General features: G+C 39.6%; 21 protein-coding genes and 2 non-coding genes across 29 annotated transcripts; 13 read left to right on the top strand and 10 right to left on the bottom strand.

Annotated features, from left to right (window-relative positions):
- Positions 1–2462: 2462 nt before the first annotated feature.
- On the top strand, positions 2463–30046 carry LOC140224622 (fringe glycosyltransferase-like; the record flags this gene model as incomplete). Its single annotated transcript, XM_072300519.1, is given in 6 exon segments — positions 2463–2625; positions 17292–17377; positions 21649–21719; positions 22547–22641; positions 23962–24047; positions 25139–30046. Coding segments are annotated over 6 exon segments (556 nt in total), but the record flags the coding sequence as incomplete, so codon positions are not given.
- Positions 30047–39914: 9868 nt separating this feature from the next.
- LOC109037885 (uncharacterized) lies at positions 39915–55625 on the top strand. The gene is made up of 7 exons (XM_019052741.2): positions 39915–40479; positions 41924–42153; positions 43008–44586; positions 48401–48615; positions 49674–49882; positions 51136–51326; positions 53498–55625. Exons 1-7 carry the CDS (start codon positions 40439–40441, stop codon positions 53679–53681), a joined length of 2649 nt encoding a protein of 882 aa, XP_018908286.2. The 5' UTR covers positions 39915–40438; the 3' UTR covers positions 53682–55625.
- A 21431-nt stretch (positions 55626–77056) lies between these two features.
- On the bottom strand, positions 77057–84798 carry LOC109037883 (uncharacterized). Its single transcript, XM_019052740.2, has 3 exons — positions 84646–84798; positions 81485–81809; positions 77057–79785 (listed from the first exon to the last, which is right to left on the bottom strand). Exons 2-3 carry the CDS (start codon positions 81752–81754, stop codon positions 77707–77709), a joined length of 2349 nt encoding a protein of 782 aa, XP_018908285.2. The 5' UTR covers positions 81755–81809; positions 84646–84798; the 3' UTR covers positions 77057–77706.
- A 97835-nt stretch (positions 84799–182633) lies between these two features.
- On the top strand, positions 182634–212446 carry LOC109037871 (uncharacterized). Its single transcript, XM_019052723.2, has 3 exons — positions 182634–183016; positions 185986–187077; positions 206111–212446. Exons 2-3 carry the CDS (start codon positions 186000–186002, stop codon positions 206758–206760), a joined length of 1728 nt encoding a protein of 575 aa, XP_018908268.2. The 5' UTR covers positions 182634–183016; positions 185986–185999; the 3' UTR covers positions 206761–212446.
- A 25481-nt stretch (positions 212447–237927) lies between these two features.
- LOC109037852 (tRNA dimethylallyltransferase) lies at positions 237928–323906 on the top strand. 2 transcript variants are annotated; one of them, XM_019052685.2, is made up of 11 exons: positions 237928–238150; positions 261218–261355; positions 286202–286585; positions 293628–293852; positions 296578–296831; positions 314826–314964; positions 318180–318295; positions 319318–319528; positions 320351–320564; positions 322082–322238; positions 323461–323906. In XM_019052685.2, exons 1-10 carry the CDS (start codon positions 237959–237961, stop codon positions 322162–322164), a joined length of 1956 nt encoding a protein of 651 aa, XP_018908230.2. In that variant the 5' UTR covers positions 237928–237958; the 3' UTR covers positions 322165–322238; positions 323461–323906. The 2 variants fall into 2 exon arrangements, with proteins under 2 accessions (XP_018908230.2, XP_018908229.2); XM_019052684.2 differs by having other exon boundaries at positions 322082–322250.
- Positions 323907–324058: 152 nt separating this feature from the next.
- On the top strand, positions 324059–341113 carry LOC109037850 (jouberin). The gene is made up of 12 exons (XM_019052680.2): positions 324059–326634; positions 327520–327671; positions 328307–328754; positions 329648–329820; positions 330305–330506; positions 331946–332234; positions 334281–334502; positions 335345–335668; positions 336142–336383; positions 337062–337221; positions 338299–338549; positions 339737–341113. Exons 1-12 carry the CDS (start codon positions 326540–326542, stop codon positions 340296–340298), a joined length of 3120 nt encoding a protein of 1039 aa, XP_018908225.2. The 5' UTR covers positions 324059–326539; the 3' UTR covers positions 340299–341113.
- Positions 340948–347869, bottom strand: Rpn11 (regulatory particle non-ATPase 11). Its single transcript, XM_019052688.2, has 6 exons — positions 347709–347869; positions 346615–346860; positions 345124–345340; positions 344456–344568; positions 343345–343545; positions 340948–341612 (listed from the first exon to the last, which is right to left on the bottom strand). Exons 2-6 carry the CDS (start codon positions 346855–346857, stop codon positions 341451–341453), a joined length of 936 nt encoding a protein of 311 aa, XP_018908233.1. The 5' UTR covers positions 346858–346860; positions 347709–347869; the 3' UTR covers positions 340948–341450.
- A 161-nt stretch (positions 347870–348030) lies between these two features.
- On the top strand, positions 348031–354564 carry Cdc37 (cell division cycle protein 37). Its single transcript, XM_019052686.2, has 6 exons — positions 348031–348217; positions 348988–349121; positions 350324–350477; positions 350923–351198; positions 351759–352064; positions 353233–354564. The coding sequence occupies exons 1-6, from the start codon at positions 348185–348187 to the stop codon at positions 353431–353433; spliced, it is 1104 nt and encodes a 367-aa protein (XP_018908231.2). The 5' UTR covers positions 348031–348184; the 3' UTR covers positions 353434–354564.
- Positions 354565–354825: 261 nt separating this feature from the next.
- Positions 354826–376964, bottom strand: Gcn5 (Gcn5 acetyltransferase). 2 transcript variants are annotated; one of them, XM_019052682.2, is made up of 15 exons: positions 376823–376964; positions 374542–374921; positions 373500–373645; positions 372695–372832; positions 371510–371655; positions 370568–370759; positions 369245–369348; positions 367606–367726; positions 364786–364969; positions 363371–363576; positions 362683–362903; positions 361416–361576; positions 359638–359862; positions 357867–357957; positions 354826–356670 (listed from the first exon to the last, which is right to left on the bottom strand). In XM_019052682.2, the coding sequence occupies exons 2-15, from the start codon at positions 374882–374884 to the stop codon at positions 356477–356479; spliced, it is 2472 nt and encodes an 823-aa protein (XP_018908227.2). In that variant the 5' UTR covers positions 374885–374921; positions 376823–376964; the 3' UTR covers positions 354826–356476. The 2 variants fall into 2 exon arrangements, with proteins under 2 accessions (XP_018908227.2, XP_018908228.2); XM_019052683.2 differs by having other exon boundaries at positions 376618–376890.
- A 332-nt stretch (positions 376965–377296) lies between these two features.
- Positions 377297–390146, top strand: LOC109037855 (non-structural maintenance of chromosomes element 3 homolog). Of its 2 annotated transcripts, none has more exons than XM_072300514.1 (6): positions 377297–377505; positions 378816–379090; positions 381557–381770; positions 383399–383487; positions 385540–385677; positions 386377–386914. In XM_072300514.1, the coding sequence occupies exons 2-6, from the start codon at positions 378818–378820 to the stop codon at positions 386425–386427; spliced, it is 765 nt and encodes a 254-aa protein (XP_072156615.1). In that variant the 5' UTR covers positions 377297–377505; positions 378816–378817; the 3' UTR covers positions 386428–386914. The 2 variants fall into 2 exon arrangements, with proteins under 2 accessions (XP_072156615.1, XP_072156614.1); XM_072300513.1 differs by lacking the exon at positions 386377–386914 and adding an exon at positions 389655–390146 and having other exon boundaries at positions 377299–377505.
- A 103-nt stretch (positions 390147–390249) lies between these two features.
- On the bottom strand, positions 390250–396353 carry Atu (Another transcription unit). The gene is made up of 2 exons (XM_019052737.2): positions 396131–396353; positions 390250–394828 (listed from the first exon to the last, which is right to left on the bottom strand). Exons 1-2 carry the CDS (start codon positions 396148–396150, stop codon positions 392728–392730), a joined length of 2121 nt encoding a protein of 706 aa, XP_018908282.2. The 5' UTR covers positions 396151–396353; the 3' UTR covers positions 390250–392727.
- Positions 396354–396531: 178 nt separating this feature from the next.
- Positions 396532–402592, top strand: LOC109037876 (enhancer of yellow 2). Its single transcript, XM_019052729.2, has 4 exons — positions 396532–396923; positions 398575–398673; positions 399314–399456; positions 400881–402592. The coding sequence occupies exons 2-4, from the start codon at positions 398609–398611 to the stop codon at positions 401009–401011; spliced, it is 339 nt and encodes a 112-aa protein (XP_018908274.1). The 5' UTR covers positions 396532–396923; positions 398575–398608; the 3' UTR covers positions 401012–402592.
- Positions 402593–410544: 7952 nt separating this feature from the next.
- LOC109037879 (protein zyg-11 homolog B) lies at positions 410545–429776 on the top strand. The gene is made up of 12 exons (XM_019052736.2): positions 410545–411330; positions 411824–412021; positions 412527–412728; positions 414465–414642; positions 416228–416376; positions 416892–417044; positions 418096–418314; positions 419808–419919; positions 421181–421330; positions 423178–423364; positions 424961–425241; positions 426012–429776. Exons 1-12 carry the CDS (start codon positions 411068–411070, stop codon positions 426173–426175), a joined length of 2256 nt encoding a protein of 751 aa, XP_018908281.2. The 5' UTR covers positions 410545–411067; the 3' UTR covers positions 426176–429776.
- A 1145-nt stretch (positions 429777–430921) lies between these two features.
- LOC109037840 (uncharacterized) lies at positions 430922–438438 on the bottom strand. Its single transcript, XM_019052666.2, has 3 exons — positions 438017–438438; positions 435868–435935; positions 430922–434911 (listed from the first exon to the last, which is right to left on the bottom strand). Coding segments are annotated over exons 2-3 (1944 nt in total). The 5' UTR covers positions 435870–435935; positions 438017–438438; the 3' UTR covers positions 430922–432969.
- Positions 438439–439483: 1045 nt separating this feature from the next.
- Positions 439484–447776, bottom strand: LOC109037838 (retinol dehydrogenase 12). Its single transcript, XM_019052664.2, has 4 exons — positions 447320–447776; positions 446432–446661; positions 444701–444989; positions 439484–442991 (listed from the first exon to the last, which is right to left on the bottom strand). Exons 1-4 carry the CDS (start codon positions 447593–447595, stop codon positions 442833–442835), a joined length of 954 nt encoding a protein of 317 aa, XP_018908209.1. The 5' UTR covers positions 447596–447776; the 3' UTR covers positions 439484–442832.
- Positions 447777–449783: 2007 nt separating this feature from the next.
- Positions 449784–460345, top strand: RpL7A (ribosomal protein L7A). Its single transcript, XM_019052665.2, has 6 exons — positions 449784–449933; positions 451205–451325; positions 452643–452792; positions 458042–458262; positions 459336–459458; positions 460116–460345. Exons 1-6 carry the CDS (start codon positions 449922–449924, stop codon positions 460296–460298), a joined length of 810 nt encoding a protein of 269 aa, XP_018908210.1. The 5' UTR covers positions 449784–449921; the 3' UTR covers positions 460299–460345.
- LOC140224731 (small nucleolar RNA SNORD36) lies at positions 459546–459616 on the top strand. Its single transcript, XR_011899985.1, has one exon. It is a non-coding gene; the product is annotated as a small nucleolar RNA SNORD36 (small nucleolar RNA).
- Positions 459774–459849, top strand: LOC140224730 (small nucleolar RNA SNORD36). Its single transcript, XR_011899984.1, has one exon. It is a non-coding gene; the product is annotated as a small nucleolar RNA SNORD36 (small nucleolar RNA).
- Positions 460346–464077: 3732 nt separating the features above from the next.
- Positions 464078–472714, bottom strand: LOC109037837 (lymphotoxin beta receptor inhibitor). Of its 3 annotated transcripts, none has more exons than XM_072300511.1 (7): positions 472517–472712; positions 471637–471760; positions 470573–470668; positions 469682–469794; positions 468529–468677; positions 465454–465700; positions 464078–464441 (listed from the first exon to the last, which is right to left on the bottom strand). In XM_072300511.1, exons 2-6 carry the CDS (start codon positions 471751–471753, stop codon positions 465492–465494), a joined length of 684 nt encoding a protein of 227 aa, XP_072156612.1. In that variant the 5' UTR covers positions 471754–471760; positions 472517–472712; the 3' UTR covers positions 464078–464441; positions 465454–465491. The 3 variants fall into 3 exon arrangements, with proteins under 3 accessions (XP_072156612.1, XP_018908207.1, XP_018908208.1); XM_019052662.2 differs by having other exon boundaries at positions 465458–465700; positions 472517–472711; XM_019052663.2 differs by lacking the exon at positions 465454–465700 and having other exon boundaries at positions 472517–472714.
- A 350-nt stretch (positions 472715–473064) lies between these two features.
- Ge-1 (Enhancer of mRNA-decapping protein 4 homolog Ge-1) lies at positions 473065–524530 on the top strand. 2 transcript variants are annotated; one of them, XM_019052658.2, is made up of 22 exons: positions 473065–473224; positions 473872–473994; positions 476318–476523; positions 477133–477491; positions 478540–478725; positions 479748–479860; positions 480545–480731; positions 482149–482323; positions 483557–483718; positions 485390–485568; positions 486952–487044; positions 488027–488154; positions 489336–489482; positions 490557–490728; positions 491090–491297; positions 492131–492246; positions 492713–492878; positions 493454–493592; positions 494167–494344; positions 494798–494961; positions 495474–495707; positions 522911–524530. In XM_019052658.2, the coding sequence occupies exons 2-21, from the start codon at positions 473960–473962 to the stop codon at positions 495664–495666; spliced, it is 3306 nt and encodes a 1101-aa protein (XP_018908203.2). In that variant the 5' UTR covers positions 473065–473224; positions 473872–473959; the 3' UTR covers positions 495667–495707; positions 522911–524530. The 2 variants fall into 2 exon arrangements, with proteins under 2 accessions (XP_018908203.2, XP_018908204.2); XM_019052659.2 differs by having other exon boundaries at positions 473068–473224; positions 473875–473994.
- On the bottom strand, positions 506217–516666 carry LOC140224618 (uncharacterized). Its single transcript, XM_072300510.1, has 2 exons — positions 509576–516666; positions 506217–508374 (listed from the first exon to the last, which is right to left on the bottom strand). The coding sequence occupies exon 1, from the start codon at positions 516192–516194 to the stop codon at positions 514026–514028; it is 2169 nt and encodes a 722-aa protein (XP_072156611.1). The 5' UTR covers positions 516195–516666; the 3' UTR covers positions 506217–508374; positions 509576–514025.
- Positions 516675–519266, bottom strand: LOC109035278 (uncharacterized). Its single transcript, XM_019048851.2, has one exon. The coding sequence runs from the start codon at positions 519264–519266 to the stop codon at positions 516675–516677; it is 2592 nt and encodes an 863-aa protein (XP_018904396.2).
- A 1543-nt stretch (positions 524531–526073) lies between the features above and the next one.
- LOC109037836 (rRNA-processing protein UTP23 homolog) lies at positions 526074–531266 on the bottom strand. Its single transcript, XM_019052661.2, has 5 exons — positions 530952–531266; positions 529884–529980; positions 528468–528594; positions 527620–527769; positions 526074–526991 (listed from the first exon to the last, which is right to left on the bottom strand). The coding sequence occupies exons 1-5, from the start codon at positions 531069–531071 to the stop codon at positions 526742–526744; spliced, it is 744 nt and encodes a 247-aa protein (XP_018908206.2). The 5' UTR covers positions 531072–531266; the 3' UTR covers positions 526074–526741.
- Between the last annotated feature and the right edge of the window lie 6596 nt (positions 531267–537862).

Genomic DNA, 537862 nt, shown 5'->3' with positions numbered 1-537862 from the left:
CTTTACGATCAAATTTGACGATCTTCGGAACTAAATCCGGGCGTATTTCGGAATTTTCCCCCATTTTTTCTTTAAAAAAATCGGAATCTTTCTCGGAACTTTTGCCGCGAAAGTTCCGAGAAAGTTGCGAAAGTTTCGCAAATCGGAAGTTTCGGAATCATTTCGGAATCTTTTGACAAATAAAATGGCAGCACTGGCGGCGGTCTTGCGTCTTGCGCCCGTCGCTGCGCAGACGACAGGGGGGGCATGCGGGGATACGGGAGTAACGGGACAGGACAGCCTCGCCGCCGGCCCCGGCCGGGTTCAGCAACGAGAATCCGCGAATACCAATCGTCTCGCGAGCCCGCAGTAATCTGCATTTCGCTCTAATTAACGCTTCGCCCCCCCCCCCCGGGACCCCCCTCCCCCCGCCGCCCTACAGCACTCTGCAAACTGCGGGCCTCCGCTTCGCGCCCGGACCGCGGCGGCGGCGCGGCGGCAGCAGGCGCGGACGGCGGATGGGCCACCGATCATCCCGCCCCCCGACCCCCCCCCCCCCGCTTTTGCCCGCATCTTCTCAATCAGTTGATGTTACAGGCTACCAAGAGACTCCTCTTAATAATGATCATCATCGACTCGGTTGTCAAGACTGCTTCTCCCGGTGGGATTTATACGCGTCGGTTCAGGAACCTGGAAATATCAGCTGGAAATGCAGGGATTTTCCCGGAAAAATTCATATTTTCATCAGCGTGATTGAACGTTTGAATTGGCAAGTTTGGCCCATTGAATTGGCAAGTTTGTGAAAAATTCTGGGAAAGCCTCATAATTGTATTCAACTTTCTAACGGCAGAAAATGGTGTTTTCAAGCCTTGAATTTTATATTTTTATGCACTTAACTGTGTGAATCAATTAAAGAAATAGAAACCTTGTGCATGAGATTTGCGTTTTTCATTGGTCCATTAGACTCAGTTAATCGCTGAATTGTTCCATTTAGTATGCATACGTCGAATTTTTCAATTTCGTCAAAACTTTCCTATGCTTTCAACCGCATTGATGCGCTCTTTCAGCATTGCTAGAATTTTTAATCAGATATTTCTCGCCTAAAGCCTGTAACTCCAGGCTATGTGCATATGGATCGGTCGATGTTGAAATCTAACTAGATCGTTTTCTCATGGGCTCCGGACTCCAAAAAAATGCCCTTATTCCAGAGTCCATCAGATAATGGGCTCCACAAGAATGTATGTACTCCAACCTGAGCTCCATTAGAATGCCTCTATGCTAGGGCTCATCAAAAAACAGACTTGTCAGGTGTCAATATGAACCGATTCAAGTAGACATCAGCGAAGAGCAATAGAGCACAGCACAACTTACGACGTGGAAAATTCAATTATCACCAACACGATCGGTAGCCAACCCAGTGCAGCCGAGCGTGATTTTTCCCCCCATAGTGCCGATATTCTACCTTACTGTCGCGCCAAGGAAGAACGTCGTGTAAACATTCGAGGGTTGCCAAATTTTCTCCGATGAAATGTCTATTTTTGAGGAACGTCATGAATATTTTTCCTTGAAATTTGCAGGAAACTTAGGTGAAATTACGAAGAAAATCATCTGAAAAATTGGAAAGAAAATATTCACAAGTTTACCAGAAAATCCGTGTTTTATCAGAGGAAATTTGGCAATGCCAAAAAGCTCATACGGCATTCTTCCTTAGCACGACAGTATAGGCTTCCCGAGCAGTGTATAGGCTTGGCGCGAGCGCGACTCAAAAAATATGAAAATATGAAAACATCCATGTCGAAAGCGACAAAATAGGCATGATACCGATAATGACTCCGCTGTGAAAGAGCGTGGAGAATCGTGTGCGCCCATTACCTAAACCAACAATGCGTCATAGAATTTTTATTTAATCAGCGTTCAGCGGTCGATTCATTCGAGGCATGAGGCGATTGATTATTGTCCAACAACACCAACAACCAACAATGAAGAGCCGAGTCTAATTTAGGAGAGGCTGCAAGTTTAGGTCCTCTGGCCCTGCCACTAGCCAGGCATCTTGGAGAAGCGCGAAGCTAACCCTGCGTCCACTTCTTCGTTTCTCGGACAAAAGAACGTAACTCCATTCCATGGTTGCAAAATTGACTGAAATAACTCGGTTTCTTACAAGAGGGCACCTGTGCCGTTTCTGTGCAAATTTTTTCTGATTTTTTCGTTATATCTGATAAAAAATCAGTGAAATTTTTAGTTAGAAATTCCTAAGATTCCCCTGATAAAAATGCAATTTGCGAGAAGAAATTTAGCAACATTGTAAATGTATTTATGTTGTTTCGTGAGGGAACTTGTCGTATATTAAGCGCGAATTCACAAATATTGTAGTTACGCCTACAATAATATTATATCACTCTTCAATTGAGATACCAAATTCGTATACGTGTGACCACTACTTGAAGACATTTTAATTAACTTTTTCTCTCTCTCTTTTGTTCCAGATGGTTTTGTCACTTCGACGATGACAATTACGTGAATGTACCTCGGCTGGCTACACTGCTGGCCAACTATAGTCCACAAGAAGACTGGTATCTCGGAAAACCGAGCATCCGAGCCCCTTTAGTCATTTTAAATCGGGAGGATAAGAATTTCAGCAAGAACAGAGTAAGTACTAAACATCAATAGTCTAATTCCATGTCTAATAGTCATCAATAGTCAAAATCTAGAATTCCACCGTCGATTTATTTTCTCGTAGTTCTAGTTTTCCATCAGTTCCGGGCCCGCCCGCTAGCCGCTAGCAGAGGTGGAAAATTTCATGAAATTTATTCGAGTGAAATTTCAGGAAATTTATTGAAACTTTTGGGGATACACTCAGGAGGCTAAGAAACGCCTGGAAACAGTGATTCTAAATTTTGAAATTTTTTATCCCAAGCCTAAAATATTCGCGCGTTGCAATTGTTTTCGTTTAGTTTAGAGGTTAGGTTGGGGTTCTTCTCTCTAAACTCCCCTTTTTGCCCCCTCTTTGTGTCTGGCACGTTCAGTAAAGTAGTATAATACCGCAGCATCAACAGAAAGACCATCTGAATCGCTCTCAGACCTCCAAAAATTTAATCAATAATTCTAGAAAAAATTAATAAATTTCAACTTTTGTGAAATTTATTCGAGCCTCATGAAATTTCACTTTCCATCTCTGGCCGCTAGACCTTTATAAAACTTGCATCGAGTTGCAAGTCATTCACGTCCAGCAGGTAACGGAGATGAAAATATCGGAGCTCCTCACAACTTTCCTCGCAGTCTAATTTCAGAGATGCGTCCGAGTATGCCTACTGCAGATACAGTTTCAGCTCCCACTATTCATTCTGTTTTCCCTCCTTCGAATCCGTCTAAATTTCAAATAGCTTCTCACCATGAGCTCAGTTTGTGCCACCTCCCGAGTGATCAAATTCTCCGACTCATTTAATGTATGCAGCGGGGGAAGACTGGGAACAGCGGGCAGCCGGCGATTGGACGTCCTACAGAGGTGTGGGCTGTGCACCATGAGCAAGAGCAATCCTCCTTAAATTTTTCACTCTCCGTTGTCTGTCTCTGTCGGTGACCTGGGTGACTCGCGCCCATTGTTGCTGAATGGCACCTTAAATCCACCCGCGGCCGTTATCCGCCCTGCCGTGCTGAGGAAAAACGCCGTATGAACATTCGAGAGTTGCCAAATTTTCCCGAGTAAAACATGTATTTTTGAGGAAAGCTATGCATATTCTTCCTTGAAATTTTCAGCTATCCTATATATTAAAACACAAAGTTCCGAATCTTTGGACGTTAACTTTGAGAGAACCACCGGACCGATTTGCCCGTTCTTTTTTTAAATGAAAGCCCCTGAGCTATAGATTTGCAGGCTGTAATTTGTTTTTCGATTTTCTCAAATTTTCTCCTATAATTTTCTCAAATTTCCTCCAATGTATGAAAACTGAGGTCCGAAATTTTGGACGTTAAATAGCTTCCAAATAAGCTACTGCATGCACCACCATTGCTGCTGTGGAGGACGCCCGTAGGGCGTCGGGAGCAGCTAGTTTTAAGTTAAATCGTGAACAAAGTTGACTGAAAAATTTAAGGAAAAATATTCAAGATAATATATAGGATTTTCTCAGTAAAGATTTTTATTGAAGGAAATTTGGCAACGACTGAAGGCTTATACGGCGTTTTTCCTCAGGATGGCAGCGTCGCTCTGCGGTTGATAAAACTTAAATTCTTTTTTAAAAAGAACTATGGGAAACGTGGGGTCATACCAGTACGAGGATACCGCTCATTTAAAAATGAAGTTACAAATTCATGCTGAGAGCGATTTATGAACTGGATGGAGAGAAGGTGAAGCTGGGTGTACTCGATAGGAGTTCGAATTTTGTGGTTCCTAACCCCTCTGTTCAGGTTATACGAGACGCGCTCGTAGAGATACCCATTCAAAAATGATATTCAACAGGAGGGAGGCCTGAAATAAATCAAAGGAAAACTTAATTGAAGAAAGGCCTTTGGAAAGTGCACAAAAGAGTCCTTCCGTAACTTTACGGGTTCTAAGTATCCCCATTCTGACGCTTTTTTCATTCAAAGTTTGCACAGCCCATGAACTTTTTCCTCTATAATTGCGAATATCTTTGCATTTTGTACCTCTGAATATTCAAGCTGAATAATGGTTAGGGATAAAACCTGGAAAAGATAGTGAGTTCCAGTTTTAACCTTCTTCGTCCTGTATATACCCGTGCGCAAATATTTGCATTGAATGACCGCTTGGGCCGAATTAGCCGGGGTGCGGGTGCCGGAGTGCTGCAGCATCACAGAACCTATAGGCTGACGCCAGCCTATAGATTCTGTGGTAGCATCCCGGGGCCTCGTGGGCGATTTGTTTTTATTCCAGAACTTCCAGGCCTCTTTGCAGTCTTACAACGAATTTACAGAGACCTTAAGACTGGAATGGAGATGTTGCATGTGTGAGGAATTTGCGATTTGACAATTGATTCTTATGTAAAAGTTCGCGAGAAACACGATAGTGCCGCTGGTTTTCCCAGAAATCAACTCCCAAACTCAAAAAAAGCGCTCAAGGTTGAGGGCGTAATGGAAGGGATATCCCACGCTATCCTGAGAGTCCATCTCTACATCAAGACAAACTCTTCATGCAAAGATAGGGAGCAAATACATCAGCAGGGCTGCGGGCTTTCAGTTTAGGGTCCTACACTGAAAAAAAAGTAGTTAGCGTTGAGAACTAATTTGGTAAGTTCTCGCCAAGTAGAATCAAAATTAGGCTTCAGAACTAATTTATTGTACTGAAGCACCAATCAATTCGCTTCATACGCTGACTTGACTTTACTAGAGCGCGAACCAGAATTGGAAAACAGCACTAGCTGTAAAATTAGCGCTGTGGTAAGACAAATTCACCTTCGGGTCAAACTAATTCGCCCTCAACACTAACTGCCACATTGTCCGTTACATTTATTTAGTTTCGAAAAAGTGGCGTCGGTACAACAGCCTCAATCGCGTCAGCTCGTGAAAATCAATTAAAATGTGAAATTTCGGGCTCGTTTGACAATGTAAATACTCCCGGTATGATTTATAGTGTCCTCTCTTTCTTGAAAACGTTCGAAAGCAACATAAATAAACCTGTTAAGGTTAGAAATCGTCTGTTCGATTCAAAACGTAAACAAGCATGATATTCGTTGGAGTCGTCAATCTTCTGTATTAAATTGCGATTAAAGCGTTCCGCGTTCAGTTTATATTTTACGAAAATCTGTGAACTTACTGCTTACTTCTATAGTTCGTGTTCTCCCGTAATTTCAAAAGAATATCTCAAGTGTTCGGACGAGATATGTTTATTCAGTGTGAACATTCGCTACCGTTTCATGTGTGAGTGTGTGTCTCTCTAAAGGATAATTCTGTCTACTTGCACATACCTATGGGATATTCCTTTCCTCTGTCGTTCATTTGGAACCGGTCAGTTGATTTTTACCTCTCATCTTTTAAGAAATCTTCTTTTCCTGAAAGTATTGTCCAGTTATCATTCGCTAAGCCGTTTTCTCCTCTCTCAGTTTTGAGGTTAGGTTGACCCAACCCTACCGAATGCGAATTAGAGTAGCGGAATTAGTTCCCAGCACTAATAGTGGTTAGTGTACAGAAACCAAAAATCATGTGTGTCCAAATCACACAATATGAGTTAGTGTATAGAAACCATTTTTAGTCATCTGACGCTAACTCATTTTTTTCTAATTTAAGTGGCAGCCCTGTCAATGTATTTGCACCTTATCTTTGGGGATGGAGAGTCTGTCTTGATGTAGAGGTGAGACTCTCAGGATAGCGTGGGATTTCCCCTCCATTTCCCTCAACTTGAGATGCTTTTTTGTAAGCTGGGAGTTTGATTTTAGAGAAAACCAGTGGCCACCATGTGTTTTTCACGAATTTTAATAAGAATCATTTGTTCAAATCGTAAATTCCTTCACACATGCAAAATCTCCTCCATACTGGATTGTCATAGGGCCCTTCATTTTAGGATTTTGGGGGACCCTAAAGGTCACTCTCCTCTGGGCCTTTGAGCGCGAAATCAGTCCCAGATGTACTGCCCGTATTGCAGGTACCAGAATTAATGAAGGTACAGTTTTCGCATCCCAGGTTTCAGCGACGCGATGCGCTGTGCGGGCACATCAAATCGCCGCAGAGACGTTGCTCCGATCGGCAATGAGCGTAAGAAATCGGCGGAGGGATGATGGAAGGAAGGTCGGAGGAGTTTTAAAGGAACAGGCATCTCATCTTATTACGTACACGAACAACTCTGACATGAATGGCGGTAGGCAGTGCAAGCCGAGGATCGGGCTCGCCGAAGCACTTGACCACGGTCGTAATGTGCAAGGCTCGGCCCCAGCATGGACCTGCAGGGGAGCCACCTGAGCAGAAGATGGCGGAGCGTCTACATTCTAATTACGAAGCGTATCACCCGCATCCCTCTCCTAAATCGATCCGAGAAAAAGCGCCTGGGGGCAATTGGTACAGCGACAGAGACGCCAATATACTTTATCTTTAATTCCAGTAGCCCGCGCGGCAGGGGAGCGCACGCGCCGCCCGCGGCTGGGTGTGGGAGCGATAATTTCAATGTTGTGATATAAACTTCTGGGCGTGGGTCTAACGCAAAGTCGTCGCTCCTGTGTCAAAGTATGCACGCAAAGTCGAACTTTCTACGCGTCGCGGTAAAACGCTCCTGAAACCACGGAGTACCTCAATGGGTGGAATAAGCTATCAAGTGCTCTCATTCCACATTCCGTGTCCCGCCGCAAAGTTCCGGGAATCGGGAACTTCTTTTCTTCCGAATTTCTCCCACTCCACGACCGGGAATTCCGGCGGGGAGTTCCGGGGATTCACGTCAGATGTTTTCAAAAAAGTTCGAGGGAAATTAGACAAGTACCCGTGGGAGGAAAATGCTAAAGACTCCCTATGGTCAACAACCCTTCTAACCGTCAAAATTGGCATCCATATCCTCCCAGGATCGCCTGAGAAATCCAATGAAATTACTTTTTCTTCCAGGCCTTGCGTTCCACTCTCTTGGGCGCGAAAGGCCGGTTTGCCCGGACATGCGCTCGACAACTTGCGTTTTGTTGTCAACTGTGGCCCTAAAACGCATCATTTTTAAGTAAGGAGGACATTTCCAGGGCAATTTTTGTCGTAGATTTCAAATCTGCCCTTATTTTTACCATTAGAGTGATGAAAATCCGAGAAAAATTGCTATTTACATAAGTTGTTCCTGAAAAACACTGAAACATTGATTTCCACCTGGAAACTGCGGTTTTAAAACGCATCATTTTTAAGTAAGGAGGACACTCCTGCAGCAATTTTTGTCGTAGATTTCAAATCTGCCTTTACTTTTACCATTTGAGTAATGAAAATCCGAGAAAAATTGCTATTTACACAAGTTATTTCTGAAGAAGACTAAAAACATTGATTTCCTGAACCACCTCGAAACTGTGGCTTTAAAACGCATCATTTTGAATCAAGGAGCGTGATCATAGGGTAATTTTTGTTGTAAATTTCAAATCTGCCTTTACTTTTACCATTTGAGTGATAAAAATCCGAGAAAAATTGCTATTTACATAAGTTATTTCTAAAGAAGACTAAAAACATTGATTTCCATCTCGCAAATGAATGCATTTCTATAATTTAAACGTTCGACACTTCTTAAAATATTTGCAGCCATCCTTTTCTCTTTCCACCTGGCTTTATGAGCAGCATTGTACGTATTCATAATTGTATATCTTAATACTGCTGTTAATATAGGAACAAAAAAAATTGAATAAAATAGAAGAAACGAGATTTTAAACAACATATCTATTTGCCCTTCATGACCAAACGAAACGTTAACTCTCGACTACTTCATCCACTACCATATGTAGCTAATTAGCTACATCCAGCTTAATTTATCAATATGAATATTGTTTTTTAATTTTTGGTAAAATTAGTCAGACTAAAATGTGTAATAAGTATATATTTACAATATTAGTCCTATTAATAATGACTTTCTACAGGTGAAATTTAATGATATTCTACATGATATTCGAAATTTCTATAATTGCCGTGTTTATAATTATTATAACATGAGGATACCAACCAGTGTGAGTAGTAGTCACATTATTTAAACTTATAATAACAGTTCTAACCTCTTGACCATTCATTATTAGTATGATAAATAACAGAAACAATTTAAATTTCTGAAATGTCCTATACATAGAAGTAAATAAATTACACTACTACTGCTGCATCCAGTAACTTCTTTTACACGTACTTAGCCTATTTTAACCTTTGACCACTTACCTACGTGATGGATCTTAGAGAAATATCAACAATTGGTTGCGCGGAGTGATAAAAACCGATTTCGCGCAACCGACTTCATATCAGATAATATCATGCTGCCGTCGGAGTAGCAGATATTAGCAGCTAAAAATTGTTTAGGAGGCTTCTCAGGGGTCCTGTGGGTCTGCCCCAACAAGTCCCAGCGTGGCACTCCTTGGCACTTGGAACGAAAGTTAATATAAAGTTTTATTTTCAGCATTTTCGGCGCGAGGACTTTCAGACGGCATAAATCGTATTCAAACCTATTTACGGCTACATTTTAGTAGTGAAAAATGATCAGCAGCTTGCATAGAGTAAGATTACGTCATTGGAAAAGGTCTCATGAAATGTTAAAATAGACTAAAGAATGTACAAACATTGGTGCGTTTTTAGAGGAAATTTTAGATTGCCGACTTAGCGGACTTTAGAGGCCTGTACCATCAATATGGGGGATGAAAATTTAAAAACTATCATCAAATCCATATAATATAATACTCGTAGAACACATTTCCGGTCCTAAACATTCACAATCCCGGAATCGCCCATGGCCGCACCGTGCCGTTTCCAATGTTTCGAACTTTTTCTTTATTTCTGTTTATCTTCTTGCGGTTTCAAATATCCAAAGATCAATCGATGGCAAGGTGAAAAAAACACAAGTCTGAGTCTCGGGTTTTTCGTAGGTGCCCAGACGGCAGAACGTAACTCAATTTAAATTGTCTTACAATAACATGACTGTGCGCAGGGTGACTACAAGTCCGGAATTTCCGGAAAGTCCGGATAAAGCACTGATTTTTCAAGGGCGGTGCGGAAGTACTGATAAAGTGCGGAATTTCGCGAGAAGGTCCGGAGTTATTGTCATTTTGGTCGCAATACGAGCGAGAAATTCAAATTTTTCAAAAATCTCGAAATGTCGTCAATTGAAGGTACTGAAAAAGTACTGAATTTCTCTTATGAGGAGTTACTGAATTTCTTGGGAATGGACTGGAAAAGTACTGTAAAAGTACTGATTCTTGGCCCGCCTGTTTTAGTAGACACCCTGGTGCGATTTCTGTCCTTTTCAATGATTTTCGCGCGTAATTGGAAGGAAAATCAGCAGAATTTTCCTATTTAAATACCCTACAGTTTTTATCCATAAAATACATGTAACGAGTGGAAATTTTGCAACGTTGAATCGTAGTTACGTCCTTTCGTTCAGGAGGCAACGATTTGGCTCGAAGTAGCTGCCGCTGTTTACAAGCCCAACCCTGGAATAGCCTCACCCCCCTCCCTCCCTTAGGAGACCTCTCCCATCCGAAATGTTTTTATCATTTCAATCGTGCTCGTATTCATGTGTTAGAAGTCGAAGATCGAGGTAGTTACGCCGATCGGTAATGCATGTGTTCCTGGCTCGAAGCATAGATAGCCGTAGCAGGTAATCGTGGCTGCTTGGAAGGTACTTTTAATGGCACTCTGCCGCACTAAAGAAGAACGACGTATGAACCTTCAAATGTTGCCAAATATCCACCGATAAAATGTCAACTTTTAAGGAATGTCGTGCATATTTTTCCATGAAATTTTTAGATGTTTTAGTTTGAAGTGCGAACAAAATTCTCTCAAAAATCGGGAGAAAAAAAGTCTCAATTTTCCGAGTAAGTTGGGTTTTTATCGAAGGAAGTTTGACAACGCCTGAAGGCTCATTGGCGTTTTTCCCCGGCACGATCGCACTGCTGCTTTGCTTTGCAATGCAAACTAGGATCCGCGCAGGACACCTGAGGGTTTTCGATATCAGTGTGATCGGGGATACATGATCCACGAGGCACAACTTGGATCCACCACCGTCAATTTGTAAATGCAGATAAATTTGTAGACCGTTTTGTTGATTTGCCGGACGTTGGTTGCATTTCATCGCAATTAGATTGCCCACAGAACGAAATTGAAACCGATGATAGTGACATCCAACCGTAGCCTTAGGTAACTTCGCGGTAAATGTTAACAGTAAAATGTAAGTCAGGTATCTTTTGGCTCTGGAATACTGATACTTAATAATTGAAGGCACTGAGATGGAAAACATCCTACACTGGAATAAAAAACAACCTCTTGGATCCCGAATCCGGACTCTTAAAGAATTTGACAGGAAACAATTGTTAGCAGTAAAATGTAAATTAAGTATCTTTTGGCTCTGGAGTACTGATACTTAATAGTCATTAAAGGTACTGAGATGGAAAAATCCTGCAATGGAATAAAAAACAGCCTCTTGGATCCCGAATCCAGACTCTTAAAAAGACAGGAAAAAATACTCTTGATTCGATCGGATTTTTTCTTGAATTGAAAGCCAAGGCTCTTAACTTTAGCGGATTTCTTTTTGATGTAAGCGAAACTCCAATTGAATACAGGTATTTTTACCTGTCAAATTTTTTAAGAATCCAGACTCTGGATCAAAGAGAGTGTTTTTTCCAGTGTAATTGCCTCTGCCGTGCTGGATAACGTCATTCATGTATCTTGTTTTTCAAAAAGACAAAACAAGAAGAAAAATTTGAGTTTTGCTGCGGATAACTCCCCACAAACAAAGCCATTAAACAACAGAAAAAAAAGTAAGAAAAAAAACCTCCCCACAATGTATAAAATCTTATTCTTCTCGACAAGTGCAACTGAGCCATTCGTCCCCTTTCTCCAACGAAATGGACACATCAAAATCAAAAGGAAATATATCCATTATGATATAAGCCCTGTCATGCATGTATTCTTATGGGTCTTAGGGCTCATGCTAGAATGGATATAGTTCCTTTTGATTTAAATGCGTCCAATTACGAGCATGAATAAATAGAAAAAATAATATTTCGCCTCTCATGATTCATCACTCATTAACAAGTTGATCCCTAGACCGGTGCGAGGCGATCCCTATCTCCGTCGAGACCCTCGCTCGATCAAGTTTTCCGCTCGCTTCGTCCGAGTCCGTTGCAAGTGCAGCAACGACAGGCAACGACAACCAAGACGATGCTCGTTGCCGCGGGTTGACCGATACCAGCAGGTAGACCTCTTCTTGTAATCGTACCGTACGCCGCACAGTGGACCCATTAACACCGCGAATCAACGAATGACTTACCTATTTCCATTAGCTCTATGAATGGAGAATTTACACACAAAAATTTTATTGCTTTATCTAGTGATTTTGCTTAGTGAGCTGAGTTCGCAGTATTTTTCATAATTTTTTTCCGAAACGGGAAATTGGAGGAAAATAGTTGTAAAAGTGAGAGAATGTGCCTGCTTACGACGTCATCTGGCGGCATTTCCCCCTAATCACATGTATTTCAGCAGATTAGGTTAGTTTGTCATATTTTCAAAAATAATTGTTCAATTTAGAAACCAAGGATATCCTCGTACTCAGTTTTCCTGGCCATTTTTAAGATGAAATTCACAAAATTTAAGACACCTGCAAATTCTCTATTTTTATGAAAGACAGAATATTCGGAGTTTAAAATAAGAGAGGGGGAGGGGAATTCCTTTGAGTTCCTAGCTGGGAGTATCGGGGTGGTGGGTATTGGTGTCGCAGGATAATAGTAAAAGTGGACACATTATCAAGTGCCGAGGCAGATAGAAAGTACCGTATAGTTCTAAAGTTGAAAATCGCACAATTTTCCCCCTTTTTGACGAAATTTTTTACCAATTATATACCATCCAAAATCTGGAGCAGAATTCCACAAAATATGTAATGTAAAGAAAAAGTGCAGTAGAAAAATTACACGCTAAAATGAGACTTAAAGAGGTCAATCTGAATTTATTTTCAATTCATAGCCTGGATAAAAAATAATGTCACTCATTTTCCGGAAATTTACAAAAAATAAATAAAACAGTAGGCACTTTATCATACATGTGGCATGCCTTTTACTATTATTATCATCATCATCCTTTCTAAACCTTTTAGTGGCTTACAAAAAGTATACGGAGAAAAAGGAACCGTCACTTCCATAATGCTCAAAGTGGATTCCAAGTCCAAATTTCTTTTCTTTCTTTTCTTTTCTTTTCTTTCTGACTTCTGAGGACGATATTGCATTGTAATCGGGATCAAAATCATCGTTACAAAAAAAGTAACATCATGAACACGATCAAACGAGCAGGTTGAACTTGGGATTCTCTCCGAGCATTAAAGCAATTATTTTTCCTCCGCGCGACTTTTTTGGTTGTTTTCGTCCGTTAGAAATATTTACGATGCGTCTATTTTAAGGAGGAATTAATTTTTGAGCATTCATTTTTAGAACCTAACCGAAGTCATAAAACAGGTTAACGATACTAGGTTGCAAAATGTGCTCTCCGTATGATCGCAGAGACATCGGAATCTAGAACCTGTGCGTCGAGGCATGGCTGCACGGCCCATCTAATTAGAATAAAGGGCAAAGAGAAAAAAGTGGGAAAAAATACTATTATACCCGAGAGCAATTTTTACAACCGGCGGTCCAGCTTTTCCTGTCCAAGCCAACTGGCGACGAGCTCATTTTAATTGGCTCAAATTCTTCGACCGGTTTCTTATTTTTCTTAAATTAATCTAAACCGGAGCGCGCGCGCACACGCGCAGCGCAACTGCGGATAACCCTCGCGGCTCAGCTTTGCTCACCCGCGTCGAATTCATCTGATTTTCACCCAAAACTGCTCTTGATCGATGGCGAGCGCACTCAAGTTTATGTACAAACAGGGTTGCCAACTTTTAAAAATTTTCACAAGTTCTCCGTGTACACATAAAAAAAGTCTCTTGGATCCTGAGTCCCGAATCTTAAAAAAATTGACAAGATAAAATACTCTTGATTCGATCGGATTTTTGCTTGCATCAAAAGGAAATCCGGTTAAATTATAAGAGGCTTGGTTCTCGATTCAAGCAAAAATCCGATTAAATCAAGAGTATTTTTCCTGTTAAGTTTTTTACGAGTCTGGACTCTGGTGCATCCATGAAATTTTTTTCCTGTGATAGCGGCCCCAATTGGGAAATTGGTAGAGTCAGGGAAAAAATGAAAGTTAATCGAAAAGCGGGGAAAAGTCAAGGGAAAGAAGAAAATGACCCGAAAATCAGGGAAAAATTGTGGTCGCGTAAGTGGCAAATTTCGACTAGTCATGTCACATATGTTGTCTCCTAGGTGAATCTGAAGTTTTTTTTAAAGTATGATTATTCGTTAAGTTTTTTACTGCTTACTTTTTCTACTACTACTAAGTTCATTAAGTTACTAAGGTTGAAATTAGCCGCTCGAATAGAATATTGACTGGATGAATCTAGATGAAGAAAAATGCCCTTCCTTAGTCGAAATGTTTGTCGATGATGATATAATTGATCAGCATCATTCTTGGTCGCAAAGTACTCATCCTTTTCTGGAAACGCTTTCCAAACGTTTCTGCGCCCCTCCCCGCCCAGGTTAGAAATATTTGACTACTGACCCTCCTTACACCAATAAAAAATTTCTGGCTGGGTCCCTGGACGAAACTCACAAGAATGGTATGATCCTAGCGAGGAATGTTGAATGTTGTCCGAGGCGCAATGTTTGTTTTCCCTCGGGTGCCTTTGTCCACATTGAAATGGCGCGGCGAGTCCCATGCAATTGGACCGCGTTAAGCAGAAAGGAACCAAGCCACATCAGCTATTGCCAAATTTAATTGGTCAATTTAATTTTTTACACGAAAACAGTCGTGCGGATTTTTGTGCAAATTTCAGTGAATTTTCAACATAGTACGAGGCAAATCCCTCAAAATTTTCAAAGGATTCCGCACAAAGTTCTCTTGTAAAAAATGACATCTCCCGGTTAAATTCGACAATGGCTGATGTGGCTTGGTTCCTTTCTGCTGAACGCGGTCCAATTTCATTAACGCCGAGTCGCCCTCGAGAGCATATTTACCTTTCATTTAGCTCGGGAGTGGCAGTGGTGAAGGTAGTTTGCCGTACTAAGGAAGAGCGCCGTATGAACATTCGAGAGTTGCCAAATTTCCTTCGATAAAATGTTTATTTTTGAGGAAAATTATGAATATGTTTCCTTGAAATTATCAGACACTTTAGGTCAAGTTACAAACAAAATTATCTGAGAAATTGGCGGGAAAATATTCAAAAATTTTCCTGAAAATTAACGATTTGCCAGAGGAAATTTGGCAACGCCCGAAGGTTCATACGGCGTTTTTCCTTAGCACGGCAGTAGTGGTCGAGGCTCGGGCGTAACCTCATCAGGATCGCCCGGCTCGGGTGCCGCGCCGCGTCGGGTGCCCACTGCCCCCGCTACGCCCCGGGTCACGGGTCACGGAGGGGCCGACCCACCCTCGTGCCGCGCGCCACGGCCGCCAAGACGTGATGGTCCGCGCACCTCAACAACAGCGGCAACAGCACCCACCGACCAACTCTTAATTAACCCGACCCGGGGCTCGGACGTGTCTCCCCTCAATTTATCACCTCCCGGGGGTTTTGTTTAACCCTCCCCCCCTCCACCCCGCCGCTCTTGGCTCGGTTACGCTCTCGACGTGAAAGACGGTGGCTCATATCGAGGACTGTCGCTCTTCAGTCTCGGAGCTTTGATCCGTCCTCGCCCACGGTGCAGCCTCCCAGCGGGCCGGACTATGTGAAAACTGATAGACAAAGCGATAGACAAAGAAGACATGGGGAGTATGGAAGCGATCCCTATTGGCTTGACCATTGGTTTGCTTCCTATCCGTTAGACGAAGGAAGAAAACAAATGATGGGACTAACTAGGTGGGTCGTAGGTGGGCATGCCGTTAGTGAGATCACCCATTTACACTACCTCCTCTGTCCATTGCCACCAGCCGCTTTCCACCAATAGTAGATCCCTGCACCAATCCCTTTTGTCGTCTTATGTCTCTATGTCTTTAGAGCTTATCAGGTATCATATAATCGGGCCCGCTGGAGCTCGACTCGTCTGACATTTCGAGAGTGGAAATGCGAAAACTTGCTACGCGCCATCGGGTGTTGCAAAGGTTGTGAAATGGTCTTCCTCAATGTTGAAGAGCCTGAAACCTCTTTGCTTCACGGACTTTAAATGGGGACATTTTTCTCAAATGCTCTTAATTTCGTGACAAAATTTTCATTCTCAGGCCACTAAATTTCCGACGCGGAGGAAACTTGGAACCGCTAATCTCACTAACGAGACAGTCGATATTCAAGCCTGTCAATTTCTGAATGCACGGGAGGTAGTCTTCGTTTTTATTGGACAGACCCAAACGGTTTTCCATCTCGGAGGGATTCTGTCTCGGGAAATTCGCCCATTTCCCCTGTGGATGTCTTTCCCTGCTATCGCCAAAATACAGGGTCATCCGTAACATTTACCAGGAACACTTGCATGCATGAAACGCAATTTCTGAAGTCACGGAGAGAGCCCCCCGTTCCTCGAGGATCAACAGTTTTCCATCTTGGAGGGATCTTCCCGGGAAAACCGTCCATTCCCCATGGAGCTCTCTCCCTGATTATCGCCAAAACAAGGGGCATGGATAACATCTATCAGGAACACTCAAAATGCCCAAATGCAGGAAATGGTATGATGTTTTCTCCTCTGTCGAGAAAGAGGTTTTACTCCAATGTAATACTGAACTTACAGAGTCGGTTAAGGTTGAGGATGTTAACGCGCCGCATGGCTCATGGAACACTGCCATGGTAGATTTCTGACGGAAGCGATTCTCCTGGCAAGCGGTTGCATCACGCGGTGCATTGAGTTTGGGGTGCACCCAATTATTGGGATCGTTTGCTCGCGATTAGCGATGCATTATGCAAAATGGGACACCGGCGCGGTCGTCTCCGAATGCATCATTTTGACCCACTCGCGTCGTTTTGTATCGGGCTCTTATCAGTCAATTAGCGCCAGGAGTTTTCGCATTCGCGTCCTGCCTAACAATGAGTCGGGTAGCGCTCCGCGCTAACGAACTGCAGCTCCGCTTTTTTCACTAAACACTAACTCCCTGGTCCGTGGATAGGTCAGCCCAAGTCCCGGACCCAGAATTCATCTGCATCAGAATAGAAAGGGAGGTGGAAAATAGTTGAGCACTAATGAAAGCGCCTCAACTCCCATCCTTGTCCTTTCTCATCGACATTATTTTTTGAGAAACACCCTAACAGAGGGCGCACCCTCTCCAAAGGCGATTATTGAAAGTTGGCAGACATTGTTTTTTCCTTCATTTAAATGTATGCATAACTATCGATTCTTGGTGAGGCAGCTTGCATCACCTTTTATATAACCTCCTCCTATATAATATAGACACTCCTATATATAACCTCACCTAATAGTGAGAAACACCTAAACAGAGGTCACAGGCACACTTTGCTCTAGGTGACGATGCTTGGCAACAATATTTTTCCTTCATTTAATGTATGCAAAATAATCGATTCTTGGCGAGGCAGTTTGCCTCACCTAATATCGATATTTTTTACTGGATGTAAATGGGGAAAAAACAGTGTTGCCAACCTGAAACAGCGCCATTTCTTTCAGGTTCGTTTCTAAATTATTATATGAGAAATTCAATTTTTGTTGCAGCAAAATGTCACATTCTGGTTTGCGACCGGTGGTGCTGGATTTTGTTTGAGTAGAGCTTTAGCCCTGAAAATGAAACCTATCGCAGGGTAAGTACCTCAGTAGATCTCTCTTTTTACATTTTCACATCATTGGTGATTTTTATGACTTCCCAAGAGAGACAATTTTCTTGTTAAATCTTTTAATGGAATTTTTGAAATTGAAAAACATCACTCGATGGTCATTTTAGGTACAATAATGTTGCAGGTTTAAGATGGAGTGTTTGAAGTGATGCAATTTTTGCCGTGTTTACTTCGTTTTTACTGCTATTTTTATAACACAGAAAGAAGAATCAGATTCAGCGTTTGGAAATTAGTTTTGCAAGAGCGTTTTCACTAATGAGGAATGAATCGATTTTTCCACTTGAAATTTCTTATCCGTACATGCGAAATATCCTGAAACTCAGAGGGGTATTGTTTAGAACCGAAGAAGAGGTTATTTTAGAGGAAAGGGGAAAGTTGACTAGACTTCAGTTTCCACCAAGGAGACTTTTTCTTCAACAGCTAATTGAAAGAAATTCACACCCAGACCACACAGTTTTTTCCCTCCGGTGATTCTTGAAGGTTGATTTTTTTTCTTTTTTTTCAGCCAAGAATTGGTATTAGCCCTATACTACAATGATTAAGACATCCACCTTCTTTTTGTGCACGTCACTTAATTTAAGGATTATAGTTGATGAGATATTTATATCCTTTCATCGAGATATTTTTTATACGTCGGGTTGTCCAGAAATCCACTACCTGAGCCCCCAGTGCGACAAGGTGGATTTGCTCAGCAGTCGAATGCTCGCCCTAATTGACAGTTCCTATCAAATTGTATCATTAACTTTCCGTCTCTCTCTCTCTCTCTCTCCCCCCCCCCCTCCCTTTTTTTCTTTTATAAACAATTGTAGGGAAGAATTTACTTCGGTATTTTAACGAAGCTCCCCCTCGTCTCATCGTAGCACTTGCCGATCTGAGGGTGTCTCGCTCCCACACCTGTCCGAGCGCGGCGTGTCGCGTCGCTCCTCGCTCGTCTCTCGAGGTATTTTCGCCTCCCCTTGGTTTCCGATCGATTTGTTGATTTTACGAAATCTCAACTATTTTATAACTCCATCTCCCGCGTGGGAAAATCCTTAATTATTCCTCCTAATTTGGTCAAGTCGAGGCCGGTTAATTCAGTCCCCTACCCCCTCTCCAGTCAAGCTTACAGGCTTACACACCTCGGAGGTATTCCTTTTTCTGTGTTTTCTTTCAAATTCTAGCTGTCGTCATCTCCGTGTATTTTGGCCTCTTTGTTTCTCCGTATAATTGGCGTCCTCGTAGGGGCGAGGGTCGGTGGAATTATTCGCTGATTATTGTTGGCTAATTGGCCGATAATTGTTGGTTGCAATTCTGGCTAAAAAGGAAAGAAAAAGAAGGCGAGAAAAAATGTATACTTTTGAACGTATCTATAATTAAAAATATGTTATCTAAACTGGACGCATCGCACACCAACTTATGAGAAAACGTACGCTCCTGAAACTTTTCCAAAATATATTGAATTGCTGTTAAAAATTTATGAAATGAAAATTCGATAAATAATTTAATATGTTCGTCTTACTCGTAATTCATTCTTACTTCAATGTTTCCAAATTTTCAGTTATTTTATTATTTTATTCTATTTTTATTTTTTTAATTTATTGTTCATTTTTAATTTTTTCCGTCAATACACTTTCTCCGTCGATTTTTCCTTTTGCTATGCCACCAAAACCTCCGAGGCAGTCAGATTAAAATGTTTGTATTCGACTGAAATTTCCCCCAAGTTTTTTTCTAGTCCATTGAAACAAGTTTAAAGGATAGAAAAGACAGAGCCCTAGAACTAGATAGAACTTTGATCAAAGGTGGTCTATTTTCAGGCGGAACTCGATTGCGTTAAGCAACTCAAACAGCTAAGAAGTCCTAACCGTTTTTTAGAAGTCCTCATAATTGTTTTGATAGAAAGAAAACGTAGATTAGAAGGCTCACAATATAAACAGGAGTATAAAATGCCAAAATGAGGAAAATAAATGCATTTTCGTCGAATATCAGATTCTTCGTTTCTGAAACCCAATCCCGAGTTGAAAACCATCGGGAAGGATCAAACGGAATTATTTCCAATTTTCAATGTTTGCAACCTGGAAGCGACCCTATAATTTGCACATGTGTAAATATCTTCCAACTTTTTTTCTACAAGAAAGCATGTTTGATTCAATGTAAAACCAAAAAAAATATCGTGCCAATCAAGTAGCGATTGAGTAGCGATTTCTGCATGAGCATCTACAACTCCTCTCTGGGTTTCTTGTGGTGTCGATGCGTTTTGATTCTAGATGCGGCCGGCTAATGTCCCCCTTCCCCCTCTCCCTCGGGTCACTCTCAGTGTCTCAGTTAATTAACAATTTCAAATTTATGGGATTAATTAACTGTGACTTGGAACTGGGTCTATGAAAGACATAAGACTGCAGACCGACCAAAGACGCATCGTTAACGAGATTCTCGCATAAGCCTTTTATCTTTAAGTCGTTGAATACCCAGTTGAGAACGGGCTCTATCAGAGTGAATAATCCTATCGAGATTTGAATAAGAGAAATCAGATTCCGATCGGCTGCTTCTGCTGGACCCGAGTGTTGGAAGTCGAACTAATGTAATGTATCGGAATATAGATGTTGGAACCAGAAGAACTCGTATCTTGATTGCGAGGTTTCCAATTTTTCGTTCTCTCCGTTTCCCTTTTTTCTCTTAATTTTGGTGCGGTGAAGAACTAGGCAGAATGATTGAAACCCTCAGATTTCTTTCCCTGATCTCAGAAGCAAAATACTTTTCGCAGTTTTTCAGGTCTGAAGTAGAGGACATTTAGAAAATAATTTCAGGAGTGTATAGCATGATTTGAATCAAGGCTGTATTCTCGGTACAAATCCACACACTAAAGGTGTTTTTTGATAGTACAAAATGAAGAATCTTGAATTTGTATTTAGTATCTCATTTTGTTTCTGAAAACAATTTTTGGATACCAATTCAAAGATTTGATAAAAAGCCGTGTTGCCTTTGAAAGTAAGAACGTTTGACAAGGCTCCTCCCTATATCAGGGCCGGATTTACCTAATTGCCGCCCATGGGCCCCATGGCCATGGTATTTTGCCGCCCCCATCTCATTCGTTTTGAAACGTCAATAAAAACGGTCAAGTGAACGTGCCGGAGGGAGAGGGATGCATAAGACGCGTCTACTCGTGTTGGATACATTTTTTGCGGAAGCCCTGTCAACACTACTAGCAAAAATTCACGGAACTTGGCGCGAAAGTTAAGTTCCGTAAACATGTCTCTGTGTGGACAATGCCTTCCATTAATAAGAAATGAACGAAAAAATTATGAAAGAACAATCATAAATGTGGTTCAATAATTTTAACTTCCACCGCCGCGCCGTGCTGATCGCACTTTGTTTGGCGCAATGCGTGAAGTATTCCTACACTCTTGTAGGCGCTATGCCTTTCACGCCGACCGCTGCTGAACGCACTGTGTTTGACGCAATGCGTGAAGTATTCATGCAGTCTTGTAGGCGCTATGCGTTACACGGCGACCGCTGCTGACCGCACTGTGTTTGACGCTATGCGTGAAGTATTCATGCAGTCTTGTAGGCGCTAATATGTGTTACATGCCGACCGCCGCGCCGAGGGCCTCTCCTTTTCATCTCAAGTCCTCGTCATCATTGCTCTCTGCGCCGCGCCGCTCCAGGCCAAATTGCGTGTTTGGTTTCTCTCTCAACTAGACTAATGAAAGGACAGCCAACCTTCTGACACAAAAATGTCACTGACAATATTCAGATTCTAATGTCAGACCAAAACGGCCAAGAATGTTCATAAATGAGCGTTCTGGCCAAATTGCGTGTTTGGTTTCTCTCATAACTCGACTAATTAAAGGTGCTGTCTTTTGTATCACCGCAAAACGACAAAATTAGAAATTACGATACTCACAGGAAATGCAAGATTTTGTCTCCTTTTCCCGTTTGCAATTTTATTTTTATACCTAAATTAAAAAAAAAAATTGCAAAATTTGCCGCCATGGGCCGCGGCCCATGTGACCACCCCCTTAATTCGGTCCTATATAATATAAAGGGCCTTTATATTCCAATCGCGAAAGAGGAGAAAAATAAATAATTAGAAGTAACTGAGAAAATTAATGGGGTAAGTATTCAAAATTAGTGCTTGTACATACCTAGCCTCATTTGTAAACTTCCGAGGGACACCTCCAACATCAAGATCTCATTTCATTTTATCAGTGTTCATCAGCGAATTGATGTAATTGACACAATACTATTTACATGTGTTTCAGGAGTGGCAAATTCATAAGCATCGGCGAGAGGATCCGGCTTCCTGACGATGTGACAATGGGATACATTATCGGTAATTTTTCAATCAAAAAACTACTCCGAATGAAGTGGAGGAAAGCAAAGTTTTTGTTCCTTCCCTCCTGCAAAATTACATAGTATAAGTTTTCGTGCTCAGTTTATCCATGATATGCTTATACATGAAGACATCATTACTTGGCTTTGGAAAGATCACTTTTGTGAACTCTTATCAACATCATAACTTTAAAAATCCTCATGAGCAATAGTTGAAAAAATTACTCTTACCTGTATAAGTTCAACTTCGTTGGAACTTTTTATGTTGAATGCAGTTTGTTCTGTTTTTTTAGCCTATTTTAATCACATAGTTGGCAAGAAACAAGGTGGAGAAATGGTGCTGGGCCCACACCATTTCGCGGGGAAAACAAAGCCAAGAAGTTCCTTTGACTCTAATTATTAAGTCTTAGAAAAAACCAAATGAGAATCCAGATTTGTCCAACCACTCCGTTCAAAAAACATGTTGATCAATTTGGTACCATTTGCATTGCATTCCTTTAAAAGTCTATATTCATACTCTTTGATCATGTTCTACAGTTGCTTTGCTTCTTGTAGCTCAAGTTTCTAAGACTGGCAAGAAAATTAAGCAAATAAGAAACAAGGTATCAGCTAACATGAAACCCAATGAATTTAACCAAACGTGTCTATATTTGAATGACATCTACACTGTCAGGAGGTAAACAGCAACAGCACTCTCATAGCAATTTTAATATTCGTCTCATTATTTTGAGAAGATGCAGGTCCATTTTTCCCCTCCTGGAAAATTAAATACATTTGTGCTTTTTATCTATTTAATCTCAATTTTATTCTTTACCCCTTCTGTTACAGAACACATGTTGGGTAAATCGTTAACTATGGTTGATGAGTTCCATTCACATCTTGAGCCCATGAAATTTTTAGGACAAGACACCTTCCAAGACCAGGTGAGCATCTTATTCATTCCTTCAGTCATTCGTTCGTGCATTTGTGCATTCATTTGCTTAGTGATTTCTGCAGGGTTCGCAGGGACCGGGTATGTTGACTCACAGTGTATCACAGGCCGCTTTAGAGTTCAAACATCCCTTTATAAATAACTTGAAATTGAGCACAATAAAATCAAACCTTGACACATTTACTTTGATTTTAAAAATGTGTTTTGAACTTTTGGACATTGTCATTTTAGAAACTTGTTTTGGACTAATAGACATTGTCAGAGCAAAAAACTGACTCGCCATAAGAGTTGAATATCACAAATCACATGGCTGCTAAAACAAAAATCAGCACAACATTTATGAGCACTGTGCAGCCAATACATTTTCAAAACACTATCAAGTAAAGTAGAATGCATTGATGAAAAAAGCAGAACCCATCGGAAGCAATATATCATAGTAATGTAAAATTGTTAAAGCATCACAAATTACGGAAACGAGTTAAATGAGAAACCAAAGGTTCAAACTGAAAGGAACATAGTAACCTTTCAATGTTAAAGTTCAACAGTTGATTCTTATCATTTTGAACCATGCATATGGAAAGTAAAACTAAAAACTAAAACCATTCAATTTGTTTTCTAAAGAAGAAAATGAGAGACCTCATTTTTTATTTAACTTGTTCAGAAAGTTACAGAAAATTCTCTTGGAACTGCATAACTTAATGTGATTTTATAGTGACTGATGGATTAAAAATGAAAAATCAGTTTATCATTTTAGTAAATGTTATAAGCAATTTTTTTTCAAATTTTCAATCGTAGGTATATCCCCTAACTTAAAAAATTTATGATACAAGTAAGAGAAACTTACTTTTCGTATGATCTCGTTAATATACTATGAATAGACATTTTTTTAAAGAACTCTTTGTTCAATGCCTTGTGTTCTATTTCATTTTTTTCTTCAAGTTAATCTCTTTTATTGTATTTTCCTTCCTATCCTCTACTGTAAAATAATCTGTATTTGTAAACACCCTTTTGTTAATGTTTTCAGAGGTGTAAATGGCCTCCGATGTTAAGGCATCTCGTAAAAATAAACTCATCCTACTTGTACCGTCATTCCTAATTCCTTGAATGAGAAACTGTCTTCACTAATATCATTGAAAGCAGAAAATCTTTGCATTATTTCCTAACTACTTGACAACTTCTGAAATGCCTTTTTTCTAATACGGACTTCTGTTTCAATACATTTTCTCTTTCTCTAAAAATATGCCAAACGAGATTTTGAATTTTTTGTGTATTTTACTGACATCCTAAACATTTTACATCTCTTTTTTTCCAGATAACTTTTAGCTATTCACAGTATGGCAAAGATGATTGGAATGTTGTTAAAATTGATGGCTTTGCCCCAAGGATAGACCGTACCAGGTACAGTTTCTATTTTTATCGTTTACCTAAGTTTTGGTGGATTTTTATATCTCAGCTCGGCCTGCGCTATCTTCTTAGCTCATCCGTAAATTGTTACCAAAGTGTGATGATCTATGTTTAAAATTGAGGAAAAGTATGGTAGACTTTTGTTATACTTTTTTCTCCTTGAAAAAAGTTAATGGATGGTGCCAAAAATTTAGGTGATCAGGGGAGTCATTTGATGTAAAAATGTTTTTCCAAAGTTTTTTTAAAATTATTTTTTACAAACTTAATACTTTTTTAAAACTCATTATTTCAAAAAAAAAAAAAGGAAGAAAAGAAGAAGAAGAAAACCAAAAAAAAACCAATAATATCTGTCTTGTAGCCTTTATTAATTTTATTATCAAAACGACCAGAAAATATTATTTAGATACATAATCCTTTCCTACATGAAAAAACTCCACAGATCACCCCTACCTGACGTTTTGGTTTGTTTTCTCCATGTTTGTAATGCAATCTAAAGCCGTGGTTTCATCTAGTTATTGGGTTTGCAAGTGGAATACGCTCTTGCAAATTCAAAACAGTTTTAAGAGTTGATTCGTGGTGGTTGTGTTTGGTTTTAGCCTAAGATTCTCAAAGCCAGGTGACCTCGACAACTAATCTAGAGAAGATCAAGTGAGAAAAAAGAACGCAAGGGGCTGGCCAGCTCATATTGATTAAATTCCTTTTTTTAAATAGCTAAGATGTTTTAGTCAATAGATATCAAGTCAAGAGTCAGGAGTTGTTATTGTTGTAAAAGCGAAAAAATTATCAATGTGTTATCAAATTGTTATTTAGTTTATGAGTTTCATTCTCTACTTTTCTCTCTCCTAAAGAAAAATATTTTTGCGGCAATATATTCTTAATTTTCAGCTAACTTTTTTACTCTCCTGGAAACTTGAAGTGTATTGAGTGATAATTTTATATTCCGCCTGTGATTTTTTTTCTGTTTAAAAAAATGAGGGTTATCTGAGAGGAGGTTTTTGTTTTATTTTTTGCTGCTTTGCTAATTCATTTGTGCTCGTACATTGTACTGCAGCTAAAAGTAATTGTGATTTTTTCTTTGATTTCAGGTTCTTGTCATTGCACTGCTATCTATTTCCATATTTCACATTTTGTCCAAGGTGACTTTTGATGAAGAAATGAGTTATCCCTAGGACATGTCAGTTGATACAGCTCTAGTCATTCAGAAGAATTCATGGATGAAGTCTTTCCTCCTTCTCATGATGTCATCGATATGCATACTTCAACGAGATGAAGTAAAAGATGTAGGATGTCAAACAATTTCTTTTGATCATTCTTGTCAAAGAATAATAATGTGTGAACTATTTTATTAGCATGACAGAACCTCAGGTAACTGATGAGGAGGCAGAGAGTTAATTTTGTTTTTCAAACATAACCTTTGAAGTTGCCCAAAGGTTTTTCCATTTGCATTGACAACAGTACTCATTAACACTGAATTGTTAAAACAAAGTTGCTGTTGCTTTTACATAGGACTAATTTCCGATGTTCTACATCTTAACTTGTCTGCTTTAAGAGTTCAGTTTTGCAGCCTAGGGAAAGTTCAATTGAGGAGGGTTCCGGAAGGAGGGCTCATAATGGTCTGTGCTGATTTCGTCAAGCAGTGGCTAACTAACTGGACAAACGGCAACGTAGCTGAGACCCTTGCAATTTATTTATCTTGATCAGACAGATCATTGAAACAAACTAGTCCATGTTTTATGGGCTCCTCTTCCGGAACTCCTCTCCAATTAGAAAAGTTTAAAAATCCAGAAGAACTGACCTTTTCTTAGTTTTGTATTCTTAGGCTAGCAATTCTGTCCCAATGGGTGGTATTCATATCACTTAAAATGATCATGATTGTAATTTTTGGGGGAAATTTAGCCAAAATTAAGCGTCCAAAAACTGGAGCACAGTTAAAAAAAAAATACATTTACTTTGTTTCAAATGCTCACAGTAATTATGTTTCTGATTTCTTATTATCAATCGATTTGATTTCTTCATAATTACATCAAAATTGTTCTCGACAGTCACTTTTGTAAATATTATTATTATGAAAGAGAATGTGAATGAAATTGATCCTTGTTTGAAAGAAATACTCTTTGACAGACTCCCGAGGACAAATTAAGAAGTTGGTTTTTAATGCCTTCACATTTTCTAATTAGCTGTTCATTATCTCATTTTGGCGGGTTTCCCCTAGTATCAATCTTGCTTAATCTCTTACTACTTATGCAAGAATAACTTTTCCAATATTTAAACATTGCAAAAATTAGTAAAGACTCAGGATCCATGAAATACTCTAATTTGTGTTGCAATTTTTAGGAATTTTGTTGAGTTTTTCATCCATTCGTGGATTTTATGAAATAATTTGTAGTATGTATGCGTAATTATAAGGAAATTTTTAAATATTTACCATATGAAGTGTCCTATAAGTCATTTTGCACCCTTACAATCCTCAAAGTGTCAAGTATTTAATTTATCCTGTTTTGATTGAAGAAAATGTTGCATGTGTTTAATTATTAAGGAAATTATAAGGTAATACATCAGATTGCTGAGTTACAATAAAAATATTTGTGATGCCACATATCCATGTAGGTACTATCTCATTCTTTATTTAGTGAAAAATTTTATTTTTGAAGGTGAATTTTTATCCTTTTGCTTTGTTTGGTCCTCCATATTTTTCCTGGGTTGAAGAACCTTTTACTTTAATTTGTTACTTGTCTCTAGATTGAGATTTCATTTTAATGCTCAGCAACAATAATATGTGGCCTTTTTTCTCTTGTTCTCCTTCTTATGTTAAGCTCGAGGAAAAAACATGTATATCCTTCCTGAAACTCTTTTGCTTCGAATTCTGCCTTTGTTTGACTCAGAAGCATTTGATCATTATGAAATTAGTAAGGGTGCCAAATTCCTTATTGACACTTTGTATGTTTGTTTTTTCTTCATTAATATTATTTTGGCTGTGATAGTGTAAGTTTTTAGAGGGCTAACATGTAAAATTTCTCCTTTTATAATAGCTGACTACACTCCCCATTATCTTCATAGTAAATCATTTTCTCTAATATAATTGATGATCAACCCAAACTCTTGCTCGTATCATTTGTAGTTGTATATTTTGTAATTCTGGGGGCAACACCTTCCTATTCCTCTTGTTAACTGATGTCAATTTTATGCTGTTTAGGAATGATTTCCAATTTTCTCAGTGTTGGTTTAGGATGCAGTTGAATAAATTAATTTCTAATTTATTCTGAAGTGCAAAACTCAAGTCATGTTCAAGAATTCTCTGATGCAAATATTTTTAGGATTTATTTTATTTTCCAGAAATGATTCTGTATTCTTGAGCTTTCATTAGTTCTAATGAAGGGAAAGTTCTGGGACACCACCTGTTGTACTAATTTAACTGTAAATTTTTGCGGTTATAAAGCTAACAATGCAGCGCCTCATATCCTTTGTACTCACATTTATTTTATATGCTTACAAAGTCCATGTTGCTTAAATAATAACGAAAATTGTAAGATTATTATTGATTCTATAATTGTGATAATGTAATAACAGAAGAACAGTAAGTATTATCGAACCATTGCAATTTAATGAAACAAGCATCTAAGTTACATCTGTTCAAGGCACCCAATTAAAGGTGCAAATGTTATAGCTGTGTCAAGCAATAGTGAGATTGTTCAAGAGATCAGAATATTTTTCTTTAGTCTTTTTGCATCGGAGTTTTCTCTGGAACATGCTCAACTAAAATGATCAAGGAAACCCTCAAGTTGCAATCAAATTATATGTATGAAACACTGAAATTTCCTAAATCGATCTTTTCTTTTAAAGTTTTAAAGTATTTGTATTTCTATTGACTAAAATGGACCTTAATTAGGTGCATTATGTTTCAAAAAATTAACCTCAAAGATTTTCCAGGAACATCAGAGATAGATAATTTGAGGCACTGGATGCGAAAAGGGCACTTCTTGATTGCGGTCTCTCAGAATCTCTGTTTCTAATTAATACCATGGAGAAAACTTGAATGGACGATTTTTCCAGAATTCTTTTCATAGAAAATTGTAGAATCATAAGGAGTATTCAGTAAAGTTTTTAGTGAAATGGATGCATTCACTTTCCTTACAATGAATTAAATATTAGAGGTGACTCTGAAACACTGCAACCGAGAAGTGCCCTTTTCGCATCCAGTGCCTAATTTAATATAGAGTGTAAAATTGGATCTGAAACAAATTCTACTGAAAGTTTTATTATGGCATTCAGGGCTTTAAGACTGACTGACTGCCATCTCATTTGTTTACATTTGTCTGTAGTAGCTCTCATTCCTCTACTCTTTCGTTGTATTATCATATTTTTATTATTCATACTTGACTGTATATCTTATCATCCCATGATTGAAACATTAGTGCCTCAATTAATGAGTCAGGTTTGGTCCTCAGCAGTTGATCATAAAAAAAGCTTTCTTATAATATGTGTTACAAATTATTAACATTCAGATTTTAATTGATGTTTTCATGATTTGTTATTTTTCAAATTATTTTAATATTATTTTGATTATATTGATATGATTGATATGATATTATTTGATTATGATATTCCCAGCCAGGCGACCCGAGTTTGATGGTCTCAAACAATGGTTGCCTGAGACTGGTTGTAAGGACGGAGGGGGGATGGGACTGAAACGCAAGGATTAGCCCTTGTGGTTTATTTGAAGTAGTAGTAAAAGAAGAAAAAAAATCTTAATTGTTATAGTGGCATCTGTTTTTTTTCTTTCCAGATCACTTGTCCTTATCCACTGATTTTGTCAAATTCTTGCTGTCTAATATACATGCAAGCAATGCGCATTCATGCTCGTGTGTATCATTCATAATGGACAACCAGATGGGTATAAATGTTAAGCATCGCAGTGAATGTTTGCTTGCTAAAACAGATTGCAGTGATCACATCAATTTTTTCTAATTCCTTCAATTCTTAAATTAGAAATAAGCGTCTTCTGTAATCATCAATTCAAACTGTAACTTTTAACACCGATTATCCGATTGCAAGTTGGTACTAAATATTTAAAACATGTTCAACACTTTATAGTGTAAAATTTTGACAAGGAAACATGTGTTCTGATGCTTTAGACTTTTACTTTTTCCAGTGATCCACTAAAAGGAAAAGGTAAATTCACTTCGTGTTAGTCATTCTGTCGGGTTTTTTTTTAAATTTATGAATCAAACAAAACAAATTGAATGTAAAACAACAAAAGCCAACATGATCAAATTTCTCAATATTACCTATCCTTTGCCAAACTGAAATTCTCTATTTTCTTAGATTTAAACATTTCAATACTTTTTAGCAATGTCAAAATTTATGTATACGAATGAAAACAGTAGGAGAGAATCATTTAGAATATTGAAGTGAATATCTTTTATCCCACATATTTGAAGAAATATTTACCCTCGTGTACCCCTTTTCATTTTTCATCTTGTAAACTGTCACTTGTTTTCGACTTTGACCACTGAATTTTGAAAGTCGATTCCCTCATGTTCCCTTACGACCTCCCAAGCAGATAAAATTTGAAATTTTTGAGAGAGATCGCTTCATTAGTATGAATTACCTTTCTAGAATGTACAAGTTTTCCTGTAGAAGTCTAAATCAAAGTGCTCTACACACCCTTTTTTAAAATTGATTAATCCTTCTTAACAAAGGAGTGATGGTGGAAGTAAATGATCTATGGTTTTAAAAAATGATATAGTCAGGCATTGTTTGTCATTATTTTCAATTTGCTCACAATTTTTAGCATAGGTGCAGTTGTTTTAACATCATCAGTATTTTATTTTAATTGGTCCAAGTGCTATCTCACAGGTTTTATGTTCTTGTACATTTATTGCCCTCTTCTACTTTAAGTGTAAGTCAGTTTTTTTATATTTATATTGTTTTGTAATTAATATTTTCTTGTGTCAATTTTGTTGCAATTTTATCATAAAGTTGATTTGAATTCGTATTTATTAAGGCTATTTATTCAACGTAACTCGCAATTTCCATTTTTTCACAATTGAGGTGCCAGATGCTTTTCAGTTGTGGTGTTTTAGAATCTTGATAGCTGATTTATGACTAAGAGGACTATCTTACAGGTGATTTTTCCAAAAATTTTCCATAGAACATTGGAAAATCATGAAGAATATCCAGTAAAAATGTCAATGAAAGGTGTCCATCCTCTTTCCCACAATTAATGGGATAACAGCCGCAGGAGATCGAAACAGCACAACCAAAAAGTGCCCCTCTTGCATCCAGCGCCTCCATTTCACTTTCTTTGTCACTCAAGTTTAAGGTATTAGCAGACGAAGGCTGCATGGGCATCAAGAAATGTGTGCATTTATTCGAACTTTTCAAAATGTATCGTGATGAGTCCTACAGCATCACAAGAAAAAAGGGAATGTAAACCGAGATAATCATAAATTTCATCCCTTCCTTCCCTTATCAGTTACATGACAATTAAAGGGAATCTCTCCCTTCAAAACAAAATCCTTGCTACGCAGCAATCAGGACTAGGGGACGCTGTGTTGTAATACTTTAAACAGCCTCCTAAAGGCCTACTTTTTAAGGCGTCATATGGTTTACATCAGCGTTTATGGCGAATTAAGGAGGCCCTCATCACTGTAGAATCTTGAAAAAAGAATATTATATTTTTAGAAAAATTGGAAAATTTCTCCAACCGCAAACTGCTGATTAAATTCAACAGCATAACTCGAAAACAGATCTTTACAAGAAATTAAAATCATTTGTCACCACATAAAATAGAAATTATTGATTATAAGAATCTAATCTGGAAAATCAGCGTTAGTCCTCAAAAACTTAAAATTGAGTTATTGAAACCAGAGCATATAGGAGGGTTTCTCAAACGTTTTGGGACAAAAAGCGCCAAAATATTTAAACAAACGGAAGTTGTGACAATGTAAATTTTGTAGTCAAGAATCGTATTTTTGATGAAAACTCATTCAAATTTTAACCTGCCCTGTTCAGGTCACGAAATCGCCAGATTACATTGCAATTTTATACTCTCGATCAATACAAAAGTGCAACTAAATTATTTGCAGCAATTAATTATATGGGACACCAGGGAATTGCTTACCATTAAAATATTAAAAATCTGATATTTCGATTAAATTTGACAAAAATTACTCCTCTGAAAATTCTATCGCTGTGTACAACGAGTGTGTGGCCCCTTTTTTTGTGAACAGTGAATCTTTATAATTTGATGAATTGTCTGTTTAATACGAAAAATCTGCCATCAGAAGAAAGGACTACGTGCAAAACGGGCCATTTGGGGCTCGGGGCGGATACCTTTGAGACTTGCCCTATTCATTCACCTAACAATGCCCCATCTTTTCCCAAAGTTTCAAGCCCCCCAAAAATTTTGGGGAGACGCGGCGGGGGGTCAAAGTTCAAAACCGGCAAAATTTTCGCGAATTTATTACTCGAAAACCAAGAAGTTTTCGTAAACGCGGTTTAAACGAGCGTATTCAGCGTGACGAGAGCTTTCAGAAAATGTATAACATCATAGGGTTTTGTCAACTTCAGCTCGAGTTATCGCCTCCGAAGCGCCGGAACGCTCAAAAGAGACCCCTTATTTTTTCACGTTTGGGCCGATTTAAAAAAAAGCCATTTTTTTAATTTCATGAAAAACTGATATGTTGTTCCTGACTCTCTGTAGCCCCTCTAGCTCTTTACCGCATGCTGGGGAAATGTTTTGGTCGCGAGTTATAAGAGCGGAAAGGAGCGAAGGTCGGGAAAATCGGCTATTTTAAACTGCGCGCGGCGACGGATCAGGAGCCATGTGGCAACTATGCGAGGTCGGCAGAGGAGTGTGATTCACCGAAATGAGTGGGAGGGGACGTTTTCCCTCCGATCAACGCCGCGCGCGCAGTTTAAAATAGCCAATTTTCCCGACCTTCCCTCCTTTCTGCTCTTATAACTCGCGACCAAAACATTTCCCCAGCATGCGGTAAAGAGCTAGAGGGGCTACAGAGAGTCAGGAACAACATATCAGTTTTTCATGAAATTAAAAAAATGGCTTTTTTTTAAATCGGCCCAAACGTGAAAAAATAAGGGGTCTCTTTTGAGCGTTCCGGCGCTTCGGAGGCGATAACTCGAGCTGAAGTTGACAAAACCCTATGATGTTATACATTTTCTGAAAGCTCTCGTCACGCTGAATACGCTCGTTTAAACCGCGTTTACGAAAACTTCTTGGTTTTCGAGTAATAAATTCGCGAAAATTTTGCCGGTTTTGAACTTTGACCCCCCGCCGCGTCTCCCCAAAATTTTTGGGGGGCTTGAAACTTTGGGAAAAGATGGGGCATTGTTAGGTGAATGAATAGGGCAAGTCTCAAAGGTATCCGCCCCGAGCCCCAAATGACCCGTTTTGCACGTAGTCCTTTACTATTTGTAGAAACTTGATCAGAACCAATCTTAATACCTTCTCCTGATGTCCCACCGAAGAAATATACATACATTCCCGAGAGGAATACATATCAACGGTGTAAGTCGGCAATCACATATCTCGTTTGCGGTGTCTGAAAATCTCCGCCTCTATGTTATTTTTTAAAGGAGAACAAATTGACATCATTCCTTGAAGTTTTTGCAGAATTTTCTTCGCACCGAGAAGAAAAACCTCAGCAGTTTTAAAGAGTTGCCGTTGAGGAGTTTCCCGTTTAAAAAATAAGTATGACAAGAAGTCTGCGACGTCGCAAACCGAGTTATGTGATTGCCGACTTACGCCGTCGATATATTATTACACCGATCTGACTTGACAAAGAATTATTTTTGAAACTTTATGATTCATAATAATGTAAAATCTTACTCGACAGTTAATGAATTTTAATTCGGGTTGAATTTAATTTTAATGTTACTACTTCAAAAACTATCACCAAGAAAGAGTGGAATCCCGAAGTCGCCTAAAGAGTGGAGCACTGCGAGTTCACGCCTCGCGCCATCGCGCCTTCAATTTTGCAGTTGCAACACGGACATCCATCAAGCACGAATAGTTGCGTCTTTGCGCCGTCATCAACGCGCGTCGAGGTGTTTTTGGTCTCTGTAATTAAAGAAAAGTTAAGGTTAATACTCAATATGCTATGATGTGTCCAAATTAATGGTCATCTTGGAGGGGGGGGGGGGGGAGGAGAAGAGAAAAAAACCTGTCTTGAGGTAAATAATTAAAAATTAAGAAGCAGGACTAATTCAACTAAAAAATAAAGGGTACACAAATCAAAAATATAATGCAAAACAATTTGGAAAATTTCGTCTTGTAAATACAGAAGATTCGAAAACGCCTTCAATTAAGGCGTGATACCTCACGCGTTCCGGAGAGTTCAAATAGTTGTATCCCTGCGCCTTACTAAGAAGATGGAAGATTAATATTGAAGCAGCTTTCCCGCTAGCCATTTCGGGTTATTCCTTTGTCGGTATTGCAGTTTTGACCGCATATAGTGTAAGGGCGCTCAAGCTAAGCTAGTATTTAGCAAATGGATAATTTGTATGGAAGAATTAAAAACAAGGAAGCGGTAGGCATTTCACTAAATAGAAGTTACTCAAATCAACGATAAAATTCAAAGAGCTGCTATAAAAAATGTGCATGTAAAGCTTAAATTTGAGCCAAAGCACGTCCGAGCAAATTTTGATATCATATTTAACTGGAACAAAAGCAAGGCACGAAAAATCAAATCAAGGGGATGCGCGCGTAACCGTGGCAGTAGCTCGGAAGATCAGGCATTCCCTTTCTTCCACGCTCCGAATGTTATGGGACCAGAAAATCTCGTTATGTAAAAACAGAAGATTCGAAAACGCCTTCAATTGAGGCGTGATACCTCACGCGTTCCGGAGAGTTCAAATAGTTGTATCCCTGCGCCTTACTAAGAAGATGGAAGATTAATATTGAAGTAGGTTTCCCGCGTGGTTTCTCGGTTTTCCTGTACCGCTACTGCAGTTCCGACTGTTAAGGCCGTAGTTTAAGGGCGCTAAAGACGGGATTGTATATCGCAAATAGATAATTTTTGCTAAATAATTAAAAATTAAGAAGCAGGAGTAATTAAACTAAATATTAAAAGGAACTCAAATCAACAATATAATGCAAAACAATTTGGTAACAAAATATGTTTAAAAAGCTGAAATTAGAATCAAATCATGTCCGAGCAAATTTCGAGTTCACAGTCAATTTTCTAGTTGATTGTGAAATCGACGGGCATTCGAGAAAGTAATACCTATACAAAAATTTAAAACATGGGGATGCGCGCGTAACCGTGGCAGTAGCTCGGAAGATCAGTCATTCCCTTTCTTCCACGCTCCGAATGTTATGGGACCAGAAAATCTCGTTATGTAAAAACAGAAGATTCGAAATCGCCTTCAATTGCGGCGTGATACCTCACGCGTTCCGGAGAGTTCAAATAGTTGTATCCCTGCGCCTTAGCAAGGCGATGGAAGCTTAATATTGAAGTAGTAGTCCAGGCGCCTGGTAAAAATGAGGCTACCTGCAATTTCGGGTACACAGCGATTTTTTTGGATTGATGTATGACCTATTAAAAAAACTCGGATTCAGAAAAAAAAATTACAAACGAGAAAACGAGATAAATCTCTCATTTCCTGAGAGTATAGTAATTTCTAATTTTGTCGTCTTTCTGTGATACAAGAGATAGCACCTTTAATTAGTCGACCTAAAAGAGAAACCAAACACGCAATTTGGCCTGCAGCCGAATTGTTGAAACTTTAACTGGCTATGTCGGCACGATAAGAAAAGACGTAGCCCTATCTGCGCCGTGTAATGTATCGATTTTCGATTCTTGTCGTGCCGACATAAATTTCAACAATCGGGCTGCTCGAACGGCGCAACGCAGAGAGCAATGATGATGAGAACTTGAGATGAAAGGAATGGCCCTCGGCGCGGCGGTCAGCATGGAACACATATTAGCGCCTACAAGACTGCATGAATACTTCACGCATTGCGTCTAATACAGTGCGGTCAGCAGCACGGCAACAGCAGCGGTCGGCGTGAAACTCATGGCGCCTACGAGACTGCATGAATACTTCACGCATTGCGTCAAACACAGTGCGTTCAGCAGCGGTCGGCGCTACAAGACTGTAAGAATACTTCACGCATTCCGCCAAACACAGTGCTGTCAGCGCGGCGCGGCAGCGGAAGTTAAATTTATTAAACCCTATTTATGTTTGTTCTTTCATTCTTTTTTCGTTCATTTATCATAAATGGAAGACCTTGTCCACACAGAGCTAATAGGTTTACGGAACTTAACTCTCGCGCAAAATTCCGTGAACTTTTGCTGGTAATGTTGACAGGGCTTTCGCAAAAAATGTGTATTACACGAGTAAACGCGTCTTATGCAGTATGCACCCCTGCCCTCCGGCACGTTCACTTGATGGTTTTTATTGATGTTTCAAAACTAATGAGAAGGGGGCGGCAAAATATAGGCGGCCCATGGGTGGCAAGTAGGTAAATCCGGCCCTGTGAGAGAGCGCCGCTGTGTTACCAAAAATATGAAAATTCAAAAAAAAAAAAAAAAAAAAAAAAAAAAAAAAAAAAAAAAAAAAAAGTATTTCTTATCGTCAACAGTCAAAAATTATCCATACCGATGTATTTGTATGTATGTAGGGGTCAATTTGACCCGTCATAGGACTTCGCGTACAAAAAAGTCTGTGGCATCCAAAGGTTAACATTGCACGCGGAAATTTCACCGTGAATATTAAGTAGTTCGCCTGCAATCCCTTAATTCCTGAATTATATGGCAATATAATTGTACCAATTATTTTCCAAATCACCAAAGCGCCAAAATTTCAATCGCGAGAAAAACAAGGAAACCCGTTTTATTCGCTTTGTCGACAATCTTCGAATTCCAAAAAAAGTATGTTCTTTAGAAGGCTATTTTGAAATCAGACATGATTGATTATACCAGAGAAAACGAAGAAAAAACAACCCCTCTACCACTAAAATAGAGGTTGGCGCTTATGTGCTTGGAAAATAATCGGTTCAATAAAGGAACAATGTGACGCTCAAAAATGTATGGGCAGAACGGAAGGAGGGGTGGGGTACGTGTAAAATAAGGGAAGCTCTAGTACCCTCTAGACTTGTCACTGTACGCAGATGCGTTCCTTGCGTGGCTTAGGCGATAGTCTTGCGGCCATTGACTCGATTATGAAGGAGGGTGTGCCTCTTTTTGTCAATTTAACTACTGACCATTCACCCGGTTAGATAAATCGATAAGTTTGATGGGTTTTTAATATCTCTCGGTAACGTGTTAATATTTGTCCATCGGACTCCGTTCATCGACCCCCTCGCATAATTTACCTACGCGCTTCAGCCCCGACTAAAAATCACCACCACCCGGTTTCATTACAAATTCATGAGTTTTGGTCAAGCTACGCGGAACATCTTCTGACTCATCGACCACGCACACAACACCGCAGCGTGGGCTCAATTTGGAATTTTTAAGGCTCAACAACTTTCAAATTCAAGAGATTCGATATAAATAGATGAGCCGGTTACTTGAAAGGGTTGCTGGAGCGTCCACAAAATAAATGCTTTTAGCATCGTAGGGGATTTTTAGATATCCATATCTATTTAATACCTATTAAACATTTTCCTATAAAATTTTTAGTAATCTTCGTGATCGAGCAACAATCTCCTCCTCTTGAGAATAGAATACGCGCTAATAAAATGTCTGGCCGGCCTAAAATAAACAGCCGGCTGTAAGATTTCCAATAGCTTCTATAGCCGGCTACACAATTTCTTATAGCCTTTTATAGCCGATGGCGATTAAGCAACAGCCAGGCGATAAAGTGTATGCTAAACGTTACTAATTACGGATACTAGGACTTAGTGAGTTTTTGGAATACTGCTCTCTTTTTGGGCCGCAGTATCTTGATTTATTTTGCGGGGAAAGTTCCGTACTTTTGATGGATGCCTGCCATTACTAATATATTAGAGCGCCTTCAGTTTCGTATGATTATGATACTGTGCAATACCTCTGGTGTGAAATAGTTGCTTCAAGCGCCGTGGCAGGCGGGCAGCCAGCGCGAAACACGCATTGGCGCCTACAAACCTAACAGGGATACTTCACGCGATGCGCAATGCGTGAAGTATCCCTGTTAGGTTTGTAGGCGCCAGTGCGTCGCCGCTCCGCTTTGTGTTATATTTAATCTGGCGGAGTCAGCGTTATTCAACTCATGATTTTGAAATGTTTGCACATCCTGTATGTATTATTCTCATTTTAATTGATGAAAAAAAATATGTATTAAAGGAAAATATAATGAGTGTTTAGTAAATATTAAGGTGGTTCCGTATCAAACGTAATGATGTCCAAAGCACACGAATTTCTACAAAATGTCTTATACCCTTTTATAATCGATGGCGAAAAAGCAACAGCCAGGCGATAAAGTGTAAAGCCTATGGAACTATAGCCCGGCAGCATAATTTTGATTTGATGATTTTCTCCGCATTCTATAGCCAGCTATATGATTTTCTGTAGCCTTCTTTAGCCGGCTATAAGAATTCCTATGGTATTTTGAAACGCAGCTCTTACCGCCAATTTTTACCAGGGAGAGTTGAGATAAAATGTTTGCGATCGCAAGAAGAACGTATTGAAAGTTAAACAATTGCCTCTATGAAAGAAATGCACTTTGAGCTGAAATATTAAAGCGAAATACAAATTATAATGTTCAGTCACTCTAAAGAAACACACAGTAAGACGGATTTTACTCGAAATACTAATCTTCTTAACTCCTGCATCGATGGTCCAAAATAATTTAGAGCAGCACACTGTGCGCCGGAACTACCCCCGAGTCTTCCGCCCTTGCGCCAGTCAGCTGGTCAGCGCCGGCCGGCTGGCCACGGTAGAAGAACAAGCAACAGTATCCCTCCGAAAAGCCCACCTTAAGCTTGTTCCGAATTCGGTCTCTCCGTTCGCGATTTTGACTTTAAGAATTACAGTCATACAGTTCATTCGCCAAGTGTCTCAACTGTAAAGCAGGTTTAAGTTTAATACTGATGGAAGTGAGTGTTACTCAGTGTGTACGTAGAGTCATGCTTCATCGTATTGAAGTCGATAAAGTCGGGAAATGAAGACAAGACGAATCTGTTGAGTTATTAATTGAAAGGGGGAGTTAAGTTAATAAAAATAAAAGTAAAATCATCAACGATACAAAGAGAATTTACCCGAGCTAAAAGTGATGATTCTAATAAATAGAGTTGAAATAGAACTTTGAATAAAAACATAGAAAGACATCAACATATAAGTTCTGTGACTAAATTCTGATCTCGCATAAGGTGTATGTGATCTCCATTCACCCTTTGTCAACCTGTGTTGAAACCTAATCACCGTATTTTACGTGCTTCACCAAACGAGGAAAATTATGTCCTCTCAAGGCAAAACAGGCTCAAATTCTGGGTAAGTCCGTGAAATTGTTTCATTGATGAAATATAATATGTATGTTGAATACAACGCACCAGGGCCGGATTTAGGGGGTGCCCACATGGGCCGCGGCCCATGGCGGCAAATTTAGGGGGCAGAAAATTTTGCAATTTTTTTAAATGCGTAGCTGTAAAGAAAAATCGGATTCAGAAGAAAAATTGCAAACGAGAGAAGGTGATAAAATCTCTCATTTCCTGAGAGAATATCTCTAATTTTGTCGTCTTTCTGTGATACAATAGACAGCACCTTTAATTAGTCGAGTTAAGACTAAGAGAGAAACCGAACACGGAATTTGGCCTGGAACGGCGCGGCGCAGAGAGCAATGATGACGAGAACTTGAAATGAAAAGGAGAAACCCTTGGCGCGGCCGGCGCGGCGGTCGGCATGTAACTTATATTAGCGCCTACAAGACTGCATGAATACTTCACGCATTGCGTCAAAGACAGTGCGGTCGCTACGGTCAGCAGCGGGCGGCGTGAAACGCATAGCGCCTACAAGACTGTGTGAATACTTCACGCATTGCGCCAAACACAATGCGGTCAGCGCGGCGCGGCGGCGGAAGTTAAAATTATTAAACAACATTTATGTTTGTTCTTTCATAATATTTTCGTTCATTTCATATAAATGGAAGGCCTTGTCCACACAGAGAGGTTTACGAAACTTAACTTTCGCGCCAAGTTCCGTGAACTTTTGCTAGTAGTGTTGACAGGGCTTTCGCAAAAAATGTGTCCAACACGAGTAAACGCGTCTTATGCACCCCTCCCCGCTGCACGTTCACGCAACGTTGTATAATTTTTGTTATATGTATGCATCATAATTTATTTATTTATGTCATTTACTTTTCGTTCCTTTTCTGACCTAAGTTTAGATTTGTGTCAACCGCTTTGACGGGAGGAGTCTCTTTCACCAAGAATGTTCTCAACTTTGTTTTATAGTTTTTTATCACTAGTTTTTTCGTCTTGTTTTTACAGTTTATTAAAAAATTTTCGCACCGATTTTGCAATTTAGATGTTTTTGTCAAAGGTAGTTTGTATCTTTTCATTCAAATATCTCACAGATCATTTCATTACGAATAGTATCCAGATCCTCTAAAATGCTACAAAATTCGATGCACTTGGAATGCTTCAATTTCCCCCAAAAATCCCGATAACAAATCAAAATCTTCAAAAAATCCTCGATTCAAAAAAGCTCCTCATTATTTCCTAAATATATGGTTAATTGAATTTAAATAATAAAGAAATTCATATCAACTTGATGATGGCAACATATTCAAGATTATAATTTTGATACGGTTATATTAGGGTTTGGGAAATAATAACGCTTTTATGGGAAACCTAAAAAAAGGCGGAAAAGGAAGGAGAAAGAAACAATAACAACAAAGATAAGTGTATGCTTGACTATGAAGCATCCTTGATGATAGTGATCTTTCCAACTAATCAGCTGGGAATTTGGAGGACGTAAAATCACGGTCCTCTCAAAATGTGACATATTTAGTTCAAAAATTATAGTTCAGTGTATTCACCGAATATTGAGTGAAAAGGACACATTTTTTTGTTCTTAATCGTACCCCACCGTTTCCTATATTTTTAATTGAAAGTGAATAATTGAAGCCTTCGGACTAGACGAACAAAATTTACGTTGTCCTAACCTCTGAATTTCAGTTCATCAAAACAAACTGTGCGTCTCTTCTTCTCTTTTTTTTGTAAATGGGTTAGACAATTTGTTTCTATTTAAACGTTTTGGTTGTATACATTGCGTTAGACCTTTCAAAAATACACCATTTCAGAACAGTCTCAAACGTAATTAAGGCGGGGACTGTGAAACTTTGTAATAAAAAAAATATAAACCAACATTTCCATCCTTTTTTAGTGAAAAAACCATCATGTGTCGCGCTTCTGTTTCTTTCAAAACTGCTAAGGTGAAATGAATTTTCCGAAATATCGAGTCCACTTCAATAATCGAAGGTAAATTATTTTGAGGCATTCTAATTTCAAAAACGTCGTAAACTTAAAGACATTTTTTTTAAATTGCGTTGAAAATGGAACTTGCACGCCTTCAGATATATCATTTGAATTTTTGTTCAATTTATTTTTTTTTATAGCTTTCAATTTTTTATATTTTATTTCTTCTATTAGTCTGGATTAACCCCTGAAAGATGAGATTTGACAAAACCAATTTATTCAACTTTCACAATCATAGACAATGAAATTTAATGCTTATTACTTAATTGAGTGTAAATGGATGATGTTAAAATCCGAGAAAGAGCCACTTCTGGCTGAGTAGCCAACATTGGGACATGTTTTTGAATACTGGGATTATCGTTAAAAATCCAAAAGAATTGGATACTTAGTAAATGTCCGCAGCATCATCATAAAATAATGAGGATTTTAAAGTTTGCTCGAAGCATCAAGATCTACAAACTTTAAATTATCTAGGTAGAGAATCATCCAGCATGCGTAGAGGATTGTTTAATGTTCTTTGAAGCTCTTTCGACTTGAGATCTCCTTGAAATTACTTTAAAAACAGGGATTTCAGTGTACGTAGAAACCCTTTAAAATTTTTAGATGAATGCGGTTTCAATTTCAGCGTGTACCTTACCAATTAAGACATAAGAAGCAAAATTCCTCGAGAGGAAAATTTTGCAGTACCCGATCATTTTTGGCATAGATTAAACTATTCTATCTATATTTAACTATACTTGGAATAACGGAGTCCACCCAAAATTTTAAGAAACTAGGTTTGATTCTTTGGAGGATGTTATACACACAATTTTCGAAGGGTATACTCGAAGCAAATATTTCAAAGGATCGATGTTAACTCGACGAAGAAAATAAATCGTTACTCCTAGACTAATCATAGCGGACTTCAGATCCCACCTACTTTTACAATCTTTGTTAGGTACAGTCTAGCCTTCACCAGACGACAAGAAAAGTAGGTGGAACCTGGAGTCCACTATGAGCATTGTAAAACTATAACAACTCTTCTCTCTCCGTAAGTAATGCATTTTTGAGTCTCGATAGCAGAGTCGGTCTCGCTCGAAAATTCTTGGGGTGCTGATATGTTTTTGGGGCCCCTTCCTCTCGGGTGGGGCCCCGGCCCCCTCTTACTAACCTAAAGTTCTCCTTTATGTGGGTTTTTGAGGTTTAAGGGGCCCTAAAAGAAACCGGCTGGGACCTTCTGAGCCCCTTGCTTTTGGGGCGCTGAAGCACCCTCGCACTCCTGGCATGTCCGCCCCTGCTCGATAGCAGAATTATGGGCAAGTTTAGGTAGTGCCCAGATCAAAGTTGAGAATAACTACATAGATAATAAGCAGTTCCACCGGTTGAGGTTTAAATCCTCGCCGTTCTGTGCTCACTGCTCATGGGATACACAGATGGCAAAAGACTGATCTTGTGGGATTGTTTTTAGCGATTGCTCTGACGAATCGGAATCGGACGACTCAGATGACTCAGATTCAGACAGCAGCTGTTCTGGAGTCAGCAGTGCGCCGAGTAACTTCTGCTGTCCGGTCAAACCGCCTCGATCCCGAAGTAACTCTAGGAGCAAGTGCGAATGCAAATGCTTCGCCGAGCCCACCAAAAGTGATACCTCGAAAAATATTTGTCCCAGTTGTCGCGACGGATCCAAAAGTAGTCTCAGTGAGTATCCCAACTTCCCATTTAGGCACCATTTGGACTGCATTTTGCAATTTGTAACTGTAAATTCTAGCCCGGTTTAAAAACAACGTATGTGCCATTAGTTTCCCTATGCACATACATGTTTTTCCAGAGGAGCCAGAATTTATAGTTCCAAATTGCAAAATGCAGTCCATTTGATAGTAACGTTACTATAGTCTGCTTTTTTATATTTTTCTTAAGCGCCTTAAAAGCGAGAGCGAGATGCTCTAGTAATTTCCCTCGAGTTATTAATATAGTTGCTCCGGCTTGCTCTGATGCCGGTGCGCAAAGATTCTGGTCGAAAGACAATAGAGAAGGAGAGGAGGCGGCAGTTGCTACGCGCCTTTTTGAATTTCGCGCGTTTCTGGTGTCGAGACCTCCCATTGAGACGACAACCTTGCGTCATCGTGTCATCAATACCTCGCATCTCAAAGGCCTTATGTTCGTTGTGCTCGCTGTGTGTGCACTTGCGCAAGATACATGAGTGCGTTGCGAATGTAAATGTACGGTATGAGCCTCGATAACATTCAATGTTTAAGACACTATTGCAAGTTAACATGTGTGCCTCTCAGATTTTACCATTGATATGTGCCAAATTTATTGCGCCGTCAATGAACGAGCACATATTATTTTGGCTTATTGTTAGTCCAAGCAGCAATAGTTTTTACAAGCTTCACATGAGATTCAATGAAAAATGAGCTCATGAAAATGAGCTGGGTTGCATTTCATGCATTTGTTTCAGCATTTCAAAGAAAGTCCTAGACGTGCAACAACATATCTGGAAATGCAACGTAGCAGAAGCCTTCCGACTTGACTAATAATAATTCCCTTTTCAGGATGCTCGTCCAAACCGATCTTAAAAGAGACCAAATCCGACAAATGTTGCTCAGAGCGTCCAAACAGGCCCTCGACGGTGAAATTCGACTTGGACCCCCCGGACATCGACTTCTGTGCAGAGGAAAAACCCAAAAAGAGAAAGAAGTCGAAAGAGAGATGCGTCGTCGCTAGCCCGTGCCAAGTGCCGATGGGTCGGATGCGAAGGCGCGAGGATCGGCATGTCGATGAGGACTGCAACGATGACTGCGATTGGGTGGACATCAACAGACCAGAGCCCGAGGAGTGTCCTAAATGGACTCCACCGCGGAAGAGGTGGTCGTCCGAAGATATATTCACTCTGTGCAAACTCCTCGCACACGATGAAGAGGACGCTTACCTGGGCGGGAAGATGAGAGATCTCCTTAGATATCGAGGCTCCTCAGACGGACGAATCTACAATGACCGCCTTTACAATGCCGCAGGTCGACAGCAGTCCGCGGCGAGTCGAATTAGATCGTCAGTCGGCGATCTACCGTTGCGGGAACCAACAGCCAAAGAGAAACTACTGCTCAAAGCCCATTGCATCCCCCCGCGACAGATGTCCCTGAGCTCTATGTCCAGATACGGAAACCGCGGGAGGACTCTCAACGACGACAAGTTTTTCATCCCTTACGCTATCCCGCGGGACAAGACCATGTTCAGGACCTGCCCCGAGACGATGTGCCAACCCGGCTTCCAGATGATCCCGACCTGCGACCGAAGACCCTTGAAGAGCAAGTGCACGAAAAGGCTCTTCAGGTTCCGCTTCCCCCTGAGATCGCACTGCAAAGGCAAGAGGCCGAAGATAAAGTACAGGTACGAAAAGGACGGCGAAGACGATTGGGTTCAGAGATCCGAAGACGAGGATCCCCATATCCTACCGCCCACGTCAGTCCGGCAGGATAGAATCAAAGGCGCTTTTCGATCCTTCGAAAAATTGAGGGGTGGAGGTTGTGACGATGATGTGTCGTTGGCGTCCTTCGCACCGACGGCACCCTCCTGTCCGCCGATCTCCACCCTCCAGGATTGTGGACCGCCGCCTCCTCAACCTCCTCCCGCAGTGCCCCAACGCACTTGCTCGCCCAATTCTCAAAGAGAACGTTCTCCATCTCGATGCACTCCACCACCCAAGTCTGCCCGACATTATTCTCCACCCTCTCGCCGTTGCACGCCACCCCCGTCCTTACCTCCCCAAAACTGCCCGCCTGCCCAATCGTACCGCGCCTACTCCCCGCAATCGCAATCTCCTTCAGCCCCTTACAACTACGCCCCCAGCAGCCCGTCCCGCACGCGACTCCAGATGGTTTGCCAGCCCGCTCCCGAGGAATGCGAGAGCTTCGAATTAGCTCCTGGGCAGAATTATTCCATGCAATGCAACCCGATCAAAAATCCTTGTCCGCAGCGATTATATAAAGCCGAGATCATGCCGTGTCCCAGTGCCCCACAATGCCAACAATGCCAGTCTACGACGTCTACGATCTGTTCGGTCTGCGGACCGATGAAGGTCAATGAAACTTCTCCGAAGAACTGTTCTTTCGTTGAATTCTTCTCAAAAAATAGGTACCTCTAAAAATGCATTTACCGATAAACTTAAATTTGAAGGGTAAATCTAGACATAAATGCCGCACAATGTACGTCGTCGGCCCTCGTATAAAAAATTAATGAACCTGTGAGGCGATTTATGTTGGACTGTCGCCTCCTCGTCAGACCTTCAACCGCTCGTCAAAGCGAAATTAGAACATTATTCTCGGAGATTTTAGGACCTGCATGATTAATAAAATTATATGAAGGAAAATTTCTTGGCGAGTAGAATATTTTAAAACTCAATGGAATAGTTTACACTCTGACAAAACCCTATCCCTGAGATCCCTCTCTATGTTGAGTTACAGAAGGTGAGTTGGCCGTCTTGATTTTTTTAATAATTTGGCTGATTGAAGGTTCAAAGAAGTAATGAATAAATACTTCAGTTTACTACTAAAATTTTCGATTTTATATCACATTTCAAATTTCACTACAACTCGAGGAGTTAGCTTTTGCAAATTTTGAGTTCGAACCCGCCCCTTCTCGATTCTCCCCCCCCCCCTTCTATGGAAGGAGGGTACTCAGCGGCCACCTTGTCTTTTGGAGCTCTCAGCTTTGAACTCACCTCTTAAAAGGAGCTTTTATCAACTTTCAAATCTCTAGTTGAAAAAATATAAAATTCTTTCTACATGTGATCGTCCACGGGAAACGGGACCTTCGTCCAGAGAGCCGAAATTTTCAGCACAGCGAAGTTTGTGGAATTGAGTCGAGAAATCGGAGTTTGAAATATTGACTGAAAACTTGCGAGGTCCTAAAGAATACAATATAAGCAATTAAGCTCAATTTTGTGCTAAAAGATTGCGTATAATTGAATTATGATTCGGCTATCCTGGACTCTGAAACGGACAGCTTAAAATTTTCAATCCTTTTTTCTAAAAATTACTTTCTTTGAACTATGGAAACTTCAAATCTTCATAACCCTGGTATAGGTTTGACAATTTAAGGCGGTCTTTGTCCCAAAATGTTTGTGGAACATCCCTCTTTGCTTTGTTATCAATAACTGTTTTGAGTTTTCGTGGACCAGATTAAAATCCTTTCCTCTTTGGACGGTTACATGTATTCTTAATTAAGTTTCAAGCTATTTTTAGCTATTTTTCGATTCATATACTTATTGAAGCCTGATTTATAGGAGGAGAGGATTTCCGTCTTTCACAAAGAAAAAGTGGGATAGATTGTCACAGATCCTACGCAGTCAGTACGAGCCCCATGCATGCCAACCACTTAAGTTCTAACATGTGAGTGAGTATTATGCCGTGATTTTTACACCTTTACCTGATGAAAATACCTCATCAGAAATTTTCAACACATGGATATTCTAATAAGTAATCTAAACATAAACCATTACCGCTATTTCATCTAAGATTATAGGCCATCGACAATATTTCTCTGTGTCCCTTGTGAAGCTCTCCCTTTCCTCCAGATCATGCTTCAATAATTATAAGATAGAAGCCAATGCTATTTAAGTTGTAGATAAGTTGTTTCTACCAGCGCCCTTGGGTGCTTCAGAGACCTCTAATTTTTTTCTTCTCTTTTCTTTTCTTTCAAAATAATTACCGATTCGGACACATCGCATCGTAGTGCATTTTAAGCAAACTGCTTAACAATTACTTTTATCGAATGCCAAAAATAAGAGACGCGTGAACGCGTGTTGATGACGGCGCAGACGTACAACTATTCCAGTAATCCAGGATTGCGCGAAAGAAACCTTAACATCTGCCACAGGAATGCGCGAATTTAAAATGAAGTTAATTTAAGGTAGACGTTTGGCAAAACAGGAAACAGTTGGAAAATAAACTCATTTTTATGTTAACGCTAGTTAACGTTAGATTGTTGACAAGTAATCGATAACTTACTCTCTGATGATGAATGAAGTGCTAAGATTGAATAATGGTTATGGGCATAAAGAACTTTCCTAACTTTTCTCGGAAAAAATATTTAATCGGGAGAAACTGGCCAACGTTGGAATGCTCATACGGCGGCGTTGAAACACAACACAGGCCTTTCAAGCTCTATTACTCGATGCCGCGATTATTCCAACGCGAGATCGAATAATCGCGCCAAACACAGTGCGGCCGGCGTTGAACATATATCAGCGCCTGCAAGACTTACGGAATACTTCACGCATTGCGCCAAACAGTGTGGTCGGCGCGAGGCCCATATTAGCGCCTACAAGACTGCATGAATACTTCTCGCATTGCGCCAAACGCAGTGCAGTGGTTCAGTTGGCGTGAAACGCATATCAGCGCCTATGAGACTGTGGGAATGCTGCAGGACTGCGTGACATCACTCTTGACTTCCTGCTCCAGTTTTAGGGAAAATATGTATCCTCATTGTAACAATTATGAAACTCAGATTATAATTAATTTTTTTTTGGGTTACCTTAAAGGAAAATAGAACGAACGAAAATATCGTGTCAAAATTTTTGGTACTTTTATTTGAGATCATTTAGGTTAATTTAGCGGAAACTCCTCACAAAAACTGAGGGTAGTTTTTTTTTAAAAAAATGTATTAAAAATAAAACGTAAAAGTGGTGCATAACGTTGCGATCAGAGATAATTCGGGTGCACCGGCAGTACAGTCTCCTCGGCAACATTTGCAGGAACTATGGCTAAAGGTGTCATCCATTTTAAAGTATATTTCAGATACCTATCCTTCAAATTTTGGTAGCGGTAGAAGATTATACAATGGTTTTCCCGCCAAAAAAGCGCAACCTATCAAAATATGTACTTTACGAGAGCCTCGGAGTCAGCTGTTTATTTTTGCAAAATTATACAGCGGTTTGATTATTTTTGTTTTTTTTCAGAAGTTTTGACTTTATCTAGAGCTGTTGATAGACTTGAGCTTTTTATTTGTTTTAAAATCGTATTCTTCATTTTCCTATATCAATTTTTTCTAGGCGTTAAAGTCTAAGTTTACATTGTGGCCTTAAAATCGACAGTGAGGAGTAGCAAGTCCAGTGTGCTGCAAAAATGCATGGTGTATATTTAACCTTAAATATCTCATCTTCGAATGCGACGGAATCGAACAGTGTTCCATAAATAACTCGAAAATGCCTCGTTATTGTTTCTCCCTTGTTTTAAAGTGATCCTTCAGGGAAAAAAATAAAAACACAGAAAGAAAGAAAAACCTTTTACCATGTTTTGCGTAACTTACCCGTGAGTTATATTTAAAATCGAATAATTATATACCCTATGTTCTAAGTATGTTACCAAAAGTAACAGATACATTACATACTCACCCGCATAATGAAGTCTTATAAATCGTGCTCCTGCAAACAGAAAGCAATGGCTGTTCTTTTCTAAAAATGGCAACATTTGAAGTCGTAATAATTTTATCAATTAAGGCAAATCGAATCGAACTCGAAAATTTATTGAGTTTGTGACCCATTAGGATTTCGCCTGGTGCTGTGGAGCAGAAAACTGAGTTTTCTTTGTCAACTTTTTCGATTTATAAATTTTACACTGAAGCAAGTTTGGAATCTTTTTCCTTGTGTCGCACATTCATGGCTTAATTGCGAAATCACGTATCTCCATTGCTGTGTTTTTTATTAGATGGCGCATTTTTAACTTGTATCGAGTACCCTATTTTTTTCCGTGAGGTACAGCCCACGTTTAATCTAGACCCAATAAATTATTATTGCATTACATTTTGAGTGCGGTTTTTTTCTCATTACTTATTGTTCATTTTTGTATTTACATTGCACTGTTATACAGTTGATGATGTAATCTAAATTTTATAAAATAAGAGCCAGAAGCCGGCGCAAGCTTTCTATTCCCTTTTTCCTTTTTTGCAGACAAAGATGCGAGCAGTGCAACAAGGGATGCTCCATCTTATCAGCTCTTCTGCACAGTTTCATTATCCTCATGCTGGCTGGAACGACCGTCCTCGTCTTCATCTGGGCTTTTTATTTCCGGAAAACTGTCGGATTTTCAGCCACCGACGCCCAGGCCAACATCAACTACCACCCCGTCATGATGATCAGCGGCTTCATCTCCCTCTCGGGCTTCTGTAAGTTTCGGTGTACGTCGCACAGAGGATCGAGTCAATGGAGAATTTGCAAGGGTCTGAAATTTGATGAATTTCCTGTTTAAGTGGAATCCTCTGAGTGAACTGAACACGAAGATACCCTTGATTCATAAATTGAGCAATTATTAGAGGAGATATGACAAAATAACCGATTCTGCTAAAATACATGTGTTTAAATGGGAAATGCCGCCAGATGACGTCACAAGGCGGCACATTTTCTCACTTTTAAATCAATTTTTCTCCAATTTCCCATGTCAGAAAAAAATTATGAAAAATATTGCGAACTCAGCTCATTAGGCACTTTCAGATGAAGCAATAAAAAATTTGCGTGCAAATTCTCCATTAAAGAGATCGGACATGACTTTTTAACCAAAACTGCAAATTTTGATGTTTATTTCATTACATTTTACGGTAGTGCCGCAATCTGTGTTGCAAATATTCTTACACCGCTAAGTTTCCGTACTCTTTCAAAAACACTTCAAAAATTTTTCGATCTTTTTTTTATCACAGCTACTTGACACCCCCCAAGGCCCACCCCCTGGTGCCTTTTAAGGTAGTAATTTTCTTCACATTGTTTATGAAGGAAAACTTATATTGGTTTAAACAACGTAACCACTCTAAATTGATTTGAGAATCAGACACAGGTGGACAAGTCCGAGCAAGTGTCCTCGATTTGTACCTTTCCAGCGGTGACGTTAGCGTGCTTTGCGATTTATCGATTGATCTGCCATTTCAACCTATGAAAAAGAATCGATAAAGAGGGTGTTCGCATCGAGAGCCTTAATTATTGATTCTTTACCAAAATCTCAAATGGAGAAATATCGATAATCGATCATTCACGTCTCGCCTCTGCTTTCCAGGCAGCTTTTAATCTTGATAATCAGTCTCGCTATAAATAAAAAATTGAGAAATCCATTTTAGAAATCAGACATTTTGTTTGATGCCTCGGCAAATGATAAAATGTTCTCACTACAAGAATTTGTAAGACTGAGATTTAGGATATTTTGCTTATTTTTGACTAACGAACCAACCTTCCGCAGCGTTACTCATTTACCGATTGGGTCAATGCTGCCGGCACGGGTACATGCAATGTATACATCTTGCTCTTCATGGGTTGGCGGTGCCCTGTATCGTTCTCGGAATCTCGGCCGCCTTCAACTATCACAAACTCGTGAAGCCGGCTGAACATCACTTGATCACTCTTCACAGTTGGATTGGGCTAATCACCATCATATTATTCGCAGTTCAGGTAATAACACTGAGTGCAATCTCAGGAAGTTTGCGGATCATCTTGCGATATGATAATAGACAATAGATACAGGGTTATTCAAAAGTCATGCACCACTGGCCATAACTTTAGTTCTAATTATGATATCGATTTACGGTTTAGACGTTTTTCCTCGTATCGAGGGGGAAACTTTTTTTTAGGTACATTCCAGTTTTTGATCTCTCTCGGGGGAGGGGGCGGGGGCAACTCAAAAATTTCAAATGGCCACCCTCTCAAGGTCAGTGGTGCGTGACTTTTGAATAACCCTGTATATACTCTCTCTAATTTAACATAACAATCGCCGCCTGGGAGAGGATAAAGATCTAGTTGCTTTTTATAGATTTTTTTTGGTGGGTCTTATTCTTCCTCTTCAGCGAAAAAACGCAATGACAGTAGTAAAAAAATACGTATTTTCCATTGCTACTTCGTAGATCCCTGCTCATTTTTGCCTGATGATTTGCAAAATGATACTAATCAACAGTTTTCTTTTTTAAACAAAATTTATCATTTCCCACTCATTCAAAAATAAATACAAAAAAGTTTCGAGGGGATTTAGGGTTGATTTATTTTTTGAAGAAGGAAACATCATCGGCGATTTTGAGACATTGCAATGGGGACATGCATTTTTCGACTTCAGCCATCGCTTTCCAAGGAAGCTCACTCCTCTGACTGATTTACCGTTTGCTAATTTCTGACATTTCAGCACCAGATGATCTTCCCTCCTGATGAAAACACCTATAGCCTCCTTGTGTTTCAATTTTGGCAGTGGTTTCTAATCAGGTGTACACTAAAAAACATCTTCATACATCTTCTAAACATTTACACAAATGAAGGTAAAAATGACCACGTGAGCCTAAAATTCAGTTGCGTGGCGTGTTTTGCGATATATCGATTGATCTGCTGTTTAAACTTATTGAAAAAGTATCGATAGATAGGATGTTCGCAACGAACACCTTAATAATCGATTCTTTACCATTGCTTCAAACGGGAAATATCGATAATCGATCATTTACGCTCGCCACTGCTTAAATTTCATCGAGTGAGCCCAATTGAACACAAAAGACTTACGGTGAGGTCCATTTGAACTTTAAGAGGGCCATATCACAGACCCTCCAGTACTGACAATGCCAAAGAAGCGCATTCTTGATAGCCACATATTTTTAGTGCTTCACTTTGAATACTAGGATGAATTATTTTGGAACACTGTTTATTTTTTATTTACCTATGCTTTCCAGTTCACTGGCGGAGTCCTTAGTTTTGTATTGACGAACTGTTGCTCCGGAATGGCGCAAAGAATCAGGGAAGGTTTTATCCCAATCCACGCCACACTCGGTATGACAACGCTGTTAATGGCGATCTCGACAGCTTTGACAGGTCTAACGCAAAGAATTCTGTATGTCTCCCAGAAAGACCCAAAAGCAACTGCGTAAGTATTTTAGTTTACTCCCGACCGCAGATAACGTTCCTTTCCAACGTTATTTGTTGAAAACGAACGTTATTGCATGCTCTCGTTGAAGAAATTACCTAAGCTCCTGTTAAGGTCCCGCGAAGGGATATTGCAAAAATCTCCAATTCGGCGTTGCATGTCTCCGCTCATGTTTTATCACATCACATGCAAGCTAACCTTTCTATCGGAATATTCGTCAGTCATTCCATATTGCTCAAGGCAAAGGTTAAGAAAATATTAAAAAAAAAAAAAAAAATTGTCTTATAAACATTTGAGGGAACATTTGCCAAAATTGTCCGGTACTGTCTGTGGTCCATGTGGGCCCCCCCCCCCTTTAAATTGGGCTCTGTCCGCGTCCACCACACCAGTAAAACCGTATATTCAGGATTTTTTTTTACTAAAAGGAAAAGGTTTTAAACATATCTTTTGAGAGTACGGGCTGTGTTTACAGTCATCATTTAAAACGCCCTTTTACCAAATGAGATTTACACTACAGTTATGAAATGTTTTATACATATATATGGAAGCCTTTAACACATCGATGGAAAGAGGCACATCAACTACTAGCAGAAATTACTAGACAATCGTACTTTTAACTAATGTCTCCATGAGCAAGCAACTCATATTTTTCGGTACACCTACTTTTCTGCCTCGCGTCAAAGTCACTGAAGTGATCCCTGCATTTAACCGTCTTACGATCCCTCACAATTATTGATTTTCATGAGCTTAAAATATATCCTGTAGAATGTGCTAGACACCAGCCGGTTTTTTAGTATACTCGAAAATTGGTTGAGAAAATTAACAATTTTAGCAATTTATAGCAGGATTTTAAAGCTGAAATACAACGAAAACACCGGCAGGACGTTTTGGCAAAATTACTCGCTCATTCCCAGCAGGAGAAAAAGCTGAAAACAAAAATTTAAAACAAGGAGATGAGCGCAGAACTGTTGAATAAGGTCGTAAGGTCAATCTATCCATCCTTCTGGTGCGCCTGACTCCAAGCGGTACGACAATCCCGGTCACGAAACTGTCACCTTAAAAAACGCCTTCAAGTGCGGCGTGATACCTCCCGCATTCCGGAGAGTACGAATAGTTGTATCATTGCGCCTTACAAACGTGACAGACGGAAGAATAAAATTGAAGTAGCCTCCACGCCTGCGGTGACCGCTTTCCCTTGACATGTTTTCGTAGTTGTGAATGCATAGTTAAACTGTGTTTCAGTTAGGATTTGAATTAGCGATCCGGCAGTTTTTATAGGGTGATTGAAATAAATCAGCGGGTAGAAATAGAAATAAAAGGTTTGTGGGATTTCAAATCATCGATTGAATACAGATAATGCAGAGAGCCTGTAACTTTCAGAACATTGATTTCTCAATTATTCTAATTAATTTCTAAGCCTCAAAAAGTGGCCCAGTTGAGCAATAATTTCGGGATTAGCCTCCTTTTGTACTGCATCCAAGTATTTTCACTAGCCGAACGTAAATATTCCGTCCATGAAAAATTACGAGGACTAAAAAATGTTGAAAGTAGTGGAGACGAAAAACGAAAACGCTCGATTCAGAACTTCAGAAAATTCAAAACTTTTAATGCGATAAGGACGAATGCTCATCATCGGTATCATAAAAAATCATCCCCACCAGCTACAGACAGTTCTGAGAAATTTTGTTTTTTTCGGCCTACCTCATAGCGCACATTCATGTCGCAGGCAATTGGCAAGCCAGTGGTAAATAAATGTAGAAAAGCATACAATTCAAAAACAAAATAATAAGATTAGAGTGCTGATTATGTTGTCTATAATGTGAATAAGCACTTTTCTCACCGTAAAAACATAGTAGAGATAGGCATTCTCAGAAGAGCGTGCAGTGAACTCCGTGACATTAGTTGGGTTCAGATCGGATAGGCAACTAAACTAACTCAGTGACAAAGCGTAGAGTATCACAAAAAATGAAGGCGCTCCAAGGCGAGCTGATGCTTTTGGAGACCATAATCCTTAAAAATTTTACTATGTCGATGCGCATCGTTGCGAGTTATTGAAACAAGATGTGAACTGCTTCCAAATTGCCGGCGATTGCTAATTGCTTGCGACATATATACTATGTTAATGAGCATAAATATTCATTAACAGCAAAACTTTTCCTTTTGATTTGCAGAGGAACTGGGTACAGAGGCATGGAGGCCTACTTCCAAGCAAGAATCGGCGAGTACAGTGAAGCCATGATCGTTAACCTGCTGGGAGGTTTCTTATTGATTCTCGCAGTCCTCATGCCAATAAGTCTACGTCGCAAGTGCCCCAAGCCCATGATGACATGCGTCAATGGATGCTCAGCCTGCTAGGGAAGGGTTCAGCCGGCAGACTTGGACCCCAAGTCTCCGGCATGATAGTCAACACTATCATATTCGATTCTCGTGGCTTTTCCTCTTCTTATGTCCTTGCGATTACCGGATGTTACACGTCACTGCCATGAGAGTTGCAGTCATAGCAACCAGACTCAGAAAATCATCAAATTTTGTTTAAGCTGTTGGATGATCAGGGATTTATCATCGCACCTTGATTTGAAAAATCCTTAAATTTTCCAATAACAGTTGCGGCTAAAGTGATTAGTGCGAGAAAAATGGACGTCTTCTTAGCTAAATTGATGGATTTATTGGGTTTTAGGTCCATCATTACAAAAGATTTGATCATTTTCCTCAAGCGCACAAGTAACTATCACAATATCACATCTGTTGCAATTTTTGGATTTTTTTAGCCGTAAAGCCATAGACTGATTTTACATAGCTAATGGTGATTTTTTACGTGGATTTTCCAACAAATTGCACGGATCTTGCCTCTCTTACTGAGGACCAGGTGACCTCCAATTCACCGATTAGTACAAAGGAAGAGACATTACTTTTTACATCGTCCAGAGATATTTGAGAGTATATCGTCAAAACTATGAAGAAGGATGCCAAATTTTACGTAAATCGATTATTTTTAGGAGAATAATAATTATGATTATCCATTATAAAAGTGCATAAACTAGGTGCAAAAAAGAGCAGAATGAACCGTCCTAAGAGATTCCAGCGTCAAATATTTATACTGTACACATAAAAACAATCGAAGTTTCATCGGTTCTTTTCTTACTTTGGTGTACATGATACAAGACTTTGGTTCAGTTTGCATGTATTAACAAACCGTTATATTATCCTTTTTGTGGTATTAAAGGAAACTTCCGAATTGATCGTCTTAAGTGATCAGCATCATGAAGTATGATTTTGTGCAATTTTCCGAGGCAAAAATTTCAAGGAGAACCAGATTTTAGATTTGTTGAGAAAAATTTTCAGTGCGGAAGGACAGAAAAACAAACCCAATACGAGACAAAAGCATTTATAGGAAAAATTAGAATTTCATAATTATCGCGCGTTCATTTATACTCATTAAAGCTTTAAAAGCTTGCTGGAATGAGAGAAGCGTCTAATAATTATTGCCTCTATTTACAGATTGCCTAATGAAATTCCAGGACAGAACCTTTCAAAGATGTTTAAAAAGGTGGGTTCAACGCGAGTAAAATCTCCGAGTTAGCATAGTCAAAGAATCGATTTATTATGTTTAACCCTTCTGCGTGTCGCCAGATATACATTTATATTTTTATACTTTTTTTGTATAATCCTCATATCTATGTAATTGTAATGAATATTTAAAATAAGATTTGGATGAAGGACGAAGTTTATTTGACATTGATAAATTGCTTAATTTACTTCCTCTTCTACATCGATCTTCTTAGGCTTCGATTTTTTTCTTTCTTTTCAAATCACAACTTCTTTTTATTGGTTAAACTTCGCCCAATCATTCATGTCTACCATGGTTGAGGGTTTTCTCAAAAATGAATAATGAAATATCATTGGAGGCTGAATAAGGAATTAAAACAATGCCAGAGAAATTCAGTTTGACCTTAGGTAAGGGTAAGGGAAGTTTTCATAGCCGTATTGTTCGAGAAAGCGATCTGATCATAGTCATTTTTGGTATCCAAATACTGAACTAATTCACTCTCAGAAACCTATGAAAACTTCGTAATGAAGGTTAAAATAATTAAATCGTTAATTTGAACCAATGTAAAAAAAAGTCTTGACATGCGACAATGATTCTCTTAGTCATTTCCAGATAAAAATCCTCAACTAATAGAGTTAATTGTACAGAATTTGAACTGATTGTCTATAAAAGAGCTAATGTTGTGCACTGTATTCTCACGTTTATTGTAGAGCTACCCAAAGTATGAATTAAAAAATATGTTCCACTACTAATGCCTGTTTTTCTTGTTTTTTTTTATAATACGTATTTTTTTAAAAATTTTTAATAATTTTTCTTTTTTTATTAATTTTAAAAACTTCTATCAAGAATGCTTCGTCGAGGAGGCAACTTTCATGCCCCAACATTGATTGCAAGTAATCATACCTGTTGGACAGCGGCCTAAAAACTCCTTCAATCACTGAGTAGGCAACATTTATTACACGCATGTTGTAGCGCCGAAGTATCATTCCATTTTGAAGGCGGTAAGTAATTCATATTTCACTGTCCGTGCCCATCGGCAGCGGCTCACACCTCCGAAAAAAATTGCATCTGAGCAATGGACTGTGCAAGAGACTGGTTTTAAGTGGATTAAACCGATAAAAAAATGTTCGGTGCATATGAATGGGTAGTGTGAGTGATGAGGTGTTTTACTATCACCGTACGCGGTTCTAGGGGACATATAAACTCTTTAGTTTTACGCAAGAGAGAGTTTTAGGGTGGTTTGATTCGCAACGTTAAATCTGTGTCTAAAGTGCGGAACCACGTATCTCAGTTTACGGCGTTGCAGACTCCTTGTCATACTTCATTAAAACTTTTGAATGATATTCAACGTCATGCCTTGAAAACTTCCTAGATTTTTCTTCTCTACTGGCAGAATATTCTGTACGAATTTCAAGTTCTGAGGTTGGCTATAATATATAGTTTCTCATCTAAAAAAATATTATAGACGTGGACATTTTGTAATCCCGCGATGGGGATAAGTGGTTTCACACCTTAACCACCAATATTTCCGTATGCGTTTTTAAAATTGACGCCGGCGTTGACGTTGTCCAGTGACGTCCCCTTCAGCCGCATTTGCTGGTTTCCGAAAACTTTTTGTGAGTTCCTAACATAATTTTAGACAAACGTTGATATGGAGTTGATGGAGGGATTATTTATGGGAATTTCTTTGTTAAGTTGCTAGCTGGGTTAATAAACTTAAAAAATAAATTAACAAATAATGTTTTTTTATATGTATTAAATTCTATGAAAATATTTTTAAAAGTAGGCTCATGCTCCTAGAATCAGGAACCATAGATAGTGAACAATTTCTAAACTCTTGTAAAAAGAAGAATAAACTTTCTATGTATGGATCATTGCAACGACACAACTAGCGTGTATCACAGCCTTTTTCAAAGTTTAGAAGTAGTTTAATACATTTGAATAGAAGTAAAGGGGTGGTATGGATTTGATCGACATGAAAATCGATAGAAAAATAAAAACGTGAACCGATCGACATGATTTGTGGTTCATGTCGATCGAATCCGTACCCTCCGAAATAAATACTTGCTGGTTTTCAAGAACTATATTGGAGGTCTTCGAGATCCTCACCAAGTCACCAACCCTCGTCTCCCAATCATTTAGCCATAATTTTAAGCCCTCTGAAATGATTGACCTAAGTGACACTACTAAAAAGGAAAGGAGGAAAAAACGGGATAAGCTATGCCTAATGGAAACTAAGAAAAACCTGCCACTGCCCGGCGCGGAATGGCACTGAAGTGGTCTCAGTGCCTGTATTGAGCATTATAACTCAGACCAAAATACCTGTTAGCGAAAGCGTCAAAAACCGCACATCTAGACGTGAAGTTTTCAGTGACGTTATGCGATTCTTAGTGAACAGGACGTTGTTGCCCCCTACTGTCTACAGAGTATATACTTCATATTGGCTCTGAGAGTGACTATCGGCAAATCGGCGAACACTCTTCATACAGAATGAAAAACAATGGGGGAATGCGGAGAGGAGTTCCAGGAAAACAGCTCACCCTTAAAAGGAGTCGCAGAATATAGAACGGCATTCTTCCGAAGAGAGTGATAGTTGCACGTCCCTGGACTCCTGGAGAGGTTCATGAAAGCAGTCAAAGCGGGTGATCACTGATCATCCACCGTCGACGGTGTAGCATCTCTACCATGTCTAAACTCCTCAAGTTCTGGTTCTCGTGACATGGTACAGTATACTGCCGCGCTAAGGAAAAACGCCGTATGAAACTCCAGGCGTTGCCAAATTTACTTTGATAAAACACGAATTTCCTGGTAATCTCATGACTGTTTTCCCCCTATTTTTCAGATACTCTTTCTCGCAATTTCGCCTGAAGTTCCTGAAAATTTCAAGGAAAAATAATCATAACTTTCCTCAAAAATGAACATTTCATTGAGGGAAATTTGACAACTCGCGCGTGTTCATACGGCGTTCTTCCTTAGCACGGCAGTATAGCCCTCATCAGGAGAGGTGGATCGTCATCCAGTTTTGGGAGCTAAAAACTGAATTGAACTTAGCGTCGTCATGGATTGTTTTTTTCAATTAATTGTGTAAATCGGTATTTTACAGAGAGAGAAATTTCAACACAAAAGTTTGGTTAGGTAATACGGGAAGTAAAACACAAAATAACCCAAGCCATTGGTGACAGTTTCAAGAGAAAATGCCAGCTAGTTTTCTTGTAGAAATGTAATAAAGAACGCGACGTAAATATATATAAAAATAACCCGTCGCAATGCATTTTTGCAGTCTCTCCATTGTTTTCTGCGTTAAATTTACCGCAAACTGTACCAAAATCCACACAAAATTTGTGTTGGTTTGTGGTGTTTCATATCCTATATTAATCAAACGTAACGCAAGAACACAATTTCTTTTACCAGTGCAGCATAACCCCGATTTGTGCCAATCGTCATCCAGCTTTGGGAGCTGAAATGGACGGAATCGAACTTAGCGTTGTGGATTATTATTTTCAATTAATCGTGTAAATCGATATTTTATCCGTCTCTTAGTTTTAAATCTATTTGGCCCAGGTGCCAGGAGCTCACGTCATTCCAAATATGTATTCCTCTATATGCCCTCGCTACATGGACTTATATTGAAAGTTTGTTTTTTATTTTCGGTGCTTACTTTTTATTTGAGGGGAAAATGGTCCATTTATTTTCACGCACTCGATCGCATTTCGGTGATGAGAAAGACAATGCGTTGGCGGATTTTCTCGGAGTTCCCTTGTAACTGGTTCATCAGCAGAAGCCGGTACTGTCATCATTCATCCTTCACACACGATTTTTAGCTCAATTAAAACTACTGCCTACTTTGCGAAACCACCAGATAATCCAGATGCTCATTAACTGTATCAAAATTCAGCCGAACCAGTCGCGCCCCGGTTCGGGGAAAGTTGGTCGGGTGGAATGAAGACAATACCCGAGATTTTTTTCGACGCGATATTTTATAAGTTGCCGACGCACAGTGGATCGAGTCAATTAGAAAGGTCGGACATGAAATTTTTAACTAAAACTGCAAATTGTGATGTATATTTCGTCACATTTTAAATTTCGAGGAGTGTTCCTAGTAGATAATTTCACGAATAAACCAACGAAACTACTTTTAGTTCCTCAAATGACTGTATAAACGGAGTTATAAGCGTTTAAAGTTTCCAAATTTTGTCCGACCTCACCTATTGACTTGATTCACTGTGCGACGTCTGGAAACACCGTCATGTTAACGTCCAGGCGAGAACAGGATAGTCCTTCGTCTAGACGCGATGAGCTAACCGTAGAAATCGCACATTATGATTCAATGGGTACGTTTGGAAACTGATGGAGACTGATTAGGTTCGAGACTCGTTTTATTTTTCATGAATTAATTTCACGCGCATGCCAATTAATGCACGTGCGAGATTTTAATTTTGGGTCGCGACTGAGCCACTGAGCTCGTTAGGGCAGCAGGAAATCCTGTCGCGCGTCGATGCCGGTTTCATTAGTGGCGATCAGTAGTGCGTCTTGCCTTTCGATGAATCGATTGGTCGCCGTAGGTTCAAATGAGAAAATATCGATAGTCATGATACCAATGGCTTGGCGTGAATTGTGATGTATCGATTGTTATGCCATTTAAACCTATGGTAAAGAATCGATTATTAAGGTGTTCGCTGCGAATACCTTAATAATCGATCCTTTTTCATAGGTTTAAATGGCATAAAAATCGATACATCGCAATTCACGCCACGCCACTGGGTGATACACGCAAGGAGCCGCACTCGCGTCTCACGCAACGAACCTCACGCCTTGCTTTGGAGATCGTCTGTCCGAATATTTATGTATAATAAAAAAAATTAAGTTGGAATAATAAAATCGGACGAATAAGTATTTAAGTACCGTATACATGCTACTCGTTACCCATATCTATTGTGAGAAAAGGAGGTTTCCAAGGACCTCCAACCGAGATATGGGCTGGATTACGAAGTTTGCATTTTAAATTGTCACGTAACACCAAGTCTACGCCACCTACCCTTCACGACGCACCTCAATCTCGAGGTGCGTGGGACTCCCCGCCCCTCACCCTCCAAATTACTCAAGGCTGAATCTGAACCCCCCCCCCCCCCCCCGGTCCACCCTCTAGTTTTCCAAAGATATCACAATGTGCGTGTCTAATTAGTCAAATGAGTGTGGTCTATTTTGAAGGAACAAAAAAATGGAGTGTTACAGTCTTGGAGAAACGAAAAATAGATTACACAATTTCCTAAGTCTTAATTTACTTCTCAAAAACGACAGGCAATTAAAAAAATAATAATTGAAAAAGGAAATGTAAAAAAATTTAGGTAACGCTTCGCAGAATACTCCATGTATGTACACCACCCCCTGCAATGTTATAGACACCCTCCTCATCCTAAAACGTTCATTAATCTATGGACGTTATTGAGCAAGTCGTGAGGTGAATTATCCTGAAAATTCGAATTACTGAATTTCTACCCTCTTAAAAAAAAAATTCATCCATCGGCACTGGTGCGGATATGCTCCTCGATATTAAATATGGTATTTTTACCTCGGCAATCTAATGCAAGATTGTCCACTATAGTCAGCTATAATGCGCAGCTATAGTGTTTCACGGAAAAAAGGTGGTGCGGTTCCTCAACATTAATTCAACACTTGGCAACATTCTGGAGAGCTTGCTGAAATCCTGTAATAATTTTACTAGATACAGCAATTCCCACCTCCTTTCGCTTACACGGCCAAAAATACATAATGTCTATTCACACCTCCATTCCTCATCCCATTAGTGAGAATACGTTGTAGTTCGCCCCCCCCCCCCCAAAAAAAAAAAAAACACGCAGCTTCAACAATTTTTCAGTAAAATGCATTTCTTAAAATAAATACTTGTTTTAACTTTATTTCTGAGTCTTTAATTTAGAGAAAAAATGTGAATAATCTGTTTCTCAGCCGACATGCAAGAATGCGAAAAGAGACTGATGACGTTTGCAAAATGCCATTCACTACCTGATAATATAGGGTCATTATTAGTAAATACTAGTAATATATTTTACCAATTGTTGGAGGATAAGGAAAAATTGTGCGTCATGACAAAAAATGAAAATTTCGAATTCGGAGAGCTAAAATAAATAATGCCAGTGAAAAACTAGAGGAGTCATATATAAAAATGCAACGATGAGCCAGCCCACCGTGGAATAGAGTAAGGTTGTTGGATTTTTGAAGTTATTGCGCAATCAACATCCCACTCGGCTACTTCTGCAGAGTTTTATTTTCTTCTTTTTTTTATTTTTACGAGCCATGCTGACACCACCGTCGCACATCATCGAGTAAGGCCAATAGTGGACACAATAGCTCAATGCGTTAACAATAAAACTCTGCGTGCGAATCCTGGTCTCCAGGTCGTGGATGCGGGGTTGCCGTCTGCAAGATTCGTGCCATTTCATCAAACAGATTTTCGCACATTGCGTGGTGTATTACGCAATGAGACACTATTAATTTTGTCGCACAGTAGTGGACAGTTCCTCGTTCCTCCATTGAGAGTTTTCAGTTCTAAATCTAAATGCAAGTAAGATAACCAAAGTTCTCGACGCTCTATGCGTAACAAATCCCTCTGCATCAAAACTACGGATAAATTTTCACCTCGATAGTTTATAACAAAACAGGTAAGTTTTCAAAGTCAGAATATTAGTGATTTAACAAACAAGGGGCCGACCATAAATTACGTAACGCACTTTTTCGGTATTTCTGACCCCCCTTCCCCCTTAATTGTAACGCTTTTGTGACGTAGGTCCCCTTCCTTTGACATGTAAAAACATAATGGCGTAACGCTCTCTTACGCAACGCACTTTTTCGGTATTTCTGACCCCCCTTTTCTCTTTGTAACGCTTTTGTAACGTAGGTGCTCGTCCTTCAACATGTAAAAACATAATGGCGTAACGCTCTCGTCGACCCCCCCCCCCCCTCTCAGAGCGCTACGTAATTGATGAACGACCCCGAAATATTTGTAACATTAAATGTGCAATTTTTTCTACAAAAATTGATAAGTAAGTATTTTTTCAATGTTCAGCTCCACGAAAATGTGCTGTTATGCAAAAAAAAACTTATCATATGTAAGGAATCTTGAAAAAATACTGTTTTGCGTCGCAAAAAAGAAGAGAAAGAAATAGACGAATGAGATGAAAGAGGAGAAGGAAGAAATAACGCATAGTAAATAGGAAAATTCTACATGATTGTAGAGGGTAGTCATAAGTTCTTGGTTTGATTAAAAACTTGTACATTTTGCAGATAATGTATTTTTACATATTAAGAACGAGGCTGTCCCATCAAGAATAAGCCCTCTGTAGGTAGCATAGTTCGAATTTTTGACGATTTTTCGAAACTTTTGGATAAATCAGACCTAGATCCTTTTCCAGACGAACGAATCTGTGGATTACGGAGAAGGAACACATGATTAAGACAGACAAATGCTCAAAATCACGACGTCTCACGGCTTCCGATCGACAAATTGATTGGATAATTTCAGGTTGAGGGAACATATTGATTCAGGAAGTGATTGCACAAAGTGATCGGATCTTTGAAAGCGAGGCGGCAAGGGTTGTGCCAGCTAATCGAAGGGAGGAAGGCCGCGCAAACTAATCTGCCCCGTCGTCGTCGGAGAAGGTGGGGCAGGATTAAGGGCAAAATTCAAGTTGGAACTTGTCCGATAAGGGATGACAGAGAGCCGGCGAGACGGGGTACGGAGGGCGCGGGGTTATCTGTGAAGGGTTCCCATTCCCTTCTTGGCCCCTCACCTTTCTGGAGCGAAGGAAGGAGTCTGACCCGCGCCAAGAAAGTCTAGCAGCCGGCTGCGCCGAAAAATGAAAATAAGGGCAGGTGGGGCAACGCTAGGCACAATAGAAGCAGCCCCGAACTCTCTAAAGAACCTAGAGAAGTTACGTCGTAATCAATTCAAGATCGCGCAACCCTCCCATCTGCCTCTTGTGACAATTCCTCCAAAGGCCCGCACAAAGGCACCCGAAGGCGAAGAAATTGAGCCCCAACACCAAAAACCTCAGCGCTCCCCAAAAGCACACATAAATTTCGTATCACTTTGTCTGCTTATGCAGGTGGCACGCGCTGTCTATGTAAAAATAGGAAGGAGAAAAAGAATAAGAAGAAGGAGAAGGAGAGGAGCGAGAAAAAAACCACATAAATGGAAGGGCCATCCCGGCGTCTTGAGTGCGATTTATTCGTAAACGAAGGTGATTCCATGCGGCTAAGATTTAGTCCATTGTCCGAGTCTATTCGGATCCAAAAGCATGTGGCACTTAAGCACATTGCCTTTTCCTCTAATCGCATAGCCGCACCGCACCGGGCGCATCGCACGCATGCCCGAAAACAGATTAATGGGCGGTGAGTCTGGTCTGGGTTTACTAGATAACTCAAATCTTAAGTACGAGTAAACAGTTTTCGATTCGAGCGTCACCTCATGATTTTTATGGGAGTCGGGATTTTAGTAGGGCGTGGAATGGGTAATTGGCCCATTGAGAGTAAGCATTTTTGGATGAGGTCCGGGGAATCAACATGCCAATAAACATGCCACCAACATGCCACTAAACATGTCAAGAAGTAGTGTCGCTGGTCACTGCTCACCGCACATCGCAGGAAATTGGAAATGAATGAAACGGAGGTCTCACACTCTCGCTGGGGCCCCGCAGACCCAATGGGTCGTGACACATAACCATAACCATCGTCATATTTTCATGGGAGGGCAATTTTACACACGCAGTAATTGCAACGTTTTTGAAACTCTCTTATTCCATCCCCCTCTCTTCTGTACTTGAAACGCTGTATTTGGGATCCTTGTGTTTTGAGGTTTTCCATCAATGTGCCTACATCCTAGTGATGCGAGGCATGATAGCCGAGTTTACAGTCATCCTGACCCTTAGTAAATTTTCCGAAACATATAATATTTGCCAAACCTCAAACCATTAGGGGACTTCTGGCTGTAAAATTGAGAACAAATTGACTTGATCATATTTCCGATAGCATATCGCCGTGAGTTTAGGTGCACCAGCTTTCCGTCATGAACAATCTTAATGGTTGTAGCATCGATATTCTTTTAATGTATACTTTTGTTTTTTGCTGGTGTAACTAGTGGAGAATCCAGACTGAAAATTTGCAAGCATGGATGCGAGGCACATGGCAGATTACCAGTATTTATCTTGCTGATCCCCCTTTAATTTTTGAGGTAGACTAGAGACTATTTTCCTCGTTGTAATGAGTATACTCGAAATTGTCATTCATACTCATTTCATTTGCCTCGCAGAAATTCTACGTCAAACTTCAACTAAACTTGTTTTTGTTTTGGAGATTGTGACGTTTGCTGATGATTCATTTTAATAAATGTGATAAAACAAAACTGTATACCTTCGAAATAAAGAAAAATGGTAAGTATCGCTTACCTTCAGGGTCGGATTGAGAGGGTGGCCACGTGGGCCGCGGCCCATGGCGGCAAAATTAGGGGGCGGCAAATTTTGCAATTTTTTTAAATGCAGGTACAAAAAAATCGGATTCAGAATAAAGTAACAAACAAGAAAAGGTGACAAAATCTCTCATTTCCCGAGAGTTCATTGATTTCTAATTTTGTCGTATTTCGGTGGTACAAAAGACTGCGCACCTTTAATTAGTTGACTTAAGAGAGAAACCAAACACGTAATTTGGCCTGGAGCGGCGCGGCGCAGAGAGAAATGATGACGAGGACTTGAGATGAAAAGGAGAAACCCTCGGCGCGGCGGCCGGCATGTAACACAAATTAGCGCCTACGAGACTGCATGGATACTTCACGCATTGCGTCAAACACAATACGGTCAACAGCGGTCGGCGCGGCGTGAAACGCACAGTGCCTACAAGACTACATGAATACTTCACGCATTGCGCCAAACACAGTGTGGTCAGCGCGGCGCGGCACGCGGCGGAAGTTAATCTTTCTCGTGGTATCTTACTTCCTACCTTATTTCTGGCATCATGCGTATTTCTTGGAATTCGATTCTAAATTTAAAGGCAATACACCGGTCGTAGTACCTATTCTTCTAATACCTTCTTTGAATATTATTTGGCGCTGACTCTAATGCCCGGTCTGCTCTGAATGGAAGCGCTGCTTGTAATTTTTTCCGAGGTGAAATCATTTTAGGGGGATAGAGGGAAACTTTACTTCCGGATAGCACACCCAAAAATTTCTGCCTTCTGCCTAGTGCCCCAACTGCAGAACTGGTGAATGGCATTCCATCTTTAAAAATTTGAATCTAGTCCATCCACAAATATACAACGAATTTCATTTTTTACAAGGTTATTACACTTTAACACAAACATGTTCAGGCACACAAGTTTGTGATACATTTTACTCTTAATTTCCAGTCCACCTCTGCTGTTGATTAACAGAAACCCGTGAATGTAATTTTTATCTCTTTTTAAGACCTCGCGATACCTCAATAAACCAACCGAAAATGAGTGTCAGATAACAAAACGAGAATAGAAAGCCGAATTATTCAAAGAATAATGAAGAGATTTCAAGTCAGGGACCATACTGTCTCGGCTCAAGCGCCATCGAGGAGTCAAAATGAAGCGATTAAAGCAACAATCGTTAGGCTCGAGATGTCTAATCAAAGTCTAGGACTCTCGGAATGGGAGGCAGAACAGGTGAATAACCGCAGACAAACGACGTGTCAATGTGCATGTGTTTGGAAGGGCTGACGGAGGACTGCAGGAGCAGGAGCGGAGCTGAGGGTTGACGGATAATGAGCGGTGAGGTTGGATGAATGGTGGAGAAGGGTTGCATCCGCGCATTCCGGCCGGCGTAGCCGTGTAGCGCGACGGGTGCCATGTGTTCCTGGATTCACCGACGGACGGTATGCAGCATAAAGAGAATAAAAATGAAGTGCCTGTTATCATTGGTTTAACGGGCATCTTGCACGTCATTTCCACCGTGCTGTCATCGACGGCTTCGTGTTAACGCAACATTTCTATTTAAATCGGTACTTGAGAATCCTGAGTAAATTCTTACCGCGAATTGCGGACGAACATCATCCATTCAGAGTCGAATGATTTAAGGAGTATTTCTGAGGATGCAAAACTCAGATATGCGCTGAAAATAACAATGCGTTTTTATTTGACAGAAATCTAATGGCCGAAGAATGACGAGTCTTGCCTCGAAATACTTTAGAGGGTAAAATCACGGAGATTTTTTCGATTATAATTCAAGGCAGCTTTCTGATTGATCTACGGAGTAGGCCTCCGTGGAGCTTTCAAAGCCGTAAGAAGCCGAATACTCGTAATGGTCGGCATGCTGTAGAAAGTTTATACTACTCCTCTAACGAAAAAATACTGATGCATCTTTACGAACCAACTCTTTTGGAATCAACGCAAATGGCGGTCACGTTCAAATACCTAAGATGACAATATGACCCGAAATTAGCCCTTTTTTCAAAGTTAAATTAAATATTCAAAATCTTAAATAGGCAGCACATTTCAAAATACTGTCTATGATTTTTACCAGAGGGAATCTAACGGTCATGTAAAGTTGCTAACTTTAATGTTCTACTTTACGGCCGTAAAGAAGACCCATTTTGCGTGACCAATCTATAAGCAGCACAAAAAAGTCCGTCTTCTCCCCCTGTAATGATTTTAATTTACCCTCCCTTTCGCATACAACCCTTCCATGAAACTTGAGTGGTAAGTGGCGCTTTCTTTCAAGCATCTACGCTGAAAGAGCAATGCACTCCAGCTCCTAGGGCTCTCACTTATGAGCGACTCGGAAATCGAGTGCCTCGCACTCAAACTCCGAGTCAGCGTATATCTAACACGGAAATGGAAATCCATCATGGTTGATGATAGAGAGAACATATCTTAAAGACAACGCACTGCCATCTTTCCTTTCCTATATTGTAAAAGCTATCCAGTGACTGATGACCATAGAATTAAGAGAATTAGATAGGCGAACTTCACCTATTAGTACGTACTAAGCCACTGTCCTAGCACACCAGAGCGCTCTGCGACTCTCAATTGCCATTAGAACCAATCCTCTCACAGATCAGCGGGCAGACCTTCTCCAGTGGCGTGGCGTGCTTTGCGATATATCGATTGATCGACCATTTAAACCCATGGAAAAGTATCGATAAACAGGGTGTCCGCCGCGAACACCTTAATAATCGATTATTCACCACAGCTTTAAATGGGGAAATATCGATGGATCGCAAAGCACGCCACGCCACTGACCTTCTCATCTCCTTCTTCATTCCCTGCTGCCAACCTTCTACCGGACGTCCACGCCTTCTTCTTCTCTCTACTTCACCTAATTTGTAAAAAATTGTCTGGCAAAGTACACCCGACATTCATCAGTGGGAACGAGTTTATCAGAAAGGAACCAACCCACATTTTGGAAAAAATTGAGTGCAAAATGTTTTTTGAGTTCCAATAGTCGTTTATTTTCTCCCGCCGAAATCTGAAAGTCGATAAAAAGAAATTAGTTTGTGAAAAGAGAGGTCAAAGTTCATTCTCTACATTGAGCCTTATACAGGAATAAAACTTCAAACCTCTTTTTCTCAGTTTCAACTTAATGCGGGATGGTTCCTTTCCAGGGCCGGATTTAACTACTTGTCGCCCATGGGCCGCCTGTATTTTGCCGCCCCCATCTCATTCGTTTTGAAAAATCAATAACAACCATCAAGTGAACGAGTCGGAGGGAGAGGGGTGCATAAGACGCGTTTGCTCGTGTTAGACACATTTTTTGCGAAAGCCTTGTCCACACTACTAGCAAAAATTCACGGGACTTGGCGCGAAAGTTAAGTTCCGTAAACCTATCTCTGGGTGAACAAGGCCTTCCATTCATAAGAAATGAACGAAAAAATCATGAGAGAACAAACATAAATGTGGTTTAATAATTTTAACTTCAACCGCCGCGCCGCGCTGATCGCACTGTGTTTGGCGCAATGCGTGAAGTATTCCGACAGTCTTGTAGGCGCTATGCGTTTCACGCCGACCGCTGCTAAACGCATTGTGTTTGACGCAATGCGTGAAGTATTCATGCGGTCTTGTAGGCGCTATGCGTTACACGTCGACCGCCACGCCGCTGACCGCGTTGTGTTTAGTGCTATGCGTGAAGTATTCATGCAGTCTTGTAGGCGCTAATATGTGCTACATGCCGACCGCCGCCGCGCCGCCGAGGGCTTCTCCTTTTCATCTCAAGTCCTCGTCATCATTGCTCTCTGCGCCGCGCCTCTCCAGGCCAAATTGCGTGTTTGGTTTCTCTTGTAACTCGACTAATTATAGGTGCTGTCTCTTGTATCACCGCAAAACGACAAAATTAGGAATTACTATACTCTCAGGAAATGAAAGATTTTATCGCCTTAACTCGTTTGTAATTTTTGTTTATACCTACATCTAAAAAAAAATTGTAAAATTCGCCGCTCCCTGAATTTGCCGCCATGGGCCGCGGCCCATGTGGCTACCCCCTAAATCCGGCCCTGTTCCTTTCTGTTCTGATAAACTCGGTCCAGTTATCATTCGATGAATTTAATGTTCAACAATTTGCTCATCGACTATCATTTGGCAAAAAACAGCGCTGACCTCGGAGTTTAAGTCTTGGAAAATTTGCTCAGATCGTTAGAAATTGTTGTTTTTAGCGCGGGTCTTCGAAAGACATCGCGTCTGGTCGATGGAGCAATTTGTGGAGTGCACGCGTAAAAATGGCAACAATGGTGTTGCACCGAGAGGAGCCGAGAGAAAAGATACGTAATGAGTGCAGCACGTGGCAGATAAATACAGTCCTCGAGATGATATCTGTGGGCGAGTCGGGGCTAGGGGTCATCAATTGATTGCACGGGGGAGAGTTCCAACGAAGGAGGTAAAGGGTGGCGGGGTGGCGGCACCTGCTAAGCGGCAGATGCTTGGGCTGCAATTATTCAACAGTGAACACGAATCGCCACCGATCCACCTGTTTCTACATATAATAGCCTCAGCCTCACACGTGCACCCCTTCTCCGCTGCTGTCTTCATGACTCCATCTTCAAATTATGTTCTCCAGCTAGTAGCAACTCCGTCCATCCTCCGACTCTGGTGTGGGATGCATCTCTCACTTTCCCCGGAACACCGGCTCACCCGAGTCACCTGGCTGGTGGATGGTAGCCGGTGCCGGTTTACGTGACTTCACCTTGTGCTGGCTGTGGTGCCGGCCCTCGGGGCTCAGGGTGTATGTTGTGTGCAGTTAAGACAAAACGCGGCGTGATCCTCGGAAACTCCCGTCTGTTTACCTGCGGGTCAATTAGGTTTAGAGACGCCACCACAGCATGAGGGCGAATCTGCAACTTACATTGTTTGCAAGTTTTCTTTCCTTGCGCGTGGGACGCCGTCGTCGACTCGGTGCGAAACCCCATAACTGGTTATAGAGAGTTCTAGGACTAATATACCTACACTGCCGTGCTAAGGAAGAACGCCGTATGAACATTCGAAAATTGCCAAATTTCCCTTGAAATAACATGTATTTTTGACATCATTCCTGCGTATTTTTCCTTGAAATTTACAGATGTTTTAGATTAAATTGTGTACAAAATTGTCAGAAAATTTTGGAAAATACAATATTCGCAATTTTCCCAATAAATTCGGTTTTTATCGGATGAAACTTGGCAACGTCTGAAGGCTCATACGGCGTTTTTCCTTAGCACGGCAGTACAGTGTACCTCGGATTATCCGAACCCTGGTTTATCCGATCTCCGGATATCAGACTTCAAAGGGAGTTGGATTATCCGAACCGATTTTTGGGAGGACAATTTTTTTTTTTAACCTAATGGCAGGGATCGTCCACAGCAGGTTCGTTTCTCCTTCTTCTTTTCCTTTCTGTGGTAAGGATACTTTCCAGTAACTGCGATGAGATAGGTAAAAAACGAAGCTGTACGCATTCTCCGTAAAGATTGCAGAAAAATTTTCAGGGATGGCCGCGAAAAATTGCGATTTCTATGCGAACGGTTGGTTAGAAAACAAAGATTAATAAAAGCACCGTAAAACTGAGAAGGCGGCGCTTTTTATCGGTTTTGAGAGATATTTTTATACATTTATTCTGAGGAAAAAAAATACTTTCGGAATTATCTTCGTTCGAAAAGAAAAACAACAATGCATCTTAAGGGGCTACTCATGAACTACTTAACGCTCATGGAGGGGGGGGGGGTTAATAATCTGCGTTACGGGTGCGTTACAGCGGGGAAAGAGATTCAGGGCTGCGTTACGTGACGCTGGAATGCATTTTTCGAAATTCTAAAATGATAAATCGACGCAAGGTAGCAAGTTTTCATTGATATATGTCCATTTAAGCAGGGAGGCTAAAATAAGCGTTACATATTATATTTTTTTTTTTTTGGGGGGGGGGGGGTTGTAGACCTGTGTTACAGTTGCTTTACGAGGTGGAAGAGGGAGGTCAAAGAATCCAATTTTCATCGTCATGTATTTTATGAACGGCCCCTTATGTAAAATGACACTCCAAGATGGTGACGACACTAACGGCACGGATGCAATTGTGTAACCCGTGTTTTCCATTAGTTCTAAGTTACGACGACACCTGTGAAAAATTTTATGAGCACGATGAAAAATGGTCAGTTAGTCAGTAAATACATTTGTCATTATCATCTTACATTGCAAACAGGATGCAACTGCGACAAAATGTATTTCAAGTTGTTGTTGTTTGAAAAGTTCAAGAACTAACACTTAGCCAAAAATATGAACTATACCTTGTGCGCATATTAAATGCATTAAACCAGGGAAGTAGTGGGGCGCGCACAAGGTCATTCCTCGATTCTGGTGCGTAAATTCGGCGCTCTGCTAACATTAGGGCAGAGCTCGTTTTTCACATGAGCCTGGGATAGGCATGCAGGTATACGAGTGACAAAGCTCACCTTAAAATGCAGTAAGGCATTTTCACTTGCGGTGCGACTAATTCTGTGAATACCTACTTTCCTCTTTGGCAGAGGGGTAACGCAGACATTGTCCGCTGCGCAGTTTCGAAATATTCTCAAGAAATTTTTAAAATATTTGCCGGCAGTGTTGCCAATAAAGTTTTGTTTTAGTATTTCCCACTAATTTTGTAAATAAATATAAGCCATGGTATAAAGTCATAGCAAGATCCTGCACTAGGTTCCCTTAATTTTTCTTTTAATTTTAATCTATGAATTTTTAAGTAGCATGCATGTAGTCTGGGTGATTTGTAAGGATGGGTTATGTATGGAAAGCTAAAAAAGAAAATTAGAGGTTAGCTAGTTTGCAAGTTTATTATATTCGTAAAACCAAGATAATTAACACCGTCATAGGTGGTTGTATCACACTTCGGAAACTAATAAATAAAAAAAAAAAAGTATTTCCCGACAGTGTTGTGGTAATTCTACAGGCAAAACTGTAAGAGTTGTATCCCGAGCAATAACTCCAAAGCAAGGTTTACTTAATTAAAAAGGGGACCAAACGAATTGAGTCATCGTCTAGATTCAGATTCCAGATGAAGGTAGACTTTTTGGACTAGTTTTCAAAATTCATCCGACCGGGAATGCTAGCAACACTGCTTAACTGCAATGTCAGTGTGTCATACGCGTAACTGATGGTAAAATTTGCCGCAACAACAATCGTCACTCCCTTTGAAAGTATAGGGCTAACGATGTCGCAGTAATTTTAGACCTAACTGGAGGGTATATCTCGATCAGGAAATGCATCCAAAACATGACGTTGCTGGTACGGGTAAGCAATTGACCATAAAATTTGCAAAACGGGACTGTTAGCATCGCTTCCATTGCTAAGATTGTACAATTTCTAGATTTACAACGAACTAGCTGAAAGAGGTTAATGAATGCAACTTAAAGGATTAATTCCTCATTCATTGAGCATTTTTACGGTATGAAAACAGAAAACAGTGCATTATTCAGGTTTTTATCAGGAGATATGTGCAGAAGTTGCATCAGTGGCGTGGCGTACTTTGCGAATTGCAAAGTCAATGGCAATGGCGATATATCGCAAATTGCGATATACAAGCTTGCTCTGCCATTTAAACTTATGGAATAGGATCGATGAACACGATATTACGAAATGTACGAACTGAATACAGCCACCCTATCAATCTCTATTTCGACTAGTAGTATTTAAACTGTCGGAGCCAATGATACAAAAGAATAAATCAAAATTGAGAACATAGTTTTCCAAGAAGTTCTAAGTTAGGCGCAAAGACTAACATAAAGATACGATGATCAACTGGAATGTTATTTCACTTGTACTACACTCAACAATATGAAACTAATATTTCCGGCTCAATCATAAAATAATCTATCTACGTAGGAAGAATCTAAGTGAAAGAGGAAAAGTGAGGAGTAGAGGGAGCAGAGCAAAAGGAGGCAGAAAGGGAAGAAAAGATAGCAGAAGGGAAGAAGAAAAAGTAGCGGAGAAAGAGGAAGACGAAAAAAAGGAGAAGGTGAGAGTGAAGAAAAGACAAATAAATTGAATAAAAATAGGAAGAGAAGAAAGAGGAGAAGGAGGAGGAAGGGTCCAAAATGCATGTAATATCTCAATAGTACATTCTCTTCTGTTCACTTATTGTAATAGGAAGGGTTAAAGCACTAGCAACACATTTAAGCAGGACCAACGATTTTGATACCACTATTCAAACTCTTGGGAGCGCACGATGCCTACCTCCTCAAATGAAGGAAAATGGAACTCAAGAGGCTGCACAACAAAAAAAAATTTCCCAGAGCGATATTCACGCAATTTCATTCTGCGTAAACGAGAGATCTGAAGAATTGGAATTATCATGATCATATAGATCGTTAAATTTCACTTTAAAATAATACGTGTCCTTTTTTTGCCTCCGTGATTAAAACTCTTTTCTTTCATGTAGGCTTCACTTCAACCAAGTAAAAATTAAAGTACTTAAGGCAGTGAATCTTAATCCACCATCTTATCCATAGATTGCATTTGAATTCCACATTCGATTGCAAGTTTGTGTAGGCTTAATGTCGTGTGCGGCTATAGTGTGTTCAAACCCAATTTCGTAGATTCTTTCATTTTTTTACGCTCGAACATTATTCAAATGTCGAGTTCTTCCTTCGAAAAGCATACTTCAGTTTGTTAATACCTCATTACAAATCTGTGCAATACGAGCCTGAAATAGTTGACTGAAATAGACGTCACGATCGCGGGAAACACCAACAGCACCCGTACTCTGACGAAAAAGCCGTGGGCAGTTGCGCACATCTCAGATTTCGCCCGCAAAGTCGAGCGTATGCAACCCGGCCCTCCGCAGAGTTCAAATAGTTGCATGTTAGGTTCGAACCCAACTCGTGCATTCTTCACTAGTTTTACGCTTCACGCATTATTCAAGTACAGAGTTTATCTTTCGGAGAGGCATCTCAGTTGATTTAAATTTGTTATTGTTTGTAATGTATTTTCTCTGTCATCCGAAGAGCGTAGAGTAAGGTATACGGGATTTCTTTGGACGATTCCAATTCCGAAAAGGGTAATGGAAAATGACGAAATGAATTTTGAACTAAATTTCGTGTTACTTCAATCAATTTTTCAATGGAGAGAAAGACCTGGAATTGTACTTATTCTGCCTCACTTGGATATGACGAAAACTTAAAATCAAAACATTAGTTTTCCATCGGAAAATATAGTCCAATTCTTCCAAACCTTTTCTCATAATCGTGCATTGTGCTTCCAATTTTTTCTTTCGCTGAATTGCACTTCTTCAAACTTTCTGGATAATGCTCATCAAGCTGGCAGTGTTACAAATCTGGGGGCTGGGCCGCGAAGCGGCCAGGGCGGGACCCCTAGTTTTCATTAAAAATGCCTGATTTAGGTAGCAAAATGAAATTGTCTGGCACCGAAGATTTCTCTTTTCTTCTTTTTTTTTTTTTATTCAGAAGGAAAACATCACTCAGGATTTCATACGAGAGAATGTTATTCGCGTTTTGCTGAATTTTCCGTATCAATTACGTGTAATTCTCCCATTGAAATTCGATGGCGGTCATCTCTATTCATTGAGCAGATTGACTCGAGGGCATCAATGAAACATTCGAACGGAGCCGATGAGCGTGGGCCACTTGTAATGATCTGTTGGTCGATTCATACTACACCGCCCGACTCTTTAAATAATTGCGCCACGCCGCGCCGCCGGTTCGCTCCGACAAATCCGCACCGTCTCACCTTGGTCTAGACGGTCTAGCGCGCCACGCTTGGCAGCGCCGAGTGCGTGGCCGCGCATTGCGTCATGTTGCGTCGCGCCGCGGCGATTGTGGAAGGGAAGAAGGGGGAAAATATGTCAGTTTTGGCGGGAAAAAGTGGCGGGAACCAGCCGCGTCACCTTGACAACCAGACAGATCGATCTCCTCATTCTTCTGTGTCTGGGTCTCCGCCGCGCCGCACCGCGCCGCGACGCGCTGCAATCGGCCAAGGACACAGGACTCGTTTTCCTTCCTCAGAACTCGGTGCTTCTTTCACTCCTCTATACTCCCATCCTGCTCCCGACCCGCGTCACGAACGCTTTTCGGCCTCGGGTTTGTGCGGGTCTTCTGACCGTTCGCCTCTCAGACATCCGCTCAATAAAGGATTGCGATATATTTGCGGCTGCACCCTTTTGAGCCCATTTTGCGCAACCCATCTTCCTCCAGACCTCGCTCTTTGTCTCGGGAAGCTTCAAAAGTATACTCACGTAGCATAAAGCTCTTTCGAAAATTTGGACCTTATTGTCTTGTAAATCTCGTGGTTATATACCGTTCATGCATGTGGGTCAATTGCTAGAATTAGCGTGCTTTATTCGTACAGGATCGAAACATTATGAAATAATGTCCCCCCAAAAAAGCAGAACTTCTTGAAATAATGAAGATCCATCGTGCAACTCATAGGTAATGCAGGAATCACGCAAGTTGAAAGCTCTGAGAAAATTTGAGTGCATGCTGTCAGAAATTTTTTTATCATGTGGCAAAACTTCAGCACTCTAATCTGCAATATGACAAGATGCATTCGTACTTATGCTAAGAGAATAGTGTACCAAAACAAGCATATATTTTAATTTCAGCGGACCAGGGCCCACGGAGTAGAATAAGCTGCATGATATGTCCAAACACAACCTCGTACACTCATCTACTTTGTTTACGCTCAGTGCGTTATTCAAATGCCGCTTTCGTCTTTCGAAAAGCTTCTCAATTTGTTACATGGCGCAATAAAAATTGCAAATATGTACGGCAGAGGTGTCCAAATTGTTGACCGAAATAGACGTCACGCAAGGACGCTCGAGGAAAACAGCATTGCACTCGTATCCCATCGCGAAAGCGTGTGGGCAAGACTCAGATTTCGCCTGCAAAATCGAGCGTATGCAACCCGGCCCTCCGCAGAGTTAAAATAGTTGCATGTTAGGTTTGAACCCAACCTGTGTATATTTTTCAATGGTTTTACACTTCACGTTTTCTGCAAGAACCGAGTTCATCTTTCGGCAAGGAATCTCAGTTGGTTTAGCACCGTGTTTGTTTATAATTTTTGCCTCTGCTAACTGAGGAGCAGAGAGAAAATTATACGGTCCAATGATTGCAATTCCGAAAAGGGTGATAGAGAATGACGAAATGAATAATTTTGAATAGAAAATCTAGTCACTACAATTAATTTTTTGAAAGAGAGAAACACTGGGATAGTAAACTTGAGCTTCACTTGGATATGATAGGAGCCTAAAATATTAGATCCTTATCGGTAAATTAGTCCAATATTGTTTAATCCTTCTCTCATAATCATGCCATTGTGTTATTTAATATTTATGATGAATTGCATTGCTTCTCACTTTCTCGATAATTCTTATAAAGCGGGCTTGACACAAATTACCGAGTGTTGGCCGTAGTAAAAAAAAGACTAATTTGAGGTAGTTATTCTCATTTTACAACTGTGACCTGCGACAACATCCTTAATTATCGCGGGAAAAAAGCACTCACAAAGATCGAACTAAGAGAATGCGACTAATCCAACACCTTGAAGCTGTTTTTGCCTATTTGCGGAGGTTGAAGGCGAAATGAAAACGAAAGGCTCCGTGCCATGGAATGTTGTCTCTGCGTTGGAGTAGGGCGTGGTTTCACTTTCAAGCGAGCAACAGCGCGGTCTCGGGGTCTCGCTTTCGAGGGGGCGGCAGAGGGTGGTTTCACTTTCAGACGAGCATTAGAGCGTGATTCGCCTTCTACTCAGCAGGTTAGGCAAAAAATCGTCCCGTACGCGCCGAAACAGGCGCGTACTCAGGGGTCGGTCTGTGTGCCGGCCAATTTAAAGGATTCCTAGGGGTTTGTTAAATTAATTTCGGAACACCAGGAATTTAGATGAGTCGAGAAATATTTCTATCGACCGGATCTCTCTCATTGTGGGGACGTCGGGGTTCCCTTTGAATATCAAACTCATAAATTCATGGAGGAGGCGTCCGCACCAGACCAGAGCTCATGCTTATCGATTGGAACTTTCACTTTTGTTTTACAATTCCAGTGGCCCCTCTTTTTTAATCCTTTATTTTACCCTCCCCACTTTCACAATATTTCCTGCCTTGAATACGTACCAATTGTATTTGCTACTGATCGTGAGCGAATGCAGAAATTGGTAAGATTATTGGATTATTAAAGTATACGGGTATAATGTATGACCATCATTTTTATTTGGACAGTATCACAAAAATTGAAAGACTTTTAGGAACAAAATAATGTGAACTTGATCTACTCACAAAAAAAAAAAAACATGATAGTAGCTTTTGGATTCCTGGTCAATACGATTGCGAGTGAGCACGATAGCTAGTACCAGTTTTTAGGTAGTGACGTCTCAATTTTAGCCAACCCTGAAAGACGTCTCGAAACTTTAGCCAACCCTACAACACGTCTCGCAATGACTACTAGAAATGTTAGTGAGCATATACAGCCAGGAATCCAGTGACCACAGCACGATTATTTTTTATCCAAGTTTGAACTAGAATGAAACGAAGTACAAGAAATTCAAACTTCTAACATTAAAAGGGGGTAAATTTTTAAAAAGGGGGAAAAATTGAAATTGTTACAAAGCAGAATGCTATCTAGATTTACTCAATATTTCGAGAAAAAATAGTTCATTGAAGGAGAGCTGGTTTTTTTTTTTTTTTTTTTTTTTTGGATGGAGTGTGGGGCTTTCCCAGTCATCGAAAATTTCAGGATTGTATTTTTAAGATAATTTCATCAACTTTCGGTTCTTTCAGATGAATATCATCGCAACGGAGTGGTGAAAACCATCCTCGATCTTTCTGCTGCGAGGCTGAAGCTTCCGAAAAGAGATAATCATCTTGAATTTAAATTTTATATAAAAAAAAAAATGAATGAATGAGAGAATGAATGAATAAATAAAATGAGAGAGAGAGAGTCGAGAAAGGGGGAAAAAATGACCATTACAAGTAACAGCACTAGCGATTTGATCATACTTGAAACGTCTTTGCATCGATTTATCGGTGATCTGCCGAGGAGTTGCGCAATTCCGTCTGGTGCACCGAAAAAAGAGGTGAAGATTTATAGCGGGGTTTTACATCGAAAGTTAGAGGAACTGACGTTGTTAATATGGATTCGTGAGTAAGGATTGACAATATGTGCCATATATTTATTTATCTGGTCTCTGCGCGATGTCAAATTTACCCAATTTCAACGGTGCCAATCTTTTCCTTTACAAGTTTGTTGCTATGTATCAATAAGACTCATGATTAATGCTTCTTTACGAGTAAAACCCGTTTCCTCCCAAATTCTTGGTGGTGAATGGTGGGTGCTTGCTATTGAAAGAGAAATTATCCTAACAGTGATTTGAGTCCTCACTAGAGGAACTTGACACACAACTCTTCATGCATACCTCTTCTTTACATTTCACATCTCTCTGATACTTACTCGTTTTTCTCTCACATTTACTACTCACCCTCTCCAACTTTTTGCACGCCTTCGCTATCTCGCACTCACACTTCTTCCTCTGCTTTTCCCCTCTTTTCCTAGCCTTCTCTAATTCCTTACGCCTCTTTTTGCATGCTTTCTCCCTAGCCTTTCTCGCCTTCCTTTCGGCTTTCTCCCTGCATTTCCTTTCTTTCTCGCACTGCTTCTCGCGCTTACGCCTCTCTTTATCCTCATTCCTGTCGCAGCGATCTCTCGGTGTCCTCCTCCTCTTGCAGAAGATCTTCTTCAGGAGGCTTCTCTTCGGCCTCCTCGATCTGGGCCGTATGGTCACGTCGCATGTTGGGTCCCCGCATTCGCAAATACACGATGCTTCCGACTCCACCGACTTGAGGTCGTCGGATTTAATGCTGCAACTCGTTCGAGCGATCTCTGCGCAAGGGTCGTTTCGAGTCGGCATGAAGGATTCCTTACAGGCAAGGCTACATCCAGGCTCGCTGATGGAATATTTGTCAGCGCTCCTTTTGGGAGAGATACTGGCTGCACGCTTTGAGCAGACATCCTTCTTCTTGTCGCTCTGTCTCTCGCTCCCCTGAGTGCCCGAACTGTTTCTGGAGCATCTACGCTCATCAGGACGCTTCTTTGTAGAGCACCTGATCATCGTCTGAGAGGCTTTGTCTGCGACGGCTTTTTTAATATCCTTTCCGCAAACTGGCTTTGCGGAACAAACCTGAGGCTTTGAGCAAGGGTCAGGCTTAGATTTCTTGACCTCGTGGTCGCTCGGCTTGGTGGGGCAATCTCGCTTGCAGGAATTCCTCCTAGCTTGTTTGCATAGGTTTGTTTGGGAGCCTTTTTCGCATTCGGGGAAATTCTTGGCCGACTCGCTGACTTTCTTCGACGCCGCGTAGCAGACGTTCCCTTGCGAGTCCGAGTGGCAAACGTTGATGCGACAACTCTTCGATACTTCGTGGTTTTTCTGCGCGTTGCAGGGATCCTTCACGTTCGGATTGGTCTTTTTGTTGCACTTCGTGCAGGAGCGACTGTGCTTCGCGCAGCAGGAATTAGTGCGCTTTGCGTCGCAGGATCCGGAGCTCTTGGTGGTAGAGGTGCTGCTCTTCGCTTTGCAGACATTGTTACTTTTAGCTTTGCAAACTTCGTTGCTCTTAGCTTTGCAAGCACTACCCCAAGTTTTGCAGACCTCCTTGCTCTTGGCTTTGCAGACATCGCTGCTCTTGGTATTAGGGGAATCGCTACGTTTCATTTTGCAGGGATCGGTGCTCTTATCATTGGAAGGAACGCCACACTTCAGATTGCAAAGGTTGTTCTTCGCATCAGGAGTTTCGTTACTCTTGACAGCGCCGCCGACATCGCTACCTTTGTTGGTATTTGCTTCGGAGCAGTAACTTTCTTTAGGCTCGCAGTTATTGCCGTTCTTGCAGATGCTGGACTTGGAGCAGGAGCTTCCTCGGGAGCAAATACTTTGCGCCGCGCAGTCGTTTTTATTCGGAGAGCGCCCACGATGACCACTTACCTCTTTCTTGATGCAAGGATCCTTCTTGGGGGACGATTCTTTTTTCTGAGGGCACGGATCTTTTGCAGAGATGGAGTCGCTACTTGAAACAGGTTCTTTCTTGATGTTCACTTCTTTTTGAAGGCATTGTTCTTTAGAGGGCGAAGGCGATTTCGCGTCTTTCGGATCATCGGCACCTGCGTTGCCTCTCATGTTCAGGGAGCAATCTCTTGCGCTGCTATCGGTCCAACTGATGATGGATTTTGGTACCTTGGGTTTCTCAACGATGACGCAAGTAAACTTGTTGGATCCTTCTTTCTTCAAGCAACGGTACTCTTGGGTTGAATTGTTTACAGGGTGATTCGCATCTACACTTCCCCAGGTCGCTTTGCGTTTACGATCTCTAGCACACTCATCCTTCCTACTCGTTCGAGAATCACGATGGCCTGATCTTAGTCTATGTCTCTGGGTCCCACCTACCTGTGAAAGGAAAAAAATTAGAGATATTACCTCTGACGTTTCCAAACTATTTTGAATAGCTCTATTAAAACATTAAGAAACATCCTAGTTTATGAGGAAAAAAACTGAAGCTATCTACAGATTCTAGTGGTCCGATTTTACTGACTCACTTGAGATGGAGCAGGCTATTAATATTGGGTTCATGTAATATTTTACTCATGTATGTATAGAAGAAACATGACACATTCTGATAATTTATCCGGGCTGATAATGTACTGAAGCTGTGTGGCACTGAAACGCACGTTTACTGTTTACGTTCAACCGATACATTTATGATTAGGAGATCGTAAAAATCCAGTCCACTCTTTCAATTAGTTTTACCTCTATTCACGGATAATTGACGTCAAAGTTTTGAATTTAGATTATTTACGACTTGTTACGTAAAAATTACCAGTTTTACAGAATCTTACTTACTCCCCATTTATTTTAAAAGTTGTGCTACTGGGGGTAAAAATTCTAGTATTGCAGGCTTGTATTTAATTGAAATGTTGCCTTCGTAGATGACTCGATAAGGCAAAGTAAAATGGGATAGCGTCACAAGTTGGGTTAGATCACGGGACATATTTATTGTACCTCGATCGGGTCGGATTGAAGACAAGCTATCGGCACCTCTTGCTGCGTTCGAAAACTAATCGAGATGAGTTCGACCTGATAGAGGCACAACAAAGAAATCATGTGGCCCGACTGCATCCAAAGGCGCTATCCCATTCTTGAAACATTTCGGGTGTCTTATCGTGTCTCATCAACGAAGAAAGTATTCCGTTGGGCGGCTTTTAGGTTCCCTTCATCATTGTACACCACTTAATTTTTAGCGGGTTTTCTTTCCATCCTAACAGGTAATCCCTCCCTGTTCCTTTTCAATTATTCTGTAAAATCAGTGGAGATGTGAATGCCGAGTGGCAAAATGGGTAGTATCGTATCTCACTGCAACCTGAGTGGTTTTTTTTTTTTTTTTTTTTTTTTTTTTTTTAATCGCCGAAAATCAGACCTAACAGGCGTCTCCTGAGAAGTCTATTTTCCGCTATTGTATGTGTGCCGAATTGCCTATCTGAGTTAGTCAGGCTGCAACTTGCTACAGAAAATAAATAGACAAGCGAGTGCATGGGTACCGCAATTCCTTCAATCAGTTCAGCTTTTGTATTTTTTTTTTCAATTCCAATGACTCTATACCGAACTTGCCCGATGTGTTAGAGACCTATTGGCACCTAAATATCCCGCAAAAAGTTTCTATATGGACTATTTTTGGCAAAATTTGGGGCTTTATTAGGCACTCTTGAGAGATCTTGAAGAACTCCCCAGAGTCTTCATTGAACCATGATTAAACATCCGTCAGGGACAAATTTTTCTCCGACGCACAGTGGATCAAGTCAATGGGAGAGGTCGGACAAAATTCGGAAACTTTAAACGATCATAACTCCGTTTATACAAAACTTTCAGGCTCTAAAAGTGGTTCCATTGGTTTTCTCGTAAAATTTTCCCCTAGCACTTCCTTTGTAATTTAAAATGTGAAGAAATAAGCATGAAAATTTGCAGTTTTAGTCAAAAGTTTCATGTCCGACCTCCCTAATTGACTCGATCCACTGTGCGCCGCGGCGTGGAGACACTGAGACAGGCGGCAAGAACATAGACAGATTTCCTCGACGAGCTTTTCTTCAGTTACCTTTTGGAACGAGGTTCTTCTCGAGGATGGGGCAGAGTGTTTGGGGGATTGGCGCTGTGGCTGTGTCTGGTGGGGGTGTCTGAAGCCAGGTCCGAAGCTTGAGGGCCCACGGCAAACATACTCGCGGCTTCTGCAATGGCCTACGCTGTCCGAGTCCGAAGACGCTGACGAGCTGTGGGCGTCGCACTGGCAAACGCTGTCATCGGAGCTGCTGCTCAAATCGCACGAGTCCGAGCTGGAAGTGGTCTCATCCGAGCACGGTCTTCTCATGGCGCCCCCACCCTCATGGCGTTATGTCTTCTCATGCCCCGATTCTCTGTCTCGACTGCAATGAAATTTTAAACACCAGGTTTTTAATCTAGTTTTATGTACTAATTTAGAGGCTAGACAAACAGGGTCACGGCCCTGGTCAGAGGTTAGAAGAAGAAGAAGAATAAGGAGAAGAAGAAGAAGAAGAAGAAGAAGAAGAAGAAGAAGAAGAAGAATAAGAAGAAGAAGAAGAAGAAGAATAAGGAGAAGAAGAAGAAGAAGAAGAAGAAGAAGAAGAAGAAGAAGACAAAGGAGAAGAAGAAGAAGAAGAAGAAGAAGAAGAAGAAGAATAATAATAAGAAGAAGAAGAAGAATAAGGAGAAGAAGAAGAAGAAGAAGAAGAAGAAGAAGAAGAAGAAGAAGAAGAAGAATAAGGAGAAGAAGAAGAAGAAGAAGAAGAAGAAGAAGAAGAAGTTTTAAATCAAATTAAACTCAGTTAACCATGCTGCCATGCTAAGGGAAAACGCCGTATGAGCCTTCAAATGTTGCTAAATGTCCTTCCATAAAAACAGAATTTACAGGGAAAATTGTGAATATTTCTTTCCAACATTTTCAGACGGTTTCGTAGGCAATTTAATCTAAATTATCTGAAATTTTTGAAGAAAAATGTGCGGGAATGTCGTCAAAAATACATTTTTTATCAAGGGAAATTTGGCAACTCTCGAATGTTCATACGGCCATCTTCCTTAGCACGGCAACATAGTCTAATGGACAGGAGTCCTGTACTGAAGAAAAAACTCCGGTTGTGGAAGCCGTATACTTCACCGAAAAAAATGAAGTTGATTTAACATTCTGGATGTAAAAAAAGAGTGCGAGAACTTAGAAAATGCTGAATTACCTGCTACAGCAGTTACTTCAGTAATGTCAAGATGTAAAACAAACTGCTCTGGCAGGTAATTCAGCATTTTCTAAGTTCTCGCACACTTTTTTTACATCCAGAATGTTAAATCAACTTCATTTTTTCTTTCGGTGACGGATTATATCCGGTCCGTCCACGTTCCGGACTCAAGAGGCCGAAAGATCCGGGTGAAGCACCCTAAGCAGTCGAAGCTACGGCGCCAGCCCCTGGAACTTCCGGCCTCTGAGCCGGGAACGGACGATATGTCTACATAGCCTACAGTTAACCCCATTACTACGCCAAGATGCCACTTGCCGAGATAAATTGGACTGCATTTTGTTTTTTGGAACTATAAATTCTGGCTCATCTGAAAAAACACATATGAGCATAGGGAAACTAATGGCACATACGTTGTTTTTAAACCGGGCCAGAATTTATAGTTCCAAATTGCTAGAGGAGATGTAACGGGAGGAGAGAGGATGAGGGGTTGGTTCTTGGATGAAATAGGATTAGCCCCTAAAAAATATTTGCGTGGGGTGGGGGTGCGGGGGGGGGGGGGGGTTGGGTACCTAAATTTTCATCGGCATGGCAAGTTAAACCCTAATCCGCGAAAACAAATATTGATTTCGCAGTTTTAAAAAGAAAAATCAACCGGAAAATTTTCGTCGGGGAGTTAGGAGGGTGACAGGTCAACAAGGGACGAAAGCCTCGTCGGCGACAGCGATGTCACAATGACAACAAAGCCGCAGCCGTGGAGCCTCGCCGGTACCAGACTGTGTCATCCACGCTACGAGCTAAAGATGCCTTTTCAAAATAGTGCCTGATCCTCATCTGTTTGCACGGATCATAAAGCCTCAAAAACGGCGGAATAATGACAAATGTTTGAATAGAACAAAACAGCCGAGGAAAATATGGTGTCAACAATGAAAAAAACTTGTCCGAAATGTTTAGCCGAATGCAAAAGAGCTGGAAATTTCTTTTATTCAGTAAAGCTATTAGATCTAGTCAACAAAAAGGCTTTTAAACTCAAATCTACGATCTTCGGCTTTAAATCAAGCGAAGCCACGGAGCCGACGGGGAATGTACCCAGTTTGATGTGAAAGAGAGTTTTGGCCTATCCGACGAAATGAAGGAGCATCACAATTCGCGACTAACTTTAGGTATACAAAGGTAAGGGAAGTAGCAAGACTTCAGCTTCAGATTAATATTTTCATCCCGACAAATCAATTGAAGTTTAGATTTTAAAGTGAAACGTCGTGATCGGAATGGAACCGATAATCACTAAACCCTGTATCATTGTAAATTGTCAGTTTTAAAAAATTTGGAATTTCTCCTGCAGAAAAGTATGCAGGTATGGTTGTAGTGAGAACTTGAAAATCGGGCTTTTGAAGTGATTAAACGCGTGATATTCTATGTTCACGATATGGTAATCAACACAACAAAAAGGAGTTAACAACATCCATCTCGAAATGGTGCATTTCGCTTAGGCCGGTAGTCCACGAGTCAAATTTTCAAATTTTCAAATTTTGAAAAAAAAAATTAAAAATTATTTTTCTCTACTCAAATTATCCCTACTGTTCATACGCTGAATGAGTATGCCCTCCGTGAATTTTGGTACTTTAAATTCTTAAATTTCATTAACTTATAACATTCTATTGATAATTTTCATGAGTTAAAAATTTCCCAAATTTACATGTTTTATGTTTACAAGTATCAGAATTATAATCCCATTTTACCAATGTATTTTCAACAGTTGAACATTTAACAAGAAACGATGTTAAAGATAAAATTAGAGGAAAAATAGTTTTTGGGGCGGCGACTGCTGTCGAGCGGAGAAAATTTAAGCCATCTGCAAAAGATATAACCTCCCTAGAAAGCAATGTAAACAAGGCGGAATCTAACCTCAAAGAACTTTGGATGAATATTTATTTCATGTATATTTGGTGGCTATTTTTCCTCATAAATAGATATTTACTTCTAATAATGCTTAAAAATGTATTTAAATTATAAATACCTCTGCAGTTTGTTTTAATGATCTATTGTTGCCGGAAAAACTTGTAAATTTAGGTACACACAAGAATTTTGAATGACTGAAAATTTTTATACTTCGCTGTGGGTTACCATAGTGAAAAAACCCATCGGGAGTTTTAGGAGATAGAGCGCTTCCTTTCCTCGTTCTAGTGGCCAAAAAATGATAAAAAATAAAAAGGAAAATATATTTTAGTCGGCAGTATTTTATCTCGACTGATGTTAATAAGTCATTATAGGCAGAACGCATGGGTCCATGGGTACCACTTTGGCGTCAAAAATTAAACCGCTCAGAAATTTGATTTTCTCTCAAATCTTCCAATCATCACATCAAGCGCAGTATTGAGATAAGTTTTAGATACATCCTCGTCTTACCTTTCAACGCATAGCAATTATTGCTTCTACTAGTGAACGAGTTAGATATGTTTTGTCTTTTTTTTTTTTAGGATCTGGGCTATTACTTAAAATCTTTGTGCCGGGTGTAAAACGGGATCTTCCTATCGATACCTCTTACATAAATTGAGTCAGGCTCTTGAGAAGACAGCAGATAGATATGTGAAAATCATAGATTTACATTTATCCACCCGAAAATCCTACAATTGCAATCATGCCGTCAAGATTTCGAACTAACTATGTGGAAGTAACCCCCCGCGAATCTCATGGGCATTGATACAGTTGGAAATCGTTACTACGTTTAAAGACTTGGTGGGGGTATCTCTGTGTTATTCTATCATGAAATCCTTGGTAATTTTCATGTCTCCTTGTCAAGTACATTTGCGCCCCTCCCCCATTTTTGACGACTCACTGCTTCGCCGCTCAGATTTGCATATCAAAGATATTTGCTTAAATTAGGACGAGTGATATCATTGCGATAACTTTTACTTGACTTCAGGGATTGCAGCCTAGAGAGGGTTGCTTATGGGTTTGCGTAGACGCGGGATATTCTCCCTTCTGTTAGTTTCAGAACTGCCGTTCTCTCACCAAAAATTACGCGCAAAACCCCTCGAGAGCACATAATTGTTTTCCAACAGCGCCTTCATGGTTCGGGACAGCCTAAATGCATCACGCGCGAAGGAGTAGTTCTCCGTTGCAAATATGTGCATTGGGAATAATTGCGGGTCTCTTTTTTTGTTATTAAGAAGTCACGCAAAACCGTGTGCTAAAACTTTGGATGAGTTTAAGCACTCCGCTATTATTTTATTGATCTGTGCGTGGTATTTCATCATTAAATACAAAGAATAACAAGGTACAATTTTTCGATCTTTACATGTCTTTAAAAGACAGACAGGATAAAGTGATTCTCTTGATCAAATCTAACTTATTCTTTGCTCTCCGAGCAGTGCTCGAAACTCACCTTTAAGTTTTAGGAGCCATGTGGCGCATCAAACCCGATTTTTAGGCGCCATTGAAGATTTTTCAGGGGCCAAATTGACTTTTTGCCTAAATATTACGGCGCATTTAGTGAAAAGTTAGACGCAAGATGTTTTCGTGACAGAACTAGTAAGTAGCTGTAACTTAGGGAAGACAAAAGCACTAAGAATGAAATTGTGAAGAATAGAAGAAGCAAGCTTTCACTTGTAGTGCTGAAAATTCTGAGTGTTTTCAATTCAAATAGATTTATTTTTCTTTTTTTATGTGACTTCCTGTGCAAATCTAGATTTTTAGAGGGCAGTTTTTAGGGGCCACGTTGGTGCAGAGCCTTCATTTTTTAGGCGCCATGGCCGATTTTTTAGGCGCATTTGGCGCGTTGGCGCCTGTGAGTTTCGAACACTGTCTCCGAAAGTTTTGAATCGCCGCGTGGTGTCGCAGAAAATCCTCTCGAGTCCAAACTGAATCGACAACGCAGCGAATATTTCTAGAATTTAATATTCGATAAAGTCGGAATCGTTAGCACGTTCCTTGCATGCGGACGTCCAGGGACAAGGGTTGCGCTTGTTCAAGGAAAGTCGCAGTGGCCTTTTAAGGCGGCTATAATTGTCTCCCTGTTTGTCGCCACTCAAATCAATCAAATCGTGGAGAGTGTGGCCGACTACAGTTCCTTTTCTCGTCAAACGCTATGACACAGGCGTTTGACGACCCAAGTTTAATTGAATAACGGACAGGAGCTTGAGCTTGGTTCCGTCGAGGTATGACAGGAATGTAATGTGTTTTCTGAGCATACAACCTGCATAAGAGAGCTGCTTCGTTCCTATTGCAGCGGGAGTGCCCAACAACCTGGCCAATTTTTCTCCCCGACATAAGTAGAGCGGAGCTGTTGCAGTGTCCGGGAGCGGACCACCGTACAGGATAAAAATCAGATCACAACTCCAAGGCATGATCTTTTGTAAAAACTTCATGTGCGAAATGTTGTCATTACAGTAGTCTCGATTATCGGCGATAATTGAGACCGGAGATACCGCGGATAATCGAAAATCGCGGATAATCCGAATCTACGCAAGTCAGCCGGAAAAAGTCATCGGAAAAACTGTAGGTATTTTAAAGGAATCAGTAAAGGCACTTACCATGCATTAGAAAATAATATAATTATTAACTATAACTAAGAATCAATAAACGTTACCTGTTAAATAAATTAAACTTTATTTCTTGAAGAATTTCTTGATGGAAGATTGATTCATGGATTTGAACCTTTTTTCGGCTGCCGTTGTTTCCATGCGTTTTAGAAGCAGTAACTCGGCTGGTGTGGTTCCTCCCTGTTCTCCTGGTCGCTTTCAAAAGAAATATTAACAGTAATAAGACAGTCCGCTCCACAGACCGCGGATAATCGAGACTCTACTGTATTTAAAATGCCCATGAAGCAAGTGAGAAAGGATCGTGTTCTATTTTATTCACACACTGAATGAGAAGTAACGAGCTATATATAAACATACCAGGCTCGGATGGGCCATAAGGCCAATCTGCCATTGGCAGATACGCCCCCTTTCCGCGCCGAAAACGCGCCCCTCTCATAGACAGCAAAATAAGGAGAAAAAAAAATTACGACCGAGAATATGTGAGAAAAATTTCTTAAATGAACGGAAGAAGAGAGAGTTAGACCTCTTAAGAGACCTTTAAACATATTTCCTTCTTTTCAAATGACTGTTGATTTGCACATACCATAGCATAGCTCGGACAAACTTAACCTTAATTTATCTCGAAATTCAAAAGTAAGAGACATCTAAAAAGAGGACGCGATCCAACGCAACGCAAGATGGATGTCCACATTGCATATGAAAAATGTAAGACGCGATGCCGTGAGTCGTGGAATCGCAATGCTCTGCTCTAGTTTGAAGCAACATTACAAATAAGACAAACGCGAACAAACACAATATGGTAATAAAGCGAGGGAAAGGATGCGCGTTAACGACGGCGCAGAGATACAACTATTCGTACTTGATGGACGTCGGTGCTGCATCTGAAAAATTGAAGGCGCGATGACGAGAACCGTGAGCTCTCAATGCTCTGCTTTATGCTGTCAATGAAGCGTCGCTCTGATTCGGAAGAAAAGTTTAAAAAAGGCCTGAAGACATCTCTCCTACCTTCGGCTGTATTACTCACGTAGTGCTTGAAGCACCATTACGAATAAGACGAACGGAAGCAAACACATTATGGAAAAAGAGGGAGGGAAAGGATGCGTGTTCACGACGGCGCAGAGATACAACTATTCGTACTTGATGGACGTCCGTGCTGCATCTGAAAAATTGAAGGCGCGATGACGCGAACCGTGAGCTCTCAATGCTGTGCTTTACTTTCAATTTTGCAATTTTTACTCCGTGCGATCAACAAACTTTGAACCTGAAAATAGCGTAAACTTGTGCTGATTTGCCAAAATTTTCTGAACCCTTCTCCACGTAGGGAATGCTCTACCAAGAAATATCACATTACGCCCCTTTAACCAGCCAAGGGTCTACGCCCTCAGATGCCAGCCAGTCCGACCCTGAAACATACCGTATTCCGGGCTTAGAGGCCGAAATTTCCGGGTGCTGGAGCCGTAACGTCGATTGTTCCGGGTGCTACGCCCGGAACTCTAAGCTCGGGACGCGGACGTTATGTCTATAGTAAGTGCGGTTACCACGGCCGGAGTTTTTTTTTTTTTTTATTATTTTTTTTTTTAGTGCAAGAGAATCAGGAAATTTGAACTTCTCGCTCACAGCACGAGCAGACTAAAGTCAACAAGGGTCTAATCAGCTATTGTTACTCTTTTTGACTGTTTAATAAGTTTACCTATTATAAAACGCTAATGCGAGGATGACAACGAGATTTCTTTCTCTTGGGACGCCAAAAGTAATAGGAGGAAAACGCGATACTTAATAACAGAAGCAATCAAAAACTGGGTTCTATGTGTAAATAATTTTCGAAAATTTTCCGAGGAAGGATCCGCGAACCCCCTTTCTTCTGGGGAGAGGACAATCTTCTAGACCCCCCCCCCCCCCCAATTAGAGAACCCCCAAATCATGATCCTCACCTAATCTTTTCGATGCCAGCCCACCACTGTTTTCGCTGTATATTTTATTTGTACGCGGTCTCAAAAGCGTTAGGTTATACGATCAACGTTAAGATGGTGTAGGCCGGTGACGGACACGATTAAAAAGAAACAATCACCTGTCGACTTATCGTCTACAGCTTTCATCACATTATATCGGTCAAATTTCGTCAACCTGGGCTTTTTCAGGTATAATATCCACCGATCGAGCAGAAAGAGTCACCTGCTCCTCCTAACGGTAGTTTCTGTCACACAATATTGGGTCAGTCTCATCGATTTTTGATTCTTCGAGGGACGACAGTCACCCTCTCATAGGTACGAGAATCCCACGATAGTCACTTGTTTTCAAAAACGAATGATCATCTCGATATTCTCATTTGAAAATCGCCTTTCTCACCGAAGAAAACAAGTGGATGGATCCTCGGTTCGGTGGCAAAAAGGCTCCGGGCACGTCAGCGGTTATAATTGATACACCAAAGCCCATCGGTGAAACCGCTAGAGTACGCTTAATAGTATACGACATGAGTGTGTTCGATTAAGAGACACAGGACCCAGCGACAGATGAATCCGAGGATAAGGAGGCCTTGAGACTGGACCAAGTCTCCAGGCTAGACAGGTGACACAGAGAAACAGGTACCTCGCTCCCTGCCCCTTCCATCATTTTCACTGTTGGAGTGTAAAGGAGTGAGAAATATGGTTGCAGGTGCCGGAAATAGTAAAGTTCCACCGTGGAATAATCAGAAGGTTATTAGTTCAACGTACACCCCCCCCCCCCTTCACCGGTACGCACCTAATCTCATTTATGTGTCTCTTTCTCCGCTTATTCCCACCCGAATGTCTTTGAAAGACAACCAACGTTATTATAAGGGCCAGAGACTGGTGGATGTGGCCGATTCCAGCTTTAGCTCGCCATAAGCAGGCTATTATTCACACGAGAAAATTGAGGTGATAAAAACTTTTTGATCTTTCAGATATTTCGAAAAATATTACTTCTCCGAGAGGTTTTGCCGTGGAGTGTAAGTTCAATCCAGAAAAACTAAAGGGACTCGACAATATATTTTATTAAGTGGAAATTTCGACCTATAAATATTTTGGATTGGAGGAGCCTATGGTTTTTCACTCTTTTATTGGTCATATTATTGGAAACGCGTCCTTGATGACACGATTTTGATGTCACGGAGATATTTTGGCCCAAGCCAGCCCGACGGGATATTTATAAGAGAGCAGTGCCAACCCATTGGCGCAGCACAGCGGTCTCCTTAATTTAAAATTTTACTACTTTAACATTTAACTCATCACAAGTTAATAAGCCGACACATGCTTCGAAACCAAAATGAGATATATTTCAGAAATCCAAACTCATTTTGACTTTTTCCGACATTTATTACCCTCCGTTTCGCCTGAAGTTACCTCGCGTCGAAAGGACGCAACTTTATTTTCACACGAGCCCTGAAAAACATGGATTTGTACGGACGACGCAACACATCTTATGGTGTGGTTATACCTTACGCCAACGTAATTCCTATCCTTGAAAGTTTTTCCTCCATTTAAACCCATCATAAAGAATCGATTCTTTCTGAGATAGTCTACCTTGCTAGACATCGATTGTTTTACATATAATCAAATGTATACGGAAGTTCCGTCACGAGACCTAGTGTAGCCGACCTGTGAGAATCACCCCTCCGTCAACGAGATTTGATCTATGTATCGATAGTGAACATCTCAAACCACGTATCTCGGTTGCGGTAAAATCCCCCCCCCCCCTACTTTATTCTTTAAAAAAGGAAGAAATCATGAATCATTCCTTGAAGTTTTCACAAAATGTTCTTTGCATAGAGTAGAAAATCATAGCAGTCCGTAAGAATTGTGTAATGTCGGTAAGAGTTAAGTAGTGTTCCATTTAAAAAATAAAGTATGGCCGGAAGTCCATCACGTCGCAATCCGATGTACATGGTTTGAGAGTTTCATCGCCGATATTTTATGAGCTAATACACTGACATTTATTACTGCCGAAGTGAACTCTCAATCTTTCTTCCCCTGATACTATGACGTGAGATTACAGTTTACACTTTCTCGACTATTTTTGTGCCGCTTCGCAGGGTCACTCGGAGTTCAAATTTTCACTTTCACCACCGTAAGGGTGGCGCCTGGAAAGAACGGGGGGGGGGGGGAAGCTTGTATTGTCGCATTCCAAGAACAGTTTCTAAGATGCATCTTGCACTAATGGAAGGAGAAAATGAATGGGGAGGAGGTTGTTTGTATAGTAGAAAACCCGCTGTTATAAATTGCTTGGGCAGGTGTGCGCTGGCAAACAGACCCTACCGGCGCGGCGCAACGCGACGCAACGGTCGAAGAAACAGCGGCCGTTTGACACCCGCATTGGACTCAAGGTAATTGTAATTAAATGTTAGGAAAGGTGTCAATGGACAATACCTAGACAAGAAAGGAATGACCAAATAATCAAACGTATTGTTCAGGTTGGACGCGGGCACGTGGCTATCGCCGTCTTGTCTTTGAGAGGGTGTAAAGAAAAAAAAAAGTCGCCATCACTTCTGGTGCTCAGCGACGCCTGATAACCGCTTTCGCCCCATGTCTTGCCACGGATCCTTGGGTAGCGTAGGTACCTTTTCATCCCTTCCCCTTGCTTGCTGATCCTATTCTTTAACAAGGGGTCCTTTCAGTCTCCTCGCCTCGCCAGCTCACGGGAAGAATGCTCTAGAAAAATGAAATGGCTGTACGTAAAAAAAAAAACTTTCGCACTCTTTTGCCGCAGTATGTCCGTCCTGCAGCTTCCTCTGCACATCTGAGGCAGCAGCGTTTCATGAATAATAATTCGCGTTACTCTCTCTCTTTCTCTCTCTGTTCATACGTCTTACTTTTGTCCCCCTCAAATTCCTTTTACAAGAGAATCTCGAGAGGCTATATTTTTTGGTTGGAAAATCCTATCGGTTGACGCTGCCGTCCTACGAAAAAAATGCCGCATGATCTTCCAGAATTCAAATTGGAATGCATTTAGCCAAAAGGAACCAGCGCGATCAAAGTGTTGTAAAAATGTTGCCTCTTCCCAATTATCCAACGATTTCCCAGAACAGCAAATTTGTTTTGCTTCCCACCAAAAAGTTGTCAATTTTGAAAGGAAAATAATTGCGTAAATTTTAATCCTGCCCTAGATTCCCCTGGTAAAAATGCAAGTTGCAAGAAGAAATTAGGCAACATCGAAATGCAGTTACGTTTCTTCGTAAGGGAAATGACAATCCGTCAATAGAGGTACGCTCAAACGCCAGAAGAGCGACGATTTAATTTTTGATATCATTTTCCAGCACAACTTCATAGTCTTGACCACGCTCTTAGTAACAGATGAGGTATGGTGCATCGTAATATTCGCACCGCCAAACTCCTAAACGCAATTATTATCATCGTAATAAAAAAAATCCTAATGACACTAACACAAGGCAGGTTTTTATTTTCAGTTTATTTTTGTTTTTATTGTCTAATGGTTAAATATGCTGGCCACTCTCCACTTTGATACAAGGGCCGATTTTGAGCTTTTTCTCCAAACTAGATACCTCGTCGACGTTTTGAGTGTTACATTGGCAAGCCTTGCTTAGCATCAGCTATAATGAGTAAGGACAAAAGACGTCGTAAAATAGCATTATTGCGTAGCGCTTGAGCACGCACTGGGCATGCCTCGTCGCCACATCTCCTGAATACTCGACAATGCCCACGATACCATCCTTTCTTGTGAAGTTTAGCACCGAGGCAACAAAAACCTGTAAAACAAAGCAGCTCCAGCCTCGAACGCCAGACTGGCAGGTGACAGATGAAGACTGATTGGACTCGTTCAAAATTAGGTCCTTGAGATTTATAGCTCCAGGATGATGGACGTATGGGAGGGGGAGAGGGGTCATTGGTAGGTGCGAAGTGCGTAAAGTTTGCGTCAAGCGTAAGTGGGCTGATTTTTTGCCCTTCGATCTGATCATTTTCATGAGATGAAATACTCAGAAAACTCAAACAAATTAATAAACCACTTAGAGATGGAGCTATTAAATCTTTAAACGATGAACATGCGTTTGTATTCAATTTTTGAGATTGTTTTTATATATGTGACCATCCAAAGGAGGGGCCCTCACAATCGGACGTATTTCTGCCAAAAGGAACTATGTGCATTATGCCGTGAGCCGTGTTACGCTTGTTTCCTTATGGAGCTCAGGGATCATGTCTTAATGCACATTGCACATGGTTCCGTTTGGCAGAAATACGTCCAATTCGTCGTCTCCCGGTCGCAGGAACGCAACACCATTCCATGGGCGCAAAATTGACACAAAAAATTCAATTTTTTACAATAATTTACCATCTCAATTTTCCCTCAAAATTTGTCTCGTTTTTGTATGAGATCAGGAGCAAAATCAGGGAAATTTTCAAATAAAAATGAGCAAGATTCTCCCGGTAAAAGTGCAATTTTCCAGGGGAAATTTGGCAACACTGGCATGTAGTTACGTTCTATCGTTAGGGAAACGAAATATTAGCGCCAAAAAATGTAAGCAGATTTCTATAAAGAGGTATCTTATGGACATTTTGTAGAGTTTAACAAATTTCAAAAAATGTTTAGTCAAATTGCAGGAATTACGAAAGTTCGACTTTTGTACACCCAAGAACTTGTAATTAGTTTTGACAAAGAGTAAAATAATTTCTTCATCCGCTCGACAGGGAGGGGCTCAAAAAATCCGCTTCTTATAAATACTTTGAATCATTCGTCAGGTCAAAATGAACTAAACTGCTTGCAGGTTATTTATTGGGAAACAAACAGACAATCTCCGGTTGTTCGATGAAAATTCAAACTCTAGTTTTTTCATTCGACCTGTTAAGAATTATTCGCCTGAAAAATTATCCTCCTTCCACAATGGTCACGGTCACCCTTTTTCCGTAGACGGTCGCATATTATGAAAAACCATTTTGAGATCGAGGACCTCTCTGGGATCCGCGCGAGAACCTGAGCTTAAGCCGCGATGATGAACATCGATACCGACACTGTGAATTATTTTATTTGTTTCAGAACGCTGAACAGGGTTTATCCATTTAATTCACGGCCACTGATCAACATTTCATTTTCTCCGTTGGTCAATGGAGGGGGAGGGAGTGGGGCGGCGATGTCCAAAACCACCAAAGATGCCGGAATCACACGCTGAATTTGGCAGCTGAATATGGCAGTCAACACTCATTGCTCAACGGCTAAAATTTCGCGAATTCGAATTATTTTCATCCAAATTTGTATGAAATCTATTCAAGTATGTCAGACAAATTCGACATTATCCGATGGTCACTGGGCCTCGTTGCAAAATTCAGGCATCGGGCCGATGACTTCCACATTCAGCTCCCACATTCAGCGTGTGATTCCGGCAAGAGAGAGAAAACAAATGAACCTCATCGCACGATGAGACAAAGAATATTTTCGCAAATAATTTGGTCCCTCCTAGAATTTGTGCGACTTTGCAATAAAGCATTGTAATATGTTTAACACGCAACTACGCTGAAACTACGTATCGAAAAAACGTGGCGCCTAAGAATTCGAAGGAATGAAGGATGCCAAATCATCGCCGATAGAGTATTTTTTCTGAGTAAAACATAAAATATAGAGCGAATTGAATTCTTGGTGGCTGTTGTCCAACACGACTAAGGCCAAGTGTCTCACATCTAGAGTGCGCAAGCTCTCAAAAAAAAAAAAAAAAAAAAAAAAAAAAAAAAGCTACAAAAGGCTGATTTGCGATTAAAATCCCCTGAAAAATCCACAGTAAAAAATTTACAAGTTACCTCGAAAATTAATATTTTATCAGCTGAGTGTCTGGATGTTAACATATGACGGGCATATGATAACCTAAAACATGCAGCAGTGCTCCGCCCACACGGTGCGGTACCGTTAATATCATCGCTCTGCGCACGAAGAGTGTTGATGCGCCCGCATTTGTTTGTGTATGCAACATGGACATCCATCGAGCACGAATAGTTGTATCTAGGGGTTGCTCTCAATGTTTCGTCGTGAATGCCGAAGTAATGACTGGGTATGCTTGTTTACTCTATAACAATCTCTTGTATGGGAGATTAACAATATTTTTTAACATCAGATTGTGATTTTTAGTTTTTACGAGTGGAATTCGGGGTGGGGCAAATATTAAAGGATCGCAAAGTTTTCAGATCCATTAGTTTTGAACAATTAGATTTGCACATTGAGAGGTAAATAAATGCATCCAGTATTTGGTGCCGTTTACAAGAAAGAATTGTGATCTTTGGATTGATAAATTGATTGATACTTAGCAGAGAAGGATGTACATTTTGTTCATTTCTTAAAACTTGAAACGTTTATGTTACGTATCTACCCTAACTTTTCTTTACATAATAATGTACAATGAAATGATGAAATAGAAGCAAACTTGACCTAAATTGACAAAATTGACAAAAATGAGGGATATTGATGCTTATAAATCATGTCAGGTACCGATAAATCTTTCGTGCACATTTTTTCCTCGTATATTTTTAAAATCTTCGCTTCTCATGACTCAAGTGGAGCCATACCCGAACGCACAGAAAAAAATGAAACTGCTAATTTAACTATTTTTTTTATTTCAAAAAAGCGTCCGACATATTTCATTAATTGTATACTTTACGATTAAAAATTCTGATTAAATTAGCTTTTCACTATTGTAAAATGCACGTTTGAAACATGTCGGACATATTTTTCAACAATTTTTTGTTAAATCAGCAGTTCATTTTTTCCATACTCAAAGTTTTAGGAGACCAAAATTGACCGAGATTTCAGCCATGTATCGTTGGGTAGTTAGTAGAGGCGTGGATCTATACCTTGAAGCGTGTGAAATTACCGTCGGCACACAACCGCAAAGCTTTCTCAAGAGACCCAATCTACTGCTCATTGAGGTTATATTTTTCAAATGACACACTCGAAACTATCATTCATACATCCGAGGATAGAGGAGAGGGGTTCGTAAAATATTCATATCCATCGCCCCGCCGCCGGAAACCCCTACCCTAGGTCGCCGAAGGAGTGAGATTGGCCCCCCTCAGCCGGCCCCCCGCCCTCCCCTCTGTCCCTCGGCATTTGCCACGCATTCTGCGCCGATTAGCGACACCCTGTACAAGTTGAATCGGATCGAACAGTGCGCATTGTTGAATGGTGAGGCGAAACCCATTCCTTTGCACGTGTGAGATTTCGCCGGTATTATATACGAATCCGAATCCCATTGATATCGGCCCGGCGCGGTGATATCGTGACATCAGAACCGCCGGATCTAGATCCCTACCCTTTTATACACTGGAGCCTTAAGGTTCCCTGTCTGCGGGTATATTTCAAAGGATCGGGCGGGTGGAAATGAAGGATTCATTCGGGTTGTAGTGAAGAAACTGCCTAAATTAGGTGTCATTTAAATGAGGAACTATATTTTCTCGGTATCATGAATCGGCATTTTAAGGTCTACATCTTGAGGATAGATTTCTCGGGTTTCGCTCGCTGTAATCGAACCGGGATGACACATCACGTCTATGTGCTCGATGAGCCTACCGACGGTGTAAGTCGGCAATCACATAACTCGGTTTGCGACGTCACAGACTTCCTGTCATGCTTTATTCTTTAAGCGGAAAACTCCTCAACGGCAAATCTTCAAAACTGCCGTGATTTTTCCTCTCTGTGCGAAGAAAATCCTGCATACACTTCAAGGAATGATGCCAATTTTTTCTCCTTTAAAAAATAACATAGAGGCGGAGATTTTCAGTCACCGCAAACAAGAGATGTGATTGCGGACTTACGCCGTCGAGATTTTGATCTTTGAGCAATTTCACTGAGGAGAGTTCTATTATTTTTACACTACCGAAAGTTTGCAACATCCGAATGTAGAATTCTGTAGCAACCCCCTACCGATGTAAGGCAACTCGTCTGTTACAAGCGATGGCAAAATTATTTCCTACTATAGGCCGCTAGACTAAGACTTGCTTATCGGCTCATCTGTCGGTAACAGATGCGCCCTCTCCGTAAATGCGTCCTGTAGCGCCATTTTCGGTTCGAATTTACAATGAGAAAATAAAATATATTTGAAACTGCGTTTTCTTATCTTTGTGAAGGATATTTCGCCTAGTATATTTTTCTGAAGGTTCAAGTCGATCAATACGTAATAATACCAACTTTTCTGCTTTACCGACTTCCTTTCTTCTCCTCTCTCTCTCTCTCCCTCCCTTTTCTTTACTTTTTCATTTTTTGCACATGAGTGTTTTACTCTCCTAATAATTGGATGTGCATTTAGAATCCATCCAAAGCGATAATCTCATGCTCCGGCTTAACTAGGCGACTAATTCGTGTAAGATGGTTAAGTTGAAGACGCCGCACAGTATGGATCGAGTCAATTATAGAGGTCAGACATGAAATTTCTGACTAAAACCGCAAATTTTTATGTTTATTTCTTCACATTTTGAATTTCAAGGGGTGCTTAAAGAAGAGAATTTCACGAGGAAACCAATGGAGCCACTTTTAGAGCCTCAAAGTTTTGTATAAACGGAGTTATAAGCATTCAAAGTTTCCAAATTTTGTCCGACCTCTCCTATTGACTCGATCCGCTGTGCGCCCCATGTCAGGATAGCGATTAATTCAACATTTTCGAAGAAGCCTCTCAACTGATTTTTCTTCTCTGATAGTAGAATATTTTTTATTAATTTCAAGCCATAAAACTAACTTGCTCCTCTAAAAAAAAAAAAAAATAAACTAGGAGCGAAAATTTTGGAACACCGTATGGAGGTAAGTGGTGTTGCACTTTAGTCATCGATATGCGGGTCGAGTTAAATCTTTGACCGATCTTTCTTACCATTTACGAAGTTTAATGGCTCTGTACATCCTCTTTCCATTTTAACTCGACTTCGTCCTGCATGGAAACCGTCGTTCGATCGTCAGCTGACTTACTATTGAACGTATATCTATAAAACGGAACTATGTGCATTGTGACGTGAGCCCTGTTACGCGTGTATTCTTATGGGTCTCAGGGCTCATGTCTGAATGTACATAGTTCCGTTTGATAGAAAATACGTCCTATTTGCGATTGACACCGAATAACTTACACGAAGCGCAGTTCTGCTCTGGTCGTAGAAATCTAGTGTGCCCATCGATGATCCGTTGTGATTACATCGTCCATCTTAAGCAACTTTTCGTTTTCTCCTTGAGAAAACCCCCTTATACTATTTCAGTGAAAATCCTAAGCCCTGAATCTGGAGCAAATGACATATCGACGATGTTATATAGTCCGCAACCACGTATCTCGTTTATGGTGTTTGAAAATCTCCGCTCCTATCTCATGTTCTTAAAGAAGAACAAATCAACATCATCGGTTGAAATTTTCATAGAATTTTCCTCGCGCCGAGAAGAAAAATCACTGCAGTTTTTAAAAATTGCCGTTAAGTAGTTTTTCATGTAAAAAATGAAGTATGACAGGAAGCCTGTCACGTCGCAAACCGAGATACATGGTTGTGAACTTACACCGTCGATATGCCAATCTTTTTTACTGTTCACCAATTGTTCACCATGTACCGAATATGACGTGTGCCATAGCCTCAGCCAGAGGCTCAATCGTACAAATTATAAAATAAATAAATAAATTTTACAGCTAACGGACAAACAACATTGACGATAACCATAGATCAAACTTTTTTTATCTATTTTCTTATAAAATAATTACTCGATTGTTCTCTCACATATTTCAAGCTTGTGGTTTTAAAAAAATGTATGCGGCGTCGCGAGTTTCAACTTTACGTAAGATCCAGTTGTGCACATCCTAATATTATAACTTATTTCTCACAGATGAAGAAACAAAAGGTGGACGAAATTGAACTGAGAGTTAAATGAATATCCTAGGCATGATCTAGGTCTTTTCGAGTCCTTCCTGTTCGGTGACCAACCCTTTAAAACTACCTTGGCATTTATCAGAGGATTGATGGAATTTATAAAATTCTCGTCGTTATGTGCGTGACGAGACCTAATAAAGTATCCAAGCTTTGTTCAGCCTGAAACGTGCTTTAAGTTTACATTAAAAATTCAGATGGGAATTTTAGCGGGTTATAGCGTCGCTTTTGAAGACTACAGATGAAATTGTGCAAATTTTTATTCTAAAGTTGTTGGTGTGCCGGTTATATGTCTTTGGTGATTCGTTAGTATTCAAGAGGAAAGGAGGGCGGCTGGTTTCTATGAATGGCATAATATCCTAGCATATGAATATTGAAGGTTTCTGGGACCCAAGAGACGGAGACAGAGTTTCGATATTGGATAGTTTATTATTCACCGCAGGAGGTTTGGATACATATGTACGTGGATTTAGCATGAAAGAAAGGGAACGTGGTTCTTGAGTTCGCTAACATACTATTTCGATATTTTTGACCAACTTTCCCCGCATGAAAGAAAAAGAAGAAGAAGACCAGGAACCTTACTCGCATCCTGTCATGATCACCTGCAAGTCATTTTCATGATCTTTCGTCATGCCACGTGCGATCCTTTTTGAAATATTTGACACCAGTGTCTGGCCTCGCAAATGATGGAGCCCTTTTGATACCCACATGTAATCTTTATTCGGAAGCTGGCTGCAAAAGCTAAACATTTTAAATAACGAGATTTTTGCACAATATGCCGATTATAAGGATATGAAAAAGGTTATTTAACAAATTCTTAAAGAATCACAAACTAAGATTGTATAATAATTCAGTATTTCCCTATATATAAAGTTCCGTTCCTTGAGCGTAATGCATTTCATATAAATAGAAAAAATAACTTCCAAGAACCTTGGAGGGGTAGCAAACATTGACACGAGTAGTTAGCCATTTTTTCATGCATGATGTTGATGTTTTGTCGTATACCCAGCCATAGGAAGGCGAACTTAAAGTCAGTGTATATCTGGCCTTATAAAGTTTTTTTAGACGTATATGGAGGTCGGTCATAAGTATCAATTAATTTTCATCGAACGCTGAGTAGACACAATGCAGTTTTGACCCAAGAAAGGCATGATGCACAGATATAGTATTTAATTATTTCAATCCTATTGTATCCTTATTCTTAACTCTACAAAGCAAAAATTCATAACATCTTTTGTAATATTGTCAGTATTTTTTGTCGTCAATAGTTGAACGTCATTAAGCAGAACGAAACCAAGTCACATAAACCATTGCCAAATTTCATCGAATGATTTCTTTTTTTATAGGAGCACAATAGTATTATATTCTTTTGAAACTTTCAAGAAAATTCCTCCCACATGACGTGAAACAAATCTCCTCTTCTTTTCAAATGAATCCGTAAAACCGTTCTTTTGCAAACAAAATACATTTTTAGATGAAATTTGACAATGGCTAATGTGACTTAGTTCCTTTCTGCTTATTACAGCCCAGTTAATTGTATCATCATTAGCAAACTCTTCATATTCAATAATGGAACGTCTGAGGGTATTTAACGATCCTCTATTTATCTGCGCCCATTTCAGCAATTCATTGCCTCTAATTGCCTGTTTAAGGAGGTGCGACCGGTGGCATCCGTGAATTCATCGTGCCCTGCTCACCGTTCGGTTTTCTGATCACCGTCCAACGCTCACAATGCTCCTCCTATTCTTCATCGATCTTCAATCATCTTCAAAAATTCTCAGATAAATTTTCCCCAAAATTCGTCGCCCCATTTAAGAAAAGGCATAGCTACACCTCCACTTAAACTCGGGAAAGTAGAGTAAGCTATACACTGAAAAAAAATAATATGCTGTTTTACACCTAGGATGTCCAAAAGGTGTCTGGTGATCACCAGACAAGATGCTGCCTTCACTGCCCTCGCGGTTACTTTACATCCTATGAATGCACTGTGGAGAAAAAGTGTTAGTAAAAAAACTCTAGAGTAAAAATAAATTAAATTACTTAGAATTCTGTAAAATCTGTCTGTAATTTATAATACTGTTTCTTCACTGTATTCGTAGGATCATTCAACGCTTCGCTATCTATTAGCTTCTCAGCGTCATTTACCATACCCATTCAATCGTCCATCTCCACATTGAGTGGGAGGCCATAATGGGGCCTTTTCAGAGCTGTCCTCTTCTCATTATTCGTTCTTCAGTGAATGTCACCAGTTCTCAGTATTCCGCTGCATTGTCTTCAGGACGTAGAACACTGGTCGGTATACTATGGAAATCTACATTTTCCCAAGTGTTTGAGCATTGCAGAAAATTGGAGACGGAATGGGTCAGTAATCCTATCCCATCATTTCCAAAACTACATATGCATTTTCCAGTCTCATTTATGCCCTCCTTTGATTGACCGCGAAACGAAATCACGAGAAGAAAATGAAAGCAAAACTCGCATTTTCATTCCAAGCCGAGACCGGGGTCGCCAATTTTGGCGAGAAACGATTCACTTATGAAGTGATTCTCAGTAAGTGCCAAATTATTTGTCAACAAGAAAACCCGCATTTAATGTGGAAAATCTTTCACGCAAAGGTCGAGGCACGTACTTCGAAGCATCGCCGAAAATGCACAATGAGTATAGGGGCAACCTCTCGACTCACAAGTGCAGCGTTTAAAAGGGCAGGCACTTAGACTAAGCTGAAGAGGATACGTGCCTAATAATAAAGGTCTGATCTTTTGCATGCTTTTCGGCCGTCCACGCTGAAGACTGATGTTGAATGATGGGCTGCTCATGCGGTGCGTCTATTCTCCTTCGTGGAATTTCGTCTAGTTCCATTGCTTTGTTGACTTACCGCATTGAGCAGAGTCGCTTAGCCGCAGAAATATGCAATTTGGGACAAGATAATATTGAACAATTTTCTAGTCTATAAGTTAAATTTGGCAAACATTCGGAATTAACTGATTTTTCTGTGTTCTCCGCACTTCTACTCCAGGTGTAACAGCAAACTATACCACACTGGCGCACAATCGTGCGAAGGAAGAACGCCGTAAAAGCCCTCAGTCGTGTGGCCAAATTTCTGTTGACGTATCAAGAATTTTTGAGGAAATTTGATGACTTTTTTCCTCCGATTTTTCGGAGAGTTTAGAGAATTAAAGAGTCTGAACATTTCAAGCAAAAATATTCACGAATTTTCTCAAAAATAAATGTTTCATAAGGGGAAAACTACCAACATTCGGAATTTCGGATGTTCAACGGTTTTCTTCCGTAGCACAGCAGCGTAGGTATGGCAACGCTGAATTGGGCATATTTTTTTAATTGTTTTGATAAAATAAAACGAGAAATCATTACTTTTGATTTTTATTTTTTTAGTCCTAGCTATTGTACCATAGAAATCAGTTTACCAGGTGGGATCGAAAGAATCAATTCAATAGAATGAATGTTTTTACAGAACCAAACCTGACCCAGCCTCAGATACCCTCCCACAATCCGAGGAAGGTCTGGGCTTCATATAGGTCAAGGTCCAAGGATAAAACGGGTCCTCGGGGAGAACCCTAAGCCAGCGGGGAGGATTTAACATTATTTTCATACTTAATTTTCGAATTCGGAGCACTGAATCGTGCGCGTCTTCGGAATCAATGTTCCGCACGCGACTTTTTTAACAAGAAGAAAGTTTCAGTCGTAGGCCACGATGTTTTTCTTCCTCTTCCCCGCACCTTGTCAATATTTAATTCTAATCCGGATATTTGCTCTGAGTCCGAATATGCAAGAAATCGATGTAGATATAGTGTTCGGAGATGAGAACGTAAGCGCTACGATACATGCTAAGGAAGAACGCCGTATGAACATTCGAGAGTTGCCAAATTTCCCTTGATAAAACATGTATTTTTGACGACATTCATGCACAATTTTCTTTGAAATTTTCAGATATTTTAGATTAAATTGCGTACAAAGTCGTCTGAAAACTTTGGAAAGAAATATTCACAATTTTCCCAGTAATATAAGTTTTCATCGAAGGAAACTTGGCAACGTCTGAAGGCTCATACGGCGTTCTTCCTCAGCACGGCAGTACGATACGTTAAGTCCCGTAACTTTCGCAACCATGGAAAGGGGAGTCACCAGGGACCGACTTTTACGACTTCATAAAATTCGGAACTGGGCCCGGCTCCTGATGAGGGGGCGGGAGGAGTGGGAACGGACATTAAGGAGGAGAGCTGTTTAGGAAAATATCAACGGGTCAAATCGTACTTTTCAGCCTTCAATTTTTTTTTTTTTTTTTTTTTTTTTTTTTTTTTGTAAGTCTAACTACGTATTGCTGGTTATTTGGTGCTAGAGACTCGTTCCCACTGACGAATCGAGCAATTTTTTCGCTATGACGATACGGCCGCGGCAGCAAAAAAGTCGGCAACTCACCGTCGCACGGTGGATCGAGTCAATAGGAGAGGTCGGACAAAATTTGGGAACTTTAAACGCTGATTACTCCGTCTATACACAACTTTGAGGTTCTAAAAATGGCTCCATTGGTTTCCTCGTGAAATTCTTCATTGTAAGCACCCCTTGATACTCAAAACGTGACGAATTAAACATTAAAATTTGCAGTTTTGGTCAAATATTTCACGTCCGACTTGTCCCATTATCTCGATTCACTGTGCGTCATCGAACCCGGGAGGTCGATGTATTGCTGGATCACCACGGTTGACGCATCACCAACCGATGTCCACTACATTTATAAATAGCGCAAGCTCTATAAAGTCAGCATTGGTGACTTCCGGCTTCCGGCTTGCATCAACCGTATTTGAGCCTAGATATACGATCGCAAATATGTGAATTATATTGCCGTGCTAAGGAAGAACGCCGTATGAACATTTTAGAGTTGCCAAATTTCTTCCGATGGAATGTTTCTTTCTCAGGGCCGCTATGAAGATTTTTCCTTTAAATTTTCAGGAACCTCAGGTGAAATTCCGGACAAAATTCTTTGAAAAATTGGATGGAAACTATTCACAAGTTTACCAGGAAATTCGGGTGTTATCAAAAGAAATTTGGCAACGCCTGAAGGTTCATACGGCGCGTTTCCCTGGCACGGCTGTATACCATGCCGGTTGTGTGGAAATCGTTGGGCCGAAAATTGTCATTTTGCAATGTATTGAGATTATTAGCGTACTAAGTTTTATCGCCGGTCAGATCTGGTGACAAACCGACCAGCATTTTTTATCTTCCTTTCTTTTTTTTCTAAGCTCATTTGACCTAGAGTACCCACCTAGATAGGGAGGGTACAGACTTGCCATTCCATACAGGCCTTGAGCTAAAAAAAAGCAGCCATCCTCCTCACACTAAAGTTTTGAAAACGGAATCGTTGCCAATCGTCACATTCAAAGTGGAAACCTAAAGGATGAATGTCGTTGTTTACGATTGAAGTTAGAAATAACATAAAAAAATTTCATTCTTGATATAATTGAAGTGCGTTAAAATACTGCGGAATTTTCAAGGTATCATTAATCGTCATAAAAACGTTAGATGAGCTGAGTGACGTGATTCAACTAGTGGCGTGGCGTGTTTCGCGATATATCGATTCATCTGCCATTTAAACCTATGGAAAAGGATCGATCAACAGGGTGTTCGCAAGGAACACCTCAATAATCGATTCTTTACCATAGCTTCAAATGGGCTAAATATTGATAATCGATCATTCACGCCACTGGATTCACGTTGATTTGCCAGTATTACCGCCAGGAGAGGCTGGTGGATAAGCTGGATTGCTGACATTTCAGCAGTTAATCCGACCAAACGCCGACCGTGCCATCTTTCTCTTGGAGCTTGTAATAGATAATTTATGGATTTGAAAAACTTGCCTTAAAACTCCTCAAATTGTCGAGTGTTTGTCGGTTATGTGAACTCGCAAGACTTCCTTCTGATGTTTTTTCGGATGCATTTTTCCTCCCTCGCATATTCAAGAAGGTCGATTCCCTCAGGTGTTTCCCTTTGCCAGGAGTCGGACCCTAAGTTTTAAATCAGTTAAGTGCAAATTGGCAAGAGTGAAAAAGGGCCGCGGAGGGAGTTAGCGAGGGACCTTTGCTGATATGCATATAGTGAAGGCTCAAGAGTAATCGGTTATAAAGAGAGAGCGAGACGAAATAATCGTAAAAAGGAAGAGAAAGGAAAATGGGATCAAGAAAGAAGGATGGCAAGGTAAAAGGGCAGTGTCAAAATGTTAAGGGAAACCTGCCTTAATGATCGGATTCTTAGAAGTTGTCGGTGGCGCTTGTTTTGCTGTATGGATGGCCCCATTGATGCGGCCGGCTTTGTTAGTCCGTTTTACAACGTTTTTAAGTGAGAAAATGACTGTCGAGTGTAATATAACAACTGAGCACGGTCTAAGGCGGCGGCGCCACAGGAGCTAGGATTAAAACAAATATTATGAAAATTTGGCAATCGTGCTGATTAGTCACGATGCTACATGGCTGGGCAATAAACATAGAATGTCGTCGGTAGCATACGCATTACGCTCTTTACACGTGAAAATATCGAAGGAAAGTTTTGTATAACTCTTAAATTTTTTGGGGAAATGCTGACGTTCTTCTTCAGTTTCAAAATTGCAGACTAAGGAGAGAGGAGGATTTTTTTTTTTTGTTTATCATCGATAGAAATATTACTGAAAAAATTATTTTATTTTTTTAAAAAAAAGAAATAAAAAAAAAAAAATAAAAAAAAAACGCGAATAGTAGCCTTGAGTTAGCTGTAAAACATGTATCCAAAAACATGCAATTGAACTTGGCAATATTACCGTGAAACGACACGAAAATTTCGAAAACCTGGTGCAAATTTTCTTGTGTCCGTGCTATTCCCGTCCTTTTCCATACGTAGCTATACCTAGCATGTTTAATCAAAAAAGGGGTACGTTCGGGTGGAAAGGAAAAAGCTTAAGACCGAGAGTCAAATCCACCTACTAAACACGCAAGAGGGAGCACCTAATTTTTTGTCAAAGGAACGCATTTTACACACATTTTCTCACCTGGATAACCTCGAAACCGGGTAGACTAAGTGTTCCAATTTTTTAAAGTAAACGTCTTTTATAGACATATATACGGCTTTTGAGCAAAGCTGCAGCTCCTGAGATAACTCTGGAGCCTGTTTCATCCCGAGGAATAGAGGATAAATTGTAGAGGCTCTCTGATATGTTGCCGCTGCCGTCCCCCTCCCCCCATAAATAAAGGAAATTACTTTTTGCTCCGAATTTTCCGGAGGAGGGACTCTTCTATTGCCTGATGAAATGCTCGTTTGCACTTCCGCACTTGCAAATTCCAATGATAATTCTCTAAGTTTCATTCTCTGGAGCTTCCTGCTATTGAGTCATAAAATCTCTGCGGCCTCCTTTTGACTTTCCTCTACGTCAAACAAATTACACTATAAAAATTTCAACGTAGAATGACGAAGTCAGATTTGTGTCTCTCTTTCTCCCCTGTTTTTTTTTTTTTTTTTCCTACTGAAACATGGAGCACGCGTGAATCGCTCCATGTTCCGTGCTTTGTGTCGGTGGTGCCTTTATGCAGTCTGCTCGAAGGGGCGTAAAAAAGATCGATTTTTATAGGAAATGGCACGAGCTATGTAGGGCAGGATGAATGTGTCCGAAAATGAATGGAAAATAATAATGGTTTATTTGTAGCCGATAAATCGAACGTGTGAAATAGATGCGTGAAGCTGAGTGGATGGATAAAACATGATGTAGCAACCGATGCGCCGCGGCACCGGCAGATGTGTGGTAAGATATTGTGTGCGATCTCCAAAGATCAGGGACAAAAGCGGAAGATGTAATACCCAGGCCAGGACCTGGAGACGGGGATGAGGAATCATCTTGAAGCCGTTGTTGTCAGCTCGTGCATGAAACATTCGAGTTTTGTGTCGGCAGGACCTCCCCTGACTCCCCCCTCCCGCTGTGCTGCTGATGATCATCAAATCGATTTTCTTGTAAAAAATTGAATAACACCTCTACCTTCGTGTACTACATGATTTCCAGATTTATCACAGAATTTAAGTGTACAAAATTCACTTTTTATTTGAATTCTAAGAATATTAGAATATTTCTAAGAACAATTCGCCATGCATGTACTGAAAAAAGGTTTGGATTCCGCCTAGGGAGAAAATATTACTTTACTCCATCTAGCCTCCGCGTGAAAAGGGGTGAAGGTAACAGTTGTTGCACCTACTCGAAAACTTGGTGAAGTAATTTCACCTGACGTGCCCTGATACGTTCGGGCTCTAAAATCGTCGTGGTATCTCAATGTCTGCATGAGCCCCAGAAAGCATGGATTTATATGAGAAACAGGGCTCACTCAGAAATTGACTTACGCCCTTACGTCGGTGGGGCGACAAACTTAGCGGGCAAAAATTTAAATCAAGTTTTTTTAAACAAGGGATGTGGGGGTGCTTGTTAATGCTCGAAAAAACTGCACAGGCATACCCTGGTAAAAATTGGCGACAAGAGCTGCGTTTCAAAATACCATAGGAATTCTTATAGTCGGCTAAAGAAGGCTACAGAAAATCATATAGCTGGCTGTGGAATGCGGAGAAAATCATATGGCCGGGCTGTGCGAAGCGATAAAAAATTATGCAGGAGGGCTATAGTTCCTATCGCCGGGCTTTACACTTTATCGCCTGGCTGTTGCTTTTTCGCCATCGGCTATAAAAGGCTATAAGAAATTGTGTAGAAATTCGTGTGCTTTGGAAATCATTAAGTTTGATACGGAACCACCTTAATATTTACAAAACACACATTATATTTTCCTTTATTACATATTTTTTTCATCAACTGAAATGAGAATAATCCATACAGGATGTGCAAACATTTCAAAATCATGAGTTGAATAACGCTGACTCCACCAGATTAAATGTTAGAAACTAACACAAAGCGGAGCGGCGATGCACTGGCGCCTACAAACCTAACAGGGATACTTCACGCACTGCGCAACGCGTGAAGTATCCCTGTTAGGTTTGTAGGCGCCAATGCGCGTTTCGCGCTGGCTGCCCGCCTGCCGCGCCGTAGCTTGCCACGGCGCTTGAAGCAACTATTTCACACCAGAGGTATTGCACAGTATCATACGAAACTGAAGGCGCTCTAATATACATATTAGGGATGGCAGGCTTCCATCAAAAGCACGGTGCTTTCGATAGCAGGCTTCCATCAAAAGCACGGTGCTTTCCTCGCAAAATAAATCAAGATACTACGGCCCAAAAAGAGAGCAGTAGTCCAAAAACTCACCAAGTCCTAGCATCCGTAATTAGTAACGTTTAGCATACACTTTATCGCCTGCCTGTTGCTTAATCGCCATCGGCTATAAAAGGCTATCTGAAATTGTGTAGTCGGCTATAGAAGCTATTGGAAATCTTACAGCCGGCTGTAGGTCTATGGTATTTTGGAACACAGATTCTACTGCCAATTTTTAGCAGGGTAATTATGCGGTTGCGTCCTTTCCCTGAGTTGTATTCGCCAGTAAGAGATCTGACATAGAACCACCAACCGAACACTTCGTTCCTTTTGCTGAGTTGATTTGGCTATTATTTCATCCAAGAGAGGGAAATCAAGTCATTAAAACATTAAAATGTAGAAAGACTTATGTAAAAATCTCGATTTTTTTTCTATGAAACATACAAAGCTTCTACAGTTTACTAAAATTAAAATTTGAAACAGAAACGTCGCTGTAAGAGAGGTACTAAAAAAATTCCAGAAAAAGCAGAATGAGTGTTTTCCAAAAAGCTTGGTTCTTTCTTCGCTAATCTCAAGCCGGTTGTGCTCTACAACGCAGGATGGAGACGGGGTGGTAGGGCAAAGGCTGACACTGAGAAGACTATTCAAAGTGCACCTCGGGATCACAACTAGCAGTGGTGTGGCGTGAGTTGCAATGTATCGATTGTTATGCCATTTAAACCTATGGAAAAGGATCGATAAACTTGGTGCTCGCAGCGAACACTTTAATAATCGATTTTTTACCATAGGTTTAAATGGCATAACAATCGATACACCGCAATTATCGCCTCGTTACTGACAACTAGCTGGCCCAAGAATGTCACTAATCTCTCCTGCCAACTCGTGGGGATTTTTTCTGATATGGGTCTTGAAGGAAGTTTGCCGATTTACATTAAGTCCCACGGATATTCCTCAGACCTCCACTCGTGTAATCCTAAACAGTTTTCCGCTGCTCGTCAAGCTCCTAACATTCGCTGCGTGTACCATCCCTTTCATTCTGACTCTTTCTCATATCATATCACCCACTGCCCGGTATTTCCTGCACCTCCTGTTTCTAGATATGTTGCTATGATTCACTCATTGTCAGGCCATTTATGAGTCCGTTCTAATGGAGATGTTGCATGTGTGAGGAATTTGCGATTTGACTGTTGATTCTTGTGTAAAAGTTCGCGAGAAACACGATGGTGCCACTGGTTTTCTCTGAAATCATCTCCGAAGCTCAAAAAAGCTCTCAAAGTGAGGCCAAAATGGAGGGTATATCCCACCCTACCCTGAGAGTCCACCTCTACATCAAGACAAACTCTCCATGCAAAGATAGGGAGCAAATACATTAGCAGGGTTGCCGTGTTTTCAGTTCTGGAGTCCGAAAATAAAGTGGCAGCCCTGTCAATGTATTTGCTCCCTATCTGTGCATGGAGATTTTGTTTTGATGTAGAGGTGGACTCTCAGGATAGCGTGGGATATCCCCTCCATTTTGGCCTCAACTTGAGAGCTTTTTTTGAGCTTGGGAGTTGATTTCAGAGAAAACCGGTGGCCACATCGTGTTTCTCGCGAACTTTTACATAAGAATCAGCAGTCAAATCGCAAATTCCTCGCACATGCAACATCTCCATTGTGAGTTTCTAATTGTTTTCCACATCTGTTTAAGAATTTCCTCTTACCTAAGTCGAAATTTTCCCGCGGATCTACTAAAAGTAAAAATCTACTTTTCCCGGGAACATTGATAGAAAAACACACACATGCACGTGTAGGGGGGCGTATTTTGTAAAAGAAAAAGGAGGCCTGACGAAACAGAATTAATACACTTTTCGAGTCCAACTTTTCAACGAGCCCTCATGATGAATCTCCTAACAAATATGATCTACTTTGAAGTGTTCTTCCCCAATGGCCCCTCAGCCGAGGCAATGTGGCGGTCCAATGATGAATTTTCATATCCTATGATCCTAAAATAACACATTGCAAGAATTTTAGATCGACCCGGGGTGGTATTTTGCATCGAGGCATGCTGGAATCGAAAGACAGGAAGACCAAAAACAAAATTTTTCAGAGGTTTATATTTCAGCACCAAGGAGAAAAATAACTCCACTGTTCAACGGCAATGATTGAGTTTTGGAACTATCAGAAGAGCATACGCCGTTAAAGATAGTAAGAAGGAAAGAAAGGGAACGAAAGGGGGGGGGGGAGAGAAAGACCCCTCAACTCTCCGCACGCAGGACTACTGAACGAGAAGAGAAACGCAACTTTGTGTCCTTTAACGCAAAGAACCTAATGTTCTGCAACGAATTATTTATATTAGATCAACCACGTATTATTCAAAAATTTGCTCTTGAGCACGTCTCGACGTCTTGCGTAATATTTTATTCTTAAATGGCTGAAAAGAAAGTGGCGCATTTTGCAAAATGCCGCCGTGAACTCCCCGGTCTCGAGATCGATTGCAGTCCTTTATTGAATTCTGCGCCGAATTGCGTGTCACTGAGGAATGCACGGATTTAATATTTCAGAGTGATATTTCCTTCACAGCAGTATGCACTTTTTAGAGGACGGATAACTTTCAAAACCTTTTAAAAGCGTGCTTGATCTTGATATGTACCGTTTATTTTTCACGGCGGTTCAATTATCGGGAAAAATCAAGTCACGCCATTATTAAAGTTCTAACTTGTTGCTTTATGTAATCATCTTCTGTTATACTCAGTCCCAAAAGTCGTGCCACCAACTTAGGAATGTGTGCCAACATTTTGTTCATTGTTTGCTTGCCAGTGGCGAAAAATTGAAAATATCAAAAACGAACTTAAACTTTGGAGTCATACCTAACCGTCAGAGGACTTTTCCGTCATCTCACTGCCGCGCGCCGCGGCCGGCGCGGCGCTGCGTGGCGTCCTCAGTGCATGTTCGCCTTCACGTGCATACGTAGGCAATTTCTCGACTTACAAGCACGTTGATTTGTATCCTGTTTGCCGTACTTTTTTCCACTATGATCTTAGATCTTCATCGTAGCGCAGCGTGGCATGGTATGGCTCCTTGCCACCTGTCATCCTTGCTCTCCAATACTTGTACGGTCTTTTACCTATTTACGCAACAAAGTAAATTAAATTATGTTTCTTCAGCTCTCATCAGATGTAAAATGAACCATTACATAAGGTACGAATTTAGGGCATTTGTTACATTTGTTCTATAATCAACGTACTGCGACACACTTCGCGCAATGAAAACTACCGAAATTAACTTCTAAGAAGTTTATACGACATAATATTAATGATAATTTATACATACATTTATATAGGAAACCAAAAGAACATTCGAGAGTTTTTCCCTGGATAAAATGTTTATTCTTTAGGAAAGTTATGAATATTTTCCTTTAAATTTTCAGAATCTTTAAATAAAATTGCGAACTAAATTATCTGAAAAATTGGGAGGAAAATATTCATAATTTGGCCAGGAAATTCGCGTTTTATCCAAGGAAATTTGGCAACACCTGATGGTTCATACGGCGTTCTTCCTTAGCACGGCAGTATACGAGATCTTGATAAGTGCGCCGATTTCTAAATAGGAAATATACAAAATGTGTATGGGATGTAATAAATTGAACGGTGAACAGGAAGTCTGTCTGCAATAAGAGCCAAATACAAGCAGACGTCCATTGCGTAATTGCGTGAAATTATCCTTTCGCAAAATAAAAAAAAAATAAAAAAAAATGGACTCCACAAGGGTATCATCGGCAACCTTGATTTCATAGAAAATTAGAGAATCTAATTGTAGAGGGGACTCTCCAGCCAGATGCTGATGAATGATGCTCAATTCAAAGACCTGTTAAGACAACTAAACGGCCCGGCGGGGGAGGGGGGTGGGGGCCTAACCTTGAGCAAAAAAGTGAATGAGTAGGGCAGATTTAATTCAGCGAAACGGAGGAAGGGACGAAGAAAACTGGAAACTGGAATAAAAGGTTGTCTTGGAGGGAGGGGTGGCTTGCAAAATTCCGAAGTTTGCAGATTTGAATTGTGAATGTCGATGGGTGGAACGAGACGGGGCCGGGGCGAGGGTGAGGGAGGTTGAAAGGGAGGGGGGAAGATTTCGGCATAGCCGCGTGCTCCCCGACGATTTGGCCATGCTCATTTCTTTAGGGTAGCGGCAATCGTGGGAACACCCCTGTTTCGTAAGCCCGTTGCCAAGTCCCCTTGTGAAATCTCATTTCATTCCTTATGAAAATCTCTTGCTGCCGAGCCGCGGGGAAAAAGTTCCCACCAGAGCCCCTCTATACTGAGAGTAAAGACAATGCTACTCCATTTCTGATTGGTTCCCTTATTTTAGGCCCTCGCGGTGTCACAAACGGGAATAAAGATTACAGTTTAACCGATTTCAAAGATTATAAATCTGAATGGACCGGAGAATAGGAGGCACGGCAAGGAACAAATTAAATGAGAGTAGGAACGGAGACAGGAATTCGGGAATGGGTTGATCAAATATTACAGCAAAAGTCCGATTTGTGTAATCTTTATTCACGTTCATGACATCCACAAGCCGCGCTGTCTCAACTCTCTCTATAAAAGGACTCTAGTTCCCACCTTGCGTAGCTCCATGACAGTATTCTAGTTTCAATTTTTACTGTAATAACCTTATTGAACTCTCTGAAGAAAAAGTATTTCAGTCGTTTATGGACTGACTGTTTTATTGAATGACTTTTCCCGTACGGATTCATATCGCGGTAGAAAATTACATGGTTCGTATGACACTGAAAGTAGAAAATGAATTCTGAATTTAATTCATTTGAATGAATCAGGGCTGGTTTTTAAGGTTACCTTTGGGAGTTTTCCATTATAGGATGGCCTTGGCCCAATTTGAAAAAAAAAAAAAACGTCTAGAAATGATGGAAATTTCAACTTTTTTTTTTTCTTAAAGGATGACAATACTTATTCTCTACCCTATGGGAGCGAGAAAGTAAAAAAACTAATTTCTCGAGCATTAGCTGAAAAAAAACACAACAACGAACGCCTTTGTGCGTGCACAGTGGAAGTGCCAATTTTCCACACGTGCCGAGGAATATTAGACACGGCCTTGCAAGCGCACTGAACTCATTTAAGAAACATTCAACGAAGTATTATCCTAAATTCTGGCGGTAGTTTCAGTTAACCTAAATCGCATATTAATTTCAGTTAAAATACGCGACATATTGAAATTTTATTTTTTCAAAATTTCCTCATAGATATCTTTTTTCTCCTCCCTTAAAACCCGTCACTGTGATTGCCTGTTGCGTAAACTTTTACCGTGTAAGAATCTAAAAACTTTTCCAGATTTTTTTTTTTTTTTTTTTTTTTTTTTTTTGCTCAGCTACTTGCATTTTAATGCTTATTAACGAAATAAATTGCATACATCTTCGCATTCTATCCCGCGATCAAAATTTTTCAACTATCGAGAAAAAATAATTGGTAGGGAGAGGGCTCAAGACTGTATCATTTCTCGTGAAATATAGGAATGCGTAATATTTCAAATGAATATTTCTTCTAATATTTAAGGATGAAAGCGCACCGTAAAAATGCGGAATGTCTGACTAATCACTGAGCGCGCCAAACCACCTGTACACTGTGTCGTAACTCATGATGCCGCGCTAGTTTAATTACCTCTCCTGGACATCCACACGGTGCTTCACAAGTTATTTCTTTAATTTTACTTTCTTTTCGTCCATTTGAGGGTAGAATATATTGGCGGCTTCCTACAGTCGAGGCGTTCCACCGTATGTTTTGGCATACGCAAGCTAGGCTGGGCAGAGATGACAGACGGAAATAAATAACTAGCCATAATGTCCACGGCTTGAACCGATTTCAAAAGGAGCCCGTCGTTTCTTATCCTTCAGCCATGGCAGGAAAATTTGGCATATGAATTGGTCGCAAAACTTAAATTCCCATATTTTAGTTAAGAATATAGTCGATCCTAGTGGCCGGGAAAGGCAGTGGTATCTCTTCGAAAATGCCCCCTGAAATTCTGCCGTGCTAAGGAAGAACGCCCGATGAACCATCAGGCATCACCAAATTTCCTTGGATGAAACGTGGATTTTCTGGTCAATTTATGAATATTTTCCTCCTAATTTTTCAGAAGATTTAGTTCGCAATTTTATCTAAAGACTCTTAAAATTTAAAGGAAAAATATTCATAACTTCCCTCAAAAATATAGCCATTGTATCGAAGGAAATTTGGCAACTCTCGAATGTTCATACGGCGTTCTTCCTTAGCACGGCAGAATTGCTCGCGTCTTTTAAAAAAATTTCAGAGGTGCGCCGCACAGTGGATCGAGTCAATAGAAGAGGTCGGACGAAATTTGGAAGCTTTAAACGCTTATAACTCCGTTTATACAAAACTTTGAGGTTCTGAAAGAGGTTCCATTGATTTTCTCGTGAAATTTTCCTTCTGAAGCACCCCTCAAAATTTAAAATTTGACGAAATAAAAATCAAAATTTGCAGTTTTAGTCAAAAATTTAATGTCCGACCACTCTGATGGACTCGATCCACTGTGCGCCGGTTGATTAAAGGATTTCAGTGATGGGGTGTGTGTTATCAAACAGTTTTACTCACAACTTACAAACTATGCGTACGACACGCGAATTAATTTCAGGAAACGACCCGAGGATTTCCTGTTCAAAATTCATACAAAGCGGGTTAAAAATATCACCAAATCTAGCATTCCGAGGCGTAGAGAACAGTGCGTTGCAATCAGAAATACCCGGTTGTGAATGATGCCAATCGATCACTCGCGGTTATCAGTCCATCGGCTCATGAATGCATGAAATGAGCGCTTAATGAGATCCCGGCAGATAATGGGTGAAATTGCATAAATCAAGATAATTGGATCAACGAAAGGCTGTCCACCGCGCAGAATTGCCAGCTTGCTCATCAATATGAGGTTTTTTCCTCGGAATGTGTGAAATCGCAGTGTCGTCAATGTCAATCATGGTTGTGAGAAAAACATACACTGGAAAAAAAAAAAAAAAACACATTGGATCTAGAGTTCAGACTCTTGAAAACATTGACAAGAAAAAGGACTATTGATTCAATCAGATTTAAGCTTAAATCATAAGGAAATCCGCTCAAATTAAGAGGCTGGGTTCTTGATTTAAGCTTACATCTGATTGAATCAAGAGTATTTTTTCTTGTCGATGTTTTTAAGAGTCTGGACTCTAGATCCAGTGTGTTTTTTTTTCCAGTGTACTCATGAGGGCTGTGGTTAGACTATTAGAATAAACATGGCGTTAAAACTTATGATTGCAGACATGAGCAGTGACCCGGTAATCGAAGCATGAGTGATATTTTTAAATTTAGTTTAAATAGGACGAAATCATCCGAAAATTGAGATTCGAAAATTTCGAAAGCGAAAAAAAAATCGAGCCATCTAACAAGTCTTGCTGGAGCACTAGCTTCGCTGTTAACTTTTAGCAAAAAACAGGCTATTAGCAGGACCGAACTGGCCCGGTTAGCGTGGTATTGATGGTACTATACTGATTATGATGAAAGAAATGTGAGAAGATAGAGGAGAAAAGGAACACAAAATAAAAGCAGTGGAATTTCATGACATTCTCCAAGTAAAAATTATTATTTGCCCGAGAGGTCCATGTTAAACCGAGGAAAAATTAGGGGGCCTATTTACACAAAGAAACTCCTTTTACATGGGTAAAACTTTTAATGATTCGTTTAAAATTGTTTGTATTTATTTTTATATACCCAGATAGTTCCTGAATCATACAAATACCTCGATACACAAATACTGAGAATATAACTTTATTCACAAAGCGATTTGAAACTAGTAAGCAGTGAAACTCGGAAACAATATACAATATACGATGTAAATTTACCACTCCACACCCCGCTTGGTGAATTATGCATCCTCTTTGGAAGAATCATGACATCCAAGAATGATACCACTATTCGGCCTCTTGGGAGCTCGTGTTGCCTACACTGACAACTGAAGGCAAACCTACAGTTGTCACCGCTTTACGCCACGCTTGTGATGAGTTTCCTGCTCTCTTTCTCGAGCAATCGTGACATCTGAGAGCGATATCTTCACTATTCGGCGACGTGGTAGCTTTTAAAGCTTATGCACTCAAAACTCAGGGAGCTAAAGTTAGATCCACAACGTTTTCAAAGGTTTTTTTCTGATGCAAAAAAAATTCCCTGTTACTTCTCGATATTTCAGGATGGTAGACGCTCCAGTATGTTTCATATTTATTGACTAAAAATTCGTCTAACGGTTGAAAACTTCAAACAAATGGACTACATTTTGCAATTTGGAGCAATAAATTCTAGCTCATCTAAAAAAACACTTATGTGCATAGGGAAACTTATGGTACATACGTTGTTTTTAAACCGGGCCGGAATTTATAGCTCCTAATTGCAAAATGTAGTCCAAATATCGACGGTAACCGCCGGACTCTGTTTTCCTCCGGATATTCCATGCTTTTCGCCCCCACCCTCACCCCCGGCCCTGGCTGCAAATCCGAGTGCACTCTTTGGCTTTGCTATTATTAAAAAATCTCTTTGAAGAACTCTGGATTAAAGTCTAAATCATCCGAACGTAAACGTTTATGTTACTATTTAACCGATAGAGTACTAAACTTCAAGCATTCAAATGGTTTTTTCCCCTGCTGTTTAAGTTTCATCTAGGACCCTTAAGAGAAAATCATTCCGGAACATCCACGTGAAATTTACTTTAAGACCTAATGAATGTTATGCTCTAAAGATCAGGGTCGGATTAAGGGGGTGGCCACATGGGCCGCGGCCCATGGCGGCAAATCTAAGAGGCGGCAAAAATTTGCAATTTTTTAAAGTGTAGATATAAAAAAAAAAAAAAATCGGATTTATACAGAAAAAATTACAAACGAGAAAAGGCGACAAAATCTGTCATTTCCTGAGAGTAAGGTAATTTCTAATTTTGTCGTCTCTTAGTGACACAAGATACAGCATCCTCAATAAGTCGAGTTAGGAGAGAGATCAAACACGCAATTTGGCCTAGCCTAGAACGGCGCGACTTAGAGAGAAATGCTAACGAGGACTTGAGATGAAAAGGAGAAGCCCTCGGCGCGGCGATTGGCATGCAACACATATTAGCGCCTACAAGACTGCATGAATACTTCACGCATTGCATCAAACACAGTGCGGTCATTGCGGTCAGCGTGAAACGGATAGCGCCTACAAGAATGCACGAATACTTCACGCATTGCGCCAAACACAGTGCGGTCAGCGTGAAACGCATAGCGCCTACAAGACCGCGTGAATACTTCACGCATTGCATCAAACACAGTGCGTTCAGCAGCGGTCGTCGGCATGAAACTCATAGCGCCTACAAAACTGTCAGAATACTTCACGTGTTGCGCCAAGCACGGTGCGGTCTGCGCGGCGCGGTGGCGGACGTTAAAATCATTGAACCACATTTATGTTTGTTCTTTCATAATTTTTTCGTTCATTTCTTATAAATGGAAGGCCTTGTCCACTCAGAGATAGGTTTACGGAACTTAACTTTCACGCTAAGTTCCGTGAACTTCTGCTAGTAGTGTTGACAGAGCTTTCCCAAAAAATGTGTTCAACACGAATAAATGCGTCTTATGCACCCCTCCCCCGCTGGCACGTTCATTTGATGGTTTTTATCGAGTTTCAAAACGAATGAGGAGGGGGCGGCAAATAGGTGAATCCGGCCCTGCTAAAGATAATGATAATTCGAGGAGTATCTTATTAGATATTTTTTACGTTTCGCATAGATTTGTTTTCAAGAAGAGGTTTATCCCTGGTGAGTTTATACTATGATTGGGAAGAGTGACTCACTGACTCACTAACGTCCGTCAAACCACGCACACGTGAATATGAAGTGACACTGAAATCTTTCATGAATATGTGTTTTAATGATCTCCAAATTTCGAAAACGACATGAGAACACACAGCACATAACGACCTTTGTCGGTCCAATTACCGTCGGTGGAAAATCTAGCGTTTGTTTTCCAGAAATCCCATAAATCATTGCAATCAGGAGAAAGGAGGAGTGGGGGATCAGGAGACTGGTCTGATGAACTCAATTGGCGTGTTAACACAGCTGATCCGGTCGCGACCAGATCACCGGGAACCATTGTTGTCTGACGAGTTATATCCCCCAACTCGGAGTCGGGCTCATATTCGTATTCCTGCGTAACGCAAGCGAGAGCCCCGCACGATCCCAGTACGTATTTGTGTCACGTCGAGCACGTCGCATGTCTCATTGCCGAATTTTTGTTGCACGCGTCAAAACCGACGTTACATATTTACTTACCAGATTCTCACGCTGGGATCGGCCAGCACACCAATACCTGTAGCAAAAGATTTCGATATCGATACATACCACATAATAGTAGTAGAAAAACAAGGGGGAAAACGGGAAACAAGGCTAAAATACCTACACAATTAATAAAAACCGAGACGTTACGACTCAAAACTGAGTAATTTTCAGTCGGAAATACAAATATAAAAGTTTAAAAAAACGATGAAAACCTGAGCCCTACATGGTAGTGGCCGGGATCTGAGGGGAAAAAAAATTCTCAGATCCCCAGATTTTCCCTCAGAGACCTCCCAATATTCAATGGGTAGCGGATGATTCTTTCAGAGATGGTTCAAAATGACGGAAATGAGTTATTATTGACTCGTATTATCGTAAAATTTGCTAAAATTACATGTTGTCTTCAGTTTTGCAACGAATTTTTTGTAAGTACACTCGCGAATATATTTTTAGCTGAGACCTCTACTGGGACAAAGGTGTAACCAAACCGTGCAGATTACCGTCAAAGGCTAAAAACAACCCCCTAACATCCGAAGTCACAGTCAATTTTTGGCCCCTGAGGAACCCAGTTTTCATACTTTCTCTATTAAGGTACCTACTCATGTTTTACGACCTGTTCGAATGCTTCCATTCCCCTAGCACATCAGGCATCTCGCCCCAGGAAGTCCTTGTTTGAGATAATCAAATTCATTTCACCTGCCGCGTGGAAAAGGACCCAAGACCTCCTATTTTCAAAGCAAGCGCTACAACCATCACACCACAGGAGGCTCAAAAACAGGCTACCAGGAGTTCTTCAGATCCAGGCTATCAACGAGCGAACGCGTTTTACAAGTGTATGAAGGGTCAATTGCACGACTGCACGTATCGCAATATAATTGCTTTTCATTGACCAACCGAAATAAATGAGGTACTTATTAACATAGTATTCATTGTCGATTCTTTGATTTTTTAGCATCTTTAGGTAAGCATCTTGGAATACATTGCTTGAGGGTGTCTTGAAATTAAAGGGTCTTATAAAAAGTTCAGGAAAGAATAGCATTACTGACCGCTTTAGTTGCTTCCACCGTCTCATCTAAAGTACCTCGCCGCAAGGATCAATTTCACTTACGATTGGTTATACCAATGGATGAAACCGTGATATGCCAAAAAACTGGATGATATTTTTCATCGAATCATTTTGTGGGCAAATCTAGGTTTCATACCGGATGTAAAATCGAGACGCTCTGGCGGATTGTATTATTTTTGCTGATGCCTGAACTTTTGCCATTAAAGAACAAATATGTCATAGATAACTCTGCCGCGGTGCGATGGAAGAACACCGTATAAGCCTTTAGACGGTAGAACATTTCTACCGATAAAATACATTTTTTTTTTTTAGGAAACATTAGAATATTTTCATCCAATTTTCAGGAAATTATATTCGTGGTTTAAGTGATTTATAGTATGCAGTAATTTTGAGAGAAAATATCCATTTATGTTCCCCTTAAATAAATGTTTTATCGGGTAAATTTGGCAACAATTGAATCCTCATACGGCGTTTTTCCTTAGCACAATAGTACTGGCGTGTGACACCATATAAAATCGGGCTAAAAATTTCACATACTGTGTGCTTATTGTTGCGCGAAGCTACCCGCGCGTTTTTTGAACGAAAATTGGTAAAATGAGTGAATTAATGCCACACTTTATAGACCCTCGCTGGACGTCACACGATGGGCAAACCTCTTCTTTTTGTAAATCAAACATTCGAGGCTCCTTCATTAAACATGTCGGTCTGATTGGCAAATGAGGCACTGCCAAATGAGGCTTGTGAAATTCTCGGTATGTTAGATTTGGGCTGCCAAATTCGGTTACATTTTTAAACTACGTCCTCTCCTCGAATGGCATTCGATTGCCAGAATTCCGCTTGCTTGTGTTAGGAGAATCTGTGTGGACAACTTTGTTACAGCGAGCGAAGCATAATGAGGGAAAAGGTCCCCAACGTGTGACGTAGAAATTGCCTTGTCTCGAAATAGCCATCACCATTATTCCTCGGCACAGTCACTGATGTGATCTTCACACCAGTGGCGATTTTGCAATTTGGCAACCCTGTTTTTCTTCCCCTTAAACCCATTAATAATATCGATTCTAGGTGAGACAATTTGTTTCACCAATAGTCGATTGTTTTTCGTACATTTAAATCGTGGAAAACCAAAGTTGCCAACTTTCGAGAGTCGTCACTGCTTCACACACACCCTTTCAAAAGCCAAGTTTAGTGGAGAGAGTTTTTCATCGACGTCTTTTAAAATCCTGAGTAATCTATCACAACTTCGCAAATTAGTAATTTTGTGGAGATACAGACTTAACAGTTTTAATGACACCAAGTACGAATTTGGAATTGCTGCAGTTTTGTGGCATTTCCACGAACTTCGAGATTTCGATCATTTTAATTTTGTAGGATCTGCAAATTTTCAGAATTTATGATGAGGAAAGGAGTTTTCAAATGCTGAGAATCATCCAAATATTTCCGAAAATTTCCCAGAGTTTTATTCTCAAGGTTAACCATTCCAGGATGAACGCCTCAATGTATCTGTGAAGAAAACTCAAATGGAGTGTAGGAGACTGGGGGTGGTATTTTTGAAACAAGTCACACAGCTGTCACAGATTCGAAAGTAGTGGCATTTTGAGACGTGATTTTTCCGTATTGCCAGATCAACAACTAACCTCGCATGCAGGCAGAAAATACTTATTCAAACCCAATTTTTTTTTAAAAAATTCATCAATCATCGTATAGAAAAATTATTCAGATTTTAGCACTGACACGTTTGAGGAACGTTCCATTAGGTATCATGCTGAAAAATGAAGCATGGAATAGATAGTTTGCAAGGGTCCACTACATTCTTAATGTAATCAAATGGACTACGAATCGCCTAGGATTTTTTTAATATATATATTAAATTTTATAAAAATCGTACAACCGACTCCTAAAGGTGTTGTCAATTACACTTATCGAACTGTTCATTTAACTCTAGTCTTAACGAGAGGGTATACAAATATATTTTTAACTTCAAGATTTAGAGTTTCGGTTGATTTTCGGGCACAATCCTGCACTGAGGCACGAGCTTCTTCTGAGTGTGGAAAGTATGTCCCCCTTCGGGTATGCGACAATCGCGGCGCGCTCAGATTCCGTGGACCACAAAACCGGTCTTCGCTGAGTTACGTCACCTGTGCGTTAAGACGCTCGTTTTTGGATTTATCCAAATTAATCAAGACAAATGTGCCGGCAGCATAGTTGCATTTCATTACGCCCGAGCGCCTCCCTGAGCATTCAAACACGGAGGAAAAATGAGGATTTTCACGTAGATTTGGCAGTCGTCGGCTTGGCACTTGGCCATAGGTTCCGCAGGAGATACCGTAAGGCACTGGCGGAAAAATGTATAATACTAATATCTTAACGTCACGTGGATTGTTGGAATTTCATCGGTTGATTCAAATGCAGTCTTACAAAGGCATTGACCGTTGCAGGTTGCAGGTGCATGACATTATAATCCACCTTCGTCCGTATTTGAGCCATAAAGTAGGTTCTTGAGCTGTCCGCCTCACGTAGTATACGCATAGAAATATCGCAGGCAAATAGTAAAATCAAGCATTTTGTCAAATGCCTAGGCAAATAGTCAAATATTCTAACTAAGATTGAAATTCTGCTTCTTTTCCTAATTTCAGACAAAATAATTCATCGCTCCAGCAAGAAAAAATTCTCAGTAAAAACTTGCACAATACAAAAGTATTTTAAACAATTTTTAGCTCTTGAAGGAACGCTGGAGTAGAATCAAATAAGTTTTTTTTTTTTTTTTTTTTTTTCTGTCGTTTTATGAATCAAATAAGTTTTGCTCTACCATGTCTGTCGACTTTTTAGCCCTTCAAAATGGAAAAATCTGACCTTTTTTTTTTTTAAATTTGTTCAAAATTTTACGCTTAATCAGATCCCAACATCGTTTTAGGCAGTTTTTGCCATTTAATATCAGAATTTTGGCCCTAAACAGCTGAAATGTCCTGTACCGTAGCCTGTCTGTGACTCAAGTGCGCAACTTTAACGCTACATAACCATCATCTTGCATCTAAATACTTCCACTTCTGCTGTAAATTCACACTCAACTTGTATCTAACTTATTATTTTCAGTTATATTCATCCAAATAAGTGAAAATATTGACCGTCTTTGCGTCAAGCAGCCTTGTCTGCGGAATTCGCGTCCTGTACCGTAGCCCCCTTTTTTCAGCATCATTTCGTCCGTTAGAGTGCAGCACTTATGAACTTTGTTTACTTTTTTTGCGTTATCGTGACTATCACACGCTGATGTCGAGCAGAGGAAAAAAAACCGCAGTGAAACAGTAAATTTTGACCGTTTTTTATGAGTTTCTAGGTTTAACGACCATCTAGGATGTCCTTACCGTATACCTACCTTTTTAATGCATAAATCACTTCAAACTCTCGAATTTTGGTATTTTTTGATACGCTCTGATATCTTAACCTCAAATCCAGAATTTCAACCACATGCGTGAATATGCCCGAGCACCATTGCCAATAATCACACGATTTGTCCGCACCGTAGCCGTCCGTACCGTAGCCCGTAGCCGTCCGGTATCGTAGCCCGTAGCTGACGCGCGACGCGGCCGGGTCTACGGTAAGTACGGACAAAATGCGAAAGTCATCCAAAAATCGGTGCGCTGTTTGATAGATCATCCCACTTTACTTTATTTTATCTATCACCAAAATTTGGAATTTAAAAAAAAAAAGAGAGACGTATTTTTTTTAGTACGACGCGACTTACAAGAAGGAGGCTTTTTTTTCGATGATTGCATAAGGATCGCCATCTTTTTATTTTTTTCATTTTGTCTTTTGGAACTTTGAGTCCTCTTTTTCGTCTGAAGTTCATAGCAATTTATTCGTTTAATATTTATTCGTTAATATCTAACTTATTTTTTTCTTATTGTCCTTTAAATATTTATTTAAGGTGATTTGTGACCACATTTTCGATAAATTTACCTTTTTGTTTTCTTTCTTATTTTGTAAAAGTGCACCTAAAACGTTCTAACGTTGTCAAGCTTGTTTTAAGAACTCAGCTTCTAAGATTTGTCCCTAATTATTTAATGCGTTTACTTTAAAATAAAAGCAGTTCATTATTTTTGAAAAACTGATTTACTTACTCTTTTTACCTTTATTGCCTGTAATTATTTATAAAAGTGGCACTTATAAGCTATGCTATAACTTAGCAGTTTATTCCCCAATGAATTTCAGTTCTTTATAATTCGGCCCTTGCATACAGTAATATTTACGAATGCCTCTTCGTCCTTACCGTAGCCCGTTTGTGTACCGTAACGTTATTGTCCTGTACCGTAGACCAGTAAAAAATTGTACAATTTGTAGCTTTAAAAAGAGCAAATCTGTAGAAATTCTTTAAAAAAAGTTGTCTACCACATCTTCTAAGTTAGTTCTAAAGAAACTAATTAAAATTAAGCGTTTAATTACATTTCCTGGCTTTTTTAGGAGAAAAATGATGACGCAAAATTCTAGAAATCGGACTTTAGAGCAATTTGGGGGCTAAATTTTGAAAGTAAAAACTTTGAAGGATATTTTGTTTTATTCTTCTACAAGAATATAGCTCTATGAGTGCAAAAAAACTTAAAACGGTATTATTATCGCACGTATTGATAGGAAAACAAGCCTGTTTAGTTGGTCTACGGTACGGACAAAAAATTTAACTTCCAGTAATAAAAGAGGCCAAAAAAAAATTTCTGTTGAAAACGAAGATTGACCACTATTAAAATCGACTTTCCAAGAGTATGAGGACTTCAGAAAATATGCTGAAGTTTTAAAATAACTAAAGTCACTTTTTTAAAAAACGATGGCTCCAAGAGCAAAACTTATTTGATTCTACTCGCTGATCTTGAAATTGTCAGCATGCCGTAACGTACAGAATTTTTGGAATTTCAACATTTAAAAATATGAGAGGCAATAGAAAGGAATTGAAGAGGAAGATACAAAATGAGTTCGTAGGTTCGATGAGTTATTTTTCCAAAAATAGTGAAAAGTCGTGAGCTCTTCGCCATAGTTCGCACAATTTTGTAGACCGTCAAAATTTGACTGTCTGCCGAGGCATTTGACAAAATGCCTGATCTCACTATTTGCCTGCGACAGAAATAACGCTTTCTTCCTGTCAGAAGTGTGCTTATTATTCTAATAAAAAACCCTCATTCTGAAGAGGCAAATTTCACGAGGACCTGCGGAATTGATAAACTTTAAGGGTCCAAAACACACACCACAAGAGCGAAAAAAGAAGAAAAATCCCCAAACCGTCGATGGCTACCCGAAGTCGAAAAATGCGTAATTGCGTACCTCTGACACTGTAATCCTCCGCTCATCTCTTTTTTAAAAGGAAATCCAACCAATAGTTCCTCCTAAAGTTCTCATGTAATTTTTCCTCACTCATTCCAGAAAAAATCACTCGAAATTACAAGGAAACATTTTGAATAATTATTCTCCCTCGGAAAAATAAAATATATTTGAACGTCGTTATGAATTTGTAATACGCATTTTTTTAAAATTTACCTAGCCACCCACTTGACCATTCACGGGCGAACTTATCGCCCTGATAACTTATTTTACTACCCCATTCTTCCTTATAGTATTTAGTGGAGATATTCCTGGACATCGTTTAGATGCGGGCTTGAGGAAAATCACGACCATAACATTCTCCAATAAACATCCTCAGGTTTTGAAAGTTCTGATTCATGACGAAGATTTTATTGTCATGCTAAGCAAAATGGACGCATGCACATTTGGACGTTAATCCCGTATAAATTTATTCCAACGTTGCCAAATTTCTTGTGATGGATTTGCGGATTTTGCGGGGGTTTTTTTCGGTAGATTTTTTGTACAAAACTTGCCTAATTATCACGGCATTTTATTCGTAATTCAATCTGGGGTCTCTGAAAATGTGGAGTAAAAATATTCACGTAATATGAAATATTTAATAGCAGGAAATTTTGCAACATTTGAATGCTCAAATAGCGCCGCGTTCTTATACATAGCGCACGACAGTGTTGAAAAGATGAGACACGTGAATCATTTCACAACGATCTTAAAGTAAAGAAATCGATGGGAAAAGTCAAAATATGCGTCCATTATTCTTATCGTAACTCAAGCATTTCGACAATCTCTTAAAAAATGCTCAAAAAGCCCTGTAAAAAGGAGGATGAAATTAGAGATAGCCTCGACGGCGGAGTACCGCAGATAGAGCGTTTTTCCTATCTTTGCATGGAGAGTTTGATTTGATTTGATGTAGAGGTGGACGACTGGACGCTCACGGTAGCATGTGATATCGTCTTCATTACGGCCTCAACTTTCAGAGCTCCTTTATTGTAATCTCCGGAGAAAATACTATTTTTGTAACTTTGGAGTTCGTTTCTAAGAAAACCGGTGGCACCATCTTGTTTCTCGCAAAATTTCACTCATGTAAAAGTTCAGGAATCGCATATATTCCGTATACACGCAAGAGCTTCAGTGATCCATAGGGGGTTAGTTCTTCATTTCTGGATTTTTTGCACTGCCATTATAGCACCCTCTCGATTCCGTATGTGTCCCTATACAACACATGGCACCGGCCGCACCAGCCCCATACCATTGCGCATAGGTCTCTTGTCAAAACTCTCAGTGCAGGTATGACTGGTTTCGCTTAACGCTATCCAATCGCACTTCCAGAGAGCTCAATGTCCAAAATCACGGTTCCGACGCGGCGGACGGTGGTGTATGATGTCTTGTTTATGGCGCCGTGTTTTCGCGTGCGACGTTTGTCGGAGCGACAGCGACCGGTCGGTCGGGCGGGCGCGGTCGGACAACCGTCAGACCCCGGATGGAGCCATGGCGCTCCGAAAGGAGTCGACCGGATTGAATGGCGCACACTCTGAAAAATCGGGCTCCCCTCCGTCCAAAATCCAGCATCTTTCCCATTCTATTTCCCTTCTTCTCATCTTTGAGTCTCTTACTCCCTCATTCGGTTTGTGGGATGGTCATGATGTCTTACAATCCATCCATGCCGTGAGAGATGTTGAGCTGGAAATCTAGCCTCTGAGTCCGCGAGAAGACTAAAAATTCAGATCCGTTATTTTTCTATACAAACGTGGACGTATAGCTAAAAAAAATTTTTAGGGGTGACCTGGCCCGTGCTCTTTTCTTGTATAGATGAAATCTGAGGGTAATCTCACGCACAGTCATATGAAAACTTAAGATTTAACTTTACCATCTATATCCTCGAATTTGAGAAGCATAAAATTTCAAATTTTTTCAATTTTTTTCCGATTTCCCTTCGCAATTTTCATTAGAGTGACGAAATGTAACAATCTTATGTATATTTCCTGCTGTGCAGATTTTTCAAAGGGGCATCGAAGTGGGAAAAAACGTTGCCATTACGATGCTCATAATGCAGTCAGGGTCCTACCTACTTACTTTTCCTCCCGGAAAATTCAAAACAGTTTTTTAAGCGTGTTTCGAACAGGTAATTTTTTACATCCGCCATTGTTACATATAAGGCCTCATTTATTTATTTTTTCTCCGTGAGGTCAGATGATACTTCCAAATTCTAGGAGGGGGAGTAACCTCACCCTGCCTCCCACCCTGCCGCCACCCCATGGATCCCACCACCCATGGGAAAGTTATCGGGATAATAGCCATTCTTTTCTTTTTCTTTTTCGTTATCTTTTTCTTTTTCTCCTTTTTCTTTTTCTTTTTCTTCTTCTTTTTCTTCTTCTTTTTCTTTTTCTTCTTCTTCTTCTTTTTCTTTTTCTTCCTCTTTTTCTTTTTCTTTTTGAGTCATTTCTTTTTTCTTTTTTTTTACTTTTTAACCACCAAGCGAGCTCTAAATCGCCGAGTCTTTCTTTTTTCTTGAAAACTTCAAGAGCCAAGCGGTATTCCAGCGTAACTAATCCTTGGTTACGTATTACTCATAATTTCGAGTGCTCGGATCACGTCGGCCCCTGCAAGACTAAGTTAAGACCCAGCTCGCAAGAGGTCACTTGCAAGGGAGCTTATTAATTTTAAAAAAAAAATTGCCCGCCTCTGAGGTTGGGCTGTTAGCATGAATGAGACCCCCACTGAGCGACGCGTGATATTAATATGCTCGACCGCCGCGCCGGCACACCGCGCCGGGGCCGGGGCACTGTTGGGCCCCAGTTACTTTCTTTGTTGGCTCCACAGCACAGTGCCACCAGTCATGACTTTCTTCGGGTTAATCCTCCCCGCCCCCGCCGGCGTGTGAAAAGTGAGGAGTGCGGAGACCGGAGACTCTGCCGCGAGATTTCGCATCGTGCCCGAGTATGATTCACCGTCGTCACCATATGTCCGGGCCCCGCCGCCGCGGCGCGGCTCCAGCCCCCGTCTCGACAGATGGTCGCGCAGCCTGTCCCGCCGAGCTTTCTGAAAGTTCCAGGTACCCTGATTGACCGCCCGATACGGCGCCCAACACGCCGACGAAAAAGTACGAGCTATGAGCTCACGAGGGCTCCTGTCCTGATTCTTTCGAATTCCTGGCATGACCAACATACCGGAGCAGCGGAAAGTTCGATACCTCCCGCGAACATTTTTGAAGTATAAATCGCATTAGGTTAGCAGACCCTACCGCACGGAGAAAAAAACCTCGTGCGTGGGACCCGAAGTTTAGGTCATATGGATCTCTGAAGTTTTCGGATAGAGCATCTGAACACTTTAGGTCTAGCTGTCGAGGTTCGGATCACAACTGAAACTTCAGTTATTACATCTGAAGTACTTCAGATGTGAGAACCGAAGTTTTTCGGATGTGAAAACTGAAGTACTTCAGATGTAAGAGCTGAAGTTTCAGATGTGTGATCCAGTCCTCGAGTTAGGATCCAAACCTCGAGTTAGGAGCTGGACCTAAAGTGTTCAGATGCTCAATCCGAAAACTTCAGAGATCCACATGACCTAAACTTCGGGTCCCACGCACGAAGTTTTTTTCTCCGTGCGGTATCTACTCATTCAGCCATGACTCGTAGCGCCACGGAACATAGATTGTTTCATTTAGCGAAACAACACCTCTAATCTGCGGTAGAATGCAAATATTTTTTGCGTGACCCCATGAGTCGTGGGTAGATGAAATGTAATCCAGCAGATGAAGCGGAGAGGGCTCGCCGTGAAAATGTTTACGTGAACCCTAATTGGGCCGGTCCCTAAATTTTCCTCAATTTTTACTTTGGATGGGGATGGGTTTCACAAAACTTCTACTTCGTTTGTTTGTCATCCTGTTCTCTATATTTTCACGTTTTTCTCGTCGTTATCATGCGGACCCGGAGGCCCAGGTGGCCCTCGGCGCAGTATCCCAAGGGATGAAAAAAATGAAGAGAGGAAGTAAAAATATCACACCTAAAAATGTACCAAAATGACCTTAAGACGGGATTAATACCTAGCTGTGTTATCCCCTTATTTTTCGAAAGAGAGGTTGTCACTTGCAAACGAAAACATTATTTTTGTTGAACCCCCCTGCTTTCTTATTTTTGGTTAATATTTCACCACGAAAATAAATGGTGTAAGTACCACACTAATTGCTGTAAAATAGCTAAAATCTATCAATGTTTCTTCAACACAATTTCACAAATCTAGAGCTAAAACCACTTGAAATTTGATCTCGTTGGGGTTCTCTTGTTACAATTTTCCAGGAGAGGCGTCCCCCATCCCTCTCTGCTCTGAAAGTATCCCTCCGATACTCCCAATCTCAGCAGGGCCAAATCCCCCCTCAAGGTCTCTCGGCATCCTTCACTGCATGTTGCCATGGTCCCCCTTACCTCTCCTGAAATCCTGAATTCATCTTTACGTCACCCTGTGGAAAGGCGGATCTAGCAGGTTGGCGATACCGGATTTCCTTCATTTAAACCCCTCGTAAAAATTGGCAGTAGAATCTGTGTTCCAAAATACCATAGACCTACGGCCGGCTGTAAGATTTCCAATAGGTTCTATAGCCGGCTACACAATTTCTTATAGCCTTTTATAGCCGATGGCGATTAAGCAACTCACAGCCAGGCGATAAAGTGTATGCTAAACGTCACTAATTACGGATGCTAGGACTTAGTGAATTTTTGGACCACTGCTCTCATTTTGGGCCGTAGTATCTTGATTTATTTTGCGAGGAAAGCACCGTACTTTTGATGGATGCCTGCCATTCCTAATATATGAGAGCGCCTTCAGTTTCGTATGATACTGTGCAATTCGTCTGGTGTGAAATAGTTGCTTCAAGCGCCCTGGCACGCTACAGTGCGGCAAGCGAGCAGCCAGCGCGAAACGCGTATTGGCGCCTACAAACCTAACAGGGATACTTCACGCGTTGCGCAATGCGTGAAGTATCCCTATTAGGTTTGTAGGCGCCAGTGCGTTGCCGCTCCGCTTTGTGTTAGGCTCTAATATTTAATCTGGCGGAGTCAGCGTTATTCAACTCATGATTTAGAAATGTTTGTACATCCTGTATGGATTATTCTCGTTTTAATTGATGAAAAAAAAAAATATGTATTAAAGGAAAATATAACGTGTATTTTGTAAATATTAAGGTGGCTCCGTATCAAACTTAATGATTTCCAAAGCACACGAATTTCTACACAATTTCTTATAGCCTTTTACAATCGATGGCAAAAAAGCAACAGCCAGGCGATAAAGTGTAAAGCCCGGCGATAGGAACTATAGCCCAACTGAATAATTTTTTATCGCTTCGTATAGCCCGGCCGTATGATTTTCTCCGCATTCTACAGCCAGCAATATGATTTTCTGTAGCCTTCTTTAGCCGGCTTTAAGAATTCCTATGGTATTTTGAAACGCAGCTCTTATCGCCAATTTTTACCAGGGACCTGTGTTGAATAATCGATTCTCGCCAGAACACCTAGCCCCTCCTAGAATCGATATATTTTCATAGGTTTAAATGGACAGAAAACAACGTTGCCGACTTGCTGATTCTCCAGTGGTGCGACGGACCGGAAGACCGGACGCCCGACGACTCGTACTCTTGTACCCGTGTGAATATGATGATTCCGCGAAGTATGCGCCGCGGTAGGTGCATAGAACCTCCTTGCCGTTCGGGCCCACATTTTTCCGCATTTTATCGCGCTGACAGCTGACGTTTAGGTATCTCAAAGCTGTGCTACACGATTAAAAATTCATTTGAAAATTCCTGCGGTTTTAATTGAAAACGGAGGTCACGAGTGTCATCAATGAGCCTTCATATGAATGAACTTCAGTCTTCAGTTGGTTCCTCTTCGGCAAATGAAGTTGTTGAAGATATTCAGTCATGCAGCGAGACATTTCGAACGTAAGCACACCACACAGAGCCGAGCTGACGGCGAGAAAGGCTGAAATAGCGGCACATGACACGGTTGACATACAGCATGCAGAACCGTAAATGGTTTTAGACCTCCATGCTTAGGGATGCCAAGTTGGTCTCTGGTGAGGGGCTGAAGGTCCTACCTTAGACCTTCGACCACTTAAAAATGCAATTAAATATGGTTAATCACATCCTTGGCATGGGGCGTTGTTTCTTAGACAAAAGAACTTAAATAAACCGCAACGATGCAAAATATCCACGTACATTTTTAACTGTTTGCTCGAATATTGATAGACATGTTTCATTGAATGTTTCACAAAAATTCTCACGGACTATTGTCATAAAGGGTTCTTTTCCTGAGGAAATAAATTTAATGCAGGTAGATTTCGGAATAGTAGAATAGAGATCGATCCTTCATCTAGGAAAAAACGAAATATTGGTGAAACTCATACCCGAAAAATTATGTTTAATACACCAATCGAGTAACTATGATGCATTGTGAAAAGCTGCAGCTATACGTATTTTAAGCCGGGTATTGATTGAATTATCAAAAGAATTCCACGATTCCAATCTACATTGTGAGGGAAAATGAAGTTGGGGACGGTCGGAGGACGAGGAAAATACGTAGACAACGATATAATGTTCACTGTATTCAACTCTTAGATTTTTAGAAAATTCAGTAAAACACGATTAGTTGCGCACAGCAGTTTTGCGAATAGCAAAAGTTCACGGAACTTTGCGCGAAAGTTAAGTTCTGTAAACCTATCTCTGTGTGGACAAGGCCTTCTATTCATTAGAAATGAACGAACAAATTATGAAAGGACAAACATAAATGTAGTTTAATGATATTAACTTCCGCCGCCGCGCCGCTGCGCAGACTGCACTGTTTGGCACAATGCGTGAAGTATTCCGACAGTCTTGTAGGCGCTAAGCGTTTCACGCTGACCGCACTGTCTTTGGCGCAATGCGTGAAGTCTTCATGCATTCTTGTAGGCGCTATCCGTTTCACGCTGACCGCAGTGACTGCACTGTGTTTGATGCAATGCGTGAAGTATTCGTGCAGTCTTGTAGGCGCTAATATGTGTTACATGCCGACCGCCGTGCCAAGGGCTTCTCCTTTTCATCTCAAGTCCTTGTCATCATTTCTCTCTAACAATAAGTCGCGCCGTTCCAGGCCAAATTGCGTGTTTGGTTTCTCTCTTGACTCGATTAATGAAAGGTGCTGTCTCTTGTATCACTGAAAGACGACAAAATTAGAAATTACTATACACTCAGGAAATGAGAGGTTTTGTCGCCTTTTCTCGTTTGTAATTTGTTTTCAAAATTCGATTTTTTTAAAAAATCGCAAAATTTGCCGCCCCCTTGATTTGCCGCCATGGACCTCGGCCCATGTGGCCACCCCTTTAATTCCGCCCTGGTTGAACTGTGCGTTTTAAGAAGTTGTCTTCATTAATTTCATTTTCATGTTTGGCAGTCTAAATTCTAACAACTAAACCGGGGATAGTCTCAAATCTTAACCACTTCCCTGCCCTTTTTATTAAGGTAGGTGCTTCACACGCCTATACACATTTTTGGGGGTACACCTAATGTAGATTTTTGAAAAAACCTAACTACCCTTTAAGTAGTATCCTGCGATGTGTCAAAAATATCGCCTCAAAGTGAATAAATGTCCACTCTAAGAGTACAAAATTCCAACTGTATGAGTGATCTTGCGTGAGACGTCACAGGATTCTTCGCACTTTCCAACAATGAAACGTAACATTTCAGTCACATTCAGGTTCTTCTTTAACTTCATGCAACGAAAAAATAAATGTTTCTTCTCGTAAGTTATGGCCAGTAAAAATATGGCCTTATTGACTTGAAATCTACTTTTAGTGACTTGGGCACTTGGCATAAATTCTGTTGAAAATCCATAGCAAACTGGAGAAATATATGATTTCATTCCGTTTTCTGCGGGTCAGTATGGCATAATGTTTTTATCGGCATCTATACAGTATGTGAAAAAATTGAGTAGCACCGCTTGCAGAATAATGACAGTTTATGCTCATCATTAAGAGAGAGTTAGCATGTTTTCATGTTTTACTAATTCATAACGAAACCGTGCCAAGACCGAAATTAATTCATTCATGATTGATAATACATCGATATGCATTTACTATGATAGCACTCTGATATCAGTATGATTTCTTGTTGAAGTGAGTCGGAAACGCAGAATTTAAAAATTCCATGAGCATCACGACGGAAAACAGTGTGAAATCATATTCCCCAAGTTTTCCCTGGTTCGAAGCGATGAAATGAACTGAGATGAACCTTAATAATATTTTTGACTCAATATGTCCGGTATCATCATTTTCCTGGAATTATGATTTTCCTTGATCAATATTTGGAATGTGCCTGCAATCGGTCTGATACAGAGTTGCCCAGTCATGTCGACTTTTCTTTCTTACAAAGATTACAAATTTTTAAGAGCAGCCCGAGACAGTAGTAACAATAGAAAAAACAAGGGAGAAAAACGGGAAACAAGGCTAAAATACACAATTAATAAAAACCGAGACGTTTCGACTCAAAACTGAGTCATTTTCAGTCGGAAATACAGATAGATTTTTCTCAGATCCCGGCCACCACCATGTAGGGCTCAGGTTTTTCATGTTTTTTTTTTTTTTTTTTTTTTTTTTTTTTTTTTTTTTTTTTTAAATTTATATTGTATGAAAACCTGAGCCTTGAATGGTGGTGGGTGGGATCTGAGAATTTATTTTTCTTCTTTCTCTCAGATCCCAGCTACCACCATTTAGGGATCAGGTTTTCATCTTTTTTTAAATTTTTATTGTATTTCCGACTGAAAATGACTCAGGTTTGAGTCGAAATGTCTCGGTGTTTGTTAACTGTGTATTTTAGCCTTGTTTTTCGTTTTCTCCTCTTGTTTTTTCTGCTTTTCTGACTAAGAGGCCTGAAATGCGTGAAATCGTTGGAATGTTTTGTATTTAGCCTTCTTTTTGGATCGGATGCAGACATAACCCGAGGAAAATGCAAAAGCCGGCCCACAGCAGTGGGTTATGCCGAGAAAGCGAGACTTATGCATAAACCTGGCAAGGAGGCGGGTATTTATAAAAAGCCAGCGAAGAGGGCGGCCGGGCCGCGGCTGCGCTGCCATGCCGGCCGCGCCGCGCCGCGACAGAAAGGCAAGAACAGATTCATCGGAATCCGTTAGCGATCAGGTACAGGCAGTGCCAGGATGTTGAGGAGGGGGCGGGGGGCCTGGGGAATTCCTCGAACAAGCGACCTGAGACCTGCGAGCCGTTTCTGCACAAGCCAAGTGCCCGCGGTTCCTTGGTCCGGGTTCCAGGCAAAGGCCGCGCCGCGTCGCGTCGCGCTCGACCTGGTGGTCCACTCGGCCCCTGAATTATTCCCAAAACCGGCCGGTCCTTTCTCCCCGGACCTGCGGACATCCTTCCTGTTGCCGGCGCATTGTACTTAAAATTGGACGTATTTCTACCAAACGGAACTATGTGCATTAAGACATGAGCCCTGAGACCCATCAGGCTATGTGCATAACAGGGCTCGCGTCATAATGCACATAGTTCCGTTGATAGAAATACTCGTACGTCCAATTGAGGAAGGTGGATACTGTGAATAATATGCACTCGAGGATGTTATTACAGGCGGCTGTCTGGTGCTTTGCATTCGTGCTCCATCATAGGACATCCGTTCAGGGCAATTATCATGAGATCCGAGGCATTTTAGGGAGAATCTGTCGATGATGTAGCGTTGCGGGGATTCGAAAGCATCACGCTCGAAGCGGACGTCATTCTCATGATTTTTGCGACTATCGATAGGCAATGGCCCCTAGATGAGCCCACTCTATTCTGAATGACTCACGAGAGCCAGCGAGGTTAAGCCTGTTTCTCACTATCAAACTTTTCATTCGGCATAATTGGATGAAAAGTTGGACGAAAAGTTGAGCCAGGGCCGGATTAAGGGGGTGGCCACATGGGCCGCGGCCCATGGCAGCAAATTTAGGGGGCGGCAAATTTTGCAATTTTTTTAAATTTAGCCATGAGGAAAATCAGATTCGGACAAAAAAAATACGAACGAGAAAAGGTGACAAAATCTCTCATTTCCTGAGAGAATATCTCTAATTTTGTCGTCCTTCTGTGATACAATAGACAGCACCTTTAATTAGTCGAGTTAATACTAAGAGAGAAATCGAACACGGAATTTGGCCTGGAACGGCGAGGCGCAGAGAGCAATGACGACGAGGACGTGAGATGAGAAGGAGTAACCCTCGGTGCGGCGGTCGGCATGTAACACATATTAGCGCCTACAAGACTGCATGAATACTTCGCGCATTGCGCCAAAGACCGTGCGGTCGCTGCGGCCAGCAGCGGGCAGCGTGAAACGCATAGCGCCTACAAGACTGCATGAATACTTCACGCATTGCGTGCAGCAGCGGTCGGCCCGAAACGCATAGCGCATGTAAGACCGTAGGAATACTTCACGCATCCCGCCAAACACAGTACGGTCAGCGCGGCGCGGCGGCGGAAGTTAAAATTATTAAACCACATTTATGTTTGTTCTTTCATAATATTTTGGTTCATTTCTTATAAATAGAGGGCCTTGTCCATACAGAGATAGGTTTACGGAACTTAACTTTCGCGCCAAGTTCCGTGAACTTTTGCTAGTAGCGTTGACAGGGTTTTCACAAAAAATGTGACCAACACGAGTAAACGCGTCTTATACGCCTCTCCCCCTTCGGCACGTTTACTTGATGGTTTTAAAAATGTTTCAAAACGAATGAGAAGGGGGCGGCAAAATACAGGCGGCCCATGGGCGGCAAGTAAGTAAATCCGGCCCTGAGTTGAGCGTGACGTCACAATCAAATTTCTGTTCAATTTTTCATCAAAGTGTCGTTTTCACGCGCACGCGCCAGTATCGCACTATCCAACTATTCATTCGAGAAGTTGCATTCAAGAGTTGAATGAAAAGTTTGATGGTGTGAATTGTGCTTTAGCTCGGCAGTGCTCGAGGTTTGGGCATTACCCCCTGACACTAAATAAAGATCTGAGATGCACAGTGTTTATCATAGGTTGGTATAGGATCAGGGTGGCATGCAACGTAATAAAGAAATGAAAGATTGGAAATTTTGGTGAAGTATTTCATGAAATTTCACGAGGCTGTGAAATATTTCAATTTTTTAGGGGCTAGAGTATGCAACCCGCACTGAAACATACAAAAATAGAAGAAAGTACAACTTTTACATTTTGCAAGACATGAGAAGGAAGTGAAGGAACCGGTATTTTTCAATATCTTTCAGATATTTCAGAAATTTCATGAAATATTTCACGTGAAATTTCAAAATTTTATTTTTCATGAAACATTGCTACCCTGGGTAGGATATTTGCCTTTTAGGCCTTTCTACCGAAAATTCCTTTGGTTACACTTGAATTTATAAGCGCAAAAGCCGGTGAGTTCTGGGTGTCCTAACCTGAATTACCAAATCAGTTTCGGCACTACCATGAATGAACTGCATCCAAGGGTAAAAATATTCGAAACTCGTCAGCAGGACAAAATCGCTGCGCCATAATTGCACTACGTTTTGCATTTTGGAACTATGAATTCCAGCCCGGTTTAAAAACAACCCATGTGCCATTCGTTTCCCCATGCACATAAGTGTTTTTCCATAAGAGCCAGAATTTATAGTTCCAAATTACAAAATGCAGTCCAATTAAGTTTCGTCTAAATTTTATTCTCAAGTATATTTCCAAAAGTAATGCATTTGTTTGCGGTGATCGTGAGACTCAAATGATATGACTTTATCGTTGAGGTTGAGGCATATCTACTGGGAGCGCCGGGATTTGATCCTGCGGCACGGCCGGGCGGCACGGCCGGGCGGCGCGCGGCGGCGGCGTCAGAGTCTGAAACCCAAGAACGAGACTCTATCCGGTGAGTCAGCCTCTGGGCCCGTCAGGGGGGCCTTCTCAGAATTTGCCTCCGAGTGGCCCTTGGTACGAATTATTATTGGTGTTATTTCCTGTCTTCGCGCCTTTACGGAGATTGGAAAAAAAGAAGACGGAGGGTGGTTTTTATGAGTTATAGTTGGGCGCGCGGAAGTAACAATGCTTCTTTGATGAAATATCAACTCGGTAAAATTTCAAAATCTCCTGTCGGCGCCTCTTTGCAAATGGTTCGTGACTGAATCCGTCTGCTCAGAGTTGTTATAATTTGTTTCCTTTTCGTCACTTGTCCGGCCGTTCCCGAACTAGAATCATATTTTTTTCCAGTTAGGGGCCCAGCCCCCAGAGATTTTTGTCACTGCCGGCCTGATGAGGATTACCGGGAAAGATTTGAAGAAACTAAATTCAGCAAAAAAATTGGAAGCAGCCAATACCATGGTTATGGGGAGAGGATTGAATTATTGGCATACATTTTTCGATAAGGAGCCATCATTTTAGGCTCTCGTCACATTTAAGTGAGGCCGAACGAGTATTATCCCAATCTTTTTCTCCACTAATAAATTAATAATAGTAACACGATTTTCTGTCTAAAATTCATTGCGTCATTTCCCATTAACCCTTTTTTTTTGGAGTGATCCGAGAATATCCCATATAACTTCCTCTAGGCTCCTCAGTAAACAGGAAATAACATTACAAACAAAAGAACGCGATAAACCAACTGAGATACCTCTCCGAAAGATAAACTCGGCATTTGAATAATGCCTAGAACAATGGAAGAATATTCGAGGTTGGGTTCAAACCCAACATACAACTATTCTAACTCTTTGGTGGGCCGGGTTGCATACGCTGGCTTTTGCGGGCGAAATCTAAGATCAGCCAACGATTTTCGCGTTACGGTACAGGCGCAATTGGACTACATTTTGCAATTTGGAACTATATTACTATATTTCTAGCCCGGTTTAAAAACAACGTATGTGCCATTAGTTTCCCTATGCACATAAGTGTTTTTCCAGATGAGCCAGAATTAATAGTTCCAAATTGCAAAATGCAGTCCAATTAGTGTTCTCCTCGAGCGTGACGTCTATTCTGCCGTGCTAAGGAAGAACGCCGTATGAACATTCGAGAGTTGCAAAATTTACCTGGATAAAACATGTATTTTTGACAGCATTCTCACATATTTTTCCTTGAAATTTCCTGATTTTTTAAATCAAATTGGGTACAAAAATGTCTGCGAATTTTGGAAAATTTTGGAAAATAATATTCGCATTTTCCCCAATTAATTCGGTTTTTATCGGAGGAAATTTGGCGATGCCTGATGTCTCATACGGCGTTCTTCCTTAGCACGGCAGTGTTTCGATCAACTATTTGCACGCTCCTGTCACACAGATTTGTTCCGCGATTCTAACAAACTGGGATGCTTTCCGAGAGACGAACTCTGCATTTGAATAATGCACTCCAACAATGGAAGAATGAAATGAATGGAAGTTGGGTTTAAACTCAACATGCAGCTATTTTGACGCTGCTTTGGGCCAGGTTGCATACGTTCAAGGAAAATACCGATCGCACCTTTTTGCGAGAGCCTCATGAAGCCAGCGCGCGTCGGCCGTGATCAAATCTTAGATTTCGCCTTCAAAATCAAGCGTATGCAACCCGGCCCACCGCGGAGTTAAAATAGTCGCATGTTAGGTTCGAACCCAACTTCGTATATTATTCCATTGTTCTTCGCGTTGTTTTGAGTTAAAAGAGCGTTCCGTTGCCTGCAACTTTTAACAAAGACTCACATTTGATTGAAATGCTAACTATAAACATTCGTAGTCAATTCATCTGAACCGAAAACTGATACAAGCAGTGCACATGACTTAAAGCAAATGGAAACTTGAAATTCGAGTGTGGGATTATAAAGAAATCAATGAATCGGATGGTAATAAAATTTCCTACCGTACTATACACTTTTCGTACTTTAAATGCGAAGCTCGTTCCATGTGAAGTAAAAGTTTTGAATACAGAGGCAGAAAAGAGAATCGTAATTGAAGTAAAATTGAACAGGTGGTTTCAGGAATTTTCGTCCAATTTTTTTCGTCGTAGCGAATTTTTGTCCAATAAATCTCGTCGAGTAGCACTTAGTCCAATAAGTTTGGTCACATTTTTTGGTTCATCATAAAATGACCCTGCATTTTTGGTCCAGTCGCTTTTTTATGTCCTTTATACAAAGCTTTCCTTTCAACCAATGAAATTGTACGATAGGAATGGGTTATGAGGTATTAGTGACAAGTGAGACAAACATTAACGTATGATTTTACGGAACCATGGTGATTAGGAAGACGATTTCAATTTTTTCCCGTGACTTTTTTTTTCCAATATGATTTCATCATAAAGTGACTATTTGGCAACCACACACAGGATCACGGATATTTCGGGCTGGGACGTAAGTAAAGCTTAAATTCCGCGTTGAGGTCGATTGTTCCTGATTTTGCGGAGAAAAGGCTAGTTTTTGCTCAAAAATTGATTGTGAGGGGATGTGCGGCCACAGGAAAGGAACACAGAAACGGTAAACAGTAAATGGCAAGTAGGAAGACGAAAGTGGCAAAAATGCATATTGTTGAAATGATTTGATTAATTGGGTGGGAGTAAACACAACATTGAGGGAGCGCCTGAGCGGGGACCCGCCCGAAAAAGTACCTTTTTGTCGGGGCTAAGTCAATATTTGTCCTTCGGATACAGATCGGTACGGCTATTTAAATGTGGGATTGCCTATCCACACGGTGGGGTGAGCCGAGGGGCTTTTGTTGTGGCGACGTCTGATGCTTCAGCCTCATTTGATTAATTCGATTCTTCCTGATTTTTACAGCTATCATTCTCAATGAAACAAATCCTCCGGGCTCATTCACACTTGTAAAGGGACTCATTAGTCAATCTTGTTGTAATATTCCTGTGTTTGCTGGCGATATTTCACCGCGCGTAGTCCTCATTTTGGGTTGCTCCATTCTTTCATTGCTTCAATTTTTTCCGGGTCGCGACGAAACATAAATATGTTGGCGCTGGATTTATTGATACCGTAACGAAAGGCCGTGAAAGTGGATTTTCGGATGAAGCCCAGGGAACGAAAAAGTAGAATAAATTGAAAGGATTGACACCAAGTGAGAGCGAGAGTTTTCCGCCCGTCTCATTCAGGACGATTCCTGCCGTGAGACCCTCTTCCCACAGATACTCTCTCCCAGTAGCGTAGCGTACTTTTCGATACATCGATTGATCTGCATGCCCTTTAAACTTATGGAAAATGGTCGATAAACAGGGTGTTCGGCACAAACACGTTAATATTCGATTCTTTGATATAGCTTCGTAAGGGGAAATATCGATTATTGACATTCGCGCCTCGCCACTACTCTCTCCAGGTTTGAAAATGTATTTTCGTGGTTTCAAGTTACCCAAAATTTCCTAATGTTAAGTGTATAATACTGCCGTGCTAAGGAAAAACGCCGTATGCACCTTTAGACGTTGCCAAATTTTGACTAATAAAACACGAATTTCCTGGTAACCTTATGAATATTTTTCTTCTAAATTCTCAGATAATTTTGCTCGCAATTTCACCTAAAGTTCCTGAAAATTTCAAGGAACAATATTCATAACTTTCCTCAAAAATAAACATTTTATCGAAGGAAATTTGGCAACTCTCGAATGTTCATACGGCGTTCTTCCTTAGCACGGCAGAATAGTCTTCTGCTCAAAACTCAATGACTATTTTCAGCATTCTTATTTCAATAATTACATGATTGATTATAACTGAACGCTTCTTGATATCTGCATAGAGGATGACTTTATTAATAACTTATAAACAGAACAGATTTGATGAATGGAATCCATTAGATGAAAAAATCTCAGTCGAGGGTACTTTATATTATATAATGTGTCTACGCTTGTAGAACGACTTTTTTAGACCAAAATTCAACCCGGAATCGAGATGGGAGGTCCTGGTCCATCATGTCGCGTGCACGCAGAGTGGAATTTGGACGATACAAAGCAGAAAAAAGAGTGTCCACATCGGAGGACTTGAAATAATACTTTAAAAAGAATAAAATCAAAGTTGGAACGAGATGAGATCATTTATTATCTAATATTCGAAGCATAAAATAGATGAAATTTATCCAATTAAAAATTTTGAACAGAAACATGAAGCAAGTAACTATAGAGGATTTTTTTTAGATTGAGTGTTCATGAGCTTTGAGTTACAAGACCAAGACAATCGCAAACACGGACCAACACAACCAACAAAAATTTCTACCTAAGATTATATTCATTTATGCTAAAAGGAGCTATATTGCTCGCGAATCCGACGTACATAGTTACTTTTAGCATAATTGCCTTCAATTAATGGGTGAATTCACTCCAAACTGCGTTTAACCCCATTCTTCTTACTACAACTGCAGAGAACTTCCACGGGAAACCTTCCGTTATTTGTTGTGGTATATCGTCGTTCCTTAATTTTCTCGTCCGCTAGATACGGCAACGATGAGACATGAAACTCATCTAAACCCAGCCTCCGAACCCAAATCTCCAAATTAAATCCACACCTAAAATAGACAGGTGCCTTTTCGAAACTCTCATCGTAGATACCCCTCGTTTACTTAACGCTCCCCAATTATCACCCACGCAAATAGCTGTTTTGGAACTCCTTTTGTCAAAACTTCATGGCAGCAGGTCGTCAAAAACGAGGAAATCTCAGGGGCGTACATGCCCGGTCTATATTTAAGTTGCCGCTTTTCTCTTACTCGGAGTAGTCTTTAATAGTCGTTTCTGCATTCTCTATAATTTGAAATCAATTTGGATGGATTCTTTCGCCTGAATCCAAATCCCAGATTTCAACCTCGAATTTTCCAATCCGCACTCAAGTTCGAAACTGTTTAGTAGGCACTTTGATGAAAGAGAAGTACGGGCATAATGAGCTCAAAATCTCAGAGGGCGGATGTTGCGTTGTCATTTTATGGGAGATCTCTAACTAAAGTATATACCTCAACTCTAATCTACTTAATGTAGCCCTTTTTCATTATTTCTATTCATTTTCTCTTAATTTCGGGAGATTCGGTGAGTTCCTTGCCAACAATACTATTCACGCGATTCAAGTTAAAGAGATAATCCATGCATGGTTCAAACTGTTAAAGCCTCCATGTTTCCCATGAAGAACTGCTTACTTAAGTGAGTTCTGTACATATCTTTTAAATTTGAGGCGTCTGGAACCAAATGCGGCAATCTCCATTGCCCTGTCTAAAAATTGCACAATCATAGTAATTTTCCGTGAGGAACAACCAAAACATTTAGCTGCTTTTAAATTTTTCCAAATTTTCTCGCAAGATGACAGAGAATTCACGAGAATACATCAACATGGAGGCTTTCTCTATCTTTAAATATTAACATGATCCCACAATTTTTAGACAGGGCATTGGATATTTCCACTTTTGGTTCAAGACACCTCATTTTTAGACTCTTTTCTGTAAAAAAAAAAAAAAAAAAAAAAAAAAAAAAAGAGGAAGAAGAAAAAAATTAAGAGCCGTTCTTGAGTTCGTTGATTCTTTGCAGATATGTGGCATGCTCTTAATTAAAAATTTTCCAGAGCATCTTCGGAAAAATCTTTCAGACATGATCCTCGATAAATAATTTTTTGAGATAGCTTGAATTCCCGTTGTCTCAATGGAATTCTAGCCACGAGAGTCAGACGAGAATTCTAGCTGTCTAAACAGAAATCTGGAGAGGAAAACATTAAAAAGACAATCCTGAAGTCTGCGAATTTTTTATCCGTGCTCTTTTCCGCGAGGCTTCTGCCTAATCTAATATTCAACCGCAAACCGGAGCCAGTTTGGATTTTCGTCTAATGAGCGTCCTCACCGGACACTTGTGGTCCAAAGCCGCAGTTGGTTATTCTGGGGATGGGCGGAGCTTGCAGTGGCTCTGCGGCCGAGTTAGCGAAGAAACAGGAGGCGCGGGTTGCGAACAGTTGCGAACACTTAAGGAAGTTGGGTCGTCAACGAGCTTTAGAATTCGATGACCGCCGCGCGCCGCGCCGCCGTAGACCGAGGATAAAAATAGCAGCGCCCTCCAGCGGACAATAAAACCTCGCCAGGCTATGATTATTCCCTCTTGGAAACGCGTGGATCCTCCGTTCGTCGCGGTATCCGTCTAAATTCACCTTTTCGAGGACGAAATAGAAGACGCTCAAGGACGGGGCAGCATGAAAATAGATATGAAACATCGGAAAATTCCGTGAAATATTCTCGGAAATTTCACGTGTCTGTAAAACTCATGACATTTTGAAACGTATTTTTCAAGAGCTCCGTAAAGAACGGTTTTCGGGTGTGAAGTTGGCTTACCATAACTGGTTTTTTGACTCTGATAAGAGAGCAGTTGCACGGATTTCAAAAATCTCTTCGGATATCGAAAGAACAATTGAAGCACTAAATGCTGGCCGCAAAGCACAATTGAATCAGTGAGAACGAAAACACACCAACTCGGAAAAATGAAAAGAATCAAGACACACACGAAACCGAACAGTAAATGAAGAAATTAGTCTAAGAAAGCGATTTTTGGTGCCAAAATACAAGCACTTGAGGGCATTTTAAAGGTCCAAGTTGGAACAGATGCGCTAACTTCAATGATTTTTATAATATTGACCATCTCCTATGAAAATTGAGCAATTTAAAGTTACCGAGTTGGTGTAAAATTGGCTTACCATTCCGTTTTTAGGCTGCAGTTTTCGAACCCTTTGGCGGTATGAGCTGAAACTTGAAAAACAATTAAGCACAATTGAAGAACTAAATAATGGACCTATTTTTAGAATTTGCGCTTCATATTGGTCAGCCAGCTTCCGGTAGCTTTTTTCAAGAGCTGAGTATGCAACCCTCACTCTTGCAAAACCTTTAGATGCCCAAGCCGGGTCAAATCGACCCAATGCTTGCTAAAAACACGTGCTTCGAGGGTTGTATGGATCCGGTGCATACAAGCTTTAGTTATATGTCTACAAATACACCTGAAGAAAAGAATCAGATATGAAATTAGGATAAAATCGAGTGTCAACATAGCCGAAACAAGGAATTGTATTCGGGCCTCAGTTTACTCCCGAATCTGACAATGAGTGACTGTGACACATCATTGGCAGCATACAGCAGAGCATTGCGTTGCGAGTTCACGTCTCACGCCATCGCGCCTTCAATTTTGCAGATACGACGCGGACATCCATCGAGTACGAATAGTTGTATCTCTGCGCCGTCGTCAACGCGCGTCATTTCCCTCGCTCTCTCTCCATATTGTGTTTGTTTCCGTTTGTCGTTTTTGCAGAGGTTCTCTGAGGGCTTCATGAGCAACACAGCCGATGACAGGAAAAAAGTAATTAGACCTCGTTTTAAATATGTACTAAATGTTTCTACCGAATCTGAGTAACACCTCATTGGCAGCATAGAGCGGATCATTGCGAGTTCACGTCTCGCGCCATCGCGCCTTCAATTTTGCAGATACGACGCGGACATCCATCCAGTACGAATAGTTGTATCTCTGCGCCGTCGTCAACGCGCGTCATTTCCCTCGCTCTTTCTCCATATTGTGTTTGTTTCCGCTTGTCCTTTTTGCAGAGGTCCCCTGAGGGCTTCATGAGCAACACAGCCGATGACAGGAAAAAAGTAATTAGACCTCGTTTTAAAAATGTATTAAATGTTTCTACCGAATCTGAGTGACACCTCATCGGCAGGGACCAGGAGCCAAGCCGGAGCAGTAGCTCCGCTCCGAGCTCCACGCTGTCCTGGCTGCAGCCGAGGCAGTGAGAGATCTGCGTTACAGTGGAGCCGGGCCGTTTCGGAGCCAAGCTTGGTTCGGAGCCGAGCCTGGTTCGGAGCCGGCTCCGTAACATGCTCATCGGCAGCATAGAGCCGAGGCAGTGAGAGATCTGCGTTACAGTGGAGCCGGGCCGTTTCGGAGCCAAGCTTGGTTCGGAGCCGAGCCTGGTTCGGAGCCGGCTCCGTAACATGCTCATCGGCAGCATAGAGCCGAGGCAGTGAGAGATCTGCGTTACAGTGGAGCCGGGCCGTTTCGGAGCCAAGCTTGGTTTGGAGCCGAGCCTGGTTCGGAGCCGAGCCTGGTTCGGAGCCGGCTCCGTAACATGCTCATCGGCAGCATAGAGCCGAGGCAGTGAGAGATCTGCGTTACAGTGGAGCCGGGCCGTTTCGGAGCCAAGCTTGGTTCGGAGCCGAGCCTGGTTCGGAGCCGGCTCCGTAACATGCTCATCGGCAGCATAGAGCCGAGGCAGTGAGAGATCTGCGTTACAGTGGAGCCGGGCCGTTTCGGAGCCAAGCTTGGTTCGGAGCCGAGCCTGGTTCGGAGCCGGCTCCGTAACATGCTCATCGGCAGCATAGAGCGGAGCATTGCGTTGCGAGTTCACGTCTCGCGCCATCGCACCTTCAATTTTGCAGATACGACGCGGACATCCATCGAGTACGAATAGTTGTATCTCTGCGCCGTCATCAACGCGCGCCATTACCCTCGCTCTTTCTCCATGTTGTGTTTGTTTCCGTTTGTCCTTTTTGCAGAGGTTCTCTGAGGGCTTCATGAGCAACACAGCCGATGACAGGAAAAAAGTAATTAGACCTCGTTTTAAAAATGTATTAAATGTTTCTAAGGCTTTATGAGCAACACAGCTGATGACAGGGAAAATGTACTTAGGCCTTGTTTTAAAAATTTTCACCCGAGTTTACGCCTCATACTAACGCCTTCAATTTTTCAGACGCAACGCGGACGTCCATCAACACGAATAGTTGTATCTCTGCGCCATCATCTAGAATCCGGTGAACAAAGTATGAACTTAACCAGTTCGAGTAAAATATTCAGCATGCATCAATGCATTTTTTTCTTTTTTTAGTTTATCGTTTTTTAAAAAGACTTCATTGTACACCTTAAGATTCTGCCCTTTCATTGCTGTGCGTTCCTGCCGGCGGATGGTGAAACAATCACGTCCGAAAAATATATTTTTCATGAACAACAATATATTGCTACAATTGGGCGGGGAATATAACTAGACGTGATGCATTCGACTATTCGAATCGAATGACTAATTTTTGCTTCTTGATACTTTCAGCTTTAATTTAGGTTTCACGAAAGAACTTTTCGGTGAATAAACGGTTGAAAGAAGATTCCACTCGTAATGAGCCCGTTTGTTGCCGAAACTTTAATGTGAAACGAGTTTATTAGGCGAATTGTTCCGATATCTGGATGCTTGCTTACTCCCACTGTACAAGGATTCTTTTCAAGTCTCCAGTCTCCCACTCCATCTCCGGTAAAATCCATTGTGCCTCCTGATACTTCGATTTGGAGCAGAAAACCACTGCCCTCGTTCCTGATCTTTAGTGGTTTCGGGCAAAGCCTCGATCGCTACGCTCAATTCTGCCGTGCTAAGGAAAAACGCCGTATAAATGAACATTCGCGAGTTGCCAAATTGCCCCAGATAAAACATGTACTTTTGGGGAATATTATGCATATTTTCCCTTGAAATTTTCAGATAATTTAGATTAAATTGCGCACAAAATTTTCCGAACATTTGGAGGACAAATATTCACATATTTTCTTAAAAATTTGTAATTTATGTAAAGAAATTTGGCAACGCCTGAAGATCTATACGGCGTTTTTCCTTAGCACGGCAGAATCGGGGAAGGACGATATTTCGCGAGGAGCGGAATGCGCGTGCGACAAGACCCCACTTGCGGGAGCTTGGAGCAAGTTGGAGGGAAAACACAGACGCGTAAAATGAATAGCCGCCGAGTGAGCGGATGCCCGAGGTCAGGGTCAATACCGGTCACGGGTCACGGGTTACAGGACTCGGCGCGGCGATAACGGCAGGGACGGGGCCGCCAAGGACGGCGCGGCGGGGACGCAGGGATGGCAGGGACTCCCGGCTCGGCGCGGCGGCCTCCAGACAGGAACGAGAACGATACTGACCCTTATTCCTGTCTGAGGCTTGCGCGCTGCCGCAAAAGCTGGATCAGTAATGCGTATCCTCATCTCCTATCCCTGCGTTCCACTTCTCGCCAAAACACAAGTAACGATCGGTCCTGTCACACGGTCGGCATGACTCTCACCTCGGGACCCCTCGAATCCTCAGCCTTTCGGAAACTTTTTATCTCTTGCTCTAGCTTTCGGTCGCTTCGCCGACCAATGAAAGACCCTCCCTAATCTGTGAAGGCCACGCTCGAGTTACCCCTCTGAATTGTAAGACAATGGGCGAATTAAAATTGTATTACTAATTGTATCTGTGGCTGCGGCACTGATCTCGTGACCCAAACTAGTTTAATTGTCTTTGATTTTTCTCGGTAATTTGCGAGAACTTATAGCTCCCGCCAAATAAGTTTACGGATTTATGGACGGCGACAGAGCTGACGTCATTTTAGCATGGAAAGTAAATGCAAGACCAAGAATCAAGTTGGTGAATATACTATTGCGGTCTCAAAAAGTGTAAACTTATTTGGCGTTATAACAGCCATGTTAGGGTTATGATTTTATCTTCACTTTTGAAACTTCACCTACCCAAATTGTTTGCTATGAGGCTTAAAACGATCATATAGGCATCATTCGAACGTTTAAAAATACCTACTCCGTTGCAATAAAACTGGTTCAAACAGCGTTCTCTTATATGAGCTTTCGAAATTTTCCAAGACATCCTGTCGATACCCTTTTTCCATTCACCACGGCAAGAAGCCTCGCTTTCTATACTAAAACTGTGATAAGCACATAAAGCACATGAATGTAAATTCGTGCTCAAATCTCGGTTAGCTGTGCGGTCTACATCGGAGAAATTGTCTAGCTACGCTTATGAGAAGGAAGAGCAATTAATTGTACACATTATGGGTCTCATTTAAAAATTAAACTACATTGTGTCGGGCTTTATCCTTTCTTTAAGCCGAAACCTTGTTGGTCGCATGCCCAAGAAAGATGGCCTCGAATTAAGGCAGTGATGAAAATAATTCAAAATCATGTAGAAATAATTGTGTTTTCTAGGCGATACTACTAAGATAACCGGTCCTCATCACCATCCTCGCCTTCTTTGGTCCCCCCCAAAAAACAAAAAAAAAATCCCAGATGTATCGTTTGATAATATTTATCTCGAGGTTACGGCCTCGAAAATGTTAGCGTCCTATCTGTCGCTCCAATCACGTAGTGAGGATTCTCTTTAGTCACAGCCGCCGCGCTGTCCGACTGTCGACTATCAGGTTGTATTGCTTTTCTCTTCCTTTTTCTTCTCATTTCATTACATTTCTTCTATTTGATGAATTACTTAAGAGAAAATAGGGCTTAGAGTTGAATATCTTAATCATTTGTAAGCGTGAATGGGTGAGAGAGTGTGTGTTATTTTCTCTTTTTTTGATGAAGGGGGAGGGGGTGGGAGGTTCATAGTTTCATACGCTCCGACTATTCTGTTTAAAAAAAAAATCGCCTTCCATTCAAAAACACGAAAAATTGTGCGGTGATGGGCTAACGCCAAAATTTAGATCTCGATTGGGCCTGGTGAATTACTACTTAGGTTATGATATATCTGAATGTGAACTCGGTCTGGCAACTTGCTTTACGTTACAAAGCTTTGCATTGCAAAATTTAAGCACAAACCTTTCGTTTTCAGCACCATTCAAACTATTCTGAGAGAGATTTGACAGAATTAGGAGCTCGTTTTTTTTATCAGTATGGTCGATAAAATAATAGGTCATACTTTTTGGTGTCCTACGATGACGCACAACGCTTATGTGCAATCTCTTTTTGATGAAGCGAAGCCGAGTTGGGTGAGAGCACGTGGCCGCTTCATGGTTGTGGACCTAACAGGACCTTACTCCCTAATTCTGTTATAATTAAGGAGAAAATCAAGAAGTAATTGAATTATAATAAAAATTTCGCATTGGAAAAAAAGGATAGATTGTTCCTTTTTTTTGTCTTTCGTGAAGGCATGTTGGATATGGCGTCTGAGAGGGGGGGGGGGGGGGGAGGAACGACGTAAAACAAGGAGTAAACAATCCGTATGATTGATTACGATGCTAGCACCAAATTATCTAGTTATTAAATTTTAAGAATTTCGAAATTTTATTCAAGGTACTCTAGTGCATAATTTTTTGCTTAAAATTAATTGTTATTTAAGCATTTCAACGAAATCCCTATGCCCTCAAACCCTATAAAATTTACGCACAGAAACACTCGTGTCTCAAAGAAATGAATGTCGTGTACAGGATATCGTAAATTCAAAATTGTTATCATCTTCTCTGTAGGATGTCAGGGTGGATTTGTCTGGAAGGGCTAACGCACAGTTCGTCTAAACTTTGTCCAAAAAGAAATCGAGGGGGCTTGGCAATATTTTAAGGCACCACTGTTCACTGGGCACTTTTTAAGGAATCTTTAGGGGCCGTTTTCAGTCTCATTCTCTCTTATCAGGAAGGCCGCAGGGCCCTCAAACCCCATCCTCTTTGTGGCGAGGCCCACCCGCTACTCCCCGACAAAGGACCGTCCGCTTATAGTATCACAATAAATGGACCATTTATGCTTATCAAGAACTATGTGCACGCAAACTACGCAATATCGTCGCCTTCGACGTAAGGGGTATCTCAATTTCCTTGTGAGTCCTATTTTACTTTTAAATACATGCTTTCGGGGGTCATTCGGAAGTCAAGATAGCCCTTTTAGTCGAGGAGCGCGATATTTTCTCAGATACATGGTCCAAACGTGATTGATGTGGTCTCTGGAATTTGCATCACAATAGGATTATTCTTTTTGATTTTTTTTTTCTTCTCTACTTCTCTTTTTTTCTCATTTTTTTTATCCTTTTCTCTCACTGGAAAAAAAACACATTGGAACTAGGAGTTGATCTTGGCACATTGACAAGAAAAAAACTATCTGGATACCAATCGGATTTTTTGCAGAATCAAAAACAGAATCCGCTATAATTTCAGAGCAGGCTTGGTCTTGGAATTATAGCTGGATTCTGATTGAAATCATAGAGAACTTTTCCTTGCTCGGATGTGTAGACTCTAGTTCCAATGGTGTTTGTTTCTGCGGCTTTCTTCCTCTCCGCCTCTTCTTCTTTTTACTTCTTCTTCATCATTCCTCCCTCTCTCTACTTCTTCCTCTCCTTTTCTGACTCCTACTTCGATCTTCGCGTTTCACTATTTCCTCTTTCCTTTCTTATCACCCGAGCGCTGCGCCCATCTTGCCGCGTGCACGATTTGTGGCCAATTATTCCGATCCTTATCGATAAAAAACCGACTGAAATCTCCCGGAGCGTAACGCCGCGCCGCAGCGGGCGCGTGTCTTGTCGCTCACATGATCTCGGATTTTCCGAATTTCATCGCCCGGATTGGGCTCGATCAAGGCGTAATGAAGGGAGAATGGTCAGGCACGGGTCGGCTCGTCGTGGGGCGAGAATTCCGAAACTTTGGCGCATGCCGCCTCAAATGACATTTTTCAGGACGACGACGAGTTTATTAATCTTGGGGCAGGGGCACAGCGTTGCGGTGTCGTCGGCCCCCTAGAGCCTCATTAAGAGCATCTCGTCTTCCCTCTTTATACTGCCGTACTAGGAAAAAACGCCGTATGAACCTCCAGGCGTTGCCAAATTTCCTCTAATAAAACAGGAATTTCCTGGTAGACTTATGAGTATTTTTCTTCAATTTTTTCAGATAATTTTCCTTGCACTGGAAAAAAAAACATATTGGAGCTAGAGTCCAGACTCTTGAAAACATTGACAAGAAAAAATACTCTTGATTCAATCGGATTTTTGCTTGAATCAAAACGAAATCCGCTTAAATTAAGAGACTTGGTTCTTGATTTAAGCTAGATTCTGATTGAATCAAAAGTACTTTCGCTTGTCGATGTTTTTAAGCGTCTGGACTCTAGATCCAATGTGTTTTTTTTCCAGCGTGCAATTCCAACAAAAAGTCCTGAAAATTTCAAGGGAAAATATTCATGAGTTTCCTCAGAAATAAACATTTTATCGAAGGAAATTTGACAACTCTCGGGTGTTCATACGGCGTTCTTCCTTAGCACGGCAGTATAGTCTTCGATTCAAAACTTGACTTAAAACCGACGTGACAACACGCCAGATCTACCTAATCATGGATTTGTCGAAACCTCGCTTCTTATTCCAAGCTGTGCCTTTGACCTGAGATTCAACTGTCGAACAAATGAGGTCCCTTTGTTTCCACGAGCCGTATTCCACTTTCATTAGAGGTGAATAATTTGAAAATATCCATCTCCCGTAAGGTTTCTCCTGGACCCGTGGCAGGTTGGGTCCCCCAAAGTCCGATGTTAATTATCGGAACAAGGCGTTTCTCCGATGCCCGGGTTTTTCAACATCGACGCGGCTAATTGAGCCTCCAAGATTGCAGCTTTAAATAGCAAGTGATAAGAGCATACACGCCTCTTGACCCGGGCTGATCGCATGGGACTATACCGTGATTTTAGACTTTTTCCGGTAGACCGTTTGCTCTGCAGACCAGATATTCAACAAAAAAAGAGGTGAGTATACATGTGCAAGAAGAGTGAACGAAAGGGGATGAAAATGAAATAAAAAAGGGCGAAAAGAAGTGCAAAGAAATGAAGCCAATTCAATTTCGGTCAGTTCGGTCGCTTAAAACGTAGGAGTTAGCTATGCTTATAATATGGACGTTAAGGTTCAATTATGGTATAACTTGTAACTCAAAGGGGTTGTAAAAGTCATCAGATATTCTGGTTTTGGCGTAATGATACGAGGGCGCTGTGCGAAGATTCCTGAAGACCCTAAAGGAACCCTCTATAAAAATCCTACAAGGAATAAAAAATAAAATTCCATTTAGGATTGAGACGAAAAGGGCCAATATGCATTCATACGGCGCGGCGCTAAAATTTGAATGATGTAGATACATTCAGTCACCATTCTCTGAAAAATAACAAAATCACACCAGCGTGGATCATTCCAATTTCTCGAAATCAATGTTAACACAAAAACCCGAAAAAAAGTATCATTCAAATCAAAAGTAACATACATCCAATTTAAATGGCATGTTATTGTGCACTATTCGTACAAAAAACATCAAAATGACACTTCAAAAGAATAACTGCGCGTTTCCTTTGGGGGGGGGGGGGGGGGGGGGGTTCGGGCAGTTGGTCGATCAAATTGCTTCTTTATGATGCACCTTACGTTTAAAATATAATACTTTTTGACCACGGTCTCGCAGTCATGAGCCTGATTTAGCTGGAAGTTTGCGCAGTTTGCTCACAATCAGTGTGATGTTGGATGTAGGTATATCGCACACTGGTAAAAAAAACCTCTTGGACCAATGCCGCATTGCATTGACTTAAGAGTGCAGTTTCTTGTCGCCGGATTTAAGAGTCTTGAACTCTTGTTTCAAGCGGATTTTGCATTGATTCAAGCGGATTTTGCATTGAAACAAGAGTCCAGACTCTTAAATCTGGCGACAAGAAACTGCACTCTTGAACCAAGATTTTTTTTTACCAGTGCAGTGCAATCAGGCCTATTCCGAATGCACCATTACATGTTCGTATGTTCACATGGAACGCTGTATGCGCAAACGTCACCATAACGTCACAAACAATTTTGAGACATTTCTGGTAAAACTTCGCAAATCAACCTACTCCTAAGACCTTTAGTCGGTTACTTATAGGATCAGTGGATATTGTTTGAACGATGGAAAAGTGTGAGATTAAGCACCTAGCGTTGCCAACCTGCGTTTAAATATTGAAATTTTAAAGAATGTACTGGTCTTGGCGAATTTTTTGCTTGTACCATAATTATGTTTCCAATCGAGTAAAATAGCACGGACATTTTTAAAATAACGGGTGGATTAGCGCTTTACAAAAATTCAGCGATCCTTTCACAAAGAGAAACAAGCCGAGAACCAAGCAGTAATAACGGGTAGCTCCTCAATGGCAGGTCGGTGCATATAATTTGGTTACGTGTGGTTGGTACAATAATATGTTAACATAACCCCAGCCCTACCCTCTACTTAATTTTCAAAAGACCGCGTCGAGGGTCGGTATGCAGCGATTTTTAAACTCTCATTTTGAACGAAACTAGTACTCGTCGCGCCAAAGACGCTCCACCGAGGGCGTTACATCAAGAACGTTTTCAGTGTCTCAGACCGTAAATGACGAGTTACTAGCGGTGACCGGTTCCGGTTTCGGCGCGCGGCCCTTTTTTCCCTCGTCTGGTAAGTATGACGTCACCAAGCACAAGAATTTGCCAGCTTTTATGGCAAGTGAATAAAAATACCTTCAGCAGCATCAATTAAAGTTTTCGACCGCAGAAAACTCCGTCAAATTTGCCGCTTTCGTCAAAAATCTTAGGCAAGCGTTATAGACAAAAAAAAAAAAAAAAATTACACATTTGCCCTCCAACGAAAAGTGCAAAACTTCGCACTCGCCAAACTTGAGAATCCAGCAATAAGGATCTCGCCGTTAAAAAAATTGAATAAATTAGGTAAAATTATAGCTAATTGGCTATTCTGACCTGAAGGTTTATTTTTTATTCGTCTAGGGCTGATAATCATCGTACGAGCACTAGGCTCTCGACCGAAATAGCGAATGAGGACGATTATTTCCTTTATATAACGATACGCCTAAATTCCCATAACTTCTCACCATGGAATATTCGGACTATTTTACCGGACGGTCCATTTCCGGGTCCCTTTGGGCAGTGTTGGCCCCTGCGGCTAATTATTTGACATTTTCACGAGAAGTCCGTTGTAAGAAAATGGAAGGATGGTTAAAAGGATTCTGGCAACGCTGATCCCATTAAAGGATGTAAACGCATTAAATGAGACTCCAAATTTATTAGCGAAGTAGCTTCAAAGATAATTCAATTCAACTGACTTATTAATTAGGATAGTAGGCTACTCTCCTAATTTTTATTTCCCTATTTCCTGGAGTTTTCAGTGAGAGTGAGCTGACCGCACATTAATTTATCGAATGTTCCGTGCAATATTCTATCAGCCTGACGTAAGGTTTGTTGAGCTTATCCTTATCACATCATTAATTTTCTCACATTTGTCGAAATGTCGAGAATTTCCATCCGCTGTCTAACATGAAATTCCAATCACGGAAAATTCAATTAGCTATTCCGGTCAATTTTTATCTATAAGATTACTTCACCACGGCCACGCCATCATAACAATTAATAAGCGACCAATTATATGTTCTTCAGATTGGTGCATTAGTCTAGAATCTTTTTTTCATCTCGCAAGTTAACAGAGCGCTATAGTCCACGCCACGAAAAGTGGCGGGTGAGGGGCGGAGACAGTCGGTCGGTCTAGTCTATCGTTGAAGGGTTGAAGCGCAGGTATTGGCCCGTAGTTGAAACGGGGTAACGACTGTGCCAATACCTGCGCTTCAACCCTTCAACGATAGACTAGACCGACCGACTGTCTCCGCCCCTCACCCGCCACTTTTCGTGGCGTGGACTATAGACGTCCTCTCCAGGGGACTTGCCGAATTAAGTGAATTAGAAAACGCAGAATATGAAATGGCATTATTACTACAATTTCCAAGTGCGACTGAATGTGAGATGCCGATTCTTCAACTCATTTAAGGAGGTTATCGAATTGGTATGAGTATTTAACTATTGCGGATCACAGGATGTTTTCTAGCCTATCTCTAGAAATGAAGGCGCCTACTATATGTAAACCGCCTTTCCACAACCTAAGAGCGGTATACTTTTCATAAATCTTTTTGAAGACTCATTCCAGAAATTCATCACTTCGCAAAATACTTTTTAATCTCATAATTTTTTATAGGCCCTGAGCTTTATTCTGCATATATCACATAGACGTAACACACTTTGCAGAGCTTCATCCTCGCACAAAATTTTCATGTTAATTTCTCCACCTCTTTCATCTATTGCGGTTCAGTTTCCAAACTATAAATACCTAACACCTTTTATATTTACGTATTTTTCACCATTTTATCATTAACTAGGGAGTACGCCCCCTGATTGCTTCTCGGTCCAACCCCCTAAAGCGGTTCGCACCTCATGCGTCATGCGTTGAGCGTTACTCTCATGATTGTATAGGTGCTATGGAGTAAGATCAAGAAAAATGCATTATTTTCGGAGTCTGACTGAATGTATTAGTATTCGACTAAAATATGAACCTTTAACGCACCGGATAAACATTCTATTTTTCTGAAAATGTTGGCAAAATTGTACCGATAAAAATATGGACAATTTATAACAAGCTGTTTCTTTAAAGACAGAACTGCTAGTACTTACAAGGAATGCCATCTTTGTACAAATGAAAACGCGCAATGAAATCAAAGGACTCTATCACATGCTAAAACAATTTAACCATTTGAAGTGAACTTTCATCGTTACAATTTTTACTCGGCGTTGATGCAACAAGTATTTCCTACACGCACACGCAGCAACATCGCATAGAGAAACGGTCAAGAGAATGATTTACTCACTGTACCTATGAGTTTGATTTTCCTTATTACGTGTTTCATCCTCAGTGGTTTATACTGTTTACAAAGTGAAAAATGTTGAAATGGACTGATTTTATTGAGGAAACTGTCCCTTTTTAGTTTTAATGTAAAATTCGCGGTTGAAAGTCAAGTTATTTAAATTTGACTAAAATAGTTCCATGTTAATATCTATCATATTTGAAGAGTTTGGGGGAAAAGGTGCATAACTGCAGTTTTCGAAAAAATTGCGATATTAAAGATTTGAACTAAAGCAAGGTTTGAAATGAATTTTGTGAAAAATTCACTGGTAAAATCCAACTTTTAAGCATCAAAATGTGCGTTTGAACTTTCTTTCCGCCGTAAGGTTTCATATAATGAAGAGACTTTAAACACGTTTTTTTTCCGAAATTGAAAAAACTGCACTTATACGCCTTGTCCTCCAACCTACTAAGCCCCTCATTTCAACATCATTTTTTCTCAATTTGAAAGAAAAAAAATGATGCATTTATCAATATAATAAAAAAAATAACAATCGATAGCAACCATGAATTTCGGCATGTTTCACGAACTGTTTGATGAAAGGACGTTAAATATTTCGTGAGAAAAAATTGGCTCAGTGCATGTCATTTGCTGTCATATTAATTATTGCATCATTTTTACACTTACAATTAGTTTAATGATAATGTATAAACGCACACAAGCTACTTGTCTAGCATGGTCCTCATCGTCGAAGTTCTGAATGAAATTTTTTCTTTCCCTTCTTCCCTCCTTCCTCATTTTATCTCCAAGTGAATCACTCAAAATGACGAGGTCGTCGTAGAAATAGCGCACATTTTATCTAATCAAAAATTTTGAATGAAGGTCGTAGTAGCACTTGAACATTTGAACATACGATCTCAATGAACCGAGGAAGAAATAAAAGTCGATATCAAGATGGAGGGGGAAGGGGTTAAAAATTCCCATAATTGTGCCGAACTGAAACATTTTATAGCACTTTACCTCTAACCTTCTTTACGTAACTAAGCACACACAGGAAGCACTTGAATGTTTGTCCAATTGAGATAAAAACCCTTCGACTTCTGAAAAAATCAGAGTTATCAAAGAGAGCACGAAATAATTTCAAATAGGCGAAAAGAGAGAAAGTAACCTCCCAGTTTCTTTTTTGTTTTTTTTTTATGGTATCGGCCCCATTATTCGCAAGTGTATTATAATTAAATTTTAAATAATAAAAATGCAAAAATCATTTATTTTCTTCGAACGAGGATAAGGGAGGAGAAGGAAATATTACTTGAAAAGTTTAAAGGATGGATGAATGAAATTTCACTGAAACTTTGATCAACTCTTTAACTCTGAGCAAATGCAATAACAACCCTATATCACTTAGTTCCTTCCTTTAAAAAATAGGAAGAAAAAATTGCACTGAATAATTAGCGTTGGGTTCTCTGCTTTTTGTCCCTCCCCCACCATAATGAGTGCCCCCCCCCTCAATCCTCTGTCTCTTTTTCCTCATGTTCCCCTCTCTCATCTCCCCCACTCCCCACTTAAAGAGCCCCCTCCAATCCTTTATTTTTTCTCATCCTCGAAAGTTACGAGTCAAACTCATTTGTGGCACTGTATTTTCTTTTTTAATTTTTTTACACTGTGTAAATCAATTTCACTTCTTCGGATTGCAGAGATTTATTACGGTCTGCGGTTGAAAGCGTTTCATGCTATGACTGATTAGATTTCAGGTTCGTGTCTGGTGGGAACAAGAGAGGAGGTCACTTTCGTACCCAGTAAACGTATGCACGCAGAGCATGCGGAATACAAAAATAAATGCGAAGAATAACATTGTAGAATAGTGCCACAAGCATGGGGGCGGTTATGCAGCAAATCATATTGAGTCGTCAGTCGCACGATTTCTGCTTCAACCATCATGGCATCTAATAAGATCACACGTAGACAAGGACTTCCTATGGGGTTCATTTTTCAACTCTCTATACGCAACTTTCCCCTCTCAATCATGGTCAAAAATCTGCATGAATCTCAATTTTTGGTGGTTATCGCAGATCTTTCCTCGTGGTAATTTTTTACTAACCGACTCTTCCTCGTATCTTTTCCCCTTGCGTTAGTCGCCCTAAATGGATCAAGCCCACTACTGAGCACGCTGAAAATGGAAACTGATAGTTGCTGCTCCATAAAATTAATTTTTTAAAATTATTTTTTGCACTAAATTTATTGGACTTGTTTAGACGGACCATTAGTTATTGCGTTTAGAGCTTATTGATGTCTGGACATTCCGTAATATCCTTCAATTTTCAGGGAACCATTCAGCCAGCTTCAACTTTCAGCTCTAGCTGCTAACCCATAAATGAAATCTACAAGAGGAGAGTCGTTCTTTCACCTTGCAATGAGAGCTGCACTGATTTCAAAAACTAACAGATGCCTTTGAAAAGCGAAATTAAAGTTGTCCTTTTTTTATCATAATAAAATTACTGGCGAAGCTGTTTTTCCCTCGTCCTTTTAATATATTGAATTAGGCGTGTTTACGCCAAGGTTATATCCTCATATTCTACTTAAATAACGAAAAAAAGTGGTACACTTTTCGAAACTCACCTGAAACCTACATGCTTTGCTTGAAACGGTCTTAACTTTTCCCTTATTTTCTTGAAAAAAGGCGTGAGTTCAAAATTTCAAAGTGCCCTGAACAGAATACTAAAAATTTACCCATGCACCAAAAAAATTATTTAAGAACTTTCAAACAGATGCTGACCCATCTTTTGAGCACTCCGGAAAAGTTGCAGTCATCCTGTTTAACGAGAAAATCGGTTTTTTGCAGAGCTCCCATTCCATGTCCGTCAAAAGTTCCGGAATTCGGAACGTTTTTGTTCCAGTTTCTCCCACCCCATGTCCGTCAAAAGTTCCGGGACTCCTTTTAGATGTTTCCAAAAATTTCAAGAAAGTTCCGGAAAATCCAAAAGATCCGGAATATTTTGGGAATTTTAAAAGTTCCGGGAAAAATCAAGGAAAATCACAATAGTTCCAGAATTCGGAACTAGTTCCGGGAAATGGGAGCTTTGGTTTTTTGCATACCCTGAAAATTTGGTTTCGTGAACTTAGGTTGTTCTACCAAAAAGCGATTCAATTAAAATGACGAATCGAGGATATGACGAAATAAGAGGCAGGCGAAGAAAAATCGCCACTCGAAACTCACGCGACCGCGGAGGTCGGGTGGGTCAACGAAACGGCGCGATATCGTCGCCCCCGCATCTCAATTTCCACGTGAGCCCTGTTCTCCGTATAACTCCACGCATTCCGTGGCCCATGTAGAGGTTGAGATACGCCCTTACGTCATAAGTGCGACGATATTAGTAATTATATCAACGAGGACCTCGATCAAAGTGCCTTATTCTTTGCCTCTTTTCTTGAAAACATCCGATCGGAACGTTATCCGTAATCGCGGGTGTCATCGCCTTTTCAAGTCGAATTTCATCTTTCAAGGGTGGTCCTGGCCCCGCGCGTGGTCTAGTGGCGTGGCGTGCTTTCCGGTGTATCGATTGATCTGTCATTTAAACCTGTGGAAAATGATCGATAAACAGGGTGTTCGCAGCGAACACCTTAATAATCGATTTTTCACCGCAGGTTTAAATAGCATATTAATCGATACATCGCAATTCACGCCACGCCACTGGCGTGGTCTCTCGCCTTCATTTGCAATCAATCTGTCGAAGCTAAAGACTTTTGTTTTTTACAGTTCATATTATTATATATAATAAAGTAACTTGTTAAATAAAAAAATTTAAAAAAAGAAAAAATCATCAAAAAATAATTTAATTAAATTAAATTAATCAAATTAAAATCATCACCCCTCTGGTAGATAGCAAAATAAGGAGAAAAAAAAATTACGACCGAGAATATATGCGGAAAATTTCTTAAATGAACGAAAGAAGAGAGAGTTAGGAGTGAAGAGAGGGGCCTTTACGCATGAAAGTGGTCAACAGAGGTCCAAGAACTTTTCTGTGAAATTTTCAAATTTTTATTAACATATAGGCGCTTTATCATCCTCCTCTTTCATTCGCTATATGTAACTCCCGTAGAAGCGATGGTAGGTTTGGTTTGTAGACACACGCACCCTTTATAGACCTCTTGAGAGACCTTTAAACATATTTCTTCCTTTTCAAAATGACTATTGATTTGGACGTATCATAGAATACCTCGGGCAAACTTAACTTTAATTTATTTCGAAATTCAAAAGTAAGAGACATGTAAAGTGTAACGCGATACAACTATTCTCGTAAGATGGATGTCCACATTGCATATGAAAAATGTAAGACGCGATGGCGTGAGTTGTGAAGTCGCAATACTCTGCTCTAGTTTAAGGCAACATTATAAATAAGAGAAACGGAAACAATTACAATATGGAAATAAAGCGAGGGAAAGGATGCCCGTCAACGACGGCGCAGGGATACAACTATTCGTACTTGATGGACGTCCATGCTGCATCTGAAAAATTGAAGGCGCGATGCCGCGAAGCGTGAGTTCTCAATGTTCTGCTATGTGCTGCCAATGAGTTGTCGCTCAGATTCGGGAGAATAGTTAAAAAAGAGGCTCAGGCACATCTCACCTATCTTCGGCTGTGTTGCTCACGTAGTGCTTGAACCACCCTTACGAATAAGACAAACGCAAACAAACACACTATTGAAATAAAGCGAGGGAAAGGATGCGCGTCAACGACGGCGTAGAGATACAACTATTCGTTCTTGATGGACGTCCGTGCTGCATCCGAAAAATTGAAGGCGCGATGACGCGAAGCGTGAGTTCTCAATGCTCTGCTGTATGCTGCCAATGAGGTGTCGCTCAGATTCGGGAGAAAAGTTAAAAAAGAGGCCCGAATACGTCTTTCTTGTCGTCGGCTGTGTTGATACTCGTTCTTTCTTCTTTTTTTAGATTCTTGCCTGATTCTTTTTTAGTATGGATTTTTAGACTCACGTCTTAAGCTCGTGTAAACCGCAGCACTGACACGGTTCTTGTGGAAATAATGGTGCTTGGATGCGTCCAGTGGGTTTTTTTTTTTTTTTATTTCTTTAAATCAAAAAGTCTGTCGGTCACTTCAATATGTTCAAGTTTACAATTTTTACTCTGTACGATGAATAAACTTTGAACCTTAAAATAGCATAAACTTGTGCTGCTTTGCCAAAATTTTCTGAACCCTTCTCCACGAAGGGGATGCCCCATCAGGAAATATCACATTACGCCCCTTTAATCAGCCAAGGGTCTACGCCCTCAGATGCGAGCCAGTCCGACCCTGACCGCCCCATACTCTAAAAACGCGTGTCTTTAGTCTCGGTGTAACCAATATCCTGTCTTAATTTTTCCACTCCCTAAGTGTAATCGACATTCTAAGGGGGGAGGGGGGCACTCATGATAATTCCGCTCTCTATAAATTTGGCGAATTCTGCCCCCTATTTTAGTTATCGATGTGTGTTCTTTAATTATGAAGCAATAAGCCACTATTGACAATGAAAAAAATTAGTTACCTTCAGGAATACACTTCGAGTATATCATATTGGATCGTATAGAGTATACCACGGGTCGTCACCTAAGGATTTAGAAGGAAATGGTGTGAGAAAAGCGAGAAGGGGCGGAGCGGACGGCTGAGCATGGTTATGACCGGAAAAGACGTCATCAGATTTTTTTTTTTTTAATTACCGCCTATCTGTATTCTACTTTTTGCTCTCCCAAAACAGACCTCTGACATCTGACAATCAGCTAGAGGGCGAATCGCTGATCAAATTTAAATGAATTGAGCCGATCACGCGTGAAAGAAGACGTAAAAAGACATATTTTTACCAGAAAAATCGGCTGATCCCCAAATATTAATGACCTGACTTCATCACGCTTAAAACGAAAAGAGGCAGAGAGGTTTAAAAAAAAATTAAAAGTATTTGGTGCACTTAAATTTAGACTTTAGTTTATCTTATCACTCCATTAAGTAAAAATTTACATTAAAGAAGATGTTACCAGTTTCAACCATGACGCAAATAAAAATATACTCATATTTTTTGCGGATACATTTCAGCGTTCATGCATTTTGCCGACAATGAGTCACTTGGCAGGCTTGTGATCATACGAGACGGTAGACAGGCTTCGAGTCTGAGGTGCAGTATATTCACCAGTTTAGCCGAATTACTGATTTACGAGTATTGGAACAAAGGATAACAGGGACCTGACCTGAATAAAACCGGGAGTCATACAGAACCTGCCGGTGGTCAAGCACCAACCGACGCTTTGACAAACGCATTACCAGTCTCACAATCAGCCTTAAGCTAACTAATCGTATAATTTTAAATTTTTTTCTCGATTCCTTTCCCACGCTTTTTTCCTCTCTTCTCTTTTTTATTAACGTCTTGAAGACTGCCTCACGGAGAAAAAAAGAAACGCGGCTCGTGCAATGTCTAATTTCAGACCCAACTTGAATTAATAATCGAAGTCACAATGTTACGTTTATGGTGACAGTTATTTTGGTAATGGTTCAAGTGTAAAGATACTGCATGCATGGACTCGGATCGGCTCCAGAAGCTTACTTTTGATATCCTGGAAAGGAAAGTATCCAATAGGATGGATCATATTCTGGGCTCCCTGTCACAAATGGACTTCGAACACTTACCAAAAAAAAACCCATTGGAATATCTACCAGAATAGATGGAATACAATATTTTCTGCTACAAGTTGGAAACCGTGACATAAATGTGCACGTGGACCAACTAATTTTGATTTAAAATTAAAACCGAACTTTTAAAATTTACTCTTTTTTTCGAATTTTCTGAAGCCTCTCTCATCTTCTTGACTGTCATCAACGCTCAACATACTAAAAAATCCCGTCTCCGGGGTCTTGATCTACGAGTAGTGGCGCGGCGTGCTTCGATATGTATCGAAATTTCTCCATTTGAAGCCATGGTAAAGAATCGATTATTTAGGTGTTCGTTGCAAACACCCTGATAATCGATTCTTTTCCACAGGTTTGAATGGCAGATCGATCTATATATCGCAAATCACTGGCTATGAGTTGACAACATCCGGCACCGTTCCTATCGATCTCCAATCGGTAATATAGTTGGAATAAAACCACAAATCCTGTTTCAGAGCCTTCATCAAAATTTGGCAACAGTGATGCAAAATATGCGACAACAAGAAACGCAAATGATTTAAGATCTTGCCGATTAGGATCACTTCTTGCATCCTACATAGCTTTTGTCCGTAGCCTAAAAAACACCGCATCTCGTCTCAAAAACAATTGTGTTCTTTATTTTCTTTTTGCCTTCTCCTGTTTTGGTTTAAGACCTATAAAAAACGCTTTACTTGTCAGAAATGCTTCCATTTTGCAAGTAATTTATACTTTCAGCGAACGTTTCGTGAAACTAAAGAGCACCGCGCAAAAAGCGTGCGTGACAAGTCACGATCGTGCCTAAAATGAAGAATGAAATCTTCTTTTTGGTGTCCTAAGTTGAGTTCGGCAAGGCTAAGCAACTAGCTTGCCTGCATGACAAAGCGTAGAGTATCAAATGGAAATGAAGGCGTTCGAGGACGAAATTTCAGGTACTATCAAGATCCTTCATAATGTGTATATTTTAATTTTAGTGACTCGAGTTAGGTTCGGATGAGCTAGCAACATAACTAACTGCGAGGCAAGCGTAGAGTATCACGAGAGGATGAAGGCGAAGATTGTCATTCGACCGAGATCTTTTGCTCTTTAGAATCCTCTCTTAAAACTTCCATTACATACTCATAATCTTAAAGCATTTTCACGTTGACTTACTTTGGTATTTCCTTGAAATACCTTCAGTTTCATATGACACCAGGGCCCGATTTACCCACTTGCCGCCCACGGGCCGCCTGTATTTTTCCGCCCTCTTCTCATTCGTTTTGAAATATCAATAGATCGTATTCGTCAGTGGTTCAATGTATCGTTTGGTTCAAAACAATAGAACATAACCTCAAACAAAAATTTTAGGATTTAATTCGGAAAAGCAGAAAATTATAAATTTCCTAACAATTTCACTTTTCATTGCCATGTAGTACTCGAGAGAATAACAATTCGATCACATATGACTCGTTACCTCAGATTTCTAAAATGACTATTGAGGCTGTGGTTACATATTGAACCAATCGATATCAATATAATCTCACCTGTGTTACTATCTGTCGAATACGATCGATAAAAACCATCAAGTGAACGTGCCGGTGGAGGAGGGGTGTATGAGACGCGTTTGCTCGTGTTGTCCACATTTTTTGTGAAAGCCCCGCCAACACTAATAAAAGTTCAGTTCTGTAAATCCATCCCTGTTTGGACAAGGCCTTCCATTTATAAAAAACGAACGAAAAAAGTATGAAAGAACAAACATAAACGTGGTTAATAATTTTAACTTCCGCCGCTGCCCGACCGCAATGTGTTGGCGCAATGCGTGAAGTATTCATGCAGTATTGTAGGCGCTATGCGTTTCACGCCGACCGCTGCTGATCTCACTGTTTGGCGCAATACGTGAAGTATTCGGGCAGTCTTGTAGGCGCTATGCGTTTCAGGCCGACTGCTGCTGACCGCTGTGAGTTTGACGCAATGCGTGAAGTATTCATGCAGTCTTGTGGGCGCTATGCGTTTCATGCCGACCGCCGCACCGCTCCATTCCAGGTCAAATTGCGTGTTTGGCTTCTCTCTTAACTCAACTAATTAAAGATGTTGTCTCTTGTATCACCGAAAGACTACAAAATTAGAAATGACTATACTTTCACTTTCAAGAAATGGGAGATTTTGTCGCCTTTTCTCGTTTGTACTTTATTTTCTGAATCCGATTTTTCTCTCTCTTTTTTTGATACCTACATTCAAAACGATTGCAAAATTTGCCGCCCCCTACATTTTGCCGCCATGGGCCGCGGCTCACGTGGCCACCCTCTTAATCCGGCCCTGTATGACACATTGTAACACGCTGATTTTTAAAGCAGCTCCTAATAGTTTGTTGCCTTATTCTGAACTCATCGGCTTTATAAGGACAGTGACCGGCGCAAATCTACGGACGAGGTCGGACATTCTATGGAACGGTGGTCACATTAAAAGCTTCTGTCTCTCTTTGTAAACATCAAACGTAAAGGTCTAAGGATGGTTTCATTGGTTTTTACGATACATTTTTTTAAAGACGCACCCCTTACTCAAAATGTGACGAAATATAAACATCAAGACTTGGAGTGTAAGTCAAATATTTCATGTCGGACCTCTGCACATAGCTAGCCTCGCTAAATGCGAGGGAAATATTTTCTATCACTCTGGTGATTTTCCAATTTTTAGTTGTTATCGAAATTGAGACCGAAATTATCACGAAAAAAAAAAATTATAACTCATACTAAAAATTTAGGTTGTGCCTGTAATCAGACATGAGTATTGGTAAGAGCCACAATTTCCTCCTCAATGTTGGTAATAGCCATCTGCCAGTCAATCGTCACAGAGCTATGTATTTCTCGCACAACGGCGTGGTGCGTAAAAACTCATAATCAGTTATGCAAGCAACAAGTCAACTTATTCGAGTAAGCAACCCAGATGACCAAGGCATCTTGAACACGGATGCCTGCCGATATTCCTAGCTAACGTAAAGGTGAGCTAATTTTCCACACCACAGTGTGTCACGAGCACAACTCCCCCTCCCGGGTGGGCCCACCTTGTCCTCGCAGTTTGGTACTCCTTAAGCTTATTACAGCGAATCTCTCAGAGCTGAGCTTGCGTACACGGATTAAGTATTACGAGTCATTTAATTTTCGGAATTTTTTTCCCTAGTTCCTCATATTTATCTCATTTATTAATATTTTCTCTTTTTTTACTTAATATTACTCAGCCAACTTTGCTCACTTTACGTCAAGTTGAGGACAAGGACACCCTCCTCCCATCTCAGACTGGCGTTGCATATTGATTTGAGCACTTGAGGCTTGTTTACCTACTTACGTCCCCGACAACATGCCATCCTTTCCAAGGAAACTAACCATTCGAAAGTTTTGACTTGTCGTAAGAAATCAAGTATAGAACAAAATTTAGCATTCTAAAACTGTAACTCACCCTGATTGGGTGTGGAGCTTCACCCTCGAGAAAAGTGTCCATGACGGGAGGGATGGAACTTCCCTCGCTCAAAGCTTGATACCTTAAATTAAGAAAAAAAATTGCTAAAATTTAAAAAACTCAAAACTTTCCTTCCTCAATTTTCGTGACAAAAATTAAGTAAGGAAAGTTTTGAGTTTTTCAAGTTTCGGCGATTTCATTCTCATTTCAAGTGTACTTCCCTTGTTTTTTAGCCTTGTTTTCATCATCATTTTGATACCTCAGTCCATTTTAAGGTTAAAGCTGCCGAGGATTTTGGACTTCAAACCTCGCATTTCAGGCTTTGTAACAGGTTTGTAGCTAGAGCTAAACGATTCCCAACATGCACAGCCAATCTTCCTTGTATATTAGTAATTTTTGTAAAAAAGAAGATGTAGATCTTTGAAAGAGAGAGAATAAGAATAGAAATCTAAGCTCTGAGCGAGACACATCCAATCCTCGTCGTATACCCAGAGACAAGAGACCCTCCACTGACCTCTTGGCGACAGGTGGAAGCTTTTACTTTCGGGGATTCAACAGTCCTTATGGACAATTATGAGAGAGCAACAGTCATCACCCTAAATTCACCTGTTAACCTATCTACATGGTGTATGATGAGCTTCGGGCGACGTTATGAGCCAAACAAGTTTCCCAAACTTCGGTTTGTTTGCGAAACGAAACTGCCAACACGTTGTTGAACATCAACCATGTAAGTAAGTCAACAGTTTAATGTTGAAGTCCCGAAATTAAAAGCTTCCACCATAGCCGAGATACGAGTGGGGGGGTCTCTTGTCTCTGCGTACCGGTCATTTTTCATAAAGAGCATAGGAGCTTTTCTAAAAAACGTAACGCCTGATTTCTGATTTTTAGACCCCCTCCCCCCTTCCCCTCGTAACGTTTCAGTCACGTGCGTCCTTTATCGACAAAAAACACGGTGTCCTCGACCCCCCCCCCCCCCCCCGTGTTACGTATTTTATAAACAGTCCCATAATGTTCTCTATACATTTAAAAAAAAAAAAAAAAAAAAAAAAAAATCTGGTCTCTGAGCGAAAACCTGCGAATTTCGGTCACTCAGCGACACGACTGAAATATTTTTATCGCATTTTTCAGTCGAAGCTCGACGCATGAGAATGGCATCACCCCGGTAGTCGCAGGCAAATCCGTTGCGCATATGCCACTTCCGCCCACTTCAACATTAAACTCATCGGGAGAGTTGGGTTTATTTTCGACAGAACGGCAACAGCGCCTGAGAGCTTATCGTTTCCTGCTCCCGCTGCCATAGGCCCGGTGCAGATGTTCATGGATTTCGCACTCCCATGTCGCGGCGAGGCGGGGGACAGGGTTGCGAATATGCAAACACACTACACAGCTTGCGAAATTATCGAGCCAAGAGAGGACTCATTCTTTGAAAAAGGATGAGTCTCGGCTACGAGATTTCATAACGCGTGGAAGAAATTTTTGAAGGTCTGTGTTTACGTGCTCGGCTCGTCGATTCCCTGCAGTAGACGAGGCGTGAATGATCGATTATCGATATTTCCCCCATTTTAAGCTACGGTAAAGAATTGATTATTAAGGTGTTCGTTGCGAACACCCTGTTAATCGATCCTTTTCCATAGGTTTAAATGGTAGATCAATCGATATATCGCCAAGCACGCCATGCCACTGATTCCCTGAGTGTCATAATTGGAGGTGCAATTTTTTTTGTTGCAAAAAGTGATGTTTTCGAATAGTCAGTCCCCTGCTGAAAACGACTATATATTGGCAAGTTAAACATGGTATCATGTTGTCATGTTGTCATGTTATCAAGTGGTATCAACATGGGGCAAGTATAAGTAAATAAAATAATTCCACTATTAATTGAAATATTCTTGGGGTCGTTCATAAATTACGCCACCCAATTAGGAGTGAGGGGGGAGGGATCTACCGGTGGATGACCGTGGGTGACGGGGAGGGGGGGGGGGGTTTCAAGCCAAGGATGGCGTAAGCTTTCATGAAAGCAAAAATTGGTTTTACTCAATGTTTACGATTCTTAAATGAATTTTTTCCAATATTTCTCAAAGCAATAAAGTGTGCGTTGTTTAATTTTGCAGCTAGTAATATATCGTGGCCTTAACTATTTTGTTTTCAAAAAGAACACAACTTATATTTAATAGTCAATGAAAGAAATTAATCATGTTCTTCACGCTGCGGACTACATCTACTGATTTTTATCGATTCTCTGCGTTCTTCTCCGTTTTAAAACATACTCGAGATTGTGCAACGCTGCGATGGAAATACGTATTTTTCGACTTAAGGTATCGATAAAAATCTTTACAACATCAAAACATCACAACATAAACATCTTTATAAGATAATTTGGCAGTATTTTTGAAGTTCCAAAAATCGTGAGAGAAAAAGGATGATCATGTAAGCCGACGAAATAAAAAACCACAAAACGAGAGGCAATGAAATGAAAACGACTGAAAACCAGTTTTGAAATAATCGCTTAACGGTGTATAACTACCAATCACTGCGGAACTAATGTGCAATCTATAACCAGTGAACGAGATAAAAAGGAATAGCTGTGTTATTACTTGGCATTATTCTTATGATATTAGTTTGAAATTTTGAAATTCCCATAAGGACGTAGGGCAAAGCGTGAGAAATATTACCGATCAGCTGATTGTCTATAGAATGTCCGGGAGTCTAGCTCTTCTGATTTTAAAAATGTTCTTTTTCTTTTTCGGTCATTAATCCTCCATCATTAGGTTTATTTACAGTCAGATTCTGATAGGATCACAAATCCCAAAACTACACTAAAGGACCACGGAATAGATGAAGTTTAAGGAACCGAAAGAAATTAATTTGCAAAACGGAAAAATGTGTAAAGCAAATATGACTTACAATTAGTTGTGGCCAGAAGTAAATAATGAAGCATGCCCAGCTCATTAATATTCAAATTTATGATGACAGCTGTTTTTTATGATGGATGAAATGGAAATACTACAAAAATCAGACCACTTTTTAATCAAAATATCTATTATTTTCTGCTAAATTCAGTCCAGATCCCAGCACACATACTACGATAACTCAGGCCCATATAATGTAAAATGATTTGCTTACCTACGTTTTTTTCGATTTTTTCATTTATCAACCCCTTCTATCTCTTCTCCCTTCCTTCCCTGTCGCTCTCTTCCTCTTTTCCTTTCTATTAAAAGAAAGACCGATGTTTTAAAAGTATGGTGCTCGTAAATATATATCTGAGAGAAAAGGGTGAATTTCTCAATTGCAACGATGGTCATTAACAAACGTCATTAAAATTAACCTGATTTTCAAACAAAGTGCTACGCATGCAGAGCCACTAGCTTGCCATTTTAGCGTGTGACGCAGGATTCCACTTTAAACGACAACGATCACTTGCTTTAATCAGGAGCACTCCAGAAAATTGGGAGACGAGTCTTCATCTGCCATAACATAATGAGTTTTATACACTTTAGCGCATTATTTACGGTGAGCTTAGCAAAGCTGCGAATGACCACATCCAGCACAGACGTCTAGATAGCCACGATTCAGACTTGTAAGAGCCCATTTCACATACTTTTCAAAATGAAGGCGATTCGGGCCGATGCCACCGCCAAGCAAAATAATCTTCATCTCCCATAAAGAGTTTATTGATAGGTTTAAGGCGTAAAAACAATCGCTATATTGAACTCAGCATGAAAACTCGACATGAAACTTTGAAGAGGAGAAACCACGCAGACCGAAATTAATATTCTGTAAATGTCGATTCCTGCGTTAATTTTAGTCATGCCATCGGTAAAATTCGTGTCTGGTATCACTAAATTCAATCACTGAATGAGGATGAAGTTTTTTCATGGTACACGGAGAAAAAAACTTCGTGCGTGGGACCCGAAGTTGAGGTCATATGGGTCTTTGAAGTTTTCGGATCACGTACCTAAAAACTTGAGGTCCAGCTGCCGAAGTTCGGGTCAGACATCGAGGCACTTCGGTATGTACCGGAGTACTTCAGATGTGTGACCCGAACCCTTCGGTATGTATCGAAGTACCTCAGATGTCTGACCCGAACTTCAGCGGCTGGACCTAAGTTTTTAGATACGTGATCCGAAAAGTTCAGAGATCCATATGACCTCAACTTCGGGTCCCACGCACGAAGTTTTTTTCTCCGTGTAAAATAACACATTTCAACAAATCCTCCAACACTTCGGGACCGGGCCGGTCCCCTCCACCGCCTTACGCAAGCGTCGCCATTGAAAATACCTGGGTGTTATTTGCAAATTTTGAAGAATAGAAATACCACATGCCGAATGAAAGGGTTGCTGAAGCCTCAATTCACAATCTAAGAGAGAGCAACACTACACCCGAGGCGAGGTGAGGGCGGGCCGACGCAGGCGTCGCGTCGCGTCAATGAGTTTCACTGTTCCGAGTCGGTGGGAACCGCGGAGGGTTTCGTTCGAAAATCAGGCAGACAGCAAAATAATGGTTTAGAACGTGAATAAATCCGTTTAGGCCTTTATGGCAGGCCGCGGTCCGACACAAGGTGGAAGCATTGACAGATGAGGCGTTGCCTCCGGATTTTTCGAGAGGAATGAATGGAGTCACGTCCAGGGACTCGGTGTTCCGGCAACATTCGTAAGATACCGGTCGCAGATTACATAGGTGGATCAGATATCAGCTTATGAGGCGAGCAACGGAGCGCGTTTCGCGAAACGGGTCAAAATTAGGCCCAAATCCTAAACGGTCCATAAATAGGGGGCTGTTGTCAGGTTTAGTTTTTTTTTATTTCTTCGTTTTTGCGCTATTAATCTCCTTTTTTTTTTTTTTTTTTTTTTTTTTTTTTGATAAGAGGGAATTTCTACACGCTTTCCCCAAATATCACACTGGAAAAAAAGTCGCTTGGATCTAGAATCGAGACTCTTAAAAACATTGACAATAAAAAATACTCCTGGTTCAATCGGACTTTTTGCTTGAATCAAAAGGAAATCCGCTTCAATCAAGAGGCTTGGCTCTTCGATTCAAGGAAAAATCTGATTGAATCAAGTGTATTTTTTCCTGTCAATGTTTTTAAGAATCTGGACTCTAGATCCAAGCTACTTTTTTTTTCAGTGCAATCGCGTCTATTCTCTTGATGACTGATTCCTGGAAGATTGAGAGGTATTCCTTCAATCAGACTACCACAGCTTAAAAATACCAAGATAATGCGCTATGTCAACTAGAGGTATATGGAGTAGGTTTTTTTTGTCAAAATTACGATCCGAGGTTCATTTCAACGCGAAGCCCAGGGCTGGATTTACCTACTTGCCGCCCCCTTCTCATTCATTTTGAAATCAATAAAAACCATCAAGTGAACGTGCCGGAGGGGGAGGGGAGGGGTGCATAAGACGCGTTTACTCGTGTTGTACACATTTTTTGCGAAAGCCCTGTCAACACTACTAGCAAAAGTTCACGGAACTTTGCGCGAAAGTTAAGTTCCGTAAACGTATCTTTGTGTAAACAAGGCCTTCCATTTTTAAGCAATAAACGTAAAAATTATGACATAAATGTGGTTTAATAATAATTTTTAATCTCCGCCGCGGCGCCGCTCTGACCGCACTGTGTTTGACGCAATGCGTGAAGTATTCCTACAGTCTTGTAGGCGCTATGCATTTCACGCCGACCGCCCCTGAACGCACACAGTGTTTGACGCAATACGTAAAGTGTTCATGAAGTCTGGTAGGCGCTATGCGTTTCACGTCAACCGCTGCGCTGCTGACCGCACTGTATTTGACGCAATGCGTGAAGTATTCATGCAGTCTTGCAGGTGCTAATATGTGTTACATGCCAACCGCCGCGCCGCGCTGAGGACTTTACCTTTTCATCTCAAGCCCTCATCATCATTGCTCTCTGCGCCGCGTCGCTCCATGCCAAATTGCGTGTTTTCTTGTGTCACCGCAAACCGAAAGACGCATTTCTCGTTTGTAATTTTTTTTTAAATCCGTTTTTTTTTATACCTACATTTAAAAAAATTGCAAAATTTGCCGCTCCCTGGCGGCAAATCCCCCCCCCCCTTTAATCCGGCCCTGGCGAAGCCGATCGCGTTCGATCGCAACCTGAGTGATAAAAATGCGGAGCAAAATTCACTTTTTTCCAGAGTAAATTCTGCTCTTAAGGATCAGATTTCACCCCTTATTCATGTCATCAGATTTTCAGGGCGCAACATAGGGTCCGCAGTGAAAAGCACTCCATATTTCCCTGACAGTGTATGTATCCTGATGCCCCTTTACGCAAGCTCATGCGCGCCAGTATATAACCAATGTGAGTCCGGAAGCTAACGTTCCATTTAATCGAACTTTTTCATTCTCTTTTGCTTACATTCAGCGGGGAAATATGCCGGTACAATTATTTCATGTAGTTTCAATTGACCGTAGCATCTCCCTTGCCTCCTCTAGAAGCGCTTCAGGACCGTCATAAAAACAAAATGCACAGAGGCAACTATATTGTCCAAGTTTGGTTCGGGGATCCAGAATATGAGCGGGGGTAAAACGGCGCGACGTGTTTCAAGCTCCTCGAGTACGCTACTCGAGCTACGAAGTGGGTGGTCCAACTTCATGAGTTTTGACGAAGTTGTGACTCACGGAGCTTGATCGTCGACCGGGTCACATAATTAGTCCTTTGAAAAAATGTCTCCAGTCGCCAGGATCGAATGCCGAGCGGGGGATGACGATTAAATACCGTAACCGTGAAGTACCGATATGGATGGAATTTTGCTTCAAGATTAAATGAAGCCCGACCAGCTAACAATAGGCATCCGTTCATTTTCCGTTCTGATTTTGCAATCAGCAACCACTGGTTTTTTTTTCACCCATGAAGCGGCAATGATGCGAGAAACACGAGCTATAATTAGCTTAAAAATGGCAAAAAGTGGGTCTTGTAGGTGGTAGCGATCGGCATGGGCATAACTTGACCGTGGGGCTGGGGGAGCGGGGGGGGGGGGGGGTGCGGAGTGCGGGGGGAGGGGGGGAGGGGGGAGGGGGCATAAAATCTGGCCCTCGGAGGGTGGCGCCAAGTCACGTCGCGCCGCGTCGGTGTCTCATGTTCGCATTGTGCCAATATGTAAATGGGCCCTTTTCGGCTCGAGACATAAGTTTAGGCAACCCCCCCTCCCCCTCCTTTTTTATGATTTATGCTGCTCAGCGGAGTGAAATTAGCGCTGGAGCTGGAAAAAGGTCAGGACTCGGGATTCGCAGACAACGCCGCCGCGGTCAAAAGAGACCGTCTGGGATTTTAGCCCCGTTAGCTTTGATTACTGTTGAGTGCTGACCACGACCAGTAAACTGGTTATGAAGGCTCGCCGCGGTCGCGGAAGTCTCACTATCACCGGTGCTCAGGTAAGCCAGGCATGAATGAACATAAGTAAGTCACCAGCGGTTTTTATTATTTTCATTCTTGAACGGCGGTCGGACTTCAATTTTCTCCCAGCTGTTTGTTTTTATGCTCTTGCTCCCAGCTTTATTCCGTCATCTGGATCTGATAATGGTCGGGCAGGCGTCAAACTTAACAGACTTACGCGTTTCGTGAAAAAAAAAATTAAATGCACAATGAGAGAATGATCTGAGGGGCTGTCTCTAGATTGGACGTATTTCTATCAAATGGACCTAAGTGCCATAGGGGGAGGAAAGGAGAGGGGGGCTTGGATTGGCGGGTGTTGTGGAACGCGATGCTCGCTCCTCATATACTCGCAATGCTTTTCCGTGGCGCTTCGGTCCGTTTGACAGAACGCGCTATCCGGGATTCTAAAATCTTCAAAAGGAACTCAATTTGGCGCTTAGTTCCGTTTGACAGAAATACGTCCAAGTACGTAACGCACTTTTTCGGCGTTTTTAATCACCCCCTCACCCTTGTGACGCTTTTGTGACGTAGGTCCCTATCCTATACAATTATAAGTTGTTATAATTTGTGTCAAGTTAGCAAGTAACAACCGACATAAGAACGTTGAATTTATTTTCAGCTAAACATGAAAAGTTCACTCTTGTTTTTTTTTACAAGGAAGTATGTAGGTAATACTGAGAGACTCGGATTTTTCGTGTGTTAGTAGTTTTTCGCACCAATGCTCTTTGACGAACACAATTTTTTATTTGATGTTAACGTCGTACGTTGAAATTTCTCTCTTATAATTTTAGATCATTTTTCCTGGATCCTGATCCGTAAATTCAGCAAGAAACCACAAGCACTTGAGAAAATAGGGAGACAAATAAAAAATGAGAATGAGAAATGGCGCATGCGATCTTTTGTCCATGGATATAGCATACTCCTTCATTGCGACGGTTATGGCATCAGAGCTGACGAGAACTCAAAATAATTGTATCTTTTGACTTTTGATATGAAAGTTCAAGTTGAACTGGGCAGATTCCCGAGTCAGATTTAACACATGAAATTGAATTTCCTTTCTGAAATCTGAATAAATCAAAAGAATTGCTTATTTAGCTCGCGTGCACCAAGATTTCACTTGTGATTTTAAATAAACCATGACAATCCAACATGGCATGTGGAGTTAGACTAGAATTACCCAAAGGAAAAAATCTAAAGGCGTAGGTTTATAGAGTTTTCATTTTTTCCTTCTTTGTTGCGGCGCGCTGAAACTGCCATCACAAGCTTTATCTTCCCCGCTTAATTTCTGAGAAACTGGTTCCGAGGTCTTATCAGGTCAGCTTACGGTTTCGCATTGTGCAAATGAGATGCAAGTTGCAGTTGCTGAGTGAAGGTGGAGATCCATAGGTGGTCCTCACCAAGAGATTACATTGCGTCTCAATCAGAAAGGGCAGTTGGCGCCGCAACGGGACACGCTGTCGCTGCAAATTGCTGCAATTTTTCCACCTTTTAAAAAAATCGATACGTTAGGAATTTAATTCCCTACCTGCCACGTGTCAGTAATCCACAGATGGAAAGGAATAATATCAATATCGAAATTGAGACAAGGGAAATCAATCTATGCCCTGATTTGTCTCTGTCCCTGATATTCGATTTATCACGTGGATCAGGTCCGTGGCTGAGCTAGTAATCTCCATTTTCACAGAATTTTGAGACAAGTAAGACTCTCGCCACAAGTTCTACCGGAGCTCATTTCTAAAAGTTTATGCGGAAGATAAATGAAGGATGATCAGAATTTGTCCGCACGGGAAAGAACAGCATGTTACTCCAAGTTTGAAACTATTGTCAGGTACGATATTCTGCCCTGCCAAAGAAAAGGAGGGTACCAACTCACCATCCAATGAAGAGTAGGAAAAACCAATTTTCTCAGCAATCAATTAAATCAGTGAGAACGAAAACACACCAACTCGAAAAAATGAAGACACACAAAAAACTGCACAGTATACGTGAGGAAGTTAGTCCAAGAAAAAGATTTTTTGTGCCAAAAGACAGGTACTTGCGGACACTTTAAAGGTCCAAGTTGGAACAGATGCGCTGACTTCAATGACCTTTATGAACATTGACTGTTCTTAATGAAATTTGAGCATTTTCGACTTATCGAGTTGGTGTGTTTTCGTTCTCACTGATTCAATTACATAGCGTTCTCATAAACCGATTATACTTTTATCTTCGATTTTCACGTCTTTAAATCTAAATTTTTTCGATTGCGATTCACAGAAAATTCTATTTCACTTAAAACTATCTCGAATACCTATATTCATCAATTACAGTAAGCTGCATTAGCCTACCATAGAAGAACACGGTATGGAAATCAAATGTTGCGAAATTCCATTCAATAAAATTATTGTTTTTGAAAATAATTTTGAGCACATGAATCCTTGAAATTTTCACGAGAAACAGATAAAATTTTGAGTCAAATGCCGGGGAAAAATAAAAAGAAAAAATCACGAATCTCACGACAAAGTTGTTACTTTATCAAAAAAAAATGAATACATTAAAGGATCTTATCCGGGTCCTAGATAGATTACATTTTGAGCAAAATATGGAGGAAATATTTTAAAGAAAAAATTTACGGTTTACGGCGAATTTGAATTTTATCAGAAGAAATTTGATCACATCCAAATGCTTACACGACGTTTTACGTGAGAACAGCGATACAGTAAAAATATTGTGGACATTAGTTTTACTAACCGATTTTCGATGTATCGACGGTGTAAGTCCGCATCAATGTATCTCATTTGCGGTATTTGAAAATATCAGTTCCTATTTAATTCTTTTAACGGAGAAAAAATCGACATCCCTTTTCCTTGAAGTTTTCACCTAATTTTCTTCGTGCTTGGAAGCGAAATCACGGCAGTGTTTAAGAATTGGCGTCGAGTAAAAAATCCCTAAAAAATATAGTATGACAGGAAGTCTGCAACGTTGCAAACCAAGTTACGTAGTTGCGGACTTACGACGTCGATATCGATATCTCCATTATATCGATTCTCGACTTACCTGCAATTACCACTTGAAGTTTTTACCGAATTTTCTTTGCAGAGAGAAGCGAAATCGTGGCAGTGCTTAAGAATTGGCGTGGAGTAAAAAAATCTCTTAAAAATAAAGTATGGCAGGAAGTCTACAACGTCGCAAAGCGAGATACGTAGTTACGGACTTACAACGCAACATCGACATCGATATCTTCACTATATCGATATCTCTATTATATCGATTCTCGACTTGCCTGCATTTATCACTTGAAGTTTTTACCGAATTTTCTTCGCACAGAGAAGCGAAATCGTGGCAGTGTTTAAGAATTGGCGTGGAGTAAAAAAATCTCTTAAAAATAAAGTATGGCAGGAAGTCTACAACGTCGCAAAGCGAGATAGTAGTTGCGGACTTACGGCGTCAATATCGATATCTCCATCATATCGATTCTCGACTTACCTGCATTTACCACTCGAAGTTTTTACCAAATTTTCTTTGCACAGAGAAGCGAAATCGTGGCAGAGTTCAAGAATTGGCGTGGAGTAAAAAAATCTCTTAAAAATAATGTACGACAGACATTGGCGTGACGTGCTTTGCGATCTATCGATATTTCCCTATTTGAAGCTGTGGTAAATAATCGATAATTGAGGTGTTCGCTGCGAACACCCTGTAAATCGATACTTTTACGAAGATTTAAATGGCCGATCAATCGATATATCGCAAAGCACGCCACGCCACTGATGACAGGAAGTCTACAACGTCGCAAACCGCGATACGTAGTTGCGGACTTACAACTCAACATCGACATCGATATCTCGACGATATCGACGATATCTCGACTGTATCGATATCTCTATCATATCGATTCTCGACTTGACGCGATCTACGACTTGATTGCCCCACTTCGTCATGGGAATCGATATAGTATAGGTAGGAATCGGTTTGTTTTTCCGAGGCGAGCGTTGTCCGTGCGTCTTTATGGCGTTCTGAAGCGCCACTGCGCCACCGCTCGTCGCTCGTGCTCGCGCTCCCAACCCACGTCCGCGTCCACGTTCGACAGGGAATCGAGGGCTTACGGATCGGAGAACATCCTTGCAAGTTCGTCGACTCCCGAACCTTGAGTCTTTTGGCAATGAAATTCGGCTCACGGCTCAAGGTTGCCTCGCTCATCGCCCTCGCTAGCATCAAGGCGTCCACCTATGTTTTCCATCGCGTTCAACACTAAGTCAGATACCCTCCTCCCATCCGCACCGCATCGCTGCCGTGTCGCCTGGAGAAAATTTGAATATCTTCCGTAAACACGGCTTACTCCGTCGTTCCCCCGCGAAAACACCAGTGGCGTGGCGTGCTTTGCGATGTATCGATTGTTATGCCACTTAAACCTATGGAAAAGGATCGATGAACAGGGTGTTCGCAGCGAACTCCTCAATAATCGATTCTTTACCATAGGTTGAAATGGCATAACAAACGATATATCGTAATTCACGCCACGCCACTGGAAAACACGTAACTGCATTTGAGTGTTGCCAATTTCACCTCGCAAATTGGATTTGTACCAGGAGAGTCTTGGGCATTCCTAGCTGAAATTTCGCTGATTTTTCTGCTGATCTCAGGTTGAAATCAGGAAAATCGTGCACAATAATCGCACGGGTAAATTCTTTTAAAAATTAAATCGTTCGAGGCAGTTTGGCAACCTTGTGATGGAGTTACGTTCCTTCGTACGAGAAATGACGACTTGAAGAGCGGGATCAGAGCCTAGAGAGCGCCATCAGATGTTGCCACGATTGTGAGGGGTGTTTCTCGTTGTAAAAGAACCCTAACGTCTCTGCTCTATGAACTTTTTATGTGGAACTTTTTTTTTTTTTTTTGTCTTAGTCTTATATTTAACATAAAAATTGTTATTATAAATCATCAAATGCTGTTAAATGAGAGAAATAGTTGCACAGTTATAGCAACACTTGATGGCACCTACCAGGTTTTGAATTCCCATCCCTTAATCGTTGCCCCTCTGACGTAAGAGTATATCTCAATTTCCACGTGAGTCCTTTTTTACATATAAATCCATGTATTTCGGGGCTCACACGGAGATCAAAAACGCTCTTACGCCAAGAGGGGCGATGAATTGGCAGGGGATTTTTAAAAATTTTAGAGTATGATAAATTTTTCCGAAATTTTTAAATCAGGAAAAGTCGGGGAACTCTTCATCAACCATAAAGGATTCCAACATTTTATCATGACGACATTTAATATCACCATCAACTGCTTGTAATGTCATCATTTGGTGAGAAATGTATTTTTAGAATTTTACAGTTAGGATCCTCACTATAAGAATGGTGTGGGTGACTTTGACTAGTTAACCTAAAAAAAAAAAAAAAAAAAAAAAAAAAAAAAAAAAAAAAAAACTACTGAAAATGTTAATCCGAGCCCTCTCAATGACCCACCGTGAAAAACAGTGCCCACCTAAATATTTATTAAAAACCGGAATTATTACGAAGAAGAGGAAATCAGAGATGAGGGAATAAAGTAGCTCAGTTAACCCTATTTTAAGCTTTTTCGGATCTGATCCCAACCAGTGCAATTCAGATTGGTGAGATCGGGCGTTTCCCAATGCATCCCTGAAGATGAGATGCGGAACTTAAATACAAGGCTCGGTATTTGTATTTTCCCTCCTGAGAAAATTCGGATAATCGTTTCAACCTGGTAACTCTGTAAACAGATCACAAGAATAATATTTTCCTACCGCGAAAGCGAGTCGCCCACCCCTCCTTCTTCCTCAGCCAGTTCTCTTCCGCCTTGTTTTATAAATGCTTCCATCCCGTCTCCCCCTCCCCCTCCTTCCCGCTTTCTACCCCCTCCCCCCCACCTGCTTTGAGTGCGGACCGCTTTGCGCAGTCCTGATGACGCTGTGACGGAATGCGTCTTTGGCCATACTAAAATTGAGGAAGCCGTTTTCCGAGTCCTGATTTCTGATCGATTTGTGTACATGAAACCAACATTTGTTAATTCGTCGCTTGGCTGAAGGGCGTAACTACACATTGAGATGAGCCCGGAAAAGCATTGAGTTGTATGGAAGACAGGGTTCATGGCAGAGTGTGGTTACGCCCTTATGTCAGGTAGGCGACGAATTATCTGATGAGCCATAAAACAGAAGTATTTTTGTGGATCTTGGGGCTTATCAGAAAATGAATCTCTTTGGCTCTGACGTAATATTGCCTGCGGAGGAATTCCACCAATCAGTAACTCGTAATTACACTTTTATCTCAAAAATCCGACAACATTGACGGCCGTTCATAAATTAAGTCATGAGCTACGCGGAGGAAAGGGGGAGGGGGCTTCATGTTAGCGTGACGCGTGCGAGATGGGAAGATGGTAAGGGAAATTCACGCAGCCTCATGCAGATTGGAGCCGATTTTTGGTCCTTAAATTCACAAAATCAGAGTTAATGCTGAATTACGCTGAAGAGGGGACGAAGGATACTAAATAAAATACGAGGTAAATTTTTCGAGGGTTCAGGTCTTTCGCCAATAATAAGGCAAATTGCTCTACAAAAATATCATACTCAAATACCTAATGTTTTGGGATTTTGAGGGCAATCAACGTTTTAATACATTTCTAAGAAAATTGACAATGTCGCTATAAAAATCAGTTACGGTTCACTTTATCGGTGCAATGAGCAACGCTGGAATTAATTTAAGGTAAAAGAGAAACAATCAAAGCTTTAGTTAGTGTCGTAAGCAACGGATACCTAACGAATTTCATTTTAACGCCTGGATACAACTATTCGAGCTCCATGGATGCCCGTGTTGCATACGCACTTGAGGGAAGGCGTTTTGACTCCTCAGACACCGACCGCCTCACCAGTGGTGCTCATTGTCAGTCGAGCGAGTCAATGAAAAGTCGTTTCATGGTCTGTTTAGGAAAAATTCGAGCGCGCCCCTCAACATATTTGTATTTTTTTTCCCGCTAAAGAGTTAAAAAAGTCAAGTCAGAACTGCGCATCGCTAAAAAATGTGCAAATAGGATCGGTCAAAAATGTGAACCATTCATTAAAACCGCAAGTGGATTTCAAAAATATCGGGAGGCGACCCGAGAAATTTTTACGACTTCGACGGGAGTGGAGGCGGAGGCTGGGATCGCGCAAAGCAACAGAGAGACAACGGGACTGTATCGCCTATTAGTAAACAAAACCTTCCTGATGTAGAAAAAAAAAATTAAAAAAAAAAAAAATTCAGGAACTTTATAGGCTCAAATCTGATCGAATTTGGCAAATTGTCAGACTAATCACTTCGCTAGCCCAAAAATGTCGTGAGGTTCGGCTCGAAAGATAACTATATCTTACTCATACAAAAAAAAAATCGTTTTTTTTTAAAAAAAAAACACATAGATGCCCTAAATTGGACTGCATTTTGAAATTTAGAACTATAAATTACGACTTTACTGGGAACAACACTTACGTGCATAGGGAAACTAATGGCACATACGTTGTTTTTAAACCGGGCTAGAATTTATAGTTCCAAATTGCAAAATGTAGTCCAATTAATAGGATCCCCATAGTACGCTTCAGCGCCAACCGCGATTCCTACGCGCGGAAGCCATGTTTGCCAGAAATCGAGTCCTAAGAATGAGCCTCTCAATGTGTTTCAATAAGAACATTACGAAGATACCGCCGTAGAAGGTCACGACTAGTGAACGTCGTGGTCGGTTTCGTTTATTTTTTGATGCGCGTCTACGCACAGCCCCCCCCCCCCCTCCCAAGCCCACCGCTTGCGAATCGCCTTCCGGGAATCAGACTGCCTAGCGCCCATCGGGGAGCCGGACCCCCTAGTATATGTAAACATTGGTCTAGGTCTAAACTATGCCCAGGGATGCAGTTCAAAGCTAATCTCTCGTCGCAGGTGTACGCGCCGTACGCTGAGAAGATTGATTCCCCCGAAGAGTAAACAAGAACCGCAATTTGAATGACAAGCTGACCTACTTCCTGCGAAGGAGGCGATGGCATGTTTAAACTCCGGAAATACGAAAACTCAATTTTCTTCGCCTTTAATGTTCAGTCTTACTTTATTTATTTACTTTTTTTTTTAGAAAAAAATTATAACAAACAATTTGCCATTGTTTTTGAAAGACCGATAGTTTTTCCGTACTGTGTAAAAATTATTTGGGGGGGGGGGGATTCTTGCGATGGATAATTGGATCGCGTTAAGCAGAATGGAACCAAGTCACATTACATTAAGCTAAATTTAATTGGACAGTTTAGTTTTTTACATAAAAACGGTTGTGCGGATTTTTGTGCAATTTTCAGTGAATTTTCGGCATGGTGCAAAGCGAATTCCTTACTATTTTCAAAGGAATCCACACAAACGTTCTCAGTTTTTAATCAGCATAATTAGGAGCATTACTAGATCACGCCTCTCGCCATTGCGCCTTCAATTTTTCAGACGCAATACGGACATCCATCGAGTACGAATAGTGGTATCTCTGCGCCGTCATCCACGCGCCTCGTTTCCCTTGCTCTACTTCCATGTTCTGTTTGTGTTTTTTGTAGTGGTACTGCATGTGCTACGTGAGTAACATAGCTGAAGATACGAGAGACGTAATCGGCCCTTTTTTTTACTTTTCTCCCGAATCTGAGCGATAATTCATTGTCAGCATAAATAGGAGCATGCAAGATCACGCCTCTCGCTATCGCGCCTTTAATTTTTCAGACGCAACACGGACATCCATCGAGTACGAATAGTTGTATCTCTGCGCCGTCATCCACGCGCCTCGTTTCCCTTGCTCTACTTCCATGTTCTGTTTGTTCCGTTTGTCTTTTTTGTAGTGATGCTGCAAGTGCTACGTGAGTAACATAGCTGAAGATACGAGGGACGTAATCGGGCCTTTTTTTTTTACTTTTCCTCCGAATCTGAGCGACAATTCTTTGTCAGCATAAATAGGAGCAATGCAAGATCACGCGTCTCGTAATCGCGCCTTCAATTTTTTAGATGCAACACGGAAGTCCATCAAGTTCGAATAGTGTTGTCCCTCTGCGCCGCTATCAGTGCGTGCTGAAGTGTCTCTAATTTTTGAAATTTCAGAGAAGTCAAGGTTAAGTTTGCCTGAAATATGCCACACTGCGTTCAAAAGAATCATGATTTTGAAGGGAGAAAAAAGAAAGAAAAGAAGAATTTTGGAGATCTCTCAATCGCCCTATCTTTTCTTTTCTATACTATAAGCTTATATGTAAAACGTAAAAAATTAAATTGCCCCCTTAAATTTGGCAAAAGCTTGGCCCGTTAACGCAGTGCGATTCATTCGACCCCCCCCCCCCCCTTCCAAAATAAGATAGGAGCAAAAAATTCAGGACGTCTTTTTCCGTTTTAAACTGGGATCTTCGTTGCAAGGACCAACATTTCGATGGTCGTTAGAATGGGCGGCGAATAAAAATCTTTATAGCTCCAATAAAATCGTCGCAACAAATCTGAATGAACTTTCCCGCATAGAAAAACTGTCAAAGCGGGGGAAAAATCAGGCCTATTATCATTTATTCGAGGGCAAAAAAAGAGCGCTGTCGTCGAGGATTCTATAGCCGAGCGGCTAAAAATAAGTTTTCGCTGACAATCCCAAAACTACCTTGAGCTTTGGAGAGCAGACCTATTAAAGCTCCTAAATTAAATGATAAAAAAAAAGTCATTGCTAGACAGAAATAAGGGGGGGAAGAAGCGTAAGGGGGCAATTTATTCGAATTCTCAAAATGACCTACTTCTCCCAGCAGACGTGAAGCAAGTTGTGAAAGAAACTGGAGTGTGAATTCCCGCCATAATCCAAGGCCGAAAGCCTGTCTGGCGCGGCCGGCGCGGAGGGATACATCGAACCTCGGGCGGTGCCTCTGACTGTTTCTCCCCTCTACTCGTCGTTTCTCTGCCAGTTCTCCAGCGGTCGCAATCCGTGCCGTGTGTGTGCGCTCTCCGTCTACGTTGTCTGCCGGCTTCTGAGTTCGTGGGTGTTCCTCAATTTTCTGCATTAACTGCTCTCGAAATTCGCTCGAATCATCAGTGTTTCGATACAAAGTTGGTTTCATTCAGCAGTGTTCATACTTTCATAATGTCTTGTCTTGTTTTGTACCGGTGTCGATCACGTAATTTGTTTCTGAACTTGCCTCTGACGCCCAAGTCAAGACGATAATTTCGGTCGCCGATTCGTAATTGTGACAAGTTACCTCAAGTGTTTTCGTAAAGTGTCCATTGGATTACCTCTCTCTCTATTTGGATTATCATTGTTTACTCAGGTAAATGCAAGTTATGATAAATCGTAGTTCTCTTGTGATGTTCTTTTTTCGTACCGGCCGGCGCGGCGTCTTGTCATGCCGCCGGCCGGCTTCGCCGCACCGGCTACCGGCATATTACATCCCATGCCGCCCCGCCTGACTCCACTACATGTAGTACCCTGTCCCACCAAATACGTGAGATCTTTCGTCTAGTCTGGGGAGTTATCGGCTTTTTCTGTCCCATTTACGCCCACTGTTTTATCTTTTCTTATCTTCCTTAGATTTTTTATTTTACTGTCGTTGTCATTTATTTAACTCCCACTTGACTTTCTCATGAGTTTCCCTTTCTACAGATCCGAGTCAAAGCGATTTACTAACACAATCACTTGTACTTATTCTATCGAAATACAACTGTATTTCATATCGTAAGTTAGCAAACTTCATTTAATGTAGGCTCCCTTCGAGGGTTCGCGTCACAACTAAAACATTTTCACCTTCGGTCAAACAAATTTTAAGTCCTTTTATTACCCGGTCATAATCAACGAAACCTTTCGTTTAAAATGTAATGACAGTTCATCTATCCGTCACATCACAATCGAGTATTTCCAATACGTATTTCTGATTCTCGTCCTCTCATTTCTCATTTGATCAACTAACTGGCGATTTTCTATCTAATAAGTATAGCGGCTGTCAGAAATGTGAGTGTTCGTACCCCCTTCACGGATTCCCTCCTATAATTTACGTTATTACGTCCTCTTGAAGTATTTAACACTGTTGTTAAATTATGTTTTTATGCTCCAAGTGCTAACCCGTATCCGAATGAATTAAAGTAAATTGAAGTTTCGCAAGCGATCGGACTTCTCGCCGCCTCCCCATCTGTTCGTAAAGGGAAGTGAGGGGAGATATTGCTAGCCCAAGTCCAACTTCCGTTTTCATTTGATCCAATTTAATACTTCCGAGACTGTCTAGGTCAGTTGTCCAATTTCGATATCGCTTACGCATGTCCATTTTTTCCCCGAGTACGATGTCATGTCTCAAGAATCTAGAATGGATTCGTTTCCATCTGAGTTCGTGCGATTTTTCTCCAGCTTTTTTTTTCTCAGAATCTCGAATTTTTTCAACTCTGACCTCTGACAGGTTATAATTTGTCTCTCGTTCTAACGTAAAATCGGGTAGTCTCATTTCTATTACTTTAAAGGGTGTCTTATGGGACGAAATAATGTAAAGAATAACTCGGACCTAACTCTCTGAATTCGCTACGGCTCATTTTCAATTATTACCAGATTCCCCTGTCAGAGCTAGACCTATAGTTTGTTTGAGTATATCTTCGCTTTCTGGCCCGTTGCTGTTACGTAATGCCCTTTTTCCCTGATTAGAACGCGGAGATAATCGTCAAGATTGATATGGCTGTCGCTTTCGCGATTGTACTCGGCAGGTGTATCCTATCCGTCTCTCTTGCTCAGTGCATCTATCAGTTGACGAGTGCGGCGAGTTTTCCTTTTGACTAACTGAATGTACACGTCTTTCAAAGTATGGGGGCGTGTACTATTTATAATTTCAAGTTATGGTTATTTAAATTTTACTTTGCAGACAGTCGACCTCCCGTGAAACTTATTTCGCAACGACCCAGACAACTTTCATTCGAGGTTTTATTTAATATTCTGCATTGCTACGTATTTAAAACTCTCATAGCTTGACTGACACTAGTATGACATCAGCTTTTTTTTTTAAATTTTTATGACTTTTAATGCGTGTTTAATGTTGGGAACGTAAAAGCGTAAGTGCTAAAGCTTCCTTTCGGGGTCTCCGAATCTCTTTTCTCATTTAACTTCTATGGAAACATCATGTTGACCCCTACCGAGAAAAATGTTCCAACCCAACTTGAAAATTATTATGTACACACTTTCACAGAGGGATTACTTTTTGAAATTTCGTTATGTGGTTATTTAGGTCAATTGCGTATGCTTTATCATGCTCATTTATCTTAACAGGAAAGTAATGAATGTGGTAAAGCCGGGATCACAACTTTTGATTGGGAAATTAAGTAGATAGTTCATCGATTAGCCGATGGTATTTGACCTTTAGAAAACTTTTCACGTAATCTCTGGAAGTCTTCAACGTCCTGAGTAGTTACCACTGATCGTTCATCCCTTAAATTGAATCGTCATTTTCACGATTGACGTAATATAAGGGAATGAAACTTATGACGAATTATAAGTCCTAATTCATCTGAATTCGAAGAGTTTAAAAGGGGGGGGGGGGATTGTTTTCATCACATACTTAACTAGAAAACAATTTTTTCCTTGGGTTGTGTGATTGGTTAATAGACAGCCTTACAATTAAGTTTGCAATGATTATAAAATCAGTAGGAAAAGGCCTGAAAGCTCTGATGCCTAGTTGGACTGAGTTAAGCAGAAAGGAACCAACCCACATTTTGGAAAAAATTGAGTTATGAGTGGTTTTGAACTCGACCACTACTCTACTATCTATCGCCAAAAATTCAAAGTTTTTGTTGGAGCGAATTTTGCAGAAATTGAACTTGAAGTTTATCTTTTACATTGAGTCTTATGCAGGAGCCAAGCTTTAAACCTCTTTTTCTCGGTTCGATCCCGATGCGGCTTGGTTCCTTTCTGTTTAACTCCGTCCAGTTGTGCTTTAGTTTTCAACATTTTGCCGTTCTTAACACTGATAGAAAAAAGTAGCTTGGATCAAGAGTCCCGACTCTTCAAAACATTGACAAGAAAAAGTGCTCTTGATTCAATCGGATTTTTCCTTGAACCGAAGAGCCAAGCCCTTTGATTTAAGCGGATTTCCATTTTAATCAAGAGTATTTTTTCTTGACAATGTTTTTAAGAGTCTGGACTCTAGATCCAAGCTTCTTTTTTACCAGTGAACGCTTCGTAGGATGGAATCCCTCTCCTCTTTCTGAAACTTCAGATTTTCTGAATTGGCAATCTTTGACGATATTTGACTTTGGCTCTCTGTCGCAGGTATCAGCGCTTGGATGATGCCTGTTCGCTACGAAGATCCAACCCTGGATCTTGAATTGTTGTCTCGCTTCGACGTCAGTGAATACATGGATGAGCTCGACGAGCTGCCGGCCTCCCTGCCCAGCGAGGATGTCTGGAAGAAGTTCGACCTCCTGGACATGGCACCCACCCTCGACATGGCCCACACGCTCCTGGACGAGCACGTGGACCTCGGCACGATAATGGAAGACCTGGACATCGTCCCTTCCTGCCCGGCCCCGGAAGTGAAGAAGGAGCAACTCTACTCCTGTTGCGGCACCAAGTGCGACCGACACGACTGCATGTGGGGCGGCTTCTGCGCCTCCAACGACCACGGCAAGTCATGCGGAAGCGAAGTCACCTCGCTGCCCCCGGCCGCCCTCACCACAATCAAACAGGAGCCCCCCGAGCCGGAAACGCTTCCTCAACCCGCACAACCCTCCCCGGTCAAGATCAAAACGGAGCCAGCCTACGATCCAGTGCCTGCCGCTGCCGTGAAGCGCGAGTGTGAAAGTGTGAGTGTGTCCACGGTGGACAATACCAAAGTCGTGTCGATCACGACGCGGACGCCAAGTGATGAGCCCCCCCGACGACGCTATATCGTTCAACGGACCGTTTCCCGCGCCTCCACCTCGCCGGCCCCGAGAAGTGTCGTCTCGGCCACGATCAGCCTTCCAGCCAACAAAGTCCCCGGCAGCTGTGTCTCCATCGTCAAAGTGTCCCCGAGTCGGCCGGAGACCCCGCAGTCCCTCCCCGAGTCGGACGACGAGTCGACCCCGATCCCTTTGAACAACGCCGGACAGGCCCTCCTCAAGTCGGCCATCGACACCATCATCGGCTCCGCGACGGTGCCCTCCTACGAGCCGTGGGACGCCGAGGACTCGGCCGCCCTCGCCAGTTGGCCCGCTTCCGAAGTGACCGGACAAGTGCGAAGGACTAGTGCCCCGACCATTCGCGAACGTGTCAGTGTCACCGACTCGGACCACAGTTACGGCATCAAGCTACCCCCCGGACCTACCTATGGCTCGCCGATCAAGGCAGAGGATCTTGGAGTGCAGACACCCTCGGATTCCGGTGAGTTCACGTTTTGTCACTACTTTCCCTTAGTTTCTAGACATCCCCCCCCCCCCCAATTACATTTGAGAGAATTGACCCCTTCTGCATAAAGTCCTCTCTAAATAATGCTTGGAGGGATAATTTTGAAGTCTGCGCTTCTAGTTTCAAGTTTTCCACCGTACTTAACCCCAATTGGAAAAAAATTATTCCTAAGCCACGAATTCGTCTCTAATTTTGTCCATTATTTACCGGGTTCTGTCCTCTCATCATCGAAGGGAAGGTAAGGGGATGTTTTCAAGGTCCCCCAGTCGCTTCAGTGAAGCTATTGCATCACATTAATGAAATACCTAAAAAAATTGTACCTTAACCACGTATACTCATGTAGAATGATCGACATTCCGATATTTTTTTCAGTTCATCTCTTCATTACTAATCTGTACATAGTAAGATAACGTGTATGATATGACCATGTAAATGGGCCTTTATGCATCCGGCGGCGGAGAGTGTGCAATTATTAAGTTCAAGAGCGAGGCAGTGTCTATACGGAGACACGGTGAAGAGAAAGAGGAAAGAAATTGACCTTCTAGGAAAGTGAAAGGTTGCCCACGCAGACATGGCTATAGCGACGTGAAAGGTACTGTGGGTGCTTCGACGGATAGCTTTTAACGAAAGATAGAGAGAGAGGGAATGACGAGATGAACTTTCTCAATCGAAGTCAATCTTATGAGGTTGCTAAAATAACACGAATGTAAAGCAAAATGAATCGTTGGTTGGGCTATAAAATCTCGTCTCAATCAGTTCCGAAACTAGCGTAGCGGATTTGAGAACGATGAGCGAAAGAATGCCGTCCGCGTTCGGACGCGATGCCTCCGTGTTCGGCACGTCGCCGGTGATGTGCTTTGACGTCATTAATAACTGACTTACTTAAGTGGAAATGCAAATGGCTTTTTTTCATTTTCGGAAAAAAATCCGTCCAATTTTTCAATTTTTTCCCCGAATCATCCACCACACTTAAACCCGCTTCATAATTCGTGAGCTATCACGCGTGATTTTACCTCTGCACCGTGTACGACTTTTGCTGGAATTTCAAAGTGGGACCAGTAATGTAGCAATATCGAATTTATATCACTGTCAGCTTGATTACTTCCAGTGTAGATTCATGGCTCCTCACTCTTCTCAGCACGCACCGATTAGAAATTGATTTCTGGTAAAATTATATGAGTAATGAATATGGTCATCACCAACAGACTCAACGGTAGTAAATACTGCAACTATAAGTAGCACTCATCAAAAGTACACTGGAAAAAAAGCTGTTGGATCAAGAGTCCAGACGCTCAAAAAATTTGACATGAAAATAAACTCTTGGGTAAATGGGATATTTGCTTGAATCAAAAGCCAAGCCGCGTAAGTTCAGCGTATTATTTTGATTAAAGCGAAAATCCGATGGAATCAGCGAAATTTTTCCTGTCAATTTTTTTTTTAGTCTGGACTCGGAATACATAATTCTTTTTCTTTCAGTGAACAGTAAATGCTACCATACATATACTTACCCTCCAGCATTTGTGTGTCTAAGAGCCCAATCATAGTATTTACGTTACTTCTGGTAAAATTGGCCGTAGCTTCTTTTTTTTTTTTCAGTCCGGTTAATTCACCTCCTCTCCCCCCTTCCTTGTCTTGAAACGCGTTTTCCTCAACTTATGCCACGCGCGAGGCTCGGAGTGGCGTTTCGGGGCGCACCTTAAGCGACTTGCCGCGAAAAACTCCGGCTCGGTGGCTATATACTTCTTCTTATGAATGGGCGAATGAAAACGACTGTCAACGGCACCCATTTCGACGGATTGCGCAACTGCGCTAGCCGTGCACACGCGGCACGGCGCCCCGCCCCTCCCGCCGAAACGGGCCGTGGGGCGGAGGGGGGTGGCGCGAAGCACTAGAATGAGATCCATTGCCCTCTCCCAAGGCCGCCCGGCCTCTCGAGGTTAGGTTTCATCTGTCAATTGAGCGAGTTACGCCGGCGTGCGGCTATTATTATTTTACGTGATGATAGGTGCATTTCGTGTAGGTATCGAAGATACCCTGCAGGGACCCGCAGGGGCTGCTGGACCAAGGGATTCGAAAGGTATTACCCACAAATAAACCGCTTGAAACGGTGTAGAAAATATGATTCCGTATTCAAACATGCAAATTGAGCACGGAGTTTTTCCATCCCCGTGGGTAAAATTTTGGGCTTAGTAGAGTTCAGGTAAATGATCAATGACTAGCCCCAGTCAGGTGGATCTAAACTAGAATTTATCTGCAATCGACAAATTTTCCTCCATTTACTTGTTCCACTTTGAATTTCTGGCATAAATTAGATCAATCGAATTGAAAGGCGCATTTCAGTTGTTTCTTCCCAGAAAACTTGTCAGGTAAACCCTGACATATAGCTGTAAATGTCCAATCGTAAAAGATTGCATCCAATTAGTAGAATCAAGTAGTCAATTTTCATCCAATTCGGACACTTTCAGCCTTAATTCCGGTTTTATTTAGGGGTTTTCTGGAATTGAATAGCAGCATTGTGCCACCAGGCGCAGTGGATCAGTTTTTTGCCAGGTTATGAAATAAGAAAATTGAATACAATTTGTTCGAATGCAAAGTTTCCACGTCAAGTGTCACTGGAGACGAGGGATTCATTTCGTCGTGTTCCATTTTCCTCTTTGGAAATGGAATCATTCAAGAATATCCCGTATAACTTCCCCTAGGCTTTTCAGTTAAAAGAGAAAAAAAAATTACGTACAAAATAACGCGATGTCAATCAACTGAGATGCCTTTCCGAAAGATAAACCCGGCATTTGAATAATTCGCGAAGCATAAAACAATGAAGGATTCTTCGGAGTTGGGTTCAAACCAAACATGCAACTATATCAACTCCGCGGACGGCCGGGTTGCATACGCTCGATTTTGCGGGCGAAATCTGAGATCTGTCAACGGCTTACGTACGCTCGCGATAGTGATCATGGACAAGCAAACTTCGCGTTTGGATGGATCTTATTATTTTTGCTAATCTTACAGCTTAAGCCATCAAACATGATTCATTAACCAGCGCAATTGACCCATTTGGCTCCAAGATCGGTTTACGCTAAGCTTCTCAGTTTTTATTTGTCAACCAGGCAACAGGTATTTGCGATTGCATAGCGGAATTCGCTCAAGTAAGCACCCACCCCGTTAATTCCAACACGTTTTTTATCAATAAAATATTCTAACCGGGTGTTAATTTACGGTAATTCGTAGGGCGTAGTTCATTCCCCATTTTTTGCTCGTTCACACCTTGAAAGTGCATGGAAAGCGACCTTCTCTTTCAGGAAATCGCAATGTGTGCACTTATTTATCGAGGGGTGGGGACAGGTATCGGCCAGTCAATGGATTTGCATACATTAAATGCATTTTCCACGATTAACCGCTACTTCTCGTAGTTTTTCTCGGCGGACGAGTGTCTCATTGCGGAGGTTTATGATTCGATACCCAGCGAAACTGGACGGAAGAAATTGTATCCGGCAGCCGCGTAGGACGTTGCGATATATCGATTGATGTGCCATTTAAATCTATGAAACAGGATCGATAAGCAGGGTGTTCGCAACGAACACCTTAATAATCGATTCTTTACCACAGCTTCAAATAGGAACCTATCGATAATCGATCACTCACGCCTCGCCACCGAGATGGTGCCGTTTTAATAAACGGCACCCATTAAACAACTCGTGAGAATGCAAATCGGGCACTTGAGACACTTACACCGCCTCGGTCGGGTTCAGTTTTGTTACGTGTAATTCAATCCTGTGAGAATACGAGGAAGGCATCCCGGTGGTGATGCCCCTGAGTCGGGGACCCTGGATCACCCCCGCGGCCACAAGCACAACACTACTCTACTGGCAGGTCTTTGTTCGACTTGCTTTCTCTCTGCTTCGATGAATCCAATCAAAACCAATGTAGCGCTGCCAGTTGCTCCTGAAAAAATATTGAAATTCTCGAGTGATTATCTCTCGAGGGCATGTTGTGCTCGGTAGAAACCGCGGATAAGCTATGGGTTTCCATCTGAGATACTCGGTTCTTAATCGTTAGCAGGGCAGGAGTATCCTCCTGGGCCTCGTGTGCGCGATGTGAATGAGCTAGTGGCGCATGGCGCCTCTATTCGAATCTTCTACTGACGCACTCAGATAAAGAGCGAAATATGCCCAGATAAATCCGAGCGCCGATTTTCCATGTTAAATTGGACTACATTTTGCAATTTGGAACTATACTTTCGGGCTCATCTGCAAAAGCACTCATGTGCATAGGGAAACTTATGGTGCATAAATTGTTTCCAAACTGAGCCAGGAATTTCAGTTCCCAATTGCATAATGTAGTCCAATTAAACCAGGCACTAGCACTAATCATCTTTCGGGAACAGGGCCGCGTTTTTTCACGAAAAATTCAATTTTGGATTTTCCCGTGAAATATATCGTGAAATCTTGGGAAAATAAAGACGAATTCGAAACATATTTTTCGAAATTAAGTGGAAGGCAAGTGGTTTTTGCTTTTTAGTGTTGTTCAGTGCGTGTTGCATACCCAGCCCCCAAAAATGTGTTTCCTATTTTTCAGAGCTATGTAAAATCTCATAAAATATTTCACGGGAATTTCCAGTCATTCCTATTTTTCATTTCACTATCATCGTGTACGGATAACACGCGAATAACATAACCCACAGCTTTTATTTGGTCTCATCCGCATTACAGGTACCAAAAGGCCAAAGGTATTGCAGTTTTTGACGAGATTCCGGTAAGGCATCACTCGCCGTGTATGTTAAAACTGAAGTGTTGTACATATACTTGGAACATTGAGGTAGCAAATAAAAAATCTCATGTAGGTTACTCAGACGAGGCTCAATTTTGTGGCCTCTCCAGACAGTTTAGATTTTTATCAACCCGCATCTGTGTATAATGAAGCCAATCAACGCGACTGTGAAGCTTTATGATGATGATGAATTATTGTTGCATGCTCTTATCGAAGAGCGGAAATAATTGCTGCTTCCGTAATGAAATTTGTTAATTTTTCGCCATTCCTTCCTCGCCCCTAAATTGCTTCACTTACGGAATTATGAAGCTGCCACACTCTAAGCAAACTTCACCGAATTGATACTTCATGAACTTTTTCCTGTGAGAATTATTCATTTCTCGTTCGGTAATCTTAACACGTCACGATCAAGTTAAAAATCTGATGCTAACGTACCAGCTACGTGTTAAGGAAGAACGCCGTATGGACATTCGAGTTACCCAATTTCCTCCGATGAAATGTATATTTTTGAGGAAAATTATCGATATTTTTCCTCGAAATTTTCTGACACTTCGGATAAAATCCCAAACCAAGTTGAGCTCTCAAGTTGGGGCCAAAATGGAGGGGATATCCTACGTTATCCTGAGAGTCCACGTCTACGTCCAGACGAACTCTCCATGCAAAGATAGGGAGCAAATACATTTTTAGAGTCCCCAAATAAAGTGGCAGCCCTGTCATTGTATTTGCTCCCTATCTTTGCATGGAGAGTTTGATGTAGAGGTGGACTCTCAGGATAGCGTGGGATATCCCCTCCATTTTGGCCTCACTTTGAGAGCTTTTTTTGAGCTTGGAAGATGATTTCAGAGAAAACCAGTGACACCATCGTGTTTTTCGCGAACTTTTACATAAGAATCAATGGTCAAATCGCAATCCCTCACACATGCAACATCTCCATTTGTGTATGGTATGTCCGGTCCACCATGGATAATCGTGGGCTGCCTGTTGCACTGCTTGGCGGATGGGTTCCGAGCCGCAGCCAGGGCTCCAGGCGTCGAGGCTGAACGCGGCCCGGCGCGGCATGGCAGTGGGTTTCCCAGTGCGATTCTCGGTAAATCACCTTTCGGTCACGTGTTAGCTCGGCGCGGCATGGCACGCGGCGTGGCGCTGAGGCGAGACGCGGGATCTAGGAGAGGTGCCAACCGCGGGTTCGGAAGGTGTGGTCTCCTCCGCGCGCCGACTGCCGGCTCAGCTATCGTGAGCTCTTTGGCGCCGTCGCCCGGCGAGATGACGCGACGCGTCTCGCGGAGAGGCCGGCCTGCCCCCTTTCTTGTGTGTCTCGAACTAGCATCCGTGGATATTTTCGAGGATGGTCGGTCGATTACAAGTCTGGTCGTTGAAATTCGACGCGAGGAAAGTGTCGGATCATGCGTTCTGTTTCCGGTGGCAGGCTGCTCTAATTTTATGTCTCCTTCTCTCTTCTCACTGGAAAAAAAGGTTCTTGGATCCAGAGTCCAGACTCTTAATAAATTTGACAAGGAAACATACCTATTATTCGATCGGATTTTTGATTCAGGCAAAAATTCGAGTGAATCGGGAATCTTTTTGCTGGTCATATTTTTCAAATGTCTGAACTCGGGGTCCAAGAGACTTTTTTTCGAGTGCTAAGTACCTTAATGGAAAGCGAAACGACAACAGCTTTGATATGTGTTCCTGAATTATGGGCTTAAGTAATTCCGTCTTCCTTTCGACGATATCGGATTCCTTTTCATCGCACTGCTGGGGACAACGATTTTTTTCTTATTTTTCCCCAAAAAGTTATTCGCAAAGATGTACCGATTCATATTCCAGTTTTTAGTTTCGTTCTTTTACGTGTCTAAAGTCTACCAATTCCTCGGTAGATTCTACCTCGCGCATAAAAACTGGAATTATTTGAAGTTTAGTCGAATCACTGACAGGGCATTGCAGAGTTCTTAAGTTTCATCCTCAGTTGAAATCGATCGTGTACATTTTATCCAATTCCTAACACCCCGTTCGCTCGAACATTCCGATTCTCTTAATGGTCGGCGCGGAGGCACACGAGAAAAACGTAGCAGACGGCTCTTTTTCTCGGTTTTGACAAATGCACCAAGCATCTGCGCAAGGTTCCATTCATGACTCCTTTTATGGGTACATTCCTTACTGGATCCGGTGAAAACCGGTTGGGGAGAAGTGAAAACTCAGCGGTGATGTGAGCAGGGATTGCGGGATTCCGCTCGCGGCGAGAGACGGGGTTTTCGGCGCTCGGCTCGAGATTCGAGTGCTCACCGCCGCACAGTGGATCGATTCGATCAGAGAAGTCGGACTCGTAATTTTTGACCAAAACTGCAAATATTTCGTCACATTTTGAATTTCAAGGGGTACTATTCAAAGAAAATTTCATGAGAAAACCAATGAAACCACTTTTGGAGCCTCAAAGTCAGGTATAAACGAAGTTATACAAGCGTTTCAACGTTCCAAATTTTTTCTGACCTCTCGCATTGACTCGATCCACTGTGCGCTGCCGCGCCTCTTTGCTACCGCCACACAGTAGATCATGTCAATTTTAGAGGTCGGACATTAAATTTTTGACTATAACTGCAAACTATGTTCATTTCTTCGTATTTGAAATTTCAAGGGGTGGTTCTGACCGATAATTTCACAAGGAAACCAGTGGAACCACTTTTAGAGCCTGAAATTTTTGTATAAACGGAGTTATGATTGCTGAAGTTTCCAAATTTTGTCCGACCTCTCCTATTGACTCGATCTACTGTGCGGCAGCGGTCATGAGCGGGGGCGGAGGGACCGGGATGTTGATTCTTGGAAGTTGCACTCTTGCGTGAACTCCTCGGGTAGTAGGCGCAATCGTCGCTGCCAAAGGGGAACGGGGCCGCTCGATGGACTGAAAAAACGGGGAGCGAAAGAAACGAGAAACCACTGGCGATGATGACTGTCGAACCCGACAACCGGACCGGTTCTCGGAAATTCCTTGGGCTCCAGTCCGCCCAAATGGCTTCTCATTGTTTTCCCCGGTTTCCCGGCTCTGCGCCTCTTCCAGCGATTCTGCGCGCATCCGTCGTCCCGGGAGCCGAAAGTGAACAAGCTGGGTCCTGCCCGATGCCCTCGAGATCCGAACAATCGGACCGATTCTTAGTAGTCCAACGGTTCCTTTTCCCTATTGTTGCCATCTTTTCTAAAAGTCCAGGCCTTTTGCCGTTCAATCGAACGTGAAGATTCGGGGAACTCCCAGCAAAGTGGCAACAGCACAAGGTTGACAGATTGTGCGTTTGATTTTTTTTGTCTCTTATCAAGCTCTAATCCTTACTTGCAGCAGGCAGGGTGTCTACAAGTCCGGAAATAGTACTGATTTTTTAAGAGCGGTCCAGAAATACTGAAGAAGTGCGGAAATTCCTCAAGGAGGTCCGGAATTTTTTTCATTTTTCGTTATTTTTGTCGCAGTTTGAACGAGAAATTCAAATTTTTGAAATTTTCGGAATTTCGTCAAATGGAGATACTGAAAAAGTACTGAATTTTGTTGTTGAGAAGGCACTGAATTTCTTGGGAAAGTACTGTAAAAGTACTGCTTTTGGCCAGACGTTTTAGTAGACACCCCTTTCAGGCTGATCTGTATAAACACTTATATGCTTAGGAAAATAATTGTGTATACATTGTTTCTAAACTGATCCTGAATTTGTAGTTCCTAATCATAAAATGTAGTCCACGTCCAATTGAACAATGTTGCAATAGGGTTCCGTTTCATCTATTAAAACACCTACTTTTTAAATGGTTCATAATTACGTTCTCGGATCGCGAAACCTAAGCCTTCAAGGCTGTCAAAACGCTAGGGAGTTTCTAAGTGAATGTGTAACCATCCCCTTATCTCTCCATTCAAAAACGAGGAGGGTATGTTCTGGTTTAGATATGAGTTTACACTACCCAATCGACACGTGATTTATCGTTAATTAATGAGAGACGTCTAACGTCCTGACGTCTAACGCGACGGACTGACGGGTTTAGCCGTTCGTGATCTCCGCTCGGAAGAGCGAGGCTCCGTTTTTACTCGCGTGGCGGTCGGGTTCAGCAGCCTGCTCCAATTGGTCAAAAGGTCAAGACTGTAAGCAGGTCAGTTACAAAGTTTATTGTTGCAGCAGGGCACTGAAAGTTGATTTTATCAACGGACCTATTGAACCTCCGTGTTCGTTGTCTTGTTTCTTCGATTTTTATCGCCTCGCGCGCAGTGGATTTTCAGAATCTCCTGCGGGATTGTGCAAAATGTTTCATAACTATGTAATATTAATTAGTATATGAACTGATTTTTTACGGAGATCACGGGTCGTTCTGTATCTCTTAACTAAAAGTCATCGGCAATGACCGAACCGTAACGTCCGCAAGAAACATGGGCTAATGGATCGGTACGCCGCATACATGCGACAACCTTGCGTACGCTAATCTATCATGTGTTGGTGATATTTTGCCTCTTACGTCCCTTCCCCGTTTGCACTAGCCAAGCGTGGAGTCGACTGAGCACACGTTTAGGTGCCAGGAATTTAATGTTCTCCTCTCCGAAAGGTCATGAATTCCTTTCCATTCGCTTTGCCCGGCCGCGACGGTTTTCGTCAGTGGTTTTGTCCCGAGCAGCCGTAAGTAGCATCCGTTGTCTCGAAATAAATTCCTGGTCTGGCTTTCCGTTTATTTTTGCATTGAATTAACCACGTTAAGCAGAAAGGAACCAAGCCACATCAGCTATTGCCAGAACTAATTGAGCAGCTTAATTTATTTACATGAAAACGGTTGTGCGGCTTTTGTGCCAATTTCAGTGAATTTTCTACTTGGTACCAAGCAAGTTCTTTAACATTTTTAAAGGAAACCACACAAATTTACTATTGCAAAAAATTAAATTGCCCAATTAATGCCCATTAGACATATGTCTAATAATGATTTCAAAATGTACCTTTTACACTAAAGCATTAGTATTTTAGAATCGCAACTAGACGCTGGGTTTGACCGCCTCTCTGCATCCCTGCAACTCTGATTCAAAGAATAATTGTTCCCTTTTCGAGGGAAGATGCCTGGTTTTTACATCAAAATTCTATTGCAGTATACTCGTACACTTGTGAACATCCAAGCCATTTATCAGATGCATTCTAGCTGTTTCCTCTATCTAGCGTCCTATTTCACCAAGTATTTCATAATTTATAAGTCGATCATGTAATCATCGGGAAAGTTCGATGTTTCGATTAGCTCATTGTAAGGTGTTTGAAACAGCCCTAACTTCCCATTTATGACTTCATTCACAGGTGAGCAATGCTCTCATGCTCCAATTTCCATATCATCCTATTTTACCGTGTATTTCTTTATCTCTAACGTTTAACGTAATATCGCAAGATCTTTGATTGGATTGTTTCAAGAAGCTATCGACGAGCATTCGCTCAAGAGGCCTCGAGTGGAGTTCAGCGTATTGGATAAGTGATTTTTTCCGCCCGAGCCTTGGTATTTTGTTTTTTCCTCGTCAGCTTAGGGGCCTACATTTTAGGAAGCGGTGTCTTGTTCCCAAATCCCCCTTGACGGACAGGGGGTCCGCCTTAAAGGATATCGATTATCTCATCTTGCACTTGCTCGCCTCATATCGCCGCCACCCCCCCCCCCCCCCCAACAATCAGATTCTGTGAATTGAATTTTCGTGCTTCGAATTCCGAACGAAAATAACTCGGTGTAGCAACTTTTTCGTCAACCCATGGGTGGCAATTTTCTTGATGCCTTGAATGGACCTTAGTCATACTTAAATTTCTTTTCTGAATTCAATAAAATTGACTCTCTGTACGTCTAAATTCATGAGTTTATTCTTTTGAAAGGCCAGCATTTTTAACGCATCTTTTTAGCCAACCAGCCCGGGAGACACTCGAACGGCCTCTAATAAAAGCCCCTATCAAAAATAAAGGCCCGGACATTTTCAGGGATTGGCCTGAAAGGGAAAATATGAAAACCTTTCCATCTGAAATTTTTAATCTCTCCAGAGAATTCTATGTTTTCGATGGCGTACGCACGGTTGTCAACGAAGGTCTCATGGATCGTTTTATTAGGTTCCTTGCCCAAACATTGTTTATATCAGTTCCCTAGCAACAAGCAGAGAGCAGCCTTCCTCATGCTCCACGCTCCCAGATTCTCTACTCATAACCTAAATTTTGACCTTATTCAATCTAAATCAACAACAGTAACTTGATTTTCCGAAAATTTGGCAACTGTATGAAACCATTGAAGCGTCGAGTGACGGGTCAAAGTGAATTACTTAGAGAAAGCAAATGATTCGCCTCCTCTTCTTTTTGTCACTGCCCCCCCCCCCCCCCCTTTGTTTGACGTAGGACTATGTTTTTCCGTAGATCTGTGATGTCTATTTGTTTCAATCGATGAATGTGAAGGGTGTATGAAAATCTTTTAATTTTAGGGGAGGCAACTGGTGATGGGTGGGATTCTTTGAGAGGAGCGGTTTTCTTTTTATTTTCTTTTTTTTTCATTAAATTCATGCGAGAACACTGATGCTAGATGAAATGCGGGGGTAAGAAAGCTGGTTACCAATCGAAACCGTTGGTGCCGTTGACGGGTGAATAGCCCTGTGTCCACTCGTCAAAATGAAAGCTCAAAGTGGATCGATAAATACGGTCTATTCGCGATTACTGATCAAAAAAGAGTCGCGCCGATCTATTTTGAGTTGCAACACTCATCAATCGCATCAAGTCACTTATCGTTGAAATCGATTCACTTTGAGCTTCCATTTTGACGAGTGGAGACAGCGCTAATCAGGAAGTGGCTATCGATGAGGATGATTCGATCGACGGAACGAATTTTTTCCATTGATTCGGATACATTTTTAATTGTATGACAAAATACATCTACGATTCAATCGTACTTAAATCCACGCCTATCTTTTGTTGCCTCCCTTTTGCATCGAAAAGAATGTCAATTTGAATTGTACTAAATGATGTCAGGAACCTACCCGAAATTGAGTTTGTTTCTCATGCATCTGAGAAGCTCAACTTTTCGACCATTTGTACCGATGCGTGACGATTCACTGCAGAATCGGAAAGAAAGTGTAGGCTGCATCATCTTGACGACGAAAGTTGTTGGAGCCTAGGCGAAGAGAGACGTGGGTGGAGGAGTTGCTCCAGAATCTGCAGAGCTGGCTCGACTCTAAACGTCAATCACGTTCGTAGGAGCAAATTGTATTTTCGATGGCCCCATGCAAAGCACGGGAGTGGAAAACGAATGTGAAAACTTTAGTTGGCTTGAGGGAATGATTGGTTTTCATATTACTGCGATATAAGGTTAATTTGACTACATTTTGCAATTAGGAACTACGATTTCTGTCTCAGTTCAGAAATAACGCATATCCATTAGTTTCCCTATGGACATAAGTTTTTTTATCGATGAGATAGAAAACCATACTTCTAGTGGCCGAATCGCGCGTCGTTGTTTTCTTTCGATTTTTATTTTAAATTTTCGCGAGAGATTTTCATGGAGTCTCTTTCGAAGTAATTTAGGATTCCTAGAAATGTGCTAGGTGTGTCTTTGTTGGAAAAAGTGCGTTATCATCACCTATCTCAGCTGAAGATGTTCGATATCCCTCTCAGCGTTTCCCCCACTCATCGAATCATCTTCAACTTGAGACTTGCGAGGAAGTTGGGTTTGAGTGAAGGGGAGAAAAGAATAGAATGGCGAATGAAACAACTTGGCATTCATGCCATGACCCGGCAAACGAGTTTTTTTCGTCGGCGGAAACGAGGCCGGCAGACCGTGCAAAAATTTTAGCTGAATTCTACATACAATTCATCGTTTTTTGAGTAAGAAGTGTCCATTGAATCCCCCTCCCCTCGATCACTTGTGCACTTATTCCCTTGTGTAGCTTTTAACTTTCCCGAAAATTCGGAAAAGGTCTAACACGAATTCCTGTCTTCCTGATAGCGTTACCATATCCGAAGCTTTATACTTCTGCGTAATTTTCTTTTTTGTTTTAAAAAAAGAGGTGCGGCTCGTGTACTTGTTTTTTTAACTTTTTTTGAGAATCCATTAAAAGTTATTTCAGCGACAGCTCAATCTAAACTAGCAGTGATGCTACTTTTCCTTTTTATTAGTTCTCCAAATTGCGAGGTCAAATGTGAATTTGCCTTTTTCCTTTCCAGGAAGACTTCACAATCCCTTTTCCCTCTCTCATTTTTTTTTGGAATTCTGTCATACATTCCAGGGAATTACTGGTGCACGAGATTCGAGGCGCTACCCTTGTTATACGTCCACATCCCGAACATTCTCTAACAATTTGAATTTCTAGTTAGTGCAAAATACACTCATGATGACAATAATCAGAAAGCACGGAAGATTCGAACCAAACATGGTTAGCGTAAAGTCTGGACCGATGAGTTGCTGTGAGGAATATTTTGCCATCGCAACCCAATGACTCTTATCGTCTAAAATATCTTGAGTCGTTACAAATATTAATTTGTAAACTTGGCAACGTCGTGGACAGGATTCCGTTTTCGGCTTCGGAATTTTCAGGAAAGGTGAACGCTTGACGTGAGAGTAGCGCACTGAAAATTGGCCTACGCGGAGGGTTGGGCGGGGTATTTCAGGTTCACCCCTTCGGCCGATGAGAATCCGGGCGACTTGGCACCCATCCAGCCCGACTTAAGACTCCGCCGCGACAGAAACGGGCTCGCTGTCTGGTCAGAAAATCGTTCAACTTTGCCGTGCTTAGGCAAAACGCCGTATGAACCTCGATATGTTGTCACATTTCTTCTGATATAAAGTTTATTTTAAGAAAATCATGAATATTTTTCCTTGAAACCTGCTACTATGAAGTGAATTTTGAACTGAATTCTGTGAAAAAAATCGAAGAAAAACATGCGTCAACCCGCAAGAAAATTCGACTTATATCAGAAAAGATTAGGCAACGTCCAGAAGCTCCCATGGCATTTTTCCATTGCGCGGCAGAACAACCGCCACCTCAAAAAGAACAAGATGTCACTGCTGCGCTCTCAGCAGGAATTGATGCATCGATGGAAATGAGCAAGGAATGAGTGCTTATTTCAACGGGCATTTCGTATAAATTATAAATTATGATCGAACTTTGTCGGAGCAAGCTTATTATTTCGATAAATCTCGGTTATAATTGCAGTTCTTCGAAATTGGACCCACCTAATCGGAAAATAAATCTTAAAACTACTTTAAAAAAAAATATTAATCTTGTCAGTCGCAATAACACAATTATACCGTATACTGTCACCCAACACACTCCGTGGCCTATTTTGCCCCCAAAAAGCTCGAGGGATGTATTCGTAAAAAGTGAAATCTGCTATGTGAGAGCGAAGTACACCACGAAAAAAGTGGAACCCCAGGGTGTCTACAAGTCTGGAATTCCTGTAAAGTCCGCAAATAGTTCTAATTTTTTAGGGGTGGTCCGGAAGTAGTGAAAAAGTGCGGAAATTCCGCATAAAGGTCCGGAATTTTTGTTAATTTTTTGTCATTTTTGTCGCAATTTCAAATTTTTGAAATTTTTCTAATTTCGTCAAATGGAGGTACGAAAAAAGTACGGAATTTTTCTGTCGGAGGAAGTACTGAATTTCTCGAGAATGTACTGAAAAAGTACTGTAAAAGTACTCATTTTTGACCAGCCTGTTTCAGTAGACACCCTGCACCCGCTCCGCACTCACATCATTCCAGTTTTTGTAGCAAAATAGGCCCCGAATCAAGTGACCTCCCTGTTTTACTCGTAGATTTTGAACATATCGAAAGTATATGTCTCTACTTTTCATGTTCTTTACTAAACAAGGTCTGCAGAAGAGGCAAGTGCTTCTCCGGAAATAGGAACCTGGCGCCGGATGGACACCGGACGCGGATTTGCCCGAGCGGGAAGCTGCGGAGGGTGTGACGACGGAGTGACTGAATGAAGTCCACGTGGCCATAGGCCGAGTATTGAGAAGGTCGGGTATTGATTATTAATCCGCCGGCCGCCGCGAGTGATGCAACCCCGTGACGTGGTCTCCGCGGGCGTCGCCGCCGGCCGCGCCCCACAGCAGCGCCCCTCTCTCGCCACCCCACCCCCTCCCGCCCCTCCCGCCCCGGCCGCCCCTCCGCCGGGCCCGTCTCGTCTCATCGATCCCTGTACGCCGCTGCCCGTGCGCATTGCGTAGCGTAGTAACCTTGTCCCGGTCGTTGCCCGTTCTCCCCGCGCGGGCCCTGCGCGACCTTGGCGAGGCGCGCGCCCGCCCTTGACATTTCCAGGATGCGCCGCACTGCGCCCACCCCGCTACACTTTCATCCCTCGCTCGGCCATCCTGCGGGTTTCTACTCTGCGTCAAGGCGTTCCCGCGCCTTTCCTCCCGTTTTCCCGCGCTTGAACACCTTCGTTCCGACTCCTTTACGATCTCCGGAAGATTTCGCTCGAGGACTGTATCTGAAGGTTGAAACACTATCACGTCCTGGGGATCACATAAATCGGAGTTTTCTAACCTTGTCTCTTACGTTCACGTCCTGGGGATCACATGAATCGGAGTTTTCTAACCTTGTCTGTTACGTTTCAGGGACTTAAGACATCCGCCTTTCTTTCGGGCTTAAGTGGAAGCTTTTCTGGAATTCCCGGCTCGAATTTCTAACCTTGTCTGTTACGTCTCAGGGACTCTAGACATCCGCCTATCTTTAGGGATTTAAGTGGGAGCTTCTCCGGAATTCCCGGCTCTAATACAGCTCTTGCGGAACTTGGAAAGGAAAACGCGCTTACATGATCGTTCAAACTTTAAAGAGTCACCGGGAACTTTCTTTTTTCCGGTCCTGGCACTTGACTTTCGCGGAAAACTTTGATCTCCAGACTCGGTCTCCGGTATTAAAGACTGAGTCGATCTTGAAATCTCTTTGTCGCCGCCGCGTGGCACACAACATCATTTTCCACGCGAGTAATTTATAGAATTTACTCGTGTGTGGACTTAATAAAGTCGAGCCCGCCCCCGTTCCAAGAGTAATCACTTCATGCTCTTTCATAGTAGATTAGAGGGGGATTAAAAGGAACTGAATGAAATGCGGCCACGTGCAAAAGCCGTATCGTTCATTGATCCCGAGCTGTCAGAACCGTACTCCGTACTCGAGTCGACAACGGCTACAAGTGCAGCTTCTCAAGCAGAATGCAACCGGGTACTGCTCTGCCGTGATGAGGAAGAACACCGTATGAACCTTCGTGCGTTGCCAAATTTCTTTTAATAAAGTACGAATTTTTAGGAAAACCCGTGAAAATTTTCCGTGCAATTTTCCAGGGAGAATTTTCTTCGCAATGTGATCGAAAGTATCAGACAATTTCTCGTAGAAATAAGCATTGTTTGTCTCATAAATTAATATTGAAGAAGGGAAATTTGGCAACTCTCGGACGTTCATACGGCGTTCTTCCTCAGCGCGACAGTGCTGGTCGCCGCTCAGCGGAATACCTCGCCGAGTTCCAGTCGGCACGCAGCGCGGACTGTGGTTTATGATGTGTTAATTACGATGATCGGTGGATTTAATATTTCTGAAATTAAAATGCCGCGAACGTTGGACGGCGCACGGCTGCCAAATTAAATGATTATGATTTACTGCCGTCCGAGGTTTTCTATTAGAGCATGGACATGTTGATGGTCCATCGCCAATCCTTGTCCACGTTCGCCAGGAATTCGCGGCTTTATCGTTTAGTTCTGATGTTCGCATGCCGAAGAAATACCTCTTGTTAAGTAATGACCTGCATAGCTACAACCAACAAAAGCTTCGTACCTACAGGGTGTTTCAAAATGATTATTGTTCGACCCTTTTTCAAGATACTGTTAGGTATACCCCCGTCGGTTCACATGAAGTTCGGCGCGCAAGTTCCTCGGTTCAAAGTAGGCGACGATTAATGGTAATACACGATACCCCCCCCCCCCCCCTTCAAATTTTCCCCAAGTCCCTTCTCCAGAGTAACTTATGGTAGGTGCATCACTGTACACTATCACAATATCTAGCCGGTTTTTACAAGGTGTTCAAGCATGGCATCCTTGGTTTGGTTCCTAAACCGGCTGATTTTAGGGTATTCCCGCGAACGCGTACTGCATTTAAATATTCGCATACTTATTTTTGGGCCTTAAAAAGGACCATTCTCATGACTCAAGGATCACAACGGATCATCACTCGCCATAAGTGACACTCATTTCAACGCGCAGGAAAGGGAGAAATACTAAGGACTTTAATTTCTTTTTCTTTAAAATAATTTCTGATTTTCTGTTACTTAGCCTTTGTAGGTGGCGATGTTAGTCCTTGGGTACAAGTCTACATGTACCCATCGAACATCCCCCCCTTTTTTTCAAAATCAATACCAACTGCTTATGGGGTGCTTAATTAACGGGTGTGATTCTTTCTATAACTTCCTATACCGAACGTTCTCCACTTGGTACGATCACCGGAACAGAATTAACATCTTAAATTGAGCCCTATAATTTCTGATCATTGACGACTTGGTACATTTTTTGGCATTTTTTCTCCCTTCCACGACTGAACATCTGAGTTGGAGCTGAGGAGAGATAGATGCAAAGAAATCGTGCCACGACTACCGGAGGTATCGCTCGGATGTCGCTCGTTATTACCCCTGCAGGGTGTCCCACAAGTCCGGAAAGTCCAGAAATAGTACTGATTTTTCAAGGGTGGTCCGGAAGTACTGAAAAAGTGCGGAAATTCCGCAAGGAGGTCCAGAATTTTTTCCTTTTTTTGGCATTTTTGTAGCAATTTAAGCGAGAAATTCAAACTTTTGAAATTTTTCGAATTTCTCTATTGGTGGTACTAGAAAAGTACTGAATTTTTCTGTTAAGAAGGTACGAAATGTCTCAGGATCGTACTGAAAAAGTACTGATTTTTGGCCAGCATGTTTTAGCTGACACCCTGCCCTGAAAAAATGTTCGGAAATTTTAATTTTTCGACCTGTTTCCCGAATTTCGATAGGCGCGACTATTTGTCATGCGACCTCGATGCACGGAGCGGACACGAAAGATTGGAAATCCGGGGGCAGGGTGTGTTTGCGTTGGCGCGAGAAGACGAGAATGCCGCGGCGGCGGCGGGGACTGCGACGCAACGCGAGTCGCGGGCGCGGGTCGGAACCGCGCGAGCGCTAGCGCGAACCGCGAACTGGTCGTGCGAGTGATGAACTCGTGTGACCATGGCCGTGACCATGACCGGCACAATGGCACATGAATCGACGCGCACCGCGATTAGTTGGAGCGAGAGCGCGCCGACCGCCGACGCCGAGTCATGAGCGATGTGGTCTTGGTCTTCTAGACGAACGAAATATCTTAATGCCAACGGATTCCAGTCATGCTGCAATTTACATAATACGGCGCCTCGTCGCTCTCTCAATGTTAATGGGTCAATTGCGCATGTCGCAGTCTCATCATCGTGTTTTACACCGATTACTTGTCAAGATAATCATAAAACTGTGAAAACTCCTCGTTTGGAAGTCTGATATGAATATAAGTAGTGTCTTCTGCAAATGCTGTATTATCGACTCCATCAGGTTTAGCACCATACCATCAGTGATGGTAGGGCCAACCCGAGAAAAAATCCAACAACAGATTCTGTTATCAGCTCCCAGGAAGGCGTTTCCTGTAGGGCCGAAGTGAGGCCCGGGGGCTATCCATCGAAAAAATTTTCACAAAGACTTTCAAACCCTCCGATAAAATGAATCGTCTTCATGTTTGTCATGCTGATCGCCTCAACCGGGGTGGCCATAATGGAAGCTTGTACTCTCGGGACCTTAATACTCAACTTTTACCCACATCCTTCCTCTTAGTTGGCTATTAAATGACTTGCCGTGCCATTCGTTGAGCAACCAAGCAACTATCTTCTCAAGAGGTAGTTAAGAGTCAAAAGAAAGGTAGACGACCGTTGCTGTCGGTGTGAACCCGAATTGGTTTCCGTGGCCGTCCCTCTTAGTCTGAACTGGTTCCCGGATGAACCAAAACCTGGGAATGGGAACCAAGACCGTCCTCGGACATGGAAACCAAGACCGTCCTTGGGAATGGGAACCAAGACAGTTCTCGGGAACGGAAACCAATTCGGCCACTTGGAACCAGTTCGGCAACTCCCTGCAGCCAATGAAGAAGTGATGAAACCCCGAAAGTAAAAGTGTTCTTGAAGGCCTAGATATGTCTCAGGTTTTCCTAATGCATGAATTGAACTGCAAGTTGCTGATTAGTTGTTATTTTTGGTTCTGTTTCAGAGGAAGAAGAAGTCGACGTGGTATCGTTCCAAGACACGAGCAGCATCCGCTCTTCCTCACGCTCCTCGAGCGTTTCGCGGGACTGTTTCGGGCCGAGCGGCACGTCGCGGACGAGAGCGATGGCGATCGCGACCCAGGACGAGGAGGACGAAGACGAATCCTCGAGCAACGAGTTGGAAGAACCGAGCACCTACTTCACGAAGTCACAGCGCTACGTCAAGCGGAAGCGACGGAAAAGCTTCTCCTACGACGACGACTACACCGAAGACCCGAAAGCCCGCCGCGCCCAGAACCGAAAGCGCGCCCGAGTCACCAAGAAGAAGTCCTCGCCGGCCAAGTCCCGCTTCGGCTACACCGACTCGGAAGGGGAGGTCCCGTCGGACAGGCGGTCCTTCCACAACTCGATGGAGAGGAAGCGTCGGGTCGACCTGCGGAACTCGTTCGAGGAGCTGCGGTGCCTCGTCCCGCGGATCGAGCACAAGAAGCGCTCGCCCAAGGTGGTGATCCTCAACGAGGCGGCGCTCTTCTGCATGGAGCTCAGCACGTCCAGCCAGCAGATGAGCGCCGAGCTGGCCGCCCTCCGCAGGAAGCAGGAAGGCCTCCGCTCGGCCGTCTCCATGCTCCGCAAGTCCCTAGCGGCCGCCCGCTAGGTGCGAGGCGAGGTTGAATACTCGAATGAAACATTCCTGAAGGCTGTATTCCGACCGCGCTTTGCGAGCGCTGGCTAGGTTTTCACAAACGAATTTTACCAATTTCACCGGTTGCGGCTCAGCATCCATTTTATTTTTTATCTTTTTTCTGAGCGTCTTCGCCCGGAGCGCAACGTGCATTCCGTCGATAGACGCGCGAAAATGAGAGACGTGCTAAATTAATTGAGGCAAGACTGAGATCTCTCAAACTTCTTCGCTTGATCAATTTACTCGGTGCAGGATATGCAACGGTCACTATTGACTCTGAAATCCTATGTTCCAATCGGTCCCCGTGACGTCTGTCGACGGAATGCGTGATGTGGTCTTGAGTTTGATGCAATTAGAAATTTTTCTTTTTTATATACATACATACTTGATTATTTACGATTATACGCAGAATTAAATTTGTAACCGGTTGCGTACTGCGTAGCAGCCTAGTTCCCAGTGAATATTGAATTTAGTCATCGAGAGACCATGCAAGTGGCTGAAAATCAGCGTTAGCAACATACTTTATAGTTTTGAGTTCTGTTAGCTCTTAATTAGTTTACTTCTCCTAATATATTGCTAGGTCAAATTTTTCATCCTTTCTCATGTATGCGTAGCCTCAGAAATGCAATCTGCACATCGTTGTACTAAAGGAAGGTACATCACTACTCTCTATTACTTACTGAATAAATGAATGCAGTTGTTGGAAGCAGTAAACCCCCTGAAATGTAGTATTTCAGCCCCTTGCCATCTCCTGGTTAGTATCCATCCTTAAAACCCCTCTCTTTGTGAATACTATCAATAATTAACAACTAGCTTTACAATATTGATGATGCTTAGTACAGATAGAGTTGATAGTCAAGGTACAGTCTCATAATTTAATCTCCTGCCAGTCGGAACATTTTCAAATTCCAACTCAAAATGCTTTCTGCCGGCAGAAATGACGAGAAATACTGTTTGTAAAGTTAAGTTCAATTATTGTGTTGAGGATGATATAATTTCTTGTAAGATAAAGTAGTAGTGTAGTATAGCTTAATCATTCAATTTACCAACAATGTTTTTATTGTTAGCCTTTTTAACTATTTTTTTACCCTTAAACTTGATTTTGTTGTCTTTTCAAAAGACTGTCATTTTTGTTCTTTTCTCCACTCTCCTGAAACTTTTTTTTCTTTATTTATTCATTTGTATTTATTCATGGAGGACTGCTAAATTTACTCGTAACATGTCTATTCTGATCGTTTTAAACAAGTATTTGTACTTAATACGATTTTCTCTCTCCTTTCTAGAAACGAAGCCCGAGTAAAATGATGTTACCATAAGACTCTAAATGCTTTTTCTCTTTTTTCAATACTATTTAACCTCTTATTTTACCCCTCGGATTATTTTTATTTCGTTTGACAGTTTCAGACCCTTGTAACTCTGCAATTTATGATGGAATTGAATTTTCCTTCCCTTTTATCCTGGATTTCTACAATACGGTGTTTCGCCTAGTTCGATTATGGATTACTCAGTTCATAAATAACGATTTTGAATGAAACTATTCTCGCATTGCCTCTCTCATTTTTCCTAATCATAGTTCATTTTAAAAGAAGTATTAGTCTTGCTTCCTTGTGATTTGCTATTGAGTTAGGTTTATTTTCCCTGCTCTTTTTGAAAGTGTTAGATTAATAGAATGTTGTGATTTATTTTTTAAAAACTGTTTGTAAATTTATGTATATCACCTCTATTTTTCTTTGCTTTATCTTTGTCATATTTTTTTACTTCCTTTGTTTTCGAAGAACTGATTGTAAATTTTTAACTGGAACATTAATTGTTCAGTCTATGTATGATTCAACTTGCATTTATCAATTTTTTTAGTACCTCATGAAATTTAAAGTTAGGATTATGGTTATTTAAGTTTGATGAAATTAAAACTAAGATTCGTGAGTTAATTTATTTCTCAAGACAGTGTGATAATGTTCAAACAAGAGGATTCTTTTTCTTTCATTTTCAGTACCGAAGTTCTTGTAAAAGCTTCTCTGACCTACCTTCCTATTTTCCTCTCTGCAGTGAAAGGGTATTTTAAAGTCGACCACTTTTAAATTTCTTCTTTGCCCCTTACTTCATCCCTTTTTCTGTCTTTTTTCTCCTGATTTTTTCAATTTTAGCCGACCCGACCCACACACTATTTCAGCATCATTCTTGTCGCTCCACTTTACTTAATTATGACAATTTAAAAGCTGACAGATTACGCCGAAGTCCTTGAACATTTTTAGGTAAGGCCAGTCGTTTTCTCGCTTTTCTTTCTTGTCGCTAAATAGTGTGCCCTTTTATTTTTTTTATTTTATTTTTTTTAAAATCCCGTCCGTTTACTGTTATATTTCAGATCTGAATCTCATTTATGCTTGCGTTGTTGACTATTCTCAAAACTGCAGCCCCATGTATATTTACAATGTTACTCTTTCGAAATTGTGGTAGAACAGCTACACACCTCAGGCAATTTATGACAATGGCGGAGATGCCTTGTCCCAACATTTCTGTTCATAATCAAATACTTCTGCTTCTTTTATTTCTACGCCTATCCCTCTACTCAACAACACACCCCGTATCATGTCATGCCCTCAGTAACTTATTGGCAGTTTTCTGTTCACTATTATTTTTATTTTTATTTAACAATTCCTCTTGTAACTGTCTTATACTTTTCTCATTTGAAGTTTCGTATCTTAAAGCAAATGTATTTTTTTGTCTTGGAACTATTTTACGCTTATTTAAAGTTTAGTTTGTATCTACTGGAAATATATATTTTTCTTTTCTCCTGTACATATTTTGTAAATAGACTATGTTTGCACATACTAATGTGAATAGAAAATTTTTATTTTTGTTCTAGGTGTTAAATCTTTGTCATTATTTGTTTGTATTACTTATAGTACTTTTTTCTTTTTAATAATAGTGTTATTTTATATTTTTGAATTGTTAACGTACATGTTCATGTTTCATGTAATTACTCGTCTCCAGTTTTTTTTCTTTTTGTTTAGTTAATTAATGATTTGCTCCTTTTCATAATTCATTCATCTTACTGCAAGAAAAACGAAAATGAAAATTTTCAAATTATTTTTTACAAATAATAGTTTCTCTATCTCAGGATACAGTGCCACTCCCTTAATTTACTCAATAAAAGAATTTAAATTTTCAAGAATTAAATTTTTCGTACCATTTTATGCTCAACATTTTTCAAAAATCAAGTTTCAGTAAAATTTATGCATCATCTCAAAAAATCAAAAGCGGTATGTTCCAAACCTGTGCTAAATTTGTACAAAGTAAATATCAAAACCAGTTAACATGTTTCCATTTTGACAGGGTAAGATCGATCATTGCAAGAAGTCTCTAAACCTTGAATAATTCGATATTCCATTGTTTGCTCATATCTACTTTCTTACTCACGAGACATCTCTTGACTCTCTTAACTGCCCCCAATAAATTTATCATAACAATCATTGTTGTCACGTAATTAGTCATGCAAGTGTTATTTATGTTTGTTCATTACGCTCATTTTTACTTGGGAGTATTTTCTATTTCTCTTAATTTTAACAACTACGCTTTTTTCCTTTAAGTTTTGAATTACTCTCCCCTCGCATAAGAGCGGGTTCTAGCGCCGTAAGCTTTTACGTATAAGGTAGCAAATCCATTGAATTAGATACTACCATTATGTTTTACTCTTCTAAGTTTCCCGCAGTGATGTATGTTTGGTCTGGTTAGCCTATCTATTCCAAAAAATTTTCTGATTTCACTCCTCTGACTCAGATTTCTAATTTTGACTTTCACATAATTTCCCCTGATGTGTCCTGCTTACGCTCATAGTATTATAACAATGGATGTTCCTTCCATCCTGAATTACGTTTACTTAAAACGGATGGAAAAATCGACCATTATACCATCCCGTAAGATCAAAATTATTCCTCAATCACTCAATTGATGATAATGCTTTTTACTCTTTGATTAACTTTGATATGCAGTTTCCCAGTAGCAAATGCAATGCAATTTCTCACGATTTTAGAGTTGAAATGAAGATCGACCCCGAAGTACTTAATATATTACTTTATCTGTTTTGACTTAAGCCATATGAATTAATGGTTCTATGAGAACGGATTGCACACATGATCAACAGTTTGTGAACCATCAAATGATCAACATCGTGGAGACTTAGCTTCGAAGCAACTTGAATCAAATCAATTCTTTTCGATAATGTCATTGTATTTGTAGGTCTCATTCTGCTCATGAACTCTCTGACAAACTTTTCTATGTTTTTCCATCATAATTATTATTGCTCTCCTGAGAAAAAAAACCAGACCTCACTTTCAGAGTATCTGAAAATTCAAATTACTGTAATTATCATTAATCCTTTGTTTAATTTAAGCAATTTAGCTTTCTTCATTGAAAGAAACTTCTTTTTTTTTCTGTGATAATATTCTAGAAGTAGTGAAAGAACTGCAGAAATACTGTTGTAAATTACCTAACAGTATCCTCCTTTACTCCTCACAAAGCAGTCAAATGTTTAATATGTCCCCCTCCCTTTCAATTAACTTGAGAAGGTGCTTTCTTTGAACATTTATTTTGATTCCTATGTCTTGACGAGTCGACTAAGAAAATTTTAAGAATCATAGTAAGTTTAAAAAAGTACCATTGAGTACAAATATCTGCATTTTTACCAGTTCATAAGATTTTACTTATTTACCAATTTTTTTTCAGATGTTTCCGCTTGGTTTTAGGTTCTGTCCAAGTTCAAACAGCCAGAAAAATAAACGAAATGTTTTCCAAAACTTTTGTTTTATGCCTATCATGAGAGAAAGTGATTTTAACCACGCTCAGCAGCTGATAGTCTGATTGCATTCTCTCTAGAATGACAAAAATCAGTTTTAGTTGTAAAGGCTGAAGCAAGCATAGGAACCTCAATATTAAGTTCATTTCTAAAATTCATTTTGTTTGTTTTGATTTTTGTGTTATTTATTTTGTATTTATTATTACGTTTAAACTCATTTCTTTGCTAATTGCAGCAGTGCTTAAACTAAGCTCTGCCAAATTTATAGCCGATGTCAAACACCTTAGAACGTGAAGTGATTCACAACCCAATTTACTTAGTTTTATCTCATCTTTTCTGAGAACTTCGAAGGCAATTTTAATTTCTTTTACTCCCATATTAATGTTATTTACTCAAATATCTAGGTGCAGTAAGTGCACCTTTCTTTACTGTATCTCATTGCTTTTCTCCTCTATCATTTTTCCTTTATCATTTTCTATATTTCAGGAGTCAACTATTGTCTCCTAACGTGTAAACGATTTCAAAACGGCGTTCGTTAATTAGCCGTGCAGTTAACCTTGCTCAGTTCATTAAATATTTTAGTCACCGGTCTTTTTAATTTATTTATGTTTATTTCGTCAAAACTATCTAATTTTCAAGTTGATTCTTCATCTACCCGTGGCCTAATTCTTGCAGTTTGTCTTTGCCCATTTATTTTGTCAATTCTTCATTTATATTTACCCATCACTTGCTGTTTCATTAAATAACAGATAATGTTCCACCTGAAATATTGCGAAGTTCTAAGTAGGTATTAGGTCATACGTTTCTACCGTGTAAACTGTATCAGTTATGTTTCTGAATTTTGAAATAAATGAGTATCATTTGGAATTTTGTGTTTCCTCTTTTCGCCTCAAAGTATCACTTCTAACAAGCTTGACTACGTTTTCTCTCCTCTCCTCTCATTTTTAGTAGTCATCGCTACTAAGAAATGACTTGTAAAATTAACGTTACATTTAATTCAAGAAAAGAGGTCATATACCCAATGATCAAGAAATTAGGTATTCTTTTCGTCGTGAAAAGTGTTCAGTAGTACAGGTTCTCATCTGAAGAATTCCTGCCACTTCGTGCGACAAGTCAGAATTTAGAGGAAGGAGACAAATTAAATTTATGACCCACATTTCGAAACAATTTGTTTCGATGGCTCACATTAGTCAAAAAATGCGTATCTATATCGCAACACTCAAAAATACCCAGTGATATCCAATTCTTTCTTAAAAATACCGCGACCTTTGGTATTGACTCCAATGTTCATGTCATTGAAATTTTCTGAGCGTTATTTTGAAGGAGGGAAATAAATTTACAATTAACTCGAGAAAAAAAGTTTGCTGTTTTTGTTCTTTTTTTAAAAAAAGAAAACATAATCTGAGTTTTGCAACGTCTCAATTGGAAGCACGAATTTTTCGACTATAACCATCCATAAAGTTTTTAGTCTTCAAATCTTTAACCAGCAAGAGTGTTCATTAAATTTAGCTCCGCTTTTGCGATTATCTATAAATATCTGTTAACAGCAGTTGGAGGCCAAGTTCGCCTTCAACTCGATGGATACAATTTGAGCGACCCAGGAGTTGAAATAGTCGTATTACGATTAGCGTTATATCTGGGGAAGAGTGACTTTTATCATTGTATTTTTCGTTTCTGAAAGACCATTTCAGCGAAACGTTCAGTGAGTTTTACTCGATTCTCCCAGCTGAAAAATAATGTGATATTGACGTTTAGATAAATTGCAGTAAAATTCAGCATTAGTTAAAGTTTCATACACAGCAAATCATCAGGTAGCCTGTGGCGTGGCACAGCTTGCTTTGTAATATACCGATTGATCTGCCATTTAAACCTAAGAAAAAAGATCGATCAACAGAGTGTTTGTAACGAACACCATATAATAATGGATTCTTTACCACAGCCTCAAATGGGGATTTATATTCAATATTATTAACCTTGCTGGAAGTTTCGTATTTGAAATTTTGTGAAATTCATTTGGCCTCTTCGAAATTTCACGTTCCATATATGAAGCATACACGCATATAAAGTAAAAGCACTTAAAATGAAAAAAGGAAATAAGTTTTCTCTGTTTCCCCTCAATGTTGGCACGAGGATAAGTTTTCACTGCGGCGCACAGTGGATCGAGTCAATTAGAGAGGTCGGACGTACAATTTTTGACTGAAACTGCAAATGTTAATGTTTATTTCGTCTTATTTTGAATTTCAATGGGTGCTACTTTTAGAAAATTTCACGAGAAGGCCCATGGAACTAATTTTAGAACCTCAAAACTGTTAATAAACGGAGTTATAAGCGTTTAATGTTTCCAAATTTTGTCCGACCTCTCCTATTGACTCGATCCACTGTGCCGCCGGGGCGTCTCCTCGACACTCAAGGAAGAAAAATCGGAACTCATAAACCTGCGGTTTTCTTCAGAACAGCGATTCATTAAAATATATGAAATCGGATGAAATATGAATGGGTTGGTTTTTCTTCAATTTAAAACTGACTTTAAACGTCGTTAAAGTCCGGGGTCAAAGAGAAAATCATCGCAATATTTTTCTCAATTTAAAAATATGGTTTTAAAGTTTGAAGCCCAGCCTGATTGCGAAAAGACCTCGATCTGAGGCTCGAAATTTTTAGGAAAGGCATGTCATGCAATACACCAACTGCCGGATAATATGTACTTACCCGCTGAAATTATTTTAATAGTTCTCAAAGGGGAAGAAAAGTATGAAATTGAGGAGCTTTCCGGAAAAAGGGCACAGAGCAAAAAGTCGCGTTAGAGAAAAATCCATTTGAAGTTTACAGCATTATTCTATGGCCACTGACTGTGACTTACATTTGCAATCGGGAGTCCAAGCTGCGATGTAAGTTACCGGAAAGTAATGATGGAAACTTAAGATGCATTTTTCTCATACGCGATTTTTTGCTATGTGCCCTTTTTCCAGAAAGCTCCTCAATTGGAATACGAGCCTTTAGTGCCTGTTCAAAGAAAACTTGACCTCCTGTATTGTCCGGAGCTTAGCACCATCTTTCCACAATTTAGCTTAATACGAATGGGAAAACTTTAAGTTACGACTTCTGAACATTCTTAGGCGGATGAGACTTTTTGTTCGAACTGTAAGTCTACAGACAATCATCCACTCTAGATTTGATGCGAGTCCAGTAAAATCCTCAGCGACTTTGCCAAGTTGAAATAGCATCCCTCACACACGCACGAACGCACGCACGTACATCTTTTTATCGAACTCAATTAGAAGTACTTAATTCAACCATACACATAAACAACAACAAATCTTATTCTTATACCACTGTAATGAGGAGAAAACGTCGCATGAACATTCGAGTGTTGCCAAATTTTCTCCAATTTAGTGGCTATTATCAAGAAGAGTTATGATTATTTTCTCTCGAAATTTTCAGATAATTTAGATTTTATCACAAAAAAAACTCTCCGAAAAATTAAACGGGAAAAATTAACGAGTTTTCCTGAAAGCTCGTATTTAATCACAGGAAACTTGGCAACTGACGAAGGTTCTTACGGCGTTTTTCCATAGCTCGGTAGTATACTGCCGTGCTAAGGAAAAACGCCGTATGAACCTTCAGGCGTTGCCAAATTTCCTTTGATAAAACAAGAATTTTCTAGTAAATCTAAAAAGATTTTTCTTCCAATTTTTCAGATAATTTTGTTCCCAATTTTGTCTAAATTTCCTGAAAATTTCAAGGAAACATATTCATAACTTTCCTCAAAATTTCACATTTTATCGAAGAAAAGTTGGCAACTCTCGAATGTTCATACGCCGTTCTTCCTTAGCACGGCAGTATGGTCCGGAGGGTACGCAGCCCACTGCCCATGCTTAAGCACTAATGAATAAAAAACTTGTCGTTACTCCCCGCCGACCAATAAATATTTCCTGAATCCGAATTTACCCCGGAGCGGCGCCGAGCGGTTTTCTCTTTCAGCGGTGTAAGTCCAAGGAACTTTCACCCGCTCGGCTGAAAAATTTCAAGCCCCGGGCCTTGGCGGTCGGGGCGAGCAATGACCCAGGCGACGGAGCAACGCCTTCATCCGCCGTCCTCGTCACACCGCTCCGTGTCCATCATAGGAAGACACGCAAACTGGAGACAATTATACAAGCATTTTTGGGCGCTCGCCAAGAAATTGCCGATGGTAAATTAACTCGGAATCGCACTAATATCATCGCGCCGGGTCCCGAGTGTTGCGGGCGGCCGCTGAGTCGCGGCGTCGTCTCGGAACCGCATCGCGCGTCGCGTCGCTCCGTTGGGTTCCGTCGAAAAATCGGCGTCGCGTTGGCCCTCGCTCCCTCGCCTCCACTGCTCTGCGGTGCTAAGGAAGAACGCCGTATGAACATTCGAAAGTTGTCAAATTTCCATCGATAAAATGGTCATTTTTTGGGTCGTGTTTCAATAATTCCCCTCGAAATGTTTCGGACTTTTCGGTGAAATTGCGAGCAAAATTATCTGGAAAATTGGAAGAAAAATATTCCCAAGTTTACAAACAAATTCGTGTTTTATCGAGGGAAATTTGGCAACGTCTGAAGGTTCATACGGCGTTCTTCCTTAGCACGGCAGTGATCCCCTGCCTAGGGCATCATCGAAGGGATAGCAGTGCCATTAACCTTTCATATGTATTTTTTGCATCGCCAGGTGAGCATCATTAAAGGAACGATGTGTGATGAATTCCTCCTCCTTTTTTCCTCATATTCATCTTCATTATTTACTCGAAAGCACTGCTTAGGAGACAGGCAAGTTAGAAATTGTCCATTAACGGTCATATCGATGGCCAAAATGTAAAACCTATTATCTACATTGCCGTGTATTAAAATTTCCGCTCTGTCTTGTTATGTCGAAGAGAAACAAGCCAGCTTTATTGCTCAAAATTTTCACACAAAATTCTGCTGTCACAAAATAGTATTGTTAACAAATTTAAAATTACAAAAATACAGCTACTACTCCACCTAACTTATAAGGATTTGAGCGTAAAATCGCATATGAGAATAAATAATACCATTCAGGTTGAATATGAGCCGGAGTTACAAGTGACGAATTACTGAGCTATTAGAGAAGAAAAATCAAGTAAGTTCTTAAAGAAATTACCTTGACTAGTTTTCCAAAAAAAAAAGTAAAGTTTAACCAGAAGTCTGCAACGTCGCAAGCGGAAGTACGTGGTTTCGCAATGTCGCTATCGATATTCTAATCACACTCTATAATATGAAATCGAAATCATAAAAGTATCGCATAGCGCCTGAAGCGGGATGCGCTTCGGGGGGTTGGACTGAGAAGTGATCAGGCAGTGTACTCCCTCGTACATTTTAAATTTTAATTAATATTACCTCTCATTCCGAAGGTGTTAGTGTGACCTCAGTTATCCACTATTTTGTGCCTAAAAACGGGGACAATGTGACTCCAAATTTCCGGGCTGAGCACCAGAATCTCGGTTGCGGGGTCCCTTCTAATGAAGGGGAAAAAAGTTTTAAAAACAATGCTGAGAGGCTCCTCGAGATTTTTAAAAAAGTTTCAAATGGGGCGTCAAAATCTTGCCAATAGAGTGGCCCCTGGCCCCTGCAGAACCATTTTCTAGGGCCGGCCTGGTGGAGAACAGCCTGGAACCTGCATGATGTGTACTTCCGATGAATCCAGGTGGAGACTGGGCTTTTGAGTACCCCCAGAAAAACAGATTCTGGGGACCCATCCGACTAATTTTTAAAAATTATCAAGTTAGTAGTAAAATTTGGCAATGAAAAACAAGGGCAAAAATCGAGAAAATCGAAAAAATCGAAAAAATGGAAAATCGAGAATTATCGAGAAATTTTTATTAGCATCGGAGAAAGCCTTAAAAAACGTTGTAGATCTGACTTCAGCTCTTTGTCAGTTTGCCTTCAGTTTAAAGAGTAGGCAACCCGAGCTCCCGCGTGACCGTAGAGTGGTATCATTCTCAAAAGTCAAAATTGCTCGAAGAAAGCAGGAGAATTCATCGCACGTCCAATCAGGACATATGGCGAGGATGGGTGGATTTTCCTCGTACTTCTTTATTTTTTGTGAGATATTTTGCTGCTTATCACTTTTAAATTGCTCCAAAGGAATATTTATTTTCCTAAATTGCTGTATTTGCGTGTCGAGGTATTCTCAATTCGTATTTTCAATTAATTCGTATTGAGTTAATTTGGCGGAAATTTTTCCGGCAAGCCTTTTAATAAGAACTTTCACAGAGCTGTTTATCATGGAGAATGAAAAATCATAAATGTCAACATAGATGAATTTTCAACAATGATCATTTCTCTATATATTTTTGGCGCAAGGGCCATTTTGAAAATGGAAGATTCGATTTTTTGCACCCCTACAAATAATGCAAAATTATTCATACCTTAAGGGCCATCGCATTCGGTTCAATAGTTGGCTCTGAAAAGCTTGAACGAGAAAGGATTCTGCTATTTCATTCGCCCGTTCAGTTTTTAATACACGTCATGTGCGCGATAGCAAACAATCATGAACCCTGTGAGTCCTATCAAATCTTAGGATTCGCGGCTCAAGAGATTTTGACACACTTGAGCGTTGAGAAGAAGTGGGCGGTTCTGCAGGAGGATGATGATTAAGCCCCATATTAGCTAATTAATGTGAGGAAAAGACAGGATTCTGGGGGTCAGAAACCCAACGAGACGAAAAAAATTAGTTTATATGCCATGGTAAGTAATTGGACACAAAAAAATGTTCTCTCGATTAGCACTTCATATACTGGGAAGCAAATCCACGCACCAGAACCGGCGCTAGCGGGATGAAATAGGACACCGCCCCGCCCACTTCTCAGCTCATTGAGTGGATTTCATTCAGCAAACCGAAACTTCCGGTCGGCGAATCTGGAGTTGGACGCAGGGGCGGACTGAGACGAAAAAAGTTACCGGGAAATGTACAGTCAAACCGGCCCAAAACCCAAAAGGGGGTCCGGAGGCCCTCCCCCGGGAAATTTTGAAAAATTAGAACCCCAAAGAGGCATTTTGAAGCCATTTGTTACCACCAACACACGCAATTAGAGTAACAAAATGGTTTTAAAGTTGGCTGCGACCGTGGAGCATAAAGCGGCCCCGTGGACCATAGTGGAGGCCCGTGGAGCCTCACCCTATTTTATGAGAAAGTGGCCAGTTCTTTACGATTTTATCCCATTTTTCCCATTTTCCAATACTTCTGGACTATAGAAATAAATAAAGAAAGAAAAATAAAACAACACAGTTTACCGACCGGCCCAAAATACCAACCGGCCCATCGGGATTTTTCCCGGTGTTCCCGCCCGCCAGTCCGCCCCTGGTTGGACGGGTAATCTATCACAACCCGCGTTATCCGAGAGCGCTACGCTTCAGTTTGCACTTGAAGCCTTGAAACACTTACGACGAGAATTTTTACACTCAAAGGCTCCTAATTTTATGCTTGAAGATTAAAATGCGGTGATTTTCGGAGTATTTTATAGCTTGAAATCGCCGATTCGAACACTTTATTGAACAGAGGATCTATCATGTAGTGAAAATTCTCTCTTTCCGTACCGCCAACATATTTTCGGGCCGTCTTCTTAAAACAACTAACGTCCCAGGTAGGTCCTGGTGGTCGAGGAGAGCGTTACCGCATTTTATCTTTACGTGTTAAAAAAATAATATTGCCCTACGTCACATAACGGCGGTGTGAGTCGGCAATCACAAAACTCGGTTTGCGACGTCGCAGAGTTCCTGTCATACTTCATTTTTTAAACGGAAAATTACTGAACGGCAATTTTTTAAAACTGCCGTGATTTTTCTTCTCTGTGCGAAGAAAATTCTGCAAAAATTTTAAGGAATGATGTCAATTTGTTCTCCTCTAAGAAAATAACGTAGAGGCGGAGATTTTTAGACATCGCAAACGAGATATGTGATTGCCGACTTACGCCGTCGATAAGCGCTACGGAAGAGGGAGGTTGGTTGTCGCGTAAAGTTACACGAGAAATGCTCATTGCAAGCCAATTCCTGGATCATACAACAACCTTATTACCTTAGAATCCTTTCGGTACAGAGGACTGAGCTTTCAGTCGGGCGAACCGACAGCTTCAGTACACAGAACCATGCTTCCGTCCGATGAACTGAACGGTCAGTTCTCCGAACCTAAAAACTTCAATGGATATGGAATTTTTTATATGTGAACCAAAGTTTTTCGGTTTGTCGAACTTAACCTTCGGCTCACCGATCTGAAGTTTAGTACCGCCAACTACAACGATCAGTTTACTAGATTAAGAGCTTACTCGTCGAAAATTCCAACAGATGAGCTCTTAATCGTGAACCGATCTTGAACTTGAAAGGAAACCACCATACGAAACCATTTCGGTTCGTGTGACGGAAATCCCCCGTATTTTTTTTAATACTAATTTCATAATTAATGTGTGTTTTAACGCCTCCTCCCAATTTCTTAAAAATAGAAGAGGAGCGGATCTCTGCTCCCCGACTTGACCCTGAAAATTTTCTAGGAGCCTATAAAAATTTTTCGAAACAGGAAAAGCGACGAGATTAGCCGGAGCGACAATATGAGGAGGGTTTTTGAACTTAGTGAGAGTGACATCTATGGACTGGCCACAAATATTCATCTGTGGGGGAATGAATGAATTATTCGGGCTTTCGCCTTCGGGCCGTCGCGCGTCGGGCGTCCCTGAATCATCCCGTGTCGCGCTGTCGCCGCCGCGCGTTGTCCCACCGCCGCGAGCCGCGCCGCTCACCCGCTATCCGTCCGCCGCCGTACAGTGGATCGAGTCAATCAGAGAGGTCGGACATGAAGTATTCGACTAAAACTGCAAATTCCAATGTTTATTTTGCCACATTTTAAACTTTAAGGGGTGCTTCGAGAAGAGAATTTCACGAGGAAACCAATAGAACCACTTCCGGGACCTTAAAGTTGTGTATAAACGGAGTTATAATCGTTTAAAGTTTCCAAATTTTGTCCGACCTCTCCTATTGACTGGATCCATTGTGCGCCGCCTCTAGATTTAGCGCAGGGAGCAGTAGAGCACCCCTCAGGAGGCCAACGAGCTCTAAATCTCTTCATTATGACGCCACGTCTTTTATCGCCTCTCGTCTAAATTTTCGTCGTTTCCGGGGTCAACCTCCTGCCGAATCGTCTTCGCACACTCGAAAACTGCCAGGGATTTCATATTAATGCGCGCTCGGGCTCGCTAATTCGGGGTTCGGGCGTAGCAATCAACATTTTCGAGATTTCCGTATAGTGGTCGAAATTCATTGGATAGACCGCGAACATGCTCCGGTGTGGGTGTCAGTGCGGGCGGCGACTACTAGACGGCGCGAACGAAGAAGCTCCAAAATCGCGTATCTCGCTTCGCGACGATGCCAGACTTCCTGTCATTCGTCATTTTTTAAATGGAAAGTATAGCTTAACGTCCCTTGAAAACTTTCGTGGTTTTTTTTTTCTCATTGTGAAGAATAGTCGGTAAGAATATCGAAACATCGCGTTGGTTTGTGCCGCTTAAAACAAATATATTAGAAGCTTAGGTTTTGAAACATCAGTAAGGAGGTACGCGTTTTTGCAGGTTCGCCATCAACATCGTTTTTGCGGTTTTATGAGTGTTGACTGATGATGCTTGCGGTTTTCAATTGAATAACATGGATCCCAAATCGGAGAGGATCTGATAAGTCCCCCGACTACCTTCTCAAATTGTAGGAAATTTCGATTGATACCACCGGAATTATGAAAGGAAAAACTCTCATAAGATTCTGACAATTTTATTTTTTACTAAACTTTTACACATAATTACATGTTTTCTACTCATGGAAATTTATGGCTAGCCTCAATAGATTAGCTCGGCTGCGACCATTTCCTACCCGGTCTCGTAAACTTTTCGTGCAAGTATATCGCAAAATATAAACTTTTTAGCGCAATAACGACGGAGGCAGGGTCACACTTTTAATATTAAATCATCGTTTTCCGGACGAAAGAACGTAACTAACTACATTTGACTTCAAAATTCACTTCAAAATTTTCCTCTCAAAAATTATATATTCTCCCTCAAAACTATTGAACATCTCCTCCTGAAATTTTTCCTCCGAGTATACGCAAAAATCGGCAAAATTTCGGGTAAAAATAGCCCGATTATATTCTTTTAGACAATGGAATTGTTAGAGTCGGATCTGCAACTTATTAATGTGCTATCACGTTCTTTTGTCTGGGAATCGACGGAGTGTAAGGATATGCGTCTCTTGCAACTTCCCAAAAAGAGGCGACAATGATATCTGCGTGAGCTATCAAGTAGGTGTGAGCCATTCATAAATCCCTACTCCTCACTGGAGCCAACGATGAGACTTGCAATTTAGACACTTTTGGTTTTTCTTTTCTGCGTTTTCTACTTTTGCATTAAAATATTTTTCAAACAGCGAAAGTAAATTTGCAACTGCCTATATAAACCATGTTTGTTCCGCACAAATGACTTCCATGCGATTCACCATCAGTGATATTATTTATGGAAGGGGTATTTTGACTTTTGACCGTTCTAAAAATTGTCTGCAGATAATGAGTAATTGACCATTAGTCCAGTCACCCCTAAAAATAAAAAAATACTGATAATATTCCCCAAGGTTAAATACCGCGAATAGATGGGACTTACACACCTGTTGCTTGATTTTTTCCTCAACGGCGAAAAACGACCCAATTAGGGAGAGGTTTTTAACGGGCAGTGCCCTCGTTCGGCGCGAGAAAACCGCTTGACCGTACTTGAACTTTCTCATTCGCCCAAGGTCAAGGCATACTCCATGAGTGGGGAGAAGGCGATAAGGAGAGGGGGGGCTGCTCCCTTCTCTTAAATCCACGTTCCACCTGCGACTGCTTTTTGACGATCAAGATTTGAATACTGCCCTACCGAGCCACGACTGCGATTTCCGGCGCGCTAGTCGCTCAGCCTCGCTGGCCAGCTTTCGTCTATCGGTCGTTAAGGGTTTACGTAAGCTCCAAGCTCCGGAAACGCCCGCACCAGCAGCGTGCGATCGAAACAAGCGGCCGGCCGGCCGGCGCGGCGCGGCAGTCGCGTCGGTGCCGCGAGGCGTCGCGACGCGACGACGTGTCAGCCGCCAGACGAAGAGGGAAAAGAAGAAACGTGCGATGCCAACTCGCGCTAATTGGACAGAGAAAACTTTCGCATACGTATTGCCTCGGAAAACTACACTCTTCCGCATGCGTCCTATGTCAAATCAACGGACAGTCAGCGGTAGATCGCACGAGAGAAAAAATTCAGCAACTTGTGAACTCAGCAACAATAAATGAAAAAAAGAAGAAAAAATAAAAGAAGTAGTAGTAGTAAAATAATTTTATTTTAAAGCGGTGCTTTAGCATCTAAGGTCATTTACACCTCTAAAGAGGGCAGTAACAGTAATAAATTTACATGGAAATATCAGTAAAAATACAGAAGGGTTGAGGGGAAAGGTTAAATTTTGAGATTAGTGGAGCGCATAAATTCAAAAAGTTTCACAGGATGAGTATTCAGAAGTAAATTTTTAAGAGAGGGTAAGGGGTAGGGAAAAAAACGTTTTCGGATATCTTTATAAAGTGGGCAACTTAAAAAAACCAAACAAGCAAAAGAAAACAACAACTGCGGAGAGCAATACTGCCGTGCTAAGGAAGAACGCCGTATAGACATTCGAGAGTTGCCAAATTTCCTTCGATAAAATGTTCATTTTTGAGGAATATTATGCATAGTTTTCCTTGAAATTTTCAGAAGCTTTAGATCAAATTACGAACAAAATTATCTGAGAAATTGGTAGGCAAATATTAAAAAATATTCCTAAAAATTATTGATTTGTCAGGGAAATTTGGCAACGCCTGAAGGCTCATACGGCGTTCTTCCTCAGCACGGCAGAATATTGGAGTACTGGGCTCACGGAAGCTTGATTGAAGAGGGCGAAAAATAAGTACCTCCACTGCAACGGTTTAAATGATTTTTTCCCTCAATATTTTCAACTTTCCAGCCATTAAAAAATTTGTTGCGGTAAAACCCTGCTTTACTTTCAAGAGTCTCGGTTTAGAACAGTTCTATGTGCGCAAAGAACAGCGCTTTCTTAATCAATCTTTTGATGGCTAGAAAAAGTTAAAATATTGGTCACCCAATATACAGACATAAGATTAATTTACTCTCGGCTTATTAAAAAAATATAGTCTTAAAATTTCATATAAATATATTTGTAGGAAAGCGCAAAGGACGCCCAATGAAAGGGTGGGGGGATGGGGTTGAAGTATAAATGCTGAGGTGCTCGATTTCCGAAAGGTTGTAGACCGATAGGGGGAAATGGCAGTTAGGTGTCGTCGAGCATGAGGGAGTGCTGTAAAGAGAGAAAAAGAGGATGAAAATTCACAGACATTGAAGTTTTACTAATTTTACTATGGATTTTCATTGAAATTTTACTGAAATTTCGTAGAATATTTATAGAAAAAACTGCCCGTAATGGATTTCTTTAAAAAAAAGCAACATAAGAGGAGATTTGCAACGTTTCAATTGGATTGCATTTCTTTACTTCAGCCAAGGATATAGAAAGGGTCGCCTCCGAGATTCTAGGAGTTGCAATCGCACATTCCCCTATGTCCCAGGAAATTTCCCAGTAACAAGGCAACACCATCAGCTTTGGGGAAAATCCGCCCTCAATCTCAGCGAAAAGCTTGGGCACCTTGTGGGGAATTTTAGAAAAAGGCGGCGTCATTCGTTTCTTCCAAAATGTATTGGCGGACAGCATTGATAGCTAACGATCTGATGGCTCCTTTTGATTGCAACATCAAGGAAGGTTCAGCTACATATATTATATTGTTCTATTTTCTCGATAACGTTTGGTCTCACAGGAAAAGTATAAAACGGCCCGTTCTATACTTCCCCAAACTTTCGTGTCTAAAAATGCAACTACATCCTCTGTGCGGAGATGTGGATATGAGGATGTCCTCATGAACATAGCCAATTCACGTGGGAATTCCTGATATGTGCCATGAGTATGTATTGTTTTTTTACTTTGTAGCCTCCGCAATCATACAGCAACTTCCTATTTCTCCTATCATCGTAGAGATACTGCGCGCTATTTTAGGTACCTAATCTCTAATAGATGGCGATTCTGCTTGTGTCCAGTCAATAGTCCTGCCTCGTCTGCGTAGTCCCTGTATGTCCCTGTAGTCTCTGGATGGAGAGTATGAATTGCTGTACGAAACAATTCGTGCTCCCAAGCCACTCATGCAAGACAATCACGGTCATTGAAGGCGAACTCTATAGAACTAGAGGCTTTAATAAGTGGAAGCATTTACGTGTTCCCTGCTACCTCTATTGTGCAGAAGTGGCAAAACTACTGCGCGCAACTATTCGTGCTCCAAAGCCGCTCACATTGCCAGCGCTAGAATTGAAGGCGAACTCGACAAAATAAGAGACACGTAATGAGAGAAAAAATTAACACGTAATCTTTGCCACGACTGGATGGAAGTGACAAAACTTCAGAATCTATTCATGAATTTCAGAGTTTGAACAAAATTTGTCATACCATCGATTTTCTTGAAAGTTTTTTTGTAGATAGCATACGCACCTCAATTAATAGCCCTCAGTTATGCCAAAAACAGAACAGCTTACTTTAGTGAGGATATCTCCACAGTTTCGTTCCTCCTATTTTGTATCAATCAGTTATGGTTATATCTGATAACGTTATGGTTATATCTACTGATAAACAAGATTTTCACTCTAGTCGACATTTTTTTCGGTAAAAGGTATAACAGAATTTATGTTTTTGTGATCATCCCATTGCGGCGAATTCCGCGAAAGACTCATTGCGTTTCAATGCAATTTCTACGGTGCGGTGGTAGCAATATCAAGTAAGCACTGACTATTTTGATTTTTCCTTTATCAGATAGATTTCTTTAAACCTCGAAGTTATTACGTTTTCTCCAAAAATATGTTACATAATCTTTATTGCTGGTTTTATCCACTCTCGTGAGACTGAAAGGTTGCCACTGCACGAAATGGCTTCTACGAATTAAGGAAAGGAAAAATCCCTATTCGGATACGGAGCAGCTAAGGTATAATGGAAAGTCACGGGAGAGGAAAAAACGCGATGGTCAAAAATTCTATTCCTCCTTTTTAATTCTTCGTTCTTTTCATACTTTTTATACAGTGAAACCCTCTTGCTTTGGTGAAGAATGATTCGCAGGATCCTATTCAACAGTTTTCCAAATTCCTCGATTTCCCCGATGAAAATTTTCTTTGTCATTGCCAGAATTTGGCAAATCTAAAATTCTCGCGGGTGCACGAGTAGACAGAATTGTTGAGTACACACATAAGAATTAACTGTTGTGAATGCTTTTTACCAAGGACAGAAACTTTGCTCGGTGTAAGAATTAACTGTGAATCTTCAAATTCTCAAGAAATAATTTTGCTAGAGCAAAAAAAATCGCAAAAAAAATTATTCACTTCATAATATTTTACAAGATTTTCAAAGCCGCCAATTGATATACATGATTTTGATTTGGACGTACTCATGCTAAAAAGAACTACGTGAATATAAAAACAATAAAGTAGACCTCTAGAGCACGCAAATCCGATGCCCCCTGTCTCTGATTTAATTAATGTTTACATCGTTTTTGAGCATAAGTACGTCCCCTTCAGATTGCTAGTATGCTTCCGAACAAAACTGATTTTTTACAATTTTGCCGATCAGCCTCCAGTTAAGAGGACATCTGATATTTCATTGATAATTCCTTTGAAAGTACCTCCCTTTTAAATGCATGATCTGTGAAGGCAATAGGATGTTCTTACATGCTGCACTCATTTTAATGGTTTGGGTTCGAGGAAACATTGAAATTTCTGAAGACTATACCGTTTGGAACTGATAAAAGAGGGAAAAGTTCTAAATTGGTACACTATTTTAAACTCAAAAACTGATCTTCCTCCTAAAAAGCAAACCTGCTCGACTGATAATTTTTTTTTAAAAATAATTTCAGATCAGCCCCCCCCCCCCCTCTAAATCCTTTATATCTCTGCCGCGCAAGGCCTTGATACGTGCCGCTATGGGACTTTAAGGCCACCTAGAAGAAATTAGCATTAAACAACGGTCGCTTTTTACCTCGCTACGCACTCATTCTAAATTCCCAATTTTTTACGAGTTTCTTTCACGCCGTGCGATCGTCCGGCCGGCAACATGGCGCGCATTTAACAGTCAAATCTCCGAGGCGATTTCTCACGGTTATGTGTGATCCGAAAGGGTGGCCGGGCGGGGGGGGGGGGGGGGCGGCGCGGGGAGTCGCCGGCGATGATATATATGTAAGTGTCGGTGACCAAGAGTGACAAAAATCATTTGTCCTTAAACGTTATTTATGTGTCGATTATGTATGCGGCAAACGGCAAGCGGACGCCACGACCAACAAAGGAAAAGTGCGAAAATTATTCGTCCGAGTTATTAACCTCTTGAACTGATCGTTCCGCTGATCTCTGGCTCTCCTCCGCCGCGCCGCGACAGGCCCTAGATAAGGTCACAACTCAAGGTTCTAGGTCACGGATAACGGAAGCGGTCAAATGGGGCGCGCGCTAAGGGGACCAGCTCCCCGAGCCGGCAGAGGTGGAGGTGTCACACTGGAACAAAGGCGAGTTCGTACGGAGACCATAGACAACGCACTCTCATGACTAGTGCTCGGACATACAGTGAGAAAAATTCTAACGAGGTAGTTTTCCTACACAGTCGACCGTCGGCGAAAAGTGAAAGGTTGATAAATATTGAAAAAGGGTTGTACGAGCAATTTGCATGGAAAGTGCTTCTGTAGTACTTCGAATTAACATAAGGTGGATTATGTGCTGTTTTTGGCAGAATCAGTACATGCCTATTGGTGCTCCCTCGTGCGGGGAAGAGGGAGGGGGGTATGCAAAAATGAGTGGGACGGAAAACAAGCTGTGGAAGAGAGAGAAAAATAGAAGGAAGTGTGTGAGAAAAGTTGTAGGGTGAGAAGGAAAATAAAAGAAGAGCAAGGCGCGTAGTAGATGGGTACAACTCGAGAGTTTCGGTTACGCAAGTTTTATAATGCATTGGTTCTACCTACTTTCAGACACGGAGATACATGCATTCTACGTAAGCATGACTATTCACACCTGTACCTGCATGACTGATAGTCTTACCTTCTCGGAGTCATCGAATTCGCAAATTCGAGCCAAGTAGGTACCAGGTAGGTAACAGTGGTAGTGACCGCAATAGGGGAACGCGAGAGTGTCGCGGCACATCGTGTAGCCTTCAATTTTTCAAATAGGCAAACGTGGGTCCTCGAGAGTCACAATAGTGGTATCTAAATATCCGTGGATTGAAGGCGTAGGAACGCTCTTCATTAAAAAGGCGGACCCGGTTGTCAACCATAGAATATTTTTGGTGACCTGTGCACATCCTCTCATGACTTGTATGTATGGGCCGCTTTTACGGCGCGCTAGGGCACTCTGCGACACCTATTCTCCACAGGAATCTGTCATGGTAGAGATCCTCCGGAAGCTGGCATCTCTCCATCTCTTCATGGATGCCATCATCATCTCATAACTTAATTGTTTAATTTTAGAGGAATTTTTATACAGACTGGTGAAAAATGCGGATACTACCTCGGAACCACTTAACAATCACGATTTTGTTTTCCAGCCGGGCCTTTTGAGTTTTGATTAATTTCATCGATTTTAAAGTAAAAATAAAGATTTATGGTCATAATTAGGTAGATGTAATTTATCCTAAAAATCTGTTGTCCAGCAAAGCGAAGAATTTTAGGTTTACGCACTGTGCTGAAAAGGACGCTTTTGCAGTTTTACAAGTTGGTATCACAAGATTTATTAACATACTGTCCAAATTCCGAGTTCAAAGGCCGGGGAACTGACTCGTAAAGTCAATACTTCCAGAATCAGAGCCTGGAAAAAATTTCCGTACAGCTCTGGCTCTATCAGGCCCGGATCTTCCCTGCAGTGTGTCAATTTAGAAAATACCTGATATTATTTCTGAATCGGTTTAAAAGTCTCACAATAAATCAGGCTTCTTGAAAGAAGGGGGTGGGGGGGGGGACGAAATTACCCTCCGTTTAAATCTATTTTATCAGTTGCACCTTTTTACAAAGAGGACGAGGCAGTGGAACAGAAGAGTGAGCATGTACACTTGCCTCTTGAGCTTTATCCAACAGTTGTTTGATTTCTCGTCGATTTATGCATACGTGATAATTATTTATGACCACTACATCGGTTATTTCTGTATCGGTTACATTCTCCACGCGAAGACGGGAACTTGCCTTCGATGAATATGTATTATTTCCAAACTTTCGCTGTCAATATTATAATGCAATACACGCTCCGCTAATTCGTAACTGCAGGGACGGGGGAATTTTTAGCTCTGAATAAATTTTGAATCGGCGAGCTTCCTGAGCTGATTTCTTTTGAGAGGGACCGCTAAGAAATTGTCATCGCTCTTGTAGCTGATGGCCAACAGTTACTCTTCGTCTTTCAACAAGCATTTACTTTCCTGTTCGTATAGAGTTTCTTTCGTCTGTTGACACTGAATAATTTTTGCCTTTTAAGTCGCAGCGCTCAGACCAATGTAGCTCTTGCATGTGTCAGGAATTTGCGATTTTGATACTGATTCCTGTGTATTTCGAGAGAAACACGATGGCGCCTCTGTTCTTCTCTGAAACAAACTCCAAAGTTAAAAGAAAAGCTCTCAAAGTTGAGGCCACAACTGAGGGGATATCCCAAGCTATCTTGAGAGTCGGACCTCTACATCAAGTCAAACTCTCCTTGCAAAGATAGGGAGCAAATACGTTAGCAGGGTCCCCAGGGTTAGCAGGGGACCCATTTTTGGCAACACGGGAAAAGCACGAATTCAAAGCTCCGCAAGCTCGCTTGTGTCCTGCACGCACTGGAGATGTTGCATGTGTGAGGAATTTGCGATTTGAGTACTGATTCTCGTGTAAAAGTTCGCGAGAAACACGATGGTGCCACTGGTTTTCTCTGAAATCAACTCCCAAGCTCAAAAAAAGCTCTCAAGTTGAGGCTCAAATGGAGGAAATATCCCACGCTATCCTGAGAGTCCACCTCTACATCAAGACAATGCGAAGATAGGGAGCAAATACGTTAGCAGGGTTCCCATGTTTTCAGTTTTAGAGTCTCCAAACAAAGTAGTAACCCTGCTAACGTATTTCCTGCCTACCACCAAGTTTCTCGCAAGAAAAAGCACTTAAATCGCAAATCCCCCCCCCCCCCCACCCCTGTAAGAGCTTCATTCTGGATCGACTCCTGGCGTCATGCGTCATGGCGTCAGCCCATGTTTTGTGATAAGCCACTATCATTGTTGTAGTCATAATCGATTTGCATGAGCTGGTGTGGCCGTAAACAAAATTTGAATCGTTCCTTTTGCTATCTCACTAATCACTAATCTGCATCAAAACAAAGCACCGAAATCCATTCGAATCATTTAGCGTCCGGTTTTGCGAATGTGAAGTACAGAGCATGCGATTCTGATTTTGAATTACAGAGCGTCGTGGTCGCATAATTTTGAATTAAAATAACCGATTTACCCGGGGTTGATTGGGTCCAAAAATTTCGTAGTGAAGTGGGGGAACAAATACTTTTTTTAAGATAGAGATTTTTCCATAGAGACGGGATTTTCCTTCCCGATAGCAAACTTCTCGAATTGAAGGGCTTTCAATCGTCAGGCGAACTTGCACCGTACAATATTCCCCTCCCATAGGGATTTGAAACCTCCCTCCCTCATTCCTCCGCCCACAGCACAAACTCTCGGCTAAGCATTGCACAATTCAGCGAATAATAATCATATAAAGCAAGAGAATGTGTCGAGAAATTCAGATTTACTCCACGAGACAGTACTTATCGGAGCGAAGTACTTTGGAAGGGTAGGCCGCTGTGCAGTTAGGGGACGTAGCCTCTGGTGTTCTTCCACTTTTTCTTTCAAATAATCTTTAATGGATGCAGGGGTGTTAGGGAATTCATTTAAAAAGTTCATTCCAACAAAAAATCAGGGTTCGAGGTCGTATTTTTGTGATTTAACGCGTTGGTTAGCATTGCGCCTTCAGTTGTCAAGAAGTTGTCAGTTGGCCGATGAAATACGTTTGGAGAATATGAAACGGGAATACCATCGTAGTACTGGAATAATTGGACTACATTTTGCAATTTGGAACTATAAATTCTAGCTCGGTTTAAAAGCAACGTATGTGTTATTAGTTTCCCTATGCACATACGTAAGTGTTTTTTCAGAAGAGCCAAAATATTATGTTGAATTATGTTGAATATTATGTTGTTATTATGTTGAATTTATAGCTCCAAATTGCAAAATGCAGTCCAATCAGTAAAAAGATGTCTGTAAGGGGAAAAGGCGTATATTGAATTGCGACATCATAAAATTATTGAGTTGCATTTTTTAAAAAGTATCAGTCAAGATTTTTCCATTATAAAATTAACGAATTTTCTTCACTGATTCAAAATAATTTATAAGAAATGTCAATGTGATATTTTAATTGGTTTTCTTCTAACTGGAGATTTTGAAACGTTACAGTGGTACACATCCAACGAAACACTGTAAATTAACACGTAAAGTCTTCCTCAAGAAGTACAGATACGTTTTAAGTGCCTGCATGCCGAAAGCGTTTCTGCGACTAAATGTCAGCAGCCAAATGTAGAGTGTAGTCGAAAGTTGTTTCCCATCCTGGCCCGGACCCGGTTTGGGTCAGATCTTTGCTGACGTCTATAGTCATAGCAGTGTTACCAGATTGTGTGCATATATTATTGAAATATAAAACAAAGATATCGAAATGAAGTGTCAGTCGAATGAGATTGTACCAATAGTAATTGGAAAATGTACATGTATAGGTAACTTCGATGTGTATAAATAGAGCTATTAAAGATTTCAGTTTTGGACTTTGTTCATCGTATCGGGGGTGATGGACCAGTGTGAATCATATTCGCCCCCCCCCCCCCTCCCCGCCTTAGATTTTCCCAAAAAAGAAAACAATTGCCAATAGACGATCCTCCTTATAGCGTATTCATTCAAAAGAAATATTTCTGATCGTCTCTGAGAGACCCGCGCATACGCTGTTATGAGGAAAGGTATCGGTCTCCGAAGGAAAAGGAGGGATTCAGCGGCGATCTGGCCAGGGGTGCTAGGGTGCTTCAGCATCCCAGACATTCTGACGGGTGACGCGAAAGCCCCCACCCTATGGCAGGTTTTTTTGCAGGGGCCCCAAAATTAATGGAAAACTCACATAAAGGAGGACTTTAGGTTAGTTAGAGGGGTGCCCCATACGAGGAGAGGGGGCCCCGAAAACGTATCAGCACCCCAAGAATTTTCGAGCCAAACCCACACTGTCGAAACTGACCCCATTTTAAGAGCAACATCGGCCGCAGCTCAGGGACAAAAATGGACATACCCTGACTTTCTATCCGTCTATATTTCATGGTCTACATTTCTGAGAAAAATCGGTTTTGCCTTGTCATCGAATCCCTTCAGTAACATGCAAATATAGCAATATAGCCGTAAATGTAATGTAGGTCTAAAAGTAAAAAAGGGCCATTTTCCACGGTTTTTAGACATCCTCTCTCAGTAACAGTGAAATATTTGTAAATAGTTTTTATTATTCTCCCCTTTTTTAAACCAGATTTTGCACGAAAGACAGAAAACAGGATCCCTAACTCTGCTGGTGGTGGTCTGTGGAGTGTGGATTCCCGTTATGTAGGATCCGCCGCAAAAAAAAAAGCAAGTTTGGGAACACCTGTCCTAGAGCGTAATTTTGACGGATATAATATAATTAAGTTCTTATGTGAAAAAAAAATCGAGCCTTCTCGACGTTCAAGAATCATTGACTCGTGTTTTTTATCTACCCAATAAAACCAATTTAATTCCGAAGAATAAGGAATTTGGGGGGAAAAAATGTCTCGCGCCTCTATGTTCTTCCCCGCGGGGCTCAGGTGCCGGGACCACCGGCCCAGCCCCCCCCCCCCCCCCCCCCCCCCGCGATAAATGACGGCCTTGAATGATTGTCGCATGCTCGCATCAGCATCAACGTCACCGAAATGTTCTCAGGAGGAAGGAAGTCAAAAAAAAAGAAAGATTAGGGGATACAATTATGGGGAATATGTTGGCTTAACTTTTCGATTAGAGGCCCGTAGTTGTTTTCTGAGTACCTTTCACACCATTGAAAGTATTAATTTGCTCCTTAAGTTACCTTCGGGCCCCACGGATTATGTCGAAATGCGGATTCGTCCACTGTCTGCTCATTTCAGTGACAAATTAAGTAGTTTTAATTTTAAAATTTCCCGAATATATTTTCGGTATTTAAAGTATTCCTATACAGTTTTCAAGTTGAATCCAAAATTGACCTTTCATTTCCGAGCGCCAACCAGTGTTCTGGAAAATAAAATTTTTCATGCAAAATCCTAGGTCCCTAGTTTTTACCTATTCAATGTCTTTGGTTTTTACGTGATAAGGAAAACAGTTTCAGATTCAGTGCTAAAAATTCGTTACGGAGCACTATTTGAGAGCCTGGCCTCATTTTAGATATAGACCTGAAATAATTTCTTGAGTATGTAAAATACTCAAGGTCGATAACTCTGAGAAACTGAATGGTAAGTCTGAAGTCGAATAAAGGGTCGTCCATAAACCACACTATCCTTCATCCTTCCTCTCTCAAAACCAGGCTTCCAGACAGTTTCCGGAAGCGAGGCATGAATGATCGATTATCGATAGTTCCCTGTTTGAAGCTGTGGTAAAAAATCGATTATTAAAGTGTCCGTTGCGAACACCCTGCTCATCGATTTAAATGGCAGATCGATCGATGTATCGCAAAGCACGCCTCGCCACTGTCGGACGCTGCCCAGAAATTTTGGGGTCCGGGTCCAGGCTTAGGCACAAATTGATAGGGTTCAGGTTTAGGCCCGAGCTCTGAACCAAGTTCCTGGACAAGGTCCGTGTGGATTCTAATCGAGAGGTAAGGGAGCGGAAGTGTCGTACTTATTTTCTGAGAGCGATACAGCAATTACTTTGCATCAGCTGAATTTCCTTCACGAGCCGCTCACCCGAGCCGAGCTTCAAATGAATTTCAGCCCAGAAAACAAACGCTCAGCAGATACTTGGTAGCTGGGAATGGAGATGTTGCATGTGTGAGGAATTTGCGATTTGACTATTGATTCTCATGTAAAAGTTCGTGAGAAACACGATGGTGCCACTGGTTTTCTCTGAAATCAACTCCCAAGCTCAAAAAAAGCTCTCAAGTTGAGGCCCAAATGGAGGAAATATCCCACGCTATCCTGAGAGTCCACCTCTACATCGAGACAAACTCTCCATGCAAAGATAGGGAAGGAGCAAATACATCGACAGGGCTGCCACTTCATTTGGGGACTCTAAAACTGAAAACACGGCAACCCTGCTAATGTATTTGCTCCCTATCTTCGCATGGAGAGTTTGTCTTGATGTAGACATGGACTCTCAGGATAGCGTGGAACACCCCCTCCATCAGGCTCGGACAAGCCATAAGGCCACTCTGCCATTGGCAAATACGCCCCTATAGCGCCGAAAACGCGCCCCTCTTACAGAGAGCAAAATAAGAAGAAAAAAAAATTACGACCGAGAATATGTGAGAAAAATTTGTTAAATGAACGGATGAAGAGAGAGTTAGGAGTAAAGAAAGGTACTTTAACGCATGGTAGTGGTGAACAGAGGTCCAAGAACTACTTTCTGAAGCGTAAAAAAATTTCTGTGAAATTGTCACCTTCTTCTTGACGTACAGGCGCTTTATCATCCCCCTCCTTCATTCGCTATGTGTAACTCCCTTAGAAGCGATGGTCGGTTCGATTTTTAGACATACGCATCCTTTATAGACCTCTTAAGAGACCTTTAAACATATTTCCTCATTTTCAAATGACTATTGATTTGGACATACCATAGCAAAGCTCGGGCAAACTTAACCTTAGTTTATCTCGAAATTCAAAAATAACAGACATCTAAAATGTAAACGCGATACAACTATTCGCGCAAGATGGGTGTCCACATTGCATATGAAAAATGTAAGACGCGATGCCGTGAGTCGTGAACTTGCAATGCTCTGCTCTAGTTTGAAGCAACATTACAAATAAGACAAACGCAAACAAACACAATATGGAAATAAAGCGAGGGAAAGGATGCGCGTTAACGACGGCGCAGAGATACAACTATTCGTACTTGATGGACGTCCGTGCTGCATCTGAAAAATTAAAGGCGCGATGACGCGAGCCGTGAGCTGTCAATGCTCTGCTTTATGCTGTCAATGAAGCGTCGCTCTGATTCGGGAGAAAAGTTAAAAAAAGAAAAGGCCTGGAGACATCTCTCCTACCTTCGGCTGTATTACTCACGTAGTGCTTGAAGCACCATTACGAATAAGACAAACGGAAACAAACACAATATGGAAAAAGAGGGAGGGAAAGGATGCGTGTTTACGACGGCGCAAAGATACAACTATTCGTACTTGATGGACGTCCGTGCTGCATCTGAAAAATTGAAGGCGCGACGACGCGAACCGTGAGCTCTTAATGCTGTGCTTCACGTTCAATTTTGCAATTTTTACTCCGTGCGATCAATAAACTTTGAACCTGAAAATAGCGTAAACTCGTGATGATTTGCCAAAATTTTCTGAACCCCTCTCCACGTAGGGAATGCGCCTTACCAGGAAATCTCACATTACGCCCCTTTAACCAGCCAAGGGTCTACGCTCTACGCCCTCAGATGCGAGCCAGTCCGACTCTGCCCTCCATTTTGGCCTCAACTTGAGAGCTTTTTTGTGACCTTGGGAGTTGATTTCAGAGAAAACCAGTGGCACCATCGTGTTTCTCGCGAACTTTTACATAAGAATCAATAGTCAAATCGCAAATTCCTCACCCATGCAACATCTTGATTGCGTGCAGGACACAAGCAAGCTTGCGGAGCTTTGAATTCGTGTTTTTTTCGTGTTGCCAAAAATGGGTCCGGGGCCGGGAAAGGTGCGATTTGCTACCTCCCACCATGCGTATGGGTGAAACCAGGAACTTTTTGTGGAGGAGGTGGGCGGGCGGCAGTAGATCACGTCATTGAGAGCCCTGGTAAAAATTGGCAGTAGAATCTGTGTTCCAAAATACCATAGACCTAAAGCAGGCTGTAAGATTTCCAATAGCTTCTGTAGCCGGCTGTACAATTTCTTTTAGCCTTTTATAGCCGATGGCGACTAAGCAACAGCCAGACGATAAAGTTTATGCTAAACGTTACTAAATACGGATACGAGGACCTAGTTAGTTTTTGGACCACCGCTCTCTTATTTATTTTGCGAGGAATGTTCCGTACTTTTGAAGGATGCCTGTCATTCTTAATATGTTGGAGCACCTTCAATTTCTTATGATACTGTGCAATACCTCTGGTGTAAAATAGTTGCTTCAGACGCCGTGGCACGCTGCGGCGCGGCGGGTGGGCAGAGAGCGCTATAAACGCGCATTAGCGCCCACAAACCTAACAGGGATACTTCACGCATTGCGCAATGCGTGAAGTATCCCTGTTAGGTTTGTAGGCGCCAGTGCGTCGCCGCTCTGCTTTGTGTTAGGCTCTAATATTTAATCTTGCGGAGTCAGCGTTTTTCACCTCATGATTTTGAAATGTTAGCACACTCTGTATGGATAACTCTCATTTTAATTGATGAAAAAAGAATATGTTTTAAAGGAAAATGTGATGTGTGTTTTGTAAATATCAAGGTAGTTCCGTATCAAACTTAATGATTTCCAAAGTATACGAATTTCTACACAATTTCTTATAGCCTTTTATAGCCAATGGCGATAAAGTGTAAAGCCCGGCGATAGGAACTATAGCCCGACTGTATACTTTTTCATAGCTGCGTATAGCCCGGCTATATGATTTGCTCCGCTTTCTACAGCCAGCTATATGATTTTCAATAGACTTCTTTAGTTGGTTATAAGAACTCCTACGGTATTTTGAAACGGAGCTCCTATTGCCAATTTTTACCAGGGAGGGGTTTGGAGACGGTACAGAAAGACACCCCACCGAAGGGCGCGGCGTCTAAGAGACCTCACCACTTCCAAAAGGGTGGAGGGAGGTGGAGGGGGGTGGAGATCCGAACGGCGGCGGGCTCTCCCAGAAAATTTTGAAAAAAATGAGTGGTATCAAGGGCAATTTTGAGCTTTGTCAATAGGTAGATTTCCACAGAGCGCAAGCCCCTTGCGTGGTAACCCGCAACCTCGACATTTTTTCGAGAGATCCTTAATCAAAATATACTATGAGAGAAACAAAGAGGTAATCACTCAATAGTCTTCAGCAGAAGCGCCTCTACCAAAACGTTGATAAAACCAAGAATGCTAAGAAAAAATCTTCAACCAAATCTTAAGCGCAGCAACCTACTGGGTTTAAATAAGGATCTTTCATCGTGACGTCATCTAGGGAGTAGGGCATGATTGTCCCCTCCTCCGTCTTTTACGCTCCGAATTACTCCAGTCTCGCTGACCGGGGCCTTTCTCTCCTCGTGCATATTGTGCGTCAAGCAAGGTGTAACACACAAGGGCTAGCTAGTAGATAAGTAATACCCCGACAACCGGTAGAATTTTCAAAATTACAATGATCATAAAAAATGACGGAAAGGGAAGGGAGCTAGCGAATGAAGGGGGGGGGGGGGTCAAGGGGGAGAGCCTGGCAAAGAGGAGGAGAAAAATCAAATGACCCAGCAAGGAGTACCCTCAGCGCTGAATAGAAAATGTATAATACCTAACAACACTAACAATAAGTGTAAAATCGAAAAGGAGAATTTACTGAATCAGAATCCATTAGCAAGTAGAAAGAGACAGGAGTGATATCCATAGTAAAATTGGACCGCGTTTCGCAGAAAGGAACTAAGTCACATCGGCCATTTCCAAATTCTATTGGGCAATTTAATTTTTAAAATTTAGCATAACATAATAATTAGAAGAAATATAATTTAGCAATTTCACCCAAAAATATTGTGAGTTCCTCTTACCTAGACAATCATACCACTTAACGGAGCCCTGCTAGATACTTTTGAAATTCCCGGCAGTTTAAACAGTGTATCTCAAGAACAGAACTAATTTCCTCTGTTATACCCTTGATTGTATTTTCAATCCGATCAGTGATGTTAATCGGACAGTTTTCTTCAAAGAGTTAAATGAATTAAATGCTTTATTAGTTTTAAATAGAAATATTTTCTGTCTAGTATCCAAATATTTTTCCTTTGAAGAAAAAAAACTCAAAAGGAGTAACACATGTTTAGTGTCTTTTAGCTTTCTCAAAACGACGACACTGGATTGTGATTGTTGTGATCCGTACAAACAACAACAACGAGATGTGCTTATCGACCATTCAGTGCATGTGTTTTGCCTTGTTTTTTCGTTATATTACTGTTTTGTGTCATGAAATAATGAGTAGAGTACCGTTAATTGTGGTGTTAGGTGCTACAGGAACTGGAAAATCAAAATTGGCAATCGAGCTGGCTTTGAAATTCAATGGCGAAATCATCAGCGCCGATTCAATGCAAGTAAGAATTCTTAACCTCATTCTTTCCTCATCTGAAGTTATTTAATTACACACTTCATCATGTTGGATTTATGAACAACATTTTCGTTTGTAAAGAGCAGGGGATTGTTCTTCTCAACTGCGCAATGTGCACAAGAGCTGTATCATATTTTCTATGAAAGATTGAATGCGGCTCCGTCCGGGAATACAACACTTCTTATTCTCAAACGTGTGAACAAATGAAGGTGAAGCCCAACTCACATTGTTCAACTTTTCATTCAATTTTTCTTCTACTTTTATCAAATGAACAGTTAGATTATGTGATACTGACACGAGAACAAAGAAATTGGATAAATAGTTGAAACAAAATCCTCCGATAGGCACCAGTCAAAGCTTCATCTTTCCGAACCGGAAGCTGACAGAAATACCCGAATTCTGTTCGACGATATCACATGGCATTGGCAATTGAATCAAATTTTGTTGTGTTCAAATATCCATTCAGCTTTTTGCCTGCTTTTGTTGGATGAAGAGTTGAACCGTGTAAAATGGGCTTTATACTCAAGGTTAAACGATTGTTCCAACATGATCTCTGTTGATGAGGAGAGACAGAATAGGCTACGATAGTACGGCGTTATTTGTCAACTATTGTGAATCATGGGTGAAGTATAGCTCAATGCATCTTCGCCACTGTGATGTACGGAACTGTTTACCCTGGAATGTTAGTTCTTATGATTTCAATACTGCGTCTGTATTGAGTTAAACTCTGGTTTGTTCAGCAAGTTTAACAAAATGTGTTGATTTGATCTGAAGAATATAAGTATAAGAGAGGATATGATTCTACCACAGTGATGCCACCCAATTTTAGGTTAGTCTTATCCTCAGTTATGCTGAAGTGCATGAATAATTCTCACCTCCAAATACTAGCTAAGACTAAGATACTCATTACAAGGATACTAAATCTATTTGCGCGCTATGAGTGGAAGGCTGTCAGGTACACAATGATAAACAGAAATGATAAACTCTCAATTTGTTGCATCCCAGACTTTCCAACAAACTTTATTTTTAAACTAGGGAGGTAATCAGACTAATCCTGTTAAATTTTTTCTGCAAGGTGAGTTTTTACTTCCTCCTATCCCGGAAATGAATGGGCAAATTTAATCCACAGCGCATTTAACATAAAAATATTTTCAACTCGGGATTTGGTTTCCACACGATGGATCGGTGATGGATGATTTATAGATGAGCATAATTTGAGTACAGTGCTGAACAATCGAGTTTAAAGAAAATTGTTTAAACCAATCAGAAAACTTGATTTTTCAAGCAAAAAAGATGCATGTAGTAGATATCAACAACTGATGTTGAATTCTAGCCACCAAAGAATACTCTTATTTTGTTTAACTCCACTCAGTCCTATCAGCTACTATAGCATGGTGCACAGTGGCGTTGATATTCGATCATGACCAATCAGTTAGGACCGTCCGTAGGTTACAAATCCTGCTTTAGCAGCAGAGTTTTTAATAGATGTCTCCGTATCTACCGCTGTAGGCTTGGGGATCTGCATCTCTCGGTGGATGTATAGCTGACTCTATTCAGATCACAAACTGATTGCGGTGGACGCATGTGTCGTTAGATAGTTAGACAGTATGTTGGAGTTTTTTAGCCAACGTGCGTTAAAAATTCAGCATAAAGCTAATAACCTCAATACAGAGGGAAAAAGCTCATAGGAGCACCATTTTCCCTCAGAAGATATGCTGTTTGTTGCAACACTAGTTACGACCATTCAGGTAGCAGGAAATTCAGGAGGCTGCGCCGCACTGAGGATTGGTCCAACAAGACACATCCAAACACATCTGCAGTTGCCTTCCTGAATAATTGTAACTAGTGTTGCACCAAACAGCATATCTCTTTGAGGGAAAATTGTGCGCATATGAGCTTTTTCCCTCTGTATTGAGATTTTCAGATTTATACTGAATTTTCAATGCACGTTGGCTAAAAAACTCCAATATACTATTCAGATCAGTTCTGTATTTCTTGGAAATGCTCTCTCATTGATACATAGCTTTCATCTAACAAAGTCAACAAATGAAGCAAAGTTCAGTTGTCATGCTTACATTGTCTCAATCATTAATATTTTTTACTTCTCTACTATTCTCACCTAAGTGTTTATTATCCATGGGTGACACTGGATCTTTATTCTTACAAGAAGAGAAAGTGTGTAGAGTTGAGGTCTGCTAATTGAAAAAATATAAGATATTAGGTACCAGTGACGGTTACCTGCAACGCGTATTATTACAATTTTTTATTTTATTTTTATGTTGCCTTTTTGTTTTTGTTTTAAATTTAGTTTGAAAGTATTTCATTTAACTATGAGATTAGTTGGAAGACTTGTAAAGGTTTATGAAAGGCTTTGAACTTTGGAATCTAGGATCTAATTCTAAAAAATCAAAATTTTCAAGTAATATTCCAAACGCGGACACTCCGGTGGATGTAAACCTAATCTTTGCGCATCCTGTCCTGAATGTTCAATTCCTGCAATACATTTTTTTCTTTTTTATGTATGTCCTAGAAAAAAAATGTTTTGGAAAATGACGATATTTATGTGATACATATTTCTGATGGCACATCGATTATTGAATTTAACAATTGCCAATTTTCTTGTGTCCAAAGTTACATTTTACAAATCTAGAAAAATCTTGAACTGCCTCTATTTTTATTTAAATGAACTTCACGTTGAATCGATTTGGCCTTGGATCTCGCATATCGAAGGTGTAAGTCGGCAATCACATAACTCGGTTTGCGACGTCGTAGACTTCCTGTCATACTTTATTTTTTAAACGGAAAACTACTCGACGGCAATTCTTTAAAACTGCCGTGATTTTTCTTCTCTGTGCAAAGAAAATTCTGCATAAACTTCAAGGAATGATGTCAATTTGTTCTCCTTTAAAAAAATAACATAGAGGCGGAGATTTTCAGACACCGCAAACGAGTTATGTGATTGCCGACTTACACCGTCGATATCCATCTGTGCTTTCAATCACTCCTGATGTGCGATGAGCCTTGAAGAGACGTTATCTGACAAGTACATGACTTTCGCAATGTTTGCATAAAAATCAAAAAGTGCGGTAAGTTCAAACTGAAATTAGCACCCTTCAGTTTAGAATCGACTTAATAACTCCCCCTCCCTTTCAAAAATACTATCTCATGATCCCCTGCGACCCCCCCCCCCCCCCCCCCTGATGACCTGTGCGAGTAGGGCAGAGTCACTTCGCCATCCTGCCGTGCTAAGGAAAAACGTCGTATGAACATTCGAAAGTTGCCAAGTTGCCCCTGATAAAATGTTCATTTTGGAAGAAAGCTATGCATATTTTACCTTGAAATTTTCAGATACTCTGGATTAGAGCGTATACAATATTGTCCGAAAAATTTGAAGAAAAATATTCTCATTTCCCCCAGTAAATTTGCAATTTTTCAAAGGAAATTTGGCAACGCCTGAAGGTTCATATGGCGTTCTTACTTAGCATGACAGCATAGATAGGTCCACAAGGATGGCACATCGGTGTCAGAATCTTACGAGAAGGGCCACTCTTTCTAAATTTTGGTTTTTTTTTACAAAGAGAATGAACGCTCAAGCAGCGAACTCGTTGAATTTTCAATTTTAAGATTATTTCTGTAAATCATTAAATATTGGACTGTTTGGCTGCAGGTGCTCAGCACAAAGCCATAAAACAACAGAAAAAAAGAAAAAAAGTATTGGAATCGAGAAGCATGCCTTGTGATCAGGGGCAGACTTCCTCTCCGAGAGGGCGCGGTGCAGGGGTTTTGAGGGGCCATCTCATCAGTCATCTCCCTCATAAGAAGGGATCTGAGGGTCTCTCCAGACACATTTTGCATATTTTGAGAATTTTTGACTCCCCTTTTATATAAAACTCTCCCTGCCACAAAATAAGGACCTGAGAGCGCAGGGCCACTTCAAAACGAAGGCGCTCAGGGAAATGACCCTGTGGGCTAGTTCACCCCTGACTAAGATGCGCAATTTTTCCAGCTTTTCAGTGGTTCATCGTTCAAAGTGCGGAACATTTTGTATTTCTGTGACAAAGGTGTGGCCGAAAGGATATCTACCCGGGAGATCAAGTCTAGGTGAGGAAAGCTGTCTCATCAAGATTCGATTTTTTTACATACAGTTAATCGGAGGAACAACAGTATGTTGCCAACTCTCAAGAACCGCCACTGCGTCAGAGACTGCCAAAACGTGTTCTATGAGTCAAAATGAGACATTTTCACCCTCTCTGAAGTATCTTCCAAAAGTGCCCCCCAGTTGAAGCCACAGCCCTAAATTGTTGCGAAAAGTCATCGGTTTTTCTGAATTTTGGCGACGTTCATGGGCTAAAATTCATAAAAAATGGCACTACTCCATACTTCTTAGCGCTACATTCATCTCTGACCTTCAAAGTATCGAAATTTCAAGTTAAAGGGAGAATTCGGTGGGGGGGGGGGGGTCTTGGATTTTTCAGAGTAAAAAACTAGGTTTCGCTGTCTCTCTTGGGACCCCTTGAAATCTCCAGTTTACTTGATATTTCTATATTTTCAAGGCCATGGATGAGTTCAACCCTGAAAAGTATGGGAATGTGGTAATAATCATGAGCTATCTTAAAAATGCAGAAAAAGAGATAATTATTCAATTTATTTTTGGGGCCTCAGCTTTAACTGGGGGTATTTTCGGGGGGGGGGGGGGCTTTCGAAAGGAAATGGTCTTATTTTGACCCATATAACACGCCTCTGTAACCTAGCGGTTTAATCTTGGGGCACCATGTACTCATTGTATAGTTGTACGGGACTCCGCACCCGTGCACGCAGGTCGGTAGATATCTAGTCTACTTTGACTGGCATTCAGGCGCAAATAACCGTTTTTGAGGTCATTTTAGGAGGGAGCCTCTTATTAGCCGGAGATTTTCCAGAGATTCGTTAGCCCCTGCCAGGCGGGAAATGGTAAACACAGCTGTGACTGCGGCCACTTCGCCTCGCCGTAATTATCCTCACTCACGCTCGGCAAATAGATGTCATCCCAACTCGTTTACGATCCCCCACATCCAAGCGCTTACATCCCGACTGACCCACTTCAGGCGAGGCTCACAATCAGCCCCATCAGCGGGTTTTCACACTAATGAAAATTCTCGTTGAATTCACGAGGAGTGAGATGCGAGAAGATCGTGCTTTTTTTTAAAAGTCGCATGCACCGTTGATCATGTACCCTGATCATTTTTATCATTCCCTTTTTAATTTTTTAATTTTTTTATTTTTTTTTTGGTCAGCATTGAAGCATCAGGGTATTCTGCTAAAGGGACCTTTTTAGGGGCCGCTCAAGTATTACGCAACGAATTGGGGGGGGGGGGGGGGGGGGTGACGGCGTTATACGTAACAATTTTGAGCCAGGAGAAACAGTAACTTTGAAAAAAAGAGTCCCAAGAATTGAACATTTTTTAGGATTCTTTGAAAATTTGGGGGGCCAGCGTTACGTAATTTAAATGAGGGGTGTATAGCTGCGTCATGGGTGCGTTACAAGGGTGAGGGGGTCAACAAACATCCACAGAACCACAGCTTTCAAAATTAGGACGATGAAATTCGGATCCCCTGGTAGCCATATTCCTATTCACTGTCACGGTTTCCGACGTAGCTCGACCTGAAATAACCGAGAAAAAAGCCCTGTACGATCACCAATAATTTGTTTTCAACGTTAACGTCTGAAAAAGATACGAAGGATGAGATCATCCTGAACCTACCCTCAGTTCAAACCCTGCGAGAATTTCAGCCATAATGCAGTAGTCCAAAGACAGCCTCTTCTTTTTTCTTTCTTGAAGTATCCTGTAGAATACAAGACGGAAACTTTCTTGGGAGTTGGCGGTCGGAGATATCACGTCATAAGTCGAGAAGAATCAATGAAAGTATTATTCGTCCAGTGACCTATTCTTTTCGTTGGTTTCCCTTTCAAAATATTTTTTGCGGGCGCGGCTTCTTTGCATAATTCTGATATTTTCCTGATCATACTTACCATACTACTTTTTATAGGTGGGTAATGCCGACGCCGTGTGCTGATGAAACTTTTGAATGTACTAACCACGTCGGGCAGAAAATTCCTTCTCGTTTCAAGTATGCCATGAACCTCTGAGTCGTGACCTCGCCGTATAATCCGTATTTTCGACGTTTAATCGCGTTCTTTCACCTCTGCGCGTCGCATGATGAGCTGCGACCTTACAAGTGGCGGCGACCTCAGTTACCAATTTAGGGTCCGGTGCCCATAGAAGCTTGGTGAAAAGAATAAGGATTTTCAAAAGAATACGGTGAACTTTGGACTGTCTAACTCATTTTTTGGCGAATTTTGTACGCTTATCTTTCTCTGTAATATAAAATCATAAGAGTAACGCCTAATGCCTGAGGCGCGAAGCGCTTCGGAGGGGCTTGAATTATTCGGAGGGGTTGGACCACGAAGCGGATAGTTTGGACTTTGTGGTTGTTTTTTGGTAATTTCAGTTTTGCTAGTTTCTATAATTATTGGAGGTAATTTTTTTTTTAAATTAAATGTTTAAAATAAAAAAATACATTTTTGAAATAAAAATTAAAATTTTAAAATAAAAAAATTAAATTTTTAAAATAAAAAAATTAAATTTTTAAAGTAAAGAAATTAAAGTTTTAAAGGAAAAAAATTTAAAGTATAAAATTAAATTTTTAAAGTAAAAAAATTAAATTTTTAAAATACAACAATTAAATTTTTAAAATACAAAAATTAATTTTTTAAAATACAAAAATTAATTTTTTAAAATACAAAAATTAATTTTTTTAGCCATCTGGCGCATGCACCATGTTTCAAATACACTGGAAAAAAGTATGGTAACATGTACTGTAAGTCTACTCGACAGTTTTGCATAGTGATAGTACATAAAATAACCGAATTATATATATAGTAGTGTTTACCAGAACTCTAGTGATACATACCATGATATGATACGTTCTCTATACCACAGAGGCTGGCGTTTAATGTCATACTCGCATCACTTCGCCAGAGTATGGTAAAATCTACCATATTTTTGCTGTTCGGAATACCAAAAGTAAATACTCTTTATTTTTCCCCTCTCTGATCTGTATTTACCTGAAGATTAAACCAGCCCATCACGTCATCCAATTTAGCTCGTTTTATCCTTCTCGTGTCTTACAAACAAAGATAATATTTCAGTAATTAACTTACAAGTAGCACTAAAAGTGACGTGCAAGTCAGTAATTAAAATAATTTAACTTTAAATTTTTCCTGAGCGATTCCGACCGCACCACCGTCGAATTTCAGTAATTATTGGCGTGGTGGTGGCAGCCGCGGCAATAATGAATTTCGGCACAACCGTAGATTTTACTGAGAACACCGAGATACTTGATGAAAATGACTCTCCAAACCTTTACCGCTGATATTTGGCGCAGGCAGCCATGGAGAGAGATAAATTTTCGAATTTATATAGAGCCCTGAGATACTTCGTATAGATAATGTTCAAAAATTTCACTGTTGGCTCCTGGTGTTGGTAGCCACTGATACATTTCAGTGAAACTTGAAAACTGAATTAAAACCTCGAGATGCCAAGTAAAAACAACTTTCTGGACTTTCACCGCTGGTATCGCGGGTGTCACAAGTAGTTTCCGGTTGTAGCTACAGAACAACCGTAACTGACACACTTGTACCTTAGTATCCTTTCACGGTTGAATATGTTGTATACCGTCGCCACAGCTGCGCTGTGGAAAGAAACACGCATTTACATTAGCACCAGTTCCAAAAGTTTCGAGAATCATGTTTACATAGCTGCTCAGGCGCTACCTGAATTCTGTACAATTCCACTAAAAAAATTTCTCCGAGATTTTCGCCTCATAACAACCCAGCGGGTCAATACACACATGACAGCACTAAATACGTCGCTAATTAGACTGCAGGCGTGGGTATTTCACCAGTAAAATTGTGTAGCATCACACCGTTTCCGGGAATTTCATTCGAAGAATACAGAAATATTACGTGCATTTTCGACAGGGCATTGGGAAAAAGCATTACTGATTCATCAAATTGTAACAATATCCTAGATGAAGAGAGAAGGAAAGGGGTGTCTAGAATGGGACACCTCTCAACCCCCCCCCCCCCCTTTCTCACAATCAGAGCTTCCTCCTTGTTTTGCATTTTACCTCATCTAGAGAAATTTTACCGCTGTCAGCACTAGACTCAACTAGATAAAAATGTTGCGAGTAATCGATGTTAATATGAGTTCAGTTATTTGTGCGAACTTAGGAAGGTGCAATTCAGCAACGGGACGGCTCAGTTTCGATAGATCGCGCCCCTTAGCTGGCCTCCGCTTTTCCGTCGGCTCGGGTGTCCTATTTTTCCGCGTGCGCTAGTTTTTTCCCGGAAAATCTGGTTGCTTCTCTCGCGCGTTCCCACACGCATCGGGAAATGTAACCAGATAGCGCGTCCGGCGCTTCAACTGCGTTCAAGTCACTCGAAATGTATTACGTTGCGTTCTCGCAGCTTCATCAGCGAACTTTTTTTTACTCTTAATCGACGTTAAGTAAAGAATTACATACTAGGGGCATAACTGTGTTAAGTTTAAATTTGGAGTTTTGGCTGAAAAATGGTAACATCGACCACTCATATTCGCTAAGGTTTCAGGTCTCACGCTGAGATTACAAATCGCGTGGACTCTCTTGCAGAGGAGGTCCATGTGCACTTCCTCGTTCAGTGCTTTCCCATCCTTCGCCTGTTTTCATATTTCATTATTTATTTTCCCAGCAGTCTGAAAAACCTGAAACCGCTATCTTAAGCTACCCGAAAACCGGAAACAGTCAGAGATTTTCCTCAATCTATAGAAGTCAGAATTGACGAACTTTAAAGGAAACACTAATTTCTTTTTTATGAGTCTCATTCGAAAATGGTTGACGTTCGTATCGTGCAGTATGATATATTTTCATCCGGAAACTTGTGTTTTGATGCGTAATTGTTTTATCCTGTCCAGTGGTTCACTAGACCTAAAGTGCCGCAGGATGATCCAACCATTTGGTAAAATATTTTATCAAGGTGGTAAAATAGTGCTGGGTCCATTTCATTTTGCGGAGACAGTGAGGCCAAAAAGTTCACAAAAATCTCAATTAGAGTCTAAAATGTTGAACTCGAATGCTTATCACTACAAGACTGAAGAGGGAAAGTACTGAGTTCAGGCAGATGCATTGGAATATTAATCCCCTCCCCCTCCCCATTCTAAATTTACCTGGGTAAAATTAGAAAATTTTGGACTGATAAAATTTAATTCCACAGTTTTAAGCATTTGTCGTTTTGCGGCAACGCTGCTGCTAAATGCACACTGAGATTTATGCGTAAGGAATAAAAAACTAAGCGACTGCAGCATGGTTTTTTGACCGCATCTGTGCCGGAACGAAAAATTTCCCTTGTCAAGATACCGCCCCTCTGGATCCTCAGAAAATCTCCTTTTCGGCTTAAAACGCCTTCAGTTTTGTATAATACTGCGCGCGTGACCGCGAAGGGGTTAGTATATAGTCGCCCAGTCGAAACGAACCCAATTAATTAGGACCAACCAGTCTTACTTATCCAGTTTTCCTTTTGAAATTTTATAAAAAACTCACTAACTACCGACTAACTCAGTAACTTTTCCCCCGCACTGGAAAGCGATTTGGACTAATCATTGATCGGATAGATGTTTTAACTTTTTGAACTTTTTCACGAACGAGCTCTCATCTTCTCGCGTAAAAGAAGAAAAAACTGCAACGCCTCGCACCCATTGCGATTTTTATAAGCAAAATTACCTGCTCTGCAAAGTTACACGTTTATTTAACTTTGCGGATCAGCAGCAGGCTGAACAATCAGGCTGATTGTTGCAAATATCGGCACGACAAGAATTGAAAATGGATGTATTACACAGTGCAGTGTATGTCTCTTCTTATCTTGCCGACAAAGCCAGTTAAAGTTGCAGCAATTAGGCTGCAGCAGGGCATCTTAATTCTAACATCCGCGATGGGCGAAGGTAATGCGCTTTTTTTCGCGCGTGTACAAGATTACGCGAATTTTCTGGGACATGGGCGCGGGCTTAATTGACTTTTCACTTTTGCGGGGGGGGGGGGGGGGAGACCTCCTTGGTTCCCCCTAATTACGCAAAATGCATTGAATTTTTTTTAACCTGCTCTGGATTAGATACCTAAAAAGTTGAAAAATACACTTAACAATGATCCATCGGCCTGCTCACCAACTCCCTATCGGCGGCGTGTACATAAGTTCTAAAGTAAAAGTTTAAAAAAAATACATGAGAAGTACCTTTCTTATCATTCAGTTCGTAATTCGTGATCCAGGCAGTGTGTTTGCTTTCATCCTTCCTTTTTTTATCTTTTTTTCTCTCTCTTTACTTTACCTTCCTAAGTTATTTTCATGCATGTTTCTTATCGCCCAACCGGCCCACGCGGGCAATACCCTCTGGCAAACGTACCGAGCCCCCGTGAAAATCGTGTGAAAGTGTGAAACTGTGGCTTCCCGAGGGTTATTAAGGGCAGCCTGCGTAAATTTGAATTTTTCAACATTACAGTCTCAACCGAGAAAATATTATTCGAAAAATTTTATTTGTCACAAAACTAAATTTTGACAATTTGGCCGCGGCTGGAATGGATTTATTGAAAAAAAACCCGTTTGCAAAGGTAGGAACCGCAGACAACCCTAACTCCTTTTCTCTTCAGTACGTTTGGCATTCGTAAGGCAAAAATAGGAATATCCGGCAAAGATAAGAAATTTTAAGGAAGGGCTTGTTTATACACGAAACGATGTGTGAAAACATTGACGTCAAAAAGAAAAAATTGCACCTCATATTTGCACAAAGTAGCTTGCCTTGTATGACAGTGACGAGTTTACAAGTTGGCAACACTATATTTCCTCCATTTAATTCCCTTGAAAATATCGATTTTAGGTGAGGCGCAAGCTGCCTCACCAAGAATCGATTGTTTTACATAAATTTAAATGGAGGAAAAATAGTGTTGCCAACTTTCAAGAATTGCCGCTGTTGTCTGAGCATGTGCAAAAAGTGCCAATAAAGGTTTGAAAGTGGATCCTCTCCGGTAGAAGACATAGAGGACGATCTGCCAGATCTCGAAATAGACGTATTTAAATCAAAAGGAACTAGATCCAGTGTAAAATGAGCGCTGTCATGCATGTATTCCAAGGGATTTCAGGGCTCATGCCGGAATGGATATAGTTTCTTTTGATTTAAATACGTCCAATTTATAGCATCTGACAGGAAATCGGAAGGTTCACTTTGCCGGAAGAACTCCGGGTCAGGTGGAATTGTCGGGGGTTGCGGTTAGGAAACAGGAAGCGCACGGAAGTTATTAAAGGGCATGTATGTGCATGTATTGGAGAAGAATTCACACAAAAAAATAGTGAGCACTGAGCTACGAAGATTATATGCGCTAAGCAGGTCTCATCAAATCCCCCCCCCCCCCCCCCCAAAGAAATTATTCATCTGACTTCTGACAGGGTAAGAAACCAAGCAATAAAAAATGTATGCGCCCATTATAATTTCACTGTGACACGGTGGATGCTTTGAAACTTTTCAATTTCAACTGATCGTTAGCCAGATATTAGTTTTTCTCAAGCTGGTATAAATTCATATTTCCCGCTTGCCAAAAAACTAAAATCTGTCGAATCGTTGTGGGTAACGATTTAACTTTAGCGCGTTTATCATACAAATAATTTTCGTAGTGTGCTGCCTTGTTTTTGGCAGGTATTTAAAGACAAGGAGGAAGTGCATACATTAGAGAAAGAAGGCTTATTTCTGTAAAGGTCAAAGAGTATAATTGGACTACAATATCTGACCTATCTGTAAAAACAGTCATGTGAACACAAGAACGAATGGCACATACGTTGTCATTAAACTGAGCTAGAAATTGTAGTCCTAATCGCAATATGCCGTCCAGTTATAAGAAGCTTCTTGTTCAACGAAAATTTTGTTTCTGGAGGTAGCTTTGTTTTTACAAAGATTTTTTTCCATTCATTTATATGAGCAGGAAGTATGAATTTTCTCAGTTATGATACAAATAGTAAATGCTAACACATGTATACTCTTATACGAGTTGGTTTTAGAAATTTTCAAAAATCCCAACGTGTCCTGCATTAACTTTTAATGAGTGAGCATGTCTTGTGATCCTTCGATCCTCACCCTCTTTAGTGGCACACTCCCGTAAAAGGCTATATAAAAGACATACAGGTGAATTATTTTGGAAGATCGTAAAGATCTCTGAAATCGAGGAAATTTGAGACGTTAGTACGACCCTCCTTTGACCTGCTAGGAGAAACATTTTTTTTAGGATTAATCATACGAACATTTTTTTATTCAAAGGGCTGAAAATATTGTAGGTTCTAATGTAAGTCTGGCGTCGAGGAAGGTATACAAGGGGGGGGGCTGCTGCATTGTAATGACTTCATAATAACAAAACGCTCCGGTACAGCTCGTAAACTCCGTCATGCAGAAAACGGGACATGAACGCGAAGAAGTCAGAATCGTTAATGCCGGTGCAATAAACTTAACACGCGCACAGTAAACGCGTTGCAGTTTGGACACGTGCGTGCACGCGCAAAATGAGTAGTATTTGAGAGAGTGTATGATTTTGGATGTGTTTCAAAAGTTTATTCAATTAATGTAGTAGCTTAGAAATAAAAAAACGAAAGTGAAAAAACTAAAAAATGGTTAATTTTGCACCCCAAGAAGTGAAATCATATGACGTCCTCAAGCCTAGGGCAGCAATGATTCACGAGTTTTACACTCATTGAGTTTTCTTAAATCATGTACTACACTAATTTGGCAAATCGGATTTGGTTCTTGGTCACAATTCACTGGAACGATTTTAATTTAAAACTATGACCTTTAGCTATATTTGGACGGAGTTAAACAGAAAGGAACCAAGCCACATCGGGATCGAACCGCGAAAAAGAGGTTTTAAGTTTAGCTCCTGCATAAGACTCAATGTAAAAGATAAACTTCAAGTTCAATTTCTGCAAAATTGGCTCCAACAAGAACTTTGAATTTTTGGCGATAGATAGTAGAGCAGTGGTTGAGTTCAAAACCACTCATAACTCAATTTTTTCCAAAATATGGGTTAGTTCCTTTCTGCTTAACTCACAATCAGTCCATTTTTACGTTGCCTCATTCTGTCATTTTTCATTTTTCACAGTATGCTGCCTTGATTTATTTTTCTCCCGCTGTTCAAAAAATGTCCAGTTTCATGCAGTTTTTAGGTTGAATTACAATTAAAAACCTTTTGAGTCTCATCACGGCCCGGTACATGTTCATTTCGATACTGATAGAATCGGGAACTTGAGTGATCTATCACTGCAACTTTAGCCACTTTCCTTCGCATAAAACATGATCTAGACGGTTTAAGCACGGAGGATTAGAAGGAGCAAATACCCCCTCCCCCTCTATCAGTTTACAAGGAAGCCATAGGAAGCAGAGTTTCCTAGAGGGAAGAGTTTTTGCAGGCAACATTCCTCCATCAAGAGATAGAAATCCGATAATCAAGCTCCGTGAAAAAGTGCGGTTCGGCCGTATATAGAAGGCCCGTAGTTTTCAAGAGGGTTAATGCACCCCGTGAGATTGCCCATAGCTCCACTGCGTTATAAAAGTTGGTGTCTATTTCACTCAAAGTGTATAACGTGAGATATCTACTCATAGTAAGGACTAAAATAGATCCATCTCCGAGCTTTGATCACACTACGCGTTCGAGTCCTGAACTCTCGAGGGAAGTCTATTTCACTCAATATAGACGGTATAGAAGAGCAACACCGAGGAAAAGGGTGTTAATTTCTTCCTCACAATACCGTCGTGCTAAGGAAGAACGCCGTATGAACATTTGAGAGTTGCCAAATTTCCTTCGACTAAAAGTTCATTTTTGAGGAAAATTATGAATATTTTCCCTTGAAATTTGCAGAAGTTTTAGATCAAATTACAAACTAAATTATCTGAGAAAGTGGTAGAAAAATATTCAAAAATTTTCTTGAAAATTAGTGATTTGCCAGGAGGAATTTGGCAGCGCCTGGAGGCTCATACGGCGTTCTTCCTCAGCACGGCAAAATACCACTTTCTAATATTATCAAATTCGAGTGAGCATCATCGCCCGTTCGAATGGGCAGATTTCGGGTCTTGATACTTGGACTATACTGAGTGCTAAGGAAAAACTCCGTATGAACATTCGAGAGTTGCCAAATTTCTCCGAATAAAACAGGTATTCTCGAAGAAATTTATGCTTATTTTTCCTTGACATTTTCAGATAGTTTAGAGTAAATCGCGAGCAAAATTGACCGAAAAATCAAAGGGAAAATATTCAGGAAACGTGTATGTGTAATAATCCCGAGAAAAGGTAACGAGCATTTTTTCTCCGGGCCTTTGTTTTGGATAAATTCAAAATTGTTTCCCCGGAGGTTCCCTTTCGCTTGAAATTTCGATTTTTCAGGGGTCACGGATAAATTGGTGGTGTATATTATGGGGGTAAGGGGAGAGACGCAACAATTTTCCTTTCCATGCGTTTTAGTTTATAACCGTTGACAAAAATCAGAAAAACGACAGTTCTCCAAAAAAATCAGGGAGAACCGAATGTAGCTCCGAAGGGGCAACTGTAGAGGAACTGCAGGGGGAACCTATTACTAACAGACAAAATGAAGTATGATTTAGATCCCCAGAACACTCTCCTGTAGTCTGACTGTTTAAAACCCTGGCTGGGACAGTCTGCAGCCTTCCTTGTGAGCATATCGAAAATTAACAGGGGCCAAAATACGTAATGCTCGGGGGGGGGGGGGAGTCGAGGATACCTTTGCGTTACTTTGTTTTCACGTGTTAAAGGATAGGGATCACCATCATCAAAGCGTTGGGGGGGGGGCGGGGTAGAAAAATCCGGATTTCAGCGTTAAGCATTTTAGGAGCTGCCCCTAAAGACTAAATGGACTGCATTTTGCAATTTGGAACTATGAATTCTGGCTTTTCTGGGAAAAACACTCATGTGCACAGAGAAACTTATGGCACATACGTTGTTTCTAAACCGGGCTAGAATTTATAGTTCCAAATTGCAAAATGTAGTCCAAATGTCAGTAACGACCCTTTTTCTCGAGACTGCTGATGCATATAGGACATGATGAAGACTTGGAAATTTCGCGTGTCTTGAGGATTCAACCATCAAAACTGGATTCCGTAGCATGCGGACTCGACCTATGCCCGTGGGTACCCGACTCCGTTGGAGAGCGGGCGGACAATAGTAATTATGACATGGCCGGTGCCGCGGCCGGTCCCGGTCGCGGTGTGCCACGCGGTGGTCGATGGGCGTCAGGCGTAACTGCAACTTGCATATAGTAAGCTCGCTCCGTTTCCCACCGTTGCCGTACTTCCCGCGTATAAGCGAAATCTCACACGGGACCGCAGTAAAAAAACAACGCCCCCACTTTGGAGCACCTTCACGCGGCTCAACGCTGCCGTGCGTTTCTGGAAAAATCAGCACTACTGCCGTGCTAAGGAAGAACGCCGTATGAACATTCGAGAGTTGCCAAATTTCCTTCAATAAAACGTTTATTTTTGAGGAAAGATATGGATATTTTTCTTGAAATTTTCAGGGACTTCGGGTGAAATTGCGAACAAAATTATCTGAAAAATTGGAGGGAAAATATTCATACGTTTACAAGGAAATTCGATTTTTATCAAAGGAAATATGGCAACGCCTGATGGTCCATACGGCGTTCTTTCTTAGCACGGCAGACTACCTATTAGACTGGTTATGAAGCGAAGGGGTTTCGCGGGGAATCTGGCAACGCTGGTGGGGCTTCGAGCGGATGTTTCCGTTGCCCCGGCCCAGACGAGCGACGCGACACGATACGGGGGGCGGGGGCGACGCCCCCCTCTCCGATGCGATTCATTCATAAAGTGCACCAACGTGGGTTGAAACGCTACTCGCCCGAGTAGCGCAGCGCGCCGAAAGCTCCGGCTAGTCTCGTGGAGGAAGCGGACTTGCATGAGGACGTGGTTCTGTGTGGGAGTCGGGAGAAAGGTCCATTTCCCCGACCCCTACGCTCTCACAGGAAAGTGCTAAATACATCCGAGCACTGTAGGTGATATGGACGTATTTATGCTAAAAGGAACTATGTGCATAGCGTTTACGTGAGACATAGTTCCTTTTGGCATAAATATGTGCATATGTGATTTTTAGTGATACGCCCCCTGACCGCTTCGCGGTCCAACCCCCCGGAATGCTTCGTGCCTCAGGCCAGGCGTTATGCGTTACGCATTACTCTTATGATTTTATATTATAGAGCTGGATGTGTGAGGTGGACAAGGGGAAAGGGTTCATTTGTAATGTTTTAAGTTAGCGCCGTGCTCCCATTTCCCGGAACTAGTTCCCAATTCCGGAACTTTTTAAATTCCCGGGATAATCAGGATCTTGTGCATTTTCCGGAACTTGGAACAATCATACCTTGAGTGGGAGAAATGGGTACAAAAAATTTCCAAATTCCGGAACTTTTGACGGACATGGTATGGGAGCACTGAACTGTTAGCGTATACTCATGGCGGTTCAATTCACAATTCAAAGAGAACTCCACTGTTTCGCAAGTAGAAAGAAGAGAGAGAGAAAAAAAAGCAAAAACTTCTGTTTAATATCTACTCTACTCCAAAACATTTCAAAACGCTTTCTTCGTGTGAAAATGGGTGGGAGAAAATTGAGCCCTGGGAGGAATTTTGGTGGCATTTCAGACGATTTTTGAAAACGGAGCAGGTGGATATTATTTTGTAGGCGAAGCGACGGGTGCAGGTATGACTGGGATCCGAGCCTCAATCGAGCGACCCTCATTTGACATGCCTATTGCGTTTGAAAACCTTCGTTCAAAACTGAAAGTACTCCGAACCACCGCGGAAAACCAAACAAAGGCAATATAGACGTGATAATATCCTTAAAGTTGGGAGAGAATGATTTTTGACAAGAAAACGTTTTGGAAGCCTTGACTCTTGAATCTCAATGCCTGGTGGGTATTTAGTTTCGCTCAAAGACTCTCGAACGATTACCAGCCCTGGGTACATGGCCGGATTTACCTACTTCCCGCCCATGGGCCGCCTGTATTTTGCCGACCTCTTCTCATTCATTTTGAAACATCAATAAAAACCATCAAGTGAACGTGCCGGAGGGAGAAGGGTGCATAAGACGCGTTTGTATCGTGTTAGACACATTTTGTGCGTAAGCCCTGTCAACACTACTAGCAAAAGTTCACGGAACTTCGCGCGAAAGTTCAGTTCCGTAAACCTATCTCATCTCTGTAGGGACATGGCCTTTCATTTGTAAGAAATGAACTAAAAAATTAAGAAAGAACAAACATAAATGTGGTTTAATTTTAACTTCCGCCGCCGTGCCGCGCTGACCACACTGTGTTTGGCGCAATGCGTGAAGTATTCATGTCGTCTTGTAGGCACTGTGCGTTTCACGCCGCGCCGACCGCTGTTGACCGTACTGTGTTTGACGCAATGCGTGAAGTATTCATGTAGTCTCGTAGGCGCTAATATGTGTTACATGCCGACCGTCGCGCCGCGTCGAGGGCTTCTCGCTTCTCCTTTTCATCTCAAGTCCTCGTCATCATTTCTCTTTGCGCCGCTCCACTCCAGGCCAAATTACATGTCTGGTTTCTCTCTTAACTCAACTAATTAAAGGTGCGCAGTCTCTTGTATCACCGAAATACGACAAAATTAAAAATTAATGAACTCTCAGGAAATGAGAGATTTTGTCATCTTTTCTTGTTTGTAATTTTTTTCTGAATCTGACTTTTTTGTACCTGCATTTAAAAAAATTGCAAAATTTGCCGCCCCCTAATTTTGCCGCCATGGGCCGCGGCCCATGTGACCAACCCCTTAATCCGGCCCTGCCTAGGTAAGTGGTTTATCAGAGGTCCCCGTCTCTCATCCTTCTTTGGAATCAAACTTTGAGTTGTGACAATTCAACTGGGAGAAATCAAATGGTTAGCCTCTTGGTGGGCCATTGTACACAGTTAAGAATGTCCGTGTTTGATGTCACTCTGCGCTACTTCGTGTTACTTTTTTGTGTTGGGTCAGCCTTAAAGACTTGGTTGTTCAACACAATTTTGTGTTGAATCGACCCAAACCGTAGGCAGCTCTGAGACGTCGAAGTGAAGGGAGTGTCCTGCCCGCCTGCCGAACTTCTGCACTGTTGTCGTCCTCCCTATACTTAGAGGTCTCGATCAGTGGCGTGGTGTGCTTTGCGATACATCGCTTGATCTGTCATTTAAACCCATGGAAAGGTATCGATAAATAGGGTGTTCGCAACAAACACCTTAATAATCGATTCTTTACCATAGCTTCAAATGGGGAAATATCGATAATCGATCATTCACGCCTCGCCACTGGTCTCGGTTTGCGAGTGGCTAGCGCATTCGATTACGTGCAAGATGTCAAATTGATATTGCTGTGTCGTCAAAAATAGGGGTTGAACCTTAGCTAAAATTATAGGTATAATAGGTTTCTTCATGGCGCGTAGTTTTATTTTAACCACATCCCAACTAACGCCAGTTTCCTCGAAAAAGGAGCAACTTTTTGAGTAGTAGATCAGAGTGTCTACAAGACCGGAAAGTCCGGAAATAGCACCGATCTATTAAGGGGGGTCTGGAAGTACTGGAAAAGTGCGGAAATTCCGCTAAAGGTTCGAAATTTTGTTCATTTTTCGGTCATTTTTGTCTCAATTTGAGCGAGAAATTCAAATTTTTGACATTTCTTCGGATTTCGTTCAATGGAGATATTGCAAAAGTACTGACTTTGTTGGGAATGTACCGAAGAAGTATTGTAAAAGTAATGATTTTCGGCCAGCCAGTTTTGGTAGACACCCTGTAGGCTCTTTCAGAACGCTGAGTTAGTGCGTCTTTTACCCCTTAAACGGACTTAAACTCCCATTTTCACATGAATTTGGAGTCAGTTGATTAGTCGAGATCGAGGCGCGGCATAGTTTCCACTCATCCGAAACGTGGACTCCATCTCACGTTTATTTTTTTCGAGTATACCCGTTGGTATTCGCAGATTTCCTCAGTTCTGCGGCTGGTTGCTTGTGGTCACGATTTCTTGGGGTTTGTCGAAGTTTCGAGGTCTTCATTCCAAGATTTTCGCGGTATCGAGGTCACTTGGGGTTATACTCCTGGTGAACGGAACAGGACGAAACGGGCGGACGGTCCGTACTGCCGTGCTGAGGAAAAGCGCCGTATGAACATTCGATAGTTGCCAAAATTACTCCGAATAAAACAAGTATTTTTGAGGAAAGTCGTGCTTATTTTTCCTTGAAATTTTCACATATTTTAGATTTAATTGCTGGCAATAGAGTCTAAAAATTTTTAAGAATAATGTTAACAATTTCCCCGGTAAATTCGTCATTAATTTAAGGAGATATATGGCAACGTCTGGGGGCTCATACGGCGTACTTCAACCAACACTCGCGTGCTGCCGTGTTAGGAAGAAACGCCGTATGAGCCTTCAGACGTTGCCAAATTTCTTTTGATAAAACGCGAATTTCCTGGTAAACATAAGAATATTTTGCTTCCAATTGTTTATATAATTTTGTTCGCAATTTCACCTAGAGCTCCTGACAATTTTTAGGAAAAACATTTATAACTTTCCTCAAAAATAGAGATTTTATCGACGGAATTTTGGCAACTCTGTAATGTTCATACGGCGTTCTTCCTTAGCACGGCAGCGTGGATGCGTGATCGCAGTTAGTTATTACCGATTTGTAATCGTATTGCGGTCTACGAACTAATGCTCGAGTGTATCTGATCTTACAGTCTCTCCGTCACACTATTTAATTTAAAGACTGGAGCCATTACTTTAAGACCCGCCTCCAAAAATTTGGATCGAAACTTATAATTCTCGTTTTTTTTTCTTAAATTTTTAAGTGACGGCAGCAAGGTTGCCGGAAATTTGGAAAATCGGGAAAATCTGGGAATTTCCAATGACCGGAAAAACTCGGTACTATCACTAAAACATATCACTGATCATCCAATAGTGAATCTGCTCGAGTGATCATTTTCGTCATTCTTGAGGCTCGTCTTCTTTTAACCACCTATGAATGGTTTTTTTTCATAATTTGATCTCCAAGCAAGGAGATTTTGTCTAAAGATTAGCGAAAGTCAGCGCATTTATAAAAAGAGTAGAAATTTTGTTTGAAGGTCAGAAAAAGTCAGGAAATGAGAAAATTTTGGCGTCAGAAAAAAGCAAAACCAGTCAGGGAAAAAATCAGGGAAAGTCTGGGAATTTGAAGATGAAGATATTATGTAAACCTAGGAAGATTTTCCAAATACATCGAAATCCAAGCATCGAGTATGCAGTTTGAGTGAATTTCGTCATGAAAAATTATCAAATACTAAGGTCCTCTTCCTCTTACCGCCTTTTTCTTCCTCCTATCTCTCAGTCGACCGGATGGGAGGGGGGGGGGGGGGTTACGCCCCCCATGCACGGCTCCCCCTGAATCCGTCTATGGTGAACTTAGGCTTCTCTACCAGGAATCGATTCATTTCAGTTGTGTGTTGTTAATGCGAAAAGAAACGTAATTTTGAACTCTTGCACTGGAAAAAAAACACATTGGATCTAGAGTCTAGACTCTTGAAAACATTGACAAGAAAAAATACTCTTGATTCAATCGGATTTTTGCTTGAATCAAAACGAAATCCGTTTAAATTAAGAGGCTTGGTTCTTGTTTTAAGCTAGATTCTGATTGAATCAAGAGTATTTTTTCTTGTCGATGTTTTTAAGAGTCTGGACTGTAGATCCAATGTGTTTTTTTCCCAGTGAAGCGTCTTCTTCCTCTTTCCGCCTCGTTCTCTCTCCTCTCTTTCAGTCGACCGGATGGGGGGGGGGGGGGGGAGTGGATACGCCCCCCACGCTCGCCCCCCCCCCCCCTAAATCCGTCTATGGTGGACTTAGGCCATTCTACCAGGAATCGATTCATTTCGGTTATGTGTTGTTAATGCGAAAAGAAACGAAATTTTGAACTCATGGAACAACTCAATGGGATTCGGCAACGCCGAAATCATAAGGAGTTCCTGTGCATGAGACTATGTAAATAAATCGTCGACCCGAAGCACAAGAGCGTCCCGGCTCCCGGGAACTTATCTCGGCGCCAAGGAATAATTAACAGAAGTATAATCCCGATAACTGTCAACTTCTTCATTTCGCCGAGCGTATTACCGTATGGGTGCTCCTCAACGCGGCGATACTTTCGTCCCCCATTTTCTCCGTCTCACCTCGTTCCCCTCGGCTGTCCTGCAAGTTCGCCGATGCTTCGGATCGATTTTTTAATTATCCCCAGACGTGTTTCGTGTTTGCCGGGTTTCAAAACCGTGCGAGCTGCCCGGCCGGCAGCCTCCCGCTGGGTCGATGAGGTAGCTAACTTGCAAAACTGCATAAGAGGGAAAACTGGGTTGGAGACAAGTTGTCGAGCAGCCTTCCTTAAATCTGTTGGCCAGTTATAGTGGTGTGGCGTGCTCTGCGATATATCGATTGATCTGTCATTCAAACTTATGGAAAAGGATCGATTAACAGGGTGTTCGCAGCGCACGCCTTAATAATCGATTCTTTACCATAGCTTCAAATGGAGAAATATCGATAATCGATCATTCATGCCACGCCACTGCAGAACATTAGATCCACGCTCGTCATCGAATTTTTCGCTCATACTCGACCGTTGCAATTAAATTCTGAAATGCCTCCTGAAGAATTTCCCTAATTCGAAATCGCTTCACAAGTTCTTATCCAACCATACACGCAAACCATTTGGAAAATGTATCATTGTATTTTTTTTCTTTGACAATATATGTTATCTCAGGGGATGTACGCTTTGGGCAAATAGGGATGAGAAAACTAGAGGGGCATAATTCCTGCCTCAGTTTTGGATTGGGTACCCCTTGATACAAGGCGGTAGGGACTTTTCATGAAGGGATAGTGGGAGGGCGTCGATTAAGAGATTTTCCCGGGGGGAAGAGCGTGGGGGGGGGGGGGGCAGGGAGCTTGCGTCCGCAAATAAAAATAAATAGGAGGAAGAAAGAAGGGAGAGATGGTGGAAGAAAAAAGAAGGAATAACGCTTATTTTTGATAATTCCAGACGAAATCGACTCAAACTGCATACCAGATGATGTAAAATTTCGAAAATTCTCCGGGGGAAGAAGCCACATGAAGCCCACTCCGCCCCCCCCCCCCCCCCCCCGTTCGAAATGTGAAGGTCCGCATCTAGATGTTATGTTGCTTGGTAACCATTGAGAAGATAGACATATATCGACGGTGAAACTACCAAACCACGTATCTCGGTTTGCGACGTCGCAGACTTCCTGTCATACTTCATTTTTTAAATGAAAAACTACTTAACGTCCAGTCTTGAAAATTTCTGTGATTTTTCCTCTTCGTGCGGAGAAAATTTCAAGGAATGATATTGATTTGATCTACTTCAAAAAAATAAAATGCGAGCGTAGATTTTTAAACACCGCAAACGAGATACGTGGTTTGGTAGTTTCACCGTCGATATGGGGTTTGTGTGTCGCAAAGCGCTAGAGTGCGCTGTATAGGAGCGACGTATATGCATTTATGAAGGGACGCGATGAGGGTAAAAATGTGGCACGTTTTCGTTTTTGGCGAGCCAATATTCAGTATGTCCAAGGGCGTCCTGCGTCCATTGTTAAAGCATTTTGAAGCATTGTTTGTTGCATTGAAGCATGTATGCATTTTCCATGAATTAAATTCAGTCTTTTACTCGCCCTGAAGGAATCCACGATTTTAGTTGATTGCTTAAAAAAGAATGATATCCCTCTCGTCAAAAACACACCATTCCTCACTCCCTCCCTCTTCCCAAAACGTTCTCCCCCGTTCGCCCAAAACGATAGCCCCAGATCTCTCTCTTTCTCTCCCCCCCTCCCCCCCCTCTCTCTCCCTCTCCCCGTTTTTTCCAAGTGGTGTTACCGTTAGTAGGTTATTATTTTATTCTGATTGTCTTTTTAAATTTTTTGTTGTACCAGGTTTATAAGAAACTGGACATCATAACAAACAAAGTGACACCAGAAGAAAGAAACCTAGTCCCACACCACATCATCGACTTCCTAAGTCCCTTGAAACGCTACTCTGTCGTCGAGTTCAGGAACCATGCTCTGAAAACGGTAAGTTTTTTACTAAGTTCAGCTTTACTCCTCTGTGTAAGGAAACATTAACATGGTATCATTGAATTTGTTATTCATATCTAAGTCGCCACTTAACTTTGTTTCCAGCAAAAATGTCTCTGTGCCTCCTCGTTTATCCACTCAAAAACCTAATTTTACGCGTGAAACACTATTTCCCCTAAGTAGTGAGGCCTCTTTTTTGTGGGCTACCTCTATAGGCCTCGTAAATATTTTGGAACATGTAAGAAGTCCTTTGAAAAATGACGATCTGCAAGCACCGCTTGGTACTTTGTCATCTGCAGGTCTTAGTTCAGAAAAAGAACCTCTTAAGGTGATTCCATGTGGTCTAGGGACGACATTCACCACCAAATACACTGGGAAAAAAAAACCCATTGGATCTAGAGTCCAGACTCTAAAAAACATCGACAAGAAAAAATAATCTTGATACAATCGGATTTTTGCTTAAATCAAGAACCGAGCCTCTTAATTTGGGCGGATTTCCTTTTGATTTAAGCTCAAGTCTGATTAAATCAAGAGTATTTTTTCTTGGCAATGTTTTCAAGAGTCCGGACTCTAGATCCAATGTGGTTTTTTTCCAGTTTAGCGCTGCTATTCGGTTTTTGTCTTTGAGAAAGTTAGAGAGTTTGAGAACGTTTGTGAACGTTATCACTACGAAGGTCAAAATCCATAGGTTGACTTGGTTTTGGTATGCTGAACTGCTGGAGCATCCATTAGCTCACGTGAACCGAAGCACCCATGACCGAACCATCAACTCTCGAAAGGTAGACAGACATCCAGCAGGTCCCCGAAACTTTCAGGCTGGGGTCGCTTGCTTCATCAGCGCTACGTATGCGTATGTGCAGCGGTATCGGGTTCGAGACCCGAGAGGAGCTAAGTTGGTCCTCGCGTGCTAGCGTTGGGCGCTATATTTAGCCGATGCACGCGAACAACCCGTGTTGCCGCTTCGTAGAAAGCTCCCGAATTTTCCGATAAGAGAAATTCCACATAATTCGGGTTTTAGTGGAAAACCGGTAAGCTAGCAGAGAGAGGACACCCTGCGGCTCGACGCGCGCCGGGTCTGAAATAGTGCAACACTCAAATTACTCAGCACGCGGGTCCTTCTTTGGACTTGCGTCACACGGACACTTATGCCCGTCGCGTCGCCGTCGTCTCATATTTATCGCGGCCTGGACCTGGCCGGGTGGAGGAATTCCAGCCGCATCCAGCAGGCAGTCTAGCGCAGTGGGCGTCTCATGCAACCACCAAATTCGTTTTTCGGCATGTTGTCTAGATTCTCAAAAACCGGGGAAAACCGGGATTCATCAGGGAATGAAAATTTACCAAGAAAATCAGGGAGTCTGTCCCAGTAACCGGGAATCTCTTCTCGAACCACCCAGGGCTCATTTCGTTTTCAAATTTGGCGGTCTAATCTGACGTGCGCCAAAGAAATAGCTATATGATGAATTAAAATCGATATGCATATCTAAAACTCTGGAAAATTATATTCTTTTCCCCAAGAAAATCCGGGAAAGTGGGAGAAAACTTCGGTTTCTCATCAGGGAATGAGCTCCTGAAAATCAGGGAAAAATTAGGGAATGAGCTTTGCCAAGAAAACTAGACACCATGTTTTTCGGCCTTCGGAACTTGGATTTAGTCGATCTAACCTCACCGAACTTTAATCCACGCCGAGACTGCAAACCAAAGATTAAGACGGAGCGCAGGAAGAAAAAAAAATGATGCAAATTCATGCAAACTCACCGATTGGCTAGAAGATTGGCGGCGAAATCGGGACAAGTTTGAAATTCAAATATAGGGCGGGAACTGAATAAAATTGCGTAAACAAAGTATTCTACGTTGAGTTTTGCTCAAATTCACTTCCCCACATATATTTTGTTAACTTCAGGTTATTTTTGGTCCGTCATCGACCGATTAATCTCGTGTGGGAGTAACGGTCATCTAGGACTGTAACGGCCTGTAGGAACTGGCAGGACCACCAATGAGCAAAAGAAAAACTAACTTTATCTGAGATCCTTGCTTGTTACCGAGCCGAAGTAGATTTATTATAAAAAGTCAGCCCAACTTTATTCATTTGGTAGTTTAAAGCATTTAAAAAGAGTTTAGAGCAAGAAATGTGCAAAAATGAACACGGAAAAAACGAGTTTAGGGCTGGTACCTGCACCGAAGGTCCCAGCCCTAACCGGGTAGGTAAAATTGCTTCACCTCCACCGCCATAGGGGCAGGCCCGGCGCGCGTATAGCCCAAATCTACCTACTTCAGGGTTCAGCCCTACCTGGTAAGAGCTGCACCCTGTCCAGGTAGGGCTGGGCCTTACCCCCGCAGGGCCTGCCCCTGTGGCGGTTGAGGTGAAGCAATTCTAGGGCCCAGCCCTAATCTCGTTTTTTCAGTGAAGAGGACAAGTTCAAATCAAATTTCCATTCGCCGCCAAGGATTCCCGCGTTTATTTACACACGCACACAAACGCAGAGCGCCAGGGCTGCATCTCTTCTCCCCCTAGCTAGTAGATACGAGTGCTCCGTCTTTATAGGTATGTCTTTGCTGCAAACCAACAAGGGCGGTACAAGGAGAGAGGGGTGCCCTGCCTGCCCCCCCCCCCCCAAAAAAAAAAAAAAAAAAATCTGGTCGGCCCTTATCGAAAGTTTGATATTACTAAGAGGCTTAACCTCCAGAGAAAAGAACTTTTATGTATGAAAAACGTAAAGGTATTTTAAAACCCTTCAGGAGCCCAGAGCCAGCGTAGGTTACAAGGGGGAGGGTACTTGAACCTCAATGTCTTCCAAACAATCCATAAAGAAGATAATTATAAATTAATTAATGAATAATCGACAATAAAACAGAAGGTCAAAGTAGCTCCTACGGAAGAGGAGGGGGCTCATGGTCATCATCATTAGACCCTTCCACAATCATTCCTCATAATCATCATTTTCAGAGGGTTATACTTTTTGAATAAATCTACGTATTTTACACGATAATTTTAATAGTGTAATAATTTGAAGAAGATGAACGATCACAAACTGATTGGCATTGTGAGTCAAGGTGGGTAAATTAAAGATGGTCTGAGACAGAGGAATCAGAAAAACACACGAAGTTTAGGTAGGTATGTCCGTCCAGGAGGAGAGAGGGTTCTGCCCAGTGCGTTAAATAGTTCATAAAGGGGGTAAGGGCTTGCGTTACGGTTGCAGGTTTTATTTTCCAGTTTTATGCCCTAATTAAGGTTTTTTCCGTTTTTATGCCCCTCTCTTTTTTGGTAAAAACTTCTGGAATGCACTCCCGGGATTCCTTAATTCTATTATGCGACCCATGATCAAATCTCCCTAATATTTCCTTAGTTCTTCTGCGAAATATGATCGAAAATATTTTTGTATTTGATTGTCATTCACGCTACTTCAGCGTCTAACCCGAAGTCTTGAACAGTTAGAGACAAAAGAGCCCCTCAACTGGCCACTTGGCGACAGGTGAAAACTTTTACTTTTGGGGATTCAACACATTCTTATGGACAATTATACGGGAGAAATCGTCATCATACCTATCAGGTTGATGATGAGCTTCGGGTGACGTGATGAGCCAAACAAGTTGGCCACACTGAAAAAAAAATATGGTAGATTTTACCATATTCTGACACAGTGATACGAGCATGGTAATAAACACCAGACTCTATGGTAGCATTAACCATATTATGACAAGTATCAGCACAGTTCTAGTGAATACTACCATACTTCTGGGTATGTACATACAGTAAATTGTATCACAGCAAAAAATCAAGTAGACTTGGAGTGGATGTTATCATACTTTTTTTTCAGTGCACACTTCTGTTGGTTTGGAGAACGAAATTCTCAACACGGTAGATAACACGGTATTAAGTCACCCGAATACCTGAAATTAATGTTTGAAATCAACCCACACGTAAGAATTTAGTTAGTCGAATCAATAAATTTTCCTTTGGGAGAAAAACTAAAGACTAGTCGGACGGGCCACCAAGAATGCCGTCGACAGTTTGGTGGGAGTAAATTTCGATTGCATGCCGGAACCAAAAGTGCAGTTTGCAAATTCCGATGCAGTTTGCACAGGAAATGTGGAACACCATACGCTCGACGCGTATGACCTATCTTTTTTTCCAGCACAATGTAGAATGCATGACGAATGTGCGCGAATGAGCGATGAACCCACGACAATAATTGGCGAGCGAGCGCGTGTGCACATCGGAGCGCCTCGCAAATGGCATGATATTTTTTTTCGAATTACCTCGAATCGCAGAAAATGGTGTCATAGCGCTGGTAGAGACGACCTCAGATAGCATGCAAGACTTGCGATTAATCGCCCATTGACGTACCTGCGAAAGTTTCAAAACGATCATGATCAAAATGATCGAACTTAGTCTAATCTTCGATCGATGGACCAAACCACCACGTTTCAATTCCGAGTTTCCTCAGGTATTTGCCCCCTTGAAATGCCGGCTCGATCTTTCAGGATGGCTTAAGGTGATTCCATGGAGGCCATATTTTGTGTCAGAACGGCATGCGATATATCGCATCGATTAGTTTCATTTTTCCAGCTACTCGTCATTTTTCTCGAATTTTGAGATAGCAATTCTGTCGTCAGTAGACGAAAGAATTCGTTTACCAATTTCGACAAACAAATTCAACGTGATACAGGCGTGGTTTTTTCAGAGGAAAAATATCGCATTCGAGTGCAGTTTCGATATCAGTATCGAAAGCTATATTTTTCCTTTAAAGAAACCACGCATTTATTACATTGAATTTGTTAGTCAAAATTGGTAGGTGAATTCTTTAGTCTCCTGATAACAGAATTGCGATCTCAAAATTCGAGAAAAATGACGAGTAGTTGAAAAAGTGGAACCAATTGATGCGATATATCGCACGCCGTTCTGACACAAAGTATGGCGTCCATCGAATCACCTTAAGCCTGTATCAAGGTAAAACAAACCGGGCTTTTGTAAGTCGTGTGACACCGCTTACGAAGAGTCTGATTTCTTCAAGGTTTCGGATCATCAAAGCGTGTTTCGTGATGGGTGACGGTAGCAGTGATAAAAAAAATAAGAGCGAAACTACTAACGACCATTAACTGTTTTAAGAACAGTTTGAAAATGTGTCCAGTCTTAAAGTTCAAGTTTTTTAAGATATCTCACGCGGATTAATCCTAAGTTGGCAAATTACTTTTTTTCCCCTTATCATTACTTGCTTTTTTTGTGTGCTGATATTTCGATGAAGATAATGGAGGATTTGCAGGTGTCTGAAAGTTTGTGAATGTCATGTTTAAGAAGAAATTACCGAACGAACTGAGTATGAGGATATCCTTGGTACCTAAATTTAACATTGTTTGAGAATATATGACCAAATGACATTTCCGCTAAAATACATGCGTTGAAAAAGAACTGCCATCTAATGACATCACAAGGCGGCAGATTTTCTCATTTTAAAATCTATTGCTCTACAATTTCCCGTATCAGAGAAAAATTATGAAAAATACTGCAAACGCAACTCATTTAGCACTCTTAGATGCAGTTTAAAACTTTTTCGTGCAAATTCTCCATTGTGATAAAAATCTAACCTCGTTATTACTTGCCACGTTTTGATTTGAGAAAATCCCAAGGGATTTTCGAACTGAGTATGAGAATATCCTTGGTACCTGAATTGAACAATTATTAGAGGAAATATGACCAAATGGCGTATCTGCCAAACACTGGAAAAAAACACATTGGATCTAGAGTCCAGACTCTTGAAAACATTGACAAGAAAAAATACTCTTGATTCAATCAGATTTTTGCTTAAATCAAAAGGAAATCCGCTCAAATTGAGAGGCTTGGCTCTTGATTTAAGCAAAAATCCGATTGAATCAAGAGTATTTTTTCTTGTCGATGTTTTGAAGAGTCTGGACTCTAGATCCAATATGTTTTTTTTTTTTCCAGTGAAGTACACGTGTTTTAAAGGAAATGCCGCCTTATGACGTCACACGGCGGCAGATTTTTTCATTTTAGAATCTATTATCTATCTAGTAGCGACTTTGGGACTAGGCGTGGATATTAGAGGCGAGGTGTATTTTTACAAACGACGAAAATCGCGACTGAAGAACGCCCGGAGGAAGGCGGCAACTTGAAGAAAAACGGTCTCGATTAGCGTCCCATGATCGGCTAAAATGGTCCGTATATGGGAACTCTTTTTGGGAAATCTACGCCTTTTTAGTCAAATCGCTTGGACTAGCCGCTAGCCAAACGGTGTCGTTGACCCATGGACATTGTCTCTGCCGCGTCTCAAGGATTTGTAGTCTGCATTTTTAGAATTTGTCACTCAAGAGTTTCGGTGAAAAAATGTGCGTGTCAAAACCGCGCACAGTGGTCACTGGTCATCACGTGCGTTGCTTTCGGGTTTTCCGCTAACAACACTTTTGAATCGGCTGATATTAACGTCAATTTTTCAAGAATAATGATTCTCTGAATATCATCCCAACACCCCTACTACCCTTTGAAGAAAACTGGGAAACCATAAAGAAAAATCGACGAATATTACCATCGATTTTATGACGAGGACCTTTTTCATCTCACGTCAGAAAAAGTAGCAGTCGATGACCAAAGTAGGAAACCACGTATCTCCATTTGCGACGTTGCAGACTTCCTATCTCGCTGTATTTTCCCCGCAATTTCTCGGGAGCTTCCTTGGTTCGTCTTCTCTGTTAGCAAGATATTTGATAAAAATGTCAAGCTATTATGTTGGCTTGCTTCTCCTCGCAAAAATACAGGTGAAGCAGAAATTTTGAAAAAACCACAGTGGAGATACGTGGTTTGGCACTTTGGTCATCGTTTTACAGTCTTCTGCATGTTTGCGTTTGGCTTCTTTTTGGACAAAGCAAGAAACACATGTAATAATTAGGAATTGGCAGAAAAAGGTGGAAACTTGCATTAGACAGGAGAAGATGCTGCTCCTCTCACGACCAAATGTGCATGGACTTCCTGATTTTTTATCCGTAATGACGTCAAATTGCGCGTACTTACCGCTTTCTCGTAACCCTTGTCTTTAACAAACGAGGCGAATTGTACACTTCATAGCCAAACCAGTCAATTATTTTATAATAGATAGTCGAATGTAGAGAACTATAGGGAGAGTATGGACAACTCTATAATTTGGAAGTTAGGTTTGATCAGGTCATGTAGCTCTTGGGACCCAAAAAGGCAGCCAACCTATGAACTCGAATTATCCAGTGGTACTAATTTTCACAATTCTTACTAGCCATCGTAGGTACATTGATCAAAAATTATAAAAGCACGTATGGAACTTAGATTTCGCATACATTTTCTCAGTTTCATAGTCTTGATCCTGTAAGACGCTTGTTTACAATGCGCTGTCGGTCATATTGATTAATATTTCAAGTGCATACGTTGGCTTTTCTAGTGATTTTAGTTTTACATATTGTCGCCTTTTGGGCCCTAAGAGCTACATAAATCGAGTTGTCCATACTCGCCCTATGAACTAAGTTACTCTAGTCGAATTTTGATGGGAACTGGATTTTCGGAAATTCGGGCGTCACCACTCTTCCAAGTGCGACGGCAAGAGATTCGACCTCGCGGATCAGTAAGGGAGTTCTCACCTGTACCTGCCTCGACGACGCCATTAATTAGAGCCTAGCAGGACCCACGACTTTTGGCCGGACGAGACTCGGCGCAAGCCCACTGCGTGGCGTCGGACGCAAATAAACTACCCATTTAACATAAGAACAAGGTGAACTACATACTAATGCGGCCGCTCGAGGTGCCTGATTAATTTGAAAATCATAACGAATGCTCCCACCGTAAACTACTGACGCAGCGCGCTGCGTTGACAAGTGCGGTCGGCGTCTCATCATCCGGTTTTCACTCGAACGTCCCGATCCTGCCCATCTGACATCCACCGCCAACGCCGACTCACCAGACGCCCCGGCCGCAAATTAATAATCGAACATTTATATTATCTAGACGCTTTTTCGGAACTCCGAGTCCATGCTAATTTTCCCAGGGTCCGCTCGATTAGGCTCGGTATTCATTCCAGCCTGAAAAATTATGAGACGTCTATCACCGCCGAGGCTCCATCTCTTTTCACCCCACCAGACATGTAACGAATTCTCAAATTAATTTTCAAGGGGTATATTTATTTTTCATTAGCGCTCGGCACAGCTAACATTCAAGTATTTGCCCTTCGATTTTTAGCTCTCTTCATTCTTTAGACATAAACCTCCAGTATTCGAAACTCACATTTAAGTTTTACGAGCCATGTGGCGCATCAAGCCTGATTTTTAGGCGCCATCGAAGATTTTTTAGGGGCCAAATTGTCTTTTTGCCTATATATTGCGGCGCATTTAGTGAAAAGTTAGACGCAAGATATTTTCGTAACAGAACTTGTAAGTAGCTGTAACTTGGGGAAAACAAAAGCACTATGAAATCGTGGAAGAACAGAAAAAGCTTACACTTGTAGTGCTGAAAATTTCGAATAATCACCTAATATGAAAATTCAGATTTTTAAGGGGCAATTTTTAGGGGCCATGGCCGATTTTTTAGGCGCATTTGGCGCGTTGGCCAGTGAGTTTCGAACACTGTAAACCTCAGTTCTTAAAGAATACTCAAGTTTTGGGTCCTCTGAGAACCGAACCTCAGCTCGGGTATCCGCAGTTTTTGCTCTTATTAAGACTCGCATATTCACCGAAAACTTCGATTATCTGAACCGGAGTTCAGTTCTCACACCCGAAAACTTCGGTTAACTGGACCGAGAACTTATTTGATGCTCAGCACAAACCTAAGTTCAGTTTCTATAGCCGGAGTTCAGTACTCACAGCCGAAAACGTCGGTTAACTGGACCGAAAACTTATTTGATGCTCAGCACAAACCTAAGTTCAGTTTCCGTAACCGAAGTTGACAAGAACTGCAATAGTTCTTTGTCTCTGTATTATCAGGAAATCTCTAATGAAAGCATCGTGGTATAACGGCGCGGCGGAACTGATAGTGAGATCCGATGATAACACCCCGTGTGAGGTGCGACGCCGCACAGTGGATCGAGTCAATCAGAGAGGTCGAGCATGAAATTTTTTACTAAAACTGCAAATTTTTACAAGTTTTTCGTCACATTTCAAATTTCAGGGGGTGATTCTAGAAGAAAATTTAACGAGGAAACCAATAAAATCACTTTCAGAACCTCAGAGTTTTGTATAAACGGAGTTATCAGCTTTTAAAGCTTCCAAATTTTGTCCGACCTCTCCTATTGACTCGAACCACTGTGCGCCGACCGGAGTACCAGTCATAACGTCATTACTATAGTTAGCTCACAAGTACTGCACCACTCGCTCCCCCGTAATTTTTTTACGTGTCCGCTGTCCGTCACTGCTATCCTTGCTGTGTGAATCATTCGGTCAGGAATATGGAACTAAATTGAGCCTTGAATCACTGATTCTTGCCTGGAATTGGAATACTCGGGAAAATCTTCATCATGTGTGGGAGAACTGCAGACATCCTACGTAATGACAAGTAAATAAATCAGCCATCCAAGAAAAAGTGCGTCTAGTCCATTCTATTGCTGAATTTCTTTTCTTTGATTTTTTATACCTCTTCTCTTTTTACCTTTTTTGAAGCAAATTAGAGGGTGTGTTTCAACCATAACTTCAGAATTATGTTCTATTTCTTCCGTCTTTCCTTGATAGGAACTAGAAACGAAAAATTGCATAGAAACCTTACAGAAATACGCGCACGTTTTCAGTAAAAAGTGATTTTCATCCGAAAAATCTTGGGGGAAAAAATGTGAGCGTATTAAACATTCTTGTTCGGAATATCAGAACTCCTATCCGTAAAAGTTCGTTTTCCCAACAGACCGATAAAAAAAGGGTAAAAATGTGACGCACAATCAGATGAACAAGAGTGATTTCTATCTGTTCTGAGCTTCTGAGCCCGCGTATGGTTTTGGTTTTTCATACCACCTTCCGTCTCCGTTTTCCCGGGGAAGTTGAGTTTCCTCGGAAAATTATCGTTTTACGGAACTTTCAATGTCCTCCCGTTGCCTGCAGGATCCGAGCATTACATCGGCATGGTCTGTTTATATGTTTGTTTGGATGCCGAGACATCCCGGAAGAGTTTCGAATCAAATTTTTATCGAGAAACTCATATTTCCTGAAGAACTGGAAGGAGACTGCAAGTGCCGAACTGTTGTTTAATTTGTCGTAATTGGTTGAATATCCCGTCCCATAGGCTCTCCCCCAAAACATTGTTTGCTGATGCACTACTAGCCGGAATGGACCACTAGACAAGGTACGAATTTCAACATTCTGATACATGCTTCTTAACCAAAATTTCACGTAAAATGCGATGCGCACAACAAAAATTACCGAAATTAACTCCTTTCGAAGATATTTAATGATTCTTGATGCGTGAATTCAAACCATCCGCTCATGAAAACTCAATGCTCTACGTGATTCACATCGCGCGCTAAACGTTATCATGACAGTCTGTGCGATGTAAAAATCTTGCAACATCGATCTTGAAGCTTTGGCTCAATTATAGCAAATCACTTATAGTTTGAACAACTCATGGTGGGAAATGAATATTGCTCGATTGAGAAGCTTGCTGAAGGAGACTGTCGTAGTGCACGTTTGCCAGTAGAGCTGAGTTCTTAGATTCTAACCTGTACCGTAAATATCTTCGTTAGAAGTTGGTTTCAGTAATTTTTGTTGTGCCAATCGTGTTCTACGTGAAATTCTGGTTATGGAACATGTATCAGATTGCTTAAATTCGTACCTTGTCTAGTGTTCCATTCAGAGGCAATACGTTACCGTTCAGCATGTGGACTTTTCAGGTTGAAAATTTCTGCAAAGTAGTAGAGTTTCTCGTCAGGTACATAGTGAATTGCTATCTTCAAGATCCTTTTAGGCTACGCTGCTGCGCTACGCTAGTGCTAGTGCAGTGTGTCCACTGTCCATGTCCAAGCCTCCAAGCTGACACTCCCCTCTTTTCAGGTTTCTTTTTCTCCAGCGGCGGAGGGTCAAGTTCCGCTCAGAGATAGTGATCATGATAAGATTTATGAAGGCCAATCTAGTTTTTATCGCCATGTATTCTCGGAGAGATGGCTTCGACTGATCCAGACTTTATCTTTATGTATGTAAGTGTTGACATACCTCATTGATGCCGGCGAGATTAAAAAGTTTCGCCAAGAGAAGAAGTCAGTAGAAAGGCGCTCAAGTATTATGCAACGCTTTTTACGCGCGTTCCACCGATCTTTGGCCTCTGCCCCGTCCTTTTCTTGTAATGCACCCTAACCGAAGGCTTTTCATAGTCCCGTAGTCCTTTTAGAAATTGAACAGGGTTCTGGAAAAAGGGCCCATTCTCAGAAATCGGGTTTTGAAAAAAAAGCGTCTGAAGTTTTCACTACCGTATTATATAACCGCGGTGAGGTGTTAATGCTCGAGGTGCATGTCTTTGCTCAAGGTTTCTGTCTCGTAGAAAGTAATTTTGATGAAAGTCAAAATTGATTGGCAGCTAACTGAGGAATTTAAAAAAAAAAGCTCCCGGCTCTTTTTCCGCAGATTGACAGGTGACTAAACGCTTGGATTCTTTTAAAGAGAATCAAAACAAAAATTAAATATACTCATCTCTTATGATCTCTTTTATCAATCACAAAAATGTGATTTTTTTCAAAATTTGGACGTGTAAGCAATGCTAAGTTCGGCACTCTTTCTCTCTTGTAATGAATCTTAACGCAGATTTCATCAATTTCATATTGATGGTTTTAAAACATCTGTCTCTCCCTTAATATAAGGCATTTTTGAATGATTAACGCTGGGATTGGCAGCCCTTCTCCTCCTGTGAAGCAGCGTAGTAACGTAGACTTACTAACCCCTTCTCCCTTCATCTACGTTACGTAAATCTTAGGCGCCTTCTGACTGGGACGGCAGAGGACAAGCGATGACAATTGACGATTGAGAATAAATTCTGAGTTAGACGCGAGACCTTTGTCCACACTAAGGCCGGACAGTTAAACCAAGTGTTTTGGTCCCCATTTCCTGTCGGGCCTCTTACAGTCGCGTCTCGCCGCGAACTCAAGTTGGGGCCAAGGACTCAAGATCGCTACTTCGAGACTGATGTATGGATATGTGGATCTACCCCGAGCCTTAGTGCAAACTTTTCTCGCTAAGGGGGCGCCACGATCCTGACCAATGTTTTTTTCAAATATTTTGGTTTTTTTCACCCTCTAATGGCTCGCTTATGGAAACGTGTTAAATGAAAAATCTAGCAAGTCAGAAAATTCTAATAAGAGTGTTCGTCTGATATTCTCTAATTGATTTAACTGGAGCGCTCAGTACAATATTTGAGTCCTTTAATCGTCATCCTCCTGTTTGTATACGTTTTTTGTGGAAGATAAAACATCCGGCAATTTCGAAAATCATAAAAATAACATTTTATTGATCGGTTCAGCAGGAAGATGCAAAAGTATTCGGATCGAGTTTATCAGAAAGGAACCAAACCCACATTTTCGAAAAATTCGAGTCAAAAACGTTTTTGAGTTCCACCGGTCGTTTATTTTCTCCTGCCAAATCTGGAAGTCGAAAAAAACAAATTATTTTGTAAAAGGAGTGGTATAAAGTTTTATATATATATATATATATATATATATATATATATATATATATATATTACATCTTCTATGTTTTATGTGTAACTTTTAGCCTTGTTTCCCGTTTTCTCTCCCATATATTGATATTTATCTTCCACATTGAGCCTTATGCAAGAATAAAACTTCAAACCTCTTCTTCTCAGTTTCAACTTAATGTGGATTGGTTCCTTTCTGATGAACTCGGTCCATTTAATGTTGGTAAAATTTCACGAATCCTTCTGTTTTTGAGACAGCTTGAAGATTTACGGTCGCTAATTTTAAACGCACTTAAAACATGAGGAAAAAGCAGTAATTATACGAAAAAAGTGTCTGTAAATCTCACTTTTTTCTGCATGTCCTCGCCATGCGGGTCTTCGTTGGGCGAGACATGCAGAATTTGCACAATCCTCGCGGTGATTGCACTGCACCCGGTTGCAGTTTCTCTTGCTAAATTCAGTCTAAAACTCACTCACTCACGCGGAAAATTTTCATATCGAACACGTTTCATGAATACGAGTGTCAACCAAATGGCGGACCGGCCTTCTGGCGGGAAATTTTCCTGGTGGGCCGGCCGGTCACCTCGCGTAGCTTTGAAAGAGAAAAAGGCTAGAAAGAAAGAGAAGATTAAAGAGGATTGAAAGGGGACAAAATGAGAAGTTCGGAGAGAAACGCAAAACCTGGAGGAGTTTGGAGGCCAATACAGGGTATTTCGTCCATTGATTCGCTGTCGTATGTGTTTTCCGGACGCTTAGTGCTCTGCCGTGCCAAGCAGTGGCGTGGCGTGAATTGCGATGTATCGATTGTTCTGTCATTTAAACCTATGGTAAAGAATCGATTAATATAATAAGGTGTTCGTAGCGAACACCCTGTTTATCGATCATTTTCCATAGGTTTTTTTAAATGACAAAACGATCGATTTATGGCAAAGCATGCCACGTCACTGTGCTAAGGATAAACGTCGTTGGAACATTCGAATGTTATTGCCGAATTTTCCCGTGTCCAATAGTGCCGTGCTAAGGAAAAACGCCGTATGAACCTTCAGGCGTTGCCAAATTTCCTTCGATCAAACACGATTTTCCTGATGAACTTATGAATATTTCCCTCCCAACTTTTCAGATAATTTTTTTCGCAATTTCACCTAAAGATTCTGAAAATTTCAAGGAAAAATATTCATAACTTTCCTCGAAAATAAACATTTTATCGAAGGAAATTTGGCAATTCTCGAATGTTCATACGGCGTTCTTCCTTAGCACGGCAGCACCTCCCTCCCCGCAGACTGGTTCAAAGTGGACTACCCTGTCTGATTCCAAGGGTACGTTCGCCACTGTTATCAACAACTGAGTAAACTGTGGGTGGACTATTAATGATAAGTCCTTCATTTTTCTCACGCTGACTATCTATCAATCAATGGACTTGTAGCCTGCGCCACGTCAAAATCAAAATTTTGGTTCCTGTGTTCCTTGGAGATGTTCTTTCGTGTTGTCAAATTTTGTTGATTATCAATGCATTATTTAATGGGCCTGTTGCACGATTTTTTATATTGCTTGTATCGAAATAACTAAGGATCCTGATGCCACGGGAATTTCCCCGGAGTTTTTCACCAATGGAAACCCCCTTGCAAAAAATCAAATGAAAGCGCCCCGAAATACGGATTTTCAAAACTGTCCCTTTCGTGACCCGGAACCGGTATTTTCGTGACGTCACAGAAAATGAGAAACCTGATCCATCCCTCGTTTACAATTTATTTCTCCATAAGGAATTGGCAGCCGCTTGATGAAGGGACCAGGTTTGTCATGTAGTGTGACGTCAAGAGTGTACCGGATTCACTCCCGCGTAAAAGTGACCGTTTTGAATGGGTCAGCTTGTTTTGAGTTTGGGAGGTGATTTTAAAGTTTTTCAATAGCGCCATTGTTCTTTTCGTGAAATTTGCCATTGGGAATCAGCTATCAATTTGCAAATCCCTGCACCTTGCAACAGGCTCATTATATAATGAAAGAGGGTTATTCATATAGGCGAAAAATGTACCCAGCCCGGAATGTACGAAACTTTGTGAGCTGATAGTACTAGTTGAGAGAGGCTTATCCCTAGCTCCGTTTTTGCAGGAACCCCAGGGAAACAGCGTTGCCATTTTTTAAAGTCGTAACCTTCAAACACCCATAACTTTCGCAGAAATGCAGTCACAGAGCTCGTATTTATACCAAAAGATGCAAAAAATTACGTTCTATCGACCAATGCCAAAGAAATTTTAATTTGACTCCATTGTTGCCACGTTTTGGCAATTTTTTTAATTTTCGTAATTATTTAAAATCACGTTACCGCCTAAAAAAGTGTTTGCGGTTGGTGGGGATTGAATAAAAACCTGTCGGAATTATTGTTCGTTTGATTCCGCATCCATCGATATATTATACTTTTCTGAGAGACTTAGGGAACACGAGTTATAGCGATTTGAAAATTCGGCAACACGCCCTATACCCCGATATTGACGCTCGTTTAGGTACGTTTCGCAACTCCGTGTTAAAGCAAGACGCCTAGAACAAACAAAATTCGAAAAGTCAGTTCATGTTTTGCGCTTTTTTGAAACTTTCACATGATTTTTAGGAATTCAAGTAGCGGCGGTGTTGCCGGTTTTCAATGAAAACCACCGCTGCCATCACAATTTAAAGTAGTACTCATTTAATCTTATCCCAGCTACATTTGCTAACCTAAACTGACCATTTGCGACACGGTGTTGACAACATTGCCTAATTTCCGTCGGAATTCGCGTAGAGGCGGGGTTGCCAGTTTTCATGGAAACCGCCACCGCGATCACAAAAAAAAATGTATTACTTATTTAATCACGTTCAGCCTTATTCTGTAGTTGGAATTGTTTATTTATCGGATCGATGGTTTCATCTATCTCTCTGCAACGGCAGTGGTGCCTGACAGTACCGAGATATCGATACTGTATAGAGATCAAGAGCAATGGATCTAGGCCCCTCGCCAAAACTACTCATCGGACCGCTTGAGTGATTCGGTAGCTTTAAATTTCGATATCTCGTTACTGTCGGTCACCACTGCCGTTGCAGAGGGATAGAAGAAACCATCGATCCGATAAATAAACAATTCCAACTACAGAATAAGGCTGAACGTGATTAAATAAGTAATACATTTTTTTTGTGATCGCGGTGGCGGTTTCCATGAAAACTGGCAACCCCGCCTCTACGCGAATTCCGACGGAAATTAGGCAATGTTGTCAACACCGTGTCGCAAATGGTCAGTTTAGGTTAGCAAATGTAGCTGGGATAAGATTAAATGAGTACTACTTTAAATTGTGATGGCAGCGGTGGTTTTCATTGAAAACCGGCAACACCGCCGCTACTTGAATTCCTAAAAATCATGTGAAAGTTTCAAAAAAGCGCAAAACATGAACTGACTTTTCGAATTTTGTTTGTTCTAGGCGTTTTGCTTTAACACGGAGTTGCGAAACGTACCTAAACGAGCGTCAATATCGGGGTATAGGGCGTGTTGCCGAATTTTCAAATCGCTATAACTCGTGTTCCCTAAGTCTCTCAGAAAAGTATAATATATCGATGGATGCGGAATCAAACGAACAATAATTCCGACAGGTTTTTATTCAATCCCCATCAACCGCAAACACTTTTTTAGGCGGTAACGTGATTTTAAATAATTACGAAAATTAAAAAAATTGCCAAAACGTGGCAACAATGGAGTCAAATTAAAATTTCTTTGGCATTGGTCGATAGAACGTAATTTTTTGCATCTTTTGGTATAAATACGAGCTCTGTGACTGCATTTCTGCGAAAGTTATGGGTGTTTGAAGGTTACGACTTTAAAAAATGGCAACGCTGTTTCCCTGGGGTTCCTGCAAAAACGGAGCTAGGGATAAGCCTCTCTCAACTAGTACTATCAGCTCACAAAGTTTCGTACATTCCGGGCTGGGTACATTTTTTGCCTATATGAATAACCCTCTTTCAATTTGCTTTGCCCACATAAATTCTTGTCAAGGAACCCATTTGGAACTCCTCGGCCGATATCTACGGAAGTAAGAAGATCGCTATAAATGACTCGCGTTGCTATAAATCTCGACCCATCCTTAATTTTCGAGTTCTTGTTACAGCTCATGTAGACGCTTTTTATTACATGACTCAAGTTCGATCTGACAACCCGCCAACCCCGACATGTGCCCTATTATGATAATTTTGCCCGGCTCTAAAATAACACTCCTAATGCACTCTCCTGCTCTCCTCTGATCTTTTTTCCGCCTTCCAACACGTCCCCTCACCTCTGCCCGCGATCCTTCTTTTCCTCGGGTCCTGCTCCATATTTCCGTGTGACAGTAACTTATTTCGTTTTGTCAGTTATTTTCAGATAATGGTTGTATCTTCATCGCCCACCGCAACCCCCTCCACCCTCCTCCTCCTTGTCTCTCTCCTTCCCCCCTCGGATGCGCTCCTCCTTCCTGTAACGCCTGGCGGTGCCACATGGGCCGACTTTAATTTTTGGAAGCCGAAGCCCCCCCCCCCCCTCCCCCCCCCATCCTTGACTTTTAATAGTCGCGACCGGAGATTTAAGCTCTTAAAGCACGCGCCACGCGTGCACGACGCTCATTGCTGGAGTAGGAAAGGCTCTTTGTTGCACTTCTCATAGAATCTAATTCGGATTTTTTGGATTACTATAGGGGCTCAGCCCCTTGGCTGCCCCGCGCCCAAACCTCCGAGGATTTGCGTCACGGCCAGCCTGATTGGACAGGGTGTCTACAAGTCCGGAATTTCCGGAAATAGCACTGATTTTTTAAGGCCGGTCCGGAAGTAATGGGAAAGTGCGCAAATTCCGCAAGAAGGCCCGGAATTTTTTTTTTCATTTTTTTGTCATTTTTTAGCGCCAAATTCAAATTTTTGAAATTTTTCGAATTTCGTCAAATGGAGGTACCGAAAAAGTACTGAATTTCTTGGGAAAAAACTGTAAAAGCATTGGTTTTTGGCCAGCCTGTTTTAGTAGACACCCTGTGGGAATTATCGAGAGTTTTTGAAAAAACACAATTTGGGAAAAAATTGCAAGCACAGTGGCATGATTATGAGAATAGGATTGAACAATTGGACTGAGTTTTCCAATGAGGAACTAATATTTTAGGATCTCATCACATTCACGTGATGAAAAATAAGTATTATCCTAATCTTTCATAACACAATTAATTTAAGTAACTAAAGATTCATTTCGCCATTTTCCATTACCTTTTTTGGAATTATAATCATTCAAGACTGCCCCGTGCAATTTCTCTAGGCTCCACAGTTAGCAGAGAAGAAACATTACAAATTACAAACAATGTAACGCGATATAAACCGACTGATATGCCTTTCCGAAAGATTAATTCTGCATTTGAATAATACGCGTAGCGTAAAACACTGGGGGAATATTTGAAGTTGGGTTCGAACCCAACATGCAACTATTTTAACTCTGCGGTGGGCTAGGTTGCATACGCGCGGTTTTGCAGGCGAAATCTGAGATCGACCCAGTTTTTGCAGTAGGATGTAGGTGCAATTAGCGTTTATCTCGAGCGTGGTGTCTACCTCGGTCAACACTTATTTGGACGCTCCTGTCGCACAAATTTGTAGTGCGATTGTAACAAACTGAGTTGCTTTCTAAAAGACGAACTCTGCATTTGAGTAATGCGCCGATTGTAAAACAATTAGAAGAATTTAAAAATTTGGATTTAGACACAAAATGCAGCTATTTAAATCCGCAGTGGGCTGGATTGTGTACCTTAAGCAAAACACTGATCGCACGTGTACCATATCGCGAGAGCCGTATATCGCGAGCGCGCGTAGGCCGGCCGTAGGCAGATCTCACATTTCGCCCGCAAAATCGAGCGTATGCAACGCGGCCCACCGCGGAGTTCAAATAGTTGTATGTTGGGTTCGAACCCAACTTCGCATATTCCTCCATTGTTTCTCGTATTTAATTAAGTTGTAAGAGCGTTCCACCATCTATTATTTTTTAAAAAAGGCACTGATTTTTTTAAATGCTAATATAAGAAACCGTTTATCACATGAAGACTGGATTAGATTTAAGAAGACAGAGTATCTTCAAGCTACCAAAATTATAGATATTAAGTAACTTTATAAAGGGAAAATTACATGGGGGGGGGGGGCACAAAAATAATTACACTGTACATAAATAATATAAAGGCTTCACATTAGACTGTAAACAAGGCCTGCGGGCTATGCTCTGTTAAGCATAGTGCCATTATGTAATTCACAATAAATCTACTATTTGTTAAACAAACATACAAAAAAAAAAAATAAAAAATTATAAACAGTTTACGGCTAATAGGAAAACAACGTTGCACAGCAAGTGTGCTACTCTGCTTGCTCTAACCACAGACATCTTTAAGCACTACAGGCGGCGCGACATGGCAGCTATATCAAAATACATGTATTTTAATGCGGCTGCTCGCATACGGCTCGACGCGTTCTAGCCCATTGCTTTCCAGCATAGAGGATAGGGGACAGACGCCACGAATGAAGAGAATGCGCCTGCATACATCGTGTTGTTGCTACAAGAATAGGCCGTGGCGTCACATCGGAACCAACCGAAAAACTATGAAGTACCCCTTTAAATCTATGTATCTGTGCATTCTACCAGACACTAGATTTCCCGGGAATGAAGTGGAGCCTGGAATCTAGTTTAACCACGATCACTCTTCCTCATCCGTTTTTCAGTCCGGCAAGTCCTCTTCCAGCCGGTGCAATGCAACCGGTTTTCATGATATTCGCGCCTATCATTGGTATGTACGTATTATGTAACGCATATTTTCTGTTTTCACCAAGCCCTGCACTTAGAAAAGTGAACTTTTATCTTGAGGAATTTTGCCCGAGTCGTGAAGGTAACTTATAATGACATCGAACTATTCCGTAATGATTGGAATACTTTCATCGTAACAAGTAGACTTGTGCGGTCCCAACTGAAATTTTACTCAGTGTTATGAGTAGCTTCTTTGTCGTAAAACATGCTGTGCTCGGAGCAACGAAAGACTCTCGAATCAACGGTTTCTTCATGACTGCACAAGAAAAGAGTAGGCTTGATTCAACACTGTAGGCGCACGTCAACTCATTGTAGCATTGTTGGAGCAACAGAACCCATCGTTAGTATTACTAGAAATTTTATTGTATAGGAAAAATTGATTTATCGTAGCATTTTGTGTTGATCCGATACAACGCCACTTTTGGCCAGCCTGTCTCAGTAGACACCCTGGTTTCCGAAATGTTGTTCAAGTTAATCCCACAGGGTGTCTACAAGTCCGGAATTTGCGGAAAGTCCGAAAGTAGCACTGATTTTTCGAGGGCGGTCCGGAAGTACTGAAAAAGCGAGGAAATTCCGCAAAAAGATCCGGAATTTTTTAATTTTTCGTCAATTTTGGCGCAATTTCAAATTTTTAAAATTTTTGTTTCGTCTAATGGAGGTACTGAAAAAGTACGGAATTTTCTGTCAGAGGAGGTACTGAATGTCTTGAGAATGCACTGAAAAAGCACTGTGAAAGTACTTATTTTCGACCAGCCTGTTTTAGTAGACACCCTGTCCCATAGATTCGCAGTTTTTCTCGTTTTTTCTCAAAATTAGAAGGGGGACATGAGCGGTTTTCGCACGAACCGGCGCAATCGAAAACTTAATTTTGAAGGGGTCCTCCGAGGCATCGCATACTCTGATCCCAGTCTTGCCGTCGAATTCGGTCAAGTTTCTTGGCCGGACACGCACGCCGCCGCCGCCGTCTCGGCCGTGGCGTCGCGGCGCGGCGTGATTATTTCTGGCCGCCGCGACGCGCGACGCGGCGGGCGCATCCCGAGACGGAGGCGGCGCGGCGCGGCGAGGTGCTGGTGCAACGTCCAGACGGTTCGCCGTCCTCGTCCTCTCGACCCTGTGCCCTCCCCCCCCCCCCCTCCCCCCGGGCGAGCGTTGCGCCGAGTCATTAACCTGTGCAGTGTGCAGGCGTCTGCAGTTCGCACCTGAAGCTGTAATAATGAGGCTCGTGCAAACACGCTGCAACCGTTCGCTTTCGCGGGCCCCTCCGCTGCGTCCCCGGATTCGGCGGATGACACTCACAATTTGACGCGTTTCCGCCGAACGGAACTATGTGCATCAAGACGTGAGCCCTGTTACGCGTGTGTTCTTATGGGTCTCGGGGCTCTTGTCGCAATGCACATAGTTCCGTTCGGCGGAAATGCGCTCGATTTCGTATACCCATCCTGAGCCTCACGTAACCGCGTAACCATCGCTCACGAGTCGCACACCACCCGCAATCATACTCGATCGCGTCGATCTGGCCCATCCGCTCCGAGAGGTCAGATCTGCCGTGCTAAGGAAAAGCGCCGTATATGCATTTGCATAGTGCCAAATTTCCTCTCAGAAAATATCCATTTCTGAAGAAATGAAAAAAAAAAATGAAAAAAAAACCACACTAAGAAGTGGCCCGAACTGTATGTAACAAGGTGGAGAAATGGTGCTGGGTCCACACCATTGTGTGGTACAAATGAACTGTGCGTGTGAAACTGTGCTGTGCAATGAACCACCCAAACTGTGCGTACAAATGGGGGGGAAAAAAAAAAAAAAAAAAAAAAAAAAAAAAAAAAAAAACACCAAGAGCACTGGTATGCATTAGAGTTAAAAAAAATTTAATTTTAACTCTAATTTTAAGTTTTGGAACGCCTTGGCTTTGTTTTCCCCGCGAAATGGTGTGGACCCAGCACTATTTCTCCACTTTGTTTCTGAAGAAAGTTATAAATATTTGTCCTTAAAATTTTCAGGTAAAATTTCGAACAAAACTCTCCGAAAAATCGGAGGGGAAATATTCACAAATTTTCCTGAAAATTCGTCATTTTTAGGAGGAACTTTGGCAACGCCTGATGGCTCATACGGCGTTCTTCCTTAGCACGGCAGAGATCCGCTCGCGACTGGGCCCTGGGATCCCGGGCAGGACCAGGAAATGGAGTTTTACAAATCGCTGGAAAAATTACACATGGGAAAGGTCCCGCCAGGAGTAGCGCCGGATGAGCATTCGAATGTTGCCAACTTTCACTGAGTTACCTTTCCTCGAAAAAATTGGAAGCACCTCTCAGGGTTGCCACCGTCAGGGAATGCCGGGAAATATCAGGGAATTTTTAAAAGTCAGGGAAAACCTGGAAATGTCAGGGAAAAAGTCGAGAATGTCAGGGAAAAATTGTCAAGTCACCTCTCATCGAATTACCTTTCCTCGAAGAAATTGAAAGCCCCTCTCAGGGTTGCCACAGTTTAGGGAATACCAGGAAATGTCAGGGAATTTTTAAAACTCAGGGAAAATCTGGAAATGTCAGAGAAAATAACGAAAATGTCAGAGCGAAATTGTTAAGTCACCTTTATTCTCTTCCTAGAATGGGTTTAACGTTTTGAACAACAAATTTCGCCTGAAAACTATTTCAAATCATATCTTTTAAGCATCTGGCAGAGCCGCAATTGTCAAGAATTTTTACCAAAATGTGAGAGAGAAATGTCAGGTAATTTAATTTTCTGAATTTTTTGGAAACCCTGCCCTCCATATTCTTCTTAAAAATGCGTAATATTCTATATAGGACTTCAAATAGACTTCATCAGGGCCGGATTGCAGATTTTTGGTCCCTTAGGTGCAGTCTGTAGAGTGGGCTTTCATTAAATGCACCTCCCCGAACAAGAGGGGTCAAGTAGTAGTACAGCTTCTCAGTAAGATGGAGTGAGGTCCGGGGGGTCTCTCTTGTTAAATTTGAAATTTTAACCCCCTTAAAACGCAATTTGAGGCGTTTTTTGGCACAAGTCTTAAGCATAAAGAAGGACTAATGTAATTGCTTCCTATCTTTGCATGGGGAGTTTGGATGTAGAGGTGGACTCTCAGTCTCACTCAGGATAGCCTGGGATATCCCCTCTGTTACGGCCTCAACTTTGAGAGCTTTTTTTGAGCTTTGGTGTTCGTTTCAGAGAAAACCAGTGGCACCGTCGTGTTTCTCACAAAATTTTACGCAAGGGAAAGTACTTAAATCGCAAATATCCCATACATGCAAGAGCTCTATCGTGCGCATTCAAAGTCCAAAATCGGTGTAATACTTGTATTCTTCCTGATTCACCTGTTGCGCTTGCATCAATTTTTCCCTCTTCCTTTTTTTATCATTTACATGGTTATATTTTCTGACCCCCTGCGTCATGTGCCTTTCATGCGGCGGATCGAAATGTTATTTTAACAATTAAACTACCGACCCTGTCTTACTTCCCAGCTTATTGGCTGCGCTTGCGCGACGCGGTGCAGCGCAATGCAACGTTAAGTCTGGCAAATCAGATTGCGATATTAAATCATTCGCATCAGATCTGTGAGAAAATGTGACTATCGCCGACTGGAAAGAGGTAATCGGTGATCGGGATGGGCCCATTTTCTTTGCAATTATTTCCATGACTGGCACTGCAATGCGATGACGAAATCGTCGAGTGTGCGCCATTTGGGTCAAGTATCATCGTCCGGTCAGCACTAGACATAGAGAGACAACTGTAGGTGGTGGCTGGTTTTTCACAAGTACTTTCTACTCGACACTTCTCTCTCATCAGTTAACACTCTTCTTGTCCCTCAACTTTTTTTACACCCACCTCTACAGTCATTCTGATGGCCGAAATTAAGACAGCTATTTTACCTCATTCAGGCAGGACATACGACCGTGACCGGCTTTTTAAGATAAAATCGATTATCGATTTTTCCCTCTTCGTAGCTGTGGTTAAGAATCGATTGTTAAGGTGCTCGTTGCGAACACCCTGTTTATCGATATTTTTCCATAGGTTTAAATGGCAGATCAATCGATACATCGCAAAGCACGCCACGCCACTGGTGGTGACGAATGATGACTTTGTACTCTCAATCTTAATACCATATCAGCTCATCAAGTCTCAAATAACACCATTCAACGTATTGAGAAAGTGCATGTTGCGACCCGGGAATGGAGTTCAGTGGCGTGGCGTGAAGGATCGATTATCGATATTTCTCCATTTGAAGCTGTGGTAAGGAATCGATTATCAAGGTGTTCGTTGCGAACACCTCGATAATCGATTCTTTTCCATAGATTTAAATGGCAGATCAATCGATTTATCGCAAAGCACGCCACGCCAATGATGAAGTTACGTTCTTGTGTGCTAGAACTGCGATCTCGGCCGCAAAAGAAACAACAAAATAAAATAAAATATTAATTGGAGGTTTTCCGAGGGTTTTGGATTTTAGAGGGTAATTTTTTTCAACTGCCCTGAGGAACAGGCAAGTTTTAGTTATCGCGGAGACGCCTGAGTTTTGAGCTCGTCCAGGTTCATCTAAGTTCAAGTGGATTGTTTAAGTTCTCCCTTCTGTTTTTTACACCGATGGGAACTCATTCGGAAAGCATTTAAATTCACCCACGACGCGGGTGTGAATGAGCCTTATCAAGCAGAGCATTGGCCCCCGTGTGAATCTGTCAATTTAGCTTGTCGCCTTATGTTTCTCCTGTATTTTACTTTTTCTACGGGCGTTATCTTGTTTTTGTTTTGACCCCGGTATTTTGCTTTGTTTTGAAACTAACTGAACATAACTCTTGCTGATTCTCACAACGTCACATATGGAAATGCGGTCACCTCAAGTGTTTACACGTTTTCTTTAGGGGTGCAGAAACTTACAAGGGCTCCCCCAAAATAAATTTAGGCTCCTCCATTTCAAGTTTTCGCAGAAGTTTGCCCGACACATAAAGTAACGCGTTCGACAGTTTTATTCCCTCCGAACAGCTCTTGAATGTTTTGTTCCCCCCAAAATAGCGCTTAACAGTTTGGTTTCCTCAAAGTAGCGCGCTTAACAGTTAAGTTCTACTAAAATCCTAAAACACCGCGCTTTACCGTTCGGTTCCCTTGAAACAATTTGCTCAACAGTTTTCTTACCTTAAAAGAAAATTTTTAATAGTTTTACCTTGCCACCCCCCCCCCCCCAAAAAAAAGAGAGAGAGAGAGAGAGAGAGAGAGAGAGAGAAAGCAACGTCCCTAAGTTCTCCCACTTTTTACCTTTCTCACAGGGTTCCCCAATTTTTCTCGTTCTCACATGGGTTCCTCAATTCCCGGCCCGGAAGTTCCTGCACCCCTGGTTTTCTTAAAATTTTACTTTTGGCGGGAACTTTACTCTTCAAATAACCCGCTCCATTCTCTGTTTCATTTCTCTTAGATCGACGAAATCGTTGAGCGGAAGAAGATACCGATCGTCGTCGGCGGCACCAACTACTACATCGAGGCCCTCCTGTGGAAGATCCTCGTGGATGCTGATCGGAACCCTCAGGAACGTCGACAATCCCCGTCCCAAGATGGCGACTCTCCCTTTCCGGAGGCTCTCTTCGCGAAACTCACGCACTGCAAGGCAATTCTGCAGTACGTCCAGGACGCCCTTCGCGCCCCCATTTCAACCCTGTTCGAGTGCATCGAGCCCGTCTACCGCATCCAGCCGCAAGTGCCGCAGGAAGAACTCCAGGGCTTCTCCAACCGGGTCCTCAACGATATGTTCGGGAAAACCACCGCCATCGAGAACATAAAGCGACACAAAAATGCTATCCAGGTAAACTTATAACTAACTACACTGAAAAAAAATTCTCGGCGTTTTTACCAAGGTCCGTTGTTACCTTTACCATCTCACTTTTTTTTTACCAATTATTGGTAATTTTACCAAGACAGACTGGTAAGCTTACCTGAAAACCGGTATATTTACTGTTTTTTTTTCAGGTAAGAATACCAATTTTATTGGTAATCGATTCCCGGTAATTTTACCATAGTCGATAAAAAATATTGGCATTTTTACTAAGGTCCAGTACAATTACCGAGAAAGTTCAACAATTTTACCGAGATTTCTCGGTGGAATTACCAATTCCATAAATGGTAATTTTTCCAAGAAAAAACTGGGATCAAATAGAACCCTGAATTCTTGGTAATTTTACCCTTTTCTTAGTAAATATACCTAGATTTGTTTTTTCAGTGTAAAGGCCTAGATACACACGGCGATTAATCGCCGCGAGTGAAAGACGAAAGCCAATGGAGAGCCTTGATTTCGATGTATCGACGTCAATGGGTCGAAATCAAGGCTCTCCATTGGCTTTCGTCTTTCACTCGCGGCGATTAATCGCCGTGTGTTTAACGACGCACACTGGACCGAGTCAATACTGCCGCGCTAAGGAAAAACGCCGTATGAACCGTCAGGCGTTGCCAAATTCCCATTTATAAAGCATGTATTTTTGATAACATTCATGCATATATTTCAATGAAATTTTCGGATATTTTAGATTGAATTTGCGTAAAAAACTGTCTGAAAATTTTGGCAAATAATATTCACAATTTTTCCAGTAAATTCGCTTTTTATCGGAGGAAACTTGGCGACGTCAAGGTTCATACGGCGTTCTTCCTTAGCACGACAGAATAGGAGAAGGCGGACAAAATCTGGAAACTTTGAAAGCTTATATTTTCGATAACATGAAACAAAACAGTTTAAAGGTGGTTTCATTGGTGATTTCATAAAATTGTCACTCGGAAATACCCTTTGAACTTGAGTTTGTGACGAAATAAACATCAAAATTTGAAATTGTAGCCAAAAATTTCATGTCCGACCTCTTCCATTAGTTCGTTCCACTGTGCGACATATTGAATTTTCCAATCGCACTATAGAACGTTTCTGCCTCACTAGTACGGTGGGTAGTTGCAAACTTAGTGGCAAATCGTGATACAGTTTAGCGGTTTTCAGGGGTCAAAGTAGATGACATTTGAAGAGTTTTGAGTCGAAGAGGCATTTCGAATTTGGTGGCAGATCCAAGATGGCGGCCATTCAAAATGGCGCCCGGGCGCGTACTTTGAGCCGCTATAGATCGAGATCCACTGAACCGATTTAATTTTTCTTTTTTTTGTTTAAAAGATAATTTAAAGGTAAATATAAAAAAATTACAAAATTTTTGATTTTGACTATATACAGGGTGTTTTTTCCACAAAAACCGGTTTTTCAGAAACCCAAAAATCGTTTACATTTAAATAACTTTTCAGGATGGGCGTACCAGCAATTTAAGATGTGTTTATTCTGAAAGTGCTTGTTTTTAGCTTTCCAACGATATATTACACTATGGGTCTGTAATTAACAGTTTGCGTAATATCTTAATCCGCGCGGCGGCGGCACGCGATGGACCTCCGAAATAGCAGTGTAGCGCATACGCCATATCGCTCTAGTTCCGCTTCTACTGAACTGATTTCAGATTTTTTTGTTTTGTTCGGAAGGAGTATCAACGGAGAAATTTGAAGATAGCTAAGGAGGGTCTGAGCCCCCGACTCCTTTTTTATTCAATATAGAAAATGTCTATTTTTGTGCTATTCAGTGTTTTTTTCCTTCTAGTACGTTGGCTTAGTGCCAAAAAAAGGGCAAAATGCTGCAAATCGTGTTATACCACTTTAGGAGGTCAAACAAGATGACATTTGAAGAGTTTTGAGTCGAAGAGGCATTTTCAAAATGGTGGCAGATCCAAGATGGCGGCCATTCAAAATGGCGGCCGGCGCGTACTTTGAGCCGCTATAGATCGAGATCCACTGAACCGATTTTATTTCTCTTTTTTTTGTTTGATAGATAATTGAAAGGTAAATACAACAAAATCACAAACTTTTTGATTTTGACAATATACAGGGTGTTTTTTCCACAAAACCCGGTTTTTGTGCATTGATAAAAAAGCTTTTAACCCATATATCTTTTAAAATCGCATTATTAAGGCCCCTTTAAATACTCGCCATGTAAAAGAGCGTCTTTTGAGCTTTCCAACGATATATTACATGATGGGTCTATAATTTAAGGTTTTTGCACCACTGCGATCCGCGCGACGGCGGCACAGCGCGGGCCTGCATAAATTAATCCAGGGGCATATGTTGAAAAGAAGCCTCCCGTGGAATAGTGAATGGGGCAAGTGTAAAAAGTGGCCTAATCTCTTCTTTTCGATGTGCAGAAAAATAATTTAGATGTTGTCTAGCTCAATTTTGCGTCCAACCCCTCCAATTCAAGATGGCGGCCAAAATGGGGGCTCGGGGGTTGAAGATGTTGGAATTTGTTTTTGATGCCGTGTAAGGGGTCTATAACTATGTAACTTTGGTCGTAGAGTCCGAATTTGAGGTCCAAAATTGTCTCCGGCTCAAAGGGATGCCCAAAATCCAATATGGCCGCCAAAATTTCCACGATAGGGTCAAATCTCCGAAAGTTGCGTAAAACTGCCAAGTAGTATATCTTTCATAGGGTTTTCTGGGTCGTAAATTTCACCGATGAGGTCAGAATTTCACTACAGGTTTATTGAAGCCCAGAAATTTCAAAATGGCGGCCAATATGGCTGCCGTTGCGGAGTGAAATATTTTGTTGAGGCTCGTATCCTCGAGTGAGGTGCCCCTGCATGGGATTTTTGGGTCGTAAATTCCACAAATGAGGTCCAAATACCGAAACAGGCCGATAAATGTTCTCTAAGAACCAAGATGGTGGCCAACATGGCTGCCGCTCAGATAATGAGAACGGTAGAGAAGTTACCTTTCTGTCATTGCGGGATTGGCTGATGGTGGAATTTTTGGTATCGATTTATCTTAAATCTCAGCTTACTATCTGATTTTATTTAAAAAAAAAAAAAAAAAAAAAATTAAAATCGTGGTGAGAATCCCGCTCTCCAAAGTTGGAATCCCCCTTTGTCCGCTGAACTCCCAAGGGTGACCTTTGTATTCAGAATTGTGTATTTTGTCCTTCAAGCGAGAAAAGTATCTTCTTAGGAAAAATCAGGAAATACGTTCTTGAACATGTCCTAGATGTACTACAGACAACTATCACTACCACTCCGATGTACTTGATGACTACATACAGAATCAGCGGGGTACATAACATGCACGAAAATTCATCATTGTATGCATGGTAACTTCTCTACCGTTCTCACTATCTGAGCGGCAGCCATGTTGGCCACCATTTTGAAATTTCTGGGCTTCAATAAACCTGTAGTGAAATTCTGACCTCATCGGTGAAATTTACGACCCAGAAAACCCTATGAAAGATATACTACTTGGCAGTTTTACGCAACTTTCGGAGATTTGACCCTATCGTGGAAATTTTGGCGGCCATATTGGATTTTGGGCATCCCTTTGAGCCGGAGACAATTTTGGACCTCAAATTCGGACTCTACGACCAAAGTTACATAGTTATAGACCCCTTACACGGCATCAAAAACAAATTCCAACATCTTCAACCCCCGAGCCCCCATTTTGGCCGCCATCTTGAATTGGAGGGGTTGGACGCAAAATTGAGCTAGACAACATCTAAATTATTTTTCTGCACATCGAAAAGAAGAGATTAGGCCACTTTTTACACTTGCCCCATTCACTATTCCACGGGAGGCTTCTTTTCAACATATGCCCCTGGATTAATTTATGCAGGCCCGCGCTGTGCCGCCGTCGCGCGGATCGCAGTGGTGCAAAAACCTTAAATTATAGACCCATCATGTAATATATCGTTGGAAAGCTCAAAAGACGCTCTTTTACATGGCGAGTATTTAAAGGGGCCTTAATAATGCGATTTTAAAAGATATATGGGTTAAAAGCTTTTTTATCAATGCACAAAAACCGGGTTTTGTGGAAAAAACACCCTGTATATTGTCAAAATCAAAAAGTTTGTGATTTTGTTGTATTTACCTTTCAATTATCTATCAAACAAAAAAAAGAGAAATAAAATCGGTTCAGTGGATCTCGATCTATAGCGGCTCAAAGTACGCGCCGGCCGCCATTTTGAATGGCCGCCATCTTGGATCTGCCACCATTTTGAAAATGCCTCTTCGACTCAAAACTCTTCAAATGTCATCTAGTTTGATCCCTGAAAGCCGCTAAACTGTATCACGATTTGCCACTATTTGCCCTTTTTTGGTAATTACCCACCGTACTACACGACAAAATCGGCGTCTTTTCGCGTTTTTGTTGTGTAAAGCGTATAACGTCTTTATTTCTCAAGATCTCTTAAATGTTGCCTCACCTCACATCCAGTGTGAGGAATTTTCTCATGGGGTAAGAGGGGGAATCCAAAGTTAAAGTATGTATCTCCTTTTAGGTAACTATTATTTTCTAGGGGAGAAAAGGGTTCCAGAGCCTTTAAATCTCCTCCCCTCCTGTTTTACGCTACTGTCACATCCCAATATTAGTCTTCTATCAGTCGCGATAGTCTGCGCTTTTTTTTCACCCCTCTGTGACAGAATGCTAACAGCTGCCAAAGTACACTTGTTTAAACGGGAAATAAAGCTCAGTACGTTATACATTGGTTAGTTCTCGAATTGTTGACGTTTTTCTTTGATTTCTATCACAGAATGATGCCCCACAAATGCTGTGAACTCAGTCCATCAAGCACCTATTTGATACAAAAAATTAAAAAAATTAAAAAAAAAAACAAAAAAAACGTTTTAGTGCAAATTCCGTTTGAGAGGCAACCTCCGGAAGAATGTGAACCACCGATGAGGCTAGCAGGCTACTGTAAGTCTGATTTGAACAACATCTTTTGATATTTAGCGATACAGCGCAGCGCGAGGTTCACGAAATTACTTCACACTTCATCAAGCTGAGATCGGTCAGCTGGGAAAATTTGCTAAACGTTAAACCTCTCTCAAAGTAACGTGTTCAAAAATTCTGCGGCACCTGACCAAGATCAAAGATTATTAATGGAGCAGCCAAAGCCGGAGAGGTTTCGTTGCATCACAACGTTGACATGTTTCACTGAATACGTATTTATTTATGCAACAACGGTTGTTTTTACATTCCCTCCCTAATTTGCTCTGTGCTCTGACGGAAACTCTTTGAAATTTGTATTTTAAAACATGCACCCGCCAATGATTGCAGTACCCAATAAGTATTGAAGTGAAAATTCGCAATGTTGCAATGCAATCTTAAGCTTTTATGTTGTGACCCTCTTAAATATCTCCGTCGGGTGAAGCAGCACTGCCGGGCTAAGGAAGAACGCCGCGTGAACATTCGATAGTTGCCAAATTTCCTTCCATAAAATGTTTATTTTTGAAGAAAATTATGAATATTTTTCCTTGAAATTTGGAGGAACTTTAGGTGAAATTGCAAACAATACTATCTGAAAAATTGGAAGAAAAATATGCATGAGTGTACCCGGTAATTCGTGCCTTATCAATCGAAATTTGGCAACGCCTGAAGGTTCATACGGCGTTCTTCCTTAGCGCGGCAGAGCAGGATACCAACACCTATTGAAGCAATTATTTTGCACTGTTGCATTGGAAATTCTTCAGACGAAGCCCTTAAAGAGAGAGGCTTTTGAGTTTCAAGTTTCAGATCGCGTCGGATGAGATAATCGGAAACATAATAATTTTATCCCGACCGGTCTTGTTAATGTTAATCTTGCGCCAAATCTCAAAATATCGTGGCCGAACCTTAATCCTCAAAATTCAAAACCGCGATCGGCACGATATTTTTCGCGATCAGTCTCGTCGATGGTTCATAGTCTTGCCCGGTATCGCTCAATTAAAAAGCAATTAGTTCAGGTGCGAGATCATCCCATCATCGTTTTGTTCAGAATTTTAATGATTCCTTACCCGATGCCCCTTTCATCATTCGGAAGTTGATCTTCTTAGGTCTCATGGTTAACAGAAAAAAAAAGGAAAAAAGAAGGAAAAGAGGAGCAAATTGATCGTCGAAAGGTCAAAATAATGCTTGAAGTCGATAAGGAATATTTTCTTGGTTGATTGGGAAACAAGTACGGAGTTGGAAAATTTTACGAAAAATGCCTGAAAAAGGTTTGAGCTGTCGTTCTTAAATAGCGTGTCTCGTTTGGATAATACGCTAAAACCAGTGCAGGGGCGTGGCGTGCTTTGCGATTTGTCGATTGTTCTGCCATTTAAACCCATGGCAAAGAATCGATTGTTAAGGTGTTCACTGCGAACACCCTGATTATCGATCCTTTTCTATAGGTTTAAATGGCATAACAATCGATATATATCGTAAAGCGCGCCACGCCACTGCCTAAAACTGAAAATTGCGTCCCGTCCTTCTGTTTTGTATGATTGGTGGTTTATATTGTAAGAAAGGTTACCCAACACCCGAACCATCGGATCTTCTACATATATAGTCAACGACTGTAGAGTCCTTAATTTTACTGTGACTGTACTTGTGTGTTAGAATCATAAATGAAGCCATCAAAGGAAAACTTAAGTAAATTGACTCTCAAAAAATTGAATCCGTCATATCGGCATTGTGATTCCTTTACGACACAGCAAATTTCCTATTCACTATTAATTTTACGCCGCCGATTAATTGATTGAAAAAAAGAAGACTTAAATTAAAAATGATCGCCAATGGTAACCACACACAGTATAGACACGAGTTCTTATACGTCACCTTCGCTAACCATCAACTTGTGTCTATTTACCTACTTTTGCGTCTAACTGCCTCTGCTCACTGCTCATTTAAATACTACTCAGTTGTTAAGTATTACATCATTTAGTTCTTTCCGCATGCCTCTCTATGAGCGCATATTCTCTTCGCTTTGTATGAATGAATAATCGTAACGTGTTTTTCCTCTTGTTTGCGTTTGTAACGAAGAGTATATTCTATTTCAGGTCATTATTCGAATTGTTGAGGAGATCTTCGAGTTCATCTTCAACTTGCAGCAGCTAGTTTCCGAGACTGAAAAGACGAAACCTGGCAAGCCGCGAACATACGTGAAGCATGTGCTCTTACCGAATCTGTGCTCAACGAACACGCTTCTAAGCTGCAATTTCGTGTCCGCCCTGTTCCCAGAGATGTCCAAGCTTCAAGCAGAGGTGGAGGAGGCATTGCGAGAGGTAAAAAAAACAAATTTTCCCCTTTTTGTCCCTCTTCACAAAATATTCCAACCCCCCTTCCCCTCCCCCCATGGTAGGCAGCCCCTTATTTTACCAACACCTAAAAGTGGCCAAAGGCAAGACATTTTTGCAGAAGTGTATAGTATAGTTTTTAGTATAAGAAACATTTTCTGGAAAAAAACAAAAATTTCATGTACATTCCAAAAAATCATTTCTAAGAGGAGAAAAAACTGATAAAAATTTGACCTATCAAAAGCCGACATTCTAGTTGGCGTACATAGCACGATGCCTGGAGCTGAGTGCAGCCAATCAGCAAACGCCGTCCCTCGCCTGGCTGCGTCATCAAAGCCCACCAGAAATATCGTTTCAAATGGGTCTCAAATTTGGCATTTTTAAAACGGGGTGTTTTTGCCGCTGAGGGTTAACGAAAATTTGAAAATTTTCTGAAGTCGTAGTTCACTCCATATACTTTCAGAAAATGGATCAAAAAAATGGGCCCCATTTGACTCTCTGACCCATTTGGCTAACTGACCGAAGTTTGTCAGGGAAAAAACGGACGAACTCGAAATGAGTCACGACTGCACTTAAGTCCGTCATTTGCATTAGCAACTAATTGGCCGACGACGATGCATTTTCAGCTTGTCGAGAGATTTTGCAAAAGTGCCGATAAAATCAAGCCCCTGAAGTGGCAAAATGCATACCCCGTTGACTAATTATTGAGACCGGCAGGATGCTTTCCGTAGAGCCTAACCAATCTACCAATAGCAAGAAATTTTCGGCAGGTGTTCCCACCAGTAAAACTGCAAGAAACGGTCACCGGTGCCGCTAGGGTGATGTTAGTGACTCCATATACTGCCGTGCTAAGGAAGAACGCCGTATGAACATTCGAGAGTTGCCAAATTTCCTTCGGTAAAATGTTTATTTTTCAGGAAAGTTATGAATATTTTCTCTTGAAATTTTCAGGAACTTTATTAAGTACACTTGCGAGCAAAATTATCTAAACAATTGGACGGAAAATATTCATAAGTTTACCAGGAAATTAGTGTTTTATCAAAGGAAATTTGGCAACGCCTGGAGGCTCATACGGCGTTTTTCCTTAGTACGGCAGTAGAGTCCTTGTTTAGTTTACAGAGAAACTGGCAACGCGACGCGACGGGCTTGTTTCCGCACTTAACTTGTACTGTACCCACGCGCGCCCGATTGCATCGTAGCGCCAGCAAGGCATCCGCTTATCAAATCATGGCAGCCTTTGGCAGTCATCGTGTTAGAAGAAGCTCAGGAAATTAGAATAATACGGATGCTGTAGGAGCTTCATGTATGGTCGTCCTCAGGCGGCCTGTGACTTCAAAGTGGGCAACCGCTGCAACTGTTCTGCCACGTTACCCAGCTGCGATTCTTGAAAGTTGGGAACACTGCTTTTACTCCGTCAGGGTGTCTAGCATCAGGAAAAACCAGGAATTTTGGCCGATCAGGAAAGTATCAGGAAAATCTGAAAAATCGGACGTTTCATCAGGAATTTTTCTCACGCGAATCTCGTCAGCTGAGAAGTCTTACTGCTTTTTGCCTACCGCGCCAGGAGTCGTCGCGCCGTCTTTGTGTCCGATAATTTCTCAAAGAAAAATCAGGAAAATATCAGGAATTTTCAAAATGAAAAAATCGGGAATTTTTAAATGAAATATCAGGAAAAATCAGGAAAATATCACGATTTTTCAAAATTAAAAAATACTAGACACCCTGTCCGTTTAAACGTACCTATAACAATCGATCTTAGGTGAGACAGGCTGTCTCATCTAGAATCGATATTTTCTATGGATTTAAATGGATTAAAAGCAGTGGTGCCAACTAGAAAGCATCGCAACTGATGTTACCGAAGAAGAGCAGTAAGTGGAAACATGAAGTTTTGCGAAAATGAAATTAGTAGCATCCGTTCGAGCCGATCTTCGAAAATCAATGTTCATTCTGGACACTCAACTTCGAATATTCGGATGAATCAAATCAACTCATTTTCTCTCCGACCGTAGTAAAAGGTCCTTTTTCATTTCATGTCAAGCAAGAACAACACGTGCTGTGCGCTGCATACAGAGACAAGCTGCATACTTACATGGTTACATTTTGGACACGCAGCAAAAGGAAAGTCAGGTTAAAAATTGACAGGTTATGGTACGGTTTTACCAAAAACAGAAGTAAGTCTCTCTCGCGAAATAATGAAGACATACCTGGCTGCTTTTTTCTGGCTGTTCTGGCTATGCTTATATTCGTACAATACCAAACTGCTTTCTTAAAATTCTCGTTTTTTTACCAATCTTCGTGTCTCGGAAGTAAAGAACTCAATTTTAATATGTGTCCTGGTCCTGGATAGCATGGGATCCTTGAGCTGTAGGACTTATCCCGAAATATAGTCAGCTCGAAGTGAAATCGTGACTAAATAGTCGTACCTACGTCAGAAGGACAACGAATCGAAGTTCAGTTTATTTAAATTAGAGCAGTCGAATTTGCAAGGAAACTTGATTTCAAAAAATGGGCGTAACTGCTCTCTTCGGTAACACGGGAGCGTTGATCCCTGATGGACGGATAAGCGGGCATTTCGCTCACCCGCCAATACATTACTCACGGGTTATTACCGGTTTGGTCGTGTGAAAACGGTCGCGGGGAGGAAAGGTCTATGGAATGTCTTGTTTAATTATTCCATGTTCCCTAACTGCTTGATTGGTTTTTCGTTGATCAGGTGGAGCGGGTGTTGGACGGCGGTGTTTTGGGCGGCGAGGAGGCGGAGAGGGCGTTTCGCGGTCGCGTTGAGGCCGCGGAGAGACGGACGCTCGAGCGGCTTGGGGGCCTTGTCCAGGAGCTGTCCAGCGCGGTGGTCATCGAGGAGGACTGCCTCAACCACTTGCCCGTGCCCGAGCTACACCAAAGGCTCAACGACGTCGACCCCGTCCGGGCAGCCGCCCTTCACCCCAACGACCGGCGAAAAGTTTTCAGGTAAGAAACCTTCCCGATCTCTCTTCTCGCTCGTCGAATTTCATCGTCGGGACGAGATTTGGTTGGACCCGGACAAAATTGCAAGAAAAGGTTTTTATCCATCTAAAAACGCAGAAAAATCGGTAGAATCCGAAAGTCTACAGGTTGCCGAAAGTTCGCAAAAAATTTCACGCCAAAATGGCCGAAAAACTGAAAAAATTCCCGAAATTTGCACGTTTTTCCTCCTAATTTTCTATTTGGCGCCAAAACTATTGGTCTTAGCGCCAAATTTTTTGCACCAAGGACAAGAGAGAAAAGAGGATGATTTTTGAGGATGAAATTTCACTACAGATAACTTTGTTTTGATGATCATATGGTGGCATTGGACCCCAGAAAATTGCGCCTTAAAAAAAATTGATGGTTCGCATCAATCGCGGATTTCATGAGAATGACCGATTTTTGGGGATTTTTTTCAGTTTTTCGGTCATTTAGGGGTGGAATTTTTGTGAACTTTTGTCGAACTTTAGAAAATCGGATTCCACTGATTTTTCTGCGTTTTTTGATGTATAATAACCTTTTCTTGCAATTTTGTCTAGGTTATCCCCTTTTCCTCGAATTTCGTCCCGACTATCATTGATACTGCCCTGTTTTGGGAAAACGCCGCATCAACATTCTGACATTGACAAAAGAAGGTCATCTATAAGGACCGTTATTGGACCCACTTTGAATCACTTCAACTCCACATGATTTTTTGTTCATTAAAGGTGTATATTTTTCGGAATGCATTATAATTTGGTCATTTGTGGCGTCTTTCTTGGTCTAACATTGGTTCAGACATGGATCCGAGAGCCAATTTTGGCAAAACATGCGGATTTGCGGTCGAATGCTGAAAAACCAAATTTTTCGCCAAATCAGCCCCTAGACCCATGTTTAGGCCAGAGACCCGAAAGGAAGCCGAAAATGAACAAATCCTGATGTATACCGTAAAAAATATAGACCCTCAATGTGGAAAAAATCATAGAGTTGAGGAAAATCAGAATTTCAGGATAGGCCCCAAAAAGGCCTTCATCGATACGCCTCCTTTCATTAGATACAATTCCAGTTTTCTTAAGAGAAGCTGTTAATATTTTTTTATGAGTTTTCAAAATATGAGAAGATAACACTTTGGTACATTGCCAATTATTATTAGTTTCTATAAAATTGACTAGCAATATACGTCAACACATTTTCAATTCATTGAAAGTCCCTAAGTTTGATCAGTCATTTCCTGAGGTGATGAAACTCAGATTCCTCGGGGCCGATTCCGTATTGTTCCCTCAGTTCTGACTTCGTCTCGCCGAGAATAATCGAGAAAAAAGCTGAGGGACAGCTTTGCCGTGCAAGTTAAAAATTTAAAATCTCCGATAGTCGGTTTATCACTCCACGACTTTTAAATAGTAATTCAACCCATCTAAGGTTTGATGAAGCATCTTTCTAAAGATGTAAATGAAATTTTGTGAGTTTCGTTTTGAAGCAATGTAAAAATTGGAAAATTATCTCAGGTACGCCCCACGCATCAATGGGTACAGCTCTAAAACATGAATTTTATCACGTGAAGAATGTGTACGTAGCCGGGAAGTAGGGGGCAGATCCAATCAAAGTAACGTATGCACCATTGATTCGTAAAATAATTTTCTGCTTCTCCACGTGGCGAGCGAAACCTACCGTTTCTTGATATCAAATTCGTGTTTTCCTGCTGAAAGAATGAAGTTAAAAGAGAAACAGTATCAGTGGCGCGAACTGGGTATTTCTGAGGCGCAGTTTACTATTACTGACACGCCCATTTACGTCGTAGAATTTTGAAATTTTTGCAGATTCTTGCAGAAATTTTCTGACCGTACTGTGCTTTCTTCCGGTGGCTTTCGCGTGATCGGTTATGTCACATGGTTTTTAAACGGCTAGAAATAAATCGTTGAAGCCACTACCACACGCGCTATCCCGCGCTGCTGCCTCGCCTGACCAATGAGAGTAGTGACTGCCGAACCGTGATTGGTTCAACGTTCTCCTCGCCATACGAATTGCTGTGCTCGTGACGCCATGAGCCTGATTTAACACCACGTGTGAATCCGTTTTGCGATAAACTTGAAATTGTAAAAACTCGCTAAAGCATGACCCTGCCCTCGTTATACTCTGCCGGCCAATTATTCGAGTCAAAGGTCTCGTTTAAGTGTGTATGTTACAACGTACATTGTAGAGTATTATTTCGCTGCAACAGTACATTTTTATCTCTAGCATAACTAGATTGCCAGATTTTCCGTCCCGAGTGGAGCACTGTGGCAGTCTCAATTCAGACAAGGTACGAATTCATGCACTCCAATAATTACATGTTTCTTAACCAAAATTTCACGATTTGCGCGATGAAGATTACCGGAACATCCCATAACTAAGGTACAGTAGACTCTAGATTATCCGGATTAATTGGTGCTGGGCCCGATCCGGATAAAAAAAAATCCGGATAATAATAGTAAACACAAACACCACCAACCAACACCACAGTATTCTTATTATGTATACATCATGTACATACCAACACGAATTTAAAAGGTTAACGCTAAATTGAACGACTCAATGGTGATTGTCAATGTTAGCCGACAACGATAAATTACAAAACAACGATTAAAGCGCGCAATGCGTGAAGTATTCATACAGTCGTGTAGCCGCTAATGTGCGTTTTAGGCTAACTAACCGACTGCACTGCGTTTGGCGTAGTGCGAGAAGTATTTATGCATTCTAGTAGGCGCTAATGCGTCCCACGCGGACCTCACTGTTTGGCGCAATGCGTGAAGTATTCCTTCAGCCTTGCAGGCGCCAATATGCCTTGCGACCGCTTCTCCGCGGATCCGCTCACTAATCGGAATGCGTATACGTAGTTACATGGTTGCAAAATCGATCCGGATAATCCAGAGTCCGGATAATACGAAGCCGGATAATCCAGAGTCTACTGTATTGAAATTTTTAGTTTACATCGGTTGCGGCATAAGGAAAACCATAGGCTACCTGAATCAAATCGCGCTCTACAACGGTTTTGACAAGCTTCTTAATCGAGCAATTTTCCCTCTCCGCCTTGTGTTTCTAAAGTGTTAGCAATGTGCAACAGCTGAGCCGAAATACCGAGATTGAGGTTGCCATACTTTCATACAGCATAATGACATTTCGACGGTGAAAGTCGGCAATCACATAACTCGGTTTGCGACGTCGCAGACTTCCTGTCATACTTTATTTTTTAAACAGAAAACTACTAAACGTTAATCCTTTAAAACTGCCGTGATTTTTCTTCTATGTGCGAGGAAAATTCTGTAAAAACTTCAAGGAATCATGTCCATTTGTTCTCCTTTAAAAAAATAACATAGTTGCGGAGATTTTCAGACACCGCAAACGAGTTATGTGATTGCCGACTTGCACCGTCGATTTAGTGCGCGACTTGGCACACGCAGACTTTCCTATCTTCATGAGTGGGAGGTTTGCGCATCCATTTTGCGTCTTTTCCGAGAGTTAGGCATTGCGAGCAGGGAATGCAGGCATGTTCCAGTACCTACCTCATTGTCAGTGGAAGTCTGACCCTGTTTTCGTATGAAATGGCTCAATTCGAAAAAGACATACATTTCAAAAATATCGGAAGCCGTCCCTTTTCGAGAACTAAGAGTGCTCAATGAAATCATTTCAGACGACGTATAAAACATAGAATTGGCAAACTCAATCCGCAGCAAAGTCGTAATTGCTGTAGTTTTTCCTGCTATCTTGTTCGTTCCAAATGAAAACATTGTTTCATTCAAAAAGAAAACGCCTGACGAAGTCACTAGACTCCTTTTGGCGCGGAAATACTTTGTGCCTACGCCAGCACACAGTCGGATCAACGTCCAGCTTATTAATTAAAATAGCGTCGTGGTGTGGAGGTCATCGCGGATTCTCACCAGCAATTCCGAGAAGTTAGATTAATAAAATTAAGTATTCTGAAATTAAAAAGCTAGTTGCAGTATTGTCATGTCATTCCTCGGGAATGTAGAATTTTCTCATGCCAGTAAGAATATCCACTTTCTCCTATGTATTACAGTTTATAATTTAAGTTAAAAATTCGCAATGAAAAAAGTGTCAGTATGTACGAAACTCTTGGAAAAGTTTAACAGCACTCTCATAGTCCATGTAGATTACAGCTAGTCCAAAAGTCAGTGTTCCGATTGTATCAGCATTGTCATCACAATTATTGAAGACGAACTCGACAGAATGAGAAACTTGAGATACAATAAGGCAGGATTAACGTGTGTTCCTCGTCGGGACTATTTTTTTTTATTCTTTCTTTCTTTTTTGTTTTTGTGTGTGCGTGTTTGTCGCAATAGGCGGTTTCAAAATTTGTAAAAGCGCCAAAACTGCTGCGCGCAACTATTCGTGCTCTCAAGCTGATCATATTGCCATCATAAATATTGAAGGCGAACTCGACAGAATGAGAGACGCGTAATACGAGAAGAATCGATGTGTTCTTTGAAGGAGCTGCCGGTGACCGGAGAAATGGCAAATCTACTGCGCGCCACAAGATTTCGATTTCAATCTAGTTTTTTTTTTTTTTTTGTAAATTTTGGAAGCAGATGTGACTAAAAATAAGGTGAAAATTTCTAAAATAGCAGCCCGTGACAATGGTGATATCATAGGAGGAAAAACGGCAAGCAAGGCTGAAAATTACACGTACAGGATTTTCTCGGCCATCATGTAGTCTGCAAATTTCTATTTGGAATTTTTCTATTTTATTTTTATTCTTCCGATGAAAATGGCTCAGTTTTGGGCCGAACCGTCTCGGGTTTTTAATGTGTAATTTTTAGCCTTGTTTCCCGTTTTTCCTCCTATGTTTTTGATATTTCTAAGAATAAGTATAGATCAGAAGAATTTTTTTTTTTTTTTTTTTTTTTTTTTTTTTTTTTTTTTTATTTTTTTATTTTTTTTTTTTTTTGGAGTTTTGTGGCTTCTATTCCAGATGAAATATTGAAACGCTTAATTTTCAATATCTCGATAAATCGACTGAAAAATCGGAGAGCGAGCTTCAGACTATTTCATGCGCAAAGTGGCACCTCGTGCGTGTTTCACGAGTCCTGACGTTGCATTTCGGTACGTGAGAGTGATCTGTGAACCGCGATGAACTTGGTTCATAGGTTTTCTTCTGTGCAGCCCTTTTCTTTTCCTTTTTCTTTTTCTTTTCCTTTTTTTTTTTCTTTTTCTTTTTTTTAATCGTAGTTGAACAACGCGAGAGGCGAACTTTCCCTGCGATGATGGAGCTCCCGTTGACCTCATCTCTTTTCATTAATGCATACGCAGCGTTTCTTTCGCTCGAGTACAACTTTTTGCAGAGATAATGATAAGTATTGAACTCACTGGACCGAGACTCAACCTACACCGTTATCCGAATAATGCACGTCAGTGCATTTACATGTTCCGAAGAATATGAATGACTAATTGTAATTAGTCCCGATTCGGGCCTACAACTCTTGTCTTTTTTTATTACATTTTTATTTTGTATTTATTTTATTAAAAATAACTTAAATTTCCTTTTTTAAAAGGGAGTAATCATTTTGGGTTCTTTCTGTAAGGAAAGGTTAAGCTAAGTAATTCGGAAATTCAAAATACCCTGGTAAAAATTGGCGATAGGAGCTGTGTTTCAAAATACCATAGGAATTCTTATAGCCGGCGAAAGAAGGCTACAGAAAAGTATATAGCTGGTTGTAGAATGCGGAGGAAATCATACGGCCGGGCGTTAATAACTATATTACTTTATGTATATATTATTCTACCTCTCCTTCTCTATTGCTAATGATTAATATATATCTTTCCTTTCTTTTTTCCTTTTTTTATCGCTTCGTATACGAAGCGATAAAAAATTATGCATCCGGGCTATAGCTCCTATTGCCGGGCTTTACACTTTAACGCCTGACTGTTGCTTTTTCGCCATCGATTATAAAAGGCTATAAGAAATTGTGTAGAAATTCGTGTGCTTTGGAAATCATTAAGTTTGTTACGGAGCCACCTGAATATTTACAAAACATGCATTATATTTTCCTTTAATACATATTTTTTTCATCAATTAAAATGAGAATAATCCATACAGGATGTGCAAACATTTCAAAATTATGAGTTGAAAAACGCTGCCTCCTCGAGATCAAATATTAGAGCCTAACAGAAAGCAGAGCGGCGACGCACTGGCGCCTACAAACCTAACAGGGATACTTCACGCACTGCGCAACGTGTGAAGTATCCCTGTTAGGTTTGTAGGCGCCAATGCGCGTTTCGCGCTGGCTGCCCGCCTGCCGCGCCGCAGCGTGCCACGGCGCTTGAAGCAACTATTTCACGACAGAGGTATTGTAGAGTATCATACGAAACTGAAGGCGCTCTAATATATTAGGAATGGCAGGCATCCATCAAAAGTATGGAGCTTTCCTCGCAAAATAAATCAAGATACTACGGCCCAAAAAGAGAGCAGTGGTCCAAAAACTCACAAAGTCCTAACATCCGTAATTAGTGACGTTTAGCATACACACTATCGCCTGGCTGTGAGTTGCTTAATCGCCATCGGCTATAAAGGGCTATAAGAAATTGTGTAGACGGCTATAGAAGCTATTGGAAATCTTACAGCCGGCTTTAGGTCTATGGTATTTTGGAACACAGATTCTACTGCCAATTTTTACCAGGGTACTGCGATAGAAGTAAGCATTTTTCAATCAAAGCAAAAGTGGCATCGAGAATATTGAAGATCGATACTTAATCGATCTTGTCAGGGTTGTTAAGTCGGGTTTTTGACGTCATCCACCGGACTTCAAAAACCCGACTTTTCAAAGGGCAATATCTCGGTTAATATTGAACGTAGAAAGTTGCTGTTCGGACGGATCTTATCATTTTCAGCTAATCTACAAGAATCAAGCATCAAAGGGTGATTTCACGATAACAGGAATAGTTAAAATGTGAAATACCTTAGAAATAAAAGTGCACCAATTTTAACAGGATTTCATTACCTTATTTTAAAGGTATTAAACTTCCTTTTTCCAGCTTTGGCACGCTGTATTTTAATTCAGTGCAAAGTTAAAGTGATTGATAAACAAACCATTGAATCAGGTATCAGCGCTTCCCGCGGGACTGCTGGAGGACCACGCAAACATGGCGGCCCTGCCAAATTGTGTCGGTTACGTAACAGACACAGCGTAACCGACACTCAAAAATGTGAGATTAAAGATGATACAAAAGATGAAACTTGGCAATTCTTGAGTTACGGGATGGAATTAATGCTGCCTTAAAAGTTTTCTAAACTTTGGAAACTTCCTTTTAGTTTAATACTATTAAATTGAGGTTTTTGCGTAGTGAGGAATTAGTGCTACACACGTAAAAATCACTGGTTCTCATAATAACTAAAGTTTTCATTTTAAAAAAAACTGACTTATCAGTAATGGTTTTGTCAAGAAGACTTCAGCGAACAATTTGATGGCAGTTTTGAAACTCCTGACTCCATCTGGCGAGATAAACACTGCACTTAATACAACTGCAAAAATGTGTTGCCAAATGTGGCGATACCTCTTTCTTATGACTTTTCTCGCTCAATAATAAACATTTCAGTTCAAACTGGCAATTTTCTTGAACACTAGAGTCTCTTTTCAGCAAATATTGCCAAAGAGTTCATGATCAGTACTGATTTGTTACCGCAAATTGCTCTTTTGCTTCAAAATCGGGGTTGGCGACGCGTAACCGACCGGACATTTTCGGCCTTTAAAGTCTCATATTATTAAATATAATAATAATTCATCATATTTTTCAACATGGATAGGTTCAGGGACATCATTCCTATTGATTAATTAATTTGGTTTTCAATCGTTTTGCCCTATGTCGTTCATAACCCACGGCGACACGACTATTCCTATTATCGTGAAATCACCCCAAAACACGATTCTGTCACCAGCGCAACTGGCCCATTCTGAGTTTTTAGGCTTTGAGGGTCTTTTATATCCGTGGATGACCAAATTTCAAGGCGGTGGTGAAGTGCTGAGCTGAAGTCTGTGTTGATGCACCGTAACGAGTTCCATGAGAGTGTAAGCACAGCGATAATTTGGTTTCTGCATAAGCATGACTGTGTCTTGTCGTGTCGTGTCGTGTCAGCAAACGCTGCTCTTCGTCGGTTCATTGAGATCGTGATACCACTCCAGCGGAGCCCCGGTAGTATTGATGGGTTTACGTCATCTTCTGCGCGCCAATTTCTTTCCGGTCGCGGTCGCTTTACGACCAAGCCATGCTTCGCCTTGCTCTTTTTCTTATCACTCCCGTGCGCCGCGCTGCGCTTATCACTCGACTCGTCTCTAACGCACAGTGGACTCGGTTTCGTGGAAATGAACCAACTCGAATCGAGGATGTGCGACAGGATCTGTGAAAAGGGACCTTATCTTCCGAAGAGTCATCAGAACCATTGCATATTGCAGGGTGTCTACAAGTCCGAAATTTCCGGAAAGTACGGAAATAGTACTGATTTTTTAAGGGCGGTCCGGAAGTACTGAAAAAGTCCGAAACTCCGCAAGAAAGTCCGGAACTCCACAAGAAAGTCCGAAACTCCGCAAGAAAGTCCGGAACTCCGCAAGAAAGTCCGGAACTCCGCAAGAAAGTCCGGATTTTTTTCATTTTCTTGTCATTCTTGTCGCAATTTGAGCGGGAAATTCAAATTTTTGAAATTTGCTGAATTTCGTCAATTGGAGGTACTGAAATAGTACTTAATTTTTCGGTTGAGGAAGTACTGATTTTCTCGAGAATGTACTGAAAAAGTACTGTAAAAGTACTGATTTTTGGCCAGCCTGTTTTAGTAGACACCCTGATATTGAGTAAGAGCATCTGGAAATATTTCAAGTTTGACCCTGAGCTCAAAAATTGAGGGAGATCCCCGGTAAAAATTGGCTACAGGAACTGCCTTTCAAAATACCGCGGGAATTCCTATACACGGCTATAAAAATCGAGAGAAAATAACATAGCTGGCCTTAGAGAGCGGAGAATATCATAGCATCGAAGCTGACAGTTTATCTTAACCTTCAGCAACCAATCAAACTCCCTAAAGATCAAATTGCATATCCAACAAAATGGAGGAAACTCTAAATCCGTTAATTCATGGTCCTATAGCCAGAAAGAAGGTAGCGCGCTGTGCCGTAGCAGGCTGTTCACTTCAACCGCGAGCAACTATCTTAACTCCCAGGAGATCAAATCGCATATTCAATGGATTGAAGGAAATTCATGTGAATTGACAATTTGGCGTATAGGGATCTAATTTTAGGCGACAGTCCGTGTGTTGTTGACGGCGGTCCATTTTCACACGGAGAATTTATTTCAATCAAATTGGGCATTCAATAGTACGATGGAAACTTGTGGAATTTGTCAATTGGTACGTAAGCTGGCTTTGCACTTGTCCACGAGCAAAAATTTTAACTCCCAGAAAATCAAATTGCATATTCAGCGCATTGCAGGACACTTACGCAAATTCACGGTTTCCTAGTCCAGTTGTCCTAAGTAATTCCAGACGCCTTGTCGCATCACATCACACTATGCTTTTTTAATTCGAGGGGGGCTTCGTGTTTTTCACGAGTTTGTCACAACAGGATTACAAAGAAAAAGAGCGAATCGATTACGTTACACCTTACATAAACGTCCCCTCAATTCTCGTATGAGATACACTTCGAAGTAAGAACATTAGAAATCAGATTATCGACATTTTTCCTCTGATGAGACGATGGGACCAATGAAAAATGGAGTTGTATCTTTGGTCCGTAGAATTGCACGATTTCATTTATCAAGTCGCATCAGTTATAGTAGGTATTGGATTCTCTCCTGTTGATCGACAAGCAGTCCATTATTCAATCCGAACGACGAAGAAATCAAGTAGCACGACTTTTTAATTACAGAGCCTCGTATCGGTTTATTATTAGTCTTGTCGTAGCCCATCGACAAAGATATATACCTAACATTTGAACAACTAGCGTGCTAAAGGAGTGCATTCTTTTGAAGTTTGAGAAAGCAAATTGGTATGTCATGTAGACTTGTATGAGTTGTGTGTGGCTTTTTCCAATCATTCCGTCAGTCGTGAAACGGGACAAAAAGTTGCCGTTCTTCTCTTTACGATGTCCAGGGGTATAAAATGGTGGAATTTTTCTGTTCTTGTTTCTTTTTTGCATCTAGTAGAGCATCCCATGCTGATAGGAACCGCATACTATGTTTTCGAAGTTTTTTATGATGTTCCGAAAAAATAGGGAAAAAAGCGTTGTTTTCATCAGATCAGACACAAGAGACCCCTCCACTCGTATTTCGGCTACGGTGGAAGTTTTTACTTTCGGGACTCCAACATTAAACTGTTGACTTACCTTCATGGTTAATGTTTAACAACGTGTTGGCAGTTTCGTTTTGCAAACAAGCCGAAATTGGCGGAAGTTTGGGAAACTTGTTTGGCTCATGACGTCACCTGAAGCTCATCATCCACCATGTAGGTAGGTCAATAGCCGAAAAAAGAGTGATGACTGTTGCTCCCTCATATAGTTGTCCATAAGGAATTGTCGAATCCCTGAAAGTAAATGCTCCCACCTGTCGCCAAGAGGCCAGTGGAGGGTCTCTAAGTCTCTGCGTCAAACGCTCTTTTTTTTAATTGATCCGGATTCCTCTCTTTTTTTCTTCCGACTTCATATTTTTCACCTTGGTCCTTGCATTGTGGGAAATCGGCCTACTGCGGTTCGGTCCTATCCTCGTTGGTGAGCAATCAAAGCTGCGACTACCAGCGCAAGCAGATAAAAAAAATTTAAAAAAGGAAATAAAAGCGACGAAGAAGGTGCTCTCTCGTGTGCGCGATGCGATGCAAGTGTGCATCGGCCTAGTTTATCTGACAATTATGTCACCGGTTACTCCGAGTTGAGTTGACACGGGCTACATTGTAAATCGTTGAAATGTAAGCGTTTACATTTTCATGGTTGTAGCCGGCGCCTCTTCTGCGTCATTATCACGCTTCCCGCCAAATTCACAATTCTGCACTTGTGAGTGCATTATCTAACCCAGACATCAATGTAGCAGTCGCTTTTCCGTCTCGCTTTATGAATCATTTTTAATATCCCGCCCTGACATTTCTAGAGTAGCGGTTCTCAACGCCTAGGCCATTCAAGCCGCGCGCCGCCGACGCGGTTCATGCGTGTGGAGCACCTTTTCTCTGCCGTGATAGCGAAGAGAGCAGTAAGTACATGCTGGGATGAACCCCGAGACACATACAGCATGTGCTAACCATGGATCGTACAGAAGTGCACTTACTGCTCTCTTCGCTATCACGACAGCTCTTCCCATACTACTATTTCAAACATGACGGTATTACAGGAACTCTCAATCGAAACAGATTGGTCCTAATCGTTGAACTAGATCGAAATAATAACATTACCTCGCAAAAGCATCACTGCCAATGGAAATATGTCGCACTTTTTTATGATATAGCGAAAACATCGCTACCAAAAACATCGACTTATTCTCAACAAGTATATACGTTAGGTACGTATACTCAAAAATTGGAAGCGTTTCCGCTTTACAAGCGCCTCGATGCAACTATTCGTGTTCCACGGATGAGTGTGTTGCATTTTCAAAATTGAAGGCACTTTCGCTTTTTAAAGATTAGGCTGAGTTGACTGTAGCGCCTTGATGCAACTATTCGTGTTCCACGGATGAGCGTGTTGCATTTTCAAAATTGAAGGCACTATCGCTTTTCTCACCTCTCAAAAAATACACGGGACTCGTCAGTTGTAGCACTCTCTGCTAGCCAACGAGAATGAGGATTGAACAAGGAGTGGACCCTGATCCACGTCAACATGACCCAACTTCGTCACCATTTCCTGTAAATCTGCGTTTGCTTGCTGTGACGTAGAAACGTGAATTCTTCTGCTCGCAACTACCCTCTATGTTTTTTCCATGCCCTATTCACGTACACTTGCTTTAAGTTGAGCTGGGTTGCCCATATGCTCATTCTTACTTGCTACAAGGAAAACTTCACGCCGAAGTTCACTCGGAGACTTGCGCGAGTTGAGAGCGAAGAGCTCGCGGAAACGTAAACGCACCTCAGAAAGGGGTGAAGAGGGCGTGCACCTCATAGTACGTGCTCCTTAGAGCTCATTACAAGGAGTTAATGTTGCATAACATGTTCCAATGCGACTGCAAATGTCCGTCCTTGGCGCGTCGACAGCGAGGCACTTACATCCTGGGCCTCCAGCCCCTACTTCTTATCTTTTTTCGTATTTCCATAAGTTCACAGCTCTCCCGACAGTCTTGTAATCGTTCAATGGTTGGTCGGTTATGCCTCCTATTTCACCGGTCATGCCCATTAGCTATCCTTGGTGACAAAATCTTGACCTTTTAAGCTATTGGTACGAAGTTCAAGACTGAAACCTTTGCCTTTGAAACCCTCGTCCATTACCTACGCTTAAGGCGAATCTTCAGGAACACGTAAAAATAAATTTTTCGCGCAAGGGAAACCATAACCACCACCGCTTTGTCATGATTTTTGTGATTACTTGGAGAGAGTTCGGACACAAGGTGCGAGTTAGAGAGAGCTCTTTCAAAATTGAGTAGTCATAAGTTGTAGCTCGAACATTCTTGCCCTAATTTTACCAACCACCAGCTTAAGAGATTCAATCTCTCGTCCCACAAATCGAAGTGAAATGATCCTGATGCAACCAATAATGAGGAATCGCTCCCATTGTCAACAGCGGGCTGATTATTGAAATTGATAGACAAAGCGATGGACAAAGAATACATGGGGAGTATGGAGCGATCTTATTGGTTGGAATGAATGGTTGTCATAGACCGAGGAGGAAAATGATGGACTCACTGTAGTGAATTCCCGTGGGTTACCGTTAGTTAATCTATTGCTTACCTCCTTTGTCTATTACATCCACCCCTCCCACCAATAAGATCGCTTTATTATCAGTTTTTCTTCTTTGTCTGCCTATCGATTTCAATATAATCAGCCCGCTGTTGCGAGTATCTTTCTCGCATACCGTGAGGTATCTCTCTCGCACGTAAAGGTATCCCACAGAGAAACTGGAACCAATCTCTAGGTTTTACCATCGAGCTTTCAAAGCTCTTTTTCGGACTTACGCATTCCAGACATGTTCGCAAACTCATAAATCCGGCATCGCACGTACGTGAGAAATATTTCGCAAGTTCGTTATTTTTTTAGGTTTTCTTCAGCCTCTCCAGGGCAAACCCAACTGCCGACGACTAAGAAAAATTTCGCACGAACGCCGTTTTGGAAAAGCGAGTTACCGCCCTTTGTAATCATATGCGTTTAAGGGTAGATTTTTGACAATGCTGACATGCTGAACGTGATTTTCGTGCAATTTTACGCTTCACTCACAGGCGGATCCAGCAATTTGGCAACATCGAATTCCTCAATTTAAACCTATGCTAAATAATCGACTCATGTCGGAGCACCTGGCCCCTCCAAGAATCGATACATTTCCATAGGTTTAAACGGAGGAAATCCGGTGTTGCCAAATTGCCGGATCCGTCAATGTTCACTCACAAGATTACTCGGTTGGCCCTATATCTTGTATGCATCAGACATACCACATTTAAATGGTTTTTTCACATGTCTAGAGTAAATGTATTGGGGCTTATGGAGTGAGCACAGGTAACGCTTCTTAACGTGAGCATTGTCTGCGCGGCGACGCGACACGACGCGCTGGTCTCGCATTAGTTCGCAGCACTTACAGCCACAGTCAGACAAGACCGGACACCGGAAACGGTATGGCAGACGAGGAGAATGAATGGGAAGCATGTCAACATTTTATCCGCAAAAAAGACACGTGACACTTCTTCAGCATCCCGTAAATAATATTGTGCCAGGCGCGAGCGAATAAACAATAACTGCTGTGCGTACCAGTCGTACCTGTGCATCGTTGCAGTTTTTGCCTCTCTCAATCTTCCCGGCAGAGTAGGCGCAGCGTGGAACATACCACGCGATGTTCAACTCACCGCCTCTCTGGATGAGCAATGAAATATGTCGCGTTTGCGGTTAGAATGCCTCTGCAAAAGGGAAGTGTATCTGACGCAAATGAACCGTTCATTTTTAGGAAGATCGAACAGGCGTGCACGTAGCAAAATTCGCTGTTGGATCAATAGGATTTCCGATTAATACAGGGTTATTCAAAAGTCACGCACCACTAGCCATGAGGGGGGGGGGGGATTTGAAATTTTTGAGGTACCCCCCGCCCCCTGCCCCCGAGGAGATCAAAAACTGGAAAGTACCTATAAAAGTTGCCCCCTCGATTCGAGGAAAGACGTCTGAAACCGTGAATCGATACCATAATTAAATCGGGGCGTGCGAAAACCGCTAATGTCCATTTTTCCAGTCTGAAGTTTTTTAGAGTTGATAATACTTTTAAAGAGTTGATACAACCATAAAAGTGATGAAAGGGCTCGTTTTGGGATTCAGGAAATCGAAGACGAATTTTAAGGTAATTCGATGGACGCCATATTTTGTGTCAGAACGGCATGCGATATATCGCATCACTTGGTTCCATTTTTTCAGCTACTAGTCATTTTTCTCCAATTTTGAGATCGCAATTCTGTTGTCAGGAGACTAAAGCGCTCACTTACCAATTTTAACAAAGAAATTCAACGTAATAAAGGCGTGGTTTTTTCAGAGAGAAAACATCGCATTCGATACTGATATCGAAACTGCACTCGAATGCGATATTTTCTCTCTGAAAAAACCACGCCTTTATTACGTTGAATTTCTTTGTTAAAATTGGTAAGTGAGTGCTTTAGTCTCCTGACAACAGAATTGCGATCTCAAAATTGGGGAAAAATGACGAGTAGCTGACAAAATGGAACCAATTGATGCGATGTATCCCATGCCGTTCTGACACAAAATATGGTGTTCATCGAATCACCTTAACGCCACTTTCGTGGTTGCAACCAACTCCGAAAAGTACTATCAACTCAAAAGAACACAAGATTGGAAAAATGGACATTAGCGGTTTTCGCACGTCCCGATTCAATTAGAACTAAAGTTATGGCCAGTGGTGCGTGACTTTTGAATAAACCTGTAAATCCCGAACGAGAATTTTCGTCGAGTTAAGGTGATTAAGGATCGAGCTTGCGTGCGGTATATCGATTAAGTAAATTTATTCTCGGCAGATTTTGAAAGTTAAGCTCTGAAAAAGGACAATAGCCCCTGCGCACGAGCTTGAAGAATCATTGTAAACCAATAAAATTGACAAAATTCAGAAAAATGATAGCAGGATCCGTTTTGGGAAAAAAATCTCAGAATTAATATCGAAATCGATAGTATTAGTGATATCTAATGCTAAGTTTTTTTCCAAACGGACCCTGCTGCATTCATTTCTCTGGATTTTATCAATTTTTTGGTCTAGAGGCTTTTTAATCATATATGGTTCTTTAGGCTCATGCGTAGTGGCTACCGTCATTCTTGGGGCTAAAACTTCAAATCTGCCGAGATGTTTTACTTGATCAATGTGATATACCGCACATTAGTTCGACTACGCCGAAAACTGTATCGAATCACCTCGAGAGATTTCCGGTCGACTCAACGAGCATTCTCGTTCGGGAATCTTTACTCGATATATTTTTTTATTTTCATACTTCGATATGCAATGACACCTTTTTTACCCACACAGGCAATAACAATTCATTAAACCAGTGGCGTGGCGTGATTTGCGATACATCGATTGATCAGCCATTTAAATCTATGGTAAAGTTTCGACTGACAGGGTGTTCGCAGCGAACACCTTAATAATCGATTATTTATACCACAGCTTCAAATGGAGAAATATCGATAGATCGCAAAGCACGCCACGCCACTGATTAAAACCAAATGTCATAAATGTTGGCGCTTACATCGTCTAGGAAATAATCGGTCCCTGTGCTCTAAGGAGTGGATTTTCGCCTTGTCGACGTGCTCATCGCGATGTTCGGCGTTCGGTGGTTTTACTAGCAGTCTATTCTGCCGTACTCAGGAAGAACGCCGTATGCACCTTCAAGCGTTGCCAAATTTCCTTCGACAAAACATGAATTTCCTTGTAAACTCATGAATATTTTTCTTCCAATTTTTCAGATAATTTTTCTTGTACTTTCGCCGAAAAGTCTTGAAAATTTCAAGGGAAAATACTCATATCTTACCTCGAAAATAAACATTTTATCGAAGGAAATTTGGCAACTCTCAAATGTTCATACGGCGTTCTTCCTTAGCACGGCAGTATTCATTTATCTGTATTTCTCGTCTGCGACAGACCTATTCAACCTAAAGATTCGTCAGGAAACGGCGCGGCGCCTCAAGCAGTCGCCGTGGATCTAGCTTGGGCCTCCCCCGGCCCGACGTCGACGACGCTACGACACGGCGCAGTGCGGACATGTCGGGATTTCCGATTCTGATTTCCCTTTTCGGAAAAGGGACGCAAAATCACGCACATAGATACAAAGAGACCATACACTTTGAAGATCAGCCAAGAACTTGACTGGGATTCCCCATTCCTCTTCTCGGTGTGTTTAACTCCGTAGACAACCTCAAACCGTACCGTATCGACTAATGACGCCAAAACTGCCGCGCTAAGGAAGAACGCCGTACGAACATTCGAGATTTGCCCGATTTCCTACAATGGAATGTTTATTTTAAACAAAAATTGTGAATATTTTTCCTTGAAATTTGCAGACACTTTCGATCAAATTGCAAACAAAATTATTTGAGAAATTGGCAGAAAAATATTCAAAAATTTTCCCGAAAATTAGTGATTTGCCAGAGGAAATTTGGCAACAACCAAAGGTTCACACGGCGTTCTTCTTCAGCACGGCAGAACATTACGACGGTGTAAGTCGCCAATCACATAACTCGGTTCGCGACGTAGCAGACTTCCTATCATACTTTATTCTTTAAACGGAAAACTACTCAACGGCAACTCTTTAAAACGGCCGTGATTTTTTCTTCTCTGCGCGAAGAAAATTTTGCAAAAACTTCAAGGAATGATGTCAATTTGTTCTCCTTTGAAAAAATAACAGAGGCGGAGATTTTCAGACACCGCAAACGAGATATCGACGGTGAAAGTACCAGACCACGTATCTCGGTTTGCGACGTCGCAGACTTCCTGCCATACTTTATTTTTTAAATGAAAAACTACTTAACGTCCAGTCTTAAAAATTTCTGTGATTTTTCCTCTTCATGCGGAGAAAATTCTGTGAAAATTTCAAGGAATGATATTAATTTGGTCTATATCAAAAAAATAAAATGTGAGCGTAGATTTTTAAACACCGCAAACGAGATACGTGGTTTGGTAGTTTCACCGTCGATATGTGATCGCCGACTTACTCTGCCAGAGCTCCTCCGGCAGATCGCATCTCCTCATTTCCTGCCTTATCCCCTCAATCCACGATTTGGCAGGGCGTCCTCTACGCTTTCTGCCAGGGAGGCGACCCAATCCAGAACCTTAGGCAACCTATCATCTTGCATTCGTTGCACATGACCATACTAGACAAGCTGTTTTGTGATAATGTCATGCACTACATGTTGTTTTCGACGTCCATAATTTCACGTATCTTCTCATTCCGAATGTGATTCTTTGTCGACACTCCGGCCGATCTACACCATTAGTCCATTTCGGATGTCTTAAGAATGTCCTGGGACCGTTTCTTCAACTGCCATCGGTACCTCGCGCTGCCTTAGGTTAATATGCTTTTGATGATGGAGTTAATTTTTTTTTTTTTTTTTTTTGTTAACTTTGGATATTGTCTGATCCCAAAGAATACCATTCATCGTTCCAATGGCTTTCCTCCCCTGCAGATTCCGATCTTTGATTGCCTGGTCCATTTTGCCATCAGATGTTAAGCGCACACCTAGGTACTTGTATTGCTCACAACCTCTGATCTTCCCTCTGATCTGATTGCCGACTTACGGCGTCGAATTTAGCCAAGTCTTCCTCTTATTTGACACCGATTTTGTTGCAGGTCTTTGCAAGTGTATCTGAGAACCGGGAAAACTCACAGCGGGATCATAAAGGAGCAAAGAAGTGAGGCGGGTGGTAGTGATCTTGGAGGTCCCCTCCGCTTTCAGAACACCTGTATTTTTTGGATTCAAGCAAATCAGGTATGAAACGCCTCAAAATAGAGTACCATTTGAATCATATTTTAAAGAAGCCACATAGGTAATGGAGATGTTGCATGTGTGAGGAATTTGCGATTCAACTACTGATCCTTATGTAAAGGTTCGCGAGAAACACGACGGTGCCACTGGTTTTCTCTGAAATCAACTCCCAAGCTCAATAAAAGCTCTCAAGTTGAGACCAAAATGGAGGGGATATATCCCACGCTATCCTGAGAGTTCACCTCTACATGAAGACAAACTCTCCATGCAAAGATACAAAATACATTGACAGGGCTGCCACTTTATTTGGGGACTCTAAAAATGTATTTGCTCCCTATCTTTGCATGGAGAGTTTGTCTTGATGTATACGTGGACTCTCAGGATAACGTAGGATAACCCCTCCTTTTCGGCCCCAACTTGAGAGCTTTTTTTGAGCTTGGGAGATGATTTCAGAGAAAACCAGTGGCACCATCGTGTTTCTCGCGAAATTTTACATATGAAACAACAGTCAAATCACAAATCCCTTACACATGCAACATCTCCATTGTGGTAGAGTCATTTAGACTCATTACTCTCTCTCGAGTTTTTCCTTCTGGAGAAAGTTTCGAGGCTTTTCCTTCCTGGCTCTTGTTCGTTTTAAAATCAAAATCCTCAGTTCTGCCGTGCTAAGGAAGAACGCCATATCAACATCCAAGAGTTGTCAAATTTCTACAGGTAAAACAAGTATATTTGAGGAAAGTTATTCTTATTTTTCCTTGAAATGTTCAGAAATGGTACTCAGATTAAATTGCGGACTAAATTTTCTGAAAAATTTGAGGAGAAATATTTAAAACTTTTCCAATAAATTATTATTTTATCAAATGTAACTTGGCAACATCTAAAGGCTCATACGGCGTTTTTCCTTAGCGCAGCAGAGTTGACGTGTACACTTTTCTCTCTACGATTTCTCTTAGTGTAACGTAATAGTATACCTAGAGCGGTGTGGTACCCACGCTGTAGGAGGAAGATAAAGGAATAGTTAGAAGGATACCGGGGGGGGGGGGGGGGGGGGGGGGGTTATTAATTAGTTTTTGTGTGCTAAAAATGGGAAATGTACTGAACCGAACAGAAGCATAGAATGAGGCAGATGGACGAAACGTGAATCCCCACAGGAAGGAGAAAAAGGAAGGAGAAGGGAGATAGCATGCCTTCGACCTCACTATCGCTGCTACGCGTCCTTGCCAAAAAGTGAGAAGGACTCATGTGACGCCTGGCAGGAAACGGGACCTCTTATCTTCATGAGGAAAAATTTTGGAGAGCACGGAGCATTAATCGCTAGACCTTGACAACTTAAATCAAATGATTAGACTGCGCTATTTAAAAATATTTAATGTTATTAATCTTTTTATTTCTAAATTTGTCATTTTATCGGAAGATATGTTGCCTATCCGGCATAATTGAAGGAGAACTTAGTGTCGAAGTGTCCTCACACGGAAGCTGACTTATATAAATTAATAAAATTAAAGATCTCCTTTCATAAAATCACTTTTTTTTTTTTCCAGTGTGCTTTTTCCAATGAGATCGAGACTTTTTCCCCGTATCCTTCTTTTTTTTTTTTTTTTTTTTTTTACCTAGATGTATTTTGATTGATTTTCCTGCTGCATAAAAATACATTCTCATCATCAGAGTACATAGTATTCCCTCTCCTTACCTTCAATCTTCTGTCATTGTCAACTTAAGATCAATAGACTCCTTCTATCTGAAATGTCTCCCTATGGGCTCGTGTATACTCTTTCGCACTTAATTCACGGAATCAAAACTCGCAACGCGAGTTAAAGGGACAGCGACTGACTGGGCACACAAGGAAAGAAGGAAAAAAAGGGCGCGGGAGGAGAAATGATGAAAAAATGATATCCGCTGGTTTCGAAGGAAAAAATAAAAATAAATATACTTAGTCCATCTTTTAAACATTTTATAGAGATTCGTGCGGTCATAGGTATTGCCTCTCCAGGGTGTCCACAAATCCAGAATTGCTGCCAAGGCCGGAAATAGTACTGATTTTTTCAGGGCAGTCCGGAAACACTGGTAAAGAGCGGAATTCCGCAAGATGGTCCGAATTTTTTTCATTTTTTTGTCATTTATGTCGCAACTTAAGCGGGAAATTCAATTTTTTTAAATTTGCCGAATTTCGTCCATTGGAGGTACTGAAAAAGTACTGAATTTCTTGGGAATGCGCTGAAAAAGTACCGTCAAAGTACTGATTTTTGGCCAGCCTGTTTTTGTAGACACCCTGCTCTTGGAATTGTCGCATTCGCGCCGCGCGAAGTCTATGTCGGCGCGCTACTCGCGCGCTCGCCCTTACGAGGTTCGCAGCCGGAATTTTTTGCAAACAATTTCAAAGTTGGATTCAAAAAGTGCCGGTCTCTTGCCAGTCTTTTCTGGTGTTAAAACTTTAAAACCGAGACCAATAATCATTTGAGGTAAGATTTAAAAGAAACGGGTCAAAAATAATAAAAAAAACTCGGCTCTACCTCAAGAACTTCAATTTTGTGCTGGACGTGTTTCGAGTCTGTCGCAGCCTCTTCTTCAGTCGCACAAAATGCGTCTAGCACAAAATTGAAGACCTTGAGGTAGAGTCGAGTTTTTTTTTTAAATTTTCGACCCGTTTCTTTTCTCGTGTCTTCCAAAAAATTGCCAACAAATATTTCACCCAAAAATTCAAATTTTCGGTTTTGGAAATTAGCAGCCCAATTCTTTTCGAAAACCTTGAGTGAGGCATCAGTCGACGCGTCTCGACTTAAGTATTAGTCCTCCCAAATGTCAAAGAAAAATTTGCCAGTCACCTCTCTCCTCAAAATGGGGCGATTTATTCGGAATTTTTCTTTCAGAACATTGTAAAACCACGAAGAATATCCTGTGGAAATGTTATCAAAATAAGCATAAGTACACATTCTTTGTTTTCCTATAATGGATCAAATTTCAGTAGAGATTCTAAAATAAACTGTATCCAAGGAAATCCCCTCCTGCACCCTGCACTTCATTCATTGGTAGAGTAGGTGTGCACTATTGAAGCTACGTTGGTTTAATACAACTTAAATTATAACTTCATCCGTTAAAACAAATTTTAAAAGTTTTGAGATATGTTTGATAGATTTGTGATGCCTACCACTGAATAGACAGAGTGATTTGATTCCATGCAACTCATATTTAGTAATTAATTCATTTTCCTTCATTTTCAGACTGTTTTGGATACGCGATTAGACAAACGAGTTGATGAAATGATTGAAAGTGGATTAATTCAAGAAATATCGGACTTTCATGACGAGTACAATGCCAAAAGACTGCTCAATAACGAGTAGGTTTCATATATATTTATGTATATTTATACATCTCTTATATTTTTCTTTTTAATGAACTTTTTAGAAACTCAATGAGCTCACTTTTGCCAGTAGATAAATTGAAGGAAGATGGTAAAATGAGAAAAGGCTCCTCAAAGGAGAAATTATGAATTTTGAAGATGAAAAAAATTACTTTAGTAATAGGTATTGCTTGAATACAGAGATTGATCAAGCAATAATGATCACACGGCTGCTTGCGTGAAAACATGTGAAAGCTATGAAAATAGCATAGGCTAGCTTGCTAAAGCAGTAGAATCGCGTTGTTCCTGAAATGTTGCAGTGAAGTCCGCTTGCTTTTCGTCGAATTGCCGTGAAATTTGTGTGTTTTTTGCAAAATTGCGTCAAGTTGTGAAAAGAGGGACTTAAGAAAAATTCTTGCTTCAAAAATTTTTGGGAAAAATAATAGAGCTTTTAAATGGGAAGGTCAGTTCAGTGGCGTAGTTCACTGGGTCAGTTCGGAAAATGAGGCGGCTAAGAACTCTCTACATCTCTGAACTTTTTTGTCTCCGGAGATATTTTCAGGTAGGAAGTATTGAAATAAAACAAAAGAGAGCATAAGAAAAACAGTAGTGACATTCCACCGGGAAAATTTGTTGACAAGTGGATCGCATTTAGCAAAAAGGAACCAGCGTAATTACAGTGTTTCCAAAATCGTGAAACTTCTTCTTTTCTTTTCAAAATACCTAATATTTGTACAGTAATCAAATTTACACAATTATTTTGCTTTAAAATCAAACATTTTTTGGTGGGAAGAAAAAACTATTCCCTATTCTGGGAGATTTTTTAGATGCTTATGAAGAAGCAACATTTTTACAACCCTGTAATCACGCTGGTTCCTTTTTGCGAAATGCGATCCAAATATTCTTGCAGAAAAAGTCTATTTTGATGGTGTTGTTGTATCATAATAAATATTTTGGATCGACTGTAAGTGAGTAAAAGATTTCCACTTTTGGTTTTTATTTTCAAATTGTATTTTCAGGGTTGCAGATTATACAAAAGGCATCTTTCAGTCAATTGGTTTCAAAGAATTTCACAACTACCTGATCTTGGACAAAGAGGAAAGAAAAACAGCAAAGGGTCAACGGATACTTCAAGAGGGGATCAATGCTCTAAAAATGAGCACTTGGCGTTATTCTCGCTCTCAAATTAAATGGCTGAAAAATAGGTTTTTCAAATCAAAGGACAGGCAGGTAAGAATCATGTCCTAGGACACTTTTATTCACCCTCAACTTGTTCAACTTGATACTTGCTTCAACTTCAAACATTTTCATCTTGTGTAGGTAAATGAATTGAAAGATATTTTTGTTATGTCATTCATATGCTGCAAAAATGCATGAACAAGCAATAGTATCCGATGAAAAAGGGTAGTTTTCAATGTATTTAGAGCTCTTGAAAAATAATATATATTTTAGAAAGTGTTTCTGCATGGTCGGCTATCAAGAGATTCCCCCCCGTGTTTGTAATTTTTTGCTCCTGTGAGCAGTGACACAAGTAAAACGACTAAAAAGATTTCATTTGGGTTTTGCCGAATGTAGGTAATCTGTTGAATCAGGATGGATTATTTTCTCTTTTTTTTCATCGCATAAACCTTAAGATGATTATTTCTCCTTGATTATATCAGTGAAGAAAGTCGAAAAATGCACCTCATATTGCAACGTTGTAAGTCCCCGCATATATTTTGTTTATTTTCAAGGAAAACGAACCAAAAGTTTCTATTGGAATTGTCTCTAAATTTTTTCCCCTCTTTCTAAAAGAATCTAAGGAAATTTCTCGATTATTTCAATTGAAGAAAATTAAACTTCATTGGAGATTTTTACCGGTTGCAAAAATTAAGTTACACAGTTTTCATACTCAGTCATCAATGAGAACTTTTAGTCATTGTATCAAAAGTGGGCCTAAAGAATGTTGCTCTTCCCTAAAAAGAAGCACTATTACTTTGTCAATTAAATTATTGTTGACGTAGTCCTTTAATGTACATTTTAAAATTAAGTTTAATTTTTTTTAAAATTCAGATTCCACCAATATATAATGTTGACAGTAGCAATGTAGACGAGTGGAATGAGAAAGTTCTCTCGCCAGCATCTGAAGTTGTGAGTCATTTGCTCACCGATGGCGTTGAGGGTTTGAGTAAGTGTCAAATAAAACCAATTCCAAAAGAAACGGATCACCCTCATCAGGATCGGCATAAAAATTTCTATTGTGAACCTTGTCAACGGCTTTTTATCGGTGAGTATTGAGGACTTTGATTTCATTGATAGTACTTTAATCTATGTTTATCGGTGATTTGCTCATTTGTAGCTTCAGGAGACTCTTTATTTAGCCATTGGGGTTTCTTTTCATAGGCCTAACAGTGCATCAGTCGCATTTAAAGTTTTTCCGTAGTAATACTTATTTATCAATAGCCTGTTTATACCACCTAATTTCCGCAGTAAATTTGTGACTTATTCATTGAAGATTGCATGGTGTTTGTTATGCGCAAGTGTATCATCTATCAGATCGTATCAATGAGCAAGCATATGTAACAGATAAGCCTATTTTATATCCCAAAAAAACATTTCTGTTGTACGGTTCATTCTTCTCGGATTTATTTATACCTCAAAAAAGCATTTCTACTGCATATTCTGTTTTTCTCCTATTTTAAGTGAAGTAATTTCCCTTGAAAAAACAATGGCACCAGTTAGGAGCCTTGGAATCAACGCAGGGGATTCAAACTTCCTTTAGGTCCTAAAAAGCCCTAATAGAATGGAAAAAATACCAATAGGAGCAAAGGTTTCTGGAAGTTACTGAAACATCACACTCCCTATTTTGCCCAAGGTCCATATCTGTACCCTGCTGCGTCAACTTTGAAAAGTCACAACTCAGCAACTAATTGTTTTCTTAACATACACTTCAGCTCATTTTAAGGGAAATACAAGGACTATTTTTTGCACTTATTTTCATTATTGGTATTTTGTGGCCCCTCGCCCAGAAAAATTGAAAAAATTGGAATTAAAAGTTTTAAAAAAAAATCATTGTATTGTCACTTTTATACTCATTTTTTTTGGCAGTATCATCCTTTCTTTAAAAAAAATCACTTGCAGAATACCTGTGTATCAATACAGACTGTACTCTCCTGGCATAATTCCCACCCTGTTTTTGTCTCCTGCGTGTTCCAGCAAGACCAATCGTGGGCTATGAAATTTAGCACAGTGGATTATTGTTAGCACCCTTAGCAATTGATCTCTCTATTTATATTTCCAGCTCTATTTTTTTCATAGATGATTTATTTGACAAGTTCCTCTCCTTTAAAACGTTTCAAATGACCATCCATGATCTGAAATCGCACAATTCAATCCAAGACTGCACTGTATAAGATAATCATGAAGGAAAGAAATTGTAAAGATTTTGCTAGTATCAGCTATTTACTGAAGTTTTCATTATTTTGCATCTTCATACTTTGGGAACAAACAATGGAAATGGAACAAATGGAATTTAAAGACCTAAATTTAAATTGATTAACATAAAAAATGTTGTACTTTATCAAAACATTGATTAATCAACAAAGCATAGCTACATATCTTGCAAAATATATTAAAAAATATCTTAATCTAATTCTTATAGCACCCTATTATTCTATTATTTTCTGGTGGGGAATGGACTTGATTCTACATTAAACTCTTTGAATGAAAAGAAGTGCATCGCATATTACCAAAACTTTTATCCAAAACGATTCCCAAAGATTGTATTCTTTTTTTCCTTTCCAGGTACTTTGCAATGGGAAGCTCACTTAAAATCCAAAAAACACGCCAAATTTGTAGCTGGGAAAAGAAAAGAAGCTGTACCATAAGAAAATAAGTTAACAACCAGTCTTTTTATGATACATATCTGTCATTGTTAAAAAAATAATGATTGTGTGTCAAGGTAAAGATTAAAGTGAGTATATGTACATTATGTTCTTTAACTCAAATTTCTCTGGATGAGATTGATTAATGTGAGCCCAAATTGTCCAAAAATGGAGGGTAATTAAATGTCATCTACGAAGAAGAAGGAAGAGAAAGGATAGAGGAAAGGAAAGTTTTGAATTTGGAACCCATTACTGAATACAGGGTGGCTAGCAACCGGGAAAACCAGGCGAAAAGGGAGGGAATGCAACTCGACTGGGAAAAATCATGGAAAAGTCAGGAAATTTTTCCATCTGTCAGGGAAATTTTTGTGGAGCCGGGCTCCACGTAAAAATCGGGTCCGCAACGGGTCAGCTGATCGCATCGTTGTGCCAACGTTTTGACCACATTATTTAAGTGCCCTTATCGTAAAAAAGTCAGGGAGTTTCATTAGAAGAAGTCAGGGAAAAGTCAGGGAATGATAAAATGAAATTTTGCCAACCACCCTGTGAATATCCTCTTTCATCACCCATTATTATTGCATAAGAGTAGTAAATGCTACCCTGGAACAAATAGTTAAATCCAAAATGCTCATTACAAAAATGATGGACCTCGGTGCTAAAATGGACTCACGAGGGATAATGCAGTGTCCCACTCTGACCTTGATTGAAGTATGGCCAGAAGGTTCTTTATGAGAAAATACCGAACCCTAAACCGGGCCCCTGAAGCAAAAGGAAAAAAAAAAAAAAAATCGGAAAAGGAGGCACTTGCTGAAAATTATGCTTGCCTTGTACTGTGCTCAGCGGTCTACAGCAGTGGGCAAAAGAGAAGAGGTCCAAGCTTTGATCCTTCGTAAAAGATTCTGTAAATTGAATTCACTATGGAATTTGGCAAACAATTTTTGAATATGAACATCCCATGCATGCACCACAATTGTAACTGTAACGTGTGCCCACACACAACAGACGCAACGCAGTTAAGAAGGGGTCTAGCTGCAGCCTCCTAGTTTTAATCAAAGCTTATCACCTTAATTAATAAATTCCAAAGTTAGTTAATAAGATCTGTGTCCTTGGCCATGCTAATTTTGAAATAAATAACTAAATCAGGAAATAAATTTCAAATGAAGATATCCTCTCCTTTCTCTAGTCAACTCCCTTCACTCTCTATCCTCTCAAAGTTATATTTCAGTTCTTTCTAGATCTCCTTTGATGATACGAATTCACCAAATATTATTGTGGAACTCAGATCATTTATATTTTCAGGTTTGATGACATTCTGAGACAGTCTATGATACCCTTCAATAAAGGCTCATACTTGTTTACTTTGTGACTCCATTCGTTGCTATGGCAACAGGAAAAGAAACACAGCCTACTGCATTTGACGAGATGAATCGCAAGCATGCAGAAAACGATATTGAATTCCCATTTCATTGGCAGGTTTTTTGATTTCAATTGACCATATCCACTTTATTTTAGTGTGAGTGTGTTTTTCATTTACCAAAGTAAGTTGTGTAAAATGTTGTTCCATAAACATTTATCTATCTTTACATTTAAATAAACAAAGTTTTTTAATGTCTTTCAAGAATTCAAGGGAAGATTTCTCATAAAGTTTTTTGTCATGGTTTTTTTCATCTATTATTTTTGTGAATATTGTTAAAGTTTAATTGTTAGTGTCAATTTTAAATATTAACCCTGCTTATTTCATCTTAGTTTTCGTTTTTCTCCAATATTTGAATCTACTATCTTTGGAAGTAAAAATAATAGCATGTAACTTTAAGAAGAGAGTTGCCTAAGTGTTCTCATCTTAAAATTACCTTAATTTATTATTTAACTTGTTTAATCCTTGGAGCACATTCAAAGTAGTTCAAAAAATAAGATCCAATAGAAACTACAAAGCATAAATTAGTCTCCCTGCAAAATAGGAGTATCGATCAGTCTCTCTCTTGGCCCAAACTTAATTTGTATGATTTCTCAATTCTTTTTACTTTAAATTAGTGCTAAAATCAAGGAAGTGTCATATACTACATGCAACTAAAAATGTCTTTTTGACGTTCAGAAAATTAAGCTGGTAATCTAACTTATTCCTCTGCTCTTCATGCATCATTTGAGCCCCCTTAAACTCATATAAAATTTGAAAATTTAATTTTTGTCCAATTTTTCTTCAAGACTCTTACTATCAATATCCTGCTGTTTTACAAATGTTTAGCTAGTGGCAATGATGTGTGCAAAATGTGTCACTAAAGTTCAACTAGGTGCTCTCAAATTCCACTGCCCAGCTTCTCGCAAATCCTAAAAAAGAACCGCTCCAAGATCTTAGACGTAAACTGTTTTGAGACAAAATCACAAAAATTGACCGCAGATAAGAGTTCAGTGATGTAGATTGAATTAATTTTTTTGTGAAAAGCAATGAGTACTGCCCCTGCCAAATAACAGCGATAATGTCTCTGCAGAATAATAGATTCATCACAGTAAAAAGACCCTAGAAAAACAATGTACTTATTGCATAGATCCTAAAAGAAGACATCTAATAATGTAGATTTATTTTGAGCAAAACTTAAAGTTCACTGTGCACTTAAGTCATTCAAGGCCATTTTTGTGGCTGAGTTATCTCTTTAAAAGATCATAATCGAACCAAATATTTTATAACTTTTAAAGTGAAGGAGCGATGAGGAAATCCTAAAGTTATAAAAAATATGTAGGTAACCATAGATCAATCGTCCAAGGAAGATTAATTGATAAACTGGTTTACGCTTCCTAACTCAATAGATTTTGGAGCTATTCTACATGTACCTCTTTACAACCTTTTTGCCAACATAATGCACTTCACTCTTTTTTTTGCCTCTTGAGGTTTGCTAGACAACATTGCTAAGCAGCTTTTGTCCCTTATAGAAGATATCTTATCGGTTTATTTATTAAACTGCTTGTGCAAGTTCCTAGGGAAACATGCATGCATCAAGTCCCACAATGGTACGTCAGCAACACACAAGTTACTTAAACTGATGCTGTTTCAGAAGTAAACACCATTTTATTGGACAAATGTTTCTAAAATACTAATAGCCTTGGCTTTAAAAGGGACAGAAATAGCTTAGGAGCTGACGTCAGCCATATATTTCCCCAAAAAATGTTTTGAACTTCTATTTGAAAGACAAATAAGGCTTAAATAAATTTTATTGTATTTTGTTTGCTGAACTGAGGGGTGATTTAGTTTAATTTTGCTTCAATTTGGGGTCTTCAAAGGATATTTTGAGGAAAAGGGGAACTGCAAAGTCATTTTCGTTTCATTTCCTAAAACTTAAAATGGAAAATCAATATTTAAGCTTTTCGCAATGTATTGATGAGACTTTTTTCCCTACAATTTAAGAGTAAAAGTAATATTTGCTTTTTGTATTAATTTTTACCCTGACACAACAAATAAGTTTTATGAACAGTAAATTCACGGCAGTGATCATGGAAATATGTGAGGAGTTTAAAAATTAATGAGCTCAACTAGTTCACTTTGTTTCTTAGACTCAATTGCATTTTGGAGTTCTTTCTGTCTCTTTTATCAGTGAGTCCCAGCTGGTATGATATTCCTGTAAACGTACATTGTTAATACTGCATTGTTAATCAACTTTTAATGCCTAAAATGAGAAGCAAAATGAAAAAAAGACTAAAGTCAGCTAAGTTTAATAATTTTCCTCTAGTTTCTGTATTATTCCAATGCTAATGTTTGTTCACCTCTGATACAGAATATCTTGAAATTAATATTTCTACAATTTTTATTTCAGTAAATATTTGTCGTCTATGGTAAAAGAAGTCTTTTCTCTTTAACGATATAGTTTAGTAGGTAGTTTCAGAAAGATAAAATAATAGTGCCATTTTTTTAGACTTTCAAACCCAAATATCGCCAAGGCCCAATAGCGTAAACTAATCGTAAGAAGTTCTTACCAAACAGAATTTCTATGTCCTAGAAATCATTGGTGTTTTATTCCTCATTCTATTCATGATTATATTTGGAGAGAAAAAGTAAAATAAGTCAAATTCTGATCTCATTCAATATTTTACGTTTTTGGACTTGAGGGACGATGTTTTGAAGTTTGATCTTCTTATTTAAGGTATAAAAGTAGACATCTGAAAAAAATTCCGCAAGTTTAATTGATGTATGTCAGAAAGAATAGAAGAAAAGATCAGAATGAAAGAATAGAAAAGTTTGCCGTTTTATCATTCTATTAATGGGAAAAGAAGATACTGCAAGGTTTAACTCACTCTCAACAGCTACGCTCAAAATGACCTCAATGGATTTCCAAATCTTTTTAGCTGTTAAATTGTATCTTGCTACCAGGAGGAATTTTGTCTGAGGTGAATGATGTCCTTTAGACCGCCTCAAAAACGAACATCTTTATCTGGTGGAAATTTAAGTGATGATGAGAAGCAAAATATCTACCCTGAAACAAAACGGTAAGAACAGTGACTCTTTATACTTCATTTTCTCTGATTGGAATTGATTTGACCCAAATTGTTCTAAACTAAGTTCGTTTTGAAATTGTTTTGAATTGTTCCAATCTTCTCTGAGTAAATTAATCAGTTGTGTAAGTGTGCTAGACCATTTAAATTTTTAATGTTTTTCTACTAAAGCTAAAAACAAGGATCATGTAATTTTTTTTTTCTGAAGTAGGTTTTACCAATCACTGAGTTGCTACCATACAGATATGTCCAGTAGGGCAGAGTTTAAAAAAAAATATGAAGAGAAAGCTCTTAAAAAACCTGTGAACAAATAAATCAGGAAGCATCTTGTTATTTTTCAGTAAATAATCTTTGTAATTGTAAAATTTTTGTGGTGAACTTTTTTTAACAGGCAAAGTTCAAACGACATCTTCTCTAGAACCTGCTCATAAAGTGGTGATCTATGAAAGTTTCTATTTTTTTTTAATTTTTTAATTTTTTTTTTTTAAAGTAATTTAATTCAATGTTGATTATTTCTTAGCCGAGCCAAGGTATGAAAGCAACAACCAAGCCATTAGTGGGCAAGAATTACTACATAACAAAGCTAAGAGGTTAAAAGACAAAAAAGGCACAAAGTATACAATAGTTTGTACAATTTTTAATGAAATTTGTTGTCCATAGGTGTACATTGCGCTGCCCTTGAATTTACCATTGAGCCTAAAGTAATGGCTCGCAAGACAAGAGCTGGCCTATAAACCTTTTACAAATTTCAACCTTACCATCACGGATCTAGATCTTTACTGCAGATTGATTCTGATTTATTTCCCTTTAGCCGTGCAACTATCATGGTTTTTGGCCCCATGTCTGTCGAACATGCTAAATTTTTGTACTTTTTTGCAGATCAAATGTTTGGGAAAACAGCAATGGATTAGATATAAAAAACCCTTTAGAAAATGGACAAAGTATGATCATACCTTTACGAAGAGCTTCGCCAGCCTCTACATATTCCATAGATAGCAGTTCAGGCAGCAACCGTACATTTATAATTCAAGGCAAGTACTTCATTTTTTGTGCAAAAACAAAAAACGAACAAAATTGTCAATTTTCTCATAGACAAAGTTTTGTAACAGCAACTTCATGATGATACACTTAACATTGATCCATTTACAACCAATCAAGATGAAATCTCTCAGATTTTTTCTTAAATTTGTCTCTAAAACCAATATGTCTGGAAAGACAGAAAAACGGTGTTACATATATTATCCCGCCTTGTCAATCAATTTTTACCACAGAAACAGTTCAGTAAGTGGCAAGGCAACGCACATTTCCTCTTAGCTTCAGTTGTTCAAGGTTGGAACTCCCTTAGAGTTTTTTGTGTTCAAATCAATTTTTTTTTCAAACTGCTGGTCCAAAATAAAAAAACTCAGGCTTTTTGCAGAGCTCTAGGTAAAATGAATTAGGAAATTTACACAGATTCGAGTGTCATTTTAGTCTCTGAAGTATTAATTAAATAAACTTTCTTCTTGGAAGACGCTCGTAGCTAATACAATGGTCTCAGATGAGATTGTCTAACAAGGTTCGTTCAAGACTTAAAACAATTACAATAACTAATATTAGAACAATTTGAATTTATTTTTCCATTTTCAAATTTCCTTGTTGTAATTCCACATTTTTTTCAATTTTGCAGAAGATAATGACAACAGAGACTCTGTTATCGTTGAGACTGGTAATCTGGTACACTCCCCGGCTAAGAGGGCCAATGAGCAATTGTGTGAGGTGGACATCCATGACTTTTCTCAATCAAAGCCCAAGAGTATCACCTCAGAGAAAACTCCTGAAGATACCACTCAGAATAAAGCAGAAAGTCCTTCCAAAGACAGAATCCCTCCGGCGAAGCTAGCAGAAGTCTTCATCATGAATGAGCTCAGCAGTGCTTCACAATCTGAAACCTCCAACAAACCACCAGTACCACTGCCTAGAAAAAGCTGTTCAACTCCACGAAGTGCAGGCTCTGCACAAGTTTTGAAAGATAATGATACTCCAGAAAAGAATGGACAAGCAATCATCAGTGTCTCAAAACAGTCTGTAGTTGCCTTTTCCAATCATGAAGATGATATCAGTCCTCCAATCAAAAGGTGCAGTTACTCTTTATGATACAGCAACTCTTGAGTTTTTTTTTTTTTTTTATTATTATTTTTTTTTCTTATACAGGGATTGATCCGTCACTTTCAGTGAGGCATTTTTTGTGAGAGCATACATTTTGACAGATAGTGTCAATCATTAAAAATAAATTGTGCCTCAGTTTTTACTTTACTAGTTGTAGTAACGAAGTTTGTGATTTATGTACCCATGAGAATGAATAAAGTGTTGTTTAACACTAGTTCTTCTCCTTGGTTAGGGGTGTTCAAACGAATTCTTGTCATTAAGCTATCAGTATGGCTTGTTCCAATGTACCGATACACATAGATAAGGCTGCTCTTGACGAACTTGGCCAATGCTATCGGAACTTCATGAGCTCTGAGGTAAAGCATTGTTGTCCCATATGTCTTTTTGTTTGGTTGCTAGTTGCTTGGCCCGTTAGACTGATATACATGGCAATAGCTCATTTTCGTCAACTCCAAAAACTGCAATAGCTATCAGTAAGGGTTTTTTCGTCATTACTACTTTTTAATAGAACTGTTTCGTTAACTTACGGAATACGGATAGGACACCCGTACTCTGTAGTGAGCTCGTTATCAAATTAATTTTTTTTGAAATGGATCCAACTGGATTTAATCTAATTGCTTCTGTGTTGCGGTAATTGTGGGAACTCAATTTTTTATTCCCTTTTCGTCTCCTCATTCCTCCATTCAATTATGTGCTGTTTTGAAAATAAGGTAGTCAAAGTTTCAAATTGGCCCCATTTTAAAGATTTTTTGTCTCCTAGTTTCCTAGGTTTACCTATACTTGAACCGCTTTTTAATTTCCACTATTTGGTTTGCTTGTGTAGTAAATGATAATGAAGCCCTTCCTCCATCGTTTGTTTCAGGAAGCCTAAACCAAGAAGAAAAAAAATGAAAAAATTACAAGAAGCTGAAAATGATATGATAGAACTTGGCCCTCTTTCCAAGAAAGATCAAGTTTCATCTGAAATCATCGATGAAAAACAGCAATGGAAAAACGAGGCCTTTCAACTAAACACAGACTGTCATTCAGAGAAAAGTATGCCGATGCAAGACATACATAATTTGTGTTTAAATTTTCTGATAAGCTGTTTAAATGTTTCTCCTTTGTGAGCTATGTATTCTACCAGGCTCTTACTTACCCTTCAAGCACCACGAATTCTTTTCTTCGGTTCAATCATTCGCTCTCTCTTTAACAAATTGGAAACATATAGCTAGGTTCCTCTCTATCCTAATTCATCTCTGTTTCCCTTTTTTCAAAATGATTTCAGAAGAAGACCGTTGAGGAAAAATTACATTGATTTTCACTACATCAATCAGCATGAAATTTATATCAGTAGTCTATTTGACACCGATTGTAAGTGAATTTAACACATGCCCAAAAGTTTTTTCTAAAATTTTGACCTTTTATTTCTCTGTGCAACATCATTTGAAATTTGAAACATCGAATAACCTTTATTTTTCTCAATACCTTTATCACACCATCTTTCTAAATACTGATTTAACTTTCCAACCTTTTTCAGATATTCTGGGAGTAATAATTCATGGCTGTGATGGACTAGTACCTGATCTTTTAGTGTGTCATCCATTAGTTAGAGTCTACGTTGTCGATCAAAACACAGGAGAATTTCTCAAGAGATCCATGCCTGAGAAGCAATCCAATCACGATCCAGCCGAATTTATCCTTCCTCTCATGACTCAACCTTTTGATTTTTACAACAAAAAGTTAGTTTTAGGTACTTTAAATTTTTGTTTAATAAACAAACTAAGTTTAGAGTTTCTTTATTTTAATTTTGAAAAAACTCAATACATCGGAATATTCAGCCCTCACAACTTCAACCCCCATGTTGACGATGCTGATGGAGGAGTTTTGGAATAGGACTTTTTTGTCGTTCTGTCAGTGCCTATTGACAACTTTGAGCCCTAGCCGTTTTCGGATTTCTAGAAGAAAAAATTTTCGGCCCACCCTATTATTTGTTGCTACCGCATGGATAAATAATTGGTTGATTGTCTACGCTGAACAGATGAATAGCTAATTTTAAGTTCGTCTCTTTTCATTTTGAGTTGCAGACCCTGAGCCTTCACGTTCAGTTTTTTCACTGTTTTTTTTTTCTTTTCAATTTTGTCTCTGTTCGGGAAAGACCCATTGAAGTAATGTACGCAAAGGTTTTGGTCGTCCGATTATTTTGCCCTTACATTTCAGTTTAATATTCTCAAGTTGTTTTGGCATTTCTGAACATCCTCTTCCCTGGAAATTCAAATGCCAGTTGGACTACGTTTTGCAATTAGGAACCATAAATTTTAGCCCGGTTTAAAAAAAAACGTATGTGCCATTAGTTTCCCTATGCACATAAGTGTCTTTTCAGATGAGCCAGAATTTATAGTTCCAAATTGCAAAATGCGGTCCAGTCATACATTCAACCTTCAGCACCAACAGTCTGAATACCTGCTATGTTTGATTACCTCCATATAATAACTAGAGATCACTCTAGAAGATGTTTGCTTGTCCATTTCGATAAAGAATTAATCATAAACGTAGACCTGAAAACCGCTTTTTACAAACAGATATTTTTTAAAGTATCTACGAATAATGATTAAGCTGTAAGTATGGTACTGATGAATGATGACTTAACAATTGGTATGGACTACGCTGAAGATTAACAAATTGGCTGTCAGTAGGATACCAATGAATGATCACTTGATAACTAAAAACATGGATAAAATAAGGCTAAGACTAAGAATATAACAAAGAATGACAGGATATTCTGAGTAGTTACAGGCTCATCAACAGCTGTACTGTATTTTTTTCCTGTTATTTATTACTTTAAATTGTTTTAACTATCATTTTCTTTATTTTCTTTTTTTGTTCTACTTTTCAGGTTTGGAATTAATGTGATTAAAGCAAGTAATTCTTGAAATTTGCTCACCTCTGAGTCACCTCAAATGAGACTCTTCAGGGTTAACCTATAGTCTTTTGTATCTTTGTTTGTGACAGAACTAAATAACACTGCACTCTCTTTTAGACTTAAAATATGTCAGTCATAATAGAGGAAAAAACAGTGGGATGAATTAACTTTTTCCTTATCTGATTTTAGTTGCTAGGAGCTGACATTATACCTCCCCTATTGACTCGTTAATTGGTCTAATTTTTAATTGTTTTTCAGGTCAATCGTACCAAAATGGGAAGAACTACTTCTTTTGAATGAAGCACCTGAAACCCTTCTGAAGCCGACGACTCTATTTTTGTTTGAAGTAATTGACTTACTTAGTTTTTCGTTAGCAGACTGTCAATATGCACAGTTTGGGTCGGAATCTGCATGGCATCACATTGCATGGGCATTTCTCAAGATCATGAATGAGCACAGTCACTCAAATCTGAATAAGAAGCTAAGACTTCAGTTATTTCAACCAAAGCACAGAACTTTATCTCAGTCCAAGTCGAAGCTTCCTCATGTAAGTGTTTTCATCTTTGTGCGATCATATTGCAGACAATTCAAAGAGAGCATCGAATTATTAGTGTAGAAACAACCGGCTTTCATTAATAATTTAATTAAACTGCTGATTTGAATGCAAAGGAAAAGATCAGCTGTTTACTCACTCTCCAAAATTTTCCAATCATTTCAAATTCTGGTCAAGACAAAAATAATCTAATAAATTCTACAAGAAACCAACTTTTTCTAGCAGAGAAGTTGTTGAGTTTAGTTTTGAATAACATACTTTTGTGCATTAAAGTCTGGTGGTAGTGCAAAAAGCTCCATAGATATGTGCATAAAAATCAGTACACTAAAGAATATTATTTTTTACGCTAATAGAATGAGTCCATTAAACTGCAACTACGAGGGGGGACCCAAAAAAAACCGGAATTTCGCTGTAACTTGGCAACAATGGAAAATATTCGGATTCCACCGCTAGGAGGTGTAACTAGGAGCTATGAAGAGTCACTAGGCCAAATTTCAACACCGTAGCACATTTTCTTTCCATTTTGGCGAGACTTGGCTTCAGGGGTGTTTGGCGACTTCGTAGTTTTTTAAGATAGGTGATTTTCATAGGCTGTGTGCGGCTAAACTCTGCCAATTTTTGAAGTGAATGTTGCAGAGAACATGATTTACCTATAACATAAGTGAACAAATGTTTTCTTTGTTTTAAAGTGTGATTTATTGTTCGAACGTAGGCTGAACGCCAAGCGGTCGTCACCGGCTAGAGCGCAAAATAGGGGATCAATTCGGCAACAACGCGTTTTATGCCAAAATTTTTCACAGCAATGTTCTGAATATTTCTGTATTACATCCAAGTGATATCTGCTAGTAGACGAAACGATATTTAACCATGTTCATTCACAAAAACGCGATTTATTTCATGTTTTCAGCGGTTCTAGCCGATGACGATAGCGGTTTAGAGCCATACAGAGGTTTCGGGCGATACAGACCATTTTGAAACTGAAAAACCGTAATTACAATGAACTCTTTGATAAGGCTTGTCCTTTGGAAGCAGCACTTTAAAAGGTTAACAGAGAAAACCGTATTTTTATCGAGCAAGAGAGAAAAATTTGAGCTCTAAGTGTTGTTACTGAAATTGACTCATCTTAAAAAACTACGAAGTCGCCAAACACCCCTGAAGCCAAGTCCCGCCAAAATGGAAAGAAAATGTGCTACGATGTTGAAATTTGGCCTAGTGACTCTTCATAGCTCCTAGTTACACCTCCTAGCGGTGGAACCCGAATATTTTCCATTATTGCCAAGTTACAGAGAAATTCCGGTTTTTTTTGGGTCCCCCCTCGTAATAACATCAAGTGTAGATAGGAGATCAAAACATTATCAAAATTCTACATTTTGATGGCTTCAGGTGTTTCACATAGTTGCTTTTGACCAGGATACATTATCTAAGAATGAGAAATTGTTCATGACACATTCTGTGCAGTTCAGTGTTTAAGCATTGCGCCTTGTTCCTAGTTTGTGTCACGCACAATTTTCTGTTCTTAGATGATGTCTCTTAATCCTTTATTATTTAATTTCTCTTATCATACCCCTAACTATGTTTCTCTTTTAATATTGAACCAGCAATTTTCCCCTACAGCCTTCTTCATAGTTATCAGCCTGGTGCATGCATTTATTTAGACAAATACATATTATGTTTAAGCCTGAAGTATAACGACGGTGTAAGTCAGCAATCACCTAACTCGGTTTGCAATGTTGCAGACTTCCTGTCATACTTTATTTTTTAAACGGAAAACTGCTCAACGGCAATTCCTTAAAAATGCAGTGATTTTTCCTCTCTGTGCAAAGAAAATTCTGCAAAAACTTCAAGGAATGATGTCAATTTGTTCTCCTTTAAAAAAGTAACTTAGAGGGGGAGATTTTTAGACACCGCAAACGAGATATGTGATTGCAGACTTACGCTGTCGATAAACCCCTCTTTTTCATGTGCTAGTTAAAAATTATTGCTCATCATTGTCACCCGATTCATTTATTTATTCAATTTTTTTTCAATACTATTTTTTAGCTGTTTTGGTGGTATAAGAGCCGCTGTTTCAAACCGTATCCTAGCACTCTTTATGTCACTGTTAAAACGATGCCCATATTGAGTGAGTTCACCAGTGGCCTAAAGTCTAGTATTTCGTCATCTCAAGAAATGAGGCCCACTGATGGGTTACAGTCATTGAAATTTTTTCATTCAGAGTCAAAAGACAATGAATGTTTAGCTGGGAATCTCACAGACCAAGTGGTGAGTAGAAAAGCGGCAAGTTTTTCTTGTGAGGTTGCATTTACAGTAAAAGTTGTTGTTGCAATCCTATTAAAAACAGAATTAGTAGAGAGTTACACTACTAAATGTTACGTCACAGTCTCTGAGTTATGAAAATATGGCAACCTCAATCTTGTTGCTTCAGCTCAGCTGTTGCACACTATTAACACTTAGAACAACACAAGGCAGGCAAGGAATATTGCTCAATTAAGAGGCCTACCTAAACAATTGTAGTGCATGATTTGATTTACGTAGACTATTGTTTTACTTGTGATGCTGCAATCACACACTGAATATGGGAGCTGAATGTGGAAGTTGTCGGCCCGATGCCTGAATTTTGTGTGTGTCACGCAAAATTCAGCAACGATTTTCAGCGACCATTGGATAATGTCGGATTTGTCTGAACTATTTGAATAGATTTGATACACTTTTAGATTAAAGGAACTCGACTTTGCAAAATTTCAGCTGTTAAGCGATGACTGTTGACTTCCATATTCAGCTGCCAAATTCAGCATGTGATCGCGGCATTAGGGGGAAATTCAAACCAGCAACCAATCTAAACTAAAAACGTTAGTACTAACTAAAATCTTAGTTAGGAGTTGATTCCAGTAATTTTTGTCGCGCGAATCATGTTCTATCTGAAATTTTGAAGAGAAAACATGTGTTAAACTGCTTCAACGTATTATAATGTACGAATATTTGTGTCTCAAGGATGCTTTTCCTTATTATTTAATTTCATAAGTATAAATATTTTCCATTACCATAATTAAGAGTATTTGAGCAATTTTTTTCATCAACAGGTATATCTCCCTTATTTATTTCAGCTTCCAGATGTCAAATGGACTCGTTTAATTGGCCAATCTTGCAAACTACCCAATTCAAAACTTCTTTCACTCAATATTCACAATCATGGTGCACTCTCAGTTCAATTTTCATGGTCCGGTCTACTGCTTGCATCTGCTGCATCTTCGCATATTTATATCCACACAATCCCACATGGTCAATTGTTTTGTCTCCTATCAGGCCATCAAGGTTTAGTTTACTCATTACGATGGAGCTCAGATGATAGTCTCCTGCTGTCAGCATCCGCTGACTGCACGGTTTGCATTTGGCATATTCTGGAAGTCGAGAAACCTAAACTGCTACAGGTACTTCAACGCGTGCATCTTATTGCAAAAGCATTATTTTTCTTTTCTCGCTCTCTCCTTGACACTTCTAAAATTTTGTCTATTGAATACTCTTTTTCAAAACTTTTTTTCCCAAAGTGTAATAAGGTCCCCAATTCTGGATGAATTAAAAGGAAAGGAGACAAGTACATCTGCCGAAGTGTAGACCTTTGCCAGTGAGTACTGTAATTTCTTCAGGCAATCACCTCAATTTTGGAAATAAGCTTATTGTCCATTTTTTGTGATTGCTAGTTTAAGTAACTTTCTTCAATACTCCTTTAATGCTCAGATATTGTCTGATACGAGTTTTATCCCAGTGGACAATAGATTACAAGTGAAAGTTGGAGAAAAAAAGGTTTTTCAGTAGGCATCTATGTTCGTAATTTTACTTATCATCTCCTTGAAATCTTATTGAAGTTATTTTTTACTTTCTCGTTTTGTTCCTTTGCGTCTAGATGCTTCCTCATCCCTCATATATTTACTGTGCAATTTTCATCAACAAGTATATTGTAGTCTCTGGTTGCTGTGATGGTGTCATTCGTTTGTGGCTGTGCACGAAGAAAATTGGTGCATTCGAACTTAGTCAGGAACTCAGCGTCCACTGTGGATTTGTCAACTCAATCTGTTATAGCGATGGTATCTTGTACAGTGCTGATAGTGTGGGTGTCATCATTTCCTGGATTTCTCAAGATGATAGGTATGCAAGATTTTCTTAACACACAATTTCAAAACTGAAAGTGGTGCCAGTCCCGAGGTAAGTGGAACGAAGGCATGCTCTTTCCGACCCTTCTGGCTAGAATTTGGCTTGCGGCTACCGCCACTACAGCTGAAGCGCAAAGTTTGAATTTCAACAATTTTGCAGTCTTGGTCGAAAACAAATATAATCTTCTGCTGTTGATTAAAACGGACAAATACAATGCAAGCGAATTCTTTCAAAATGAACGTTCATTTGCTTTCAGTACTTTGGCTGTTATTTTCATTTTTATCAACAGCAGATGCTCATATTTGTTTTCGGCCAAAACTGCAAAATTGTTAAAATTTAAACTTCAGCATCACAACTCAAGCGGCAGGAGCCGAAAGCTGAATTCTAGCTAAAAAGGTTGGGAAGAGCACACCTTCGTTTCACTTACCTTGTGCCAGTCCCTTTCCAAAGAAGTTTCCAAAGAATAGAATTGATATTACTTTTATCATATTCATATTTTATTCACTTATTTTCATTAGGCATAACCTGTTTTTAACTTGCTCTAATCATACTGTAAAGTGTATTCTTAAATTTTCCTTAAAAATGTACAGAATTATAACTCTACATCTCTATTGGCAAACCGCAGATCTTTCATTTTTATAAGTGTCATGTTTTTAAATCATTTGTTTCCAGGTGGATTTTATCTAAAGAGTATATTGTGTCTGAATTGGCTGGAATTAATATTAATAACATCTTAATGCACCCTGGTGGAAAAAGAATGATCATTCATTCTCGTGATAGTCAGTTGCGAATGATGGACCTGGCAACCGGTGCCATCATCCAGTGGTATCAAGTAAGTTTCCGTTTTATTATTTTTTTCTTTATCAACATTTTTTCTGTTGAGAGGCAGCGATTTCTTAAACAAGTAGAACTACAGGAAGGAAACGCAACATCTTACGGATGGTTTAAAACTTTTAAATTTGCAATTTTATTTGTGGATTTGAGTGTTGTTGATCTGAAATTCTCAGCAGTTTCATATGTGACATTGCCTTTAAGGTCTGGATACACGCTCAAATTTCCATCAATTTCCGATCAAATGGTGACTGGTGCGCACCATCTACCATCAAATTTTTGCGGCCTGCAAAAATTTGACCGCCATTTTTGTTATCATTTTGATTGGAAATTGACGGAAATTTGAGCGTGTATCCAGGTCTTAATGCTTTTTTGCAAAATTAAGGTTAAGATGAGTTTGATGTTTTCTACCCTTCTCAATTCATGGTTGCATGTGCCGGAAATTATGTGTAATTATTTCAGTGGAAAAGTTTAGGAAGAATTTCTAAGAGTGCTCAATTGAGATTATGGACCCAGGGAAGACCTGACTTCCCAAACATGTATAACCATCCATATGAAGATGTTACATTTCTTGCCTGAAACCATGCAAAGGAACTTTTTTTTTTATAAAAGTTTCGACAAAATTTCAGCAATCGTGCTACAAAAAGTGGGGCATATTTACCTTTCTGCAAAGGTGCTAGCAGCTTTTTTTATACAGAAAGATTCTTCCACGGATTTTTAGAGAAGTTTTCTTGTTATACTTTTTGTCGCAAGGTTACCCAAACCTCTACTCAGAATCCCCTCTAAACTGGTTCTGGAATAACGTTGACATTAATTTCCTGCAGCGACCTCTCACGACCCCTTGTCTTGAATGTCAGAAACCTTGATACTGAGACGAAAATTTTAGTGGTACCCTTGCCAAAAGGTTTTCTTAAAACTTCTTTGATCAGAGCCTGATAGAGTTGCTTTAATGTCGCCGTTACAAGATTAAAAAATACACTATTCTGTACGACTAATATTGCGTTAAGAAATTCCACACTATTTCCTTCAAGTCCTTTTTGTTTCATACTTTCCGCATCCTTTTGACTTGTCAATACAGGGTTGTCTGAATGAAAAATTACAAACAGGCAGTTGTCTCTCTCAGTGTGGAGGCATCTTATTTGCTTGGAGTGAGGAAGGCATCCTAGTGGCTTGGAATACTGACACTGGTGAGCAAATCGGAATTTATTCTGGAGATAATTTCACAGCAGGTTGTGGCTGCATTCACTACCACCCTCATGATCATATTGCAGCCTTCTCTGTTCACTCCGTCAGGAATAATTCATCCCTTGTTGTGGGGCATTATCAGCGGTGAGTTTGTGATTTTCCATGATTTTTTTTTTGTGTCCTTCATTTAAAAAGTCAATCTGAAGTTTAATCCTTTGTTGCATGACCTAATCGTTGATTTTGGAGAGCAAATCTACATTGTAAGGTATTTTGTTGACTATTGAGTCAGTTGGAATCAATTTTTGTAGTTTTTTTTTAAGTTAGGAGGTCAGACTTAAAATGGTCCCCAAAAATAATTTCTAGCTTTGATTCACTTTAATACTCTAGCATAGAAATAAAGTTGAAAACCGTTTGTTGCTTTCATGCAATGCTATGCAATAGAGATTTAATAGGTCTTCTTATTAAACATTACAATAAAAGAAACAGGAAAAAAAATAATAATTTTCCTTTTTCTGGAAAAATGTCCTTAAACTTGTAGCAAAAAAACCGCCAAAAAATGAACGAATAAAAGTATATATGTACTTAAATAAATAAATAAAAAAAAGAGTATCTCAATGGGAGTGTCCATTCAAGCAATACAGTTTGACAGCATTTAAATGGATGTATTGTGACCCAGAAATCTTTGAAACATTAAGGTTTAGTTGAATCTGATTGTTGCCATTCAAAGGCAAATGCCTTCACTTTTTGACGCGTGCAACACAGACGTCTTTAGAGCCTGAATAGTCAGACGGCAGGCGTCAGCATAAATTTTGCAGTTCTTCATTGTGTAATACATTCGACCGCAACATACAGAATACGATCTTCCATCATTAACTATATTCGCTCTCTTTCTAACTTGATAAAACCATGAAAAATGACCTTCCTTGTTAACAGACCTCTTATTACAGGTATGAATCTTATTGAAGCCGCTTGATAACCTGTTAAAATCAATTACTTTTGTGTCATATAAAACTTCTGCCATCAAATGGCTGGATTTATAGAAATTCGGAATTGGGCTGATTTTAGCCATCAAAGTCACCCTCCCAGGCTCCCACCCTCCCAGTTTTTGTTTTCAACCTCTCAACTCCCTTGTACTACTTCTTAACTGTGTAGGAATCCTCTTGTGTGAATGAATGTGCCTAGTGCCAACTCAATCCAAAATTAGTTTTGGCAGGTATTGACATTTTTTATTTTATACTCTCACTTGTTTATAGTATAGATACATACTTGGGATTGTATGGATTATTAATGACTTAACATTGACTTCATTGGTTTAACATTAAATGTTTCAGGGGAAAACCAATCAACGGCATCGGATTAACCTTGGTACAGAAAAGTTCATGCGAAGCTCAAGATGTTAAATCACAAGGGAGACCATTCAAATGGGAAAAATTATACTCCCAAGCACTCGCGGAGCAGCCTTCATTTTCAAAACCGACCAAAGGAACAGCTCCTCCGACAAGAATCACCATTCAAAATATTAACTCCAAGACTGTTGAAACCCCCCAAAAAGTCGAAAAAAGTTCAAAAAAATCTTTGTTTGCAAAATCAATTTCGATTTTAAGCGGTTCCGAATCCAATTTGCTTAACAAAGATATTCTCCTAAAGACTGAGCGAAAGAAAAAATCAGAGAAGTGGAAGAAGAGAGGAACCAAAAACATGTCAAGCAGTGTGAATTCGTCCTCAAACAGAAGTATATCTATGTACGACAATCTATCATTTGAAATGGGCAATGAAGGTATAAATACAGGTGATGAACTAATTTCATCTGAGCTTCCTGATGACCTGATACACGATCAAAGATTAGCCAATATTATTCATAAAATTGATAAAGTTTTGTTAAGTAGCCAGTGAAGTATTTTGAGTACAATTCTAATTTTAAGGAAATAGTCTTTACGTGTTAAGTGATTTTGAGTTTTCCAATTTTTACTGTAAATTAAAATTTTTAAAAGAGAATAGAAGGTGTCATTTCTTATTGAATAAAAGAAGCAGCTCCACGACTAGAGTGCACAATCATTTATCTCCATTGCAGTATTTCCAAATTTCCACTTCCACTTTTTTATTTTTTGAAAAGATACAAGCCAACTTTACAGCATTAAATTTATACACAATATTCTGTTAACAAAAAATGAAACCCAAGAAACTTACAGAAAATACGTTGACTGGTGTTCCAAAAAATAAAAAATAAAGTATGACCGGTAGGCTGCAACACCATAAATGGAGTAACATGGTTTTGCACTTCAGCCACCGAATGTCTTCTCAATGCCCTGTAATCACTGTAATGGGACAATCCAAGAAACAGTCAACTGGTAAGCACACACAAAAGGTGCCCCCACAGCCTGTCCCCCTCCCCTTTTAAAATTTCTCCTAATTGAGCTTTTGAAACGAAACTCGGGAAATGTCCCTGGGTCAAAGAGGTTCACTTTTTAGAATATCTAACAGTTTTGGGGGACACCCCTAAGAGGGGTTTGTTGAATGATGGAAAATTAAAAAAAAAAGTTCATACTGCTTTAGATGAGATTTAATCACAGTTTATGGTACAAAATAAGACAATTGTAGACCTGATGAAAATTAATATTACAAAAATAATAAAAGCTTTCAAAAATTAAATAGTTAATACATAGTACGATGTACAAAAACTTATATGAAATGACAGGTAGAAATGCAGCTGTGTCCTTCACAGTCTAAAGTAATTTCTTAAAAAACAGAAAGCAGGAGGATTTTATTCTCTCATCGCACAGTGCAAATTTTTTCCACATACCTGGGCACTACTTACATACAATGCGATTGCACAGACTTGTTTAGGCATTTGAGATGTTAGAACAAGACTAAAAACTCACATCAGGTGCAGAGCAACAATTTAAAAATTCAATTCAATTTGAAACCTCACCAAGGTTAGAGAGGGTGTTTCCAGAATGAAACTAATCGATTTTTGTTCCAAAACAAGAGCACGGACTGTTCCTTAATACATCCTGGGGAAGATAAGTTAAAGTAGTTTGTTAATACTTATTTGAACACAACTGTATCAAGCATAGCTCCTAGACACTGGACGATGTTTGATGACATTAGCAGATCGACTTTTTCTTCTAAATGCCGCTTAGGATCTTGCTTTCCAACGTTCTTAATAGCAAGCTGAGACGGAGTCATTTTTTCTTCTTCCTCTAAAGCCTGCAACACCAACAGTTAGTTATTATTGTACCAATAAACTAATTGATGAGTCACGAATGGAAAGACAAAAGTTTTAAATTAAATAAGCCACACAAAAGAAACTGCCAACTCATAAGTACTGGAAAAATGTGTCTGTGTGGGAATGTAGGATCAGTCAAATCTGAATGTGTTAGAGAAAGGTGCAAACAGATAAAGTTCTTGAGTCTCCCTCCTTCCCCTCTAATAATTTAGTTTTTAATGCTTTAATGTACTGATGCGACACTTCCACAAAATTTAAATCAAAAGGTGATTTCTTTTTCCAATGAAAATAGTGAATTTTCGTGTCTCCCCCTCTATAATATGAAATGCGTTAGTAAATCTGTGTCATTCTGCATGCGTTTCTCATTATTCTTAAAGATCAACACAGCACATTGACAGTTTTTTTAAGGTATGAAGTTCCATCTTGTTACATTATCATTCCTCATATTTTTCTCTGACATTGATCAGCAAATCGCGATGTGACAAGTCACACTGTGATTTGACGTGTCAAATGCTAACTTTTTAAAAAACTCAAGATATGATCAAGCAAATTGAATTCAGTCAAATTGAATCAGTGAGAACAAAAACACACCAACTCGAAAAAATGAAAATAATGAAGCCACACGCAAAACTGCACACTAGGTGAAGAAGTAAGTTCAAGAATAAAATTTTTGGTGTCGAAACACAAGTACATAAGGACACTTTAAAGGTCCAAGTTGAAACAGATTCCCTGACTTCAATGACTTTTAGGAAAATTGACTGTCTTTGATAAAAATTGAGCATTTTCGAGTTACCGAGTTGGTGTGTTTCCATTCTCACTGATTCAATTGTGATTTGACTTGATTTGATTTCTGCTTTTGCCAGTAACATTTACAAACTTCCAACAGTGAATCATACTTCCCTCTGGTTATTGTCAATATTTTCACTTTTAATTGTGCTCTTTGATTGAAAATACTTCTTATAGGTCAAAAAAATTCTTGAGACTGAAAATCTTTGGGACAGCACTTATTGTCCTTAAAATGTTAGAAATTTCCTTCGTCATAAGATGTTGCTCTTAAATTAGTGTCAACAAAATGATTAAAGTCACCACTGGATACCTGAATCATCAAATGAGCAAACTATTTTGGCTAATTTTATTCAAATTATAATTCAATTTTATTTCAACAAAAGAAGCTTGATAAGCTTCCATAGACGAAAAACAGAATTTGTTCAATGATTACATTTGGGCTTATTATTAGGTTTCATTCCAGGTAATTCAGATGGAAAATTCAAGAACTGCCTAGTCCTATACAACCACAAACATTTGATAAGTATGTATACTACAACGAAGAGTCGTTCCAGAAATTTGTGAAACTGTATTGAGGAAGTGGGGGGAGCAGAGAGCATCACACCGTTTTGTTGTTACAGGTTGAGGGATAGGGGCCTGAGGCATTAAAAGGGGGAGAGGGGGGGGGGGGGTCGAAAAATCCGAAATTTAGCACTATAAATTTTATAGACAGCCTCTAATAATAATAAATAAGAAAACTTTGAACGCAAGCAAAACATCTTCTACATTTTTTGCTCCTGAGATGTTGATTTTCAACATTTGAGATTCTCATTTTTAAGAATAAGGTGAAAGAGGAAAGACATGATTTCCTCTTATGATGAAAAAAAAAAAAAAAAAAAAAAAAAAAAAAAATTAAAAAACAACACACAATAAGAAAGTTTGAATTACCTTATTATAATTTTTGGCAAGGTCTAACATTTCATTGACAGTGCTTTCGTTGAGTTTACAATGATCAACATAATCTGTTAGTGTCAGGCCATCCATCCAAGATCGCTTGTGAAGATTCAACAACATTTTCTGTTCCAGTTCATTCTTGCGGTAGTTTATGGAGATTGAGTAGTAATGTCGATTTAAGCCATGGATTAAGGCCTAAAAAAGAATAAAACATCGTTTATAATACATAAGTAAAAAAAAAAAAAAAATAGGAGGGAGCAAGGTAGACTTTCTTGCTTGAAAGAAATTCTCAAAATAAGATACATCCAAAATTAAAGAAATTATTCATAAATTTGTCAATAAGCTGCACTGAGAGAATTGAACCTTAAGGGATGACAAGAACTACACATAGAGAATAAATAATTTTCGAGGGCTATCTCTACTAAACAGTTGAAATTTTGAAGAGAAACAACTACACATAGAGAATAAATAATTTTCAAGGGCTATCTCTACTACACAGTTGAAATTTTGAAGAGAAACCACAGGTGTTACAGCGCATGTACATCAGTTGCATACGCTGAATTCATGGGTTGTCTTAAAAGTACGTTTCCTTTTATACTTATTTGAATGCATTGCTGTGATTAAAATAGTATATTTAGATTTCATACATGCAGCTTCAAAAGGAGCGGCAGATCTTAGAGATTACTCTCAGGGTTGCCAAAGGGCTCCCTCCCTACAATTTGAACTTGTGAAGAGCAGTGCATTACAGAACACCCTATTTTTTGGTGAATAAGGAACTTCGCTGCAGAGTTCCATTCATAGAAACTTACACTTTCACAAAGAAACACGAAGAGCTGCTTGTAAGCATCCAGAGTAATTTTCTTCTGCATAATGATTTTTGGAAGCTTAATTTGATTTTGGTATCTTTTTCCTCCAAGTTTGAAGGAAGAAATGGATTTCTATTTTTCAGTGTATTTTACGGAGGAAATACACTATTTTATTATCATTATCATGAGGTGTGTTGGGATGGTGGGCTTAGGTATTTGACAAACATTAAGTGTGCAATCTAGTTCTCCTCTTTTGGTGCAGTGCCCTTTGGGAAAAAACTGAAATTGATGTCTCTCACCTGAACAGATGGTTTCTGAAGATGCCCAAGGTTACTGGTCGTTTGCCTCGGTTCTTGCCCCAGGACCATCATGTTGGGATTTATCAGCCTGAAGGCATCGATAACAACTTTTCCTGAAAATTATAACAGAGCAAACTTTTTTTAGTATGATTAACTCCACTTGAAATGAGAAGCTGGAGGCCAGCATTGGAAATGTTCAGTTCCTGATTGACTATCTCCTTACTTAAAATTTCCTCGCTAGGTGAAAACTAAGAGGTACTATGGTGTTAAATGAAATACTTGCTTTTCTGTTTATTCTCAGCGTTGACAAGCAAAAAAACCCCCTTCTGCAATTTTGCAAAGAGGATGTAGGTGAGTAGCAAATGAAAACATGTACATGAAAAATAAGATTTTTTCACCACAGTTTTGGAAAAAAAAAAAAAAAACAATTTGCCGCCTTCCCATTTCAAAATACGATTATTGGGGCCTTCTCATTTTCACTAACTACAGATTGCGACCGGTCCGGTAGCGTGGTTTAGAAGTTTTGGCACCTCTGAAGTAGCCTGGGAGGAGAAATATTTTAATTAAGCCTTATATGATGAAAAATAGGGGGGCTAAAAAATTTCTGCATTTTTGGTAAAGCTTTTTTCCAAATTTTGAAACGACAACGATGAACTACTTGAACTAACCTCTAACACTTTGAATAGGATCAACAACTACTGCTACTGCACGCTCTGAGAGAGCTTCAAAACTTTGTTGCGTATTGATATCCACACCAGACAACCAGCAGCCAAAGCCAGGATGAGAGTGGTACCAACCAACTACCATTTCAGGTCGTCCTGTTAAGCGAAGCATGTCCAACATTTTGGCTTGAAAAACAGGGTCAACAGCCTCTACACTGACCCCCTGAGAAACAAGTAATGACATCAATTTTAATAATTAAGTAATGCTGAGCAAGAAAAAAATAGCCTCTTCAAATAAAGCCCCATGGGGGTTGTCCCCCGTCAACTCAACAAGGTTTTGAGCTGTGACCTCTAGGATCCCAGTCAAACTGGGATGCTGTAAGTACCTGAGGATAAAAAATTATACCCCGAATTTAAGTTCATTTGGTTCCTCCATTGCAAAAACATTGTATCATGTAGACTATGCATCCAGCTCAGTTTTTTACAGGCAAGACGTGACAAGTTTCTTGGAACCCTATGATGAGGGAAGGGGAGAGAGCGTATGTCCTGAGCACTCGACGAGACTGCAGAGAAGCGATGGAGAATTCACTTGCACGCTCATTTTGTCGTGAATAACTCACTTGAGTCTATTTCCACACAAAATTCCTAGGGTCAAAAGTTGTTGAGCATATATTTTACGACCGATTGCAAAGTTTCACTTTTCCAAACTATTATCAACTGAGAAGAAAGCCTCACATCCCTACAAAAATTCACTTAGGCTGCCACTACGTTTGCCCAGATGTGCACAATTGGGACAAATGAACTCATCAATGCGAGGTCGGTGCTAACACTCATAAGTCCGTGCGCCATGCAAATTTTGAAAAGTTGTCTCACCTTCTGTGACACAAGATGCACGGTCTAACTGATTCAATGCCTTTGCTTCATTGATTTTATAGCAAATATTAATATTTGCAAAAAACTGAAGTCCAATAAAACTTTCGATGGCTGTAACTTCTCAAAGGTTTATAAAAAAAAATTGAGCAAAGTCTTGTTTTGAAGTTAAGTCAAAGTATCTACTTTCCAAAACACTAAAATAAAATTTGTGTTGGAAAATTTTGAATTTTTAAATTTGATTAAGGTAGGACTATACAACTGGACTACATTTTGCAATTGGAACTATAAATTCTAGCCCGTTTAAAAACAACGTATGTGCCGTTAGTTTCTCTATACACATAAGTGTTTTTCCAGAAGAGCCAAAATTTATAGTTCTAAATTGCAAAATGCAGTCCAACTATCCCAAGGCGATTCTTGATTGAGATTATCAAACTCAGGTCACCTGGCCGAGAATCGAACCTAGGACCTTCTAATCATAGAGTCAGCACTACAATCACTACACCATAGGAGGCCGCTTGTTAGCTGTACAGTGACATTAAGCAGGGAACTTTTTTTGATTATTTACTTTCCAAGTAATACAAAATAGATTCTGGGAAGAGGGGAAAAAAGGTTGAAATTACTTACCGTTCCAGTTTGGGGCATAGCGAACACATCGATAACACGAACCGTGTAGTCATCGACAAATTCTCCAAGCATGAGACCCATGACTTCTAGGGGCACTCCTGCTCTACCGTGTTTCAACATTTTCAAAAGAGCTAGAGAAGATATGTAGACCTGCTCAGCTGTATCCATTACAGGGGCATCTGAATGCGAGGGTCCCTGCCCAAGGCCAGGCACCCCACCACCTAACCGGAGTAAACGATCCATTGCCTTAAAAAAAAAAAAAAAAATAGAAAAATAATTGAAATTGTAACTCTTAAGAACTTGGGATAGTAAGTAAAATAATTAATGAAAAAAGCATAGCTACAAGTGCACTGCTAATGTCTGCGGTCTGCTCTCCAGAGGAACGTCAAGCAGAGGGCTTAAAAGATTACCCACTGACTGAGAGCCTCGTTGCATTGTTGTTGGCCAGATTCTTCATTGTTCATTTAAATTTGGTTGGGAAAGTGTTAAGTGAACAAAATCTCTCTTATTTCTCAACTGTCAAACTTTCCTAAATCGCAGACCCAAAACCTGATGGTGTTGCTTCCGTAAAATGGCGCGAAGTGAAGAAGAGAGGTAAAGCTAACCTCTCTTCCACATCATCCTCCGTGCTACTCTCTAGCTCTCCAACTTCGAGAGACAGAGACTTGGAGAGCAGTTGGAAGACTGGCGTAGCTAATCTTCACATAATGACTCCGGAGCCCATCAACAGTTGTTATTGTCACTGGGTAATGACAGAGAGCTCTCCAAAGACTTTAGCAACCCAGCTGATCAACCAGCAGTGCGTGTAAGTAAGTAAAGGGCAGAGTTGATTCGATGAGCGTTGAAAGCGCAATCGAAACTTAGCGTTGCATATTTTAGAGATACAAACTATTCCACACCAGGTTACCTCAGAATTTTCCGCTCAGACACAGAGCTTAAAAGAATTGATCACAGAATTCTTCTAGGATTTTTAACGAAAAAGGACAGCAAGAGATCCTATTGTTGCTGACAATAATGATGACAATCAGCTGTTGAGGTTAGGTATTATCAAATGAAAACACAAGACTTCAGAGCATTATTACTGTGAAACTTACAAGGATTTATTGCAGGAAGAAGTACGTCTGCTTGGGAATTTCGAGGAGATCACTGCCGCGGTAAATAACCACTTTTAAATTTAATGAAAACTAAAAATAAATAGATATCACACTAACGCGGCCTCGGCACTTGCAAGTCACAGTGGGTGAATTATTTACTTCATTATCATACTCATCGAAGAAATCCATCGTTGCCCAGCTGAGGTGCTGAACAATGGGGAAAAAACTTTTCTAGTCAACGGATTACGTTTTGATGTTTCAAGATGACGTCATGGAGCCCTAACTTAAAACACCAATCACCGAAATCACCAATGTTTATGAATATTCTCGAAAAATGCTTCTGCAGTGTCTCACTGATTACAACTCGAGTAATTTTTCCTGGTGAATTTCCTTATTTTTATCGTAAATCCCTCGTATTTTTATACCTTGTGAAATTTTAACCGGTGTTTTTGTGGACAAATTTTCCATCGGACAAAATGGTCGACTACAGTAAATGGAAAGATATTGAGGTACACACTTCTGGTTCTGCATGCTTTTTCAGTACAAGTGCATAAATTATTAACTGATGGAAGGCACACTAAAGTAAATATTAAGTGTATCATAGAAGCAGTTTGCTGCCTTTGTAAAACTATCAGAATTTGTTATTCAGACAAGTAGTCGGAGTAAGCTGACCACTATCCACTGAAACCGAATTGAGTCATTGAATGCTATGTCCGCAAGGAACCCTCTTTGTTAGTCATATTTACTTTTGCTCTGATCAATGGTCTGCACTTTTCAAAATAAGTATCAGCTTGTGTAGAACTTGCGCATCATGTTTTGGACAACAAACAAACTCCTAATTAATTCCTGAATTCGTTGTGTTCATCTTCCAATAGACTTGCAGGAGGAACACGATGGTAAGAAAGAAAAGGACAAATAAACACAATTCTATTCGTCAGTAAAGCGATAAATTGTCCACTGCATATCATTACCATGGTTATCCTACCCCAGAAAATACAGATCTAACCACAAGCAACTGGGAGGCAGCTTCGATGGGTGTTGTCTCAAAAAGGTTATGACTTTTAGTACTTAAGCCCTCATACTTAAACTTTGTTTATTCTCAAATCATCGTCTGTGTGATCCTGCGGTTTGGTATGTGGCTGTTTATCTGCAAGGTGTAATTAGGCCAATCAACTCATGAACAACAATTACAATAATGGAAAAAAAAAATTATTTGCTGAGAATGGTCTTGCTTTGGCTTGTATCAATGTAGTTTCCTCTCATCTTATTTTGTGTATAGATCTCTGATGATGAAGATGAAACTCACCCAAACATTGACACTCCTTCACTGTTCCGCTGGCGGCATCAAGCAAGAGTTGAAAGAATGGAAGAGCAAGAAAGAGAAAAAAGAGACTTCGATCGAAACAAGACTGAGTAAGTGAACTTTCTCCTTCAAAAGCTTGATTCTCTTTTGCCGCTTTTTGTCATCTTTGTTCATTCTAATCAATAGACATTTAGAGGCAGAGAGATATGACACCAAAGAGAGATAAACCCTACTACTTAGTAACAGAACTGCCTCAGACGCACCAGGTGCTCTAAGAAAGAATCATCAATCAGCCCATTGAATCAGTATCTGTGATAGAATCTTTATTCCCTGTTTTCATGCAGACCCTTCTTTTCGGCAATGATGTTTATTGTAAAGGCTTGCTTTTATCTAAACTGCCGAGGATCGTGATGAACCGCATTACTTTTTCTCCTGGTTTACGGCAGCAGTCTAGCCTGATCCATCCAGTGGAATGCTTGGATCATTCAGATATTGTTGGTTTTTTGGCTAATGTACGCTAGCGCTAGAGGTCAGTTTAAAACTGAGAGACTCATTATAGAGGGAAAGAGCGCATTCAAGCAAATGCTTTCATAGCTTGGAAACAGAAAATTGGGAAGCTACGCTGCACTGACAGTAAATCAAATTAGACTGGAAACATGTCTGTAGTCATCTACCTGATTGTTCGCAACTAGTGTTGTACCAAACAGCATATTGATGGTGAATCTGCAAAAATGCTAATCTCTGTCGCGGTGTTTCAAAACCTCTGCTCCTATTTTTTTTTCTTAAAAGAGACTGAACCAACATCATGGCTTGAAATTTTCTCAGAATATTCTGCATGTGGAGAAGGAAAATCACCGAAGTTTTTAAGAAATGATGTTCAGTGGTTCTCTATGTTAAAAATGAAGTATGACAGGAAGTCTGCAACACCGCAAACCGATATACATATTTCTGCAGTCTCACCATCGATATCACTTTCAGACAAAATGTTGCTTGCATGAGTTTGTCCTCCTTATAATGAGAATTTCAATTTCAAACTTAATTCTAGCATATGTTAACCAAAAAACCAACACTGTCAATGAATAATTTTCCCTGAAAAATTTTAAGAGGCAGGAACCTGAATGAAACAAGCTTATAATCTCCTTTGTATCTAGAAAGATATTATGTATTCAAAAAGATACTCTTATTGAAAGGAATTAAATTAACATAATCCTAAATTTGACAAATGAAAAGTAATTTAAACATTGAAGAATTGAACAAACATCAATCCGTTTTGTAAATTTATCTTACTCTCACTTTCCTCCATTCTTCCCAGAAATCGCAAGAAGATTGAAGAAACGCAAAAAAAGTTGAAAGAGGCGGAACTTGCAGGAGGAGATCTTAGTGAACTGCAAAAAGCATTGGCTGAATTGGAGAAAGAAGCTAACAAAATAAAACAAAAAGAAGATGACTTGAAGAAAAAAGAAAAGGTAACCAGATAACTCACTTAAAAATTAAAATGGAGAATCCATCAGAAAATGCCTTGCTACTTGAAATTATCCTACTCATCTTAAGTTACTTTGTTCTCAGTCGCAAGCTGTTTTCCACTTCAATGCTACGCATCCTCACCATCAAATGGGATAGGGCATTCCAAAAAAACAAGAGCTCAAAAAGTTCAGCTCCCCAGTAGTTTTCCCATTCCTTGCGGTCATAGGTTAAAGGTATTCGAACGTCCTAAGTCAAGTTTAGGTTAAATTAAGTGGAGGTCACAAAGAATTTACGCACAAAACTGCATGAGAAATGCCTCATGCTTTTAGATATGCTGACTCTTGATTGAGTGTACAAGTGAATCAGTTTGTCACAAATAGTTTTTTGTTCTTTGTTAATTACTCGAGGTGTATTCCCACCAGTCATTCTAGTTTTCTCTTATTTCAGCTTACACCTTGGAATGTTGACACAATTAGCAAACCTGGATTCACTAAGACAGTTGTCAACACAAACCTACCTCGCAAGAATGAAGAGCTAACAGAAGAAGAAAAAGAAGAGCGCATGAAAGAATTCATCAACCAGAATGAGAAATTAGTGAAACAATTTGGCATGCTCCGTAAATACGATGACAGTAAAAGGTTTCTGCAACAGCATCCACAGCTAGTATGCGAAGAGACAGCTAACTATTTAGTCATTTGGTGCATCAATTTAGAAATGGAAGAGGTATGTATTGTCAAAATCAGGATTTAAAAATACTCTACTTAAAGCCTTAAAAGCCTCATTGACTGGCAACTTTAGTTTTTGGCCTTCGCTTTTGTTCAACGAGTTAGTCTAAGAAATTGCAGTTGGATTTTTTAATTACTTCAAATAAGAATGTTCAACCCCAAACTGTAAGTTCTGTAGTCAGTCAGTCAATAAGAACAAATCTGTGGATAGTTAAACATCGCTATGCTTCAAATTCTGAAGGCCTACTCATGAATTCTTGGATTATATTGCACCTCTGCAAAGCAAGAATTTGGGCTGAATATGAAGAACTTCTGGCAACATTTATGACACAGCTTACTTAGTTGTTGGTATAAGTGGAAATGTCTGAAAAATTCATCTGCCAATCAAAAAGGTCAAAAATTTGAAACTAAAAGAAGAAAGAACTGCAATTTGGCCAAATGATCATGTTATTACTGGTAGTTTATTTCTCCTGTTTGCTATCTTCAGCTCTCTCGTTTTTATTGGAAAAGTGTCAGTCAGCTGTGAGTGAGCTCATAAGTACTTTGCTTCCTTTTCAGAAACATGACCTAATGACGCATGTTGCTCACCAGTGTATAACAATGCAGTACATTCTTGATATCTCCAAGCAGCTGGATGTCGATCCAAGAGCCTGCGTTCCATCATTCTACACAAAAATTCAAGTTGCTGAAACTGAGTACAAAGACTCATTTAATGATGATCTCAAAAGCTTTATCGGGAGGATAGAAAAGCGAGCACAAGAGAAACTTGAGGCAGCTATTAAAGAGGTAGAAGAAGAGGAAAGGAAGGAACGACTTGGTCCTGGTGGCCTTGATCCACTGGAAGTACTTGAATCTCTGCCTAAGGTAATTATTTTCAGTCATTCAGTCATTTTAAGTAAAAAAAAAATTCCTTAGATTTAAAATGTAGTGTGCATTTTTGACAGGTATCGTTTTCTAAAAGACTTTTGCTCTTGTGTATCTTTGTACAAATCTAAACAGTAAAGTGCTTTATTTTTATCTTGGGGAAGGGTTTAAAAAAGGAGATTCTTGGCTTGACTTGACGATAGTTAGATGAAAGTAGTATTATGAAATGGGTAAATACAAAAATGAACGAAATTTACCCAGCACCTAATTCCTTGGTTTTCACCCAAGGTTCTTTGATATAAATGGCCATTAGACAATTTAATTGTCAAAGAACAGTGTTGTACACTTACTTTTCAGAATTTCACATGCAAAGAAATTAATTCTGTAACTGGAAGTTTGGAAATCGACTCCTAAACAAGATATTAACATACACTTCAACTATGATCAAATGGAAAAAATCACTTGCAATGATGTCCTTGGTGTGTTTGCCAGTTAAAATGTTGATCAAAAATACGTACAAAGACTTCTCCGACCGATTAGCAGATACGAGTCCATGTTGTTAACTTGATAATCCGCCAAGAAGATTTTCCATACCTTAAATAAAGTATCTTTTGAGTTTCATGGGGATGTATCAAAGGGATCAGAAGATATGATTCTTTCTCAGACTTGAACGTTGACTTTTTATGAATTTCCCAGCAAATGGCATATTAAAAGTTGTATGCATTTGGGTGGAACATGAATCAGAGAGCCTAATCAGTGCTAAACGTGCAGTTTTCAATTACTCGCCTCAGAAGAAATTGCCTGCTGCCCTATGTAGAGTGACCAAATAGCACACGCACTATGCAGCACAATGTAGTGTGAGTGGTGCATGAATGGCCTCAGTGATAAGTCTACTATACATATAACTTTGCCACGCTCGAGATGCTAATGATCAATATGGGAACATAGTGGAGAAATATTTTTGAACGTGAAAAATTGTACCGCCTTGTGACAATCTGAATTAGTGGTTTTTTTGCCTGTTCCGTTTGCATAGAATAATTATGGAGTTCATCCAGAAGTAAATTTCTTCATGAGGATTTTTACCAAATCAGGTTCGTTACTAAGTGTGTTCATGTATCCGTTAAAGACTCCAGCATCATTCTAACCTATGTTCATTTATGTTTTTCAGGAACTACGAGATTGCTTCGATAAGCAAGACATTCCTTTACTCCAAGAGACAATTGCCAAAATGCCCCAAGAAGAAGCAGTCTACCACATGAAAAGATGTGTTGACTCTGGTTTATGGATTCCTGATGGAGGCAAAAAGTCAGAAGATGGCAACGATGATACAGTCGCTGAAGAAGCAACCACAACTTCCACCGTGGATTAGAGTTGAATGAATGCCAATTTATTTCCCTGAGTGTGCTCATCGTCCAGTGGAGTAGACAGACCCCTCCAAAATTCTACCATTGTTTCATTGATTTGAAAAGAGAGAGCAGATTGACTGTAAAGGAAAGTTTTTTTAAAGTTGCAATCCATTTAGAAGCTTAAATCAATGTAATAACTAGATTTATGCATGTCAAAGCGGTTTACAAAGGGCATTTGAAAATTTAGTATGTATCTTTTCTTTTCTCCGAAACTAAAATTGATAAATGCAGTCGGTAAATGATGCCTTTACTTCCCAAAATTCGCTTTTGAAATTTGATGGTCTGATTTGCAAGTAGGATTATTTTTTCAGCATTCGCCTCTCCCTTCTACATGTCCAAAATCTGCATGCATGGCTGTGCTTGTTTTTCTTTCTAGTTTCTTGTAATTCTTTGCCCATGGCAATATCATGGACCACGGAAGTTTCTTTTTAACTGAAGAAGAGGATGGAAATCACTTGTCTGAAGAATTTGGAGGATGAGAAGAGGAGGTCCTGCTTAAAGGAAGTTACCAAGTCTCAAGTCATATCATGTTAGCCACACTGCCGTGTGAAGGAAAAACGCCGTATGAACATCCGGGTGTTGTAAAATTTCCTCCCAGATTATATTCATTTTTTAAGAAAGAATATTTTTCCTTTGAAATTTTCAAACACTTTAGATCAAATCAAGAAAAGAATTCTCTGAATAATCCAAAGAGAACATTTACAAATTTTCCCGTAAATTCGTGACAGCGCTTGAAGGTTCATACGGCGTTTTCCCTGGGCACAGCAGCATACTAGGCTTAGCATAGTCTTGCAGCGTTGCAGTAGCAAAAGGTGGGTGCTGCAAAAATTATCCCACTCTGACACTAATGCATTGCATTCAATAAAATGGCTATGTGGAAAGTAGAGAGTGATACGGGAAAGATGTTTTTCAGCGATTAGATTCATCCTCATTACTTCTTAAGAAAAAAAAGACTTATACTTGACGAATGTATTGTCAGAACAAACCAGAGTTTCTTGTTTCGAATATTTTCGTTTGTAAACTCCAATCCTTTAACCTGTAATTTTTTAATTTTTTTTTAAACTTAGAAACAAGGATATTTTTGTTCTTTTCTCTTTCTTGTTGATTACTTCCCTCCCCCAAGTAATACATGTTCAACATTCCAATTAAGCAGTTAAATGATATATTCACTTTGGACAGTATTTAGGGCGGCTACAAATTGCCAAAGATCGGAAATTGACTGATTTCAGTGATACTTTGCTTAAACTAATGTATGGTCAATACTTTCCTAGTAAACCAGTTGAGTTGAATCGATAGTTGTTCGGGTGGGGGTTGAAAAAATTAAACAAGTTAGGAGAGAAAACAAAACTCTGGAATTGGCAATGATTAATTTTTTTTTCTTTTGTCTGTGTCACATAAAAATCACAAATCATTGATCAGAAATATAGATTTTTCTACCACACATTCTGAAATAAAAATTGTAAATAGTTCAAAAAAATTAGTTAATTCCTTATTTTTCAATCTAAAGGCTGATAAGTTTGATTCTCAACGCACGAACTCTTAGAGCTCTCTCTTGATGAAATTGTAGGACCTTTCACATACCCAGGCTGTGAAATAAAATGAGCCTAAAAAACAATATATACTCCATGCTAAATGTTACTAAGAAGGGTCAGCGAGTACAAACTGAAGTGAGAAAATTATTAGTTGCCCCTCATGTTGCTACCTTTCCTAAAAATTTTCTTTTTGTCCATCATTTAAAAAGAACTGATTTAAACAGAGAAGAAGTAAGTCACATTTTGGGAGAGGGCGTGGGGCCAGTGTTCGGAGTGGTTTTCGACTTAACCAACTTTCTTATGTCTCCTGACAAAAATTCAAAATCGAGAAAAAAAATTCTGACTGAAAAAAGGTGTCAACACTACCTATAACATTAAGTCATAGGGAGGCATCAAACTCCAAACCTCTTTTTCTCAGTTTGATTGGATATGATTTGGTTCATTTTAGTTAAACTCAGTCCAACTAATGAGCATCCCTCCTCCAACGAAATTTGTTGAATATGGCCCCTACCAACAATCTTGGTTTTTTTTTTTAAACAGAAGGCTAAACAAGATTGGCAACACTTCAAATCAGTAAAAAAGCAAGAATGGTGTGCTTCACTTCAAAAGTCAGCCAGGAGACTGCAACACATAAGCTATTGAAGATTCCCCTCAAAGCAACCAAAAAAGGATTGATCAGAGAGGTATACAATGGGTCAGTTGCTTTGGTCACAGAATCGTGTTTTGATGCTTGATTCTTGTAGGTTAGTTGAAAGTAATAAGATCCGTCCAAACCGCAACTTTCTACGTGCAATATTAACCGAGACATTGCACTTTGACAAGTCAGGTTTTTGACGTCATCCACCATAGCAGTGACACCCTTGGTTTCTTCCTCTTTTGTTTGATCAGTGATGCAGAGGGTGCAACGCGAAACCTCAGCGACGTTACAAGTGAACAAACAGAGGTGAACTGACTGACCGCCTAATCTCTTCGCGGCGAGTGCGTTATCTCCTGATAAGAAGATCTTTAAAGTGCGAATCCTCCTGTTTCTTCAGTTTGTTTACGTTTAATGTCGTTGAAGTTTTGCGTTGCACTCTCTGTACCACTGATCGAACAGAAGAGGAAGAAACCAAGGGTGTCACTGCGGCGGTGGATGACGTCAAAAGCCTGACTTGTCAAAGTGTCTTGGTTAATACTGAACGTAGAAAGTTGTGGTTTAGACAGATTTTATTATTTTTCGCTAATCTAAAGGAATTAAGCATCAAAACACAATTCTGTGACCAGCGCAACTGACCCATCATATTAATCTAGGTCACAATTTTTCACTGAGAAATTAGGTAAGCTTGCTCAAGCTTAATTAACTGAAATTAATAATGCCATCAGAGCCAATTTCTTCCTTTGAAATATGTACTGTTCAGTTCCTGTTTTCTTTCTGCCTTATCTTTGGTGAAATGCATTTGACAAAGATATTGAAGGAGCTACCATTGAGAACAATTCATTTGTCCCACAGACCCATTTCTTTCATTTTAGTTTGAAAATATTTTTCTAGCGTGTTACCCCAAGTATAATACTGTGTGTCAGGCTTGTTATATTGCCGGCAATTAGAAAATATACGGGTCATATCAGCTATGAATAATCTTCGTGTGACATAGTATCCAGCTTTCAGCCGTTTAGTCATTGTGCCCAAATCTGAAAGAAACAGATAATAATTACTTATCTTGGGACTAAAAATCATTGAGCAAATACAAACTGTTATACTATGAAGCGTGCTGTGAAATAAATATTCCATATAATTTAGAGTCTCAATAGGCACCGATACGTGAAAAAGTCTAAGAAGAGATAGCTTATATTCCTTGCATTACAGTGTTCCCCTACCCTACACACAGCTGACTTGCCAAAAAAGCTGATGTTTTCAGGACCCAGCAAACTGTTTATGGGGTGTGTTTCCACACCGATTTCCAAATTTTTTACGGCATTAAACTCATCGATCCTGGTCAAGTTTTCAACAAGCACCATCGCACCACGAATTCGCATCGCGAATTTCGCACCATTTCCAGTTGAATATCCATCAAAGAAAAATATCCAATATATTTTATGGCCTTAAACATTGCTTTTGAACAAGCCCAAAAATATGGAAATCGAATAAGAAGTTGCGGAGATATGGAGCACTTAAGACTTGTGTAACACAATAATAGTCACCATTGCACCATTTTCATTCCCTGCCGCCAGCTGCAACGCTTCACTTTAAATGCTCTAGCGGGTCGATTTTTTAATGTGCAAAAACGGTTTTTGTACAAATACAACAAAGGAGATGACTTTCTGTCAATGTTGCTTCAGGTGAAAAAATCCATTTTTACGCCTGTTAAATAATTATATAACCTAGAAATTTTTTAATTTTTCCCAATATCCATTCATGTGTGCTTCATACAGAGAAATTTATGAGCATTGTAACCTTAAAATGGAACTTAGAAAATAACAATCAGACTTGTAGATTCTGAGATACAGCACATTGAAAAAACGCATGGCTCTTTTATGGAACCCAGAGTGCTTCCTCTTCCAAAAGAGCTTCTTATAACTTAATCCTTGAAGGCGGCAATTTCCTATTAAAGAGTGCAGGGTTTTTGACAGTTTAAGATTGTCTCCTGCGTCAAATTGTGAAGATTGGTCTAGGTGGGCAGAAAATGTGCTTTGGGAGGGAATGGGAAATGGAGTAACGAATGGAGGAGAAACAAACGTACGATTTTGACCGAAAATCCTAAATTTCAGAGCATCCTATTTGAAGGGTGCTTGAGAGATTTTAACTGAATGACGGTGCTTCATATTGTGTCACTGACATTACATTTTTTGAAAGCTAATAAAGAAGTTTATACGAAAGCAATACTCACCCATTGGATATTTTATGTGGTCATAATAATCAGCAGCAATTTCAGTCTTAACAGGCTCCAAGAAAGGCCAAGCAAAATCATGATTTTTTATCTGGAAAAAGAACACCCAGCATTACATATTATTTATTTATTTATTTGATCATGAATAAATGAGGCTTCATCAGTGAAAATGGCATGTGTCAAATCTTTTGGCTATGGAATACTCGCTGCATTAAGCTTAGTTGGTTTAGATACATAAGAAACCTTCCCCAAAGAAATTATAGAAAAAACAGTGAATGCACTGAAAAAAGTACATCCACCATACTTAGGTGTAACTTTTTTCTGTGACAGAGACTGAAGTTGCAAGGAACACCACTGCTCTACAACTATATGAAAGAACAAGAAAATAAATCAAAAATAATTTTTTGGAATTATTTAAAAAAAAAAAAATATCGGTTACTTCGCTAAAAGTGAGAGGCAAATCGTAACAATAGTTTTCCTCACAGTCTATTGAGGGAAAAATCCCTGGACAGCATTGCTTGTAAGTGCTGGTAAGGACAACAGATAGTACATATATAAGGCTTATTTGTTCAGAAATTGAACATGGACTTCATGAACATTTTTCATTGAGTTTTAAAAGAAGCAGATACTTCCTTTTTTCATTTTTGGGAGTAACAAGGCTTTTCATATTTTATCCAATCCAGAAATAAGTTAGGAAAGGCAAACATGATTCACAGTCCTTTTGGAAATTTAAGGATTTCATCATACGTATGACGAGATAATACTGGTTACCTTATTTACCTTCACTAATACAAATCGTCGGGCTCCTTGATTGGAGCTGAATCAAGTTGGAGGTTTCTGCCTTTGCAAATATGTATTACCAAGAGTGCTTCTTAATGTTTTTGATGTTTAATAGGTTGTAAAATATTAAAGACGAATCATATTGATGTTTGTAAAAGATGATCTTTAGGAAACAGTCGGCTGAAATATCAATTTTTGATGAGATTTTAATGACGGTAAACATAAGAGGGAAAATCTTATTTATCATATGTACTATTAGTTGGTTCTCAAACCTTAACATTTTTTACTGTACATAATCTCAAATTGTTTTTTTCTCTTCCGTGAGTGCAAAATTATTCAGGGATGACAAGAAAAATAATTCCAAACAAAAAAAGTAAAGCTGCAACATCTGATTGGGCTGAATTTTTCTACATCACAAACTCTTTAGACAAATCTATTACAAACGTGTTTGCTCCTCTTCCACAGTGAACAAGAAAGGGTTCGGGCACTTCTTAACCTATGGGGGAATGATCACTGGTGACTGAATGTAAAATTTCAATGTTCTGTTAAAATCTAGTTGTGATGGGAAGTGCTAAACTTTTGGGACTGTTGTTGAAAATCTACTCCGTTTGAGCTTTACTAGCCTTCCATACATTTGAAATCTTTTAACAGCCTTTTATCCGAGCTTTGGTAATCATTTATAGAAAGACAAAGAAAGGAAGAGATACATACTTCAGCGAAAAACTCAAAAAAAAATTTGGGGTTGGTTTTAGGCAGTGAAATTTGACATACAGCATCATAACGAGTTAAGAAAAATTTCTCAAAAGGAAGATCAATACTTTAAAGCCGACGGCCAGGGCAAAGGTTTTCCGCTTTGCTCTGGGTCCTCGTAGCTCAAAGCGGGACAAGAAGAGGAAAGAAGTATAATTAAATTGTTTAAAGAGTCTGTGAAAAAGATCAGCCTAATCGTAGGTGGCAACTTTAAACTGCCCTTTGATAGTGACTGACTTACAGTATTGAGAATAATACTGAAATTCTTTGCTAATGTATCTGGGTCAGAACATTCTTCCGTCATCCTGTTCACTCGAGTCATGCGCGCAGCAGGCCGCCAACCAGTTTCTTGGATACCAGGGATTGACTCAACAGGAATTGGACGAACGCCTTCTTTGAAACAAGTCAACCCTGGATAGACCTGTTGAGCTTGTGAATTTCTTGATTCAATTATATACTTGATGATCTGAAATGGAGACTCACAATTAAAATCTAAAAATTTTCTCCTATGAGAGGCTTTGTTTTTCTATTAAATCGTTGTTTTTATAGAAAAAGCTAAGTTCAGGTTGGTATGTAGTTACGATTTAAAAGTTTTTTTGAAGAAAATGCAAATAAATATAGCCAACATTGTAATATTTATTCGCTCATAGTCAACTTAGATATGGACGGAGTTAAACAGAAATGAACCAAGCCACATCGGGATGGAACCGAGAGAAAGAGGTTTAAAGTTTGGCTCCTGCATAAGACTCAATGTAAAAGATAAACTTCGAGTTCAATTTCTGCAAAATTTTCTCCAGCAAAAACTTTGAATTTTTGGCGATAGATAGTAGAGCAGTGGTTGAGTTCAAAACCACTCATAACTCAATTTTTTCCAATATGTGGGTTGGTTCCTTTCTGCTTAAGTCAGTCCATATATAATGATGAAAAAAATGAAATAAGTTGATTTGATATTAAAAGAGATTAGTCCTCAGCTCTTCTAAAAGATGCATGTGGTTCATCTTCGACGATAACTTTAGCGATATCAGCAGCTGCAGTTATTGCTGAAAATGAGCTACATGTTCAAAACTGGTCCAAAGTAAAAATCGTTTTAAAAAAATTTTAATTGGAAGTGAGTTGTGAATTATATTTTTTCTTTCTTTTATCTGCATCTTGTGCAGTCCATTTCACATTCTCATTTAGTGTGGAACTGTTTGACGACGTAAACCATTGGTCAAGCTTACGGATTCTTTAATAAATGAAGATCTTGCAAAGACATAAGATTTTTTATTGAATCAACCAAACCAACATGAAATTTTGTAAGAAACATAATAGGGCTGCTTTAGTCTATGACACAAAAAGTGGCGGCTGAGGGGTGGGGTCAGGTGAGCAGCTAAATTTACTGTTTAAGGGTTGAAACACAGGTATATTGGTACATTCAGAGGGCTCAGGCTTGCCGCAGCCAACCAACCCTTAAGCAATAGATCGAGCCGCTCACCAAACTCTGCCCCTCAGCCGCCACTTTTCGTGTCGTAGATTACATTCCTATTGCGAATCTCCTTTAAGATCTCAAAAAATACTTAAGAGTTGAGACTCAATGCGAGCTTGCCCATATCTTATGGAAAATTCTCTTTACTGTTAATTATTCGCATGGCGTAGAGAAAAGGTGCAAAAGAGATATGCACGGTGGAGGCAAAATGTAAGAATTTAAGTACCTGGAGGGGAAAGTTCAGTACACATCTTACAATATACAAAAATACCTTTACGTTTCAACCTGCCTCCACACAAAGTGCCTGACTAATGACACAGGTAATAGTAATTTCTTCCATTATACAGTAAAAAGACTCGTATAAAAAGACTTTTTAATAGTTGCTTCACAATTTAAAAACCAAGACACTAAATAACTCCAAAATGAAACATCCATTTAGCTTGCACAATCATTAAGCAACTTTTATCAGTTTTGCCTGACATTACTATATGATCTCTCTTTTCAGCATACAAATACTGAATTCGTAACAAATCATAAATTACTAACTGACTTACCTCACGCTGTTTGCGAATAACACTGGTAAATTCAGTGTAAACAATCTTTGGATTCAACTGACAGTGCATGAGCGTTGCACCATCATAATCCTTTATTAAATCTTGGTAGACGGCTCGATTCAGCTTAATATCCTTACTGAACCCCTGTTTCTTGAAGTAACCTAGAAGAATCAGAAGTGATACAGTTTGTGATCATGTAAGTTTAGAGGAGGTAACAAAGCAGTGATGGGCTTTTTTTGAAGACTATCATAAGTTCGCTACCACAGGATTTTTTAACCATTTTTAACCACGTAGAGGCAGTAAAAATTTTAGCTACTAAGCAGTTTAATGATGAATGGAATCTAAATAAAAATAGATGCAGATTATATCACACCAATCACAATTCACAAGTTGATATTCACTGAGACAACACTGTTGTGCAAGAATTGCTCCAGTTTTTGGTATTTCATGGCCTATTTTCTATCTTCATCATACTAATACAAATTCAATCGCCTCCTGTTATTTTTCGATATGCATTTTTTTCTGACAGCTGCCACTAAAGAATACAGTTGTTTCGCCTTCCAATACCTGCCACTTGTGGTTTCTTGTTCCTTTCTTTAAAAAAAAGAAGTGGTGAGTAAGAGGGGTGAAATTTTGAAAACACATCTCATTTCTTATTTTAACCGGAAAAAAAAAAAACAAACAATTTCAGCCATTGTCCATGAAACAGAAAGTCGTGGATAACAGAAGCGCTGAAATGTCCAATACATATTGCTGTGCAGTGATAAGCGGTCTTTGACACACAGGAACGCTACAGAGTCAGTGTTTCACTCCCACTCCATGGTCTTTATTTTGCTTTAATTCAAATATTTGTAAACAATATATTATTGGATAGCTTATGGTACAAGGATGCAGAAAATTCGTTCTCCCTACAACACATAAGCACCCTTTTCCTGTCGAAAACATCAATCTTACAAGAAATCCTGTTCACATATTTGAGACAATATGAAAACACAATGCTAGAAAATTTTGCTGCAAAGAGGCCAAATATTTCGATCCTTTAGGGGTTACCTACTGCTGACTCGTTTTTGAGGGTATGTATTTTTTCCTTTTTAAATTTTTCTGGGGACTCCTTACAATTATTATCCACAATATTTTAACTACAAGCACCTTCGGAGAAGATAACATATTTACCTATATAAGTATTCGATAAGATTGAAAAGATTTCGCTTTGGATTTAAGATTTAACATTAAGTTTTGGAAATAGTTCTACAAAAGAAAGACGTACCTATGGCATAAGCATCAGCAAAAGTTAAAAAGTGGTGAATATTTATCTGGATGTGGTAATCTTTAAGATGATTCATCAGATGAGTACCATATCCTTTCACTTGCTCATTTGAGCTGACAGCACAGAAAACTATTTCTGAAAATCCTTGTTCTGGAAACATGCGGAAACAAATTCCACCGATTGGTCTACCATGCTTTATCAAAGCTAGTGTTTTTTGTTTCCTGGAAAAATAATGACGATTAGAAGTTACTTAACAAGACTGTGTGTTGAATTACTAAATATAATGATAGGACCTGTAAGATGTTCCTCATAAAACTAGAGAAGCTTTGTATAATTTTTGCACCACTGAAAAGAGACTCAAGGAATTGTTTTGGAAAGACAAAATGAGGACGACAATAAGTTTGATTGTAAAAGTGTACGCCCAGTAAAAAAATGAAAACAGGGAGTTTTGAAAGAAATTAGAGAAAGCCAACTCTCTGAAGGGCTTTGGGAGGATAGGGGACTTGGGCGGCTAGTTGTTGCAGAGCAACAGAGAACAGTGTGAATGAGGCTTTTGAGAGTGCATGTTAAAATAAATATGATTACATCCATACGAAAAGAGTGTACATTATGATCTCTAATTCCTTTGAAAATTTCAAGAGAGGAATCTCTCTAAAAAAATGAGTTCACACAAAAATAAAAAACTTACGGATCGAAAACCAGCCTAGTGATGTAATGTTTTGGCATCTTTGGTAATTGGTAAGAGAACAGATTTTGAAGACCTATCAGCCACATCATAGTGTCTTGACTAACTGGCTGTGATAAACTATTACCAACTAACTGAAGTTCGATCATTCCTCTTGCTTCTTCTATTTTGGGTAGCTCATCTCTGGGACCATTGTCAGCAAAAACAGCCTGGAAATATTTGATAAGTTTGGATTTTCAACACAGCAGTGAAGGTATTGGCCTTAGGTTGACCTCAGAATTTTAATATTTTTTGATTAAGAAAAAAAAATGAATTTAAAGGTCTTAGGGAAAAATACTCAAGTGAATTTAACTCAAGCAGAGACTTAATTCAAAATGATACAGGGATCATCCAAAAAGTAAAATCTTACACGGTGCTATGAGTTGTATTCATAGTCGTTCCTTAATCAGCTCTTTTTCTTAGGAAGGCCCTATATGAATGTATTTATGCTAAAAGGAACTATGTGCATAGGGTTTGCATGGAACATAGTCCCGTTTAACATAGATACGTCCATATAGTTTTTGTTGTGAGTAAGGGAAGTTTGAGGAGACCTAGTCCAGAATATCATAAAAAGGACAATTTTTCCGAACCTAAAATAAAATTAGAGAGTATAGCTTCCGGAATAGATCCAAACAAGAGATTAATATGATTTGTCACTACAGAAATTACGGATTGCAGGCGAAAAAAATATTTGGGATTTTGCAAAATTAAAAGTAGGTCCTAATCTACCTTGAAGTTTGTCAAAATGGTGAAATTTCCCTCATATTTTGTATTATTTGTAGGGACAAACATTTTAATCACTTTCGAGGATATAATCCCAAAGTTATACTCTTAAATTTTCCTTCAGATTCGGAAAAATGTCCCTTATTATGGTGCTACGATTAGGACTTTCTTAAGCCCCAGAAAATGGCACCAAAGTTTCCCAATTATTGCTTTTTGAGGGTACAGCATTGGTTGAATCAAAAATCAAAATACAGACTAAATATCAGTTGAACTACAGGCACCAAAAATTCTCCTAAAAACTGAAAGTAAGATTAAAAATTTACAAAAATGCAATTTTTTTTTAAAAAAAAAAACAGACCCCCCTTCCCCTCCCTAAAATGTCAAAAGCCTTAGCTCTGGTTGATCGAAGTCATGTTGCTTGCAGATGCAATCGCTTTATAGAAGCGATTGGAAAATTCCAAAGCTGTCCAATCATTCATTGTTGTCAGATTGTGCTGAAAAATCGGCACTTTTCTCATAAAATGAGGATAGTAAACCCACTTTTTATATCCTTATTTTATCGCACAACCTGGTAACTCACACCATTATGATCAACAATGAACCAGTTAGCAGAATCCTTGAATATTAATCTAGAAAGTATCACAAAGAAGTATCACCTCTAGGCCGCAGTTCTGTTTCAGATTGTTGATTTTGGCATTGATTTCAACAACTTCCTCCTCTGTTGGATCCCCTATTATTTCAGGGCCACATAGTGGATCCGACTTCCGACTTTTGCTGTCAGCTCCACTCACTCGATCAGAGCGATTTTTTGATTCACTAGTCTCTTTTTGAGAATCATCACTATGTAAAAAAAAAACAAAGATAGATAATGAGTCATGGGGAATAATTTTTGATGTGGAGATGCACAGAAGGGAGGAAGCAGGAGAATGGTGGCACTATGTTGATTTATCAAGTAATGTCACTTATCATTTCAGATTTTACAGTAATTTTCTTCCTTATTCGAACTGGTGAGCTGTGACAGTCTAAAAAACTGCAAGGTAAAACAATTTTTAAAACCAGATGGCGCCTTTGTTATCAATATGCTAAAGTAGGTGCACTTTGTTTCGAGCCTGATCTACTAGCTGAAATGGAAAAAAAAACCTTCATGACTGCAAAAATGTAGATTGAGAATCTTTTTTTTGCTAATACAAGGAATCTAAGAAAATTAAGATTTAGGAGGAATAAAAACTCAAAATTTTTAAATTTCTACTGGAGTTCCAAATTGCAATAAATGGAAAATCGTTGGACCTGGGAAGATTTCATGGTATAATAAGATTTGAGGAGCTTTACGTTGTTCGGTTGCTGAATACAAACGATGTTGTTTCAGGGGTACAGAATCTTTGAGCTTTCACATTTTCACACGCTCACTCACCGGCTTTCCATATTTTTCTCATCAGTTTCCCACAAAATTTCCCACCAATTTAAAAGTAGATGACTTCTTTTCTGTTTTTTGTAGACTTTCGACTTGTAATCCTTCAAAATATTCCCCCTTTCTACATTTTTGGGGGCTTTTCCACATTTTCATGGGCAGGCCCAACATGGTTTTTGGGCAAATTTACCCCTAAAAAGTGTATTCAGTTGGCTGTATCTCTTGAGTGCAACAGACCCATTGCAAACATTTTGCTCAGAATATGCATGAATATGTCATGATGAAAAAAAAAAGGAAGAAAAGTAATGAACTAAATTTCATCCAATCAAAACTTAAATTCAGTTAGTTATGGAACTTAAATTCCTACACATTGCGGCAGAAAAAGAAAAAAATTGAGATAAATACTGTTCTTAAAACCATCTACATAGGGTGTTCAAAAAGTTTTGCACACTTCCGGATTTTGAGCGAACGAAAGCAGCTATCGATTTGCGGTTTATGTGTGCTTGAAGTAGACGTAATTACCAATAAAACAAGACCAAGAACAACTCTCTAGCTTAAAAAATGACAGAGATACAGGGTTCTAAAAATGACATGTAGCGTGACCGCCTCCAGGATTTTTAGCTACCGATATGTTTATCAAGGGGAAAAAAGTTAAATGAGAATTGAGTGTTTTCATTGAAAAAACATACAAAATCTTACGGAAACTGACGAACTTCAAGTTTTTTCATCGGATGAAACGGATGACTCAACATTCGGCTGTTTTTCGAAGTATTTTCCACCACTTTGAACACAAAGCTTCAGCCGCTCTGTCCAATTCACAAGGATCGTCTTTTCGAAGTCTTCTTAAGGGAGGGTTTTGAAGCATTTTCGAACAGCGGTTTTGATCTAGGCTATGGAATCAAACCATGTGCCTCTCAGAATGTCTTTAACTTAGGAAAGAGCCATTCCAAAGCCTAGATCAAAACCGCTGTTCAAAACTGCTTCAAAACCCTCAGTCAAGAGGACTTCGAAAAGACGATCCTTGTGAAGTTGGCAGAACTGCTGAAGCTTTGTGTTCAAAGTGGTGGAAAATACTTCGAAAAACAGCCGAATGTTGAGTCATCCGTGTCATCCGATGAAGAAACTTGAAGTTCGTCAATTTCTGTAAGATTTTATAAGTTTTTTTAATGAAAACACTCAATTCTCATTTAACTTTTTTCCCCTTGATAAACATATTTGTAGCTAAAAATCCTGGAGGCGGTCACGCTACATGTCATTTTCAAAACCCTGTATCTCTGTCATTTTTTAATCTAGAGAGTTGTTATTGGTCTTGTTTTATGGATAATTACGTCTACTTTAAGCACACATAAACTGCAAATCGATAGCTGCTTTCGTCCGCTCAAAATCCGAAAGTGTGCAAAATTTTTTGAACACCCTATGTACATTACTGCACTTTCTCTCTGAGTGTAGTATTATCAGATTGATTGAATCATGTGATGCAAAACCAGGCTGTATTAAAAACTCTCATTTTTAAAAACTAGGACAAATTTTGTCTCAGCCACTATGTTTTTAAAAATTCTGCAAAGGTATAAATCTCATTCGAAGAAATTTAAGCAAAGTCAGGTAAGAAAACCAATAATTTGTACATATTGAATACCATAAAACCATAAAATTTGAGTTTCTAAATAACCTCCTTATTGGCATTGCATAATTAGAGTTTTTTGAACATGTGGCTTAATGAGCTTGTTTGCTCATTTTTAATTCTTACATTTTTGAAAAGTAGAGGGTGCACTTAGTTAACAGAAATTTCTTTGGATTTTTTCTTTACATTTTTAGTCAGCGCAGCGACCGCAATCGGATCGATCTCTTTGGAGACCATTTTGCCTTGCTCAACAATGCGCATAGAGGTGGAAGCTAAAATCAAGTAACTTTCAACTCGTTTTTTGTCCCTTAAAATCATTGAGAAGAATTGAAATTTACTGGACAACCTCATAAGAAATGTTACTTTATCCAACTGAGGAATTGCATTTTAATGTTGGTATTTAGATAGGCATTAAAAAATTTTAGTGAGTATTTGAAGCAAACTTACGCTAAGGAAGGGTCTAATTTCAACTTCTTCCCCATCCCTAAGCTAATGTTAACCGTTGAAAAATTATTTTTTTCATTGGTAGGAGCTGTCAGTTTCTCAAATTCACCTGGACGGCGGACACCTGTGGAGAGAATAATGTTTTTAGTTTTCTTAGTGCAAAGTAAATTCATTTGTTAAAGCCAGGAAAAAATATTTTGGGCAAAGAGAATAGCAGTATGTATTTCTTTATTTTATAATCTTATCTTTTCATTTGCTAGTAATCTTAAAGCAAGAATCATGAGAATATGGATAGCATCAAATAAGCAAATAAAAATTACACCTGATAAAAAGAGAGAATTGTCCTCCAAAAAAGAGAGAAAGGAGAATTGAAAAATTGAAAAACTCTCAGTCGAACTCACAAAATGAATTGAAGTAAACATCTGTGTATTTTGAAACCATGCAGTCCCTTATTTAAGGCTGAAATTCTGATGCTGATTTTCTGAAGCGCATAGGCAATTACAGTCGAACCTCGATAACTCGAAGCTGAAGGGAAGCGATGATAAAATTCGAGTTATTGAGGTTTCGAGATTATCGAGGTTTCGAGTTAACGAGGTTTGGAGATGAAAAATTCGAGTTATCGAGGTTGGGGGTTCGAGGTTGGTGCTAGGTCAATTTAGAAAAAAAAAACCGTTATTTGTTTTACGTTATCATAATAAGGGAATATTGGGGAATGAAAGTAGGAACTAATATTTAACCCCACGTCCGATTGGGGTAGGACAATGGTTTATTATTGGAAAAAATATGTACACAAAGATCAAGAATTAAATTTTAAAAAACTGAGTTATTCTGCTCTGCTGCAAGTGTTGCAAACGGTGTCTATCTACCTCATTTTCAAGTGTTACCAAAGCAGAAAAAACATCATCACTAACATTAGGCAGTTGCTCCACAAAATCTCGGAGTGTAGTAAGTATGCTCTTTGCCTGCTTATTTGGCACCACTGGTTTTGTGACAAGAGGCTCGTCATCTTCATCGTCGATTTCTTCGTTGTTATCTGCCGAAACAGAGGCCAGTATATCCTCATCACTCAGCAAACCAGTCACCCCCCCCCCCCCCCAGTGGGCCGAAGCATCCTTCGAGTTATAGAGGTTTTTCTCCAACTCCTTCGAGTTACTGAGGTACATATTTGATACATGGTAGTTGCCTTCGAGTTATAAAGGTAAACCGCCAATTCCTTCGAGTTACTGAGGTACAAATGAGCCTCAAATGTCTTCGAGTTAACGGAACAAATTTTTCGAGTTATCGAGGATTTTGGCCTTCTGCGGAAGGGAACGGACATTTTCTTTGAGTTATTGAGGTTTTCGAGTTATCGAGGTTCGACTGTACTTTAATTTATTTCAGTGAGTTTTTCATCTGAGTTTTTTAATTTTCTGATTCTATTTTCTCTTTTATTCATCCGACTCACAGTTTGTCAGCTCAATTTTTTCCGTTAGTTTTATTTAGCTTTTGTTTCTTTTGGTTTTGTAAGTCCTCTAGAAAGTTGATAAGGTCATCTTATTGACTCAAGACACGACTTTAACCAATATACAACACATAACCTTTTCACAGGCCAGTACCCAATCCTAGTTGAGAATCAAAATAGAAGGAGAAAAGAACAGACTACCTTTTTCTGAGGACTGTAGGTGGCGAGGTGGAGCAGGTCGATATTCAGGATCCCAAATGGGAGACGAATCTGAATAAATTTCTTCTTCTACAAGTGCTAAAAACCTAATAGCAAAATAAAATAGAGATTAGAGACGAGAATAAAAAGATAAAATTTTGTAATATAAAATCTAAGAGAGAGTAAAGTTGGAGGATGGTGCTACAGTAGAAAAAGAAACTAATTTACGGTGAAGAAAAGAGGAAAAAGTTGTCTAATAGTGGACAAAACAATGAAAATACTCGAATTCATGGATAAGTATTAAATATTAGCATTGAGTTATAAAGGTTATGGCCCCCAACCCTTGCCGAGGGAAAATTTTTATCGATAAAATCCTCTCTATTCTAATAAAATTATTTTTAAGACGCTCGATGGATGGGGCAAGGAAGGGGAGTTTAAAGTCCATAAGTGGGAAACCCACGAATGTGGGTGGGATCGGGGGGGTGTAGGAACCTTAGTGGGTTTCCCTTTGCGTTGTTGTTGACTCCAGCTTCCATCCTCTGTTCTTTTTTAATCCCTTCGTGGTTGGCCCGCATCCTCTCATTATTTTATTATTAGGTATTAATCGAGGGGTTTTTTTTTTTTTTTAAATTCTGAGTATTACTCTGTTTTTTTTTGGGGGGGGGGGGGTTGAATTTTCTTACTAGGTTGAGAGTAGTCGATTTCAATTTGGTTCGTCTGATTTTTTTTTTGCTTTCAGTTTTCGATGAGGTATCTTTTTATTTTTTATTTGATTTTAGTTGTTGATTGATGAGGATGATTTTAAATTTTTAATATATTTTAAGCAATATCAGTTTGTTTCATCCGAGCGAATTCGACAATTTTGCCAGCCGCAAAGCGGACTTTTGGGGGTGCTGCCCTGGGGGTAGGGTTGCGCAGTGGTCAGGGATCAGAGCCCCCTAGTGTCTATAAAAAGGAGGTGATCCATTTGAACTTATCTTCTACCAATTTCGAGCAATTTTTTTAGTTTTTACCTTTTTCACAAAAAGGCATGCTGATGACTGACAGCAAGTGATTAACAAAAATTAGCAGGTATAGAAATAGATAAAGTATAATAAGGTTAGAATATTTTAGAGCTACTATAATATAGATCTACTATAATATAGAAATACTATAATATAATATATATATATATTACATTATAGAACATCAAAGATCAAGAAAAATAGAAAAAATATTAAACTGTGGATGTGAGAAAAGACCCTCTGACAACATCTTAAGTGGGTCATGCTCGCTTGATCTCTAATTTCCTTTACAATTATTGAGGTTTTAGATGAAGTAACTCACTTGGGGAAATGCGTAAGAACAAGATCTCTCTTTTCTGGTGGCATTTTATCCCGATCACTTCGGCACCTTTCCATAAGCTGTCTCCGAACTGTCCTGAACACAGCACAAAGTAACGTCCGCCCGAACACAAGAGCAGTTTCAAAATGTGGAAGTGAGTCACAAAAAGCTGGAACTTGACAAAATATCAGCCACCTGTGAAAAGAAAAAAAAATTAATAAAAAGGTGATATCAAAATTTAATCAAGTTGTGCCAAAATCATCAGATTTATTTTAAATATTCAGAGAGGTATGAAATATATGCAAACCATTAACTAATACGCTTCTTTATACTCACTATTTTGAAGAGTTTCCAAGTAACAGGTTGTCTCAGGCTTAACCAGTAAGATTACAGATTTTTTAAGTCAAAAATAGACTTTTTTGCTCATAAACATGGGTCCTTAAATCAAACCCCACCGAGCTACTGCCACAAAAAGTTTTAGAAAAATATATGTTTGTTCCAAATTAGGGGAAATTTTGGGCCAATCATCATGAAAATTTGACTTCAGAAGTAACTTTTCATGCCGAATCAAAAATTCAGGTGAAAAATGAAATTGGAAACATTTTGGAGGGGTTTTGGGGGTACCTTACTGAAAATAAATCGAATTTTGAATATATGTTCGAAAAATTGCAGTTTTGATCAGATTTGGAAAAAAACTTGAAAAATATGGTGAAGTTGTTCTCTGCATTTTTTTAGTAGAATCAGCCGCTTCGAAAATATTCAGCCTAGACCTTAAGCCGTGCATCTTAATTACTGAAAGACATGCTAAAGCTTTTCTGTTTTCATAATGCACCTTATTAAGATGCTACACAGGTTTACAGACGAATGCACAGAAGGTGTACAACTGCAAATTAAGGATTTTGCATGGTCAGGAGCTGGTATGTTGCAAAGAGTAGAAGTACTGACCTCGTGTAGTTTGTTGTATATGCAGTCATTTCTGATGCATCTTCCTCTGTTGATGCATCTGCTTTTTTGGTTGAGGGTGTTTCAAAATTCCAATGATTCAAACAGTGTAAAAACATTTTCGCTAAATCATGCATCATTTGCCACTCCTGTGAAAGAAAATTATTAAAATTAATGAATATATAAAATCCACAGATGATGCTCATTACCTATATTCACTCATAGTTCACTTTAGACTGTAGGATATGTATTTGCGATTAAAGAAGGTGTTATTTAAAATCAGATACTGATTCAACTGTGAATTGAAAACAATGAGTCAATTAATTTTTTTGTTCTTTTGTTCTTGTTTCTTTCTATTTTCCTATAGCCACATCAGCTTGAGCTTCGGTTTTTCAATCTAGCGGACGAATTCGTCCAAGTTACAATGCACTAGTAACCTCTATGGTTACAAGGCCCTGTGATATGATGCTACATGTATGGTTTCCAGTAGATTGGATCAACATTTTGTTGTTTTGATTTTGTTGAATACAATTTTGAAGGTATCATTTCCAAAATTAATCATTTCAATGTTGAAAAATTCTAGTATTTGCTCTGCATCCCAAATTTTTTCAAAGACATGTATAAAAATATGATTTGATACAGACGTTACTGGATGGCTTATTGTAAAACCTGATACGACCACCATTATTTTATGTCAACATATTAACTCCTAAACCATGCATCTCATTTGTGGTGTTTGAAAATCTCCACTGCTATTTTATTTTTTGAAGAAGAACAAATTAACATCAATTATTAATTTTTTATTTTTTTTTAAAATTGCATCACAAAGAGAAGAAAAATTGTGGAAATTTTTAAGAATTGATGTAAAATAGCTCTCCATGTAAAAATAAAGTAATCCAGAGAGTTTGCAGCAACGCAAATGGAGATACGTGGTTTTGGAGTTTCACCGTCAATAAAGTCCTTAAATAGAGATAAAGAGATACTCCCTCTTGTCAAAAATACATATTTTCCATACATAGACATTTCATCTGATAGGAAAAGGTGCCTTTCATTACTCTTTGCTTTCTTGTTACGACCTGCATCAACAGCTACTTTGGGCTCTGTGCAGAGCTATTGAGCCTGAGATAAATGAAGTGCTGTCACAATAAAGTGATTCTTATTACTTGATGATATTTTTTGAATACTTACCACTTGAGGTTTATCAGCAAATTTATAATATACGAAATTGAGAATTGCTTTGGCTATGCTGGGCTGTTCGAAAGGTGGATGACCCAGGGGCCCTTCAACTTTAGGTTTCCTTAGGTTCACAATTGATTGTCGAAGGAGCTGCCAAATCAAAGCGATATAGAAATTATGATATTTGCCAAATATTTAGATAGGAAAAACGAGCAAGAGTGACTGGTCAGACCAGAAAACCTATTTGAGTTTTCATTCCTTGCAGGGGTTTTAAAAAGGGCCGGGTTTCTACGAACTTGGCAGAAAAAACTTCTCTTCCTTTTCCAGGTTTTCCCTGAAGAGAATAATCTTCACTCCCTGACTTTTCAAATATTGAAAATTTCCGTGCGTAGAAGTAAAAATAAATAAATTTAAGGCAATAATTTCACTATGTACAAAATGTAGGAACATATAAACCTTCATTCTTCCGGTTTTAATCCCTCAATTAACTAAAATTGCGATTTCTTATTGAAAGATATTCCTCTGTTCACTATCCAAAATGTAAATCATGACAGTGAGCCCCAAACCAGAAAGATATTTAGTTTGATTGTGTGGACAGGGCTGATGTTTTTTTAGATTTCAAGTTTCAAGACTTTTCAAATTTCAGTTTTATTCATTCAATTCCCAGGCCATTTTCGGTTTTTCAGGCCTGCAGACACCTTCTTTAGACCTAAATTACACTCTTTGAAAAAAGTCTTGATTTTTACTTGGCTGACTAAGCTGAGTAGCTAAGTATTTACATAACTTTGGGATAACAAAAAGTAACCAAATAACTTACATCAAAAAGAAAATAGTAAACTTTTTTGGTGTCCGCATCTTGTTCCGTGTGCATTGACATGAAAATATTTTCTACATCTACAACCATCCCTAGTAGTCTATTTATTTCTTCCTCCGGCAAGGCCTTCAAATGGGATACATGATTTCCTGGAAAATAAATTAAAAACTTTACAGTAAAAACACCCATGTTTGATACCTCAAAGTAAAAAAACAGCCCGTATTGAGCCAATGAAAAGCTCCTTGAGCCACGAAATTGGTCCCTTAGTAATCTATCTTAAGAAATCCGAATTTTACAGTCTTCATGCACCTCTCTGACTGATGGAATGAATTTAAAAATGGGAAAAGAAACCCAAATGTCAAAGCCATGGTTCCTTGCAACAAGTAAGATAGGTCAAAATCTGTTTTTTTTTTTTTTTTTTTTTTTTTTTTTTACCTTTTTAATTCACTAGGTATTTCATTTAAAATTAAATTTAATAAATCTATTTTTTGTCCATGGGTTCATTTTCCTGCAAATTAGCACTTTTTTCTTTAGGGTCAATGGTAGAGTGCGATCAGGCCAAGAAAAACTCATTGACGTATAATACAATCTAGACCGCTCATTAGGAAATTTCCGCGAGACTAGGCTCCCTTCAAGCGAGACGATAGGCAACCCAGCAACACCCAGCAAGTGTACCGGCGATATGTACCGAGACAATGGTGGAATTCGTGGAAACGCCAGTCTTGCCAGTGCCGTTGCCTGATACAGGTACACTTAGCTCGTATATCCGGCGGTATCAACTAGGCTGAAGGCGCGTCTTTACCCTGATTTACCCCGCTAGCTGTCTTACCTCCCCCGCCTAAAGTCCGGCCAAGTGCGCGGTCTAGATTGTATTATACGTCAATGGAAAAACTTAACACACTTAAACCTGCCCGCCCTGGTATATCTTAATCAAACCATCCTAGATGCAAAAGAGTGAGAATGGGGAAAACCAATCCCAGAAAATGTTTTTAATAAAAAGATGCTTTTATGTGGACAGAAAGTAAATAGCACAAAATTTACTAACCTAGGATATGTGTGCAATTTCGACATGGGTCCGGAAAATTAGCTAACTGAGTGGCGACATCCACTCTTGGTGATTTGTTCGGTGACAATGGCGCTTTCCAACCTGTGCACTTGCAGCCATCTGACTGACACGCTGAATAAATGGCTAGTTTTAATATCTTCTTGGCTGACTGCCAGTTGTAGACTTGCTGTTTTCGTTGCTGAATTCGTTGAAGATTATTTTGCCTAGGTGACGGCGATGGTGCAGCAGATGCATTTGTTGCTACATTTGTTGAGTCCACAGGTGCAGGATTTTTATTGGCACTTGTGCTGGCTTTGCTGCAGTCGTTTGCTGAGGAGGCCATATCAACAGGTAGCACAGTTTTGGAGGCTGATAAACTCCTGGAACAATCGTTTAAAATATGTGCTGTAGATTCCAACTGTAAGATGCAAATCGACGGTGAAAGTCGGCAATCACATAACTCGTTTGCGGTGTCTGAAAATCTCCGCCTCTGCATCATTTTTTTAAAGGAGAGCAAATTGACATTATTTCTTGAAGTTTTTGCAGAATTTTCTTCGCATTGAGAAGAAAAATCATGACAGTTTTAAAGAATTGCCGTTGAGTAGTTTTCCATTTAAAAAATAAAGTATGACAGGAAGTCTGCGACGTCGCAAACCGAGTTATGTGATTGCTGACTTGCACCGTCGAAATATAATTATTCCATGTAAAATCAGCCTGTCTTAAGCTCAACCGGCGGACAAATTTTTGATACTGAGAATGCCTGCATGTTTTTTTCGGTTAAAAGTGATTAAAAATATTTCATTTTAATTTTTCAAGTCACACACTCAGCTGCAGCATCGCCATGTGACATCAATGTAGGGGGGTAGATTCTGATGGTGGCAATTCAATTATCCCTGACAGAAATCATGATACACGGTTAAACAAAGAAAAATGTTCAGCTCTTTACACAGGCTTTCAACAGGATGTGACTCAATTTCTTTACGATCAAATTTCAAAGATTAAATTTGGGCTCTTTTTTGCCCGCAAATAGTACTGTCTTATCTGATTAAGTCCAATTCACTATGTTCAACTTTTTATTTTACTTTACTTCCATTATTGTCAAATTAAAAGTTTAATTGTGTATGTGATACTGACATGAGAACACAACAACCAGATAAAAAGTTTGACGGAAACTTGAGTGTGACATCGCCTACAACTGTTCAACTTTCCATTCAATTGACATGGAAAGTTGAACTGTAGGTGATCTCCCTACCAACATTGGCCGAAGCTGTACATTCGCAAACCAAACAGACAGAAATACCTGAATTCCAATATCTTACGGCTATGGTTATTGTATGAAGTATTTAAGCATTCGACTTCCCATCCAACTTTTTGTCCGCTTTGGTTGGATGAAAGATTGAAATGTGTATGAATTCGGCTTTGGGTTTCTAATTTTAAAAAATGTTGCATGGAAAGAAATCAGCAATGTTGCAATTAGAGATACATGTTCTACTGATATATTCCACAATGTGGAGTCTGAGAAGTTATAGAGGGCTTTTTTTTTATCGCGGATCAAGGTGGATCGCACTGGATTGGAATCCGGAGCGATCCGGACCGATCCACAGTGTTCCAAGTGATAAAAAAATCCAAACTTGTAATTTGGTTAGATTTGTCATTGTTTTGATTTGTTGGGGACGGCAACTTCCTCAAAGGATCACAGTGGATCGTGAGCTCGCCCCACCTCGGAAGAGCGATCCAGCGTACCACCCTGATCCACCTGGAACGCTTGGATCACGGCTGGGGAACAGAATAAAAAAATACCAATGTTCATCGCGATCCACCGCGTTCCAGTGCGATCCGCATAAAAAAAAGCCCTTAGGTAGAAGAGATCATTCGTCAGCTAAAAATAAATTATTATAGGTACTCATGAATTCACTGGAAAAAATTGAAAAGCACGCTGCACTGCGGCTACTTAAACAAGACCGTCGGATTGTGTTAGAACATTGCTCGCAAGGAGAATCAACAAAATACCAGTTTCAGTAACATCTGTCTCAATTAAAACAGGCAAAATTTTACTTCTTCCGGATGAAATGTTACCTTAAAGCTTCTTCCGCTTCGCATTTACAACTGCAAATAGAACTGCCCCATTGAGGGTTTGTCTTCCCTGAAGATTTGAACGCTTCGAGTCTCTAAAGTGACTGTGATGCATGAAATTGTTTGGGAGGAAACGATAATTGCCTTCAAAAATTACGGAATGCACTAAATTCACAGAAATCCATGGTAAAATTGGAAAAAAACATACAAAAACAAAAAAAATTGTTCACCAGCCAGTAAAGAACAACAACAAGTACAACAACGGCGGATGCAACGCACTCTCTCGGCTGCCGGTCGTCTTATCGAATGGCACGGAGGAGGGGGGGGGGGTGAGTGAGAGGGTTGAGTGCATAGAGAAAAAAAAGGGTTGAGTGAGTGAGTGAGTGAGAGTGAGTGAGTGAGTGAGTGAGTGAGCGCATGTGAGCGAGAGAATCAGAGCATCTGAATACATGAAAATTACGTTTTCGGCCGTCGGCGGGAAGGTAGGCAAGCAAGACCAATCCACACAGGTCAGTCATTGCGCAGCTTTTTTGAAATCCACTCCCCCGCCCGGCCCTAACTCGCAGCACTCATTGTGACGTACTATTGAGTGCACCCATAAGAAATACATTGCAAGCACTCAATAGTACGTCACTGCGCAGTAGAGTACCAAAACTCGTCCACCGGAATGACTGACCTGTGTGGATTGGTCTTGTAGGCAAGGCAGAGTTTGTGTTTGTGTGTTGTGTCATGAGCGTGAGCATGTTTATTCTCTATTCTAATATTTCACGTAAAGTTATCCATTGTCAAGTGTCAATTTAAAAATTTACTAAACTTTTATTGCCTCTTGAGGCTCGCCTAGAAGTCCATCAAGTGTCAAGTTCGAACCTCATCATCTCATTCAATTTTCAGGTAATTCCCATTTATTATCATGCAGTGCGCTCCGCTAAGTGCTTTTTTTATGGAGAAAGATTATTATTTAAAGTCTCGCTTTAATGCAGAACATATAGTGACATGATCTTGAAAGAATGTTTACCTCGATGATTTCAAGTAAAACTAGTCTTCATGCACATTTTATGAAAAATTCGCTCCCAAATTCCAAATTTTAAGCATCAAATACTTAGTCAGCCTCAACTATTTTTTTGTCATGAGTATCCATGTAATTTCAAAACTTCAAACACTATTTCTTGAAGTAGCAAAAAGTGCACTCATGCGCCTTGTCCTCCAAGCTCCTCAAATGTTCTAGAAACTGACTTACAGCGTGAAATTTGATGATTGAAATTGAAATATGCACCAAGTACCTTCAGTTCCAATGTCTCAAATCACCGCTCAGGTTTTACTTTTTCAAAAAACATCAAGGTGACTTGTCACAGGTTCTGGACTTGGTCAGATGGGACTTTTAGGTAATAGCATACCGGTAGTCAACCCTAATTTATGCCTTAGTGAGAGCTTAGCCCTGTACCCAAGCCAAGCCTACCCTAGAGCTCTACACAGATTTGTCGTCAAAGTCAACTTGTCCAATTCCGTTTCGTTTTCGGTTCCTTAATGCAACTGAACGGTCGTATCGTCCTCCTGAGATCATTGAGCATTTGGTAGGAACGTTAGGCTTTTGTAAGTGAACAAACAATCATCGGGTATTTCTAATGGAGTCTAACTACACAGACCGTTTGATAATTCCGTTTCCAAACAGTCCTAAATAGTTGACTTTGGCAACGCATCTCACATTAAGTAACTGGAGCAAGTAGATTATTGGCTGGCAGGATTTTGGCTTTGCCCTCTTAGCCCTATATCTCTTAAATTCCTCTCCCCCCACATTCAGCTTCATTAGGGCTTTTTATTTATCCGAACCACAGTGGACCACAACGCAACGCATCACTTTTTTATCGCGTTCCACTGGCGCGATCCAACTGTTCCATGTGTTCCAGTGGAACGCTTGGATCACCCTTACGAGGTAGGTTGAGGTTGGTTCAGGCTGGTTGAACCAGCCCGAACCGCTATCATCGCGATCCATGCATTCCACGGATAAGAAAAAAGCCCTAAAGTCTCTGATTCAATTTCCCATGTGAGCTTCTTGTTGCAGCTGTACATCCTCTCTGCCACAACTTTATTGAACTTAAGAGGTATACTTTGGGCATATGAAAAGTGTTTATATCTGCGAAGAGTAAATTTTATGACTATGTCAAAATTAGTTTTAATCTTGTGCTCAAAACCTCTACTTTCAGACATGTCAAAGTCACAGAAAGTCATGAAATCTGGAAAGAGCAGCTTGAATAAAAGCCGTGCATCTCAATCCCAAACACAGTCGGTTGCATCCCAGTCGCAACACTTATCGGAGGAGGAATTCAAGGAATTGGTGGCTGATATAGTCAAATACATTCTTCATCGGCATTTTGAAGGAAAAGTTACCAGGAGAACCAAAATCCGAGATGACATCATCAAAAGCAAAACTAGAAAATTTGATCAGCTTATGGAAAAAGTTAAATCACGTTTTGAGAAGGTGAGTGTGAAGGACAATCTGTAATAGTTGACACTTATTCACACTGCAAGCAGTACATTTATCTGTATGGTAATATTAAAAAAGTAACCACATAAACTCCGTCGAGGATTAAAATACTTTCATTTGCAAAAAAGTGGGGTTTAAATGCAGTAAAAGCTTACTAAGCTGAATTGTGTAGGGACTGAAAAAAAATTCGACTTGTGTGGCAATTCGTCTTAACCAATTCTCCACTTAACTTATAAACATATCTAGAGACCGAAAATAAATTTGACTTAATCGGCATTTTGTCGTATGTGTAGTTTGACCGAGCGAGCTTTTATTGTACATAGAAAATAAACTTTCACCACCCAAAATATAGGCTCTCTGGATGGAGACTCATGCGAGAATTTTGAGCGATCATTTTCAACAAACTAAGGCACTCATAAGGTAACTAGGGGTCTTCGCCCCTTGGCCGCTACGAGTCCCAACCCCCTGAAGGCACGCTGCGCCATCAAGGGGCCGTTTTGCGGCCTTTTTTTGTTGCCGCAGCGTTAATAAAATTCATATTTTCATGATAAAATTTATTTAACAAATCTCAGCAAAACTTTCATAACGGAAGTAGTAAGAGCCTAATAGACTATCAATGCTGTTTAATTTTTCATTATTTTCATTTTTTTTACTTATCCATTTTTTATCTTTGCGTTTTTCTCGTTTAGTTTCTTATCAATGTCGCTTTTATTTTTGCCCTATAAAAATACGACATTAGGTATATTTTCCTTTTAAGAACGAAATGATTTTTGTTTTTGATAAGAAAAAAAGAAATAATTTGAAGTCTAAAGGATGCGTTTTGCAACAGTAAAACAACGTCACATAATTTACAGGTCGTAATAAGTAAATTGCTACGTCAGGGTTCGAACCTATAACAGGACAGCTCGGAGACGCAACTGACGCCTTAGAGGACTCGGCCATCACCCTTACTGATTTTAAATGATGAATCTTCTGCTCATAGATCAGAGCTAATGCGCAGGCTACACAGCCACTGCGCAACCTTCTCGGCTACTGCGCAACCCTCTGCACATAGCAGCAGCAGTTGAGGAGCATTCTGTAAATTCGCTCACTTTTATAACTAGATTGTATAAAAACCTGGGTTCCATTTCCGAAGTCTGATTATAGCGGGCTCATCTAGGGCCTATCACCTGTCAATACCCGCAAAACTCATGGAAATCGGCCTAGTAGAATGCTCAAACAAACTATGACGAAAAATATAAATTTAATTGTTTAAATGGGAGAATTCGAAACTTCACCACGTAATATTAAAAAACCTGGGTCATATTTTGAAAATTTGAATAGAGCAAGCTCATTTAGAGACGATGGCCTGTTGATAGCCGCAAAAATCATGAAAATCGGCCTGGCAAAACGCTGGAACTAAGCGTTACCAGTTATGCAAAAGTAGGAGGTCTCGGAATTTATAGTATAGATGTATGAAAATCTGTACCTCCAACAAAATTGTAACATGACCAAAAAAAGAGTTGAAACTCTCGAAAAATTAGTGTCAATAGAAATGATAGATGTTACACATATTATAGTACTTAAGTGCATCATGAGCGCTCTATTTTAAAGGGCTTATCCAGAACTTCAAAGCAGTTCCAAAAGAAACTAATTTAGCATATTTCTAAAGTCAAACAAACTCAAGAAAAACAATGTGAATATGATTGCCTAGAATGGTTTTATATCCTGCTCTGCTCTTACATTTTGTGAGGTGGCCCTCCCGTCACCAGACAGTTTTAATAGTCAGAAATAGGCTTTTCTCCAAATAAAAAGCATGCTTAGCTATATACTGCAGCATTAGTAACAAATTTTGGCGAAATTCAATTGGTTCCAATGAATAGAAAAACACAAGGTCCCATTGTCATCACATTTTTCCAACAACTGAGCTGTGACCAATCAGTCCTACGTCAGAGCACACTTTATGGCCGAAATCATAAGGAATATGTAAGAAACAATAACTCTAGCCTCTCAGGTGCCTTGAGCAAGGCATGGCCAGAGTGGTCAAGTATAAATATAATATCAACTTTCATTTCACTGGAGTTGAAGCCAAACAAGTTTACTCACTTTTAGAGTGCGACAGAAGATAATCTGTTATCAGTTTACCATTGAAAGTAAGCACAAGATCTAAGATGACAGATCTTCTGCTTAACTCAAAAAGTATGTAAGTTTATTTGGCATTCACTTTAATTGTATTGTAACATTTGTAGTTCCTGTTGTTCTTGTATTGCATCTGAGTACGTAGTACAAAAAAATCACTGAAGGCAGCATTTGCTCTACAAGTTGTTTCAGGTTTTACGCTGTCTAGTATCAGAGAAGTTCTACAGTTTTGTTCCACAATTAGAAAAATTGGAAACATTGATTTCATCCTCAGGTTTTTTTCTCTCTTTTGTGTTACTTAGATGTATGTTTGTTGATTATTTTACATTCTGTTTTCTCTAGTGTTTTGGGATGCAACTCGTTCAGATGGGGAATGGTCCAGGAAAAGAATCTTATACCCTTAAGAACCGATTAGCAGAGCAAGATTACTCTTTGCGAGATCCCAAGTTGGAGCGAGAATTATCACTTTGGAATAGCAATGCAGAACGTGCCAAAGATGGGCTTTTATCCATTGTTCTGGCTTTTTTATTTATGATGAAGACCCCTGTCAAGGAAGGTACCTAATAATCATTTTTCTACTTGTTCTACATTTCCTTCGAAGAAAAGACAACTCATAAGATGTTTGTGATTGCAAAAAAAGCTTTCTTGCAATGAAACGGAATTTTTTTCTCTACCTTGTTGTGCAGTTGAATGGAGGAGAGGTCGCAGTTGCGATTTTCAACACAGTTCATTATGCCCCTTGAGCCTCTGATTAATCTCGACTTGTCTTTATTTGAGTTTAAATCCCCTTTAGGTATGTAGCAAGAGATTAATAATAGTATTTTATAGGTAAAAAAAGTATCATAATCCAACCTAACCAGTTAATTTTAACTGGGAAGTCATACTTTCTATCTTCACCATGATGAACTCAATTAAACTGAGTACAAAGCGTTGATGTTGATATTTTGACCACTTTTTCCTTTCTCATCAGTTTAAGTCTGAGTGGAGAGCATTTATTAAGATTTTGCTAAGTTTTACATCTAATGTGAAATATCCCACTAACTTTGAACTCCAGAACACATCGTTGCATAATCTAATGCCACACCCATTAGTATTTGAAGCCCTTGAGCAGCCTATCATTACAAAGAACTCTTATACTAAAATATATCATGCACTGCATTCGGCCCTTAATGGCTTTGGCTAGTCTTCAAAAACCGTTTGTATTAATATTCCGTTGATCCTTAACAAATGAGCCACTGTAGGTGTTAAGAAGACTCAATACTTCAATCTGTTCCTGTTAAATTAGAAATTATTTATATCTGCAGATAAAATATACACCTCAAAAAATAACGCTCATTAGCTTTTCCACAAAAAGAAAATAATGTATCAATATGTTATTTTTTGTGCTGATAAGTAAAAAGAACTATCTGGTGTATTTATATGCAAAAGCGATTCATCAGAAAAAAATCCTCAAAATTATTGTATCAGTGAAATATTTTGGAACCCATGACTAGCTACAGAGGAGAACATGTTCCTGAGATTGCTCTATAGCGAGAAGATGTCAATCGATTTTGTTTTTCAGTTTTAAATTGCTAGATCAATTTTGTTTTTCAGTCTAAAATTGCTAGAAGCACTCTATCCTCAAAGTAAACTGTGCACGGCTTTGCTGAAGAAAAGTTCTATGAATAGTGAATGTACCTCTTCGATCTCTTCGGGATCTTCAAGTAGGGTAAAAATAATGTCTTCAGCTAAAAATTGGAATGTGTATCTTTCGCTCCACAAAAAATAAATGGACTTTTAAGTATTTTTTTCATGGAATTAGTGAGATTTCCATTTTTTTCTGCAACAAATATTTCAAACTAAAATCCAAATTATCAATAATTTTTTGACTTTTTTTTAGATAAAAATCTAAAAATTGATACATTTTTCGAGGAGCTTGAGTAAAACATTTCAGTTTTTGGCTAGAAACGTGGTATTTTTACCCTACTCTTAGATTGAAGAGGCTCTGGCACTTTTCATATACCATTCCTTTGAGTGCGTTACCACAATCTTTGGTGACTGCCATAAGACTAACTATTTATTGAAAGAATATTGTAAGTAGTAATCCATCTAAAATGATAAGAGCCTTTTTTTAGAAGTGTAACAAGTAGCTGAAATGTGCTTTTATTAAATCTTGTTCTCAAATTTTGATTCATTCTGTTCCAGAGCGACTTTATTGCTTCTTGAGGAATATTAAAGTGTTGGAAAATGAGATCTTGTTCACCAATGAAGATATCAAAACACTGCTTACAAGGGTAAAAGTGCCAATTTTGAATACTAAACAGAGTATAGGGCTTAAGTAAGCTGATGCCTCTCCGTTTAATTCTACCTATTAGATGGGGCATGCCATCGAATAAAATTTTCATTAATCTTGAGTAATTTTTAACAGAATCATGAAAAATTGGAATTTTACTGAAGAAAGATTGAAATCAATTTTAAACATTCTTGTTCACTTCCATAACGGCTCAGTTATTGTACCTTTCTTGCGTTATTATTATGATTCGCCACTTTTTATGATCAAGAGTTGTTAAGTTGGCTGAAAAAAGACATAAGTCCAAAGTTTGCCAGAGTAAATTTTAATGCCAAATTTGGCTGGTTAAGCTATTGCAGACATGGTAAATGATGTTTAAACGAGCTGAAAGTAAAAAAAAAAGCTGTGGCTTTTAGCTTTTTTGGATATCATTTACCATGTTTGCTATAGTCTGTTTCACGAAACCTGAGACTATTTATTCGGCATTAAAATCCGTAAATGGCAACGCATCAGTCGCGAGCGCGGGTGACCAGACCGCTGGCCGGAAACCTTCTTTTGTTCAGCGACCATAAGCCGGCAACCCGTCCATTGTGAAGGTAGGAACAATGGGCACCCTTCATCCCTCCTTAATGAGCCCTAGTACCTGGATCGAAATATTTTTCTCGCTGAAAAATTAATCTTTTGGCGTGAAAATTTAGTTCCAGCGTGAAATTATGATAAAAGTGCACTAAAATTTCGTCCAATTATCTTAATTCTGAGCTGACATACGATATTTCGCAGCGAATCACGGTCACACGCAAATACCGTGTATCAGCTCAGAATTAAGATAATTGGACGAAACTGTAGTGCGTTTATATCATAATTTCACGCTGGAACTAAATTTTTACGCCAAAAGATTAATTTTTCAGCAAGAAAAATATCTCGGTCCGGGTACTAGGGCTTAGGAGGGATGAAGGGTGCCCATTGTTCCTACCCTCACAATGGACGGGTTGCCGACCTATGGTCGCTGAACAAAGTAGGCGTCTGGCGAGTGGTCCGGTCACCCGCGCTCAAGACTGATGCGTTGCCATTTACGGATTTTAATGCCGAATAATAAGTCTCAGGTTAAGTGAAACGGACTATAGAGTCCAAGCCAAATAAGGTTACGCATTTCTTTACTGTGACTGAAGATTATCTGATGTCGCTTTTCCATGTATAGTTAATGGAAGAACTAAGATGGCAGATCTTCTGTTGCAATCCAAAAGTGTATCAACTGATTTGGGACGGACTCCATCATCTTGTATCCCTATCCAGTGTCGGTTGTAAACTGAGGTAGACTTTAATTTTGTGATACCTTGCGGACGTTTTCTCTCAATGGTTGTAATTCAATGATTAACAATAACAACTATGTAGGATGTTTGAAGGTCAGCCACCAGACTGTAAGAGTATACTTTATGAGTCCAAGTACGAGTTTTTCTTCTCAGAAAAATTTACCTCTCTTACCTAAAAATTGAAACCTATCAGAGTCTGAGAAAGAATTTGTAGTGAATTGATCATGTTAATGGTATGTCTGAAATATAATTTTTATTTCGGCACTCCCAAAATTTTACCAAAAAATACCCGAACTCAATTCATCCCTTTTTTCTGGGCCTCTACTCCAATCTAGTGACCCAGAATTGTATCATAGGGGGTGCGGGCCTCCAACTTCAGAGGTCAGTATTTTAGGCAATTATGGATCTATTTGGACTTTTTGGTATTGAGAGAAGCAAACAATTTCTCTACGTTCCGATTTTGATCAAATAATTTCAAAATTCTGACAGAAACCCTTATTTTCAAAGTTAGAATTCCTCTAAGGGGAAAGGGGAGGGCTCCAGAATGATGAGATTCCGATTCTGTGGGGCCAATTCTCTGTTCGTTCATGCGGTCCTTGACTTTGAACACCCTAAAACAAGCAAGGAAAAAGCCAGGTATGGTAGGTCTGGGCCATCCTGTACAGAGGATTGGCATGCAGGCATAGAGTTTTATGGATCTAGAGGAAAAATATATTTTGTATATTTATGAGAGAATATTGTTTCAGGACTTCGTTGAACAGCAGTATCTTAGTTACAAAGATGAGCCCTCCAAGGATCCAGATGAAAAAATCAAAGTTTTCAGTTGGGGTGATCGAGCACGGCTCACTATAAAAAAAAGTGATGTATTCAAATTTATGAGTGAGGTAAGATTTTTTTCATCTCTCTAGAAACACTCATAGGAACTTTGCACAGCTCTATTAATTTTGTAAGTGGCCCTATTTAAGTTTTCATCATTCATGAGTGGCTTCAAACAGGGTGTCTGTGGGCTCTACAGGGAAAAATCCCCTGACCTTTCCAGGTTATGCCTGACCAAGATAATCAAAATTCCCTGACTTTTCACATCGCGCTTAGAACTAAAAATGAAAATTGTTCTTGAATTTATTTTGCTGCATATGATGGACACGTGTGGCTTGTTTCTCTCTACATGTTAATAGGGCTGTGCGAATAGTGAATTTTCCGAACGAAGCGAATAGCGAATAATTTCGGCAATTATTCGCGGATAGCGAAGCGAATAACGAATAATTTAAGTCAATTATTCACAGCTACGAATAGTAAAACGAATAATTTGAAATGACTTTTTTAAGTCTGAAAATTCGCGAATATTACAAAAGTCGACAAAAAAAATGTGATTAATTTTTTCAACAGTAGCCCAGGCTGTTAAGAATGTGTTTGAAGATCCCTGGATGCTGGCTTGACTGTCCCTGCAGGTACGTATGCATTCCCAGGATTTGAAGTTAACTGCACGGGGCAGTCAAGCTAGTGTCGAAGGATCACCAGACACAATATTTTATTTTTTTCAGTGTAAATGAAAATGTATTTATGAACTTTTTTTTCTATTTCAGACATTTCTGTGTCTTTCAATCCTTAATTTGGGCTCTTTGCTTATCCCCTAATCGCAATCGCGCTCGCTGTTCGTAAACTCGGCAAAGTCGGTAAAGATCAAAGGAGATCTGCTGTTCGCTATGTCTCGGGTGGAAGCTGGAGCCTTGCGCAGGTCCTCGCAGATTCACGATTGCCACTCGGAAATTTGTTATTTTTGATGGCGCGAATATTTGAAAATTCGTTCTTCGTGACAGCGCGAATATTTGAAAATGTCAGTTCAAAAATTCACTATTCGCGATGGCGCGATTATTCGCAATTTGCGAATAGTGCGCGAGGCAGACGAAGCGAATATTCGCCAAATATTCGCGGCGCGAATAGTCGGAATTGCGAATATTCGCACAGCCCTATATGTTAATCATCTAATAAAATTAAATTGCTATTCCTGAAAATGAACATTATTCCTCTCTAGAGCATTGAGCACTGGACCAAATTTAGTTTCAATCTAATTGTAGGGACCTAGTGCTGATGTTTTTCAATATAATGAGTTTTCAAAGTGTCTTTTTAGTGTTTTTTCTTCTTTTTATATCTTGTGAGTTTCCAAATTTTTCACATTTCCTGTCTCTTTCATAAAATTCTCTGACTTTCCTTTTCTCCGATTTCTCCGACTTGATTAAATTCCCTGACAAAATCTGGTTTTCATACAGGTAGACTAGACACCCTGTTTTTTATTGCATTGCACTTATCCATCAATACTGATCAAAAAGTTGAATTTGCGCTGAAGTCTGACGAGGTACTATTTTCGTTCAGATGAAGGTTTAACCCCTCCATGACCAGGGCCGGATTCACTTATTTGCTGTCTGTATTTTGCCAACCCCTTCACGTCCGTCTTAAAACATCAGTAAGAATCATCAAATGAACCTGCTGAAGGGAGGGGAGGATGCATAGAAGATGCTTTATTTATTCGTCATTGGCGCACTTTTTTTGAAATCCCTGTCCACACTAGCATAAGTTCTTGAAATTTTGTACGAAAGTTAAAGCTGCCATCTCTTACAGTAAGAAAGGATGACTAGTTGGCTATAGTTTTATGCTCTTATGAAGTGAGAGATTTTGCCACCTTTTCTTGTTAGTACTTTTTTTTAATCTAAAATCTTGTTTTGATACCTACAATTAAAAAAATCGTAAAATTTGCCGCCATTGGCTCAAAATCTAGCACCGCACTCTTGTAAACCAGATTAGAAATGAGGGAAAAAGGAATTATTTTCATCATACTTTTAAATTGTGTTATTACTTCCCCCAAATTTCAGATTCATTTTAAAATTCCACTTTTATTCAAGAACATGACCAACCAACATGAATATGTAATAAGAATTTTAAAAATTCTGCAAAAAACGGTCATGACAAAAGGGAAAATTCTTCGAAACGGCAACAAAACGGTTAAGTTTCGATACTTGCCCTGTTAAATGAAGCTGGCGCTGCATGAAACACTCTAAGTGGCCAGTGTCCCCTAGTGTTTCACAGTAGTCTAGTCTGTGACTCTGCAAGCTCTCTCATCTCACCGTCCACCTTAGGTGCTTTTCTTTTGCTCTCCTTTTTACTTATCTCTCACCTTCAATTGTTTATTATCTACCTTTCTCGTATTTACAATTTCTCTCATTTGAGTAGAGAGTAGGGAGAGGTTTGTATGAATAGAGACAGCTCCTGGGTTTCCATGTGAAATGCACCCGGCTTGTTATAAGTGCAAATCACCCTACTTGACACATTTTTGCTACACTGGCATCAGTTGATAGGCAAATAATGGAAACTTTAAGTACAAATTACTGGAGAACGGTGGCTTGTATAAAGTTGATGCAAATATAACTTTTGATCAAGATTAATTGTATCAGTGGAAATCGGACGTTCTGACATCGCTTATAACGACATACGACATACCAGTCATGACAACAAAATTTCCGATTGGTTCCGTGGTTGAAATTCCATGATTCAATATTCAATATTCAATTTCAATATTTTCATTCTTTTGCATCAGTTGTAACGATAATTGGCCACAAATATCAAGTAAGACCTTCATGATACCTAATTTCCAATGTACATAACTGCAATTCAGTAAAGAAGGAAAATTGGTGTGAGCTTATAATCACAAAAGGAGTGTGCCCGTCTTTTGCTAGTACTGTGCATTAAGGAAAATTTTTTTGAGAAACTTGAACCTAATTATTTGCAGAACTGTACGTTGGTTATTTCAGACTGATCTTCTCAAGCAAAAAGTTGAACTTCACTTATTTTATCGTGAAATATAAACAGTAACCTATGAGATTGCTTTGGAAACTTATTCATTGAATTTACTTAATCTATTCCATGCGAAATTTTGAGTAAGCAACATTTCCCAAGATGCTTCATCAGGATCCCGGAATGCGGACCTTGAGTCCGCGCATCCGGCCCTGGTGGTTGGCGGGGGCTGAAAGCGGGCCGGACCGGAGGAGCAAGTCAAAGTTGACTAGTGCTTCGGATGGGGTTGGCCGGCCGCGTCGCTCGCTACTCGTAGGGAGGGGCGCTGCGAAGTCTGAGTCCCATGGGTGCAGTGGGTAGGACTCGGAGCGCCGGCGTAACACAGGACTCCTTGGAGTCCTGGCCGGGTGCCACCTGGAATCCCCCACACATCCACGGGAGGTAACCTTTCCGCTTCAGAGGCTCCAGTGCCGACGGACCCCTCGGGGTACGGATTCCCATCCTCAGAGCTGCTGGGAGGTTTAAATCCCTCCTGGCGGGGGTTAGGTACTCCGGAGGCAACGGGGTGCTCCTATGAGGGTGGGGTCCGGCTGGACACTGCTGCGGGGGGCCCTCTCGCCTGACGAGGTAATGGCCGTAGGCTGACCGTTGGGTGGGAATTAAACTCGGACAAAAGGGGATGCGTAGTGCGGATGCATCTCAAGGGGAGTGTCGTTAGTGTTTGGCGGGCCTACCGTCATAGGCCAAACCCACATAACCATTCACACTCCCGGACCGAGGTCCCCGGACAGCGATGCCTGGGGACGTTCCACTCGGACCGGGCCGCGATTGGTATCTGATACCTGGGAGTGGGCCTGGAAAACCCCCCCGGGGCTCGCCGAATCTGGGGGCACTTCGGTTCCCCCTCAATCCAGTGCGGGAGAAAGCAGATTTTCACTTCCGTTTAAACAAAAAAAAAAAAAAAAAAAAAAAAAGATGCTTCAATTTTTTATTCTCTAGGGGTATCCATTCTGAACCGCATACGCTCGTGTCAAAATAATTTTAGATCATAGATTAAGACAATTTTGTTTTTTAGATTTACCATTGTTCGGAAAACCACTGGAATAGTCTTTATGAAGATGTAGAAGATCATAGTGACAGTGGTGACGAAAGTGGACCTGAAGATGGCGAGACTAGCTTCAACAACTGAAAGTGGACCTGGAATATTTTGTTACCATTTGTCTTTGCGGCCAATAATTTGTTTAATACTTTTATTTTTATATTGTTTATACGTTGTGGACATTCCCACTGTTTTGTGTAGTTTTAAGAATCTAATGCAAAAAAGTGCCTATTTTGTTCCTCTACCAATTGAATTACAGTTAAAAATAGTTAATAATACTCTGTTCATTTTCTAGTATCTAGACTTATTCTACCTTCGTAAACTTTAACGTTTTTGTGAACTTAATATCTCTACCAACTCTCTGTCAAAGAGGTGAGATGTGAAATACATTATGTACCTAACCAAGACCATTTTTTGCTGAGAAAAAAGTGTTGTAGGATCTTCATTAAAATAAATTTTAAAATTTTACCCTCTAATGTTTTGAAATTTTGCGTGAAAATGTAAGCCTGTCTTTAAGAGTCTAAGTCTTGTAATTAGAATTTGGGATGTGAGAACTATCAAAACTCAAAGATTATTCTCACGAAATTTTATTTACATTGTATTACACTCATGGTATGTACATTTATCTACAATTGCTCCAATAAAGATCTGTACGGGTGATTTCTATCGAGTAAAACCAGAATTTATCACAAAGCTGCGAATGTCATAAATAAATACGATAAACAGGTTTGGGTGATGATGAGGGAGACCCAGAGTAAATCTGATGACCTTCGTTGCCCTAGCTGACAGTTTTCCAGTATTGATTTCTCCTCTCAAGAGATTTTCAAGTTCCTCATGCATTAAAATTTGGCATGGAGCATCATAAGGAGTCACTTAAGACTCTTAAAAGGAGAGGTGAATGCGATGAAACTAGCAGCCATGGCAAAGGTCGTACAGTTACCTCCGTTTCCCTCGTACTTATTGGGAAAATAATTAAAAATAAATTTTTTTAAACTGGAAGTGTCAGGACCAGGTACACATTCGCGAGTATTATGGGGGTATGTAACAATTTTTCATTCTGTCAAAGCTCATGATGACTTGAGGAGGATTGAAAAATTCTTGTCAGATGTTGCATAAATATGAGCGTGATGGAAAATACTCATCCAATTCAATAGATTAACATTGTAATGGAGATGTTGCATGTGTGAGGAATTTGCGATATGACTATTGATTACTACGTAAAAGTTCACGAGAAACTTGATGGTGCCACTGGTTTTCTCTGAAATCAACTCCCAAGCTCAAAAAAAGCTCTCAAGTTGAGGCCAAAATGGAGGGGATATCCCACGCTATCCTGGGAGTCCACCTCTACATCAAGACAAACTATCTATTCGAAGATAGGGAGCAAATACATTGACAGGGCTGCCACTTTATTTGGGGACTCTAAAACTGAAAACACGACATCACTGCTAATGTATTTGCTCCGTATCTTTGCATGGAGAGTACGTCTCGATGTAGAGGTGGACTCTCAGGATAGCGTGGGATATTCCCTCCATTTCGGACTCAACTTGAGAGCTTTTTTTGAGCTTGAAAGTTGATTTCAGAGAAAACCAGTGGCACCATCGTGTTTCTCGCAAACTTCTACATAAGAATCAACAGTCAAATCGCAAATTCCTCACGTATGCAACAGCTCCATTGACTCCTCAGGATGATTATTTCCTAACAGATTTAATAAAGCAAATTGACCGGTTTCTGTCCATGGCGTATCTTGAAGACAGGAACTTCAATCACAATGTAAATCTACCATAGTACAGAAATTCAACCGACCACTCATGATCACATCCGTACTAAAAACAATGCACAAGTCACTGATGAGCTTTGATTAGCTGTCAAGGTATTCAGATTTTTTTCGACTACTAAGGTTACATTTACAACATTAATCACTGAGTCATCGACTACTACAGGTCAAGAGACACTTTAGTGGACCATTCCTGCTTTTTTAGGAAATAGAAGGAAGTGTAATGCCAAATAGTTGCCGCTAATAATTCTAAGAAGTCATGTCTTTACAGAATTTGAAAATATTGATGGGCTCCAGTAGCCTGGAGTTCCACCATATTGCCCCCAATGATTTTCAACAAAAATTAAGGTTTTCACTGTACATGCAGCTGCTAACTCCAGAAAGCTGAGAATCCAATGGCACAAATGTTGTTTCTCAAAATGAGCTACGAATAGGAGTTCTTACTTGCAAATTATATTACAATCCTCGTTAAAAGTACCAAAAAAGTATTCATAGAGATTACTGTCCGGAGCTAAAAGGTACTTTCATTTTCAACACAGCACTTTTCGTCAAAAATTAATGACACCAACATAACAGGACTCGAAGCTATCAGAATCTGTCAATGTTTTCAAATTTTGAAAGAGCATGTACTTATTTTGAGAATTACTGGAGGCGACTTTTCTGCACAACACTTTCATCGACTTCGGAAAAAATTGCCAGATTGGTCGACCTTTATTTTCTTCTCTTTTTCATGTTGTGGGTATGGGACCAGCCTGCAATTTCACAATCCTAACATTTTTGTCCAGACTGATTTTTGCGATCACAACAAAATTCAAAGGTAAGGTTGTGGATAATTGTTTGATTGGAATTGTAAGTGTTAAATGAAATCTGAATGTTTAAAGAAGGGAATGGCTGTCTTTGCTTTCATAACATAAAAAAATCTTTTTTACAAATGCTGAGGGAATATAATGTCAACTTATCTGTAAAAGCCAATACAAAATTGGTTACTGAGAATGTTACGACTAGGTCATTACTAATTGTCTTTGTAACCCAACATATCAATGATAAATAATGATTAACATTGATTTCTCTTAAAGAGGTAGGAAAAAATTAATAATGTAAGCCCACTTTCGGCATATCTACTTCCAGACATACCTAATTGTCTAAACAAAATCCGAGGGAAATCAAGGAATAAAAATTCTATGAAAGTTACTTCATGTTCCACGGACTACACTGAACATGAGGGGTTCATATGAACTATGCCTGTCAACTAGGTAGAACTTGCTAGAAATCTCATTAATCATCGTTTTCTTCCTCACTAGTTTTGCTACCCGCTGACTTTTCATCATCACTTCCACTTGCACTTCCAGCACTGGACTTTTCGTCATCATCGTCAGAAAATACAATTTTAGCTTTATCATGTTTCTTCGAGGAGCTTACCTCCAGGTCAGATCCATCTTCATCAGAGGAATAAATATTTCTTGTATTCAGTGCCTTTTGCTTGAATTTATTTTTGATTGCTGAAACTGAGATGGCATTTTCATCATCTGATCCATCCTCTCGGTCTGGCTCTAGATAGCTTGCACTAAGCCCTCGCGATGCACCTCTTTCTTTCACTCTTTTCTGTTTACTTTCCCTCCTGAGCGAGGCTCTGAGTCTCTCCTCTTCCTTCTTTATTAGCTCATCTCTGTTATGCTCTGGATCATGGCCAACTAAGGACAACATTTTGACTCCTGATGTTTTCTGTGACCGATCAGCCAAAGAAAGTGTCATTTTGCGATGCGTGAAGGATTCTGTAGAATGTGGTCGGAATGTGAGCTTAGTTTTAAAAATAGCTTGGCCTGCAAGACCAGTACCTTGCCTTACAAATAAATGATTGTGGTCACCTTGAAGGGGTTGCTTGTATACATCAAAAATTTCCGATCCAAGGTACAAGGACATACTTCCGTCCGACCAGGTTACGAACTTAGCATTGCTTTCTTTACTTAGATTTTGATCTTTGTCAAAAATTTCACGCCAGCGAATGGTGTTCTCAACTTTAAGTTTAAGGCGCGCTCTACCCTCTTCATCTAGAGTTTCTTCTTCATCAATTTCGTCTTCGTAGTACTTTGAATCAAATGGTCTAGTTTCGACAGATAAAAAATTGGGCAATTTGACAAAATGTAAGTCATTCCCAAGATCACAGTTCAATTTTGGCAAATCAACATCGATCCTTGTCTCGACTGGTTCTTCCGCTTCTTCCTCATCTTCTTGAATTCCTACTTTACCTGGGGAGCGTTCACCATCAAAGTCTCCTTCATCTCCACTTGGTCGTACTTCATCTTCACCTGCATTGCTACGTGCATCTTCGTTTTCTACATCACTAGCTCTACTTTTAGCCCTTTCACTCTTGTCACTGTCATCAGAACTTAGATCGTCCGCATCACCGAACAAAGCTTCTGCAGTTACACCTTTTTCCTCTTTACTTGACTCAGCTTCACTACCAGAGCCCTTCTGCTCAGATGATTCTCTACGGCTTTTACGACTACCCACTGAGCCGCTACTTTTCTTCGAGTCCTTACTTTTGACGGACCCATCACTATCATCATCAATCTTCAAAGTTTTTCTTTTAGCAGATTTCTTTGAACTTCCAGATCTTCTACTGCCAGCAGAACCACCACTCTTGCTTGAACCTCCATCACTTTCAGGACTTTTGGTTCGGATAGAAGTTTTACTGTTCACAGAGCCTGCATCACTCATGGGGCTCTTACTTCTGACAGATGCTCGGCTTTTAACAGAGTCTGCATCACTCCCAGGACTTTTGCTATGAACAGAGGCTCTGCTTTTAACTGAGCCTGCATCGCTTGTAGGACTTCGGCTCCGAACAGAGGCTCTACTCTTGACCGAACCTGCATCACTCTCAGGACTTCTGCTCCGAACAGAGGCTCTGCTCTTGACCGAGCCTCCATCACTATCAGGACTTCTGCTCCGAACAGAGGCTCTGCTTTTGACTGAGTCTGCATCACTTCCGGGGCTTTTACTACGAACAGACGCTCTGCTTTTGACGGAGCCAGCATCACTCAGGGGGCTTCTACTCCGAACTGAGGTTCTACTCTTATCAGAACCAGCATCGCTCAGCGGGCTTTTGCTCCTACCAGATCCTTTGCTTTTGACAGATTCTCTACCACTAGCAGAGCCACTATCTGAATCTCCATCGGATGTTTTTCTTCTTACATATTTCCTTGAGCCTCTAGATCTTCTGCTGCCTCCAGAACCTCCACTTCTGGCAGAGCCAGCCTCACTACCTGCGCTTTTACTTCTGGCTGATCCATTATCGCTGCCAGATTCGACACCACTCCCCGAGTTTGCTGAATCATTTGTGTCACTATGCTGCCTCCGTCTCGGTTCATCTGCATCACTGTAAAGAAAAATACAAAGCATGAGTGATTAAATCAGCTGCAGAGTTCATTAGGAAACATTACTTTTTATTATTTTAATTAAATGTAAAGAGCAAAAATTTGTGATTTAGATCTAATAGATATAAGAGGTCGAGTAAAAACGACCGGACCGTACTAAGAAAGTTCTTCTTTCATAGTTACTTAAGCAATCATGTTATCTGGAAACTAAAGTTGTCTAAACTTAAACTTTTAAATTTGGTTTTGAAGGAAAAATGGTTTTGGCTCATCATTGACAGATTCTAGGAAAATAACGACACAATACAATTTTAAAACAATTAAGTACGAATTAAAATGAAATGAGGATAAAAATAAAAGGATGATTAAGTACTCAGTTATCCGTTGGATTAGATGTTAAAACAATAACAATGTTGTTGTTGTTTGAAGATTCTTTGATGTACTAACTTTTAATTTTCCCTCCTAAATTGTTCACCATTCTTCCCGGGAGAGCGTGTGTTGTGTAAAAATGTGGCGCAATGGCACGAGTTACGTGTTATTGGAATTAACGCCAAGATATGTGTTTTGAGTTCTGCGTTTTTAGGTGACTTACAAATTTTTTTCGATTGAAATATATTGATAGCAGGTAAATGGCATCTACTACACTTTATTCCTGCAGCTGACTCATAACCGCCAAAATCAAGTTATGTTATTGCCAACTTACACCATCGATATATTAAATAATTTAGCTGCTTAATGAGTCGATTTTAGAGCAGCAGGGGAGGGATGTGGCTATATTTTGGTTACTGGATTGTTTCTCTATCAGCGCACATGCACTTTATAATGAAGGTTGGGTTCCGTCGTACTGGTTTAAGTTATCATTTCATGCACGATTCCATTAGAGTCAACACCAAATGAGTTCATGCACTTTTAAACTGCAGTAGCAGATTGTCTGACGTCAGTTTAGAACTGAAAATAAATGCAAGAATCAAGATGGAGGATCTTCTGTCACAGTCTAGAAGTGCGTGCACTTATTTAATATGGACCCTACTGAGTACAGTATTTTGAGTAATGTTGCCTCCCCCTTTTGTTTAATTATCGGAATACTAAGTACCAACTGCAAAATGTTCAATTATCTTCCACATTTTGAGTCGATTCATTACACCACATATGGTTCAGCTTGCTGAGCATTTGGAATTCATGATTCTGAATCCACTGAATTTTCGGATTGAAAGGATGATTCTGGCTACTAAGCTTAAGATATTGATTCAGCTTCAGCTTCATGATGCGGCTATACCTCGAATAGAGGGAACCAGGTGGAGTCTTACCTATCGCTCTGGCCTGACATTGTCTTACGAAGAACCACTCAGAATAAAAAAAAGACTTTTACATAGGAACTGAATAAACTTGACTTAAATTAGTAATACGATAACTAAACTCTTGGTTTAACAAAATATTCCAAAAATTATGACTAAGACTAACTGGATTCCTGAACTTCGCTAACTTCACGGCTAGAGCTATCATCACGTTTTTAGGTTATTTCACTATTTACCGGTGCCCGGTCCGGTGTACGTCGTACGTCATCACTTACATACAGTACGTACTACGGAACTTTTTCCGAATGTTCGATTTATATCGATAGGTTTTCACTGTTAGAACGTTGTAAGGTTATAATTTTGTTTTTAAAATCAAGTCAATACAATCAATTGTGACGTCAACTAGTCCAAATCAAGGAAATCAACATATTGTTTTTGTTTCAAAGCTTCGTCGTCCGTCGAAAATTTGTAGCTTTTAGCTTTTTATCTTTTTATCTCTATTATCTGAAACAGTCATGCCCAAAATGATTCTTCTTTATTTTGAATAATACTTGCGGTTAGCATCATTTCGCGTCCTGTGTATTCAGTTGATGAAGAAAGAGCCCCTGAAGCCTCCTGAAGGTGTTGTTTGCTGTTCCTGTGGATGCTTTGCATGAAACGAAGTCCTAGTTACCATCAAATTAAGTGAAGTACTTTTCTTTTGCATATCTCTCAGGGCCTGGCGTTTGATTATATTTGGACAGGTCTTGCTTGCAGTGGCACAACTGCAAACAACCCAATTAACAGCTGTCACGTTACTGCATTCGTAAGTCGCATGTTCCTATATTACTTTTTTGCTGTAAGAAGTTGGTGCACACATAGCGAGTGGGTCACTGTTTCAGAGCGTGTTTAAAATAACTTTTCCTCTATTTCTTTATGCGAGGAATAGAGCATTGTGTATTCCATGTGTACAGCAAAACAGAAAGGTTGCATGAAACAAGCTCTACCATCGTTTAGTCGAGAAGAGAAATCTAAGCTGAATGGGCCTGTTGCAAACTTTTGCTAGAGCAAAACTAAGAGTTGTTTCCTGCAGATAATGCCTCAAAAATCACGATGAGCGCATCGGCAAAGTCTGAAATGCACTCATAACTTCACAATCTGCGTAAGATTTTTGCGGTTTTTTGAGCTTCCCGCTTCGAAAAGGATACTACGGTACAGGTGAACATTTTGTTAGAGGAGTCGTTCCATTGGCGACAATACTCATCATGGCCGACGCCAGTCCGCCAAAACACGTGTGATGGGACGAGATAATACCTGAACAGGATTAAACCATATAACAATCGGCGTGTTTACGTTCATATTTTCCTCGCCCGCCTTAATTGACCTTGAACTCTCCTCGAATTACGCGAGGAACTGCGCAAGCGTCGGCCATGATGAATATTGCCGACGATGGAGCGACTCCTCTAACAAAATGTTCACCTGTGCAGTAGTATCGTTTTTGAAGCGGGAAGCTCAAAATAACGCAAATTTCTTACGCAGATTGTGAATTTATGAGTGCATTTCAGACTTTGCCGATGCGCTCATCGTGATTTTTGAGGCATTATCTATAGGAAACAACTCTTCATTCTGCTCTAGCAAAAGTTTGCAACAGGCCCATTCAGTCGGCTAAACTTCTCAACCAACTTTTCTTCCGTTTTGGTCTGTTGAAAAGTTGGAAAAAAAGTTGGATTGTACGATAGTAACATGGAACTCAACTATCAGATGAAAAGTTGAACAGAAACGAATCTGTTGCCATCTCCTTAAATCTTTACCCATCTTTCAGGACAACTTTTTGCGAACTGACATGACGAATTTTGATGATCATGAGGTGGATTCTTGCACTTCCAAAATTGTGCTCGCATGAGCTCTTTTTTTCCTTTGTGAGTTATGGGCATCGGTTTTACACTGAATTTAAGTGCATGTTGGCAAAATCATCAACATTCTAGCCAATCAATTACAGCACCGGCAAATTTCTTATGGGTGGCCAAAAGTTGAATTAAGGCTCAGGCGTTTAGAAAATACTCGATCATGCGGGCTTCTCACGGGCGGGTGCTTAAAAATGTGGAATGATTGGCAACATTTAGGGGTCAAAAGTTGATAATCGAACGGAACGCAAAGAAAAAGGTCTGCTTTTCAAAATCTAAGAAAATTTTTTTAAAAACTGATGAGAACAATCTGAAAAGCCGGCAGGTGGGCCTGTGAAAACGTGGAAGCTTGAAAGATTCTGCACCCCTGTTGAGGCTTGATGGTACAATGTCGTTAGCAGAATCTGAATTCATAGAAAAGAAATTAAGGTAAGCGATGAGAATATTGTAAACTCATCACTCATTTTTATACTCTAATCCAAGCTAATGAAGTGTCCATACTTGATCATTTGCTTTTTCTATCACTGCCGATTTAATTTTGTAAAAGCTCTATTTAAGCCCATTTTTCAACAGCTGACCTCCGAGTATTAGAGACCGGCAAGAAAAGATGTCTCAAAGTTCTCCAAGGAATACTGCCTATGTTGATTTGATGCAAACGGGTGATTATGACAGGTTAGTATCTGAGGCTCTTTATTTGTTTTGGCTCCTTCAGTTTATGAAGGTGCTAATGGATGACCCACTCTATTCAACATGACAAATTTATAATAATCACAAGTATTTTTTCGGGTTATTCTAACTAATTCTGAATTAACGGAGAGCACAGGATTATCGCTTGTGTGATATTTTAGGTAGGAAAAAAAAAATTCAAACATTAATTAGAACCGTGAAAAATCTGTATTGGTTTCCTCCTGATATCTGGGATGCATTTAAAAAGAATAAAATCTCACTTTTGCAGTATCTATCAAAGCAATTTATTTCTCTCATTTGTTGTATCAAGAAGAGGTTGACATTGAACGCGGACACTCATTTGCATAGAATATTTCAGACTAAATGTTGAATTTTAATATCTTACTGACTTGGAAGGAAGACACTTCTATAAGAAAAACTTTCTGTAGGGCTCAACTGAACAAGAACTGAAAATTAACCAGCACAGTATTATTTAAGACCATACCATTCATGGAGCCTATTTTTTTTTCTTCGTAGTTTTTTGGCACTCCATATTTATTACCATAATCTATTTTTTTAATTTACTCTAATTTTCATTTCTTTTTTCTCTTAATTCAAGTTGTTTTTCTTCTTCTTTAATTGATAGATTTCGAGAACTATTAAAAAAGCGTCTAGTAGAATGTGGCTGGTGCGACCAAATTCAAGTGATATGTAGAGAAATCGCAAGGGAAAAAGGCCCAGGAATCACTGCTCAACAACTAATGGACGAAGTTGCAGTCAAAGGAAGAGGTAAACCATTTTCTATCCAGTATAGACTCATTGTCTTGAAATTGCTAATTGACTCTTTTCATTTTGATTTCCTCTCTTCTTTTGAATTTCAGCTTTTATAAAATTCAAGTGAAGTAATCACAAACTTAAGCAATACCTTAAGGATGACATTAAGGATAATTTAATGTTAAGGAGATAACATAGCATTATCCCATCAAAAGTACTTGTCGGTATTTTAAAACATGGAGACAATTTAAAAATATTCCAGATCCCTACCCAACATAGATACGTGTCCTTTCAAAAGATGCAAAATTATCTTTGTTTCATTCTGAATTTCCTAAATTATCACTCTTATTCTTCCCAGGAAGTAGAAAATATCATCAAAAATTGCCAGAAGTTTTGGAATATTTCTTGTCTGTTCACAGCATAATCAGAGGCAAGCATGTTTTAAAAAGGAAAGTCGAAGATTGTGAACATTTCGTTGAGTGGATTTCCTATCTACTTGAATAGAGGGAGAATAAGATAGAAAATTAAACTCCCCAATTTACATTTCCCCTCTCAAAGGAGGGGGACTCACCTCTAAAAAAAACCCCAATATTAGAGTAATTTGGTCAGTAGTGAAATGGTTCAAACATAGTTCCTAAGGGCTAAGCTAAAACAACCATTACACATTATTTCCCAACAATTTTTCAAATATATTTCCCTCTGCAATGGAACACCTGTTCTGAGATTCATGAGGAAGTCCTAGAATCTTTTTTTCAATCAATCATTTTGCTACGCATGGCATCTCAAAATCAGCTGCGCCATGATCCCTTCCACCCTCATCCATGGGTCCAAAATAAGATTTTCTTGTTTAAAATATGCTGGTAGATGCCTTTTTAAGAGATAGTCAGGTGTTTTATTTCATTTGGGTGTATTTTATAGCTAAGAAACACATTTCCGCTGATCTGCCTGTTTTTTCCTGTTTCAAACCAGTGTGATTTTTCCAAAGTTTCAATTGATTTCAGGGTTATCTGACAATGCTTCTAATTGACTTAAATTTTAGGTAGCTAATTCTTTTTATAGATAGAATCAATTACCCCTCAGTGCTACTCGATTTTCCAACATGATCGAAATAAGCTGTACTCTACAGACTCCCCCTTTTATATCTCAAGAGGAAGTAAGGGACTTGGGGATGATGAATCAGGGGATTTCTTAGAGTCAATTCCTATTATGTCCTTACCATCCTTGACTTCATGCAACTTTAAATATTCCAGAAATAAGTCTAATACCAAGGGACATCCCATATGTACAGAAAGTTAAGAATCAATTCTTTAAAATTAGTCCTTCACATTTTTCAAGTAAGAAGAACAGTAACCGAGCCAAGTGGCTGAAACTTGAAGCAATACGAATATAATTGTCAGGATGTGTTTAATAATTATTTTTGTCTGTTTTGTTCTTTTCAGCCCTTGTGCCGAATTCAGTGAAACGAGAACTTTTACAGAAAGTTAAAGAACATCTTCTCAAAGAAGCTGGATACTATGATAATGAATTAAAAAAGAAAACAGAAACTGCAGCGGATGAAAGCATGTCTTAAGGAAACAAACATTTTGTGAGATGCTCAGGGGCTCAGTAATAAAACATCCCTCGCCAATCATTTGACTCAGCTGTCTGTAGAATGGCTTTTAATAAGTTGATGAACTTTTGTAGCATTTCTATTAATTTCTGTGATCTTAGTCAGTGTATTTATTTTTATTTAACTCAATTACATAATTTATTATTAATTTTTTAAGTAACAACACAATAGAATAAATTTTTGTTAAAGCAAAAAAGTAAACCCCATTCATTTCTACTTTTTTTTTTTTAATTCAAATGAATTTTTTATGAGGTTATGTCAGGTTAAGAGTTGTGAGAATTCAAATCCATTCAAGTCATCGTCAATGGAAGTATCTAAGTGTAGTGCACCTTTATCAGGAAATGGAAGATTTCTTAAAGTCTAATACTAGTCGATTTTACTGACGGAGGTTTTGTCATGTTCTTGAATTCTCTTTAAAAAAATTGCCTACGAAGGATGGCAAATTTGTAAAGATTGGGTAGCAAAAAAAATCAGATAGGTCTAGATGCTGTAACCTTTGTGAGCGGCACATTACTCCTTTGAAAAAACTGCAGTTAGGTCATTTAAGCAAGATATTATATTTCAGATTCTCAGTATAGACATTTTGTGTGTAGGTAAAACTGAAATCATAAATCTGCTTTATAAATGATGTGCATTCTGTGAAACGTCTCTTATCTCTAAATACCCACGAGGTTTTGAGTCTCTTCAATTGTTTGTCCTCATGAATGCCAGTGCAGTTATTTCACATATGTCTCAAAGGAGCTCTCAAAGATGCCCTATTTCATCCTTTATCTGTTCATCATTTCTTTTTTAGCTTGACTAAATCTTCCCTACTTTATTTTCTTGCAGATGCTCCAAATAATTTTTGATCAATTGAGGCTAGTTATTAAAGGTTCAATCGAAAGTATTTATGGTAGTTTTTGCAGGAAAACAAAAAAAGCGCATGGGAAACTATTTATTCCAATCCTAGGAAAATATGAAATCTGTGAAATACTCAATGAGCTGTTTTGAAGAAAACCCTCCGCTGAATGAAAAGAAATAAAACTGAGTTTTGCGGAATGTGCGATTATGATTGATTGCTGGTCGCCGTGTCAGAAATCAAGTCTGTATGATTTCTTTCATGTTCAACAAATTCGCAATATCGAGAGCGGTCGATTAACTTTCTTGTGTTTGAGGTTTTTTCCCATCTTTTCTAAATTCTTTATTTTGAAATCATCCAAAGCATTGCTTGTTATTCACAGAGATCATTACTGTCGCAGGTTTTGCAGAGCGCAAGGCTACTAATAGACCATGCATCTGTAACGTGTGTGGTCTCAGTTACAAAACTCCAGCTACTCTGTATCATCACCAATTTGTTCACACAGGCGAAGCATCATGTTATCTCTGCGGCAAAAAGCAGTCCACCAAAACAAACTATCGAAGACACCTAAGTCTGGTTCATAACCTTAATTTATATCTTAAGTAGTTAACTCCCGAGGCTGTACTGCATACCTCTTTTCTAAATCTGAAGTAATATTATAAATTTGTCAATTTATATTTAAAATAAAAATGGTTTCAAATTCATTTATATTGTTACGTTAGTTACTATTCATTTTAAATATTTTGATACTTACTTCGTGTAAAATAGAACCAGGAAAGACTCTGTAAACATTGAAGTTGAGTGAAAACAGTGTAAGCGGCTACCTACCTGAAAAATATCGGTATGTCTCCTTCTATGGTATAATTTTTCCGGTGTGTCCCTTCAATGTAATTAGATTATGAGATGCGATCAGTCAATTATCACTAAGAACATGATTTCTTTCAGATCAAATAATTCTCCATGTAGAACGAATGTTTCTCAGTATTATTCTCATAGAAACACAAGGAAGATTAAAGTGCATTCCAATCATAAATGAGTTCACCTCGTTCATTCTACTCTGAAACCTCTCTAATGATAGATAACACTGTCTTTGACATTCATGTTTAATTGAAGTCAAAGTTGTTTTTTTCCTTCAGATGTTTGTCAAAAGTCTCATGAAAAGATCAAGAATCCTCTCCTCTTTACAGCTGTTTTTCTTTTGAAAATTTCCGCACTTTGTGATTCCATTCGAGCAATCCAGAATAGATGTAAGTTAGTAGTTTCACATCTCCTGCTTCCTGCGGCTGTGTGAATTTCTTCTAATTTTACATTTGCGTTCACTTGTTTGATCTCTGAAAGTTACACAAGAATCAAAATTTTTAATTGCATTGGATCTGTCTTCATTTTTGAACCTGTTTTCTCTTGTCCATGATTGATCATGAAATAATTAATCGTCTTATTTTTTTCCCAGGAGTTAAACGTTATGTGCCGTCAAGCAAGTTGTTTTGCCCCATCTGTCTTCTCCAGTACAAGCATGAAAAAGACATACGTGATCACATGAAATTTCATGAAGGGAAAACTTACTGCAACATTTGCAAGAAGGCTTACTCTACTGGTTCAAATTACAAACAGCATCTGGTACTGAAACATGGAGTCCGGTAATAGTGTGTGACTGTGGGTAGAAATTGCTCTTGTGTTCTCTCACAATAATGCATTTATCTAAGTAAGTATTCTTTAAATTTAGATAGCAGGGCATCTATATTTAGCTGACGGTTATCACAAGTAACATCCATACAAATCTATCTGTCTAATTATATCTGTAAGCTTTAATATCTATTTCTACTTTTTTCATCTCATGTAGTCTTCCATGAAAAGCAAGTGCTCCAAAATTAGTTCCAAAACATCAGACAGTACGTTGCAAAACTACATAAAAGTAAGAACTAATCAGTCCAATCTCATAGGTATGTCTCCTTTTTTGTTACCCTTTGTTAAAGAAGAAAAAATCAGAAAATGCACTCATGCTGTGATAAATGCGCAGACTACAAAAAACTGTCCTTTTTACTTGCCGACACCCTTTCTTTCAAATCTTTCTTTTTTTTCATGGAGTGTGATTAAAATTCAATGACCATTGTTTCCATTCATGTGAGAATCTTCTGCCAATTGACCAGCCGCATGTCCTTGCAATGCATGATATATTTTAACATCGAAGGTCGTTGTAAACTCTCTTAAATGTTATGGCATTCACCCTCCTCAGTTAACGATGCCTCTCCTGCTTGCTATGTTTTACTATAATAAAAGTGTCTCCTAGTCCTATTTTTTTTGGGGACTCATGTTTTAGCATCTTGCACCTCTCAAGGGGGTTCTTTATTTGATGTCTCACAGATTTATCCTTGAAGAAACCATTCCAGTGTAAAATTTGTGGAGCTCGCTACAGAAACCCCAATTCTCTGAGCCGTCACAAAGCCGTACATACTGGAGAACTTTTCTGTTCTTACTGCAACAAAATGCAGTCGACAAGACAAAACTACTTGCGGCATTTATTGATGGTTCATGGAGTTTCAGCCAAGCAAAGAACCAATAGATCTCAGATTCAATAAATATGAACGGCAGAATTACAATAGTGTATAGTACTTATGACACGTTTGTTAGAGATCATAATCGAACTCAATTTTTTTAAGTTTATAATATCAAAACACTGTAATAGCTCAAAGTTTTTCAAATGACTCATACATAATGTTTTGTAAAATTTTTAGAAGAAAAAACCACTTTCTGAATACTTACTCTTGTCATGAGAGAAATATGTTATGCTGATTTTTTTAACCCAAATGTTTAATGTATTCTTGAGTCAAAAAGAATGTTTTTATTATTCCATAATTCTTTTGAAAAAGTATTCATAAAAAGATTTTAATTAAAATTGTACAGGATCAGTCAACATTGGCGATTTTTGCCTAAGCTCAGATCTGCCTCAAATTTTCATCTGCTGTTAATCCCTCGTCAATGACAAGCCTTTTTCTGAAGATCCATCTTAATTTTTTTGTGGTATAATTATAAATATTCTAGAATATGTTACTCAAAATTTTGACCTCTTTATTTTTTGCTCTTTTTTTAAATAAAAAAAAGAATGATGTATTTATTGTTATTAATTTTTTGTAATTAACTTGAAACTCCCCATTGTCTCCTGTGTGAGGGTAAACACCAATAATCACTGAGAGTCTTCTTTTTGCTATGAAAAATTTCTCTGGTGCACTTCTTCCTCAACCACATCCATAATAAATATTCATAATGTTAAAATAACTATACAAAAGTAGACTGAAAGAATTATTTAACTGTTTGCTCTGTTGAAGATGTTAGTGTGGGAGGAGGCTAAGGAGTGAATTTCAAGACACCTATTCATCCTTGAAAAGATGGACCTAATGTAGCCTCCTTCTCTCTCAAAAATCTTTAAATTTTTCACAACAAAATTTTGTAAATACCTTGTTTAATATCTACCTCCGTTGTCACAACAGGAATTTTATACCTAATGTAAACATGTCAACTCAAAAGTTAAACAAACTTGTTATTTAGCGCTCCTCTTGTCCTCAGTTCTTTTTTCAAAAATGATTGTAACATGCCACTTTTAATAGTGGCTAATCTTTTTTTTTTTTCAATATGTCTAGAACTGAGAATGCTGTAATGTAGGTACCGGTAACTAATTTCTGTTCTCTCAATAGTTTGCTTGCTTCCGTTTAATGTGTATGACTTCACTCACATGTTTAACTCTGTCCTGTTTTAGACCCTCTGCAGTCACCAGATGGCAAACCTTTCCAGTGCTCCATCTGCGGGCTACGTTACAAGCACCAAGTTTCGTTAAGCCAGCATAAAATAATGCATACTGGAGAACTATTTTGTTCCTTCTGTAATAAAATGCAGTCAACACGGCGCAACTACAAACGACATCTATTAATGGTACATGGTGTCAACTCTTAATATGTTGGACGTCTTTCAAGGTGATTCTGTACAGTACTTTTGAAGTTCCTTAGAAACTTTTGGAGACTTCTCCATCCTGAAGTCTTGATTTTTAAGCTGTTATGTTAGTAGTTTATTATCTTCAAAAATTATCTGGTATTTGTTACGCCTTATGGCCAAGATATGATTATGTGTCCTACTTATTTAAGGAACACGTTTTTCTAATAGAACTCGATTCCTTATCAATACTTGGAGAAGGCTCAGGGGCTGAGCTTCAAGATATCTTTTTCCATTTTCTCTCAAAGATTTTAAGAAGTTATGGTGTACTGGGGAAAATCTAGCGTCCTCATACAGCATAGTGCTCTGTCTCAAGTTTTCTTTGTTTATTTGTTTAGACTTTACTTAGACAGTAGCTTTTAATTTAACTTGGTGTTAAAAGTTGCATCTTTTTTTAACTAAATAATTCGTCCAAAATGTTCGAATAAATTATGAGGTTCTTGAAACTAGACTCGACCCGCCAGTCTTGGACTCCCATTTTATCTTAGAATAGCACCTCCTTCTTTAGAATCTTGTGCTGGCAAGCTTCTTTTTTAAAGTATGAAAACTGAACCTCTTTTAACTTTCTAGTAGTTATTCATAGTCTACACTCACAGGCATTATTTTTGTCATTTGTCCTGGATGAATACAAGTTTTTTCTTTTATTTAATTACTACTCACTAATGTTGGAAGTCTTGAATTTCTCTTGTCTTTTTATGCTGTTTTTTCTTGCTAATTTAAAATTGTCTCAGAAATGTCTGTAGTGAAATGTATAATAAATTTAAAGGTCAAGGCTGTACAGGTATGAATAAAGTACAATATTGCCAGCAGCAAACATAGCAATATTTTCACTTTACTCAACTCTCCCCCCCCCCCCTCAAAAAAAAAAACACTATAGATGTAGCCCTGCTTTTTTAAAAAAGTGGAAAGTTTTGTAAAAGTATGTTTCCAATTGCTCGACTAAACCAGTTCTTCTTTTTCACTTGTAGTATCAACTGATTCATCCTCTGATGCAAAACACCCTTGCAAAATGTGCGGAAAGAAATACACATACTTGCGAGACTTGAATTATCATCAGAAAGTTCATCGAGGCGAAACTTACTGTCCATTTTGTAAAAGAGCTTACAGCACTAAAGGAAACTTGCTGGTACATCTTGGCAATTGTCACAGAATTGTTTTGAAAAATGCAAAGGAACTGGCAGATTATTTACGGACTCAAGCCTCACTCTCTGAGGAAGACATCATTCCACTCTGAAGCAGAAAAAATAACATTTTAAATTGTTGTACTCATATCATTAATTTTTTTAAAAATTTTCATCGCTGTCTTATATCCTCAAATTAATCAACTGATTTGTTATCCTCTCCATTTTGATAAGCTATGCTTGTCTATATATTTCGGTATTTGCAAGTTTTCAGTCATTCCGATAGGTATGTATTACTCTGCTTTGTTTTACAGGATAGTCACAACCATGTGGAAGGTACCTACCTATTTCTTATGAAGTTTTTCACATGTTTAAAATGATCACAAATTATTCTCATTAGATAATTGAACCATTCTCAATAATAAATATTTATTATTGTATAATTGGTGTAAATAAAATGTATACCTCTACGACAGTGACCAAGACTCTTCTATCTGTGTATCAGAATAGTACATAATTAACTGTACGCAACTCATATAGAACATAATGAATATTCATTTGCCCTTTTTTAACTTATTTGACACTCACAGGCCTTGTAAAATTGTTTCTCATCGTTCTTGAAATGAGTAATTATTTTATGTACTAATTTTCCTTCCAGCGCACTAGGTTAAGGCCAAATTCTATGATTAGATTGCTCCTCTTTGGGGGGAAAAAACATGGAAACCGCAGCATGTTTTTAAAAGGTAACTACTTGTTTCACTCAGATTAATACTTTAGTATTATTTCTCTTTCTTTCAAGTTAGATTGCTGTGCCTTTTTCCATGAATTTGACATGCATTTGGCATGTCAGCATTTGATTATGAACTTGGTAGCAGGAGTAAAGTTATCAATTTTTACACTGTCTAGCTTACTTAAACCATTCATCTCTGTATTTATAGGTATTTCTTCACAAGAGATCTTCAACAACGATGGGACCCGTCCCTTTGTGTGCCATATTTGCGGATCCAGCTATTCACGTAAGAGTGATCTCCATTCACATCGAAAGTCTCATACAGGCCAGACAACCTGCCCTGCCTGTGGAAAAGCCTTCTCCAATAGATCAAACTTAAAAATGCACATCAAATTGGTTCATTTGCACTAGTGTGTCACCTTTGTATGTACCTGTAATTCATTAATTTAGGCCACTCAGTCAATTACAAATGCATCTGTTAAAAATATTACAATAAATCAGCAACATTTTGATGCAATACTTGTATTTCTTTTGCCCATGATTAATTTTTAACTGCAGACCTTTATAAAAGTTGTACTTTTTTGGATTTTCATTTAATTATGTGTGTCAAATTGTTTGATTCTTTTTTCTTCTACTGATTATTTTTTTTTTTTTTTTTTTTTTTTTTTGCATTATCAAGTATTCTAATTTATTATTTTTATTATAGGAAGTACTGAACAAAGAATTGCCTCATAGTCCAGTATAGAGGAAAAGTTCAACTCTTTGTCTGTGATGTATGTAATCAAAGTTTTGAAAACCAGAGTGACCGGGCGTCTCATATTGCAAAATGTAACTGTGAAAAACCGCACCTGTAAAAGCTAGAGAGTTTGATCACATAATGTCTCCAATCTGTGCTGGCATATTGTATTGAATCATTCATACTCCTCCATAATATGAAATTAGAGAGATTGATAAAGTGCTCTTCATGTAGGTAATGATGTTTGAATAATTGGACTAATGCTTTTTTGTTTTGAAATAATTTACCAAAAAATCCGTAACTGCAGTCTCATTTTAACATTTTTTGCTACTAATTTTGTTCCAGAAAACTTTTCTAATCTATTAAGAACAAACAGAACACCAAGTCGTGCGTTCCCTTGTCATTTATGTCCAAAAAGCTACAATTGTAATTCAAACCTGGAATCTCATCTGAAATCTCACTCTGGCGAAACATTTTGTAAATTTTGTGAAAAATCTTTCTCAACTCTATCCAATTATAAAGCGCATATGAAAATGTCTCATCGCATTGTTTTTGATAACAAAAAAAGTCGTAGTACTTACGGAAATGTGTAAATAAGTGGCAGAAGAATTTTTTGTAAGATCTCATGAGTTGAAAATAAATGATTATTTCCAGAGATACTTCTTGTAAATTTTCTTTCCCATATATGTTTAGAATACTTTGAAATTGTTGAGCTGTTGCAACATATCGACGGTGAAACTGCCAAACCACGTATCTCGTTTGCGGTGTTTAAAAATCTCCGCTCACATTTTATTTTTTTGAAGTAGACCAAATCAATATCATTCCTTGAAATTTTCACAGAATTTTCTCCGCACGAAGAGGAAAAATCACGGAAATTTTCAAGACTGGACGTTAAGTAGCTTTTCATTTTAAAAATAACGTATGACAGGAAGTCTGCGACGTCGCAAACTGAGATACGTGGTTTGGTAGTTTCACCGTCGATATACCTATTTACAGTTCTCAAATAAAATTGGACCCTTTCTAAGATTGGTTGAAAACCCCCTGAAATTCAATGGCTACAAGTTGACTTTTATCCCCCTTTCCCACAAGAGTTTGGATCCTGCCCAACAATATGAAGTGTACTAAAGAACAAATGGACTACATTTTGCAATTTGGACCTATAAATTCCGGCCCAGTTTTAAAACAACGTATGTGCCATTAGTTTCCCTATGCACATAAGTGTTTTTTCAGATGAGCCAGAATTTATAGGTCCAAATTGCAAAATGCAGTACAAATACCTAAACGGTACCTACATGGTTGAAGGAAAAGCTAACTTGTGGACAGAATTAAATACAGATACATCAAGGGATTTTTCTGTTTGGAGGGCTACAAATAATGGAATGAGTCTTTTGGGAGGGGTCGTATGAAATTTTTTACTAAAATCAAGAATTTTCATGTTCATTTTGTCTCATTTAAAATTTTTAATGATGCCTCTTGAAGGATATGGATAAAACCACTTAAACATCCACGTTTCTTACGAATGAAAATACAAGCTCTAAAGTTTTAAAATCATGTTTAAATGGTTTAAGTTCTCACAGTAATTTGCTCCACTGTGGAGAGCGAAGTAAGGCCTATTTGGAAAAACTTTAGAGCCTCTACGAAGTCTTATTTTGACTCAAAGAATGAGACCATAAAGGGTGATCCATTAACTCTACTCTGGGACTTACTGAATTATCCATTCCTGCTAATGGAAGAGAAAAGAAAACCAGTCATTCTGTATAGGTATGAAATTTCTTATAAAAATATCTACCTAGTCCATGGATGGGGATGGATTGTCAATTTTTTTTGTTTTATTTATTTATTTATTTTTTTACGCAATTCCTCATTTACTTGTTGGTTCAACACCGTAAATTAGGTTATTAGAGATCGGAGTCGACAAAACCAATTAAAAAGCCTCAGAATGATTTGTTAAAAAATGATCCTCAAATCGCCTTCAATAATGCAAGCGGCAATTGACAATACACAAAAGTTGCAAAGTAGAACAAATTCCCTGCGCCGCAAGGAGCGATTAATTCTTGCTTCCCATTGGTCCTCCAGTTGCTCACTTGCGTCCATGTTTGTTTTGATCGCTTGTTTTTCTTTTTATTACTGTTTTTGGTTATAGTTTATCGTCAATGTTTTATGTACAGCACATTCAGTCGAAAATTTAAAATGATAAGGCTCTTCATCTCGATGTTCCTTCATGTTTCAACCAAATCAGGATTAAAGTAAACATCAATTAGTGCCGTGTCAATTTTTCTCTTCCGTTCTTTATGTTCTCCGCTCCTTTTCACTTGGATATGGTGCGATGTCCGTGGTTTGATATCATGTTTGTTTTTGGAGTAAAAAAATTCTTATTCACTCTCAATGTACCTCTTAATCGTGTCCCTACGTGTATCATTTTAACAGGGCATGACCACTAACTAAACCCATTAGGTTTAAGAGGTTTTCCACAGTGCGGCAATCTTGGGGTTTTCATGAGCGCATTGTAACTATCATGAAATCTCGATCACAATTTTCAATCTAAACCACCTCTGCTGGAAGTAGCCACACCATTTTTGGATTGACTGAAAAATTTTTGTTAAAATTTACCATGATCAACTCACCGAAGACTCTAAAACATCTCTGTCTAGATGTCGTCTCAAAGAAATTTGCAGAAATCTTCATCATGCAGAGCAAACCTTTACCTGTCAAAAGGAAAAGGAACAGTGATAGAAAATTAAAAGCATCTTCTTCATCCAGTGACTTTTACTTGCCTTGTGAAATTGCTGAACATCTCATCACATCTCTCTCACGTGACGGAAAATTTTCTGAAGAATACTTAAACGTCTTCAATGTAGAGCACGCTTGCCTGAGGTGAGACTCAATTAATTAGTCTCGGAGTATAGGTACAAAGCTTTTCCTTTATCCAAATTGCTGACAATTGTGATGAACCGAGTTACTTTTCTATCCCAGTTTATTGCCATGGTCTAATCCATCCCATGCACTCCAGCGGAACTCTTGGATCTCTCTTCTGAGGTGGTTTTGGAGCGGTCAAGCCTATAACCTCCAGAAGAACCGCTATCAATCGCAGACACCCAATCCATTTTATTCCAAGGACAAAAGAAGCCCTTGTATGAAAAGGATAGAAATGATCATTCCTTTCATCTTCGAAATGTCAAAGGGAACTTATATCTTATCTATGATACTGTTATAACAAACTTTGTAACAATACTGATATACTTACTTACTACTTTATCCACCATTACTTTGAAATTTTGAAGAGAGAACATGTATCAGAATGCCTAAATGTGTACCTTTCTAGTGGTCCATTGAACTAAACCTGTTCAACTTATTTTCTTCCCTCCAGGAAAGTAATTCTGCCAAATTGTGATGGAACGCAGAGCAAGCATTTCAAATTTCTTATGAGTCACAAGATAACAGAATTAGAAATTTGCGGATCAAGTTTACAATTTGATGAAACAATTCAATGGCTTGGAGAATGGAGTCGCGAAAACCTTCGGTACCTAAGTGTACCCCGCTCAGTTTTCTTACCTAGGAGCATCTCGTAAGTAATTTATTCACCTTGCTTCAGAACTTTCTTTCACAAATCTCAAAGAGACCGAAATTCATTTTTCCCACCAAACTTGTTCCCTCTTTGAACCACCGAATTTTCTTTCTCGTTTTCATTAAATTAAGATGAAATTTGCTGTTTTAGCTATGTCAGTGATTTCATTCAAAAGAGATTAGACGAATTTTGAAGGAAACTTGATTGCGGAAATTTGACACTTACTGTTCTTCTCGCTATCACAGCAGCGTTGTATAACTGCTTCTTTTGTCCACCAAGGAGTAAGTATGGAGATCTGATCGATCTACCTTCTCATACCACGGACAGAAATCAAGTTACAACCCTGAAAGTTGGCGATTATTCTTTTGGGGATACTTAAGTATAAGGATTTCAATGAGTTGTTGGAAGGAGAAAGGAGGCACATGCATATTTTCCTTTTTTCCTGCAATACATCCAATTGCTTTTTACAAATATGTCTAATTCATTGTTCTTGATTCCATTTTAGATCGGTATCCTTCAAATCATTGAGGAATTTGCGATACTGTAACGTCAGTCAGACTAATTTCAATACACTAAATTTGGAAGCTCTGATAAGAGACTGTGCTTTGTTGGAAGGATTAGATATCTCTGAAACTGAAGTAAAAAAAATCGGGTGTCTCGTTCAAGTGAAGGACTCTCTGAAGACCCTCAAGATGTACAAACTTCCGGTAAGCTCTAAAACCTCAGTATGCAAATGAGAAATTTGAATTGCAATTGACAATTTTTCCCTCCTTGTTTCCTTTTTCTTATTTTGAAGTTACTTTCTTTCAGCAACGATTAAAGAAGTCTCATGAAAAAGGATTCAAAACATCAAATTTTTCAGGTGCAGATCTGTGTTAATGCATAGGCTGTACAATTGTACTCGGACTATTTTATAATTCAAAAACTATGCTAGTTGTAAACCTGATCTTGGTTTCATTTTAAAGATCGACTTACCTAAAGGCTTTTGATTGAAACCAAGATCAACTCATTTGGTCAAAAATATGCAAAGTTATGAAGGTTTGAGTAAAAAATAGAAAAGAACTGGGGACCCCACCCCCTTCTGTTTTTAGAGAGCATTTTTTGTTACCCCTCTTGATTCACCCTCACTTTCTTTTGACTCCTTGAGATCATCCCTTTCCTTCTCAAAATATCGGCCATTGAATGTAATACACCTCCCTATCCTTTCTTGCGACTTGTTCAAAATGTTTATTTTTCATTCCGCTGGTTGAAATGCTGTGAAGAACCTCTGAACCTTCATCTTGATTTCCTCTTTTGACTCGAATTTTCAACCTCTGAACGTTTCTTTCCTAGTAGAAACGACCAGAAATCGTATGGCTCAAAATTTTATCCAATCCTGTGTCTCACAGCATGACATTTGATCTAAAAATATGCGTAAAAACGAAACCGAAACTACCCAGAAACTGCTGTGTAAACTGCAATTGCAATGTGAACTTACATCAACTAGCGTGCAGGGTTGAGAGCAGTGGTTGGAGGACGATTCTGTCTGGGATGATTAGATGTGCTCCAATATTTCTCATCGAGTTCTGTCCTTTCAGTGTCCCCCTTGGACAGTAATAGCAGGTAAAGGGTTTCTAGTAATGTGTCCTGTAAAACTGTACTGATATCATTAATATTAGAGCTTATATTCGACAAGAGAAATTCTCTCCATATATTGATAGGGTTCCTAATTTTTTTTTACTCGATCTATCATAACTATGCCAATTTTTGACCAAATGAGTTGATAAATTCAGAGTTGATCCCTAAAAAAAAAACCAAGATCAAACCTCCAGCTAGCTTTGTAGTTGAATTATAGAATCAGTCCTGGTACTTTTTGGACATCTTATAGATATGAGTCCTCTCCAAGGTTGCCTCCGTAACCTAGCCAGGCCATGTTACCTGCCATCCCTTAAGTAATCTTTCATGACTTTAGATGATGCTTGTTTTTATTGGTTCATTTGTTGGCCATCCATTCTGAGACCATTCTTGAGTTGGATGTTATGCTATTACTTCAAGAGTATTGAGGGGAGTATACATTTTCTCTGGTGTAATTTCTCAAACATAGCAAAATCAAGGTGTTTTCTGCATTGTAGGATTAATGGATCTGAAATAAAGGTTACACGAACATTCATGTGGCCCACACGGAGACACATTTTTATTAGTGCTGAATATACCTCACTAATCAAAATAAATTGCAACATTTTTTTTGCAGAGGAAATAAGCTTGGGACTCCAATTGTTAATTTTATGATTTTTTTAAGCAATGACTAAAAACCTCTTGATTCTATTAGAAAAGGGAAGGAGTGCAAAGTTAGTTCGCAGTTACAAATGAAGAAATGTAATTTCTCATCTTTTGGGTTTTGAATGTTCATATTTATATTCAGACCAGCAACTAATAGCAATACTTGTTCCTTATTTTCCTTTAGATCTGTGACAAAACAATAGTTCAACTGTCAAAATTACAATTTCTGGATATTTCTACGGAAGATGAAACTATGTCTGATCTGGGATCAACAGAATTCAATGTAGAGTCACCTGTTATGTTGCAAAATATTTTAACTCATCCTAACGCGCTGAAAAATATTATTTCTTTTGATGTCTCAGGTATGACTCTGTTCTAGTACATAGATTTTTTTCACTATCTTTTTAAACCAGTCAAATTTTTTAAAATTTTATCAATACAGAGCTTTTGATACTGGTATATTTTTTTTAGTCAGATAATCAACTGACACTTTTAACTAAACAGTTTGCTGCCAGATTTTTGAACCTTTCCATACCAATGCAGTCACCTGAAGATGGGCGGCCTGCCCGCTCGAAATGGCCATAGTGCATAGAAAACAATAAGAAAGTAAGTGCTGTATAATTGGTTTTCAAAAAAGTTTTAAGTTAATCAAATAATTTGTGTAGTGCCGATAAAATTTTAAAAAAATGTACAATATGCAACAACATAGTGTAAACAGTTTGCATTGCAAAAATGCACTGCGTTCCATAAAAGCACAGGTTGCCAGAAATTTATTTTTCTAGTCATGGAAAAAGTGGGCGGATGGATGTAATATGAAGTAGAGCAGCTATTGAATTATTTCTGACTTAGTAATGGATTTGATCACCAAATTTGGTTACAGAACCCAATGATACGCTTGACCTTCTAATGCCGAAGCATTTGTTTCATTGGAGTGCAGCTTATTTCAATTAAATAGAATGATGATTTCTGAAGTTAGTAAACCAGCAAAATGTTCGGAATAATGTGATAGTTATCATAGAACAACTTTTTATCCTCGATAAACAACTCTCCTCTCTGTTCCTGCAAAAATTTGCAACAGTTCCATTTGGAACATTTTGGCAGGGTGCTGTTTTAGTTTTAGGACCCATCGCTTAATCAGCTCAAATGAGCCACATTTTAACTTATTACTTGTGTCTCCTTTTTTTTATTTTTTATTTATTTATTTTTTTCCTTTTATTTTTTTGCACTCACTTCCAAATGCAACTGCTAACTGACCGACCTGAATACCAGGGCAACAGTAACAACCAGCTAGAGGCCACATGGTAACTTCCAACTGTCAGCCATAACTGAAGATGTAATTTTGGGGATACAAGGTCGGAGTAAACTGTATTGCTGTGACTCTCCAAGTGGAAACCACACTCCACACACGTCTAGCTCTATTGAGCATTGAATCACCATCACCTCCCCTCCTCCCTTCTTCGCCTAATGTCCCTGAGGCACTCTTCAACCATAACCTCACTCCTGCATCCCTATCAGAGTCAGTCCTTACCTGGCTGCTAACAGTCCCCTCAGAATTGAGTCCGGTCGGCCCGAAGGCTATCTTGAGCAATGGCACAAGAGCATGGGAGAAGATTAGAGCACCGAAGCTCAATGGATTTTACAGCAGTTTCACTAGTGTAGACTTCATGGAGAACGGTTAGAGAGAAGGTCGGTCAGAAGTAACGAGACTCGGAACTTCCAAAGAGTGACAGGTACCGCTGAGTCAGGTTTGTGGGTCGTGAAGCAAAATTTAAATATTGAGGAAGATCTCAAAGAATCTGTGTAATGTATTTTGATAATATCGCTGAATAAATATCTTTCAACTCCAAGTGAATTTTCACTGTTTGAAGATATCTCATCGTTTTAAAATTCAAGGGTTGTTTATGAACACAATTTTTAATCAACCAATATGTTTCTTTGCCTCTATAGGAAGACGAGCCATCAGCATATCAGCCATGCGCCAGTTCATTCTGAGTCACTCAAAATTGAGGTTCCTTGGTTTGTTCTTTGATGACTCACTGTGTTCCGAACCTATGCTCCGTGATAAAAACCATCCTGATTTCAACCCAAATTTGAAGGTAAGTCAGTTCTGTAATCATGTTTTCGTTGGCAGTATATTTAGAAACTCATAATCTTACCTCATGTAAGCAAGAAAGAACTTGCCATTAAAATGCCTAAAATGTTAAACTTTCAATTGTTGAAATTCAACATTTAATAGATGAGACCCCTGAAAAAATGAAATATGATGAAAAAAAAAATTAACCAAGTCTGCTGATGATATGAAAACGTATTAGTGAGGCTGAAAAACTTCGCTGCATGTGCTCCGTTGGGAACAATGCATCAATGGTAAAAGTAAAACAACCATATATGATGGTGTTTCAGAATTTTTCGCAAATAGGAAATTCATTTTTCAAGAGAATATCTTTGGAAGGGCTAAAAGAATGATACTTGGTTGTCCTTTGAGGAAGATATGGTAAGAAGTCTGCGGTATCACAAACCAAGACATAAGATTTTTTAGTTTCATGACACATAAATATATATATAAACTCTCTCTTCCTCTTCATAACTGTGCTCAATTCTATCTTCTCTGCAGGTTGCAGGCACTGCTTCACAAGAACAAATACTGATGGCTCTAGACAAGTACAGAATGCGAGCCGAGTATATACATTCCTGCATTTATAATTTAATCACTTTTGCAGTGATGTACAACATGAAGAGTGTCGAAGTTAGAACCGAATTCGTAAGAGTAAGTTCACATGTTGCCATGTTCTAATGTTATTAATTTTAAATGTTGTCATCAAAAGGAGAGAATTTTAATTTGAGCTGTGACTAAATATGATGGCAGGTTATTGGGCAAAACCCTTAATCTTATTTTGTTAATTTTACAGAAATTTTAAGTAAAACATAATTTACCTTGCTGGCAGGGTGTGTCTAAAAAATATTTTCTTCTATATTTGGTGGCAGTACAGATAAATTATTGTCTTTTGCAATACAGGTAACGATACCTCTTTGAAACTTGGTTTCCATTGCTCTAAATTGACGTATGAGTGTAGTCTGGATTTCATGCGAGTATGGGTTATGGAAGTTAAAGCTAAAAACAAAAATTAGACGTTAGTCAATTTCTAAGTTACTTTATTTGTAAAGAAAAGTTAACTTACACCTAGTAGGTGGTTGTAACATGTATTTGAAGAATAAAAAAAAAAAAAAAAAAAAAAAAAAAAAAATTGCTCTAAATTAGTAACTAATATTTGACTATCAGCTACTTTAAGGATCAATATAGTTGGACCTAACTCAAATTAGATATATGTTTGTTGTATTGGTACATGTGCACAGGAACTGTTTTGCCGATGTTTATGTTTTGACCAAACCCTTAAAGTTTTTTTCTCTTGTTTGGGGCTCCTGTAGAAGCCCCAATTCATTTTCCTGTTCATGTCAAAAGTGTTTTGAGTTAGGGTGCCCTTCAACAAATGATTAGAAAAATTTGTGCAGTTTTGAAGAAATATGTCTGGCTTTCTTAATCAGCTCTTGCGCATTTAAAAGCCATTTATGTAAAGTTTCAGTTCACAGATCCTGTTTGCTGAAAGGCATCTATTGACAAAATTAAAATGAAGCTAAATTTTTATTTTGTAAATTAAAGCTTTAAAAATTTGGCAGTGAGGGTAAATGGTGACAGGTCTGTGGATCCTAATACAAGTTTTATTGTTTGAATTGAGTTTTGATTGTATGTACATAGAAATATTTTTGATGATTGAAAATACAAGCCTTGTGACTATCAATTCTCAATCTCCTTCTTGCAGGTAATAATAGAGATCATCAAGCAAAATCCAGCCCATGCTGTTGAATCAATAAGCGTCTATTGTTTATCATTCTTGATCAAACATAGCACCTCAATCAATTTCCATCCCAATCTGCTCTTGGAAGTTGTCGAATTGTGTCTAGACTTGTTAGAAAAGTACCCTAATGACATGACAGTCCACAAATATGTTCTTATTATTCTCCAGCAACAATACCTGGAGGTAAGTTTCACCGGATTATTTTCTTTTGAAGCCATTACACCGAGAATCTGTCTGCAAAAACTTCAGAGCAACTGAATATTCAGAGTTTTATGATCAGGATCTTACCGGCAGCTGAAGTCAAGAATAAGTCTATTCACTGCAACTTTTAAAAATCTCCGATTATGCACTAGTATTTTGAAGAGAAAACTAACCTAAATGTCTTCTTAAAATTTTCTGTGAATGTGTTAGATATTTCAAGAAAAACTGCAGACTAGTTTTATTTGAAACAAAATAAACCATGAATGTAGATTTGCTATGTCATAATTAGAGATATGTATTTTTCAACTTCATCCATTACTATGTCGGACATGTGCTGTTTAGTAGTCAAAGGCTGTACCAACCTTTGACAGGTTCAAACTGACAGGGAGCAGATGTAGAGGGTGGCTGGCTATCCCAGCAAAACGGCTAAGAGAGCCAACCTCTATACTAAAACTCGGGGGATGTGAGATGAAATGAAGAATGAAATGGTGATGAACAAACTATAATGGATGACTAAAATGTACATGAACTGTGACGAAAAAGCAACCTCTCTCTACAAGGGTGAATACAGGGTGTTGATGTGCGCTCTCGGTGCAACAGACCTATGCTGGGGTAACTACGCGGCAACGTTCACAATACACTTAAGGCTGACATGGAAATATACAACGGTTGGAAGCACGGCAACGCTCATGAGTCCTGACTAGACTAAACACTAAATGACCTATAGACCTAGAACTTACATGGTGGGTGGAAAGAATGAAAAAGAATGAAATGATCAGAGAGACGGCGAGCCGGGCCGTGCAACGTGTTTTATAGCCGCAGGAACAGCGACTCGGCAAGCTCCTGCAACTTTCGGACGTCTCCCCGCTTTGGCCGTGGCCACTGACCGAAGTGGGGGAACAGCTCCGCAGGTCTTGCAGCAGTACTCTGGTTGATGTCACCAATTCTACTAGGGGAGCAGCGAGCGTACCCCACGTTTGCGGTCCCGAACACAGAGTATACACGCTAGACAGCAGTGTCGAGCGTGGATATTACACAGATGTCCAGTTCCTGTTGGTATTGAGTGTGCAGTGTGGAATTGTTTGCCTCAGTGACAGTTTCATGTCACTCTGTGTAGGCTGATATGTGCATGGATGTCTTCACCAACGAGGCTACAGAGGATGATTTAGTTGCTCTCAGGATGAAAGAGAGCACATCTGCTCGATAGTTACCTTTTTTTGTCAGTAACTTCTTATTTTCTAACCGCTGCTGATCAAAATAGAGGGGTTGCTTCAAATGTAAAAGTTCAGCTCCTAGCCAAAGGAGGCAGTGCTGCGGTGTTAGTTTCAGTTTGAAAAGTTGCCCAATTCTTTTTAAATGAACGTACAGGAAATGAAGCGTTTTTCTCATAAAGTGTGTGACAGTACACAAGCTTATTCTTATCTTTTCTCCATGAAGTGCTTTTTAGAATAAAATTCCTTTTATTTGATTTGCAGGAATTGGAAGGCATTGATAAATGTAGGTATTGTAAATTAGCCTTGGAATCAATGTGCACTTTTAAAAATGAGCTAATAATTAAAATGGCTGTGAACATTGCAGCTACTTTAGGTGAGTAATGCAATTATTTTGTTTCTTTCCTAATTTTGTATTTGCCAATGTTAGTGGTTATTTCGGCAACTTCTGTGTTTCTTGTACATACTTACATTGTTAAAGTTTTGATATTAATGGTGCATCACTGCTAGAATATTTATTATAGACCCTACTTTGCATCCGTACCTATGTTATTTTCAGTGTTGGAAGTATGTCATTGCTAACAATGATTGGTCACTTTCAATTATTAATTAATGTTCAATGTGTAATGAGCCACTGTGAGTGGCCTTTTGCAAAGAGTTCATCAAATATATAAAGCTAAGTTGCAAAAATTTCACCAACATTATACAAAAAAAAAACTGTTAGAGCAGTATCCTTCAAACTTGGCAAGAATGAAGCTAAGAACCGCACCTTTACATGTCTGAAAAATCAAATTTAGAAAAAAATCCTGCTGAAGCCAAAAATAAAGAAAAGTTAATACCCCCCTATACTAATGCATTGGGGATACGAGGTTGTTCACGAGCACCGTGCCGAACAGGTTCAATCTTGTCGCGTGACGTCACGGCTTTGTAGACGAAATTTCAGGTTATAGGGGGTATTTTTCGACGGGAAACTCAAATTTTTGGTCAGATTTTCAAAATCCAAGGTGGCGGCCGTGGCCTAAAATGCTAAGTCGGCTCCTGTTCAATCGATTTTCGTGAAACTTGATATCAGGGGGTATTTTTCCGATGGGAAACTTGTATTTTTGTCCAGATTTTCAAAATTTCAAAATCTCAGATGGCGGCTGTGACCAAAGTGGCGAAGATGTTATCTTCTCATTATTATTATTCATTTAAAAGTTAATAGCTATAAGGGGTGCGGAGCGAGTTGCAAGTTCATCACAAAGCAAGGAACGGGGGGTCCAGGTGCACTCCCCGGCCAGGCGTGACAGCTCGCCTAGCGAGCGATTATGGCCAGTAAGAAAATAAACATTTGCTGGTCATTGTTATCAGAGACCGTAAGTTGTTGGTTGATGATAGATTAAGGAGGGAAGGTAGGAAAATGCTCAGCCATTTAGCCAATCATCTATTGAGTCATTGAACATCCTTGAATCAAGACTTTTTTTAACATCTCTTTTTATCTGTTCGATTAAGCTGTAAGATTGGCTGAGGCAATTTTTTATTGGATTGGGGTCTTTCTTGGCCTCATTTCTTCTAAATTTCTAATTACCTGGCTTACTAATCACCAGTCTGTATTAACATTTATTCATCCCTTTAATTATATTTTTTTCATCATGTAGCTACGCGAATGTCAAATGAAGAAACAACAAAAATAGGAACAAACAAGAAGTTTATGAAGAAATTTCTGACTATTGTAAAAGAAAAAGTAGTAGCGGTCAAAGTAGATAATACTTTCACCACAACACTGACAACCCTCTGGAATTTAACAGGTGAGTTTTTTTATAAAATGCAATTTAGGTCAAGTCAAATCATGGAAAATGATGCATTAGAAGTGCAATGGTGCACTCCTAAACAATATTTTCTAGTATTTCTAACACAATTAAATGGAGGTTAGGTTATAAAAATGGCGTTATTTGTATTATAACCATTTCAACAATGTTAATCGTAAACATCTGTATCTTATCTAAGAATTGATCTCCGGACTTCCTTTTGTGTGATTTGTTTTCCTCATGAAATTTTAAAGAGAGAATATGTTACGTAGTACTTTCATTTCATTCATGCCGTACTCATGTGTGGCATGTTCATTGGCATTCACAATAACAAACGGTCGTTGTTTTTCATTTGAAGATTTGAAATCCGTCCAGGCCTCACCTGTTAAAGCAGTCAAAGCGGTCAAATTTGAAATCGCAAAGAGTCAGTGAAATAGAATTGATGAATGTAGGAAAGGAAAAGATACCATGCTTTAATCAATCTAGCCCATGCGCTCCTGATAAAAACTGAACTCAATCTAAACCTAAGCAAGACCTAAAACTGGACTCCAAACCAAGTGCAAGTGCCGAATAGTTAGGAGGGTAGACCCGTAACTTCTCTGCTGTGCAGTGGCATGTTAGAAAGTAGTGCATGCTCAGTCGTAAGTATCTCAGCTCCTACATGTTTGATTCACATTATTGTTTGGCTTTGGTGCAAAAGAGGACTTTATTTTAACTTAGTAGTATACAGGGTGTCCTGGGATTAAGTACGAATATTGAAGGAGTCGATTCTTTGGGTCAAAAAAAGAAGTTTTTGTGGTATAAATTTTTTTCCAAAAACGCTCTCCCTGGGGGCCACGAACCCCCAAAGTTGGAGGGAAAAAATCGTGTTTTTAACACTGTGACAATTTTTATCAACCAATATTAATGAAAATTGGTATTTACGGGTAATTTTTAGCGCTCTTTTCATTTTTGACCTCCAAAAAAGGGACAACTCATTTTGAGGGGAGGTTTAAGGTGGTATCGAACCTATAAATGGGCCAAAAGTAATGTTTTTAGCAACAAAAATCAATATTTGACGGCACCACTGGATACAGCGTTGAAAAATATTGAGAAATTGTCTCCTGCAATTTTTCGCTATAACTCATTGTTTTTGAGATAATAGGGACTAATTATGGATAATAGGAGCCGATAATAGGGAGATAATGGGGCCCCCAGGGAACGCGTTTTTGGAAAAAAAGTTATACCACAAAAACGTCTTCTTTTGACCCAAAGAACCGACTCCTTCAATATTCATACTTAATCCTGGTATACCCTAGAGTCCCTTTATACTGAGAGTCAAGACAATTTGAATCCATTTCTGATTGGTTCCCGTATTTTAGGCCTCCACAGTGTCACAAACGGGAATAAAGATTACATTTTCACCAATTGCAAAGATTATAATCTGGAATGGACCAGGGAATTACGGGTTCGGCAAGGAACAAACGGAACGAGAGGAGGAACGGAGAAAGGCATTTGAGAATGGGCCGATCAAAGATTACGAAAAACGTTCAATTTCTGTAATCTTTATTCCCGTTTGTGACATCCATGAGCCGAATTGTCTTGACTCTCAGTATAAAGGGACTCTAGTATACCCTATGTATCAAAGTTCACCAAGTTTGCAGGGTTTTTTTTGAAACATATTTTTAATCAATAGTGGCAACACACAATGTAGTAAATTTAAGTTCGAATGCTCCTAAGTTTCAAACTGCTTTTTTCTCCTCAAGTCTGGGATCCAAACAGAAATCACTGCAAGTATAAAATTAGGCATTGCATCATTCTAATTTTCATTTTTTTTTTTATTTGATCTACAACATCATTTGTTTCAGATGAATCGCCAAAAACATGCAGTACTTTTATCTCAAACAAAGGTCTAGAATTATTCGAGTTAGCACTTGATGCTTTCTCTGGTGATGGGCCTGTAGAAACTGACATAATTGGTATTCTTAGTAACATTGCAGAGGTTAAAAGTCTGAGGAAGAATTTGTTGAAACCAAAAATTGTTTCAAGATTGAGGTAAATTTTTTATATTTCAGATTTATTTGTGGTCAAATATTAAATGACCGTTCAAAAGTAAAAGAATGGAATAATGGATAGTATTACTTGTTGTATATGATAATATGCATATGCAGAAGATGATAGAAACGGAATAAAGAATGTATAGCACAGTAGGAATAGTGTGATCTATGGATGGTAGTAGAATTTTCCGCGTTGAGACTTCAATGATCTGCTCACCTTAAGACTCTAGAACTTTCTAGTATTTTATGTTTGTGTTAATCAAGAAAACGACTCATATTTCATGAAAAATAATTTTATTTAGCCGAGTCACTTGTCAGTGAGAGTTATTATTTGAAGGAACATCTCTTATCCTCTTAATACAACAAGGGGGGGGGGGGGGGCAATAAGTGCCACTCTGCTATGCTGAGTTAAGAGTGCAGTATGAATTTGGACGAAACTTTCCTCTGACCTAATAAGGATTTTTTTTGTTTTTACCTGTGAGAATTTTTCTTTCTGATCTTCAGTGTATTCAATTCGCAATTTTTACATTACATCCGAATTGTATTTGAATCTCTAGGGAAGATATTTATAACTTTTCTTAAAAATGAATCTTTCATTGGAGGAACTTAAGTACCACGTGAGTGTTGACAGAGAAGTCTTCCTCGGCTAAGCTGCACACTATACTACAGAAAAATGAGCTAACTCATCAGGTTCTCTCTACAGTGAGACTGCCGATTCACGGCCGGTCATAGTAGTCAGAATGTAACTCAAACCGGAGCAGGAGGTTTTGAAAAGTAGATTTTGGCGAACTCCGACGTATAGTTTTAATAATCCAAACGTTGTCATCAAATGTAAGACCATTGACCCTCAGACCTCAACTCAATGAATCAGCCACTCCAAAGCAGCCCCATCTGAGTGAGAATTAGTACAAAATAATAGTAACAGCCCTACAGCCCGAATAAGAGTTCCTCCAGAAGAATCTAATTTTCTCATGCTTGCACTGTGTTTTGTCTTCATGTGTACACAGTCTCATATAAATCCTGGACTCTCTAGTGTAGCTGAACTTGGCACAAGACAGAGATATGACAGATACTGTAACGGATCAGTTGCGCTGGTCACAAAATTGTCTTCCGATGCCTTATTCTTGCAGATCAACTGAAAATAAGGAGATCAGTCCAAACAGCAACATTTACATTGAATATTAACCAAGATATTGCCCCTTGAAACATTAGATGTAGGATGTCATCTACCACGGTAGTACATACCATGTTATGCACTACCGTGGTGGATGACAGCAAAAACCCGACTTTTTGAAGAGCGATACCTCGTTTAATATTCAACGTAGAAAGTTGCTGTTTTGATAGATCTTCTTATTTTTAGGTAATCTACAATAATCAAGCATCAAAACACGGTTCTGTTACCAGCGCAACTGGCCCATTGGACTCAACAGTGATAGCAAAATCTCAGTTAGTGGACTTTTCACTGTGTCATGGATCATCCGTACCTATGGAACCATTCCGAATCCTAGCTCAACAGCCCTAGATGCTTGGTATTATTACATTCGTTTACAGTGAAGCAATGAGGTGAATGATGATGAACCTTTCCTCATTTCAGATCTTTTCTCAAGAATGAAGAAATAGACATAAGCTTCTATGCTGCAGACATTCTTGTTCACTTGGCAAGTGATGGGGAGCAATGTTGGACTCTGGAGAAAATTTCACGGGCCAATATTTTAAAGGAGATTCACTTTGTAATAACTAACAAGTGGAAGTCACCTGGTCGCGAGATTGCTGCATATCGATCTTTTACTCCTTATATTCATTTGTTAAAATGTTCAGAGCCTGCTGTGCAGTTGTTTGGCGCTTGGGCCATTCATCATGTTTGTTTTGAAAATCGTAAGTAACATTTGTTATTCTTTCCAAATCCTGTAAGAAATTCAATTTTGTTTTCCAATCCTCTGCTTTTTAGACTGTTCTCTAAAGTGAATCCTAGAGAAATTTTTCTCTCATTCATCCATTGACACACTTTTTTTACATGCCAAAGACAACTTCTCTCTATTACTGGATGGCAAAATTCGGAAATCAAGTTTTATTCACTCCCTCTCTCCTCCACCTATCAAAATGTACATATTTAAGGCAACGTCCAAGCAGTTTGTCAAATGAAGACCTACAAAATCGTGCTTGATTTTGAAAGGGCGTTCTAAAAAATGTTCAAAATTTTCCACACTAATTTTTACAGTCCAATTTTTAAATGCCATGCTTCGTATCAAATAGTCAGTAATTTTAATGTAATTGTTCATTTTAGCACCAAAAATCTTTGAAACCACCATGAAATAATTTAGCATTTAATGGAGAATTTGTATCCATTTTCGCATATTATATTTTAATCAGACAAAATTTTGAAAAACCCTATTTCAATCTAAGAGGAAACAATTGATTATCCGACATATCAGTTAACACAATGCCTGATTTGATTTACTATCTGTCTTTAACACTAACAACATCTAATGAACAACCCGAAATCTTAGAGGTCAAAAATGCTTTTTCTTGGTCAGACACTCAGAAATTTATTTGTAGTTTTCCTTTTGTTTCGCTCAAAGCAATTTCAGTTCACCTAATTCCTCTCCTTGTACTTCTAACTCCATAAACATTTTTTTCCTTTACAGCCTGCAGGTATGTGCAGTTTCTGAAGGAGAAAAAATTGAGTGATTGCTTGGATCGCTTATGTAAACAACATAATTTACAAGTCGATGTGAAGAAGCTGGTTCTCAAGTTGGTTGAGTACAGAGAGAATCCTTCCTTCAGGAGTGATGACAACTGTGCAGGTTGAAAGTTCTCAAATTTTTTTGAAAGTTGCTTTTACACATTATCCTGTACAATATGGTGATAGTCTTCAAATCTGTGAAGTCTATAAAGCTTTCACGAAGCTTTCAGACAAATATAAACTGCTGACAAGGTGCTGAGCATTATGTATCTAAACATGCCAAAACAGAGTTCTTCTATCAAACATTGCCGGAATATGTTCCTAAGTCACAAAGACAAAAAATGATGACAGAAACATGTTACGTATAATAATCTAGAGAACTTGCCAAAGTTCATTAATTAAATACTTAAGCCAGCCTATCACACCCTCATTAAACTTATAAGGCGAATCTATGAAATAATGAATTAAAGATGAGTCCTGAATCAATTATTGAAAATTTTTACATCAAATTTAAAGCGGAAGAAATCCAATGGGATTATTGAGTTTGCCTTGAAAGCTAAAGCTAATCTTGACTCAATACTCATCTTCGATGTATCATTTGACCTTGTGGAGCTTAAATTAACTGCCAGACTGTCGGTCAAAAGTTTTGTAAGTTTCGTTACTTTGAATGAACATCACTTTGAAATAATTTGGGAAAACTTTAATTGTAAAAATAATAGATTGGAAAAATTAAGTACCAGGAAAAACATTGAGTAATTTATTGTGTTTACAGAAAGTTAAATCAATTTAAAAATTTTATATTTTTGTTTTCTTTGCTTTTGCATTTGTTTTTTTTCTTTTGTTGATTTTATATAATAATTTATCTATTTATTTATTGAAGGAAGTATTCCTTCTTTTATTTATGAGCCTCTTTATAAAAAAGGTCAACTCAACCAGAAAATAACTTGAAGTTAAGTCATAATTTCTTGGTGAGCATCCAATCTAAATAGGAAAATATTTCCCATCAGCGTTTGAAAATGTGCATCAATTTTAACAACATCATAATGTGATCAATAATCCAGAATTGATTTATTGTTTTTCATAGTCTAACACTGAGATGCAATTAAAGTGTGTGAATGCTCTTACTTTAAAGACTGTTTAAAAGAACAAGGGGCGTCCTTAAAGTAATGGGACTGGTGCTATAACTTAGAAACAAATGCAGCTGTTGAGTTGCTTGTAGTTGCATTCAAAAGAATAGCATTTTTCCTTTTGATAGACCTCAAGTTGAGCTCTTTTGGTCGAAAATTATCCGTTTTATGATAATTTGTAATCGAAATGAAAATAACTAAGATGTATTTACTCCTCCAAAGACGATCTCTCAGAATTTTGCTTGGAAACTCTACGGGCTGAATTTTTTAGTAATGTAGGACAAAACTCTGCAACAGATTCGTATGCAATATTTTCCCGTTCAGCGGAATTTTCACAGTGTTTTTTTTTTTTTCAAGCAGTGTAGGAGTGATCACTGAGTTTTTACCCAAATTTGTGTGCACATTCTAAAAATGGCACCGACAAAAACTCGAAATGAAATGCAAAGCGTGCTCCATGAGCAATGTTTTTACTGTACTGCAGTTTTTTTATCATTCCACTTGAAGGATTCAGGAAGATGATGTTAGTTCAGTGAAATGGGGGACTCAAAAAAGCATTAAATTTGACAGTCGATATCTCAAAAAAGGATAGAGATTTACCTGTGTTCGAGGACAGCAAGAACGAACGTTAAGTTCTTAAAATATTGATGAAAAAAATCAGTAGAAGGTCTCATTTTTTCTGTTTAAATCTATCAAAAGTTTCCAAATTGTTTACTAAACGAGTTCAACTTGATGTCAATTAATAGGAATTGAGCTTTAGTAAAGCAAAAATAAACAACCTACTATTTGCATTCTTTTCCATGTTCCTAAGTCAGTCCTGGTACTTGGGTACACCCCATGTACAGTGGGATGCTGTCTGTTATACGAGGAAGAACCCAAAAAACCGGAATTTTGCTGTAACTTGGCAACGGTAGAAAATATCCGGGTACTACCACTAAAGGGTGTAACTAGAAGCTATGAAGAGTCACTAGGCCAAATTTCAACGTCGTAGCTTATTTTCTTTTATTTTGGCGAGACTTTGTTTAAGGGGTTGTCTGGCGAGTTCGTCGTTTCTGAAGATGTGTGATTTTCACAGGCAATACGCGGCTAACTCTGTCAATTTTTGGAGTGAATCTTGCAAGGAACATGTTTCACTCATCACATAAGTGAATAAATGTTTTTCTTCGTTTTAGAGTGTGATTTATTGTTCGAATTTTGGCTGGACGCCCAGTGGCAGTCACCGGCTAGAACGCTGCATGGGGGATCAATTCGGCAACAACGCGTTTTAGGCCCAAATGTTTCACAGTAATGTTTTGAATGTTTCTGTATTACATTCAAGTGATATCGGTAGTTAATTTAATGATCTGTAACCACCCTTGTTTACAAAAGTGCAATTTTTCCCATTATTTGCATTGGTTCTATTCAATGGCGATGGCGGTTTAGAGCCATACAGGGGTTTCGGGCGATACAGCACCATTTTAAAGGGAAAAACCGTACTTACACTGAAGTTTTTGACGAGGCCTGTCCTTTAGAAGCAGCACTTTAAAAGGTTAACAGAGGAAGTCGTGTTTTTATCGAGCAAGAGAGAAAAACTTGAGCACTAAGTGTTGTTACTGAAATCGACCCATCTTTAAAAACGACGAACTCGCCAGACAACCCCTTAAACCAAGTCTTGCCAAGGGAAAAGAAAATGTGCTACGGCGTTGAAATTTGGCCTAGTGACTCTTCATAGCTTCTAGTTACACCTCCTAGCAGTGGAGCCGAATATTTTCCATCGTTGCCAAGTTACAGCAAAATTCCGGTTTTTTTTGGGTCCTTCCTCGTAACATAACTCTCCACCTAGCAGTGTAAACTGGACTACATTTTGCAATTAGGAACTATAAATTCCAGCCTGGTTTAAAAACAACGTATGTGCCATTAGTTTCCCTACGCACAAAAGTGTTTTTTAGATGAGCCAGAATTTATAGTTCCATATTGCAAAATGCAGTCCAACTTACTCTCAAAATTGCTCTCAAAATGAATCATCATTGTAATTAATTTCTCAAGTAAGTTTTGCAATCAATGTCATTATTTTTAGTGCAGTCAGTATCTTAATTTGGATTTTGGATCCTCTATTATCACTAGGGTATTTCTTAACCCTTTGAAGTTTATTCAAGATTGCACAGATAGGTCCTAGAACTGTAAATGACCGTTTTTAATGTGATTATTGCTGGTTTGCTTTTATTTCTTTCTCTTTTTTAAGTGTGTTTCAAATTGGGTTTATGATTTTCTCAACCTATCAGTTCATTGTAACTCATATTAAAAATGAATTTTACTTTATCGTAACTAATCAGGCAGCTGAATTGCCTGTAGTTGTCACAGCGAGGAAAAGACAAGACCAGAAATGAATCAAAGTCCTCTTGATTACAAATACATAAATTGCATCAAATGTACTGTTGCAGTCGCAGGTCATCGCACGTATTCCATTTCCTTTTATGGAAGAAAATCGGCTTTATGAAGCTGGGCCACCAGTAGGTGTTACAGTTTTTTGTAGCTGGTAAATATTTTTATAATTCTTTGTTTTATCAGTATTTTTCACTTTTTTGTGTGCAAGATATTTCCAATAAAATTGCTTAAAGTCTTTACCTAATATCTTCTTTTCTAAAATATTTTAGAAATTTCATGGAATAAAACCTTGGGGAAATAACATGGCATTTACTCAAAATGACACTGTTTTTTTTGGGACATGTTATCTTACACATTTTTAACTTGGTGACGCTAATGGGCCACTAAACAGGGTATGAATTAAAGCACCACTAGACATGTTTCCTCTCCAAATTTTCAGGAGGAAAATAAATGAAAAAACGAGAAATCTAAGAATCAACTCCTAGGCAAGATGTAAATCTTCACAATTAACATTGGTTTTATGGCAAAAATATAAATGGCTTTATTTGTATGATCTAACTTCCATCTGATCCGTGTTAAAAATACTTGTGAATAACTTGCTCAGGAATTAATTTTTGTTGTGTGAATCGCTTCTTATGTGGAATTTTCAAAAGGAAACTTGAAACGTTTTTTTCTTCTTCAGACCTTCTCTAGTCGCCCATTATCTTTTTTCCACGTATGCTTATATCTTAAGAACATTGACAATTACCTTACTAAATTTTAACCCCTACACGATTTTTGCACTTTAAGTAAGGAGAAAATAAAAATTGAAAACAACGACATCTGCCTCATTCTATAATTTAACAGTGTGTCATATCTTCGTTGATATCTCATTCAGAAACATCTGTCACAAATAAGACACTTCCCTTAAACCTTGAGTATCACCACAACTGATATCTAGCTTGATCCTTCGAGTAGTCTTCTTGCTGCAGGTGAGCAAACATGAATAAGCAGTAGAAAGCGGAAAACCAAGTCTTTTTTCACATTTTTAAATTATCATAGCTCTGATAATTATTTTAGAAACAGCTGCCTCCAAAAAATCACCTCATTGATTGAAACTAATTAATTTTCTTGCCAAATTTCAATTTGATCCATTCAGAAGTATTCTACTCCCGGTTGGCAAACATTGAAAAGTAATAAAAATTGGAAAATCAAATTTTTCGAAACCTTGCAATTTCTTCAATTTATCTCAGCTGTAGTTTCATATCTACCAAGTTTGAAGAAAACTCTCATAACATTTTTTTTAAATGGCTATTTAGTAATCCAATGCAGAAATTTATTATTGAATAATATGCATACTGCACTGAAAGTTGTAAGGTCTCACAGGTAAAGAAATGACCAAAAATTATTGATTTTAAAAATCTATATTTATTCTGGGACTCATAAGGTTCTATTTCGATTTCAATTCACAAATTGAAACTAGCAGTGTTATTTTGATCTTTAACAATTTGTTTAAAATAAGTACCCGCAGGGCCTATGATTCATCAGGAAAATGCATGATCATTAAACTAATTTTCATAATGTAACGCAAGTTATTTACAGTGAAAAATGCTTGAATAGCACATAGCAGGCTGATTTTAAAAATCAATTACATTAAACAAGAAAATAATTTTTACAAATGCAATTCTTTTTGAAGTTGACTACGGTTCAAATTTATTCAAAAAACATAATACAAATTAATTAAAAATAATGCACTGAAAGACAAATAATAGTCGCTTATTATTTTGAAAGTTTACTCTCACAGATGAACGAAGATTATATAAGGGGATTTATTCTAGAAATCAACTTATCATTTGGATACACTACTTTTGAGTATTTATGCACACATACAGCAAAAAATTGATCCAGTCAAGTAACGTTGCGATTCGATATGAATGATAAAATTCATTTATTTACATACACTGTACATGTGATCTGTGATGCCAAAAGTGAACAATCAATATTGCCTACACTTTTCTCTAGGGGTAGATTCTTTTAACTTTATTTAGAATTGAGGTAGTTGGAGATTATATTAAATCATTCCGGGATGATCGAGAAATCACCAAAAAATAGGAGAATCTAGGAAAAGGTATTTAAAACCAATTCATAAAATTAGATGGGCACTTATTCAAAATAGATAGTCCATGAATACCTGCACATTGACAAAAATAAAATACTAGGATGGCATCCTGGATATCAAAACTTTGTTTGGTGGTACTTAAATGCTGACTTAACTGCTTCAGCAGTAAACTTTGCATCTTAGGAATCTGAACATAACTGCAGCCTGATTGTTGAAATATTTTGTTTGTCAGGACAACATGGATGACATGGGTTAAAAGGCGGAGCGTCATTGGTCGACTATGTTTTATCGCTGCTTTGTCGTGCCTATGTCGGGTTGAACTCACAACAAGCTAACGGTGCCTCTTAAGTTTCCGACAGTATGTAGTCCATTCCACCTGACAAAGGTACGACAAAGCAGCGATAAGATATAGCCGACCAATCTCGCTCCGCCTGTTAACTTATGTCATCTATGTCGTCCCGACAAACACAAAATTTCAACAATCAGGCTGCTGCAGATGGAGGGGGGAGGTTTGATCAAGCCAGCATCTAGAGATCACCAGAGACATTTTTGACATCCCCAATGCTAACGCACCATAGTTATTATTTTATCTCAATGTGATGTTTGCGTTCTTGTTTTTAAGAGGTGAGGAAAATTATAAAAAAGTTCCTCCAGGCATGGCATGCGTAAATTTATATTCTGAGGGAATATTCATGGTTAAATGGTACTGGGTAATAACATTTATGATGATACCAATACAGAGAGGAACGATTAAGGATATTTTATCATTCAAACATTAAATTAGGATCAGTCTTTTCAAAAAGGTTCATTTCCTTTTTTATCATAATTTTTCCACTCTAGCTTTTCAGAAGTACTGGAGTGTCCGATATTATTTTCTAAAGGAGTATACTTGTGAACAGATTATAAGAAATTCCAAATAGACTGAGTTTTCCTCGACAGTTCCACTATTCTCTTAAGAGCAACTTAAGTGCCTTTCGCTTTTCTTCTTGAACTCTTTATTCAATAGAGTGCCAATTAAATCTAGAGTTCCTTTAGCCTAAAAAAAGGCCCTAAAATGAAGGAAATTTTGGTAATCATGACTAAGAATGTATAGCACTTCATAGGCTTTTTTCCTCTTTCATGATACCCCACAAATCTAGAGGGAATAAAAATATTGAAAAAATTGGAGAGGTTGAAGAATAACCAAGAAGTCCACAGCATTCCATTCACAGTTTTAGGTTAAACAAACCTCTGTAAGGAAACGACCTTTAATAAAAAAAAAAAAAAAAGTGGCACTCCTGTAATGCATCTTGCATGGCCTAAGCAAGAAAATTTAATGTTCTAGAGTTTTTACTTTATTGTTTACCGTCTTGTGGCCGAGAACAACCTGGAAACGCTATAGTGGTACCAACTTCACATTTATACAGCTCTTCCATCCCGGTGGGCTGTGCAGCCTGAACAGTGACGGTCTGGACTTGTGGGGTAGGTTGAGGTGGTTGCGCTGACTGAGCTTGCTGCACTGGTTGTGCTTGCTGAGTAGGGGGTTGAGTGGGTTGGGCAGTCTGTTGGACTCCAGGCTGCTGCTGGTTATTGGCATTTAAACGACCATACTTTTCATGAATGCCTCGATGTCTTTTTAAAGCAAACCGATCTGAGAAACCAACATCGCAGATATCACAGCGATAGGGTTTCTCTCCTGTGTGAACTTTGGCGTGATTCTTTAGATGAGTTGCCTGGTTAAAGGCCGAGCCACAGATTTCACACCTGTATGGTTTTTCACCAGTGTGTATCCGTCTGTGGTTCCAGAGAGTTGAATGTCTTGCAAATGTCTTTTCACAGACTTCACATTGATATGGACGTTCGCCACTGTGAATTCTTTCATGATTCTTCAAATGAGGCGATTGCGAAAACTGCATTCCACATACCTGACACTTGAATGGTTTTTCCCCGCTGTGAACACGACCATGATTTTTTAAATAAGCAGCTTTGGCAAAAGCTAAGCCACAAAGATCACACTTGAAGGGTTTGTCACCAGAGTGGAGTCTTTTATGACTCCATAAAGAAGAATACCTGGAAAACGTACCATCACAAACATTGCAATGAAACGGTTTTTCTACATTAGTTCTATTACCTCCTAAAAATATGATGCCAGAACCATTGCACTTATGGCACTTGGTGACAGTTGCCACCCCTCGTCTTTTGACAGGATAATTTCCTTTCATAATTGGAGTCTGCTGAATACTAAGCGTGCTTGTACCCAGTGTAGTGTTCAGGGAAGTAGTGTGAAGCGTTACAGCATTTAGAGTTGCCTCAGTACCTGAGTCTTGATGTGTTGCAGTTGCCTGAACAAAAGCATTTGCTGTTTGGGTGTTGGCTATGCAATTTTCACATTTCAGAAATTTCGCCTTCTTGCCCTTGGCATACTCATATTGAACTTCCACACCACATGTGTTACAACATTTTAGTTTGTGATGGTTTGTTTTATGGGACTTTAAGTCAGAGAGCTGACCAAAATGAGCGCCACATAAGTCACAATTGAACGTCCGTTCTGTTTGCTGCTGTTGTGGTGGTGGTGGTGGTTGTTGTTGTTGTTGTTGTTGCTGCTGTTGTTGCTGTTGTTGTTGCTGCTGCTGTTGTTGCAGCTGTTGCTGTTGTGGCTGTTGCGTTGTTGCTGTGTTTGTTTGAACATTATTTTGGTGAATTCGCTTGTGATGGTTTAATAATGTTATGTGTGCAAAGAGCAAACCACAAACATCACATTTAAAACTCGCTGTTGATGCGGCTGCAGCAAGAGACATCTGATTCACCAGTGTGTAATTATAGCCGAATGGTTGAGCTGCTACTTCAAAACGATAGCAACCTTTGTCATCAATTGTGGCCGTGCCAGTTGTTGCTGTATTCGGCTGTGTATGAACTTTCTGTAGCATATTAACATTGTAACAAAATGGAAATTCAGTGATAGTAGTTTTTCCATCAGCATCTTTTTTTTCCACAGCATAGAGAGTCGGCTGCTGCTGTGGTTGCTGCGCTTGTGATTGAGCTTGTTGCTGCTGCTGCTGTTGTTGCTGTTGCTGGACTTGCTGCTGTTGAACTTGTTGCTGTTGTTGCTGTACTTGCTGGACTTGTTGCTGTTGAACTTGCTGTTGCACTTGCTGTTGTTGCTGTTGTTGTTGCACTTGCTGTTGCTGTGACTGTTGCTGTTGTTGCATGCTTGGATCGAACATTGTGTCCTCTTTTATCTGGACGCCATTGACACAAGTAGAACGGTATCCACCTATTTGCTCTGTTTGTGTAAACCTGAAAGTAAAAAAATGAAAGAAATCATTATCAATTGGTCCCAATAGATACGTATCACGATAAAAACTACGATCACTATCAAAAGTTATATTAAAAGCTAAGTACTTAGTATTTTAAGTTGCTCAAAACTCTGCTTGGTTTTCACAACCTCTCAAAGCTTGGAAGCAGAAAAGTCAAGAGGCTGCGCTGCGCTAATGATAGGTCCAATAAGACCTGCAAGACGATTATTGAAATGATATCGACTGTATGTCATTTCAATAATCGCCCCGCTGAAATGTACCTGCAGTTGCCTCGCTGACTGGTTATGAATAGTGCTGCACTGAGCAGCTCTTTTCTCATTGAGGAAAACTTGTACTTGAAAGAGCTTTTCCCTTAGGTAATGAGAATTTCGATTGTACAATGAATTGAAGTGCAAATTGGCTAAATCTCCAAAAACTTTTCTATTTTTCTTTAAACCTTTCTCCCTTTTGCTTTTTCATTTGATGTAATTAATTAGTTCAACCATGTTATAGTGATATCCTATAAACACCAAAAATGAATGCGTATCATGCAATAATTGAATAAAATAGTTCTATTAAGCAGATACAGCACTTATGCAGTCTTTTGAACACATATCATTAAACCATTTAGAAGGTGTGGTGTGCACTGAACTCAATATGGGCTTAGACACTTCAAAGCATGTTAAAATACAAGCTAAAAAGACAAAAGAAAATAGTTGTCACTTTTGAAATTGGTGGGAAATTCAGTGGAAAGACAGGAATGTAAAGATATGGAGGCCTGAAAGACTCTGCCCCCCCCCCTTCACCCCTATATACTTAATTTTTCATATTTTTTAATTTCATTTATTAGAGGAGCAATCGGTTTTCTGCTTGTCTGTTGATTAAAACATGATATTCTTGTTTATTTGCAACAAGAATAACTTAGTTATGTAACAAATTTAGAGTGTTAAGACTTACATGAGTCAGTTTGGTTCGTAACAAAATTAGATTTGCCAATTTCGTAGCTCTCAGTCATCCAAAAAATTCTGCAACAAAAATGAGAGGTAATATTAAATGGAGGGATCCAATAAAAACTGTAGGACAACTTGTTTTACATTTGCCTTGTTGCGCATGATGAAACAATCAATGTTTGATAAATTATTATGATGTTGATTTGAGGATCAAGTACCCAAGAATTCCTGGAGGGATTCCTTATCTTTTCTGTAAAAAATAAATAAAAAAGTAGAATACTTAGTCAAATATGGGAGGTATCCGTGTTTCAGTAAAGTGATGTCAGGTGATTCTAATAAGGAGTCACTAATTCTTCAGCGAGTGGTTAAATTAATTGATTCTGGTAAAGAAGTTCTGTTTGTATGGTCAGCAGTAACACTGATTAACTGTATTTTAAGACTAATCTGTCAGTACCAACATCATAACCTGTGATGATACCACCGGTAGATTTAGTAGCAAATTAGTGATCAGCTGCGGCAGTGAATTCATCACAATAAGTAATATGAGAGATTCAAACAATCTTGTTTTGCAAGTACGTAACAAGATACTATTCAGTACAAATAAATACATGGAGTAAGGAAAGTTTTGCTTAGTTTACCCTGTGTATTCCTACATAAATAGAGGTAAGACAGATTCCTTCACTATTTTTGCCAATGATCTTTTTTTTTTACCAATTCTTCAAATGGTTCTCAGATGTTGTCAATTTTGTTAAATCTGCAGTTCTCTTAAGGGCTTTTTTTCAAATCCTTGGAATGCGATGGATCAGGATCTTCTACATTTCAGACCAGTTCCGCAGCGTTCCACGGGGGAAAAATATTCAAAGGGTGGCCATCATGGTAGTTATACATTTGTTGAAGTTTTTTTGCCTAATCCTATCTTTCGGTTGGATCGTAAGGAATGGGCTGGATCTCACCCATGGGATGGGCCGGAATAAAAAAATGAGGCGTTTCGTCACGATCCTCTGTGGTTCGGATAGAACAGAACCCTTCACATCCAGCCCCAGTTGGCAATTTCCTAAAACCATTACACTCAGGTAATCTGGCCAGGAATTGAACAAAGGACTTCTTGCTTGAAGGAATAGCGCTACGACCACTACACCGCAAGGAGGCAGACATAATGTGGCTGACCAACTGCATCTTAAAATAGAGTTGAAACAAGTTCACACAATTTTAAACTGTGACAGGAGATCTACTATCTTGATTCTTGCATTTACTTTCGGTACTAAAATGATGTCAGACGATCTTATGACAGTCTAAAAGTGGATAAATTTATTAAACGTTGACTCTAACACCCAATGAAGTGGGTATTGGTGGATTGATAGTTACTGTTCAGTGCAAGATAAAGCATTTCTGTGCAGTTGAGTGCTCATTTCTTGGTTAATTTTGCAAATTGGGTGATGCCGTTAGGTGCAAGATGCAATTATGCACACTTTTAATTACATTCTACCCCTTGTTTTGATGATTTCAGGTTAAATTTGGCAAGAGCTCTTAGAATGCCTGCATGAGACCCAAGATGCGTAGTTCTAAATGTGAGTATGAGTGATTTGGAAAGCTTCTGACAGCAACACTGGGTGAACATTAGTTCAAGAAAACATCAGTGTAGGATAGACGCTAATAGTGCCACGTCACAGTAAAGCGATATATATCGCTTTTTCGGATTGGTAGCATTGAAAGAGGTTATGCCAATGTTATTTTTTGGATCCAATTTGATACTACGGAGAATCCCTATGATAACACACCACTGATAGCATCTAGCAACATAACCTCTCATGCGAAAATAAAAGTATGCCTACAGTGGAAAGTAAGTTATGAGTTCCAGAGGGAGAAAGGAAAGATGATCATGAGTTGACACTGTTAGAGAACTTAATTACGATCATAGAAGTTCTTAGATGGTAAATACTGCATGGAATGGTTCTGCCTACTGATGAAATTAAAAACCGAACGATAAACTTCAAAAGACGAACTGTCGGAAAGAGTGCGGGAGGAGCAATTCAACGGCGATAAAAAAGAGTCATGCGAATGCTTAAGCTTGAAAGCATTGCAAATGAATGATAAGAGCTGGGAGTTCAACATCTTAAAAAGTGATTACAAAATACAGACAGACTACTTTGGTGTACCTTGCTCGCTAAGGCTTCAATGAAGTAGACAAAATGTCTGGAACATTATAGCTTCTTCGTTAGCTTTTGCAGCATCAATTCAGTGCACTTAACTGCTTCTTCAACACAACAATAACAGATAAACCAATTGATTAGGAATTGAAACTAGGGGAAATAAACAAAAACCATGTCCTCCTGGACCACTAGCCTCTGATTGAAATTCTCACTGAAGGCGACACAAATAATGCCTAGAGATGTCCCGGATACATTTAAATTAAGAAATTAATTTCAAATGATAGCAATTTTCGTACTTTCAGTAAAAACTTCGACACAGTAGGGAGTAACCTTAAATTCTAATCATGCTTTGAACTATTCGCCCTCTTTATCCAATAGACAGAGAAAAACGAAGCAAAAGGTCAGCCATTACGGCAAGTTAAACAAAATGTGTACAGTTCTGTACCAACTTCCAATTTCGAAAGTCCCTAAAGAGGTAACGGTATGAAACAAGCAATACTGATAGCTTGAGTTGGTGCCCCTGCATGGAGGGGAGACTCTCGCGGGAATTTAAATTTTCAGAGCGATCAAAGGCTGAAAAGACCGGAAAAGACACCGACTCGAACCTTCTAGGTGAAGATGATATCCTGAAAGTTAAGAACATGCTTTCTTCCAGAAATGCACATATTATGTTATGCTTATCCGTCCTACTATGACTGGAATTTGAAACCTACAAACTTAAGATGCTTACATGCCCAGACTCCGTCATATTGACGGAAAAAGGGAATACTGTAAATATAGTTTTCTAATTTTTTTTTCTTTTTAATTTTTGCCCGGTTACAAATTCAAGGAGTTTCATCTGCATGGGCTACTAGGAAAGAGCTTCCCTCATGGAAATTTATTGCAATAAAATTTAAATCAAATGCAACTGTTCTTGCGTCCCAAATTGCCTACCTGCTTCCTCACTAGTGGAACGCATTTTATTGACTGCTTAAAATCGGCATTTATAGTGACCAAATAATGTAAAAGTATTGCAATTTCATGGTAAAAACTTGCGATTTTATTGCTTTATCCTACAAAATTACTTCAATATTTTCGTTGCACTGTGCTACTTGGGTCACAGTCGTTCTTTCTACAAATATTTCTATAATTTTAAGTCTCTTATCTGAATCACTTCAGCTGAAAAAACTTTTAATGGGATGTTAAAAGTTGCTTGTTCAGTGGTCTCCTGCTCAAATGGCTGCTGATCCCTCATCCTCTCATTTACATAAAATCTGTGGGTGATTTGAGTAAATTTTGCTCAAGACAAGTCGAATACTCCGCAATCAGCTTAGCTTGGTTTCCAGAATGAGAAAACTGAGTTGATAAAAATTATTTAAATGAACTTTGGGAAGCTAAAGATGATTTTGTGGGAAGCTAAAGATGATTTTGCCATGCCACATCACAAATTGTAAAGAAGGGAGCAGAATGCCAAAGGATTGAAGGCGTCTAAAATTTCAGAAAAGTTTTCACAAATTTATTGATCTAGAACTTAAATTGAATAATTCACAACAAAGAAATTATAATATAAAACTGTGGGACAAGAGTAGCTCTTTAAAAGACAAGATGGACCCTACTTACTTACGTATTGGCTTTTCCAGTTCACAATAAAATAACAAATCACACAAATAGTGCACATTAGGTACCGCTTTCATCACAAAATCTCTTTTCACAAACCATACCTCAGTATACAAGACGCATTAATTTTAATAGTTGAAAGCAATTTAATTATTTGTTATAGGATACACTTGATGGTATTAGATGCCTTGAATTTTATTTCTTCACTTACGTATGATTTCACCTAAATTTGCTTACTACTTTATGAGGATTTCTACTGGGTGTGATGTCATTTAAAGTTAGGTTATCAATGACTACTACCATTGACAGGCTCTCTGGTTATAAACTCAATAAATCTGTTACACTCATTCCTACGAGATCAAATTCAAAGCTTATCTTATCCTTGTTTTAGATCTGATTACAGTGACGGATGTTTACCATTTGGCTTCCACTGATCAATGAGAGAACATATTTCCAGAGGAATATCAACAGAAAATTTTACCTATACCCATGCTTCTCTGTCAAAAAATCTACATTCGAAAATCGAAAAGAAATGAATACACTAATAGACTGAATTAAATTGATTGACTTTGAACCAGACTTAAGGTTGTCTACAGGGTGCATTGAATCCTCACATACCTACATGGCGTACAGAAGCACTAAATCCTTCTTTGCAGAAATAACTCGGTGGAGAGAGAAAATACAGAACATTCAAAATGTACTTAGATAAACAACATCCAAAGAAGGGACGAAAACGACTCTATAAAATGATGTTGTATTTTGGGAACTAATGAGTGGGCCTGCTATACTATTTTGACTTGACTAGTTAACACTTTTCAGCTAAAGAAAAAACTCTATTACAAGACCTAAAAAATAAGCTAAAAGTAACTGTGCTTCATAGCAAGGAGTAAGTTTACTGGCTTCTTCATGTCTTTACAGCTTAGTCAACACTATCATGATACAATGCCTCCTGGGGGAGGGTAAGAATATCAATGCTCAGTAGTTTCAGTGTTTTGATTTCTAAATGAGACTTTAATTATTCTGAAGAAGAAAAAACAATTTGTAAATTCTCATTTGTGGCAAATGCATCTACAAAACTGATGAATTGGGAAAGTGATTCACCTAGTTCTTACGAATGAGGGGATCTTTACTGATACAAGATTAATTTACTCAGGACAGAAATCTCTTAAAATCAATATACTAATAACTCAGATTGGAGCTTGAATTATCTTTAAAAAATCCAAATTTTTAACTTTGTCAATATATGAGTGACAGTTAAATTCCCTCTTCATTTTATGAGACAACTTTTTTTACGTACTTATTCTTTTTAATTTTAAAATTTTATGATCTTGAACTAAAAATTCTCAGCCTTCCTTGTTTGATTCATGGGATTGAAAAGAACAACTAACTTGTAGAAAATCCAATGGCACCTAAGATAATATAAAATTGGGATAGTTTCTTTAAACTCTATCTGCAGATCTGAGATAAAAAACTACGAGGCACTGAACTAATTATAGCATCTTCATGAAATAAGAGATCCAGATCACATTAATGCATTCTTGACAAATGAGTGAAAAATGATAACAAAGATTAACACATTTCGTTCTTTAGTTACTTTTTACTCTGATTTTATGAAGTAGCCATGACTATTTTTATTTTAAAATTAAGTAAGTATACATAATTATTAAAGGAGAAATCAACTCAAAAATTGGTGTTGGTGCCATGTCCTGATCAACAAAGAGTAAGAAATGGACGTATTTATGCTAAGAGGAACTATAAGCATAGAGTTTGCACGCAACATAGTTCCTTTTAGCATAAATACGTCCAAATGGCAAAAGTAAAAACTCTTTCATGAGCATTCCCAGTCAAACCAGAGGTATTTTTGCAGAGGGGTGGGCGAGCATGTGACAACATAAGATAATCAGAGTCGATAGTATTATCATTAAGGTACCGAGTTTTGCTTCACCTTCCGTTTCAAAGAGTGCCTAACCAAAGAACTTAGAATTTTTCAATTGAAATCTCTTTATCTGTAGACAAACCCATGGTGCTGACATTTTAATTTTTGTAACGGCAGTTGCAAAATTTCTCTGAATACATTTCAACATATTTTCATCACAGAACAGCAGTACTCGAGGGGTGGATAAGTATCAGCACTTGATTGTAGGTACGCACATAAAATACAATTCTGGAAAATTTAGCAATGCCAATTATGAAGTTCCAAAAAACAGAAGATGGTGGTAAAGAGCCCTGTATATAAAACCCAAGGGTAAAGCACAGGATACATTTTTATTATTTGATGTGATGTTCTTTACAACCTCCTAAAAGAAGGTTGAAAAATTGAACTTATTGCGTGTCATTTTGAAGAAAAACCAGGCTAATAAGAGAATTTTTCTGCAATTTTACTCACAGTATTTAATAGAAATGATGTAACACTAACTGTGTTACTTTGGGAGAGCTCTCGTTTCCTTGCCAGCGAAGGAAACGAGATAGACTAAAGAAATCGAATTCCTCCTAATGATAACAGTGTGCAGCACAATGTCCGTCATATCAAATGCTCCCTAATGGCTGCCCCACACATTCATGAGCAAACATGTGCAAAAATACCAAAAATTCGCTTTCAGATCTGCTTTCCTTTACAGTGGCATTAGAAAAATATGTTTTTCAGGGATCATCCAATTTTAGAGGTTGTAAAAAACATCATAAATCAAATAATGATAATGCTGAATCATTTAGTATTACATTTTGGCTTCTGTGGAGCTGTCTCCAAGAGCTTTCATTAAAAATAATCTTGTTGCATTCTTAAAGCTTTCAAAGTGGTTCAATTTGTTTTATAGGTTGATGTCCCCTTTAATAGGGGCTGATAAGTCATGTTTGTTTAAAATCATCAAGTTATTACAAAAAAACCACGGGCAGATATTTACATAGAGCTTGGTACTAGTTTACATCAATGATAATTTTTAAGTGTAATTAAGATTGATTCCATAAAAGAGGGATGGACTTAAATAGAAAAACTTTGGAAACTTTAAAGGCCACAATAGAATCATGACATTTCAAAATAAGCTTTGTCAACATTTATGCAGCCTCTGGTTAGAAGCATTCTTCATTTAGAGTAAACTTGGAGGAAGTTTCCTTAAAAATGAGGCCAGTAGTATTTTAAACCTCACAAGATGAATCATCAGAAGACAATGAAGGGACAAACGAAATGACAAAAGACAGTGCAGTTTAGGAAAGCTGAAATAGCAAGAGCTTAAAGCGAAACAGCTTTTGCTGAATATTCCCACAATTTTTCCGCAATTTCTGGAGAGAACTGATGTCGAGATTTGTACACTTCACAGTCTCGATACATTAAACCAGATTCAAGATTCGGATCTTCTGAGATGGCACAGTGCAGTACAGTTTGACATCCCTGAAAAGCACAATTAACTTTCATCAATGTAGGTCAGTAAAAAGATGAAAAGGCTGAATCTTGGCATACATGGAAAATAGGAGAACAGGCACAGAGAGAACCAACCTCTAAACGAAAGTTAAGGGAATTCAGGAGAAACTGACAAGAGACAAAAAATGAATGAATGAAATAAATATAATGAACAAGAATGATAAGACTGTAATGATGAATGATAAGAAAATGAGAAAAATAAGGAAGATACTAAATGCGATGTGAAACAATAAAAGATGAATGACATAAATATGATACAAGGCATTGAACCTCTACCTTTATAGGTGATATAAGGTATAAAGTATGAAAACAATATTGGGGCGATATCGCTGATGTCAGTAGAAACAGAATTTTTACATTTTTGGAATCTTTACAGCCTCTAATTTTAGAATCCATGTAGAGTCTCAATGTTTGACATAAATTTATTTGAATGGTGGCAAGTTTTGTGTTGAAAGAACTAGAAAATTTTCCTGACCGCAACGCACACAACTTCAATTAAATACTTCACTTGTTCCAAAAATTTGTGGAAATTGTGTGGAAGATATGTTGAGTAGATGTAAAACTAGTATAATTAAACACATTAAGTACTGAAAAAAAGGCGTCTTCAAGATGATACAAATGGTTTTGAAGTTGAATAAAATCACTTTATTGAAATTTGCTGCCAGCAACTTTTCTCATACATTCAAGTGATGTGGTATGAATGTGATAAAATGCTCTGAGTATGATTAAATGAGGCAACTGAACTTAAGTTTTACATCAATATGGTAACTGCATGAAGTATCAGGAGTAAAAACATTTATTAAAAACATTAAATATAAACATTCATAAGTTTAAATAGACTAAAATTAGGTACTCTAAGTTATACGCATTTTTTCTCACATCTATTAAAAAAATTAATGCCATATTCAGTTTCTCTCGTCAAAATACATACAGGTTCCAAAGTTCATGAGAATCTATCAATGAACACACTTAGTGCCGATTCTGAGACCTGCAATATCTTAAGAGATTTAATTTCAAGTTCCTTCAACATCAAGTCTCGCTTATCTAGTGATAAAGTGCTTCATTATGCTTTTGAATATGGTGAAATTGCTACTTTACCCTTTAAGGGTGGTTTTTACATAATTGCATATTTGTAAAAAAAATTAGGAAAATATTGAATCAACCTCATATTTGACTACCAGTGTCCAGTGAAAGATGAGACACTTAGCCAAAGAATCACCAAAGAATACCATTAACATCGCAAAAACTAAAAAGCATTGTAGGATTTCTGCTCTCGCACTACTTAAAATTGGAAAGAATGTAGGTCATGAACAAATCAGAGTCGTTTAGCACAATTAGCGGTAGCATCATTCTGAATTGAATCTTTCAGTTCAAAAACGATCCAACATGTGGTTTTTATGATGTTCATTTGTTTGCATATAGAAACACTCCTTTTGGAAAAGCACACCTTACTGCCAGAGAATCCATTCCTATCCAAGCAGGAAATGCACGGAGTAGCAGTGGATTTTTTTGTACTACAAGGATAAAGTCCCAACTGTTTGTTTGTCATTCTGGTGTAACCATATGGTCAAAAACAATTTTTACCTTTGGAATAGGAAAAATCATACTCCAAACTGAAAAGCACATTCTAAATATCTATCATTCTAAAAATAAATAATAATGCAGCTGGCTTTACTCACCTGTTCAGCAGATCGAAGATACAGGAAAGCTACGGGTAGAGCAAAAATGTAGTGGTACCATTTCATGTTCTTGAAAAGATTTGTGTAGCAAAGTCCTGGGCACACTGCAAAGACAGAGATATCTGTTCCGACCGACCTTTTTGTTAACTCCTGGCAAAAGTACATGTTAGCCAGCTTTGAGTTTTTATAACCAGCCCTTGTATTATTTTTTGGCCATCCTTTCTCAGCATTAAGGTTTTCAAAATCGATGACTCCTGTTTCATGCAGAGTTGATGTGACAATCACTACCCTGAAGGAGTAAAGAATGAAAAAATACTCAGAGCGATAGAAAAAAAAGGAAAGAATGAAAATAGAGATGCAATTTGAAATAGATGTCAATGTTTGACTGTTGACGGTTCCTCATGTCAGAAATCAAGTAAGGAGAATTATGTAAATGAATCAATTAAGAGCTCAGCACAGAGCATTAGATATTATTGATACATTTTAAACTTCAAAAAGATACCTGACAGAATGCTTATTCATAAAGAATTAGTTACAATTGACTTCAATAGACTGATAGACAAGGTTTATATCTTTCAGGACATTGCACTACATGCTTCCTCATCAAAATTTTCAGTTGAAAACTAATAAAGTAACTCCTGTAAGAGATTTATATTCGCTCACTCATCATCTGCCCCCCCCCCCCCCCCCCCGGAATTCATGGTGGGAAAAACCTTTGTTGAGGATGATTATCTCTTTTAATAAGGAGTCCTTTATGAAAACACCGTGTTAAATCAATTAGTATTTTCTAAAATTTTCATCATGGCACCTCAAAATACGTCCAAATAGAGTTAAAACTTCAACAATTTTCGGGGGGTCTGGGGGGCCAGGCATCCCCTGGCAAAATGACTGGCGCAGACCAGACCTTTGAACCAGACCAGTAGCTTGGTTGGTTGGTCTCTGTGCGATTACAATTTTATCCATTAAAACTCTGTACCTAATACTTCCTCTATTTCTATGTTTGATAAGAAAACTGGATTCCACAAGAATACACAGAGAATTAAGCCCCTGCTTGAGCCTGCATAAGCCCCTTTTCTGTTCTGATCCCTCACTTATATAAAGTACATTGATTTTAGTCTTTTTGACATTTAGGAATTTTGCATTTAATAAAGAATCCGTTCCAGAATTTGGCTTGGGCAAAAGATGGAATTGCTCCTTGTGGGAAGTGGTTCAATTATCACAGTAGGTGCAGTGGCAAAGTCTGAAATTCACTTTGTCCCTTAGAATTATCATGCATTCAACATCTATTGCATGATATTGTAATCAAAGAACAAGTCTGGAGGTGATTTAATGCTTATTATGACTAGTGGTCTATTTTCTATGTATAGGTACTTAAAGATTTTAAAAATTTCAAATGAAATTAAAAGAAGGTTGTGGAACCACCAGGAGGGACCACCAGGTCGAGGTGAACTGTTTGGGAATGGAATTACTCAATGCCTAACAGTTCACATTATTAGATTCCATTTGTACTACCCAATGACTTGCATGCTTACATTTGAATGTGAACATTTCTACCTAACACTTAACAATCTCAAGAGGTCCACAGGACCATTAAGATGCATTTACTGAAAGGCCGAAGCAAACAGTATCAGATAAGTTTGACGATAGCTTGAAAAAATCTTTGCCTAAATATGATTAAGAGGTAGGTATCTAATCATTGTAACAAATGGTTGAAGGAAAGCAGATGCTCACCGACTGGGTGCTGATTTTTTTAGTTGATCAAGCAGCAGATTGGTCAAGAGAAAATGTCCAAGATGATTTATTTGAAGCTGCGATTCAAAACCATCTTCAGTTCTTTGAATCTCATTGGTGTAAACTCCAGCATTGTTGATCAAAACATGGACTTGGGGAAAAGTGGATTTAACCTCCTCAGCAAAACTTCTGACTGATGAGAAAGATGCTAGGTCAAGATGCATGGGGATCTAAAAAAACAAGAGAGTTCAACTCATAATTGTGTAGATGAATTTGATCACTAAGTACAGGATTTCTACAATTTCATTGTTTTTAAATTTCATGACTTTTCCGAGACATAAAACTTTCAAATTACTTAACTTTCCCTGGCCCTCAAATTAATCTTTCACTTAGTTATCTTTTTTTCTCTCTTTAAAGATACTAACTTTGGATAAATTTTGCAGTTCCACCTCTAGAGAGTCAAAATAAAGAAAAAAGGCAGTCAAAAGTTGTTCGTGCTTATCCAAACACCACAGTCTGAACTTGCCAATCCGATGTGTTACTCTTGAAATTACCTCATATCCCCCCGATGCTGGAAACTACCTGAATTTCCCAGTTTCCTAGACCACACATTAGCAAGATTAAAAGCTGCTGCACACCACTCGTGACTGCAGCACACATTTCATTCAGGAGATCTGCACAGTATACAAGTGGGTTTGCGCCTCTCTTGCTACGCAGGGGTGCAGAAACTTCTCTCAGAATTACCACAGAATGGAATGGAGAACAGCAAATCTTTCACAGTGTTCATAATACCATTGAGTGAATATTTTAAAGGTATTGTAACTTGGCAAATCTCGAGTTTCCCCTAGTTACTTATCCTGAGCAGTGAAGTTCAAGTAAGGTATTTACCAGTTCGCCTGTGGTCACTGAGCGTCGGATTTCCTCAACGACAGCTTTGGCGTAGTTCATGTTCCGACAAGCCATGATGACTCGGGCTTTACGCTTGATTAGACCCTTCACAGTCTCCTTACCGATACCAGAGTTTGCCCCAGTAACGATGAATACTTTGCCTTGAAGGGATTTGTTGACCGTGCAAACACCCCATTTCGATACCCGGTATTTGCGTATGGAGTATAAAATGGCGATCACAGTAGGAACGACGATGTAGACAGCGGTGGCCACCATAGTTAACTGAGTAAAGATTTCACGATGACACAAATGGAGATATTACGTCGCCACGAAAAGATATGCCGAGGAATGCACTAAAATGGTAAATTGATGAGAAACTCTTCACTCGAATTGAATGTTCGCCCTCTCGTCCTTCGTTTGTTTACAAAACTGTTGTATTGATAAGGGAACCGAGTTAGTATAAATCGCATAACACGGTAATTTATATACTGGGTGTCCGATGGTAAATTGGCATACTATCATCAAATTGTTGTGGTTGGTGGGTACCGAACATCAAAACTGTACTCATGTTATGATTTGTTTGCATCTCCCAACAATTTAAAACTATCCTCATTTCGAAGAGGCAGCAAAAGGGAAATAGAGATAGCAACAATTTACATTTTATTATTGAAATGTCGATATTCTGAGATACTGAAACACATCTCACCCTCGGACCCTCAAGGAAGAACGAGAAGAGATGGTGATCATTAATTAGGATGAGTAGCCAATAATGTGACTAGGAGGCCCGAGAGTTGTTGATTATTTTGACGTTCGATACCAAGCGACTTTTTTTAATGTTCACAAAAGATAATTAGAACAAACCCAACGATATGATGAGCGCCGCTGAAGTTATCTTTCCTCTCACGTATTTTTGTTGCCTTTCTCCATGCGCCATGACCATTGAAGCAGCAGAAAGCGCTTTTCAGGATAGGTACTAAAGTGTACAAATAAGTGCCCAATGATGAAATGAGAAAAATTTTAGGAGGCAGAGACCGAAGTTTTTGCTGAGCTGTGGGTCTCACACGCAACAAACTCAGGTCTCTGGTAATTTTGGATGGACACAGCGATAGCCAAAAATGTAAAACCTCAAATATGAGGCTATTTTCTCTACTTCCATGTCAGCTGCGACATAAGTTACTAGATTATTAACGACATTAAGATGTACGGACAATTTCACTTACCTCTGCTCAAAGATAGAGTGATGGATTGTTAGTTACCAAGGATTTGGAGCAATTGCCACTAATTAGGTGGCTTGTTTTAGAGGCTGCCAATAAGGGTTCTTGAAACCAAGCAAACCTGCGGTTGACTTGCTGTTATTCATTTATGCCAAATGCTGGGTTTTCAAGAAACTTTCAGTGCTAAGACTTCCTTGCGGAGACCTCCTTATGACTCCCGTTAACTCTTGAATTCTCAACTGGAGTTAGTGGGTCTTTCAATTTAAAGTGTGAACAAAACTAGCGTCGAGCAAATCAAGCTGCAGACCTCCACACGTATTGAAAGGAATGAGACGTAACAAGATGATTCATGCAGGATGAACAAATTGGCCTGACTAAATTATGATAAGTAAACTGTTGAGATCAAACATCAGACCTTTTGGAAGATTTTAAATGAAAAAATGAGTAAGCTGTTCAAGTGACTCGGAAAAAACAGATACGAATGAAGTCAAGGACAGGGACGCAAGACACTTCGGTGCAGGAGCTCCACATGGATGAACTTCGACGGATATCTGGAGACACAAATTCTAAAAGAGCTGACCCACTGACAAGACACTACTGAAATTGTAGGACTGTATCTTTAACTTATTTAAAATTATTAAAAATTGGCCTCCGTCCTAATCAGGACAGACGAACGGTCACTGCCACACAGATTGACACAAAATATTGGGGACTCCTAAACGGGCTGCACACAGTTCTTCACTAGAATTTTTTAAATTTTATATGGACTCAACAATGTCAGAATGAACTAAGTTCTTCTCAAAGACGCTTAAAATTTAAGCCAACAGACTGTTTACGTTACCCCAAAAAGCTGGACAGTCTGTGGATAGTATCGATAATTGGCAATCCACCTTATCTAGATGTGAAATATATGTCTTTGGAAATATTAGTGCAGAAATAATTAATAATCCAAATGAGAATTATTGGTGGTATTAGGTAAAAAAAATTCCTTACATTATTTGTGAGAAAGAAGGGCTATGAAATTATGAATGATCAGAAATCAGAGTGAATTTCGCGATCGCCCAACAGTTTGACAAACTGGCAAATTATATGAATTATCCTCTCACCATCCATCTGTATATGATTTATCTGATTTCGACGGGAGTATACGATTTATCTTGTATACAATTTATCTGCCCCCAAGGGAACCTTACCAACCTAACCTAACAAAACAACGAAAACTCATCTACGAACAGTGGCGCTCAGCAAAGCTCAACGTTGTCTTTGAAGACGTCAGTTCTCTTCTGTCTTCTCCCAAAACATGCGTGTGCCGCTTCGGCAACCGAGACTGTGAAGTGTAATTTACTCATTAATATCTTTTCAATCCTTTTACAAATCACAGCCTCAATATGGTTAAAAAGGTGAGTGTCCATTCTATTTGAATCTCTGCTATACCCTATAAATCGTAGTCGCTTCATTTTTGTCTGCATACACATTTCCCGAAGGTCTCTGTCGTCAGCCTATTTTAGGATGTCATTTTCTCTCATGCCTCCCGCAGGCAGAACCTTTCCTCCACTCATGTCCAGAAATGTAGTTCTTAATCTCAGGCTGATAGTTTTGTGTCATTAGGAGGGTCATCCTGTCCAGGCTTGTCATCTGTAAAATTAGGAAACACGTCGCAGAATTCTGACTGACCGTGACATTATTCTTCTCTACAATGACGAAGCCTGTGACTTGTTGACTGATGCCCCATAAGCTGGGTGATTCAGGGCCTTCCATTCAACCTTACCAGTAATACTGCTGGTAGAACGTCAATTTTTAGTTCCTTCAATCTTCAAAGATCGTCAAGTATATGGTCTAAACTCTGGGCATTCATATATGATCATGAATGTCATCAAAGAGTTGAATTCATTGACGTATAATACAATCTAGACCGCGCATTGGGCCCGACTTTAGGCGGGGAAGGTAAGACAGCTAGGGGGGTAAAGACGCGCCTTCAGCCTAGTTGATACCGCCGGATATACGAGCTAAGTGTACCCGTATCAGGCAACGGCACTGGCAAGACTGGCATTTCCACGAATTCCACCATTGTCTCGCCGGTACACTTGCTGTGTGTTGCTGGGTTGCCTATCGTCTCGCTTGAATTTCGTAATGCGCGGTCTAGATTGTATTATACGTCAATGGTTGAATTGGAGGCGAACATTATTGCTTGTCAATCAAGCATGTTTGTTTAGACATAGTCCCATTCTGTTTCCTTCATCAATACACCCATGCTTTCATGCCTAGGGTCCAATTCTGAATTTGACCTGTTCGCACACTGAAGCTGCATTATTGAAGTAAATTGTCTGGGACCTTGTGGACACTCAACAATCCCTCTAGGATGATTGGACTGTTGAGCTGCGTCTGTAAACAAATACCAAACGGTATCGGACAAGTTTACTATGACAACGCTCCTTTCAACTACAGGCCCAACATGCTAGACCAAGTGCTACTTAATTTCCAGGAAGTCATGTGGTCATTTGCCGATACAAGGCTGGAGGAAATGATTTAAACCATCAGTATGACAGGTCTAAGTAGACTCAACTAGGTACTCGTGCTAAGTACTACTTAGTTCAGAGGCAGAAGTAAAATTAGCGCTACACGATTAAAAATTTCTAAATTCAGAATCATAATTAATTTTGCATTGTTTCAGCCGAAGAAGGCAGTAACGAAAGCAAAAAAGGTTGCCCCCGCCCCTCTTGCTGAGAAAGTCAAAAAGAAGGAGAAGAAAACTAACCCACTCTTCGAAAAGCGGCCGAAGAACTTTGGAATTGGTAAGTTTTGTGCCTACTCAGTCAATTTTGTATCATGCTCCTTTTTCTAGGAGATATCAGGGTCTTATTAGCCATCCTTACATGTTTAGTATCTTACCAACGGCCCAAGGAAAGACTGACTTGGATAGTCTAATTCAACCTGAAGGAATTTACTGCTGAGAGTTAGAACTGGGAAAAGGAAAGAAGAGACAAATGTCACATCCAAATATTGCACCATGCAAGAGATATCTACATGCTAACCAATGGGCCAATGGATAGTTGATGCATCCAGACTGATGTGACTTTTGTCTCTTCTTTTCTTTTCCTAGTTCTATCATCCTTCTTGAGCCTCTTACCCTTTCGGAAGCCCTCCAGAACCCCTGTCTCTTCATTGATTTTTTATTAAATTGTTACAATACATTTAAAATGCCGGTTGACAAGATAAAATCATCATAATAGTACTTCTCATGGTGTTTCGGGATCTATCTAAACTCAAAAATCTACTGAAAAAACTTTAAAATGCCGGGTGACAAGATAAAATCATGAAAATAGTACTTAATTCAAATAGCCCTCAAAGGCAGATTCCGTTTGTCCTTCTGTGTCTCAAGCGCCTGTCCTTCTAAGTCTCTGTTAAAGTAGCAAGAATATGTTTAGTCTATAGATTTTTGAGTTTAGATAGGCCCCGAAACATCACAAGAAGTACTATTTTGATGGTTTTATCTTGTCAACCGGCATTTTAAAGTTTTGTCATTGTGTAACTTAACAATGATGTTTTCTTCTTTAGAGAGGATGTTATGATGATGTTGATTTTGAATCTCTTCACGTAATGATTTTTCTGATTCCAATCTTAATTCTGAGCATCCATCATTCTGAAAGAACCCAAGCTTCTATGACCATAAATAATCAATCAAATTACAGTAAGAGCTCTACCACCAGACAAAACTTTACATGTCCTCCATAATGAATGATCCCACTTGAATTATTTAAGTTGCTTATTCAATTAATCTGGCATTTTTAAGTTTTGTTGTAACTGAACTATGTTTTCTACTCAAGTAAGGATGTTATGATGATGTTAATTTTGAATCTCTTCACGTAATGAATCTTCTGATTCTAATCTTAATTCTGAGCATCTGTCAATCTGAAAGAACCGAAGCTGCTATGATAATAAATAGTATAACAAATTGAACAAAGAACTCTCCCACTAGAAGTAACTTTATATGTTCACTATTATGATCACACTTGAACTATTTAAGTTTTTATCATTCAACTCTACCTATTGCATTTTAAGCGAATTTTCCCTCTCAAAATTCTTAAGTTATGTAATTGTATCATTTCTAGGTCAGGATATTCAGCCGAAAAGAGATCTAAGTAGATTTGTCAAATGGCCCCAATACATCCGCATACAGCGACAAAAGGCAATCCTGCAGAAAAGATTGAAAGTTCCTCCACCAATCAATCAATTCTCTCAATGCTTAGACCGGCAAACTGGTAATTTTCTTGTGTTATTATTTTTTCTAAGTATCTGTCATCAGTTTGAAATTGTCAGTCAAATATTTTTATGTTCTTTCAGCAACCTCTAGGATGGTTTAGGAGTTTCTTTCAGCCCAACAAGGCTTTTAAATCCAACTTGGTGAACAAGGCTCATTGAATAGTTACTCAGATCAAAAATAAGGCAAATTGCAAGGGCACTGCAACTAGGTAAATTAATTTGAAAAATGGAAATTTTAACTTTCTGATCTTTGCTATAGATAAAAATTTGAACCAAGTAGTGAATTTTTTAAATACCTTCTGTGTATTCTTAACTTTAATGAGAAAAGAAGTGTTTCAAAAACCACCCCCCTCCCTTCTCCATCTTGATTTTTGGTATAGTAAACAGGGTTGCGACGGTCAGGGAAAAATGGCCGAGACACCTTTATTTGCTCTTCAGAATGGGTTTGATGTTTTCATCAGAAAATTTTGCCAGAGAACTACTTAAAATTTTGTCTTTTTAACCATTTGGCATAGCTTAAGTGTCAGGGAATTTTACCCAAATGTATCGGAGAAATTGGGGAAATTCATTTTCTGAATTCTTTGGCAACCATGTCTTTCATTTGGTAGTTGTCTGTGTTAACCGCAAGTAGATATCTAGATTAGACGAAGTAATGAGGCAAAGTCTCTGACCGATTTTCTCAACTTTGAGCCCCTCTCCCCATGCCAGTTTTTTTGGAGGGGAGGGGGCTTAAATTTTGGGGAAAGATACCCCCCTCAGTTCACTTTTTTCATATACCTAGAATCAGGCTGGAAACTTTCTTGCACTGTCCTGACCAGAAGAAGCTCATCCTTGTCATGAATTGCAGATCTGAGTTTTGAGAAGAAATTTTCATCCATGCATTTCTTTAACATACACTCACAGTTAACTTTCTTGTTGAACATAACAGAGTTTAGATAGAACTAGCTATGATGATGAATTATCTTTCGTGGTTTCCACCAGAGGGAGCTTTCGCTTCTTGTGATGGTTTGAACGTCTGAGCTATTAAATTTAACGCTGCTATCATAATCTACTTTATGTGATGTTTCCACAATCTGTTAACAATGATTATCATCATTCTTTCGTGGTTTTTACCAGAGGAAAGACCTATTTCTTGGAATGGTCTCATTTTTGGAGTTTTCCAGAGGAAACGTTTTAAAAGTGCTCAATCATCATACGAGTTTGATTAAAGTGGGGGTACAGAAAATTCTCTATCTTGTCCCTCAGAGGGCCACGTACTAATGTTGAATAAGGGGAAACTTTTAAGAGTCTAAAAGCAAAGAAAAAGAAAGAGATCACTACTTTTGAAAATATGGGGAAATTTTGTGGAGAATCGGTAGGTGGGTGCATGCATGCTTGAAAGTGGGGGCGCTTAGAAGATTCTACTCTTCTACATGATAAGAGTAGAATGTTCAATCTCACAAGGTACTTTTCTCAGTACCACAGCAATGATGATGAATTATCTTTCGCGGTTTCCACCAGAGGGAGCTTCGGCTTCTTGTGATGGTTTGAACGTCTGAGCTATCAAAATGTAACACAGTAATTCACCCTTTGCATAATGCTCCATCACACGTGTTTCTGCTTTAATATCTTGGTGATGATTCTTGCTGTTTCTCTGTGGTTTCCACTAGAGGGAGTACCCCTTCCTTGTGAATGTCCCTAAATTTGAGCTATCAAGAAGAAATTTTTTGAATATCAGTAATCATCATCTTGAAAGCTATCTAGAATAGAATACAAGCTCTGTCGGTATGTCTTTTTGCACTCCAGCATTGATGTTGGATTATCTTTCACGGTTTCCACCATAGGAAGCTTTGGCCTCTTGTGATGGTTTGAACGTCTGAGCTACCAAAGTATAACATGTCAGTTCACCTTTGACTCAATTCTCCACCATGTGTAATCCTGTTTTAATATCTCAGGGATTACGTTTGCTGTTTTTTTGTGGTTTCCAACAGAGCGAGTACCTATCCCTCGTAATTGTCTTAAAATTTGAGTTATTAAGAGAAATTGTTTCGTGTGTGAGTGATTATCATAAGAGCTTTCCAAAATGAAAAATTAATTTTCTGTAGGTATATTTTCTAGTACTAAAGCTATGATGATGAATTATCTTTCGCGGTTTCCACCAGAGGAAGCTTCGGCCTCTTGTGATGGTTTGAACGTCTGAGCTATCAAAATACAACATATCGGTTTAAATCTGACGTATCAATATATTGCATGTTATCTAAATATCTCAGCAATGATGCTTGCTCTTCTTTCAAGGTCTCCACCGAAGGGAGTACCTATTCCTTTTGATGGTCTCAACTTCTGAGCCATTAAAAGAAAACAATGTATGTGTGAAGCTGGTGGGCAGATTCATGGGGGTAGAAAAGAAGGGGCTTGGAAGATACTGAACCTTTCTAAGGAAGGCATGAAATGTTGATTTTCACTAGATATTCTCAGCACCACAGCAATGATGATGAATAACTTTCGCGGTTTCCACCAGAGGAGGCTTCGGCTTCTTGTGATGGTTTGAACGTCTGAGCTGTCCAATGTATCAGTTCACCCCTGACAAATCTCAGTGTCTGAGCTTTTATGAGAAAACGTTTTGAACATGAGAGATCATCATGAAAGCTATCGAAAATGAAGTACTCATTCTTTGTAGGTTTTTTTCATAGTACCACAGTTATGATGAAGAATTATCTTTCGCGGTTTCCACTAGAGGAAGCTTCGGCCTCTTGTGATGGTATGAACGTCTGAGCTGTCCAATGTATCAGTTCACCCCTGACAAATCTCAGTGTCAGAGCTTTCATGAGAAAACGTTTCGTACATGAGTGATCATCATGAAAGCTATCGAAAATGAAGTACTCATTCTTTGTAGGTATTTTTCATAGTACCACAGCTATGATGAAGAATTATCTTTCGCGGTTTCCACCAGAGGAAGCTTCGGCCTCTCGTGATGGTATGAACGTCTGAGCTGTCCAATGTGTCAGTTCACCCCTGACAAATCTCAGTGTCAGAGCTTTTATGAGAAAACGTTTCGTACATGAGTGATGATCATGAAAGCTATCGAAAATGAAGTACTCATTCTTTGTAGGTATTTTTCATAGTACCACAGCTATGATGAAGAATTATCTTTCGCGGTTTCCACCAGAGGAAGCTTTGGCTTCTTGTGATGGTTTGAACGTCTGAGCTGTCCAATGTATCAGTTCACCCCTGACAAATCTCAGTGTCAGAGCTTTCATGAGAAAATGTTTCGTACATGAGTGATGATCATGAAAGCTATCGAAAATGAAGTACTCATTCTTTGTAGGTATTTTTCATAGTACCACAGCTATGATGAAGAATTATCTTTCGCGGTTTCCACCAGAGGAAGCTTTGGCTTCTTGTGATGGTTTGAACGTCTGAGCTGTCCAATGTATCAGTTCACCGCTGACAAATCTCAGTGTCAGAGCTTTTATGAGAAAACGTTTCTATGTACAACTCCAGTCACACGAGAGCATGATGATGTTCTTAAATTGAATCTCTTCACCTGATGTGTCTTGTTTTTAATGACCACTTGAAGATGTATTTATTCTGATCTCTCTTGCCTTCAGTACTTCATTTTTCTCTCATATCGTGAGGTAACCAGGTATCAGGTTGGCAGAAATTATCTTTAGAGGCTCATTAGCAGAATTGATCTGATTATCCTAGCCATTTTATACCAGTGCAAATCTTAGTAAATTGGTGTTCTGAGGAGATGCGTCTGAGGAAATTAGCCCTTAAATGCTTGTGCAATTAAATATCTGTCTGGCAAAGTGACCTTCCTACCTCCCTCGCCGAAGGGGCGAAATGAACCACTGTTCTTATACAGTTTTTTCCCAACTGTTACCTTATTTCAAGCTACGCGTTCAGCCAAAAGGAACTAAGCCACATCATGTACTGCCAAATTTAACTGGGCAATTTAATTTTATACAATAGAACGTTTGTTTGGATTCCTTTGAAAATTTTATGGAATTTGCTTCGTACTGAGCGGATAGCGCACTGAAAGCATACAAATTTGCACAACGGTTTTCATGTACAAAATGAAATTGCCCGATTAAATTCGACAGTAGGTGATGTGACTTGATTCCTTTCTGCTTAACTTGATTCATTCCTCGTTAAACAAGATGTTTCCCAGATTAAAGGTAGCCATGATGAGGGATTCACTTTCGCGGTTTCCACCAGAGGAAGCATCTGCCTCCTGTGATGGTCCGAATGTCTGAGCTATCAAAATTTTGAAACTTGTGTAATGTTCTCATGAACGCCAAATTATAGAGGCTTATGAAGGTCAAATCTCATTTAATCTGTTCTTGAATTTCTCAGCAATGATGATGATTTTTCTTTCGCGGTTTCCACCAGAGGAAGTCATGGCTTCTTGTGATGGTCTAGACGTCTGAGCTATCCTTTAGAAAGAAGATAACATTTTTTTGATCAATTATTTGTCAATGGGTGTTGCAAAAGTAATTCTCTGAGTGAGGTGTGAACGTGATGATTTATTTGAATCTCTTCACCTGATTCGTCAAATCTTTCTTGACAGTTTGAAGATATATTATGTCTGATACCTCCTGCTCTGAAATATTTTTTTTTCCAATTATTAAAGGTAGCCAATCATCTCAGGCTTTGACAATACTCAATTTGAAATGAATTCATCGTAGAAAGTAAGAACATGTAAAGTATAATTGAAAGATTTGGCTGTATTAAATTATTCCTAACTGTATCCTATTAACCACTGTAACAAGATGTGTACCATGATGAGTTTTTCAACTTTCGCGGTTTCCACCAGAGGGAATTCATTCCTTGTGATGGTTTCAATGTCTGAGTAACCTTGAAATAGTGGCTAGTTTTTCCATATATTATTTGTGCCCAATCATATTTTGTTTGTCCTCCAGCTAGGCATATCTTTTAAAATATATTCTGTCATCAATTATTTAAAGCATTTCATTGCTGAGAAACTTTTGTGAACAATCCCTTCCTAAAGTCTGTCCCTTAATGCCAGGTTATCAAGTTTTATACATTTTCTAGGCAATGTTCAATTTTTTATGTGACATTTTTATGTGACTAAGAGTGTCGGCCACCCGTTTGCTATCGGGACTTTAGTAGGACGTCATTTTCCTCGACCGGGGGTGGCTACCGCCTCTCTTGATGTGTTGCTAACTAGCATAGGCAGATCATACACTTGTGTTATAGTGGAAAATTTGCAGTGAACTTTCAATTATTTCTCTTCTTTTTTTTCCAGCCACTCAGTTATTCAAATTGTTGATGAACTACAGGCCAACTGAACCTTTAGCAAAGAAGCGTATGCTCAAAAGTCGTGCAGAAAGGAAGGTTGCCACCAAACAAGACACTACACCCAAGAGGCCCGTAGTTTTGAGACAAGGTGTCAAGACAGTTGTCACTCAAGTTGAGCAGAAGAAAGCTCAACTCGTTGTCATTTCACATGACGTTGATCCCATTGAGGTAAGTTTATTTTATTGCATTTAAAAAGAGTTTCAATAATAAATGACAGACCCCAAAAAAATAATTTTTTGTCAATTCCTGCTGAAGAACACGCCGGCCGCATATCGGTTGTTTGGCACACACAGAACCTACCAACACCAATCGAATGGAACAGCATTGCAGGCACTATTATTAATTTGCAAGCATTAATTGTAAATTTTGTTATGACCAGCATGTTTGCTACAGCTTTTCCCAGATGGATTCGCTCCAATTTAACAAAGTCTGAAAGTTATTCTTTCTTTACTTCAGTCAAAAGTATTAGATAAAGTATCATGAAAAGTCTTAGAATTGGCTGTGTCTATTTTTTATGTAATTTGCGGTGAAAGTGTGGGTTGACTGCTAAAAGAAAATTTAACAATGATTCTCTTTTACAGCATATACAGCAAATATGGTGTGAAAAGGGACAGCTTGTATGCCTTCTGCAATTTGGAATGATTTTTCAGATATTTTAGTGAAAATAACAAACAACTTCACAGCAGTGAGATGATGAGCACCAACATCCAGTTCTAGTGCCCACTGCTAAATTACTTACATTGAAGATAGTGAATGGTCTATTGTGGCTATAAAAATTCATATTGTTGAATTTTGTTTCAACAGTGTGCCCATTTAAGGTGAATTATGATTTATAAAGAAGTAAAAATGCAAGGGCATGGGCCAGTGTATACCGCAATTTTAGAGCAGGTGGTTCAAGGAGTCAACAAGCAAATTTGGAGAATCAAGGAGAGACTTCAATAGAGAATCAATTTTCTATTAACTACCCTCACGTAGCTAAATATGTGCTTGCATGTCTTCAGCGCTGGATATTTTAGAAAACACCGAAAAGTAAAGGATGTTGATGTAATCCAGCAATCCAACATTTTTTCCTTGTGGCAATATTTTAAGTTTTGAGAAGAAGACTTTAGAAGAACTAAGATGGGAACAAATTGTGGCACGAGATTTTTCAGTACCAGAAGCTCATGTTTTCATTGAGTTGTACTACTTTAAGTCTTCTGAAAGGACTACTGATTGACCTTTTTTCTTTTTCTTTTTTACAGTTAGTCGTATTTTTGCCTGCACTTTGTAGAAAAATGGGCGTACCATACTGCATCGTCAAAAGCAAAGCACGCTTAGGCCGTGTTGTGCGAAGGAAAACTTGCACAGCCGTGTGTTTGACCCAGGTATTCAAATTTTTTACTGGTTATATTTTATGCTCCAGAAATCCATGGAAGAGCATGTATCCTAGGTTATGCATTTTATAACAAACTGCACTGTGATGAATTAATGTAATGATTCTTGATGATTCTTTTAATTTTGAGCTTTTTAACTCTGATGTGCAATCATTTTCACTCATTGATAAGTATCACCTCAATAGTCCTGCCCCTCTTTTTTCTTTCTAGAATTTTAAATTATGAGGTTAATCTAGGTTATCTCTTTCTTTCAAAGTAGATTTGCTACTATTATTGTTTTCTTCGATCTGATAGTGGCCGTTATCTGTACCATGATGAATGATTTCTGCACTGATCTTCCTCTTGATGTTTTGAATTTTGAGCTTTTTAACTCTGACGTACCGATAACGGTCAAAAAGTCATCGAAAAAAGGAAAGTTAGTCTTTTCCACCTCTCGTTTTTCTCCAAATGTTTTCGGATTGATTCAGTACATGCATGAGCCAAAATATAATACACACACACTTCGATCTTTTAGAAGAAATCAGTATGGATCGTTTTGTAAGGCCAGTTTTTGCCAGACCTTGAAACTTGAAATTTTCTCCTGAGAAACACATTCTCAAGTACTTAGTAAGCTTTAACTGATGTGCAAAAATTTTAATTTGTTTCTAGGTGAAAGCTGAAGACAAACCACAGCTCACAAAATTGTTAGAAGCCATCAAGGCTAACTTCAACGACCGATTCGATGAAATCAAACGTCACTGGGGTGGTGGTGTTTTGGGCCCCAAAGCTGCGGCAAGAGTGGCCAAATTAGAAAAGGCGAAAGCTAAAGAACTGACAACCAAAACAAAATAACTGTGACCTGTTATTTTTATTAATAAATTTTTTATTAATTTTGACAACCGGTCATTAGTTTGTCCCACTTTGTTTTGCTCTGCCCACTTTATTTGAATGAAGTTTAACATTTTAAACAGAAATAAGTATGAATGTTGTTCCAACATGTAGTAATGTGACTAGTTCTCATACATGCAAACAAATGGAAGCATAAAGTGACTAGCCTATTCGGACCAAGAATACCGGAAAAATACCAAATCGCATTATGTTAAATTGAGATACGGAGGTTTGTAGTTTTATTTCTCCCTAGTATTCAATGTTCAGGAGGAAGATTGTCAATTATTTTCATACTCAACGAATTTTTGACCCTATAAAATTAGATTGAATTCAAATTTACTCTTAACTCATATTTTTCTGCAATGAGACTTTGTATTTTTCTGTTATTATTCTCTTCATTGTCATTGTAAGAGCTCCATTAGTCGGGGGGGGGGGGGGGGGGGGGAGCGGGACATCTTTGTAGTTGCTGTGAGACGAGTTAGTCGCAAGGTATGAGAGGAGTGCCAAGCTAGATTCTGCCTCCTTTTTTTTTTCCTTTTCCAATGGTATAAATTTCAGTCAAATCAGGAAATTGATTTTGACTTCTTCAGTTGAGAACTGAAAGAATGTACTTAAATATAAAGGGGGCAAGGATCAACTAGAAAGAAGTGGAATATTTTCAAAAACTGCGTTTTTAGGTCATCACACTTAGTTGAACATTTTAACAAGGATAACCCGAGAAAATTTTTGGGATGGCTCAAGGACAGTGCTCAAAATACTAAGAAATTTGGCACTGGCTGCATTCCAATACTATGCACTTGATATGATGTCCCTTGCAACAGCAATGAGCTTTTAAAATCAAACTTCGTGTGTGCTAATGTCAAGAACAGCAGGGTAGAAAAGTGAACTTTTTGTTCTTCTTGGATGCGAGGCTGTCTGGATCACTACTAAACAAGCTGCACTGCGCGCTGCTTTATATTTGAGGAATTTGATTCCATTCGTTTGTATCATCTTTCTAGCCAGCAAAGAAATGACAGCTGTCCTCAATCACCTATCAGAAGTTGCAACATTTCCAGTAAATGATGTATGAAGAATGCTGTAACATTCTCTCTTCAGCCTTGGCTTTCTCAAGATTAGCACACAAAAAGTGATGTTGCTGATTCATCATCCTTAGTCGTAAGGAATGTCATTTAAAATAATATCTAAATTTAGTCCGCGCTGAATTTTTTGGTATTATTTGCGAGGCCTTATCGGACACCATGCAGTGCAGTTACATGGATGCAGTCCTGCAGCTGCAATGCTATACTCCTCTGTAGGAAAATACACTATCGCAATTAACCCAGATACTAGGCTTAAGGCAGGAACCTTTAAAGAAAAACTGATCTGGTCTTTGGTATCTGGAAAAAGCTGGACAGGATAGAATCTCTTATGAGAAAAAAGGAAATCAGTAATCATAGTATAACTGATGTGAATCCTACTTCCCTTTATAACACTTAATGAGTCAAATTTGAAAAAAAATCGATGGAGGCAGTTGCTTATAAGACTACTGGCAGAATCCATTTGGATAACACTTAGCAAAAAAGAACCAGCGCGATTACTGTGACGTAATAATGTTACTTCTTCTTAATTATCTAAAAGATCTCGCAGAATAGCAGCTGGTGTTTGCTTCCACCCAAAAATTGAGAATTGTAAAGGAAAAAAATAGTGTAAATTTGAATAGTGTACATACATTAAAATATAAAAATAAATATACATAAAAATAGTGTAAATTTGAATAGTGTACATACATTGAGTATTTTTTAAAGGAAAGAAGCCGTGCACGATTTTGAAAACACTGCAATCGTGCTGGTTCCCTTCTTCTGAAAGCGATCCATTTGATCTTGCCGAGCTTTTGCGGTCTTGAAGGATTTATTTTTTGAAAGACTGATCACAAAAGCGCCATTGCTACCATGAAGAAGTTTGATGTATACATATAGGATAACAACCAATTCCCATGAGAGGTCTAAACAATGAAGGAACAACTTAAAGGAAAATTCTATTTGACCCTTGCTTTAAGAAGGGCTATCTTCCTTCCACACACCTTTAAGGAATGGTGGTGATAAGCAAACACCCTTTGTGGACTAGGGTAATCTAGAATACAAGCGGTACTCTTCTTTCAGTTTAACAAAGAGAAGCACTCGATCAATCAAAAATCGATTCACTCACACCGTTTCGGGAGCACAGCAGAAGAAACCATTTAAAGCTGAATAGCTCATGACTGATCGTAGACACAATTTGAACGGCATAAAAAAAGTCCGTGAGCAACGCATTGGAGTATTTTTAGAGGTACATTTCTCGAAAACTACTACTAATTTTATCTTGCCAATTTGAAAGTTCCAAGTTAATGTTACGAAACTGCCAATAAAATCAAGACACCTAATAACACTGACCAAAATTCAAGGAAAACGAGACAAGGATGGATCAGTTGCAAGTCACAAAATGACGTTTTAATGGTAAAAACCTATAGATTGGCATGACGTATTATGGTCTGTCCAGACAAAAAGCTTGTCTCTCTCGCAAATTTTAGCGGGCTCCCTGACTGTTTCCTGTCTCTCGCGCACTCACGCGTCCCGCCAGGCGATTTTCCATCTCTCGCACGCTTACGCGACCCGCCCGGCGACTTTCTGTCTCTCTCGCACACTTTAGCGGGCTGCCTGGCGGTTTCCTATCTCTCTCGCACTCTTACGCGACTTTCTGTCTCTCTCGCACACTTTTGCTGGCTCCCTGGCTGTTTCCTGTCTCTCTCGCACACATTAGTGGGCTGCCTGGCGATTATCTATCTCTCGCACACTTTAGCGGGCTCCCTGGCTATTTTCTGTCTCTCTCGCACACTTTAGCGGGCTCCCTGGCTATTTTCTGTCTCTCTCGCACACATTAGTGGGCTGCCTGGCGATTTTCTATCTCTCTCGCACACTTTAGCGGGCTCCCTGGCTATTTTCTGTCTCTCTCGCACACTCATGCGTCGTGCCTGGCGATTTTCTGTCTCTCTGGGTGTACCCACATGAGCGATAATACATGCCATGGTTTCTTCCGGATTCATCAATTATGTGGTGATATACACACAATACATTTACCCCAGTTGCTCCACTTAAGACACATATGAAAGCAAGATGGAAGAAACCTGTCGGGTTTCACTGCACTGCAGCCTGATTGTTGAAATATTGTTTTTGTGGAGTCGACACAGATGACATAGGTTAAAAGGCTGAGCGTGATTGGTCGACTATGTCTTATCGCTGCTTTGTTGTACCCATGTCGGGTGGAACTCACCACAAGCTAATGGCACCTCTTAAGTTTCCGAAAGCATGGGGTCCACTCCTCCTGACAAAGGCACGATAGGACATAGCCGACCAATCATGCTCCGCCTTTTAACCTATGTCATCTATGTCGACCCGACAAACACAAAATTTCCACAATCAGGCTGCAGGATGACATCATACATCATGCTTTTTAAAGGGCAATAACTCCGTTCCTTAATATTAGATGCAGAGACTTGTTGTAAGGACAGATGTTATTATTTTCTGTTAATCTCTAATCTGAAATCATAAAAATTTGATTCTGTGACCAGTGCAGCTGACCCATTCCAACGTGGCCTAAATGAATAGTTGTGATTTTGAATGGTCAGGACAACTGTGTAGTCCATGTTACAGTTGTCAAATATACCCTTTTGTTCTAGATCACCTTAATATAGACTTTAAGACTGCGGGGAACACAATGAGCACTACAAATTTTAGAAAATATTTTGTATTTACTTAAAAAATAAATTAAAATTTGTATCAAAAGCCTTTAAGTTTAACAAAAGAAAAACAGAACAACACTTTGGGAAAAGAAAGGGAATGAATCAGATTCAACATAACTTCAGTAGTAAATTGAGCTCTGTACAGCTAGGGGTCAACCCTGACCAAAAATCACTTGTTTTCCAAGCCTCTTACGAATGCTCAACTGCTTTGAATTCTGCCCAGCTGATCAATCCGTCGAGGTTTTTATCATATTCAAGAAGGACAGGTTCAATCATCTCAACCAATTCAGCATCCGAGTAAAGTTTACTGTCATCCTTGGAATCTGTTGTCTTATCTTTATCTTTTTCTTCTCCTAAAAAACAGAGGAAGTAAGAAGTTGTCTATTAGAATAAGAGTAAATTGTTGGACATTCTCCTTCTTTCAAGTTTAGTAGAAAATACTTTTTCTTTAAATGCACTCTTAAACCTATTTGAAACATCATTATAGCTTACAAAACATGTTTCATCTTCATTAAAATCTAAATTTTTATTATTCACTTAAGTATTATAGGAAAAATGGCAGAGAAGTTTAAAAGGTATTTCTCAGTGTTTAAATCCAGACGACTAAGTTTTGATGAGGACACACTAAAAAACAAAATGTGTAAAATCCTCTAAAACATGTTTCACCAGAGTGATTAGGTAAATTATTTCCTTTTAAAAAGAGTAATAATGACATATTTTTAAGTGAGAGAATGATACATTTCAGCTGAGACTTTTAACTCCTCCATTCAGTTTCCTTAGAATAATAACACCGACACTAGTAAATGTAATAGGAAGTGAGCAAAGCCACGGTCTAATAAATGTAAGCAAAATAAGCTATAAGTCAATCAATCCAATTAAAACCAAATTCATATCAGTCCACATTGAATGAAACATATGCCACAGTGTAAATCGTCAATAACCGGAGTGCAGTAAAAGTTCAACCACGCTCTCACCCAACCATAAATGTGTGCAAAGGGCGACAATTTGTTCTCCTTGTGCTTCTTGGCAAGCAACATACATTTCTCTCATTAATTTCCACTTCCTTACCTGATTCCAGGAACCTGGTTATCACAAATCATTTCTGAAAATCTGGAGATTTTTTCTCCTTCCATTGTTGCCTCCTACAAACTTATGAAACTCAGGACTCAATTTTAGAGGGACAGCTACTTTCTTTTAAGTTGGCAAATGCAGTGTTCTAGGGCTCTAAATATGTTAAATCATATTACATAATGGGATTTCTTGGAAAGATATTGACAAACTCAGGAACAATAATTATAACACTTGAATAGGATATAAAACAGAACAATGTTAGTGGAATTTGACAACTTAAAAAATGGATTTTACCAACTTTTCTGAACGATACTGCAATTCAAGGGAGATCACTAGGGGCGTCCTGGTTGACCCTGGTGTTGTTGTTGCTGATAAGCTTTTTGCTGAGCATGGACAAATTCTGGATAGTCAATGTATCCATCTTTATTTGCATCATCCGTTGAAAGAATTGGGTCAATTAAACTGGCTAGTTCCTCATCTTTGAAAACTTTTTCAGGGGGATTGGTAACAGTGCCTGTGGTAGGATCTCTGTGACCCTGCTCTGAAAGGAAAAACCCCAAAACACACTCACACTAAAATAAACATCAAACGTGCAATCAAAAGCAACAAAGAACAAACTTGTGGACACAGAATTCAATCTTTTCAAATACCATGCACAATCAATTTAAAATAAGCATAGCAACAAAAGAATGGTAGCAATTTGAACAATGGATACTTGTGCATTACAGCAAGCAACCACAGCTCAAATCAAATGAGTCGCTTTGGCGTACATAATCATTAAATAAAAAAAGCACCACCTCAGACAAGAGTGTCATGCTGGCTCTCTTTTTTAGTGGCAAAATACTGCCGTGCTAGGGAAGAACGCCATTTGAACATTCAAGAGTTGCCAAATTGCCCCGGATAAAACGTTTATTTTTGAAGAAAATTATGCATTTTTTTCTTTGAAGTTCTCAGACCTTGTAGATAATATTTTCTGACAAAATTGAAGAAAAATATCCACAATTTTCCTAGTAAATTGGGTTTTTACTGAAGAAAATATGGCAACGTCTGGGGGCTCATACGGCATTCTTCCTTAGCATGGCAGAATGGCATCCGCCATCGTTTGAGATGGTGTCCTGGCCACGATGTCTTTTTTTCTCTTGGTGCAAAAAATTTGGAGGGAAATAGTTTAATTTTATGCCTATAGTAATAAACCTGAGCACTGCTTGCTGCAAGCTCAGTGATGATGAATGGCTCTTATATATTATGGCAAGTCACAGCGAGAATGAGTGTCTTGAAAGCACCACAATTTTCCTTCATCTACCCCAGGTTAACCTTGATTCAATGCAATTCAAAGATATGAGTTGAATCCAAACTAAATAAGAAAGTTGGTTTTTGAAAAATGAGCTATTTCGTGTTCGTTCTCAAAAATTAATTTGGTGTACTTGTGAAGCATTACCTAAATACAGTTCAAAAAGAAAAATTATATGATTCACCATGTTTGAGGTTTAATACAAATGCCTCATTTTTTTAAAAATTACTCAAAGCACCTTTGAGGATATATCAGGACACTGTTGATGAGTGACTGCAAAAAAGTAATATTTAACCGTTTTGATATAAAGCAGTTATTCTCGCAAGGAAAGGGTGCACCAACACAGTCTGACAATAAATTGAGCAAACAAAAAATTGTTCCTGATGAAATGTTTGGAGGGGAATCAACCGCTATGAATTGTCTTGGACTCAACTTTTGAAGGCGGTAGCAATAGTGGAAAGTAAAAAAAAGTTGGCAATTAATCTATGAGCCTGTGAGAGTCCAAGATTATTAAAATGTTCTGAAATCTTCACGGTTTTTCTTTTAAAATCTTGTGATGAGGTAAATCTTGAAAGTAGGATTATCTTTTGAAAATCTTGCCCAAGCTAAACAGTTTACATTCCTATCAGCTTACAAAGAAATTTATTTTGGAGGGATTTTTTGGTATTATAAAAACAGAGAAGGTTCCTAGTGAAGAGATTACATCCATTAAATATTCCACTCGAAAAATGTATGGATGAAAAGTAATATAAAACCACATTCCTTGGTAACATATCGATGGCATAAGTCTGCAATCACATATCTCATTTGCAGCATCTGAAAATCACAGCCTCTATGTTAATTTTTTAAAAAAGAAAAAATTGACATCATCCCTTGAAATTTTTGGAGAATTTTTTTTTTGCAGAGAAGAAATATCACGGCAGTTTTAAAGAATTGCCGTTGAGTAGCTTTTCGTTTAAAAAACAAATAATGACAGGAAGTCCGCGACGTCGCAAACCGAGTTATATGATTGCCGACTTACACCGTCAATATCTTCAAATGAGGTGGCAAGATGACATTAGGCTCAAGGCAAGCTGCTGTGGTTATTATCTTAACCTTGGTGAGCATGGCTCTTCAAGCATTTACATGAATTCAGAGAGCACTTTTTGTGCAGGAAAAAAAAATCAAACAAACAAACAAAAGCAAACAAAAAACTGCAAAATGTAAAAAATTGTATCATTTCAAAAAGTGGAAAGTTTCATAAAATCTGCATTCACATACACAAAATGAGGTTCACAGAAGGTGAGGAGCCCAACAGAAATTGGAACAAATCACTTCAGTATTGAAGTGATGTGAGATGAAGACTGCAAAATCGGTCAGGATGAAAAGACAACAGAAAAATTAAGAGTTAACATTCTTCAAATGCTTTATCTGTTGTTGGAAAACAAGAATATGTTGAATCCACAGGGCTTCAAATGTCTCCTGACAGTAGTTGAGTGAAAAACTTGGCACACTAGATATTTTTGAATCAAGAGAAAATTTAATTTAAAAATAAAACAAAAATTTTAAAGACAAATTTTACGGAAATTCTAAGTTGAAGGTAACTTAAATTTTTACTTGAAAAAAAGACAAATGTTTTAAATTCACAGCCTCTGATGTTCTGGGTAATTACTATTAGACAGAAATTGAAACTGTGAATTTCATAGACATTTCAGCACAAACAACATTTAGCTGAAAACCAACAGAAAACCTGCATAGTTGTTGAAGCACTGGGAATAATCACAGGACGATAACTATCAGAGGGGCAGAGTTTCGCCACCTTTGCTCAAATTCTTGAGATCCCCACAATCAGCAACGACAGATTCTATTGATAAAAGAGCTTCAGGCTTCACACTGCAGCCCTCACTTTGCCTGCTGTTTCACGATTTTGCACCAAAAGAATCACAACTTCTAATTCCAAGCATCCATTTCACACTACCCATCAAAATGGTTGGTTATTATTTGACCAAATAAGTCTAAAGTTCATCAGCATTGAGGCCAAAGAAAAAAACACCCCAAAAATTCAAAAATGACCAGTATTGTATGAAATGCCAACTTACCATGCCAATGAATTAAAGATTTTATCAATTCACAACCATCTAGTTTGTCATTATTATCTGCATCATTCATTTTGAAATAATGGAACTGTAATTCTTGCTCAGACATTTTGCTAGTGTCAATAGGAACTTCTAAATGATCAGCTATGTGACTGAAAGGTAATAAAAAACGGAGGGATAAGTATCAGCAAACAAGAAAAATAGCTTTGTGCAAACTGATGTAATATCAAAATAGGTGACAGTGTTAGATAGAAGGGAGCGAGCAGCGAAAAAGAAAAGCTTTGCACCCCTGCCTGATGCACTTGGGCATCCAATAATGCCAATTTTCTAGTGCAGCTCCACAGAATTACTTCTCTGAGATATCACTGAAAATCTTCTAGACAGTCATATTGATTTCCATCTTTCAAATTGGCTCACACACCATGAAGCTTTTTGAAGCTTTTTCAAAAACATGTTCTTTACCGATAATCTTGTTCTTTCCTATTGCATATGCAAAAATTCCTGTAAAATGTGAAAAACACTAAAAACCAGCATTCCATGCGCACTTACTGGTAATTACCATTTTGCATGATTGGCATAGGGATCATCTCATTCTGTTTGCTTACCATGGTGACAGCAGTCATTGCGAGACAGTGGACAGTCATGCGAAGTCAAAGTTGCTTTTTGTTACAGAAGCGCATCGAAAAGCAATGCTCACAAATTTTTATTAGTAAAAAAGTACAAAAAAAAAAAATTGTGGGCAGAAGTATTTTATCCCCATTGAAACAATTATAACTTCATCAATATTTAAGCAACTGAAATGATTCTGTTCACAATTGATAGCTCAGGGTCTGATTTTCAAAATAATACTGAGATCATGTCTCTTGTATCATTAGTTTTAAATAGATAGCATCAGTCCACTTACTACTGGGACAACCTACTACTATAGGGAATTTCATCACATTAATGCTACTTAAAATTTTGTGATAGTTCAAAGTCAAGCAAGCACTTTTGATTATTCAAATTAATAAAATCTCAGAGTTAATATCTCAAAATCAACTAGGGACCAATTTTTTTTAAATTTAAATTCTTGCTGAAGAATAATATCTTTGATCCACTTAAAGGATCTTACTGAAGATAATTATTTCAATTGAGACAATGGTATAGATATACTCACTCTTTTTCATGCTGAATATTTTTTGCATCAAGAAGATGTTGTTCGTGGGGAAAATGCTGCTGGGGAATGTGGCCACTGGGAGGAGGAGCTTGGTGTATTGGTTGGACTGGAACCTTAAATACGAGAAAAAAACATTTAAGAAATTAATAGCAGGGCACTCAATGCAAAAACGTTTAAGTCAACTATGATGGGTATGTTGAAGTTTTTTTAGCTAAACGTGCGTTAAAAATCAACATAAGGCTGAAAATCTCAATACAGAGGGAAAAGCTCATATGAGCACAATTTTTCCCCTAAGAATACGCTGTTTGGTGCAACACTAGTTAGCTCATATGAGCTTTCTCCCTCTGTATTGAGATTTTCAGCTTTATGCTGATTTTTAACACTCCTTGGCAAAAAAAACTCCAACATACTGTCTTACGACCGGCGCGCCCACTGCAATTAGTTTGTGTATTGCAACAATTCAACTTGAAACAACAATAGTTATGTGTTCTTGAAGTTTAATATAAAATGTTTCATAAAAAGAGGAAAACGATTTTTTTAAAGTTGTGTTACAATGCTGGATATTGCTATGACTTTGATTATTTAAAAAAAAACCAAAAATGAGTGTTTTGAATGTAAAAAATTTTAGAGATGAAGTTGGCCTCAGTAAAAGTGATGCAGAACTTTAAGAATTTTTTGAAAGAAAAGAATCTACATAAATTATATATTGAAGTTGAGAATTTGGACATCAACTTTCACCATTCCATGTCCCATTTAAACTGGGCTTGGATAAGGGGTTGGGGTAGAAAAAAGATTCTTGTACCTTCTATGTATGCTCCTCTGCTTTTTCTTTGTGCTACTGTTCTAATAAAAGAAAACTGAAGTTATAGAATATTACTTGAAGGTACTTACTTGCTCATGGACAAACTGTTGTGGCTGAACTTGTGCTTGAGGTTGCATATACTGCTGTTGTGCAACAGGTACTTGTTGCTGATGGAATTGCTGTGGCTGAAATGATAAAAAATTGAAGGTGAACAAAAAAGTACCCATTGGAGATTTTTAAATTCCTTTTCAGGAAGGTTTTGAAGATCCAGGACTCATATTCCTTCCTGACCGTCATTGTGTGGGATGCAAACACTGCATCTTTTCATCTCCCTCCCTTTTTTTCTCTTTATTGAAAACCACTCAAGTACAAAAAACAATTGGTTTTAACCTTTTCATTGTTTTTCATTCACGATATGTTCCAATCCAATTTGAAAGAATTTATTTTGAAGTATTTTAATAAAAGAGAGAAAACAAAAACTGTAAATAATGGCGAGCTTGCGCCACTTGAAATTACAATTTAATCTGCAAATCAAATGATTTGAACAAATGAAAATAGATTGAGCTAGTTGGGAAAGAGTGATTCTAAATTACATTTGTGGTTTTAATTTATTCCTATGGAATATGTGACTAAAGCAAAATTTATTGTGAATAATAGATATAGCAGCTGCCCCCACTTTTAAATCATTGTTAAAATAAATTTTGTGGTTGGTAAAGAGACACAACAATCAGTATTGGTGTTTACTTTATACAAAGCAAGAATTGAAGATTAAACCTACATCTATTAAACAATAGCGCAGAGCACCAGTCATTACACCAACTGCTACGTCATGGTGAGTGAGAGAACAGAATCAAGGTATTTAGTGCGCGCAGCACTCTAAACGGTCGTCTCTGTCCAAAAGGCAACATCTTTTGAATGGCTCCTGGAGAATCATTGGCCAAACCTACACAATGTGTCTTAATTTTAGTTCAAGATCATTTAAATTTAGGGAGGACCAATCACAACTTCCCTTTCTCCATCCAATTACTATACTTTAACTTATTATAAATTAGTGTGGTGCATTAGTGAGGGTATGCTTTTTCATTAATTCACAGGATACATAAAATTGAGGAAAATATCAAGAATGATATAAATGGTGGGAAAAATTTGATACCTGTTGATACGTTTTAGGATTAACTCCCGGCGGTATGGCCTGGTGGCAGACTACAAATACAACAGTGGACAGTGTATGAAGAGATACCACCAAGAAGTTGACGGACATGCTGTTCATTCCTTTCCTGAGAGAAAAAAAATAAATTATGAATGAATTAAGTAATTATCGATCTTTTACTCTACATTGTTCAATTCACAAATGTAGGAGTCCTGCTTTCTGTTTCCTCCATTTATTTTAGTAACTGACAAATACTCTATTACATTCCACTATAGCTGAGGACAATTCTCACCGTCAATGCAGTCAAGCTACTGCTTTTTGATGTGCTTCATGTGCCCGATTCAAGTAGTTCAACTTTTTATCCCCTAAAAGCGTTTACATTACGCAACTTAATGGATCCATTGACCTTCTGAGATCATTGAGCATTAAAATGTAAACACCCAAGTCATCAGGTGATGCGAACGGAGTCTAACAACGTCAACAGTTTGATGACGAATACATCTTTTTCCAAATAGTTCCAAACAGTTTACTTTGACAACGTACCTGATAGTTACTATATAGGTAAAATTACATGAACGGAATGTCATAAAAAGTTACAGAGGATGATCAGAGGCTGTTGAGATGCAACGTATACTACTGAGGGTAGAAAATTTGGCCTTTTCTGGCAACATTCAATCATTTAAATTAATTACAATTTACATCTGATGTTAGGGCAATTGCACCGATGGCAGTGTAGGACTCCAGCGCAAAGATAGAACACAGAGAGACCACTTAGTTTGTTGCCTGACTTTAAAGAGCTCATTTTAAGGCAAAGGAACCGAGCAGTGTAGTACAAGAAAGTGAAAAGTTTGATTATAATTTGATTAAATGGGAAGTTAAGTACCTGATGAGATGAGAGAAAAAAACAATGCACCCTAGTCGATTTATATATGAGTTTCGGCCTCGGAAATTATCATAGTAATTAACTAATAATAGCGAAAAGAGTATTATAGTAACACCGTGAAGCAGATTGAATAACTTCCACGTAAGAAAATAGATGCCGCATGATTGTCAGTCATCAAAACATCGAATCAAAATGCACATGTAAACACCAATCCCGCTTATCACTTCCATGTTGCCATATAAACATTTAGTCATTTTCACTTAACAATTTTGAAATACTTGAAAGAAGCACTTGTTTGAACCACCTTCTGACATTTCAATGACGATTAAATTAAAGAATTGAACCCAAGAATCAAAATGAGCCCTTATGAAACTAAAAACTGAGGGAGTTTAAGCAGTTTAAGAGGAAAGTTAAAGAAAGTTGAGAAAAGAGGCAACAACGTTTCCAGTCTGCTCAATTTTATCCGTCTGCGCATTCCTTCGCGCAGCAACGATGTGTAATTTCTTCTGATTCTTGATGACACTCCGAGATTCCTCCTCTGCCGTCTCCCTCCCCCTCTGCATGCATTTCTGAGTCTTCAAGCAAGCATGCCGCTTCTCGAAGGCCGATAAAGTCACATATAAACTCTTCGCCATAATTTTTGTGTCTGTGCTGTGTTTTCTTTCATCGGCATCTTTCAAGTTATCATCTCTCTTTTGCTGACGGCTGGTAAGCACATCATAATTTCATTCTCTGCTGGTTGCTCACATTTTCACATCAAGCCTCCAGTAGGTACTTAATGTCAACCCTTGATGTCCGCTACACCCTGATGTAAAAGTTACAGCATAATTTGTTTGATCATATGAATTCTCGCAATTTTCCTCGAAACGCATAACACCTCTCCACTCCGGCTGGAAACTGCTCTTCCTCTTGATCGGAGGATTGGTATTTTATTGTCTATAAGCTGTGGTGAGCAACCGTTCAACCCAATTTTCCAAGACCTGAACGGTATCGTTCAATAGGATTTCATAGGTTCGAGTAACCAATGTGTTTCAGGAAAATGGATCGAATTGGATTCTATCTACAACCAGAGACCCATTACAACTATTTTAGATATTCAACAGTAATATCTGTAATTTATTCAGGCTGATAATGGATGACTGCCAACACCCCTGATTTTTGTGTAAATTTCCCTTTTATCTTTTTCAATTGAAGCTGAAGTCAACCTGCTGAGTGAGGCCTACGGCTCTTGAAGGCTGAAAAGAAGATCATTTTGAAAAAACCGAGATAGTTCCACTTATTAAACAAAGAATTTTCAGTTTCATTCAGTTTACCCCCATGTCGTTTATGAACGTGACTAATCACCTAACTGCCAGCAGGTGGAGACTCTGGAGAGCATTTACGATCATTTCATTTCCAACAGCTCTGGTGGACTTAAATTTAATGCAATTGTAATATCTCACGATGACATCAATGGCGAAGCCTATTTTTCAAACAATGTAAGTATTTTAATATTTCTATTAAAGGTAGAGGCTAAATTTTTCAGACAGTCTTTGGAATTATGCTTGGCAAATGTGGCGTTGGGTGCAGGAAGAGCACTTCCCCTGAGTGGCCTTCCTACCTGAAGTCGTTTATGGCTGCTTGGAGCCTGACCAACGTTCAACCACTACATCATTCTTTAAAGGAAAAATACCTGTGTCTACTAGTTTCCGATGAAGCATGCTCATCAAAAACTTAACTCAGGAGTGGGTTGATAAAGAAGGATTTAGACAGAATCATGGGCGGATTGCCCAAGAAATTCACCTACCTCACAAGAATACTAAAGTTGCTGAGCATCGCTCAAACACAATGGTGCCCTACTTAGTAACTATTCACAGTTCTTAGTTACACCTTTCAGCGATGAAAGTCAGAAAAGACCCTGCACCCTCCATATGGGCATGTGTGCCCTGTTCGATTTTTGATTTTTTTATCGCATCAAACTCATTTATGGATGCTGATCCATAATCATCAGTTTGCCAACTTTCTCTGAGGCACCATTTTTGCACCATCCGTGGTTGAAATTTTGATTGTACATACATACATGAGTTGCTTTTATAACGCTCTCTGGCGTTCTGCGACGCCTAATTGCCTCGGTTTTCCCACAATCGATCAGGGAGTTGACACTCCCTCATCTCATTTAAAACCCCCTGTCGCCAACCTTTCATTGGGCGTCCTGTTCGTGGCCGTACCAGACAAGCTGTTTGGTCATGATGTTGAACACGATGTCATTTTTAACTTCCATGTTATGACGCCCTCTCTCATTATGGACCCGTTCTCTCCTAGAAATACCTGCCGACCTCCTCCAGAAATCCATCTCCGTTGCTCTTAACATATCTTGTGTCTGTTTCATCAGCTGCCAAACTTCACATCCGTATGTTAATATACTTTTAACCACAGCATTGTATATCCTCCTCTTGTTATTTTTGAAAATGCGCTAATCCCAGAGGATTCCATTTAACATCGCTATAGCCTTCCTTGCTAAGGTGTTTCTTTCCTTGATAGCTTGATCCGTCCTTCCATCCTGGGTCAACCGCACTTCCAAGTATTTATAATCTGCGCAGCCTCTGATCTGCTACCCATCCTATAACTCAATGCTTTGCTGATCACCTCCAAAAGTCATCTTCTCAGATTTGGATATACTGACTTCCAAACCCCACTTCCGATACTCTTCTACTGGCTTGCGCATCATGTAGGTACTCCGCGTCATCTTGATCTTGAGCAACCACCACCTGGTCATCAGCAAAACACAGAGTCAACAGAGTTTCAAAATCACCCAAGGGGACACCCATATCAGAACATTTCCTTTTCCATTCTTTTGGCATGCACTCGAAGTAAATTTTAAATAATGTTGGCGACAACCAACATCCCTAAGGAGTGTGCCTCTGACCGATTGCTTTGCCTTAGTAAAATGCCAGGTTTATTTTGGACAGTCCTGAAGCATGACAAAATGATAGAAAACAGTGGCCAGTTTTGGGTGTAATTTATCCCCCCCCAAAAAAAAAAAAAAAAAATTTAAGGGGAAAAATCATTTACATCGTTTTTCACTACAATTCTCATCAATTTCGATGGTTTTGGTACATGGGTGATTTTAAGCAAATTTTATATAGAGGTTTGGTATTACTTTTGGGCCCGAACCTCCAAGCTGCCGTTCTATTTGAGTTCGGAACTTCTGATTCAGTAACTAACGAGTTGCAACGTTAGTGCGTGATTTTGACACCACCTCGCGAGGTGGTTCTAAAAAATGTTTGACCTAAGGAAAACCAACGGATCTGATTGGTCGAATCGAGTAACAGTGCTGTCCACTGGTGTTGGTGATTGATGAGACAAACCGGGACAGAACTTCCCAAAGAAGTTCGGAACTTTAAATAAAATTTGTGTCTAATTAGCAAGAACTGTGGTTCAGCTTAATGTATGATGAATCATTATCATCCAGGAACCGCGGAATTTTATCATGCAGTAAATTGAGAAATGTGAGCAGTCAAATGAAATCATTTCTTGTGATTTCATTTGTTTTCGAGGTATAGGATTTCAAAAATATACTGAACTTTCATCATTGCCTCTCCTTCAAACCATGTATTTTGGGCCTTTTTTTTAATATTCTTTTTTTGAAGTATTTTTAGTTCGAATGAATTTTGATTATTTTATGCCAGCACCTTAACCTCTCCCTCTTATTTAATATTTTCCCTTAATTTCTCAACAGTCTGCTGTTTGTCATTGGGATTTCAATTTTATAGATATTGTACTCACTGATACTAAAATTTATAAATTCTGTTGATTTCCCAGTGATTTTTTTGGAAAGGATGCCAAAAGCAGCCAAGCAATCACAGGCACAGACATTAAAATCATTCAAAGTCTTGGGCAGCATGAAATTGGTAGCTCGCAAGTCAAGATGAAGAACATGGTTGATTATGTATGGGAGGAACGCTTCTACACAGGACAACTCCTCGCTGTGCATATTGGTGGAAAGTACCTAGCATATGGTATTAAAGGTAATTTTTGCAACATTTCTGTTCTTTTTTTAATTTTTCTAAAAAAAAAATAATGAAAACTTCTTCAATTTTGAAAATCAAGGTCATTCACTGTCTGCAAGAGGATGAAAGCTGTTTCAAGCCATTTCCAATGCCATTGCGCTGTTATTTAATGCCAAAAGTTATGACTAGCAGACCATCACAAGTTATTGAAATAATGATCAATGGACGGTTACTGGTATGGGGAAGAAAATCATAATGCAAAAACTGCCAAATAATCAGGAGCCTTGTGTCTTCACTAGCTGTCGGGTCATGGAGCTCACACATTTTTTATTTCATGTTCTCATATTGAATACCTTGAGTCCAATGTCGCAGTATTGTGTTGAAACATAATTTGCAAGGAATCAAGTTGACAAATTAGTCTTTAGTAACTCGCTTCATTTCATGCAACTAGGCTGCGCTTTGTAATGTCAAAGTTTACAGCATCTTCATAAACGCGGGGTTGCCCTACTTTCTGGTTTTGCCCTGGATTAAAAATGCACTACATTCCCGTTTTTTATTGGCCATGAATTCATTTTTAGGTGTTCATTTACACTTCTTCCATAAAATTGTGCATTTTGTGTTCTGCAGCTAAAACCTCAACGGGTGTGATTCGAGTCATTAACAGCGAAACATCAGCACGTGTTCTCATCCGTGGAATGGAAGGACTTGTTCAAGACATAGCTTTTGCTCACATAATGAACCATGTAATTTTAGCCTCGGTAGATGAAAAAGGCAACCTTTTCATTCATCGGGTCTTGGAAAGTAAAGACTCTGAAACAGCGCTAGAGAGTGAACTGCTTTTACATGTCATCCAGGACTCAGATCTTGACTACTGTGGACCGCATAGAGTGATATGGTGTCCTTTTATCCCTGATGATGATACAAAATCACCGGGTGAAATAATTGAAGATGTCTCCACGCTACTTGTCTTAACAAGAGGCACAAAGGTTGGTTGGTCTTTCAGTGCATTTATTGTCGTTGATCCTGGAGCCAGTTCCTAAAAACCAAGGTTCCTCTTTAAATTTTTGGTTGCAGTATCCTTTTGAAAGAGGACTACTCAGTAATAACGGAGTAGTGGAGCCCAGAGCCTTTTCCAGCTTCATGTGACTTGCAAGCATACGTACCACCATATATTTTTGGTACGAAACTTACTGCTGATTTTCAGTAGCAACATGTCTCTGTATTGAAAGAATATGTAGATGGATAAATACTAATATGATGAAAATATGATTTGAGTTACCACCCCTCAATGCTACCTGCATGAGATGCCATTGATGTGAATGTCAGTTATGGTGCTCAGTCAGTTAGCCTCAGGATATGGGTAAATCAATAATGATGTTGTCTGCACACCCCTAAAATTTCACTATTTTCCCAAGTCCCCAAGTAATGTTATTACTCACTCTTGAACTAGTGTCAAAAATCATATGACAGTCAGAACTAGAACCAGCAAACATGCCTCTAAGATGTTTTGCAGAGTCGTGAGACCATAACTTTTGAGCGAACAGATTTATCATTTTATAACAATTCCAGACTTCTCGAAGCATTGCTTTTTTTAAGGGGCCAATAGTCAGATTCACCAGTAATTTTCTAATGGGATACATTACGGTAATTAATTTCTTCAAGCTGCAATGTCAGATAAAAGGATGTCAACACGCTAGCTGATTTTCCATTCAAATTTTGTTCCAGAACCTTTCCAAGGTTCAGTTGAGTTTTTTTTCAATCCCAATTCTAAACTTGCATATTTTTTAGATTTTTTAAGGATTACATCTCAATGGGAAACTTATGTAAGTGGGTAGTTAAGAGTTTATTGGGGTTTATGCAATCCACCCTAGGAGCCTGAGTTAGCATTTCTCACATGTGATTATGTTGATAACCGCTCCTCTACTTTCTGGAGGGGGATAAAAATATTGAACAAAATGTGTTTTGCAATATTATGTAGCATATCGATGACTCTACCTTGTCTAATGTAAGTAATTTTTTCTTTGTTTATAACAGGCTGAACTGTGGAATGTAGGCATGGTACAGAATGCTCATGGTGTTGGACCAGTCAAGCCTAGTACTGTGACAGAAGGTTATCTAGAAATAAACGAACATTCAGCCTGCATTGTCGATGCTGCCTTCTCACCTGATGGCACAGCAATTGCAACAGCAGCCCTTGATGGTGAAATTAAATTTTTTCAAGTGAGTATGAATTGATCGTGATCAGAGAAAATTGATAAAAATTGCAGTTATGTTCCCAAGCTTTTCATTTTTCAAATCAGACTTCTAATTTTAAAAATCTTCTTTCTTTTCAAAATTGTTTTTAAACTGATTACCTTTTTCTCTCTCTTTTCTTCCCTACTTGATCTGGGTGAGATAGGGTTTTTCAGTGGAGTTTTTTGGGTCTCATAAGTTTTTGTTTGTGTTTATGAGGCACATTAGAAATATCAATTGAAAACCAGGGAAAAAAATAGTTTAAAAAACAAAACAAAAACAATGATATCGATGCATGGGTTGTAAGGACAGTCCAAACATTATGCAACACTAAGAGGAGAAAACAGTTAACTCCCCCTGGGAGGAGGTCTAGCTCTTCATCACATCAAACGAAAGTGAGCGTAATGTTTGTTTAGTTTCGATTCAGTTAAAGCATTGAAGAAATAAGTCAATGTCTTGGCGAAATGGAGAAAGTTACCAATCAAAATGTGAAGTAATTCTATAAGGAGGAGGGGATGGTTGTTTGGATCTGAATAACAAGTGCAGGGTCTAACATTCTAGATTTCTGTGTAATACAATTAATGGAAGGTGTAGGAGGCCTTGTACATTAGGCACATTGGGAAAAAAGTACTTGTAATGAACTTAGGAAGTTAAAGGAATTTTATGATTTCTTTTTTATGCCGAGTTTTTATTATAATGAAGGTCACTGCAGAGAGGGACAGAAACGCAGAGAGCACTGCTCTTTCAAACTCTGATTTTTGAAGGCTGCACTTTCCAGAGCATGATACTTTTCTTGATAGCCTTATAAACTCTTCCACCTGCTTCCCTCAAAATTTGCACGCAGAAAGGTTGATTTTCGAAGATCTCATGCCCCTGAGGTCGTAGAAAACATCCTATCAAATAGTAAAAAAATTTAGCCAGCTCTGAATCCCCACGTTTTATGTGCTGTCTTTTTATCTAAAGGATTTTAAGTTTCATGCCTTTTTCTCTACTTCATCCAATATTTACAGGTTTACATGGCCAATTCTACAAAACCAAGGTGTCTTCATCAGTGGGTTCCTCATGATAAGAAACCATTATCCTCTCTCTTCTTTTTAGACAATCATAAATCATATAATCCTGAGTAAGTATCTATCGGTTAATCATTTTTTTCCCCATTAATACTTTAACAAGTCGACTCTTTGGGTGGGAATCTACTTTTAGAACGGAACATTGAGGGTACTCAAAAAATTGGCTAGTTCCCACTTTCTCTCATCATATGGAAAATGGATCGTAATGTGCAAAAGAAAAAAATAGCAAATCCTAAAATCTTGGATGTATCTTAGCAGTCATAGCCGCAACTTGCTAAAACCTTTCCAAATTTACTGGAATTGAAGTGCAAGCACTATTGATATAGCTAGTTCAAGGGGCCTTATGCTCTCATACATCTAGAATGGCCATTAATCAATTGATATTATTTTAATGTCATGTAGGATTTTGTGATATGCTGAGCTAGGCTAATCGACGGGTGTGATCTACTGATAAGGTTTAAAAAGACCCAAATCGAAATAAGTCGCTCGTCATGACTCCACCAGTATTCCAATGCATCTGCCTGAGCTGAGCGCTTTTCCCCTTCAGTCTTGCACTGATACTCATTAGAGTTCAAATTCCTAAGTGTAGTGAACATTTTTGGAATTTTTTGGCCTTGATCCCCCCGCTAAATAGTGTGGATCCAGCACTACTCCACCTCGTTGTTATTATGGAACGTATATTCCATAAAATATATTTTAAGATAAAATTATTTACCTTGTGCTGGATGTGTGTTTAGAATCCAATTTTGGAAGTTCGTCATCACAGGAGCCGAAAATAATTCAGAATTGAAAGTATGGTCCTGTGAAACATGGACTTGTCTGCAGACTATCAATTTTGTCTCATCAACCAATTCAAAGCTTCAGCTTAAAGCCAGCGTTGACCTTGCTGCTAACTATCTTGTTCTATCAGACATCCAATTAAAAGTGAGTATTCCAACCTTATAATTGTATTTAGCTGGTTTTCTGATGTTTTATCTTTGTTAATGTCAACATGAGGTCAAACTAGGTGCACTTGTTGCTGTCAAATCAGAAAACAAATTCAATTTCTTTCCATTGGAATTAAGTCTTTTGGAGGGTCTTTTTCAAAGTTGGTTTTTCTTTGAGAAAGGCTACAAGAATTTGAACCTCTAAGTGTTATAAAAATTGAAAAACGTCCTAGATCGTTTGCTCATGCACAGAACGTCAATTCATCAGCTCATTTTTTTGAAATGAGTGGCTCCCTAATGTATCCAGCTTACCTGTAAATTTTTAAGTGCAAGGTCCCACATTCTTTTCATGTATGTCAATACTTAAAATGACCTCCTGTTTTATTATGTAATCATTATACGAGGTCTGTTAGATTAGAAACCGGATTTTGGTCATAACTAGCCCACAATGCGTCCAAATTACGTTTTCTTGAGCTTTTCTGATAGCTGAAAATATATTTAAGAACGCTACGTTCACAAATTTGAAAAATCCTAATTAGCTTCGTTGGTATGTGGCTTGAAGTAAGGCAACCTCAAGGGTGTTTTGCGATTTTTATGTTTGACCGAACTTGTCTCTCTTTTTTCGGTCTTGCACTACATTTTTCAACCCACAAGGAAGATTGGAGTTTCGTCTCCATATCGTAGCCGTGCACTAAAGTATTATCACCGAAAATTATCATATCCAAAAATGTAGGATCATTGTTAGAACGTTCAAGCAGCTAACGGGAAATTAACATTTGGTTGGATTTTCGTTCAACGGACAACAATCAAGGGGCAAGTGTACCTGAAACTCGATGCGTGTCTACATATTCTATTAAAATCGTATGGACAGAGCCTTCAGAAATATTACTCTGTTCAACGAGCTCGAAACGACCATTTTCGAGCACTTTGGCCCCACTTCTTCCACGTGACAAATGTCAGTTGCCGTTGAGGGCCGATTCCCATGCTCCTCATCTTTGACAAACTCCTGACCAGTTTTAAATCGTTTAACCCATTCAAAACAGTGGGAACGTCTCATACAATGATCATGGTAAACTTTACTTAGCATATACCGATAGTTTCGGTATAAGGTATACCGAGTTTAAAACAAAATGTAACGTCGAATCTTTGCTCCATCAGTGATCGCATGATGAAAATCGCAAAACGCACCTGACTTGCTCGTATTCAAGATGACACAGAATAAACACTGATCAAAATAAACAAAATCTGTGAACGTAGCGTTCTTAGGTATATTTTCAGCTATCAGAAAAGCTCAAGAAAACCTAATTCAGACGCATTGTGGGCTAGTTATGACCAAAATCCGGTTTCTAATCTAACAGACCTCGTATTTTTAAAGTTCCTGTGATTTACCCAGTTACCTCTCTTTCTTTCCTCAGGTCTTATATGTCTTTGAAATATTCATGAACTGCAAAAAAACAACAACTTTCTTGATTTCTGTATCAGAATTTACTGTTCCAACAGCTGTTCTTAGTTTTGACATTGTTGATGCTGGGAAGAAAAAAGTCAAAGCAGATAGCACCTTTGTTTTAGATGACTTATGTAATGGGAATGGTTCGTATTGTTTTATTCTCCTGTTTGTATCATACCATTTGCATTTCAATTGCCGTACATCTTTGATTAAATGAATGTCATTACAACAAATCCTCAGAATTTACGAAGAGTGTGCTGACTTAATCCCATGGCCAAAATCTGGTGTGCAGAAATCCTGCATGTCATAATCTGTCAGTACCAAAATCTCTGGTGAGAAAAATCCCATTTTTACTAAATCCCTCAAGTAAGAATTTGCAAGAATCTTAGCAACAGCGCAGAAAACTGGATTCCTCAACAGAATGTAAATGACAAAAGATGAAAACTCGTGAATAGTAAAAAGTGGAGGTTACTGATGCAAAAAAACTTTATTTACATCAGTCAACTATGTCATCTAGCTGCCGTGTTATATGTGTCAGGTTTATTGAATCATCACAATCAATAAAAAGTAATAAATGATCGAAACTATTGATGTTTAAAAGAAATTTGTGTCGGTGAGAAAAGTTGCTTATGGACAGTTGGACGGAGTTAAATAGAAAGGAACCAAGCCACATCGGGATCGAACCTAGAAAAAGAGGTTTAAAGTTTGGCTCCTGCATGAGACTCAATGTAAAAGATAAACTTCAAGTTCAATTTCTGCAAAATTTGCTCCAACAAAAACTTTGAATTTTTGGCGATAGATAGTAGAGCAGTGGTTGAGTTTAAAACCACTCATAATTCAATTTTTTCCAAAATGTGGGTTGGTTCCTTTCTGCTTAACTCAGTCCAGTTAGCAATTTGGAAGTGCGTTAAAGCAAAACTGATATATTTAATGTTGTGCTTGCATACACACCAATAATGAAATAATTATATTAATTCTCATTTTATACTCATTCATTTCATACTATTTTAATACTCATTTTCATAATCCGATCCGACACAGAACTTGTACCTTAATCAGTGTTCCTCAATAATCATCATCCGTTTGTTATTATACGTTCACAACCAAGAGGGATCCAGAAAATTCAAGAGAATAGCAAACATAGGACAAGAAAAGGCGATTTTGGGATACTCAGATATCCCCTGAACTAAAAGGAGTCAGTCATGATGCATATTAATCATCAACATCTATTTTCATCATTTTGTGGTTCCTCTCAGGAACTCAGACTTTAATAGTGAAAAACCTGTTAAAAACATTAATTTAATCAGGTTTGTATCAGCAGCAAGAAAATTAATTGAGTCAAGCTTTTAATTTGTTTTCCTCTTGTTAACAACCAGGAGATCTTGAAGAATGTGAAGGAGATGAAAACACGGTTGTTGTTGTGCGAATGTATTTAGTCCAGCCTAAATCTTTGCAAGACTGTCACATTATCTTTCCACCTGTCTCCAACGAGCCTGAAACATCGAATGTGCTTTGTTCTCTGTCCCAGGAAGATTTTTGTAAGTTTATGTGCTGATTCATAAAAATGTATGATACGTGGTTGTTAGTATTCTTAAGGTGCTTTTAAAGTAGTAGAACTGTTGCTCTCTTAGTCAAGGAAAGGTCTAGAATTTGCAAACAAGCATAATTCGCCATTTAGTGTCCAATTTCCGCGGTTAATCTAAGCTGAATGGTCAAAAAATACAGCACTTGACTTGTGATAAAGTGACCAGATTATATTTGAAGGTGCCGGAGAGAAACAGGTGCGACATGAAGAGAGTCAATAAAGAGGAGGCTCTAGCAACACATGTGAGAATCACGGACATGACTTGTTCAATTCTCAAACACACATTTGTTTGCTCTTTACTCTTCAGCCAACATATTCTCCACATTCAAAACTCAATAAAGTGCTTCTGTTGGGCAAAGGAATTTTTATTTTGGAGTACCAAGAAGGTCTAATTTACCCTGGAGTGTCTCATTATTTTGAGATACTTCATTCTATTTATCGGAAAAAGCCGAATAATCCACAACCAAGTGACTTTTGGTTTGTTTTCCACTTTACATATGTTAAGAGCAAATTTTTGATGCATAACAAAGAATCATAAGTTCACTTCGGAATGAACCACGAGACAAGGTACGAATTATAGCATTACAATATATGTTTCCTGATTCAAATTTTGTGTAGAACTTAATTCGGGCAACAATATTGATTAAATTAACTCCAGAGTAACTTATAAATATTCTTAGTTTACACTGGTCACAGGCAATTTGAATTCTCCACTCCACAATTTTCCAGAAGAAAAAGAACAGTCTACTTGAATCAAACCGATCTTTACAACAGATTTGACAGTCTAATTAATGGAGCTATGTTCCTTCCCTGCCTTGTGTTGTCCTAAGTGCTAACTACGTGCCCTAACAGAGCCAAAGCACCGAGATTGAGGTCGCCCTATTTTCATACTGCAGAGATTGTTTCAGCAACATTTATTGTGCAATTTGGCTAACGTAAACTCTTGTTTTTTCATGTGCAGGAAGGCTGGAATTGTTTATAGGAAAATATTAAATGTTTTTGTCAGGAGTTCATCTCAGTGAATACCATGCGCGAATCTTGTTTGGCGTGAAATTTTAACAAGGAAACATCTATCAGAATACTTGAATTTGCACCGTGTGGTCCATTGAGAAGTGAAGCGATTCTATAATTTCTCGCTTAGCACGGGATTAACATGTTTAATTTGAGTACCAAATGTGGAACAGGAATACTTGTATTTTTACGTTTTTTTTTTATTTTTTTTTATTAGTTTTCAGTGAGCTTCCTTGTACATGGAAATATACACTTTGTTAATAAATATAAAATAAGTATGAATGTACAAACAACCAAGAAGTTCGTTACTTATTGACGTGAAACAATATGAAGTAATAAAATTAAAGGGTCAGACCAGGGGGCTGGCCAGTTCTCTTGGTTTTACTCTTTTGAGGCGTCTGTATTCATTACTGTTATCTAGGAGTTAAATTGCCTCAATATTGGGATGGGAATGGAGAAGTCGCTCGTAATTTGTTGCGATTTTGGTAATATATTGTGAGACCGTCTCAATACCAAGGTCTCTATGGATATCTGAATTTCTTGCATACCAATCTATCAGTTTGTGATAAATTCTACTTATATAATTTTTTATCATTATTTTTTAACCTTTTAGTGCCCAAAGAGGAAGATCCAACATTGCCTGCAGTTGATATATCAGAGCAAGTCATTCAATCAGCACAAGATTTTACCAGTGCAAATCACACATCTGGGCAAGCACTCAACCTCATGACACCAGACGCATTTGCGGCGCCTGTGAAACCAGAAACTTGCAGCCTGTCCCAAAGCCCACCAGTAAGTGAAAAGTTCGTGAAAGCGCCTGCTCATTACCCATGATTAGAAAAAGCTCCGTATTGATCACCCTCTTTTTTATTTTTTTTTTCATGTACTGAAACTATCTCAAAGTGAATAGACCCCAACTTTCTGACTTTCCTCATTGCCCATTAAAATAATTAGTTGTATTTTCCCCTCATTTTCTAAAAAAAAGAGAGACTAAAAGATAACTGGCTTTGGAATTTTGATTGAAGTACTCCATGAGTTAAGCTTACTGTATTTCCTCAGTTTTCTTTCAACGTTACGTATCTACATTTTAAAAAAAGGCACCGTCGAGTAGGAAAAGTTGCTATCTAGTAATGTCATTTATCATTGCCATTGAGCTCCTCCCTACAAGAGGTAGGACAAAGTCTGCAAAATGGTGCACTTTAATTCCCTCTCACTGATAGACACCCTTAAGTTACCTGAGTGCCTCTTGAGGTAATGTAAACTACTTAGACTATAAAAAGTTGGAGAACTGATTGCTGCCAAAGAAGGTTGATTGGTATTGAAAAGGTGTGCAGGTCAAGGGCATAATTTTTTGAAGGTCAGCAGTAGCTATGATTGGTTTCACATAGCTAGTCATAGTCTTGGGCTACAAAAACTATGAAGAGGTCAGATCACTGGTAACTGATGCGTCCTTTTATGCACAATGCAGTTGCTTCTTTTTCCATTTAAACAAGAATAAGTGTCGTCACAGTGTGGAATATCCCACCAATGCTTGTGTAATTTCACAGCTCTAGCCTAAGAGCCTAAGTGCATTTTCCCTCATGAAATCATCTGTTTCGTCCTAAGTCAAGAGAACCTGACCCTTAGCTTGTCTGACCTATATCTCATAATTTGCTGTATGGAAGCATTTTCTTAAGTTATACATTTTTTTTACTGTAACCGTTGCATTCAGAAAGTCTAACATTATTACAGCATAGTCAAGTAAACTAAAATTGAGATTCAACTCCTACTCGTGTCTTTGTATTTCTCAGTCTAGACGTATTGTTCTTGACAAGTATGCAAGTAGGTCTCACTACAGCTCAGAATTTGATCCAAATCAGTCAGTTGTAACAATAATGCGCCTTACTCATTGGAGTATAAAAAGCCTTTGCCAGAAATCTGAAAGAAGAATTTATTAGATTTGAAACCACTGTATTCTCTTCTATGAGGAGTCTTTCAGCTTTACTCGAATGATGATGACGCATCTGTTTTGCTTTTGTAGAATGAAATTGTCTTGGCTAATCCTGGTTTGAACTCACTTGTAAGATCTTTGATGGGTTTTTTTTTTGGGGGGGGGGGGGTGCAAGACATTTTAAAGTAGTGGTTCAAATGGTGTTTAATAAGTGTTCCATTAACATTTTTGATCTGTCTGTGAAGGATTTTGTCAAACAAGAAGAAGTAAGAGAAAAGCTCAATCAACTTCTAGCTTCAGCCAGCTCTCCAACATCACAGTTGAAAGAAGCATCTGTTGTAAGTTTGAACATCAAGATCCTAAAATACTCCTTTCAGATCATGCTTAGAATGACTCACTAAACAAGGTATGAAGTTAAGCATTCTTATGCATGTTTTTTAATCAAAATTTAATGTAGAACACAATTTGTGCATAAACAATTACTGAAATTGACTCTTAGTCAAGATGTTTAATGTTTTTAGACTTGTGAATTCAAACCTCCTACTCAAGAAAATCCAATGGTCTACGTATGTCAGATTGCAAACTGGACATTACCAAGGCAGTTTCTATGATACAAACATATGGCAATCTCAATCTTGACGCTTTAGTACAGCCATTGCTAATTTTTAACACTTTGAACAACAAAGAGTGGGAAATGAACAATGTTTGATTGAGAAGTCCACTAAAATCGATGTAGCGCGCAATTTGACTCACATTGCGTTTCTTGTGACGGGGCAATTAAAATTTTCTGCAATCAATGTAAAATTAAAACGTTAATATCTTAGTTAGGAGTTGATTTCAGTAATTTTGGATGCAAGAATTGTGCTCTGCATGAAATTCTTGTTTAGAAACATGTATCAGAATGCTTAAATTTGTGCCCTGTCCAGTGGTCCAATTGTCAAAAACCAATTCCAACATATATTTATATCGTTTTTTTTTTCTAAATGTTATCAATTGAATTCATACATGTAAAACTTTATATGAGTGTCAACCTCACAAGAATGAGCAAAATCTATGCCCACTGAATTGGCTATTGAAATTATGACTGCTGGTAATTATCTGCATCAATTTCACAGAAGCTTTCCCTCTTTCATTTATTCAAGTGTTTTAATTTTTCTGAAAAGAAAGAGCTCATTAGAAAGCTTGACAGTCACATCACATCCTAGCATCTGTTCAAGGGGCCGTTTAAAACTCAATCATATTTCAGTTTTTTGATGTGTATCTTCCTCTCATCATGTATGGTTATTTTCAAATCTTTATTGCTCTTCATGTCCAACTCAGGTCAACAATGAGACAGCTCCAGACTACCCTCATTATGCCAGTGGTGGAAGCAGCCCAAGCCGAGAAGTTCAAGAAATAATGCTTCCCTTGACATCAAGTCAATGTTACTTCCCTAAAGCAAAACCACCGTGAGTTGTATCATATTTATTCCAAACTGCACATTTTTTCCTGGTTTATTTCCAGTAACTTACAAAGGGTTCTGAAAAAGGATACATGCTTCTACCCGTAGAAATTACCAGTGCCTATCCCAATAGATAATATTTTTTATTGTAATTGTGGCTTTTTGGAAATATTCAATAATTTCTGTTGAAGGAAAACTCTTTTTTGTCTGATATTATTCGTGTTTCAAAATTGTCAACAACTTTGAATATGTCAAAAAACGCAGTGAAAAACTTTACAAGTTTATTAATGCTCATTTGCCAAGAACATACAGCCTGCTGAACATGCTTGCATTGGGTTTACAACTTCTTGTTGCTACATCAGATTCTTAATCAGAAGTTTTACAAAGAGAATCACGTAGTCCATGGATACGAGAACTGAGTAAAAAAAAATGTAGAACCTCTAAAAATTTCAATGTTCCAAAGAGGCTGTCTCGATTCCTGTCAGATTTGGCTCCATATCAGATACAATCAATTTTTTTAGGAATGGTTCAGTAGCATGTGTGAAGTTCAAATTTGGCGGACTTTATGGTGCAGCCCTCATCATCGAAAAAGGGGGGGGGGGGGTGTCAAAAGCAAAACTATTAACTGCCCATAGCTGGTTTGTCAGATTGATTTGAACTTTTTTCTCTCTTTTTTTCTGTTCTTTTTATTGAAAGAGCTCAAAAAAACCTATCAATACTCACAAGAAAAAAGGTCTGAAAAATTTCATTTCAGATGCCGAAGCTGAAGCTAAAACCTGCACAAAAATCTGCCGAATTTGCGAAAAAATGGAAAAAATCACATTTTCTATTCTAGTAATACATCATTTCTGCTTGGTTTAATTTATCCCCATTTATACCAAATGACCCAGTAAGATTGTTGGAGTGAGCATGCTGTTCAAATTCTTGCTTCAAGCCAATGATAAGAATGAAGCAACTACAAATTGAAGAACAACTGTCTCCCAACCATCAGCTTTTTGAACTTTTCTCCAACGCTCCTTTTCATTCTTTTCAGAATGAAGCAACTGTAACTATCATTTGCATCAATTTAACCTCTGTCTGAAAATGATAGGAGAAGAAATAAAAGAAAAGTCTAATTTCATAGAAATGTATACTTTTTTTATTTATATTTCTTTATGTTATAGTTGATAATTTTAATTTTTAATGCAGGCAACCAGATAATTATACCAAGGAATCAAAGTTTCCGGAAGATTATGTTAAGGAGTCAAAGTTCTCAGAGGCTAATGTCATAAAATTCAAACCCTCCAATCTCTCAAGTTTCCAAGGAATGTGTGAAGTTGATATTTCGGATTCAAAGTACGTAATATTACATAATCATATCCACTCTCACCTTTTCAACTTGTCTATAGAGTAAATTATTAACACTAGGTAAGGAAGGTGTTCATTTTTGAAATCTGAGAAAACTTATGTTTCTCTGTGTTGGAAGTGTGCTTCAAGGAGTGAAAAGAAGTGATCATTCTATCTAAAGAAATCTAAAACAATTTTCAGAGGTTGCTCAAGTGCTCTAAAAGGGGCAAGCTTTAATGTCGGAAATGGAACAAGCGATTAGTCAGATCCTGAAGGAAATCATGAAATGGTTACCTTTTGTGCAAAAATTTTGTCTGTTCAACTGTATCTGCCATGAAAAGGCTGCTAATGGTCGATAAAGTGGGCACATAAAACTACTTTTGGCGGACCCTTTGAAGCTAGGAGGTTAAATGAAAGTTGCCAAGCCCATTTGTTCATATCTTGTAGGTCATGGCTTGTTCGGGGCCCTAGACATTCCCTGGCGTTTCCGAAAAAATCTGCGCTAGTTTCCTTCAATCATTCAATTTTAATTGATGAAAGTGCTTTCAAGTGCTTTTATCCCAATGTTGTCAGTTTGCGCACAAGAACAGGGCTCAAAGAAGGGTTACTTTTTATAGAATCCTGAGTAGTATACTGATCCCTATTTTTGATATGTGACCAGGAGCACTACTCTGAATGTAAGCAACTTTGCATCATTTGAGCATCTCTCAATAGGTGGATAGTTGCCAATTCTCCAAATTATGGTAGAAACATCTGATATCTTGATTTGATAGTGATTGCTTGTGGCAACCGTTTAAGAAAAGTGCTTTTCCTCGCCTAGTCATTTCCAAACTAATTGTAAGCTTATAATATCCGTGTTTGTACTACTTGCAGCCATGGAAGTAAAGTGCAGGCTGTATTTCAATAACTCTTCTTGATCGCCAGTTGTGAGAAGTAAATAATCAGAAGTTTTTCCCAAAACAAGTGTCATCCTAAAATTATTAGGAATGACTAAGGTCCCTTAAAACAAGCATATGTACTTACCGAGCAATCCTAATTATTTTTAGACAAATAACAATTTTTTCTTTTATTGTCTTCTCGCAGCAGAAGCATCTCTAATAGGAGGCGAGACTCTGATCTTGGACTAAATACTAGCAGCAAAGATGTAGACCAAATGAGCAAAACTTTGCAAAAACTGGAGGCAGCTGTAAATAATATGACATTAACAAATAACGCATTGGTTCAAACAATGATAGACCACCAGACGGAATATAAGGTAAACTACTAGTAATGTTTTTGACCTCCAAGTAACTCTGATGCCAAAAGGTATAAAACATAGAAAAACTCAGTTTCCTTACCACATTAGAGTTCTTCTTATCTTTTTTAAACAAAATGTAAAAAAAAAAAAACAGGAAGGGAGAAGCAGGTTTCCAGTCAGCTGGTTGTTGAACTTCATTTCAGCATGGCAAGACGTCCTATCTTTTTCTGATAAACTATAAGTTTAATCTATCAAAACGCAATTCTGGAACCAGTGCAACTGGCCCATTAGTTGCGACTTTAATTTCTCTATTTTCGATTTTCCATTCTTCATTTATCACTGTGTCTCCTGTAAACTATGTAATCTTGTTTCTATTTAGGAATATATGCAAGATCTAAAGGAAGAAATTGCAAGAATCGAAGGAGTTGTGACAAGAGGGACTCAACAACAGATTGTAGCGCTCTCTCGAGAAGAACGACAGAACACTGAAACTGTGGTTACTGCTATCTCTCAAGTTGTAGACAACATTGTATCAAACAAGTTGGAAGACATTGTTGCTAATGAAATCAGTAACGCAATTTTACCAGGTATATCCTCTACCTTATCTTTATTTAGTGTATCATTTACACCACTTGCCTTTTTCCTGAAAAATGAGTCGAAAACCATGGTGGGGAAACTTGAGAAGGTTATTTTGGATACAGCTGAAAGGTGGATAAATTCAACTGGATCGTTGTATTTTGTCCAATTTCCTATCATGCTTTAGTTTTGAAAAGTAGCAAATTATAAAACATGTTACAATGTTACATCAAGACTCATTGTGAATTTCTCCTCAATAATGAGTTTACATGCTTTTCATGTTAAAAAGTTCCTTAACTTTCTCTCGCCCAAATTTGGCTGGTAATCATTTTTAGCTTAATGTTAGTGTCTCTTTTTATCTACTCGTCTTGATAAAGAGAGGAAAGTGTCACCTTAACAAAAATTCCTAAAGGATGCAAACACCACCCCCCCCCCCCCCGCCCTAAATCTTCTAATTCTTAATCAGCATCTTATTAGTATTTTTTAGTTGAGAGAGTGCCACTAGACCTCTCTTTCCTCCAAATTTCTCTTGTTTTGTCCTAGTAATAAACTGATAGTATGTTTTGTATTTAGTGTGTTTGAGGCAACATACACAGTGTACCGCTTTATGCAGTCGCGCGTATACACAGTGTACCGCCTTTCCGATAGTTTCGACCCCCAACTCGATGCATTTTTTCTTTCCTTTTCATCTACGTTTCAGGATTCTAAGTTCAAGCTGCCTTTTCTCTTTGCAGAGCTGTTGTTACAAACTGATAATGCATATTATCACTGTATTCTTTGATTTTAAATATAAGTTTTCTTTTTTTCGTGTGTGTAATTAATCTATTGTTTGTCCTGTAAACAGCAATCCTGAATGTTTTACAACCATTCAAAGATGAAATGCACCTAGAACTAACAAAGAAGTTAAGTGCGACTGATTCATTGCTGAAAGAAAATATCTCTAAGATGATGACTAGTAAAGTAAGTATTTTCATTCATTAATGTGAGTTATAGTTATGAGTCTGCATATAAATATTACTGTTAATTAGCCTTATCCACATACATATTCTACACATACATATACTCCAGTAGCATAACCACATTCCATCTTGGTCTTATCTGATCTAGTAGACTAATGGAAAACATCAGCCGACAGACGGAATTAAGTCTTAGCCTGTTGTATATTGGACGGAAAAGGACTTTTTTTAGGCACAATCATTTCTGAAAAAATATTTATGTCATAATCCTGGGACACCATGGTGTCTCAATATAGAAGTACATAGTACCTGATCGTTATGAAATCTTGTATTTTCTCTCTAAATTAAAACTATTCAAATTCGCCTATCCAAGATTTTATCAATAGCGGTCATGCATTCATTTTAAAACCAAACTTTTCTTATCAATTTCCTTTTTCCTTTTAGCATGTCTTTTTTAATTTCAATTTCAGGGTGTAATGGAAGTATTAAGTAATTCATTAATGGTATCATTAACGCCAGCTATCAATCAGTGTATCCATGATATATTTACCGCCATTGGACTTCCCACAATAGAGAAGACGTGCCAGACTATGTTCTCTCAAGTGAATAATGCATTCAGCAAAGGTGTTAAAGAATGTAAGTACCAAACAATGAAAATGCAAGTTGCAAAAAGTTCCCAAACCACAATTTTTTTTTTTAATTTGATGTTTTTTCCTTGCTTAAAATATCCAATCTTGCGCAATTTTTTGAAATATGAACCACAGGAAGAAGCAAAAAATAAGAAAGTTGTCAGGTGTGTAAATTACCCCCTCACTAAAGATTTGTCCCATTTTTGGTGCAATCCTCGGATTGCGAGGTCAAGCATCATTTGCACCCTTCAAAAAAACTTTGCATTGTTAATACCTAGGACCTAGGAAGTCGCACAGAATAATTCTGATTAAAACTTGTCTTTCTCGAAAGGAAAAGTAATGCTCTGTTGAATCTTTACTCTTTCTCACTTCAGAGATTTGAATGGTCACCAGGAGCCATGTCAAGACACTTTTGGAATGCAAGAGCAAAGCCAAGATGGAATTTAAACTGAATGATTTCAGTAAAGAAGTGTATAAAATTGCAAGATTTTACCGTAGTCTTTTTTCTCTGCCTACAGATTCCTAAAATCTGAGAAAAAATAATTAATTCAGTGGATGACTCTGTTTTATCTTTTATTTCAGATGCAAATATTTTAGACCAGCACTCACGAGATTCGTTGAATCTGAGTTCAGAATCAGCCAGCCAAATCAAGGCATCCACAGAAGTCATGAAAACTGGGTTCCAGCAGATGACAATGGAGCTGAAAAAATCCTTAGCCAAGTAAGACAAATGTGTCAAGATTTGTAAACAGTGACCCTATCTTTCAAAATGCCCAAGTTCAGTTACATAAAACTGCATAGGTGATGCTTAATCGAATACCTTATGCTACATTGAACGTAAACCCTCACTTAATGCACCTCTAAATGATTTTACACGGTTTTCTATCAGCAAAACCTTTCCTCTTATACATGGAAAGTCTAAATAATTATATCTTAATCATGCAAGATGGGGGTCTTGTGAAATGATCTTGTGAAAATGTTGATCTGGTAAAAGTGGTAATATTTCTCCCAATTTTTCCTCAAGTTTTCAAAATTTAAGATGGCGGCGTCCTGAGTGCCAGACAATTTTCTTGAAGGTAATATAGGCAGTTACGAACTTCTTTAGCATCTAGAAATCGAAGAAAATTGGTTTGGTTCACAGGACAGAACATGACCTGAAAATTGTTGTGCAATGTAATTTTTGGGTACTGCATTAAAAATCCAATAAGTATATTATCTAGTGATTCTAACCTCATTTTAGCTTTAGACCTGAAGAATAGGTATTATTTCAATTTTTTTTTTTTTCCGAACATTAGATTGGAAGTTTCCTTGAACGACTCAATAATGAAGGGTCTGCAGTCACAGCAGATGACATTGCAGGAATGTGTTGTAAACACTGTTCGATCCTCAAGAGCGGTGACCCCAGTTGTTGATCTCAATCAGCATTTGCTCCACCTAGTTCAACAAAATCAAATTAATTCTGCGTTCCAACAGGTCAGTCATTCTACTATTACAACTAGAAATGACATTTTCAAAAACTTAATTAGTCACTCGATTTAACTTGAAGGAAATTTTGGAAGCTTAATGAACAATCAGACTAAAAAAAATTTTCCAAGTTATCCAACTTTGCCACTGCTTAGGTTTGTCTTATTTAATTATCCTGACTCCTTTTTTGTTTTTTGAAATTTTTTCCTCTTTTATGATCTAATTATTTAACATAAGTTCAAATCATTATGTAGATCATAAAAATGTTTTCATCTTGCGTTTCAATTCGTAAGGGTGTCTAGTTTGTTTTAAAATCGACTGATCCTCTTTTTCAGTTGTTAATTCAGTTTTTTCTTTTATGTCATGAGTTCTTATTTCAGAAGATTTGATGATTGTAACCTAACTTAAAATTCTGTGTTTCCTGTTACTTATTGCTAATCACAATTTTCAATTCCATTGCAGGCGCTTAATGCAAATGATCTGAGTCTAGTAGTTTTAGTATGCTCCAAAGTAGATCCTGATAAAGTATTTATGAGCACATCATGCCTTCTTCAACCACCAGTACTGTTGTCCTTAGTTCAGCAACTTTCAGCTGACATGACCTTAAACACGGATATTAAAATATTGTAAGTACAGACCTCATTCCTTTAGAACGTTTAATGGCAGCTGTACGATCATTGAAATCAGTTTTTTACTTTCATTTTAGCCTGTCATTTTAATTATAGAGGGTTAAAACTTTTTGGTAGGTGCCTCAGAGGTGCAATTCCAAGGTTCAGTTCTAATTTAGGGGTGCCTCTTTTTTTGTTAAGAAGCACTAAAAATGCTGAGAGGAGGAACAAGAATCTCAAGAGTCATCAGTTTCCCATGTTTTTGTCTCAATCCACGAAGAGATTCAGGACACTAGCACACAGTTGGGACAGTGATTTGAGCAAAATCTCAGATTAATTTAGGAGAGAGTTTTTTCGAGGGCATTAAATCTGTAGAGGGAGGCATGTCACATACTGGGGAACAACATATGAAAATTTAGGGTACCTCTGAGGATAGACAGAAATCGCTGTGTTTTAATGAAACTTTTTACTTGTTCTGGCAAGACTCTGTATTGAACCTTTTGGCCTTAAAAATCAATTATTTCCTGCAGGTATCTAGAGAAAGCTGTTTCTTATTTTGGAGCAATTCAGAACACACCCCAGTGGGATGCCTTGTCTGCTGCTCCTGTCCTGCTTAAAAATTTATCCATTCAACTCCACCAATTCATCACAAATAACAGCAGTCACAAGCTTGCATCGACCATGAGAATGATTCTCATGGCTATCAAAACTCTCATTCCTTGAATACCAATTCACTTCAATCAATCTCCATTTGACTATAATTGGTAAGTGTGTTCGTAATGTGTTTAAATCACTCCGTAACGTTATGTGCAAAGAATAGTGTGTTTACTTGTAAGCAGTCCCCATTTTTGCACTTCGAAAGTTTAAATGTCAAGTTCAGTGAAAAATTGAAGCATTTTATGCAAGCAGAGCGTGTGCCAGAATCTAATTCCAAGGAAATCATGTTCAAAGTTTTGAAACTTTACTTTATAAAATGCTGCGTGTTCAATACCCAGACGTTTCAAATTTGCTCTTCAGCTGTTTCCCACAATAAGCTTTTTCTTTTAACGCTACTATTGATAATAACGTTCAGGGTTTTCAGATTGACCTGGATCAGGTAGGATGGGACATTAAATGCAAAGAGTGGGGAACTGAAAGATTTTGCCAGAATTTTAAGAATTTTGGGGTTGCAGCCCAATTTCGCGCCATCAATAAATTTGATGAGGTTTGTGTTCACTGCAACACGGTCTTTAATGTATTTTAGATACAAGTTAAAATGCCATCACTGCTTGTATGTAATACTATAGTACTTGAAAGCTGTAACTCTCTCCATCTCCAGGTGGCCTAGCATAATTAGAACGTAATTAACTAACCTTTTTCTGCTGAAAATCATGGCTTCAGTGTTTGGCTTCGATATTTCCAGAGATAATTTGTTTATGAGAAGAGAGTTGATTGTAGAGAGATCCTCTTGAGATTCTGAAATTGCTAGGCCCAAGTTCTGGTTTTAGTTTATGAGAACAATGCTGTCAATGAATTCTATGATCATGCAGTGACTGAGGCATCGGTGTACAGATTTTGTGTATATTAGGTACAGTAGCGGGCTTAGGACTGAGCTTTGCATTAACCCTAGGTAGGAGATGCGGGGGCCAGAGGTCTTGCCGTTGAAATTGACAAAAATTACCTTGGTGTGGAAGAGGTTAAAAATTAAATTGACCATCTTGTCAGGGACTTCACACTCCTTTAGAGCTTGTCTTAGTTTATTTAAATCTACAAAATTGTAGGCACCTTTAATATCCAAAAATAGACAGACAAGGAAACCTTTCCTGGATATGCCATTTATTATGCGTTTATTCAGGGCACTGTGGTAGTCATTCAAAGATCGGAACTTTTTGAAACCATCTTGATGTGGGGACAACCAATTATTCTTCTCCATGAATCGCTCAAGATTATTCTTCAGCAGTTTTTCAAAGATTTTTCTAGGGAATGATAATAATGATATAAGTCGGTGAGATGTTGGTTGGTTCTCTGGTTTCATTGGTTTCAAGATACTTTTAATTATCACCTCATTCCATGACTTGGGGATGTTCTCAGTTGACAGAATTTGAACATAGGAATTGTACAAGCATTTGATGGCAACTTGTGGAAGAGCATTTAGGATTTTCTTGTTAATCTTATCTTTACCTGGACATTTATTTTTTATGTCATAAAACGATTGGAGGAACTCATCATATAACAGAGTAAGAAGTGGTTTAAGTTGGGAGTTTGAGGCTCCTCTGGAGGGGGGAGTTTGGTACACCATCAGGAGTGAGGTTTTTCAAACAAGCCCGGCACCACAATGAATCTTAGGCTTTAGTTGGCTCCTTGCAATGTTTCAGAGATTTTAGTCTTGTCCATACGCTAGTCCTTGGTGTGTTAATTGTAAGTGAGAAGCACATCTGTGCCAGCTTTTTCTTTGTTCTTCTTTGACTACAAGTTTAAATTTAGCAGCCGTTTCATGGTATATAGAGAGGTTTTCCCAGGAGTTATCAGAGTTCCATCGCTGAAATGCATTATCTCGAATGGTTTTTGATTTTTGCTGATTGGCATTTGGCGTTCCACCAAGGTACAAAATTGGATGTCTGACGCACAGGTGCAGGTTTTTTGGGTGGGCCAAAGGATCGTGCCTCTTCCATTGACTCTAGTGTAATGCCCTCCCACTCATCATAAGAGATTGAAGCTGGATCTTGGACTGATTCGAATCTCTTCCTCACCACTCTGGTGAACTTTTGGATGTGGATCGAGCGAGGTTTTTGGTCTTGGGTGTGGGCGTTCCGTATGGGAAGAGGATCGCCTGTTTGCAACTGAAAAGTGAGAGGATATTGGTCACTGCCTCCTGCGATTTGTTAAACTTGAAAGGATACTTTCTGGATGAGGTTCTGTTTAACTAGGACCATGTCATTAATCCCTGGTCTGCAAATCTTGGTTGCTCGTCTGGTTGGTACCAGATGCTGATTATTAGCTAGGACAAAGTTGTTGTCATAGGAAATATCAATTAGGAGTCTACCTTCATTGGTTGGATAAGTATAACTACAGGCAGGGTGTTGCGCGTTAAAGTCGCCACCCAGAATAATTTTTTCCCCATAAATGGTCCGGAGGACGTTCTCCAATGGACCAAAGTTCCCTTTGTAGAGTGGATGTTTGTAGAAATTAACTGGGTGGATTTTATCTAAGGGTCCAAGTTCTAGCTGAACTACTAAAATTTCTAACTCTATAATTACATCTAGACGATAGTTCAGGTTGTCGATCATTTTACTTGTGAAGGATGAATGGATCAACGTAAGGAGACCCCCTCCATTTCTAGCAGCTACACGTGGGCCTACTCCTCTGTCATTTCTATATGTTATGAAATTTTTGAGTTTGAAGTGATCTGCGCTCTTAAGCCAAGTTTCACAGAGCATGACAAATCAAATTGAATTTTGACATATGATGTTATCTAGATCGATCTATTACCTTTAGTTAGGACGCTATGTATGTTCCATGATAGGAAATTGAGGCTCATGATAGCAATTCACAATAATAGAAGTCAAGTTGTGATGGTTCAGTTTTTTTTCTTGTTACCTTTCCTAGAGGATTTTCTGGGCTGGGTCTTTGGTGACTTTTCCTCGTTCTGCGCAGGGATGAACTTTAGTCTTTCAGGGATTTTGATCTCCTTTGTTTCAGCTTTCTGGTTTATGTTCTCATTAGTCAAGAATTCCTGTGGCATCATTTCTCTTATAAGAATCTTGGTGGAGGATTTTCCAATTTCTGGGGAAGTTTCAGGATCCTGGTAGTCCATGTTAGTGTCTTTTGCCCTAAACGATCCTTCTGTAGGGGTAGGGCTGCTTGGAACGATCACTTCGTAGGCACCAACTTGATCGAGGGAGGCTGATGGGTCAAGATAGCGATCGTGTATCGCTCCACCGTTGTGATTCTCTTTAGGGCTGCTAATGGGTGATGGAGTCTTATTTTCTAGCTTCAGGGCTGTAGTCTTAGGGGCCTGTGTGGAGTTCTCCAAGATAATTTTGCTGGGAATGTCCGATTCTGAGTAACTACGACTGTAGATATTATGGTACAGCCAGTCTATATTGTTGGAGTTTGGGTAGCCCCAGGTGGGGTGCCGGGAATTGAAGTCTGCAGAGATGATTGTTATAAGATGGGTGGTGGGTTGCACACACTAAGAACGTAACACACTGGTTCGTGACTAAAGCATTTTATTGTACGAAATGCAAATAAAATGAACTGTCAAAAATACATGCCAAGACATGATCACAAGGAAGAGCAGGGATGGGAATCCATATCTGATGGATGATGACTATCGGTGAGAGGCGATGGGTAGTGACGTCATGATGACATCACCATCAAACACCTCCCCCTTTACACTTTTTTTTTAAACCGTCAGGGCACTGTAATTAAAAATTGATTTGAAACCATTGGGGCTTCATTTAAGAAATTTCCAAAAACACCATTGGGGTGTACAGGTTTAGATTTTAAAACATCATTGGGATGTACAGAGCTTAACATTGAAAACACCATTGGGGTGTAAAGAGCTTCATATTGAGAACACCGTTGGGATGTTGCTTGCAGTATTAATGGGCCTGTTGCAAACTTTTGCTAGAGCAAAAATAAGAGTTGTTTCTTATAGATAATGCCTCAAAAATCACGATGAGCGCATCGGCAAAGTCTGAAATGCACTCATAACTTCACAATCTGCGTAAGAAATTTGCGTTTTTTTAAGCTTCCCGCTTCAAAAACGATACTACGGCGCAGGTGAACATTTTGTTAGAGGAGTCGCTCCATCGTCGGCGATATTCATCATGGCCGACGCTTGCGCGCAGTTCCGCGAGTGATTCGAGGAGAGTTCAAGGTCAATCAATTCGGGCGTGGAAAACATGAACGTTAAAACACGCCGATTGTTATCTGGTCTAATCCAGTTCAGGTATTATCTCGTCCCATCACACCTGTTTTGGCGGATTGGCGTCGGCCATGATGAGTATTGCCGACGATGGAACGACTCCTTTTACACAATGTTCACCTGCGCCGTATCGCTTTTGAAGCGGGAAGCTCAAAAAACCGCAAATTTTTTACGCAGACTGTGAAGTTATGAGTGCATTTCAGACTTTGCCGATGCGCTCATCGTGATTTTTGAGGCATTATCTAGAAGAAACAACTCTTATTTTTGCTCTAGCAAAAGTTTGCAACAGGCCCATTACATTATTGCATTTTAGAAGTAATGAACTAAAAATTATAACACCATTTGGGTGTTGTCTATATTACTAATATTATTGTATTTTGAAGTAATGCGTTAAAAATTTTCTGACACCATTGCTAACAATATGACAGGAAGATCTCAGCAAGCCATAATTAATTTTTTAAGATGAGCTGAGATCATGATAAGGGAAAAATTAATAATTTAATATTAAAACAGTGATCTAAAATATTAAAACATGAAAACTATCAGTTTATCTGGAGATTGGTAAAAGCTGGAAGAGAGAGATAGCGAAAAAAAAAAATAAAATAAAAACTTAGCTGAACACATTCGATTTATGACAGGAAAATGCAAGTCAGCTTTTTGTATAAAAGTTTTAAGTACTCATTTTGACACAAAATTTGGGTCAGGCCTCTACCGTACACCTCGACCTAACAATAAGTTTCTCAGCCTTATAATAGTGGAACTTACTGGTGTTGAGGGTTGAGATTCTAGAGAGGAAATTGGTTGAATTGTAGTTTCAATTTAGTTATGTATAATTGTGATATCTAATTCACTATTATTGGTTGTTGACATATCAAGAGAAATTACACTTTCAGAGTCACTAGATTGTGAATCTTGATCCTGGAGCTCTGGATCAAATATCGTACATTTTTAGGGGCACTTTCAGTCACTGAATTCTACGACTCTATCCTGGAGCTCAGGATTGATTAAATTTTGATAAATTTCGGTTTTGTCGGGGCGGTCTATTGAGGGACGTTATTGTAGGAATAATATAATAAAACTTTATTATGCTCCTTTTTTTTTACAGTTTAACAAGATTATTTAGGGCTTCTTAAAATAAGTGCGAACAAAGTAAAAGAAAAGTAACATAATAAAACTACCCACTAAGGTTGGACCTTGTGTCGGGTTATTTATGGGGTTATTTATCGGTGATGGTGTGTAAGTTTGCTGTGATGTCGGAAGTGGGGGAGGGGGGTGGGAAACAAATCTGGCGTAGAAGGGTTGTATTCCTCTGGACTGACCACTGATGAGACCATGTACATAATTTGTGCCATGGTTTTTTGTAAGGTTTGCGGACTCAGTTGTTGTGCTGGCTGGAGGAGACTGTTGATTTGTGTGTGAGCGTTTTCGGATTGTTCTGATGAAGCCTTTGTTTCCCTGTTCACCGGTGAATGTTATATCATCTGGGCGAGTGAGTGGAGCGGTGTTAGTATTTCTGGGATTTCAAGTCCTAGTTCAACGAGCAGAGATTGTGTGGACGATCTTTCGGTTTTTGATGGCTTTGGTGCCGTGGATTCCGCTTGGTTTTCTGAGTACGGCTTTTTTTGCTGTTCGGACTTTTTGTGGGTATTGTGGGGATTTTTGTTGGATATTTTCGGTATTTTATATTTGTGCGAAAGTTTGTGGGTAGTGTCTGATTTAGTGCGTTTGTGGTGGTATTCAGAAAACGCACTAGGTTTTAATGGCACTGAAGTCGTAAGGTTGATGAGTGGTGCGGTTGAGTTAGAAACACGGTTATTTTTACTGGGCTTCGATTTAATTACTGAGGCGGGGGCTTTAATGAGTGGTGCGGGAGCCTATTTTACGCTTGCTTTATTAGTATGTCCCTTGTTATTTTGTTTGGCCGCACTGGGGTGAATTTTAGAGGTGGGGGCTTTGATGACCGGCGCGGGAGCTTTGATAACTGGCGCGGGAGGTTTTTGTTTGGTTGTTTTATTAGTAGATTTTTCACTGTGTTTGGTGGCACTGGGGTGAATCATTGAGGCGGGAGCTTTGATGACCGGCGCGGTAGCTTTGGTGACGAGTGTGGGAGTGTTTTGTTTGGTTGTTGCATGAGTTGGTTTATTTTCATTGTTTTTGGCAGCACTGGGGTGAAACACTGAGGCGAGATCTTTGATGACCGGCGCGGAAGTTTTGATTACCGGCGCGGGAGCTTTGATGACCACCGCGGGAGCTTTGGTGACAGATGTGGGAGTTTTTTGTTTGGTTGTTTCATGAGCATTAATTTTATCGATGACTATTTTCAGATCCTTTCCTCGTTTTGAGTTGGATTTGGAGTTCCATGAGGTGTGGTGGGCATTAAAATCACCACCTACAATGAAGTTGGGTCCCAATTGGTTGAACATAGTTTGCATGTGGTCTTGTGAGATGTGTGGAATAGATTTCTTCTTTGGTGGGATGTAGGCTGCAGCTATTGTGACCACTACAGCTTGAATATTTAATTTGATCGCTGTAACCATTGAGAGAGGTGATTGAAACGGTTGGATTTCGTAGTGAGGGATGGTTTCTGAGATTAAGATCCCAGTGCCACCACAAGATTTTCCCTGGGTCGGGTGATCAGTATGATAGAATTTGTAGTTTCTAATTTTGAGATAGGATTTTTCGCAGCAGTGCGTTTCAGAGATTAATAGTATGTCAAGTGAGTATTGATGGAGGTATAGTTCTATTTCGTTTCGTTTATGGATTAGTCCATTAACGTTGATGTGACCAATTCTGAGTAATTTGGTGTTCATGGTTTGGAGTTGATATTCATAAATTGAATTAGTGATGTCATTATTGACATTAACGTTTCAATTGTATTATTCAGTTTGTCGAACATGGCAGTCTGCTTGTCTAACAGTACTTCTATGTATGTTTGATCATTTGGTTGGTTGTTTTGTCGGGCATTTTGTTGTTCAGTTTGTTGTTGGTCGCTTAATCCTTTGTTCTGGTGTGTGGATTCGTTGTGGTGCTGACCCATTCGTCTGTTTGGAGGGAAATTATTGTTATAAGGTCTGGACCAGAAATTATCCTTATCGTTAATCATAGCAAACCACTCAAGATCCTCGATCTTTAGAAGAGTAGAAACACAACTGTATAATTCCTCAACAGACTGGGACAAGTTTCGAAATATAATGGATAAAGAATTAAAACTGAATTGCCGTCTAAAAACACCGAAGGACTTAGATGAAGCGCTCGACCACCTCTACCAAATATTGTATAAAGCTCTATCACACTCTACAATAAGACAAAAAACTCAACTACAACCTAAATACTACCCAGCAGAAATCAAAACACAGGTAAAACTCAAGAGACAAGCTAGATCCCATTACCTGAGAACCGGAGACCCCTCTGACAAAGCAAACTATCAGAGGGAAGGACGAAAACTATCACGCATATTAAGAAATTATACCAACGATTCATTCAATGCCAAATTATCCGAAATCAATTATAAAGAAGATACAAATTATTCCTCATTCAAGCTTACTAAATCAATTACAAAAAAACCTCAGGTTATGCCACCCCTACTTACAACAAAAGGATGGATAAATGATCCTAAAAGTAAAGCCAACATAATGGCACAGCACCTTTCTTCAGTGTTTCAACTTAATGTAATCCACAACCCAGACTTTAACGAGGCAATTGAAGAATCTATCAAAGAAGACCCCCAATATACTTCACCTCTCCAACCCACAAATCCAAGGGAAATGAAGGCTATCATTGATCAGCTCCCAAACAAAAAAATTCCAGGCAAGGACAATATTGGTTATGAAGTCCTCAAGCAACTACCCCGTAAGTCAGTAGTGTTTCTAACTTCATTTATAAATCAAACCTTTAAACTTGCATACTTCCCTGAGAAATTAAAAAACTCATCTATAATGATGATCGGTAAATCCGATAAAGATCTCAAGTACCCATCTTCTTACAGACTCATTAGCTTGCTCTCCAGCATTTCCAAGCTTTGGGAAAAGATACTCCTAAAACGCCTCCAACTTGAAGTTGACAAAATCATCCCTTACTATCAATTTGGCTTCAGAAAAAATCACTCAACAATAGAACAAGTACACAGATTTGTTGAAGCAGTCACTGATGCGCTAGAAAAAGGGGAATACCTTGGAGCAGTGTATTTAGACATATCCCAGGCCTTCGACCGAGTATGGCACCCTGGACTACTCCATAAAGTAAAAAAAATGCTCCCAGACTTCTTCAAAATCATTAAATCCTACCTAGCTGATAGAAAATTTTCAGTCAAAGAACAAGGTGAAGAGTCTAAAATCTACAACATATTGGCAGGAGTGCCGCAAGGCAGCATACTTGGACCCATTCTGTATCTCATATACTCAGCTGACATGCCAACCCCCAAAGATCCTGAAATCAAAATTGGAACCTTCGCTGATGACACCAACTTCGCCAAACAGCACATAGACCCGTTCATGGTGACAGAGGCTCTGCAGAACTACTTGGATGATGTAGAAGTCTGGGCACACGACTGGAAAATTAATCTAAGTCAGCCAAAATGTGCGCAAGTAACATATACACTCAAAAAAAGAGATCCTCCTCCACCAACCCTTAATCAAGAATTTATTCAAGTTAAAGATTCATATAAATATCTTGAAGTCCACCTCGATAAGAAGCTCACATGGAAAAACCACATCAAAGCCAAAAAAGAGCAAATCAAAATCCTTCTCACCAAATTCTACTGGCTATTTAAAAAGAAACATCTGTCCTACAAAAATAAAGTGCATATATATAAAACTGTAATAAGACCAGTCTGGGCTTATGGATGCCAACACTGGAGTACGGCCTCCAAATCAAATATCAAGATCATTCAGACTTCTCAAAATAAAGCACTGAGGATGATCTCCGGAATGCCAAAATACGTTAACAATAACATAATAGCTCGAACTGCCAACATCGAACCAGTCCAAGAATACATCTCAAAGCTCAAGAAAAAATATGTGACCAGACTGAGCAATCACCCAAATTTTGCAGCCATCAACCTACTGGATAACAGTCAAGAAGTGAGAAGACTCAGAAGGGCTCATTTCTTTGACGACCTATAAAGCCACGAGACAACTCGAATTTTCGCGGCACACAGTCGCAAAACATCAATCATTCACGGAACCTCATGATTCGGCTCCCTGCCTGATGATCATTGACATATAATACAATCTAGACCGCGCATTGGGCCCGACTTTAGGCGGGGAAGGTAAGACAGCTAGGGGGGTAAAGACGCGCCTTCAGCCTAGTTGATACCGCTGGATATACGAGCTAAGTGTACCGAGACCGTGATAACAATAATGACGTATGAATTAGCCTCGTACTCGTGTATCAATTTAGTGTCGCAGTTGTTCTCTCGTAGTAATGAGGGTTTCACTGCTTCGAATTAACTATTCTTGAGAAAAGAAAGATTATTATGTCAGGAAGAAGTAAATTCATTTTTAGCAAATATTTTAACTGTGATCTTGATTGACCATTTGATGAAGGAGGAAAGAACTATTTCACCAGAAAATGTAGAAAATGAAACACTTGGGGGTGAAACAATGTGTAATTTAAGTTCACATTATAAAATTGATTCTACCAGTGATGAGAAAAGCTGTCTTTAATTTTAAAAAAGAACAAGAGAGGAAAGTCGAACTGCTTTTCACATGAACTTGTGTTCTCTGTAAAAGGCAGATTTTTCAACTTTTTCCCGAGATTGGGATGTTCCTCTTAGTATTAATAATAATTTTGCTCGCTGTCCGTAAGAAGTCATGCATGAAAGAATGAGCCAATATTTACACTTAGGAGCAGCATTATGAAATAGACTTTCAATTTTTGTGGAAAATAGGAAAGGATAATCCTGATTACATTGACATTTAAAAAAAAAAAATAATAATAATAGGATTTTCAGGGTGAGAAGATGTTTCCAGCTACTACCTCTCTTTGACCAATTTTGCTTTGTAGTCTGTTGCAGCGCATCAAAGCTCTGAAATGCCTTAAAACCTAATTTTCAAAAAACAAATGGACGGATTTATGCTAAAAGGAACTATGTTACACGCAAACCCTGTGCACATAGTTCCTTTTAACATAAATTCATCCAAATCTGATTTGTGCAGCATAATATAGTTTCTCTTAAGGATTGTTAGCAAATGAGGAAATTAATAAAAGGAAACTTTTGTGAGTAGTTATGAGGTGGTATAATTCTTTGAAAGGAAATGAAAAGGAAAAATTAATAATCCTGAAAAAGAGAAATTAAAGTTTTTTTCCCACTGAAGAAGAAACTCATGAGAAGAATGAAGGCAAAGAAATGAGGAATAGTGGGGAGTTTCTTTAACCATTTTATTTTTATTTTGAAAATATATTCTTACAGCAACCATGGTAATCTTAATTGTATTATGTATTGCTTTCAGTCTTAAAATTAGGTACTTGATGACATGAGAATCGACAAATGATTATTTGCAATTAGGAAACAATAATGCTAACAATTAAATGATAAAAATTAATAATGACTTCTGAGGTAACAATCTTTCAAATGATAGCTTGCTTCAGTTTGGTGGGTGATGTAGTAGGGTGCGTCAAAAAAAATGAAAGTCTGAAATGTTCCGCTCCCCAGGCGGCAATCGATGACGTTTGGTAAAAAAACTTGTTTGCCAGAATTTGGGCCAATATCAACCATTTTAAATGGTGCCAAAGGTCAATTTTGTGATGAAATTATGATATTTTGGTTTAGACCTTGATTTCGCACAAAAAACTCGATTTTACGCTGAAATCGTGCGTTTACGAGAAAAATGCCAAAGAACTCGACTTGTAGAGGATGAAATTTTACACTAGGAAGACGTCTTGTAACCGATAAAAATCAAATTGAACTAGAAAAACTCAACTCGGTATTTATTTTTTTGGTCCTCAGAATTTCCGAGGTCTTAGAAAGTAGAGGTGTAAAAGACTCATTTTTCACGAAAATAAGTCGAAAGAGGGTGTAAATGAACTGTAGGTAAGTGTTGAGGATGCAAATGTCATCAGAACTTCCTCAGTTTCAAAAAACGTTCCAACTATTTTGCACAATCCTCCAAAAAGTGCACGGCTCGAGAAGCAGGATCGTGCTATAATAGTAAGGGGAAAGAGCGGTTTGACCGGGAAAAATTGCGTAACAAACTTTCCCAATGTAATCGTCATCAGTAGGTCCCCCTGAACAACTTCCTAAAAGTTAAAAATGGCCCGACCCCGGAATACCCCTCAAAAAAGTTAAAATTGAAAATGGCGGCCGTAATAAGAGGGTCCGGGAAATCGGTATTTTAAAATGCTCATTCTGTCTCATCATGTGAGGTATCATTTCCTATGTAATTTTGGTCGCAGATTTCATAAATGAATTCCGCACGGCCCCTTCTAAGCTTACGTTTCTCTCGGTAGTCGTATGTTTCCTTTATTTTTCTTTATTAAATACATTTATAACATCAAATTTAAGTTTCTCGGCCATAAATACATGAAAATAAAGACAATTCACTTTCCTTGTTCCTTCGGTGAATATTTAAAAAAAAATGCAACCTCCTGCCTTTCACATTTGGCCGCCACCTTTGATTTAGAGCGCCCCCTTTGGCCGGAGGGCCTTGTGGAATTCATTTATGAAATCTGCGACCAAAATTACATAGGAAATGATACCTCACATGATGAGACAGAATGAGCATTTTAAAATACCGATTTCCCGGACCCTCTTATTACGGCCGCCATTTTCAATTTTAACTTTTTTGAGGGGTATTCCGGGGTCGGGCCATTTTTAACTTTTAGGAAGTTGTTCAGGGGGACCTACTGATGACGATTACATTGGGAAAGTTTGTTACGCAATTTTTCCCGGTCAAACCGCTCTTTCCCCTTACTATTATAGCACGATCCTGCTTCTCGAGCCGTGCACTTTTTGGAGGATTGTGCAAAATAGTTGGAACGTTTTTTGAAACTGAGGAAGTTCTGATGACATTTGCATCCTCAACACTTACCTACAGTTCATTTACACCCTCTTTCGACTTATTTTCGTGAAAAATGAGTCTTTTACACCTCTACTTTCTAAGACCTCGGAAATTCTGAGGACCAAAAAAATAAATACCGAGTTGAGTTTTTCTAGTTCAATTTGATTTTTATCGGTTACAAGACGTCTTCCTAGTGTAAAATTTCATCCTCTACAAGTCGAGTTCTTTGGCATTTTTCTCGTAAACGCACGATTTCAGCGTAAAATCGAGTTTTTTGTGCGAAATCGAGGTCTAAACCAAAATATCATAATGTCATTACAAAATTGACCTTTGGCACCATTTAAAATGGTTGATATTGGCCCAAATTTTGGCAAACATGTTTTTTTACCAAACGTCATCGATTGCCGCCTGGGGAGCGGAACATTTCAGACTTTCATTTTTTTTGACGCACCCTAGTGATGTAGTCATGTATGAGTCATTCAAATTTTCATCCCTTGTGACATTCTCGCTCGTACTGCGACATTCCTGTAAAACGTAAAGTAACAAAGCAATATAAATACTGCAGTGTGAAAACCTAGGGGAAGTTGAACCTTAATTCGTGTGAATTTTGAATTTCACGAACTTTAAAGACTAGAGACATTGTGAATGTACCTGCATCGTGGGTGGAGGCACCCACTGGGCCTTGATTCTTATGAAAGCTTCCACTGAAGAAACCCAGGGGGAATCAATGCAGTCATCACAAGGGAGTGAGAGGATGAGTTTATGGCTGTGCATTATAGAGCAAAAATTCTTCTGAGTCTACTGGGAGAGGCTCGCATCAGGTTTATGGCCTGTCGCAAGTTTCCACCTAATTTTTGGAGGAAGCTCTGGAAGTCAGGATGGTCAGTGAACTTGAAACGAGTCTCCTGGTGCTCTTTTACGGTCGGGAACTGTAGCTTTTGAAGAGTACACTGTTGAAAGCTACAGCCTGAATTCAAGGCAGTTTATATTACTTGTACATAGTTTTCTGTCAAGATAGTATAAATCATTGTGCCAGCAACTTGGCTGATAAACAAAACAGACATGATTTTAAACAATCAAAGAGGTTGGATGGAAACTGTCGCCTTATTGCTCAGTCAGGTATTTTCGTAACCGCCTTTTGATTAATGGAAATAGTCAAAGTCAACATGAAACCTATGCAGTTTTGATAGAATGAGACATTTTCAGCTTATATGAGATGGATTTTATATTTAAACAGTTTACAAAAAAAACTTGAATATAAAGGAGTACATACCTTAACTGTGCACTCTGCAAGGGCAGGAAAAATTGTTGGCACAGCTCTGGAAGTCAGGATGGTCAGTGAACTTGAAACGAGTCTCCTGGTGCTCTTTTACGGTCGGGAACTGTAGCTTTTGAAGAGTACACTGTTGAAAGCTACAGCCTGAATTCAAGGCAGTTTATATTACTTGTACATAGTTTTCTGTCAAGATAGTATAAATCATTGTGCCAGCAACTTGGCTGATAAACAAAACAGACATGATTTTAAACAATCAAAGAGGTTGGATGGAAACTGTCGCCTTATTGCTCAGTCAGGTATTTTCGTAACCGCCTTTTGATTAATGGAAATAGTCAAAGTCAACATGAAACCTATGCAGTTTTGATAGAATGAGACATTTTCAGCTTATATGAGATGGATTTTATATTTAAACAGTTTACAAAAAAAACTTGAATATAAAGGAGTACATACCTTAACTGTGCACTCTGCAAGGGCAGGAAAAATTGTTGGCACAGCTCTAGAAGTCAGATGGTTTCGTCCAGAGGGATTGCCCGGTACCATAAACCTTTGCTCAAAATGAATCTCGCACACTGTGCTGGATTTTGACGGTGTCCTTGCAACATTTTTCCCAAGATTTTTGATCCCAGATTTCTAATCAGCCTCACGGATTGCAGTGACCCATTTTTGAGCTCTGTCTGCATCTTGTGGAAACCTAAAATGAAGAGGATGATGAACCTTACTGTACCGTTTAAAGTAAGAATGTGAGAACTTCATTGCAATCAATGAGTAAATCAGATGGTTAATATGCAGGAACAACAGGTTGCAATTTTCTCTCAAGCTCCTCATCCGCATTTCCAAATAAGGGGGTTTTTATTATAGTTGAGAGTATACTTGAAAGGCTTCATCTATTAAACTGAGTTCCATGGATGTAAGCAGATGTACAACCCAGGACCGTGCTTACGAATGGGCCTTTAAGGAATCCCTCTCCCTTTGAAACTTACCATAGACTTTTTTACATTACATAATGTTCCTAAAATTCAGGCCTAAGGAACAAGCCTTTTAACTCTCTTGATTGAATTACATATGTAGTTCTTTCCTGAAGCAGCATCTAGGAAAATTGTACGCACTGATCAAATTTTAGGCCACATCGCCCTAATGAGCTGTAGTTTGGTTGAGGTTTTGTGACTCTCAAAAACGCTGCCACTCTTCAGTCCTTACAGCTATGGGAGTAATTTCGAACAATATATAAGTCAGAGCAAATTACCTGTAAAATCTCAACAGTCTGCCTTTAGATTCTTCCAAATTTCTTTGAGTTTCGGGCTTCGAGCGGATTTGCCCACTTCTGTGGTAGCACCCACCAACCCAGCACATAACCATTTTGAACACCACCGATCACAACTTCCACCTCATTTCAATTATTGAAATCACGATCACGACCACAATGAATTAACAACAAAAGCAAAAACAATTATTACACGACAAAGTTGACTAGATCTTCAAATGCTTCTCCATTACGCATCAGCACGTGTTCGTTCGCAGTAACAACCATAACAACGTATACCGGCACAGGCGACCAACCAGGCGACAGATTTCTCTTATCTGGGTACACTTAGCATGCAATGCGGGTTGCCTATCTATCGTCTCACTGAAATCTCCGAATGCGCGGTCTAGATTGTATTATACGTCTATGCTGATGATCCATCACCCTCTTTTCCTTTCCTCTCACACAAGCCATCTTGGCATTGTATTATCCTGCACTCTCTCATCAAACTCACTGATCACAACAATTTAGAAGTCAAGGTTGGGAAAAGCATATTGATGATCGTGAGGAGTGGGGGTAGTTTCCTTGGTCGTAGCAGTTCTGATACCGGCTTTTTTGGCGAATGAGCAGCCTTTGTAATTAGCTGGGTGGTCCAGTTGGCAATTAACGCATTTGGCGCCGCTTTCAGTTTTGTCACATTCAGAAGATTTATGATTGTTTAAGCACTTAACACACCTATAAGGTAGTGAGCATCGAGCCTGGACATGTCCATAGCGTTGGCAACGCTTGCATTGCGGCTGCCAGATCGACTTTTTTGGTGCTTCGACCTTTATAACCTGATGTAAAATACCCGTAAGGTTGAGCACCTCTTTCACGCCTTCGGTTTTAACCAGGTCGACGAAAACTAGCTGAGTTGGCTGTAACCTTTTGAGGAGCTGATTGTCAGCTCCTTGTGTCGGATCTTTGACCTTTCTAGCTGCTCTATGGACTCTAGTGACCTGGAATCCCTTGGCCTCTAGATCTTCCCTGATCTCTTGCTCGGTTACCGACACATGGATACCCTTAATAACTATTTTAAAAGGCTTTTCTGATGTCAATTGGAAGTAAAAGAATTCTTTCCCGGCGGCTTTTAAAGACGCCTGGACTCTGGTGAACTCTGGGATGGTCTCCAGTCGGAGCTTTAGGAATCCGTCATTGGTAAGTTTAGAGGAGTAATTTTTGCATTCAAGATTGTCAAGGTATTTAGTAAATGCTGACATTGAGTCAGGTTGACTGAGAAAGATGGGTCTTGGTTTGATGATGGGGGTATCTTCTGATGGTGTTCCATTTGTTAATATATTGAATGTATTATGGGTGGAGGTGGGAGTTATGGCTTTAGTATGTGTTGGTCTACTGGTCTTAGTGGGTTGCTGCCAACCTAGATCAGATATTTTTCGGACGTAGTAATTGGTTTATTCGTCTCACCATTTGACTGTGTAGCTTGCTGCCTTGGATGAGTATCTTGCGGCTTTGGTTTCTTCTTTGGTTCCATTCCCAGGGTTGTATTTTGGGTGAGGACCGTCTTTTTTGAAGTCAAGTTATCTGGGATTATCAGTGCTTTGCATGAGGGGCATTCTCTATGCTTAGAGGGGGTGCTTTTGATAGCTGCGATTTGAAGGAACTGGCACTTTACGCACTTGTGTGCGAACGCCCCGTGGTTACAGGTTAGATAGTTTAACAAGGAGCTCGGTTGGGACCGCGTCATTCACTACTTCTCACGAAATTCACAAAAGTGTCCTCACAGTTAGTGTTCCCCTTTGTCATCCACACAGCTAAAAACATTATTAATGTTGATCGCGTGAATAACCTCAAAAAAAAAAAAAAAAAAAATGTTTCATGAGCTGCTTTATTTTTATTGTTTTTGGCAGCACTGGGGTGAAACACTGAGGTGAGATCTTTGATGACCGGCGCGGAAGTTTTGATTACCGGCGCGGGAGCTTTGATGACCACTGCCGGAGCTTTGGTGACAGGTGTGGGACTTTTTTGTTTGGTTGTTTCATGAATTGCTTCATTTTCATTGTTGTTTGAGGATCCGACCGAAAATCGCACTCAACGGTGAGAATTTGACTTAGAGAAAAACCCCCCGTTGGATTTCCGCCCGGTTCCTATATCCGGTCAGCGCGAATTATCAGCGCACCCGCAGGCGTGCTGGGTTCGGGCTGCGATACTTTACTCGAGAGTCAGCGCAGATCGGCAGCGCACCAAGCAGCGTGCTGAGATTTGTGCTGGATGCTTCGAGGAGTATCGGACCTGTAAAGGTGGATCGATAATGCTGAAGGCAAGTGTAAGTTTCATCAATTTATTTCAGGAGTTAGTACATCAAGCAGATAGGCTAACTCGGCAGTGGACTTGTGCCTCCAGGAGCTCGCGTGTTTCTCCAAGAGGGTGACGACGGGAACTGACGGGCCAAGGGTGGGCCCGGCGCGGCCAAGGGCTGGTGCCTCGGCGCACAGCGCATGCGCACTCCAGTCAAGGCTAGAGTGGGGGTGAGTTTGTGGAGCTGCAGGGACGCGGAGGTCCCGGCAGGAGTGTGAGAGAAGGGGGGGGGGGGGGCTGGATACAACCGTCCACCACCGAGTTGCCTGAACTACAAAAAAAGTGCGAAATAAAAATTCTTTAAATCTCTATACAATATTCAACATCCTCCCGCCCGCGAACACGTCCGGGTTCGCAAATAATGAGTTTGTTTCTTACGGATGTGAGCTTTAGAGGGTCAGCGATCCGTTTCTCTCTTTTCGTTCCATCTTTTTTCTATGTTGAAAAAGCATTCTTCTTTTTGCTTGTTGTCTTTTTCGGCATTTTCTTCCTGTGGGCTTCCTCTTCCCTTGACGTTGGATCCCGGCGGTGCATGTGGCGTCTTCGACTTGGCTACCGCTGATTGTCATGAGGTGTTCAGCGTTGTCTTCTCCACCGTTTTGACTTTCCGAGGATCTCACTGTTTGAATGGAGAACTGATCGGAGGGTGAGTCACGTTGGCGGCATTTCTGGATTAACGGCCAGTGCGCATCAAATAGTCGTCGCGATTCTAGAGGGGTTAATGGCCAGTTCACAGGCCTAGAGTTGGGTTCACTTTCACTTCGATTGGGTTGAGGCTCCTCAATTTCGGACCAGGGCGTCATCATGTCGAGTATGTTTTCTTCGTGCACTATTGAGGATTCATACGTTGCGTTACGCTCCCGCCACTCCTGGAGCGTGATTTTTCGGCGTGGCTGATCGAAAGCATTCCAGTCCACATCAAAATCTCCTCGCATGTTACGCAAGGTGAAGTTCTCGTACCAACTTGACTTTTCCATCGCACAAGCGCGCACAGAACAGTAAAAACACAGGAAAGATGAGGACACTCGGACGTTTCGGTGGGTACTGAGCTGGTCCTGAGCCGTTGACGATGATCATAGGTCTTCTTTTTCACACACGTGGTGAATTTGAGCTGGACGAGTGAGAATTAAACGAGGAGTCCAGGGTAGTTTCTCTTCTCTTTTTTTGACTAGGCTTAAAAGTGACCGTGGGTAAAGTGACATTTATGGGTTTCAGATGGAGCAGAGTGTGAGTCCTGCATCCCGCAGTAAACCGGTGCATGGGACCATGTGTTGCGGCAGCGGGGGAGTGGGAGTGAGAATGCTCTCACTGGTTCGGCAACGGATAAATTTTTACGGCCGGACGCTTCAGGGTGCCCCGAGTAGTTCGGACAGTGACTACCCTGACAATGCCGTCCTTCCCGTGGTGAAGTTTGTCAACGATGCCTTTTTTCCAGCTTGTAGGCGCTGTTCCATCAGCGATGAGGACCGCTGAGCCAATTTTCAAGTCTTCCTGGCGTTGTTGCCATTTTGATCGCTGTATTAAAGTATGAAGGTAGTCTCTTGACCAAATTTTCCAAAACTGCTGCGTGATTTTTTGCGTCAACTGCCAGCGAGACAAGCGGTTCGTTACTGTGTCAGAAAAGTCATACTCGGGTACGGCTAGTAAGGGGGCGCCGATCAGAAAATGGCCTGGAGTCAAAACGTCGATTTCAGAGGCGTCAGAGGAAAGATGGCACAATGGCCTGGAGTTCAGTAGAGCCTCAATTTTGACGAACACCGTGTTGAGTTGTTCAAAAGTTAAGGACTGCTCTCCTATGACACGCTTCAAATGATACTTGGCCGCAGCAATGCCTGATTCCCAAATTCCTCCAAAATGTGGGGCAGAGGGTGGAATAAATTTCCACTCAATTTGCCGAGATGCCAGTTGGTCATCGATAAGCAGCTTTTGCGTGAGCAAAAACTCATAGAGCTCGGATAGATGACGTTTGGCCCCGGTGAAGTTTGTGGCATTATCGCTAAAAATTGTGCGGCATAGGCCGCGTCTGCCGACAAAGCGGTCGAGTGCAGCAAGGAAGGCCTCCGTTGTGAGGTCGCTGACCACCTCTAAGTGTACGGCTTTGGTAGCCATACAGACAAAAAGGCATAAGTACCCTTTCGTTTTCCTAGGATTTCTCCGATTATGTTCTTTGAGTTCAAAAGGGCCTCCAAAATCCAGACCCACTTCTAAAAACACCTTTGTAGGGTTGACCCGACAGGAAGGCAAGTCTCCCATCAAGGGCGCGGCATTTGAAGGTTTAACTTGAAAACAAGGGAGGCATTTGCTCAGTCTTGAGCGAATGATTTGGCGAGCGCAGGGAATCCAAAATTGGCGAGCTAAGAGAGATTGTAGCAATCTTGGTCCAGCATGTAAGTATCGTTGATGAAAACAATCGATGAGTAAATTTACCAAATGGTCACTTTTTGGTAATAAAATCGGATATTTAGTGCATTCCGGTAATTTCGTGTTGCGCAACCTGCCCCCGACCCTGAGCAATCCATCATTTTCAACAAAAGGTTGCAGGTGTCCCCAATTTTTCGGCATTTGGCCTTGCCTCAAAAGCTTAAATTCGGCAGCAAAGTGTTTACTCTGCACTGCTTTGATGAGGCATGTAAGGCTGTCTCTAAGTTCTGATACGGATAAGGTCGGTGATTTTACCCGGTTGTCAGGAGTTCGTTTCCAGTTCTGAGCAACACGCAAAATCCATGCAGTGACACGCTGCAATTTATTCCAGTTCGAGTATTGCGGTATCAACTGTTCCCAAAAGGTGGGATTAATCACTATCAAAACCACGCTAGACTTTTTTCTAGTGGTCTCAGCAAAATTAGGCCATTCATCTATGGGATCAGATAAAAATGGCGGTCCCGTAAACCACATCGGGTGGTTTACTAATTCGTCGGGAAAACACCCACGTGACCCTAAGTCACTGGGATTCAACTCCGAAGGAACATATTTCCATGCGGATGGTTCGAGCCTCTCGAGTATGTAGGTAACTCTGTTGGCTTCGAAGGTCTTCAATTTGCAAGGCAAAGTTTTGATCCAGTCTAGAACTACCTGAGAGTCAGTAAAAGCGACAATATTATGAATTTCAATGACGTCACTAAGTTGCTCCTTCAAGTGGATTAGGAGAGTAGACAATAATTGTGCTCCACATAATTCTAGTTTAGGGATCGAGATTGTCTTACACGGAGCAACTCGTGTTTTGGCGCCAATCAGAGACACCTTGGCTGCATTGTCAGACTGAGACCTCAAGTAGACGGCCGCAGCGTAGCCAAGTTGTGAGGCGTCTGAAAAGCCAACAAGGGCGTGCGAAGTAGCGTCAGGCAAGGTGACGCACCTCTCAATTTGAAGTAGGCCGATTGACGGCAGTCCCTTGTAAAACTCCAACCACTCCGCCTCCAAAACCTGTGGCAGTGGGTCGTCCCATGCCAGGCCCTCTATCCAAAGTTTTTGCATGATGCTCTTCGCCTTAAAAACAACTGGCGAAATTAACCCAACAGGGTCGAATATTCTAGCAACATGTGACAAAATATTCCGTTTTGTAATGATATGTGTTGAAGTTTTCACCACATAGTAGAAAAAGTCCAATTTTGCATTCCAGTGAATGCCGAGAATTTTTGAAATGGCCGCTGAAATATCAGTTAGGTCCAATGAAGTGACGCAGTGTTCCGGTGGCACATTTTTCAAGATTTCGGGGCAGTTGGATGCCCATTTTTGGGGCTCAAAACAGCCTGCTCTCAGGAGCCCAATAATCTGATGTTGCAGCTCGAGCAGGAGTTTCGCGTCGGGTGCGCCCGTTGCTAGATCGTCGACAAAAATATCCCTGCAAAGAACCCTTGAAGCCAAGGGGAAGTTTACACCCTCGTCGATTGTCAACTGTACTAGCACACGCTGTGAGAGAAACGGCGAGGATGTGAGACCGTAAGTCACGGTATTCTAAACGAATTCTAAAACTTGTCCGTTTCGACGCCAGAATATGTGTTGATATTTGCGCTGATCAGGTCTGATCAGGATCTGTCGGAACATTTTAGAAATGTCGCAGGTAAACACCTTTTGATGCAGCCTGAACCTTGTAATGACATCAAATACATCATTTTGTAGTTTCGGCCCTGAGTATAAAATGTCGTTTAGCGATATGCCGGAACGAGATTTTTGAGACGCATCAAAAACAACGCGCAGTTTGGTCGTGGTGCTGTCCTCGCGAAAGACTGCATGATGAGGTATATAATAGGCCGCCTTTCCATGATTTTCCAAGGCAACGGGCTCCATGTGCGTAAGTGATTCATATTCATCCAAAAAATCGGCATACCTTGTGCTTAACACCGATGATTTTTCAAGTCGGCGTTCCATTGAGTGGAGCCGCTGAAGTGCATGTGTTTTTGAGTCGCCCAGTGGCGGAGCGCACTCTCGCAATAAAATGGGTACAACATAACAGCCACTTGGCAAACGGTAATGTTGTTCCTTGAACATTGTCTCGGCGATGACGTCATCCGGGTGCGCAGGCACCTTGGTCGGGGTCTCCTCGATTTCCCAGAATTTTCGAAGGAGGGTGTCGGTGTTAGCAGACTCACCGGAGCCGGGCGTGGTAATTAGTGCCACTTGACCCGGGTGACCGTGAGCGCGGTTGCCAAGCCTACCGATAATGACGTAGCCGAAAATGCTGTTGAGAGCGCTTAAAGTCCCGGAAGGTCCCATTTTCTTTTCCCCAGTGAAAATGAATGGGAAAATGTCGGCGCCAATCAGAAACTCAACTTCGCGTGCAGTGCCGAAGTGAGGATCTGCCAGTGGTAAGTGTGCGAAATGTTGCCGTACATGCTCAGTGATGTAGGCCTTCGGTAAATCAACTATTTTCTTGATGACCATCGTATCCGTTGGCAACACTGGCTCAGGGTTGAAGCGGGAGCGAATGTAGCAAGTGAGTTGACCTCTTACCCCAGTCTCGCCTCCCCCAATTCCTGAGACAGGTTCATATGTGCGTCGGTATTTGAGACCAACCCTCTGCGCTGCTGCATGTGAGATGAACGATGATGACGCAGCGCTGTCAACCACGCTGTGAATTTTATGATACTGACCATCCCTGCCTAAGATTTCGATCAGTGCTGAACCGAGGAGCACCGTGGGAACGGAATCTTTTGAGGAGTGGTCAACGTCGGTCGCCACCAGCGATATTTGGGGTGCGGAGCCGGAAACATGTGCGCTCCCCTCCCGCCCATCTTGGCTGTGATCTGAGTGATTTTGCTGTGTCTTTTCGGACGAAAGATTTTTCGTGGATAAGCAGAGCGAAGTATGATGAGTACCGGTGCAATTTCGGCAAGTACTATTTTTTATCGGACATTGGCCTACCAAGTGGCTTTCCTTGTTGCCTACCTTGTATTTCAAACAGTTGAAGCACGCGCCAAGCTTCTTGGCGTAATCTCTTCGATCAGGTGTCCCAAGTTTTTTGAAGCATGGACAAAGATAAAGGGGGTGAAATTCCTTATCACAACAGCGGCACTGTTGCTTATTTTCATTGGTAACAACCAGTGCACTTCGTTTTTGCTCGGTGAAGCGGCTGTCCTTGCGGTGAGAGTGTGACTTAGAGTTTTCACCGGCTTCCAATTTGCCTGCAAGATGCATGGAGTTTGCGCGTTTTTCCAAATAATTGAGCAAGTGATCATAATGCGGCATTTTATTATCGGTCAATTTGATTTCCCATTCATAGGCTGTTTTTTCACCGATTTTCGTCAAAATCAAATCAATAATTGGAATGCTCCAATGTTCGATGGGTGCATCTAGATTTTTTAAAGCTCGCAAATTTACTCTAAAAACATCTACCAGGTCACCCAAGGCTTTAGGCGTGTCCTTCTGCAATTTTGGATATTCTCGCAGATTCGAAAAATGTGTACGTGCAACACGACGAGGACAGTCAAACTTATCTTTCAATAAGTCTAAAGCCAGCTGATAATTGCTCTCTATAGTAGAGACGTTTTTCAGTAGATCAGCGGCTTTTCCTTTTAGTGCCGACTTCAAATAAAAAAGTTTTTTCACAGAATTTAACTTTTCATTCTGATCAATTAGAGACGAAAATAGGTCGAAGAATGACGCCCATCCTTCTAAGGACCCATCAAATTCAGGCAATGAAATAGTTGGTAGTTTGACTTGTGTTGAATGTCCACTCAGTGATTCAGGGGGTGTAGAAACATGCGTTTTTACACCTAAATCACGTTCCGGTGTATTTATGACAATTTCGCGTAAGTATTTCCGAGCGCGTGTGACAGCAATATCGTAGTGTTCCTGCATAATTGTCCGTTGATCTGTTTCTGCATCGACGGGCTCCTCGAGCCCTTCGATCTCATCCTGTATTGAGTCGAATTTGTCGAAGGTTTTTTGAAGAGATTCAAGACTTTGTACCAACAAATCTGAGTCTCTAGTGGATTCATCGTCTTTCCAAGCGTCAAGTTTCTTGGTGAAGGTCGTGATGTGGCGCTGAATGTTTCCTCTCTGACGGCGCAGTGTCTTGAGGCGTGCAGCTACATCTGTTTCCTCCATAGTTGAATAGCTTTTGCAAAAGCTCCAAAATCCGTATGAAAGTTGATTCTAATTTCACTAAGTAAGTCAAGTGAATGCCGGCTCAAGCTCAAATGTTGTATCCGGCCCGAGGGACCATGTTTGAGGATCCGACCGAAAATCGCACTCAACGGTGAGAATTTGACTTAGAGAAAAACCCCCCCGTTGGATTTCCGCCCGGTTCCTATATCCGGTCAGCGCGAATTATCAGCGCACCCGCAGGCGTGCTGGGTTCGGGCTGCGATACTTTACTCGAGAGTCAGCGCAGATCGGCAGCGTACCAAGCAGCGTGCTGAGATTTGTGCTGGATGCTTCGAGGAGTATCGGACCTGTAAAGGTGGATCGATAATGCTGAAGGCAAGTGTAAGTTTCATCAATTTATTTCAGGAGTTAGTACATCAAGCAGATAGGCTAACTCGGCAGTGGACTTGTGCCTCCAGGAGCTCGCGTGTTTCTCCAAGAGGGTGACGACGGGAACTGACGGGCCAAGGGTGGGCCCGGCGCGGCCAAGGGCTGGTGCCTCGGCGCACAGCGCATGCGCACTCCAGTCAAGGCTAGAGTGGGGGTGAGTTTGTGGAGCTGCAGGGACGCGGAGGTCCCGGCAGGAGTGTGAGAGAAGGGGGGGGGGGCTGGATACAACCGTCCACCACCGAGTTGCCTGAACTACAAAAAAAGTGCGAAATAAAAATTCTTTAAATCTCTATACAATATTCAACAATTGTTTTTGGCAGCACTGGTGTGAAACACTGAGGCGAGATCTTTGATGACCGCAATGACGCAAGTACACCAAGCGGGGTGGCTCGGCTCATCACCACTTGAGGTGACGGATTGACCCGGGGTGCGCCGCCACACCGGGAGGCTTGTTGGATGGGAGTTTCATTATGAAATACTTTATTTCAGTTGGAGAAGTGGGTTTTATGGGTAAGTCTACCGGTAGAAGCGGGTCTAGGCGCAAGATTTCGGCCACTGGTGGCAGATCATCATGTGGTTTGAAAGTCTTTGAGATGTGATTTCCCAATGCATTAGATTTCTGCAGGGGAGTTTTTACCCATCCTGAGCTTGTGTTGAGAGGCGGCATGGGTAGATGAGATCTCTTGATAGATCTTGTGATCTTATACAGGCTATAATTTGTATCAGGAAACGGCGTTAACCTCGACGTGAATTCTTTAAAGTTGTTGTCTCTTTCTTTTCTAAGAGCTTTTTTATAGTTTTTTGGAGATTATTTGTAGGTAGCCTCTAAATTTTGTCGTGCAGAGAATAGTTTCACACTTGATTCCAGTTTTTTGAAGTCATTCTCTGGAAGCAGGGTGTAACCACATCCCGTATCGACTTCGAAGCTAGTTTTCGTGCCGTTTATCTGAACTGTAGCAAATTATTTGCCTACATCTTTATGCTCATCGCTGAATGGCTCTAATAAGTCAACCGGAGAGAGCACGTTGCAATCATACGTTGGTTCGTAGTTAATAATATCATTGAGATTAATGTTATCGTTTTCAATAGATTCGACACTGTGAGAAAGCAAACTTTTAATACAAGCTTTGCTCACATGACCTTTGGTATTACAGGAGTTACGTTTGAGGTTGCCTGGATTAATTTTACATTCAGATGCTCGGTGATTATTCAGTCCGCACCTGATGCATAGGTCCGCGATGCCAAGCTTTCCATAATCAATTTTCCACTTGGGTTTGCGATATGAAGAAAGAACGAGAAGAAGACTTGAGGGGGTTTGATGGTTTGTGATTTCGACTTACTTGTAGCAGAATACATTAGTAGTTTTCCGTCCAGTGTCGAGTAGATTTTCCCGTGTTCTAAAGTGCCAGATTATTTATCTATAAAGACCTCTGAGTCTCCCATGTTTTTGAAGAAGAATAACAATCAACCGAAAAATAACTTAAACGAAAAATCAACTTAAAATAACACTCTGAGCAAGGCGACGAATTGAAGATTAAAGTGGGCGAACTGAGCGATAGGCAAGAACCAAGCGTTTGCATTTTGTCCCACATTTGCTTCGCCGAGTTACAGGTCATGATGTGTGAGAGCGGTTCATCTTCCATTCTTGTGACCAACACCTCCTGAGCCTTGGCATCCCTTAACTTGTACTCAGCCAGTTTCTTTTCTTCAGCAGGAACTTCTTCCTCTCTTACCGTGAGAGCGTAGAGACCTTTCGCCATCAGGACAACCTTGACATGATATTTCCAGACATTCCAATTTTTGCTGTTGAATCAGGGCCGGATAGAAGCTAAAAGGCCCGGGGCGGCTGGAAGTCGGAAGGGCCCGTAGGGCCAAAATGAGAGGCGGTGTATGTTGTTGGCACTTTCCTTAAATTCTATGATTTTGCGGAGTCTCCAATTAAGCGGAGTCGTATTTTCTTCCTTAGTCATGACCACACCTCCCTTTTTAATGTGCAGTCTCCTGTCTTCCATTTGTAAAGTTGTTGGAGTGTGTTCAAATATTCAAGTGACCATCGTTTCCAAAAATGTTGCGATATTTGCTGTAACATTTGCCAACGGGATAGTCTATTTTCAGGAGTAGTGGTCCAATCGTATTCGGGAAGACAGAGTAGCGGACCACCGATAAGAAAGTGCGCAAGGGTCAGTGCATCGATCTCTTCAACGTCTGCTGATAATGGGCATAGTGGTCTTGAATTTAGAATGGCTTCTATTCTTTTGAGGATGGTGATATATTCTTCAAACGTTAGTTTCTGCTCCCCTATAACTCGGCCAAAGGTTTTTAGCTTTAAGATTTTCGCAAAGTTAAGCTGGGAGCCGACTTTTAAGCTCGCTTTTCACTTTTATCCCTGACTTTGAGGGTTTTTTTCAAGGTGTTTTTGATCGAAATTAGTACTTAGGATAGGAAAATAATTAGGCAGTCAGAAAATCAGCACTTTCAAGATGCGCATTTTCACACAACATCCAAGATATTTGGGCAAGGTTTATCCGTACAAAAGTGGTGATTAAAGGTCCAAAGTACTTATGTGTGCTGTAATAGATTTGTTACTCTGCAATGTGAAGGTTGAAAATCTGAATTTTAGGTGCATTCTACTTTCACATAGTTCTCATATCTGCTATCAATTTCTGATTTTCTAACATTTCATTTTTCATGTAAAATACCCACCTCAGTGATAAGTATCCACTCCTTGCATTTCAATCTCTGCCTCTGCTTTTATAGGCATCCTGCGTCACACATTTCTTGCTAACATTGATTGTAGAACCATCGAATGAAAGTAAAATTTTGTACACCTTTCAGCTTAAGAAATTGATAAATCAAATGTAAATTTTCTTCAGCAAGAGGCAGCCAACGCCAGCAGCTCTTCTTGCTTAGAATGCTTCAATGTCAATGGTTGACAATCTGATAAAGTCATGCGGCTTGTCGCAATTAAAATGTAGGCTAATTTAAAAATCATGCGAGTCTTTCAAGTTGGAAGATGTTTAATGTCAATGGTTTCACTCTATATTCTCAGTGCCTACATTTTCAAGGAAGACAACACTGAATTAACAAAATAACGAATACTAACAGCTAACAACTAATAAAGAAAACAACTAAAATTTAAGGAATCCGAATAGAGACAGGGTGTGTCAGTGAATGCTTTCTCAAGTGATCTCTTTTCTACATTTTTTGTGTTCCAGGTATGCATTATTCTTGCAAGAAACATAACAGAACGGAAGTTTGAAATATCCGTCCAGAGTAAGCTATAAACCAATCATTGTAACACTGTAGATGAATATTCTTGTGTTTTATGCAAGTATTTTGTTAAATTATTGTGTTTGACGATTGTGAAATGAAGTTCTTGTGTGTATGCATATACTGGAAGTAGTATGAACAGTTCTCTGTGTTATGAGGATACTTTCAGTTTTCCTTTTTCTCTTTCTTGAAAGCTCAATTTGTTCAGCCTGTATTAAACTCTAGACCATTTTAACCTTGATTCTACAAAAAAACGTTAAACAAATGTATTCTGTCAGGGGAAAAAACATTAAGAAACAAATACATCTTCCGCTTGAATTTGTTTAGAACGTAGGTAACAGTAATGGACCAGTAGACAAGGTACGAATTTAATCATTCTGATATAAGGTTCGAAGCCAGAATTTCAAGTAGAACCTGATCAGCTCAATGAAAATTATTGAAATCAACTCCTAATTGAGATATTAACATTTTTATTTTAAATTGGCTGCGGTAAGTTTGAATTACCCGCACACAAGAAAAGCAATACTCCACATGAATCAAATTGCGCACTACAACGGTTTTGGTAGGCTTCTCAATCGAGCTGTTCTTTTCCCACCGTGTAGCGTTCAAAAAGTAAACAACTTGTTCTAGCTGATCATGAGCCAAAGCATCAAGATTGAAGTTGCCATATTTTTGTATTCTAGAGACTCACCACAACATTTAGTGTGGGATTTAACTCAAGTGGATTATTGTTTTTTTCATGAGCGGAAAGTTTGAATTTATGCTTCAACAACATTATTATCTTGGTTAGATGATTTCAGTAATTATAATCAATCGTTTTCCATGTGAAATTTTGGTTAAAAAACATACATCAGAATGCTTAAATTCGTACTTTGTCTACTAGTCCATCCACAAATGGTGTAAGCTACCAGTTCAACAAACTTAGTGTTGACAAAGCTTTTTACTTTCTCCTTTGATAGAGAAGCCTCATTGGTTCCTGTAGCAAGATTTAATGTGATATATTAATCTTTGTCTTAAAACCTGTGTCTTAATATACATTTTTTTGTTTCATACATAAGAAGACTGTACGCTTTAGAAATTTATCTCATTAGACTTTTTTTATGTGTATGCATTGCATTAAAAAATTGTCAATGTGAATTATGTTTTCAGCCAATAAGTGAAGTAAATAGATTTACATTTTTTTTATTTTTTAAAGGTTCAGTATAATTTTCTGAAAGTGATACATCGAAGCTTCGCAGTTCATTATCAAATCTGCTTCTGATATCTTGTTCCAATGATTTTTCATAATGAATATTCAGGTTTTTACTGTCATAAATGCTATGTATCCTATTTTCAACTTTTAGAAATGGGCGAACACTGACATATTTTATTCAAATGATTTGCAGCCTTGTGCTCCAGGCTACTTGTGAAACACTATTTTATGTTTTATAGAATTATTTTGTAACATTTCCTCAGATCCTCTTTTTCTTTTTTTGTTGTTCTTTTCATACTCTCATAGAACTTTAGACCACAAATACTGTTTGAAATGTAATTATTTTGTATTAAATCATCGTGTACAGAATGAATTTTAGTTCCATCTTTCCTCTTTGTTCAACTTCTGGCTACTTAAAAAAGACGGCAACCCTAAAATCGGAAATGAAATAGTATTAAAAATTGAAGCGGAAAGGTTTAAGAAGCAAAATGGCTCCGTCCCAAATGAAAAATTCGCAAAATTGGCAGAGATATGAAAGATTGTAAGTCTGACTGGTGACGTCATGCGCTCCCGGTGCGACTGCGGTTCACATGCTCACAACTTAAAGTCAGGCGCCGCGAAGTCGCCCAAATAGTCACACCTAAGCAAAGAAAGAAGAGTCGGCCAGGAATGAGCGAGATTAGGGCAAACTAATAACTTGTCGCCAACACGTGTCGGCCACTTGATACCATAGATAGAATGCAGACTGCAAAATGCCAGACGGAGCTCATGATGTCACGCCCAGCTGTTCTTTCGCGATAGCAGTTCAACGAATGCGAATATTTGTAAATAGATTTCGGCATCGTTCATTGCACACTTTTCTTCGTTGATTTAGCCAAACTTATTTTTAACGTTGCCGTCTCCTTTAATATGAACGATAGTTCCCAGTTTTTAAAATGGCGCTTTCATGACTTCCATATACAATGATCTAGCTACCTATTGTGGGACAACACTGATGCATACAGATCTTTTTACACGTAGTGTTTCATAACCTCTTGTGAAACAAATACAAGTGAACCAATTCGAAAGATTCACAGCCTGTACTGCTCTTTATAATCTGTAGAATGAGAAGCGTAAAATAGTAAGTTGGAGAAATCTACAGTTAGGGCAGCAATCAGTGGTTGTCACCTTGGTGGCCACTTAAGAATTTAAGGAGGTTACCACATCTCGTTTTATGTTATCAAATTGCTCATAAAGTAAATGAAATACCAGAGAGAAACCAGCGAACCACAAAAAACAAAACTTTACTTTTTGTTTTGTATTAAGACTTTACTTGAACATCCAAATTGCCAGTTACATTACAGAAATAAACTTTGAAATCCTATCACAGCTCAGCGCTCAAAACTCAGTTGATTTCTCAGAAACCTCAGCCCTACTCTGAATCAACTTCCTGAGTTCGATTTAATTTATTTCTATTATGTTTAATTTGAAAAATCAAATGATCTGAAAATGAATTCAGTTGTATGTAGTTGCAAGAAAAATATATTTAAAATCCTAATCTGCCATGTTCAGGAAGCATTGGAGTATAGCAAGTATGAAAAGCAAACATTGCATCCTCTCTTCCTGAAAAACAAGTGACACACCCCGAAAATAGTCATCATTGAGTTTTGCACAAATTCTGAACCTCCATAGTAGATGGTCTTGTGTATGAGAAAATCAGAGAGAAAAGTGCAATTTTTACCGCCGAGAAACATGTCTCTTTTTATCTAGCCATGCTCATCCAAGATAAGGTATCACTTTTTAGACTGCTGTGCTTTAGAAGATTTGTTCTTTTTCTATGAGAGAATTTATCATGATACAAAGCATTTAATCATGAATTTTTTTTTTTTTTTTTTTTTTTTTTTTTTTTTTTTTTTTTTGAGGAAAAGAAACTTCAGTTTTCCATTCATTTTTTTTTTTTAAATCTATGACAGAAATAGAGTATGTAGTAATATCATAAAAAATAATCTCAAAATTCATTCCATTAACTTACACAGACATGATTGGAAACTTCTTTCTTTTCCCCCTCTCAAGAAGAAACACTCATTACCATAGGCATTTCCAACAATTATACTGAAATTTTGCAAATGAATCGTGTCACTTATCCTCGGATGAAGCGATTTTGGCTAAACTTTTAAAGATAGCAGCGAAAGAGACGAAATTACGGCCGCGTAACTGAAGTGCTGAGAGACTTCACCTGCAAGGCTGCAAATTATCAGCTGATTATGAGACATTGATAACAATACATCAAACTGAGCGTCTCAAAATTGCGGCCCATTGAGGATTTTTCTATGAAATCACGAAGGAAGCGCGCCGATCCCCACTTTGGCAACAACACAACATAGTTTGACAGCCGTTTTTTATTTAGTATAACTAAAATTGGCAGCAGCTATGTAGGTAAAAGGCCATGGCACTTTACTTATCTGGCCTAATTGTAATGAGTTCCTTCCGTTACCAGTCATCAGGAATATGAATTTTGCCACAGACGGCTATCTTAATTATTTCTGCGCTTTTTTAGTATCTGCTTTGTTGCTGTCTCTAAATCAGGAAATGATAAAATCACAGTTCAACTTGAGTCTTTTTGTTTGGCAAGCTCCTCTTTCACATGCTTTGGAAGTTTGATTCTCCTTCTCTTTTTTTTATGGGTTTTTTCTGGATCTTTCTCTTGAACAACAGGCTGTGGTTTCTTTTTCTTAGGCCTAGTAGCTGGACCTTTTCTCTTTTTCTTGAACTTTGGTTCCTCATCTTTAGGTTTTCCAAGAAGTTTCTTTTTCAATTTATTCAAACGAATCTCTTCAGACTTTCCAACATTGACTCTGAAAACAATGAACAAAGAGTAGTGAGTTCCCAAACTGTGCGAAAAGACAAGAAAAAAACACTAACAATAAGGCCCAAATACCGACAAGGTAAGGAAACACCCAAACTTGTGTAGATCTTTCAGCATGACCTCAGTTTAATATTTCGATGCATCTGCCTGAACTGAACAATTACCCTCCCCCTAAATCTTCCACTGAAACTAATTTGAGTTCATTTTGTGACTCATATTCTAATTGTTGAATTTTTTGGCTTTAACTTCTCAGCAGGAGAGTATGGATCCAGCACTTTTCTAAGTACCACTCTGTTAGTAGAATATTTACTCACATGGCCAAGTTTGCAAGGTCGAGTGTAGGTCAGCCTTACATAAACAGGTTAAAAGATGAGACAGAACAAGAGATCAGGCAAGAGAAAAAAATTAAATGGAAGAGGTAAGTGCTGCGAAGCAATAATATAAGTAAGATGAAGCATCTGGAATTTAAGCATCTTCCCTTATTTGGGTTACTTTCACTTGATGTTTTTGTCTTATAGCTAACAATGAGAAAACTAAATTAATTTAAGAGGCAAGTTTAAAAGAGTAGGTATTATGCATATTAAACGGCTCTCGGTGGCCTTTGATGGAATACTTACCGAGAAAGAGACTCATTTGTTGCGACTTTGACAGAAGTCAAAGAGGGTGGCTCGAGAGTGGGTGCTTTGTGGTCTATGTACAATAACGGTGTACCAGGAACTTTCCGTGCTTTGTACTGAAGATCTCTATCTTGAGTTGCAATAATATACCTGAGGGACGATTCATTAATGTGTTAGAGGATGCCTGTTTTTAATTCTTCTTCCAAAGTGTAGCTTTAAAGTAGATAAGTGAAGGAGAAATTTGAATAAGAAATCAATGGAACACAAGAATTTTGAAGGGCTAGGAAGTTGAGCAAGAAGGAATCCAAATTGTTGATACCTCTTTTAAAACAATGATGGGGAAAAATCCACTGTATGGATGATTCACTAATTAAATGGTGTGCACCTTCGCATACTGCCATAGCTTCTTGTCTAATGTTGGTGTGGTTTTCATGAATTACAATGAGAGTGGAAGCAGGAAATAAAAGGCCTCTTCTATGCTTACGATTGGTTTAATTTGAGTCAGTAAGCCCTCGTTTTTTGAGATTGGAGCAGAATAGCTCTCAGAAGGCCAATTTTCCTGCACTTCTGTCGGTTGACTCACTTTCAGTCTGAATGTGCAAAAATTATAAAATAAGTGTGAATACATCTGTGCAAATGGATACAATACAAACTGAGCTCATTGAAATACTCATTAATGTTCCATCTGTCTTGATCATACCCGCAATGATGTTGTTAGCAATTAGTTTCTATTACACTGTAAGAGTCTTCAGCGTCCTGTGCAGTTACGTCAATTACAAATCCAAAGGATTGTGAAATTTGAGTGATCGCTTGAAAAGAGGAAAAAAAAGATGCAAGAAAGATCTTACCGGTTGGTATTCTTCTCACCAATCATAGACAAGAAACATTGGGCTCCAGAAATCGGATGCTTATCATGCCCACAATGATGAATGGCAAACTGTTTTACGATGACCATGGATCCATAGGCTTTCGCTCCTGGAAATAAAAATTAGGTCAAACGTCAAACTGACGCAGAGAGGAATTTAAGTTTTCTAAAGAAGACTAACTTCAAATTAAGTAAGCAGTTCAGACCCTTCCTCACAGTTGGATAAAAAGATATCTGAGCATCCCTGAATTCCCTGATCACATGCTTTGCCAGTAAGTTAAAGCTCAATGTGCGAGTCGCTATCTCTGTGAAAAATTCCTAGTCTTATTCCCTCAGGAAATAATCTTAAATTTTTGGGAAAAACTTTCCTACAAAAAAATTGAGCTTAAGGTTAAGGGTAAACTGGCCAATGGGCTTGAAATTAATTTACTAATCCTTCTTTCCCCCAAATCTTGAGCCTCACAAAAAAAGGGTCTGAAAGATAATACTGTAACATGGGGTGAATGGGGACAGTTTTTTATACAAAAGCACGTCTGTGGTCTACTGATTTTGAGAATTCCGATTTTTTTTTTCCTTTAACTGGAAGTTGTGACCTTTCAAGTCCTTTACTTCCCCCAAAATCGTAATGACACGAAAAGAACTTGATGCAAAAACGGCTTTTTTCGCCCCCCCCCCCCCCCCTCTGGAATTTCTTCAGACTTTGTCTATTGATTACTCACACTTGAGCGCTTCTTTATCCAAATTTTCAGACCCCCAACAAATTTTTGGGAGGAGCTAAGGGGGGGGGGGGGGGTGGAAGTCAAAACCTGTGAACTTTGATATCTCTTGAACAAAGAAAGATATCGAGGTCCGATTTGGACAAAAAATCGTCTAAAATTGCATACTTTAAGATTCTAAAGGTCGAAATCCCGATAATACATTTTTAAGTTAACATATGTGCTTTTTTCCAGTTTTTGGGTCTAGAAAATTTCTTTTACTTAAACGAAAAATTTACAATGATCTCAATTTTTTATTTGAACCAAAACCAGTTTTTTAAATTGTTTGCCTTTTTCCGCATCCAACGAGTGGTCCATTGAGCTGGGGAACCGAACGATTCCGGAGTTATAATCGATTGAAGTTTCCGCTCAACGCGCGCCAACCGATTTTCGCGCGCAACAAAGTCGGGTTTGACTGTTATTAAATCAGACTGAATGTTCAAACCAAGCAAAATGCATTTTTAGGGACTCTTGAGGGTCGCTGAGTTCAGAAATCACAGATACTTCCAAAAAATTCACTTTTTTAAAATTACAGCTCCGTAACGCTATTTTAGAGGCCCACTGAGCGCCGACCGGCCTCTCAGTGGGCCTGTTCCTTTGAGAGACACTTCTTCCCGGAGTGAAAAAAAGCTGATGAGTTTTACCTAACGATTCAGTCTCATGAATGATACAAGGAGTTGTCAGTAGCTTAATCTCTGGTCCAATATAACGCTGTAATTGCTCCCTGACACTCAGATGGTCCTGAAAACAAAAGAAGAAAAATATTAGATGTTGATTTCCAGTTTGTAGTGGAAAAAGTAGGCAACTCGCGATGCAAAAAAATTTCAGGGGTGGGAGTTCCTCCAATTAGTGTAGTGAATAGTCGAAATACACAACACTCCTATGCAATAACAATCCCTTCACCGTGTAATTGCAATTTACTGAAATCTCGCCAGAGCCAGAAGTGTTGTTAACTGGGTTGGCATTTGTGAACTTTCGACTGTCACAAGCAGTAGACCAATTTTTTTCTCAGCGCACATCAGTGGTGCTGCTCACAATTGTGATCTGTTGGACAACGACGACACTGTCGCTTAAAAACAGAGAGTCAACGACTGCCACTTAGTTGACGACGGCTCTTATTGAGACGGTGGAATCAACAAAAAATCCTAATGTGAACTGGGAAAAGAAAAGAATAGGTAGACAAAAGTCACATCAGTCTGAATGCATCAATCATCAGTTGGCCCATTGGTTCGCATGTAAATATCTGTTGAGTGGTACCATTTTTGGATGTGACACTTATTTATTTTCTTCTTTCCCCAGTTCTACTAGTATGAATGCCAGGGTCAAGCTCTGATAGTTATTTTTTTTATTCCAGAAGCCGACAGACAGTAATCCTGCAATTGGAGCCCTATTCTCTCTAAAGTCCTGCAACCATTATGAGGCAACCATTAATGTAGAGAAAGGAACTCGGGTCGCCAAACTAGGTATTGAACCTGGGACCTCTCAATCATGGAGGCACCGCTACCACTCCCCACACGAGTCCAACAAAATAAGTGGTTTGAAAGGAGGCAAAGTTGAACATTTTCTGACATAGGTTGTAATTTACATGGAAAAATGAGTATTTGAAATTGTTTGACCACTTCAATAAATCTGTACGTAAACAACCACGAGAATGAAAAATGGCTCCGTCACAGAACACAATTCAGGATGCTAAAATATTTAAAAATTACTACCGTCAGTGCAGCATGACAAAAGGTGCCATCAATCAATATTTGATAGGGTTCGTGAAATCCATAGTGCGAACAATAGAAATTGAGGTGTTTTCGGACTTTCTTGTACCGTTTCAGTTTCATAACTTATGAAAATGAGAAAACTAAATATAGAAAACACTACACATAAAAGCACTAAGCACTCCGTTTTTTACGACTTAAACAGAGATAATCAAAGACGAAGGACTTGGTTTTGGCCAACTTTTTGGCAAAACAGGTCAAAAAGGCACTTTCTGATTTTTAATAACCCGAGAACATGCTCGGCTCGAGAATTCTAACCTACAAACATGCATGTGACAGATGTTAGTAAACACTAATGAGCAAAAAAAAATTCTTGATTTTTATAAAATTTTTTATTTTTTTCCCAACCTTCCGTTCATATAAATGAGCTGAAATATTATAATTTCTACCTATTTAGTCATAAAACAAATTCAAACATCCAAAAAATTGGGAAAAAAGCTAAACATGTGACAGCCTAATTTTCTTCATACAATTTGGACTCAAGGGTTTGCAAACTTGTATATTGTAATGTACACAGAGACAACTTAACTGAAGTGAGCTACATAGTTACCTACAAAGTTGATGTCCGATGTTTTCGGAACAGGTAGTATTCTAAAAGATCCGGAAAAGATCCGGAACCATCTTAAAACAGCGGAAATCGTTCCGGGATCGATTTTCACGGTTTATTAAACCCTTTTGGAGTCTTTCGTATTAATGAATCGCAGATATTATCTTTTCAGAGCCGATTGGCAGAAAGGATAGCCCGAGGAGAGGCCCGTCGCGATCAGATGATGGCCAGGGAGAGGTGCATAATGCATTAGGGATGCGGGAAAAGCGGGGGAGTGTTAGGGAGGGGGAGGGGGGAGGTAGGCTAAAGGAGCGGTTGGAGGAGAGAGGGGGAGGGGGAGAAGGTAGGCTACAAAGGCGGATGAAGGAGGGGGGAGGGGGGAGGAGAGGGGAGGGGGAGGGGAGGGGGGAGGGGGGAGGGGAGGGGAGGGGAGGGGTGGGGAGGGGGGAGGGGAGGGGAGGAGGGGAGGGGGAGGAGGGGAGGGGGAGGAGGGGAGGGGGAGGGAGAGGGGGAGGGGGGAGGGAGAGGGGGAGGGGGAGGGGGAGGGGGAGGGGGAGGGGGAGGGGAGAGGGGGAGGGAGGGGGGAGGGGGGAAGAGGGAAAGGAGGGGGGAAGAGGGGAGGGAGGGGGGAAGAGGGGAGGGAGGGGGGAAGAGGGGAGGGAGGGGGGAAGAGGGGAGGGAGGGGGGAAGAGGGGAGGGAGGAAGAGGGGAGGGGAGGAAGATGGGAGGGGGGGAAGAGGGGAGGGGGGAAGAGGGGAGGGGGGAAGAGGGGAGGGGAGGGGGAGGGAGCGAAGGGACGGTGGAGTTGATGCTTCGTCAGTTTCTCTACCTACTTTAATAACCATTGATAGATTGATTGATTGATTGATTGATTAATTGATCATTGATGCGAATCGAGTCGCGTAAATTCGGAGCAGGCTCTGTCGTTTCAACCGATTCATTTGTTCATTCATTTTGACACATTTTATAGTAAGTATAGCCTCAAAAGACCATCCTCGGAAAATTTCAAGAAATTCCAAAGGGATAAATTCATGCAATGTTGCCACATCCATCATCAATACGAGTCAAGTCGCGTAAATTCGGAGTAGGTAGGCTCTGTCGTTTCACCCATTTCATTTGTTCATCCGATCAGACACATTTTACATATATATGGCCGCCCAGGAGCATCCGCGGAAAATTTCGAGAAATTCCAAGGGGAAAAATTCATGCAATGTTGCCACATCCATCATCAATACGAGTAGAGCCGCGGAAATTCGGAGCAGGCTCCGTAGTTTCATCCATTTCAGTTGTTCATCTTGTCAGACACATTTTATAGTAAGAATGGCTTCAAAAGACGATCCTCTGAAAATTTCAAGAAATTTCAAGGGGGAAATTTATGCAATGTTGCCATATCCGTCATTCATTCCTGTCAAGCCGCGCAAATTCGGAGCAAGCCTTGTCATTTCATCAATTTCATTTGTTCGTCCAATTCGACTCATTTTATATCATTAATGGCTTCCCAGGACCATCCTCGAAAATTTCAGGAAAATCCAAGGGGAAAATCTCGAGCAATGTTGCCATATCCATCATTCATACGAGTAGAGTCGCGTAAATTTGGAACAGGCTCTGTCCTTTCATCAACTTCATTTGTTCATCCGATTTGACTCATTTTATAGTAAGGATAGCCTCCCAGGACCATGTTGGGAAAATTTCGAGAAATTCCAAGGAGGAAATCTTGAGCAATGTTGCCGATTTGCCTCAACATCCATACGAGTATAGAGCCGCGTAAATTCGGAGCAGGCTCCGTCGTTTCATCGATTTCATTTGTTCATCCCTTTTGACACATTTTATAGTAAGTTTAGCCTCAAAAGACAATCCTCGGAAAATTTCAAGAAATTCCAAGGGGAAAAATTCATGCAATGTTGCCACGTCCGTCATTAATACGAATCAAGTCGCGTAAATTCGGAGCAGGCTCTGTCGTTTCAACCAATTCATTTGTTCATCCATTTTGACACATTTTATAGTAAGTATAGCCTCAAAAGACCATATTCGGAAAATTTCAAGAAATTCCAAGGGGGTAATCTCGAGCAATGTTGCCGAGTTGCCTCTACATCCATAGGAGGAGAGCCGCGTAAATTCGAAACAGGTTCTTTCGTTTCATCCATTTCATTTGTTCATCCATTTTGACACATTTTATAGTAAGTTTAGCCTCAAAAGACCATCCTCGGAAAATTTCAAGAAATTCCAAGGGGAAAAATTCATGCAATGTTGCCACGTCCGTCATTAATACGCATCAAGTCGCGTAAATTCGGAGCAGGCTCTGTCGTTTTAACCAATTCATTTGTTCATCCGATTTCACTCATTTTATACTGACTAAGACCTCCCAGGACCATCCTCGGAAAATTTCAGGAAAATCCAAGGGGCAAATCTCGAGCAATGTTGCCATATCCATCATTCATACGAGTAGAGTCGCGTAAATTTGGAACAGGCTCTGTCCTTTCATCAACTTCATTTGTTCATCCGATTTGACTCATTTTATAGTAAGTAGAGCCTCCCAGGACCATGTTGGGAAAATTTCGAGAAATTCCAAGGAGGGAATCTTGAGCAATGTTGCCGATTTGCCTCAACATCCATACGAGTAGAGCCGCGTAAACTCGGAGCAGGCTCCGTCGTTTCATCGATTTCATTTGTTCATCCCTTTTGACAAATTTTATAGTAAGAATTTCCCCTAAAGACCATCCTCGGAAAATTTCGAGAAAATCCAAGGGGAATAGCTCGAGCAATGTTGCCGAGTTGTCTCTACATCCATAGGAGGAGAGCCGCGTAAATTCGAAGCAGGCTCTGTCGTTTCATCCATTTCATTTGTTCATCCATTTTGACACATATTATAGTAAGTATAGCCTCAAAAGACCATCCTCGGAAAATTTCAAAAAATTTCAAGGGGAAAAATTCATGCAATGTTGCCACGTCCGTCATTAATACGAATCAATTCGCGTAAATTCGGAGCAGGCTCGGTCGTTTCAACCAATTCATTTGTTCATCCATTTTGACACATTTTATAGTAAGTATAGCCTCAAAAGACCATCCTCGGAAAATTTCAAGAAATTCCAAGGGGAAAAATTCATGCAATGTTGCCACGTTCGTCATCCATACGAGTCAAGTCGTGTAAATTCGGAGCAGGCTCTGTCGTTTCAACCAATTCATTTGTTCATCCGATTTCACTCATTTTACACTGACTATGACCTCCCAGGACCATGTTGGGAATATTTCGAGAAAATCCATGCAGGAAATCTCGAGCAATGTTGCCGAGTTGCCTCAACATCCATACGAGTAGAGCCGCGTAAATTCGGAGCAGGCTCCGTCGTTTCATCCATTTCATTTGTTCATCTTGTCAGACACATTTTATAGTAAGAATGGCTTCGAAAGACCATCCTCTGAAAATTTCAAGAAATTTCAAGGGGGAAATTTATGCAATGTTGCCACATCCGTCATTCATTCCTGTCAAGCCGTGTAAATTCGGAGCAAGCCTTGTCATTTCATCAATTTCATTTGTTCGTCCGATTTGACTCATTTTATATCATTTATAGCCTCCCAGAACCATGTTGGGAAAATTTCAAGAAAATTCAAGGGAAAAATCTCGAGCAATGTTGCCACATCCATCATTCATACGAGTGGAGTCGCGTAAATTTGGAACAGGCTCTGTCCTTTCATCAACTTCATTTGTTCATCCGATTTGACTCATTTTATAGTAAGGATAGCCTCCCAGGACCATGTTGGGAAAATTTCGAGAAATTCCAAGGAGGAAATCTTGAGCAATGTTGCCGATTTGCCTCAACATCCATACGAGTAGAGCCGCGTAAACTCGGAGCAGGCTCCGTCGTTTCATCGATTTCATTTGTTCATCCGATTTGACTCATTTTATAGTAAGTATAGCCTCCCAGGACCATGTTGGGAAAATTTCGAGAAATTCCAAGGAGGAAATCTTGAGCATTGTTGCCGATTTGCCTCAACATCCATACGAGTAGAGACGCGTAAATTCGGAGGAGGCTACGTCGTTTCATCGATTTCATTTGTTCAACCATTTCGACAAATTTTATAGTAAGAATGGCCCCTAAAGACCATCCTCGGAAAATTTCGAGAAAATCCAAGGGGAATATCCCGAGCAATGTTGCCAAGTTGCCTCAACATCTATACGAGTAGAGCCGCGTAAATTCGGAGCAGGCTCCGTCGTTTTTCATCGATTTCATTTGTTCATCCGATTTAACACATTTTATATCACCGATGACCTCCAAGGATTATCTTAAGAAAATTTCGAGAAAATCCAAGGATGAAATCCCGAGCAATGTTGTCACATCTACCTATCTTACGCGTAAAGTCGCGTAACTTCGAAGCAGGCTCTTTCGTTTCATAGATTTCATTTGTTCATCCGATTTGACACGTTTTATATCACCGATGACCTCCAAGGACCATCCTCGGAAAATTTCGAGAAAATCCAAGGATGGAATCTCGAGCAATGTTGTCACATCTATCTATCAATGCGTAAAGTCGCGTAACTTCGGAGCAGGCTCTTTCGTTACATCGATTTCATTTGTTCATCGGATTTGACACATTTTATATTTCCTACGGCCTCCCGGGACCACCATAAGAAAATTTCGAGAAATTCCAAGGGTGAAATTTCATGCAATGTTGCCGCATCCGTCATTCATTCGCGTCAAGTCGCGTAAATCCGGAGCAGGCTCTTCCGTTACATCTTTTTCATTTGTTCATCGGATTTGACACATTTTGTATTAATTATGGACCCCAAGGACCATCCTCGGAAAATTTAGAGAAAATCGAAGTGAGACATCTCAAGCAATGTTGCCACATCCATCATTCAAACGAGTCGAGTCGCGTAAATTCGGAGCAGGATCGGTCGTTTCGTCAATTTCATTTGTTCATCCGATTTGACTCATTTTTTATCAACTTTGGCCTCCCAAGACCATCTTAGGAAAATTCCGAAAAATTCCAAGGGGGAAATTTCCTGCATTGTTGCCACATCCGTCATTCATACGAGTAGAGTCGCGTAAATTCGGAGCAGGCTGACGTTTGATCAATTTCATTTGTTAATCCGATTTGACACATTTTATATTCAGTATGGACTCCCAGGATGATCTTCGGAAAATATAGAGAGAATCCAAGGGGGAAATCTTGAGCAATGGTGCCGAATTGCCTTAAAGTTCTTACGAGTCGAATCGCGTGAATTTGGAACCGGCTAAGACGGTTCAACAATTTTATTTGTTCATATTATTTAACTCATTTTATAAATATTATGGCCTCCGTGGACCATCTTAGGAAAATTTAGAGAAAATTTAAGGGGAAAATCTTTATCAATGTTGTTGAATTCCGTATCATCAATAGGAGTCGAGTCGTGTAAATTCACAAAAGGCTGCGAATTTTCTTTTGTTTATCCGATTCGCCTCGTTTCATAAGAAGTATCTATCTCGGACTATTGCATGTTTATTCGGTTGGGGGGCTGAGATCTACTCACGAGCATTCTCGGAGTCCGAACACACAAAAAAACATAATGTCACCGCGGAAAATCTCGGAAAATTCTCTTTTCTTTACGCCCTCCTATTTTCGTTACCCACATCGAGGAAATGATTTTTCGAAGGGAAAATTATTGTATGTTCATCCAGTTTCGGTGCTAAAAAAATCCACTCAGGAGCATCTTCGGAGTCCGAACACCTTTTAAAAACATCATGTCACCGCGAAAAATCTTGGAAAATTTTTCATTTTTTAGGTCGCCCTAAAATCACTAACAACAAGGAGAAAATGATTTTTCCGAAGGTAAACTGTTGTATGTCCATGCGATTTGGGGACTGAAATCAACTCTGGAGCATCCCCGGAGTCCGAAAAAATTACAAAACCATCATTTCACCACGGAAAATCCCGGAAAATTCTCTCTTTTACGTTACCTAAATTATTTGTTATCTTCAACGAGGAAATAATTTTCCCAAGGGAAACGCTTCTTTTTCGATTACGTTTCGCAGCTGATATCTACTCATTGTCAGAAGGACTCTCTGAGTTTGAACACAGAACAATAATTGTTTTTTATCACGGTAAATCCTGGATTCTTTGCACTGCCGGGAATTTGTCTAATACAGGGTGTCCGGAAGTTAACTTACTTAACTTTCAGGATAGTTTTTTCGGCTTAAAATATGATTTATTTCCCTATACACATATGCTCGAAAACGCTTCATAAGTGAGCTATGCACTTCCAGAGTTGCCATTTTTTTCTTTCAAATTGATGTAAATCCTCGTCATTTTTTCATAAGTGGCTGAAACTTAG

This window comes from Bemisia tabaci, chromosome 5 (assembly GCF_918797505.1).
Source record: "Bemisia tabaci chromosome 5, PGI_BMITA_v3".
Taxonomy (NCBI): Eukaryota; Metazoa; Arthropoda; class Insecta; order Hemiptera; family Aleyrodidae; genus Bemisia; species Bemisia tabaci.
The sequence above is the reverse complement of the archived record's forward strand: the minus strand, read 5'-3'. Positions and strand labels throughout refer to the sequence as shown.

Excerpts from the sequence above, each read along its gene's own strand:
- LOC109037852 (XM_019052685.2), top strand. The coding sequence starts at position 237,959 with ATGTGCTTATCGACCATTCAGTGCATGTGTTTTGCCTTGTTTTTTCGT. Across the intron at positions 286,586-293,627 it reads GACACAAAAATGCTATCCAG|GTCATTATTCGAATTGTTGA; the intron begins GTAAACTTATAA and ends ATTCTATTTCAG. Across the intron at positions 296,832-314,825 it reads GACCGGCGAAAAGTTTTCAG|GTCTTTGCAAGTGTATCTGA; the intron begins GTAAGAAACCTT and ends ATTTTGTTGCAG.
- Cdc37 (XM_019052686.2), top strand. The coding sequence starts at position 348,185 with ATGGTCGACTACAGTAAATGGAAAGATATTGAG. Across the intron at positions 349,122-350,323 it reads TTCGATCGAAACAAGACTGA|AAATCGCAAGAAGATTGAAG; the intron begins GTAAGTGAACTT and ends CATTCTTCCCAG. Across the intron at positions 350,478-350,922 it reads ACTTGAAGAAAAAAGAAAAG|CTTACACCTTGGAATGTTGA; the intron begins GTAACCAGATAA and ends CTCTTATTTCAG.
- LOC109037836 (XM_019052661.2), bottom strand. The coding sequence starts at position 531,071 with ATGAAACTGAAACGGTACAAGAAAGTCCGAAAACACCTCAATTTCTAT. Across the intron at positions 529,981-530,951 it reads TTTGTCATGCTGCACTGACG|GACCATCTGAGTGTCAGGGA; the intron begins GTAGTAATTTTT and ends TTTTGTTTTCAG. Across the intron at positions 527,770-528,467 it reads GGTGAGAAGAATACCAACCG|GTATATTATTGCAACTCAAG; the intron begins GTAAGATCTTTC and ends ATCGTCCCTCAG.
- LOC140224618 (XM_072300510.1), bottom strand. The coding sequence starts at position 516,194 with ATGCAAAAACTTTGGATAGAGGGCCTGGCATGGGACGACCCACTGCCA.
- LOC109037855 (XM_072300513.1), top strand. The coding sequence starts at position 378,818 with ATGTCAAAGTCACAGAAAGTCATGAAATCTGGAAAGAGCAGCTTGAAT. Across the intron at positions 381,771-383,398 it reads GAAGACCCCTGTCAAGGAAG|AGCGACTTTATTGCTTCTTG; the intron begins GTACCTAATAAT and ends ATTCTGTTCCAG. Across the intron at positions 385,678-389,654 it reads TATTCAAATTTATGAGTGAG|ATTTACCATTGTTCGGAAAA; the intron begins GTAAGATTTTTT and ends TTTGTTTTTTAG.
- LOC109037850 (XM_019052680.2), top strand. The coding sequence starts at position 326,540 with ATGATGTCCTTTAGACCGCCTCAAAAACGAACATCTTTATCTGGTGGA. Across the intron at positions 329,821-330,304 it reads AGACTGTCATTCAGAGAAAA|ATATTCTGGGAGTAATAATT; the intron begins GTATGCCGATGC and ends AACCTTTTTCAG. Across the intron at positions 337,222-338,298 it reads CCATCATCCAGTGGTATCAA|GGTTGTCTGAATGAAAAATT; the intron begins GTAAGTTTCCGT and ends TTGTCAATACAG.
- LOC109037883 (XM_019052740.2), bottom strand. The coding sequence starts at position 81,754 with ATGAGAAGACCGTGCTCGGATGAGACCACTTCCAGCTCGGACTCGTGC. Across the intron at positions 79,786-81,484 it reads GAAGAACCTCGTTCCAAAAG|GTAGGTGGGACCCAGAGACA; the intron begins GTAACTGAAGAA and ends TTCCTTTCACAG.
- LOC109037879 (XM_019052736.2), top strand. The coding sequence starts at position 411,068 with ATGATCAACTCACCGAAGACTCTAAAACATCTCTGTCTAGATGTCGTC. Across the intron at positions 412,729-414,464 it reads TCAAGATGTACAAACTTCCG|ATCTGTGACAAAACAATAGT; the intron begins GTAAGCTCTAAA and ends ATTTTCCTTTAG. Across the intron at positions 418,315-419,807 it reads TCCAGCAACAATACCTGGAG|GAATTGGAAGGCATTGATAA; the intron begins GTAAGTTTCACC and ends TTTGATTTGCAG.
- LOC109035278 (XM_019048851.2), bottom strand. The coding sequence starts at position 519,266 with ATGGAGGAAACAGATGTAGCTGCACGCCTCAAGACACTGCGCCGTCAG.
- Rpn11 (XM_019052688.2), bottom strand. The coding sequence starts at position 346,857 with ATGGATCGTTTACTCCGGTTAGGTGGTGGGGTGCCTGGCCTTGGGCAG. Across the intron at positions 344,569-345,123 it reads TCCTATTCAAAGTGTTAGAG|GAAAAGTTGTTATCGATGCC; the intron begins GTTAGTTCAAGT and ends TATAATTTTCAG. Across the intron at positions 341,613-343,344 it reads TTGCCAAAAATTATAATAAG|GCTTTAGAGGAAGAAGAAAA; the intron begins GTAATTCAAACT and ends TTGGTGTTGCAG.
- RpL7A (XM_019052665.2), top strand. Across the intron at positions 451,326-452,642 it reads GCCGAAGAACTTTGGAATTG|GTCAGGATATTCAGCCGAAA; the intron begins GTAAGTTTTGTG and ends TATCATTTCTAG. Across the intron at positions 452,793-458,041 it reads ATGCTTAGACCGGCAAACTG|CCACTCAGTTATTCAAATTG; the intron begins GTAATTTTCTTG and ends TTTTTTTTCCAG.
- LOC109037885 (XM_019052741.2), top strand. The coding sequence starts at position 40,439 with ATGAATTTTCCGAAATATCGAGTCCACTTCAATAATCGAAG. Across the intron at positions 40,480-41,923 it reads GTCCACTTCAATAATCGAAG|CGATTGCTCTGACGAATCGG; the intron begins GTAAATTATTTT and ends GATTGTTTTTAG. Across the intron at positions 49,883-51,135 it reads TCATATTATTCGCAGTTCAG|TTCACTGGCGGAGTCCTTAG; the intron begins GTAATAACACTG and ends TATGCTTTCCAG.
- Atu (XM_019052737.2), bottom strand. The coding sequence starts at position 396,150 with ATGTCAGGCCAGAGCGATAG. Across the intron at positions 394,829-396,130 it reads ATGTCAGGCCAGAGCGATAG|TGATGCAGATGAACCGAGAC; the intron begins GTAAGACTCCAC and ends TTTTCTTTACAG.
- LOC109037837 (XM_072300511.1), bottom strand. The coding sequence starts at position 471,753 with ATGAACAGCATGTCCGTCAACTTCTTGGTGGTATCTCTTCATACACTG. Across the intron at positions 469,795-470,572 it reads AACAGTTTGTCCATGAGCAA|GTTCCAGTCCAACCAATACA; the intron begins GTAAGTACCTTC and ends CTCGTATTTAAG. Across the intron at positions 468,678-469,681 it reads AATATTCAGCATGAAAAAGA|TCACATAGCTGATCATTTAG; the intron begins GTGAGTATATCT and ends ATTACCTTTCAG.
- LOC109037871 (XM_019052723.2), top strand. The coding sequence starts at position 186,000 with ATGATGCCTGTTCGCTACGAAGATCCAACCCTGGATCTTGAATTGTTG. Across the intron at positions 187,078-206,110 it reads GCAGACACCCTCGGATTCCG|AGGAAGAAGAAGTCGACGTG; the intron begins GTGAGTTCACGT and ends GTTCTGTTTCAG.
- Ge-1 (XM_019052658.2), top strand. The coding sequence starts at position 473,960 with ATGACATCAATGGCGAAGCCTATTTTTCAAACAAT. Across the intron at positions 477,492-478,539 it reads TCTTAACAAGAGGCACAAAG|GCTGAACTGTGGAATGTAGG; the intron begins GTTGGTTGGTCT and ends TGTTTATAACAG. Across the intron at positions 491,298-492,130 it reads CAGTAACGCAATTTTACCAG|CAATCCTGAATGTTTTACAA; the intron begins GTATATCCTCTA and ends TCCTGTAAACAG.
- LOC109037876 (XM_019052729.2), top strand. The coding sequence starts at position 398,609 with ATGTCTCAAAGTTCTCCAAGGAATACTGCCTATGTTGATTTGATGCAA. Across the intron at positions 398,674-399,313 it reads CAAACGGGTGATTATGACAG|ATTTCGAGAACTATTAAAAA; the intron begins GTTAGTATCTGA and ends TTTAATTGATAG. Across the intron at positions 399,457-400,880 it reads AGTTGCAGTCAAAGGAAGAG|CCCTTGTGCCGAATTCAGTG; the intron begins GTAAACCATTTT and ends TGTTCTTTTCAG.
- LOC109037838 (XM_019052664.2), bottom strand. The coding sequence starts at position 447,595 with ATGGTGGCCACCGCTGTCTACATCGTCGTTCCTACTGTGATCGCCATT. Across the intron at positions 444,990-446,431 it reads AAAAAATCAGCACCCAGTCG|GGTAGTGATTGTCACATCAA; the intron begins GTGAGCATCTGC and ends TTACTCCTTCAG. Across the intron at positions 442,992-444,700 it reads ATCTTCGATCTGCTGAACAG|GGATGTCAAACTGTACTGCA; the intron begins GTGAGTAAAGCC and ends TGTGCTTTTCAG.
- Gcn5 (XM_019052682.2), bottom strand. The coding sequence starts at position 374,884 with ATGGCCTCCTCAGCAAACGACTGCAGCAAAGCCAGCACAAGTGCCAAT. Across the intron at positions 371,656-372,694 it reads TTGCTGATAAACCTCAAGTG|GAGTGGCAAATGATGCATGA; the intron begins GTAAGTATTCAA and ends TTTCTTTCACAG. Across the intron at positions 363,577-364,785 it reads AACAGAACTGCGGCCTAGAG|GCTGTTTTTGCTGACAATGG; the intron begins GTGATACTTCTT and ends AAATATTTCCAG.